Here is a 487,587-nt window from a genome sequence, read left to right on the forward strand (position 1 = left end):
ATAATGAGGGGGGCATGACCCGCTCGCCCCGCTACAAGCCTGAGGATTACCGGCGATCTATGTGGTGGAGGTGAGAAAGGGCGCCGAGTGAGGCTGATGCCTCTACTTGGCAGGTTCTAGACCCGGTGCTTATGGACATTGAGGGGCAATAACAAGTTTAACAAGTGCACCAGTCTTTCCCTAATTTCCCGCACATACCTGGAAATATCAAGACCGAGTAAGCAGCACAATAACATCATTGCGAGTGTATAGACATTTGCGCTGCTACCATGGAGCATTATGGGATGTGTAGTGCGGCAGTATCAGGGCACATGACTTTGTGAGCTTTCACACCTGGGACACTGCACTTTGGAGGCTGTACCTTCGAGAAAGCCGATAGGCCGAAACGCGTCAGGTGCCTCTACATGTGATTGCCTGCACCTATTGAAATAAAGCTATCTTAACCAGAAACCGGGCTGTGGCGCTTCTGTTGTTGGATTGAATTTACAGGAATCGCTGTCTCCTGTTTAGTCACGGCTGCCCTGCAGGGTCGGGGGCCCCCGACGACAACATTTTTTGAAAAGATATATATATATATATATATATATATATATATATATATATATATATATCGCAGAACTGCTTCTGGGATGGGTGCTCAAATTGCGCTGTGGCTGCACAAAACATATCCAAAACCATGCTCCCTTCCACCGAAAAGAGCGAGCCCACGCGGGTACATCAGGAAAGCACGCTTTATTTGAACAGTGCGGCATGACGCGTTTCGTCTATTGACTTTCTCAAATGCCATAAAATTAGTTGTTCAAAATATTGTCCACTTTAAAAGCAGTGTGCCCCATTGCGATAGGTTGAGGCACTCTGAAACAGCCAATGGGAGAGTGTCCTGAGCCCCGGCACTCCGAGTCTCTGTGAAGCAGTGGCCAGCGTTTGTACTCCCCAAGTGGGTGGTGACTGCTTCCTCTCATCCCATGCCTGGATGTTATTGCGGAAGAAAAACGGCTGTCCTGGACCCTCATCCCAGAAGCAGTTTGGCGATATGTGTGGCATTCTTTTGGTGTACCTCATGGACTGGGGAATCGCCGAACCGCCGTAGCTCACAGTGAAAACCTACCAAGCAATTGGACCGTGACTGCACGAAGGTACATTACTTACCAAGGTGATGTTTCCAGGTTCTAGGTGTGAATACTACGACGAGTACAATGATCTGATTATGAGTGCGTCTTCAAACCGGAGTCCTTTGGTTTTGAAATAATTAAAACGGCAGGCTGAGCTGTGAAGTTTGCACCGCCTTTCATGTAAAGGAGCCACGGAGACACAGAACTGTGCGAAGTCTACCCTGGGCATAATCAGATGGCACAATGACGACGAACGCAAGACCTTAGAGCCCACTGGAGGGTTAATAAATTTAATTAATTGCCATGTTCGACCACAAAGCCCACTGTGGTAATAATATCGAAGGAACACTTGAAAACCTACTAAGGCGATCTTCAAAGCAACTTTTGCTACAAGTACCAGCATGCAGCACTCGCTGCACTCACGTGTTTCCCATTAGAGGGAGGAATAAAATCACATGCTGTAAAGTGCTTCCTTCAATTTTGCGGTCTTTCATGGTTGGCTGTGAGCAAGGAGCGGATGAGCTCTGAAACGCGTAAGCCTGAGAACGGTTATCTGAGGCAAGGAGAAAGCCGGCTTGCGAGTACAATGATCTGATTATGAGTGCGTCTTCAAACCGGAGTCCTTTGATTTTGAAATAATTAAAAGGGCAGGCTGAGCCGTGAAGATTGCACCGCCTTTCATGTAAAGGAGCCACGGAGACACAGAACTGTGCGAAGTCTACCCTGGGCATAATCAGATGGCACAATGACGACGAACTCTAGACCTTAGAGCCCACTGGAGGGTTAATAAATGTAATTAATTGCCATGTTCGACCACAAAGCCCACTGTGGTAATAATATCGAAGGAACACTTGAAAACCTGCTAAGGCGATCTTCAAAGCAACTTTTGCTACAAGTACCAGCATGCAGCACTCGCTGCACTCACGTGTTTCCCATTAGAGGGAGGAATAAAATCACATGCTGTAAAGTGCTTCCTTCAATTTTGCGGTCTTTCATGGTTGGCTGTGAGCAAGGAGCGGATGAGCTCTGAAACGCGTAAGCCTGAGAACGGTTATCTGAGGCAAGGAGAAAGCCGTCTTGCGAGTACAATGATCTGATTATGAGTGCGTCTTCAAACCGGAGTCCTTTGGTTTTGAAATATATATATATATATATATATATATATAATTCACTGAAAAAACCAAAGGTTTCAGGGGCGTTATAGTTAGGAATTGGCATTTAAAAAACCTCCTTAGAAATTCACTGAAAAAAACATAGGTTTCAGGGGTGTTATAGTTAGCTGGATATTTCCCTCATACAAAACCCTAGAAATTCCCCTGTTATAGTTAGTTCAGCTAACTATAACTCTCGCCCCCGCAATGCACTGCTGATGACGTCACATATTACATCACTCATGACATGGTCAGTGACATCGCTCATGACATCACTGATGACATCTCAAATGACATCACTGATGACATCACTGATGACGTCATCCAGTGACTGTGTGTTTCTGTAAAGTTTAAATATATTTTATATATTTATAGTGGAAGGCCGGTGGAAGAATGAGTGGGTGTACAAGTGTGTGAATGGATGATTTTCTAGGTGCGTAACTGACTCTATAAGTGAGTCATTAAATGTATCTTACTGCGGACTAGTGACTAACCTGTGTGAATGTCTGTATGTGTCTGTGTGTAGGTGTATAAGTGGCTGCATGGTTTTGTGAATAGCTATATGAGTGTCTATATGGGTTATTGATTGGTTGTCTGAGTATCTGTATGGGTGCCTGAGTGTTTGTGTGGTTAGGGTGTGTGTGACTCTATGCATAGATGTGTGAGTGGGTGATTCTATGGGTGCATGGTTTTAAGAGTGCATCTGTGATCAACTGTATGGTTGGGTGAGTGTATGTATGTGTGTGTTAGGGATTGAATGTATATCTCAGTGGTACATGTGTGACTAACTACATATGTGAAAGGCAGTATATATGCGTGTAAGAGTATATAAGTGGGTATATGTGAGAGTGTGTAATTGTGAGAGTGGCTGTATGGATGAGTGTGTACTTGTATCAATGATTGTATAAGAGCGTAAGAATGTGGTACTAGTTTTTATAAGTAAGTGAACTTGAGTGTGTTTAACTGTATAGGTGAGTAAATTGGACTGTGTTTAATTACTTGCACGTCTGACTAGGTGTGTCAGTACCTCAATGGATGATTGGCGGTCTGTGAGTGTCTATATAGGTGTATAAATGCATATGATAGTCTTGTACGGAGGGACTGTAAGTATGAGTGACTGTACAGGTGAGTGAGTGGAGGTGTATGTAGACCTAAGAGTTAATGAGTGGGTATGTAGCTATTGGTATTGGAGTATCTATGGTTTTGAGAATGGACGTCTGAAATTTTGAGTTGGTGTATCAAAGGTTAAATTAGGGTGTGAGAAGATGCAGTAATTTATCACATGGATGATGTCATCAGTGATGTCATCAGTGATGTAATTTGAGATGTCATCAGTGATGTCATGAGTGATGTCACTGACCATGTCATGAGTGATGTAATATGTGACGTCATCAGCAGTGCATTGCGGGGTCGCGAGTTATAGTTAGCTGAATTAACTATAACAGGGGAATTTCTAGGGTTTTGTACGAGGGAAATGTCCAGCTAACTATAACAACCCTGATACCTATGGTTTTTTCAGTGAATTTCTAAGGTTTTTTAAATGCCAATTCCTAACTATAACGCCTCTGAAACCTTTGGTTTTTTCAGTGAACTTCAAAGGTTTTTTAAATGCCAATTTCTAACTGTAACGTGCATGAAACCTATGGTTTTTTCAGTGAATTTCAAAGGTTTTTTAAATGCTAATTCCTATCTATAACTTATCTCTGAAGATATCATGTTTAATGATTTTCATTGGATTTGTATATTTTTCAAATTCAGTGTGTCAATTTAATTAATTACGTTTTTTTTAAAATACTTTTTTATCACCATTTTTTAAACCTATTTTTTCAATTAATTCTTTTAAAAATTAAAAAATATTATTTGAACTTAATGGGTTTTTCAAACATATTTTTTTAACTATATGTTCAAAACTTTATTTTATATATATTTTTTCAATGTTTTTGGATCCGCGCACCCTAAGCGCACCGTTCTGGATCCCTACGCGATAGCATCCGCGCATGGTAAGCGTTGGGTACGTGTTTAGTGCGCGATTGCAATGCAACCAGTACGCGACTCCCAGCCTATACGCAACACGTTCGATGTACGTAACGCGACGTTTCCGCGTTTCCGCGATGCGTCATCTGCGTCTATGACGCGGTAGGTGCGCGGATCCCGCGAAATATTTAACATTTAAAAAAACATATATATATGTATTTCATGTGAATATTAATTGAAGACAAACTCTAAATTAGTCTTAAAACTAATATATTTTCACATCTAATCCTATCATTTTTTTTTATTCAATTTCGCGGATGTACGCTGTGTGCGTGCTGCGTAAGCGAAAGGTGCGCGGATCCCATGTGACCTGCAAAAAAGAGATTTGATTGGTTCATTACATTTCCTCTTCTAACTATTGAAAGACCCCACCCATTTCAATCATTCTTCTTTGACCTTCTTTAGAGCACCATCTCTTTGGAGAGAAGAAGATTTTTTAGACTAAGTTTACACTTAGCTCTAACTTTTTTCAGCCAAAAATGGCTTCAGGGCAGCAGGCATCACCTGCATCACCTCATACTTCTGAGGATGAATTTTTGGCGGAGGCACCACCCAAAGAACGTTTTTCTTCAGTGGTGAGGAAATTTTTTACTTTTCCCGAGGGGCAGAATAAGACCAATGCCACCTTGGTCACGTGCAAGATTTGCAAAAGAGTCCTGTCGCGAGGGGATCCTAACAAGAAATACTCGTGCGGCACGGCAAGTATGATGAAGCACATGAGGACCCTTCATCCAAACAATCTTGCACGAGAAGAGTGCCGACGGATGAGAAACACTCCTGCTCCTGCGCCATCCACCTCATCGCAGCCGAGCACCTCAAGAGTGCATCCATCAGCCCAAACCTTGGACATCCGTCCTCAATTTCAATTTTTAAAAGTGCTCTGCACTAATTGCAATGCGACTTTGTGCTATGGTGAGCAGTCGATCGATCTGATCTGCCGCCGGCAAGAAAGTCACATTTGCTAGTTTTTTATTTTTTTTATTTTTTATTGTTCCCTGAAGTTCATTGTTTGGTTTCTCCTGTTTTGTTTTTTGTTTGTTTTTTGCAGAAAAATGAAAAAAAATAAAAAATTGTTCAGAAAACTCAAAAAAAATTATAAAAGAAGAAAGAAGAAAAAAAAAAGTTCTTGTAAGAACTAACTTTCCTGGTTTAAAAAAAGAGCTAAATTTCTTTGTTAGTGTAAGTTTAGATGAATGTATGTGTAGTACGTAATTGACTGAATGAATGCATTAGTAGCGTATGGTGAATGTATAAGTGCAGAACTATGAGGAAGTGCTGCAGCATCACACAGTAACCTCTTTAACTGCAGTGTGCTGTAGTACTTCCGAAGCACAGGGATGCAACATATGTACATAAATATGTTGCAAATCTATGCTTCTGTCTGCACGGCTACTTAAACTGCAGCCATGTGGTGACAAAGGCACCCTTGCACCATAGTGCAAGGATATCTGTGTCATGTGCTGTTTGTTTTTCTACAGGAAGATACACCTTCCTGCACAAAAACAATGAGAAAATGCATTTTTCTCCTTCAATGTATGCTGAACATTTCAGCATGCATTGAAGATATAAAAATGTGGAGAAATTAAAACAATTCTCTTTGCTGTGCTCTTCTACACCAATTTTAGAATGGTGCACCATTCACACACATATCGAGATTTATGATTTCTGATAAATCTAGACATGTGTCTTGTTCTATGAGTATTAAGTGCAATCATACACAACAACACTTATAGAACACCCTTTCAACACAAAGTGGTCTGCATGATGAGGTTGTATTTACATGGAGTATAAAAAGTGCACAGAGTGCCTTTTCCTCTCCTTGTAAATATGAAAGAGTATCTTACACAATAACTATGTTACAAAAAGTGACATATTTCCAGTTTTAAAATTCCTTGCGAATGATCAAAAGTAAGCACAGAGTTTTGTCTGCAGAGATGTTCAAAGAAGAATGATTGAAATAATTGCGGTCCTTCAATAGCTAAAATAGGAAATATTATGAACCCCTCAAATCTCTTTTTTAGCAGGTCACATGATATCTGATTATGGTCAGATTTCCAAACTACAAAGGTATAAACAGAGTGTTTTTAGAAACATGTTTCAACTTTGTAGCTTCTTGCAGACCTCCTCATTCTGCATATTAAGACTTAGTTAAACTTACCTTCACAGTAATACGAATAAAAAATGGTACACATTTTTTTCACATTTTCATTCCAATCTAAATTCATAAAAATTGCCTATTTTAAAATTTAGATCAGTGAAAGAAAAGGAAAAAAAAAATATAACATGTAATAATACATTTTTTACAACACAGCATAATTTCCACAAAGTAATTTTTTTGCCTTTTTTGCTGTTCTCAGAATATATTAAATTTTACTAAAAATAGTGATTTCCATCGTACTCATCACTTAACAGCAGGCAAAAAAAAAACAATCTCAAAGATTGTTAAAAAAAAACCAACATGCTATTCTCAAAAAAAAAAAAAAGATACAAATCACAGATATATAAAATGCATACAGCTAACAAAATTTTATAAGTTTAACTTACAAAAACTGTAAATGTTGTCACTTTAAAATATTCACCGAATCTAAGGATGAATTTTTGGAGGATGCACCTTGCCCACAACGTTTTCCTTCAGTGATGTGGAAATTTTCTACTTTTCTCGAGGGGCAAACAAAGACCAATGCCACCTTCGTCGCGCGCAAGATTTGCAAAAGAGTTCTGTTACGAGGGGATCCTAACAAAAAATACTCGTGCGGTACAGCAAGTATGATGAAACACCTAAGGACCCTTCATCCAAACAATCTTGCATGAGAAGAGTGCAAACAGATGAGAAACACTCCTGTTCTGTATCTGTAAAAAAGAATCACAAATAAATGTATATTAACAACTTTCAAATTGATACTATTCCATTACTGTACAAACACATTTTATATAAAAACTGACTAAGAAACTATAGCCCTGAACCACAAGTGTGACGATGGTTAAAACACTACATGCATAGTGCATACTACTTTGAAGCAGTTCATGCCCTAAAGCCTACCTCACTAAAAGACTACATGCTAACTGACTAAATGATTACAGTACTATAAGGAGACACACTGGGTGAGTGACAGGGAGTTTGCTAGAAGTGTATGAATACTAACTAGGGAATTGAAGGTGTGAAAGACAACTGTGTAGGTGATTAGAGGACTGCATCCATACTGCATAGGCATTTAAAGCAGTCCATGTGCTAAGGCCTGGCTCACTGCATGACTACTTGGGTACTGACTGAATGATTAGAGTACAGCAAGGAGAGTGCCTAGGTGAATTTATAAGTGGTAGGCTTTTCGCACAGGGAATGGATTAGTACTTGGTACTGAATGGGTCACTAGAGGAGTGCAAAGGGAGTGACAGGATGTTTGCTGGACTGTATGGATACTGACTAGGGAATTGAAAGTGTGAAAGACAAGTGTCTAGTTGGTTAGAAGACTGCATACATAGTGGATAGGGGTTTGAAGCAGTCCATATGCTAAGGCCTGGCTCAGTGCATGAATACTTAGGCTCTGACTGAATGATTAGAGTACTCCAAAGATAGTATCTTGGTGAATTTATAAGTGTTTGGGTTTTGGCACAGTGAATGGATTAGTACATGATGCTGAATGGGTCACTAGAGGTCTGCAAAGGGAGTTACAGGGTGTTTCCTGGAAGTGTATGGATACTGACTAGCATATTGAAAATGTGAAAGACAAGTGAATAGTATGTTAGAAGACTGCATGCATACTACATAGACATTTCAAACAATCTATGTGGTAATGTATGGTTCACAACATGAGTACTTGGAAACTGACTAAATCATCAGACTACTGCTAGCTTAGTGCCTGGGTAAAACTTTTAAATTTTCAGTTCTGGCACAGTGAAGAGAATAGTACATGGTACTGCACTTTAGTGTCAAACCCTGACTCATTTCATCAATGCATAAGCAAAGAATACCTTCTAAAGCTACTAAAACTTGACAACATGACCGATTTTAAAACAGTTATCTGTCATCAAATACAATATGTAACCAAATGCTTCTCTCACAATCCTTACCCAAATGTACACAGACTCACAGTGTGATTTTAGACAAGCAACACTATCCCTAGCAGTTTACCAAAACTCATTCACTAGTCTAGAAGAGGTAATGGTACTGCACACAATCTACATATTTAAGTACAGCACATTAGTGTCAAAGCATGACTCATTTAATCAACGCATAAGCAAAGACTGGCTTCTAATGCTACTAAAACTTGACAACATGACAGGTTTTAAAAGAGTTATCTTCTAAAACATACACAATGTTACCAAATGCTTCTCTCACAGTAGTTCCCAAATGCACATAGACTCACAGTGTGATTCTAGACAACAACCACTATACCTAGGAATTTACCAAAAATCATTCACTACTGTGGAACTGATAAGGGAACTGCACACAATCTACATATTTCAGGACTGCACTTGTCTGTCAAAAGCCTGACTCATTTAATAAAAGCATAATCAAAAACTGGCTTCTAATTCTACTAAAACTTGACAACATGACAGGTTTTTAAAAAGTTATCTGTCAGAAAATGCACGATGTTACCAAATGCTTCTCTCATAGTGGTTCCCAAATACACAGTAACTCACAGTGTGATTCTAGACAAGCACCACTATCCCTAGGAGTTTACCAAAACTCACTCACTACAGTGCAAGTGGTAAGGGAATTGCACACAATCTACATATTTCAAGACTGCACTTTTGTGTCAAAGCCTGACTCATTTAATCAAAGCATAAGCAAAAAGTGCCTTCTAATGCTACTAAAACTTGACAATAAGACAGGTTTTAAAACAGTTATCTGTCAGCAAATACACGATATTACCACATACTTCTCTCAGCACATGCCCTAAAGCCTACCTCACTAAAAGACTACATGCTAACTGACTAAATGATTACAGTACTATAAGTAGACACACTGGGTGAGTGACAGGGTGTTTGCTAGAAGTGTATGAATTCTAACTAGGGAATTGAAGGTGTGAAAGACAACTGTGTAGGTGATTAGAGGACTGCATCCATACTGCATAGGCATTTAAAGCAGTCCATGTGCTAAGGCCTGGCTCACTGCATGACTACTTGGGTACTGACTGAATGATTAGAGTACAGCAAGTAGAATGCCTAGGTGAATTTATAAGTGGTAGGCTTTTCGCATAGTGAATGGATTAGTACTTGGTACTGAATGGGTCACTAGAGGAGTGCAAAGGGAGTGACAGGATGTTTGCTGGACTGTATGGATACTGACTAGGGAATTGAAAGTGTGAAAGACAAGTGTCTAGGTGGTTAGAAGACTGCATACATAGTGGATAGGGGTTTGAAGCAGTCCATGTGCTAAGCCTGGCTCAGTGCATGAATACTTAGGCACTGACTGAATGATTAGAGTACTCCAAAGATAGTATCTTGGTGAATTTATAAGTGTTTGGGTTTTGGCACAGTGAATGGATTAGTACATGATGCTGAATGGGTCACTGGAGGACTGCAAAGGGAGTTACAGGGTGTTTCCTGGAAGTGTATGGATACTGACTAGCGAATTGAAAATGTGAAAGACAAGTGTATAGTATGTTAGAAGACTGCATGCATACTACATAGACATTTCAAACAATCTATGTGGTAATGTATGGTTCACAACATGAGTAATTGGAAACTGAATAAATCATCAGACTACTGCTAGCTTAGTGCCTGGGTAAAACTTTTAAATTTTCAGTTCTGGCACAATGAAGAGAATAGTACATGGTACTGCACTTTAGTGTCAAACCCTGACTCATTTTATCAATGCATAGGCAAAGAATAGCTTCTAAATCTACTAAAACTTGACAACATGACCGATTTTAAAACAGTTATCTGTCATCAAATACACTATGTTACCAAATGCTTCTCTCACAATCCTTACCCAAATGTACACAGACTCACAGTGTGATTTTAGACAAGCAACACTATCCCTAGCAGAGTACCAAAACTCATTCACTAGTCTAGAAGAGGTAATGGTACTGCACACAATCTACATATTTAAGTACAGCACATTAGTGTCAAAGCATGACTCATTTAATCAACGCATAAGCAAAGACTGGCTTCTAATGCTACTAAAACTTGACAACATGACAGGTTTTAAAAGAGTTATCTGCTAAAACATACATGATGTCACCAAATGCTTCACTCACAGTGGTTCCCAAATGCACACAGACACACAGTGTGATTCTAGACAACAACCACTATACCTAGCACTTTACCAAAAATCATTCACTACTGTGGAACTGATAAGGGAACTGCACACAATCTACATATTTCAGGACTGCACCTTTCTGTTAAAGCCTGACTCATTTAATAGAAGCATAATCAAAAACTGGCTTCTAATTCTACTAAAACTTGACAACATGACAGGTTTAAAAAAAGTTATCTGTCAGAAAATACACGATGTTACCAAATGCTTCTCTCACAGTGGTTCCCAAATACACACTAACTCACAGTGTGATTTAGACAAGCACCACTATCCCTATGAGTTTACCAAAACTCATTCACTACAGTGCAAGTGGTAAAGGAACTGCACACAATCTACATATTTCAGGACTGCACTTTTGTGTCAAAGCCTGACTCATTTAATCAAAGCATAAGCAAAAACTGCCTTCTAATGCTACTAAAACTTGACAACAAGACAGGTTTTAAAACAGTTATCTGTCAGCAAATACACGATATTACCACATACTTCTCTCATTCACTACAGTGCAAGTGGTAAGGGAACTGCACACAATCTACATATTTCAGGACTGCACTTTTGTGTCAAAGCCTGACTCATTTAATCAAAGCATAAGCAAAAACTGCCTTCTAATGCTACTAAAACTTGACAACAAGACAGGATTTAAAACAGTTATCTGTCAGCAAATACACGATATTACCACATACTTCTCTCGCAGTGGTTCCCAAATGCACACAGACTCACAGTGTGATTCTAGACAAGCAACACTATCCCTAGGAGTTTACCAAAAATCATTCACTACTGTGGAAGTGGTAAGGGAACTGCACACAATCTACATATTTCAGGACTGCACTTTTGTGTCAAAGCCTAACTCATTTAATCAACGCATAAGCAATGACTGGCTTCTAATGCTACTAAAACTTGACAACATGACAGGTGTTAAAACAGTTATCTGTCAGCAAATACACGATGTTACCAAATGCTTCTCTCACAGTGGTTCCCAAATGCACACATACTCACTGTGTGATTCTAGACAAACAACACTATCCCTTGCACTATACTAAAACACATTTCTTCATCTAGAAGAACTACATTTTAGTATAGATACATAATATAACTCATTTCACAAATTCATAAACAATGACTGGTTTCTAATTCTACCAAAATATAAAAACAGCACAGTTATCTGTCTACAAACACATGAAAAACACAAATGCTTATCACAGAATGGTTTCTACAGGCACACACACTGTCAATAAAATTGTAGAGAAAAAAAGTACTCCCTACACTTTAGCAGGAGAAATACATTAGTCTGATTAAAATGAAAATAGTCTACATACATCCCCTCACAATTAAATAACTCACCTTTCAAGTTGTTTTGTAGATTAAAAAGTATATCAGTCACTCACCATATTTTCTTTTACAGAATCTCTGCACTGTGCACCTCTCAGCAAAAACAAAGAATGGAAAAGTTTCCCTTTCATTTTCCACACATATACATGTAAACATCAAATCACAATCCTTCACACATAAACTCAAAAGCAAACACACATTTCTATTGGTTATATATTTCAACTGTTTCCAACTGAAATACATTTCAACCCTTCCCCCAATCTGCCTTCTACCTGTTACCATAGAAACAGCTCATGGAACACTGCACTGAGCACACAGGTCACAAGTTCAGCACACAATGTTGCTAAACAAGACAGGAAGTGTGCTTGACTTTTCAACATATCAGCTTCTCATATATAATGTTCCTTACAATCTGTTTTTGTCAACCAATAAGAACCATACCTTTAAAAAACAGAAATATACACCCTACCTTTCAGTGTAGAAAGTAGTCATACAACCAATGATTTCTTGTCTTTTTTCAAAAACAAATTCAGTGGATCCGCGCACCCAACGCGAGAGAATCCGTGCACCCAACGCGATCGGATACGCACACCGTGCGTGCATTCCGCCATTTAAAAAAAAAATGGGACCCCAATGGGTCCTTCTAGGACCCCCTAAGCACCTCTAGAGGGTCAGAGTATTTTCACTCTGCCCCCTTTATATGTTTTACACACTTATTCCCCTTGCTTGTTCAGCCTCGCTTCTACCGAGGCAGAAAATGGCCGCCAACAGTTCCTGGTTTCGAATGTAGACAGACACTCGACAGCCAATTAGCATTCAGCGCGCGATCGGGAGGGTGCACGCTCGGTTCGGGGAGGGTGCGCTTACGGTGCGGGTAGGGTCCGCGGATCCTCCCCGGCTATAGATATTTATGTACTTTTAATTCTAATTTTCACAGGAACTACTGAACGGATTCACACCATTCATGCAAAAGGCATGAGTCTGAACTGAGGACTACCTCTTTGCCAAATTTGGTGTCATTCCGTTCAGCGGTTCGGCCCCTGCGTGACGAATCACCACGAAACTTTCAGGGTAGGAGCGGAGCGAAGCTGGCCAAAAGTTTGGAAAATTTCGCGAGGATTCGTCAACCGGCGCCAGACTTGTCGGGAATAGAATGTTGCGGATTTCCTATGGAAAATAGGTCCTAACAATAACTACCTACTGGCAACCGCCAGTAGGTGATATATATATATATATATATATATATATATATATTAAATCCCAATCCTGGCGGTAGCAAAACAGTCAGGCACAGACTCCGTGAAGTAATGGCAAAAAGCAAGACGCGTTTCGACGGCAAGCCGCCTTGTTCACTACGTCTAAAACACACTGTTATGACACATAAGTACGTTTCTGTGCAGTTGTCAGGGCAACCTCAGCTATGTCATCATAGACATAGACAACCATAACATAGAATATCGGCATGACATGGCAAAAACATAAAACAGCTTGACAATTATGCTGGAATTAAATACAAACGAAAAAAAATAAGAGATACAAGCAAGGGATGTATATATTAATGGCATACATATATCTGCAATAGAAAAAATAAAAATAAAAAAATAGCGTGAAGGAGTAACAATAAACTGCTCGTATGTCTTAACGTCCAGACCACAGATGTAGACATAGAAGAAACATAGGGGTGCCTAAGGTAGCAGAGAGAGTCTAAAACTGTCTATGGGTCTAATAGTGGGGTCGGTGTAAATAATAAAGACTACCAAGAGACTGTGTGAATAACCCGAAAAAAAGAGAGAGAAGGACTCTGAATGATAATTCCCCACCTAAGTATCTTGGTCACTGGTGTGTGGTTCAAGTGAACGTAGGGGTCAGAGACACGTTATGCGTAAAACAAGTGTAGACATAACTTTACAGAGAGAGTCTGTGAATGATACTATACTAATTAGTGGGTAGGTAGAATATAGAGAGAAGTACCGCCCAAGTGGGCTAAAGGGTAGAAGACCTATTGCGTAGACAGTCATAACCTAGATAACGGGTTGTGATAAATAGCGCTCCCTAAGGCAAAGGTGAATGAAGTGAAAACAGGACGTAGATAAAGAGAGAAAGAAATATAAAGGAAACAAGAGGGCTGCATAGAAGTTCAGAAGCAAAGAGAAACGAAACACGAATATATAGTACATAATGAGAGGGAAGTGTGGATAGAACGTGACAGAGTTACAGAGCGAGGGTGGGAGAGACAGCGAGAGACAGAGTTAAAGGTGTACAGTCAGCGCTTCATCTGCATTCATTCCATTGGGGATTTTGGAATTATACAGAATGATGTAGCGGGATTCCAATCTCCTAAGTGCTAGTTGTCTCTTGCCTTCCCTCGGATTTTTGGGGATGCTATCTACCACATAAAAGGAGAGATCTTCTGCTTTGCCTTTGTGAAATGCATTAATGTGCCTAGCAACGGGATACGTAGGGTCATTGTGTGTAATCGCTCTAAGGTGTTGCAGAATACGCACATGCACCGGGTGGATGGTGCTACCCACATACTTTTTTTCACATGTGCAAGTTAAAACGTATACAGCAAAGTCTGTTTTGCATGTGAAATGCCCTCTGATGACATAGGGGGATTGTCTAAATGGTAGGGCAACCTCTTTAGTGTTTATACCATGCTTACATGCCTTACATTTGGCGCATTTGAAGAAGCCTTTAGGCAGTCTAAGCCAAGAACTATCAGATTTAGTTCTACTTGGGGCGTTGTTGACTATTTCCTGTCTCAAAGATTTGGCTCTTCTGAAAGTGATTTGAGGTTTCTTGCTGATGGTGGCACCAAGAACAGGGTCATTCCTAACTGTGTTCCAATGCCTGTATATATATATATGTCCTTACAAAATTAGTAAGCGAGCAATTTTAACCCTATTGAAAACCACTTGGCAATATTTTAGGAGATTTCAATTGCTTATGTTTTGTCTTTGAGTCACGAATATGTAAGAACTCTTTTTTAATTTGTCAACCAACTTTATTTACTTGCACAGTTGGCTTTTTTCGCTTTTTTAACATATTGTGATTTTATCAGCAAATGTTTTTAAGTATTTAACAGCGTTTGTGTATATATATTTATTTACATATTTATATATTTATTCACAATGCACTTTAACCATTGAATGTGTTTTTATGCGTGTTTAACAACAATTGCTGCTAGTAGTAACTTTTCAGTTGCCATGCATTTGCACTTTGATCTTGTGTTGTCATATCCACGCACCTTTCCCTTTAAAAGTCGCGATTTGATTACGCAATTCGTCATGTGATCAAGACCCGATTGGGGGTTGAAACGCGTAATGGCGGATTTGCTTGGCTTGGAATAAATTGGAAATTGCACAGACTTTGGTGGTCCGCTTTCGTCCTTTGGTCCTTGAATGACTGGTGTTGGTGGCGAACTTCATTCATCTACAGTACCGAGTTGCTTCAGCGGTACAAGCGGGACCCCTCCCCTGACAGGGCGCAGCAGCAGGAAGCAGTCGGTCCCGGTTTTCCGGAACTAATTACTGAAAACTCCAGCGAGGAGCAAGCTGCGGAAGCCCCTGACTACTGGATACGAATCCTACCCAGTTTGTGGAAGCCGGTGTATCCCGTGTCGGCTGACCAGGCGGAACACTAGGCACCCAGTTAAGGTAGGAGAAAACAGACAAGTCAGTGGGGGAGTGTGCACGGCGCCATGTCCGGATATTAATCCATGAGGCCAGCGACCGTTTCCATTTACATTTTGCCACATCCTTAAAGCAACGATGTCTGCCGACGTTTTGCGTAATCGTGAGGAAGCAGCCACTGCGATGTTTAATGACTCCCCGGCTGGGGGGACAGCCGCTGCTGCACATACAGGCACCATGCCAACAGGAAATCCTACCGTCAGAGACTTGTATAAAAAACTTGAAAAACTGATGCGCTCGGAACAATCCAAGTGGTGGGAGCACAAATCATTATCCCGCTACTTAGAGGTTGGTCGAGTACCGAGGGGCCTAAGAATTACCATAGCACCAAGCTATGAGAATCCAGACCCGACCATGCTTACTGAATGGGCTGAAACGAATTTAGAGTCTTCCCGTCGACTTATGATAATATTGGTAAAATATGCCGAAAGTGATCGCGCTAAGTTGCAAGTTCAAGTTGAAGAACTAGAAGCGGAAATCGGAAAATTAGAGCAAACGGAGCAAACTATAAAAATGAGAGAGGATATGTTGGCCCGTTTAAGTAAAGATGAGAACGTTATTAAGAGGCGCAAAACCTTCAAATTTGAGAGGGACAAGGCAGATTATGAGAATGGACAGGTGTTTACTTTTGCTCGCAAGTACGATGCAGTTAAAGCGAGAGTAAGCAGACCGTCCCCTAGCAACATCAATACAACTGCCATTGTATCTACATCAGCCTCTGATCTCAGCTCAGCAGCCGAAAGTGAACCGGAAGGTGACTCCGCAACTACCAATACCCTGGGGTTTACCAAACTGTCCTTGGCACAGGAGGTGGTTTGCCTCTGTCAGGACAGAAGAGACACTTTAAGACCAAGGGGAACATTTGGCAGCGCAACCAAAAACTCAATTTCAAACGAAATGAGAGAAGGAAATGCCGTAAAAGAAAACAAAGAAACTGGCAAAAAACCATCGAGGGGCAGATGGAATCGTTTTCAGAATCGCAAACAGGGTCAGGGTCCTACAATGAAGCAGTAGTTAATCTCACAAATATACATCTAACACCTGCAGAAACAAGAATCTTGGGACTTGGCCTTTCATACAGTCCACCGTGTAATTTCAATTACGTGGATGTCCGGATGGACACGTTCAAATTTGTGAGAAAACTGAAACTTAACAAATTTCATTTATTACGTCCAAAAAAGAAAACAGTAGGATCTACGGAGGCAATCATTGATAGCCCAACACTGCTGACAGCTGGAGATTACAATCTACTACAGGATGCTTGGTCTCTCCAAAATGAACAAGATCAAGAGATATTAACTACAGACCAAGATCCGGTGTTTAATAGAGGGGCCTGCACCACGCCTTTTAGAGCTAAATCTGTTTTCCAGCCGGTTATGGTGCATGACAATCTAGATACTTATCATGAGCTAGTTGTAAAAGATCTAAAGAAACTGTGTTTCGCAACCAATCAAACACGCCAAAGCATAGATAAGCAAAACCTATGTTATAAACAACTAATGAAGAAACTACAGTCCGACAATAACATTATTGTGAGACAAGCTGATAAGGGCGGAAATGTAGTCCTATGGCCTAGGGACCTCTATATGGAGGAGGCGACACAGCAACTATCTGATCTTGCATGCTACAAAAAGAGCAATATCCACATTGTGAGAACAACTTGGAATGAACATTATCAAAGACTATTGGCTTGGAAAAGTGCAGGCCTGCTAACTAACGAGGAGTATAAATTTCTGAAGAATGATCATCCAGCTATCCCAACCCTTTACTTGATACCGAAACTTCATAAATGTAGCACCAAACCACCTGGAAGGCCCATCATTTCCGCTATTGGAAGTCTAATGGAAAACACGTCTAAATATATAGACTTTTTCTTACAAGACTGGGTTAAGGGATTAGCATCATATGTTCAGGACACTTCAGATTTCTTGCGAAAAATTGAGCAAATAACATGGGGTCCTGGGATGCTTTTAATTACACTGGATGTATCATCACTATATACGTCTATTAGACACCTTGATGGTCTAAAAGCTGTGGAACACTACTTGAACCTACGACCACTACATTTTTCCTTGCACAACAGAATGCTAGCTACTATGATACAGGGATGCCTGGAACAAAACTTCTTTTTATTTAACAGTCAAATCTATCAGCAAATAAGAGGTGTTGCGATGGGGGCCTGCTTCTCCCCCAGTTATGCCTGTTTGCATATGGGACTGTGGGAGGAGCAGGTTCTCTGGGGTGTGAACAAGAAAATTATGGACGATCATGCCATCATATATCTACGATATATAGATGACTTATTTTTGATCTGGAGAGGTACAGAATTGGAGGCATCTGACTTTGTAGAGTCATTAAATAATAATTGCTTCAATCTCCAATTCACATCCACCATCAGCGCAACGTCAGTTTGCTTTTTAGATGTGGAGATTTACATTGATGGAGGACGGTTGGCTACCAAATTATTTAGGAAGCCGACAGCAGGCAATACAATCTTGCATGCGTCTAGTCACCATCCACATCATCTAATACGCAGCATCCCTTATGGGGAGATGCTGCGTATTAGGCGAATCTGCAGTACAGACTCAGACTGTGATGTTGCACAGGAAGCTTGTAAGCAAAGATTTTTGTCCAGGGGCTATGCAAAGACAGTAATTGATGGTGCCATTAACAAAGTCAAAAATTTGTCTAGGAAACAGGCACTTATCCCAAAAGTCAATAAGGTTGTAAGAGAGCCAACAGAATTATCATTGCAACCAAGAATTATTTTGACTTTTAACACACAACATCAAAAACTAAGAAAAATCTTTTATAGAAACTGGAACCTGATACAAGGTGATCCGGTTATAGGCAAATTAGTTCCAACTAAGCCTATGTTGACTTTCAGAAAGGCACCATCAATGAGCAATTCTCTAGTGAGTAATAGCCCTGAAGTAATAGCCTCTAATACTTGGCTATCACAATGTAAGGGCTTCAGAAAATGCTCTAATTGCAAAGCTTGTCAGTTTGGTTGCAACAAAACCCAATATAGTAGCCCATTCAGACGAAATCCTACTACAATAAACAAGAGGCTAACCTGTAAAACAGAATTTGCGATTTATGTGCTGGAGTGTCCTTGTGGGCTCAAATACATTGGAAGTACCAAACTTCCGGCCCACAAGCGGATACTCCAGCACATAAGAGCAATCAAATGTAAAGACCAGGCATACCCTGTCGCTAGACACTTTGAACAACATCACAATAGCAATCCCGTGTATCTCCAATATTATGTAATTGATACCATCTTACCACTGAAACGTGGGGGGAATCGAGAAGCTAAACTACGCTTACTGGAAACCCGTTATATATTGGAATTAGATACTAAACAACCTTCGGGATTGAATGCTAGTGAAGATTTTCATGCATGTCTCTGAGGATTTAACTTGGCATGGCACTGTAATTTTAAAATGTGGGCTCACAATTTTTTAATTACATGTGCAACAGTGACCAGAAATATCTATGATTAACCATACACATAACGGTAGAAATAATCTTAGGCATCAAACATTCGCAATTATAAGACTGATTCTCTTTTAAATACTTTTTGAAATATTGTTTGTTAAACAATTATTATTTTGCACATTATTATTTAGATATTTATATTTATTCAAATTTGACTTGAGGGATTTGATATATTGTGATATCATATGACACACACTTATTGAAAAAAGCCCACTTGGGCATTATTATTATTTCTTGCAGCATTATAACAGCAAAAATGTGTTACACGCATTGAGGGTTGGTTGAGACGAATTAAGACATAACAATATGTCCTTACAAAATTAGTAAGCGAGCAATTTTAACCCTATTGAAAACCACTTGGCAATATTTTAGGAGATTTCAATTGCTTATGTTTTGTCTTTGAGTCACGAATATGTAAGAACTCTTTTTTAATTTGTCAACCAACTTTATTTACTTGCACAGTTGGCTTTTTTCGCTTTTTTAACATATTGTGATTTTATCAGCAAATGTTTTTAAGTATTTAACAGCGTTTGTGTATATATATTTATTTACATATTTATATATTTATTCACAATGCACTTTAACCATTGAATGTGTTTTTATGCGTGTTTAACAACAATTGCTGCTAGTAGTAACTTTTCAGTTGCCATGCATTTGCACTTTGATCTTGTGTTGTCATATCCACGCACCTTTCCCTTTAAAAGTCGCGATTTGATTACGCAATTCGTCATGTGATCAAGACCCGATTGGGGGTTGAAACGCGTAATGGCGGATTTGCTTGGCTTGGAATAAATTGGAAATTGCACAGACTTTGGTGGTCCGCTTTCGTCCTTTGGTCCATGAATGACTGGTGTTGGTGGCGAACTTCATTCATATATATATATATATATATATATATATATATATATATATATATATATATATATATATATATATATATATATATATATATATATATATATATATTACCTACTGGCGGTCGCCAGTAGGTAGTTATAGTTAGGACCACGTTTCCATAGGAAAACCTCAACATTCTATTTTGAATAACTTTGGCGCCGGTCGACGAATCCTCGCGAATTTCTCAAAATAGGTGGGGCGCTACGCTCCGCTCCTACCCTGAAAGTCTCGGGGGGATCCGTCAAGCGGGGGCTGAGATAAAAGGGGGGTCCCAAAACGCGTTTTTCCCATGCATTTTTCCATAGGACCTTTAGACAGGGCTACAGCCCGAACGGCTGAACAGAATTACTAGAAATTTGGCAGAGAGGTAGTCCGTAGGTCAAGGAAGTGCCTTTTGTAGGTTTGGTGTAAATCAGTTCAGTTGATTTTGAGAAAATAGCCTTTAAATCAATATATATATCTGAGCCAGCTTACGGTACGCTTACCGTACGCTTACGGTAAGCGTACGGTGGCGTGCGCGAGCGCGATTCTGATTGGCTCTTAGATCTTAGTAAACATTCGAATCGGCCGAAACCAGGAAGCGGCGGCCGCCATTTTGTGTATTTCACTCTGAAAAAAAAGAGTGAAAACAAGGAAAGGGGGCAATGAGGAGAGTTACAGACCCCCTAACAATTGTAAGGGGGTCAAAGAAGGACAGAAAAGTACAAAAAAAACATTTATTGATTTTAAAAAAAATCACGGGGTACGCGTACGGTAAGCTCACGGTAAGCGTACGGTAAAAAAAATAAAAATAAATAAATGAAAATCAGATTTAAGAGTTTAGAAATTAGGGAGCTCTAAAAAGAGCTGTTGTGTTTATGGAGTCATTTTTTTAGTGGTACCTACAAGTAAGTACCGATGCAGAGTCTAAGGTTCAAGAGGAAGACTCTGTTCCCTTCATCATTGAAGTGCACACCATCTCCTCTATAAATGTCTTGCATGTCGTAACGCAAGTTGTTGTGGTAAATGGCACCCATACCATAGTCACGGAGGAAAGCAGAAACAGATTTGTTGACGTGCTTTCTTGCTTTGTCAATCTGTGGACAGAAATGATTGGACCAGTTCCATTTTTGCCTTTGGCATATGTTGGAAAACACAAAGGCAGTTTTAGGGAAAAGTGTAAACAGTTGTGCAAAGGTGTCCTTCATAAGCATTTCCAGACCTACCCCAGTCAAAGTGCCTAGGTCATTGCCACCACAGTGCACTATTATGAGGTCAGGGTGTTGGATTTGCATGAAGGATTTCACCAATGGCATCAATTGGTGCCACTTTAACCCTCTCTGACCAATCCATTTAATGTCTACATTTGGCAAAGCAAGGTCTCTCACCATATCTGTTTTCTCTGCAAACTTTTCACTCCAGAAGACATAGCTGTGCCCTACAATCCACACTGTGAACATCTTCAAAGGAGAACTGGATGCACTCAGGAGGTGTCTTTCAGTAGAATGGCAATATGAAAAGAAAGACAGTTTGGAAATGGAGGCATACATATTTTTTACAAAACAAAAAGAACTGATTGGCTGTTTCATACCATTCTAGAAAAAAAACTAGGCTGTATGTGAAAATTAATAGAAGCATGTTTTGTATTGGTACAAAAAAATGTGTAACCAAAGAACAGTACTATGGATTTGCAGTTAGGTTTGAAAAGTCAAGCACTCTTGCTCTGTGGAATTGAAACATTGTGTGTCGAACTTCTGACCTAACTGCACACAGCAGTGTTCCATGAGCTGTTGCTATGGTAGCAGGCAGAAGTCAAGTTGGGGGAAGGGTACTAGGCAGAAGTCAAGTTGGGGGCAGGGTACTTTTGGAAAAGGGTTGGTTTTCAACCAATAGAAATGTGTCATTACATTTGAAAAAAAGGGGGAAGCACTGAGATTTGAAACTTACATGTATATGTGTGGAAAAATAGAGGGAAAGTTTGCCATTATCTGGTTCTGCTGAGAGGAGAGAGGTGTACAGAACAGAGATCCTGGCTCTGATAATCTGCTGTTTGAGTGACACATTTCTTTCACAACTAACTAATTTTAAAGGTGAGTTTACAGTTTGAGAGGGGATGTATGTGGTAACTTAAGAAATGAATAATAGAAATGGGAATTGTTTTTGTTGTAGTTACACATGGTGGATTCATAATGTGTCAGTCTGTAAAAGAGATTTTCACTTGGCCCGAAAAAAAAAGAGCAGTAAGTGTGCTTTCAAATTGGCAAAGAAATTTCGTTTTGGCACTAATGTGAAAACATGACTGTGTGTGCATAGAAGAATTATAGGCAGAAATGTATTGCGTCTTGCTCTGGTGATTTCACAGTTGCAGTAGATGGAAAAGAGGAGCGAATTTTTGGGGGAAGAAGCAGAGGTTTAGCACACACCCATGTGCTTGCCATGTATAGTCATGCACAGTAATTAGAAGCGAGTGGGGTTTTCAGGTTTAAGTCTGTAATGCAAATACATTCAGCATCACTAAGGCTGGTTGCCCCTGCTGGAGTGTAGGCAGTCACAGAGAATACACACGGTGGTGGTCTGAAAAAAAAACAGCTTGGACATGTGCATTTAAATAAATTTAAAAAAAAAGGTTTCAGAATGTGTCAGTCTGTAAAAGTGATTTCAAAGTGTAAAAAGAGATTTTCACTTGGCCCGAAAAAAAAAGAGCAGTAAGTGTGCTTTCAAATTGGCAAAGAAATTTCGTTTTGGCACTAATGTGAAAACATGACTCTGTGTGCATAGAAGAATTATAGGCAGAAATGTATTGCGTCTTGCTCTGGTGATTTCACAGTTGCAGTAGATGGAAAAGAGGAGCGAATTTTTGGGGGAAGAAGCAGAGGTTTAGCACACACCCATGTGCTTGCCATGTATAGTCATGCACAGTAATTAGAAGCGAGTGGGGTTTTCAGGTTTAAGTCTGTAATGCAAATACATTCAGCATCACTAAGGCTGGTTGCCCCTGCTGGAGTGTAGGCAGTCACAGAGAATACACACGGTGGTGGTCTGAAAAAAAAACAGCTTGGACATGTGCATTTAAATAAATTTAAAAAAAAAGGTTTCAGAATGTGTCAGTCTGTAAAAGTGATTTCAAAGTGTAAAAAGAGATTTTCACTTGGCCCGAAAAAAAAAGAGCAGTAAGTGTGCTTTCAAATTGGCAAAGAAATTTCGTTTTGGCACTAATGTGAAAACATGACTCTGTGTGCATAGAAGAATTATAGGCAGAAATGTATTGCGTCTTGCTCTGGTGATTTCACAGTTGCAGTAGATGGAAAAGTGGAGCGAATTTTTGGGGGAAGAAGCAGAGGTTTAGCACACACCCATGTGCTTGCCATGTATAGTCATGCACAGTAATTAGAAGCGAGTGGGGTTTTCAGGTTTAAGTCTGTAATGCAAATACATTCAGCATCACTAAGGCTGGTTGCCCCTGCTGGAGTGTAGGCAGTCACAGAGAATACACACGGTGGTGGTCTGAAAAAAAAACAGCTTGGACATGTGCATTTAAATAAATTTAAAAAAAAGGTTTCAGAATGTGTCAGTCTGTAAAAGTGATTTCAAAGTGTAAAAAGAGATTTTCACTTGGCCCGAAAAAAAAAGAGCAGTAAGTGTGCTTTCAAATTGGCAAAGAAATTTCGTTTTGGCACTAATGTGAAAACATGACTCTGTGTGCATAGAAGAATTATAGGCAGAAATGTATTGCGTCTTGCTCTGGTGATTTCACAGTTGCAGTAGATGGAAAAGAGGAGCGAATTTTTGGGGGAAGAAGCAGAGGTTTAGCACACACCCATGTGCTTGCCATGTATAGTCATGCACAGTAATTAGAAGCGAGTGGGGTTTTCAGGTTTAAGTCTGTAATGCAAATACATTCAGCATCACTAAGGCTGGTTGCCCCTGCTGGAGTGTAGGCAGTCACAGAGAATACACACGGTGGTGGTCTGAAAAAAAAACAGCTTGGACATGTGCATTTAAATAAATTTAAAAAAAAGGTTTCAGAATGTGTCAGTCTGTAAAAGTGATTTCAAAGTGTAAAAAGAGATTTTCACTTGGCCCGAAAAAAAAAGAGCAGTAAGTGTGCTTTCAAATTGGCAAAGAAATTTCGTTTTGGCACTAATGTGAAAACATGACTCTGTGTGCATAGAAGAATTATAGGCAGAAATGTATTGCGTCTTGCTCTGGTGATTTCACAGTTGCAGTAGATGGAAAAGAGGAGCGAATTTTTGGGGGAAGAAGCAGAGGTTTAGCACACACCCATGTGCTTGCCATGTATAGTCATGCACAGTAATTAGAAGCGAGTGGGGTTTTCAGGTTTAAGTCTGTAATGCAAATACATTCAGCATCACTAAGGCTGGTTGCCCCTGCTGGAGTGTAGGCAGTCACAGAGAATACACACGGTGGTGGTCTGAAAAAAAAACAGCTTGGACATGTGCATTTAAATAAATTTAAAAAAAAAGGTTTCAGAATGTGTCAGTCTGTAAAAGTGATTTCAAATTGAAAAAAGAGATATACACTTGCCCCCGAAAAAAAAAGAGCAGTAAGTGTGCTTTCAAATTGGCAAAGAAATTTCGTTTTGGGACTAATGTGAAAACATGACTCTGTGTGCATAGAAGAATTATAGGCAGAAATGTATTGCGTCTTGCTCTGGTGATTTCACAGTTGCAGTAGATGGAAAAGAGGAGCGAATTTTTGGGGGAAGAAGCAGAGGTTTAGCACACACCCATGTGCTTGCCATGTATAGTCATGCACAGTAATTAGAAGCGAGTGGGGTTTTCAGGTTTAAGTCTGTAATGCAAATACATTCAGCATCACTAAGGCTGTTTGCCCCTGCTGGAGTGTAGGCAGTCACAGAGAATGCACACGGTGGTGGTCTGAAAAAAAAACTGCTTGGACATGTGCATTTAAATAAATTAAAAAAAAAGGTTTCAGAATGTGTCAGTCTGTAAAAGTGATTTCAAAGTGTAAAAAGAGATTTTCACTTGGCCCCGAAAAAAAAAGAGCAGTAAGTGTGCTTTCAAATTGGCAAAGAAATTTCGTTTTGGCACTAATGTGAAAACATGACTCTGTGTGCATAGAAGAATTATAGGCAGAAATGTATTGCGTCTTGCTCTGGTGATTTCACAGTTGCAGTAGATGGAAAAGAGGAGCGAATTTTTGGGGGAAGAAGCAGAGGTTTAGCACACACCCATGTGCTTGCCATGTATAGTCATGCACAGTAATTAGAAGCGAGTGGGGTTTTCAGGTTTAAGTCTGTAATGCAAATACATTCAGCATCACTAAGGCTGGTTGCCCCTGCTGGAGTGTAGGCAGTCACAGAGAATGCACACGGTGGTGGTCTGAAAAAAAAACTGCTTGGACATGTGCATTTAAATAAATTAAAAAAAAAGGTTTCAGAATGTGTCAGTCTGTAAAAGTGATTTCAAATTGAAAAAAGAGATATACACTTGCCCCCGAAAAAAAAAGAGCAGTAAGTGTGCTTTCAAATTGGCAAAGAAATTTCGTTTTGGCACTAATGTGAAAACATGACTCTGTGTGCATAGAAGAATTATAGGCAGAAATGTATTGCGTCTTGCTCTGGTGATTTCACAGTTGCAGTAGATGGAAAAGAGGAGCGAATTTTTGGGGGAAGAAGCAGAGGTTTAGCACACACCCATGTGCTTGCCATGTATAGTCATGCACAGTAATTAGAAGCGAGTGGGGTTTTCAGGTTTAAGTCTGTAATGCAAATACATTCAGCATCACTAAGGCTGGTTGCCCCTGCTGGAGTGTAGGCAGTCACAGAGAATACACACGGTGGTGGTCTGAAAAAAAAACAGCTTGGACATGTGCATTTAAATAAATTTAAAAAAAAAGGTTTCAGAATGTGTCAGTCTGTAAAAGTGATTTCAAAGTGTAAAAAGAGATTTTCACTTGGCCCGAAAAAAAAAGAGCAGTAAGTGTGCTTTCAAATTGGCAAAGAAATTTCGTTTTGGCACTAATGTGAAAACATGACTCTGTGTGCATAGAAGAATTATAGGCAGAAATGTATTGCGTCTTGCTCTGGTGATTTCACAGTTGCAGTAGATGGAAAAGAGGAGCGAATTTTTGGGGGAAGAAGCAGAGGTTTAGCACACACCCATGTGCTTGCCATGTATAGTCATGCACAGTAATTAGAAGCGAGTGGGGTTTTCAGGTTTAAGTCTGTAATGCAAATACATTCAGCATCACTAAGGCTGGTTGCCCCTGCTGGAGTGTAGGCAGTCACAGAGAATACACACGGTGGTGGTCTGAAAAAAAAACAGCTTGGTTTCATAATGTGACAGTTTGTTATACAGATTTTCACTTGCCCAAAAAAAAAGAGGAGTTTGTGTGCATTCAAATTGGCAAAGAAATTTCGTTTTGTGACTATTGTGAAAAGAAATGTAGTAATATATTTAAATTCAATAAAGAATTTTTTTTTTAGTTTTTTTGCAGGTATTGCTGAAGAACAGTGAACAAAATTTAAGATGCCTACAAAATCTCGAGTTCAAAAAACGCTAAAAAAAAAACTATATTTGAGGACAACTGGAGGACCAAAGTTAGTAGAAGATGCTGATGTTGGGAAAAAGAAAAAATCTTCTGGTAAGCAAAAAAGACAATTCCTAAACAAAATATTGAAAACAAACAAAAATGTACAAAATGTCTGTTCTCGGAAAAATGTAACAAAACCTACAGAACAGCAAAAAATTGAGGATTTAGTTAATGCAAATATACCTTCTGCAATTGAAAAGTTTAACATAAACAGAAAAACAGCATTTAAAGAGATACGTAGAAAAATGTTTCAGAGAAGAGTTATGTCCAATTTGATAAAGGATATAAAGAAATATAAGCAAAAGGCTAAATATTATAAGAGAAAAAAAGAAATTGAAGCCATTGCAGCAAAGGCATTAGAATTAAAAAGGAAACTATTCATATTAATTTTGAATAGGATGCGTACATTAGATAAAATGGTTAATGTACTGAAATCACAAAGCAAAAGCAAAAGAGTAGTGAACAGAACAAATTTTTGTAAAGTGTTTTTAGGAAAGTGGATGCATAGCTCAAGTAGTGAACCTTTTTTTAATGAAGAGAGCTATTTTCAAAGTAATAGTTTGCTGCATGCAGTTGACACCAGAGGTCGTTCATACGAAGTAAAAAATGGTTGCATAATGGAGAAGGAGATAATGGTTCCAAGAGATGAGGTACAAGTGATGGCAGATGAGGCAATGGGGAGACGTCCTAAAGCCCCAGTGTACACTTGGAATTGTAGTAGTATTTGCACTGTGCGTCAGGAATCTATTGACAGATTTCGAGAGTTTCTAAGAGAATATAGTAAAAAAAGTGTAAAACAAAAGATTAAGGTGCTTCAAAGTCTGGATCCATGCAGAGTGAGAGAGAATACTGGTTTGCAGGGTCATTCTCTTGCTTGTCTATCTAGAAAAGTGTGCAATAGTGTTTTCCATCATTTTAGGATGCTGGCTGTTCATCATACTGAAATGAGAAAGTTTGTGAGACGGTTGTATTTTGCCAAAAGTCCAGCAATAAAGTTAAATGAATTGAATAGGGCTCTGTTCCGAGGAACGGTATCAGATGTAGAGAAGGTTGTTGATGAAATTCAGTTTTGTTACTTTGGTCCTGAACAAAACAGTGCAGAGAAGGACACAGTAAATGAGGCAGAAGTGGAAGAGAATGTAGAACCTTGTGTAAGTAAGACATTTAATGATCACATAACAAAATTTGCAATAGTCTCTAATGAAAGACCAAATGTTACTTGTATTTGTTGCCGCAGAACTCATTATAGAAAACAAACTAGGAATGTTGATCTCTACAGAAAGAGTGAAAATGAAGATAATTATAAGTGGATGGATTTTGCAACATATATATTTCTTGAAAATTGTTTTGAATTGGGTGAAGATCAGCGTATTTGTAAATACTGCTACAACAAGTTAGAGGAAAATAGAATGCCGACCAGAGCTGTACATAATAATTTAGAATTGGATGCTATTCCTGCTGAACTTTCTGAATTAAATACATATGAGTCTATACTCATTCAATGTGTTCATCCGTTCCAGACCATAGTACGTATGGAGCCCAAAACTGGTAAATTACCTCCTTCAGATTTAGTGAGAGGTTTAAAAGGTAGAGTGGTGTATTTGCCCTTGGATTTGAAAAAAAATATGGAAACTATTGATGCGGATACTTTGGAAACTGAACCATTAATTATTCTGGTTAATGGTGTACCTACAAAGAATAAGAAGATTTGGCAGGAGCTGGTAGATGTGCGGAAAGTACAAAGAGCAAATTTGTATTTGAAAAAAAATAACAAATGGTATGAATCAATTTATATAGTAGAAGAAGAAGAAGAAGAAGATTTACAAGGAGATACAGAAACACCAAGTGGACAAATTGAAAAAGTGGACAAGTCAAAGGAAGAAGAAATTTATGAACATTTTAGCATACATCCTCTCCATTCGAAAGAAGTTATGGGAGACAATATTGATCTCTTTCAGATGAAGAAAGCAAAAGGAAATCCCGTGAGTGTATGGGAGGAGAGCTTGGAAGCTCGATGTTTTCCCCAGCTGTTTCCTAAAGGAAAAGGAGGACGATACGATGAACGTCCGGAACAGATTCCAGCTTCTGAGTATCGGACTACAAGACTATATGCTGAAGATCCCAGATTTCGACAAAGTATCCCTTATTTGTTCCATCTTTTATTTGAAAGCGACTTGTCTGCACTGTCTTATGCAGTAAATCACATTTTAAAAAGTGGAGTACATTTACAAAATGTGTCTGCTAAGGATTTTATGGAGAAAGTGCAGCACCGAGATGATCATTTGGAAACACAACTGATCAATCTGATGGCTTGTCAGCGTGGGACAAATGAATATTGGTACCGACGCCATGGTGAACTAAAATGCATGTTACGCAATTTAGGAACACCAACATGGTTCCTTACCCTAAGCTGCGCCGAGTACGCTTGGGATGATTTACTGGATTTTCTACGAGAGGCCAATTCAAACATTGAAAACATCGAATACAAGACAGCAGGAGAACTGTGCTCATTGGATCCGGTTAATGTTTGCAGATATTTCAATCATAGATTTGAGGCTATGATGTCCTTCATCTGCAATAAAAAAAATCCACCCCTTGGAGAAGTAGTGGATTTCTTTTGGAGAAAAGAGTACCAGGCAAGAGGTGCTCCTCATATTCATATGCTGCTGTGGATCAAGGATGCCCCAAAGTTTGGAACAGATACTGATGAAGCAGTGTTATCTTACATTGAAGAATATGCAACATGTGCTATACCTAAAAGCACAGAAGAGTACAAGTTAAAGGAGCAAGTTCTACGTTTCCAAAGTCATCGGTGTGGAAAATACTGTCGACGGAAATACAAGAGCAAAGAAAAATACTACACTAAATGTCGATTTGGATTTCCTAGACCTGTTCTTACAAATGGAAGAGTCAACAGTTTTATGTCAGCTGTGAGACATACTATCACAAGAAAATCACCTAAGAATACCTACAACCTTAAAAGAAAAGAAGAATCAAAAAATATAAATGACTACAACCCAGTCATTTTATCCATGTGGAACGCTAACATGGATATACAGTATGTTGCTGACAATTCCATTGCTGTTGCTCGATATGTAACGTCTTACATTACGAAATCAGAAAAAACAGAATTGAAGGAAATGTGGGAAGAGATTTCTCACGAGAAGACTGTCAGTAAGAAGCTGTACAGTTTCAGTTTGAAGATGTTATCGCATCGAGAAATTGGATCCTACGAATGTTCAGATAGATTATCTTCTGCAAGTCTCTACTCGAAGTCAAGAAGAATAATTTGGGCAAGTTTAGGCCTTGCAGCAATGAGAAATCGGGTACTGAAATCTGTTGGAGAAATTGAATATTTGGCACAGTTCGAACCTGAAAGTACAGATATATTGAAAACAAACATGTTGGACACATATTATCCCAAGAGAAGTCATCATCTGGAGAACATGTGTCTCTATGAAGTGCTGCAGAACTACATTTATTCACGGAAAGCTGCAGAAGACATCAATAATGGAAAATATAAAGTCGTTGGTGAAGAAGGATGTTTGGTGAAGCAAACCAAAGGAAGTTTGATAAATCACCGGAAGCTGAGTTGCGACACTACCGACAAGAAAGAATTTTACTACTTGGCTCTTTTACAGTTGTTTAAACCATGGCGTTCAGAGGATGAACTACTGGGAGAATTCCAGAGCTATGAAGATTCTTTTAATGCTTGCAAAGACAGCATACAATGCAGTACATTCTCAACTTATCTGCAAATGTTAAATGAAGAAATTGAACAGGAAACTACAATTGCAGCAGAAATTGCTAGAGACAGTTCTCAGGACAGCCAAAGTTCAGGAACATACAGTCAAGATCCCCTAGGACAACCAATCGTTGAAAATGAAGCATCAATAGCCATGAATGAAGTGGAAACGGCTATGAATCAAGCTCAAGAAGAATTTATAGACTTAGAAAATTTGGAAAGACAACTGAATCAAGAGCAGCAACAAATTTATGAAGAGATCAAAAACAAAATTGAACACGGATTTCTACATGAAAAAAAAGAGTGCTCATGCACATCATTTCATCCAATCAGGATGTATGTAAGCGGACAAGCTGGCACTGGAAAAAGTTTCCTAATTAAAGTCATCAGAAGCTACCTAAAGCAAAAAACAGATTCTACTTTGTCTTGTGTGGTTACTGCTCCAACTGGGTTAGCAGCATATAACATAAAAGGAATCACCTTACATCGTTTGCTAATGTTACCAGTGGAGCATGAGAACAAAATACAATTCAACAAGCTAACTGGAGAAGCATGCTTGGAAGTTTCAAGAGTATTGAAGAAGATGCAAGTTCTCATTATTGATGAGGTGAGCATGGTATCAAACTTAATGCTTGCCTTTGTGCATTTAAGAATGCAGCAAATTTTGAAGACAGACTATGACGTGTTATTTGGTGGAAAACACGTCATCGTTTTTGGGGATCTTTTGCAACTTACTCCGGTTAAAGGACAACCAGTGTTTAATACTGTGACACATGAAGACACGAAGAAGTCATTGGGAAGCATCGGTAATACAAATATTTGGTCCTTCTTTGAGTACAAGGAACTTACAACTAATATGAGGCAAGCAAACGATGAAGAATATGGAAGTATTCTGAAAGATATCAGGATTGGACTACTCACAGAAGCTGGCAAAAAAGCATTACAGACTCGGCTGCTACATAATTTATTTCCAAAGGAAGAAATAGTTGCAGAGAAGATATACAAGAACATTGCAGAAAACAAAAGTGTCATCTGCTTAATGCCAACTCTACGTGAATGCTCAATATTCAATGAGGAGCTTTTGAAATTGGAAAAGGAAGAGATCATGAAATTGGAAGCAGTGGACAAAATTGAGGATGGAAGAATTACTGTCACAGTAACAGGCAAACTGAAAAATAAATTGGACTCACTAGAGAAGAACATCTCCAAAACAGCAGGATTAGAAAAAAATCTATATGTTTGCATGAACTGTAGAGTGTTTTTAAGGAGAAATTTGGATGTTGAAAAAGGCTTAGTAAATGGAGCGATGGGAAGAGTTGTGGGTTTTATTAATTATCAGAAAAAAGATGGAATTGAATGGTTAAAAATAAAATTTGATCAGATAGAGGAAGTTAAAGACATTTGTCGTTGTTCAGTTCGTTTCATGCTTGTGAAAGACTTATATGTACGTAGGAAGCAGTTTCCGTTTTCTCTAGCATATGCTGTAACTATTCACAAGTCTCAAGGATTGACTGTAGATTGTGCATTTGTGAACATTGGATCTAGTGTGTTCAAAGAAGGTATGGCATATGTTGCTTTGTCACGAGTCAAAACATTATCAGGTTTATTCATGATAGACTTCGATGACTCAAAAGTTAGTGCTGATACAAACTGTGTAAAGGAGTATAATAGATTAAGAAGAAGCTATGCTCCTCATTTAGGTCAGTATCCTGTGTTGGAGAAACGTGTAGTTTCTCGTAAAAGGAGAAATGAGAATATCTGTAATGAAGATGTAGAGAAGAGGAAAAAAAAGAGGAGTGATGTAATTGCAAGCAAAAAGAATAAGGAAAATGAAGAACAGGTTGTAGGATGTCATTTTGAAAATAGCTCTGGTGTCAACTGCTACGCAAATGTAGTGCTGAATGTTGCTTTTTATCTGGAAAGTTTGCAAGAGCAGATAATAATAAATCAGGGAAAAAGATTCTGTTCAGAGCTCAGTCTCCTTTTTCAAAAGCTGAGTAAAGATAAAACTCAAATAGAAAGTGCTACTGATATTAGAAAACTTTTAGATGTATGTTCAGGACGAACACAGTTTTCTCAAAATGAACAGCAAGATGCTCACGAATTTTTGATGTATTTTCTTCAGGTAGTGGAAGAAGAAGGAGTTCCCATTGACATTTTTTTTGGTCTCTCTTATAAATGGGAACATAGTTGTGATAATTGTTATAATATAAGTGGTTCTATTGTTGATAATGAAAGGTTTATTTATTTGACATTGCCAGAGAGTAAAACAGTCACTTTTGCAAACTTAGTTAAAGATGCTAATCATAGCATGAAATGTGGTGAGTGTAATTCTGACATGTTATCAACATTAATTTTAAGGGAATACGGACAGTATGTAATTTTAATGATGCAACGATGTAGAGCTGATGGATCAAAATTGGATACTTTAATAAAGAAGTTTACAGGACAGCAATTATCAATTTCAGGAAAAACTTTTGTAACTGTTGCAATAATTTTCCATGATGGACCTACTGTTACTTCTGGACATTACACAGTTTATCTAAAATGTGAAAAAGGATGGACACTGTGTAATGATTCCCAATTGATTTTCAAACAACGTTTGCCTTTTGATTTAGCAAATTCCTATCTAATCTTCCTGAAACCTAAATTTTAGAGAGACTTGGCAAGATCTGGACAAAATAATTTTACCATTTTACAGGATTACCATTGCAATTTTGTAGAAAAAAGATTTTTAAAATTATCATTTGGCCTAAAGGAAAGATAACCAATTGTAATGTGGACTTTTTAAATTTTTAATGCAATTTTGAAAAACCAATAATTTAGAGATTATCGGTAACTTCTGCACATTTTAAATTTTGGAATGTTATTGGACTGCCACTGGAAATTTTTTCAAAAATAATTTCAAAAATTACTATTTGGCCATGTGGAAAAGTAAGCAATTCTATTGTGGACTAAATAAATTATTCGAAAAATTTTCGTGAACCAAAATGTTACAGAGAATCGGTGAGATCTGGACAGATTAAACTTTAGAATTTTAATGGTTTTCCCTTGGAAATTTATTCCAGGGAAAGAATAAAAAATACTATTTGGCCTAAAGGAAATAAAATCAGATGTGTTTTGGAGTTATTTGAGATATATTATTGTGAATGTACTTCTGAAACAAAAATATCAGACGGTATTTTAAAGAAAAAAGTATTGTTTTTAGATGACATTTTTTAAGAATAATATGCATTTCTGTAATGATAAGTTTAAGTGAGAAGAGATTCTGGGCTTTTTTAATACAATCTTTGAGATTGTTATTTTTTTTTGCCCGCTGTAAAATGATGAATGCAATTGCTTTCACAATTTATAGTGAAATGCAATATATTCTGAAAACAGCAAAAATAAGGCAAAAATATTTTTGGGGAAAAAATGTAAATATGTGTACTGTATTATAAAATGTTTTAAAAATATTAATACTTTTTTCTTTTTTTTCAGATCGATATAGAAAATTTTCGTAAACTACAACCATTTTAAAAACTATTTTTTAAAAAAACAAATGAATAAATATTTTTTTCAGTGAGTATGGTAAGTCAATAGTAATAATTGTAGTCTTTCAAGGACCTTGTAATGTGAAAAATGATTTTTAGTGTTTTTTTTAAAAAATAAAAAAAAAGGTACGCTTACCGTACGCGTACGGTAAAAAAAAAAAGTTTTTTAAAAAAAATGTAAAAAAAAGATGAAAGATAAGGTTGGCTCTTAAAAGAACCGTTGTGTTCATGCAGGGACAGAGGAAAGGAACCATGGGAAAATCATTCAAAGCTACAAATGTGCTGATCTATTTTGTTATTCACTAGGGAAACACTGGTCTCCCTATAACAAATTAGAGCTTTACAAAATGTGCAATGAATATCAACCTTCCGAAATCGAGGGTTCATTTCCAGAGGGCCAGCAAAAGGAGATTCTCCCCCCACAGATGAAGGGCTCACCTGAGCTGCAGAAGAAGGAGTAAGCTCTGCAGGTGATGGTCCAGGCTGAGCTGCTGTGGATGTACTGGCTCGTCTTTCTGAAGAGTTACCTCCAAAAAGTTGAGCATGTGTCCTTTTGTGTACATCCTTGAGGTGCCTCATCATGGTGTGATTCCCAAAGGAATACTTCCTGTCAGGATTACCTCTAGAAAGTACACGCTGACACAGCTTGCAAGTAACTAAGGGTGCATTCACCTTTTGCTGGCCTTCTGGAAAAGTAAAATAATCCCAAACATAAGAAGGTTTTACTTTCCTCGCTCTCTGCCTCAAGACAGTGCTGCTGGTGCTAGCCTCACTCTCAGAAGAGCTCTGCTGTTCTGCCATCGTATCCCAAAGACAAACCAGCTCCTTCTCCCAAGGGATCACAAGCAGAAATGAGGGGAATGGGTGTGGTGTAGGAGAGTTCTAGAACTGAAAGTAGTTTCAACCAATCAAAAGTTGTGTTTCAAGATCACATGACCTACCGTACGCTTACGGTACGCTTACGGTGCGCTTACGGCAAAAAGTACGCGTGCGCGTAAAAAAGACACGCGCTTGCGCACATGCGCATAACAGTCATTTCCCGGCACTTCCGCGTAACGTGCGCGTGTTGCGTAAGCGCGCACGCGTCCCACGCGCAGTACGCGCGGCTACGCAAAGTGCGTAACTATACGCAAGCAGCGTAGATAGATTACGGACGTTGCGTAAACCGTACGCTTACCGTGAGCTTACGGTACGCGTACTATAAAAAAAAAAAAAAAAAAATCTGGAAATAAATTTTACATGTTTATTTTAAAAAATATATATAAAAAAAATATTTAAGGATTTTAAAAATTAAAGCATAGTCTTTATAAAAGATAAGAAAATTAAAATAAAAATATGTTTGAAAAAAATGAAGAATATAAAAAAAAAATAGCATTTAAAAAACCTTGCAAATTCACTGAAAAAACCATGGGTTTCACACACGTTATAGTTAGGAATTAGCATTTAAAAAACCTTGCAAATTCAATGAAAAAACCATGGGTTTCACACACGTTATAGTTAGGAATTAGCATTTAAAAAACCTTAGAAATTCACTGAAAAAACCATAGGTTTCACACACGTTATAGTTAGGAATTAGCATTTAAAAAACCTTAGAAATTCAGTGAAAAAACCATAGGTTTCACACATGTTATAGTTAGCTGGACATTTTACTCGTAAAAAACCAATGAAATTGCCCCGTTATAGTTAGTTCAGCTAACTATAACTCGCGCGCCCGCAATGCACTGCTGATGACGTCACATATTACATCACTCATGACATGGTCAGTGACATCACTCATGACATCACTGATGACATCTCAAATGACATCACTGATGACATCACTGATGACATCATCTAGTGAATGTGTGTTATTCTGAAAATTAAATATGTTTTATATATGTATATCTCATGGTCGATGGAAGAATAAATGGGTATATAAGTGTCTAAATGGATGATTTGTTTTTGAAAAATTGATTGTGTAACTGACTGATTAAGTGTATCATAGTGAATACATGGCTTAGTGAATAATGTTTAAATATGTAAATATCTGTATCAGTCTCTCACTTTGTGTATAAGTGGCTGCATGGGTTGGTGAGTAGCTACATGGGTGCCTATTTAGGTTATTAGTTGTTTTTTTGAGTATCAGTCTGAGTGTCTGCATGGTTCGGTGGGGGGTATTACGTAGTGCATCGGTGCATGAATGAGTGACTCACTGTTTGTATGTGTTGAACACAGCATGTGTGCAGGACTGTATGGGTGGATGAGTGTGTGTATGGGTGTGTTAGTGAGTGAATGACTGTCTCAATAGTGTCTTCAGGAGTAACTACATACGTTTTAAACTAGTATATGTGACTATTGGTGTATATATGTGAGTATATGTGAAAGTGAGAGATTGAAAGAGTTCCTGTATGAATAAGTATGTGTTTCTATAAGTGATTGTTTAAAAGACTAAGTATGTGTAAGTTTCCGTAGAAGTAAGTGTGGTGGTGTGTGTATAACTGTATATGCAAGTAAATGTATGTTTGATTCTTTATTAGCATGAGTGACTATGTGTGTGAGTAACTCTATGGATGAGTGGCATTGTGTAACAGGATGTATAGATGTATGAGTACATATGATGAGTGAGTACATGTATGAGTGACTGTATAGGACTGTTGGTGAATGAGTGGATGTGTATGTGGATCTTAGAATTACTGAAGAGGTTGTTGTAACTGGTATTGGTATGTCCATTGTTTTGAAATTTTTAGTCTCTATTTTTGAATGTGTGTATCAAAGCTTATATTAAGGTGAGAGGAGGTCTGCCACTCTATCACAAGGATGATGTCATCAGTGATGTCATCAGTGATGTCATTTGAGATGTCATCAGTGATGTCATGAGTGATGTCACTGACCATGTCATGAGTGATGTAATATGTGACGTCATCAGCAGTGCATTGCGGGCGCGCGAGTTATAGTTAGCTGAACTAACTATAACGGGGCAATTTCATTGGTTTTTTACGAGTAAAATGTCCAGCTAACTATAACATGTGTGAAACCTATGGTTTTTTCACTGAATATATATATATATATATTTTACCTGCTAGCGGTCGCCAGTAGGTATTTATAGTTAAGACCTTGTTTCTATTAAAAACAAATATTTTTGGCCAATATCTTTGGCGCCATTTGATGAATCTTCGCACACTTTTCAAAACTAATGGCCCACTCACTTCAGCTGCTGTGCTGAAAGTTTCCAGGTGATTCGTCAAGCGGGGGCTGAGAAAAAGTGGGGTCCCAAAATGCTTTTTCTCCATGTTAATTTCCATAGGAAACTGTTCAAGCAGCTACAGGCCAAACTGCTGAACGGAATTACACCAGATTTGGCAGAAAGGAAGCTCATGGTCCAGAATGCACTCTTTTTGTTAAATGGTGTAAATCCGTTCAGTATTTCCTGAGAAATGTAAACATTTCTCAGACATACAAATTTGACCACTGAGGATCCGCGAACCCTCCCGATCTCGAGCCTGCGATCTGATTGGCTACCAACTGTTCAAACCAGGAGGTGTTGGCAGCCATCTTCAAAAAAGGTCCAAAAACATTAAAGATTAAGAAAAGGGGGCAGGGTAGAAACACCCTGACCGCCTAGGCCTGCTCAGGGGGTCCCGCCAAAAAGCATTTTTATTTTTATTTTCAGCTGGATTCACGTTGGGTCCGCAAATCCGGCTGGAAAAAAAAAAGCATGGCCTCCTCCGCTTCGTTTAATTAGGCCCCCGGGTGTGCCATGTCCCGGGGGCAATGATCAAAATACATTCAAAAATATATTCAAGGTACTTCTAATTTCCTTCAGAGCATCCAAGAACCTAGGGCCTACATATCTTTCGGCCAGATTAACCCCTTAAACCACTGCCGGACACTCAGATCCGCATCTGCAAATCTTCTCAAGCCCCCCTGCTTCAGGTGCAAAACCAAAGGAGGAAAATCTGTAGCTGTATTAGGAACCAGAGCCTGGAATCTTCTGCCTACGCACTTAAGGCTGATCAAAACAGAAATCCAGTTCAGAAAGGTCTTTGGATCTTTGGATCCTCAGATGAACTTTGCTCATCACTCATATAGTGGCTGCTCTTGTCTACCCTGATTATCTCCCGCATAGCTTCAGGATGCTACTTTCAGAGTGACAGTCACGCCCTATAAATGTCTATTCAAATTCAAATGCAGGGCCTGTGCGGGCCTCCGCAGCCCCAGGGACCACCACCTCCCCGGGGCTATGTTTATTGAATACAAGGGGCCATGCGCCCCACGCGGACCCGGGGACAGCCATCTCGCCAGGGCTTTATTTTTTAAATAAATGCATGAGGGGGGCTCCTGTCCCCCCACACAGCCCCGGGGCTATGTTTATTAAATGCGGGGGTCATGCAGGATCCCCACAGCCCCAGGGACTGCCCAGGGCTTTATTTTTTAAATATATGCATGAGGGGGGCTCCTGACCCCCCACAGCCCAAGGGAATGCCTCCTCGGGCTAAATTTAAAAGGTGCATGAGGTGCTCCAGCCACTCCACAGAGCAACAGGGACCTCCACCTCCCTGGGGCTATATTAAAAAATAAAGTCCAGGGCTTTAGTATTGTGGGAGGGGGCCATGCGGCCCCCCTTGTGGAGCCGTAATGGCCTTGGGGACCGCCATCCCCCAGGGCCGGCTCCAGCAATGTCCCATAGTGCCCACCCCAGGGACATTGCAGTTTGGTATGGCCGCTCCCGCCAATCCTTAACAAACTTTGCTTCGCTTCATGAAAGCGAGAGCATTAAAAATGCTCTTGCTTCCAAGGAGTGAAACAGAATTGCTTTTTCATGTTTTCTGCTCCCTCTGCCCAAAAGCAATGCCGGCTCCTGCAGGAGGCGGGGGCCATAAGGGACTGTGGAGACCTTGAGGCTCCCCCACGGTCCCCAAAGAATTGGACAATCCCCGGGGTTGGGGTTCCTGTGGCCAAAAATGCCCCGGGAGTGGGCCGCTCCGCCCCACCCTTTTTTCAGTTTTTAAAAAAATGGCCAGGCCCCCGGGGGATGGGATCAGCGGGGTCGAAATCGGCTCAGGAGGTGGGTCACATCACCCCCTCCTTTTTTTCTCATTGAAAAAAAACAAGTGGGTCAGGCCCCGGGGGATAGGGTCTGGGCCCCTGGGGCCCACAACGATCAAGGGAAGGGGGCCACACAGCCCCCCTTCCTAAAAGAAAATCAAAAAAACAAAGCTGGCAACTTCCAGAGTACCGCCCCCTCTCTGCACTACTCTGCAAACACGCCTCCTGGTGCGCTCTTGGTAGGGGGATGAAGTCCCCTTCAATGCTGAAGGTCCTCAGGGGCCAACTAAGCCCCACACAGTGGATTGCTGAGAGGTGGTCAGAGGCCACACCCTTTTTGACACCACTCTGCAAACACGCCTCTTGGCTCACTGCTGGTGGGGTGATGTGTACTGAGGACTTCAGAACTAAAGTGAACTTTATCCCCCAAGCAGCAGTGCACCAGGAGGAGCATTTGCAGAGTGGTGGAGAAAGGGGGCATGAACTCTGATCACCTCTCAGCAATCCAGCCAAGTGGAGCTTACTGGAGGTAACAGGAGGGCTTGTTGGCCTCCAGGGACCCTCAAAATGCAAGGGGACTTCCTCCCACAACCAAGAGCATACCAGGAGGCACATTTGCAGAGTGGTGGAGACAGGGGGCATGGCCTATGACCACCTCTCCACAAACCCAGTGTTTGGGGCTTACTGGAGGCAACAGGTAGGCTAGTTGGCTGCTGAGGACCTCCAGCAGCAAAAGGGACGTCCTCCCCCAACCAAGAGTGCGACAAGAGGCGCATTTGCAGAGTGGTGGACAAAGGGGGCATGGCCTGCTATCAGAACTCAACAATCCTGCTGTGTGGGACTTACTGGAGGTAATAAGAGGGGTAGTTGGCGCCCAAGTATGTCCTTGGCGGGCCTATTACTCCTCCTGCTACCTCCAGTATTGTATTGTATTGTATTGTAGGCAGTCTTGTATAGCGCGTAGTTACCCTCGGGCATCCCAGCGCTTGATCAGTCATACCTTGTCCAGAACACACAGGAGCACATCAAAGAGGAAACAAGTGGGTTTTCAACAATTTCCGGAAACGGAGGGTGCCCGTTTCTGAACACAGCTCCCGCGGGAGCAAGTTCCAGAGGGTAGCAACGTGCACTGCAAATCTTCTGCCGCCCGTACGGGCCTTAGACACCCTGGGGACCTTGAGTAGTGATTTCTGGTCAGAGCGAAGAGTTCTGGAAGCTTTATAGGGCACCACCAGTTTGGATAAGATAGGGGGGCCCTTGCCCTGCAGGACCTTATGGGCTATGCAAAGGGACTTAAACTTAATCCTCTCCCGCACCGGAAGCCAATGCAAAGTCTTGATGGAAGGCCTAGCTGACTGCCTCCAGTAAGTCCCACACAGTGGGATTGCTAAGAGGTCTTCGGAGGCCATGCCCCCCTTACGCTACCCCTCAGCAAACATGCCTCCTGGAGCACTACTGGTTGGGGGATGAAGTCCACTTTACTCCTGAGGGCCCTTGGGGGCCAAGAAGCCCTCCTGGTACTTGCTGTAAGTCCTACACAGCAGAATTCCTGAGCACTGGTTGGAGGGCCAGCCCCCTTTCTCCACCACTCTGCAAACATGACTACTAGTTAAAAAAACATCGAAATTCACTGAAAATAACACAGGTTTCAGGGATGTTATATTTAGAAATTAGCATTCTTAAAACCTTAGAAATTCACTGAACAAAACACAGGTTTCAGGGATGTTATAGTTCGAAAATAGCATTTGAAATAACCTTAGAAATTCACAGAAAAAACAAAGGTTATAGAGACGTTATAGTTAGGCTAACATTTACCTCACACAAAACTAGAGAGATTCGGCTGGTATAGTGAGCTAACTATAACTCGTGCCACTGCAGTGCACTGCTTATGACCTCACATATAACCTCACTCATGGCATTGTCAGTGACATCACTGATGACATCTCAAATGATACCACATATGACATCATCCACAGCATCTCTGATGCACCCACTCACACCCCTATAGAATCTTTTTAACACACACTGCCACTCCCACACAACGGTTCACAAACCCATTCACAGAACCATACCAGTACTTACACACCCACTCACTGATTCATTGATCTATATGTACATCCACTCACTCACACATACTGCCACTCATAGACCCACTCACTCACCAATACAGCCATTGACATATCCACTCATACAGCCATACAGGTGCTCACATACCGAGTAAGTCACCCATAGAACTACTCAAACACCTAGATACTCACCCATACAGTCAATCATACAGCCACTTACTCACCTAAACAGTTACACACCCACCCACTTACTTACTCATACAAATAGTAACACATACTCACTCAGCTATACTTTCACTGGCAGAAGCATGCACTCATCTATATAACCACTCTCACATTCACTCTCTCACACATACAGTCACTCATGTACCCCTTCACTCACGTAAACTGCATTTCACATACTCAGTTACTCACCCATACTGACAGATACACTCAATCACTGACACAGCCATACAGACACTCACCCACACAACCTTTCGCACAGGCAACAGTACCCTATACAGCCACTGACTCACCCACTCACTTATCCATACAGGCAGTCACACACCTCTTCACCCACAAACACAGACACCCAGACCACCATAGACATAGTCAGACAACCAATCAATCACCCATATAGCCATTCATGTACCCACTAACACACTCATACACCCACTTAGACATCAACTGACAGACAGATACACACATTCACACAACCAGTCACTCACCCATACATTCACTGAGACACCTAATCACTCACTTATAGAGTCAGTCACGCACCCACTGAGTCATCCCTACAGTCACTCATACACCCACTGATTCACCAATACACCTTGGCAAATATATTCAACACTCAAAAACTTTTTTAAAACACTCACAGTCACTGGATGATGTCATCACTGATGTCATTTGAGATGTCATCAGTGATGTCACTGACCATGTCATGAGTGATGTAATATGTGAGGTCACAAGCATTGCATTGTGGGGGGCGTGAGTTATAGTTAGCTCAGCTAACTATGACGGCTGAATTTCTCTGATTTTGTACAAGGGAAATGTCAGACTAACTATAACGTCCATGAAACCTTTGTTTTGTTCCGTGAATATGTATAAATATATATATATGTATAGATATTGATATATATATATTTATTATCTACTGGCGGTCGCCAGTAGATAGTTATAGTTAGGACCGAGTTTCCATAGGAAATCTCAAAATTCTATTTTGAATAACTTTGGCGCCGGTTGACGAATCCTCGCGAAATTTTCAAAACTAATGGGGCGCTCCGCTCAGCTCCTACCCTGAAAGTCTCGGGGTGATTCGTCAAGCGGGGGCCGAGAAAAAAGGAGGGTCCTAAAACACGTTTTCCCCATGCATTTTCCCATAGGACCTTTAGTCGAAGGTACAGCCCGAACGGCTGAACAGAATTACTTGAAATTCGGCAAAGAGGTAGTCCTCAGGTCAGGCATGTGCCTTTTGCATATATGGTGTCAATCTGTTCAGTAGTTCCTGAGAAAATTGCAGTTAAAAGTACATAAATATCTATAGGCGAGCACCGTGTGCTCACCTTAACGTGCGCGAGCGTAATTCTGATTGGTGGTTACATGTCAGTCAACATTCAAATCGGTCGAAATCAGGAAGTGTCGGCCGCCATTTTGTGTGTTGTGTGTGTGACAGGGAAAAAGAAATGTGGAGAAAGTGAAAAGGGGGCAGGGTAGAGAGTTCCTGACCCCCTAGCCTTTGTCAGGGGGTCCCTGAAGGACTCCAAAGGGTGAAAAAAACATTTTATTTTTTTTCAAAAAATCGCGGGGTGCTTGCACCCCCCAGCCGCCATTTTGAGTTTTAGAGGCAGAAGAGAGTTAAAAACACAAGTGGAGAACGTTAAAAGGGGGCAGGGTAGAGAGTTCCTGACCCCCTAGGCCTTCTCAGGGGGACCATGAAAGACCCCTTAGGTCCCAAAAAAAAAAAAAATTAAAACAAATATCGCGGGGTGCGCGCACGGTGCGCGCACGGCGGCAAAAAAAACATTAAAAAAATAGAATTAAAAATCAAGTTTAAGTGTTTAGATGTTGGTTGGCTCTAAAAAGAGCTGTTGTGTTCATTGAGTGTTTTTTTGTACCTACAAGTAAGTACCGATGCAGAGTCTAAAGTTCAAGAGGAAGACTCTGTTGCCTTCATCTGTGAAATGTACACCGTCTCCTCTATAAATGCCTTGCATGTTGTAACGCAAGTTGTTGTGGTATATAGAACCCATACCATAGTCTCTGAGGAAAGCAGAAACAGACTAAGGGGCATATGCATCAACATTAGCATTTGCGATTCCTTATTAGCGAAAAATAAGGAATCGCTAATAAGGAATAGCAAAAGGCTATGCATGTAGGAATCGCTATTCAAATAGCGATTCCTTAACATTCCTTATTACCGAATCGGTAATACCGATTCGGTAATAAGGAATACCTACCCATTCATTCCTATGGGCTTGGAGGCCCATAGGAATGAATGTAAAGCCATTCTGTATTAGCGATTCGGTATTACCGAATCGCTAATAGCGGGAGCACTTTCAAGGGTGCCAGGGTGTCAAAAGGACACCCTGTTGCACCCCTGAAAATGATATGTGCACATATGTTGCACACACACATGCTCTAAGGGCATGTGTGTGCGCAACATGAAACTTTGAAAAATGCACAAAAGTGCATTTTTCAAAGTTTTTGCAAATTACCATGCAGTTCATCTTCATGGTAATTTGCTCCCCTTATTAGCGAAATCGCTAATTTTTTAACTTTGATGCATTGCATTTAAGGAATCTCACTTTGGGATTCCTTAAATGCAATCGCTATTTAAGGAATCGGTATTTAAGGAATCCCTATTTAAAGAATCGCTATTTAAGGATTCCTTAAATACCGATTTCTGCTTTTGGGTTGATGCATTGGGATTGGGTATTTTTTACTTCATACCGGGAGCTAATAAGGAATCGGTATTTTACCGACTGGATTTTGGCTTGATGCATAAGGGTGTTATTGACATGCTTTCTTGCTTTGTCAATCTGCGGACAATATTGGTTGGACCAGTTCCACTTTTGCTTTTGGCATATATTAGAATATACAAAGGTAGTTTGTGGAAAAAGTGACATCAATTGCACAAAGGTGTCCTTAACAAGCATTTCCAGACCTACCCCAGTTAAAGTGCCTAGGTCATTTCCACCACAGTGCACAATTATAGGGTCAGGCTGTGGGAGACGTAGAAAGGATTTCACCAAAGGCATTAATTTGTGGCACTTTAACCCTCTCTGACCAATCCATTTAATGTCTACATTTGGCAAAGCAAGGTCTTTCACAATACCTCTTTTTTCTGCATACTTTTCACTCCAGAAGACATAGCTATGACCTACAATCCACACTGTGAACATCTTTCAAGGAGATCTGGATGCACTCAGAAGGTGTCTTTCAGTAGAATGGCAATATGAAAATAGAGATAGTTGTAAAATGGAGGCTTACATACTTTTTTTTAATAAAAAGAACTCATTTGCTGTTTCAGACCATTCAACACTAAAAACTAGGCTGTATGTTTAAAAATTTTAAAAGCACGTTTTGTATTGGTTCAGAAAAATGTGTTCCCACAGAACATTACTTTGGATTTGCTGTTAGGTTTGAAAAGTCAAGCACTCTTGCTCTTTGGATTAGAAACATTGTGTGCTGAACTTCTGACCTCTCTGCTCACACCAGTGTTCCATGACCTGTTGCTATGGTAGCAGGCAGAAGTCATGTTGGGGGTAGGGATCATTTGGAAAGGGTTGAAATTTGCAACCAATAGAAATGTGTGTTTCCATTTGAAAAAATGTGGGAAGCACTGTGATTTGAAGTTAACATGTATATGTGTGAAAAAGAGAGGGAAAGATTGCAATTTACTGGTTCTGGTGAGAGGTGTACAGATCAGAGATTCTGGCTCTGATAATCTGCTGTGTGAGTGCCACATTTCTTTCTCAACTAACTACTTTTAAAGGTGAGTTATGAATTTGAGAGGGGATGTATGTGGTGCATTTTGATATAAATAATAGACATGTGATTCTTGTTTTAAAGTTGTGTTTTACATTTTATGTTTTGGAAGATATTTAACTGCCTTGAACTTTTAAGATATTATGGAGTATGTCTTCACCATAAGTTAAGGTGTACTGGTATCACCCAGGAATACTGTTTTCTGCCTAGAATCACACCATGAGTCTGTGTGCACAAAGGAATTGTTGTCAGAGATTTAATTCGTGGTGGTCTGGTTCTGTAAGACTTGCATTCGTAGGAAAGGGGCAGCTTGTTTTCTTGAAGTGTGATGGCTAGCATTCAGCACAAATCAATATCTCACAAATGAGAGGCAAATGCTTACACATTTCAAATCAACATGGTAGATTATCCTTCCACTCCTGCAATGGGTGAGGTAGTTCCTACATGTTACAAACTCCAATTAAAACTTACCACACATGTACTCTTACATACATCTGTGCAGTCTTCATGCAGTTGTGCAAGTGTCCATGCAGATCTCTCTTGCACCTGACAATACACAGTCTCCAGAAGTACGCTCTTAGCACACAGCCAGCTGCTTCTCCTGCACTCTCATGCTTACTATTCAGCACTGTGTGGTATTTCAGATAGCAGTGAGTAACGCTAACACAATCAACATCACCAAGGCTCATTTCCTTTGCTGTAGTCTAATCACTCACCCAGGTTACACATGCTCATAGTCTCAAGTAGCTGGTAGGACATGTGCTCTTTTCTGCTTCTCTAAACTGTAAGGAAAATGTGTCAGGCTGTTACAGTAATTATCACTTGCAAAACCACAGTAGTAAATGTGCTTTGAAATTGCCAATCAAATATCGTTTTCTGCCTAGAATCACACCATGAATCTGTGTGCACAAAGGAATTTTTGTCAGAGATTTAATTTGTGTTGGTCTGGTTCTGTAAGACTTGCATTCGTAGGAAAGGGGCAGCTTGTTTTCTTGAACTGTGATGGCTAGCATTCAGCACAAATCAATATCTCACAAATGAGAGGCAAATGCTAACACATTTGAAAATAACAGGGTAGATTTTCCTTACACTCCTGCAATGGGTGAGGTAGATCCTACATGTTCAAAACTCCAATTAACCCTTACCCCACATGTACTCTTCCATACATCTCTGCAGTCTTCATGCAGTTGTGCAAGCGTCCATGCAGATCTCTCTTGCACCTGACAATACACAGTCTCCAGAAGCATGCTCTTAGCACACAGGCAGTTGCTTCTCCTGCACTCCCATGCTAAGTATTCAGCACTGTGTGGTATTTTAGATAGTAGTGTGTAACGCTACCACATTCAACATCACCAAGGCTCATTTACTTTGCTCTAGTCTAATCACTCACCCAGGTTCCACATGCTCATGGTCTCAAGTAGCGGTTAGGAGATGTGCTCTTTTCTGCCTCTCTAAACTATAAGGAAAATGTGTCAAGCTGTTACAGTAATTATCACTTGCAAAACCACAGTAGTAAATGTGCTTTGAAATTGCCAATCAAATATCGTTTTCTGCCTAGAATCACACCATGAGTCTGTGTGCACAAAGGAATTGTTGTCAGAGATTTAATTTGTGGTGGTCTGGTTCTGTAAGACTTGCATTCGTAGGAAAGGGGCAGCTTGTTTTCTTGAAGTGTGATGGCTAGCATTCAGCACAAATCAATATCTTACAAATGAGAGGCAAATGCTAACACATTTGAAATCAACATGGTAGATTATCCTTCCACTCCTGCAATGGGTGAGGTAGTTCCTACATGTTACAAACTCCAATAAAAACTTACCACACATGTACTCTTACATACATCTGTGCAGTCTTCATGCAGTTGTGCAAGTGTCCATGCAGATCTCTCTTGCACCTGACAATACACAGTCTCCAGAAGTACGCTCTTAGCACACAGCCAGCTGCTTCTCCTGCACTCTCATGCTTACTATTCAGCACTGTGTGGTATTTCAGATAGCAGTGAGTAACGCTAACACAATCAATATCACTAAGGCTCATTTCCTTTGCTGTAGTCTAATTACTCACCCAGGTTACACATGCTCATAGTCTCAAGTAGCTGGTAGGACATGTGCTCTTTTCTGCTTCTCTAAACTATAAGGAAAATGTGTCAGGCTGTTACAGTAATTATCAGTTGCTCTACCACAGTAGTAAATGTGCTTTGAAATTGCCAATCAAATATCGTTTTCTGCCTAGAATCACACCATGAGTCTGTGTGCACAAAGGAATTGTTGTCAGAGATTTAATTCGTGTTGGTCTGGTTCTGTAAGACTTGCATTCGTAGGAAAGGGGCAGCTTGTTTTCTTGAACTGTGATGGCTAGCATTCAGCACAAATCAATATCTCACAAATGAGAGGCAAATGCTAACACATTTGAAAACAACAGGGTAGATTTTCCTTACACTCCTGCAATGGGTGAGGTAGATCCTACATGTTCAAAACTCCAATTAACCCTTACCCCACATGTACTCTTACATACATCTGTGCAGTCTTCATGCAGTTGTGCAAGCGTCCATGCAGATCTCTCTTGCACCTGGCAATACACAGTCTCCAGAAGTACGCTCTTAACACACAGCCAGCTGCTTCTCCTGCACTCTCATGCTTACTATTCAGCACTGTGTGGTATTTCAGATAGCAGTGAGTAACGCTAACACAATCAATATCACTAAGGCTCATTTCCTTTGCTGTAGTCTAATCACTCACCCAGGTTACACATGCTCATAGTCTCAAGTAGCTGGTAGGACATATGCTCTTTTTTGCATCTCTAAACTATAAGGAAAATGTGTCAGGCTGTTACAGTAATTATCATTTGCTCTACCACAGTAGTAAATGTGCTTTGAAAATGCCAATCAAATATCGTTTTCTGCCTAGAATCACACCATGATGTGCACACAGGAATTGTTGTCAGAGATTTAATTTTTGTAGCTTTTATTGTGTAAGACTTGCAGTCGTAGGAACGGGACAGCTCATATGATAGGATTTGAAAAGCTCATAAAAAATATAGTAATATATTTAAATTACATAAAGGTTTTTTTTTTTTAGTTTCTTTCAGGTATTGCTGAACAACACTGAAATAAATTAAAGATGCCTATAAAATCAAGAAGAGGAAAAGAACATCAACAACATCTATATTTGAAGACAACTGGACAACAAAAATTAGTTGAAGAACCTCATGTTGGAAAAAAGAAAAAGTCTTCTGGTAAACAGACTAAGGATTTTATAAAAAATATCCTCAAGCAAAGAAAAAATTTAAAAAATATATCCATTGCAAATAGTGTTTCAAGTAGAAAACAACAAGACAATCGACAGAATATACTAAATGCTAATGTGCAATCAGAAGTAAGAAAGAATGACTTAAAAAGAAAAATAGATTTTAAAAACATTCGTAGAAAAATGTTTCAGAGAAGAGTGATGTTCAATTTGCTAAAGGATGTGAAAAAATATAGGAAGAAAGCCAAATTTTATAAGAAAAAGAAACATATTGAATCAATTGTTGCAAAGGCTTTGGAATTAAAAAGAAAACTATTCATTTTAATTTTGAACAGGATCCGTACATTAGATAAATTAGTGAATGTAATGAAGTCAAAAAGAAAAAGAAAAAGAGAAGTGTTCTTAGGAGAATGGAAGCATAGTTCAAGTACTGAACCATTTTTTAATGAAGAGAGTTATCTTCAAAGTAATAGTTTGCTGCATGCAGTTGACACCAGTGGTCGAGCATATGAAGTTAAAGATGGTTGTGTAATGGAAAAGGAGAAAATGGTTCCAAGAAATGAGGAAGAAGTGTTAGCTGATGAGGTTATGGGGAGACGTCCTAAATTCAGTGTACACTTGGAATTGTAGTAGTATTTGTACTGTACGACAGGAATCTATTGATAAATTACGTGACTTTCTAAGAGAATATAGTAAAAAAAAGTGTTAAACAGAAGATTAAGGTGCTTCAAAGACTAGATCCATGCAGAGTGAGAGAGAATACTGGTTTGCAAGGACATTCTCTGGCTTGTCTTTCTAGGAAAGTTTGTCAAAGTGTTTTTCACCATTTTAGGATGCTGGCAGTTCATCATACTGAAATGAGAAAATTTGTGAGAAGATTGTATTTTGCTAAAAGTCCAGCACTAAAGTTAAATGAGATGAATAGTGCTCTGTTCCGTGGATCTGTATCAGATGTGAAGAATGTTTGTGAGGATATTGAGTTTTGTTACTTTGGTCCAGAGCAAGAAAGTGCAGGAAATGACACAGTTATTGAAGAAAATGTGGAAGAGAATGTAGAACTCACTGTTAGTAAAAATTTTGAAGATCAAATGACAAAATTTACTATCATCTCTAATGAAAGACCAAATATTACTTGTATTTGTTGCCGGAGAAGCCATTATAAAACTCAAACAAAAAATGTTGATCTCTATAAAAAAAGTGAAAAAGAAAATAATTCTAAGTGGAAGGATTTTGCTACATATTTATTTCTGGAAAATTGTTTTGATTTGGGTGAAGATCAGCGTATTTGTAAATACTGTTATAACAAGTTAGAAGAAAATAAAATGCCAGCTAGAGCTGTACATAATAATTTAGAATTTGTTGATATTCCTGCAGAACTTTCTGATTTAAATACGTATGAGTCTATACTCATTCAATGTGTCCATCCGTTTCAGACTATAGTTCGTATGGAGCCCAAAACAGGTAAATTACCTCCTTCAGATTTACAAAGAGGTTTAAAAGGAAGAGTTGTCTATTTGCCATTCGACTTGAAAAAAAATATTGAAACAATTGACCCAGATAGTTTGGAAACTGAACCATTAGTTATTCTGGTTAATGGTGTACCTACAAAGAATAAGAAAATTTGGCAGGAGCTGGTAGATGTACGAAAAGTACAAAGAGCAAATTTATATTTGAAAAGAAATAATAAATGGTATGAATCAATTTATATGGATGAAGATGAAGAAGTTTTACTAGCAGACACAGGAATACCAGCTCGGCAAATTGGAAAAGTGGATAAGTCAAAAGAAGAAGAAATTTATGAACATTTCAGCATACATCCTCTTCATTCTAAAGAAGTTATGGGAAACACTATTGATCTGTTTCAGATGAAAAAAGCAAAAGGAACTCCTGTGAGTGTATGGGAGGAGAGCTTGGAAGCTCGTTGTTTTCCCCAGCTGTTTCCTACAGGAAAAGGTGGACGATATGATGAACGTCCAGTACAGATTCCTGCTTCTGAGTATCGGACTACAAGATTATATGCAGAAGGTCCAAGATTTTGTCAAAGTATTCCTTATTTGTTCCATCTTTTATTTGAAAGTGACTTGTCTGCACTATCTTATGCAGTAAATCACATTTTAAAAACTGGAGTACATCTACATAATGTGTCTGCAAAGGATTTTCTGAACAAAGTGCAACAGCAAGATGATCATTTGGAATCTCAATTGATTAATCTGATGGCTTGTCAGCGTGGGACTAATGAATATTGGTACCGACGCCATGGAGAATTGAAATGTATGTTACGGAATTTAGGAACTCCTACATGGTTCCTTACCCTAAGCTGTGCTGAGTATGCTTGGGATGATTTACTGGATTTTCTTCGAGAGGCAAATTCAAATATTGAAAACATCCAATACAAGACAGCAGGAGAATTGTGCTCATTGGATCCGGTTAATGTTTGCAGATATTTCAATCATCGATTTGAGGCTATGATGTCCTTCATCTGCAATAAAAAAAATCCACCTCTTGGAGAAGTTGTGGATTTCTTTTGGAGAAAAGAGTACCAAGCAAGAGGTGCTCCTCATATTCATATGCTGTTGTGGATCAAGGATGCCCCAAAATTTGGAACAGATTCTGATGATGCAGTTTTATCTTTCATTGAAGGATATGCAACATGTGCTATACCTAAAAGCACAGAAGAAAACAACTTAAAAGAGCAAGTTTTACGTTTTCAAAGTCATTGGTGTGGAAAATACTGTCGACGAAAGTACAAGAGTAAAGATAAATTCTACACAAAATGTCGATTTGGATTTCCACGACCTGTTCTTTCAAAAGGAAGAGTAAACAGTTTTATGTCAGCTGTGCGACATACTATTACAAGAAAATCGCCTAAAAATACCTACAACCTAAGAAGAAAAGAAGAGTCAAAATATATAAATGACTAACCCCCAGTCATTTTATCCATGTGGAATGCTAACATGGATATTCAGTATGTAGCTGACAATTCTATTGCTGTTGCTCGGTATGTCACATCTTACATCACTAAATCTGAGAAAACGGAATTGAAAGAAATGTGGGAAGAGATTTCTCACGAGAAGACTGTCAGTAAAAAGCTATACAGTTTCAGTTCAAAGATGTTATCGCATCGAGAAATTGGCTCTTACGAATGCTCAGATAGGTTATCATCTGCAAGTCTGTACTCCAAATCCAGAAGAATAATTTGGGTAAGTTTAGGCCTTGCAGGAATGCGAAATCGGGTATTGAAATCTATTCGAGAAATTGAATATTTAGCAGAGTACGAACCAGAAAGTACAGACATTTTAAGAACAAACATGTTGGACACATATTACCCAAAGAGAAGTCATCATCTTGAGAACATGTGTCTCTATGAAGTGCTGCAGAACTACATTTTTAAACGGAATACCACAGAAGACATAAACAATGGAAAATATAAAGTCATTGGTGAGGAAGGATGTTTGGTAAAACAAACAAAAGGAAGTTTGATTAATCACAGAAAGCTGAGTTGCGACACTACTGACAAGAAGGAATTTTACTACTTAGCACTTTTACAGTTGTTTAAACCATGGCGTTCAGAGGATGAATTACTTGGACATTTTCAAAGCTATGAAGATTCCTTTAATGCATGCAAAGATACCATAGAATGCATACTTTCACAACTTATGTACAAATGTTAAATGAAGAAATTGAACAAGAAGCAACAATTGCAGCTGAAGTAGCTAGAGACAGTTCTCAAGACAGTCAAAGTTCTGGGACGCTCAGTCAAGATCCTCTAGGACAACCAATCGTAGAAAATGAAGCTGCAATAGCCATGACTGAAGTGGAAACAGCTATGAATCAAGCTCAGGAAGATTTAATAAACTTACCAAATTTGGAACAACAACTGAATGATGAACAACAACAAATTTATGAGGAAGTCACAAAACAAATTGATCATGGATTGCCTCATGAAAATAAAGAGTGCTCATGCACATCATTTGAACCAATCAGAATGTATGTGAGTGGACAAGCTGCAACTGGAAAAAGTTTCTTAATTAAAGTAATTAGAAGCTACCTACAGAAAAAAACTGATTCAACTTTGTCTTGTGTTGTTACTGCTCCAACTGGGTTAGCAGCATATAACATAAAAGGAATTACCCTCCATCGTTTGCTAATGTTACCAGTAGAGCATGAGAAGAAAATACAATACCACAAGCTAACAGGAGAAGCATGTTTTGAAGTTTCAAGAGTATTGAAAAACAATGAAAGTTTTCATTATTGATGAGGTAAGCATGGTATCAAACTTAATGCTTGCCTTTGTGCATTTAAGAATGCAGCAAATTCTAAAGACAGACTATGACGTGCTATTTGGAGGAAAACATGTTATAGTTTTTGGGGATCTACTGCAGCTCACTCCAGTTAAAGGACAACCAGTATTTCATACTCTTACACATGAAGACACAAAAAAGTCGTTAGGAAGTATAGGTAATGTGAATATTTGGACATACTTTGAGTACAAAGAACTCATTACCAATATGCGGCAAGCAAATGATGATGATTATGCAAGTATTCTCAAAGATATCAGAATTGGACTACTCACAGAACATGGCAAAAAAGCTTTACAGAGTCGATTGCTATGTAAATTGTTTCCAACAGAACAAATAGTTCCAGAGAAAATATACAAGAAAATTGCAGGAAAAAATACTGTAATCTGCTTAATGCCAACACTACATGAATGCTCTATATTCAATCAAGAACTTTTGAGATTGGAAAATGAAGAGATTATAAAACTGGAAGCTGTGGATAAAATACAGCATGAAGGAATAACTATTATATTGCCAAGCAAATTGACAACTAAATTGGATTCTCTAGAGAAAAACATATCGAAAACAGCTGGTTTAGAAAAGAATCTTTATGTATGTATGAACTGTCGAGTAATTTTAAGATGTAATTTGGATGTAGAAAAAGGTTTAGTGAATGGAGCTATGGGTAAAGTTGTGGGTTTTGTTAATTACCAGAAAAAGGATGGAATTTAATTTTTAAAAATAAAATTTGATCAGATTGAAGAGGTTAAAGACATTAGTCGTTGTTCAGTTCGTTTCTTGCTTGTGAAAGACTTATATGTACGTAGGAAGCAGTTTCTGTTTTCTCTAGCATATGCTGTAACTATTCACAAATCTCAAGGATTAACTGTAGATAGTGCTTTTGTAAACATTGGATCTAGTGTGTTTAACGAAAGTATGGCATATGTTGCTTTGTCACGCATGAAAAAAATATCTGGTTTATTCATGATAGACTTTGATGAGTCAAAAGTTAGTGCTGATGCAAACTGTGTAAAGGAGTATAATACATTAAGAAGAAGCTATGCTCCTCATTTAGTTCAGTATCCTGTGTTTGAAAAACGTGTTGATTGTCGGAAAAGGAGAATTGAGAATATCTGTAATGAGGATGTACAGAAGAGAAAACAAATAGAGACTGGTGTGATTGCAAGCAAAAAGAAAAAGGACAATGCTGAAGAGGTTGTTGGTTGTCATTTTGAAAATAGCTCTGGTGTCAACTGCTACGCTAATGTAGTGCTGAATGTTGTATTTTATCTTGAAAATTTGAAAGAGCAGATAATACTTAATCATGAAAAAAGATTCTGTTCTCTGCTGAGTTTCCTTTATGAGAAGCTGAGTAATGATAAAACTAAAATAGAAAGTGTTTCTGATGTTAGAAATCTTTTAGATGCATGTTCTGGATGTACACAGTTTACTCAAAATGTCCAGCAAGATGCACAGGAATTCTTAATGTATATGCTTATGGTACTGGAAGATGAAGGGGTAGAAATAGAAAATATGTTTGGTCTCTCTTATAAATGGGAACATTGTTGTGAAAACTGTTTCAACACATGCAGCTCTAATGTTGATTCTGAAAGGTTCATATATTTAACATTACCAGAGAGTAAATCAGTGACTTTTAGTTAAATATGCAAATCACAACATGGAATGTTCTCAATGTAAATCAGAAATGTTATCAACGTTATTTTTAAAGAAATATGGACAGTATGTAATTTTAATGATGCAACGTTGTAGAGCTGATGGAACAAAATTGGACACCTTAATAAAGAAGTTTACAGGGAATCAATTATCAATATCAGGAAAGACTTTTGTTGCAGTTGCAATAATTTTCCATGATGGACCTTGTATAACTGCTGGTCATTACACAGTTTATCTAAAATGTGAAAAAGGCTGGACACTGTGTAATGATTCACAATTGATTTTCAAGCAATGTTTGCCTGCAGAATTACCAAATTCCTACTTAATTTTTCTAAAACCAAAATTTTAGATACAAATTGCAGCATCTGTAGAAACCATTATTTCGATTTTATTGGATTACCATTGGATATTTCACCAAAAAATAATTTAAAAATTACCATTTGGCCTCATGGAAAGGTAACTGTTTCTATTGTGGACTTCTTTGACAGATATTATTTTGGTGTATGTGGTTAAGCAACAAGATTTACAGACGATATTTATTGCAAATAGTTATTGTTCTTAGAAGATATTTTTAATATATATGTTACATTTCTATCAAGGTATGTTTTACTGAGGATAGATTCAGGGCTTTTTTTAAACAATCTTTCAGATTGTTAATTTTTTTGCCCGCTGTTAAGTGATGAATGCAATTGATATCACTATTTTCAGTGAAATTCAATATATTCTGAAAACAGCAAAAAAAGGGCAAAAAATTACTTTGTTGAATATGAAAATATGTGTACTGTATTCTAAAATGTATTGTTAAATATTAATACTTTTTTTCTTTTTTTTCAGATCGAGAAAGAAAATTTAGGAAATGTAATCCTTTTCTAGCAATTAAAAAAACCCATTTATTTCTAATTAAGTTATTTTGTTGGTCAGGTAAGTTTAAAATATCTGTATTTCTCACCTCTTCACTTTCATGCTCCCTTTTCTTCACTTCTCCTCACTCTGCTTTTCTCATTCCCCTTCCCTCTCTCCTCTTCCTCTACTGCTCTTTCGTAACTCCCTCACTCCTTCTCTACTACTCCCCTAGGTTTACTGTCTCCATCACTATTTTTTCAACCATGTTACTCTCCCTGTTTCCATATGTCTCAGTCATTCTAACTGCTTTACTCCTTCTCAGTTCCTTGCTCTCTGTCTCTGTTTCTGTCTCTCTCCCTTTGTCTGTCTTACCCTTAATTTCCATAACATCTCTGGGGCAGATTTAGAAGCCCCCTGCGCCACCACTACGTCACTTTTCATGCTTCGAAACTAACGCAGCACGGCGCAGCAAAATTACTTGCTGCACCGTGCTGCATTAGTTTGTTATAAATCTGCCCCTCTGTTTCTACCACTCCTCCTCTCTCCATCACTCATTTTCCATCTATGGTAATTTTTTAACCTTCTCCGTCATTCTCCTTTCCTCACCTTCCCTAACTGTCCCTATCCTTTACTCATAGTCACTCCTATTCTCCTACTTCATTTCCTCCTGTTAGTATCTCACACCTCTTCACATTCTTTTCTTCACTCTCCCTCACTCTGCTTTGCTCATTGAAATCCTGACTCCCTTTCTCTCACTCCAGTTTCCTAAATCTCTCCATCCCCTCACTCCCCATCTCTCACTTTCCCTTACCACCTTTTCTAATCCTCATACCCCTTATCTCACCATCACTCCACTTCTCTTACTTTCAATCCCTTTACCCTAGTGTACTTCATCCGCTTCGTCTGTTACTCCCTTTTCCTATCTCCGTCCCTTACTCCCCTTTTCTCACTCCCCCTCCATCACTCTCCATTACTCACTGTCATTCCCTTACTCATTCACACTTCTTACCTGTATCCTCTACCCTTTGTCCTTTTGTTGCAGTCAGTCTCTCACTTCCCTTTCATGACTGATCATACTTTCCTTGTCACTCTCATTCTGTCAGTCCTTTCTTCCTCTTCACTCAGTCATTTCATTCATTTCAATCATTCATGTATACACTACACATTCATTCAATTAATTTACAACACAGTATATATATTAAGAATATAGCTCTTCTTGGAGAAGTGAAGTGAGTTCTTTTTTTGTATTTTTTTTTGTATTTTTTTATTTTAAACAATTTTGTATTTTTTTTGTGGATTTTTTTAGAGCAACAAAAAAAAACTGTTCAACAGGAACAAAAATTATTTTAAAAAAAAATTAACGGGGGGAGCAAGTGTGCTGCTGGATCTTCTGTTCTATAAGATTGATGCTGGTCTCTCCGTAACAGAGTGTGACATTGCACATGTTGCAATGAATGTGGACGTTTTTGAAGAGAGGACGGATGTCCAGAGATCTGGAGCATGGTGATTCTGCAGCCGCAGATGAAGTGCTCGGCTGAGCAGATTCAGGATTCTCCCTCATGGTCCGTGTTGACTCCTTAGCATATGCTATAGGGTGCATTTTTTTAAAGTGTCGAATCATTGAAAAAATACTGAAAGAGTATTTTTTGGATGGGTCTCCACGTGATAAGACTGTCCCACACACAGTGCAAGTAACTTTTGATGCGTTTACCTTTTTTTGTCCATCAGGAAATGTAAAAAATTTCCAAATGAAGGAGTGTTTCTGTTTCTTTTTTGTTGCTGCATCAAAAAAGGTCTCTTCCTCACTTTCTGAAGTGGAGTGGTGCTCTGCCATTTTCAATTGAAGTTTTTACTTCAAAAGGTTGTTTTGCTCCTTCTCCCAGGAAATTAGTAGAAAAAGTGAGGGGAGTGGGTGTGGTGTTTGAAGATTCTGAAACTGAAACTAATATGAACCACTGAAAAGTGTTGTTTGGTAATCACATGACTTGCCGTGCGCGCACGGTGCGCGCACCGTATGCGTACCATACGGGCACGGAGCACGCACGCATGCGCACTCGGAGCACGCACGGAGCACGCATGCATACGCACTCGGAGCACGCCGGTACGCGCACCGTACGCGCACGGTGCACGCACGCATATGCGTACGGAGCACGCGCGTAGGGACTACGCGCGCATGCGCGTACGGAGCACGCGTGCACGGAGCATGCACAATGTACGCATGCGCACTCGGAGCACGCAGGTGCGTGGACCGTACGCGCGTGTACGGAGCACGCGCGCACGGAGCACGCACGACGTACGCATGCGCACGTGGAGTGCACACCATGCGCGCACGCTGCGCCCACGGACAAAAACCCTTAAAAAAAAAAAAGAATTGAAGTGTTTATAAGTTTATAGAAGATATTAACTATGCTGTTCAACTTTATCCAAATTACAAAAAAAAAGAGCTGAGCCATTCAATATTACAGGATACAGTCAGTCTATAACTATATACATAGGTAGTTTATTGTAAAATAAATATATAAAAAATATAATAATACATACATAAATTTGCATTTAAAAAGCCTTACAAATTCACTAAAAAAACCATAGGTTTCACACACGTTATAGTTAGGAATTAGCATTTAAAAAACCTTTGAAATTCACTGAAAAAACCATAGGTTTCACACACGTTATAGTTAGGAATTAGCATTTAAAAAACCTTGCAAATTCACTGAAAAAACCATAGGTTTCACACATGTTATAGTTAGCTGGACATTTCCCTCGTAAAAAACCAATGAAATTCCCCCGTTATAGTTAGTTCAGCTAACTATAACTCGCACGCCCACAATCCACTGCTGATGATGTCACATATTACATCACTCATGACATGGTCAGTGACATCACTCATGACATCACTCATGACATCTCAAATGACATCACTGATGACATCACTGATGACGTCATCCATGTGATAAATTACCACATCTTCTCACACCCTAATATAACCTTTGATACACCGACTCAAAATTTCAGAGTTCCATTCTCAAAACCATACATACTCCAATACCAATAACTACATAGCCACTTATTAACTGGTAGGTCTACATACACCTCCACTCATTCACCTGTACAGTCACTCATACTTACAATCACTCCATACAAGACTATCATAGGCATTTATACACCTATATAGACACTCACACACCACCAATCATCCATAGAGGTACTCTCACACCTAGTCAGTCATGCAAATAATTACACTCCCATTTACTCACCTATGCGGTTTTACACACTCAAGTTCACTTATTCATAAAAATAGTACCACATTCTTACGCTCTTATAGAATCATTGATACAAGCACACACTCATCCATACAGTCACTCTCACAATCACACACTATCACATCTACCCACTTATATACTCTTACACGCATATATACTGCCTTTCACATATGTAGTTAGTCACAAATGTACCACTGAGATATACATTCAATCCCTAACACACCCATACATACACTCACTCAACCATACAGTCCATCACAGATGCACTCTTAAAATCATGCATTCATAGAATCACCCACTCACACATCTATGCATAGAGTCACACACACCCTACCCACACAAACACTCAGGAACCCATACAGATACTGAGACAAGCAATCAATAACTCATATAGACACTCATATAGGTATTCACAAAACCATGCAGCCACTTATACACCAACATACAGAAACATACAGACATTTACACAGTTTAGTCACTAGTCTGCAGTAAGATACATTTAATGACTCACTTATAGAGTTAGTTACGCACCACAGAAAATCATCCATTTACACAATTGTACACCCACTCATTCTTCAACAGGCCTTTCCCTATATATATTAAACATATTAAAATTGTTAAGAAACACATACTCAATGGATGATGTCATCAGTGATGTCATTTGAGATGTCATGAGTGATGTCATGAGTGATGTCACTGACCATGTCATGAGTGATGTAATATGTGACGTCATCAGCAGTGGATTGCGGGCGCGCGTGTTATAGTTAGCTGAACTAACTATAACGGGGGAATTTCATTGGTTTTTTACGAGTGAAATGTCCAGCTAACTATAACATGTGTGAAACCTATGGTTTTTTCAGTGAATTTGCAAGGCTTTTTAAATGCTAATTCCTAACTATAACATGTGTGAAACCTATGGTTTTTTCAGTCAATATATATATATATACATACAAATATATATATATATATGTGTGTATTTATATATGTGTGTGTATATATGCAAAGAACTCCGTCCTGAATATCCCAATCACCAGGAAGGACGAAAACGGACCCAAACAGCTACGTGCAAAGGTATTTATTGTTCCATTAAAACACCACGCACCGCCATGACGCGTTTCGGCCCCAGAAAGGCCTTGATCACATGACGCTGCCAGGAAAAACCAACCAATTTAAAGTGAAAGTACTAATCACGTGATTGTAAGGCCAATCGACATAGAAAACATTATCAATGTATCAATACATGAATACATGATGGTCAACTGGTCTTTTTGTAATAATTCAACATTATCGATTTGACATTACAAATATCTTGGATAAACGTGCAAATATGCAATAGTGCAAAATAAACATGTGCAAATAGGCAAATTGCATCTATCCCAATAGTGGGAGTAAAAGCACAAATGGTATATAATACCAGGGGAAAGCAATAAAGTGCTAATGCATTTTTAAGTCCTGAACCCCAACCTGCAAAACTGACGTTTTATGTATTGCCTCCAATGAAATGTGCAAAATATGAGCAATAGTGCAAAAAAAGCCCAATGCATTTGTACAGTTTACATATTGCATGAAATACAATGGAAAGTTCCATCATGAGCATGTCTTAACCTCGATAAAAAAGCATGTCACCTCAGACCAACTGCCTACAAATGTTTGAAAAAGAATCTTATCAAATTATTTACAATGATTACGAATAACAGTAAAACATCATTCCCCAGTGGATCATGGAAATAGAGCATTCCCTTGTAGATGGCATATCCCTGATAAAAATCTTAACCCACAATTGGTACACTTTTATAAAGAATTACAATCAAATAATAGATTGGAGTATTCATTTAGAATTAAAGTGTCAAATAGTAGTTAAAAAAAAACCCTAAAAGCGCTAATAAATATTTATTACATCATAAATACCTAAAAATATCCTATGTACTATTTCACATGTATATAAGTACTAGAGGGAATAAACTATATTATTTGATATGCAGAGAAACCCTTTAGTTTTCCAATTCGTAATAGATATGAATGAAAAAAATGTTAATGTTTAAATACATCAGTATGAAGCCCATTGGGCCCCACGTCTAATCTGCCTTAAATAGTCACGTTATATGGATGTAGCATCAAAGAGAGGAGTGAAGTGAAGAAAGAGAAAAGTAAAAGTTAAAATCCAGGAAAGTAGTTTGTCTTCTGTATAACTGTATTTTTCCAATACGAAGATCAGACATTGGTATTAAACACAATACAGATAGCTGTAGGTGAAATAATGCAAACATGGGAGATTTTAGAGGCAGGTGAAAAAATCCTCACTCAGGTTGAGCCCATTCGGAGTTTTAGTATCTAACTCGAGGATGTACCTTGTCTCTAACTTTCTTAACAAGGCTTCGTGGTCGCCACCGCATCGAAGTGGTGGAACCATGTCCACCACAAAGTAACTCAAATGGTCTTGGCAACTACCATGGATCTCTTTAAAGTGCCTAGCAACTGTGTATGCTGCGTCATTATTACTGATAGCCCTCATGTGCTGGAGTATACGCTTGTGGACCTGCAACTTGGTACTGCCAACATATTGCAGGCCACACGTACACTCCAGCACATAAACAGCAAAATCAGTTTTGCATGTCAATTTTTTAGAGATAGTTACAGGAACATCATTGAAAGGGATTTTGTTTGATGTTTTGTTCCTTCCTAGTTTACAGGCTTTACAGGATGCACATTTTATAAAGCCTTTGGTAGATTGTAACCAGGAAGTAGAAGTTGTTATTTCAGGACTACTCTTGACAAGCATGTCATTCATTGAACGTGCTCTGCGAAAGGTTATCTCGGGAGCTTTGGATAGAGTATCATCAATCACTTAGTCATTGCGAACAACCGACCAATTCTTGTTGAAAATCATGCGTAACGTATTGTGTTGTCGACTGTATGTGGTGATTAATCTGGGTGGTTCAATGGTGGCTCTGGATACATTTGGCAACTCGGCTTGATTGGGGCAGCAACCTCATGCTATGGAGCGAGGGATAGTATTTGCTTTCTTAATCGCTCTGTCAAGCATATTGACAGTGCAGCCCCTAGCTAGAAATCTTCTCTTGCCGTCGACCTGAGCCTTCATGCGGTCAGCATCCACACTACAGATACGTCTGATACGCAGCATCTCACCATAGGGAATGCTGCGTATCAGATGGTCAGGGTGGTGACTGGTGGCATGTAGCACCATGTTACCCGCTGTGGATTTGCGATGTAACCAGGTCTCCAAATGATTGTCTTTGAGGTACACTTCTACATCCAAGAAGTTTACAGATACCTTGCTAACTTTTGCTGTAAACTCAAGCTTGAGGTTGCTTTCATTGATTTCCTCAATGAACAAATTAGCTGCTGTCTCAGAACCTTTCCAAATGACGAATACATTGTCTATGTAACGATACCAAGCTATTATATGGTTAGTCAAGATGTGCCCAAACCTGGCCTTAAGGACCTGCTCCTCCCACAGTCCCATGTGTAAACACGCGTAACTGGGAAAGAAGCAAGCCCCCATAGCCACACCTCTCATTTGTTGGAGCACCTGACTTTGGAACAAAAAATAGTTGCTATTTAAACATGTCAAGATCATATCAGACAGCATTTTGTTATGTTTCAGCATCTGGAGTGGCCTTGTACGTAAATAATGTTCAACTGCTCTGACACCATCCATGTGGTGTATACTGGTGTACAGATCAGTGACGTCAAGAGTTATTAGCAGGTAATCTTCTTGCCAAGTTATAGTATCAATCTTGCTCAGGAAATCCCCTGTGTCCTGTAAATATGAAGGTACATTTTTTACATGCTCCTGTAGGAAGTAATCGATGTACCGCGAGGTGTTCTCCATGATACTGTTCTTTGCGGAAATTATCGGTCTCCCAGGGGGTTAATCGGGGTCTTTGTGTATCTTTGGAATTAGGTATATTACTGGAATTACCGGATGGTTCACTTTGAGAAATTTAAATTCGTCACTGCCAAGTAACCCAGCACTTTTCCATGATAGCAGTTTTGTATTGAAGTAATTCCAAGCTAGTTTTACCGTCTTACAATCACCCCGCCTGTAACATTGTCGATCTTTTAAATGTAGGAGTGCTTCATCCATACACATTGTCCTCGGCCAGAGGACAACATTGCCCCCCTTGTCCGATTGGCGTATAATCACATTGTTGTTGCTCTGTAATTTCTTCATTAGGCTGCCATAACAGTTGTTATGATGTAAACTATTTTGTTGAGCCTGCAATATGGATGTGTGCAACCTCTTGAGTTGGGTAGTCACTAATTTGTTGTAAATATCAATATTGTCGTGCAACATAATGGGATTGAATGTAGACCTAGGTTTGAATCCTGTCAAACCAGGCATGTCCAATCTGGGCAGGGCACCAATGCTGGTTATTGTGTCATCAAGCGTGTGTGTGTATATATATATGTATATATGTCCTTATTTGTGTGTATATGTGTGAATGTATATATACACACATATGTGTGTGTGTGTGTATATGAAATTTGATGAATCTTCGTGAAATGTTCAAAACTAATTTGCCAGTCACTTCAGCTGCTGTTGTGAAAGTTTCGGGGTGATCCGTCAAGTGGGGGCCAAGAAAAATGGTGGTTCCCAAAATGCATTTTCCCCATGGTAATTCCCATTGGGACTTTAAACATGACTACAGCCCGAACCGCTGGACAGAATTACACCAAATTTCACAGAAAGGTAGATCTTGTCCCCGAGTAGTGCCTTTTGGTAGTTTGGTGTAATTGGTGTAAATCTGTTCAGTAGTTTTAGAGATATTAACCAAAATCCAAATTTGTATATCTAAGGACGCGCATCCTCCACGGATGCAACAGACCTCGTGCTGTAGTTTGATTGGCTGCCAACCAGGAAGTGTTGGCAGCCATCTCGAGACTCAGCTTCAGATGAGTCCCACAATTGTTTTAAATATATAGAAAAGAGGGCAGGGTAGGAATATCCTGATCCCCTTAATGTGGTGGTGGGGTCCCAGAGGGACCCAGCTGGTGTTTAAAAGCATTTCATTTTCAATTTTGCAGCAAAATCTCAGATGGAGCCACGAATTTGAAGCAAATTTGAAAAAAACCAAGCACTATCTCCCATGCTTGTTTTTAATTAAGCCCCCGGGTGGGCAAAGTCCCAGGGGCATACCTGCTTTATTAAATAGAAGGGGGTGCACGTGGCCTCCCTCCAAGGGCATTTGTATATCCTGGGTACCACCAACTCCCTGGGGCATATGTGTGGATTGTGGGGGTCCGTGTTAACACCCCCTAGGCCTCAGGGTTGCTGCCTCCCCGGGCAAAAATAACATGTTAAAGTAGGAGGGGGTCGCACAGCCCACCCCCGGGCCATATACGGCCCCAGGGACCACCACCTCCCCGGGGCCGGCACGCGAACAACAAAGGTAGCCATATATGGCCCTCGAGACAGCCAACCCCCAAGGCCGGCTCCTGTTATGTCCCAGGGTGCCCACCTGGACATAGCCATGCACTGCATGACAGGGAAGGGGCAGGAATGTGCCATATTTAAAGGATTACAACACATTATTGCCGGTTCTCCTGCATTGGTGCCATTTTGGATGCCTAGCACCAACATAGCCATCTTTGCACCCTGGTGCAAGCGTGTCTACGTTGCTTGCAGGATAGATTTTGTGCAGGAAGAAGCACCTTCTTGCACAAAAACAATTCATAGAGGCATAATCCCCTATCTATGTGTGCTGTGGCGTATCTTTTTGGCACATTCTCAGGTTGTCCAGTTCTGGTAAATCTGGGTGTGCACCAAAAAAACATGGGAGTTGCATGGGAACACCCACGCAATGCCCATGGAATGTCTCCCTAGTGCAGAGTAAGTCAAGGGAGCAATTTGTGCTGCGTTGTTTTCCTTGTGATTTATAAAACCACTCAGGGCCACGCTAATCTTTCAGTTGAGTCGTGCATGTACCATGTTCTGTGGTGGAAGCACGACACAACTGGGGGCATAAATATGTTTAAGTGCTTTTATGACGAATTATCTAGATGCATCTAAAACACAAAAAATGTAGTCTATTTAAATGCCTGCTTCTACAATTATACGGGATCCTTACTTCTCAACTTCCTGAGGAGCCCTTTCCTTCCTCCTGGCCGTCTTTACTAATCATAATTGTGAATCTAGTCTCACAAGAAAAGGTTTTTTTAGCTGAGATTCTAGGTGAGGGAAACTGGAAAACTCTTCCAGAAAATCATTTTATGAAGTGTGGTAAATATAACCATCCAAATTGACTACATTTAGATCAGTCCAAATTTTGAAATTCTACATAGATCTTAAATGGAACTAGGATGCTGATTCCATTGTTTATTATAATTGAGCAGGACTTTCCCAGTATTGCAAATAATGTGGCTTAAGTGTTGTGACACAGCCCTGCTAAATTTGAGGTAATGGTAGCTTTTCAGTTTCCAAACTATGGGAGATTGAAAATCAGTATAAGATCTGGCCTGGTAGAGTTTCTTGACATGAAAATCTGAGATGAATTAAAATAATCACTGGAACAAAGCATGCAATTTGAATGAGTCAAATTCTTCAGACATTACTGGAGCAATGTCACACGTTTAAATGTAAATTTGTACAAGCAGGGTGGTATGCCAGGCCTGTGTTTAAGCTATCAAAAAGCCATAAACATATATGCTGAAATTTTGTTCAACATAAATAAAGAACACATTTTTCCATGTTCATGTCCCTGAAGAAAATGCAAGGTTAAACTGTTGAAATTTGTGAAAATTAATGAACATAAATAATGTTCTATAATTGGCACAAATTGTGAGCAATTGTATTTCAAGAAGTAAATGCATTGCAAGCATGTGTTTTACTGATTTAAAGAGGCAGGAGTATTGTAGGTCCTGTTCTCAGGTTCAGGCAGGTCCAGTTCAGCAGGTCAGCTGGGCAGTTGCTGTGAGGCATCTGGAGCTTCTTGTGTCCCTTTAGCTCAGAACAGGAGGTAAGTCAGCTGTCCATTGGAGTCACTCAGCCTGGGATGAAGGGGCCAGGCCCAATCTTCCTTCTCAGACAGCAAGACAGGCCTCAGTCAGCAGGGCAGTCCCTTGGCAGCAGGGTGGTCCTTCTTCTGTAATAGCCACAGGCCCAGGAGTGTACTGAAGAGTGGGTCTGAGAGCCCTATTGTTGCCCCATTTGAAGTGGAAGAAACTTCTGGGATTTTTACCTATGGAAGTGTCTGAAATTTCCTGCCTCCCTGTCCTGGTCCTAGTCTATCTGCAGGCACAATAGGCTAGCGTGAAGCCATTTGTTTGTGAGCTAAGGCACTGTCTTTGAAGTGCAAGTGTAACAGGTGACAGTTACACCCCTCATCAAGTCAGGATGTCCTATCCTTCCAACACCCAGACTCTCTACTGTGTGGCTCTCAGGGAGGAATGCCTAATGCCCAGATGCAAACTACACCTATTAATGTGACCCAGGAAACAGGTGGCAGCCATCAAATGGTTAGGACAAGAAAATGTCAACTTTTTAAAAGTTGCATTTTCAGAATCGTGACTTAAAATCCGCCTTTACCATTTTATTCAAATTCCTCAGACATCAGACATGAAATTGTTACCTGCTTCCAAACACACATTAGCCCATATGAAATTTAATAAGGTAACTTAATGTTATACTACAGGAGTCGTAGGCCTTGCATTTGTGAGAATTGAATTGGATATTTTTTTTACTACCAGGACATGTAAAACTTAAAAATACATGTACACCTTTTTAAATAGAATGTACCCAGGCCTATGGGCTGTTTGGGGTCAACACTAGTGGTGACTTATATTTTAAAAAAAGGAAGGTTTAGGCCTGGTTAAAGATTTATTTTGCCAAGTTGCATTGGCAGTTTAAAACCGTACACACCGGCTGCAATGGCAGGCCTGAGATATGTTCTGAAGGGCCACTTAACTTGGTGGCACAGTGGGTGCTACAGGCTCTCTAGTGGCATTTACGGGCCCTGGATAAATGTTGTACCACTTTACCAGTGGTGACTCCTCTATTAAGGTGGAGGAGCGTCGTCCCACTATTCGCGGAGCAGTATAAAATAAAAAATAAAATGATAATAACAAAAGTTATTATCATTTTATTTTCAGTATCTGCCAGTTCAGGCAAGGTGGGGCCGGGCTCCTGTGACAAGGGAGAAGGAGTGGTTGCTGCCCTCCAAAGTGTGCATGTTGGTTTGGCCAGCCGTCTTGGCCTGGCCAAACTATCATGCGCACTTTGCATGTTCTCCACCCCGGCTTCATTACAACCTGGGTGGAGAACATGCCCAGGCTCCCATTCCCCATTTGAATGCCGAGCTGCGGTGCTCAGACCAATCACAATGCTGCAATGCATCATTGTGATTGGCTCAGGGGAGCCTGGGTGCCTCCTTCTTCCGGCCAGAGTGGACGGATGACATGGGAGGGACGGAGAAGAGATGCGGTGATTAGGTAAGTGAATTGTTTTTTTTTAAATCTCCCACCCCTCCCTCACCCCCCACCCCACATCCACTGTACCGTACCGGCTGCCACTGCACTTTACTAGGGACTTTTAAGTAATTCAAATGTGTCCATTGGGTATCAGTCAATTTTACCTTGTTTAAAGGACAAAGCACAAGCAATTTAGCACTGTGTAGCAGTGGTAAAGTGCCCAGAGTCCTAAAGCCAACAAACATGAGTTCAGCAAAACAGGAGGGTGAAGGCAAAACGTCTGCGGGACTACCACTCAAGGCTGTCAGGTCTAACAAGTATTAACTTACTTTCTTTCATATAGCGGGTTGTCTGATGTAAAATACTTCAAGGTTATGTCAGGTAATTATGTTATAGTCGGGTAATGCATGTTATTGTGCCTCTGATGAAGGCAGTGAATCGACATTCCAAAATGTAGGATTTGGTTAAATTTAGTTGCTTTCTAATTTAGAAATATTGTATATTTTGCAATATGTTATTTCATGCAGAAAAAGTATCACTTAGAAGAGGTTACTTTCTAACACCCAGTTCTATTCAAATAAACCAAATTATCATTTTATTATGAAAGACAAGTGTGATTTTAACATCTGATTTTGTAAAGTACTTGGCCATTTAGAAGTCCAAGATTTCTTCACTCTAATCCTGATCCAAATGTAACCTTCCACACACGCTGGACAGATAGTTTAAAGAGCACATTAAATTGTTCTATATTCGTGCCACCCTAAAAGACCTATAAATGTTACATCCAATTACAAATGTCAATGTGAGCAAAGGGGAATGGCAAACATGCTGAAGGTTTGTAACCCAGTCACCTGTCAAGCCTGCAAAGCAGTAATAATAATTTTAATTCTCTGTGTAAGTATCAAAGAATGTTATTAAATTGTTGACACAGTCCCTCTTATATGATAGACATTGCAAGGCATAGGCAGTCCCAGTAAAACAGAAATAGAAGTGGTATCTACAAACAGAATTGCAAGCTCTAAAATGTCAATAGAAGAGATTTATTTTAAAAACAAAAGTGATGATATGAAATAAGCATCAAGCAGATATTGCTACTGAGCATTGAGGCTGTAAATGTTAGAATATACTGTCATATTATGTTTTAAGGAAGTGTTAACTCATGCTGTCCTTGTGATATGTGCAGCTGACTCCATCTGACCTGACTTTCTCACCGAGATGTGCCATGCCACCAGTGAGGAGCAAAGTCTGACCAAAATTGCATTTGTTCTATTGAAAGACATCATAGCTATAGCTACAGTTATGAGGATGATGAGGAGTATAATATGAAGCCATATGGCCCAGAAATTTTTGCTATGACTCCCTATTGGTGAACGCAACAGGTTTTTCCATTTTTTTATAGAGGATTTAGAGGCAACACTTCCTTTCTTAGGCAACTTTTTTTCCCTAGATGGTAGAGTGACAACATTTTCCAATCTGGGTTTAATACGCATTATAACCTGGGCAAACTATTAACAAAATGAGCGCATGGAAGTAGGGGTTCTGTCCTAGTGATAGCAAGCCCCTACTATGCTTGGCATTTAATACCGGCTCTTGAATATCGCAATCACTGGTGGGCATCAGTGCAGTTGCTTTGCAGACTTTTGGCTTGTTTTTCACACTATGTGGGATTCTTTTACATAAATTAAAGTAACCTGGAATGCCACATGGACTGCTGGAGAATATAGACTTTTTACAAACTGAAAACTGAACATCAGTTCAATTGGATGCTGAGGATGCAATTCTGACTAGGTACACTCAGGGTACAAAAAAGCCTCTTTCCTTTTTCATATCTTTTTGGGACAATATCCCTCCCTGCTTGTTGTAAGTGTGGGATTTCTCTCCTAGACATGGGCTAACTCATGTCAGTAAGCTCATGCATGTGCGTGACATACTCGGATAAGATCTCAGTGGGGTCAGGAGTCACAGCACAAGTTAAATGCACTCTTATGTTATTATGAACAAACACGCACACACACACGTACGTTTTATTATAATAATTTGTTTATGTAGCTTGTATGACAATTTGATTGTTGAGCAAACTTTCATCATTTGCAAATAAATAAACACACTTTTTCCAAAAAGGCTCAACATGCCCTTGGGTTACCATTCAAAACTGAAAGTGACAAGCCAAAACCACATCATTTTAACTAAATCTTCTAGTATGTTATGGCATCAAAAACGTTTTAGTAGGCCAGGCCCTGATTAACTTAACAATGGTCATCAGATTGGAAGTGGCTTCTGTACCAAAACATCGATTAGTTTAGAGGCTGGAGAAATATTTTGGGGAACAAATATCAGTAAAGCCTGGTGGCTTAGTGAGAGCACATATAAGAATAGAACTCCTTCCTGTGGCTGGAGATTCTGTTTACTGGGTCTCTTAGCTGTAAACCTGATAGATTAGGATGCCTCTGTCGGGTTTAGTGTGCTATGCCTGGCTTAACTCGATTCAATCAAATGAATGAATGCTTGTCGGTGCAACCCTTTATAAAGGACTCATGTGGAATTATGTACCCAATAGATTTACAGGTGTGTCAGATTTGAAAATAAGTTTTACACTCCCACTGAGTTCATTGTTGTAGAGGTTAGAGCGTAGGGTGGATTCATGCTGTCTAGGGGCACCAGCTCAAGAAGTTATGTTCAACTTTTGATTTAAATTAAAGAATGCATATATCAATTATTTTGCAGCTATCACTCAGCTACAATGGCTCAGTGCACGTATGGGCAAAATTAGGAGCTGGTGAAGTAAGGTTTTTCTATGTCAAAGCAAAATTGTCCTCATCTGAGGACAGCAACTGAGGGTTCGGGTGGGCAGAGGGCATAACCTTATGGCAAATAAATGTGAACACGGGAAATGCAGCCATATATCGAATGAAAAACACTCGACTGAATATCTGATGTTGGCATTCATCTTGTTTTTGGTAAAATAGAGATATTTTTTTCGACTGATTTAAAAAAAAGTCTTTCAATCAGTGGTAAGTGAATGCAACATTTAGGGCAATTCTGCCCATATCCAGTGCTTCAGATTCCCCCAGAATTATTTTTAAAAAGCAGAATTTCCTGAAGCATAAATATTTCTGATTCCACGCAGTGAGGAATGAATGGAACAAGTTCTTGCAACATCCAGCACTGTGAGGAGTCAGGCAATGTAATTACTATTCTGGTAATTACAATAAGTTAATTCCTCTGCCCCACCACAGATATTCCATGAAAACATTCGGCGCGATTCACAAAGATAAAGTGAGACGAAAGTCTAACTTTACGACTTTCGGTATTCACAAATGGCATTTACTACTCATAAATGCCCTTTGTGAATACTGAAAGTCGTAAAGGTCGACTTTCGGTATTCACAAAGGGAATTTACTGTACGTAAGTGCTCGGCCGCCCCCCCCCCACTCCGGGGGAGGGGTGCCGCCGAGCTCTTTGCCAGGGCGGTTTTTTGGCCGATTTTGTTACAGGGACGATTTTGCAGCTATACTGAAACTCGTTAAGTTAGACTTTCATCTAACTTTTCCTTTGTGACTCGGGCCCAAGATCCCCAGCAGAGGAGTGTGTACGTGTGGCCCACCTCATAGAGTGCGAGGGGAACCCCATAGGTAGGCACTGCACAGAAGCTTCCCTGCTTAGGGAAGTTGCTTTCAAGAGTAATCTCAGGGGTACAGGCAATGGCCCCAATTCACAAAGGAAAACTGAGAGGAAAGTTGAGCTTTACGACTTTCGGTATTCACAAAGGGCATTTACTGCTCGTAAATGCCCTTTGTGAATACCTAAAGTCGTAAAGTTCGACTTTCATTATTCACAAACTACATTTATGAGTAGTAAATCCCTTCTGTGAATACCGAAAGTCATAAAGTTCGACTTTCTTATCAGTTTACCTTTGTGAATCGGGGCCAAAGTATTTATCTTAGTGCAATTATCATTAATAAATTTCAGTGCTCGTCCCTCACATTGCTCCTAAAAGCAAGTGTGTTCTTTTTTTCCTCCCGCAGAGCAGTGGGGAAACCCTAATTCCACTCCTCTAGTAGAAAAAGAGGCACTTTTTTCCATTTCTGCAATTAGCCCGAATATTTTCCCTACTCCTAGTTGCACTATGTCTTAATCAAAAACAGAACTTAAACGTCCATACAGAACGAGGGTCGCTCACTTAGAGACTCAACCTTAAGTACAGCAAAGTTTATGGTGCAGTACCATAATATAATGGAAAAAGATGATAGTAAAAATATTGTTCCGGTAAGTATAACCTTACTTTACTCAATTCCATATATATGCAACATGGTGATAAATAAATCTTTAAGAACTGTGGATGTGGAGTTAAAAATAGTAAATCTATACTTATGTGTTTACCTTTGACAAAAGTTTGATGGTTGGCTACAATATTCGTATAGCATTATATTTATGTCCCTAATATTCTGACGTAAAGACACAGTTTTAGCATCAAGAGATTATCCATATTTTTGTGCAAAAATTATAGTAAACAAGATTGTGTATTATTTACTTAATCCAGGAGCCAAATACCCATTGTATGTGCATTTTGTTTTTAGCGTTCACCCGTGCAGTTTCATTTCTGTGCTCTCCAGTGTTGAGTATGTGTTTAAAAATGTTAAAAATCGGGAGGAGGAGCCTAGCGCGCAACCAAGATGGCCGCGTAGGTGCGAGGCTCCCGAGGACCGCCACGACCTCCTGAATTAATCCTGGCTATATCCTGTCCTTGTTGAGGGGACTGCATCGGTGAACCCGAGCTGAGGCGCCATCCGTTTTTCCTTTTCGAATCGGACCCCGGACACCGGTGGGAGCACCGATTGAAGGTTGCGGCCTTCTCCGCGCTGGCCCCCCGGATTGGAGTAGTGGGGCGATCCGGGGACAAAGCGAACAACAGCGGTGGGCAGGGCTGGGCGACTCGCGTATCCCGTGCTTTCACTTTCGCTTTTGCGCTCTCCTTGCCCTAAAGCGAGGTAGGGTTGCGGAGCGGGGTGCGCTGGTGTGGCCTTGTCCAGGTGCCCGGCTGACCCGCCGGCCGTGAGTCGTCCTGCGGCCCAGTGGTCGCCCTCCCCCCCCCGGAACCCGTGAACTGGTTTATCGGCCCTTTCGAGGAGATTGGCACAACGGTGGGAGAGCAGGCATGTCCACCAAACAAGATGGCGACCGGGCGAAGGTGAAGACGACCCGCCGCGGCCCGGCGCCTCAATCCAACAGTATGGACCGCTACACCCTCCAGAAGGGATCTCCGGAGACATCGCGCACATCCCCGGCGGGCCCGACGGAGGCATCTGCTCAACCGGTGGATCTGACCCTCCGGGACGTCATGGGCGCCATCGCAGAGATGAAAGCCTCGGTGGACCAGCGCTTCGACACCCTAGCGCAAAAGATAGACTCGGTCCTGGTGGATGTTAGCCTTGTGAGGGCTGACTTGTCCAAAACCAACGACCGGGTCGATTCCCTGGCCCACACCACAACGAGCCTCACGACGGACGTGGTGGCCCTCCAAAAGGAGGTGCGCCGGCTTGGCCAGGCGAGCGCCCTGATGGACCGGCGACTGGAGGATTCCGAGGGTCGGGCCCGGAGGAATAACGTTCGCATTGTGGGAGTGCCGGAGGGACGAGAGGCGGAGGCGGCAGATCTTTTTGTGGAAGAATTGATCCTTACCCATCTCCAGCCCCGGGGGCTGAGTAAGCTTTTTGCGGTGGAACGTGCTCACCGGGTCCCTGGGGGCAGACCTAAGGCCGGTGCCCCGCCGCGGCCTCTCATTGCCCGGATTTTTAATTTTCGGGACAGAGACGCTATCCTGCAGACCTCCAGGCAACAGGGACCGGTCAAGCTTGATAACATGGATGTGCATTTCTACCCAGACTTTACTCCGGCGGTCCAAAAACTGAGATTGAGTTTTCTCGGAGTTAAACGTCGCCTACGGGACCTGAACCTTAAGTACTCAATGCTTTTTCCAGCTAAGCTAAGGGTGGAGGTGGATGGGCGCACGCACTTTTTTGACCGACCCGAGGCGGCTGGGGACTGGTTGGACACTCTGCCTGGAGATCGGGGCCGAGGGGGTGGGGGGGGTGCGGTTGGCGGGGAGGGCCCGCCGGATCAGAACTGAGGGGTGAAGAATAGGCCTTGCTCTGGACAACATTCCTTTACCATTTACTGATCGTTTATGTTCCCCTCCGATGGAGGTCGTGTGGGGTCTGTTGGGGGCTTCCCTCCTCCTCTGGGGGACTAGTTAGTTTTTCATCTATGGGGCGACAGGCACACTGCACTTTGGGGGGGCTGTCTGGGCTCATGCAGGGGTGCAGGGAGGGGGGAGTTCTGTTGGGATGGGGGGGTGGGGGGGGTGTGTTGTTTGTTTGCACCGCAAGGCAAGCCCTTTACTGTATTGTTGCTCTCGAGATGCTCTGTGGGGGACGACTGATTGCTTCTACATATGATGGGGGGTAGGGATTTGACTGTGTTGTCATGGAATGTTAACGGCTTGGGGGACAGGATTAAGCGTGGTGTGGTCCTGCAGTACCTGAAACGTATCTCACCAGATGTTATCTTCCTGCAGGAGACACACCTTATAGGTAACTCCTTTCATGCCATGAATCGGCGAGGCTATCGGTTGGTGGCCCACTCGGGCTTCACCTCGGGCTCGCGGGGGGTGGGTATCATGATTAAGAACTCGCTCCCGTTGGAGATTGATGAGGTGCGCCATGATGAGAGGGGACGCTACACTGTTCTGGTGGGTAGAATGGAGGGTAGAGTGTTTGTTTTTATATCAGTGTACGTCCCGCCTGGGTTACAATCTACTACATTTGCGGATTTGGGGCGCCTCCTCCTGGACCTCCCGGGTGGCCTGCTGGTGGTTGGGGGGGACTTTAATGCGGTAGTTTCTGGGTCTATGGATCGCCATCCCCCTAGGGACCTCCCCCGGGCACAGGCCTGGCTGTCCGGCCTTTTAGATACTCTGGGCCTGGTGGATTGCTGGCGACTAAAGCATCCCGCACAGCGGCAATACACCTTCCACTCGGGTGCCCATGGTAGCCTCTCGCGGCTTGATTACATCCTTGTCCCGGCGGCCTATGCTGGGAGGGTGGGAGAGGTGTGCCATCTGGCGCGGGGCATTTCCGATCACTCCCCAGTACTGTTACATTTCGATGTCTTCCCTAGGGGGGAGGGCAGGGTGGCTCCAATCAATGCTTGGTACTTGCGTGACCCCACTATTCGTGCCGACTTGATCAAATCCTTACAGCGATACTTTGATGAGAATGTGGGGTCTGTCCCTTCGGCCATCTCCCTGTGGGAGGCTTTTAAGGTAGTTCTCAGAGGGGAGGCCCTCTCCTTTATCTCCCATGCCCGGAGGCGTGAGCGGGAGGAGGTAACCCGGGTGGAGGCCGAAATTGCGGAACTAGAGGGTGACCTGGGGAGCGGGGTAACAGACGCCAAGTTGCATGTTCTGCACCTCAAGCAGGCGGCCTATAGGGCCCTCGTCACGGAGGCGGCCAGGGGCCTCAGTAGAGAGCAACAGGGGCGACTGTATGATGTGGGTGATAAGGCTGGTAAATTGATTGCTTGGTTGGACAAGAGGGAGAGAGCGAGTCGTGTGGTTCCTTTGATTGAGGGGATGGATGGTGTGCCTGTCACCGAGCCGGAAGCCATTGTCTCCTGCTTCGCGGATTACTTCCGCGAGGTGTACTCCCCGGTTTCTCCCTGCTCGGAGGAAGATTCCCATGCCCTGCTTCGGGACATCGCGCTGCCCTCCCTTACGGTGGAGGACAGGGATTTGCTGGACGCTCCTCCTACCTCGGACGAAATTGCCCTGGCTATTCGCTCGGTCGCATCCGGCAAGGCCATGGGCCCCAATGGTATCCCCATCGAGCTCTACAAGCTGCGACCGGATGTACTGGCGCCCCACCTGCGCGCCATGTTCCTGGCGGCCCACTCGCAGGGTTCCCTCCCGCCGGACCAGCGTCTGGCCACGATCGTGGTGATCCACAAGGAGGGGAGACCCCGTGAGCGGGTTACATCCTATAGGCCTATCTCGCTCTTGAACGCGGAGCCCAAAATCCTCGCCAAGGTACTGGCCAACCGGCTGGTTGGCGTGGTGGGCGATTTGGTCCACCAAGACCAATCTGGCTTTATACCCCATCGCAACACGGCTCTTAATCTGCGATGCTTGCATGGGGTGCTCGCGCGTGTCCCGTTTGTGCAGGAGCCGGCCATCTTGGCGTCCTTAGACGCCACCATGGCGTTTGACACGCTTGAATGGCCATACATCTGGGCGATGCTGGCGAAATTTGGATTTGGACCGGGATTCATTAGCTGGGTCAAATTGTTGTATTCGGGCCCATTGGCGCAGGTGGTGGTGAATGGGCGAGTCTCGGCCCCCTTCGCGCTGGGGCGGGGCACGCGTCAGGGTTGCCCCTTGTCACCGCTCCTGTTTGCATTGGCCTTGGAGCCCTTGGCGGAGTGGCTGCGGTGGCACCCCTCCATCCGTGGTCTCCGCTGGACCCCCGAGCATGAGGACCGCGTGTCCCTCTACGCCGATGATATCCTTTTGTATCTCGCCTCCCCGCGTAACTCGCTTATTGTCCTGGTTGATGTTTTGCGCTCCTTCGGTCGTAACTCAGGCCTTGTCATCAACTGGGCGAAATCCTGCGTGTATGTGCTCTCCGGGGAGGCTCCGGCCCTACCACGGGACTGCCCGATCCAGATTGCCTCCCAGGGGTTCCGGTACCTGGGTATATATATTACTCTAGACCCGGAGGCCCGCTACGAGCGGAACTTGCTACCCCCCCTCCAGCGCTTGCGGGAGGACGTTGCGCGCTGGCGGCGTCTTCCGCTTTCGTCGCTTGGCCGAGCGGCCTTGTTTAAGATGATGTCCTTGCCGCGCTTTCTGTATGCGCTTCAGAATACTATGGACTTGGTTCCGGCGCGCTACTTCCGTGAGGTGGAGAGCCTGCAGCGGCGCCTGTTCTGGGACGGGAGGCCGCGTATTGCTCTGGCTAAATTGACGCTTCCGTGGTACGATGGGGGGGTTGCCCTCCCGGACATTAAACGGTATTACTGGGCCTCCCAGCTAGCTGCAATTAATCATGGCCTTTACGGGCCCGCCCTGAACCCGGCATTTGAAATGGACAAGATGCTCCTGCCCGGTGGCGACTACAATCGAGCGCTCTACTCTGGCGCGCCCGACTCCCGTCTGACGGGACCGACGCGTGTCATGGTGCGTGTCTGGCACGCGGCTAATGCAGCGATGGGGTGGAAGGACCGTTTGACCCGGGCGACACCGCTATATGCGTCTGAGAGGTTGGGCTCCCTATGGACATCGAAGGGCTTTGAGAAGTGGGACACGATCGGAATCAGCACAGTGGGAGACCTCTGGACAAGGGGTGGATTCAAAACTTTTGAGACGCTGCGGACGGAATTTCAGCTGCAAGGCAGTGAGTACTTTCGGTACTTACAAGTCCGCCACGCGCTGGGCTCCGTCTTCCCTGATGTCGTGTCCATTCCGGAGTCTTCCCCCCTGGAGGACAGAGTGCTGGATGGCCATGTCCCAGACAGCACGATCTCCCTTATATATAAAAAACTGATCAACGACAGATCGTGCCTGCTGACTAGTCTCCGCGAGGCCTGGGTCGCCGACGGGCTGGAACTGGACGACGAGGACTGGATTTCCGCGGTGGCCTCTCCGAAGGAGGTGGCCATCCCGGCTCGCCTTCGCTTCGTCCAGCTTAAGATCCTCCACCGGGTTTACGTGACGGGGCCAAGGCTTCTACGTATGGGCTTTGTTGGTGACGGATTGTGTAAGCGTGGCTGTGGTGCCTTGGCAACTTTCATGCATATTCTGTGGGAATGCCCACAGGTGGAGCGATTCTGGCGTGGTGTGCATGAGGTCCTGCGTGTGGTGACGCATGTTGCGCTGTTGCCTGAAGCGAGGAGATGCTTGCTGAATGTGTGGGAACCAAATGACTATTCGGTCCCGCAGACGCGGTGGGTGACTCTGGGATACATGATAGCTAAGCGCGACATTGCTCAATTGTGGGGATCCCGGTGGCCCCCAGCGGTGTTGGCCTGGAAAGAACATATGGATTGGTGTATGTTTCGTGAAAAGGTAGTGTATGTGGCGAGGGGTAAGCCTGGGGCGTGGGTGAAAATCTGGGGCCCCTGGAACGCCTATCGCGGGGGTATTTGTGAGCCGCCACTGCTACCGGCCGCCTCACCAGCTCCGTCCCCCTAGCCGACCCCCTCCCCCAGCCGCGGGCATGTGGTTCCCCTGTCCCTGATCTACTCCCATTCCCCTCTTCAGAGTTTGGCTGCTGGTTGGGATCCCCCACTTAAGGAGCACGTGCCGTCACTTTGGATGGCGGGTTGCCTTGCGGGTGTGGTTTTTTTGTGTTGTTCTGTTTTGAAAAAAAGGAAACCGTATTGTGGGCTTGGAGTTATGTGGCCTGCGCTATTGATATCTCCTGATTTACCGATCTGCACCGCCAAGAGACTCTTACTGTATGTATGTCATATGCTTTTGCCACTCTAGCGGCCGGCCGGATGGTTGTAGGCCCATACTTGTAACCCTTTTTTAACATGTAATAAACGGTTTCAAAAAAAAAAAAAAAAATGTTAAAAATCGACAATAGCATTTTTTCTCATAGTTTAAAGATTTAAATGTTTAGTTAAGAATACAGATAAACATGCTATCATCTTGCTATTCCAAAAGAAGAATGTATTATCTAATGAAATAAAAACATGAAAGATAAAAATGCAATTACAATGGTTTAGGTAACAAAATAAATGGCAATTAGTGAAGATCAAGTAAACAGAGGGCAAAAGAACAGAAAAAAGTGAAGGCAAGTGAAAGGGGGAGAGAAAAGAGAGATACATCTTAATAAGTAATTTCTAAAGAATACAATGAATGAAACAATTTCAACAATATGCGGTCGATTAGGATGGCAGGCGGACGTAAAATCGGGACTGCCTGACAGGCTGCCAGCGGTCCTGACATTGGCATTATGATGCGACTGCTACCACTGTGGTCGCAATGCCTATACTTTGCATTGGGGTGGGTGCTGCTGGCTGCAGCACCAGCCACAAAGCAAAATAGGGACACCTGACATATCCCTGCACTGTGTGGCAGGCACTATGCGGTGCCTGCCACATGGTGCAGGTATATGTAGGGGGTACAATAGGTGCCCCCCAGTGCCCATATCGGAGGGACAGGGGGGCCTGCTACGTGCCTCCAAAGTTCCTTCCACTTGCCTTTTCATGGCGGGTTAACCACCATGAAAAGGCAGGTGGAAAGGGACATTGTAATCCCTACGTTCGTGCCTGGCAGGCACTGCCACCATGGTAGGGAATACAACCCCCTCCGCTGCACCGGCGGGCTCAAGGAGCCGGTCGGATGCGTGACAATCGCCAACCATCCACCCACCATTGAAATATGACAGCCGGATAAGATGGTTCCGATGGCGGTGACACCACCACTGACGGGCTGTCGTGGCGATCCCACCGTCATCAAAATCGGCCCCAATGTCTTAAAGGCAAAAAAAAGGTCACTTAAAACTGTACTAATGAGCATACAAGAATCATTAAGAAACATCAAGGAGCATAAGCGCTCGCAAAATTTGAAAGATAAGTAGTGGGTGGTGGCCACAAAATATCTCTTTTAACCAACATTGGAAGAGTTTGTAAATTATATCTGGCAATTCTTTGACTGTGTCACACTAAGGGGCATATTTACAAGAACTGACGTATCGGTATCGATGCGTCAGAATTCTGCGCCTGCCACAAATGCCCCAGCGATGCCATGGATGCTCTGTATTTACTATACAGTGCTCCATGGCACAAAGATTCACGGATGTGTCGAAAATTCAGATGCATCTTTGGACGCTAAAGTGAAGCTTTGCTGGAGTTAGTCGTAAGACTGATGCAACTACAACAATGCGTCAGAACACAGAGTTGAGTCCCATTTTAAAAGCCCTGTGTCAATCCTTATGCCTGGTTTGAGAAGGTGTAGATCCTTATGCCTGGTCAAGTCATAGAGTAACCCAGTGAAAAGTTGTAAATGTCACTGAGTCAGTTCTAGTGGCTTTTAACGTGGCAACGCCTGCCCTGCATACATTATACCTGGCACATGTATAATGTTACTCAGGGCTCTACAAACTGACGCATTGGTCCCAATGCATCAGTTTGTAAATATGGAGCAGTGTGGAGCACATACTGCACCGCCGCTGCTTAAAAAAAATGACACTGCGGCGGCGCTCTCTCCTTGTAAATATACCCCTAAGTTCCACCACTATTTAATGTTGAGATTTTCCACAGATTTCCCGTTAGACGCAATGACTTGTAAACCTAGTAGGAATAAAAGATCTACAAATTTACCAGACAATTTGTTATTTGCCAATAGTTTATGTAATCCTCCAAGAAATTGTTTGTCTAGGGAGAATGGTGCCAAAATCCCACTGATGCGGTAAAAAAACAATGGTTCGGGTGTGGCCATAAGGTCCAATAATAAAGTGATCCTAAGGAGAGCACTTATAATTAGAGAGTTGAAGATTAATTACTTTAAAGGAGCAAAAAAATTAATAATGTACATAGGGACATAAGTCAGTTCATGTGAAACATTTATTTCCACAACAATAGAATTCAGGTGCTCACACAATAAGTGAAAGAGGCGTGACGTGCAAAGTGATGGTGAAGTTTAAAATAACGGCATCGCATTGACAACAATAGTGTAAAACTCCTCAAGCAACTTTTATAGAATAGGAAGAGTTTTTTGTTGTAAAGGGTCAACGGCGTTTCGATCTCAACTGTTCGAGATCATCATCAGGACATATAACGGGTGAGCAAGCTGAATGTAAAATGAGGAAAAACGGGCAAAAAAATAAGCTATAGTTAAATCGTTAAGCGCAACTGATACAGCTGACCCTGCCCTTTAAGTTTACTCAGTAAGTGTTTTCTTTCACCAACTTCCTTGCAAATGCCCTTCACGGACGCACACCAGTTTCTAATTACTGCTCTGACTCCTTTACAGCACGTGATATTCTCACGCTCGTACCTTCAGCGAATTAATCTGGGTGAACTCGTCTACCCTCAGCTGTTTTCTGAAGCCCTCAATTGCTCTTCCTTGCGCGACGAATAATTGCATCAGTAACTCTACTCTGAGTGTTCTTCCTCTCTCTCCCCCCTTCTCTCGTCTAGCGGGTTGCTACCCAGCTTCATCTGCGCTCTCAACTCTATCTTCCTACTAGCGTGAATTATTCCTTGTACTCCCACCTGTGCTTGCGTATTCACGTGCAGCATTTTCACTATTTAACTTCTCTTTTCCACCGTTTAAATACTTCCACCACTTGTAATTTACATTGTTGACTTTCGCTTCCGAATTGCCTTTAAATCATGTCTTTCGCTTCTGTAATTGCCTTAATTCATGTATTTCCACACCTACCTTGACCCCTAGGCATGGCTAGTTACATGATATACAGAATAATTCAGGATTAATATATATTTATATATGTCATTATGTTTTTTTATAAAAAGGAGCCTCTGATTGTATTAATTATACTACATGTAGGGATCAAACTATAGCTAATTTATTTGCCCGTTTTTCCTCATTTAGGCGGCAACATTGGAGTCAATGACATTGGTAGTCCTTTGGAGTTAATGACAATGGTAGTCCTTCTCCAGCACATGTGGGAGAGACAACAATCTCAGCACTCCTTTTCTTTTTTCTGCCTCAAGAGGTGGAATAAACCTCACTAGTAATAAACTGGATGAGGACAGTCAGGATTGGAAGTAATGATGAGTATTTGGTAAGTAACTGAGACATTGTATTCCAATTTGTTTGTGTTCAATGTTGCCTAACAATAGGATAATATTAGGTATGGGCAAATCCTATCCCAGGAACTTCAACAGTTGGGGTCCTCTAGAAAGTTTGGAAATACCCACAAATGCTTGAGTATATACATTTTCTTCCAACCCATTCCAACTCTGGAATTGATCAGATATTTACTTCTGCCTTGCAGGAATATAGGGGCATATTTATCAATATGCCATGCAGTGCAGCAAGCCACATTGTTGCGCTACATGTAAAGGAAAGGGCAGGAAAGCACAACATTTAACGTTATACGGTGCATTCCTGTCCTTTTCTTGCACTGGTACACAATGTGCTGCCTAGCAGCAATGCAGGCAACCTTGCAGAGTTTTGCAAGGGTGCCTGTGTTGCAGGCAGAATCATTTTTGTGCAGGAAGGGACACCTTCCTGCACAAAAACTAATATCCTCGTTTTTTCCTCTTTCTATGTGTGCTGCAGCATGCAGAAAACACAGAAAGAGGAAAAAACTATAATAAATGAAGATATTTCTCTTTGTTGCACCTCACCTGGGAAGATATAGCATTTTGACGCATTCCCAGGTCTACCAGCAATGGTAAATCTGAAAATGTACCAAGATCCATGGGTGGATGCATGGGACCACCCACACTCTAGGAAAAGAACAACAAAAACTTCTCCAAACCCAGGGCCCGATTCACAGAACTAACTTAAGACAAAATTCTAAACTTACTACCATTTTCGTATTCACAGAAGTCACTTACTCATTTTGGTATTCACAGAAGACACTTACTCATTTCGGTATTCACAGAAGTTAGGAGTCCTAACTTTAGGACTCCTAAATGCCTTCTGTGAATACCGAAAGTCTTAAAATTAGGATTTTCACAGTTTAGGAGTCCTAAAGTTAGGAGTCCTAACTATACTACTACTAAACTGAGAAAAATCCTAATTTTAAGACTTTCGGTATTCACAGAAGGCATTTAGGAGTCTTAAAGTTAGGACTCCTAACTTCTGTGAATACCGAAATGAGTAAGTGCCTTCTGTGAATACCAAAATGAGTAAGTGCCTTCTGTGAATACCAAAATGGTAGTAAGTTTAGGATTTTGTCTTAAGTTAGTTCTGTGAATCGGGCCCCCAGTTATTTAAAATACAGCAATATGTCCGTGATATAATTGCAATGTCCAACAGCACCCATGGTTTTACATTTTTATTATTCAAAAGTATAAAAATGTAGTGGATAGATCATTTTTTCTTTTTTAGTATATATGTTTTTCATATACAGAAGCAGAGACATATATGAAAAAAACACTTATGCATTGTGTCCCACAGACCTCTGGTTGTAGCTATTGAGAATTGTGTACCCTGCACACCATTATCAGAAATAGTGTACATTCTACAAATGGCCCCCTGCCATTGATCAACTTCCTCATCCTCTAGGCACTTCCAAAACGCGCGTTGGCGCTTTTCCTTTGAAATATGTACTATTGATGACTTGATTGATTGTGAATATATTGAGTAATGTACCATGTGTTTTTGTTTTTGTTATCACTGTTTATTGTCTATTGTACATGTGTTTACTTGGTTTGACACTGTGTTAAGTCTTTTTATGTCTTGTTAATTACTCTATGTACAAGATGTAATTTTTTCACAGTGATGTTGGTGGTGCTCTTCAACATATTTTGTGTTAAGTATTTTTTATATATGTCTCTGCTTCTGAATATGCTTATATAATGAAAAACATATATATTAAAAAAGAAAAAATGATCTAGCCACTATATTTTTATACTTTGAAATAATAAAATGTTTAGACCATTGGTCCTGTTGGACAATTGCAACTATATCATGGACATATTGCCGTGTTTTAAATAACTGGGTTTGGAGAAGATTTTGTTGGTATTTACCTTTTTCCCTGCACCCTTCTCCATACATATTGAGCTCGCTCAGGGACCCTCTAGTCTTCTTTAATACCACCCGCACTCTACCCATGGAACACCTTCCCAGGGCAGAGCAAGTCATGCAATGCCACACTAAGTAGCACTGCATGCTTGATAAATCTGATTTAGTAGTTGTTTCACCCTTGCAACCCCTTGCGTGGCATGAGGGTGACGGGGACGCAAGGGCGATGCAACTCTTTGCTAAAGTTGCCCCATAATCTTTTCCTGGGATGTGCTGTGAAGGTAACACCCAGACAATTAGTTGGAGTCCAGGGAAATAGGGTTCTCCACAGGAAAAATTATTTCCACTAAGGAAATAAAATAAAAAAAGTTCAATTGTAAAATGGCAGATCCATTTTCTTATGAACATTATCTACAGTTATGAGTGTGGAAAGTCCCTGAAATAGTCCTAGAAAGGAATTCACAAATGTTACTCTTGTGAACTCCTAGAGATCAGTCTCGTTTGCAGTTTTCCAGGATTACTCTTGGAAACCATTCTTAAATACTGATATATTTGTAAATCTGCATTAATGCGAAGGGTTAAAACTGCAGACGCAGGTGTACAAATATATTTGAGAATGATTTTACTATTAAACTAAGTCAGATGGCTTATAACCAGCCAAATGTAAATCACTTTATTTGACTTCATTGTAAACCTCACTTGAAATAACATTCTACATTTAGAGCTCTGTTAAGAAGTGCCATTTTGTCAAATACGAAGCTTACTAGTACCCTAAGCAACAGTTGGAATAAATCAAAACATTGGTGTACACTTTTCATGAGTTGTCTATTACATCCTGCTGTTGCATGCATTTTATGTTTTGCTTCTGAAGTTTAAAAAAAGACCTATGCATCCTGGAGAGATCTGTATTAAACTTTCTTTCAACATTAGCAATCAGCTACGTGTTTCAGGGTCAAATGGCAAACACGTTATGCAGAATGTTGGTCCTGAAAGGCATGCTATAGCTCTGAATGCAGATGTGCACTTATGTAACAACTTTCCTACCCCACCCCACCTCACACCACCCTGTAATTCCAACACAAACACCCTTCATAAAGGCTGCCCTTCATCCCCGTGAAATGACTTTCAAATTAATTGAATTCTACTTCAGGGAACGAAAACTTGTTTTACTATCAACACAGTAAGTATGACTCAGGAAAAAACGAGTTCAGGTATGGCTGTGCTACTGTGTGACAGAGATGAAGCGTGTCCAGTTTATTTAGTTTCTTCTGGGGAGAAAGTTCCCATGTTCATAAATTGTGTTTTTTAGGAACCTGCTCTCTGAAAGATGCGTTTGATAACAACGGGACAACAATGATTTACGAGCTAGAGAACAGCTATGACCCAGTGTTCCATAGAATCTATCATTTCACAGAAACGCACGTTCTACCAGGAGCACTTGTTAACCTCTGTTCATGGCAAAGTCAAGATAGATTCGTGTTGCCTCGGCAGTTCTGAAACGAATGCCTATTTGTGAGAGAACCCCGAACGTGACTGCCCTGCAGCTATTTTATTTTTCATGCTGGCTGTGAGCAGCTGTTGCCACAAGCTCCTAGTTTTATTTCAAATTAATTTAAAATGTTGAGAGAGTGCGGAAAAAATGTGCACAATGGACAGAAAAGGAATTGTCCCTAAAATCGGTCTATAGGCCTAATAACGAGTGGGTTGGTTTAGGTTAATTCGGACACAAAAGTTTTGTTTTAACGCACCCATGATGCATTAAATAAGTCAACCTTCGTTAACTGCCAAATTTAATAGGGGAAATTGTACAATATTTACGGTATCATGTGGAAATCTGCAAAATAATTCCCACAAACTCGTGATCGGTGTTATTTATAACACGAGTTAAATAACGTACCCCTTAATATCATCATATTCGCACCTCTTGCAAAATTAAGGGTGTTGTCACAATTCAAGGTTGAACTCGGCTCCTTCAGACCAGTGAAGTTATCATCAGCTTATTCAAAGCAGACTTTTTCATCATGAATTACACATTCTCTGTTTTTTTACTATTTTTGTCCAAGTCCAACATTAAAAGTAGTTGAGTACCATAGCACAAATTGAGAAAGAAGGGAAGTTAGTCCTGTGATTAGGTGTATGGCCTATAAGTTAAGAGCATTACTCCCTCACACTTCCTAGTAGCAGACCTACTATGGAGAAACAGCGAGCAACACCGAAGCTCAGATTTACAAAAAAATCATGTGTTGCATGAAAGGGAGAGAGCAGAACAGCAACATATCTACCAATACGTAGCACTGTTTTCCTCTCTCTGGGCTGGAGTACTTTAGATTGCCAAACACCAACGCACACCGTCGCCAGGGGTGTGACATCAGGGGGTTGTCTGGGGTGTTACACTCCACCTAAAAACTTTATTCTGTAGTAAGCTGTTGGGTAAAAGGGCTTTCAGTTGAGTATGATCAAGTGTCTGTCAGATTTCACCTGGAATTTTTACATGCCCACCCTGATGAAAACACACACATTCTCGCTCATCTCTTTTTTGAAGGCCTCATGATTTGTTTGAAAAATGTTGTGTTTTAAGTGTCCCCAACAATTCGCCCTCCTCTCTCTTTTCACTGCCCCTTAAGCCTCTCTCATGTCCTGCTTCTCATATAATGTGTTTAAAAAAGATATCTCAGTGTGAGTGTTGAGAAATCTGAAGCTCAACCCCCCCCCTCTTATTGACAAAGCTACCCCCTAACTGTTGCACCATAGTGTAAGGGTTTTTGCATTCAATCAAGCATAGATGTTGCACTGGAAGGGGGCTCTTCCTGTACGAAAGCTATCGTTTAACACTTTATCTGCTTTGTATGTGTTCTGTACACTGTAGTACACATCAAACTAGGAAAAATTAGAAGAATTGAAAACATTTCTCTTGTTTATGCCTCCTTGAGGTGGCATAACATTTTGACGAAAATCCCTGTCTACTAATGTTTGTACTAGAGATTTTCATCAAACCCATGAGTGACTGCATGGGAAAGCCCATGTACCATCCATGGACCACCCCGTTAATGCAAAGTAATGCAAAGCATCACATAGAGTAACTTTGAGCTACTTTGGGAAACTATGAAAGGTAAATCCTTATTTGTGTTGGGTAGTAACTTTCAGCATAACGCTTTGTGTCTGTTTTTTGTAACTAAAGTAACACAGGTACAGCAGAAAGCATTAGTAAATGTGGGGCCAAGTCTTCCAGGAACCATCAACCCAATGGTCCCAGTAGACTGCCACCATGTGGAAGGTAGCATTAACTATAATATAATCATATTAGGACATCACGCAAACATGCAGATTTTTTTGTTCTGTTTTAGTTTTATAAAACCAAAAGATTTTAAAGCTATGGCAAGTAAAAACATGAGAAAAAAACTCAGCACACATGAAATAAAAAGGCAATAGATGTTCACAGCAATTAGAATTTCAGAACAATAAAAAATCTGCAATCTTACCATTGAGACAGAAAGGTTCCTTGCATGTTGACGGGCATGCACCCCTGCCCTGAGTGCCCCAGCCGCAACGATGTCTGGATACTTGGTACTGATTATTGTTGTCAATGGCAAATGCGGATCATGCATGTGCGCCTTGACATAGTGCTGTCTCATGGATGGCGGTCTTGTTGGACCAGGAGGGGTGCCCAAGGATCTACCCTCACAGAGGCTAATGACTTGTGTTGTAATGGAACTCGTGGTAATGACACAGTCATGGTATTGACTGCTTTCTTGAGCCACACGTGGTTTAAGCATGCGTGGTAACAGATGCTATTCGTGCATATGTGTGCCCGTGAAGGGTGCAATACATGGAGGACTCTGGGTTCATTTTGAGAGACCAAGGACTGGCTGAAGGAGTATGAGGAGGTTCAGGAATCCCTCCAGACAGATTTGTGGATTGCGGCATTTCTAAAAGCTGGGTGGAACACACACTGAAGGAAGGAGAGCCAGGCCTTTCTGTACACTTCAAAGGGTGCTCTTTGAAGCTGGGAGTGGTCCCTCGAAAGGGGCCTGGGCACATCTCAGGAAGAAGATGGGGCTGATAAGAGAATCATAAAGAATAGGACTGGGGCCCTGGGGTAACCTTTTGATGCACATATCACTGTGGATGACATCCAGGTGTGAACCTCTAATCTCATCTATTGCCTGTGTTGTGTGCTTTAAAATTGAGAGTTTCTCCCGCTGTGACAGACTGCTTTCTGGAGGAAAGGCAGGACAGAGGAGGTGGCTCTTCAAAAGAAAGCAGACCCCAACCACAAACTTCAAAGACTCAGCCCCTAAATAACATTTGTTATCTTGAGAAGGGGAGCTTGAGGCCCCCAACTTTCTCAACTGTCATGCAGCGAGTTGGGCTGTGCAAGGAGGAAAAGCTCTGTAAGACTCCTGCCTGTGACCAGGGCTTGGGGCTAAGGCCTACCAGTCTCCCAGCTGGGCGAGGGGACATCACCCAGGGAAATCCAAGAACATCTGTCCCTGGAGCCTGGAGCACCACTGCCTGCCTGCTTACCAAGACCAATGTGCCCTGGGAGGAAGAGGAAAGTCCTTGGAGGGAGCGAGGACCGGTGGGGGATCCTGGCAGATGGATCCCCATAGCATGGTGTGATGAGACGGCAGTGGTGCCAACCGGGTCTATGTCAGAGTCAAATTGGTGAATCCATATGCTAGAAGGAGCCACCATGAAGTTAACTGTGGTTTCTCTGATGGGCTGTAGCCCCTGTGCAGAGGAAGTTGGCGACTCCATATGCTAAAGGGCGCTACCATGAAGATTACTGCCATGCTGATCGGGCAATGACCTATGTGTATAATTAAGTTGATGACCCTGTATGCAAGATTGGGCCATCAGGAAGATTATTACCTTGCTGATCAGGCTGTCGTCCAGGTCCGGAGTAAGGTTGGTGACACTGTGTGTCAGGAGGGACACTGTAAAGAACAAGGAACGTTGAATGGTTCCACCTTTGTCAAGAGGAGAGGACGCCATGGCGACCTCTGTGTGCCTAAACCCGACTGAGGATTGGAGCCCAAGAGATCACTCCACTGTGAGAAGGATTGGATGAACTTACCATCTAACCAGAGGAACTACTTTGGATGCCCTGCCTCTGCCCCTGCAGAGCTGTGAGAGCTACTCACTGTCAGCAGCTGCTGCAGTCTGCAATGTCCAACAGTGAAATGCTTCGGTAGCGCAACCTGTGGGTAAGATGGATCACAGGACTGAAAGACCCTGGGAGACCTGTCCTGCCGCATTGCAGCTCGGACGTTGAAATACGCTTGACTTTTGGAACAGTCAGATGGAGACTCCTAAGAGTCAGACTATTAGTGGGGCTTCACCTGAATGGTGGCTATAGTGAATGGGACATAACCACTACCATTAGTGAGAGGCAAGTGGGACTCAGGGGCCTGCCCAACGAGCACTAGAGCCCAGACCTAAGGTGACCTTGTGTATTGTTTGTGTATGCCATACTTTACTTTGTGTTCGCATATGCCTATTTCTTTTTCATAAGAGTGAGTATTTAACTGGACAATCATTTATTGCTGGTATTGAATGTATTTTAAGCTGTGAGCCTGTGTTCACCCCACGGCATCTGCACCCCGATTCTTCAACCCATGCTACCTCTGAGAGTCAAGTGTGAAGGGATACTTGGCCCAGTTGCTCAGAAACATATTATGTCGTGCCCAGTGATATCAGGAATTAAAGGCCTCAACCCCCTTGGTTGGGCTCAGTAGCTTCTGCTTGCCCAGTGTCCCTCTGAAAGGGGTTCTGACTTGTTTTGCATTTGTTATTGCACACCAAGCAGTGATATCAAGAATCATTTTCTCCTTAAATCCTTTGCCACGGGATTCAAGCTAGCCTGGCTGATGAAGGCTGTTAGCCCAAAACCAGTTCCAGGATGCTTGTTTCCAGTCCAGGGAAGACATGGCTTGGCAGTTCGGGCTGGACTGTTCACAGGAGGCACAGGGATAAGACTCATTTGCATACAGCTGTGTCTGAACTGGGGTGGCGAAGTGAGCTAAAGAACGATAATGGACTCAACCCAGATCTGTGACTGGCGGTGAGTATCTGAAAGTTTTCAGCGCTCATCCATCATCTCCTTGTGTTTGCTTTGTTCACCCTAAGTTGGCAGGATATGCCCAGACGTGGGTCCCTTACTCACTTTGCCACTGGATTCAAGCTAGCCTGGCTGATGAGGACTGTTAGCCTTAAACCCATCCCAGGATGCTTGTTTCCGGTCCAGAGAAGACATGGCTTGGCTGTTTGGGCTGGACTGTTCCCATGAGGTGCAGGGTCAAGACTGATATGCATATAGCTGTGTCTGACCTGGGGTGGCAAAGTGAACCCAGATCTGTGACTGGGGGTAAGTCAGAAAAGTTTCAGCGCTTCGTCCATCATCTCCTTGTGTTTGCTAAGCAAAGAAGGCAACCAGGACTTAGGGCCTGGTTTAGATGTTGCCAGTTCTTGTCCTGCCATTGCTTTTTCAATGGTCTTCTTGCCCCTGACTTGGCAGTCCATCCACTGTATTTAGATATTGGTGGGTCTATGAAGGGAAGACCATCGGAGTCCTGCCGCCTCCGCCTGGATCTTGCTCCCGCGTCGATGGTGTCAGAAGCATAAGCAGCACTCGGAGGGAGTCCCACCATGAATACCGCTGAGCCTATTACAATGTGCCTTTCCATTGAAGCAACTGTGGGGGGAAAACCTCCAAATTCGGATTGGCGGAAACAAAGAAAAAGAAGTGAAACATAACTTTTTACATGTTGCCACTTCCGATTCTATCTTGAACTCCATTGTCAAGGTCATTCCTGTGCTGCTGCTACCTCACCACCACGTTGGTCTCGGAAATCTAAGGTAGGCTTCTGTGTCACTTGTCTCACTTTCAATTGTGTGTTAACATTTGCTATCGCCATGTAGATTTTTACATTGTTTTCACATGCAATTTTTTTATGTGTCATGCATAAGTGTTCATCTTACAACTTATTCTGGTAAATTGAACACACCTGTATTGACACATGAAAAATATTTCCTTGGGTGAAGGGGGTGTGAGGGTTGTGCTAGTGGTGACTGTGGGTGTATATGCAATAGTATGTGTATGTTGTTGGTTTGCAATGCTATATGTATTAAAAATGGATTTACACATTACCTACAATTACAAATTGACAGATTCACAACATATATATGTAGTAAGATAAACATGAGTAGTACTTACCCATCTTCACACCACCATGGCTTCACTATGTCAGGATTCCGCCGCCAGCACACTGCCAGCACAACAGGAACTTCTAATTCAGCTCAGCGCAAACCTGTCGTTGTCTAGCCAGCTAAGAAGACCGCTGCCATGGCGGGAACCTGTCTATTGCCACAGCATCTAAATATGGCAGGCGGACTGCTGTCAGCTGGATGGAATACTTGGATCCGCCGGCGGAATGGTGGGAGTACAGCCAAGATCTAAGTCAGGCCCTTGGTGACAGGTAGGCAAAAATGAAAAAAGACAAAGTAATTAGTAAATTTATTGGCCTTTCCTTTGTTCTAGTGAAGTGGGCAATTGCAATTAACTGCGAAGTGTGCAATTGCAATTAACGGGAAGTCTGGTAACCCCTCCACTCATGTACATTTGGACATCTGAGCTTCGGAAATGGGCTCAAGCGGAGGATGACTTGCTGTGATGTCTACTGTACTGGGCAGGAAAGCCATCAGTGGCTGTGACAGTATAATGCTGGCCCTAGACCCATGAGTATTGTAGGCCATGACTGTCTCTGCACACTGCGCACCGCCCCGCATGTAAGTAACATGCCACACAACACTTGCATCTCTCACTATTATGACTAACCTGGATACTCTCACCACGCAACTCCCTTCACTGTGAGTACGGCCAACTTACAGAAGAACCATGAAGTAAAACCCCCTCACACACTACATGCATCCACAGCACTTCTTTGGAATTACTTCAACTCTGTGTTCATTTCCTGAAATTGTATTTCCATGTTACATCCTGTGCACGGGGCAAGACTAATGTATACACTGCTTGCTGCTTTACCATATGGATAGACAGAAACAGCCTCTGCTCCCATTTACTGTGATTGAGTCATTGTGAGAAGCCATACAAAAAACTCCACATATTAAGAGTATAGAAGTTGTTAAATGGGTGTTTAGTGTTTTTTATATCGTTGAAAGAACAAAGTGAACTTTTTAGAAATTGACAAACCAAAAAAGTAACTATGAAGTATTTCTTTTTTAATGGTTTTCTAATGTTGTATTATTGTGACGGTTTTTATCAACTTACAACAATAAAATCGAATTGAATAAAAATAGTATAGGATCGACTTTGGTGAGTTTAATGTGATGTTGTTCTCAGATGACAGCTTGCCCACCCTCCCTGAGCCAAGAGCCTCACGCCCTCATTTGATGTCACTGATGAATACTTATTCCATGTTCTCTGGTCCAAAAAATAGATGGGAAAAGAGTGAGGTCACACTTTTCCGACCATGTTATTGTGATAGAAGACTATGAATTGAAATGACTACCTCAAACAAATTGGGCATGTTGATGGTCCCAAGAAAGGTCTTTTTTCATCTGCAGGAAAATCTCTGGAAATATCAGGGCGTGTCTGTTTACTTACCAATCACCTTCTTATTTAGCAGATGACATTTTTTTCTTTTTCACATTTTGAAGCGCCCTGTTTTTTAGACTCTGCATCTGTCTTTTGTGCTTTTAGTGCTTCCACCTCAAACTGGCTGACAAGTATATTCATTTACTTTCTGCTGGTTGATTGAAATAACTCAGTAGCCAAGAACATGTGGCACATTCAGCATATTATTTTGGTATCTTTTACCAGTGTTGTCTATGTACTCTTTATTAGACTTGGCAAAACCCTACAAATGTCCACAAGGGATAAACTCTGTTCTCTTTCACTCACCCACCCAGAAAACTCCACCAAGCAGGGCAAACTACCCGCCTCATTAAAAAGGCATGTTCTTATTTTATGTTTCTTTCAGAAGCAATATGTAGGGCTTTAACGTTATGATTATGGTTGCTGGGTTTAAAAATATGCCCCACCGCCCATCTACACCATGACCATGACCCCAAGTTGAGTTTGTCTCTACTCAGATCACAAATTAATATCTGAAATCAAATTCACTTGTTAACTTAACTTATCATTAAAAACAGAATTTAAATTGCAATCGTGTTCCTCAAACATGAAAATCAGGTAATTCTCTTATGGCTGTCTCCTCATGCTTTTTGAGAAAGGCAAGGTCTAGCCGGAGGGCTCAGCCCAATCAGACAAAAACCATCAAGCGTATTCAAGGCAGTAAAGCAGACGGTTGGATTTCTTGTTAAAGACTGCACAGCAGTTGTGTGTTTTGCTTTGCTTCATTCACATTGCAGCCATACCACACATAATTTTTAGATGCCTTCAAGCTAATCAGCAGCAGAACACCACTGATCAGTCTTTGTAACACCTACCTCTCTTTACCTCTAAGCACCTGTCTCCTTAGAAGACTCATATTGAAAATGCAGGCATGGAGTTCCGTAGGGCAGATTTATCAACGAGTTGCGTCGCCTTTGTGCCACGCAGGGGGGCGGAAGGGCGATGTAACTACTAAGTCAGATTTAGCAGGACACACACTGCCACCTTCCATTGCCCTGTGTAGCTTGATAAATCTAGAGTAACGCAACGCAGGCACATTGCTGTGTTGAGTTACTCTGCCCAAGGGAGGCGTTCCATGGGTGAAGCATAGGTGTTTGCATGCAACCACCCATAGATGCTGGCAGATTTCCAGAATTACCATTACTGATAGACCTGGGAATGCACCAGAATGCTATGCCTCTCCAGGTGAGGCATAATGAGGAGAAATATCTTTATTTAGCCTTGTTTCTTCCTTTTTCCATCTGTGCTGCATTCAGCAGCACAAAGATATAGATAAAAAAGCCTCAGAGGATTGCTTTTGTGCAAGAAGGTGTCAGTCCTGCACAAATATAATCCCTGTCTGCAATGCAGACACCCTTGCACCACGGCGCAAGGGTGCCTGGGTTGGTGCCAGGCAGTACATTGTGCGCCAGCACAAGGAAAGGACAGGAATGAGACATATGATGTTGAATACAGAACATTAATGCCCTTACCCTTTCATGCAGTGCAGCGCAGCACAACAAGGTGGCTTGCTGCGCTGCGTGAAAATATTGATAAATCTGCCCCCTGGGAGTATATAAGGAAACGTTTTACAATATAGGCATCAGAGTTAAAAAAAACTTAGGGAGTTGCATTGAGGGGTCCCGGCACACAGAGAAGCATTTTTTCTGATGGCTACTAAGGAGGGTGCCACCTACCTCTTAGCTGGGCGACAAGCTTTCAAACAGCGACACGTGGCCTTGTTGTTTGTCCTGCAGTGGCCTTTACTCACAAGGCAAAATGGATTTATACCTGGAGGATATTGCTCTCACCATTGACTGGACATTTATAGCCTTTCTGGAATTTATATTGTGCTACCAATTAGTTGTACCACAAAGTAAAACTTCATAGTGGACAGCTTGACATTTAATGCATTTGGATTTTGTGAAACTATTAAACGGTAAAAATGATTAAATAAATTGATGCTTTTGGTATTACAGAACTTGCATATGCGAATATTTAAGTCCCTTGTGAATGGGTTGTGAAAGGATCTGTATAACAGAACTTGACATAATTTGTTATGCCGGTCCAATAAGATGACATGATTATTGTTGGAAAAATAATTGGGGAAGTTATACCAAAAGAGAACCTTCTTTTCCTATATCAGTTGTATTTTTACCAGGTGCTGTTAGGGTCATTCGGGCTCCTCCCGCCTTGATTTGTAGGGACTCAGCCATGCCCTTCAGTCATGGTTGAGACCAGTGTTATTTAAATCACCCAACTTATAGCACCAACCTGACTAGTTTATCTAGATCTACTAAATTTGTGTTGATAATTAAGCCAAAACAGTTGATGGAGCAGGTTAAGCAAAATGTTGTATACCTCCTCTATTTTGCATGAAAAATACTAATTATATAACCTACTTATTATAAATTTACTAACGGTTTGCAGTGTTGAATTCAACCAACCATTTACATACACAAATTACACGTGGGATATTGCTATTGCATGTCAAAATAATTCTAATAACTAAACTTGTACGCATATTAATAATAGTACATGTGGTAATTAGATATCGCATGATTTTTGTTGCTTATGTGACGTTTGCGTTCCTGTTTGGATCCTAAAGGTGAGTATTATCGCTTTAAATGTCGCTCAAATGCTAGGAAAATACTAATAGGAAAAGGGATTAGTGAGGGTTTAACATTAGAATTTTCATTTCTTTGTATTAATTATTCTTTTGTGTTTGTTTCGCTTAAGTTGACATTCGGGCCTACCTAAATTTGGCATCCAAAATGGAGTTCAGAAGTGGCCACCATCTCGTGAACGCGATGTCTACTGCGCAGACTCGGATGGCTCCGTGAACTTCCCGATGACCTCACTTCACAGTGTTCCTGGTCAAGGATAGGAACTTGGTGAACTGCCAAGCTTCAGTCAGTAAAAACTGGTCTAAATGAACAATTGAGACCTACAAGCAAGCCTTAAACATTGTTGCATAAGGACAACATTTACAGCGGAAATGAACCAGCAAAATCCATGAGAACATTCATGATGTAAAATCGGACGTTTCCAATCAGCCAATCGCGTACTTTCCTGGCCTAAAATTGTTTCATGTTGACCCGAAATTTATTATAAAAAGAGTAGTAGAATAGGGAGGGGCTCTGGCATTCGGCGGTTTGGATGACTGCACACCCCTATCGACCCCACAGGCGATGACAGATGCTTGCACGATTTCTGGTCCTTCGGAGATCTGTGGGTCGCAAGCTCCAGAATTCAGTACGGAGAATTGCTAAATCATGCTCCGAATTTGTCGACAGGTTTAATGAGGCTGAGACACGTATTTCAAACCTGGAGGATGAGCTCGCTGCGCAGAAAGCAACAATGGAGGCACTGCGAACTGCAAAGGATGATACCCTTTGGAAGATCACAGACTTAGAAAATCGCCTTCAGCGCAATAACCTCCACGTGTTAGATATCCCTGAGGGTTTTGAGGGGCAGGATGCGCGGAAGTTCATCATTGAGCTCTTTTCTGAGGCTCTACCTGGGCTGACTCAGTGGGATTGGAATCGGGAGATCCAGAGGGCGCACAGATTTCAGTTTATACAGTGCAATAGACCTGGCCAGAACACTATTAGACCGAGGGCTATTTTAATATCGATTAACAACTTTCTGGCAAGGGAAGCAGTCTACGATCTGGCGCGACCGGGCCAAAAGAAAAGTGGAAAAGGGATAGAATTTTTTGTACAGCCCAATTATTGCCCTCCGACTGTGGAGAAAAGATGGCAATTACGCCAGTTTATCTCTCCGTTTTGAGATAAAGGCGCACAAGCCTACTTACTGAATCCAGCTAAGCTTAAGATCATCCACAATGAGCATGTGTGATTCTTTACAGCAGAGTCAGTGGCTAAAGAGTATTTGCAGTATTTGTAAAAAACAAAAGTGAAAAAAAGGAAAAGAAAAAAAGGGGACTAAAATAAAGAAATGAGAAGGATTGTTTACTATGGATTATATGCTTAGATAGATTGTATTAGGGTTAGATATGTTTGGATTTTTGACATTTTGTCAGATGTAATATTGAATAATTCCTTCTCTATTGTGTACACTATTTTTTTCCTTTCCAGAATAAGGGATGTGTAATTCAACACGGTATCCGGTGGGACAGGGGGAACCGGTGGGGGGGCAGAAGCTTGTTCCATATCAGAGACCTTGAGTCTCCAAGCCTCTTGTCTGGGGGGGACGGGTGGGGGTGGGGCAGGGCTTTGGCTGAAGCCCTGTACAGGGGGTGGTGGGGTTGGGGGGGTGGGGTTGTAGGGCACAGGGGGGTGGGGGCGGCACTAGGAAAAGGAAAATTAATCCATGATAGCGCACTGAAACAAGGTATGAAATTCAATGGTTTTAGATTTACAGTCCTGGAACACAAAGAAAAGCAGAAGTTAGATGGGTGATAGGTACATACATGGTGGTATTCGGATCTGCTCTTTGAATGTATGTGGGTTGAATTACTATAATAATAGGCAACGGGTCACGACTGAATTACTGGAGTTTCAACCAGACCTGTTATGTATTCAAGAAACCCACATTCCATGGGGCAAAAGAAAATTACTGGCGGAACCTGGTCTGACAGTATTAGCATGTACACAGCAATCCACGACTACACGGGGGTGGCGATATTAGCCAAGAGCCTTATACAAGGGACAGGAAGAGTACTGGCGGACAGTCAAGGGAGGTTGGCTATACCAGAATGTATGATTGGTAGTATGAAGTGCACAGTTTGTTCTATATGTGGGTCAAACTTCGATGAGGCATCCATGCTAGAAGGGCTGAATGTGGAACTAGCATTATGGCACACCCCGTTGATCATGTGTGGCGATCTATAGATAAATCTGAAGCCAAAGGCCCTGCATGATGATAGCAAATATTATAAAGGCAGGAAGCCCAAAGTATTTAAAGCGCTTCAGTCATTATTAGTGGATCATGGTCTGGTGGATGTGTGGGTGGCTTTAAGGGGGACGGACCATGGGTATACATTTTACTCACATCCACATCAGAAACTAGTAAGAATGGATTATTTTTACTTATCAAGTCTTTCAGTCTCGGGTGCTAATATTCAGGTGTACCCACAGATCTCATCAGATCACGGACTTCTTGTATTAAATCTGTGCATGCTCAAGGCAGGGAATAAGCCACGATCGTTCTCATTTGAGAGAAAACTACTATTAGATGTGGGGTATGTGGCACATATGAAGATGTGGACTAGACAATTTAGGGACATAAATCGCAACACCTCAATGCTTGGCGCAAAGGCTTCGATCAAGAAAGGCGGTCCAGAGAATTAGAACAGTAGTGGACTCCATGGGTAATAATATAGAAACGGATGTTGGGATTTTAAATGTTTTTCATGATTTTTAGGCACTTTACACTGGGGAGAGTTTTGATATACAGGCTGGGGTAACACTGCTGCAGAGTCTTAACTGCAAAAAAGTGGATTTGCAAGGTGCAGAAATGCTAGAGGCACCTATAACCATTGAAGAGCTCGAAGGGGCAATTAATAGTCTAGACACTGGTAAGGCTGCAGGGCCCGACAAACTTCCGTTGGAAGTATATAAAACCTTTTTTGGCGAGCTCAAGGTCGATATGCTTGCTACTTTCCAGCAGGCACAGGTAGGGGCTGCACCTATGACTTGGGATGAGGCAAGCATTATTGTTTTTTAAAAGAAAGATAAGCCGGCTGAACAGCCAGGCTCCTATCGGACTATTTCGTTATTAAATGTAAATGGTAAAATCTATGCCAAAATCCTAGCGACCAGGTTGGCGGATGTGGCAACCCTGTTGGTGTTGAGTCGTCAACATGGGTTCATACCTAAGAGGGGTACTATGAATCACATCAATAGGGTGGTAACCCTCTTGGATATAGCTAATACCACAGGGAGCAAATCTAGCCGGTTTTATTACACGCTGAAAAAGCGTTTGACCGGGTCGCATGGGAATTTTCATGGGCAGTACTACGACGAATAGGTTTAAAGCAGGGGTTTATCTCAGCTATTCAGGTTTTATATAGGTGCCCGAGAGCTAAAATCTGCATAATGGGCCTTGAATCAGATCTTATACACATCACGCGTGGTACAAGGCAGGGGTGCACGTGCTCCCCCTTGTTGTTCTCATTATATATCGATCCTTTCTTAATAGTGTTAGAGCAAAATGCGGGGATAGAATCGGTAATTTGGAGACAAGAGCATTATCGAGTCTTTGCATACACGGACGATGTGGCATTCGTTACTCCACATCTTATGATGGCTATGCCTAAGATAGAACAGCTGGCGCAGGAGTTTGGAGCAGCTTCAGGATACAAACTTAATGCATCGAAGACACAAATTCTGTGTTTAAATCAAGTAGGCTATGACGATCATAGGATTTTGAGCGAAGTATCATACCTGGGTGTCATAATAAGGACATGTTTAAAGTCACTTGTGGAGATCAACTGGGGTAATATTTTAAACTCTGTACGGAAACAACTAGACAGGTGTGAATGTTTACATCTTTCACTCGTGGGGCAATGCAATGTTCTTAAAATGCTAGTATTGCCTAAGGTTTTACATTATTTTAGATCCGTTCCACTAGAAATCTCCTGTGTCCAACTATCAGCTCCTCAATCCATATGTGCCCGGTTTTTATGGGCGCAGGGGAAGCCTCGCAGAGCTATGGACTTTATGGTCCTTCCTTGCGAGAAAGGCGGTTGGGCAGTGCCGTATTTTACTCTATATTATTATGTGTGTATATTGCAACATATGAATATATTAACTGGGGCAGCGCTAGTGCCATCTATATTTTGGGATAGAACCATTGGGGGATGACGGACTAAAGGTATTCAATATATTGGTGATTTGTATGCTCACGGGGTTTTGATGTCCTTTGAGACATTAGCCGAGAAATATTGCCTCTTCAGATCTGAATTTTTTAAATACGTACAAAGCCATGATTATCTATGCAGAAGCCGATTGAAATCTAAATTGAATCCTGTACTTAAAGCACTGAGAAAAAATGCGCACATTGGCATTCTATACAATTTTTATTAGACATCAAGGGTGGGGATTTGGATACACAAAAAACTAAGTGGGACAATAGGTTGGGGTGCCAAGGAACTCGGGTGGAATACTCTATTGAACTGGCAGGGAGGCTATTGATGTCTGCCAATCTTCGTTCACAACTCTAGAAGACCGTGTTTAACCTCTATTATACTCCAGCCAGGTTGTTAAAATGGGGTGGGACAAATGATGGAAGATGTTTTCGTTGTGGAATGGAGGATGCTGACATTGTGTATATATTTTTTTCATGTAGACACCTAAGTAACTTTTTGGAACACCTAGAGAAATTCTTAGCGGAAATTATGGGGGGTCCTGTTAGATTGTCCGCTACCCACGTGTTGTTGGGTGTGGCGGAGAGTGACAGAGGTGACCAGCTGGTTTATAACTTTCGATATTTGATTTTTTTAGCTACAGCCATAGCCAGATTATGCATTGCCTCAATGTGGCTTCAGAAAGATGCTCCGACTTTTAAATTATGGAGGGCTAGATTTCTCACCATCATTAATTTAAAGCATAGTCTATATGCTCTAAAAGGCTTTCGAAAAAGGAAACTGGGGTTGGAAAGATGGGGGCCGATACTGTCATATATGGAAGAATGATGTATAATACTGGGGTGAAACTTCAAAGGATTAAGCATTTGCACTTTAGTGAATTATAATGGATTCTAGATCGGTAATGATGATGTGTGTACTGTATTTGATGAATTTGTTAACTGCTGTTTTACCTTTTTTTCTTTTTTTGCTTGTTCTCCTGGACAGTTATGACCTTTTTAGATCTGTACGATCAAATACTAACTGTGCTTGATGAATTTGCTAAACATTGTCTAAACCTGTTCTGCCCATTTTTAAGACTGCGTTTTGTTCTTTTTAAGCCATTGATTATATATAAGAAATGCAATGTAACTATCATGGATTAAAATTTTAAAAAAAGAAAAATGTATGAAAATTTGATAAAGAAATAAAAAAGTAATGAAACCCAGTTTTTATTACAAATGAATAGTAGCATATTAAATTTGTTTTCACCCATGTAAGGAGGCCCTGTCATATACCCATCTAAACAAACCCGCCTTTATACCTAGGATCACTGATATGGGGAATTATTAGTAACACTTTTATTCGTGGGGTTGAGTTAACAATGTCTTCTCCAAACGACTAATATGGTTTGCTTTCACAAAAATAACCAATCTTAGAGTTTATCATTCAGTACTGTTGTGAGCCAAGGGCCAATTGAGTGCTATGTTATACTAATTAAAAATAACAATATCAATAACATTCCAAGAGGTCACCAGTGATGCTTATATTGGCCTCATGTTAGTTATTAAGGCACATGACTTGAGTTCACTTCAACACTGCAATGGGTAAGGAACTTTAAGATAGCCCACTCTAAGCCACCCTTCTGGTGGTCATTATCTTTCCATACTTGACGGAAGGTCAAACTCTGTTTTAAATGGGAAGATTGCAAGCCAGTGGTGTAACGGGCTTGAGGGGACCCCCTTGCGAATTACATGGTGGAGGTCCATGCTCCAGACCCAATCTTAGAGTTTATCATTCAGGACTGTTGTGAGCCAAGGGCCAATTGAGTGCTATGTTATACTAATTAAAAATAACAATATCAATAACATTCCAAGAGGTCACCAGTGATGCTTATATTGGCCTCATGTTAGTTATTAAGGCACATGACTTGAGTTCACTTCAACACTGCAATGGGTAAGGAACTTTAAGATAGCCCACTCTAAGCCACCCTTCTGGTGGTCATTATCTTTCCATACTTGACGGAAGGTCAAACTCTGTTTTAAATGGGAAGATTGCAAGCCAGTGGTGTAACGGACTTGAGGGGACCCCCTTGCGAATTACATGGTGGAGGTCCATGCTCCAGACCCATTCAAGCCCACCATCTGTGCACAGTGCCCGAGGGGGGCCCCTGGAGCTCGGGCCCCCCCACACCATGGGTGCTTCAGGGACTATCGTTCTGCCACTGTAGATCTACACATCAAACTCTGTTTTGTGCCCTCTGTACTACTTATGGTAATTGGAGAAGGCTGAGAAATGCAACCACCCAAACTCTAACTGGGGCTTCATCAGGGTTACCTGCCACCAACAGCAATCTCTGTAATGGTCTGGGATCTTTAAAGACATGAAGAACGTGGAAATATGGCCACACAAACACCCTCCGTGTTGCACAGGAGGCCCGGACTGTGACAATGATGCTTTACAAAATATCAAAGAGAGACCACAATGATAAAGTTCTGATGCTTTTCATATGCTACCTTAGAAAGGGACTAACGTGCAATATCTTAGAGAAAGGGCAATACAATATACCATAATATTTTGGGGTGAAGGAAACTCAGGAATACCTAGCAAAACCTTATAATAGGAATAATGACAAAAAGTTGAGCCCCAAAGACCCCTGGCACCTCAGCATTCAGTCTCACCTGCCACCTTGCTCATATCCAGTTGATGAAGAGCCGCACTACTATCTGTATGAATCTCCTCTCTCATCAAGAGGGCAGAGATGTGACAGAACTCTGGATCATGTTCACCCAAGAACAGGTGCCAAATTTCACCAAAGGAGCTGGCTGGCTGGCACAAGCACCTAGATCAGCTATATCTCTCTGCTTTGTTATGCTTTAAATTGAGTGTAATTACATGTTTGCAGTGACAAGACAAGAGCGTCCACTGCAGAGAATCTACAAACACCTCGATGAATTAAATACACATTTAAAATGGCTATTCTCTTCATCCTTTTCTCACTTTTTTGCACTTAACTACATTCTAGGTGAGCACAACGTTTAGCACAATAAGAGCATAACTGGTTATTTGACATAACATCAATAATTCCAACCAACAGGTGCCTACCAAACACACCCTAAAGAGAAATGTATTGTGGAGCAACAAAGTCCTTCAGTGCTTTGTCTGGGGTATGGAGGACTATATAAATGCAACTACAACCCAATGCCAAAGTTCAGTCAAGGTTGCACTTTATTAAATTTAAAATATTAAATCATAAAAGCATGATACAGTTAAACAAAAAAAAGACATTTACATTGAAACATTAAAAAGAGAAAAATTCATCATACTTTGATAATAAAAGCGATGATTAATACAAGATTAACACTTATCATAAAATGCTAAAACCTCCGTAGCATAATATAAAATCAAGTACAGTTATAATTAAGCAAAATCCTGCATACTCATTCTGAATCTAACTACCCCTTTCAGAAATTTAGCAATATGATAGGTGAACAACACTTCATCAAGAAACTGCAGCTTAATAAAAGCAGTGTGCACTATCTCAGTCCAAGCCGTTTTAAAATTGGTAATATCCATCTTTTCCTGATTAGGATGTAAAATTTACAAAAAAAAAGATTGTGGACTGAGCCGATAAGTCATCACAGGGGCATGGACATAAAGTGCGTGACCAATCGTTTGGCTTAGGGAACGTTACCTTAAGATGAAAGGTGGCTAAGCGAAAGTGCGTCAGGAGCATCGTGTCATGATCACCCAGAGATGAAGATAGGTAGGGTTGAAACCCTGGTTGTGTCAAGAGTAGCTGGTGTTCTCTGACAGATGGTTTCATCACATTAGTAGACAGTCTTAACATCTCTAGGTGCTCGAGGCATAACGATCTTAACTCTTTCCTGGTGACACAGGACAGACTGTCAGGATTTGCATGAAACTCGGGGTGACTGACCCAAATCGTTCATAACATTTTTGACAAAGGCAAGCCATGGGATGCTCGAAACCCGTTCCATATTCTGACGATTATTAATCAAATCCCGGTTTAACACGGTCGTTGGGCCAGTCCACACCTTATGCCAAAGTAAAGCTGGTTGGATTTTGATTAAGTCAGATAAGTATGAAAGGCCTAGCTCTGCGTGGCAAATGAACGTAGCTGTGCTATTTGGGACGGCCGGTAGATATTTTAAAAACCTGTTCTCGGCCAGCTGGAGGGGCACTATATTTGCAAAACCCCAAATGCCTGCTCCGTACATGGCTACAGGAATGCATTTAGCTTTGTAGATAGTTAACATATCACCAATAGGGCGCTTCCCTAGTTTCGTTGGAAAAATGAATCAGGGCTCCAATAGATTTTATAAACAGAAGCTTTCTTGTGTTGATAGCTACGCCCCATGACCTTTTTTTTTTTAACATGATACCCAGATAGGAAAAATGATTAACAAATTCAAGTTTCTTATCATCTATGCAAATGTCTCGACACTTAACGTCGGGTTTGCTACATTTCATGACAAAGGTTTTAATAATGTTTACCTTAAGATCCAACCTTGTCATGAAAGACACAAAGCTCAAGACAGTTTTCTGAAGTCCTAGAGGGGTACGGGACAGGAGGACAGCATCATCAGCATATAATAATGCTCCAACTTGCCGACTGCCGATACTAGGTAAGTCCTGGCCCTCCCTTATCAATGTGGTGCCCAGACTGTTTATGTAGAGAGTGAAAAGAAGGGGGGCTAATACACAGCCCTGCCTGATGACCTTCTGAAAGGAAAATTTATGGCTGTGTTCTCCGACTGGCCCATAACGAATGCTTGCCTGCCCGTCTAGGTAGGAGTGTTTAAGGAAATTTAGCACCAACGCTTCCACCCCCATAGATTCTAGGATACTCCAGAGTTTCGTATGGCTTACACAGTCAAACGCCGAACTTAAGTCAACGAAACACAAGAAAAGGCTGCCCCTTTTGGCATTTACATATTTACCCCACAAGAGGCTTAAATTTAGGCCCTGCTCTATTGTGCCAAGCCCTTGACGAAACCCATTCTGCAGCTCCAAAAGGATACCCTTAGCCTCTTTCCACTGCTGTAGTCTGTTCAGGACAACACGCCCGGCCACTTTCACAATAGAGTCCAGGAGTGAAATCGGTCTATATCAGGCCAGGTCATTGCGATCTCCTTTTTTGAACATGGGGACAAGGATAGACTCAGTACAAGTTGCGGTGAGGCCCTGTGTACAACACGCCGTCAGTACCATAGAAATTAAAGGACCCCACAGGTGAGGGCAAGATTTATATAAGTCCGCTGGGACACAATCAGGTCCCGGGGCGATTCCCAATGCAATATGCAGGCATAAAACCAAGCATTAACACAAACAGTAAAGCTCTGCCTAGCAAACAGATACAGCAGCCCATAAACACTCACAGAAACAGGCAAAAACACATACATATAGATACACACTGTCAGCCATAAATATTCATATGATCACATATATTAACACATACAACAACCTACCAACCCATGAGGGACAAAGGGTCGGTGCCTGAAACAGTAGAGCTGGATTGAGAGTGCTGGGGTTTGGAAGGCAGGGTTAAGTGCTGGGCCTGGGAAGGAAGTGATTATGTGACATAGGCTAGCTGATAGGAGGAGACTAGTAATCAGAACTATACTTAGATGGGGAGAGTTAGGGACATGTTATTGAGATTAGAGGTGGTATCTAGAGGCATGTAGTGAGAAATAAAAGCATAGTAGATGGGTGAGTGAATTGTGTTTTGGGGCAGGTTGATATTTGTGAATATTTATGGATGGAGTACAGTGCAGGGTCTAGGAGTAGGGTTTCAAAGCTGAATCAGTGTTAGACTTGGGTTGGTAAGTGGAAGAGTACTTGGATAAAAATTCAGGTGAGGTGGTGAAATTTGTTTGACAGAGAAATAATTGCTTGAATCTGCTGCAGGGGTTTTATGATGATGGTTGTGGGTAGGGGTGAGGAATAAGGTGAGGATGTAGATGGGTAAGGGATTGGATTTGTGGAAGGACGTAGTACTGTGATCCGATAATGAGTGTGCTGGTAGAAGGAAAACAGAGCTTGCTCAAAGGGGTCATGACTGCTGCCTGGGTGGCGGGATGCTTTAGTAGAGTCAGAGCTCAATTCTGTGGGTGGCCCTGAGCTTAAAGTTTCAAATGTGTGCTAGGATAGATTGACGAAGGCTGCCGAGAGGCCGAGGAGATCAAAGCTGCTCCTTCTACTCAGTTGAGGAGGGTTTGGATGCCGTCCGTGGCTGCGATGAGGGTGGTTTTGATGCTGGGATTGCTGCAGAAGCCGTATTGGGAGGCGTTGAGTAGCTGGTTCTGCTCCAGGTGTGTCATGAGTTGATTGTTGATGACCTTTTCCAGTACCTTCGCTGGGAATGGGAGTAGGGAGATTGCCTGGTAGTGTCTGAGTTTGCTGGGGGCTGGCTGATGGTTTTCTGAGTAGTGGTCTGACTTTGGCATGTTTCCAGGCATTGGGAAATGTTGCGGTGGTGATAGAGGTGTTGAGTAGGGTGGTGAGTTCTTGGCCGATCCTTTGGTTTCCGAGGTTGAAGATCTAGTGCAGGCACAGGTCTGTGGTGGCTCCCGAGTAGATGGATTTCATGGTGGAGGTGGTGTCCTGGGTGGAGAGAATGTTCCAGGTTGTCAGTGTGGGGTTCATGTCAGTTACAGTGGTGGCGTATCTGTTGAGGAAATCTGTAGGTGTGGATTGGGGTTTGAAGTTTCTGTATATGGTTGTGATCTTGTTGTGGAAGAAGTGGGCGAGGTTGTTGCACAGCTCCTGTGACGGTGGAAGGTTGTTTTTGCTGGGAGCCGGGTTGGAGAATTTCTTAACGATGTTGAAAAGATCCTTGGTGCTGTTGGCACTGGTTCCGATGGGTGCGGCAATGGCTGTCTTCTTTTTGCCTTCAGCAGGCGGTGGCAAAAGTTGAGGGAAGTCTTGAAGGCTGCCATGTCGGAGGTGTCCTTGCTGGTGCACCATCTCCTCTCCAACTGTTTGCTGTCTCTCTTCACTGTTCTGAGTTCTTGGGTGTACCAGCTGGCCTTTATAGGATTTTCTCTGGATGTTGCTCTTGATGGGGATGATGCTGTCGGCACAATTAGTGATACATGCATTGAAGTTTTTCACTCTCTGTTTGAGGTTGGTGGCGGTAGCAGAGTTGGTGGGTGTTCGCTCAGCTGGTCTCTGAGATTTTATTACACCTGACGATCTGGGTCAATCCGAGGCTGCTTATACTTCTGATGAGGTGTGTTGGGTTTTTGCCATTGGGTTCGTCGCTGTGGAAATTTATGTTGCAGAGAAAGATATAGTCCTTGAAGTCTAAGTCTAGGGGTGCAATGAAGTCTGTGATGGTGCTGCAGAAGCTGGAGCGTGGGCCTGGGGGTCGGTATGCCAGGATGCCTCTGATGGTTGTCTTGTCATCCCTGTGGAGCTTGAAGTTGAGATGGTCCATGGGGTGGTGGTGTTGTTGGCTGTGGTGGAACACTGATTGGTCTCTTTGTGGATGATGACTGTTCCTCCTCCCGGCTTGTTGGTGCGGTCCTGGTGAGTGATTTTATATCTGTCGGGGATCACTGTGACATTGTCTGGGGCGAATGTGGGGTTGAGCCAGGTCTCAGTGAGGAAGACTATGTTGGGTGCGAGGGTGGAGATGAGGTCCCATAATTCAGTGGAATGCTTGCATAGTGAGCGTGTGTTGAGAAGGGTGCATGTGGGTTGTTGTTTTTGTTCAGGTGGTGTCTGTGGTGTGTGCAGGGTGGGTTTGGTCAGTGGGCAGGTGTGTGTGCAGTGGCTGGTGAAATAGCAGGGGGTGCAGGTGAAAGGTCCTACCAGAGAGCATGGGTCTGCGCGTTGGCAGTGTTTGTTGTGGCTGAGGGTGTAGAGCTCGGCAATGGTGTATCTTTGGGGAGCCAGGGGTTGTGATGCTGGGTGCGGTCTAAGTGCGGATGGGCACAGACGAACTTGTCTTTGGCACGCCAGTGGCATACCTGCTGAGCGCATCCACTGCACTGTAGTGCTGTGGCCTGTACTAAGTAGGTCCTGGGGTGGGCAGGGGTTCTGTTGGCCGGAAGAACGGTGATTGGGAAAACCTGGTCAGGAAACCCCAGGGGGAAGACCCGGATAGCTGCGGTGTCACTGGATCAGTATGGAACAAGCAGGAACTGGAGGCCACGGGCAAGTGGCAAGCTAGGTCTCCAGGTGTCTACTTATCTGGTCGCACTGCAACCTACATTAAGTACGTTCTGGGGTGGGCAGGGCTTCTGTTGGTGGGAAGAACAGTGAGTTTGAAAACCCAGTTGGGAAAACCTCCGCAGGAAAACCTTGGCAGCTGAGGTGACACTGGATCCGTCTGGAACAAGCAGGAACTGGATGCCACAGGCAAGTGGCAAGCTAGGTGTCCAGGTGCCTATTCCTATAGAACTCCAGCTGTATTATGTCTGGCCCTGTGGCCTTAACCTGTGTCAAAGATCTTATGGCCTCAGTAACCTCCTTGATAGGGATCGGAAGCTCAAGCGAGGCCATATCTTCCTCTTTTAGAGCTCCCACTTCTACTGTGCCTAGAAGTTTTGTGTGGGCCTCTAATGAAGGAGATATGCCTTCTGTCTATAGCTCTTCATAAGGTCCTGATGCTTTCCTCTGGTGTATCATGTTTCTGCCCCTGTCTATGCACCATAGATTCTATCCCCCCTCGCCACCTCTTTTTCCCTGATTCAGTGTGCTAGAAGTCTCCCCTTCTGTTCCCCGTACTCATAGCATTCTGATCCAGAAGATTTAAATTTTGTTGCTACTTCCTTACTATAATGATGATTTATCTGAGCTTCAAGCACAGCAATCTTATTTGTACCTCCTTATCATCCCCTCTCTCGTTTTTTCACCCCTGGACAGGTTTGCGGGTTTCTGAAAATTATGAAAAACGTCAGTGCCCCCGGGCCCAATGACCTTCCATCCACCATATTCAAATGTGCTCCGGAATACTGGGCCAAGCTGCTAACCCCTTTGTACAATAACGCATTCATTGCATGCCAGATGCCCGATTCATGCAGAGGCTTGACTTTATGCCCAATTCGTAAAAAAGGAGATCCCTCCCTTCCTTCCAACTACTAACTCATAGCCTTATTGGAGCTTGAGGCGAAGGTCTATGCTCGGTGTCTTCTGAAGTCATTAGAAGAATAAGTTGTAGAAAATAAAATCTTACCATACTTCCAAACTGGGATTCGGGCTTCTGCCTCCACAATTGATAATATCACCGCCCTAGGTATTCTGAACCACCAAGCAGCCCAAAAAAGTAATCTTCCTCTCTTTTCCTGCTTCATTGATAACAGTGCCGCCTTCGATAAAGTGTCTCGCAACACTCTCTGGCGGAAATTAGACGCGTGGGGGATCCCAGAGGATTTACTCGGAGCCCTCATCTCCTTGCATAAGGACACATGGGTGTGAGTCAGAACAGGCCCCTTTGACTGTCTCTGTAAAAAATTCCACCTCAGACGGCCTGAAGCAAGGATGCATTCTCGCACCCCTCCTGTTCAATCTCTACACCGCTGACCTTGGGAGATTCTTGGAGCACAGCAGCCTGTTTCCGCCCCAACTGGGTCAATCAAAATCAAAATTGCACATTTTACAATATGCTGACGATATCATCATAATGGATCATGCTAGATCTGGCCTTCAAAGCGCCCTGAGCAAGCTTAACGTATATAATAATTTAATGCCCTCAAAATTATTCTGCACAAGACCAAGGTCCTGATCTTCGGCTGCTGCCAAAATAAGAAATTTCTAACATGGAGCATCGGGTTGTTGAAGATCAAATCAACCCCGAAATATAACTGCATGAGTGTATGGTTTAGAGAGTCCTCTAGATCATCAGTCTAGCTGCCTTGAAAAAGAGAGCTGGAGCAATAACATACAGCCTGTCCTGTCTCAATCAAACCCTGAGCAGTCCCTCAGCTGAACCTATTTTGAAGGGGATAAAAGCCACCCTTCTTCCCACCCTAAGTTATGGGCATCAGGCTTTTCCCAAAGCATTTGCAGCCAGTCTAGACTATGCCCAGAACATGACCTATAAACAAATCTTTCGGCTCCAGAAATATATGTATATGGCAAGATTATGACTTGAGCTGGGCCTCACAAGACAATCTCGTTCATGTGAAGCAGACACCTTGAAGTACTATATAAGGGTACTAAAAGCCCTGGACAACACCTGTAAAGCTCGCCTAAAAGAAATCCTCGCCAGTCACGGGAATCCATGGAATCGACAAAAAAGGCCATAAGATCCCTACAAATTGATGAATCAGCGCTAAAAGCAGACTCTATTCCCCACGCAGATTTCCAGGTATTGCAGGGATTCTATGCGCAGGAAATTAGGACCTCGTGTATTGTTGTGTACCAAAAAAGCCACCTCAGTACCCAGAGCCCCAACTCGACTAGCATTAGTGTCTCATTCATTCTCCGTACTACAGCGAAGCTACCAATGATTAGACAACCTAGAACATGCGACTTAGTAAACTCTCAGTAATAGGGGTAAACAAGAACACTCTTTTGTTCACACTCATACTTGTCCACAACGTGAGTAATCAGAGACACTGTATAGTTTAAAATGTTTATTTTTAACTAACGTGCTCTAATGTGCAGTACTCTAGCCAAAACGAGCAGCATAATGCATAAAAACAATATAATTAGCATTGTTACAATTCCATAAAACACAAAAGAGGAAATCATATTATAATGACAGTGGAAACAGCACTATAGCTCCTTTTACCACCCTCCCCATGCTCCTGAGCTAGTTTAGAATAATTATAGAAGACCTCTGGGCTTTGTCAGCGAGACCCCATACCTATGAGATCAGATGCAGTGATTTACATCTCAGGATCAACCCAGCTCTTCTATGTTGGAAAGGTTTTCTCCAAGTGCCTTCTCATGCATGTAACGCCATATTAAAAGCACCCGAGTTTCAGTTGAGCCGCTGTGCTTCATGTTATGTCTATGTGCGTGGGACTGACCAAAGTGAATCAACAGCATACATTGTTATTCGACCTTGAACAGGCTGTACAGACAGAGATCGCGGTGCCCCGCTGGATATGTGAAAGGTAGACAGTTCTCATGTGAAGCAGCACCAGCAAAGTATTTCACGAGAACAGAGCCATGTAGTGTCGTGTGCAAAAGCAGAATGGCAGCCAAGCATATACTACTTATGCTAACTTAGCAATGTCTGTAGTTAACCCCATTTCCTCACTACACCCTCCCCTTGGTCAGACCAACGGACAGTGGACTCAATAGAACTAATTTGTGTGTAAAAAACTCGATTTGAGAGAAAAAAGTGAAAAAGAAAAACCATTACAAAAAATATCCGGTAGAGGCTGGAAGTCATCCAGGTCAATCCATTAAGGTGTATGAGCAGTATGTTGCAACAACCTCCAAGAGGAAGTCATTGATATCGTCAGAAAAGAGAGTAGCCATCCATTCCAGCAAAGAGAATGAACATACATGTTCATCAACAATGGGAGCTTCTAGCACCATCAGTGGACAACTTGCGTGTTCCTCAAGAAATCTTTGTTGTAGGAAATCATGTGCAGCTGCACAGACATCCCATTCTGCTAAATCTCCAAGCGCAGCCATGCAGGCCATAATCCCAACACCAGAACATTCCAGCTCATGCGCCACTAGTGGACTCATTAGCAGGTCATAATCCGGGGCAGGAGACACCGTATTGGAGAGGCACAGATCCAATGCCCATTTAAAGGAACATTCAAGGCAGTGGAGACTGGTTGCACGGAAGTGAAATAACCAAAACGAAAGGATAATCCATAAACCACGCTCAGAGTGGCCAGTGGCAAAGCACCGTAGCATTGAAGCATACGACTACGAAGCAGCAGCAGCCGGTCCCGGCTGTTTGGTGCCACAGGAAGAGCATCCATTTCGGAGTAAGCAAATTAAGAGCAGGACTCCAGCGGCTACTGCAAGTAATAGCGGTAAGCCACCGAAGAAGCTGGAAAAAATAGAATGGATAAAAGCTGGTATTACACCAAATATAGTTTGAAAAGAGGACACAAGGCCAGAGCCCACAGCCTTAACAAAATGGGCAACGCCTGTAGTGTTAGAAGCATTGAAGATAGTGTGAATCAACGCACCGAAATGTAGTGGGAGATCGGTACTAAGCAGCGCATGTACCTCTGTATGGGTGTTAGCCACGTGAAGATCGAAGGTCTCACAGGCAGATGTGAGAGCAACTTCTTTTTGGGACAATAATGTTCTTATTGTGCTCCATTTGTTGAACTCTGCCTTCAAGGTCGGAATGGAAGGTCAGATCGAGATGTCGAGCCTCCCATGCGGGGGTGGAAAAAGCTAATTCTTACAGCAAACCACACGCTGTGAGACTGTTACAATGTAAGGGATGCCAGCAAGCATGCCGCAGCAATCTTCATTTTTAAAAGCAAATAGCTACAGTTTGCAAGCAGGGTAAACGTAGGAGTGATTGCTGGCACTGGATGACCCTTCAAAATACACGCCAAATTAAGGGCTGATAAATTACATGTGCCGTGCAATTGTATATTCTTACACACCAGAGAATTATCAGGTGACAAATCAAACGACTCCCCAGTGAGGTACACCTCTTTGTCATCCCGGAAGTATCTGCATGTGAATGGTAAAGACCACACCTCATGAAGAAATGCACTACCTAAAGGTTCATAGCAACCCAAGGGATAGTGTTTCATACATGAACTAAATTTAAACAAGGAAAATGGCAAAGTTATTACCCCATGGATGAGCCACACTGCAGAATTAGTTTCAGCAACTGAAAAAGGAGAATGTTCAAATTTTTCAATATGTAACAGAGTGTATGTGGAATCCTTCATGTACATAAACTGTTGCCTATCTGTCAAGTTAAATGGCATAAATAACGATGACGTGTCCATGTAATCCCATGGAACTTTCCCCATCTTCAAAGTTTGCAATGTCCATGTAAACTGCATAATTGAACGCAATTGATTTTGACTATGATACAAAACAGATACTTCATCATGAAGAACATCCACAACGGATGAAAAAATATTGTCTAATGTGGAAATACGGGAAGAAAGAGTGTTAATACTATTATCAACAACAGCATGCACTTTTTCTAAATTAGCTTGGTCTATTGCCCTCAGACGCAAAGCAGCTTCAATTTGGTACAGCTTCCAGATTTCATTGTAAGTGGCATAAATAAATCTTTTTGTTCTTGGACCAGAAGACCCTTTTATAAAATCTGTCAAGTCAACGTCACCTGACAACAACGACAAATGGTGTTTAACTGACGTATGGGTCGAGTGTTGCAACCAATTTTGTCATAACTTTCCTACTGAATAGATAGTAACTGAATGAGAGGCAGAAAAACGTGGATCAGGTCTATCCTGAATGTATCCTGGGGCCTTGTCTAAAAAACGGCGTTGGCAAGAATCCGAATTTATATGCCAAACCAACCAACCCTGGGGGTCCAGGCTAGAAATATTATAAGTGTTATTCGTAAGCAACAACTGTAAATCGTCAAGGGCCAAATCAGTATGATTATCCCAGTTGTCATAAGGAGCCAGTGTAGGTATTTTAGGTGCATTCATTTGTTTTGCAGTCGCTAAACCTAAACAGGTTGTTTGATAAATCGAACTATTCAAAAATAGAATTTGTTTTGGGATAAGGCATGCACGATGCAAAGCTTCAGATCCGTGCACCTGCCAGAATTTAGAAGTCCAAACAGACTTAAGATCTACTGTATCCTTCCACAGCTCATAACCACCCACTGCCAGTTGATCAATAAAGAATTTGGAATACACTAATTTAGTGTGGGTGAGCATGACTTTGGAATTGGATGTATTATTTAATTTAAAATAAAATTAATCTGGATGTGGAGAAGTGTAGCTCACTGGTTAGAGGAGGCATACCCTGAAGCAGAGGTCAGACCCGGGACCAGGGTTCAATTCCCGACGCGGCAGGGTCCGGAGCCCAATTGTCCACGGACTCGATAATTCTCGCTTCGGTGCCCACTCTAAGCACGAGTTCACACTATGCAGCTCTGGGCAACAAGCTTGCTTAATCTCCACAACGGCCCCACTGCGGCGGGATGCCTGGCTTTCACCTTGGGGATGCCCAGTATGGGTTATCTCACAGGGAAAAACCAGGATGGGTTCCCAATGCAAGCGCCAAGATGCCCAAGGGTAAGTTGAGCGCTATATAAGAACACATAATAATAATAATAATTGGATTTATTAAAATCTGTGAAATATACACATTTTTACAAAAGAGAACTGCCTTCAATGGGAGCTGGGCAATGTGCCCATTGTGTGTAATTAAAAACATTTCTAAATGTATTAGCTTTATGCAGGTAACGATGGCCAAAATGCTGGTAACAAAATAAATCAGCATAATTTGCAGTGTGTAAATACAAATCCTTAGCATCAAATGCAGCATAATACTTTAAATCAGAAAACAAAGATTTAATGGCTTGTATGTCCCAATCATCAGAGCGTATATTCTGTTTCACTACATCCTCCATAGAAACACGAAGTACATTGGGTACATTAACCACTTCTATGGGGCCATGAATTTGGAAGTTAACTGCATCCCAAACTATTCCATCAGCAACTGGCCAGGCAGAGATGTTGACAAAAGTCTGGTCCCTTTTCATAATGTGTGATGAGGAGTGCGGTGCCAAAGTTCAATCAAGTATTTTAAATGCAGAGCGTTCAGTGAGGTAGTGACCGTTTATTAAAAGGAAGAAAAATGTCACAAATTCAATCGACATGAACAAAAAAATGGCGATGAGCACCAACCAAATGTATGTCCAGTGAGGGATCAAATATTTATTTTAAACCAGGTGACTAAAACAGAAAATTTGGATGGGGGACTCGATGATGAGGAGATAGAGTCAAAGGAAAAACGTGACTGGTTTAGTCTGTTGTCTTACAAACCAGGCAATGACTCTGTAGCGGGTACGTATATTCAGTTTCTTCATGAAGACTGCAAGCTGGAGGGTTTAGTAAAGGATCAGTAACAGCGGTCATCTCTATGGCAGTGTCAGGCCTGATGTTGTTGGAATTGGCCAAGACTGTATTCCTGGATATTGTTGGACAGGAAGCAGCAGGTGTCATAATATGTAGAGGTGGCCAGGCGTTGTAGTTTGACATTGTCCACTGAGATGTATCTGTTATATTTGCGACCAGGAAGTGGTGGTAAAATGACTGTACGAGTACCCTTCACGCCAAGCACTGAGACAGGCGCACGATAAGAGGGGCCAAACTCTTTCTTGTTCTCCACCTTCTCACGGACCAGGTCTCCGATCTTGGGTAGCCAGCTGACTACCGGAATCTGCAGCTCCGCTTCAGTGGCGGAGGGTAAATGTTCCTTTGCAAGACTGTCTCGAGCCTCTTGTAGATTCTGTAACATATCAGAATGATTATCTACATCAAAGGAAGTGGCTGTAACCGCCATGTCTAGACCATCAAGGTCCGGAACAAACATTTTAATGCCAAAGAGCATTTCGTATGGGGTCCACCCACTCAGAGATATTCTTGGGAGATTATTTAGTGCACGTTGTACGCTATACAAATGGGCAAACCAGTTTCTGACAGTACCTATAACTCTAGCTGTTAAGGATTGCTTTACATCACGGTTCATTTGCTCCACAACTGAGTTGACCTCAGGCCTGTATAAAGACGAAAATTTTACTTGCACCCCCAAAGACCTCATGGCATCGTTGTACGCCTTGGAGACGAACGCGGGACCCTGGTCAGAATGAAAGGTGCCACATGCAAAAATTCCCACATTCTGAGACCAAAAGTATAAGTTGGCATTAAAAGACTGAACACAGTAAAAGAGTCACTTACAATTAAGGTAGTCACATTAGGATCAGCAAATTCCAGTGCTAGCACCAGAGCTCGTAGCTCTGCTAACTGGGCGGTACTGTCCCCTAGTGCCTGCGTGTGCACGACACTTGACTTGAACTCACTGTTCACCATGGTACCTGCCACTATTGCGCAAGCTGCCGAGTAAGTATGTTTTGATCCGGTTGCCGGTTGCGCAGAACCGTCGTTATAAATGATACAATGGTAGTCCTCGAGTGGGCGGGTAGACAGAGGAACAGGATGAACAAATTCATACTGTAAGAACTCCTGAGTTTGCAATGAGGAGTCAAAGATATAGGTGACATCAGATGATGTCAACGAAGTAGCCCATTGTACCCAACACGGATGTAAAGCTTTTGAGTTTGGTACACTGGCTCTCGTAACAGCTTCAAGGGCAGGATATGGTGTTACAACCATCATGCGTTTTCCTTGCGCCAGTTTACGGTCCTTTAGGATCGCCATCTGGACTGCGGTCAATACTTTTTCAACTGTTGAAAAATGCAGTTCAGCCGAAGTGTACAAATGTGACTTGTAAGCAATAGGTACTGTGTCACCTTCATTAAATGTCAAGTAGGTGAAACCCCCTGCCCTGGCACTATTCTTATCACCAGGTTTGTGTGGTTATCACTCATCAACAAGTATTTAGATTCAATAAGATCAGACTGCAAGGATTGCAGAATAGCTGAATGTTCCGGGGGCCAATAGGCTTTTGTAAAGGTAGGTTGTATCAAGGCATACAGTGGCTTGATACGCTGGGCATAATCCGGAATGAAAGTTCGTCCGAAGTCAGAGTTGTAGGAGAGCGCAAACGTGCGCATTTCTATAAGAAGTGAGGCGCTAGGCCTCCACCTTCATTATTAAGCTCGTAGCCCAGGAACAACACTGTGCACTCTGCAATGTGTGATTTTGCAAAGTTAAATTTGTAACTGTAGTCCACAAACAACACTATGATGCGGTCCACATGACAAAGATGCGGCCATAATTAGTCGTCCGTGAGATAAATATCATCAACGTGCGAGTACGCATCAGGGTCTATGTCATCTAACAGAGAGACAACACGTGCGGCAAAAATGCCTGTTTTTGTAGCCCATGGCCAATCTTGTAAATTGTTTTTGTTTACTGCCCAGAGTGAAGGCTGTCCATTGACTACTTATAGAGGACAGTTTGTGGCTAAAAAAGCCATTGGAAATGTCAAGTGTATCACTCAATTCTGCTTCATGTAATCCCACTTGTTTCTGTGTGGCTGCAGCCTCTGCCTCATTAGTAACTATACGGTCTTCCATTTCTGTCATTCGGGTGTTAAAAGTAGTAACCGATCTTGACAGTTTACGCACTACGCCCTGGACCTTATGCAGAGCGAGTTGTGCTTTGCGTCCATCCCTTGATGTCTCTTCTCGATGAGAGGCGATAGCAAGGAGGACTGTATCCATCACCGTGGAGAGCGTAGCATCCTGTTGATTTGAAGAGCACCGCTGCGTCGGTTGGGAGCTGGTGGCATGTTCTTGAGACCCCAGTCCAGTAGGAGGGGAATAATCCCAAGTTAGTCCCTGGGCCCTTTTCTTCCGTATGGTAGCTCTTTTATTTTCCCTGGATTCTGCTGTTCGCGCCTCTTGGTCACTCTCCGTCTCTGAGCCAGTGTTAGTTTCAATGTCCAGTTCAGAGTCATCTGACCATCTCGCGTCTTCCATCCCTTCCGATATTGAATAAAAGTCTGAAGGATCCCTGTCGGTGTCCGTTGGATCGGGAGTTATCTCATCCCCATCAGCTTTCTCCTTGCCGTCAGGAACCTCCAGTATATCTCCCAAATTTTTTAAAGTGGCACCAAGATCTGCAATCTCATGATCATTCTCTGGCATATTGCAAATAGGTTGGTGTTGCAATACTTGCTCTTCCTGCACAGCCATAGCCACAGTAATTGGGGTTATAGTGACCGTTGGAGTAATTTCCAGTACTGTTACTGGTGCTGACATGAGTAAGCCTGCTGAGGTGGTCTGTATCGATGATGTTAAAGAGGCTAAAGCGACAGTAGACAAAGCAGGAGTATCACACAAGGAAAGATTCTCTGTATCTTGTATTCCAGCATTAGGGTCTATCCCAGCCTTTAGATCTTTCATTCCTGCCAATGCAACTGTAGGCTCCTTGTAAAGCATAGGGCCGTCCACTCCTATACTTATAGCAGCATTCACGTTGGTATTCACTGTTTCCTTGTCCTTGATTAAGCCGTTCTGAGTTTGTCCACAAGGTGCCGCTATAGACCCAGAAATACCTCTCGAGTCACCTGCGGTTAGAGAAGCAGTTGGTTTCTCTGATGGGAAAAGCTGAACCTGAACCGAAGAAGACACTGGGGCGGGAGTCCTCCGGAGCAGCTCAATCACGGATGGCTCAGCTACGGCTACAGGCATACCCAGCTGCTGTCTTGGGGCCCCCGCTGATTTTCCAGCTCCCGCGCCGAGATCTGCAACGCCGCCGCTGCCCTCCTGACGTGTGCCGCCTCGCTTCACCGCAAACTCTTTGTCACGAAGAGCCTGCTTCGCTGCTCTGGTCTTTGCTGCAGCTGCGGCTATCGTAGCGGCGTTTTTCGGCACCATGCCTGAGGATACACGGGAGGATACATGGGAGAAACTCCGGAAAGGCAGAGCCGGCTGGTCTTTCTCTGGGGGTCCGTCTTGCTTCACGCAAGTAGATACTCCGCTGGCCTGGACACGGGCGATTAATCGCAGTGCAAGCAATCCAATCAGGGAAGTGCAAAACGAGAAACGTAGCTGTAATGGAGTCGGGTCCGAAGCAGACTCCAAAGGTTGACCTTCCACTCTGCTCTCGGACATCATACCAGGATCGCAACCCGGGGCTTTAAAGGGCAGCGAGGAATGAGGTAAATCCTTTTATTTTCATCGTTAGTTTTTCTTAATTACAGCCGGACCTCTTCCTCTCGTCCATATTTTGTTTTTGGTCTATTTTAGAACGCTGGCTTGGGAGCTACCTCAAAGCGGTCTAACAGGCCGCCGCCATCTTGCCTCAGTCCAGCTAAAAATTGCCTGCATGACACACAGCTCGAGGACATGGAGAATCGCTTACGACGTAACAACCTACGCGTTCTCGGAATACCTGAAAATATTGAAGGTACTGATATTCGAGCCTTCATCATCCAACTCTTCAAAGATACACTTCCTGAGCTTTCTTCATGGAATTGGGAGCACGAGGTGCAACGGGCCCATAGAACTCCAATCACTATGAGACCCACGTGGAAGCAAGAAAATTATCCACGAGCAGTTCTTGTGTTTTTTGGAAACTTTCTTCTTCGACAAGCCATTTCAGATAGAGCCAGGCCAGAAGCTCGACGGACTAGGGACTCCATTTCCTATTTTGTAAGACCGGATTTTTGCCACACGACGGTGGAGAGGAGATGGCGTCTGCGACAACTTATTAAACCCTTTATGGGGAAGAAAGCTCTAGTTTATCTTAATAACCCAGCTAAGTTGAAAGTTGTATACAATGGCCAGACCAAATTTTTTACTTCGGAAGTAAAAGCCAAAGAATTTTTAGATAGTATCACTTAATGGTCTATTAGCGATATTGAGAATGGGAAGAAACCTGTTACACTGAAACACTGATATATACAGAATAGAGAATTTTGGAAATAAGACTTGATGAAAAGGGAGAGGAGAATAGAGAGTGTATTGGACATCATTTAGAGTTTATAAAGATAGAATGATAGAATGATAGAATGATATAAAGATACATTAGATTTACTAGTCTTTATATGCTTCTATATGCCTCTCTATATCTTCCTTATTATTTTTGGGCTTTCTTTTCCCCCCCTTTTTTTTTTGGTTGTTTGTCTTCAATGTTATTTTTTTAGCTTAAAGTTTGGCTTGGGAGCATCTCTCCATCACTAAAGACTCTTATAGAGTCTAATTGCCTCACATTATGGGTGGAGGGTCGGGTGCAGGGGGTTGTAGGGAGGGGGAGGGGGAGGGGGAGGGGATACTGGGGGGGAAAAATGCAGAAAAGAGCTTGATCTGTAGTGTAGGAACCTTCAAAGGCTTTTTGTTATTCTAATCTTTGTAGGTGATTGGAGTTTTACATCAACTATTTTGATTGATCAGAATGGAGTAAATATCGAATGCAAAGTCGGCTGGTGGTGGCGCAAATTATTTAGTTGAATGGGGAGAGTAAAACTGCGATGTTGGAATGTAGCGGGTCTCAATGATGGGAGAAAGAGGGCCCAACTGTTTCAACTGTTACGTCAGGACCCTGTTGATATTCTGTGTATTCAGGAGACTCACATAGCTGGATGCGATAAAAATTTATTAAAATTTCCTGGATATAACTTGATGGCAGCAACATCTCAAACATCTAAAACACGGGGGGTCGCTATTTTGGCAAAACCCGGTTTGGGGAGTCCTAGACGTCGACTTGTCGACAAATATGGTAGGTGGGTTGTGGTTCAACTGGAATTGGATATAACCATCTGCTCACTTTACGGCTCTAATCTGGATGACCCACAACTCTTTATTGAACTTGAATTAGAACTGGCTTCTTGGGCCGGTCCACTTATCTTGTGTGGTGATTTTAACATAAATATAGAAAAATTAGTAAACAATAGATTCCCACAGAACTACAGTGGCCGGAAACCTAAAGTCTATAGGGCAATATCTTGTCTGATGGATAGTCATGACTTAAGGGATACTTGGGACACTTTGAGGCAGAATGATAACGGCTTTACCTATTATTCCTATCCCCATAATAAGTATGCTCGATTAGATTATATTATGACATCAATACATAGGACAGCCCTAATTGATATAATTAAAGATCCCAAAACTATTTCTGACCACAATGCACTTACATTAATTTTTGAATTGGATAGTTTTAATAGATCTAATATCCAATGGTCATTTGACCGGAAGCTTTTTTTTGAATCCAGATTATATCAACTATATTACATCAGTTACTCAATCTTTTTTTGACTGTAATCAATATAGTGCATCCAGATTCAGTGTATGGGACTGCTTTAAGGCAGTAATCAGAGGAGAGACTATATCGTATGTAGCTAAATGTAAGAAAACTCAGGATAATATTAATAAGCAACATAAGGCGGAACTTATTAACTTGGAAATAGTACATGCCAAACAAATCCAGCAAGGAATACCAACTTCTGATATACTGCAAAAATTACTGATTTTAAAAACTGAAATTAATAGCTCGTTAACGCAAAAAGCAGCGGAAATATATCAAGCCAATAGAAATAGAATCTATGAAGCAGGGGAAAAAGTAGGGAGGCAATTAGCTCTCAAAACTAGACAAAAAGAGACATATAACAAAATAAAGAATATAGAATATGAGGGCCAACAGAATACCTCCCCTCAAGATATTGTAGATGTCTTTCGAAAATACTACCAAAAACTATATCAAAATGATAACGAGCATCTATCTACAAGAGACATGAAAACCTTTCTTAGCGAGTGGTTGCCGGAACCAGAGCTATCTAGAGTACTCGATCGAGGAGGTAGAGAAGAACTAGAGAAAGAAATCACAATGGTAGAGTTAGAAATTGCTTTGTCGGATCTAGCTAATGGGAAAGCGGCTGGTCCTGACAAGATCCCTTTAGAGTTATATAAGGTGCTGGGCAAACAGATACTCCCCTATTTACTTGACCTGTTTCTAGGAATACAATATCACTCAGCTACGCCAGAGTCTTGGAAACATACCAACGTAGCAATATTTCCAAAAAAGGGGAAACCCCCCCAGCTTCCATCTTCATATCGACCTATCTCACTTATAAACTCTGACTCAAAGCTATATTCCAAGATACTTGCAAACCGAATGAGGGGGATCATTGAACATCTTGTATCCCCATGGCAACACGGTTTTATCCCGGGGAGAGGAACAACTGACCATACCCGTAGAGTCATTGCCTTATTTGACATCATGGGCGTCATGGGGGGAGAGATGTCAATGGTCTTACTCGATGCCGAAAAGGCATTTGATCGAGTGTCTTGGCGGTTCTTATGGGAAATAATGGAATACAATAACTTCGGCCCAGGCTTTATTAAAGCCCTAAAAGCTCTGTATATCAGCCCTAGGGCTAAACTATTTATTGATGGCTTTGAGTCAGAGTTTATAGAGGTAAAAAGAGGTACTAGGCAGGGCTGTCCTTGTTCCCCGATATTATTTGCCCTAGTGATTAATCCTTTAATTTTAAAGCTTCTTAACTCCCCCCAAATACAACCAGTTATGGTGGGCTCATATTCTACTAAAATATTGGCATATGCCGATGACATTGCTGTGCTTACAACGAATCCAGACGAAGCAGTGGCAGAAATAGAACAAATAACCCAGGCTTTTGGAGTATATTCTGGCTACTCACTTAATAGAGACAAAACCATGGTGTTATGTACAAATAATATTATATATGAAAGTCCTTACAAAGTTAAAAACGCAACTTATCTTGGTGTAATTATTTCTCCTGAGGTAAAAGAGATTAACCGACTTAACTATGATCCTTTGATTAAGGTAGTAAAAACAGATCTTAAGAGGGTAGATAACCTACATCTCTCAATAATAGGGAGAGCGAATTATATCAAAATGAGTATATTTCCCAGAATACTTTATCTGTTCCGGGCTATTCCATTGATTGCCGACGGTAGTATTATTAAAATCTTTGACTCCATGATATCTAAATTTATATGGAACTACGGTAAAATAAGGAGAGCATTACCATTATTAACCCTCCCCTTACATAGAGGTGGCCTTGGTATCCCGAACCTGACATTTTATCTCTGGGCGACATTACTCCAACAAATGGGCCCTCTCTTTAAAGTTAAACCGGCCAATCTACCCAATATAGACTCCTATATCCCTTCTATTTTTGAACTGGGATTGGGTGATAAATGTCAAGGGCTATTTTTGAGACAACTGGAAGCGTCCTATTACAAAAAGACCAAGTTTAAGGTGATTGGAGACGCATGGAAAACCTGGAAACTTGCCTCAAAACAATTAGGTATACCCAAAATAACAAGATATACATCTCTGTGGCATAGCAAGATCATTTCATCATCTCTGATAGATAATGTCTCTAGGAGATGGGAGAATTTAGGCATATATACACTTGGTCATCTTTTTGGACAGAATTTTATTCCATCTTTTGAGGGATTACAACAGAGATTTGATATTCCATTTACAGATTATTTAAAATATTTCCAAGTTTTTACTAATATTCGGAAATCTAAACTCAATATCAACTTAGATAGTTTTCATTTTTTTTCTATTATTGAGAAACGAGCCACTAGGATAGGCACTTTATATGATATATTCTCTCAATCCTCTAAAGACGATTTAGATCGTGTGGAGAGATCCTGGGCACAAAAGCTTGGAAACCCAGATGTAGATATTGACTACTCCCTAACTCTCTACACAACATTATTTTTAGCGCCTAATCTCAAAGCACAATATTTCAAAACTATTTACAACCTTTATTTTACCCCGGCTAAACTTTTTACCTGGGGAATGCGAGTAGATGACTGCTGCCCTAGATGTAGACAGGGACAGGCAAATTTAATTCACATGTTTGCCGAATGTCCAAAATTGGATAATTTGCAAACATTGATTGGAGGATTTTGGACTCAAATATTCGGGCGGAATCTTAGATCTTCCGCTACCCTATTTCTTCTAGGTTATGACGAATCCTTAGGGTACAGCTTGGAGGAACAGAGGATTGTCTTCCTGGGTACTGCCGTCTTTCGTATCATTTTGGCTGCTTGTTGGAAAGATCCCAATGTACCTACCTTTCAGATGTGGCTTAGCCGATTTCTTGCCATATATAAGCAGGAGACAGCTATATATAGCACAAGAGGCAGGAAAACTAGAGCCCGGGGTACCCAGATCTGGGCCCCAATTTCCAACTGGTACTCCAATGTATGATCACCCCCCTGATAAGAGAAGGGTTGATATGATTTGATGATGTAAAACATGTAGAGATCTACTTTGTATCTGCTATATTTTATATTAATTGTGCATTCGTATTGTGCTGTAATGATTTTGTTCTTTTTATCTGGTGTACTTTTTGCTGTATTAAGAATCTATTCTTTTTATTGTTTGTTCGAATGAAACAGATCATGCTCAATAAAAAAAAAAAAAAAAAAAAAAAAAGGAAATGTCAAGTGTAGTTTTATATTTTTTACGCACAAGACTGTCTACAAGTCCTGAGCTATGGGTATTCTGAACCGCACAGTTACGACAATGAGAGTTCAAATGTCGGTAATCCAAAACTATGCGGTACGACCCATCTGGTTTGGTTACTGTAAAAAGAGGGTTATTCATCGGTGACACACATGTCTCAATTACTCCTTGATACTCTAATTGTTCAAGAATTTTAGAAACGGGAGCTTTTGATTCCCGCCGAAGTCGATATTGGGGTTGTGGCTGTGGCATAGACCGCAATCGTATCTCATGAGGCGGAGAGGTCTTATCCCAGCCCACCTGAGTACGGTACAGAGCGAGAGCAAGCACCAAAACCCACTCTTCTGCAAAAGCCATTGCTTGCTCCTTTGCTACATTTGTGAAAAACTAGGGAGGATTACCTTCTCCCCCCTCGGAGCGGCTAAAACAAAAGGCGGGGCCAGTCTACCTCAGCTAACAAGATGTCATATGAAGAAGTCAGATTTTGCCCAAAAATCCCTTTAATAATACATTTTATATCACCTGGTCAAATTTAGTAAGGTAAATCATCCTTATTCTGTGGTCGCTTGCACATAACCAAATTAATCATAACGGGACGAATAGACATCCCGGCTGGGCCAGCTGGTTGCGCTGCAACCCCAGGTGCTCCCATCTGGAGATTGTGGAAAAGTATTGTACTAGAGCCCTATGCACCTCAATCAAGGAGTTGTGCAAGACATGCAATTCGGCTACAGTGGCAGCTAGATAACGTGGATGTGGTGTGTACCCAGCCAAAACTGGCCAAGTGGCCCCTGGAATGGACAAAGGGCCTAACTGGACCGGAGTCACGGTGTGGGGGAGGGCGTCATTAAACCAAATACGGTGTTGCCATGCTTAAATTGGAACCTCGAGAGTCGTATATGGCCGATACGCTACAGGTAGTGCAGTGGGAGTGTATGTGTGGAACAAATTATCATCACCGTTCACTGCCGGAAACGTTACCCAAGAGTAAAATACCTCAAAGTGGAAAGTCGGATCGGCTCCAACCACAAAGATTAGTGCAATACCAGCGTCTGGCACTCCATATGCCACCAAATGTTGACGGACTGGCGTGCGGCTATGCGCTGCAATATCAACCTCAGCCATAAGGACTAAGGAAAGGAAAACAACTTAAAAGTGTGGCAGCGCAATAGGTTTGTAGTTCATATGAATGAGAAAACCTTTTTATATTATCAAGCTTGAAAGAACCTATAAAGTATCAATACAGGTAGGTTATGCCGTCACCACTGTTTACTGGAAAATAGGAGTGAGGGTATTGTGGACAAGTAGAAGCACTACTAAAGCCTCTCGTAAATAAGTGCCAGACCAAACGTTAAGGGCGCCATGTTGCAGGGATTCTGCTCATGCACAGAACTATGCACAGGAAACCAGGAACTTGGTGTATTGTTGTGTACCACCTCAGTACCCAGAACCCCAATCCGACTAGCATTAGTGTCTCATTCGTTCTCCGTACTACAGCGAAGCTACCAATGATTAGACAACCTAGAACATGCGACTTTGTAAACTCTCAGGAATAGTGGGAAAATACTCTTTCGTTCACAATCATACTTGTCCACAACGTGAGTAATCAGAGACACTGTATAGTTTAAAATTTTTATTTTTAATTAACGTGCTCTCGGGGGCAGTACTCTAGCCAATAACAGCAGCACAATGCATAAAACAATATAATTAGCATTGTTACAATTCCATAAAGCACAAAAGAGGAATTCTTATTATAATGACAGTGGAAAAAGGACTATAGCGCCTTTTACCACCCTCCCCATGCTCATGAGCTAGTTTAGAATAATTATAGAAGACCTCTGGGCTTTGTCAGCGAGACCCCATACCTATGAGATCAGATGCAGTGATTTACATCTGAGGATCAGCACAGCTCTTCTATGCGCTGCTGTCCTTCCTTAGATGCCTACAGAAGAGTTCTCCTGAAGCCATTATACCAAAAAAGGGGCATTTACACATGCTTCGAGGCATCTGCACTTTGCTTCACACGAACAGACACTCAAACGCTTGCAAGGTGCGGAAAATACGTGAGAATCCTGGGAGACCTACTTTTTCCTCATATAGCCCTTCCTAATCTGGGCTCTGCTTCTCAAAAACTCATTAGTGACTATTTTATAGTATGCCCCAGAGTTTTACTATTACACTAAGTCACTTTATTAATTTTATTTCTGATGTTCACGCTTTTGTTCTCAGTAAGTAACGGTGCAAAGAAGTAAATAAAATGTCAAATATCATCCCCTCTCTCCCTAATCAGATTAATTTTCTGTGTTTCCAACATCAAAAGCTCCTCGTAATACACCTGAATCTGACTATGCCTCAGCTTCTGCCTGTTAATGCTAAAGCTCATGGTTTCCGCCCCATCCGATGCCTGCTTTTAATGAATCCCATACCATATTGCCTGTGTCAGTACCTCTGTTTATTACCCCAAAAATCTAAGGACCATTTACGCATGTGATCAACATAGTCTGCCTCGAGGAGTAACCTTCTATCAAATGTCCAGATCTACCTTGGCTTATATAGACCCTCTACAGAGATCTCCAAGACCAGTGGGTTATGGTCAGATAATACCCTTGGATTTCTCTCTATCCCCACTCGGCCTCCAAGGGCTGCTGAGACCAGAAAATAATCTAGACCAAACCCCTTCTTGTGGGGAGAAGAGATAAGTGAATAGAATATATGGTCGGCAGTTGGTGCAAGATGGCGGCTGTTTGAGTCTGGCTGTACGCGACCCTGCATCCTCCTAGTGCCGATCACGAAGAGTGTAGCCTACAGCCCGCACTCTCCCCTTTGCCGTGAGAGCATGATAAGACCGGTCTGCCTGCACCATAAATCTAAAGCATGTTGGCCACTTTGGCTGAGGGGTGGATTGAAGCTGCTGCTCAGTGCCACTCAGCTGTTCAGGGAGCAACACAAGGCTATTATGGAATTGCACGCCTGGCACACAGTGGCAACAACAAAGGGTCAAATAATCGGCAGATCCTGAGGCGCGATTTAATCTGGAGGAAGCGTGGGTCATGGAAGGCTCAGCAGCACACGAAGCACTGCAGCAGGAGCCCCAGTCATCAGCAAGAAAACAAGAGTGTGCAATGACGGTCCTGAACATATGGATGCCCTGGAGCAGTGGCAAGCATCTTTAGAAAACTTGTTTCAGGCAGTGCAATGACAGAGTGGGAGAAGGAGATGTCTGCAGAGGGCACACCTGGCAGCTCGCCCCCTGTGAGTCTGAATGCTGGCACAGACATGGAAAGGCAAGTTGAGGACTTGGCGGGACAATCCCTTCAGAGCCTCCATATGGAAGATGAGCTTCAAGGCATGGAGGCCCCCCTGGACACCGAGACTCTCCGGCTTTCCCCTACTAACTCCAGTGGGAACGCTCCCTCTCCACCATCGAAGGGCTCTCCAACAGCGAGCAGTAATGTGAAAGAGGTTAGTGATATGGAGGTAGGGGGGCCTTTGTTGAGGCTAAATGAGGGACAGGATATTTTAAATCGATCTACAGTTGAAGCAGGTCTCTCCAGTAAGCATGTGGCTGGACGGAAGAGCTGTGGTGGCCTGAGTGTTAAAGTTGGTGACTCTTGGAAACCCAGAGGTAATAAGGGCTCAAATAAAAGTATGAATGAAAAGAAAGCTGGTCCTCAATCGGACACAACTGTAGAAATGAAGTCAATTGAGCATTTCTTCTCCTTATTGGAGCCATCAGACTGGTCAGGGGGGACACAGACTCGCTTGATGATGATCTTAAGGGGGGCCCACAAGAGAGTCTTGCGGGCACTGTAAGTGAAGAAAGTGTTGGGAGTGACACCTCTCCAAGAAACTCGAGGGATGAAGGCTCTTGGGCTACAGTCAAGGAAACCCTGTCAAGAGAAGCTGGAGATAAGGCCTATGGCAAAGCCTGTCTCAAATGGGACTATTCTGCTATGCCCCGGTAAGAAGGAAGTTTAATGGCATCTCAGGACGGAGCAGATGATTCAGCCACATCTGATGTCATTTATCAGTGTATTATGTTGCATAATAAAGCGTCACGGGCAAGAGTTGCCGTACTCGGCAGGCCACCTGAAATCTGCAAGGCGCCTTTCAGAAAGTGTCAAAGACATGTTCAGAGTTTTCTAACAGAATGGGCATATTGGAGGGAAGGGTGGCTGCATTGAAGACTGAGGTTACAGCCAATAAGATGTCAATTGCGGCACACGAGTCACAATTAATGGACACTCAATGGAAGCTGGAGGGGTTTGAAAATAGACTGAGATGCAACAATCTCAGGGTTTTGGGTGTTGAATGGCTTGGAAGGCAGTGATAAAAGATCATAGGTAATCTGGCTATTTAAGGATACCTTCCCCGAGCTGGCAGGGTGGAAATGGCAGACGGAGATTCAGAGAGCCCACAGGTTTCCACTGATACAAAAACAATCTACACAAGACACTGGGAACCTTGGGCCGTGCTGGTCTTTTTTAAGAACTATCCCATCAGTCAGGCTGTTTTTGAAAAAGCGCGACCAGACTGTAGGCGCACTGAAGTTGGGTGTACTATCTTTATGAAGCCGGACTTCTGCCACGTCACAGTAGAAAGGTGTGGAGGCTGCAGCAGATGATTAAACCCTTTCAGGATAAGGTGACACAAGCATTTCTGCTAAATCCAGCCAGATTGAAAGTAGTCACGCAGGACAAAATATCTATCTTTCATTTAAAAATTAGGGCTCAGGAATTTCTAGATAACTGAAAATATTGCTTTTATATCTCCCAGTCTCTCTTCTTTCTCTTTGTTAGTTGGGTTTGATAAATAGTCTATAGAGTGGGGCACAAATTGTTATTGCAGGCAACTTCAATAATGCTGACTTTGATTCAAATTTGATCAGGGTAAAATGAAGGGCAAAAAAACATCAATAGACCATGGTTGGCCTAATTGCGTCACATGGGTGGTTGAGGTGGCCTGGGGGAGGAGGGTGAATGGGGATGGGGCTTAGAGGGGGTGGGGGCGAGATGGGGTGGAAATAGGAGCTTAAGAATTTGTTACAACAGGCAGAGTTGTAGGTGTATAGTTGTGTACTTGTGTTTCTATGATGTAGTGGGCCTATAGAGTATAATTCTAATGGTGCTAATAACTGCAGGAATATTTAGAACATAGGATGGCGTTACAGGGTACATATTTGTTCTATCATTATCTATGGGCAAAGTGATCAAGTTAAAAGGGGTAGAGTGACGTTAGGTCTTAGGAAGCCGGGCCTGGTGGCTTAGTGGACTAATGTGTCCACAGTAGGGGCCTATGTTTGCCTCATGGTCACAGGTTTAAATCCCAGTGGGTCCACTCAGCCTTTCATCCTTCTAAGGTCGATAAAATGAGTAGGGTAACAATAAGCATCTGTTATTCAGTGCCAAGAGTCCCTTCAGGTTGAGCATGCTCTTTACAAATACCCATGTTATGTTATGTTAGGTCAATGAGGCTGGATATTATCTGCAATCAGGAGACCCATGTTGCTTGGGAAAAGAGGAATGTTTTTGGGAAACTGGGGTACCTACTCCTCGGATGCACTACTCAAGGCACTTCTACTATGGGGGTGGCAATATTAGCTAGGAGGAACAGCTGTTTTCATAAGCTCTCAGATAAGTTTGGCAGATGAGTCATTCCGAAGTGCCAGGTGGTGAGTGGAAAATTCACACTATGCTCAGTCTATGAATCCAACTTGGATGAGAAAGCCATTATGGACTATCTGGACATGGAGCTTTCATCTTGGCCAGCGCCCTTCACCATGTGTGGTGACCTCAACCTTCATTGAGGTGTAAGTGGTGGCTCGGGCGAAATCAGCCATATATTGGCAGAAAGCTATTGATATATGGAGCAGTCCATCGGCTGATAGAAGACCATGGGATGATAGACGTCTGGAACAGAGTAAAAATGCCAGACCCGGTTACACGTTCTTCTCTTCCCCTCATGCGATTCTGGAGACAATATTGAGGTGGAAGACTAGGGAGTGATAGAAGGCTGGCAGTATTAGATTATGGGTCAGGGATCAGGTCTTGAATGTGAGAGAGGTGGGAAAGTGGTGAATTCTGGTGGGGGTGGATGCAGTATTAAGGATTAGGGTTGTTTAAATGCCAGCAACCCCCCTGCCTTGTTTAGAGAAACTGTCTGTTGTGTAGTCAAAATTTACAGACCCCAAGCATGAAAGTTAAGGCAGACAGGACATAGTGTTAGTGGTGTGCACATACAGTCTTCTCTGCGTGGCTGATATTTAAATACCCTGAGCTGCCGGATGAACCGATAATTGCATACAGGTTTCCACTCACCAGGTTCACAGCATGGCTTTACAAATATAAAAGTTTATCTCTAAGACAGCGCTTAGCAGATAAGTGACATATTACATTTTATTTGGGAAATTCAAATAGCATTGACATTCAATCTTGTCAAACTCAACTTTAATTCCATGTCTGCCTTGAAAGTAGGCTCTGGGAAGATAGAGGGTTGTAGAACTGCATCAGCAACTGATGAAGCCGAATAGCTATTTCCCCACACTGGTCAACACAATCCTTCTATTTTTTGGGGGGGGGTAGGAGAGTGAGAGACTGGGTGGGAGCAATTTGTGAAGTAAAATCAAGCAGAGCACAGATCATGCAAAAGAAGCAGATCCTAAGATGAATAACACAGAGTGGAAACACACTTGTTTGTAGCATAGGAAAGTTCTGGACCTTTAGTGCTTATTGTGGATAGGATGCTTAGCCGAATGTTGTGTCACACCATATTAAAGGATGAGAGGACTAGAAACAAGATAAGTGTGGAGGACAGATATTTATGTTCAGCAGGCACTAATGTCTGGGGGGCATATAAATCAACCATTTTGTGTCGCCCTTGCATGGGGTAGAGGGTGATGCAAAACCTGCAATAAAATTTACCAAGACACCCAAGGCTACCTTGTGCTGCCCTGCATAACTTGGTAAATCTGGAGTAATGCAAGGCAGTTGCTGCTTTCCATTACTCTACTCCAGGAAGGCCTTTCATGGGTAGAGTGTGGGTATTACCACGCGTCCACCCATGGATTCTGAAGCATTACCAGATTTACCATAACTGGTAGACCTGGAAATATGTCAAAATGCTACATCTTCCAAGGAGAGGCATAACAAGAGAAATAAAGATATTTCTCCTTGTTTTTTCCTCTTTCTGCCTGTGGTGCATTCTGCAGCAAAGTAAAATGATGAAAAAGCCTCAGAGGATTGTTTTTGAGCAGGAAGGTGTTCCTTCATGCACAAAAACAGTCCTGCCTGTAACACAGGCACCCTTGCACCATGATGCAAGGGTGCCTGCATTGACTCTATGTAGCAGTTTGTGTGCCAGCGCAGGTAGAGAGCTATCAAGGGATCTTGATAGATAATGCACATTCCTGCCCTCTCCTGTTCAACCAGCGCAGCAAGATGTCTTTCTGTGATGTGTTGCATGAAATAATGATAAATATATCCCTTGATGAGAGAAGTCTCTAATTTGAATCAATTTAAAGAAATCCTGACAGCATAATATTGCATGGGAGATCAAGTGAGTAAGTCTGTTGAAGTTCCTTATCTAGAGTATTTTGGAAAACAATAGGATGAGGGAAATGGGGCAGTAGTGGGAAAGGGAGTAGAGAGTTTGCTTAAAGCGTTTTCATTAGGCTAATCAGGGCATGACAACAACATTCTTGTAACAGTAAGAATAAGCATAAGTACAGATGAGTAGTTAATGGTTAAACATCCTAGTTATACTGTGTTAAATGGAATTGGGAAGAGATGATTGACAATAAAGACGAAGTGGAGAATTGAGTTGAGGAGAAGAGTGAAAATGGGAACAGTGATACATTAAAAAGGAGAAGAAGGGTAAGGATAGGGATATTGGCATGCAGTTTTCTACCTCACATGTATGCAGATTTATGATTTTTAAGATATGACAAAGGTTTGCAACAGTACTCCAGGAAACCTGCAACAGTTATACATTGTTAGAAGTATGTCTGAAAACCTTTAACAGTGGTATTTTGCCAGGAGTACTCCTGGAATGAGTTGGGAACCCCCTACTGTCATACATTTGAAGGGTTTTCAAATGTGTACTGTACATTGGATACCATTATACTCACAACAATGCCTTTGCATGAAGGCAATTTCAAATTTTTTACAGTGGTAAATATTTTGTCCTATGGAAAAATACTTTGCCATATATAGATTATCTGGTAACCCTAGGTTAAAAGCCTTAAACTTATTTGAGGCCGAGGGGACAGGGGAAAGCAAATACTTATTATCAGAAAAGATTTCACACTTGGCCAATAAAATTCAATCAGATATGGACAGACTATTCTTCGTCAATTAAAGCATTTCTTTTATTTTTATAAAGTTCATACCATGCTGTATGCTTCATACATATTTAATCAATGTTCTACCATCCTATCAATATGGATATCTTCCAGACGTCTAAAAAACAGAAATACTCTAAGACATTAAACTCGCATTCACATATATCAAATTTCAATAAATAATATTCTTAAAAAAACATCTGCAGGTATACCTTCATCAAAATATTTTTTTTTACACATCTTCCTGCTTGGATATAGTATTCAGAAACAACTCCCTGCTGTTTGAGATGTAGAAAATCAATAAATCTTGTTGACACATGTTTCAGTGCTGCAACCAAACTGAAGTGCATCTTCATCAAGACCGACATTTTCTCAGACAGGGTCGATAATCATCCTTCACGGTGGAAAATATTTGTCCCATCTGGGTACTTGATTTGTATTACACCAAATGCAGAAAATTGTACTTCTACTATATACATTTCACGTTAATTTCTCTTATTAATTTAGTCTTGGTGTGTTCCTTAGTACACTATCTATGATTACTTCAAGGACTCAATGATCTCTTTGTATCTCGCTACATCACTTCCTCTGGTTCAAGAATGTATTTTGAATGGAATGGCACATACGGATTTAAGACATTTGTGGCCTCTCTGTAATTTTTTTAATTGTGGCCAACAACTCCGATGGGCACACATTTGCACACTCTCTTCCACCAATTCACTCACAAGCATGCACATTCCCACTGTGGGTGTCCTGGTGGAAATTAGAGCAGCACAATTTTGATCTCACCCTAAGATACTGTAGGAGTGCTTTATAATCATGTGCAGTCAGCACTCGAATATATTCTGTGTGACTGATATTACTAAGCAAGATGGGGTATTTTATATTTAAAGTACTCCACATGATAACAAATCTAACTTATAAATTGTGTAAATGTGACTAATAAAGATATTAACATCTTAGAGAGAAATTAAAGCTTATAATGTGTTTCATTGTGAAGTTAATTAAATAAGGTGTATGTATAGACTAATGTTTATGCACCTATATGTGTAACCAGAAATTATATCCATATTGGTGTATTTTGACATTGCATCTTTTCCATAATCTGTTGCAATTTATTCATGCATTAAAAAACTGCATTAGCTATGTGTTTAGAAATATGCACACATTTGTAACCTGATGCACCATTAAAATGACATTATTTTTGGGCCTCAAGAACAGTTTCAGTACAAGCTCACGTTAAAGTCTAACATTCTAATTTGTATTTAACCTTCAATGTAGAATGTGTATGCTTGCATATTTTGTCTTTATTGCAGGTGATGACAAAGCTTCATTAGTTAGTAAAGAAAGGTTTATGTTTTGGTAAGATAGCGAGGTGTGAAGATGAATTTTGGCAAGGAGAAATGTGGTAACGAGCAAAGAGGCGAGCTCCAATGGTGGAGGAGAAGAATGGCCACGGATGAATGAAGTAGCAAATTATCGATATGGGAAAGGTGGTGCCAGTTGCCAATTTGTGCCTGGATCGTGGAAAGTTACTGGAGTGGATCATGTGATTTATCTTGAATGTAACTAATATCTTATGCTATAACTTAGTGACGGACAGAGACACATCTTAGGACTTCATGAGGTACAGATCTCTTCTTCTGCTGTGTGTGGCTTCATGCTAACTGACCCTTAGTTGGAGTTTCTTCTACTGAAGACTCTGACAGCTGACACCCTTCTATTATCCATTCTTCCTCAATGCTTCTTAGTTTAAGGTTGTCCCTTTTAGGATAGTGTAGGGGAAGATAGCGTGCTCATGCTTACCTCTGAAAATCAACGAATGCAATTTAACGTTCAATTCTGTCTCATGATCATTTGCATCGCTATAACTGAATTAGTTGTATGCTTTTTGTTATATAGGGTAAATCTCTTTAGGAGACTTGGACTTAATCTGTTTGTCCTGTATTTCTATACCATGATGCTAAGCCTGATGTATATGAATCTATATTTGAATTGATAATTAAACCTTACTAAGCTCAATATTAGTTGTCGGGTAGTTATTGTGTAGCTGAATTGGTCACACTGTAATGAGATTTCATTGTGATTGTTTTTTTCCCTCTAACCTCTCAAGCAACTAAAAAGACCATCTGGTTGACTAGGGATGTTTAAGTGGGCCCAGGTTTTCTCAGAATCAAAGCAAACCCTTCAAATACTTGCCATCCTCTGTGCAAAGGCAAGATTCAGGGATGCGCATGAGACTTAGGATTAGTAGCAGAAATCTCTCTTTAAAGTAAGTTGCGGGCCTTGACATGAGTCAGGCGGCTTTTTTTTATCATTGCCACCAACTTTTTTATTTTTACCATGGACTAATGGTTTGTTTGTATATTGTTATCACAGTTCCCCAGTGATGGACTACAAGGGGTTCTCCAGTAGATACCTTAATGGGACCCTGAAACACTATCTTAAAGGGTAAGTCCAAAATGGATGCAAAGAGATATGCCTGAGTCACTGTGAGAATTATAACTTGCCACTTATGTGTGCTACACTTCACATGTGAATTTGCTGTGTATCCCTAACATGTGCAAATAGTGATTGAGTCCCTGTTACCACGCTACATCTGTTTTTTATTGTTATTTTCTTATGATTTCTCATCCTGTTCTTTTATTGTTTCTTCTAGGACCTAATACAAAAAGCCACAAAATGTGAGTATTCCATACTTTCTTTGGCATGTACAAATATGTGAGCTGTCTATTTGTTGTATGAATGGGTGGGTACTATTGATATACATTGCAGGGATCCTGGTCCCGATTAATGCCACCGACCCTGCTTGAGACCATGTGGCAGGAACATGTTGACCCAGGCCCATACGATGTAGGAGTAATAACTCTCCCAAGCATTCTAATTTAGATTTTGTATTTATCTGCCTGGTCCTCAATCATTAAAGGAGACTTGAGACATCCTGAGTGAATTCTAGCCTCACAATCTGGATCCCACTTTGTCATAAGATCCAGCATAAGTACTTCCTACAAAGTAGGAAGCTCATTCGTAATTATAATCATTTTTGACAAAATAAGTCCTCTGATGAAGCTCGACATCTTGGTAAGTGTGTCAGGGCTTAGCGATAATTTTTTGGTAATATGTTGGCTTCTCCCAGAACACACATACAGAACAGACAAAGTGCACTAATTAAAATGAATAGTGTCCTTTAGTGCACTTGTCGCTTAATCAGAATTGCTTCTTGTTTAAGGTATTATAAGTTGGGAGGGTGCAATCCACGATTACCCTTTCCCTCTCGTTCCTACCCTCCCTCTCTGGTCGAGGGATGTTTTGAGACTATATATCACACAATGGCCAGCTAGATCCTGTCATGATCTGTATGAAGCTTCATGTGCATATTTGTGTGTGACAAATGACATTACTGTTAGGTTTGCTCTGATAGGGTGTACATATTTCTGTTGCTCAATTTCAGATGACTGTTATAATCCAAGGCATTTTTTACCATAATAAGGTCTTCATACTATTCTATGTGCCTATATATGAGGCAAGTTAGGGCCTCATTTATGAAAAGTGTTGCATCGCTGCGTGAAAACAGCAATGCAACAATCTTCAGTGCGCCATCCTTGCGACACCATGGATGCACCGTATTTACTGTATGCCGCTCCATGTCGCATGGATTTACAGATACTTCAGTATTCTTGAAAATATATGCATTGCTGGTGTGTGTCTGAAAACAGACGCAACTCCAGCAATGTGTCCTTTCACATGGGGCAAGCCCCTTGTGAAAGTGCTTGCGTCAGTCTTATGCCTGCTGTGCGGCAAGAGAAGGATTTGATGCAGTGGCATCCTAGAAGTGGCGTAGTAAAATCTGATAGATTTCAATACGCCACCTCTACAACCCTTTTTTGCAGGGGAACGCCCACCCTGCCTACATTATAACTGATGCAGGTATAATGTGGTGCAAGGGTTTCACGAAGTGACGCATCTGCTTAGATGTGCCACTTTGTAAATATGTCGCAGTGTGGCGCATATTTTACACCGCCGGTGCGTCACAAAAAGTGAAGCACTGGTGGCGCAAGGGGCTCATAAATAGGCCCCTAAGTTGGTTTCTTGTGTCAACAAAACGGCTTGTAGTGATGTTGTGTGCATACGGGTGCTATGAGCTTTGTGTAATGTTGATATAGTGTAATGTGTCAGTGTGTAACTTGAATGGTGGTGTTGCTGAGGTGGCTACTGCTTTGGATATATGACTGGATATGTACTGAGGCCATCATGAGCTGATAACTTTTGTTCAATGTGCGCAGTTCATGTAGAAGGAAGTGTGACAGTAACTTAATCTGTTGAGATGGCAAATCCTTAGTAAACTATATTGGTGCCATGTTGTGTGCTTGAGTGTATAATTTGTTGTGTCTAATGTATAACGTTGATGTAGTCTGGTATATCAGTAGAGCTGATACAAATTTAAGGTTAAGGTGGCTACAACCTAGCCAACAATCTGACATAGGCCAGGCTATACACATGATGGAGCCACACACAAAAATCTGCCAGACACACAAAGAGAGGCAAGTCAAGCTCTACAGTCACAGACAAACAGATCCTACTGCAAACACTTGCATAGACCCACAGCATTGACAAAGACAACAAAATATTGATTAAGTAAATAACCTAACAGTGATTGCTGTCTTCTAGACTGAAGTACATTCAAGGTTAGATAACCCAACATGCAGGGCAATCTGATGAGTAGGAAGACACTATAGAGATTTGTATATACTGTATCGTCATTATGAAGGTCTTGCAAGATGGTTACGGTTTGGGTATCATCAAGCCACGACTTTTAAGATTTCATGGCAGGCTGAATTCTGTTTTCTGATTGATTGAGTATTTTCCACAATGCAACGTTCTAACGAACACTGCTTCACAGCTTCGAACCAAAAACATGACGCAGCACACATGCTTGAAGAGACTGTCAAATTTGAGTCCCCTTGCCAAGACATGAGACCAGATGGTTGGACAGCAAGACTGTGCCAATCCTGTGAAATGCATGGTTGACAGTGCACAGTGCCTTTATGCAGTCCACTGGCCATTCTCTGTTATACCTGCTGTTTAGCCAGTGTAACAGGGGTTGCAGAATGTTGCTGTGTGGTGATGCGGTGGAATGTTGGGTGAGTGAAAGAGTCAGTTGGCAGGGGCGTAACACAGGACCCCGCAGCCCCCGCGGTACGGGTGGGCACCCAAGCTGCAGGGAGCCCCCTCAGCACAGTGCTCAGGCCCAATATCTCTGGATTCAATTTGGAACGGGGGCCCCTCCATGTACGTGGCAGGGGAGCCCCCTCAACTTTCGCTACGCCACTGTCAGTTGGAGAATGGGCTGAGCAGCAGAAAGGCTGCTCCTGGTGGGGCTCTTCATGACAATTACTTAATAAACATCTTTCATATTCTACAATGGACTATTGAAGCTCTTTTGTAGTACAACATTTTATGGCGAAGATTTTAATGAGGAATTCTGCATGGGTGTTTTTGTTCATTAAGGGTGTATTGGTACCCCACACAGTATTTCTGCCACAGTGTTGTTGCCGGGGTGAGAAATGTACATATTTGGACCAAGTTTTTAGGGTTCTGAAATGAGGGTCCTAAGGTAAGACCAGGTTCTCGTCCTGACTTGTGTTTGATGGTTTTTGTTCCACCCTTCCTATGAAGTAAGGGTGAAGGGCAGTGTTTAAGCCAAATGACTTGTGTTGGAAGTTTTTGTTCCACCCTTCCTGTGGAGTGAGGGCGAAGGCAGTGTTTAAGCCAATTGACTTGTGTTGGAAGTTTTTGTTCCACCCTTCCTACGGGATAAGAGTGAAGGGCAGTATTTAAGCCAAATGACTTGTTATTGAAGTTTTTGTTCCACCCTTCCTACGGGTTAAGGGTGAAGGGCAGTGTTTAATCCAAATCACTTGTGATTGAAGTGTTGTTCCACCCTTACTATGCATTGGGGTGAAGGGTAGTGTTTAAGCCAAGGTGTTTCCCTCTGCCGATGGAATTGGAGGTGAAGGGCAGTGCTTAAGCCAATGTGTTCCACCATTCCCGATGTTTTGGGTGAAGAGAAGTACTAAAGCCAAGGTGTTCCACCCTTCCCGATGTTTTTTCATTCGCTATGGGCTGTTCTCTACTGCCCTCCGGTGCTTGGTTCCCTGCGTGCTATCTTTTATGTCAGCCTGGTCAGCTGGCATGTTGGTGGCATTAGGGGTTTCGTAAAGGAGCTGTGGTGTGGTATAGTGTATGTTTTTGTTGATTGAAAGGGGGAAGATGAGTGTGGTGTATTTGTTTTATCGTTTTCTCAGTTATGATTGGTATGCATATAAGTAGAGTACGTGTTCATAGTGTCTGGTTTACCTTTTGTTAAAATGGTAATATGTTTGCGCTCAACAGGTTACATGTATGTATTCTGTTTTACATGTGTATCTTTATTGCTTGTATCTTCTATGGTCAACATTCATGTCTTTTACATTTATTATGTTACATGCATGTTTTATTACGTTTTATATTGAGGCATGTACCATCCCTACATGTAATTTGGTGATAAGTTGCTTACACAGTTATTCAGCTTGTGTGATGTTTTCCACTTGATATTTCCATGCACCAATATTGTCTTGCTTATTATTGTGTAAACATACTTGCAAAAGTATCCGTTGTTCTAGCTTTTGTATGCACCTTTTCTTTCCTCTTGTTTTGTTATTTGGCAGACATGCATGGGGTACTTGCTAATGGTATTCTGGCATTTGTAAAGAAGGAAGATATGTTATACCTGCTGCTCAACCACTGTGACTGGGGTTGTGGGATGTGGGTGTGTGGTGATGCTGTGGAATGTTGGTGAGTGAGAGAGTCAGTTGTAGAGTGGGCTGAGCAGCAGGAAGGCTGATCCTGGTGGGGCTCTTCATGACAACTACTTAATAAACATCTTTCATATTTTCCAATGGACTATTGAAGCTCTTTTGTAGCACAAAAGTCAAACAGCCATGCTCTGTGTATGTTGCATATTAGTAATCAAAAGACCTGAGAAAACAAGACCTAAAGTATTGGCATAATCAAGGAGCAAGAGAGCCCTGGTACAAAAGACCATGCCTATCTTCCCACAAAGGACAGTGGGCAGGATCTATCAGAAGAGGCAGAGCCGCAAATAGCAGGAAGCACACACATGGACTTCGGAAACAAGGTCTTTGGCAAAACCAAGACCAAGGTTGCTCACCTTGAATAACGAAGCCAGATGGAAACCCAATAGCTTCAGCCAGAGCTCGCTTGATTAATTTGATTTGTCACAATCTGCATTCATGACTTCAGTCCAATGGCCGTTCATTTCAAGAAAACTCAGTCATCCAATTCTGGGTTGCCACCAAGCACTCACCCGCACAGCTCTGCCTGCGCCACCTCCCCCCCGACTGATGAATTTAATTGAAAGCGTGAATACAAGCTCGCAACAAGCAATTAAAGCATGGACCTGCAATGGTGATTATAGTCTCTCATTCAAGTTAATTAATGCAATTTAATTTAAAAAAATAGCAGAATGGAAAAAATAAGAAGTCAAACGTCATTTACATAAATCTTTTAATACTAAACAGCGGCATAAATTAGAATAAAACAAGATTAGACAGAATGTAAAGAGGCATAAAAATATTTATTCTTTTAAATTATTAATAGAAAGGTATCAAGAAACAGCTAAATATAGCACCATGGAAGTTGGGTTTGGCATGGGCAACAAAAGAGGGGTATTATAATAGGTTTTGAAGGTATCAGATTGCAAGCCATGTCAAACATATATTTACAGAAAGATAAGGCACGTTGCTTGGCACAAATATTACCTTTTTTGATCCCAACCAACTCAACCAAATCTACAAACCAACTGTAGTGTATGCTTTGTTTATCTAATATGCCACACATTGTTTAAGTAACACGAGCAAAGGTCACCATTTCATAATTTATCAGTATCATATAACTTGGTGACAAACACATAGCTCATGCAGTATAATAAGAATATTTTACTTACTGCTCATAATGTGTGTTCTGCTAATGCTATGCCCCGCCCAGTTCCAAGATATGGAAGAGTGATGCCTAGTGAACGGTGCAAGAGGGTTGTGCCAATCACAAAATAATGTGACCAAGGACACAGCTATGATCCTCTCAGGCAGCCTAAGTCTCTCTGTATTTCTCATCTCGTTAACAAACACGACTAAGTGTGATCTGTCAACTGTGGAAATTGAAAGGTGGATCATAGTTAATGGAAAGGCCCTAGAAAAAAGTGTTTAGATTCATATATCAGTGGAGTATTTTAGCCTGGCAGTCTGCCCTTCCTTTCCCAATTAGGTGCTTATTAAGAGAGGCCTGTTATTCCTGATGGAGGTGATAATGGAAGCTGCCAGCAACAAGTCTTGTGGAAACATTGCCGGTTTCAAGTTTTCACACGAGGACACCTCAACCTACTGAAAGCATGCAACATGGCTGGGTTGGAAATACTCACATTGAAATGGCAAAAACTTGCAGGTTTCTGTGTGGAAACATTAATTTCCACAAGTTATTTCCAATTATTGATCATTTCCACAAGTTATTTCCAATTATCTTGTAATCAGAAGTAATCCCTCCACTTGATTTCAGGTAGCTGTGGTATCAGTAATTTCACGCAGATGGAATTGTGTGCAAATTGCCACGCCACGTGCAATGGTGCCCCTAGGCAGGAAGATTACAAAATAGAAACTAAAGAGAAGGATGGATGAGACAATGGTCACTTACAGCTGTAGGAATGCCTGTTCATAGAATTAAAGTGAAGCTAGGAACAGGCGTCCAAAATGGTGCTTCCAAAACAAATGCGATGGGGCTTAGACCAGGTAACCAAGTTGCTAGCTTGCAGATTACACTGTCAGTTTAGAATGGGAAAGCACCTTCCGTGCACAGACATATTGGTTTAGGCACTGTACTTAAATGGCATGCAAATGGTCTGACATGAAAATAGGAAGCTCTACAAATGTTAATGGGCTGTGGAGGTGGCTAGGAATTCCTCTGGTTTGTTACCTGCCATCGGCTAAACTTAGCATAGATTTCTAGGTAAAGGCATAGCCAGTTCACTAGTAAGAACTGTTAGCCCCAGATTAGGCCATTATATATTTTCCCTATGTCATATAGGCACATAGCTTCTGCAAAGCCTTATAGTTTTGCTTCAGGTCCGGGTGTCGACTGTTTTGGTTTAGAAGATTTGGCCATCTCTTCATTCATCGCAAAGTTAAAGCCACACTGCAATAACGCCACGCTCATTGAAGTTCAGCTGGGAATGTGCCTATTGCCTGTGTCTGATCCTGTAGCAAATCTGGGGAGAGCTAAACATTTAGCAACAGCATTTGTTCCTTCAAATTCATACATTTTTTAATCACAACCATGTAGCTACCCTTGCAATGTGTCCATGTTTTCTTAAAAAGGGATTCTTTTGATTTTGTAATCAGTATTGCCACACCTCTTGATTCAAATGTGCATTCATGGTGACTAAGGGGATATTTATCATCATGTGATGCAGGGCACAAGCTACCTTGCTGCCCTGTGTGACGGGGAAAGGGCAGGAATGTGCCACATTTAACAGAATGTACAGTATTTAAGATAATATGGAACATTCCTACCTTTTTCTGAACGCTGGTGCACAATGTGCTGCCTTGGGCCAACGCAGGCACCCTTGCACCATTGTGCAAGGGTGCCTGCATTGTAAGCAGGATTGTTTTTGTTCAGGAAGGAACATCTTCCTGCACAAAAACAATCCCTTAAGGCATTTTCCTTTTTCTATGTGTGCTTTCTCCAGCACACATAGAAAGAGGAAAAACGAGGAGAAATAAACATGTTTATCCTCATTGGGAAGGTGTAGTATTTTGGCACATTCCCAGGTCTACCAGTGATGGTAAATCTGGGAATGCGTCAAAATCCATGAGTGTTGCGTGGGAACACACGCACACCCATGAAATGCCTCCCTGAGGAGAGACAAACATATTTTTTCTCGTTACGCCTCCTCTGGGAAGTTGTAGCATTTTGGCACATTCTCAGGTCTAACAAGTAATGGTAAATCTGGGAATGCATCAAAATCCGTGGGTGTTGACTCGTAACACCCACGCACCACCGACGAAATGCCTCTCTGAGGCAGAGTTACGCAATGCACCAGTTTGATCTGCGTTGCGTTACTCCAGATTTATCAAGCCACTCAGGGTCATGCAAGGTGGCCTCGCATTTAGTAGTTGCATCGCACATGCACCCTGTTGCGTGGCACAAAAGCAAAGCAGCTACATGATAAATATGGCTCTTAGTACCTATATTCCTCTCACCTAATAAATTGACATTCATTGCCCCTTAAATTTGTTTTTGGGAGGTAAGCTATGCCTACTTTCTGTTTAACCTGCACTTTCTGTATTATGCCTATTTTGATCTTGCTGCTGAGACCATTAACATTCCATGTCATACCTGTCAGTGATTGTGTGACATGTTTAAAGGAACTTTGGGATTGCAATTTTCTCTCATTGAGTTGAGCACCCCTTGGATGTCTAGTGTTCTATGAGATTTTCCAACTGAGAAGAAATTAGAGAGACCTTTTGGTCAAAGCGTGGACCTTCTGCCAGTTCAGAGACCTTAGAATGAGTTCTTTACCAACATTCTCGAACCATAAAGAAGCCATTCATATTTTAATTTTATAAATGATATTCCCAACACGTTTGTGCTAATGCCCTGAAAAAGGCCGACAAATACAGCCTCGTGAGAGTCTCAACTCCCCTCAAAAGCTTGTAGAAATGTAACGGCAGCAGTTCTCCTGTTTTTCTCAGCTGCTACAACCCCATTTTGTCTGCGCACTATTGCAGAGGGACATCTCTGCTGTCTCCCTCAGCCTCGAGTAAGTCTTTTGGGAAAAACAAACAATGTGAAAGTGTTAAGCTGACCCTATGACTCCGATCCTCTGACATAGGCCCCAGGAGCTTGTACCAACTGGCACCTATGACCACAAGTTTTGCCTCCACACGCAGATCTCCACAAACCACTCATAAGTCACTTTCCACAGCGAATCACAAAATTACGTGTTTCTAGTCCAGTAACCGCAGGGACCATTCAGAACGGGGCAAAAAGGTGTCATAAGCCACATCACATATAAAAGAACTAGCTGATACAGATATTGGACGTCCTCATAACAGTAAGAATTTAGGGGCATGTTATCAAGCACGCTAAAACGGCGATAATGGGCTTGATAATATGCTCTATGGAATTCCAATTGAAGCCCATGTTAGATGTCCTTCACATCTAACATGGGCTTCAATTGGAATTCCGTAGAGCATATTATCAAGCCCATTATCGCCGTTTTAGCGGCAGTTTTCTGCCGCTAAAGCGGCGATAATTTTAACGCCGTGCTTGATAATATGCCCCCAAGTGACATAATTTTGAGAACAGGGGTGTGGTGGTGCCTCTGAAACGGTGTGACCAAAAATAAAATTAATTTTTGCAACGTCTTTACGCAAAATAAATACTTCATTTCGAGCCTTGCCTCCAATTCAGAGCATCAAACTCCAACGGTGAGAAAGGCAGATCGGAGAGCCCACAACAAAGAGCCATGAATCCACCTAGAAACTCCGGGATAGATATACGTACATTACCCCCAGGAAATAAATGACAAATGAGAAATAAAAGAGAAAATAAATACATTATATAAGACAACGTGCTACACAAAGTGAATCAACATAGCATCAGAGCACAGGCGTCCGCCGTGAGCGTGGGAGGTGCAGCTGTGATATGAGCTACGTAGTCAAGCCTTGATGTAACCGCCACAAACATATCTGATCCTCCTGGTGAGCAGCCTGTGGCGTCCATGGGTGGAGGAGGTGGGAGTCTCTGGAACAAGATGGCGCAGGACACAAACGTGTTCAATGGTGACATCAAGGCAGCTTCTGTGAGCAGCTCTCTAAACACGGGGGGCAGACCCTCGGACAACAGACTCACGTAATGTCCACTGTTGGAACGAGAATACCCACCTGTGAAACAAGTGTTACACTTAACACCATGTTCGTGGATCTTGAAAGTATTGTTCCTGGCCCGGACAATGCCCTTCATGCATTTTAGGGATAGAGCACTGCTGACACAGTGATCCAAAAACTATCTATCGTAGTAACCCTTCCAATATTTTCATCATGAGATGTATTGTAAAAGTCCTTCCCTTTATCCTTGATACAACATCAGCAAAAAAAACACAAGCAACGATATGTCTTATTTCCAAAGCCATCGGCATGATATAAAAAGCTCTTATACCCCAGTTCCAAAATTGTTGTTTAGTGAGATGGTTTAGCTAAAAAGGCATTGCTTGTAAAAAAATACAAAAAAAAATAGCTACTGGAGATGGCAACCACCAGCCAAGTGTTTTTCCAGTTTTTTGGGTCGTTTTTCCATAGTAAGGCAGCCAGGCAACAGTGTCTCTGCCCCTGGACCGATTGAGAGATCCCCACGCGGTTGTGTAGGCCACTACAGAGTACTTCAACTCACGGATCATTTGTCAGTTTTTCCAGAGCGTTTTTCGGTTTTCAAATATGTATTAAGAAACGCAGCATATATTCAGATGTTCTTGATAACATATACATTTTGATAGTGCTCTGAAGAATTGTCTGCTCGATTCACATTGACTGTAAACATTGTTCATGAAGATTGGCTGCTGAACCCAAGTCTGCTCTGTAAACAGTGCTGTCATAGCAACAGTAGTCCTAAGAGGAAGGATGCCAGCGCTGGAATGCTTGCAGTTCTCTTCACAGCACTTGAGGATGTCCTGCGAGCATGCATCACTACAAACACAGCGTTGGTGTGATTGGTCGGCACCTCCACATTGCAGATCATCCCTTCACAGCAGGAAGTGCACTCCTGCCAATGGGAAAGAACAGACATTTTAATGGATTTCTGTTACTATCGATTATAAGCATGTTTGACATTACTAGGCTCGAATCATTTCTAAAATAAGTAAGCACAACAATATTTCCATTCACGTGATTATTTCAAGTAATCATAAATTGGGCAGACATCACTGGATTATCCCAGGACACTTGATGGGAGTGGGTGGATTTTACAAAGAGATAAATGAGTGTCTTTCTTTACTAACTAACACAGATTTAAGGAATCTTCCTTAGTGGTCTCCTTCAGATGAATTTATGAACAATGCATTGTGATATTGCTTGCGCTCTATTACTTGATCCATTTACTATACTCCTTACCTTTCCCCTATCAAGATGGTATTGGCTCTTGTTTCTTTTCTGTATTATAAAAAAATGATTTGGATTCCATTTTAGTTTATGCCATGTTGTTATTTGAAAATATCAATAACATGTTTTGAACTGAAAATGACCATATAAACAAATTGGGTTTTCAAAAGAATGATCTTAAAGTAGCTGCCAATATTGCAATAAAAATAGCTTGTGATTAGGTCTGGCTAGAGACTGATTTGCAGAAACTACGCAATTATTGCATGATGAAAAGGGTAAGTAAGTCAGTAACCATTAGCCATTGGTAATGGTAACCATCATTGATACCATTTGGAGCATCGTCTTTGCACTCACACCCCTCAATTTTATTAGTGCATTAGATGTATGTGTCTGCAGAGTGAGGAGTGCCCTAATTTCTTTAAAATTGTGCCATTGTGCAAGACTTTGCCTTGGTAACACTTTTGCAGAGCTGTCAGAGCCTGCCATACTCCCTCCTGGTCCAGTCAAACAGTGGTGGCTGGTGTCATTTAAAAGTGGTGAGACCTAAAAGATTGGTATACATTTTATGTAGTAAGTGACGTGGGCAGGCTTAATGGACAAAAGTGGGGTCCAGGCGGTATCCAGGCGGGATCCTCCTCCAGAAGAAAAAAATATCTGCACATCTTCAACCACCTCTCTTTCCTCTTCAGCACCCTCTTTTCACTCCACCCTGAATGCACTCCTTGCAGCTCCCTCACTTCACCATGTATAAACATACAGTACCCTCACTCACATTTAAGCAATTTATTTTACTCTAGCTTTTCCCTGTAAATATTTTGCCATCTGTGCACCCCCTTCACATAAATGTTTTAAAAATTGCCATTACAACTGGAATACATGACCATTGTTCTGTGTGCTCTGCAGAGAGGCCAAACCAACTGACAGGCACTTGCTTTAGCTTCATCAGGAGCATCAGAGCTCTCGATCAAAGTCCCTCATAAACACTTGCACAGCTCAAAGAATGCACGGAAAAAAATACAGAAAGAAACACAACACGATTAAATAGCTAACTCTCGAGGGAGGCAAGATTAAGTAAAACTTGAAATGAGAGAACTAAGTCGCTGACATCTATTGCCATAATGTTTTAACACTCATTGTTCATAAATCAATCCGTACTTTTGATATTAATGTTGGTATGGGTATGAAGAATGCGCCATTTTTCATGTCATACAGCAGATAACTCTATTTTAAGGACATATCGCGTCTTTGCCCGTGACTCGAATATTTGTATCAACTTCACAAGGGAACAAGAACACTGGCCTGCTGGTCTTTTGCATCCATTTCACGGAGGAACAAATGCCGCAGCTCCACTTCTATCTGAGCTAGGGACATGCAGACAGGTCCTGGGGTGTCACAGTGGTAGAGATTAGCGTGGAGGGGTCTCAGAACAAAATGCATAATAGAAGAATAGTGTTTCAACACTCACCATTACCGAGGACAAGGCACCAAAACACATGTGCATGGTGCTTGCATCCACGCCTATGTGTAATGAATGGGAAAGGGTGGGATCTATGCCTGTGAATGAGGGACAGCTACTCTGATGCAGGGAGGGAGACTCCAACGCCCCAAACTATGACGCTGACAGCATCACTGGCCTATAGAGAATACAATGGCAATGATTCATTATGAAGGGCTTTAGAACAGTACGCCCTGCATTGTGTATCACAGTTCAGAAAGTCGATTTACTGCCTGGCTTCCGTCTCCTGATTCAGAGTGAGGCGGAGCAGGTAGCCTGGGACTGACAGCTTATACTTAAATACATTGTTCTGCTTAGAAATAGGATCATATCTCTAAATAAATCAATCTATTTAATATTTGTACAGGAATGTGATGGAAATAGTTTCAGGGGAGCACAGCCCCAGAGCCCTAATGGAGAATCCGCCCCGGCAGTCAACACAATAAGGTGCCTGAGCTTGCTGCATTCCACTGCCAATGCACAGGCAAACACGTAGTAATTTCGGGCACTCTTGAGTGGCCCTGATGTGCGAGCAAAACTAGACCTGACATCATTGTAGAGGCTCTGGCCAGACCTGGGGAGGCCTCAGAGGGCAACAAAAGCACAATCCTCCTATATACATTGGTACACGAAGGCTTCACACAGGTAGTTATGAGGCATGTGCACACAAACAATGAACAGCGTTGTTTTTTGGTGATGAGAAGTGAAACACTGCTGTTTGGTGCTCTAACTCATGTCCTAGACAAAGTCCCCAAAATACCCAAGTTGCATTATCAATAAAAACAGCTAACAAAACATGCATTGTGACTACCAGTGCAACATCAACCTATGTCTCTCTGTACATGTTGCCTCTCTCTCTCCATTGCTGCCTTAATGTGCACGTGTTATTATGCAAAATAAACACCTCACCTATTGGCTTTGCTAGTGAATCCACCCACACATTTATTAATTCATCCATTCATGCACTCACTCATCCATGCACCAAAACACACACAATTCAGCCATACACTCATTCATTTACTCATCCTCCAATTGAAGCATTTTCAAATTCAAACACTCTCATACCCACACAAACATGAACACAAACTCCTCAATCAATGAAGAAATATTTTCAGTTATAAAAAACCCAGACCTATTGGTTTGGTCAATGACTGTATTTTATATTGTGAATGCTACTACCACAGTGAGGTCATTACTCTTTTTTTCAAATTTTATAAAAAATGAAGGGGCATATCATCAAGGCCATGCGATAATTATCGCTCAGCGTTCTTAGCGGGAGGATAATTATCGCTGGCCAACTCTGAATTTTATCGTGGAGATAGCGTGCTATCAGCAACGCTTATCTCCAAAGCGATAAAATTCAGAGCGCAAGCTGCCAATTGTGCGATTATCGCTGGAAATACTGCGATAATCGCACAAGGTATGGCGAAAGCTTGCTGATAGGGCAAGGCATACTTAGCCATGATATCCACCTTACATAGGATATCATGGCTAAGTCAGTTTTGAAGCAGGCGTAAGGAAAGTAGCGATAACAGAGGTTATCGCTACTTTGCTTGTTGCTCTGCAGGTTGAGATGCAAAGATGGGCGTTGGGGGAAAGGGCGATAATGCAAGGATTCACGCGATAGCGTGACCCTGCTGATTAGGCGATAAAATTATCGCCGCTTTCCGTCCAAAAACGGACGCTAAAGCGGCGATAATTTTATCTCCGGGGCTTGATGATATGCCCCCAAATCCGTGAATTGCAGCTTAAACACGTATTATAAGCAAAGGCTTACCAAGTTGAGCTAACTTGCAGTAAGGGGTAAGCAGATCTCTAATTCAAAAAAGTTTACCCAGCAACTCCCTAGGCACTTTAACTGTACATGAGGCTAAGCATAGAGGGGTACTAGGAACCTGCGCCGGTTTCTGGGGGGTAGGCGGTGGGGGCTACGCCCATGCAATTAAATGTGTTATGGATGGTAATTGCAAAACGCAATCACCATCCTTTTAAAGTTATGTTAAAAGCGTCTACTGCCTTGGCCTGCCTACTCCGTTCTCCAAATCGTACTTCAGGCAATCAAACAGTTTTAATTAGACACATGTACAGGTGCGCATGTGCCAGTTGATATCAGGGAAAGTTAAGCAGTACATGCAGACATGCTGCCAGCCCGATACTGCAATAATTGGGGTCCTCGGAACCGCCCTCAAATAACGCCTAAAAGTGTCACAATCTCTTTTTTTTTTTTTTATTTATTTTATTGATTTTATATCATCAAAAAGCCAGGACACAAACATTATATAGCATATAGACTAATTAGTAATATCATCAAATAAATCACAACATAAGAAATACAAAAACGTAAAATTCCATTCATAGCCAATTGAGAACTGGAGACCATAATTTTAACCCAAGTGCCCTTCTACTCTTACCCTTTGTTTTATAAACAGCAGTTTCCAGATGATAAACAGACAATAATTTGGCTTGCCAATAGCTAAAAACAGGTGGTTCAACATCTAGCCAATGTGTAGTAATACAACAACGAAAGATAGACATGCATATAAATAAGAATCTATCCTCCAAATCAGTTCTTGAGCAAACACTGCTAGTTTGTACACCTAAGATAACCAGTTCTGCTGAAATTTGCGTTTGGACACCTAAATAAGTTGACAAAAAATCCTCTATGTCACGAATGAAATGACTTAGCTTTGGACACAAAAAAAACATATGTATCGTATCTGCTGCATTTAAATCACAACGGTTACATTTGTTCACTTTGCCTGGTGCCCATCTCGCCAATTTAGCAGGCGTATAGTATAAATCATATATAGACATAAAATGTTGGCTCATTAATGATCCATTATATAATGTTTTAACAGAAATATCTATAACTCTATGCATGTCTAAACTTAGCACGTTAAGTTTCTTTGTCCATTTGTCTTCTAACATCAAAATATCATCTGGATAATGCTCCATCAGCAATTGGTAAATATGGCCGATTCCTGGTCGCTTCCGAAGTGCTTCAATGATTTTGACCTTCTGAAGCACATTTTGGCTTTCAAAACAATTTCTATCTAGAAAACTCCGAATTTGTAAAAACTTAAAAAATTCAGATCGTAAAAGACCATATTTTTGTTGTAAAAACGAAAAAGACCCTATATGTTGGCCCTCCATCAAATCACCCACTTGGGTTATCCCAGCCCGATGCCATCTATACATAATAGGGTCTTTAAAAATGTCAGGTAACAAAGGGCAATTACTTAGAGGTGTATAATAGTTTAAATTAGTAGTAAATCCAATTTTCTTTTTAATTTTCTTCCAGATCTCAAAGACGGTTAAAACAATTTTAAATTTCGTTTTCTTGTAATAACTTGGCTCAATGATGCGAACTAAACATTGACGAGCTTCCTGTCCCAGTAGCATCTCATAGATTGAAGGTCTTATAGCCTCATCCAGATAAGCTTCTTTAAACAATAAGACACCCATATTCTGTAAAAAAATAGACCAATAGTATAACTGGAAATTAGGAATTGCCCAGCCCCCTCTGTCTCTAGATAAAGTACATTTTTTTAGAGCTCTTCTAGATCTATGATAGCTCCAGAGAAACCTGGAGCACGTTCTTTCAATCCGATTGAATATGGACATAGGGAATAGCAGTGGAATAGTTCTAAATAAATACAAAAACTTAGGAAAAATAAGCATTTTCAAGACGTTGCTACGACCATATAATGATAAATGTAAATTATCCAATTTCTCCAAAATTTTATTAGTAGAAACTATTACAGTATCAGTATTTATTTGAACAATTTTATCAATATCCGCGGTTATTTTGATCCCAAGATACATAGATTCCACCTCAAAATGCATGTCTTGTGGACGTCCGAACTCTGAATGAAGCAATTGGGTCTTAGCAACGTTAAGCTTATATCCAGAGTGCTTGCCGAAATTCTCCGAAGCTTGTATTAGCTTGGGAAGGGCGGACTTAATATCTGAAGTAACAATAGCTATATCGTCTGCGTATGCAAAAACTTTATAAGCTATGTCATGTATGTGTCACAATCTCAAGCAGACCCAGGCATCTTCAGAATCAGCCCTGCTATCCCGGGGCTGCTTGTCTATCATCAGCTGCCTTGCACCACTGACTCCTTCCTTTCCTAAGTCGTCACAGTGTGACATCTTGGATAGGGGGGGGTTACAGCATTTTCAAGATGGCCGCTCACGTGCTCTAAACAGTGACACCGTGCATTCTCCTTCACCTCATGCATGCTGTTTAGAGCATTGCAGCACCAGTGGAGAGGCGATTTTAGGAGCTGCGGCTGGGCCTCGTTGGAAGTGCCCTGGACTGTTCTACTCCAGCACCGGCTCCTGTCTCTTCTTCACCTTTGGGATCACATCGCCTTCCTTTAACCCCTTTCTCTCTTCCTTCTTCCTTTCACGAACTGTCCTGGCCTGATGCTCTCTTCTTTTCCCACTATTTCTTCTCCTTCTCACCAAGTAGCAGCAGCAAGACGGTTAATTCCAATAGTTTAATTCATTCAGCTCAAGTGTCATTCATTGTGTTTCCTGTGCAGTGAAACCGAAGCCAGACAGACAGCTAAACAAGCCTTCCTGACAGTGCATGCTGGCCTGAAAGAAATATAAAAGTGCGCAACGAGTTAATCTGCAAATGTAAAGGATAAAATCTCTAAATGCAAAGGACGCTTGGAGACCAGCACTGGCTTTAATTGATTGAAGGTTTGTGATGCCAAATATTTATTCTTTTTGAGTGGCAGTGCAAAGAGTTAATAAACTGATCAGAGAAGTGAGTACTTTTAATTGTAATTGTATTTATATATTGCTTACTACCACTGACGAGGTGTTGAAGGGACAGTTATGTAAAAAAAACAATTCAATACAGTCTCTGTATTATTAAAATATATATTTTGGAAGCACCATTTTAGCCTAAAACCTCTTGCGCATTTTGTAGCAGTCTATCTTATACTGCGTGTAATGCAAGTTCTAAAATAGTCCCTTACTAACAGTGCTTCCTGTAAAAGGCAGTGACTTTGTAGCACTAAAAACACGCAAGTCACTATTCTCCACTGCACCAATCAAGATTTATTCCTGTGGATCTCTGGTTACACTCAGACCTGGTATGATCCCGTTACTCCGCAGACACTGAAGCACATTGAGGCACAAGCTAGAGGAGGCTAGTAATGGTCAGTCCCTCGAGATATTGGGAATGAGAAGCTGGGGACAGTGAATGAATAAGACTCGTTGCCGAATATTAAGTAAAGGCCCATTAAAGCGAAAAGGGTCAATAAGGATTTTTTAAACATACAAAGATTAAACCAACCGGAAATAATAAGCGGCAGTCGGGATTTCTCAAAGAGGCAAATTTAACCGTAAGAAAATACTGCAGTCAAAAAGAAGGACAGACATATGGCCAATACCAGCGCCTAATAACAATAGGGGCCAGGGATCTAGAATGAGCAGGATATGCATAGTGACTAAATAATGAGAACAACAGAGAGACTTGAAACAATAATAGTCTTGAAAAAGATGGAATACTAACAAGAAACCATCGAAACGCGTCAACGTAATTGGTGGCATAATCTACGGGAATACTTTGCCTTGTGCAGGTTGTAAAACTAAGTACACCAAGGCTTAGTTAGCAAATTGTCCCAATTGATATGCTTTAACAATGACAAATTATGGTGTCTAATTTACTTTTCTCTCTTTGTCTATATAACTTTGTTTTGCATATTGTTTTAACTGAATTGCTTTTTATATGTATTGAGTTTTTATCAAAAAAGATTGTGTCACATATATTATGTGACTTTTATATGACTATAATTGTATACAATTGGTTTTATTAAAATAAGTGCTGTGATTAAATTGGAGTTGTAACAGAGCTATTTACTAAGAACAAAATAGGGTGTGTATATAGGGGACAGAATAAGGACGGGATTTATTTGAATGATTGAATTATTGTTCTAATTAGATACCAAGGGATAATCTATTTCCAATCTACACACAGACCTCTGCAGTGTACGAACTAATAGACTTTCATAATGTTCTATAGTGCATTTGCAATTGAGTATCAATTCTTTAAATTTATTTTTCATTTAAGTTGCATGGTATTTTATATGTAGCTACCTGACGGCAAAACTTACTGAATATTTCATTTTTTCTAGACACACCTTTTGTACAACTGATATTCTGAACTCACATATTTAAATGCACTTTGATATGTGATAATGAAGAAAATGAAGTTTTTGTGAAATAAAATATTTGCCTAAGATCACACAATTTATGTGAAGTAGCAACGATTTATTAATTTTTTCTGGTTTCACTTTGTACAAATCAGCCTAAAAAATGAGTATCTTTGTGTTTTTCATTGTGTTAAGGCTTTGTTTTTAACCTCTTTGTGCAGTTTTTATATAGCCCAAATGCAACCCGAAGTAGTTTTGCGTTTTTATGAGCACCGATCACAAGATCACATTCATTTTATGGGCACGTGTGAGATTAAGTGATTTGCCCAGAATCACAGGATATTCATGCAGAGAATTAACCCTGGTTCCCCAGTTCATGAATGGGCAGATCAGGGTATAACACTACATCCTAGGTTTAGGGACGGTGGCAGGCTGAAGCCAGTGTGAGAACTCTTGACCTGATTCACCAAGGGCCAACTCAGTCATGGTGGAGGCCTCGCAGTCATGGGGGGAGTCTCCGCACTTGGGGCGGAATCTCTACAATGAGAATACTCATTCACTCTCTGTGAATCAGGCCCTTTATTTTTTGCCCCTTTATCATAGAAATATTGGTGAAAATTGTACCATAATACCCCAATTTTCAAAACTTTTCTTGGGAGAGAACCTCTCCGAATCCTCCCCCATAAACATTGGCCTCGCTCGCACTACAATTCATTGCCTGGTTTTATGCCATACCACTTTCAATTTCCACCAGCCGCCACTGCTAAGAGCGCTTTAAGGTCCAGAATCCAGCCTCCAGGATACTAAGTAATACAAAAGTCATGCATTTCCTGGGGGGAGGGATGGCGGAAGGATCTAGGTCATGGAAACTGGGAAAACAGATCAGGGGATCTGATTGCTCAGAAGCAAGAGCTTCATCATTAGGCAGTTTCTCGTTGGGCCGGCGCTGCAATGCACAACCGGCCCCTCGAAGGGGCTCTTTGTCAAAGGTCTTTTGAGCAAGAGATGCCGATGTGAGGTTCAGGGTGGAGGTGCTCTAGGTTTAGATTCGTGTAGTGTGAATTAGTGGTTAAAAATAGCTAAGAGATGCCGAATTACATTTAATAGCTGGGTTCTCTTGTTATGATCAAAAGACAAGGGTGGCTGAATGCGGACAGAATGGTTCTATTCAGATCATAAAATAGTGCGCGTGTAGGTCAACACATTTCTTGCCTAACATGTCGCTATTGAGCTGGGACATTCTTGAGGACCGAAAAATGAAACCTAATTTCCTTGTGGTTGGGGAAAATTTATGTAACATTAGCAAAAGGTACCCCAATCATACAACCGAATCCTCCCAGTAAAGTATACCTGGTGATATTTAAAACCTGACCTAGAAAAGAACAACAAAGTAAATTACACAAGTACTGACATTTTGTGATGAAGATACACAAACGGTGTTCACTGTTCACACCCTTAATGAAAACAAGTGGTGGGATAAATTCATGCCATGATGCATATCGCTGTAGGTGCAAAATGGCATGAAAAGCACACATCCCAAACAAGCAGGTGGACACACAATGTTATGCATTAATCACGACCAGGAAAAAATACCATTTTGTCTGATGCCTGCAAAATGGGGTAGTGCTTACCAAAGTTCTGCAAGCTACTGACCCCTTAGGTGATGACAGAGACCACCCTAGCTGTGCAACAAAACTAGAGGGGAAAAAGGTCAAATGAAGACCTTAGAGATTCTTTAAAAGTTAACAAATCACTTGTCAGTGGTCCATTATACTCACAGTTTCCAGCGCACTGATTCAGCGGTGACCTACCGCTTCTATGCCACCCTGGAGGTGAACAGTAAACTAGGGGTAGTCTTTATACTGGAAGGAAAACAGAAAATTGGCTGCAGGTGCTGCACTGTGACAGGAAGCTTGATCCGGTCCAGGGAAGACATGGCTTGGCAGTTCGGGCTGGACTGTTCCCATGAGGCACAGGGTCAGACTGATTTGCATATGGCCATGCCTGAACTAGGGTGGCAGAGTGGGCTAAAGTACGGGGATGGATTAAACCCAGATCAGTTGACTAGGGGTGAGTGCTTGCAATGTTCAACACTCCGTCCATCATTTCCTTTGGTTTTGCGCTGCACTGTGACAGCCTGGCAGGGAATGGGAAGTAAACTTGCAAACGAGAATAACTTGGCTATTGAATTGGAATGAAATAGAATCTTAGGCCTCACAACATCCTTGTTCCTTTGGCCAATCATGTGTAAGCATTAGAAATACTTTAAAAAGGGCCACGTTAAAGTAGAAAGTGCTATAAAAACTCTTTGAGAAAGACCCCCACTTTGTCGAGATTTGCACTATTAGTATTGCTGATAAAAATGATCATATTTGGTGGTTCTTCTAATGTCATTTGCAATGTCCGCACACCTACTTCCTTTATTTCTTTCGGTGATATTACTGTGCAGTTATACATACTTGTGAAATGTCCTCTGAATGTGTCACTGGATTTCTTTCTGTGGATCCTATTGAAACCTGTCACAATGTTTTGTTCAGATGTAAATTACACAGTGTATATACTTCATCGATGAAGACTAACCTTTATCAGCACTTGTGTATTAAAACTCAATATTGAAGTATAACTTGAGAAGTTAGTGTCAGATATTTGAGCAAATGCTATTTAAATTACAGTACGCTGCTTGCTTCAAGACCTTCATAGAAACAGGATAGTTGAAAAGATGTGTACGAACAGTGCTCATGCATGAATTGACATTTTACTTTTTGCATGCAACAGTGTAGCCAATGTATTCAGCCGGAGAGTGGTAAGGATGTAGTATATTGCTTGTGGTATATTTTGGAGCACACTGAAGCAAATATATTACTAAATTATGGTGTGGTATCGCACTGCAATTACAGACAACTTATTTTCCATTGAAATGACAATTACTTTTGCACAGACATACAGTTTTACTGATAAAACTATACCACGCTCAAATGTTAATGGGTGGAAATTGACATCACCTAGCGTATTGATTTATTTTAATCGTATTAAAATATTTGTCTCCACCACATTCAGAATAACAAAAGCTCTGCTTTATTCTTGCTTTCCTAATTCTGATATATTCTAAAATATTTGCATTGTTCATTTACTGGCATTTAAATTGTGTTGTGTGCTAGAAAAAAAATAGCATCCTGTAGATTTTCCTTTCACACTCCCAAATCCCAGTAAGATTATCATATAAATACTCCCACTTTGCAGTCAAAGGGGAAAAATAGTAAACACCAAGATTCATGGAAGACAAAACCAAACATTTGACCTCTGTCTTTGAATGCACTGCAAATATGACAAGATATAAACAAAATTTAAAGGCCTGTTTATTGCTCATTCACTTCTGACCTCCAAAATATTTTCTGGGCGTGCTTTAGCATTCTCCAGTGCCTATGGCATGTGAGGGAAAATGAGGAAGAATGCTATTTAAGTTATGCTATTAGTAAAAGAGCATTAACCAAACTAAAAAAGTTTGTAGACAGGACATTGTTACTTACAGGCATTCAAGAATGGTGAACTAGAATCAGTCAAGCAGAAAGATAGGTGGCAGGTAACCTTTTCAAAGAAATACAGCATGTTTAGTGCTTCATGAACAGTATTAAAAACAAAACAATGAAAACCCTCCAATGCCAAAGGATCAAGGGTAGTCAGAGGTCTAAAGAATAGTGGTCCTTAAGTGCTATACAAAAAATCATACTCTGGGTATACAATTAATGCCCGCGAAGAGTAGTACTCAATCAGTGATTTATTCAAACAGAAGATAAAAACAAGTTTGAGGGGTAACAAACCCCTTTTTTGTGGGTATGGCAACAGCTGGGCTTTTTAACACAGGCAGCAAATTTGTGACAAAAGAGATTACATAAAATAACAGTGTCATACTTAATATTCCAACATCACTACTGCACCCAAGGAACCAAATAAACATAGACATGTGGGTCAGAGTGATTCAGTCAATATTCCACCATCACTATTGCACCCAAGGAACCAATTAAACATAGACATGCGGGCAGAGTGATTAAGTCAACAAAGTGTCCATGCGCTATCAATGTGGGATCATCATCTGGCAAATTAATAGTTTACCGGAACCATATTACATATATACCAAAGTTAAAAACCTCAGTGTAACCTGGCAATTTTGGGCAAGAATTGGTCCAATAAGGGGACGTAGTAGGCATCCACCCACCAGGGAAGCGAGCTGATCATAAACAATATTTCTAAGGGAAAAGGAAGATGCCCTGAGTGTGAGTATGAGACAGCACTGCTTCCAGAGTCCAGAAAAGGAACCTGTACCATGGTACACTTCCTGAACAAACATGAAATGGAGACAACTGAAAATACATGTACTCTCGTGGAGTGTTTCACCGAAAAGAAAAAAATAGTTCCCAGAAAGGAAGCACTCGTAGGAATATGCAAGGAGCCAGTCAGAGGGGTGGCAAATAGGCTATGCACCACAGGAAGGACAAAAACATGGTGGGCAGCCTAAAACAAACAAAGCCAGAAAATAGAAAGCAAGCGCATGTGAGTTATAAACCATGTAGCCAATGGTAACCAATGGGTTGAATGCATTTCTAGAGAAGCTTTCAGCATTTACTCAATATGCCTTTGCAATCAGACAGCTGCGCATAATTCCAAAGAATTGGCAGCTCCTGTGAATGCACGGAAGGTTTGGTGAGAGGCAGCCATGTTTCAGGTGGCCACTCACCAAACTTTTTTGTTTTAAAAAAATAAACTCACACATTGGATTTTTGTTTTTGAAAAACAAAATACTAATTAACCTGATAGCCCAGACGTTTTCTCCCAGAGTGTGTGGATTATTAGTATGTTTTTTCAGTTCAGGAACGCCAGACTTTCACAGGGGCCCTGAACAGAAAGAAATACATCAGACCATCCACTCTATATATGATGCGCAGGTTGATGCACCTACAATGATGGCCCCAACTCTGTCAGGCTTTCAGTGGAGGGTTTCCAGCTATAGAAATGACAGGGGCACCACCATCAGGAACATCACAATCCCCCCCCCCCCCAGCCTCCCGACTCTTAACAGAGCAAGTCAGTTTGGCAAGAGGGCACTCTGACAATTTTGTGGCAGAGTACCCTGTCCACCAAGTTCTAAATCTTACACATTACCACACATGTGAAAAATAAAAAGGAGTCTGGTCTCAGGTTCTTCCAAGGAAAAGCAAGTTGTACTGCTGAGATTTCGTATCCGGAACCAACAAACATGTCTTACAGAAAACTGGGTAAAATGCCACATTTCTTTAATATTTGAAAACAATACTTGGAAAAATTGTACGAATTTCACACTCTTTTACGTTTCTGACTGACCTCATGTTACCCCTTCTGGTATGAGAATACACTATTGGTTTAAACAGCTGGTTAAGCACCCAAAGTATACTGCACCCTCATTAGATTGTGGTTCCTTTCCTCCACACAGCTGTGGCTTGTGACAGCAAATTTATCTGTAGAGGGTGAGTTATAATGTGAAATTTGGGTAAAATTACACAAAATGTAAATCCGTCATTTAGCCAGTGGCGTCACTAGGGGAGTGCGGGGGGGTGCGGACCGCACCGGGTGACACCATCACATGGGGTGACACCCAGCACCGTGACACCATCGGGGTACTGGGGGCGTGCTTTCGAATTGGAGCTCAGCCACTGACTTCCTTTAGGCTGCCGCCTGGAGGGGGGAAAGTGATTCACCAATCCAAACTCTAGCAGAGTGGTGGGGGGTTTCAAAGGATGAAGACATGCCAACCCACGTGAGAAGAGGCCACCGTAACAATCCCCTGCGCGGCTGCGCCAGCCTCATCGCGCCCAGAGCACAACAATGCGCGCGCTTAGAACACCTTCCTGTAACCTGAAACCGCACACAGCGCCAGGTTGCCTGCTTAAGTCCATAACTACTCGCTCCTGTCTCACAGGTAAGTGAAGACTACTTACTGCCAGCGAAAGCCATCAGCTTCCCCACCCACAGCAAGTAAACACCGCAGCCAATTGTCGAACCATTCGAGATCCCCTTCCGCCCGTGCTCCTCCCTCCCCCCGGACAGTGCCTGTACGTCAAAGCCTCGCCCTACCTCGGAGAAGAGGCATAGGAATACCTCAAATATTCGAGGAAAGGAGGATTTACTATTAGTGGGTAATTTGCACACAAAAAAATAACAAAGTGCCGGGGCTCGCTTCAGGAGGCAGCTTGCGCCAGCGCATTTCTCCTGTTAGCGCCGCCTAATATAGAACCAATTACTAACCATGAAAGGGTTGGGGGGGGGTGACGTAATGGCCAGAGCTGCCGACTTCGCAGCTGGAGAGCCGGGTTGAGTCTAACCACATTGGACCCAATTACGAGTTGGTCGATAAAATGAAGGGGTAATGCTGGGCTCATTAACTGTCCACTACAAGTAGGAGGAATAACAGACCGGACCCAGTATTACAGGGATATTTACCACTTCCACTGCCCCACCCCTCCAATTCCAGATCGTTTCACTCGCCTCAGAAAGTAAGACAGAGTGGTAGCAAACTGGCCAGATTGATTTTATTCACACCCAAACACATTAGCGCCACTTTTACAGTTTGCCAGTGAAGCGCTATTTTTGTTGTCTTGGCTTTGTTTTCCCTGGGCTTGGATCTAGTGCACCAATCCTGGAGGTACTGCAATGTGAGGATTGAAAAACAAAATTTGTACTGCTGCTCTGTATCTAGGGATGTTGTCTTTTTTTTACCATACTGCTTTCGTTTTGTAAGGATATAAGCAATGGCCATTGAAATGGGTCCATTCAGGGCCCTGTTGTCATGTCCTTAACTCTTCAGGCAAAAGCACTCACTGATTTCTGAACAGTGAGTGTAAAAGCGTTAAGGTAACCATGTTGTTCCTGCTTACATTTCACATGGTTTGCAAAATTTTGTATTCCCTATGATTGTTTGCTTTTTACATGATGCTGTCACTTTTTTGTGTAGGCCACATATTGCTCTTGCCCAGTGCGTAATTTAAATTGAGCCGCATCCAGGTGTTTATTGCTGGCAACAATTGGGTTGTAGTTGAAGGCAGTCTGAGTTTTTCTCAGTGGGGCAGTATGGTGTTCAGTGGGGGAGGAGATGTGGCACTATGGCCAGAGCTGCTGAATTTGGAACTGGGGACCCAGGTTCAGACTTAATAACCAGTCCACCAGACCACTCTCCTGAGAGAGCACTATCTCATGCTAGTCCTTAGAAGGCTTCGCAAGACATTAGAATCCCTGGTGTCGTAGCACCAGCAGGTAGACCCTAGGATGACAAGTGTAGGTTAATCTACAAGGCTTGTCCACCACTATTCATACTGAAGTTCACCTCCAGTCTTGTGGGCAGGCCTATGAAGCAGTACACCCTAGAACAACAGTGACCCTGTCACTGAGATCACAGGACCCTTGATAAGGGTCAGCTCTAGGGCGGTGCAACCGGTGTGACCACACCAGGTGCTGACTTTAGGTGGAGGCATCATTTTTGCAAGTATATTATGGTTTTAAAAGCGCTTGCTGCCTCCTTCCTGGCCTCCAGTAATTTACGGTAACAATAAAAATGTCATGATGACTGGTGATTAATGTTCTTCCTAGAGAGAGATCGGAATATTGTCTAATGGAAGATTTGACTCATGGGAAGGTAGCTCAGTGGGTTAATGTACCTGCTGCAAAGAACATGTACCATGCAGATCACAAAGTGCACATAATGTAAATAGGCCAGTGGGCTACTTCTTTTGTCAGAGAGACCCTATTGTTACTTGCAGTTTATAAGTTAAAATCCTAACATAGAACAGTGAGCTATTAACTGTCATCTACTCCACAGCAACACAAGCCACATTTTTTATTAACTTTTGATACGGTTGAGCTACAAACAATGTATTAGTTTAAATGGTCAGATCATGCTGCAGATCTTGCATTATGAGGCAAATATGGCAGAGCCATTATTATTTAGAAAACATTTGCAAACTAGGATTTTTAGCCATTCATGTTTGAACTGCTGTTTTGGAAAAGGGAGAAGTGCTGATGACAGAAACTCCATGGCTCGGAGACAAATGGCTTGGGCTTCCACATTTTATCGTATTTGGGGACATTCTGTGATTAGAAGCATATCCCACTTTGTGAATAAATTTTACTGTCAATAACTCATTATAACCTTAAATATTCATGTGTATCCATTGGTTGATAAAACTGGGCAGTGAAACCAAACAAATACAAAAAATTGGGATGTTTGCGCATTCTGGCCACGCCTCTGGCTCTGCCCACTGATCCAATCCTTGGGTTATTCCCGCCCTCTGATTCTCCGCCCTGCAGTTCCCCTACTTTTTTTCCCCCACTTCGACCACTGATATATTGTGTTTCTGGATAGTGGGAACACCACACCAGTAAAAAGTACCATACCTATGATATTATAAATTCCAATAAACTGTTGACCAGCAGGTAGCCCACTGTACAACCTGATTAATGAATCATTATCACACTGTAGATATCAGGCACATTTTGTAAATATAGGACCTACATTTACAAACGTTACTAAGGATTCTGTATGGTCCCGTTATTTGCCAACTGTGTCCACTGGCGGACTCGGAGCGGACTCGGTCCATGCGGTAAGTCGTGAGGGGGTGACACCATGAGTTACCCGCACCGGGTGACACCAACCCTAGTGACGCCACTGCATTTAGCGCTTACTTTAGCGTCAACTAAGGAACCATTTAAATTTTTGAAATTAGGATGCCTTTTGCTAAAAAAGCTCCTCACATTGTGGATGCTTGCTTGGTTTCTCACTCCTATGCTATAATTTTGCCACAAACTGCAGCATAATTATATGACTACACTTCCCATTGCGTGCAGTGCACTCACATTGCCTGCAGCAAGCACAAATTCCTGTGGTTCCCCACTCCTCTGGGACAACACAGACAGCATGCCTTAAAAACTCAAGTGTTGCTCAACTTGCACATTTACTACCCAGTTCATAAATGTAGCCCAATTATTATTTTTTTGCACCTGTGTCTATTTTCTGCACCAGTTCAACCCTATGCCCAAGTGACAAACATGAGGTCAGTAGCTGAACTGGTATTTGACAATTACAGTATTGACCTAATGTAAACAACTCTTTGTTACTGAATGTTTATTTCAATTGTAGTTAAGATGGAAGAGGACCAGTGTGAGGATCGGCTTGCCCCAACTGGCTATTAACTGTTTGAAAGCTGAAAGCCGCTGTCAGCCACCCAACTGTGATATAAATATAGCACACATCACGTCACAACTCACATTTAATAATAAAGTGATACCATAAGGTTTCATGATTTTACCTGATATTTAACAGTACTTCTTATGTTTTTATACTCTGCTGTATGTAAATTGTCTTTTTTCATTACCTTTTATGGTCGTACATAAGACTGAATAAAGTATTATTATTGATTGATAGCTATCATAACTCACTCATCACACTCATAATCTGCACGTGTTGGCATCAAACCCCAGTCAGTAGGCTCCTCCTTATAACAAGTAGGTGACCTCATAGTCAACTGCCGTCATAAGGTAATGGGGGAAGAGGCTCTCAATGGCGAATAATTTAACCAGTTATTCCATTCAGCCACTCTCATGGATTACCAAAAACAGGGTACTGGTAATCTCTGAGGGAGGAGAGGGGAAATATAATGATATTCCATATTTTTTGGGTTAACTTGTGGAAACAAAAAATCTTTGCCAATTGAGACAGGTTTTCCCTTAGTATTTACCTCTGAGACTGTGGAGTCTATAGGTATTCTCACAAAACTTGGAATTTCAGTGGGGCTTTTGCCTCTGGTTACCAGGCCCATCAGAATTTCTAGGCCAGTAATGAACTATGGTTACCAGCCCCATCAGAATTTCTAGGCCAGTAATGAGCTACTAAGCCTCTGAATGTATTTGTTTCTTTGCTTTCAGGCTGCATGCGCCTTTCAGAGAGATTTTCATTCTGGGAATGTGGAAGCTAGAAATGAAGATTGCTCAGAGACTGAGAAGCAGTCACTGTGATGCGCACTGATAGTTTTAAGCTGCCCATCGGCAAGTGCTTACTGTCACACATTGAATATGGCATAGCAATGATGCGATGGGCCACAAAACAAGCAAGATAAGTGGTCTTTCCATTCCCTGGTTTGGTATAAAAAATCAGCTGTTACTGAGATTTAATTATACCCCTGAACCCAAGAACCCTGAACCTACTGCACTCTTTCTTGATGTGCCCTAGCACAGAAAGCACACCTGCTAATGAGATTGTAAAAAAATACCAGATTCCATCAATTACTACCGAATAAATTCTACCTACTTTCAGAAAAATGGTTGCATCGAATTCCAAACCACTGGTGAGGTCTCGGTTTGAATATTGCAATATACTACAAACCAGTCTTCCCATAGTCTTCAATGGATTCAATTTCAGGCCCCAGACTGAATCTCATTCATGCATATGATCAAATTTAAAATTCTGTGCCCCATGCACAAAACCTACGGGAACAAAGGTATACGTTACCTGCAAAGAGCGGTGAACAATTACGCAACACCCACAGAAATAAGCAAATTCTAACTTGACCATCCTTAAAAACTAAAATGTTGGAAGAATAGGGGCAGATCATTTGGGGTTCAAAGGTGAAACTTCAAACATATGCAGTAACTTGTTGAAAACAGATCCCAATCTTTTGCAGGTCAGGAAACAACTGAAAATCAAAGCTTTCGTAAGATGCCATTGTCTCATAGGAACTGACCTATCAGAGTCTAGCCAGGTACGAACCTACTGCCCATGATTTAGGATCTACACAGCACACCAAGCTGAAATTGGTTCAAATTACTCCACAGAGGACATTGATGATCTTAACTTGAAGGGAAGAGAAACTGAAGAAAAATTAAGGCCGTGCCCCTAACCCATGATGAGGTTAATCAAACTAGTAAATCAATATTGTGCTGCAATATATATCATTCAATACATGTGTATGACAGAATCATGCATGCCATTACCACGTATGCCTTTCCAATGCAGTCATTACGACATATGCATCTTTACCACTTATGCCTTTATCAAAAAAGCTTTTACCATGCATATGCCTTTACCACGCATGCCTTTACCATGAAAATATAAGTATTTTACAGGTAAGTATAAACAATTTTTATGTATATATACAGGGTTTATTCCTCCCAATAAAATACTTACATTTTTGTGCTAAAGGCATGCATGCTAAAGGCATATGCTTGGTAAACATTTTACAGGTAAGTACAAACCCTATCCTTATATATATATATATATATATATATATATATATATATATATATATATATATATATATATATATATATATATATATATATATATATTACCTACTGGCGGTCGCCAGTAGGTAGTTATAGTTAGGACCCTGTTTCCATAGGAAATCCGCAACATTCTATTTTGAATAACTTTGGCGCCGGTCGACGAATCCTCGCGAATTTCTCAAAATAGGTGGGGCGCTACGCTCCGCTCCTACCCTGAAAGTCTCGGGGGGATTCGTCAAGCGGGGGCTGAGATAAAAGGGGGGTCCCAAAACACGTTTTTCCCATGCATTTTTCCATAGGACCTTTAGACAGGGCTACAGCCCGAACGGCTGAACAGAATTACTAGAAATTTGGCAGAGAGGTAGTCCTCAGGTCAAGGAAGTGCCTTTTGTAGATTTGGTGTAAATCTGTTCAGTAGATTCTGAGAAAATAGCCTTTAAATCAATATATATATCTGAGCCAGCTTACGGTACGCTTACCGTAAGCTTACCGTACGCGTACGGTGGCGTGCGCGAGCGCGATTCTGATTGGCTGTTACATCTAAGTAAACATTCGAATCGGTCGAAACCAGGAAGCGGCGGCCGCCATTTTCTCTCTCGCACTCTGAGGGGGGGGCTGTAAACAAAGGCAAAAAACATATAAAGGGGCTGTTTAGACAGCGCCCATGCACATAGCCATGTTAGTTGAGTCCTCAAAGATCCCCCAAGGCCAAAAACGGTAAATTTTTATTTTTTGAAAATTTCGCCGATTACGCTTACCGTACGCGTACGGTGCGCTTACGCTAAAAATGTTAATAAAAAAAAAAAACACTCTCTGTGCATGGCATATTATTGTCATCACTTACAAATTAAATTTAACAGATTACCTATCACAAGGAAGCGCATAATATGTCCTCCATGTGCGCACGGTGCGTAACGTGGGCACGCGGTGCGCGTAGCGCACTGCGTGCCCACCTTGCGTGTACGGCACTAACTGCGTAAAGTGGGCGCGCGGTGCGCGAAGCGCACCACGTGCTCACTGTGCGCGCACGGTGCGCGAAGCGCACCGTGCGTGCACGGAACGAACTGCGTTAAGTGGGCGTGCACGCCACGAATGGCGTAAAGTAACTTAGCATTTAAAAAACCGTACAAATTCACTGAAAAAACCATAGGTTTCACACACGTTATAGTTAGGAATTAGCATTTAAAAAACCTTGCAAATTCACTGAAAAAACCATAGGTTTCAGACATGTTATAGTTAGCGGAAATTTTACTGATAAAAAACCAATGAAATTCCCCCGTTATAGTTAGTGCAGGCAACTATAACTCACGCGACCGCAATCTTCTGCTGATGACATATGTGTCTTTATGAAAAAAAAATATTTGTAATATATGTATAGCTAAAAATTTATGGAAGAAGACATGGGCAAATAAGTGTCTAAATACAGTATTAGCATCAGCAGAGGATTGCGGTCGCGTGAGTTATAGTTGCCTGCACTAACTATAACGGGGGAATTTCATTGGTTTTTTATCAGTAAAATTTCCGCTAACTATAACATGTCTGAAACCTATGGTTTTTTCAGTGAATATATATATATATATAGCTCCAAAAAAAACTCCACTCTGCGAATGAAGGGGACCGCACACAGCAAGGTTTCTCGATGCAATTATTTTATTCCATTTTCGAGATAGCAGCAGTAACACCAGGACGCGTTTCGGCGTTCGCGCCTTTTTCGACTGAGTTACAAAGTGCAGCTTGTTCGAGCAATACTATATCCGGTTCATGAATTCTAATTCCGGTTCACTAAGTCATAAACAGAGTAAAAAGACTTCACATTATGTCTCGGACTGTGCTAACATAGAGAAAAAATATATATAATACATTTTATATTTAGTGCAGTCCATTTGTTTTTTACACTATTTTGTAAGATTCATCAATGCAAAATAAAAGTGAGAAGATAATAATAAAAAAATGAATTTATCGACAGGCGGACATTGTTAAAGAGATTCTTGCTCTATATGAGCCAAGTCAACCAACAATGATTTCTGAAACAATTAGAACAAAATTGAGCCCTGTATGGGCAGGCAACATTAACTTAATTAAAGTTATCTCTAATATACATTCAGTTAAAGCCCTATATGGGTGATTTCAAACATAAGAGTCATAATAGCAATAAATGATAATAATAACAACAATAGAAATTAGCCTATTCATCACAATGTGGCAAAGATCACAGTGGTGCCTAAATCCCCAGATATCCAGAATATCTCAACGCTGTCCTAGATGACATGACAGTTCTTCCTCTGTGTTAAGATCAAAGGGTGTAGTGGTTTGGAGGTCAATGATAAAACTGGATTCTAACCTTCTCAGTCTAAGTTCCCGATTTCCCATGCGGTCACTGACTGGGACGTGGTCCAAACAGAAAAATGACAATAAATTTCTGTCACTGTTATGGTATTGGGCGAAATGTCTTGCCACAGGATATGAAGAATCTTGTTTTTCAATAGCTCTTGCATGCTCTAGGATACGTTTTTTTGTGGGGTGGATCGTGCTGCCGATATATTGCTTGGGGCAGGGACATGTAAGGCAGTAAACGCAAAATGGCGTGTTGCAAGTTAACAGTTTGTTAATTAGTCTGGGTTTCTTCGTTCCAGGAACATTGTACGATGATACCTTTTTACTATGCCTACACGCCTTGCATTTCAGACAAGGAAAGAAGCCAGTAACTTTACTGATACGTTGGACAAAGGGAATGGGTTCATAGTGACTTTGCACCAATTTGTCTTTTAAAGATCTACACCTCCTGAAAGTTTGTTGTTGGTAAGATGGTAAAAGGTCACCAATTACTCCATCTGTTTTCAAAATATGCCAGTTCCGACATAGAATCTTTCTCAAGCTATTCGTCTCATTAGAGAAGGTTGTAATAAATCTACAGGTATCTAGTTCTGCTTTAACACTTACACGGTTAGTATCTAGTAGAGATTGCCTAGAAATTTTATTAACCTTACTTAAAGTTTTAGTAAGTAGGTTAGGGCAATAACGGCGTAATCTGAATCTTTCAATAGCAGTAGATGCTTCATATTGGAAGTCAACCTCACGGGAACAATTTCTTTTTAAGCGCAATAATTCACCGTAGGGGATACTATTTTTTAAGGATTTTTGGTGGCTACTGTGCGCTTCCAATACTGAGTTCCCTGCAGTCTCTTTTCTGAAGAGGGTTGTGCAGATTCTCCCATCTTGGACAAAAACTTTAAGATCCAAAAAAGGGACTTGCTGCGTGCTAAATTGTCCAGTTAGATGAAGATTCAGGGTATTAGTGTTTAATGCTGCAATGTATTTTTCAGCTTCACCCTTAGGTCTATATATATATATATATTCACTGAAAAAAACAAAGGTTTCAGGGATGTTATAGTTAGGCTCAGGTTTCACTCATTCAAAACCAGTGAAAATCAGCAGTAATACCTAGCTGAGCTACCTATAACTCGCGCCCCCCACAATGCACTGCTTCGGACCTGACATATTACATCACTCATGACATGGTCAGTGAAATCACTCATGATATCACTGGTGACATCTGAAATTATATCACTGATGACATCACTGCTGACGTCATCCACCGGCTGTGAGTTTTGTTTTTCAAAACGTTCATGAGTTTTAAATATATATTCCAAGGTGTGTTGGTGAATCAGTGGGTGTATCAGTGCTGTATGGACGATTCAGTGGGTGTGTGACTGACTAGGTGTCTTAGTGAATGTATGGGTGAGTGACTGTTGTGTGAATGTTTGTATCAGTCTATCAGTTGGTGTCTAAGTGGCTGTATGGATGTGTGAGCGGGTATACGAGTGGCTGTAAGGATGATTGATTGGTTGTCTGAGTACCTGTATGGGTGTCTGCATGTCTGTGTGGGTAGGTGAGGGTGTGTGTGACTGCCTGTATGGATAAGTGTGTGGGTTAGTGAGTGTGTGTGTGAGGAGCTTAATGGGTGAGTGAGTGTGTGTGTGGGGAGTGAATGTGTCAGTGGTATATGGGTGAGTAACTGGGTATGTGAAAGGCAGTATAGGTGAGTGATGGGGTTTATTAGTGACTGTATGGGTGAGTGAATGAATGTGAGAATGTCTGTATGGGTGAGTATGTGTTAGTATCTGAATGAGTAAGTAAGTGTGTGTGTGTGTGTGTGTGTGTAATTGTATGGGTGAGTAAGTGGCTATGTGATTGACTGTATGGCTGAGAGAGTAGGTAGGTGAGTAGCTCTATGGGTGACTGACTCCGAGTGTGAGTAGCTGTATGGGTGTATGAGTGGATTTGTCAGTTGCTGTATTAGTGAGTGAGTGGGGGTATGAGTGGCTGTATTGGTGAGTGAGTGGATGTGTGTTTATGTGTGCGTATATCTATGAATCAATGAGTGGGTGTGTAAGTACTGGTATGGGTCTGTGAATGGGTTTGTGAATCGTTGTGTGGGAGTATGAAAGGTTCTATGAGGGAGTGAGTGGGTGCATTAGTGATTTTGTGGATTAAGTAATCAGTTATGTCATTTGAGATGTTATCAGCGATATCATCTGTGCTGTCACTGACCATGTCATGACTGATGTAATATATGCGGTCATATGCAGTGCATTGCGGGGGTGCGAGTTAGAGTTAGCTCAGCTAACTGTAACTGCTGAATAGCACTGGCTGTGTACGAGTGAAACCTAAGCCTAACTATAACATCTCTGTAACCTTTGGTTTTTTCAGTAAATTTTGAAGGTATTTTTTATTCCATTTCCTAACTATGACGTCCCTGTAACCTTTGTTTTTTTTTCAGTGAATTTTTAAGTGCTAATTCCTAACTATAACGTCTCTGGAACCTTTGTTTTTTTCAGTAAATGTCTATGGCTTTTTAAGTAGTAATGTATTTGCAGAGTAGTGGAGAAAGGGTGCGGGGCCTCTGGCCAGCTCTCAGGAATCCAGCTGATTTACAGAAAGTACCAGGAGGACTTCTTGGCTACCAAGGTCCCTCAGCATCTAAGAGGATTCCATTCCCCAACTAGTAGTGAGCTAGGAGACATGTTTGCAGAGTGTTGTGGAAAAAAGGGGTGTGGCCTCTGAAGACCTCTTAGCAATCCAGCTGTGTGGGACTTAATGGAGGTAACAGGAGGGGTTGTTCAACCCAAGGACCCGCAGTAGCCAATGGGACTTCATTCCCCAACCAGTAGTGCGCCAGGAGGCATGTTCGTAGAGTGGTGGATATATATATGTCTATATATGCATACAGAAAGGGGTGGCTGTACCTCTAAAGAAAGTACAGTAAAGTAAAAGGTTGAAGTATATAAAGTGAGAGTATTGCCCTCACACACCCATCTGGGTGTCATGCTTCACCATCAGGCTTTTGCTCCTCATGCGGCTGGTGCTGCAATGCCCCACGGGCCCTGCAAGAGGGCTCTTTGGCAGAGATCTTTTTGTTCCAGCCATGATGATGCGTGCAGGTGTGTGGGGATAATAGTGATGAATATAGAGAACAAAGGGAAGTGATATAAAACTACCTAAAAGGTACCCAGAGGTATGTTTAATCAAGGGTCCCCTTGGATTAAAATCAATTAAGTGTAGGTTGTCATTGGCTACGGTGGTTGATTAATGGCAACTCGGGGAGAGTATGGGCGGATAATTTTTTTGTATCGATACTCCAACTGTATCTGAAAGACAGGGTTTGGATTGCACATGTTAATACGTAGGCATGTCAGCCGGTCTGCCCCGAGCATGAACAAAGGGGTATATTATGTTTGTGTCTATCGCGTTGTCAGAAGCCCCACGGATAAAGATGTATGTACATAGATGGTATGTCTAGCGCCATAATTGCTATTCGAATGCAGCACTAACTGGCTTGTTTTGTTGGTTATGTTATGTAACTTTGTGGTGCTTTCAATAAAACTTTAATAAAAAAAAAAGTGTAGGTTGCCAGAACAAAGTTACGAACGAAGCATGACAATCTATTGTGTGATGTTTGAAAGCTTAGGTCGACATGTTTAACACCTTGCTGGTCCAGGAGGGATCTGTGGCATTTTTTCATGACCTAATGAAATTAGATACCCTACCCTTACTCAGGACGGGCTATGTAAAGTTAGAACTGCATTATGTATAACAATCTGTAGAGGTGAAACAAGAGTTCAATAGTACCTAAGAATTGATCACTCTATCACGATCTTATAATCCAACCCAAATCAACAAGACTGCGAGTGCCTTAGGTCCAGCCAGAGAACCGCATGGATACTGTGTTTTTTTGATCAGCCCGACGTGGAGTTTCGAGGTTGACCTACCCCTCTCCCTGCCTTCCTAGAAGTACATACACACACATATATATGTGTATATATAGCTATATACATATGAATGTAAATTCACATGCATAAATATATATGTATGTGCATGTGTATTACCTACAGAAAAGCATTTTTTACACTTGCCTATATCTTTAGCGCTGTTTGACGAATCTTCATGAAAATTTCCCAAAACAATGTGCAGTGATTCTTGTTGCGCATGAAAATTTTGGAGTGGGCTGTCAAGCGGAGGCTGAGAAAAGGGGGCGGGTCAAAAAAAGTGTGTTTCAAATGTAGATTCCCATATGAACTTTGACCATGACTAGAGCCCTAACCGCTGGCCGCAATTACACCAAATTTGTGAGAAAGGTAGATTTAGTTACGAAGATCACACTTTCCCTTATTTGGTGTAAATCCATTCAGTAATTGTTGAGAAATTTTAGGAAATCCAAATTAGGATATCTGTGATCACGGCTAATTTATGAATAATAACGAGCTAATGCAGAGAACTGCAGAGCTCTGATTGGAGGCCAACACTTCAACGAGGAAGTGTTGGCAGCCATCTTGGAACTCAGCTTCAGCCAAGTGCCAAAAAAAAAAGAGTCAAAAAAGAGAGGGGGCAGGGTAGGAATAGTGACCCCTAAGCCACTGCAGGGCAAAAAGCATTTTCTTTTAAATTGCAGTGAATGTGAGAAATGTGTGAATTTACAGTAATATGTTGTACAAAAGAACAAGCACGGCACCCTCATTTGTTTATAAAGGGGGACCTGGGTGGGCCACGTCATAGGGGCATTTTGAAAAAAAAGGAGGGGGCACATGGAGCCTCCTCATATGCTCCTTGAGCTGCGGGACCACCACTTCCCCGAGGCTTTATTTAATTAATGGATGGGGGCTGCACAGACCCCCCTACTGGGCTGTTACAAGCCCTGGGGACAACCGCCTCCCCGTAGCTTCATCAGCAATATTTTGTTGGCCGCATGGACCCCAACCCCCTTGGGTCCACCACCAGGGCCAAAATACCATTTTAAAGTGGGAGGCAGGCCATGCGGCCCCATCCTGGAGCCATATATGGCCCTGAGGACCGCTATCCCCCCAGGGCCAGTTCTTGCTATGTCCCAGGGTGCCTACCCACGGGCCATAGCTGTTTGGTTTTGCTTGGCGGAAGCTGAGAGCTCCTGTCAAGCAAAAGCAAACCCTCTGCTTCCAGCAGAGGTTTCAGCTTTTTCCCTGCCTGCAGACATGCGGGCAGGGAGGGATGAAACAAATGCTCTCGCACACAGGGAGCTGCATTTCAGCAGCTCCCTTTGTGAGAGAGCAATGCTGGCTCCCGCAAGAGTTGGGGACCTCGCTGGGAACGGCGGGACTTTGGGCTCCTCCTGGGACCCCGGGGAAGGTCAGAAGGGAGCAGAAAAAGGCAGATTAAAGGTCAGCAATGAGCAGAAAGAGGTAAGATAAAGGTGAGAAACAAGCAGAAAAAGGCAAAATAAAGGTGAGGAATGAGCAAAAGAGGCAAAATAAAGGTCAGCATAAAGCAGAAAAAGACAGGATAAAGGTGAGAAAAGAGCAAAAAGAGGCAAAATAAAGGTCAGCAACGAGCAGAAAGAGGCAAAATAAAGGTGAGAAGCAAGCAGAAAGAGGCAGAATAAAGGTCATAAGGGAGCAGAAAGAGGTAGAATAAAGGTCAGAAACAAGTAGAAAGAGGGAAAATAGAGGCAAGAGACCAGCAGGAAGAGGCAAAATAAAGGTGAGAAATGAGCAGAAGGAGGCAAAATAAAGGTCAGCAACTAGCCAAAAGCAGCAAAATAAAGGGGAGAAATGAGCAGAAAGAGGCAAAATAATGGTCAGCAATGAGCAGAAAGAGGCAAAATAAAGGTAAGAAACTAGTAGAAAGGTCAGCAAAGAGCGAAAGAGGCAAAATAAAGGTAATCAATCTGCAAAAACAGGCAAAATAAATTTGAGAAACGAGCAGAAAGGGGCAAAATGTGGATCAGAAGGAAGCAGAGAGAGGCCAAATTGAGGTCAGAAACCAGCAGCAAGAGGCAGAATGAAAGTCAGCAACGAGCAGAAAGAGACTAGATAAAGGTGAGATATTAGCAGAAAGAGGCAAAATAAAGGCCAGCAACAAGCAGAAAGAGGCAGAACAAAGGGGAGAATAGAGCAGAAAGAGGCAGAATAAAGGTTAGAAGGGAGCAGAAAGAGGTGGAATAAAGGTCACAAACAAGTGAAAAGAGGTGAAACAGAGGTCAGAAACCAAAAGGGTCATAAAATGGCGAGCAATGAGCAGAGAGAGACAAAATAAAGGTCAGCAACGAGCAGAAAGAGGCAAAATAAAGATAAGATACAAGCAGAAAGGTCATCAGCAAGCAGAAAGCGGCAAAATAAAGGCCATCAACCAGCAGATTAAAGGTCAGAAACAAGAAAGAGGCAGAATACCGGTGAAAAATGACCAGAAAGAGGCAAAATAAAAGTCAGCAATGAGCAGAAAGCGGTAAAATGAAGGTGAGAAATGAGCAGCAGGCGGCAAAATTAATATGAGAAATGAGGAGAAAGAGGCAAAGTAAAGGTGAGAAACTAGCAGAAATAGGCAAAATAAAGTTCAGCAAAAAGCAGATGAATCAAAATAAAAGTGAGAAACGAGCAGAAATAGGCAAAATAAAGGTCAGCAATGAGCAGAAAGAGCCAAAAATAAAGGTTAGAAACTAGCAGAAATAGGAAATAAGGGTCAGCAATGAGCAGAAAGAAGATAAATAAAAGTGAGAAACATATAGAAAGAGGCAGAATAAAGGTCAGAAGGAAGAAGAAGGAAGCAGGACCAAGGTCATAAACTAGCAGAAACAGGCAAATATAAAGGTGAGAAACTAGCAGAAAGAGTAACTAAACCTTTAGCAGAAAAAGACAAAATAAAGGAGAGAAAGATGCAGAATAAAGGTCATAAATTAGCACAAAGAGGCAAAATAACGGGCAGAACGAGCAGTAAGAGGAAACATAGAGGACAGGTGTGTGGAGTTAAGAGACAGAAAAATGAGAAGATGAGAGGAGGCAAAAAACTAAAGACAGCAGATGGTAGCGGACTGTAGGCAAGGCGACTGGGATGACCATCACAGGGGGAGCTTGCATGAGGACCTGCTTCCGTGTAGCCCCTACATTTTGCCATGCACCCACTGACAGACAAACTCATACACTCACGCACCCACTCACAGACCCACTCATGCACCCACTGACAGCCCCACTGAGAGACTTATGCACCCACTGACAGACACACTCAGGCACTCATGCACCCACTCAATCAATCAATTAATCTTTATTTCGGCTTGGAAAAACATAAAAGATATACAATAACAAATCACACATCATAAAAATATACAATTATCTATTCCCAAGGTACCGCTAGACCGTTTGCATAGGTATTAAAATTCATATTTTAAATACACAACCTTTTTCAACTTTATTTTTTTATTTTTTTTAAACAAAATAAATACAGTTAAACAGTTAAGCTTGTTAGGTAAATAAAACATTGTGAGGAGTTCATGATCAAATAACATTGTAAATACTCAAGGGCTATAAGTGACTATCTGGCATCCGTTAAATACAACTAGCTGGTAGGAGTCTAGTTAAAAGTGCAAGTGCCTTAAGTGCAGCATATGTACTCAGTATAACATTACACTTGGGGGCATATTATCAAGGGCATTATCGCCGCTTTAGCGGCACTTTTTGCCGCTAAAGCAGCGATATTCTTATCGCCCTATGAACAAGGAGGCACTAACATGCTTCAGCGCATGTTAGCAGACGATTTTGTAACGCATCTCATGACAGCGATAAATATCGCTAATGAGATGCAAAGTAGGCGTTCCCTCCTAAGTCAACATGTAAAATGCTCGGAAAACCAACATCGCTGTATCAACAATGCTGCCGCTGGACAGCGAAGCAATAACAAAACGCGTACTTAGCCCCCATTATCGCATGATTGCAACGCCAGAAAAAAACCTGACTTACCATTTATGCCTATGGGAGGTGGATTGTAAGGCTGAGTCCACACTCCCCTATTACCAAGCTTGGCATTAGCGCTGTGAAATCATTGCAGGATTTCACACACTAATGCTCATTATCGCAGTCTATCGCAGGATTTCACTTCGCCTGTCAGCAAAGCGTTACTAATACGCCGCTTAGATGGCGATGAAATCCAGCGATAGCTGGCGATAATTTAAATTGCGCTAAGCGCGTTTAGCGATAATTATTGCTTGTCCTTGGTAATATGCCCCTTATACTCTTATTAATGTTTAAAGTGCAAGTGCAATAGCTAGTACAACCACAGTATTCCAAGTACAATACACTAACATTTCAACCCTTCCTTTGCTCTTATTATACCTACATCAAACAAGTACCTACTGAAACTAAAAACAACTTTTTGAGAAGTATCAGTTCTCAGTATTCTTTCTGCCTCAGAGCAAGACCTAATGCCCAAATTCCGACAAATAGGTTTAATCCATTTCTTCCTGGATTTAGCATAAGCAGGATAGAAGAATAGTATGTGTAGGTCATTTTCTCTTGTACCAGATTGGCAAAATACACAACACTCGATATTGTCATCCCCTTGTTTGTGAACCCATTTTGATGTGTTCAAGTTAGTTTGCAGAACACCATATCGAAATTTCATGTATAATGATTTTGCTAACTGCGGCTGCACCTCGTCTAGAAATGGTTCAAAGCTCGCAGTTGGTTTCATAAGAAAAAACTGTGTTGTTAATGTACCGACAGCTGAGCTATGGGACACACTGTCTTGGATATAAGCCCAAAAGGTAGATTTTAATATTTTCTTAGAAACCATAGTCAATTGGGCAGGATCCTCCCAAAAGTGATTCAACCCTAATTTATGGAACCAACAATGAACATGCTTAAGCCACTTTAGACCTATACCATGATTGAGCCTTAAAATTTCCTCTAGCCCTTCTTTATAGTGGGCAAGTTCTACTGTAGACCACAGTCGCACCCAGAACAATAAAAGTCCTAATATCATTTGGTGGTCTATACTTTTTACATTTAAGTCCATAACAATAGGGATGAGGTGTGTACGCATAGGAAGGCGTAATAATTTCCTAAAAATTGTGTTCTCTCCTGCCATAAAAGTATTCTTACATGAGGGCCCCCATAATTCTGCCCCATAAAGAGATGCCGATTGTGCCCTATACTTATATACCTCAAATGCAGGGGATACCGCTTTAGAAATACTGCTCTTATGTTTCTTTGCTATCGGTAGAGATTGTTGGAGTAAAATCGTCTTACTTTTCTCCAATTGCAGTTTCCAGGTCATTTTAGTGTCCAAGGTTATACCTAAATAGTTCAAATTGTGCACATATTCTAGCTTTTGATTTTTAATAGCTAAGTTCTTTTTAAAAGACTTTTGTGGGTTAATCGCCATATATTTTGTCTTGCTAGAATTTATTTCCAGGTGCTTCGTTTCACAGTATGAACCAAAAGTGTCTATTAAACATTGCAAACGTTTTGGAGTTTAGGATATTAAAATAGTATCATCTGCAAATAAAAGGGCTGGTACTGGCACCCCCCCCCTAACTTGGGAGAATCATGTTCGCAGCCCAATAAATACACCAGAATGTCATTTACATACAATGAAAATAGGGTGGGCGCCAGCACACATCCCTGCTTTACGCCCCTACTTACTCGAATTTGCTCAGTAAGCTCACCCCATCGGACCCCATCTGACCTTTGCATAATTGTCCTCATGCACTCTTATTATTTGCATGAGTATTTCCCCTGGAACCACTTGATCTTTTAGGGATTTCCAAAGCACGTTTCTAGGGATAAGGTCGAAAGCGGCCTTTAGGTCGACAAAGGCAATATACAGATGGTCCTTCTTAAAAACTGTGTACTTCCAACTCATACAAAGAAATCTAAAGACCTGGTCAATTGTGCTGATCTTGGCTCTAAAACCAGCCTGATATTTCGATAAAATACAATTCTCCTCAATCCAGTCAATTAATTCTTTTTACTTTTGTTGAGCATACATTTTTTTGAAAATATCTATTAAACTAATCGGTCGATAGTGTGAAGGGTCTGGGCATTTACCTTTTTTAAAATGGTAGTAATTTCAGCCCCTTTACAAGATTCCGGTATTAATGCACCGGCGGCGACTGAATTACAAAGAAGATTAATATACGGGCCCCAAACATTTTTATCATGCCTAAATAAATCGCCTGGTATCTTATCTGGACCTGGTGCTTTCCCCGGTTTTACTGCATCAATTGCTGCCAGAGTATCTTCCAAAGTGAAGTGTAGAGGAGCTACTCTTGGGATTATTACTTAATCTTGCAGATTAAATGTTGGATAACACATAGAGGTTGAATAAAGACGGGAAAGGGTTGACCCAAGTTTTTGCGTCTAAAAAGAGGTCCTTACTACTTCTTGACGTTTTATCACCTTTAGATATCAGTAGCCAGAAACCAGCATGATCTTTGGCTTTGGCTGCACTGATCAGATCCGTCCAGATATTGTCACCCCAATTTTTCTTAGCTTGTATTAGTAATTTCTTATACTTGTTCCTTTTCTCCCTTAAGGCCACAACATTTTTTATTTTTGTAGCAGAAATAAGTTCTTTTTTTGCTTCACTGCACTCTTTATTAATACCCGGGATTATCTAAATTACTTGTTTCAGTTTTCCCCCTTTTACATTCTTTTGGGATCTTACTCAAAATAGGTTTCAATGCATCTACCAATGCACAATGTTTGTTCAGAATTGGGATCTCTGTAGCAGGCAGATTAGCATATGGAGAAATAATGTCTATAAAAGTATCATAAATCTGCTTCATAGCCTTGTCATTTCCCACTATACATGGCCATTTTAAGGTTTCATGATTATTGCTTAATAGGGGATCAATGGCACTACAATTAGTACCTACAGTGTTCAAAGGAGCTAATTGGACAAAATGAGCCGCTAGTGTCAAATGTAAGGGGTAATGATCACTTTCAGTTCTAACCTCGACAACCAAATCATGTAAGATTGGCCAAAATATGTTGTCAATACTGCTCTTACAATTGCTCCTATTAAATGTGGCAGCATTTGGACTATCAGAAGGTAGTCGGCCGTTACAAGCTCTGGGTCCATGTCCTGTCACCAATCTTATTAGTTGTGCAACGGCATATGTTCAAGGTACTACCGGACTACTTTCCAGGGGGGGGGGATATTATTTGCCATATCTTCCTCTTCGGAGATGTTTTCAAATCCCACGACTGGTTCAAATTTACGGTTGAAGTCACCCCCCACGATTACCATTGCCTTTGGATTAATTGAGCTTAAAAATTGGTCTAACTGTTCTATCACCAAAGATTCCTGACTAGCTGGGCTCGGTCTGCTATAAATATTTATTACATATAATTCAGTTGTATCCAGTGTTCGAATCTTCACTCCAACTAGGTCCTGAGATGGAAAATCCAACTGAATTATGTTGATACATAGGATAATTTTTACCCAATTAACAAAACCTCCTGAAGGCCTGCCTCTAGCCGAGGGGATAGCATTGACACTATGGGCCTCATGTAGGTAGCATACCAGTTACCACTTCTAAAATACCGAACGTTACCGAATCGGTATTTTAGAAGTGGTAACTCGTATGTAGGTAATGAGTCGGTATTTTTTACCGATTCGTTACAATTCGGTAATTACCGAATCGGTATTTACCGATTCGGTAATGAGGCATACCTTCCCATTGATGGGAAGGTATGCCTCATTACCGAATCGGTAAATACCGATTCGGTAATGGTGGAGAAAATGCAAGGGTGGCAGGGTGTCACATTGACACCCTGTTGCACCCCTGATTCGGCCATGTGTGCACATGTGGCACACATACATGCCCTAAGGGCATGTATGTATGCCACATTGCACACTGCTACGCGCTTCAAAATGCATACACACATACATTAATTATTTACCACCAACTATAAGTTGGTGGTAAATACCGACTCCTAAACACACCCACACACTCCCCCTACATATCATTTTTGGAATCGGAATTTACCGATTCGGTAAAATTACCGAATCGGTAAAATTACCACATCGGTAACGTTACCGATTCGGTAATTTTACCGATTCGGTAGTTTTACCGAATCGGTAAATTCCGATTCCAGAAATTGACCCCCTACATACCAATAGCCAAAATACCGGTCGGTAACGGTATAATTACCGAAAATCGGCCGTTACCGACCGGTATTTGGCTACCTACATGAGGCCCTATATGTTTTAAATCCAACTTTATGGGGGATTTCCAAAGCCCAGGTTTCTTGTAAAAGACATATTTCACTTTGTCCATTATATTCCTGCCATTTTGCATCCCTTAAATTCCTTTTCAGCCCCGCTATATTCCAAGATGTTAATCGTATTTCTAATTGACCTTCCTCCCTGATTTGCTGATGGAGTACAATTCCCATCTGATTCCTTGTTCCAGAAGCTTCATGACCATTATTAACGGTATCAAAGGGACCCATTTCTTTATTATATGAAGGCTGGTTCACCGCAGCTATGTCCACACATCAGTCAAGGGCACTAATGGTGCATATAGAGTGAGTTTTATGGGAAACGACTGCATCCAGTTCCGTTACATAGCCAATCCTGGTCACCAATCCTCAGCTGAGGTCCTCCTACATTCCAATTCAAAATACTTAAATCAGTATCTGCCTTAATCTTGACTACAGTTAGCTGGTCATCTTGAACATCAATTGGAAGATTAAATACAGGTGCATCAGAATCATTGGAATAGTATAATTCATGTTCTAATAATGGTACTTGTCAGTCTTGAGCATTTAAATCTGATAGAACCTGGAACCTATTAAACAAAGGACTAGGGTCAGGTTTATTTGCAAAAGGCCCAGATGGAGGTTTGCACAAAAATAAAAAACAAGGGGAGGGCGCAGATACTAGTACTTTGGGTAAAGGTTAACTCACTAAAGCTTAATAAACAAGGCACCATCTGTGGCCTGCAAAAATTAATCACAATGCAGTCACCATCAATACTCTTAGGGGATTGGCCAACCCACCCAACTCTGCGGACCATTAGGATCTCTTTTGTAGTAGACGGGTGGAATCTTTTATATTTAGTTAACCAGTCCACGGTTTGTAAATCAACCCACGACTCCCTCTGGTCCTCCCTGAAAGCAGTGACACCAGCCAGAACTAAAATGTAGGGACACGTAGCTGGTGGTAAACTCAGCACATCAGTATTTGGCTTGAACCCTTTGTTCTTTGAACTGTCTCCAGTATTACTGATCAAAGTTATTGGTGTAGTGTCTGGAACTGGGCATTCTAAATGGGTATTGTGCAACCCCAAACATTTCGTTTTAGAGCCCTGGGATACTTTATGTGTATTTCCTTTCAAGATACTATGACTTAGCGTAGGAGTTTCCTTAACTTTGCCATCTAAACTTTGTGATTCCGTAATTGGATTAACATTTTTTGCTGTTTTCGAGCCCCCCCTCAATAACATCAGATTGCTGAATCATATTACTACCACTTAAATTATTTATAACAGTATCCCAACAATCCATTTTTTCCCATAGAAGGGTAAAATTCTTTCTAATTAATTCTTGAATACAAGCTAGCTCAGTTCCCTGAGCAGATTCTTCAACAGTAGCAATAGTAGCAATAGTATCGTCCCCAACAGCATCATGACTCGATAAGAAAGGAGAAGTAACCACATCAGTCTGTGTACCCACAGAATTAGTCTTTGGTGTACCATGGTCATTTGCACAATTGACAGTTTGGGACCCCTTTATATTCTTTGTTTTTTGGGTGCCAGCACCCTGCTTTCGTTTTACTGAGGGCTCTATCACTTTCTTTGCATCAGAAGATTTGGAGACCCGTGTTCTCGTAGCTATACAAGATGCCTCTGGGGCCGCAACTAAAGGTGAAACCGGGACCGGCTCAGGGGAAATCAATGACACATTTGATGGTGTTGCGGGCAAACACGTTTGTACCAAATCTCCCAAATTGGAGTTTGGAATGCCCAGTGATGAACGTCTCTGTAGTTTAGATGGATCTAAGGAAAGACGACGTTCCGCTATTTCAATCTCATGAGTCAGTAATGACTCCGCCCTGACAATGAATGCGTCCAGGGTACCAGCTACTCCTTTGCGTTTGTTCGAAATATTCATGGTGTAATTTTTAAAAGCACTAATTTTCACAAAATAAAACCTCTCATTGCGACACGAGTCCTATTTGTTTAATTTAAGAATATACAACATTACCTGCACACTGCAACTTGTGTCAGTAGAGATGTCCAAATGCCCAAACATCAGAAGGGGGGCCCAGCCTCTTCCGGGCTCTGATGAGCGCAGAAGGGCCTGGCCGGGGCTTCACACCGGTACGGACCGGGCACGCCCGCACGCGTCCCATGCTGCGGAAGCCCGGCCGCAATTTAAGCACCTCCTGGCTCGTTGGGTTGACGTTGGCGGCACAGGCGCCACTTGGACTGCTGGGAATGGTAGTCCTGGCACCCCTGGTTGATTGGCCTCCCCTTCGTGGACTCACAGGACCGGGAAGACCGCTGGTGACAGGCAGTGGCGGCAAACAGAAGGTAAGATGGGGCTCCCACTAATAGATCCATTCCACAAACTCACAGACCCACTCAGAGACTCGCAAACACCCACTCATAGACTCATGTGTCCACTCACAGACCCAATCAGAGACTCACACATCCACTCACAGACCCACTCAGACACTCACACACACTCACAGATCCACTCAGACACTCATGTTCCCATTCACAGTCCTACTCAGAGACTCATGCACTCACTCACAGATCCAATCAGAGACTCAGGCACCCATTGACTGACCCACTCAGACACTCAGTCACAAACTCACAGAACCACTCAGTGACTTGCACAACTACTCACAGACACACTCAGTAACACACCTACTCACTCACCCACTCAGAAACTCATCCATCCACTCACAGACCTTCAAAGACACTGACGCACCCACTCACAGAGACTCATGTGCTGACACACAGACCCACTCTGACACTCATACACCCACTAACAGACCTACTCAGATGCTCACATCTCCAGTCACAGACCTACTCAGACACTCATGCACCAAGGGCAGCGCTCATGAAGAGCACGATGCACCACCCTCACTTACACACCAGCCCTGAAATTGCCTATGGCAGCAACTTATCAACTCTGACAATGTCATTGAGACTGCTGCCTGCAATGGAGCCGAGGGCACCGCTTGTAAAGAGCACAATGCACCACTCCAACTTACAACGCTGGCCTGACTTCCCCAATCACAGCGCTCCACACCAACGCTGTGCCACAGCCTGCACTGGAGCTGAGGGCACTGCTCCTGAGGAGCACAACGCATGCCTCAACTTACAACGCAGTCTAATGCCTGCTGATGGAGTCAATAGCCGACACGCGTGACCCCCCCAAACTCATTGACCCAGCACCATCATAAAGAACTGACGCATTGCAGCCAACGCAGCATCACCTCCACTGCAGTAAGGAATCAACGCATCCCCTTCCCTATCTATCTGTAAGGAACTGATGCCTCACCTCCCCTGTGGAAGTAAGGAACCAACATCACACCAGCTTTCAAGGTGTTAAACAAATTATTGCATTTAACCCAATTTGATGCTCAAGTCTAATTGAATGCAATTTTTTGCGAATGCCAACTTTAAACAGTTCCTACTTTGTTGGCTAACATTTTCCAATGAATGTTTCCATGGCAAACAAGCTGCTGTACTTAAGACAGACTTCTGCCCTCTGGGAGGGACGGGGGGAGGTGTGAACGACTGTCTGAAAGGAACACAGAGGGCCTACTGTTGGAAGAGGTGTGACCTCCTCCTGTCAAAATGACCAAACAAGGCACGAGACTAAAAGGCGAGCTCCAAAGAGCAAGCCACCTTTGTAGGGCAAATGGTAGTCACAAACAAGAGGGGCTGTTCTTTTGTGTAAGCAGACAGGCTGGCATCTTCGACAGAGAGGAAAAAGCCGTTGCCATACTGTTTTTTCTGTGGGCATGTAGTCCCCCAGGTAGCCATCCCTCTTGGATTGTCTAGGGAGTTCCACAAACCAAGAGAAGTGTGCTGTCATGTTGAGAGTGGGCAGAATGGTGCATACTGGACTAGTTATATGCCATGTTTTAAAGGGAGCGGTACAAAAGGGGGTGGGGATGGACGGAGCATCAGAACCAATCAAACACTCACACCCAGTCAACAGATCTGGGTTTGATCCATCACCGTTCTTTAGCCCACTCTGCCACCCCAGTTCAGACATGGCCATATGCAAATCAGTCTGACCCTGTGCCTCATGGGAACAGTCCAGCCCGAACTGCCAAGCCATGTCTTTTCTGGACCGGAAACAAGCTTCCTAGGACCGGTTTCTGGCATTTCAGCCGTCTTCAGCCAGGCTTGCTTGAATCCAGTGGCAAAGTGAGCAAGGGACTCACGTCTGAGCATACCCTGCCAACTTATGGCAAACAAAGCGGTACAAAAGGGGGTGGTGATGGACGGAGCATCAGAACCAATCAAACACTCACACCCAGTCAACAGATCTGGGTTTAATCCATCACCGTTCTTTAGCCCACTCTGCCACCCCAGTTCAGACATGGCCATATGCAAATCAGTCTGACCCTGTGCCTCATGGGACCCGTGCTCACTACGCCACTGGAGTCAAACTATCCTGGCTGATGACGGCTGATAGCCAGAAACCGGTCCTAGGATGCTTGATTCCGGTCCAGGGAAGACATGGCTTGGCAGTTCGGGCTGGACTGTTCCCATGAGGCACAGGGTCAAGACTGATTTGCATATGGCCATGTCTAAACTGGGGTGGTGTAGTGGGCAAAAGAACGATGGATTTAACCCAGATCTCTTGACTGGGGGAGAATGTCTGCATTGTCAGCATTCCGTCCATCAATTGTTTGTTGTAACGCTTTTCGCCCTAAGTGGGATGGGTATTCCCAGACGTGGGACCCGTGCTCACTACGCCACTGGAGTCAAGCTATCCTGGCTGATGACAGCTGATAGCCAGAAACCGGTCCTAGGATGCTTGATTCCGGTCCAGGGAAGACATGGCTTGGCAGTTCGGGCTGGACTGTTCCCATGAGGCACAGGGTCAAGACTGATTTGCATATGGCCATGTCTAAACTGGGGTGGTGTAGTGGGCAATAGAACGATGGATTTAACCCAGATCTCTTGACTGGGGGAGAATGTCTGCATTGTCAGCATTCCGTCCATCAATTGTTTGTTGTAACGCTTTTCGCCCTAAGTGGGATGGGTATTCCCAGACGTGGGACCCGTGCTCACTACGCCACTGGAGTCAAGCTATCCTGGCTGATGACGGCTGATAGCCAGAAACCGGTCCTAGGATGCTTGATTCCGGTCCAGGGAAGACATGGCTTGGCAGTTCGGGCTGGACTGTTCCCATGAGGCACAGGGTCAAGACTGATTTGCATATGGCCATGTCTAAACTGGGGTGGTGTAGTGGGCAAAAGAACGATGGATTTAACCCAGATCTCTTGACTGGGGGAGAATGTCTGCATTGTCAGCATTCCGTCCATCAATTGTTTGTTGTAACGCTTTTCGCCCTAAGTGGGATGGGTATTCCCAGACGTGGGACCCGTGCTCACTACGCCACTGGAGTCAAGCTATCCTGGCTGATGACGGCTGATAGCCAGAAACCGGTACTAGGATGCTTGATTCCGGTCCAGGGAAGACATGGCTTGGCAGTTCGGGCTGGACTGTTCCCATGAGGCACAGGGTCAAGACTGATTTGCATATGGCCATGTCTAAACTGGGGTGGTGTAGTGGGCAAAAGAACGATGGATTTAACCCAGATCTCTTGACTGGGGGAGAATGTCTGCATTGTCAGCATTCCGTCCATCAATTGTTTGTTGTAACGCTTTTCGCCCTAAGTGGGATGGGTATTCCCAGACGTGGGACCCGTGCTCACTACGCCACTGGAGTCAAGCTATCCTGGCTGATGACGGCTGATAGCCAGAAACCGGTCCTAGGATGCTTGATTCCGGTCCAGGGAAGACATGGCTTGGCAGTTCGGGCTGGACTGTTCCCATGAGGCACAGGGTCAAGACTGATTTGCATATGGCCATATCTAAACTGGGGTGGTGTAGTGGGCAAAAGAACGATGGATTTAACCCAGATCTCTTGACTGGGGGAGAATGTCTGCATTGTCAGCATTCCGTCCATCAATTGTTTGTTGTAACGCTTTTCGCCCTAAGTGGGATGGGTATTCCCAGACGTGGGACCCGTGCTCACTACGCCACTGGAGTCAAGCTATCCTGGCTGATGACGGCTGATAGCCAGAAACCGGACCTAGGATGCTTGATTCCGGTCCAGGGAAGACATGGCTTGGCAGTTCGGGCTGGACTGTTCCCATGAGGCACAGGGTCAAGACTGATTTGCATATGGCCATGTCTAAACTGGGGTGGTGTAGTGGGCAATAGAACGATGGATTTAACCCAGATCTCTTGACTGGGGTAGAATGTCTGCATTGTCAGCATTCCGTCCATCAATTGTTTGTTGTAACGCTTTTCGCCCCAAGTGGGATGGGTATTCCCAGACGTGGGACCCGTGCTCACTACGCCACTGGAGTCAAGCTATCCTGGCTGATGACGGCTGATAGCCAGAAACCGGTCCTAGGATGCTTGATTCCGGTCCAGGGAAGACATGGCTTGGCAGTTCGGGCTGGACTGTTCCCATGAGGCACAGGGTCAAGACTGATTTGCATATGGCCATGTCTAAACTGGGGTGGTGTAGTGGGCAAAAGAACGATGGATTTAACCCAGATCTCTTGAATGGGGGAGAATGTCTGCATTGTCAGCATTCCGTCCATCAATTGTTTGTTGTAACGCTTTTCGCCCTAAGTGGGATGGGTATTCCCAGGCGTGGGACCCGTGCTCACTACGCCACTGGAGTCAAGCTATCCTGGCTGATAGCCAGAAACCGGTCCTAGGATGCTTGATTCCGGTCCAGGGAAGACATGGCTTGGCAGTTCGGGCTGGACTGTTCCCATGAGGCACAGGGTCAAGACTGATTTGCATATGGCCATGTCTAAACTGGGGTGGTGTAGTGGGCAAAAGAACGATGGATTTAACCCAGATCTCTTGACTGGGGGAGAATGTCTGCATTGTCAGCATTCCGTCCATCAATTGTTTGTTGTAACGCTTTTCGCCCTAAGTGGGATGGGTATTCCCAGACGTGGGACCCGTGCTCACTACGCCACTGGAGTCAAGCTATCCTGGCTGATGACGGCTGATAGCCAGAAACCGGTCCTAGGATGCTTGATTCCGGTCCAGGGAAGACATGGCTTGGCAGTTCGGGCTGGACTGTTCCCATGAGGCACAGGGTCAAGACTGATTTGCATATGGCCATATCTAAACTGGGGTGGTGTAGTGGGCAAAAGAACGATGGATTTAACCCAGATCTCTTGACTGGGGGAGAATGTCTGCATTGTCAGCATTCCGTCCATCAATTGTTTGTTGTAACGCTTTTCGCCCTAAGTGGGATGGGTATTCCCAGACGTGGGACCCGTGCTCACTACGCCACTGGAGTCAAGCTATCCTGGCTGATGACGGCTGATAGCCAGAAACCGGACCTAGGATGCTTGATTCCGGTCCAGGGAAGACATGGCTTGGCAGTTCGGGCTGGACTGTTCCCATGAGGCACAGGGTCAAGACTGATTTGCATATGGCCATGTCTAAACTGGGGTGGTGTAGTGGGCAATAGAACGATGGATTTAACCCAGATCTCTTGACTGGGGTAGAATGTCTGCATTGTCAGCATTCCGTCCATCAATTGTTTGTTGTAACGCTTTTCGCCCCAAGTGGGATGGGTATTCCCAGACGTGGGACCCGTGCTCACTACGCCACTGGAGTCAAGCTATCCTGGCTGATGACGGCTGATAGCCAGAAACCGGTCCTAGGATGCTTGATTCCGGTCCAGGGAAGACATGGCTTGGCAGTTCGGGCTGGACTGTTCCCATGAGGCACAGGGTCAAGACTGATTTGCATATGGCCATGTCTAAACTGGGGTGGTGTAGTGGGCAAAAGAACGATGGATTTAACCCAGATCTCTTGAATGGGGGAGAATGTCTGCATTGTCAGCATTCCGTCCATCAATTGTTTGTTGTAACGCTTTTCGCCCTAAGTGGGATGGGTATTCCCAGGCGTGGGACCCGTGCTCACTACGCCACTGGAGTCAAGCTATCCTGGCTGATAGCCAGAAACCGGTCCTAGGATGCTTGATTCCGGTCCAGGGAAGACATGGCTTGGCAGTTCGGGCTGGACTGTTCCCATGAGGCACAGGGTCAAGACTGATTTGCATATGGCCATGTCTAAACTGGGGTGGTGTAGTGGGCAAAAGAACGATGGATTTAACCCAGATCTCTTGACTGGGGGAGAATGTCTGCATTGTCAGCATTCCGTCCATCAATTGTTTGTTGTAACGCTTTTCGCCCTAAGTGGGATGGGTATTCCCAGACGTGGGACCCGTGCTCACTACGCCACTGGAGTCAAGCTATCCTGGCTGATGACGGCTGATAGCCAGAAACCGGTCCTAGGATGCTTGATTCCGGTCCAGGGAAGACATGGCTTGGCAGTTCGGGCTGGACTGTTCCCATGAGGCACAGGGTCAAGACTGATTTGCATATGGCCATGTCTAAACTGGGGTGGTGTAGTGGGCAAAAGAACGATGGATTTAACCCAGATCTCTTGACTGGGGGAGAATGTCTGCATTGTCAGCATTCCGTCCATCAATTGTTTGTTGTAACGCTTTTCGCCCTAAGTGGGATGGGTATTCCCAGACGTGGGACCCGTGCTCACTACGCCACTGGAGTCAAGCTATCCTGGCTGATGACGGCTGATAGCCAGAAACCGGTCCTAGGATGCTTGATTCCGGTCCAGGGAAGACATGGCTTGGCAGTTCGGGCTGGACTGTTCCCATGAGGCACAGGGTCAAGACTGATTTGCATATGGCCATGTCTAAACTGGGGTGGTGTAGTGGGCAAAAGAACGATGGATTTAACCCAGATCTCTTGACTGGGGGAGAATGTCTGCATTGTCAGCATTCCGTCCATCAATTGTTTGTTGTAATGTTTTAAAGGGAGGCATCACTAGACAGGAGTTGACCTAAAAGCCTATTGGCTAGTAATTGCTGTAACCTGCAAAGACAAGAGGTGGGCATAAAAAAGACAGTTCTTGCACTCAGACCTCAGATCGGATCTATACTGGAGAGAGGACCAAAGAAGGACAGCCCTGCTGTTCCCCAAACCCAGCAAAGAGAAGCTGCACCAAAGACTGAACTGCATCTGATGCGGCAAAGAGACCCCAAACAGAGATGGTGAATCCATGAGCCAGCTGGTTGACTCTATTTTAGCCACAGGGCCATAAAAGCTGAAGAAATCTGCCTTGATGAGTTAGTATAGAAGCACACCTGACTGCTGCTGACAGTTGGAGTGCAGCCCGGGAGACTGAGTGCCAAACCTCAAAGGCTGCACCCAGGATTACTGGGCCAGGGAGAGTCATTGGAGTGCAGCTTGGTTGCCCAGCATGGAAGTTACTTCAAGTTAAAGGAAAACGCTGGTTTTGCTGTAAATGGAAACCAGTAGATCTTTGTTGGACTTTGTTGCACATTGACCTCTGAGGCTAAACTTGTCCTATCATGTTCATGGACAGATGGGTGGCCACAAGAAGACCCTACACAAAGGCTCAGCACCCTCAGCATCCCTGCTTTGCCTGCAAGGTAACTGTTCTGTTGGACCTTATAAGTTCCTGTGACTGGCTCCTTGCTGGAGTTGGTCACCACAACAGTGCCCTTATAGCCGTATTCAAGTTACATGTTGTGACTAAAACTAAACTGCAATAGGTTCCGCATCAATAACATTAAATGGAGGAAGCACTTCTCCAAAAGATTTCAGTGTGTATAAATACACCTCCTACAGGTCAGTGGAGCCACTGTTGCCTCAATTCTTTCAACTAACCGACAGGGCAAAACCTCTGTATAGTGGCCTCTATACGGAGGTTTTGCCCCGTTAGTGCTTCCTCCACATAATATTATTGATGCGGAACCTATCCAATTACCAATACATAGGTGCTGTACCCTTCTTTTCAATATTTCTTTGACAGTTGTTGACTGCAAAACAGATAAAGGTATATGTGGAGCCATACGAAGGTGTATATATACATCAATACTTACCTCGATCCCCTGAATATTTAAACTCCTTTGAATCTGCCTTGGAGGTTCTGCTCTTGAGTAATAAAGAGAATAAATTGTGGCTGTAAGATATCGCTTTTTACTAAAGAAGGTGGCTGTAAAATCCTAATACCCACCGAAACGCGTCGATGCTTCACAGATTTGGTACACTAGATCTTTGGGACATTTGTTTGTATACGAGAACTAAACTTAAAAAATATTCTGACTGAACAAATGATTTACTACAGACTGGTGATTGTAGTAATTGCCCATCACTGTGTAGATATTTACACACTTCAGTCCATATTTGTGTTTTGGTGATATTGGTTGATCCTTTGTTTGTTTGTATGAGAGTTTAATTATTCAGTTTCCCAAAGGTGGTTCTACTTTTTGACTTTTGAACAGCAGGAGCAACTCCAAACTAAATAGCATCACAGCAGGACATGGGAGGGACTAGAGGATCACACATGAAATGTTAGCCTTACTGATATATGACTATTAAAAGGTTACAAAGACCTGAGATGTGTCCCGGCCCAGTGACCGGTGAACTTTTCAGAATCACAGAGCACTCTGGAAGTGCACAAGGGACCTTGCTCTCCCTTCCTCCAGTGTGTGTGCCCCACCAGTTGTCTCCTCTGCATGCCCTTCCAAGACCCTGGCCTTCAAAAATGGAACCCACAACAATATATGTGCTGGTGCTGTTCGCCACACCAGCAAACACATATTAAAGCAAGCACACGCAGTCACACCTATGCTCCACATTGCTACATATTAACATAATGTAGGCCAAGAGTGTGGTAGATATACAGCATCAGAATTTTACTTGAGTGAGATGGTGGGGCTCTCTCTAGTGACACAGGTAAAAATGCCTCTTCACTCCACTGATCACTAGTACAAAACGGTATGCTGCCACCACGGTGATCATGCTACGTAACTCCTAGTAAGGGTGGTAGCCCTTTACCACTACCAGGGTAATGCTTTGTGCACCCCTCCCCGTAAAAGCAAGACTTCAATCTGTGAGACAAGCCTATGTCCTGGCGCACACACTCAAGACCCGTTTTCGGCCATAATGAAACAAATCAGTATCAAGGATCCAGATATCGCTGCAGCTGTGGGCCTCAAGGCAGGGGTGCACTTACATCACCACGTGGGGACTTTTCCACCCCAACAGTAGGTATAGCTGAAGGTACTGCACATAGTAGGATATGCAGTCATTTTTGCTGATGTCATAAAAGGCTTGCCTCATAACAGATGGGAGGTTGCTAGAGAGGTCAGATGCATGCAAGTAAAGCCTCGTGCATTTAGTGAGGCAAAGGAGCATTATTCGAACAGTTTCTGTATTGGAAGGAAAAGAGCAGCCTACAGCACTTAAAATGGACTTTGCAAGTTACATATGAGTTGTGTGACTTTATAAAGAAATGTGGACTTCTTCTACGTAGTCGTGGAACTAGTCAGAGCCTTGATACACTCTTACCTCGTCCGACAGTGGGTATTTTCTCCCATATATGCTCCATCCAATAAGAAACAACATAGGTAAGCACACTTCAAGCATAGATATGGAGAAAATTTTTTTTTTTTCCTCTACTACATAAAAGAAGGCTATTTTTGGGCTGCTCAAGAAAACATTTCTGTGCGGCAAAAACATTCAGTGGGCAGTCCTTCGGACGACGCCGTAAACGCTCATGGTCTATTGGAAAGCATTGCCCTTTTTATAACAGTTCTTTGCCGTTATATGGTTTTGTGAAATGCGTGTATAGCACAGCGTTTAATTATTTGTAAAGCGCTATAATACTTATTGCTACCTCATAATAAACATAAATACCGATAAAGTAGTTGTAGTGTTACCAAATGAGGGAGACCAGACAGGATCGATGCTTTGTTCGTTTATTCTTTTTCTTACACTAGCACACAATTACGGCCCACGAGGAGCAACGGGGAAACTAACCGCCGGCTCGCGTCCTCGCGCTCTTCTGAACTGCCTGCCCGCCCCCCGACGTCACAGCCATCCTCGACACCGGATTGGCCGGTGACGTCAGGCGGCATGCAAGCAGAAACAGGACTACGGTGTAGGAGCGAAGGTACGTTACTTCACATACAACATCTCCCTTTCTTAACAAAATAGAGAACTATACATAACAATCATCTCATGACAAAATCTTCGAACCTTTTAGGCGCCCTGATATGCCTTGCAGGTCTGCGGGGAGTGATTTGCATGTTGGCCCCCGCGCTGCGGTTGCCCGTACCACCTTGGCTCGCACTCATCACATTGCGACTGTCATCCCTCACTGACATGGGACTGCTGTCGCCCTGGCTATCCACGCCCGCTAGGCCATGGCACGGACTCATACCATCCTCAGTGGACCCATCAATGTCCGCTTGCACCTGCCATTCGTACATACCATCATCGATCTCATTCTCATGCACCTGGCTGCCTCTCATGATGATCTCTTCTTGACCTGCCTTGAGCCTGACAATGTCGTCCTTGCTCCGCCATCCCCCGCCTTCCAAACAGACAGCTCCCTTAGTCACTCCTTGAACTCGTGCAGGGGTCTGGAAAACAGACTCACCCTTCAACACTTTGGTTGGTTTCTTCACCAACATCCAATCCCCCTGCGCTACCTCTTTGACTTTGGCTCTATTCACCTCATCAGCGTACCGCTTGTTGCTTTCCTGTCTGGCCACAATCCTTTCCTTGACCCTCAGCCTCTCATCGGATACATCTTCCGGTACCTCCCTCATGTCATACCACCTATCAAGTTTGGGGGTAAGCTCGCTCATACACCTTCTCCCTCTCATCAGGTAGAACGGAGTGTGCCCCGTGACTGCATTGGGCGTGTTGTGAAACGTGTGTACCTTGTCCGCCAGAAACGCCTTGACATCCAAATTGGAGGCAATTGCCTGCTGCACACCCTCCTTCAAGAACCTATTCATGCGCTCGACCTGCCCATTGCTCCTTGGACTGTATAGCGGGGTTTTCTCCTGCTTGATCCCCAATCTGGACAGGAAGTCTTTCATCTGCCTGGAGACCAGCTGCGTACCGTTGTCGGACATCAAAATCTTCGGCTGTCCTTCATTGGCGAAGACCTTCTTCAGCTCCCTGATCACACGTTCGGTGGTAACCTCCCGGACGAACTTGTAGTGGATCCATTTAGAAAAGTAATCCGTAAGGACGATGAGATGTCTGCAATCGTCGGGCAGCAGGGTAAACGGGCCCGCGAAATCAATAGCGACTTTGATCCATGGACCAGCAGGAATGTCCACCAACTGCAGCGCACTTCTCGCCGTCTTCCAGTGCTTGTCGGCCCTCAAACACGGTCCACACCGGTCGATAAAGCTGTTGACCTCGCCGCACATCCCTGGCCACCAGTAGTATTGCTTGAGTAAGGTCCTTGTGGCGGTAGCGCCCGGGTGACCCTTGTGAGCTAACCGGATTAGTTTATCTCTCAATCCTTCCGGCGGCACAAACAGCTCATGTCTTTCCACGAAACCGCCCTCGATGGAGAGTTCGGGGCTAACCTGCTGGAAGCTTCTGAGCGCACCGTTCAAGTTCCGGATCGGGGGCCAGCGAGCCATAATGTGATCCATCACCCTACGCATAGTCGTGTCTTTCTCTTGGGCCGCCATCCATTCCTCCTCCGAAACGGATCCTTCGCATATGGCCGTAGCATCCACCAGCGCCACTACGCACTCCGTGTCATCCATGGATCCGTCCCCCTCGCCGCTGACCGGCAAGCGCGACAAGCAATCCGCTCTGCAATTGAGGCCGCCCTTGATGTGCCTGATGGTGAAATGATATTCCTGCAGCCTGGACATTAGCCGCAAAAGCCTCGAGCTGGCCTTTCCGTTGCCGCGGCCTTCGCCGTCCATCATGTAGATTAAAGGCTTGTGGTCCGTAACCAGTTCGAACTCCATGCCCCACAAATAGTTCCTCAGTTTCTCCACGGCCCATACGCATGCAAGCGTCTCCCTCTCAATGGTGCTGTAATGTTTCTCAGCGTCACTCAGTGACCGGGAAATGAAAGCGACCGTGTTCTCCGTCTTCCCATGGAACTGGCAAAATACCGCGCCGATACCCTTGGCGCTTGCGTCGACTGTAATCACGTTCCGGAATGCCCTGTTGTATGGTTGCAGCACTGGAGCAGCCACGATGGCCTGCTTGACGGCATCAAAAGCAGCTTGTTGGGCATGCGCCCACGTGAATTTTTCGTTCTTCCTCAGCAGCTTCCGTAGGGGCTCCACGATGGTCGCATATCCCTGCATGAATTTGGAGTAATACTCGCTGAGCCCCAGGAACGATCGTAGGGCGTCCTTGTCTCCGGGGCACGGGGCATCACGTATGGCCCTCACCAGGTCATCTTTTGGCGCAATGCCCTCCGCGGTCAGCACGTGTCCCAAGTAGTCGATCCTGCCCTCCATGAACTTGCACTTGTCCTTGGAGACAGTCATCCCTTTGTCGCGTAGTACACCCAGCACTTCTCCCAGCAGCTCCAGGTGCTCCTCTTCACTCGCCGTGTGGACTAGAATGTCGTCCTGGAAGGCTTCAACCCCCTTCATGTCGCCGAAGAGCAAGTCCATCAACCTTTGGAAGACACCGGAAGCCGAGGCGAGGCCGAACGGAAGGCGGACGTACCTGTAGGCACCGAACGGGGTAACAAAGGTGGTAAGTGCCTTGGACTCCTCCGTGAGGCACACCTGGTGGTATGCGGACTTCAGATCAATCAAGGTGAAAAATCGCGACCCAGACGTAGAAGACAGGATCTCTTGGATGTTGGGTAGGGGATGGCAGTTCACCAGAATGTTCCTGTTCAAAGATCGCAGGTCCACACATAGCCGGATGTCCCCTGTCCTCTTCTTCTTGGACACCACGATTGCGGACACCCACTCTGATGCGCCTGCTTCCTCTATCACTCCCTCCGACTTCAACTTATCCAGGACAGCCTTTAGCTCCCCCCTGACAGAGAGAGGAACAGCCCTGACCTTGTGTTTTATCGGCACGGCACCCTCTTTCAGTCGTATGGCGTGCACGAATCCTCTCACGCACCCTACTTTGTTTTCAAACACAGACTCAAATCTGCCGATGACCTCAGCTAAACCCTCATGTAAATCATCCGGCTGCACGTAGCCGACCCAATCCTCCCTCAGAACTATGGGATCATCCGCCCCCGGGACTAGCATCACCCCCAGCTTGGCCAGATCCTTCCACCCCACCAGGCTCCTCCCTTTCTCAGCCACATAGATCTTCGTTCTCACTGTTCGCCCCCTGAAGGTGAGGAAGTCCCAGAAGTACCCCATCATCTCTATGTCTTTCTCCCCAAAAGCCTTCGGGTTCACATCCGTCTCATGCAATTTCACACCTTGCCACTTCAACTCGTACGTGGTGTCAGAAATCAGGGTAATGGGGGAACCAGAATCGGCCGTAAATGGCAGCTCAACTGCACCAATCAGAACGGAGCCAATAGGCCCCTTCACTCTCCCATCCCCAGCATCAATGGACAATACAATGTCCGCATCAGTATCGGCATCGCAGTCGCTCACCGAGCTCACTTTCACGCTCCCACCAGGTCTCCTGGCTTTGCACACTGCCGCAAAGTGGCCCACTCTCCTGCACTTAGAACAACTCTTGGACAGTGCAGGGCATGTCCTGCTATCCGCCAGGTGATCCCTTGACCCACACCTAAAGCAAGCGAGTGGCTTCCTGCCCCCCCCTTTCTCGCTCGCCACCCTGTCTGGGGTCCTGGATGCACCTCTATGTTTGTCCTGCACCAAGAACACATTAGAAGCCTGGTTCGTGCTCGCAAGTTCTTTCGTGGACACCATGGAACGTTCAACGGCCTTCGCAATGGCCACCACATCCTTCAGCGACGGATTCCTGCAAGAAAGCAACCGCTCCTGCACCTTTTTGGAATGGCAGTAGAACACCACCTGGTCCCTGAGGTAGGTATCAGTCATCTCCCCGAATTCACAGTCCTGTGCCAACACACGTAGACAGGCAATATACTCCTCGATAGTCTCACCTTCCTCCTGCTTCCGTAAGGCGAATTTGTGGCGCCCCACCATGATATTACCCTCCTCAGAGTATTGCAGTTCGAGCCGCTTAACCGCCTCCTGGTACACGTCTAGAGGGGCAAGGGCCCCCGGAGGGTCCGTATAGACGGGCAAACTGTCAAAAACCTCCTGGCCTGCTTTCCCCAACAGTCCGAACAGAAGCGACTTCTTGCGTGCAGCGCTATAGCCCTCGCCGTCAATGGAGACGATGTAATTCTCAAATGCGCGCAGCCACCCCTTCCATTTCATACATGGCTTACCAGGCGAGTCCAGAAAGAGGGGCGGCACACATATGTTGATGGGTTGCGCCATGGCAGGAGATCAGGTACACGTGGGGCAGCAACGCAGACCCTGGACACTCCCCACCGAACTCGGAAGGACACCACGACCGCAGGGATGTAGACGTCAGGCACTGCAGCAAGAAACGCGGCCTCAGGAGATGGAGGCTCCCAATATCAGCAGAGAAGGCGCTCCCCCACCGCAGCTCACCAGCGCAGCACACGGAGTCGTCGGGGCGAGACAGCTCCACAGGTCAGCAGGCAGCCCCCAGCAGCACACCAGCAGGGCTTCGAGGCAGGAGGCACAGGCAGGCAGCGGAAAGCAGTAGCCTCAACTGGCGCACGGGAAACAGCAAGGCGAGACCAGCGTGAGGAACAGCACATGGGGACCTCAGGCAGTAATCAATTCACTCGCGGGCCGTAATGTCCGATTTTAAACCCTCGTCGCCATTTGTAGTGTTACCAAATGAGGGAGACCAGACAGGATCGATGCTTTGTTCGTTTATTCTTTTTCTTACACTAGCACACAATTACGGCCCACGAGGAGCAACGGGGAAACTAACCGCCGGCTCGCGTCCTCGCGCTCTTCTGAACTGCCTGCCCGCCCCCCGACGTCACAGCCATCCTCGACACCGGATTGGCCGGTGACGTCAGGCGGCATGCAAGCAGAAACAGGACTACGGTGTAGGAGCGAAGGTACGTTACTTCACATACAACAGTAGTGAGTAGGCTTTTATTTTATGTTTTTTTAGTTGCCACCCGCAGAAACATTTACCGCGACCTGACAGATGCACAATACATTGGAACGTGGCTATCGTAGATGTATCTTTGGACAGAAAAATACCATCGATAAACCGCAATTTTTAAGACAGAAGCATCCTGTTGCCCTCTTCCCCAGATCACACACGCAGCCCAAACAATCTCATCTCCTCGCGAATGCCGCTCGTGTCCTGCCCGCGGGGCTCTCCTCTCGAGCTGGGAGAGATCGCAATCACGGGGAGCTCTGGGAAATACCACGGCTCCGGTCACCTCACCCAGCAGACGCCGTTGTCCCGCTTCTCCTCGGTGCCACCCACCCAGAAGAAAGAAGTAAACAGTCCGCCTGGCCCAGCAACCAGAGTATAAATGTTTGCACTGGAACAAACCAAATACTGTGGAACGTTATCATTTTACCATCGACCCGATGCATGATTACCTTGCACCAAGGGCATACATTTGTTTATTGGTAATATCGCACCCACAACGTGATAATTTGGTTCAGTCCGCCCCCTTTCCCTGAACTGGGCCTCAAAGTACTACGAGTTTGCTTGGTTTCAAAGGTTTAAAACATTGATCAGGACTACTTGGTTGCACGCGGCCCGCTCCAGGAAGACCCAGGGTTTGAATTCTTTATACATGTACAGAAATTCAGCATGTTTCCCCAGACAGCAAATGTAACCTGGCAGAGTGATGTAAATGGATATAAAATGAACTGCCTTCCCACTCCGGGACACTCGGTGACACAAAAGATCCGAAAAGGGCCTTATTTATATCAGGCCCACATGAACAGATAACAATCATTTTTGACTGGCGCTATTTCATGACGTTGGTGGTGGTAAGTTAAGGCAGTGCTCCGTGCAAGAACCTTTAATTACCGTATTAAAAAAGCAAGAGTCTCTAGGTGGTAATAAGTGGCATAAACACTGTGCATATTTGTTGTGTTACATTTTGTTGTTGTGGTGATAGTTTTCTGTTGTTTGTTGTGCTGTTGTGTTTTTGTGCTGCATTATTGCAATGTCAACATGTTGCGCTGTACTGTTGTTGTTTGGTTGCGTTCTTTTTTGATTGTCTTGTTGTGATGCACCCTATGTTTTAATTGTGTTATGTTGCTTTGTGTACGTTATTGTGTTACGTTCTGTTGTGTACTTTAGGTATGTCAAGAAATGCTGCTAAATTTTCAGCCGATAGCATCAAATGCTTTTACAGTTCCCGTGATAAGCGACCATTTACCACCAAGATGGTGAAATAACACTGCTGCAGCCAGTGGCATACCTAGGGGCATATTATCAAGACAGGTGATAACATTATCACCGCTTTAGTGGCAGAAAACTGCCGCTAAAACGGCGATAATTAGTTTGATTATATGCTCTATGGAATTCCAATTGTCCTTCACATCTAACATGGGCTTCAATTGGAATTTCATAGAGCATATTATCAAGCCCATTGTCGCCGTTTTAGCGGCAGTTTTCTGCCGCTAAAGCGGTGATAATTTTATCGCTTGTCTTGATAATATGCCCCCTAGACCTTTGGCCGCCCGTGGTGGTTCCTGCGTTTGCTGCCCCGCGGCGGCCGCATGTAAGATGTAAGAGTGGGGGGCTGTTGGCGGTCCCTCACTTGCTGCTCCGAGACTGGTGCAGGTAAGACATGGTGGGGTTGCCACCCCCAAAATGTGTCCGCCAGTGGCGAACCGACCCGCTCTTCCTTCGCTACGACATTGGCTCCAGCTCTTCTACCTAAGACACCAGTTAGCCCAAAAATGTACCAGAAACTGTCCAAAATGTGAGCTCTCAGTGTTCACTTGATGTGATGTGGCCCCAAGACTCTAAAAATTGCAGGTGTGGACCCTACCAACTTCAGGAGGGAATGCCCTAGAAAATGTTTTACCCTTACTTTATGCAATATGATTTTTTTCATAACCAGGGTGGAGCAGCTGCTCACAACGGGTAACTTATAGGCCATAGATCTACTGTTCAAACCACGCAACTACATGATGTCAACATTCACAACGATGCTTACCGTGTGGCCATATTCCCTGTGGTGGTGACAACCCACGCTGCGACATTCCTCTTTCGTGGCACATTTTTTGGTGACAGATCTGCTCCGGCCATGACTTGCAAAGCGATGTACCGTCAAACAATAGTGAGTATCTGTGCAGGAAATCACAAAAACATTCATGTTTTGTGCGCAGTGCAAGACTTCTCACGCAAAAGCGTGCTTAGACAAAGATAAAGCAATGTTTTCAAATGCTAATAGCACAGAAGTGATAACATCTTTGAGCGCGCACCAAACATTTCTAGAAACCCGCTCGCGAGGAACGTTCAATATTACCTGTCAAATGTTGCTGTACTTCTTGACAGCCCAACTAGCTTTGGAATGAGTAAATTGAAAATGTCTTCCTAATATTCACTAACACACTAAACAGGTACAGCACAGAAATCCATAGTACAAGCTTCCCTCACACACTGAATAGGAATCAGCTCAAGCAGCAGCAGTGCAAGCTTCCCTTGCTTGCTTAAAACAGGCATAGCTACAGGACACACTTTTATTATGCATAGTAAAGCATCACCTGTACATTTTTAGGTGGATCATGCCTTTCACAGGGTGTCCTGGATACCACGTTAGCGTAAAGTATAGAACAGCACGTCCTAGGAAATATACTTCATTATATAAAGTTTGCATTCACATTTAAGACATGTACTACACAGCCTCCGGAATCTGGAGTTATAGATTCCTGCACACACTGTACAGCATGGGCGACAGCACTGCAAGCTTCAGTCTCACACACACACATGCATGAACACATGCTAAAACACACATGCACGCACACACAAAATGAGTATGTGTACTCTAGAAGGATTTTCAAGTGCAAGAACGTCACCCGGAGAGATTATATCAACACGGGCGGTTGCAACCATTCGCTTTGAAAAAGCCGACACTCGCGTAGAAAATCTACTCGATTAGCAGCAAAGAAGCAGCGCCCTCTGGCATGCCGCATGGTGACATTAACACTGATTTTGCAGTGAGGAACATGCTCCCAGCGCTACAAATCAGCACAAACGGTGCATGTACTGATTTCTGCCCATTCACTGAACTCCGTGGAATCCCAGAGAGTTTTTATGTTACTCCGTGTAACTCCACGAATTGAAACTCCACGAGTTCCACCCACCCCTAAGACACACTCTCTTTCTATCTCTCTTACAAAACAGTGACATCTAGGAATGCAGTAAATAGAATCTGCTTTATACCCCACACAGATAGAACTACCACCCCTTGCTACAGAACAGACAGCAGCAGCGCTGTACCTGTTCACACACAGAACAGGAACCCAATGCATAGCAGAAAGGCAAGCTTCTCTCACCTACGTAGAGCAGATACAACATGGTCTAGCAATTGTATAAGACTCCCTCTCACACATGAGATGTACAGCAAAGGTAAAAGAAGTGCACCCACATCCCAAAATACATGGGAAAAGGCACTCTTGTAGTGGACTGACTTGGGGGGGCTGCATCACTGAAAGATGGTTTTAGAGGCACTTGTGTGATGCAGGCAATCCTGACCCTTCATGTCTTTTTGCTAATTGGGGGTTACACTGATCACATCAGTGATTGGAATTGGGGTAGGTTGAAATCCATCATTGGTTTGTGTGGCATGAGAAGGTGGTACAAGAAGGAAGAGGTAGAAGGGCAATAAAGCCTTCAGGGCTAGGGTGGTACTTCCTCTTTAGGTGCTGAAAAGCTTCCTACACTTCCTGCTGCTCTCTGAGCACATCAGCGTTTTTCCAGTTTAGGAAGAATATTTTGGCTTTCATGCAAGTGGGTTTGAGGCGCCAAACATTTATGCTTGGTATAGGTGTGAGATGCAACTTCAGCCTCTAGCAACACTGACCTCCAAAATGGATGTACATTTTTGATGTGTTCTTTAATTTTTTGGAATTGTTTTGTAAACATATTCCCCTCTTGAGAATGCAATTTAGAATGTTTGTAAGGTTCTTTTTTTGCATTAATATATTGGCTACATTAGGGGGCTCAACTACATTCTACCATTGGTCAAATGACCAGTTCATTTACTGGGAATTACAGCTGTACTTTGTATCTTCTCTTTCCATGACACCAAAGACATCTCCTTAATAGGACACATCTAAATAATGTCACTGGCCTAAAGTAAAGTTTAATAGCGGGTGGAAGAATGTTAACATGACTCTATAGGGCTGTATAGCACAAGATCTCTAGAATATCATTTTTACCCATGCACCTAAGGAGTCTGGAATAAAATACACAATTTCAACCACACTATAGATGTTTAACCTTTTGTGAACCAAATACCCACACCACAGGAAGAGTTGGTGGATACAAATGTTCCACTCCATAAACTACAGAGTTAAAATCTTTACTCTGTTCCAATGTATAATGTATATCGAACAAAGGTACCCCTGTAGAAACTGATGTGCCCCTGTTGTTAGATACTATTTTTCCCAGAGGTAATAGGGGAAAACCAACAAATATTTAGAGAAAAAAAAATAGGTTGTGTCAAGTTCTCTCTTTCTGCACATCAATTCAGACCTACATAGGTAAATATAATCAGTTGCAAACACTCCTGAAGGAGGAAAATTAAAAGAAGACACCTCATGGAAACACCCAAAGGGGAGTTTGAGACACACTTCAAACCACCTCCCAGGCTTCTCATAATCAGTGTCTTCTTTCACACAAATTGGTAGGGTTTGGACCAGGGTGGGACTGAGAAACTATGTTCAATTTTCCCTGCAACTGACTACAATCACTTACTAATTATGGGAGATTGCATGTGTCGCTGAAGCGCCACCTCCACCCTAATGGCCCAAACAGTAATGCTCAGTTGTGTGTTTTTAGAAAAGCCTAAAATGGAAATTTAAATAGTTGAAAAGAGAAGGCTCATGCAATACTTTTGCTTCAAACCACACACCGGTTAGATGAGGCATGAGATCAAGAGACAGTCATTAGGGTGGTGGAAGAAAGAGGCAATTTATTGACTCAAAACTGGGAAACCTTGGTATTTGGTTCCTCTGGCATTGGACACCCCTGCATCATGCTACTAAGAAGAAAAACATTCGACCCTTGCATTTATTCATGTATTGATTTATTGTTACAACCAGTTTAGGAACAGCACAGGTTGGCAGCGGGGAGCAAGAACTTAGACAGGTTAAGTGTTATTTTAAAAGTGAGATTATGAAATATATTGAATTTCATCCTTAGTCTTACTTTCGTTCTAAATCAGATCATAAACCCTCAGTTGATGCAGAAGTGTTCATTTTATTTCCTCCAAAGAGTTAATTTTTTTTTAAATCTTATTTTTAAAGAAAAAAAATTAAATGATATCCTTGCAACACAAATACGTTAGATTGATATTGTTATTATCAGATATAAAGCCGTTGAACATCGGGGCAAACAACGTGCCTTTTTAATTTTATTATTTGACATTTTATAGCGCACAATCTCTGACAACTTTTTAAAAAAAATCCCCAATGCCAACCACTTACGTTGAGGACACCACTTGTCTTCGGCCCATCGGTTGCAGTTATAATTGTCCGCCACATTTTCGCAGGTGAAACACTTAAAGCTGTTTGGAAAGGGAGTGGCTTGAAGAAATAAATTTGAAGAAGTAAGGTTAAAAAATAGAAAATCATGCTTTACAATTCACAATAATTAGTGTGGAAGGGAGTGGGGTGTTTTGAGAATTTCCATGTACAAATAGTGCATTTTGACAGAGCGACTGGTTGTACTGTTTGCAATGGACATGGAAATAAAAATGTTTCTATAAAAAAAAAACACAATAATTATGAAGCAGTGGAAAAAGCAGACTATAACGAAACATGCAGGGGGCTATCACAAAGATATGTAAGAGTCTGTAAAGGAGTACTCATGTACTAGGCTTTAATTTACTCTTACCTGCCTTTCTGACTTTGCCCTTAAACATCTAATATGGGAATAAAATTCGAGTCACATTGATACACCATTAATAAAAATGGAAATGACTGTGTCTCTTTGCACTTTTAATCATAATGCTGGACGGTTCGGGGCTGATTCAGAAAGGCATGTACAGGCACATGCATCAAGCTAAGATTTTGCGAGTCCTTAATTGCGAATATTAAGGATTCACAATTAAGGACTCGCAAAATCCTATGCATGTAGGAATCGCTATAATAATTGTGATTCCTACATATTCCTTATTTGCGACTCGCAAATAGCGACTTGCAAACAAGGAATAGCTTCCCATTCATTCCTATGGACCTACAGGCCTATAGGAATGAATGGAAAATTGCACGCGCAATTTGCGAGTACCAATTGGTACACACAAATTGCTCATGCAATTTTAAGGGTGCAAGGGTGTCAAAAGGACACCCTGTTGCACCCCTGAAATTGAACCGTGCACAAATGTTGCGCACACACATGTCCCAAAGACATGTGTGTGTGTAACCTACAACTTTGAAAAATGCACTTTAGTGCATTTTTCAACGTTTTTGCAAATTACCATGAAGTTCAACTTCATGGCAATTTGCGCCCCCAAGTAGTGAAATCGCTACTTCAAAGTGGTTCTTGCACTGCATTTAAGGAATCGCATTTTGCGATTCCTTAAATGCAATCGCAATTTGAGAACTCGCAATTAATTGCGAATTCTCAAATTGCGATGTCCTTGACCCTTGATGCATTGCAAAAGCTAAATTTCCGATCGCAAACGGCCGATTTTTGCGAATCGCACCGTTTGCGATCGCAAAAAGCTTTGATGCATGTGACAGGTAATACATAAAAGAGTACTCCTGTAGTACCTCTTTCCATATTCCCAAATGCCTTTGTGAATTGGCCACTGCATGTCTGAGGCTAGTTGTAAACATATTCTGAAACTTCAGTGCCAGCCTCACCACCGCCAAATTAAAAATGATGTTACAACATTACTACGTATACACTTGCATCGTTGCGTTTGGCATCAGAGAACAATAAATGCAACCTTCCTTTGAAATACAGAGAATGAAATGCAATACAAGATGTGTTAATATATATATATTTTCACTGAAAAAAACAAGGGTTAAGGACGTTATAATTGGGTGAAAATGTCACTTAAAACATACCGTTTGAAACAAGGCACAAAACCACTGAAATTTACCAGTTCTAGCTATCCCATGTAGCCTTTGTATTTTTTATAAAAAAATAATTTATATGTACAAATGTGTCTATATATATATATATATGTATATGTTTCTAATAAGTGCCCCAACAGCAGTGGAGGACTGCACCACCCTGCATTTAAAGGGGCTATGAGTAACCCTGGGCGTAGTGGGCGTAGTGGGGCTACGTGGAGCAGCGCGTAGTGTGGCAAAATCTACGCACACTCGCGCGCTCCGCGTAGCCCCACTACGCGCCACCCGCCGCCCGCCCTCATTTAAAAATACTTAAAAGAATATAAAAAGTAAATTAAAGACCTTACCTGAAGTGCGGCGTCCCGGGGCTTCCTCTTCTTGCTTGCCGGTAACTTCTTCACAGAAATGCGCATGCGCGGGCGTCCACGCATGCGCATTTCTGTGAAGAAGTTACCGGCAAGAAAGCAGAGGGAGCCCCGGGACGCCGCACTTCAGGTAAGGTCTTTAATTTACTTTTTATATTCTTTTAAGTATTTTTAAATGAGGGCGGGCGGGCGGCGGGTGGTGGGCAGCTTCGCTTCGCAGCAGCGTGGGCGTAGCGCTGCCTGCTACGCCTACTTCGTAAATGGCGAAGCAGGCAGCGCTACGTGCACTCCGTGGGCGAAGCGTAGCTGCCCGCCCACCCTTAGCTATGAGGCTTGGAATTATGGCGAGTCTGTGGAGTGGGACAGCAGCATTTAGGATTGAAAACTGACTTGCACTCTGAGGCCCATCAGAGGGCTGTGAAGATTGATTGTTAACAGCTTGAGGGACACAGCACCCATTTGGGTATGGATTTATTCTGATACATACTACAAGTCCCAGTAGGGAATGTGGAATTACTCACCTGAGTGGCCCATTACTTCTACATCCTTGACCCAGTCATCACTAATGAGGTATTCCACTTGACAGGAAACAAAACAGGAAACGCTTTTAGGCTCCACCCACCCTCCTGCCAGGGGTTATAAGTACATAGCCAATAGAAAGCACATCCTGTTTTGTTTCCTGCCGGTGGACGCTTGGGTAGGTGCTGGGCACTTACCTGCTTCGTGTCGTCCTGTAGTTTCCTCCGCTGCTGGGCTCTGGGGGTGCTCATGGACCTTCGTGGGAGCTACTTGAGTCGGGCTGCTTGGCTTCCTGGACTTCTTCGGGTTCCTAGTTACTGGTTCTGCTGGGCTACGCTGGTTTCCTGGGGTCCTTTTGTCGGGTGAGTCCTTCCCTGCTGCGCCTCCCTTGTGCTGTGGTCCCGCCTGTCGACCGCTGCAGCTGGTTTGGGGCTTTGAGTCCTCTTTTCAACATGCCTTGGGCTGCCTGAGGAGTCCTGTGTTTGGTGTTTTCTGTGGAACGTCCGGGTTGGGGTCTGGACGCTCCCTGTGCAGCGCGTCTTTTTGGGTCACTCAGATTGTGCTCTTAGCGCTCCGGTCTGCTTCTTTGTTGTGCCGCTCAGACGAGGACTTTGTAGAGCGCCCGGGTTAGGGTCCGGGCGCTCCATGTGCGGCGAGTCTTTTTTCGGTGCACTCGGGTTGGGCTCCGAGTGCTCTGATGTGCTGCTTTTCGGGTCGCTCAGGCGCGGCCTTTGTGGAGCGCCCAAGGTGAGGTTCGGGCGCTCCATGTGCAGCGGGTCTTTAGGAGCACTCCGGTTGGGTTCTGAGTGCTCCGTTCTGCTTCCCTATGTGCCGCTGCCGATGTGGTGCGCCCGGGTGGGCTCCGGGTGCCCTGCAGCTCCGTGGTGCTCCGTGGCCTTCACGCTGAAGTCTTGATGAGTTTTCAGCCTTCGGCGGCCATGATGGGTGGTGTTCTGTAGTTTTGGGATTGGCCACGCCCCCTCCCGCCTCGCTTTTGGTTTGTAATCAGCAGTTTATCCATGCCAGTTGATTGAGGGCGGTTTCCGGCTTGTCTTTGTTTAAAAGTAGGGCGGGGTCGCATTCTGGTCTGTTCCTGCCTATGTTGGTTTTGTGCGCTGGGTCCTGTTTTTAGTGTTCATGATGGGGAAACATCACAAGAAGCGAAAGCATATGTCTCCTGTTTCCTCTTCCTCTTCCCCTGCTGACAGTGGGGATTCTGCCCCTGCGGTGAAGCGGGCCAGGTTGTATGATGGCAGATTGAAGCGCCTGATTTTGGAGACTTTGTTTGATCTGAAGTCCTCCAAGAAGTCTCTTGGGGGTCGTTCTGCTGGGGGTGTTGGTCTCTATTCAGACATTTCTTCCTCGGATTCTTCTGATACCTCTTCCTCGGGGGCGGTGGATCTGAAAGGCAAATATGTTTCCAAGGAGTTGTTGCCTGACCTTCTTTCTCATGTATGTGAGAACATGGGGTTTCCTGATGATGCTGTGGCCAGTACTTCCTCAGATGCCGTTCTGCTACATTTTCAGAAGCCTGTTACTACTTCTCTTCCTATCCATCCTTTTGTGATGGTTGTCCGCTTGAAAGAATGTAAGGATCCTGATCACATCATGATGCCACACTTTATGTCCAAACTGTATCCTTTGCAGGACATGGAGGAATCGTTTCCTGAGTCGGTGCATGTGGATTCCATTGTCACAAGTTTGGTTGGTTGTCCTTCTATGGTGGATGATAATATTCTGCGTGATGGTGTGGATAAGAAAATTTACTCTGCGTTGAGGAAGTCTTATGCTGCTCTCACCTTGCTATCCGTTCTGGTGTCTATGGGGCTTATGTCACTCAATCACTGTTGACTGACTTTAAGACTTTGTTTTCCACGATGCAGGAGGGTGGCAGTTGCCCGGACTTGCTGGAATCCATGGAACGTCAAGCCGAATTCCTCTCGGACATTGCCTTCGTTTCTGTGCGCGCTTCTGCCTTGTCCTGTGGTTCCTCTATTGCCGCTCATCGGAACTTGTTGCTGAAGGGTTGGAATACGGAGGCCGGCCAGAGGTCCATGGCTTTGCGGTTGCCCTGGTCTCTTTGGGGACGCTCTTGAGGATAAGCTTCACAAGGTGTTCAAAGAGCGGAAGCATTCCTTTTCCTCCCATCGCCAGCATTCTCGTAAGGATTTTTCTTTCTCTCATGCCAAGACTTTTCATCAGCCTTCCCGGTTTCAGCAGTCATCCTTTAAGGGCCCGAAAGGTGCTGGTAGGGGTTTCCCTGGAAATTTCAGAAGAAGCCCCCCCGAGATGCTGGACAGGGTCCGCTGCGTTCCTGACTATGCCGCCCCCAGGGTTGGTCACGCTGGTGGTACTCCAGAGGTTGGTGGGAGGCTGCGGTTGTTCCTTCCCTCTTGGCGTCTGATGACCTACAATCAGTAGGTGCTGGATATCCTGGTCCGGGGGTATCGAATCGAGTTTCTGTCCCTTCCTCCTCCCTCGGGTGTGGTACGGACTCCGTCGCCCTTGGACCTGTCTCGACGTCAATCTTTGATCGACGGTGTTCACTTTTTACTCTTGAAGAAGGCGATTGTGCCTGTTCCCCGGTTGGAGTGGGGTCTGGGGACCTATTCAGTTGTTTTTCTTGTTACGAAGGTCACAAGGGGTTTTCGGATTGTCATCAATCTCCGGAGTCTGAACTTGTTTGCCCGGAAGATCCCTTTCAAAAGGGAGACCTTGCAACGGGTGATACCTTTGATTCAGGCCGGCTGGGTGTTGGCATCGCTAGATATCCAGGACACTTATCTTCATGTGCCTGTAGCTCTGGAGGATCAGCAGTTCCTGCGCTTCTGCCTGGAGGGCCGTCATTGGCAGTTCTGTGTCCTTCCGTTTGTTCTCCGGTCTGCGCCCCGCGTGTTCACCAAGGTGGTGGCTCCCTTGGTGGCCCATCTTCACCTCCTGGGTGTGTCAGTGTTTCCTTACTTGGACGATTGGCTGCTCCTGGCTCCTTACCCTGCGGTCCTGTCTCAACATTTTTCCTTGACCATTCGTATGCTAGAGCAGCATGGGTTTCTCATGAACATTCCGAAATGCCAGCTGATTCCTGCCACTCGGAGGTCTTTCATCTGGGCTGTCTTCGATTCAGTCCTGGGCAAGGTGTTCCTTCCGGATTCCCGGCTTCTGCGCCTTCAGTTCCTGTTGCGGAGGTTGTTGTCCCAGGCTGCGGCTCCCCTCCTTCAGTGGCTCGAGGTTCAGGGTCATATGGCTGCAACTGTCTTCACGGTGCCCTGGGCCAGGGTTCATCTTCGGCCTCTGCTGTGGCATCTTCAACGTTGGGTGCCCTTTCCAGTTCGGGACTATGCTATCTCTGTGCCAGTTTCTATGGAGGTTGTGTCCGCTCTCCAGTGGTGGCTGGATTCCTCCAATCTCTCCAGGGGGATGTAGATTCGCCTGCCGCCTCCGTTGGTGTTGACAACGGATGCCAGTGTGTCCGGTTGGGGGGCGATTCTGGGTCAGTGGGCTGTTCAGGCTCGTTGGCTCCGGTCGGAGTCCCGCCGGTCCTCCAATTGGAGGGAGCTGTCTGCGGTGGACCGTGCTCTTTGTTTCTTCCAGGATCGTCTGCTGGGATGCAATGTCCTGGTGCGGTCCGACAACTCAGTAACTGTGGCTTACATCAACCACCAGGGCAGTACTCGCAGTCCTTCTTTGAATCTGGTGGCCTGTGCAATTGCGGGTTGGGCAGAGTGTCATCTTCTGGCCATCGCTGCTCAGCATATCAGGGGTGAGGACAATGTGGTGGCGGATGCCTTGAGTCGCAGGTTTCTGTCTTCTCTGACCCTGTGTCTCTCCCCCAGGATTTTCAGGATGCTCTGTCGGAGGTTCGGGACTCCCGAGCTGGACTTGTTTGCCTCCTGGACAGATGCACAGCTTCCCCTCTTTTGGGTGCTTGGGGGGTGGAGGCATTGTCTCTCCGGTGGCCCCCTTGGTTGCTTTACGCCTTCCCCCATTTCTCCTGATTCCGGCCTTCTTGCTGAAGGTCCAGCGGGTGGGTGCCCGGGTGGTGGCTGTCTTGCCTCACTGGCCTCGGAGGTACTGGTTCCCGTTGTTGTTGAGTCTGGCGGTGGGTCCTCCTAGGATTCTACCCCGCTACCCATCTCCCCTGAGGTCGCCGTCTCCCTCCCTCCTGGTCCCTCTCACCCTGGCGGTCTGGAGGTTGAACGGGTGTCTCTTGGGGTCCGGGGTTTGACTGACCACGTCATCACTGTGATGCAGGGCTCCTGTAGGAAGTCCACTTTGACCTCCTACTCAAAACATTGGGCTTCTTTCTCCTCCTGGTGTTCGGGGCTTGGTCTGTCTCCTGTCTCTTGCCCTATTCCTTCTATCCTTTAGTTTTTTCTGGATGGGTTTCAGAAGAAGTATGCCTTGTCTACTCTGAAGGGGCAGTGGGCTGCTGTTCGGGCTTTCCGGGATCCGGCTTCGCTCCTGTCTTCGGATGGGTTGTTGGTTTCCTGGTTGTTCCGGAGTTTTTTTCTGTCCTCTCCTTCTGCTCATTCTCCGGTTCCTCCTTGGGATCTTTCTTTAGTCCTGGGTGCTCTGCAGTCCTCTCCCTTTGAGCCCTTGGAGTCTGTTGACCTTAAGTTCCTCTCTTTAAAGGTGGCTTTTCTGGTTGCTGTTACTTCTGCTCAGCGGTTGGGTGAGCTCACTGCGTTGCGTTGTTCTCCTCCCTTTTTAAGTTTCTTGGATGATGCGGTGGTCCTTTCTTTGGATCCTGTGTTTGTACCAAAGATTTGTTCTCGTTTTCATTGCTCTCAGGAGTTGATTCTTACTTCTTTCTGTCCTTCTCCTTCCTCGCCTGCTGAGTTGTTGCTTCACTCTCTGGATGTGAAACGTGAGCTGTCTATTTATGTTTCACGCTCTGCGGGGTTTCGTTCTTCCGACTCTCTCTTTGTGACCTTTGGTCTGGCTGGTCGAGGTAAGGCTGCCTCCCGTCTTACTCTGCGTCGCTGGATCAAGGCTGTTATTTCTCTTTCATAACAGGGCTCTGGTTTGCCTTGCCCTTCTGGGGTTCAGGCCTGTTCCACTAGGGGTGTTTCTGCTTCCTGGGCTGCTTTTCATGGGGTTTCCCTTGATGAGATCTGTCAGGCTGAGACTTGGGCTTCTGATTCTACTTTTGTGAGGCACTATCGTCTGAATTGTGCTCTGTCTGACCAGACCAATTTTGGTTGTGGTGTGTTGCGTGCTGTGGGGGTTGTCCCCCCCCTGATTCTGTGTGTTTAATAAAGATTTTTCACTTGCTGCACTCCACTTTTGTGTTCGGTCTATGTTCTCTGTGTGGTTTGCCAAAGGCCTGCTTGTGGGGTTGCTTTGGTATGCCTCATTAGTGATGACTGGGTCGAGGACGAAGGACGTAGAGGTAATGCTATGATTACTTACCGGTAATCCCCATTACTCTTAGTCCTACTCGTCCTTGACCCAGTCATACTTCCCACCCGCCCTCCCTGGAAAGCACAAACCTCAGTGTCGAGCCTTTGAAGAAGGAGCAGGAGCTCCGAAACATGTCAGCTGAAATTGACATCAGAATTCAGGCTTTCCTTTTACCTGGAAATAAAGTCTGTTCGAGTGCATCCATGCTCTTGGGGCACTTGTTGGAAATAATATATATATGTATACTTTTTCTTTGCCACACGTTAAAAAAATAATGTAAATAAATAAGAAGGCATGTTTTGTTGTTTCCAAGCACATGGTAGTAGACATACACTGCAGGAAATAGGGATTAATATTTGTGAATCAGGTGCAAGTCTCAATCAAGATCAAAGTCCCTGCTCAATATTCCTGTTTACTGTTGGCCACCCAGGGTTGCATTTGAGCCACACCATATTTACTAAGTTATTGCAACACAGTAAAGTCCTGAGAATAGACCAAGGTCATCAAAAGTCAATGTATTGGGCATTTGTTATGCAACAGGGGTATTCAAATGCTAGATTTGCGAACACCTTACATTAGTTACATGGCTGGTGAACTGGGATGGTGTACTGTAAGGGACGGAAGATTACCCTCCGTGTCATTACTTTCCAAAATGCAAAACTTTTTTAAGCAGCCCGATCTCCTTAAAGGAATAAGGGCAGCTTTAAAAAACTGTTTCCGCTTTGGAAAACTTCAGTGAGTGTAGGAAATTGTCCTCTCGACCATGGCTACTCCCCCTGAAGTTACCACCTTTTCCCCTTTGTGAATCAGTTACCACCCTAACTTGGGTTTCGGTAACTGGTTAATGGTTTCTGGCCAGAACTGCAATCGCAAACCAATAATACATCAGGGTTTGAATCGCTTATTGGAAGGGATGCCCTAAACACTTCCCTTCCAAATAGTTATATGGAAACCATTTCTAAATCCCTTTAGAGATTCGTAAAATCTTTTCAGAATTGCTAAATCAGTTAAGTGCATTCCAAACAATTTTAACCAGTCAGCTTTGCAGTTCAGGCCCTATGATCCTCATATAAGGTTAAACTATTTCGAGTTTCATATTTTTATGTCCGTCAGTAACCATACAAATGTAGGTTTCCTCATATCGGAGCATTATGGTAATACATTTGTAAAGCTAAAAAAGATGGACAGGATTTTTTAATACTTCGCTATTGTTGGTTTTTTTACAAGCATAATTGTTCGAAAATGTTGAAATTCTATGGCATGTTAACTCTCCCCGTGGCCACAAGGACCCCATAGGGGCAAGAGCGGCCCATGCAAAAGAGTAGAGCACGTTTAAAAACACAGTGTGCACTCACACGCTGTGTTTTTAAACGTGTTCTACTCTTTTGTTAGTAAAGCGCGGTGCGGGGAAGACTGTGGGCTTTTGTTTAAGTATTCATGTACAGCTCGTAAAGGGGCTGTGATTAACACGAATACTTAAACAAAAGCCCACAGTCTTCCCCGCACAGCGCCGCGCCAAAAACATACAGCAAGTGCCGCAAGTCAGCCTTACCTGCACTCCTGCTGGCAAAACCTCATCAAGAAAGTGCTTTTTAAAGCGGCTGCACAAATTCTCTCTCGGCATGTCCAGTGTGTGCTCGCTCCACACACAGGATTGAGCACTCACAGGAAGAGAGGTGCGCGCACGCACCTTATTGGGAACAGTGTTTATGATTTGTGTGTGTTTTTCCAAAAATTTAACAAAAGCATTTGAGACATGTTTGACATATTATCTATGGGTGCGCAAAATTAGCTCCATGTAATTTAGGAACATTTGCACGAGATTGTGTTCAATTACATAAAATGCAAATCTGTCGGTTCACCCTATATTTTAGAAAACATTTGTCCTTGTGTCAATTTCTGGAGCAAAGGACACATTTAAACAAAAATACCGCAAATAATAGCAGCTCGCATTCTGTTGTTCCAGTGTATGGTAAATGTTTCCTGCAAATGGTGTGTTAACAATAAATATTTACCGCAAATAGGGGCATATCAACAAGGGCTTTATCTCTGCTTTTTTGGCTTTAAAAGCCAAAAAAGCAGAGATAAAACTAGCACCCTATCAACAACAGGGTGCTAATACGCAAATGTGCATGTTAGCACCCTTTTACTCTACCTTCCCCTTGCATCTCTAATGAGATGCAAAGGGGGCGTTCCAGAGTAAAATAATAGGAGAAATGTCGCTAAGCGACATTTCTCCTATTATCAAGAATGTCGCTAACCCTGTTAGAGACAAAAAAAGCAGCGCTAACCGCGGTTAACGCTGCTTTTTTACGTCTGCTAATTTTCAGACTTAGCCATGATATCCTATGGAAGGAGGATATCATGGCTAAGTTTGCCTGTCCCTATCAACAAGGTAACGTGTGATTATCGCTGGGTTTCCAGCGATAATCTCACGTTAGCCTGTTAGCGTGTAGATTTTTATCGCTATTGAGATAAGCGTTGCTAATAGCACGCTATCTCAGCGATAAAAATTCACGCTAGCCGGCGATAATTTTCCTCACGCTAAGAGCGCTGAGCGATAATTATCGCCGGTTGTTGTTGATATGCCCCATAATGAGTAATTACTTTAAGTGATGTCATGGTGCAATTTTAGGAACTTCAAGTAACAGGCATTAGGCGAAATTCCCAAAATTGCGCAAGTACATTTTACATTTTTCATTGACCTTTTGTAATGTCCTTCTTCAAATATTCATTTCCGTCATATTGCAAATGTAATCAAACTAGGACTTTGGCCTTCATTATGAGTGCCTAAAACAGGTAGGCAATATTTATTAAAGCCATAGGAAAAGGATACACTGGGGGTCATAAGTTAACCGATGTAGTAAATAGCACCGATTATGATTCATGCCCTAAAATGGGGCATAACATTAGGATTTTGGTGCTTTCTGCACCCAAAATCTACATATTCCAAGCATTTTTCCAATGGTAAATTTCAACAGGTTTGATCTCCATACATTTATTAGGGGGTGCGGATTTCATTGTACCCAGCAAATTACTGGGTGCGGTAAACTGTGACCAAATTGTAATGCGAACCCTCCGTATGCAAGTGTTTGCAAAGAGGGAGTTAATTACGAGGCACTCCTTATTGAGTCAAAACAATTTTCATATTCCATGGAGTCTGACATACAAAATAAAATACATGACTGACAAGCGGACTGCTTAATTATAAATCAACATACAACATGAAGTATAAAGAAGCAAAGTTATTGTGGTAGCTACTTACGATCCATTGGAGGGTTCACATTGTAGAAGTTGATATTTTTGGCTAAATTTACAGGTAAGATGAGAACCGGAAGAAAGCCAACAAAAAGAAACTGGTGGCATAAGTGCATGACTGTCACTGTGGGCTAAAAGCCCAAACCCCAGCACCTAAAACAAAGAGGACAGTTACTTTATGGCTATTTCAAAACCCCTCCAAAGTCAACAGCATGAGTACCATCGTACAACTGAGTTAATGGAACAAAATCATATTTGCTTGAATGTGAAGATACTTTCACTTTTGTGTACTATTTTGCAGATTTTCTAAATGCTGATACATGAGGAATTTTGGTGTGGAAATCAACAACTCTGCATGCAATTTTTTAATTTTCTAGAGGGAAACTCAGATTAGGAGGTATTTACTGTAACTAAGAGAAGCAGCTTGCCGCAGTAGCAGTATTTTCGGAGTGCAGTATATTGCCTCCTAGCCCCACCTTGCAATCATGGCCTAAAAAGGGTGTCCTGCATTTTCCAGACCTAATAATAAGGGACTATTTCACCTTCCCTCAATTGTCCCTCTTCTCTTTGCCCGCAGCGTCCTGAAGCTGTGGTTGTCAAGAGTTAGAAAAACGTGTAACTGAGCATGTGGCGGCTTTTGGCAGCTCACTAACGAGTAGGGAATGAGGAATCAGGATACAATTAGACACACCAGCAGAAGCATCTCCTCCATTTGAGCGGAGGAGCGTCGCCCCACAAGCCCTAGAGCTGAAAAATGAAATGGTAATAAAGTTCAATTATTACCGTTTTACTTTTTAGCAACCCGTCCTGAACTAAGTGTCATGACGGGGCGGGGCCCGTGCTGTGGAGTGACAGCAGCAGAGAGCTATGCACTTTAAAATATGCATGTCTCTTTTGCTGGGTGTCTTAGGCTGGCCAGCCAGACATGCGCATTTCTAAAGTTCTCTAACCCAGCTGTCTTAGACAAGTGGGTTAGAGAACGCGCAGGCCTTCAGTGTTCTTAGGAGTGCTGGGAGAGCCCGCTCTATCCAATCATGGCGCTGCTTTCATTCTGTGAAAGCAGCGTCAGGATTGGGTAGTGCAGTTTCCTTCGTCGGAGCTTCCAGTGAAGACACCCGAGGGAGAAGGGTGTCACGCTGCAAGTCACCAAGGTAAGTCTATTTTCATTTTTTTGGTGCCCCCCGCTCACCTCCCTCGGTACAAGCCAGCCGCCACTGTACCTCAGCCCTTCAATCAAAGTAACTAGCATAAATGTGGGTAGGTTTGTGAAAATTGATGATTCGAAAGTCTCTGGCCCGCCAAGATCCTATAAACATGAAATACAGAATGCGGCAGTGGATGAAGAGTCTTTCTTTTACAATGCACGTAGATTGAAAAAGTGGCTATGCCTAAATAATGTGTCACAAGAATCCACATAAACAATAGAGCTATCAGTTTTGGTCGAGGAGATGATGGCCAACTGTTCCGAAGGACTGCAGCAGGTCTGGCAAAGGACACATATTGATAGGAGGCGCTATCAGCCTTGTGTGTGCTTGACGTAGAGGCTGATTAACGGTTTCGACTCCTGCCAAAGGTTCTGAAACCACCTCATGTTTCCACATGAGCGGCCTTCTTTATCTAAGAGAAGACACCAGTTTACAACGTGTTAGACTAACATGTTGGGCACAGCTTCATATGCCTGAATATTCAATTAAAACTATAAAAAACTCCAAGCAATAGTCAAGCATTGGCAAAATCAATAGTCTGGCCTTAGGAACCATACCATTTTTTGGTTTAATTTTTTTTGGTTGCAGAATATGCAAACACCAAAAATACAAAAATAAAGCAGTGGCCCAGAAGTGTAGACACACCAGCCCTGCCACTTAAGTGCACTTCTATTCAGGTAGCTGTGCGCAGACGACCAGGTAAAATGCACTGAAGGTTGGAACTTTACTAAATTCAATGGAAGCCACTCAACGTTCATACAATATTCTGTTTGATGCACTCGAACTGCTACTATGAATCAATCTGAGGATACTAACTATGTTTTTAGCCTCCAATTTCAAGTTCCATCACATTTAGAGAATGTTTTAAAAATGTCCATTGTACATTTTGCTTCTTTATTTATATACACTTTATGAATGTGTTGATATTATTGCATTTTCTAAGTAGGTGCTGACCCTGTGTGTAGACTTCTTGGACCTCCAGGGGCCCCCGGACCACAGGTTAAGAACCACTGCTGTGAAATTTCTATTATCCTTGGAGTCATAAAGCAACGGCAATGGTTCAATTCTGAGCTCTGATTGAAAAACACATCTCCAGAGGGAGGCACAGCATCTGTAACACAAAGTCTAACTCCACATGAAATGTGCAATACATACATTAATCACTCCTGCAGAATTTATTTAGCTCTTCATGGTATAAGATGTCAGTTGCTCTTTTTTTTACTCCATGTTCTTGCGCTAATGACAGAAGTACAGCCATCCCTCGTGAAAACTGAAAAGATGTTTGCATAAGATAGCAGTGTTTGCGTTGTGGGATTGCATGTGTACAGGGCTGAGAAGGCAGACTAAAAGCAATCACAATTTCTCCTTAACACTTTGCGATAACATTCAAGTACTGCACGTTATCCAGTCTGAGAGCTCAAGGGTTATTTCAAACCCAGACTAAAGGTGAGGTTTTCTCACCACTTGCTTCAGTATATGAAGGTTTGGCCTTAAATGCACCTTTCTAATTGAAAATAAAAAGGAACTTGTAGTAAAAAAGACTATGGGCTTGATTACGATTACGGTGGTCCCAAGACTGCTATACCTGTGGTGGTGGTCAGACCACCCGATTACAAGGGTGGCGATCGGACAGCCACAAGCCCAACGCAAGACCTCCGCCACTGCCAGGATCCTGGATCCGGATGGGGCAGCAGTGGGGAAAGCATCAGTCTCTGGCAGCGCTGCTGGAACTGCCATGCAGATTATGACCTGCCTTACCACCGACCTTTTTATAACAGGGACCCCGTCATGAAAAGGTAGGCAGAAAGGCAGGGAAGGGGGATGTGCATGGGGGCACATGTTGTGCCCCCTTTTCTTGCACTGTCGTGTGTGCACCGATGTGCAAGAGGCGGTGCCACGGTGGCGGCTTGAGTGGCAGGCTCTCTATGAGTCAAAGCATGCTGCTGCCGTGGCACTGCCACCGCAACACCATCAGCCCAGAACTTAACTTGTAAAGCAGCAATTGGGATGCCATCGGCTTGGCACCGTACTCCCAACCACCGCAATGACAGTCCAGCAATTAGACTGCCAAAGTCATAATCGGGCACTAACTTCATAAATCCACTATGAAGGGAGGTTGCCCTCCTAGTAATCGGACCAATGTATTAATATTGCTTGAGGAACATTTCTTCAGCAGATTGCTATCACTATAGCCAACAGTCATTCACCATGAGCAAAACAGATTTGTCCTGGGATGTAATATGTTCTTAAATCTAAGACAAGTATTACGCATAATGAAGAAGTTTCTCAAAAAAGCTGATGTCACTAGTGGCATCACTGAACTTTGAGAAGGCATTCAACACCCCACAATGGCCGCATCTTTTGCTGTCATTAATAAATCTGGACTAGGACGAGGAATCCTAGCTTGGATAGCGTTTCTATACTCAAACCCAGCAGACAGAGTATGTACAGGCAAATTATCTCACAATAATGGTTAACAGTCAGGGGCACAAGGCAGGGACATTGTTCACCATTGCAGTGGAACCACTGGTGAGCACCTTAAGATCTTCCACACTGTAATCCACGCAATCTACCCCACTCCACTAAAATCTAATCTACTCTACTCCACTCTACCACACTCTACTCCACGCTACCCAAATCTATGCCACTCCACTTTACTCCAATCTACCACACTCAAATCTACCACAATCCACTCAAATCTATCCCACTCCACCCCAATCCACCCCACTCCAATCTACCCCACCCCACCCCACTTCACCCCAATATACTCCAATCTACCCCTCCCCAATCTACCCACCCAAATCTATCCCACTCCAATCTACCCCTATCTACTCCACTCCAATCTACACCCATCTACTCCAATCTACCCCACTCCACTCTAATCTACCCCACTCCAATCTACCCCACTCCACGCCAATCTACCCAATTAATAATTTATTTAAAAATGTTTTTAAATTTAAAACGTAATGCAACATTAATGTTTGTTAAAAATAATTAAATTACTGTTAATCCTATACACCTCTTTCATATATTTTAATAATAAATAATATTTATGTTAGGTGAGTTTTTTGTGTGATTGAACTCCAGAAAAACGATTTTATTTAAATATATTTAAAATATTTACAATTTAATTTTAAATAATGGTATTAATGCTTGCTGTAACATTTCATTATGTTGTTTTATATCATTCTACCAATAAAATAAATATATCAAATTAATTAACATTAAAACTTAACTTAAAAATATTTTTGCTATTTTATCTACCGTTTAGTATGCTTTTAAACATTTCCTTATACTTTATCCCACAGAGATCTCAGCCCCAAATGCAAATTTCTCTGTCAAGTGGGCAGAATGCCGAATAAGGTAATAAAGTCACTCTTATTAGTGACTTTATGGTTGTATTTGATATTCTTACTGACTCCACCCCCTATTTCAGCGAGTGGGGTATGGAAGTCTACACTTTTAAGTAACTTTATTCATGTAAATAGTCAATAGCCAAAAGTAGTAAAGTTATTCAAACGGAAATTTACATCTGTAGATTTAAATATGTGTACAATTATCTTCGTGAATCTCTCCCCTACATGTTTCTAATGTTTGTAGGATTGTAAATAAAATTAATATTTTTTACATGTTTTTATTTTTTGATTACTGGCTTTTGGTAAATAATTTAAAACTGTTTTGATATTTACTCAAATACTATTTCAATTATTTACAATGGCTGGATGAGTTTAGAGTATGTGTTTTGAGAAATAGGTGATTCATTTTGAAAATTATTATTTATCAGCCATTAAATATTTCTATAATGATGGTATCTTTTAATTACTTTTTGTTAAGTTACAGTTTTTTTAAATATATTTATTAATAAAGTATGATATTTCTAAATGAATTTAATGTCTTTCACATAATATGTTCAAAGTAAGACTGTGTTAAACACAAAGATACTTGAAAACATTACAATTATTTGTATTTCTTTAATAAATATGAAACATATACTATAAAGGTATGTATTTTTAATACTAATATATATAATTTCCCTTTGTTTTTTAAACAAGTACTTTATATATTATTTATATCTGATCATATTAATGACTTTACTTACTATTTATTAAAAAATATTTTTATTATTTTCACAATATTATGCAACAGTATAATTTTGTATTAGATAGTTTTGTTAATTCTATTCTTATTTCAAAAATACTGTATTAATACAGTAGTATTAGTAGTAGTAGTTAATACTATGTAATATATTAGTTAGTAGTTAATATATTAGTTTATACTTTATATAGTTTTTTTAATTCGATGGTAGTAGATATTTTGCCTTCAGTATTTTGGTACATAGATATTTTTGTAACAGATATTTAGGACTATACTCAATTTTAGTAGCATATCCTTATCATATCTCATCATACAAGTGGCTCAAGACGAAGCCATCAGTGGAAATAATTCCGCACTATTATCCTTGTGGTGGAGGAAATCCTGTCATTGTAGTCTCCGCGGGATTTACCACAATTACCACAAACTAACCAACTCTAAATGAGGGCTTTAGAGACATTCAGAATAAACTTTACTCAAATAACCAATATGTCTCAGGTCCTAATCAAATAATGTGATCATTTGGAGAGTCAACATTTAGACCATTTTACCAGTTTTCTTATTTTACATAATTCTACTGAGACCAAAAGTATAACACACAAGGAAAGCCATTTCTTATTCAGATTTCTCTCACTTAACATCACAAGAAATTGAAGAACTACTTTTGAGAGTGAAACACATAATAATTTGGAATGAAATCTCTCAAATATCTCTTGAAGCAAACCAATTATACAAGAAATAATCACGATCCTCTTCAGGCTTGTTCACTCTGAAGAACCTAGGCAGTCAGAGATTCTACTTTTGCTTTTCCACAAACTGAAAGGCACTCAGAATCAGCAATGTAGCAGCACTCTAAATAGTAAGCCGCCTTTGCAGACCTTCCCAATGACAATGGTCTTTTAGGAAGCATATTTGCCTAAAAACCAAATAAGTTTCAAGTATATGCTCTATTTGTAAAATATAATTGAAATGCCAGTTCTAGCGTTTTGTCTTCATTAGCAACTTCACTGTTTCTGCAGATGGGGACGAAAATCACGCTCTACAGTCAGTGCTACTTTCGTCAACGACTGGTTAGTGGTCAAGGCTCATGTATTTCCTGCGTTCCTCAAAAATGTTGCTTGAATCTTGCAAAAGAGGAGTGAATCAATCATCCATGCTGCAGAAACTCCATTCCTGGTCCACATATCTCTTGTTTCTAGCTTGCATGTATTTTTTCAGTGCGTTTTCTGTGACTAACGCAAATTAGCCCTTATCTTGTTCAGGGTTTTTAAGGCTATCGTTCATAGCTCTTTATCTTAATGGAGTTTCTACTAATATCAGTCGAGGCTCCTAGTGGGAGTGCTGCGGGGCGGTGGGGTGGGGCGGGGGAGGGCAGGGTGGGGGGATAGTAAACTCCGGCATACGGCCGACCGGAGTTAAGTACATAAAGAAATAAATAAAAACAAATTACATTGCGCGCCCTGCAACGCCATTTGCACAGCACTCCCACTAGGAGGCACAACTGACTAATATGCTCATATATTCTACTTATATGCTGATGACAAATGTATATGTTGTGGGTCTTTGTGCTTTCAGATAGTGTCCCTGATCAAAAACTCTTCAGACTATCTGGCGAAGGAGATTATGATTGTAAATGATAAAAATGATTTGCTGTGCTGTGGCATATACAACTTAGATTGTATGTTTCTTTTTATCTTTCATGGTACTGGTTAATCTTAAAGAACAAGGTATATGCAAGTGTCTTAGAAGGAATTCCCACTTGGAAGCATCCTATTGTAGATGCCACCTATATTCAAGTCAATAGGTATTTTATTTGGTAACTAAAAGCCATAAAAGCAAACATGTTAAAAGAATACATTTTGTCAACATATATGCAATTTATAAAACATAGATCACATAGGAAGGTAAACTATGGCCATCTTTTGTATCATTAAAATGGCCTGTGTTCTGGTTTTAAAATTACAAGGAATACATTATATAAAGTGCAAAGTGCTAAGAATAAAACCAAATGCAATGTGCAGTATATCATAAAGTGCACGTATTAACATGATGAGAGCCCTAAGCCCGAAATAAGAAGAGGCAAGAATGGCTACTGCAGAGACAACTTTTTCCTGTGTCTGATAGCCCTTGTTAAAAAACTTGCAACCCCAAAATAGACCATAGGAGAAGATAACATTTGACGGTACAAAAATGAGGGCCTATCTTGGGTAAATTGCTAATCTCTGAGCAATGGGAATATAAACTTTCTACGCAATGAATAATAAAAATCACAGAAAAAGATCAAACGTAAAAAGTCTTGCATCAAGAAGTTGTCACATGGGCAAGGTTTTAAAGTGCCAGGTTTCATAAATCCTTGGGGAAAGGCCAGAAGCCAAGAGGCCAGATCCAGAGGGAATCTAGTCAGTACAAAACGATGGAACGCATTACTAACAAAGAGTAACTATGGTTGGACTTGTTTGCACAGAGTCAGTGTGACATACCTTCTCACCGTGGGCTTTGCTAACTCCTTCCCTTCCCTGAGCCCCTGCTGTTTGTCCAGGAACTGCTGCTTGATGTTTCTCTCAGCTGCTTTACCCAACGGCTTGGGGGTCAGGTATAAGTCGGGGCAGGGAATGTTTGTATCCCCCTACAGCGCTGTGCATTCAGTAATTAAAAGTTTAGTTAAGTTAGTAATGGGACAGGTCCAAATTATCAGCCAACGCAACAGTGGGGGTACCGCTATCAAATCCGAGATATACCCTACCCCTAATTCTTCAAGTAAAATATATGCTGGGGTAGCAGGCGGGAATACAAAGAGCTTACGCATGAACTTATTTTCAGACACCTGGTCATCCTTTACGTCCTTGTAACCCCAGACATCACATCTACAGGTTGCCATGGGGATGCACTTTTCTTTATAAATCTTCAACAGGGCGGGAAAAGATTTTGACCCTAATCTTTTAGCAAAATTCAAAGTGGCCCCTGTCGCTCTAGCTAAGGTGTTCTTTTTTTTGCATAATTTGTGCGAACCAGGACCCTCGGTCTTCAAAAATTACCCCTAGATAGGGAAAGGTAAGGACTTTAGTTAGCTCAGCCCCCTTACAATAAAATTTGGCCTTAGCAACCTTTCGGGGACCTATGGACATAGTGTGTGATTTAGTGAAGTTTGTGGTCAGGTCTAATAAGTCCATAAAAGCTATAAAACCATTTAAAAGTTGTTGGAGGCCCACTGCGGTTCTGGCAAGTAGGACCGCGTCATCTGCATACAGGAGTGCAGGGATCATCTTAGTACCAGCCCTGGGGATATCTTTACAACTCGATATTAAACAAATCCCCTGGCTTATTAATGGGAACAGCAGGGGGGGCATCAGACCGCATCCCTGTTATATCTAGTTGCGGTCGTGGTTTTTTCATGGGCAGTATGTAAAAAAGCCACCAACTCTATATCTAAGCCCATGTTACTTAAAACCAACCATAATTTAGACCTATTGACACAATCAAAGACTTGAGTCAGATCCTTAAAAGCCAGATGTAAAATTCCCTTCTTGGCAACGGTGTATTTCCCAATCACTAAATGTAAGTTAAGACATTGATCCAGTGTTTCTTTGCCCTGCCTAAAACCATACTGTAAGTCAGATGTAACATTAAAATGATCGAGCCATACTGTTAGACGGTCCAATATCACTTAGCCCATAATTTTAGCAGCAGAATCTAAAAGCGAGATCAGTCTATAACATGCAGGATCGTACCGTGCACCCTTTTGAAAAATTGAGAAAATGACTGCCATTGCCCATGAGGAGGGAAAACCATAAGAGCAGGCTGCATTAAAAACATGAGCCAAAGTCTGAGCCCAAACCTTAGGGTCAGCTTTATATAGGTCTGCACGTACCCCACCTGGGCCGGGAGCCTTACCCACGGATGTTGAGATGATTGAATTATGGACATCATCTATGCTAAAGTGAAGGGGTGCACTAGCTGACCCACCGACCGTATGTGCCTCGGCTTCTTCTAGATTGGTATCGCTATAGATTTTGCTAAAATGCTGTACCCATTGTTCAGCGGGAATTATACAGTTGGTGTTGGAGTTTTCGCATATCAGAGAATAAGGGGCTTTTAACCTCAGACCAGAATTTGGAGCTATCTGCCAGGACGCTTACTTGTCCGAGAGCCTCCCAGGCCTGCTCTCTTATCAGCTTCTTCCTCTCTAGCACTGCAAGCTTATATGTCTTTCTTATCCTCCTCACCACTGCTTCATCCCTTGGATTATGCTTAAGTGCCTTCAGTAGCTCCCTATGAGCCACAGATCAGGTGCCATCAAACCACCTCTTGGCCTTAGGTCATTTTGTCCTGCTCACTGTGGTTAGGTTAAACATCTGCTTAGTTATTTTGTCGAAGGCCTCTAAAACGCCTCTATCATGTGTAGTGAGATCCATGCATTATTGGACCTCTGTAGCACAAACAGCATACAGATTGTCCAAGAAACTTTCCGGGATAATCCTCTCCCACGTCAGCCTGTATGTTTGATCTTTGTTACAATTATTTTTATTTGTTATGCAAGTGGTTACCTCCCCTGTTAGAATGGCAGAATAGGACAGCACAAGTATGAGCAGATAGTTATCGCTGTGGCAATTCCAAGAAACGCTCATGTTCTCCACCACCAGAACTAAAGGCGCAGACAGCATAATATAATCAATAATACTAGCCCTTCTATTTCCTGCATAAGTAGGAACCGAAGCTGACATATCTGTTTGTTGTAAGCAAAGTAGATTGTGGGCTGAGAGAAAACCTTCTAAGAAGATAGCTGGCGGTGAGTGCTCCAAATTATTTGTCGACGGTAAAGGATCCCCCTGCTCTGTTTTTAAAATACCATTAGAATAGCACTGGTGAATGTTAAAATCCCCTAAAATTATCAGATCATAGTAAGCTGTTTACCTTCATCATAGTGTTCTAAAAGTTCTTCTAGAGCTAGAAGGTATTCTAACTTGTGGCTTTTGTAAAAGGAGTTATAAAAATTGACCACTAGCAGGGTGGGAAAATTCTTGAAAGACAACTCTACTGCTAGCACATGGGGTGATCGACATTCTAGCATTTTGGTCTTGCAGGAGAGTTTGAGTGAAAACATTAAAAGCAAAACCCCCTCTTGCTCTTCCCATATTCGAGGGGGGAGCATATGTATAAAATGAAATGAAACCATCTAGATAAAAAGTTTAATTTGCTTCCCAGGTTTCTTGTAGGGAAATGATATGGTGTGTTGAAAGATAATTTCCCCAAGATTTGTGGCCCCTTTTTGACCTAAGACCCGCTATGTTCCACGAAAGTTCATTCGCACTTGGAGAGGCAGAAATGGCGGCCGTGGGGATAGAGCTAAGAGATTTAACACACATTGGGTCGGGCTTCGATGTTGGTGAGGTTGAGTTATTAAAGACCATATGAGGTAATTTATTGCCCTGCATCTTTTCATTCTCCAGCATTAGTCAAAAGTTTTCATCCAAACCCTGAAGACTGGCTAGCGGTTGGAAGCTGTTTCTCAGAGGTAAAATTTTGCCATGTTTCTTGTATGGCCGGGCCTAACTGATTTTGAGGGTATTGGGGATAGGCCAGGGGCTGCATAGAGGGATAGAAAAACTGTAGGGGGACAATTCTAATTGTAGAGGTACAGCTATTCTTATAAAGACATTCCACTAGTGCCTCAGCCAGCACAGGGTGCTTGAAATTGAAACACAGTTCCCCTCTACATTTCTTTTGTCCTACAACCAATCCATCCCACTCTTCTGGCCATAATAATATCTAAGGATATATTCTGGCCATTTACCACATTCTTATTACACCAGTAAGTAACCTTATGAATAAGGTCCAGGGAGTTTCCCTTGGGATCTTGTGAGAGTGGGGGAAGCCCTATTAATACTACAGGTAGGGGAGCAGATGCGGAGGGCGGATCAAGGATGCAATGGTTTTCATCCTTAGACATTAAAGTTGAGGCGAGGTACCTATGGATGATGGACCTTCCTTAGATGTTAGTGGGATGTCCAATTGAGCTACCGGTGCTACAGGAATCGACCCTCCGGTAATGCAGTTGGTTTTGGATATACAGGACAATTCCCCATTTTCTGGATCTGTAGTACCTATATTTAATGGGTGTCTCTTTGTTCTCAGTATCTGAATTCATGGGCCATTAAGATAGTTCTCCATTTACTAACAATCATGAATTGTGTGTCAGGGGTGTGTGGCTACCACGCCGAGCGAGATGGCGGCTCCCGTTTGAGCTCCGCTAAAGCACGGAGTCCAGAAGAGGATTACGACCGCATTAACAGCCTGCCCCTTGGTCTGAGGGCAGTTTAAGCTTCTGTCTTCATGGCGGCTGGTGTGGAGTGCTTTTTGAAGGTGAGGCACCCATTTTTGGCACGCTTTTCTTCGTTACTCTTTTTTCTCTCATGAATGCAGACGGCCGCCATTTTGTGTATGTGACGGCCGTTTCAACAGAGGAGAGTCTCCCGAGTGGCCCCCAGTGGAGCTGTAGATATGCCACCTTGGCATTTTCATACAATTTCTTCTATCTTTTTGTGATTCTGCATAATACATATGATGGAGACGTTTGGCTTTCTGCTGAGTGGGCGTTTTTGAGTAAGAGCAGTCCTCTGCCTGTGTAAGGAGTGGTTGCTGGCATCGTCTCACATTCAAAGCGTCTTCTCTTCAGTGCCAACTGCTCTGCCTCTGTTTCTCCCTTACATGCATATTTGTGACTTCCTCTTTACGGTATGCGTTTTTATAAATAGGTCTGTCTACCTATTGTCGTGCTGCACAGAGGCTGTGGATATAACCATCCTACTCTTTTTTGACGTGACGAGCATTTGCTGACTGATCTCTATCTTTTCTCACAAGTGAGCTACCTTCTGGACGGCTGTGAGTGATCCATCATCGTATACTCCTTCCCAGCATTCTTCTTTCATCTCTCACTCCACTCGTATCAATATTGTGTATGTTACTGCTGCTCACTCTTATTGCTTTCCACAATTCTGTGACTCTTATACATGGGAAGGATCTCTTCTGTTAAAAATCATCCTACTCCCCGGCGTCAAGTCTACCTCGTCAAGTTGGCCAACAAACCCATTTCTTCCTCGAGGTCATCTTCGTCTGGCGCCAAGCCAAAAAGAGTAAAAAATTATCCTCCATTACCAATTCAATCTTCTTCCAACCCAGTCTTAGATTCTATCTTGGAGGAACTTCATGCTTTAAACCCGTTCATGAGCGCCACTAACGAAAAATTACAATTGATCGAAGACCGTTGGATCAACATGGAAAGTAAAATGTCAGAAATGGAGCAGCGAATAAGTAACCTTCAAGATGCGACTACTAAAATTCCTCTGTTGGAACAAGAAATTCATAAACTTAAGTTCCACACTGAGTATTTGGAAAATCGCAACAGAAGGAACAATCTCTGCCTGTATGGACTGCCAGAATATATTGAAGGTCCGGATCTCCTTTCTTTCTTGAAGAAATTCTTGGCTGATCTCCTCGATCTTCAGTCTTCAGCTCCACTTAACATCCAACATGCTCATCGTCTTAGTCGTCCTCAACCCCATTCTACTAAAATCACGTCGCATAATTTTGCTATTCCTTGAATTTACTGACTTGATGCATGTTCTTAAGATTGCCAGAGACAAACGTCGTCTTGTTTGGTCAGGTCATAACATCTTCATTTCACAAGATCTCTCCAATGCTACTAATGCTATACGCAAAGAATTCCTAGCCCTCCGGCCTCAAATGAGATCTATGAATATCCGTTATGGCATCCTGGTTTTTGCAAAATCACACATGAAGGTGTTTCCCGCACTTTTGAAGATCCTCTCAAACTAAAACAATTTTTACATTCCATTGCTCCGCTGTCTATGTACACCTAAGCTCAATGTTCTAGATATCTTTATGCTTTAATATTACTATAATTGTTAATTACTAAATTTTTTACAGTCATTATTGTTACCTCTGGTCCAACTTTTTAAGGTCCCTCTTTTATTGAGGTTTTCAGTGGTCCTACATATTTTCTTCTCTTCTATTTCACCTACGCAACATTTTATATTATCCTCTTCCTCTTTATCTCTCTAAGTTGTTTGTCTTGTTCTCAGGTGCGTACATGCCCTATTTCTATCTCTTACTATGCTTTTTACAGATCTGGCTCTTTGTCTTTGATCTGTCCTTTTTATTTTGTTTCCCTTCCTTCATCGTCCCTATTTTTGCTTATCTTTCCTTAATTTCTCCTATATGTACATGAGTATTTCCTTTATGGGCTTTCTTACAATCTTTTTAATTCTCTTCGGTTTTCTGTCATCTATGATCATTGCTTTTTTTTTTTTACTGCTTTTTTCTTTTCCCTTTTTCTCTTTCCTTGCACTTCTTATGTAAACTGTCATGGGTTCTTTCTTTCTTACTTCCTCATATTCTCCACTATTTCTTAGTGTTATTTATTTTTGTTAAACGGCGTCTTTTTGGCTCCATCGTTATGTTTGCTACGTGTCATCATTTTGTACTCCCTTCTATCTTAACCATCTCTTTCCTTCTCTTTTTATCACTTTTTTCTTTTTCTTCCTTTCTATGTAACCCCATATGGATTTTCTTTTTCTATCCTCTCATGCTGTTTATCATTCCTATTTTTTCCCCTTATATTGACTAATGGTGTCTTTTCTCTTTCATTGCTGTCTCTGCAGTTTGTCATCATTGTTCCTGTACCCTTGTCTTTGAAGTGATATGTGCTTAATGTTGTGTCGTGGAACGTCCGTGGTTTGGGTCACCCTGTCAAACGTCAGAAGGTACTCTCTCATCTATCAAAGTTTAATTGTCAAATTGCTTTTTTGCAGGAAACTCACTGTAATGATGTTGACTCTCTTAAGCTTAAACGTCAGTGGGTGGGCCAGGATGTTTATTCACCTGCGGTCAACCGCAAAGGAGGGGTTGCAATCCTATGTCATAAATCTTTACAAATTCAAATTTTGTCCGCTGAGGCTGACACAATGGGACAATGGGCAATTGTTCAGGCCAAGGTCCATAATAAAACGCTCACTCTCTTCAATATTTATGGACCAGTTAAACCTGACCCTGATTTTTGGAATACAATTAAATTGAAATTATCTTCCAATCCTAATATTATTGTTGCTGGAGACTTTAACAATTGGCTTGATCCTTTTTCTGATAGAAAATCAAAATGCAAATTTAAACCTGGTAAGTCTCATAAATTATTTCAATCTGCTATTGCCTCTTGTCCACTTTTCGATGTTTGGAAAACTTGTAATCCTGATAAATATGAATTTACTTTCTTCTCAAATGTTCATCATACTATGTCACGTATTGATTATATTTTGGTTTCAAAATCCCTATTACCCTCTGTTCAGTCTTCAGAAATTAGATCCATTTTTATTTCAGATCATGCCCCTGTTTCCTCGTCATTTGATCTTTCCCTTACCAATTACAAACATGCCCGATGGAAATTTAACAACTTTCTCCTGTCTGACCAATTTTATATATCTGAGGCTACCTCTTTCATAAATGAGTTTTTTATGTTCAACAAAGCTAGTGATTCTTCTAACCATAATAACTGGGACGCCTTTAAGGCATCCTTTAGGGCTTTCACCATTGCATACACGGCCAAAAAGAAGAAATTACTGAACTCCCAGTACATCTCTGCCCTTAAACACATTAAATGCCATAAAACTCTTTCTTCACATCTAATTCTCACTCCCATCTCCGAGATCTTATGAAGGCGAAGTCAGATTTAAATAAATTAGCTACAACTGATGCTTGCAATGTTTTACTTAAAATCAAATCCAAAGATCACGGGGGTCAAAATAAAGCAGGTAAGATGCTGGCCAACTATTTAAAAGTCAAATCGGAAAAGAAAACCATTGGTCCTATTCGTAATACTGCTACTAATAAATTACTTCATTCTGATTCTGATATTGTTAATGCTTTCCAATCCTATTATCATTCTCTATATATGGATGATACAAATCCCTCTGATACCCAGTCTTTCTTTGACGGTCTTCCCTCTCCTCCATCTGTGCCTGATGCTATGTCTCTCCTTGAAAAATATATTTCTCTTCAAGAGATCCTTGATGTGATTAAAGCTTTGAGGAGGGCCAGGGCTCCTGGCCCAGTTTCTCTATTGAACTAATCTTTTATTTTTTCTCTATTTTTGCCCTTCGTTTACTTGAAATTTTTAATTCCTTCATATCTAAATCAAAACCTAAGGGTTGCTTTTTAGATGCTCTCATTATAATCATCCCTAAACCAGATAAAGATCATACCCTATGCGAAAATTATCACCCTATCTCATTAATTAATTATGATTGTAAAATGTGTGCGAAAATTCTTGCTTCTAGATTGGGAATGTCATACCTCTATTAATCAAACCTGATCAATCTGGTTTTATTAGAGTCCGACTTACCTCTGATAACGCTAGGATGTTCTCTAACGTTCTCACACTGGGGAAAAGATATCCTGACCCTCTAGCTGCATTATCCCTTGATGCAGAAAAAGAATTTGATCGTGTAAATTGGCCATTCATGTTTAAAACTCTTCATTGGTTCGGATTCGGTCCCAAATTTATTTAATTTATTAGGTTATTGTATCTTGAACCCCGTGCATCTATTTCTGTCAATAGTCTCTTATCCCCATATTTTAATCTACACAGAGGTACCAGACAAGGTTGTTCACTCTCCCCTCTTTTGTTCCTTTTGTGTCTTGAACCTTTTCTTGAACGTATTCGTCATAACCCCTTAATAACTGGTTTTCAACACAAATCACACGAAATCAAACTATCTGCTTATGCAGATGATATTTTGATCTATCTATCTAATCCTCCTACCTCTTTGGCTCCTTTCCTTCAGGAAATTGATTTATAGTCTAAAATTTCAGACTACAAACTAAACTTCTCCAAAACTGAGGTTTTACCTTTAAATTCCACTTGTTATCAATACATGTTTTCCTACACTAATTTCAAATGGTGTCCCTCCAAAATTAAATACTTGGGTGTATGGTTTTCCTCGAATATCCCTCACACTCTTTTACACAATTTGAATGCACTAAAACTTAAGATTCAAGATTCATTTAGTTCTTGTTCCCCTCTTTTTCCATCTTGGTGGGGTAAATTGGACACCATTAAGATGATGATTGTTCCCCTCATTCTTTTCTTACTTTCTATGTTACCTTTTAAGGTTCCCAATTATTATTTTAAACAACTTCACTCTCTCTGTATTAAATTCCTATTCGTCTCGCATTGCCTTATCCAAATTAATTAAACCAAAAACTGAAGGATTGTGACTCACCGATACCCAGATGGATTGCTTTTGAGCACTCCCTACTACATGAATTCTCCTTTTCCGACATTTGCTCAATGTCTAATTGTATCTTTATCTCCCAATATCCCATTTTAAAATACTCCCAACATTTCATACACTCCCTGTTTACGGATGGTGCCACCTTTCAACAAGCGTTTCTTGTATCTTTCATTTGGTACAACAAATTAATTAAATTCGGTCACAAATCAATCTACTTCAAATATTGGAAAGAGAAGGGTATTTTTTATGTTCCTTCTCTAGTATCACATACCTCTATTATACCCTTCACTGTACTACAACAACTTTATAATTTACCTCTATCCTACTTTTCCCAATACTCACAAATATCCAATGCCCTACAATCATTCTCGTCATCCAAAAACCGATGACACCATTCCAGTTACATCCATTACCTCTTTGAGCACAATTCTCCCTGACTCCATTCCCAAAGCCTCTGTTATATACAAGCTTGGGAACAAGACCTATCTGTATCCCTCCCCACTGACAGATGGAATAAACTCTGGCATAAAATCTTCACTACTTCAAAAGTTGCTAACATTAATCAACTTTATTTTTTCTTTACAATAGAGCAGTTTATACACCGATTTACATTCATAAGATTGATTCTTCCTCCTCTCCCCTTTGTTGGTCTTGTCTCTCCTCGGATGGCACACTGTTACATCTACTATATTACTGTGCCAAATGTTTTTAAATTTTGGAATTCCATCTGGTCTACGTCTTCCAAGATATTTAACTATAATATTTCACAATCAATTCAAAATGTATTTCTTGGGTCCTTATCTGATGATTTCTCCGATGCTCCACATAAAATGAAATTGTTTGACCATTTTATTTCCCTTGCATTTAAAGCGTTTTTAACTAGTTGGAAAGATAATTCTAAAGTTTGTACATTAATGTGGTGGAACCTTATTTGCAATGAACATAGAATATCTACTGTCAACATCATCAACGTTATCTCAGAAAATCAAATCTGATTTACTTTGGATTCCCTTTACTACTTTCCTATCTTCTCGCCCTTCTATATCTTAATTACTTATCTTATCTTTCTCCCCTTCCCCTATCCTCTCATCTCTCTCTTCTTGTTTTCTTTTCTCTTTCTCCCTTTTTTCTTTCTCTTCTTAGTATCTATTTTTATAAATATAAAAATCCTTACTCTTTTATCACTTGTTTTAATATGTACCCTTTACTTTTTCTATCCATTTCTCACCCATGGATGGTTTCTTTACCCCACTTTTAGCTATCTCTCAATTGATTGCTCCTTACTAGAATAGACTTTTACGATATGCGTTTTATTACGCTATTGTTCCATCTTATGCGTTATTGTAACCCTGGTAAATTATTATTATTCCAATAAAATTATTAAGCTAAAAAAAAATGAATTATGTGTCAAACTGATTTTGCGAATATGAGACTTGCAATATAACTTAATGTCACTGAAGTGTTATTCAGATGCCTTAGTTGCAGTAAGGAACCTTCAGGTATGATATGTTGGTGGGGGGGCTCTATCATGTGGGTCTTCTGCAGGGCCCCTCCAGGTGGAGGGTCTTGTTCACAACCCTTCAAATGTGTTGGTTTTAGCCAGGATCCCTCAGGGGTGAGGGCTCTTGATAAGGTCCCCCCAGATTTGAGAGGGCCTTCTAAAGGACCACAATTGTGAGGGTTTCACAATCTTCTCAAGTGGAGGGCTGGATGTTTCAAATAATGATCATTTGAGAGCTCTCCACAACCCCACGGCCTGTCAACATATTGTTCCAATCTGAGACATATTAAAGAGCGTGTACATATTTAAACTTTAATCATACATAGTAAGGTTTAAGATTTAGGGGAAAGGTATATTATTAATACACCTTATCATTAATATTTCTTATTATATTTCTATTTTTTTACAATTAAATTCTGACAAATCAGAAATCATGTTGTTTGGAGAGGCAAAACTAAGATGGTCCCCTAGTTGGTGGCCAGAGGAATTGGGCTCTGCCCCGTCCCCCAAAGATGTTGTAAAAGACCTGGGTGTACACCTGGACAATGATCTTACTTTAGAAGAACATGTTAACAGTACCGCCAACACCTGCTTTCATACCCTTCGCATGTTGCGTAAGGTCTGCCCCTTTCTTCCCTTATCTACCCGTAAATCTTTGATTCAATCACTGATTATCAGTAGATTGGACTACTGCAACGCCTTGTTAATTGCAGCGAAAGAAAAATCTCTATGCAAACTGCAGGTGGTCCAGAACACCGCTGCCCGATTAGTAAATAATGCACTTCCCAGGACCCCCTCAGCTCCTTTGCTTCACGACCTCCATTGGCTCCCCATAAAAAAGAGGGTCAGATTCAAAATCTGCTGCATGGTTTTTAAATCCTTGCACAACTTGGGTCCTGGCTACTTTGCTCGGAAACTTGTTAGATACATTCCGACTAGATTACTGAGATCCAGCCAACTTGCATACCTGCAAATCCCTCGCATCAAACTAGCCCGGATGGGAGGTAAAGCGTTCTCCTATCTGGCACCCCGTTACTGGAATCTCCTCCCATTACATCTTCGCCAATGTACCAATTTAGGGGTCTTCAGGAAATTACTGAAAACACATCTTTTCTAATCATATTTCCCTCAGTGGCCAATCAGCAGTCTAAAGCGCAGAGATACCCCGTATGGGGTGATTCGGGCGCTATACAAAACCCGTAAATAAAATAAATAAATAAATTTTATTTTAACGTTACCCTTTCTTAAACAATGGTCATTCCACTACAAAATGCAAAATTCTTCAACAAATCTTAGCATGTAGAAAAATAAAGTACAAATAAGTTGTGAACATTTGCAGAGATTGTTATTCACACTGAACAGCCTGGAAAATACAGCTCATAAAAGTACTTTTTAATAGATTAATAACCTCTGCAGCACAACAGTAATGCTGGAGACGAGCAGTTAAAAAGGTTGGCTAATGAGAAAGTAAACAAGCATTGGAAAAGCCAATAGGTCTCGGCAATCTGAGAGCTAATGGCGGTGTCACTGTCAATGTTTTTTAACCATGTTGAATAGCAATAGCTTTGTAACTTGTCTCTGATAAGCCCTTCTCAGTGCCTAATATAAATCCCTAACATGAAAGTATGAACTTGTTTACACTTTCTTTTATTTCAGTTACTCTGTTTCCTTAAGCCAGAAAGGTAGCTCAGTGGGCTGACACAGTATTGCAAAGATGTGCCTTAAACCGCCAGATGACAAGTTTCATTTCAGAGAACAACTCAGCGCTCAACAGTTTCTCAGATCCAGGTGTATAGTACCCGAGTAACTACTTACAACACTAGAAACACTATTGTGCACCACTGTCCATCTAACAAAAGATGGTAAGTAATCTAGGAAAATAGGGCTTTGGGAGGGGGGGCGGCCGACCAACGGGCCAGTGGTGCTGCCAGAGCCCATTTGGGCTTGTTGGGCTACACTTGGGCTGTTTTTGGGCTGGGGGGATATTTAACTGGCCATTTCATGTCACCAGACACCATTTCGGTGGGGTGACACGACAGCCAATTGGGCACAGGCAGGGCAAGCGATTTTTGTGAATTTCATAGTTATTTGGGGTCCTGGGATTTTCTGGTGCAGTGTCGGCGGTAGCGCGCTTTGCTGGATACATAGCGTGTTGCTCACGGTAATCCTGTGGGCTTTTGCTGAGGCAGTGTGCGGCTTTATGAGGCGGAGGATCTGCGGGTGACAGATGCGTTACGCCTCCTGACTGACACAGGCCGCACGGACATGCTGCGGTCCGCGATAGAGGTGAGGCCCCCAAAGCAGGCAGCAAGCGGGGTCGCGGCCGGGGTGCTAGCGTGCTTGCCGCCGCGGGCCCGAATGCGTCGTGATAATGGGACTGAGGTGCGCGGCCGCAATGCCAAGCCGGCCACGCGTAAAAAGGCCACACGAAAGGGAGGGCGAGCCGCGGCTCCATGGCCCGCGCTCGTGTTCAGGTGGAGGGCCCCAATGAGAGGGAAGAACTCGGGGAAGAGGCGCATCGGGGGGGCGCTCCCATCACGCTGGACAGCGGCAGGTCTTCTCCTCTGTTAGTGGAGAGCGGCAGGGAGGCAGATGGGGGGGTTTGGAGCAGCTGGGGGAGGGCCCAGGTGCAGGTGAGTGGCCCGGGGGGTGGATTTGAGGGCGCTGAGAGCATTTGGAGGTTCCGGGGGGTGTAACCTGGTGGGGTGCGGGGGGGAGCGGAGAGGGAGAAAGGCAAGCGGGCGCCCGCGACAGTTCGGGAAGCGGGGATGGGTCGAGGGAGGGCCCGGTCAGGTCTCGAAGGGTGGCGGAGGGAGGGGGGGCCACGGTGGGGACCTATGCCGTCCCTGGAGCTGGGGGGCTGGCTGGAGAGGGCCCCGGCAGGGCTCAGACAGTGGTGGTCGGCAAAGGGGGGGCTCCGGAGGCAGGGAGGAGTGCAGGGGGGAGGGGGCACGTGGCACCGACAGCCGAGCTTGGGAAGGCCGCGCGGGCAAGAGGGTGGTGGACTCATTGGAGTGGAGTGACGGGGAGGAGGAGGGCGTGGGGGGCCTGGGGGAGGGTGGTTGGAACATTCCTGTTGAGGGGGGCTAGTCTGGGGGTCGGGGGGCACTCCAGCGCAGCGGGGGACCACTCGTAAGGTGCCCCGGGCCTGGGGCAGGTAGCGGGTGAGCTTGGGCAGTGGTATCCAAGGGTGTTAGGGCCTGAGGTAAGGAATAACCCCGGCATGTCGGACTCCACTTTCCTTTGGCAGGGGCAGCAGGTGAGGTACTTGGGTGAGTTGCATGCGGCTCCGCCCTACCAATAGGATGGACCGGCTATGCCTCATGCAGGCAGCCGGGCCCCAACAAGGGACTTGCAGGAGGTGGTGAGCAGAAGGGGAGACGAACAGTCTCCAGTGCCACAACCCCGGTGGGTCGAGGCGGCCTCAGGGGCGCAGGTACAGGGTTCATGGATATGTGAAAGACACAGGAGTGGGGACAGAGTCACCATGCAAGGAGGGGGGTAAGAGCGAAGGGACTGCGGCACCCAGCCCCGCAGAGGGGCAGGAGACAGGGCAACAGAGAGCAATAGATGCGGGAGGAACAGAGACAGAAGGGGTGGCCAAGGAGGGGAGTAAGGAGAGTCACGACATTCCAGTGAAGAAGTTGCCGTACATGGGGATCACTAAGCCCTTGGGGGCCCACCTTACGTTGGCCACCAAAGAGAAGATCTGGAAGGGCAAATATGTGGACATGCTGAAGCTACTGCATAGGGAGCTCACAGCAAAAGAGGGGTCCAAGGAAGAAGAGTTGGAGCTTGCCAAGAGACCGCGGGTTGCCATGACCATCAAGAATTGGTCGGCGGCATTTCTGATTTTCGCCAGCATGTACTGTGAAAAGTACCCCGACAGGTCCGTCGCATTGTTTAAATTCATGGACATGATTATACGGTCACAGGTGACGTATGGAGGGTACGCATGGTTGCATTACGATGAGGAGTTTAGGGCGCGGTTGGCCTGGGATCTGGAAGCTAAGTGGGGGTAGATAGATATGGACCTATACCAACAGACTATGGGGGAGGCAAAGTTGGGGAAGACAATATACATGGCTAGCGGCCTCCCTCTTGTCTCGTGCCCCTTTCAGAACCACCCCACCCGCGGGGGGTGGGGTATACAGGGAACAGCACCAAGGGCACATTGGGAACATGCTGGGACTTCAACAAGGGCACATGTGCCAGACAGTATTGCAAGTTTCGGCACGAATGCTCGAAGTGTGCGGGAAAACACTCCGTCATGCAATGCTGGGGGACAGGAGTTAGTGGGCAAGGTCAGCAGTCCAACCAGGCCTCCCAGCATACAGCATGGGGCCATGGGCAAAGGCTCATACTCCCATTAAACGGAGCTGTCTGGAGGAATTCTTGGCGTCATATCCACAGACCAAAGACGCAGAGCTTTTGCAGTGGGGTTTTCAAGAGGGTTTGAGGCTGGGCTATGAGGGTCCGAGGGTCGCTAGGTGGGCTGAGAATTTGAAATCCGCAAAGACACCCGTGTGTCTTTGCGGATTTCAAATTGTAGTAGTGCGGGCAAAATTGTTAAAGGAAGTGCAGGAAGGGTGTATGGCAGGTCTGTTCACGAGTAGCCCCATTCGGGACCCGATTATTTCCCCAATTGGCGTGGTACCAAAAAAGGAACCGGGGAAATACAGGTTGATACAACACCTATCCTGGCCAGAAGGGGCATTGGTTAATGATTTCATAGTGGCCGAGCTGTCTTCAGTGTCTTACTCATCGGTAGATGTTGCACGACATCTGGTTGCCACAGTAGGGGCAGGCGCATTCATGGCAAAATGTGACAAAGTCGGCATTTAGGTTGCTACCAGTACACCCTGAGGATTACCAGTTGTTGGGCATACAGTTCGAGGGGTCCATTTCCGTGGACAAGGCACTGCCAATGGGCTGTTCCATATCTTGTGTATTATTTGAGCGATTTAGTACATTCCTGCAGTGGGTTTTCTCATGGCACACTGGTAAAGAGACGGTGACACACTACCTGGATGACTTTTCCTGGTGGGACTGCCCGGTTCTGCGGACTGTCAGCAGCAGCTGGCAAGTTTTAAAGAGCTCATGGGCTACCTGGGTGTGCCCCTGGCACCAGAGAAGACGCAAGGTCCCAGTACAGTGTTGTCCTTTCTTGGTATTGAACTGTATTCGGGGGCAATGGAAGCCCGTTTTCTGATGGACAAAAAATTGCACATGCTGATGTTGATTGACGGTTTGCTGGCCAAAAAGGGGGTGACGGTCAGGAAGGTACAGGTCTTGCTAGGACACCTAACTTTTGCGTGCAGGGTGGTGCGAACAGGGCGAAAGTTCTGCAGGAGGTTAGGGATGTCCTTGGCAGGTCTGACAATGCCGCATCATCATATGCGCCTGTCAGCCGGAACTAAGGAGGACTTGCACATGTGGCGCACCTTTCTGGAACATTTCAACAGCATCCCTATGGCAACCCCGGAAGAATGGAAATGGGATGTCACGATCTCTTCGGATGCGGCAGGGGCAGGAGGCTTTGGGCTCTACTGGCAAGGGAGGTGGTGCGCAGAAGAATGGTTGCCACACTGGAAGATTGGGGGGAGGAGTATTGCCTTTCTGGAGCTCTTTCCACTGGTAGTGGCCGTGACAGTATGGGCGCGGGAATTGGCACATTGGGACGCTCAAGTGCTCAAGTTTTGCGGGTTTTTGTGCTGAGATGTTTGGAGCATGATATCTTGTTTCAGGCCAAACATGTGCCGGGAGTGGACAATGACATTGGGGACGCTTTGTCTCGTTCACAGTGGCAGAGGTTCCACGGGCTAGGACAACGAGGAGGACAAGTGCAGGACGCCGTTTCCAGCAGGGATGTGGTATGTACGAGACAAAGGATCATACAGTTGGTAAGAGGGTCACTGGCCTCATCCACGTGGAGGGCATATGAGCAGGCATGGAAGGAATTTCTTGACAGTGGCGCTAAGCGCCGCGGACAGCAATGGGTACGGGAGGAGCAGGTGGTGCAGTTCATTTTATCCATGATTGACAAAGGTTTGTCTAGGGTAACGATAGCAGGCAAGTTGTCAGCCATAGCTTTCATGGGAAAATTGTGGTGGGGTTATGCGCCTTCGGCGGGTGAGTTAGGCAGTCGATTACTGGAAGGTTGGGCATGAGAGAGGGGTGGCAGACCCCACCCGAGAAGGCCGGGATACTGGCCGGGATACTGGCCAGCTTGATACGGGTTATGCCACTAATATGCCGCAATGCGGAAAAAGTGGTTTTGTTTTCCACGTTAATGTCTTGGATGTACTTTGGGGCTTTTCAGGTTTCTGGGCTGCTGGGTGCGAGGGTACACAAGGGGTTCAGTGGGGGGAAGTGGACCTGAGGGTCGACGAGGTGGCAGTGCGGCTCAAGTGATCCAAAACGTACCAGCAGGGAGTGGGAAGTGGGTGGTCATGGGGCCGGTGGCGGACAAGACAGTGTGTCCAGCGGCTTGGGGGGGATCATGGCCAGGGGGTTGGTTCGGGGTGACAGGGAGGTTTTCCAGGGAAAAGAGGGTGGCAGGGTGTCGGCGTCTCAGCTGCTTTGGGTCTTGAGGCGAGGCCTCCAATGCCTGGGGGAGGATCCTAGCCAGTTTGGGACACATTCATTCCGCATAGGGGCAACCACAGATGCAGCTAAGAGAGGATGGGGGAGGGAAGAGATTATGCGCTTAGGGCGTTGGAAGTCGGATTGCTTCATTCGGCTGCGGGGATTTGGGGAAGGGGACGCGTAATGTTAATTTCCTTCCTCTTATATTAAATTTGGGTTTGGACTCCCAGTTGTTTCAGTGTTCTTGGAACGGAAAGGGGGTAAGAGGTGGCACGAGTTGTTTCCAACGTTAAACAGGAGGATTAGAGGTGGGATTTGTCCAGAGGTGTTGATTGTTCATTTGGGGGAGAATGACCTGGTTCAGTGTAAGGGTTTGGCCCTGTTAAAGCAGATGAAGAGGGATCTCTTGGAGATTAAACAGCAGTGGTCAGGTTGTTATGTTATCTGGTCAGGGTTCATACACAGGAGGCATTGGAGAAGGGCAGAGAGACTAGCAGCGATAGATAAGGCCAGGAGAAAGATCAAACGGGACATGCACATTTTTTGTGACAGGGAAGGCATTGGGAGAGTGGAACATCCGGAGCTTAGGTATGCTGCGGTCTACTTTTTCAGAGAAGATCGGGTGCATTTCTCCAGCTATGGGCTGGAGTTGTACATAATACAGATTAACGAGGTTTTGAACAGGGCTTTGGATATACACAGGTATCCCAAACAACAGGGTCCCTAGTTGGGGGGTCAGAAAAGTCTGGGGCCAGAATTTTCTGAGTGGCATTTTTTCTGGGTAATAGTTGGTAGATCTGTTTACAGTTACAGTTTATTGGTTGGAAAATGTCACTCGGGGAGCATGCAGGAAGGGGAAGTAGCATAGGAAGGTTACATAGATAGTTACGTTAGGAAATGATAAGAAGTTACAGGTTTAACAGGGCAGTAAATGGTTGCAAAGGGGAAATCTTTAGGGGAGGGGGTGGGGGTAAGGCAGGAGGAAAATACATAGTGAGGTTTAGTTTTGTATGGCACAGGCCAAGGAAATTGATTGTTAGATGCACCTGTCTTCAATAAAGCGGCCTTTTTCGCTCTTAACATGCTGGTCTGTGCTGCACCCCCTTTTGGCCCAATACACTGTTAAAGCGAATACATTTACTGAAGAGGGAAAACACGCTTTTAAGGGATTGTTTCAGACATGCATAACTGAATAATTAAAATATTTGATTGGAACAAGGATAAAGAGAGAGACTGGAGGCGCAAAATACCCCATCTCAGAATATAAAAGCTATAAACGTGCTAGAATTAAACGTGCCACGTCGTCAATCCAAAGCAGACTCGACTTCTACCAAATCATGGGAATTCTGCAACGTTTAGCCTAGGAGTTAATGTTTGTGCTCCACTGAAATGAGTTTTGTTGTTATGCTTCAGAACTCCAAAAGAGCGGTGCCAGTCCTCACTGCCTCCTCTTTCTCTAGAAGTAGACGGACCTCCTGTTCAGGATGATTAAAGGGGTACTTCACAGACCTGCTTCCCTTCATTTATGCAAGAAAAAAACTCAGTTTCCCACTCCACCACATGCCGAGGACTGTAGTTAGGGCGATGGAAGGGCGTCTTTGCAATGAAACTGCGATGGGTGACGTAGGGGGAAACAGAAAAAACACAGATAGAAGCGCTTCCCGCCCAAGAGGACTGACCGGCTGCAAATACCAGAAATAAAATTTAAAAATATGTTTATACTGCCAGTGTCTACTGTAAACAAAAGAGACACATAACTATCACGAGAGCACGTGACTGCTAGGACCTGTAAGCCACAGGAGGGCTCATGGAGTGAAACGCTCGCCACTGCAATATGCGGCAACTCCTCCTCAGCCTCCCATCCTCTCAAAGTCCTTAAATTGTGTCCATTTAAATTAGCCAGTAGTGTTACTTGTTCTTTATAGAGCTGAGATATGAAAGATGTGCTGTGTGAAGCACTATTGACAAAATATTCTATTGAAAATAGGATACGCTGGAGCGCTTAGGCACAATTTGAAAAATGAATTGCAAGAGTGAGTCTGAGGCCATCTTTCAGTTTCTCTTCGGCGCTCTTCGAAGCGTTGCCCCTTAAAATATTCTTTCACTGCAAACAGTAAAAACTGATATGTAAAGCACCAGAGAATCCTTGGGTTGGGTATGAGAACGGGAACTTCTGTCTTGAGAATAAGCCCCTGGCCACAAGATGCGGTTTTAGATAGCGTGGGCATTACCTAGCGTGTCAGAGCGCTTTACAATATAGCAAAGAACTGTGTCAATGAAGATGCGACCTTTCCTTCCTGGTACGTTGGAATGGTGTCATGTTAAAGAGGCGTGGCCCGATCATTGTAAAACAGCCTGCTCGGCACTAGAAACATGGACTTGAAACTACTTGGAATGTGAGCAGGTTGGCCATCTGTGCAGGCCTGCCCTGACCACCTCCTTGAAAGGATCAGAGAAGATCCTGCACTCGGTTTAACAGAGAGCCGTATTGTTTAACAGAGGGTTGCACTGCAAAATCATGGCCAACTGTTCACTCAAAGCACAAAATAACGAAATTACCAGTGAAAAGTCTGCAAAGGAGCAATGCCCGAAAACCTGGTTTGATTGTAAATACCAAAGTGTCCCATGCCCACAGATCATTGCTCTACAGCGCTCAAAGTGCATTAAAATAAGTATGGGAACTGTGATGCTGAGGTGAATGGGGGCGTGGGTGAGTGAGTGTAGGGGTGGGGTCAATGACATGGCTGAAAAAAATTAATTACTGTAAGCATTAAAAGAGCGTTCTAGTCGATGAAAGAAGAAGGCGGGGTTATGTGTGACTAATATGAAATGTTAGATGAGCAAAGAATTTCCAAGACAGGAGTTGGCAGATACCATGTTCCCAGTGCAGGCCACTAACACGACATCTCCGTGTATGAAGCTGTCTACCTCATCGCAGAGGCTACTGTGCTTGCGCAGCAGCACAGACAGGAAGCCCTACACCTCTTTGTTGCACACAAACATCTGCACTTCTACATGTTCCCAGGTGAGAAAAGGAAAAAAAACAGCTGTGAGAGAGGGGGCGTGAGATTATTTTTTGGGAAGAGTGACTTTCCTTCCCAGGACCTCAGCGACAAACTCGGATCCTACTTCCGTCTCAAGATAAAGTCCCTCTACGACAACTTTAATGAACAGACACCTGACGCCGAAACCATGCCCACCCCCAGCAACACCAGCCAGCCTACCATCTCTGCCTCGACCCTAATCACCACTGAAGACACCGCCACAATCATGAAAAGCATTCACTCAGGAGTCCCCATGGACCCCTGCCCACCGCACATCATCCACAGAGCCACTGCCCATAGCACCCGAACTATGATGCATCAACAGCGCCACCTTCGAATCCGGCACATTCCCCGATGGCTGGAAACTTGCAGAAGTCAAGCCCATCCTCAAGAAGCTCTCTGCAGACCCTACGGACCTAAAAAACGACAGACCCATCTCTCTCCTCCCCTTCGCGGCTAAAGTCACCGAGAAGATCATCAACAGCCAGCTCACGAACTTTATTGAAGCCAACTCCATCCTTGACACTTCCCAATCTGGATTCCGCAGCAACCATAGCACCGAGACCGCCTTCCTCGCCTCCACTGATGACATCTGCACTCTCCTCGACCAGGTCCACACAGCGGCCCTCATCTTAATTGACCTCTGCAGCCTTTGACGCCGTCTCCCACCGACAGACTCCACAACTCCTCACCAGCTGAATCCAAAGAATCAGACTCTCGCCTTTCCTCTCTGAACCCACAGAGATCAACTGCGGAGTACCCCAAGAATCTTAGCTCAGCCTCACGCTCTTCAACATCTACATGGCCCCCCTCGCCACCATTGTCAGACAGCATGGACTCAGCATAGTATCCTATGCCGACAACACCCAGCTCATCCTCTCCCTTACGAGGCAACCCAACATCATCAAACTCAGTTTCCAGGAAGGAATGAAAGAAGTCACATCCTGGATGAGCAGAAGCTGTCAGAAGCTCAACTCAGAGAAGACTGGATTCCTTGTCCTCGGACCCACACCCTCAGCATGGGACAACGCCTGGTGGCCCTCTGCCCTCGCAGCCCCGCTACTCTCACGGACCACGCATGGAACCTCGGCTTCATACTCGACTCCTCCCTCACTATGACCTGAAAGATCAACGGCGTCTCATCCTCGTGCTACAACACCCTCGGCATCCTTTGTAAGACCTTCAAGTGAATCCCCCCGAATCCAGAAAAACCATCACCCACGCACTCATAACTAGCAGACTGGACAATGGAATTGTCCTCTATGTGGGAATCAACAAATTCCTGCTCCAGAAACTCCAGACCATCCAGAACACTGCAGGCACGCTCGTCCTCGGCATCCCACAACAGGAACACCTCACCCAGCACCTACGAGACCTCCACTGGCTCCCTGTCACTCACGCCTACAAATCCCTCCACAACACTGGACCTCAATACCTCAACGAAAGAGTCTCCTTCCATGCACCCAAGAGAAACCTCCGCTCCGCCGACCTCACCAAAATCCCGCGCATGCGCAGAGCCAGAACGGGTGGAAGAGCCTACTTCTATATCGCAGCAAAGGCTTGAAATGGACTTCTGCTCACCATCAGATGTTCCCCCACTCTGCACACCTCCAGGAAGAGCCTCAAGACTTGGCTCTTCGGCTGAGTCGGAGCTGCACGACCCCCACCCAGCGCCTTGAGACCCACACGGGTGAGTAGCACGCTTCACATATCCCTGATTGATTGATTGATTGATTGATTGATTGATTGATTGGCTGGATATGGGTTTCATTCACCTCCAGCTGTGTGTACACAAGACACTTTGGGGAGTGTAAGTGAAGAGAATGCTTTTAAGGAGCTCGACGGGTGTGGTGGGACTGCGCTTTCTCATACGGAGGTGCGAGCAGGAGAGCGAGTAAAAGCAGTAGCACTCCTGAAAAGGAGTGTTTGTGAAGAGAATGCTGTCATGAAGCTCAACGGGGTGGGGTGACTGCGCTGCCTCATACGGTGGCATGAGCAGGAGCGAGTACAAAAAGAAGCGCTCTTAAAGAAAAAAGTAGCCCCAAAATACTGCATTAAAATGGCCGCTGCATATGTTCAAACATAGTTGGTAATGGAGCGACGATAATGCCAGCAAATGGGAAGCCTACGTGCGGAATGTAAGCCCAGATGTAGATACAGCATATCTTGGTTCGAGACATCGCTTGTGCACTACCTGGATTCGAGACCTATAAACAGTCTGTAGAAGGGTAGTGGAAGCAAGCAGTGGGAAACTTCACTTAATAAACTACTTTACTGTTTAGGGAAGACGATGCTGACAAGGCTTTTTCAAGAACCATTGCACAAATGTAGCTGTTCTAAAACAGAAAATCAATATTGTTAAGGTATGCAGATTACTTTTTAGACAGATAAATATTTACTTGAATATCAATTAAATGTTTACTGTCCCAATAACAATATGAAAGCAGATCTCAGATGTTCCAATCATTTTTTTATGCAGCTAAGGAGAGTCAACGCATCTGTTTGGTGTCTTTTAGGTATGGGAATAGAAACAAATACATTTAAAGGGTCTAAAGATAGTTAACCATGGTTCAGGGCTAGGCAGGGGTATGAAAAACGGCAGAATTAGTGGGCGTTTTTCTCGAGGCACTGTGCTTTCTCACGGCTTTGTTTTTGTGCTTCGAAAATGCATTTCTAAGGCGCAGCCAAGGGAATTATTACATCAAAATAAGAGTGAGGACATGTCTATAAATCTGGAAATGCTCTATTAAAGTGACACGCACCTAAGGACTTGGGGCGTTGCTGTGATAACACCAATTCTTCCCTTCATACCCATACCCGGAAGTGACTTTACTATAGTTGTGTGGTTCTGAAGAAGGTGATAGGTGGCATACCATGCCCACACCAAAACGTACGTCGACCTTTCTCTGAAAAAAGATCCCAGCCCACAACAATATCACAGCGGACAATAATTTATGTGTACTCCTGTTGTGGCCCACTTAATGCATGTATAGTATGCAGGGTAGTTAGTATGAGTGTCTAGTATGTTAGTGTTTGAGTTAGAGTGTATGATAGAATAAGAGGATGAGCTACAAGGGAAGTTGTTTTTTTCAAATTTTTGGGAATGGTGATATTTAGCTTTTAAAAGAAAAAATGTATGATCTTTGATACAACAGTGATATCACAATACATAGAAAGGTTTCTTGAAATGTATTTGTAGATTTTGTAAATAATTATGCTGTTTGTAAATGAATTATTATGAAATATGAACAAGATATGAAAAGAATGCAATAAATGTGGTCTTATAAAAAAAACTCACATATGTAAATATTTCATTGTAATTGGGACAGAACCAGCAGCTCAGAGTAGCTAAGCAGAAGAATAACAGGTCAAGTGGGTACATAATCCCTTTTTCTCTTTTAGTACATTTTGAAGAAAGCCTTTTCTGTTTATGAATGGTGATGAAATTAACACAGCTATGCCACTAGATAATGCTTGTTGCTGTTCTTGGTGTGTTTTCTCTTGCCTTGGCTCGAAAATATGTTTTTCTAACTTAGAAACAGGTGCTCAGGTTATGTGGAGTCCTGCATAGAATCTTTGACCTAGGCCTAGCTAAAACGTCTGACACGTCTCATGCTAGAATGCTGGTAGCCAATGCTCTGCTTCCCTGGGATTTGTGACAGCCAAGCCTTTTAGCACCTGAAGGGACACGCCACTGGAACCATGGTGGCCCTGCACTCCCACAATCCTTCACTGTTTAGAGAAGTGGGCGCCCACCAATCATTTCCTTTCAACACTCTTTCTGGCTCTGTGTCCTACGGGTAAATTCATTGCTTCCTGAGTCCTCTGGTTTGGAGTTGAGAGGCTACCCAAGGGACCCCCTGTAAAACCATGCACAGTGTGGCAGGCACCACAGTGCCCTCGACAGGGTGCAACGTTTTCGGCAGACACCCCTTTCCCCATAGGAGCCTATGTTGTCGGTCGGAACACAGGCTCCCACTGAAGTCAAAGGGAGTCCTTCCGAACAGTGTTCGGAAGCATCATAATCGGTCGGGTGGAGCTGCCGACCGCGAGTTGGTCAGAACCGAATCTGACAAGGATTCGGGCGGTTTGGTTTCCGACCATTATTGTAATCAGGCCCTGAATGTCCAACCCACCAAAGAAATCCTTTGTCAGATAAACATGTATCTGCAAACATGAGTCTGCCCACAATACCCAATGATGCCAAAGACTTTGTGATTGCTGTTCTACACCAGTAACATAACAATGCTAACTAGGAAATCTGCATTCATGCTGTAGTCACATATAGTGCTCCTAGTTCAGGCTTCACCTGATAAATAGAAGATTCAGATTGACATATCACAATTTATATAACAATTGTGTAAGCAAACGCCTGCAATTCAGGTGTCCTATTAGTTTTCTTCAAATACAAAATAAGTAACTACAAGAATGTCCTGCTTTTCTCAAGACATCAACATGGCTGATTGCAAGTCAGTGAGTTTACCAAAATGAAAAACAAATCGATTTTTTTTTTTAATTAAACATGTATAATTCCTTTTTTGGCTTTGTATTTACTGTCTATAAGCATATGACAACTGTACAATTATCAGCGAATTAAAATGTGCTGCCTCGAAGTTGTTATCTCTTTTACAAAAAAGGTTTATTAGTGTATTATAGTGCCACTCGATCATGAAGCATCCTTAGGCCCTCATAACGAGCTGACGGTAACAAGTGCGGTATTGATTGTATTCAGTAATATCCGACTCTGCTGACTCGGAATTTATCTGGTGCGATAAATTTCACTGACACCAAGGGCCAGATTTACTCAACGCAGCAGCCAGAAATGTTGTGCTGCATTGCATGATAGAGAGAGAGCATGAGAGCGCCATATCAACAGAGATATGGCTGTTTTCTTCCCTCTCACTAGCACTGACCCAGAACTTTGCGGCCGAGTGCCACACACACACCTTTGTGCAATAGTTCAAGGGTGTGTGCCTGAGTCTAACATAGGTTATGTACTGATAGGCTACCCTTCTAATACAAAATACAATGCTTAGACACATTTCTCCTTTTAATGCCTGCTTTCAAGTGGCATTAATTTTTTGCGCAAAACACTGTCTCAAATTTTTGGTAGGCAGTGTTTTGCTTCAAAAAGCATGGGTGATTGAATGGGAACGCCCATATACCACTCATGTAACACTCCCCTGATGCTAAGTAATGCAAAGCAGCCCTTCACGCTACTTTGTGTTACTTTTAGGCAACTTTCCAGCGTAAGTTTTGCGCATTGGATTGTAAATAACAAAAAAATTAATTGTGCTGTTTCCATCATTTTTGGGAAGCAAACACAGCGCAAAATATTGCTAAATCTGACCCCAAAGTTTTTTCCCCCACTGATGCGGATTGACATGGGGATTGTTTTACTTATCACACCAAAATCTACATCTCTTAGTAGTTGTTTGGCATTTTTCTGCTAATAAATATGAGCAGGTTTGACCTAACAACATTTTTCCAGTGGATCCGATATTATGCGCGCTACTCATAGTTACGATTTTTTTGCTAACAGAAGTTAACGCACATGTTGCAATTTAACGACATCTCATAAGGAAGGGCTCAGTTAATAAAGAGCCAAGAAAGACTAGATGGGTGAGTGTATTTAGCAGAGTTCTCAAAATGCTCTATATATTTGATTTTTTATTGAACGTAAGTTTACATATATATAAACGAAACAATGTTGCTTACCAACGAGAATGCCAATTTAGAAATCAGCCCTTTGATATACAGTAGTTACCTGTTCTCAAAGTGTTACTTACTCAAGTCAACAATTACAGTATATCCCTTGCAGCTCCTACCTTAAATGGGACAGTAAAACTCATTCCAATTTAAAGGGCTCAATTTCTTCATGTAGGTTATGCTGAAATATCATGTTCCCAGCTGTAAAAAATAGGTGAAACATTAATGTTACATATTTAACCCTAAAGATATGTTCTGTTTGCTATAACAACGATCACCAAAAACAGTACATGCCTTCGATAGGCTCCATATGTGGACTGGCACACACGAAGAGGCAAGGTAAGAAATGGCTTCCTCGGTGAACTCGGGCCTCACACAGATGGTTCAGTCATACGGGTCCCATGGCGTGAGAAGGACGCGTGGGTGCACACAAATACATGCTCTCTCTCTCTCTCTCTCTCTCTCTCTTTGTCTCTCTCTCCTCTCTTGCTTTGTTTCTCTCTCTCTCTCTCTCTTGCTTTGTCTCTCTCTATCTCTCTCTCTCTCTCTCTCTCTCTTGCTCTGTCTCTCTCTCTCTCTCTCTCTCTCTTGCTCTGTCTCTCTCTTTGTCTCTCTCTCTCTCCTTCTCTCTTGCTTTCTCTCTCTCTCTCTCTCTCTCTCTCTCTTGCTCTGTCTCTCTCTTTGTCTCTATCTCTCTCTTTCTCTCTTGCTTTGTCTCTCTCTCTCTTTCTCTCTCTCTTGCTTTGTCTCTCTCTATCTCTCTCTCTCTCTCTCTCTCTCTCTCTCTCTCTCTCTCTCTCTCTCTTTGTCTCTCTCTCCTCTCTTGCTTTGTTTCTCTCTCTCTCTCTTGCTTTGTCTCTCTCTATCTCTCTCTCTCTCTCTTGCTCTGTGTCTCTCTTTGTCTCTCTCTCTCTCCTTCTCTCTTGCTTTGTCTCTCTCTCTCTCTCTCTCTCTTGCTTTGTCTCTATCTCTCTCTCGCTCTCTCTCTTTCTCTGTCTCTCTCTTTGTCTCTCTCTCTCTCTATCTCTATCTCTCACTCTATCTTTCTCTTGCTCTGTCTCTTTCTTTGGCTCTCTCTCTTTTTCATGAAGGCAAGCTCGAGCTCAGGATCCAGTCCAGGATAATGGCCATTACTCAGTTTCTCGCTGTGTGACTAGGCGGTTATACAACCACGCCATGCCCGTGGGACCCTCATTTCCGCATTTCTCAAGTGAATTTCGCCAGCACTTAAAACCTGCCTATGCCTGTCATCACTTTTGTGCTGCATGTTTCTAATGCACTGACTAATTAACACCTGCCCACATACAGCAGCACCTCAAGCTACATCATGTCATCGTTATCAGCGTCACATGTTGTACTTAAAGCAATTGTCAACAGCATTCCAAAGTCTGCACACATCCTTTACACGTTACAAAATGTGCCTTAGCACAGGCCCAAGGTAAAGAAAAGCAGAGAGTGTGAGTTACACGGATACATTTGTACAAAACCTATGACAATTTAACCTATATTTTTTTTAACACCCTTTGGCACTCAGGTGCAACTTCCGGCAGCTCTCAAACATTTGCATTTCGAGATTTCAGCTTTGTGACTGCATTTTCTGGCTCAATGAACCACTCCCCAGGCCAGAGATTGCTACTGTTTGATCAGTGGTAAACTTGGATGAAAATATATTTATCAAGCCTCTCCCGGGAAATGTGCCAGATATTCGCTATCAATGCGGATCCTGTTCAACTGCGAGCAAGGAAGGTTCACATAACGTTCAGCCTTGTTGGCTCAGAACATTGTTTACTGTGTATTACAAATGCATTACAGGAGGAGCTAATCTGGTGCCAGCCTGGAGGGTGAACAGGGCTGAAAAGTGCTATTGAAGTACTGCGAACTATGACCTCTCCTTGCACATTCTCAGCATAAGTACCCACAAGTCCATCTTTTACATCTGGCGCTAAAATATCTAAAATGGGAACAAAATGGGATTATTCAAGGAAGATTCACATACAATTAGTGCAATAGAAAGGACCAGGCCCATTTTGTAAGTTTACGATAGAGAAGTTTGAGGGCCAGCTTACAAAAGTATCAATTAGTATGGAAAGTAGTACTCCAGGATTACTCTTTCAAGTACCGTTGCACTTCTTTGTGAATTGACCCCTCATTTATCTCTAGTTCTGCTATTGGTGTCACGTTCTTAACTTCTGCACCATTGTCCTGAAACCTTTCGATTAAAGATCCTTTCTATATGGTATGGTACTGCTATCAACTCTGTTGTAATGCCCTAAAATGTTAGGTGTGGCTAACTCATAAGAAAGGGATCTTTGCTATTTTAAATGGCAAACGTTCCATATTTTCATCTAGTAGTCATTATTTAAACGACATGCACTTGTATGCAACAAAGCAATCAGATTTACAATTCAAGTATTATCCATAAGTGTTGCAGTCAATTCTTCTTCTTGCCCTCAAGGTACCAGATGCTTCAATCTATCTCTGACTTCACTTGTGTAGATGGGGGCACTTCAAAATCTAGAACATGGTCGCGTATCTTTTCGTTCACCCATGGTTCCACCTGCAACTTCTAACTCGTTCGATACATACATAGCAATATTCTCTCTATCTCTTCATACCATCACCCAGGCTTTCATATCACAAGATCAACTGGTCATGACCTCTTCCTAGTCATGGGAAGGCCAACAGTGTGCTAGGCGTAAGCAAATAAGATGATAGTCAAGAAGCCTGAGGTGTGAAGGTAAATAATACATTGCAGTAGTGGGTGACTAGTACTAGCCAAGGCAAACACATAAAAAGCATAAGAAAAGCCACTAAGTCAAGTCCTCTTCCAGCAAGCTCAAGCTGCCATGCTCAAGTGTTTCTGTGGAGATCAGTTGCATAGGTGGGTGGTATAGGAAATCTTCTCTCAGGCTACCAAAGAAGCCTTTTTCACCAAGGCAAAGACTACAACTCACATGTTCAGCGTGGTAAGCAGCATAGTTACGATCTTGTTTTTTCTATAGCACTTCATGTCGTCCTGCCATTTTTAAGCACTGTATTTGTTGTATAGCACAAGCTAGACCTAAAGGTATCAGAGCACTTTATTTCAGATGAGCACAAGTTGCATTACAGAGACACATTCATTTTTGTTCGGTACGGGTAGATTAAGTTATTTGCTCAGAACCACAGGATGTTGAGCGTCCCTGCCGAGACTCGAACCCGGTTCCCATGCTTTGAGGTCGACCACCCTAGCCGTTAGGCCACATCCTTTAAAAGATGCCTAAAGTGAGCTGTAACACCAAGAGCCATCCCTTCAGTGGAAGGAAGGCTGCACAGTGCATGCCAGTGGAAACCAAAGACCAATATGTGATGGAGGTGTGTGGTACACACCAATTATTTGATATTGTGAAATATTATAATACATATGATTTTACATATTTCAAGTATAATTACAACCACTTAATACGTCTTCTTTGTCTTTTTCTTTCTCTATTTATTCTTGTTTTTGTTTCATTTTATAATGTCACTACTATACATCTGGTTGAAGCATTCTGACATCACGTGTTTCGCTCCTATGGTCTATTGAGTCTAGGGCTTTTTCAGGGCACACAGCCCTTTATAAAACAACTGTTGTGTATGTTCATATGTTCGACTGTTTTTTCTGTTGTTCTATGTACTGGGCATCCCCAGTCTCAAACAGAGAATATTCAAATTATGGGCAGCCCCTACTTGTTTTCCGTACTTGCTAGCCCAGTCGTGGCTCTACTGGCAGACTTATAGGCCTAGCAGTTCACTGTGGACTTAGCCACCATCTTGGTGTCCTGTCAGGGGGGAAGTTAGATTAATGAGGGTCCATTTCATTTGGTCTGTCGTGGCAGTCATTCGGCTGAATATAGCCATGACTGGCTACAAATGCATAGTGACCACTATATTTTGAATACTGTAAATTATCCTTGAAACATCCAACTCCCTATTAGTAAAAGTTAAAAGAGGGTGCGGACCTTTGTATTTGTACTAACTGTATATGAATACACCATGACTATTCTCATGTTATTCCCATTTTAGTGATATTGGAGCCAATTCACAAAGGCATGTTAGAGTATGGAAAAAATTACCACAGGGGTACTACTTTACGTACTCCAAAATACTTTTGTAAATATGCCTTATAGGATTCATTGAGAGACCTTGTGCCATGAATAATTTTATGAGAAGAAACCATAAGTAATTTATGTATTTCTTATGTACCAACCACCATTCTCTAGTTTTACAATAGGACCCATAGGAAAATAATACTACAACTAAAACTGGAAATAAATGTAGAAGCAACAGGAATGCTGATCCTAAAGGCTAGAAATACACTCATGAGTCATGGGCAAAAAGGATTAAAGCATTGATTTTGTTTTCATCTCAAATGGCCTGAAGAGTACCAACATTAATCAATGGACATATGCAAAGATTCTTTGAAAGTCAGACAAGAGTAGAAAAAGTGCCAGATGAGCAAATTAAGGAGTAGTTGTTTCCAAGAAGATTAATACGATTCCAAAACGATATATCGCTCTTAACCCAAGTATCCTAAGGCCTTGGTTACACAAAAGCTTTAACTTAAAGTTCACCACGCATCTTTCGCTAGAACAGTAGCTGTCATGCTTTAATACGTCATAGGATGTACATTAGCATAGTAATTCCACATATACTTGAGAATACTTGATTATGACTTCTAATTGAAAGTCATACCTTCCTTCAGGAGTCATATTCGTATCAAGCGTAGCTGGGATATATACGGGTAAACGCATAGCATTTCCTGTCATTGTGAGAGGTGAGAATTATCTTTGAAATCTGAGCAACTTATTGGAAACAAAAATTCCCCTTAGGTTGATATGCATGTGATGTGAAGGTTCACCTTATTCTCCTTGCGGTTATGTTCTTCTGCATTGACTTTCCTCATGCGTCAATATGGACCTCTCAACCAAAAGAATGGCCATGGCGTAAGGGGACAAATCTACACTGCACAACGGATCCGGAGTGGAGACACACTCCACTGTTTATCACTTATGTAGAGTTGAGTTCAAAATCCCATTGCTTTGAACATAAACCTCTGCACTGCAGTGTGTCTGACTGTCAGAGCTCGTCCACCCATCAAAGCAGACCACATGCTTAAGTTCACCTGCCTAGAATAAACTATCTCTCTGTGTTGCATGTTACAAGTACTCGGCCAAGGCTGTCCTATAAGGGACTCCTTCCAGCTGCCCAATCAACATGAGTCAGATTTGGAAAGAACTGAAAAGGACCAGAGTGCTTATTCGAAACCTGCCACACATCTAAAGTTATGCACTCACTTCCTGTCGAGGTGTGTCAGACCTAACATTTCAGGAAATAAACTTTTTAAGGAAAGACTGCATGGAAAGTGTGAAAAATAACAATACCACTGTTAACTATGTTATTGAAATTCACCTACAAGTACTACACAGAAGTTTAAAAAGGGCAAGTTATCTTCCAGATGCAAAGATATAACTAAGTAAAGCTCAGTGTCTAAGCTTTCATTTTCAAGCAAAATCCCAGAAAAGGGTGAGAAGACAATTACAAGAATATGTGGAGTGAAAAGACCTACTTCATAACCAGCAGAAGGGCTGTAGGACCTCAAGGGAAACTGAAACTACATTGGTCAAGAGCAGGGAGGAGCTTCTCACCCCGCTGGATTAACATTGGAAAGATATGCTAGTAGTCCCTGTCCTCGTAGCAGCATATGGGGCCTACTAAATGGAAGAGCATAGGAATTTGAAACTTCCCTAAAGTGAATCTGGGCAGGCGCAAATATTAACATTCAAAAACGTACCTAAACTGACGTCCTCCATCCTCCACTCCGGAACTCTTCTCATGAACTGGATGCAGTGCAGGCACCAATCCTGGTACTGTTCTCATGTTGTGAGAGCTGTGCCTTGATTGGAGGGAGCTACTTCACTCGCTGCTCCTGAGGACACTGGAGCCCTGCACTTACTCTAACCCAGCTGTCTTAAGACAGCTGGGTAAGAGGTTTCAAAGTGCGTATGTGTGGCTGGCCATCGCAAGACTGCCGGCCAAAGGGACTCGTGCACTTTAAAAGAGCACAATCAGCCCACCCTCCTCCCTGCTGCTCTCATTCAGCAGCAGCCCCGCCCCCGGTCTGACACTCCATTCAGGACAGGAGGATGAAAAATGAAATGGTAATGAATTAACATTTTATTTTTCAGCTTTGGGGATAATTTAAGTGGGGTGGCGCTTCTCCGATCCAATGGAAGAGTCGCCCCTGAATATATGGGGTTTCTATTTGAGGACAGTTTGGCGTTTACACACGGAGTTAATGGCATGTCATGCATTTCAACCTGCACATATCTTTTTTTCTGAAATTTCCTCCCACTGTTCAGGAATAACCAACGAGGAGTTGTTGGTGAGACTACTCCTCTGACTCCTAGTCGGGAAACAATGGTCATCCAACTCACACACCAGATGAGTCGATGAACTTTTAGGTGAAAAACCAAGGTATTAGGTCCCTGGTAGTTGGAGGCCAATGATGTGGAAAGTCCTGAACCATAATTTGAAGGATGGATCCAACTACCTAAGTGCCAAGAAAGACAGTTGATCACGCTGAAATTTGATTGAGACCAAGCCCATTCTATGGCCCCCAACAGTGAAATAGGAAATAGTATCTTGGAGTAAAACAATCCTCTAGAATTTCATATAATGAAAGTCTGCTAGACAAACCAAGCACTCTCAAGTGGCTGGCAAGCAGAACACAGTGCAATGCAATATCCCTTAATAAATATGATTTATTTTGAAATGGCTTGCACTCAAACCACACTGTCTTTTCACAGAGCTCCAATGCCCGAAGAAGCATGAGCCTCTCTCAACATGATTTCCATATAAAAACATGTAAGTGCCTTGTTTTTTATCCCACGCTTGCTTCATCTACTTTTTGCTTGTATTTGCTTTTATAATCTGTTATTCTATTTTGATGTTGCTCCCACTTAGAGTAAGACATAAGGGCTTGTTATGATAGATACAACTTAATGATAAATACAACAGGTTACAAGCCTTTGTTGGCACGCAAGCTCTGGGATGAGTGCCTGTAATGGTGTTACCTCAGGCGACGCATCTGTTAAATCTGTAGGAATCTTTATTCTTTGATATGACAAAATTACCTTGTTTATTTACTGAAAGCACCTGATTGTATTAAACTAACATTTGGATGCCCTCATACACGAAAAGAGAGGCGGGCTGCTAAATACAGGCGGAAGTTTGCTATTGTTTTCCATGCGTTGCCAATGTTTTAGGTTGTTATTGAACTTTCAGAGTATTTTGGTTGGCAAGCATTCATCTGTGCCGCTGAAAGCCTTTTCACTGGCACACTGCTACTCCTTTTATAAGATCCAACTTCCACTTGTTCGCTTCCTTTTCACCCCGGGCTATTTTACTTAATTCAAATTCTGAACGTATATCCATTATCTTTGTGCCATACTCTCCACTGCTTGATTTATCCATTGGATAGTTTTATAAAGTGCTGTGCATCACTTTTGTTAGCGTGAGAGTGCTGATTATTTTTTTACAGAAAAGATATCCTCAAGCAGCATTTTCAGAAAGACAGGTACGTGCTGGGTGGGAACCTTTTTTTTTCTCTGAGTTTTATATAGCAGGAACTTGACCCGAAGGTATAAGAGTGCTTTACATGAGCACCAGTTGCATTATAGACGGACACATTCATTTTTTGTTAGGCACGGGGAGATTAAGAGATTTGCCCAGAATCACAGGATGTTGAGTGAGGGTCGAGGTCGACCGCTCTAGCCGTAAGACCACAACTTCTGCCCGAAACCTTATTCAATGTTCTTCATTTGAGACCTCTGTGATGCATGGAGTTCAACTGAATGTGATCTTTAAAAAAGTTGGCTTTCAGGACTGCATATATTTAGGCTTGGGATTATGGCATTCCAAAATCTAAGGCCTTAGACTTATCAAGATCCACTGCAGATGGTAATGGTCGATGCAGATGGTGAGCATGTCTTAAATAAAGTACCCAAAAGCAACACCAACCTGGATCAGGCAGTGCAGAGCTTCAACGACTGGATCATCAGTGCTGCCGACCGAGTCTTACCAACCAAACCAGCCAAAACACACAGACCTTCCAAACAAGCCAGCTTGTACACACCATAACCCAGCACAGCAAAATACAGGTGCAAACAACTGGAAAGAAGATGGCGCACAAGCAGGAACCAAACCAACTGAGTTCTTTTCAAAATCAGCCCTCAACGACTACTACCGACAGATCAAAGCCGCAAAAACAGAGGCACAGACCCACAAGATCAAGACCTGCGCCAGCCAAGCCAAGGAACTCTTCACCATAGGCAGAGAGTTCAGCTGTCCATCAGCCACTGAAAACTCTATCCCCTAATCAGAGGAAATCTGCAACACCCTCGCTAACCACTACCACAACTAGATAGCAACCACCTACAAAAACTTAGATCCCCAACCCTCCAACCTCCTCAGCCACCGACTGACCACCACCACCCAATCACCACAGGTAAACAACTCAGCACACCGCACACAACCACTCTTATTAACTCCATCCACTTGGGAGCACCCACTGCTCCCACCGACTCTTCAACCTCGGAAGAGACAAGATCAGCCGCCAACTCTCCACCATCCTCATTTCCTTGATAACCACAGCCACCTTTCCCGACACCTGGAACACTACGAGGTCCGACCCCTCCTCAAGAAACTCCAAAACTACAGTCCCATCTCACTGCTCCGATTCCTCACCAAAGTCCTGTAGAAGGCCATCAACCTCCAACTCACCGAACACCTAGAGAGAAACAACCTACTGGACCCCTCCCAGTCAGGGTTCATAGCCAACCACAGCACAGAGACAGCTCTGATTGCCACAGTGGATGACAACCACCCCCTACTTGACAGGGGAGAATCTATGCCAGATTACTATCAAAGACGACACACTCAAATTGATGGCATTTTTTCTCACGAGACGCACCCAGAGAGTCTGCGTCTCCCCCTTTCACATCACAAGCTAAACACACCATCTGTGTTGTCTCCCAAAGGCTAATCCCTCAGTCCAACCCTCTTCAACATCTACATGACTTCACTCGCAGACATTGTCAGATCGCATGACATCAACATTACCTCCTATGCCGCTGACACCCAGCTTGTCCTCTCGCTCTCAGCCGACCCCACCTCAACTACGACCAACTTCCACAACTGTATGAAGAACATCTCAGCCTGGATGAAGGAAAACTGCCTGGAGCTCAACTCTGACAAGACTGAAATCCTGATCTTTGGCAAACACACTGCCCTCTGGATTGACTCCTGGTGTCCATCAGAACTCAGACCCATCCCCATACCAAAAGACCACACCCCCAAACTTAGCATCATCCCCGACAGCGAAATCTCCATGAAACATCAATTCAAAGGCGTCTCCTAAGCTTGCATCCACATGCTCCACATACTTCGCAAAATCTCCAAGTGGCTCCCAATTAACACCCATCACCAGCAGACTGAACTACGGCAACGCACTCTATGCAGGTGCCACCACCAAACTCATGCAAAGGCTCCAGACAATCCAGAACGCAGCAGCCTGACTGATCCTCAACCAGCCCAAAGGAACCCACATCACCCAACACCTAAAATACCTCCACTAGCTCCCGGTCCAGATGAGATACCATTTCAAGCTCCTGACCCATGCCTACAAAGTTCTCCATGACCACGGACCCACCTACATGAACCATGAACCACTGCCTTCATTTCCACCGACCCCCCAGGAACCTCCCGCTCCACATACCTCGACCTTGCACAGATCCCTCCCATATGCTGCAGTCCCACAGAGGACGCTCCTTCTCCCATATCACCATCAAAGCCTGGAACCCGTTCCCTTCCACCTCCGCACCGCACCCTCACTGACCAACTTCAGGGACTCAAGACATGGCTCTTCAACTGAAACCTGAAGCTAGCGCCTGGATTCCCTCTCGGGTGACAAGTACCGCTCTACAACTACACCTTGATTGATTGATCCAGTTTCTCACACAAAAAACCATAACGGTCCCTTTGATGAATCATTTGCTTAAATGTGCATCTGGAAAGCTGAAGTGCTCTCAGATTTCTAAGTGCACTTCTGGAAAAGTCATGTGACTTTTTTGTGCATTCCCATTTTCCCATATGTTACAGAACAGTTCAGCACTGGGGAAAGACACTGCAAATTAGGAATTGACATTTTCCACAGGAAATAATTTTTCATCATGAAGAAACCACAACCATTTCACCACCACCAGGTTTGGGAGAGTTTCCTGGAAAGGGATTTACTCCAGCCCTTGACTTGTGTAAATCTCTGGCCATTTACACAGTGGCAAAGAATTGGAGAGGAGTTTGCGATTGCTCAAAGACATACTTGTCTGTGTTACTAAATTTCCTATAGAGATCACATCTTGATCCTCTGAATCTCGATCACTTTTACTTGATTTATTTCAGCATAACATAAAGCAACCAAATATAAAAATGTTTGTTTTTAAAACTTTCCTACACGATCTGGGTATCAGAGACTAGTATACATATTTGTTCCAGTGTTCTTGTTCGAAGGCTATGATTATTTCCAAATTTCTAAGCATATTGGTGAAGTACAATGTCTAGAAACATCCGGAAGTCATTTGTAACTTTCACATCATCTTGTTTTTAGGGCTTGCGCTTGCGTTGCAGTGCACAGCACTGTTCGCGCAGCAAGAGCCCTTTTGTAGGGGGTTTAAAACTGTACCTAGAAATTGCACATGCTCGTGCGTGTGCTTTTTCTTTTTTGTTACGGGATTGGCTTGTGCGTGCGTGTATTTCAGAAACAGAGCACGCAATAGGCCAAAGGCGGGCGCGTTGCTCCGCCCATGGCCTATTGGTGTCTGTTCCCGCACAGGGTAACATGTGGTTTGCATTATCGTGCACAGACGCGTGCACGATAATGCAAAACACATGGCTCGCTATGGCGCGCGCGCGCACCACTCGTTATATAAAGAGAAAGATTTGCTTAAAATACTACACGCACGCATGCCCGCCCGCCACATAAACCCGGCGTTTCCGAGAAGGGAAATCGAGGCAGGCAGCCTGTGTGACCGCTGCCAAAATAAATTAACCCTTTGTCCCCTTTCACGTGCAGCGCCTTTTCGCGTTCCGTTTCGCGGAGAATTAAGTTCATTACGTTAAAGGGCTAATCAGGGGTGCCCAACAAATCTTAATTAGCGGTCTGCCCCCACCCCCACCCCCGCCCCCCTTCAAGGCCCATCATAGATCTAGTCAAATAAAGGTTGTTCATACAAAAGTCCCGGGCCCTGGTTTCTATAAAGGATTTTTTTTCTGAAAGAGACAGAACGCCAGAGTCCCCCCACCCTATTAAACATAGGGTGCGGTGCAGAGCAAGGTCAAGTTAGAGGGGAGCGTGCGTGTGTCTGGGTGAGTGCGTGAACGTGCCACCGTTTCACCCTGAATTCTTTCAGTCGAGGCGGTACTGCTGGAGGTTTCCTTTAATGTTCTGAGCACCGTCAAATGTCCCCAAAAATGGCCATTTAATTTAATATCGAGGTGTGGGGGTGTACCACTGCGGCTATTGTCTGTGCAATAAAAGAAAACGCCCTGTACCTGAGAAAATGAAAAGATGTTCGGAGGATAAAAACACCTGCATTTAAATTGCATTCCCAGCCAAACAATCAGTAGAATACACAATTGAGTGAAAGCTAGAGCATTCATGGCTGAATGGGAGGTCACCTGCTGGAAATCCTGCCGGGGTCAGCTTAGCCTTCCGTCCTTCTCAGGTGTTTCAACTGAGTACCATTAAACTGAGTCATAGCAACATCTGTTATTTATAGCACTTTGAAATGGCATAAGTGTTACATAAGGCTCTACATAAAAAGAAAGTTACTATTTATTCACTGGTTGTGGGGTGGGCTGGAGGGGGCTCGAGATAGGAGGAGTAAAACCTGTATCCAGCTTCCAAATTCATAGCTCAATGTGAGCTCTGACAGAGGCAAGGGAAAGATCTGCCGGACAAGACTCACATAGGCGCCAATTGTTAGCATAGAGTTGTGATTGACATGCCACAAGAAAATAAAATACCGCAGAGCAGCCAAGGCATAACTACACACCAAACATTAAATACTAGGGCATTATACTTGGAAAGGGAAACCAACATGAATGATAAACATTTTCCTCGTGGCCTTGAAGAGATTGACATCTATTGGGACCCTCACCGGTGAAGTAGCTCATATTTCAAACAGACAGATCATTCTTCGTGTTTATTTTGTGCCACATGGTATTTACTTTTCTTTTCTTCACTTCTCTTGTCTCGACACACAACAGTACCGTATTCTGTTCCCTTTCCCATATGCACGTGCTCTGTCTGTGGTTGATATACAGCAAAATCATGCCCTATCTCTACAATTGTTTAAACTATTCACTGTAAATGTTTATATGCTATGACAAAAGGTCTAATGAACAATATTAAACAACGACAATTGACCTGCATAGGTTCATGTACTATATACCAACTAACTCAAAACAACACCAATAAACAACACAAATATACTAATCCAATAACTCTAACTCAACCTAATGCAAGACCTGTTGCATTGCAAATGCTTGTTCTATCTGTGTCTGGCAACATCTACCTCTTTGCATGGCTAAAAGAGTAATTATAACGGTTTATAGGGATGTATAGATATGTTAGATCACAAGTCATTGTATGTGCTCTTAAATTTCAAGCTTCAACTAATCATTTATGTTTTTGAATAATTAAATATCATCGACTATTCGAAGTGCTACTTGGAAATCTGAGAATGTGTTTACTTCATTTGTCGTAAAAAAATCCATAAAATAGGATAAGAAAAAACTGAACTCAAAGTAAGCAAAGTTGAGATGGTAAAGTCAAAATAAATGTGTAAGCGGTAAGAACTATTAAAGCTGTGAAAAGACTTGCAACTTAAAAAACTAGATATGATCATGACGCAGCTAAAGGGCTGATGGCATCCATCTACAGCAGAGGTTGCCATCCATCTAAGCATCCCCCCCAGAGGAATGAAATAAGGGCATTACATTTCTAGGGTGTCAAATCAATCATCCTCAAAGTTTCCACTAAAAGCTCGCCAGCAGCCAAACTCTTGGCTTCTTCCTAGATTCTACCCTGATCCAGTTACTCTGCAATAAGGCAGTGCACCTGCCAAATACACTTACTAAGGGTACTACTGACCACCTTTTTTTGCACAAATGTAAAATATGATGCAGACCTTTTGTGTTTTTTCCACAAAGTGACAATAGGATTGTTCTGTTCCAGGGTCTCCACTACAAAACACTTTCCCTACTCCGGTGAATGCTGGTCTCCTGTAACTGCAATGGCTCCACAATCATTTAAAAATATGACTGATCAATTGAGGGGTTTTATAAAGTGCATTATTGGCCAAAAAGGGTGTCCTGGTACAATGGGGGTGAAGAGAGAGAAGGAACCTGAGAGACCCGGAAAAAAAGTGGTGGCCCTACGGAAAGAAGTGAGATTTCAATTTTAAGTGCCAACATTCATTTTAAATTCTGGGCTCCTAACTATGGGTTCAAAGTTATATGTGTGATAAAGCATTGTTGTTCATTCATAAGAGAAAAATCTCTACCTCAACCTTTTCAATTTATAATTAATGGCAAGTGATACTTGAATTTTAAAAAAACCTAAATGTACAGGTAGTCTCTCTTCCAGGCCTACACATAAATGGTTCTCAATTTGACATTTTCCTTCACCAATAATTCGTTATACCTTCGAGGTTGGGTCCTATTCACTAAATTGCTTCTGACACTTTTAAACGTAAGGGGACTCCACAGTTCAGTTCAGTTCAGTTTTAATCTTTATTCGTCTATCAAAAGACAGTCATAAAAGTACAGTCATATTATTAAAAGGTATTTTTTAAACGGGTGCAATCCAATTGATAAAATCCCTCCATTTCTAGTATTAAAACCATAGCAACTCATATTAGTACATCACCGACAAAGCAGGACTCGACAGATGAACTACTGCTAATGATTTGGGATGACCTGCTGCCCACCAAATGCCAATTTAAGTTTTACGCCAGGTGCAGGGTGGAGACTACCAAGGAGCAATTAATTGTGTATTTTGTCAGACATTCTACTCTCTCAGAGCTTTACTAGATCCATTCATATTTCAAAAGCAGGTTAAACATTTTCCACACTATTAAGACAATGTAGTCAGAGTCCCTTCTAAAACCACGTGTATGCATAAATCATTCTTGTGACACCTTCAGTTTCACTGTTTGGCAATACCAAACAGACACCCCAAAGTTGCAACCTATTTTGCAGATGCTAACCATGGAACTGGATTTACTGACAAAGTTTGCAATTGTATCAAAACCACCTTCCCCTATTTGGGGTCTAAATACTCATATCTAACAGCAACTAGCAAAACAAACATTTATCTGCAACTATTTTGGGTTCGGACCAGCATACACTGCAATTTTTGGATTCTTAGACTTGTTAGCATACTTTATTGGCCAATAAACAATCAGCCATATCTAACATAAAGTGCAAAGCAAACACTTGTTGAGAAATTTCAAACATATAAATTGTGAGCCCCATGTGTATCTGCAGTGTGGTTAATAATATTCGAGCTGAGGGAATATGATGCATTTTTCAGGCAATCCTGGAGTCTATGGTACAATGTCCTGAACATGCTCCATAACAGAGGTTCCCATATTGTTGAGTTCATTTGGTGCTTTCTGCTTGCATGTATAAGTATATGCGCAAATCTGAACACAGAGCAACAACGTGCTGAACGGGACCCTGGGTTACATATGGATCAGGATTCTTTACAATGAAGCAGGATGTTTGTTGGTGGGAAGTCCTATTGTGTGGAGATGTAGTTGTAGTACATTAAAAACAACGGGAGAGGAAGGGAACACAACACGACTACTCCCCTCAAGGGAAAATCTCAGAAAACAACAGAGTACGTGTGGTTTGGGCACAACCTCTTAGGGTCATAGGAGCACGAGTCTGCTGACTCAAAACAACACTTTATGTTATTTAAGGAAAACTAAGCCATAGAAGGTTTAGTAGAAACATTTCTACTAAACCTTCTATGGCTTAGTTTTCCTTAAATAACATAAAGTGTTGTTTTGAGTCAGCAGACTCGTGCTCCTATGACCCTAAGAGGTTGTGCCCAAACCACACATACTCTGTTGTTTTCTGAGATGTAGTTGTAGTGTCATGTGAGTTCGGAATATGTGACATGATCGCGGAACGTTATATCGCAGTTTTTACAACGCAAGTCATTACAACGACTTGCACTGGAGGGCGCTGGACTTAGGAATAGTATGATTTACTATTCCAACACCAGTCTACGTACAGTAGGGAAGGTGTTGGACTAGTAAATCATACTATTCCTAAGGTTAGAGCGCCATCCAGAGCAAGTCGTTGTAACGACTTGCATTGTATTACCTGCGATGTAAAGGCATTGCGATGCAATGCCCGCGTGGTAATGAATGTTTCCCGTGAGTTAGCAATGACAGAACCCTTTTGACTCCTGGTGGACTCCGAAGAACGGTGATGTAACCGTTACAGCATAATGAAGCAAATGCAGGTTTAGAATGTTGAGTTCACAGTTATACACAGAAGAATAAAGACGTGTTTTACTAAGCTCCATGTGTGGCGTAGTCATTAGCGGATACCCAGGCTGGGGAGGACACTACAGTAGTGTTCTCTAAAGAGATGAGTCTTAAGAAGGACCAGAGATGCCTTTTATTCCAATGGGCATTTCATTGGTTAGCTGGAGCCCCTGAGGGCCGGTCGTGGAAATCCTGAGCCACTCCTAGTGCCTCTGCTACTTCCGCAGCTTCCTGGGGTTCATTGTAGCAGGCATGGAGAAGCTTCAAGAGAGAGCCAAATAAAGGGGAGGGAGTTGGAAGGTACAACGAAAATAATCAGGGAAGGAGAAAAGAGAGAAGGACAGAGAGATAATGGATGAATGGAAAGAGAGATTGAGCAAGAAGAGGAATGGAATGGGGGTGATTTTTACCAAGGCTGCTTTCACTTCCCCAGTTTAACCACAGCCTTCAGCTCCTTTCTCGATAGCAAACGAGTTAGGGCAGTTTTGATATTGACAGGGTTGTAGTTCCTGGAGATATAGATGAAACGACTGCCTGCTAGCAGGATGGTGAGATGAACCATTTAAAAACAATAATCTATTAATTGCTTAAATCAATGTGAAATAAAATCACTCAAACTGCAAGTCATTATTCAAAGTTGTTTGAGTCAGTCTGAGGGACCTTTGACCCCGCTTGCTAATTTCGGGAGAGGTTGAATGTAGCAGCGCGCTATCTATGTCACTTCAACAAATAGCACAGGGGATAGGCTGTGAGCGGAACTAACTTTGCCTGCCACCCCTGCCCCAAGCAAACACACACCCAAAGAAATGCAACACGGTCTCTGACACTCTGAAACAGCGCCATTAGAATAATGCAAGACAAGCACACTTTAAAGAAGAAAAGATATTTCAGCACAATCTTATTTAATGTGCCTGTACCACCTCTTGTGCCCATAATGAAGCTGTTTACTGCACACTGCTTAATTACTGCTGTGGAGGAATTCCATTTTGAAGTACATACAAATTATGCCCTTTGGTAAAATTATGATCCTGACTCGTGGTCAACAAAAAGCACAGAAGTGATGCCTTTGTAGCTGTAAGTGCACATTATATAGGGTAGTTTTTAAAGTCTGAATGAATGGTTATGAGGCTATCCTATGATTAGCAAGCCAAACAGAAAGCAGATGCCAAATAGAAGTAGAAGAATCATATTAGACATTGTGTCTGCAGTGGCGGCTCCTCCGCTAAGGCAGAGGAGTGTTGCCCCACTGCTTTAAAGCAGTGCAATGGAAGAAAAAAATGATAATAACGGAAGCGATTATAATTTTATTTTTAGTATTCCAGTTGCCGCCAGGTTCGGGAGGGGCCGGGCCAGGATCCCTGCGTCACAGGGAGAAGGAGTGGCTGAAGCTGCACCTAAAGTGAGAATGAATGTTTGGCCGGTCGCCTGGGGCCGGCCAAACACTCATATGCACTTTGCGTGTTCTCCATACAGGCTGTATTACAGCCTTGGCGGAGAGCATGCACAGGCCCCCTCTCAACGTGCCGAACCACGTTGCTCAGACCAATCACTACGCTGCTATCATCAGCGTCTTGATTTGCTAGGGGAGTCTGGAAGCCTGGGTGCTTCCTGTTCCTGGTTCCTGCGAAGAGAGGCAAGTTTTCTTTTTTATTTATTTCTGAACCCCCCTCGTTGCCTCACCACCATCCCCTACCAGCCGCCACTGCATGCATGGGTATCCATGTGGCTCGTATCAGTTAGTTTTAAGTATAGTATATGTTTTAAGTATAGGATATATGCATGTCCATAGAGTAAATTAAGCCATTTGTTGCCACTATTGAGTATGGGGTTAAGCCATGGCTGAATGCCTCGACTGAGTCCTGATGCTTCTCCACTCCCTCAACAATGGTAATAGATGCACATCTGTATTATATGTTTTATGCCATGGATTTTTTCATGTACATTTGTTTAAAAAATGTATTTAACGAAAACCAGGATGCAGGGCGTTACATTTGTGTAGTAGGTACAACCATAACATAGGGGCTTTACATCTATCAAGAGAGTTGTTTTCCAGTATATAGTCATTGTAAAATGCAGTCTGCTAGACATTTAAGAGGGTTTTTCTCATGTTAATTTCACTATGCGGTAGCAATAACAAGGACTCTGACATTTGCATTGTAGTAAATCATTTGTGAATTTGCAGCTGTTAGACTAGAATCATTAATTTTCAATGCCATTTTAAGTTCTTCGAGATTCATGTTTTTTTTTAACAGTTACATATATAGCCCAATCACACCCAACATGGGTAACAGTGACGCTATGTAAAATCCTTACATAAATAAATAAATAAATAAATATGCACTACTTTCTGTGGGTTTTCGTTGCCACCTGCAGTAAAGGTTAACAAGCCTCGGTTTATACCGTCTCTGAAATTCTTTGGAGCTACGAATGGGATCTAGTGGCTCTGACATGGCCACGTATTGTTGGAGGGTCAGGGGGTTGCTCTCTTGATGCACGAATCAGCACACAGTGTGTGCCCTTGACCAGAATTTTGGTTTTAAGGATGGAAACACCCATCCTGATCCTGAGAAATATAGTAGGTCCAGGATCTGAGGTCCCATCGTTTCCCCACAAGTCCCCAAATCAAATCCCAAACCACAACATTGTTGTGTAAATAGCAACTATTACTAACTTTACTACCCATTCGTGCTATGAAGGTTGCATTTGCTTATGCAATCTCATGCAATGCCATAAAAGGTGCAGAATTAGTCATTCCATCTTCAACCATGAGCTGACTCCCAAAAATTCTAAGTTCAGCCGCAAGATTACTTCTGCATATTAACATTCACATCTACATCTTCCTCACACAGGTTCTTCTTCCCTGGTTGCCGGTCACAAGAAGATCCTTATTCAAACTACTATGTATCACTCACAATTTTGAATTCCAGCAGATGAAACTCACCATCCGCACCCAACCTAGGAATATATGTTCAAAACCAGCACCTCGACTAATCATTCCACCTTTCAAAAATAAAACAGTTGGCGAGCTAGTTTTTCAATACAGGTAGCCAAATTATGAAATTTTCTCCTAGCAATAATAAGGGCCACTGACAACCATGTGGAATTGTTTAAATTAAAGTATCCCTTGTGTCATTATACAAAAAACAATCTTATCCACACATATTGTATCCTATACATACTCTACTTAATTGTTAAAAGAAAATCTTATTCTCACAGCCAACACTTAGATCATATTAATTTTATTGCACTTTCTTGTATATAGAAACAAGTCACGTCAAATATGTGATGCAGTCCTCTTCTTAAAATTTTTTTCATAAAAACAATACATCAACAATATATAAAAACAACATTATAATATAACACAATTTTAACAAAGAGAGAAAAAACCTATATCATAAGACACTACAATTTGTCATCAATTGGACAGATCACACGGAACAATATATGCACTAAGCCTGGATGAGCTCTATTATTTCATCTACAGGACAAAGTGTTTCCACAGGTTCTGCCGCACAAAAACAAAGGGCGTTGACGCGTTTCGATGGTTATGTCTTATTATTCCATCTTTTTCAAGACTAGCATTTCGGGTCTCTCTGTTAGTCACACTTGATAGATTATTACAGCTAACCTGTATTACAATTGTAGTTGTTAGTTTTCAGTTCTTTATTTCAGTTGGCCTTAATATGCGCTTAATTCCTACTTGGAGCAACCTTTCAACATGATCCTGGATCATAAATCGTTATTACAGGAATCTCTTGTTTATACGTCTGTTAAGATGTCCTTTCAAATGCGTGTTAATTATTCACTCTGGTATACCTTCATAATTGAGTTATGGTGATAATTTTCTTCCCTTATGAGGACTTTCCACCTTCTTACAGGGGGCCAACCGATACTTTACTCCTTATTCTCTTGTATTCACCGACTTAAAATTGGATGAAAACAGGTGGAATCCTGCATACGTCTTCTCGCGTCCGTGTGGTGTAAATTGGCATTTGAAAGGACATCTTAACAGACGTATAAACAAGAGATTCCTGTAATAACGATTTATGATCCAGGATCATGTTGAAAGGTTGCTCCAAGTAGGAATTAAGCGCATATTAAGGCCAACTGAAATAAAGAACTTAAAACTAACAACTACAATTGTAATACAGGTTAGCTGTAATAATCTATCAAGTGTGACTAACAGAGAGACCCGAAATGCTAGTCTTGAAAAAGATGAAATAATAAGACATAACCATTGAAAGGCGTCAACGCCCTTTGTTTTTGTGTGGCAGAACCTGTGGAAACACTTTGTCCTGTAGATGAAATAATAGAGCTCATCCAGGCTTAGTGCATATATTGTTCCGTGTGATCTGTCCAATTGATGACAAATTGTAGTGTCTTATCATATAGGTTTTTTCTCTCTTTGTTAAAATTGTGTTATATTATAATGTTGTTTTTATATATTGTTGATGTATTGTTTTTATGAAAAAAAATTTAAGAAGAGGACTGCATCACATATTTGACGTGACTTGTTTCTATATACAAGAAAGTGCAATAAAATGAATATGATCTAAGTGTTATCTGTGAGAATAAGATTTTCTTTTAACAATTAAGTAGAGTATGTATAGGATACAATATGTGTGGATAAGATTGTTTTTTGTATAATGACACAAGGGATACTTTAATTTAAACTATTAAATAGTACTCCAGTCCCTTTATTTCTGCTAAAGGGGTCTCTCTCTATTTTGATACAACCATGTGGAATTTACAAAGAAACTCAAAGACTAGCCGTTCTCAGCCTAACTGAAAGTGACACCCTAATGTGCTCTCTTCTAAAAAAAAAAAAGGGACATGCCAGAAGAATAACGCCTGCTCTTTCTACAAACAGAAGCTCTTGACAACTTATTTAAGATCTTATTAGAGGCTTCATTTCAAAATTCAACTAAACTGCAGATAGATCTTCCTCCCCTTAGTAACTGTAAAACTAAATGCATAAAGTGCTAACTTGACAGGACTTCTACCACTACATTGCATAAACCCTGCACAAAACAAAACAACTTTGATTCATGTCCAACAAATACCTACGATCCTTCGTGTGTCCCACCCTTTTTATATGACTCCTTCAAATAACAAATTCTTACTCGACTCCTACACAATCTGCTAGTACTCTTGTAATTTTCTATACCTTTCAGTGTGAACTACCTACATCCCAACCCATGTCCCAGAACCAAGAACCAATGACCCTTTCTTCTTTACAAACTGATAATCAGTTGCCTGCTCTCTATCAATGATATAATTGTTTTCAACCCTATCCCAACCAGTGGTGGCTCGCACAAGTAACGCAGTGAGGTGGTGAGGCGGCGTGGGTCTGACTGGGGGGCAGTGGAGTTCGACTTATGACGGGAAAGTGTAAAGTAAAGAAATAACTTAATAAAACAACTTACCTTGTGCTCGCAGCAGCGCCGAGTCGGCGATGTGACGAGCGCATGGTAAGTGTTTTTATTTATTTACTCTCCACTTTCCTGTCGTATGTCAAACTCCACTACCCCCCACCCGGCCCGCCTCACTGCCCCACAGCGTGACCTGTGCGAATCGCCACTGTCTCCACCACAAACATACTTGGGTAATGCATGGAGGGTTTCCATTGAGAGCACAAGGCTAAGGGTCTAATTTATATGTTGGAGGACGGAGTAAATTCCGTCGCCATGGCAAAGTATTTTACTCCCGCCATGGAGAGGGTACGCTGCCCGCCATATTTAGAGATATCCGCTGCGAATGTCTCTTACATTTTTGGGAACCGCCGTCACTGCAGTTCCTGGAAATGCATTGTAAGTTTGACTGACAGCTCCGCTGGTTTAAAGAGGTATTGAAATATTAAAGCAAAGTTCACACAGGAACAAATTCCTAACATCTATGCTAATAAAATAACAGGAGGTTTGTTCAAACGAATGCAGCAGACCAATGAAAAATGCATCCGAGCAGAGCACATACGGTGTGCGACTTCATTTTATGGGTTGTGCATGTCCCTTGATTAATTATGTACTGTGTAAACTATTGTTGAATCTACTGACACAAAATTGTGACAGACACCATTAATCACAGTTGAAAGGTAGAAAGCAAGTCCCTGTTATGTATGTATGTACTCACTGGCTGTTAAAGCTTTCCGTCCTTTGGTTTCCTTAACATCTGAAAAACAATTAATCAACAAAGAACTTAACTCACATGCCTGTCTTAGAAATTGCCCTCAAATTGTCTTTGCCTCATCACATTTTCGGGAAATTGGTGAAAATATATGAAATATTTACGAGTAATCCAATCCAGAAAACCTGTTTGAAAAATGCCAAGAAATTATACGCACATTTGGAACGTGACAGTGACGGATGAGCTGTGCATATGATACCTTCAGTACATGTTTATCTTGACAATTGTTAATTATTTTATTTTAAGTAAGCTCGATTTTTCCTGACAGCGATCGTTTGTATTGTGCAGTAGCCTCGCCCTGCAGGAAGCGCCCATCAACCTGACGTCTTTTGTCCCCTGTGACGCGCGCATGCACTTCTAATACGGTAAAATAAGTTAAGAGGATACTACAAACATTCACATTTATTTCCAAGCGAGGTGATAACACGTCGTTTGCTGCTCTCACTCAGCGCCTATTTATAGCAAACTACAGCTGCTGGCGAATTCCTTTGACTGCCGGGCTCCTGGGGTCTCAGCATAAAGCATGGGAAAAGGCGATTACTTTATCACAGGCACTAAACCTGAGAAAACACACTGTGCCTACTAGAAGTGTGGGAAAGGGAGACCTAAAGTTGGGGCAAAAAACGTTTTATACAACCACTGCTTAATTTGTGAGAAAAAAAAAACATGTGAGGGGTATAAAGTTTAGAATGAACCCTCAAGCCCTGCCACATTGGCCTGCTGAATAATAAGGCTGACTAGTCTTGATTCTACCTCATATGGCGTTCTTCACCACCCTGGAACTCCCTGCCTCTACATCTCAGGCAATCACCGTCGCCGCCTCAATTCAGGAAGGACCTGAAGACCTGGCTCTTCCGCAGCCCCCTCCCCCCCACTCAGAGCCTTGAGACGCTTAGGGGTGAGTAGTCGCGCTTTACAAGAACCCTGATTGATTGACCCTACCCATCCTGTGTCTTGATCTCACTCTTGCAGCTTCGTTTTCATCCCTGCTTTCTCAATTTTTCACTGTTTTCCTCTCTTCCTCTTCCTCCATCTTTCTACCATTTTCCCTATTGCTCTGGGCCTAATCCTGGCGATGAAGAAATAAAAACCCCCGGCTCCAACAATGACTGCCAGTACCCACCACCTGCCACCACCGGCACAGATTAAGCCCTATGTGTAAAGACAAACATCACCCCTTTTCTGACGCTAGGCCTTGCTTGGAGAAGCTGCATACCTCTCTAAATTAAAATACCTCATTACCACCAGGTCCCTCCGTCCTCGTCCCATTCCTCACAAGTGGAGATTACTATCTCCGCAACAGAAAAAAAAAGAACAGGAGCATGCTGGGATACCTAACCCACTCCCTCCCGCCGGGAGTACATAAGCGGTACCAGTCCAGCATGCAGCCTGTTCTTTTTTTCTGTCTTCCGACAGAATGGGACGTGTTGCTGACTTACCTGTGGGTTTCTTCGATGGATGTCTCGTAGGGCTGCTGGGCTGTCCTCGACGTCCTCTTCCGCGTCTCCTGGCCTGCCGGGCTTGCTGGGAGTCGCGTTGATTGGCGCCCGGCCCTTTACGGCTGGGGCGCCGGATCTCCGGATTTCTTCCGGGTTACAGCGCGCGTCTTCCTACGGCTTGGCCAGGCTGGAAGACACGCTGTTGTGGCTGTTATGGGAGTCCAGGGGCTGCGCCGGGCGGTGCTCCTGGTCTCCCTTGGTGTGCTGCTCGCCTTCTTTCCTCCCTGTTGCCCCTACTGTTCCTGATGTTGGTGCAGGGGCGGAACTTGATGGGGGTCGGTGTCTGGCCGGTGGCTGCAGCACTCTTCCTCGCCCGGCGCTGGTGTCTTGGAGGGCGCCTGGGCTGGATCTTGGGGGCAGGGCGCTTTTGGTGTGCCCTTCCTGCCCCTGTGGTGAGTACCGCATAGCGGCTCCGCTTTTCTTCGCTACATGTTCCTCTGGCTCTGTGGTCTGTGCTTTGCCTGCTGGGTCTGGCTGTGCGCGATGTGCTGCTTCGGCGGTCTTAGCTGGGGGACCTGCTTGGCTGATTCGGTGGTATTCTCACCTTGCTTGCTGCTGGCACTTTCTACTCTGGGACCTGGCATCCTCTGGTCTCTCCATCTGCTGATTGATTCCTGTTGGGATTTGTCCGTGATGGCTTGTGGCGCTCCCTGTTCCTGCTTGCTGGGTTGGAGGCGTTGCGTGACTTTCTGCGCTGTGTCTTTGCCTTGCTTCACGGTGCTGCGGGGATGGGGGGGCCTTGCTCCTCCAGTTGTGGGTTCCCTGTCCTACTTGTTTTCCGCTTGCTCGGCGCTTGTTGCTGGATGGCGTCTGGGCGGGGGGTTGGGGGACGGTCTCTGTTTGGTGGTGTTGGCCTGTCCCCCTGGTGGGTGCCGCATTTCTTCTTCCCTGTGCTGCGCTCTTCTGCTGTACTGGCCTGCGGCCTTGGCTCCATGTTTTCCTCTGCTGGAGGTGTGCCGGGGCTGGCACGTGCTGTGGCCGTCCACCCGTTCCCAGGTGCACGCTTCTGCTCTCCTGGGCTTTTACATTTTTGGGTGGGGTTCGGCCTGGTTCGTTCCTCTGGCCTGTGGGCTTCCGGCCTTCCTGACCTGCGTGCTTCTGTTCCCCCTGGTTGGTGCCTGGTTGGATGTCTGCCTTGGTTGCCTGCTGCCCGGCTTCTTCTGCCTACTGCCTGTCTGCCCTGGTGGTTCCTGCCTGTTCTTGTGTACTCGGGCCTGGTGCGTGCCTGTCTGGGTGCCTGCCTGCGGCTCCTGGTGCTGGGCGCTTCTTGCGTCCTTCCGGGGGTGTTGGTATGGTCCGTGCTCGGGGTGCCTTGTTTCTTTCTGCCCCCCTGTGCCTGGCCGGTGCTCTGGGCTTCGCTGTGTGGGGTTTCCTGGCCTGTGGCCTTTCCTCCCTGCTGGCGCCTGGTCATGTCTTGGTGTTGCGGCTGGGTGCGCCGGTGCCCTTGCGTTCGCTCCTCTCCTGCCCTCCGGCGTGCCCTCCTGCCTGGGTTGGTGGGCTCCTTCTCCGGCGGGATCCCTATGGGTGAGGTTCGTGCTGGTTGTGGGTCGGGGTGGTGGGCCTGCGGCCCCCCGGGTGTTCCCCCCGTCTGCGGCCCCTCTGCTCTTGCCCTTGGCCCCTGCTTGTGTTTGGCTGGGTGGCTTCTTGCGTCCTGCGTCGGGGTCCTTGGTGCTTCCGGCCTCCCTGTTTCTTGGGTTCCGGGTGGGGGGCTGTTGTGCCCTCCCTCTGACCCGGTAGGTCTTGGTCTTGGTTGGCTGTTGGCTCCGGGGCTGTCCTGGTCGGGCCCCTGGTGGGCTTTCTGGCTGGTGTTGCTGCTTGCCTCTTGCCTGGTGCTGTGTTGTATTGCGCTGGGTTGGCTGGTGGGGTTGGGTTTCCTGTTGTGGTTTCCTTTTCCCCTCATGCCTCTTCTTTGTGGCTTGGGGTCGTTTGCCTGTAGCTGCCGCTCCTTTTGCCTCCTGTGGTGGCTGGGTGTGGTGGGTCTTCCTTGGCTTCTGCCTGGGTGGCTCCTTGGTTTCTTGGGTGCGCTGCTTCTGTGCCCCTCCCTGTTTGTGGGTTCGGGATGCCCTGTGCCCTTCTTTCCTGCTTGTGGGTGCCGCTCCCGGTGTCCTCCTCGCCGTGCCTTCTCTGGGGCTTGGCCGGTGGTTTTGTTGGTGGGGCTGCCAGTTGTGGTCTGGTGTCGGCCTCCCCTGGTGTGTGGGCCGCGTTGCTGCGTCCCCGCTCCCCTTTTTCGGCCTTGTGCTGGTGGTTGGCTTTGCCTGGGCCCTGGGGCTGTGGGTTTCCCCCTGTGGGCCTGTCCTTGGGCTTGTGCATTTCCCGCTCCCGTGCAGACTGCTTCAGCCTGTGGTGTCTCTGGCCGTTGCTCTTGCTGGCTCTGCGTGGTTTGTTCTTCCCTTTTTGGGTATGTTCCCGCTCCCCCCGGGGGTCGTGCGCCTTTGGTTTCTCCGGGCTCCTCTCCTTTGGTTTGGGGGTGCCTGGGGTGTTCCGGGGTGCTGCTGGGGCCTCCGCTCTGCCTCTGTGGCGTTTGCTCCCTTACGGTCCTTGTTTTTGGCCTTCCTTTGCAGGGTCCCTTCCTGGGTCCCTGCCTGGATTCTTCCCTGGCTGCTCGTTCTCTGGTGCTTTTGGGCCTCTCTTTGGCCTCTTTCTGGCCGGTGGTTCTGGCCCTATTGGTCCGGGTGCCAGGTTGGTCCTGTGTACTTTCCTGTGCTGCTCCTTTGCGCCTGGCTGGTGAGCTGTGACCTTTGTGTTGGTTGCCGGTTATGGCTTGCCGGTCTCCCTCTCTGTTCCCCGGCTGCTTCTCCTCTCTGGGTTTCTTGGCTTGCTTTGGTGCCGGTCCCTGGGCCCCTTCTTGGTTGGGGTTTTTGGGGTTGGGTCGGTTGGCCCTTTGCCTCTCCTTTCGGGTTCTGATGCTCCGTTTTGGGGTCCGCCGGGCTGGCTGGCTTGTGCGTTGTCCGGTTGGCTTCTTGAGTCTTCTGGGCTGCGTGTGTTGTTGGGCTGTTGGCCTCCTTGTTCACTTCCTGTTTTGCCCTTCTTGGGGTTCGCAGTGGGTGGTTCCTTGGTGTCCTCCTGACCTGTGGGTCGGCTCTTGGTTGGTGGGGGATCCTCCTTCCCGGCTCTCGGGTTGTTTCCCCGGTTCTGTGTTCGGCCCTTGGTTGTTCTCTCCTGGCTGTTCGCTGGCCGTGTGTGGAGTCTGCTTTGGGTGGCGCTTGTTGCTCTCCCTGGCCTTGCTTGGGGGGGTTCCTGGGTTCGTGTCCCTGTGTCTCCTGCTTGTGGTTGCCTCGGTCCTGGCCTCTGGCTGGTTCCTGTGCCCGGGTTTTCTTCTCCCGGTGTGGCGGCCTTGGCTGCGGCCATCCGGTGTCTCTGCTGAGGTTGACGGCTTGTCTTTCCTGCAATTTGGCCTGGGCCTTCTGTGGGTTTCTGTGCCTCCGGTTCCTTTGCCGCGGTTGTCGGCTGTTGGTCGGTGGGAGGGGGAGGGGGGTCCTTGTCTGGCTGACTTGGCCCCTTTCTTCCTGGTTGTTGCTCTGGGTCGGTGCCTGTTTTCTTGTCTGGTTCCTTCCTCTTCAGTCTTTGCGGCTCTGCGGGTGGCTCCCCCTGGTGTGTTGGGGTTGGTCCTGTGGTTGGTCGCGTTCGGTGTTTCTCTGAGTTTGGCGTGCCTCTTCGTTCTCCTCTTCCTTCCCCTCGACTCTTGGTGTGGTTTTTGTAAGTTGGTCCGGCAGTGGGTCGCCTTCTTCCCTCTTCTGGGGGTTTCGCTCTCTGTCTTGACCTGCTGTATTCCTTTCTGGGCCGTTGGCCTGTCTCCCTGTGCAGCCTGCTCTCGTGCGCTCTTGAGAGTTGGGCCGGAATGTGCTGTTTTGTCCCTGTTGGGGCGGCTGCTTTGTGGGGCCTGGGGTTGTGGGCTTCTCCCTTGGTGGTTTTTTGCCCTTCCTGGATGGGTTGCTCCTTTGGGGCGCTTCGGCTTCTCCGGGGCTCCCTTTCCCTGGTGGTTCGGGGGGTGGTTTCTGTTTCTGCCCCTCTGGGGGTTCCCTTGGGTCTTGCTTCTGGGTGCGGGGCCTCCTTCGGGCTTGCTTGGGGGTTCTTGTGTTCATTTGCGGTCCTTTCTTTCTCGTCCCCTGCTTGTTTTGGGGTCTCGGCTCTGTCGGCTTGATTGGGGGCGTGGCTGGTTGTGTGCTCCTGCCTGCGTTATTTTGTGGGCTCCCATCTGCTTCTGTTGGGTGCCGTTTTTCTCGGTCTGGTGACCCTGGCTTTGGTGGGGTTCCGGAAGGCCGGGTACTCTGCTTTGGTATTCTCCACTTGTGAGGAATGGGACGAGGATGGAGGGACCTGGGGGTAATGTCCTATTACTTACCGGTAATCTTCATTACTCCTGGTCCCGTAGTCCTCGTGTCATTCCTTACTTCCCTCCCTCCCTCCCTGGCGGCCAGCCTTCCGGTTGTTGGCTTGGTATTTTCAGGCTGCATGCTGGGCTGGTACCGCTTATGTACTCCCGGCGGGAGGGAGTGGGTTAGGTATCCCAGCATGCTCCTGTTCTTTTTTTTTCTGTCGCGGAGATAGTAATCTCCACTTGTGAGGAATGGGACGAGGACTACGGGACCAGGAGTAATGAAGATTACCGGTAAGTATTAGGACATTATTCTACAATGTACAAAAGGCAAGCATTTATCAATAGCGAGCGGATCAGTGGGAGATGGGTTGTAAATTGATGGTGGAAGAGTAAACAGTATGAAGCAGAACATGGAAATATTAGAAGCAGAAGACTGAAGCATGGTGGATGAATGAGAGGCTTGCTTCAAAATTAACTGGTCCGGGGTCTCCAAAAGTGGACTAATGGTGATAAAGCAGGAGGTCATTTCACCATGGTAGGGTGAAGCAGAATGCCAACATCTTCTGTCAGTCAGAATAACTTTATTTCGCCAACACAATGTAGGCATAAAAAGTATACTACTGTTAAAAAAAAGCGTTTCACAGCATTTCACAGCATTACAATAAGGTTAAGATGTATGAAAGATATAAAAAATTATTGCATTAAAATATAAATTCATAGTTATTTACACAGTACAATAAAATCAATTCATTGTTCAGGATATAATTTTAGCAGACTGTACGCCTCTTTTTTAAAGCAGATAACAAGAAGGACGCCAAAGAAAAACAGGTGAAAGGGTCAGGTAATAATTGCAGGTAATAAAGGGCTACACGACACTGTTTGAAGTTCATTTTACGCATAATGGGAATAATAAATCGTTTCCTTTCATCACAATAAAATTTACAGAAGAACAAAAAGTGTATATAATTCTGTGCAGATCGCTGCCAACATCTTCAAATTCGAATGGGAATGAAATCCTAGCTTCTCGAACTTTTTGTGTTACCGAATAACGGTGTGGCTGGCATGTACACCATGACAGTGTACCTGTACAACTTGTAGCACATTACGCTTTATATAATGTGAACACTGTGAGTTTGATGGTTTCTAAGCTCTCTAGGCCCCTTCTGCTCTCATCTGGTCTTTGCTAAAGTGTTCCATGGCAGTTCACCTTACCACACACGTTATCCAGTTTATCTCATGACCACTTAGCCTGCACTGGAGGGTGAAAAGCAGCTGGGTTACAATTCTGGCAAGAACAGTGAAGTTGAAACAATCTGATGCTTCCCTGCTTGGAAAGGATTACTAAAGATCATCCTAGTTCACCAAAAACAAATATCAACAAGCCAAAGAAATGCTGTCCACACCTTAGCTCAGCGTGACTAAGGGCCTGATTACGATCTTGGCGACCAGGGTTACTCCATTACAAACGTGACGGATATCCCATCCGCCAAATTACAATCCCATTATATCCTATGGAACTTGTAAGTTGGTGGACAAGCTATCTGCCACTTTTGTGACGGAGTATACCATCCGCCTAGATCGCAATCAGGCCCTATGGCTATACATAAATAGGGCTAGAATTGAGCATTCAAGCATATATGATTTTCAGTATAAAACATTAAAAATGCGTCTGGTATAGCAAAAAAAGTTTTCACTTGACAAGCTGATTGTGGAAGCCTGTTTGTTTTCTCAGTGAACCTTTTTGTTTGAATTGAGTGGTACTTGTTTGTTGAAATAAATTCATAGGATATTTGTAAAAAAGGCAGCCAATTCAAAAGGATACACCTGGGGGGATTAATTATCATTCCTTTGTTTGGGAACCCACCTGGCACAATGCAGCCCAAACTGAAGCAAAGCATTGCGTCTACTTACTTACCATTAAATAGACCCGCAAAGCAAAACTGTGCAATACCACGCACACGCCTACACAACTCTTAATAAAGCTAGGCTGAGTCTAGCACCTGATTGGGTGCTAAAAACTCCATGTCAGAATTACTTTCGATGCTGGGGTTAACAACCAGCTGCTTGCCTGTAGATGGAGTTAAAACAGAGAGCAAGATCAGAATGTTCAAATGATGTATGCGCTCAATGTTCAATACTTTGACACGCGTCTTACTCAGAGCTACACATCCCATCTAGGGTCTGAAAAAATTCACAGATCAACGCAACTTCACTGGCTCACACCCCAGGACAGTATCATCTTAAAGAGAGGCTGCAGCACCTAAAATGCCATAAGAAAAAACACCCCAACAAGCTGGCCCAGGAAACTGACCAGTTAACGGAAGCCGGCACCAGACCAGCACACTGTAGATTGGAGACCATATGTCAATTCCTTCTACACACTCAGGATCTGGAACAGCATTCCCATTGGTATCAGAAGGGCTCCCACTCTCCTCCAGTCCAGGAAGAAGCCGCAGACATACTTCTTCAATGAACACTATATCACTCGTAGGGCACTGATCCCTGTTCAGCACCAGTAGGTTTATTGTAGCAGTACATACATTTGAACAGTGCACAGCAGAATGCAAGAATTATTTGTGCTAGATGTTAGGATGGTCCAGAATGCAAATGAGGCCCTCACTCTTTTGCTTTTGAGTGGCTTCTTTTACCATGAAGTAGTCTTAATGCACTAAATCTGAAGGAAAAATGAACACTTTTTAAATAAAAAGACATGATCGGAGATAATCATGGCCTCACAAGTAACTTCTCAATACCAGCTTGTTATCCACTTAGCCGGTTTGGGCCGACAGTCATGGTTGCTACTGTGACAGAGGTCTATGTACACACCTTTCACTTGCACATTTTTCAGGGTTTAAAAGAAGTTAGACAGAAATATGTTTCCTCTTACCTAGCAGTCTAAACCTGAACATCGCGTTCCTCTTGAAGCTTCTGAGCCCCCTTTTCAGTGGTCAGTGGAGTTTGAAAAGCTTTCCAACAAAGAAGGTCTGTATAGAAATAAAACCGAAACACAATCAATCACTGAATGGTTTTCAAAGAATATATTTGCTAAAATAATACAGGGCAAAAAAACATGTACAAGCAGTTTTTAAAGACATATGCACAGTATGTTCTTCTCTTACCAAAGAGATTCAGTACTAAATAAATAGTTCAATTTGTGACTACATCAAACAGTAAAACTCAGACCGATATCCACAATATATTGAATTACAATGGACTGTAGGTGGGATTTGTTGGTAAATTTGAAAATCGAACTAGATTTTACTGTTCAGTAGGTCTTCTTGCAAAGCTCTTGCTAAAATGTACATCATGTTGTTTATAACTGACTGATGTTCATGAACATACGAATACAATGATAGTCCTCTCCTATTAATATTCAAAAAAGCTGTCGAAGTATTAACTCTGAAGCTGCTACCTATTCCCAGGAGGTGGAAGGCCTTCTGTGTGGACGAAGATGTGCATTCAAACAATAAAAATCTGTGTAACTTTGTGAAATCTATTTTTTCCCAATCGTATAGTCTTCCATAGACACAAAAAGATTTTACTAAACAAGATAAAATACCAGCAGAAACGAATGACATGTATTTATGAGTTAAACAGGAAATGGTGAATGCATTTACACAGCTATTGTCTTAGTTGAGCTGTTATCGTTTGATTTTGTTTCGGCCCAAAACCAAATGTTTATTAAATCTGGTCTGAATAGGTCACATCAACTACGTACCCACAAGCTAAGAAATGGAGGATTTGCCTCAAAGTCCCATTTGCTCTGTAAGTGTGATCGGAACCCATCTAGCACATTCGACATCTGACTTTTACATCAAACTGCAATGTTTGTTAGCAGACAGCTACTTCTCCATCACCTTTCACCAACCACAAAATTCACAGTTCACTATGCCAGCAGGCTTATGTAAACTTGAAAAATTGAGTTTCATGAATTTTCACACATATTGTGCAAAATTATGTGAAAATTCATGAAATTCTAATTTGCTGTATCTTGAGTGAAGATTAAACAGGATGGCATAACTTATGGTCAAAATTCACAAGCAATAAATGCAAGCGGACTGGTTCAAGAAGACAATGGGGGATATGTACAATGAAGTGGCGGAGAGTGTTGTTTGCCTCCTTCGCTTAACGACACGCTCCGCCACTTCGGAAACGCAAGGCTGCACCATACTTACAAGAATGTGGTGCAGCCTTGCGTTTCCTCCAGAGTGCAAGGGTGTCTGTGTGCAGGGGAGGATTGGTTATGTGTAGGAAGGTGTCCCTTCCTGCACATAAACAATCGTAAAATGCAAATAAGTCACTTTCATGTGTGCTGCTTTATGCAGCACACATGAAAGTGACTTATTTGCATTTTTTTAAAGGTTTGTTTATGTACAGGAAGGGACACCTTCATGTACATAAACAAACCATGGCATTTTGCTTTTTCCATGTGTGCTGCACGAGGCAGGACACATGCAAAAAGCAAAAACGAGGAGAAATAATGCATTTCTCTCTGTTTCGCCAACTTAAGACCAGGGTTTTCCTGGTCTTTATTTTGGCGCTGCCTCCTATGTACGCCACCCTTGTACATAGGGGGCAGCATCAAATACAATGGGTGTTGCGGTGGAACGCCCACCACAACACAAACTGCACGCCCCTTTCACACAAACTGTACCATGAAAGGGTGCCAGATGTACAAGGCAGCGTTAACACTGCCTTGTACATAAGGCAAGGCCCCTATCGCCACGGGAAAGTCACAAAAAGTGATGTTCCCGTGGTAATAGGGGCTTGTACATATGCCCCTCTGTCTCCTCCTAAGACGTTTTCTTCTCCCACAAGATATTTTCTGCTCTAATCACTAATTAGAACGAAAGTGAAAGGCATTTTGTGAATTTCACAAGTGTACTGAAAATTTCCCACAAGCCAAACTCACAGCTCCTAAACTCGATAAAAACACTACCAATAGCCAACCACCTATGGGGATCATCAGCAGAATCCAAGCTGTGGCCAGATAAGAAGTTATGTGCGGCTTTCCTTCAACAGATAATCTCCTCAGACTGGGTCATTCCAGCTGTTCTGTCATCGTAAACATAATAACCAATGAAACAGCTCAAAAGGCACAAATAGTCATCCTGTCAAGCAAGCTGTCTGTTCAATTCTTCAGAATAAAGCTGACCCCCTAGATCCTTTGTCGTTTTAAATGAAGTTCCCCTTCAGCTGGAAGTGGCACCTGCAGCACAAAGAGGGAGAGAGGAAGGGTAGGCGTAAGCAAGTAACCACTGTTCACACGGTCACCTGCTGCAGTACCGATATTGCACAGGATGAGCTGGAAACCGCTATAGACTATGTTTTCGGCTCACACGTGGACACTATGCACTTTTTAAATACGAACCGGACTCCAACTACACTCCCTGACGCACTCGTCTTACAGGTCCTGATTCACTTGGGCTACTCACCCCTGTGTAACTCATCCAACTAGTGACCATTGCATGTTTTTTCCCGCACAGCCGGGACGGAATTATAACCGGCGGAGAGATCCATTTACTGTTCACGTTGCGCCTGATGCCCTGAAGAAGTCGTGGGTCTTACACCCGGACGAAACACGTGTTGGCTGGGCAACGGAATCATATTAAACCAAGAAAAAAGAAACGTGTTGGATTTCTGTAATTTGTGTCTATACTGCTGCTCTTACCATTACTTTCTGTATTGATACAGTACTTACTCGTAACGTGTGCATGGGCATTCTATGTTGTTCACTTTTTAAATAGATTACACATTTTTAAACCTGCCTAGAACAGGGAGGCAACTTGAGAATCTTTTAATCTGCTGTCTGGGGAGGGTTAGGGGTGGCAATGTGAGGCATAAAACCCTGCGCCCCCACCCCTGCAAAGACTGCCCCCTTTCATGTCCCTCCATAACTGTGATGGTCTCATGGCCCTGTTAGCCACGCCCCCCCTGGGGCCCACCTTCTCACACACATGATGAGGGTTTTCAAGGTTGGTTGGCCTGCACGTATCTGCCCGATTTCAAGTCCAGTCATGTTGCAAGTTAAGCCCTACTACCGTAAACCGAAATACCACCGACCTAGGGATATTTCTTCATGGTCTTCTTAGCATTTAAAATGTTTCCCTTGCATTTTATTTCAAGCAGCACAAATGTTATCGGGGCTCTTGCACTGTCAGAATGGCGTAGCTCACTGAAGTCGCTCAAATGAGATGCCACTATGCAGAGTACAGAATCTCTCTTACAAACTGAATTCCATAAATTATTAACTTCAGGTGAGCTTCAGGTCAGTTGCTATAGAGATTATTAAATGCTTCTGAGTTTGCACATACTCTTCACTAACGTCTGCCAACAGCGATCTATGAGTCCAGTTGCGAAAAGCATTTCTAGAACAAGGAATAACTAAGCTGTTGCCAAAACACAACCGTGTTTACAAACTGTCCCGGGGAAAGGATAAACCTCTCCTTGTTAGATTTGTGCACTGGCATCAAAATGAAGTTCATCCCTTCCTTGGCTTTTCGTGTTTTTTACTTCAGGTCAAACTTAAAGTTTCTCAATCCTTAGTATATATGGGCTTGTTTGGTTGTAGTGCAAGGATGAAAAGCAGAGTTTTGTCTGACGTAAAACGTCCACAAATCTGAGAAACGACATCTTTTTAGGGGTGCTTACAGAGAGTTGTATCTCTCTGTCAGACCATTTGTTTTCAATTCTTTAAAAGGAACAGGGCATGGCTAGGCGTGCGGCAAAGATGGCGGCTCTACCCTAAGCTCCATTGACCCTCCAGCGTGCCTGCTAGGCTGGATGAACGCTTGAATTAAATAAGAACATATACATGCGGTGAAATGTTTGGTTACCATGGGGGAGTGACTGCTGAGCCTCAAACCATGCTAACATCTGGCTTTTCGGACCAAAACATCTCCTCAACGGGGCACTGGCCAAAATGGCGGCACCTGCCCAGTCCTTTAGTGGTCTTGTACTCCGCCAACATTCCTACAGGGATTAGCATGCAACAAAATGGGACCAGTTTGGGAATTCAATCATACCCTGATTGCCTTTTGGATTTCTGGATCTTCGCAGGGTATTGACGAAACAGAAGCGGTACGGAAACATTGGTAATCCCCAATCGCTCCGCTCGCCCGATACGAACTCCAGCGCCGTGCATGTGCACCCAACACAGTGTCCTAACCAGGCTCATAACGCCATCTGATTACATCAGAACCAAGCACAAGTTGGGAAGTGAGGCCCCACCCCACTATAAATGTGGATTCTCTCGCGAGGCCTCAGATCCCTCATGTTCCAGTGCCGGCCCAATCATGGTCAATGCGTGCACTCTACTAACCCCACAAGATGGTGGCAAATCCCTGGGCCCAGCGCCACTGACCTCCAGTGTTGTACAAATACAACCCTGAGGCTCTGCCCAGGGGCGGATTAACGAGATTGAGGCCCCTTACAAGCAGCCATGTGTTAGGTGGCTGCTCATTTTCCCTGATCACCTGAAGCCACCTTCAAGGGCCCATGGACACTGACTCAGCTCCTCCCTCTCCTGGCCAACTGAGCTCTCCGATCCCAGCAGCCCTCTGACGACGTTGCAAACTATGCCCACATGAGTGATTGAGGGAGTTTAGCTTACACAGCTAATGGGACTTGACATTTGATCCTCACCTACCCAAAACCAGCACCATTTATCAGCACCGTATACCAGCAATTCTCTTCTCTTCTCTGCCGTGTGCTTGAAACATCACACATGCTCATGCTGGGGATTGTGAATGAACAAAATGGAGGCTGCTGCATAGCCCACTGGGGCTAGTACCCACAGCCGGTTCTGTACGGAACCTTGCTCACACCTGTCTGTTCTCACACCATAACACATTAACTCCCTCCTACCATCCTGTGTTAGTCTGTAGATGGCCCTCCCAGTGCTGTCACACTCAATCTAGTGATCACTAACTTCAAAGGAGGATCCTATATCCGAGAACAGATCCAATCGTGCAGGGGACTATGTAAGTGTCTCTCACCAAAAGAGAGCTCACGTTGACGGTGGGGTGACCCAGATTCCCAGGATGCAGCGTGGGCATTGAGCGCAACCGTCTTTCAAGGTACCAGTTACATCAACTAATTCTCAGAGCCCCTAAGGAAGATGGCGGCATAAGTAGGGAATTCATTACAGCTGGAGAATCAATACAGGCCCGTTCTCACCACAGCTACTTACAGACACAGCCATATTGAACCACGATTTTCCTCCAATTGCAGTACGTTTGCACCCTTTGAAGGCTGGGTACAACTACAGGGCTTGGTCCACTATAACACCCCTACGAAACTGGACGGTCGTTATATACTCACAATATGTCAGACAACAGAGGCAGAAGCAGGAAGGAAAGGGATGCCAAGGCGAACCCAAAGCAACCCAAACAATCAACTCCTATTCCGGAGTCACCAGTGAAAGCAAGCCCTGAACCCTCGTCTACCTTAGAGCCAATACTCCACAAACTAAGTACGGTACACAATAGAGCTCAGAGCACTAAAACAAACATGGATCTGCTACAGAAGAATATTTTTTTAGAATTTAAAATACTTAATTTAGACAATCAAGTCCATTAAAGTGCCAACACCATATAGTGATAAGGTGTACAGATACAAGAGAAAGTTCAAATAAACAGTTTGACATTATACATCATAATCAATTTATAAAACAGTTAAAAACCGAAGGAGCACATAACGTGCTATTTTAAAAACATCTGTCCAATAACTGGACATTTAACAATGAATTTGCTTTGAACGCTAAGATCAAACTAGCCTTGCTAGATATACACATGACAGATTCCGTTGGCTCTAACCTAAGGCTTAAATATCTTGACTTCAACTGATCTGCTAACATTTTTTGTGGTGCAGCTGTTTTTGACTCATAGGTTCTAGTGTGGAGCGTAATGGCATTTCATTGCTGTTAATGCATTTACAGACTAAAAAGCGAATTGGTTTGAAACAGGAAAATGAAGAATTGTGAAGTGATGTGCACTAATAAGTGTTTAAGAGCAAAATATGCACTAAAAGATGTGCTAAGAAATTTACCACAATCAAGATCTAAACTAAAAGTCCCTCAAATGACAGGATAGGCGAAATTCAGCAAAGGGTAAGTGGCAAGCAATGGTAAATTCAAATAGTCTCATATGAGAATAGCAGATTTCGCCTGGCACCCTGTCCATTTTGTTCACCTATTAGCCAATGTTTTAGCAAAAATGACTGAGCAAAAACAGAGAGTATGGGTTAAGCTAATAATATTTAAGCAGCACACACAGAGCCACTGGAGTCCATCTCGTTAAATGCTATCCCACTCAGAGAACATAAATGTCAAAGAACTGTACAGGTCAAAGTGGCCAGGATCTGCAAAGATGTAAAAGATCTAACAATAAGAATTTCGAATACTGAGACATGAAAAAGCATGGAGGAAGAATATACAAATGCCTAAGCAAAACATCTGCAACATCTTGAATGCTTCACATCCTCACTGAAGAGAGAGCTCACGGAACACGAAGACGGTAACCGAAGGAGCAACTGTTGGAACTGGCACTTTCTGGTTGGCTAAGACAATGCCCCACCTAGGCAGAACCTACCACTCCCATCAAGGGCGGGTGATTACACACACTGTATAACCTGTGCTCACCCTTGGGTAGCTTGGCACTGAGCAGTCAGGCTTAACACAGAGGCAATGTTTAAAGCACTGGCACAGCACTCAATCACAATAAATACCTTGGGCTTCATAAAAGAGACTTCACGCGTGATGTATGTAAATAACGTTTGTATTCAACACATGTAATAATCAACACAACATGAGCATCATGTATTTCTGGGCATAAATCACATTTGGAATTATTAATAGCAGTACTAGGGCCAGCCGTATTCAAATGACATTAAAAATATGCACACTTGGGAAAGTTCCTGATCTACACTCCTTCCAGCACTCTTATGTGGTGCAACAATTTGCCCACCCCAGGCTCACTCTAGCAATTCTTATATTTCAATACCACATACTTAAAAGGTGACCCCGGATCACAACGATATCATAAGTATGTACATACAACAATATGTTACACTTTTTAGCAGCACAGCAGGCTGAGGCCGTGCGGGGGAAAACCAATGTCAAACGTAATACTTATCTGGCATGGAATCAAAGTATTGGGCAATCCGCCGTCCAGTGTAATTAATCATGGACGGTTTCCCTACAGTCACTCCCACTTACATCCATTCTCTCCACACTGCTATGCGGTGCAATGGGTATCAGACAAGTCCGTACGCAAGCACTCATACACCTACAAAGTCAGCACCCTAATGTGGTGCAAATGATAGCCAGCACGGCAATTGGTTACACTCTGCAGACCCCGTGTCCTAAGCCTCCCGCAGCCCTCCAACTCACCATGATTATCCTACACCCACAGATTGGGGACATCCCCATCCTCCCCTCGAGCACTAGGCCGCATGCGGCTGAAGTCACTCTTAGTCAGGGTCCCAAGAAGCAGGTGGGGGAAGGCAACAAGGTCAATTAGTAGGCAGTCTGCAAAAGGGTTGTGGCAGCCACTCAAGAAGTTTACCCAAAGGATGCCAAGCAGACACGGGCCAAAGGCAATAGGCTGTCACACTCAAGGGGTACCCAAGGCCTTCCGGCACCAGCCCAGTTCTGTGAAGCACAGGAGAGGCACGCAATCTTTTGACCCACTTCTGGTCATTCTCAGAAGCATTCCTCCAGCCCAGTCATTCACTCTCACTACCCAGGCCCTAGGTCGGCAATACTAACTGGTAACACGGTGTCAGTCCGGACTGACCAGCTGAGGAGAGGGAAGTAGGTCCTCCTTGCTAAAGGCCCAGTAAGGGACAGTATATGAATGGAGAATGAAGCAAGGGAGGCCTCTCAGAAGGAGGAGGCACCCCGTCAACTACATGTTGATCAAAGTCGCACCCAGGAAATCTGGGCACAACATCAGATGCATGATGATGTAGGTTAAACCAGACCATTCCAGTCACACAAACAACAAAGTGTTGTACAATCTGTACCTCCTTAGAAAGGAGGAACAATGTCCGGTGCAAGTTGATTTTGTCCACACCAGACAGCTCTTCTCACTCAGACGATTGAAGAGTTGGAAATTCTGTACCTCCCTGGAAATGAGGCACAACGTCCAGTGCACGTCGATATTGTTCACACTAGACAGTTCCGGTCACACACAGACCCAAGCTGAGCAATGGCTCACACGGTGAATGAAACACCACCACAGTTGTAGCCCTCACCTCCAAGGGTCACAACCTGTGAATCAGACACAGCACGCAATGAGCATGCAGTCGTTGGGCCACACGAGAGAGATGCGACATAATCGACGAATCCCCTCACCATAAACTATACGCTTATTCGTGCCAAGGTCCACATAATGCAGGGGCCACATGCCTTAGATACGGGTCAGACTTTGGGGGCTCCACACAAGGTGAACCAGTCTGCAGGCGCAAGTCTTAGTTCCATGCCGTGCTACCTGCTGGGATCCAGCAGACAATGTGGGCACTTGAGAGGACACCGCGTTTCAGGTATCACAGGTAGATGGTGTGGGTTCTTCACTAGAGATCTTTGATGTCCTTGAGACCTCCGAAAGAACAGGGGCAAGCCCACCAAGCCCTTGGGAAGCATGCTTCAGGGTACCACACAGCAGCAGGTAGTCAGCCCAGGCCAGCCACTATTCAGCAAGGGCATGCGGCCCCTTTCAATGGCAGTAATCCTCCTTTTGCACAACGGAGTCCTCTGGCAATGTGTCCCACATAGTCCAGGTTCTCCAGTCCTACGTCCCTACAAGCGTATCTCACCCCTTGCTGCAGGATAGCACCAGTAGTTATACTGGAGTGTGCCTTTGAAGTTACAGGTGGTTCAAAGGGTCTCCCTTTGAACCACAAGTGCCTCCCCTAAATTTCTGTCCTGCCTGCCATTAGGACATGGAATTCAGCTCTTAATTTTTAGTAGGGCCACGATCGCGCTCCAGAGTCAATTGTCAAAACCTCTTCCTACAATCTCTGCCGCCAGGCCTGCAAATGGCAGAGGTCGATCGCTCCAGTTGAATGCCCAGAGTTTTATAGCTGTCTCTGGGGAATGCCCATATGTGCTTCACCAACCTCCTGTGTGAACTGGTGCCAAGCACCAAGACACATAAAGAGTTTTAGAGCATCTAAATGCCCACTTTCTAGTTGTGGCGTTTCCACGCAATTCATTACAAAACCACCTTTTACCACTGGCAAGGGGTTGTTTCTGCAAATGCAATAATAGGAAACATCATGAGGCTGCTCTACTGCAATCCACTATTGCATCCTGAAGTAATCTCAACCAGTTAGCAATGTTAGCTTATGGGAAGAGCAAACCTCATAGGAAGCGAAAACACATGATTATTCCTCACTACTAGGGCAGGGGACACACCTGTGTACCTCCCTGTCTTTTCCCTACCACTTGCATCACTCCTTAGGATGTGCCCCTGACGTACTCTTTGGAAGGGATATGTCCTCTCAAGATGGCTAGTGACTTAACTGAGCAAATACAAGGAGATGATGGACGGAGCGCTGACATTTTTCAGACACTCACCCCCAGTCACAGATCTGGGTTGAATCCATCATCACTCTTTAGCTCACTTTGCCACCTCGGTTCAGACCCCTCTATATGCAAAACAGTCTTGACCCTGTGCCTTATGGGAACAGTCCAGCCCGAACTGCCAAGCCAGGGCTTCCCTGAACCGAAAACAAGCATCCTGGGGCCGGTTTCTGGGTAACACCCTTCCTCAGTCAGGCTAGCTTGAATCCTGTGGCAAAGTGAGCAAGAGACCCACTTCTGGGCATACCCTGCCAACTTAGGGTGTTTGCTTAGTGACTTAAACGGCCAGTCTGAGTGAAAGTGCAATTGCAGGCATCAGCCTGCAATGGCAGGTTGGACACGTATTTAAGAACATATCAGTGCAAAGCACACAATAGCCTGCAATGGCAGGCCTGATGAATATAGGCCCAGCTAGGCCCGCAGAGTACAAGGGTTCGCTCTCCTGTAATGGAAACTAGAAGGAAGTTGGCACGGAAACTGCAAAGTACAAAGACAAAGTTTATTAACCCTTAAGGGTGGTCCTACAACCTATACAACACTCTTCAGTATTGCATAGAGTAGCACAAAGAACTTGCATACATAGTCCCCTTTTATACACAAAAAGAGGGGCTCATAAGTGGGTGGATACAACATGAAGCAGAATTCATTACCTTTTATGGGCATTTTCGATACAGAATCAATATGTGGGTGGAGTAACTAATTTCCTGAGCCCGCGAAAACATGGTCAAGCAAGGACTAACTGATAACAGATGTGGTCAAGTCTGGGCATGCGCCAGACGGACAAAGGAGCTATTTATAGACTGTTACTGGGCAGATTATAAAGAGCAACTGATACGGAGATAGGACTCTTCTCGTGCTGAGCACGTGGAGACACGACAATGCAAAATGGAGTCCAAACATTAGTCAACATAAGGGAAGAAACTTGGTCCTAAGGGGAATTCATGTCTTTAGTGAATGCTTAATCACATCGCTGTTTCAATTTTCAACAGGCCGGGCACGTAGTTAGGAGCACCATTGGTGCAAAGCACATACCAGTCTGCAATGACAGGCGAGACACGACTTTACAAGCACCCTTGTTGCAAGTGTGCACACCAGCCTGCAATGGCAGGCTGGCCATGCTTAGCACACCCTCAGCTCTGAGTTCACACCAGCCTGCACTGGCAAGCTAGACCCGTGTCGTAAAACATACTAGATGTGAATGGGCACCCACTGGCCAGTCATGGTAGACCTGACTGACGTTTTAGAAACCTCAGATGAGCACCCCTTCCTAACATGTGTAGAAAGGCCTTAACCAGAGAATCAGCCACACTCAGGAAATGTCCCAAAGGGAGAGCCTACCCCTTAATTAAAGAAGGCCCACATGGGAGTTCATTCCTACTTGGGCGGTACAGACTCAGATGTACCTACCCGGCCACTCACCTCCCCCATTTTTGGTGGTATTGAACAGCCCCCTCAGGGTTGACTATGAAGGAGCCCCCACGGACCCCTGTCCGCCTCACATCTTCCACAGAGCCGCCACCACCATAGCACCCGAGCTACGACGTACCATCAATGCCACCTTCAAATCCAGCACATTCCCCAACAACTGGAAATGCACAGAAGTCAAGCCACTCCTCAAGAAACCCTCTGCAGACCCGACGGACCTGAAAAACTACGGACCCATCTCTCTCCTTCTCTGCGCAGTCAAAGTCACAGAGAAGATCGTCAACGCCCAGCTGACAAACTTCATCGAAGAGAATGCCATCCTCCACCCTTCCCAATATGGATTCCACAGCAACCACAGACCCAAGACTGCCCTCCTCGCCACCCCAGATGACGTCCGCACATTCCTTGACCAAGGCCACACTGCAGCCCTCATCCTACTAGACCTCTCTGCAGCCTTTGACACCATCTCCCAACGCACTTTCACAGCCAGACTCCATAACGCTGGCATACAGGGAACCGCCGTCGACTGGCTCCACTCTCGCTCTTTCTCTCTGAACCCACAGAGATCAACTGCGCAGTACCCCAAGGATCATCGCTAAGTCCCACGCTCTTCAACATCTACATTGCCCAACTCGCGGCCATCATCAGACAGCATGGCCTCAGCATAGTATCCTACGTTGATGACATCCAGCACATCCTCTCCCTCACGAAGGAACCCGAAGCCATCAGACTCAGCTTCCAGGAAGGAATGAAAGACGTTTCATCCTGGATGAGCAGCAGTTGCCTAAAGCTCAACTCGGAGAAAACGGAAGTCGTCGGACCAACCCCCTCAGCTTGGGACAACACCTGGTGGCTCACCGCCCTTGGCAACCCACCCACCCCCACGGACCATGCCCAAGACCTCGGCGTCATACTCAACTCCTCCCTCACCATGACCCGCAGGATCAAAGCTGTTGCCTCCACCTGCTTCAACACCCTCCACACCCTTTGCAAGACCTTCAAATGGATCCCACCCTGAATCCAGAAAGACCGTCACTCATGCACTCATAACTGGCAGACTAGACTATGGAAACACCCTTTACGCTGGAATCAACAAATCCCTGCTACGCAAACTCCCGACCAGAACACCGTGGCCAGACTTGTCCTCGCCATCCTACAACATGATCACATCACCCAACAGCTGCGAGGCCTCCACTGGCTCCCAGTGGAGAAGAAAGTAACTTTCAAGCTACTCACCCACGCCTACATAACCCTCCATATCACCGGACACAAATACCTCAACAAAAGAGTCTCCTTCCATGTATCCAAGAGAAACCTCCCCTAGAAGAAACCCCGCGCATCTGCAGAACTAGAGCGGGTGGCAGAGCCTTCTCCTATGTCGCAGCAAAGGCCTGGAATGAGCTCCCGGTCACCATCAGACGCTCCCCCACTCTGCACACCAGGAAGAGCCTCAAGACCTGGCTCTTTGGCTGACTCGGAGCTTCTCCCCCCTAAGCCCCCACAGCGCCTTAAGACCCTCACAGGTGAGTAGCACCCTTCACAATGCCCTGATTGATTTTGTGTATTACTAGCCTTTGTGCATACCAGGCTATGGGTGCTGTCCACCCCATACAGTACTCTATAATGACCAAATAATGCATTGTGTACCAATTAACATAAAATGGCAGCCAGAAGGACACTGCATTACCTATTTCTCAGAAATGTTTTCATTTGCATCGTATAGTATTGCCAGATATCATGGTCAGAGTCTAAAACAACCAACTGGCGGAAGTAAATGAAAATGTAAAGAAGGTAACAGATAAAGAGATTGGTATCTCCATACCCAAGCGTCACAAGCAGGTAACACAGAGACAGATGTTATATTGAATACATAATGGCAGACACTAAAAGAAGTACACTCAAGACGCAGCCGGCTCTAATTCACACAGCAGGTGCCATATAACAATATAGCACTGTCTCCGGCCCCAGGAACGCACAGGAAGCAGTTACTTTTATGACAGGAGACAAACAGCGCCCCAGCATTTCCTAATTAAAGTCTCAGCCCCTCCTCTTTTCTCAGCATCGCTCCGAGAAGAGAAGGGGTTAACTTTGAAAGTCAAGCTATATATATCTAACAGCGAAAAGATGCCATAAGAATTGTGGCTGACCGTCAATCTCTTCCGATCAAAGATTCAATCAATTGTAAATTGTAAACAATGTCGGCGTGCACGTGGTAAGTATTTGAATTTCACATAACTGGTAACAAACACGGGGGGAAATGTCGCCTGGATGTATTACGTTTCTTTTACAAGTCTTACAAATTAATGGAAACGAAGGGCTCTTTGAAGCAATGACAGCTGTGTTTCAGAAGTGTATTTATCGTTTTTGTATTAATATGTCGGTCCGCACCTGTCAATGCTAAAGTGACGTCTATGAAATTCACTTCTGCAGAGTCCTTCTGCCATAAAACTGAGCCACTAGTGAAAGAAGTAGAATTATGATTTTTTCTCAGCAGATGCACTAAACAAGATAAATGGCGCCTTGGACTAACTGTTGCAGCTCACATTACCTTTCAGGTTCAGTCAAGATGTAGTCCATAAACCAGGAATTTGTTTTAGGCGCGTCTTAACCATGGACTGGAGGCCCCAAAACACCAGGCGCAGTGGAAATAAACCGAAAAAGACAACGAGTATCTCTAATGGCTAAATCTAAAAAAAACTGCATCTGCTGGTGAATTGCCTCAAACAAAAATAAAAAAAAAATGTATTAGGTTTTTAGCATGAAATCCATAAAAGCGCAGTAAACCATTTACATACATTTTAAAACTCTCTTCCTTGACCACCATGAGATATTACAGTACGCAAGATGAGTATAAAAACATACACAGACAATTACTATAAGATCTCACATATGGGTGGCAAATTATTACCTGTGCAAAATTGATCATCACTAGGATGATATCCATGATACGTTCCTTCAATATTATCTGGCACCTTTCCCAAATGTAATATCCCTTTTGATATTTTTTGTATTTTCAAATTTTGCTTGCCTCAAAAATGTGTTGAGGCTTTTCTGCTGTTAAAAATACTCCAAATGCCTCCTTGGGACAAGCCACAACAGTGGTGGTGGAACAATTTTCAGAGTGGGGAAGCTGCCATCAATGTTATACTTGTGAAAAATCCAAGTGTCACACAGAGAAAAAGAGTAGCAAATGTGCCACATCCACTCAGCAGGAGAGTGATAAGGGTGTCTTATGTTGCTGGTGGTGCATTTTGAAGCTCATTGCAGCAAACATCTTGCGCATGGTGTCATTTACAGACAAAATATTGTACATTGAAATGGCCTCTATAATTGCACAGACGTATAGTTTTACTGACAAAACTATATTGCGCACAATTAAAAAATAGGTTTCAGCAAATCAACGTGCGCATCACCAAGTTTCTTGATTGGTTTGATCCTATTAAAAGCTTTGTTCCTATCACGCTTCACAATTAAAAATGTGCTTCATTTGTGATGTCATAACGGCTGATACATTTTGTATGGTATGTCTACAGGTATTGAAAGTTTGTTGCGTGGTGGTAAAAAATGACATCTTACAGCCTTTCCTTTCCCACTCACTGAAGCCAGCAAGCTTGTCATATAATTCACTTTGAAACAAAGTCTTACTTTGCAGTCAGAGAAAGAAAAGTGAACACTAATCTCCATGATAAAAGAATGAGGAGCGTTTTGTCAGAAGACATAGCCTGACATTTGACCTCTGTCTTTGAACACACAGCAAATATGACAAGATAAAACCCCAAATGTAAAGGCATCTTTATTGCTCATTCACCTTCAGAACTCGGGCATGTTTATTTGAGGGTGGGAGGGGAGGGAGGGTGCTGTGGCACACGCGGCACCACTATTTCCAGTGCCTATGATCCACAAGGATCTGTCATTTGAACATAAAATACAATAAATGCTCATGTGTGTGTTTCTTGGCATTAATATGTCTTATAGCTAAAATATAAACTCAATTCAATATTGCATTGCAGATAAGTAGGAACCTAGGGCCATATTTATAAGAAAGTAACGCAGCATGATGTCACAAGCCATTTGGCTGCACTGCGTTACCTTCAAAGCAAAGGGATGCGTCATCTTCACAACAATATGGTGCATCCCTGAGCTCTCCCCAGCGCTGGCGCACAATTGAATGCCATGCACCAACGCAGGCACCTTTGCACCATGGTGCAAGGTTACCTGCGTTGCAGAGATGATTGTTTTTGTGCAGTTTTCCTTATCATTGTTAAAATGTTTTGAGTTAAGTTCACTTGAAAGGCACTGTCACGTTTGCTAAGCACAAAAGTGAAGGTTATGTTCAAGTTAAAACGTTCAGCGTATTTACAATAATGAAACATGATAAGCTGTTAAAGAACGTGGTTTTGGGAGACTATTTACATTTGGATCTTAATAATGCGTGTTCTTCTCTGAGGGCAGGAGACAAAAAGGGCAGTGCTAGGGATTGCTAGGAGCAACCCCTGATGACACATAAATGACGTCTTTGGAGATGACGTGAAAATGTTGGTGCACAGGAGACACTCATAATGTCCCAACAAGTAGTGAGACTCCCTGTGGATAGTGATCTGAAAAAAAAGGATGAGAGTATACCTCTGATGGACAAAGGAAAGTTAAATGTTCAACATTTCAGTCAAAAGAAAACTGATGAAGGTAGTGTATGTATCAATTTTTTTTATTGCCTTCAAAAAGGCTTTGCTCTCGTTGACATCCCCTCAGATGAACTTAGCATACTAGTTGGATTTGTCTTGTGGGTGGAGGGTATGCATGCAGAGCGCATGACTGTGAGGCCTAAGATGTCTCCATACCTACTCGATCAGTGGGTGCATACTTTAGAAAGCTACACCTTAGAAAGAGTTCCAGAAAAGCTTTCTATAAATTGCTCAGTAAACAAGCTCATCTACAGCATATTTATATTTTCATCCATCACTTGGCTTGGCGGCCCTCATCAGGAAGGCATGATTCATTTTCAATGATGCTATCCCTACTTTTGAGGAATGCTATTTTGCACTGGAATTGCGTGCCAAATCGAAACCGCAATGGCCTGTTTGTATCAACATTCAGCAGATCTATTCAACTGGAGCAAATGTACTAAACAGACATTGCATAATTAGCAAATGGTGCCAAAAGAAGATGAAAGAGGAAAGTGGTTCTAATTAGAGAGCCTCCAATAGACATGATAATTGCTTATTTAATTGACAACGCAGAAAAAATGGCAGCTGGCAAGATGTGCCGCCTCTATGGACTCCTGCTCTATAAACCCTCATTCCTGTTCTGAGGACCACTGATTCATCTTCCAATACAGGCACAGGATTCTACACCATTCCTTTAGTACATACACATTTCCTTTTAAGAAACCTTTTAAAGTATGGAATAATGAAATCAAAGAAAGAGCTGACGCCGCAGAAAACAGTGAGCGAAAGTGTACGTTCATAGGTTGTGATCATCATTGAGAATTAGCATCTACAAGCCGGTTGTCATATGACATTCTCTTTAGGCAATGCCTCACACGGAATTGAGTGGCAGACATATCTGGCTTGCTAGTGACCAAACCTCATAGTTCTGATAATAAGGTATGCTTAGCCATTGGCTTCGTCTCACTATAATATGCTTTATAAAGCATTTAGCATTTGATCAGTTAGATCCCTTGCAAAGACTCCAAGACACACACAATCTTATCTGCATTTGATTAGTGCATAATCTATCACGGTCATGACACTGCAACACTTTCAGTTATCAGGTGGTGAGTTGGCTTTTTAAATTGTACCGAGTTTCCATCACAGAATCAGCCTGATCGGATTGAGAAGATGTGTGATCAGAAGTGATAATGATGGTTCATGCATTAGGTGAAAGTTGTGGGTAGATGCCCTTGGAGTTTGATGCATGACACCTGACGTCTGTACCACATTGCTTAATGTTTTTCCAGGCTGGTAGAGCAACCCAATGTCCAATAGAATAATGTGTGTGTTTGTTTAATATAAGTAGTAATGTTGTATGTTGCCTTACTAGCAAACAAGATGCATATTTGGACTGTGTTAGATGTATGTTAGACGTTCTGCCCTTATGTATTGTGTTGAATGATAATGCTCTTTGTGTCATGACAAATTATCACTCATTAAAATTATGATTGATCTTGTACCATACGCCGACACCTTTTGGCTAGAGTTGCACTACAGAAATGCCACATACATACATCCATACATACATACATAGTTCACTGTTTTTAGACTTGACCATTAGAATATCCAATGATTTGTTGAGAGACTGGCTTCTCTATCACATTAGCAAGCAAAGCAACTGAGCAGGTGCTTGAGAATGTTGGCCTTTAATGCATTTGAGTTTGCAAAGCACAGCTAATTCAATTGGAAGTACAGACCTTTTTATAATTTTGTGAATGAAATGAGTCGTATTCTAAGGTCATTGTTAATTTTCAAATTTCATTTGTAATGGTGACCTACTACTGTGCAAAAAGGAAGCTATTAATTGTTCAAGCTCAGTGTTTTAATGACATGCTCAGCATGTGGCCTTAGGCAAAAATAAGAAAATATTGATACATAAAAATTCACTGGTACCTTAGTACGCCATAGAAGATTTTTAGTCAGCCACTTTTCTGGTTTTCTTTTGTATTTCTTTCTTTCTTTCTTTCTTTCTTTCTTTCTTTCTTTCTTTCTTTCTTTCTTTCTTTCTTCTTTCTTTCTTTCTTTCTTTCTTTCTCATTGTGTATTCGAGTGGGAGCAATTTCAAATCAGCCATTACATTTATGATAGAACCTCAAGTATTTTATTAGTCTAGTGAACACTTTTAGGAAACCACATGTTCGTGGGACAATCTAACCGGCAGCATGCTGTAACACTTAATCTTAGGACCTAATACAGCAAGGACTTTTGAGTGCTTTACAAATAGTGTACGATCATAATAAGCAGTACATGATACACACTGGTAGTATAGATGTTAAATGATACATACAGAAGATATTGGATAAGAATATAATACAAAATATGTTTAAAAAAAGTGCAGGACTTTGAAGGAACAGTCAAAGGTGCATAAATATAATGGTCATCAAGAAAAATAAATTGCAAGAGTAAAATATGTTGACAAAGCATAAATTACATGGCCTGTCATAGTTTAAGATATGGGGCATCCATTAGTGAACTCAACACAATGATCGTAAAGAGGGAGAAAGTTCAATGTTTGAGGTGTTTTATTGCATAACTTGTAGGCATAGGAGTATGATGCCTCGTCTAGCTGTGCAGTGAAAATGGGGAGAGTCAAGAGTCCTTTAGGAGATATCATGTAATTTCAGCAGAGTGGACAGTCTGTTTTTTAATGATCTGAGGGGTGGGTTTTGTCTGATAGCTAATTGTATGTGATTCCAAATCTTAGGGACAAACACAAGAAGAATGGAGGTTTTCTCACAGCAAATTGCTGCCATACGAAGGTTGTTTGTGATGTGGACGTGTTTTAATCTGCCTGTTAGTATGCTTTTAAGATAGTGAGGGGTTTCCAGTTTCAATTTTTGAAGGCACTGCAGGCATACCCTTAATGATAAGTGGGCATGGGATGGGAGCCACTGGAGTTTAAAATGTCATAGTGCGATGTGTTGAAACCTCTTTGTGTCAGCGGTCAGTCTTGCAGAATATGAAGGATGGGTTTTTGAGGATTTATGCGATTTGCAGGGAGGTCAGTGAGGATAGAGATTCCATATTATAGTCTCGAGATCACCAGTGCCTCTACAACCTGGGTGAGGTATCTCATCTGATGTAACAACTAAGCAAGCTTTCCCTGTTTGTGGAGTGCCAGTTAGTTGTTCTAGTTGCATAGTCTGATCAGTGCAAAGTGTGGCTTCCTTGAACTGCAAAAGGCTCCTCCTCCTATGCAGGTAGTTTTCATGTTATATATTTTTTTCAATACATTTCAGAGTCCACTCATGGAGTATGAGCAGTTGACATTGAAAGCCACCTTTACATATATAAGAACTTTGTGCACCTCACACCAGGTGTTGAACATTATCAACGGTCTGCCAGGGAGTCCATGACATTTTGTAGGGCTGGAGAAATATGCTGCATTGGTTTATTCTTGTAGCCAGTCATAAACATACATATTTAAAATTAGGATGATTTATTAAACAATACTGAAGAAGGCCTAAATAATGATCTTGGTAGCAGTCCTGTCTAAGTGATGCTTAACAGTCTATGACAAATAAGAACTTCAGGGGCAGCACCCATTGCAAGACCTGGAGTTAGTAGAGGCAACACATTGGGGCATAATTTTACAACCCCTATCGCCACCACAATGTCACTTTTCTCAACGTTGTGGTGGCGCTAGGAGCTTCGCATTATTCACGTGGTGGCATGAAGCCACTTAATGTCTCTTAAAGCCGTCTTGTGAATAAGGCACCCTTTCACGCTATACTTAGTGTGAGAGGGGTGAACAATGCGTGCTGTGGTAGGCGTTCCACCACAACACCCATTGATTTTGACGCTGCCCCATATTTACAAGGGTGGTGCAAATATGGGGCAGCACCAAAATTAAGACCAGGGAAAACCTGGTCTTACCCTGGCGCAACGAGGAGAAATGTTTAATTTCTTCTCGTTTTAGCTGTTCCCATGTGTGCAGCACACATAGAAACAGCAAAACACAATAGATTGTTTATGTGCAGGAAGTTGTGTCCCCTTCTGTACATAAACAGTCATAAAATAAAATGACAATTTCCAACTTCAATGTGATCTGCATTAAGTAGCACACATAGAAGTTTCAAAACGCCATTTCAGATCGTTTAGGTGCAGGAAGGGACACTTTCCTGCACATATTCAATCATTTCCCTCAATGTGGGCACCCTTGCACTATGGTGCAAGGGTGCCTGCGTTGGCCCTCGGCAGCGAAATTAGCACCAGCGCAGGGGAAAACGCAAGGCTGCACCGTAATCTTGTAAATACAGCTCAGCCCAGCATTTCAAAAGGGGCGGAGCGCGGCGTTAAGCCAAGGAGGCTAACGCCGCTCTCCCCCACTTCCTTGTAAATATACCCCATAGATTCTAGTTTAGGTTGGGTGTCGAAGGCCAAATGTTCTTCAGCTTGAATTTGTTTATATAGATCCTAACTGCTAGCAGGCAGATTAAATTAAAATGGTAATGCACTGAGCCATAGGTAAAAACAATGAGTTAGTCACATGAAAATAACTTTAGCATTCAGGTATAGGAAGTGCAATGTACCTAACAATAAGTGGACACCATCACAATCGCATAAAATAGGGGTCACTATAATTCAGAGATGTAAGCATTGCTTGATGCACTTTCCATCCAATATTTTTCTCTGTAAAAGATTTTGTCACGCAAATGCACAGTTGAGGCTATGGTCATCCCTAACGACTAATTTTTATGATAGAAAGAAGATATTTAAATCTTAAAATACACATTAGCATAATAACGTAGTTCAGATAAAATAGGTTTTCCTACATAAGCATCCGCACACTGTCAATGACCTAACACATTTAAAATAAGCTGAAGGTAATAAGTGCGAAATGGCACATAAACACCTGCAATTGTTCTACATAACTTATTCAGAAGTGTTGCCAATGAGGTAAGATTGGTTTTAAAGTTATATACTTACTATAAATTGTTTAATCAGTAACACCCTGGGTTCAGTAAGCAATAAAAAACGTTTAGGTAACTTACACATTAGGGTACATTGATAGCATGAGTGTGTGCTGCAACTAGCATCTCGGATCTTCCGCACCTCAAGGGTAAACTGTGTTGTCAATGGCGGGTATTTTAGATCTCACCTGCAGACAGCTTCAGTTGTTGTCTGTTTTCGTAAGACTTTTGTGGATCATACCAAAACCTACAGTGGTGTAATCTACAGCCCATAGCTTGCCATTGGTTGGCTTTCTTGTCATTTATATTCACTTACTTCTTAACTGATGGCTTTACTTCCTCTTCTGGTGTTGGCCCTCAATAGAAGCATAGGTCCTTTACCAACACATGATTGGTGGCTTGTATCCTTCCACTGCTCAAGTTCATGGACCAAATGATTTCGTAATTTCTTCTGCACTCTATGAGAGTTCATGTGTTTTTGTAGACCTCTCCCGTATATGCTTTTTCTCCCTCAAATACCATCCAGAACCTAAACATTTCATGACACGTTGCTCCCTCCTTCTCCCACTCCAACCACATCCATTGCGTCCCTGGCCTCAGACTTGTTTTGTATATTATTCTTTTTTCCTTTTTTATGTATTTACTTCTTCAAGCTCCTCCGTTGCTTCCACAGTGTTGTTTTCTCCACCACCTACTCTTCAATTGTGCCCCACTCACTCCCATTCTGGTCCTCTACAAAAAAGTATATATTTTTTTTATTTTTAGGAGGGACCAGTTGTTGTCATTTACTGCTGGACTGCTCTATTTTGAAAATTAGCTTTAGAGCATATTTACATTCTTTTGTTTTTATTTAACTATCCTAGTGGTGTACACCATGCTGGAATGAACAGTAAAAAAAGAAATAAATGTCACCTGGGTAATTATGTATATGCATGCATATGTGGCACATGAATGTGCATGTGTCAAAATACTGGGCTACCAACGCATCATGACACATACTTACGCATGCACATATATATATGTCATTGTGCTCATCTACATTCTTTTTTTTAATCAAGACTCCAAAGCATCAGTAAAAAGCATTGGCAATACCATTAGGTCTAAAAGGTGAGACCTAATGGCTTTGCCACTATTTTTATATTATATGTGGTTACAAGCTATCTTCTGAAACTACTTAATTGAAATGTTTTGCTGGTAGTTGATTTACTGACCCCAGACCATCCTTCTTCAACATAAAATAATAAACCATCTTTGCTGTTTATGGCATATCATGACAACATTTGAAAATGTCATATTCCAATTCAGCATAATCAAAGCATTCAAGATCTTAGTTTGAAACCGATGCTTAGGCCAAGCCCTCTATTTCTAGAATGTATTTCAACAAGGCATATGGGCCAAGGGCATCAGGAAGTGGTTGAAGCGCCGGATTTGTCAAGCTAGGTGGGAGTAAACTGACTCATGCTGCTGGACTAACACATAAGTGAGGGAACCAAGAAATGCATAGAGACTACAGTGCCATCACTAAACAGTTTGCTCCTCCACAAAGTGATGCTTAAGGAGTACTCGTGGTTTATTTAGTTAATCACCGTTCCATCTCTGGTATAACTCAAAACTACCAGAACCTAGTCCTACTTAGTACACAGAACGACTGCACATGCTTTTTATAATAACAATATGTTCTCTTGTCAATCATACTGCTCTGAGGCTGTGAGACATGATCAAGTCTCCTTTCAAGATTCAGGCATCATTCATCAATAGTTAATTCTGGATAAAGATAGCCCCATCCCAAATGCATTAATTTTGCAACTGTAATATTCATGTCAAATAGGACTTATTTACAATAGGTTAAAGATTCAGCATAAACAAAAGGTGGAAGACCTAATCAAATTTATGTTTGATGGACAATTCATAGTCTATGCACATGAACAAGTAGTCTCATCCAAATCCAGACTATTGTCGACGGAGAAACCTCTTTGATTTTGGTTATCCTTTTCTGTACAAACATCAATTACAGGAACATGCTTCCAAATTACATGGATCATCAGCAATCATCTTCACTTCAGATGGCCAATAAAGGACTGACTGCTTCTAAAATGTAACTTCAACTGGACGTGGTTTGCAAGATATTTTGGATTTTAGTCAAACTACAGTTCTGTCTATCACACTCTTTTGCTTCAAACCTCTGACAGCATTATACTGCAACATGTCTACTGAAACATAGGCATCAAGTTGAGGCCTGGGTGTGCTGATGCCCTCTGTCAACATCCATGGTTTTACCAGGTGCAGATACCAATCAAGTAAAACTGAACCTAGTGTTCCCACATGTTATTGCATTAGGACTGCCATTACTTCCCAGGTAAGTATGTAAGTATTAGCTTATCCCTTAAGTGTATGTGTATGTCTGTGTGTCTGAATGTGTGTGTTGTGTGAGTTTCAGGGTGATCCGTAAAGCGAGAGCCAAAAAAAAGGGGGTGGGGGCAAAAAATGTGTTTCCTATGTTAAAGCGCATAGAGATTTTAGACACGACGACAGCCCGAACTGCTGAACGGAATTACACCAAATGTGGCAGAAAGCCCAGGTTATGGTCCAGAAACAGTTCTTTTTGTGATTGGTGTAAATTCATTTAATTTTGGAGCTAATAAAGGAAAAATAAATTTGGATATCTGGATGCAGCCTAAGCACAGATCTCATGGTGAGATCTGATTAGCTGTCAGCACTTCAACCAGGAAGCGCTGGCAGCCACCTTGAGACCAATATACATGATAGCACCCCATTGCAATGCATTGAAGTGAATGGCAGGTTTTGAGGGTCACAAAAAGGACAACGTATAATGGGTGATAACAGATTTAGTTACAATATAAATCATTTGTTGATGGCACCATATTAATTTCAGGAATGGTGGTTTGTTCTAAGGTGAGTTTACCCTGTGAAACAGCTGGAATTTCATGAATCATGTTTGAGAGAAAACTGTTTTCTCATGATTTCCTTGTAGAGGTAATGGAAGGCGCTCCAGAAGCTAAAATCAGAGCATATTTTCTGTAAATTCACACTATCTTTCTCAGCCATATAAAATGAAGTCTGACAATTTTGATGAAGCAGATAAACTGCTGAATCCCTAGTTGACACATAAAACTAATTTTGACACCTTTTGAGAGAAAAATGACAACCGTGCATATTTTGTGTTCATTATACATTGGAGAATCATGAGAAATGGATCATAAAAAGACTTAGTTACAGCATCATAAAAGCATGCAGAATTGTGTATTCTAGACGAAAATGTTCATTTGAATGATATAGGTTCATGTTTACTAAATGTCCATAGTGTATACTTTTAATGTGGAATAGAAATGTGAATGTGATGACTCATGTGTAATAGAGGTTTCATTAACCATTCTTTTATAAATAATGATTTATGTGACGAATTAACAATACGAAATGTGAGTTAGATTACATTATGAATGATTATTGAAGAGTTATATTCTAAACACTATCTTTGCTCATGTTAAAGAGTGCACCAACCAGAAAAAAGAAATGATGCTGTACGTTTATGCTAATTCCAAATTCACTGAAACTTTCAGAGAATGATCTTCATATATGTACTGATGGGAATTACTAGAAACAATCAAATTACCTTATATTTTGGAAAATAATGTGTCATAGTTACACGTGTTAATTACAAAGAAACTAAAATGCTCTGTAAGTGACATAAGTTGAAGAAAAGAATATAAGGTCTTAGAAACTTTAGAATGTAATACGTATTTCCATTAATTTATATCGTGTATTACATGAACTAATATTCAGTTTAGGCCTGCATCCTCTTTCTCTTGCTTAATTATGCTCTTATGAGAAGGCTTCATAAAAGTACAATGTGGGATGAAACTTTATTTCATAGAAAGAGTTCCCATGCACATACCAGGACTATTCACAACTATTTTGTTACTTTGGGAACATCTGCCATAAGAAACTGTCCTCTTCAACTCACTCATGTGCCTTTGCTAAAAGAATATTGTTCACAATTCTACTTTTTGAATGGGTTGATAGCTTATGTGATGATCTCCACCTTTTTCCCCACAAAATGTTTTTTCTTTATGCTACATGACATTCACCCTATACAAACTGACCAGTGGACCGAGTGGTCTGACCAGATGAGGTGGCCTAAGCTAGCGTCACCATGGAACTTGCTAAATGATTTCATACATTGGATTGATGCTAAGGATGCCGCTCTTTTCTCCACTTTTGCCACATATCCACAGAGGATCTTGCTTCTTTACAGACTGAGAGACAACTTTTGTTTCTTGGGGACTCTACTGGCTTGCCTTGCTCTGAGGCATATGCTGTGCGCGCTATTCCTGGACTTCTTTCCACCATGGAAGATAACTTTTGAGCTGATATGGTTCATGTCCTTTTCTGAACTCTTCCTCTTGAGCAATGGTAATTGATTGCCCAAAAGAGACTAATTTGATAATTCTATACCCCTATATACAAATGCCTGACATTGATGTATTTACTTTTCTTAACCTACTGATAAAAAATCTAACCATTCTTAAATCCTATTTCCGTCTCTCTATGATTGGTCTCCAATAAATTGATTGTGAATTCCAATACAGTATCAATGAGGGATGGCAATCCTAATAAAGAGGTCTCTAGTCAATAGATTCTAATGTTACGATTTTGCTTAGCTTGGACTGAATTAATGGTTTGTATGATGCTAGTCCGACTGAATTTCTTCAGGAGATTTGGTCTAGCCGTAATAATACTGTATTTGTATAGCATAGTTGTGTGAATTTTATACATTAATCTAATCACCAGCCTGTAGGTCAGTTACCCAATTCCTGGTCCTCAATGGATAACTGGTTTGGAACCCCCATATCCAACCCCTCTTTGCACGTTTAATATCCATCGGAGGACCAAGTAAATACTCTGAGGTGTAGTGCCAAGAGATATCAAGACCAAAAGTGAATGGGCCCTGTGGCGCTACACCATTCTCAGTAAAACATGTACTTCCAACAGGAGCATCCTGTCAGTTTATTCCCTTGCGTTCTACAGCAGCTTCCCAGAGAGCTCTAAAGAACAACTAAAGCACTAATAGTCTTACTTATGAAAAATGTATGGCATGCCTGAAGCCATCTTGATTGAATCAGACTGGTAAAACTTAAAACATTTAAATTACAAAGGAACAAATTGAGGGGGTTCATTTTGTCATAGAAATTATAGTTAGTGCTGTAGAACGAAAAATTAGGACACGTTTTAAGTGATTTCTCAAATACCTCCCTCTTCTATTTCATTAAAACATTCTGACATGTAGACTGAAACATGCACTTTCAACACCAGCGGCAGACTGCCAGTTAACACCCTGGTTATCAGCAGCTTTACTGCAGTGTTCTAATGAGCAACTAGAGTGCTAACGTTCTCAATTTATGCCAAAAGTGTGGCACATCTGAACGCAATCTTGATGGAATAGAAGTGGAAAACTGACAGCATTTTCCACTTAGGAGACTGCAGTAAATGAGGAAATGAAACATTTCTTAGCTGATAATAAGGAAAGTTTCAATTCTATTAAGGACAAGGAAGCAAGCATTATGCATTTCTTTCTTCAATGTATTAAATCAGCAGGTTTCAAAGAAAATATCTAAGAAAAAAACAGTAAAGACTACATATCCCATGAACCACTGGGGAATGAGTCTCTAAGTGTCTATAACAACCATTATCCAATCATAACACAGTCCAATGTATATAAATGTGTGACTTCCCTTCCTGTTCCTCTTCTTCACTGTAGGAAGTTAACCTTGAATGCTTGTCCTATTTGAATTTCTGATCATTACCTACAAAAACAAGAGGTAATCCACGTTATCCAACTCTTCACAAATGTTTTACATAAACTCTTTGTGTTGTGTGTACGTTTATTGCATTGAATATTTTACAGCGTGAGTGAGAAAAACATCAAACTAAGATAACCAGATTTCAACTTGCATTACTTAAATCAATTATTAACCTTACTTTCTGAAAGCGAGGTATCATAGGGAGGGTTAGGAGATCACACTGTGATGTCTGTGGATGGGATAATCCTTGCTTCCTTGTCCTTAATAGAATTCAAACTTTCCTTCTCGCTAGATAAGACATTTTTTATTCTATGTCAGAACCGCAGGCGACTTTTATGCATGTTCAAAATTTACTTAACACCAAAGTTGCCGACTCCGAAATGGGTTTGATGTAACACTTCTTAAAGGTCGACTCGAATGACAAGTCTGCTGCACTCATGATGTCCTTCAGTCCACCACCTACCTGTATGGCCTTAGATGCCATGCCTCCCCTTATGGAATGAGTCCTAGATGTTTATATATCAACACCAGCTTCCGCCATGATCCATCATACCCACCTGGCAATGGAAGGTGAGAATACCGCCTTACACCATTTCTTCAGGGCAATCAGCAGTTGCCTCTTACCTGCAGGTCTGATGTCGGTTGTCATATCCTTGTATGCCATAATGAATCATACCACACATAACTTAGGGTTCTCAGTAGATGCAGGATATGGTACTGAACTGGTATTAATCTTAGTTTTCTAGGGATGTTAAACGTGACCCCTTCTGATGTGAAAACTTTAGCTGACATATCCAATGCCCTCACATCTGACAATATTTTGCATGAGATTAGACATAACAAAATGGCCAGTTTTTCAGGAAGCTCTTTTCATTACAGATAATGGTTATCTTGCCAACTAATGATGAGTTAAATACCACATTAACATCCCACAGGCCAGAAGTTCTGGGCTCCGGTGGTTTAGAGAGTTGAATGCCCTTGATCAGCTTACAAATCCAAGGCTGTTCCCCAACCATCACATTGTCAATGGTGTCATATCTGGCTGAGGTGGCTGACCTAAAAGAGTGGTCTATACGGTATGCCAGACCTGACAGTGCCAATTATGCCAAAAAGTATATGAGTAACTTCTGCCCCAAGGGATCCAGATGTTTCTTCAAACACCAATGATGCCATTGTCTCCAAGCCAAGCAATATCGCTTGATGGTGCCTGTAGCCCAAACCTGTTGGGTGAAGCTTGCAGCATCTGCTGAAAGGTGATTGTCTTGCCAACATCTCCGGAAATCCTCCATGCCATGAGAGAGAGATATTCCTGCAGAACCATTGAACCTTGATGGTCCTGGAGGATTGAAGGGAATAAGGGCAGTTCTATCGGGAGATCCCATGACCAGTAATGCTGTATGTTGTCTGACCTGAGCCGCTACTCTGGAAATCATCATAAATGGTGAAAAGGCATGTAGATGGTCCTGTGACCAAACCTGGAGGAAAGCATCCATAGCTACTGCCTCCGGATCCAGGCACCACCTCACATATCGTACTAACTGATGGTTCAATCCGAATGCAAAGAGGTCCAAGTTGCATGGACCACATCTGTCCATCAGGGCCAGGAATGTTGTGAGATCCAGTTACCAGTGACTGCTCTCTGTGAAGTTGCTAGAGTTCCCTTCCTCCACCGTGTTCTGGATCCCCGGAAGGTATTCCGCAGTCACTGAGATCTGAGCAAGTGTGTCCGTGTGGTCATTGTGTCAGCATGATGGGCATGGGCCCTGCAACATCACAGTGTGCAGTCTTCGGCGGACGTTACCATGTCACCTCAGCGTTGGCAGTGACCCTGGACATGTAGCCCAGCACGCACCCCCCTGCATGCACAAGCAGCGTGTGGTGGTCCGGCGTACATCAGGTCAACGCAGGGGTGTGCTGATTCGGCAGGGGGAGCAGGGCATAGCTCGGACCTGGCATTGGACAGGAAGTGTGGTTAGTGTGTCTTTGTGTTGGGGTGTTGTCACCACCAGGGCTACAGTCGTCGATGTTGCAATGCAGCAGGTACCAGGAGGGTGGGGCCGCAGGTACGGGGACATGTAGGAGCACAAGACTGCTCGTGGTCTTGGCACATGCATTCCAGGTGTTATGTGTATCAGTCCTGCGGATGCATGAGTCACTTGCCTGGCCTCATTCGCAGCGCGATCACAGCCAGCCATGGGCTGTACACCTGTGTCCGCCCTGTCCAGACCATTGGCCTACACTCACGTGACCGCACACCTTCAAAGGCCAGCGTCACGGTTTTGTTGGCATGGCACTGGACATGCGCAGACAGGCATTACAATGGTGTGCCGTAGAAGTGCACGTGATGCTACCGTCTAGTGCACACAAGGGTGGGGGCTCGTGGGAAGGAGGAGCAGCTATGTGGCAACATGACACACAGTGAGACCGCTCATGTGCCACATGCTGGGCATATCATTCATGATTCCCAGAGTCGCAGACATCCCACCCAGGCACGCAATGCCCATAGCGATCAAAGGGCTTCAGCCCCCCCTGTTGTGTGTGTCAGCCCGGCTGAGACAGCTTCCTGGGCACATGCACAGCCGCACCAAGTACTTCACAGGTCTTTAAAAGACCATTTACATTCTAACAAGGCTTTGTTGTGTTTTCACCCCTTCTAAGGGCCCCAGCATTTCCACTCTGCATATTGCTGGAAGAATCAGCCCCCCCCCCAAAATGTTTAGTAGCCCCTCCCGAATATTGGCTCTAGTTGCACCTCTGATCCCACCACACCCACGACTGGCCTCTGTACATCTCCTGTATGCATGCAGATGGTGAAGTTACTGGAGGGATGAAAGGTCCTTTGTCTGAACTATCAGGCGGTAGCACATCTGCAGCTCCGAGCAGGAACTTGCTTGTGGGCAGCACCCCCTGACAGATACAATAGCATTTGCTTGCGACTCCCACAGTACGCACTGCCCAACGTGAGACCAACGTGTACACATCCAACACACAGAGGTCCTTGGTCGTAGTTGGCGTGCATTTAATGGCCTTCACACGTACTCCCACCCCACCCCAGGCCTGCACCCATTGCACACAGACACTGCTCAGTGCAAAGAGCTGTGCCATTTCACCCACAGAACTGGAGCAGGGCAAGCCAGTACCGCTTCAAGCAGAGCCACTGACGCAATGGCAGACCATCCTGGACACATGCTCGACTCCAGTCACGTGGAGCTGTACTGTGCAGGTCTGCTACATGTACTGGGGGCACTGCCATTGGTAGTGCTGCAGATCAGTTAGCGCCTGAGCTTCCGCCTTGCGGACGTCACCTGCGTTCAGCCTGTGCTGCATTGTCGCTCGTGCATATTTGAGTGGTCCGTGGATGTCTGCCTCTCCAACATAACGGTTGCTGACCTGGATTACAACGTTTCTGTGCGCCCCCTGTTAGCCCACGACCAGGAGTGTCACCGTGATGCTCGTTTATGGCATGCATGGTTGTTTGGCATGCAGGCTGGATACTGGACCTGGGAGGTAGCACGAGTCGTCGTGTGCAGTGAGCCCATTGAGCCACTGCCCGATTGGGCTTTGGTGCACATTGGGTCCAGTGGTTGGAGTCGGCACATCTGTCTGGATCAGCTGACAAAAGACAAAGACAAAGACATGTCGGATGTAGTGGACAACGATCGCTCATTGGAGATGTTGGCCTACGCTGCTGCACTCGCGTTCATGGACGAGTGACAAGGTACCTGCAGCCACAACTGGATGTGACCCATTGCACGTGTCCCGATGCATGGTTGCAGGTTGGGAATCTGGTCACATGTCCCAAGACGACAGCGGACATGGCTGCATTAGCCTAGACTTATGATCCAGGCGCGGGCAACCAACGCGGGTTGGCACTGACTTGTGTTGGTGATGGACTCCCCCGAGGTGGACATGGGCGCTTTCCTACGTTACTCATTCAGACATGCTGCTGCATTGGCCTGCATATCGTGGCACTTCTCTTGGCCGCACTGACACGCACTTGTTGATAAAGTTTCCACACTTTCACTTGTCTCCATCTGTGTTGTGTCTTGATTTGCATGCCAATGTGTGTGTCACAGACTCTCTGGCTCCCTGCCATACGTGCATTGCTACCCCATCAGGACTGTGGGTTTGTACTTGTGCATTATCATGTCCCTGTTTCGTGCTTTGCCAGATTCGTATGGCCGTTTACTGGCCACAGGCGGATGCACTTGTGTCCGGTGTTTGGTTGTGCAAATGTTGGTGTTTGTACCTCATTGTGTTAGATGTTGGGGTGCTCTGCTTCCTATGTGTGTGTGCTGCATTGTGTGTGAGATGTCCCTTCAGCTCTGATTTGGCTCACCCTTCTCCCTTTCAGACAGTGTGGTTTTCACTTCTGTGCTTGTTCAGTGGTGTGATATTGCCGGGTTGTGTGACTTGTGCTCTTGGTTGGTGTTGTTACTCTTGGGCATGGTTTGTCTGCAGTTGTGCTGTGCTTAATTGTGAATGTGTGCCAATGTGCCCATCTCCCCCCGTCCCACCAGTCCCTGCTGGTTCCTTTCCCTGTTGCTGTTGTGTCTGTTGTTTTGGGCAGTTTCCAGTCCCCGAGTCCTACCACCATCTCCAGACTGATGTGGTGGACACCATTTCCTCCATGTCATCCAGCTCCTGGTGTGGCGCTGGACTCCCACCTCCGGTGTGCATTGCTGCCTTCTTGTTGTTGGTGTGTTTCTGCTTGTTTGTGCGTTTCGCATCGTTCCGGATGTTGTGGTTTTCTTCCATTATCCTCCTCCGCTCTCAGGCTGCATTCACCTTGTCCGAGATGGCCGGCCATGTACAATGTTTTGTTGCCAATGGGGCGTGTGGGGTTGTATCCTGGCTGGGGTTGCCTCCATTGTGCTTGGCTGTTGTTTTCTATTTGGTTTGTCGTTCTTTTTCAGGCTTTTGTTGTGCTTATTCCCACCTGCCATGTGTGTATTGCAGGCTTGGTGCTGCTTATCGCTGATTTCCTCATCGCGCTTTGGCCCATCGCATGTTTTTTCGCGTTGAGGTTTGAGTTTTTATCTCCGTCGAGGTGGTTGTATCACGGACATTGGCCGCGTTTTTGACAGACTATCGCATGGTACCGCAGTGTTGTGAATTCCACGTTGACACAGGGTTATTTTCCCGCGATAGCCTGCGATGTGTAAAGTTGCGTTAGCATTTTTTGGTGATGTTTAGCACACGTTCTTGGGACTATACCCTTAAGTGATTTGCCCAGAATCACAGGATGTTGAGTTGATGCCAAAACTCGAACCTGGTTCCCCAGTTGCAAAGTTTGCAGCTCTGGCCATAACACCACATTCTCTCCCCTAAGTGTAACATATCAAGTGATCAATTGGATAACAAACATAAAGATAGCAAATAATTTAAAAGTGCTTTGTAACTATTTGAGAACTTAGAAAATATGTCCTCATAAAAGGGTGTATAACCATATACACTGCCGACTCCTGAGCCATAAAAACTCCTTATGATTAAAGACCCCTGATATATCTCCCACAATGTAATAATGCCCGATGTAGAGCCTGAGAAGTAACAGCAACATATCACACCGGGCACCTTATAAACTCCTGGAGAGGTATTCCCTCTGGGGATTCCATTCCGGGCAACTGTAATGAGGGCCATAGTCTTTACTGTTATGTTATATTCAGTACAATGCTGGCTGAAAATGCACTCCCGTTTATGCTTGTACACTTGGGTGGCATTTAAAATGTGTTGTCTTTTTAACTGTGTTAGTTTTTGGTTGTATGCGGGTGAAAAATATTTTGTCAAGACTAAATAAAAATCAAAACTCACGTGACATTTTGGAAGAGCATGTCATTTACTGCACTGTGATTTGATAGTTTTTTTTAAACAAATTAAAGTTTTGGTTACAGAAAATTCCACTACTTCCTCAGTGATACAAAATAGATTTCAAGATTTTACTTTGATCTTTGAGCGTGCATATTTGTAGACAGACGCATAAAAGCTGCATCTAAGTGGCATTTGTTACAAGGAAAAGCATGCAGTCCTGCATAATGTAACAATGGTAAGACACAGAGACTCATGAGAAAATATTGAAACAAATCTTACAATGTGTTCTTGTCAGGGCTGGTTGATCCCTCCAGACATTCATAACTCTTCCTAAATGACACTTCGCACATTTACAAGTTTGTCGAGTTCCCAGTTATTTTTTCTCTTTAGTGTGGTTGTCAGACCTGCTAATGATGTTTTCGTTACTGCCCTCTTTCTTCAATAATTAGCACCTTTAAAAGTTCACAATGATGGATGTGTGAGTTCTCACTGTGCGCCATTTATAAAGAACATTTCAAGGATATAATGCTATTTTTCACTCAATTCAACCCTTTTCTCTCTTCCTTTACTAATTAGTCAATTTAAACAGTTTAATGTGGCCATAAGCATATTCTGAAGGTGCTTGTTAGAAATTAGGTTTCTGGTTGGCAAAGGTATGCACCCTGTCCAAGCAGAGGCTACAGTCCTAGTCAAGGGAAGCTAGCTACATATTAAAAGATAGCCGGTGCTCACCCTCTGGTAGCTTGGCACAGAACAGGGAGACTTATCTAAAGAGGCAATGTGTAAAGTATTTGTGCAGCGCGCACACACACACACACTAACACAATAAATACAGCACAAAAAGACTCCGCACAGGTTTACAAAAATAGATTATTTAATTATAAACAAAACAAGACCAAATGACAAAAATCGAATGTAAAGAAGTTACGGTCTTGAGTTTTAAAAGAATAACTTCATTAAAGCGCTTAGAAGCAAGTAGCACTGAAAAGGTTACTTTAGGTTGAAGTCAGAGTATGGACCGACAGTGATAGAGCTTCAGCCAGTTACAGGACCCATACAGGACCCGGTGAACAAAGTACCATACCTGGTCATAAACAACAAGTTGCATCGATCTTCTCCACGCAGTGAAGGCGATGCGTCACTTGCAGAGGGGCCTCACCGTGCCTGGTCATCATGAAACTTCAAAATTTTAGTGATCGTGACACTGTCCAACAACTGGCTAGAGAAAAGGGCAAGGCTCAACATCAAGGAAACAGCCTTTCTTTCTATCAGTATTTTAAAAAGAAATAGTGAATGTTAGAAGTGCACTAAACCACGATGTACCAAGCGAAACTGAGAGAGAGATGGGAGGAAAGGACACACATATTCACTACCAGAAGCCACTGAGAAAGATGAACATTGCTAAAAAGCAGATAAAGAAAGGCGTACATAAAAAGTATGTGATGGGAAGGAGAAATTTCCAGACGCCCTTGGAGATATCAGTAACAATGATTAAATGTGCTCAAGTTTCTCTTTTCTTTTCTCCACAGATGGTTGTATATATTATTCCTTGAGCCTGTCAATAAGTTACTCATATATTATCAATGGCCATCCTGCCAACCACTGGATGAAATTCACAACATATGTCTCTACCTAAAGATGTGAAATATCATCTAGGGGAGGTGACTTTAATTTAGCACTAGATCATGCAAGGGCTAGAACGCCCACAACTTCAGATCATGCTCCTATGTCTAAAGAGCCTTGCATGAAGAGGTGAATGAATAAACGCATTTTTTGTGTGGCTAATCGCTCCTTCTCACATATTGATTTCTGGCTTTGCTCGAATCTCTTGAAGAGATGGATTCAGACAGCACTACACCTCCCCAGTAGGTTATCTGACCACTCCCCAGTCCTACTGCAAATGGTTATATAAGCTAGATTGCCTAATTCGAGGCTGTGTCGCCTCCTGTCCGATGCATTTTGAGATACAGTGTTTAAGCAAGCTATCACTTTAGCCATCACAAAATATTTTGAAAGTAATATTGGTAGTGCCACCACATGATTGATATTGTATAAAGCATTTAAAGTGGTAATAAAAGGCAAAGTCATATCTAAGCGGGCAGATGTGATCAAGAACATTTAAGATCAAATGCACAGGCGGGAACACAAAATATTGCATCTAGAGAGAACTTTACAGAGTAAGCCACATAAGGGACAGATGTTAGTAGATCTGAAGCCGGCCAAGGATGAGTTTCATGTATTAGCAGAGCGAGAGACTGTGTTACTAAGGAAGTTTAATCAGATTAGGGTATATGGCGAGTGTGAGCGTCCAGGTAGATATCTGGTGTGAATGCTTAGAGGACATCGGAAGCATAACATAATGATCAGGGCCAAATGGTGTCCAATTCACTTGAAGGTAAAGAGTACATCACAAAATATTACAAACAATTGTACATGGCACGTGAGACCATTGTACAAGCACACCTAAGAAAATACATAAAAGAGATAACCTTTGCATGGTTGGAAAGAGAAGACAGGGAGTCTGGGAGCCCCATTGTGCCTAAACGAGGAGAAAAACACTATAAATGAACTTGTGACATGTAAAGCACTTGGAGCAGACAGCCTCGTCACAAAATGTTATAAAGCCTATAGTTACCTTATCGTGCTTCATATGCTAGCAAAGGCGTGGAACAGTGTCATTGTGCCAAAGTTGTGCTATGAAGCAGAGTGCGGAGTGCAGAAAACTCCGCAAACGGAGCGAACGGAGCAAAGTTCACCGCCCACGCCTAATAGTAAACTAGAAGCAGAGGAAAGAGGTAAAGGTGTGCCCTTCTACATCCCCTCACGCCCTCCACTGTTAAGCATTCGAAAGACCAATAGGCCTAGAGTTTACTGCCAACCTTTCATCTTTGGCAAGGCTTGTTTTGCTTTGTCATGGTTTTTGTATTACTTTATTGTTGAGGTGCTGCTGTGCCTGTGCCTAAATAAAAAGAAATTTAGACAACAAGGAAAACTTCTTTTCAAAAAACACACATTGCCATGGGAGTCCCTGGCACTTAAGAGATCTACTTTCGAGTCGTTCCTTTGAAAGAGCAGAATGCCATAACTCACAGTGAAGTTAGCCAACTGTTTAACTAGGCTGACCCACTCCCCCATGCTGTTTGCTGCAGTGGGCATAAGAGAAAGCATGAATGACTTATCAACAGACCAATGGATGAAGAGGGCTTGAAGAAATGCACCGTTAATAAGTAAATTGTACATATAATTTGAGTACAGTCAAAAGGTTTTGGCTAACGTCAGGTCTAAAAATAGATGAAGGAGAGGAAAAAGGAAACACGGACACCATCAATTTAATAATGGAGCTCACTGTGAAAAGACATCGGCCTGATGTAAATAAGGTTTTACTGTTGCAGAGCCTATGGGATTCAACATAAATGGCTTTGTAGTTGCAATGCATCAAAGATAGATATCGGAAGTCACAAGTCGATTTGTGAATTGTAATTTGCACATTGCGATTCATACTGGTTCACTAGGAATTGGCAATATGATCACTTTCCTAGCAATATCTAACTACATAATTTGCACATTGCGATTCATACTGGTTCACTAGGAATTGGCAATATGATCACTTTCCTAGCAATATCTAACGACATGTATCAATGGTTTGCAGCGTTAGTTCTAGTCACAAACTATTGATCTGTACGTATTGACAAAGGTGAAAGTTGTCCGTTATGGACAGTTTCCACTTTGTGAATCTCAGGTGCTGGCAGCCTGAGGGGCAGACAGACTCTCTGCATGTTCTCTGTTGATGGCCATTTTCATGATACCTTTCTATTAACTGCAGTCGCTGTCCTTTTATGGGACAGAGACTTTAAAGTCGGAGAGTGAAAATGCAAATGAAAGAGGCGGAGGTCTGCTCTTCCTCCATTGTGTTGGTTGACTTTATAACATGCTTATGAAAATGTTGCGAAACAACAACATCTATCACATCATCTGTCACACATGCAGAATTGGTATAACAGCCTGAAAATTCAGCTTGTATTGCAAAATATTCTGGGACCTATTCATGGAAAAACTCTTAATAGTGCCAGATGAGCTTTACATCTTCGCCTGTGCATTCATTTACAAGTTGTGTTCCATTCACAAACATTACTAGAAGCATGCCTGTAAAGCTGTACCAGACACACTTCTGGGCAAGTCATGTAAGATTTTCTAAAGGTTACTATTCTCTCTGTGGCGCTGTCCAAAATGGAGAGCTCCACACAGGGGAAATCGATTCTTCTGTGCAAATGCAATTTTCACTGTGTAGAAAGCCCTTCCCTCAGACCACTGAAAAGCATTGGGGAATCCATTCCCAAAACCATCCTAGAAGGGTAGTTACTGTAGACCTTGGCTGGAGTAAATCTCAACACAGATGTATAAAAGATAATTTGGGATGTAAACATACATTTACAAATGAACTTACACCTGAGAATAAGGCTCTCTTTGCATTACAGTGTACTTCTTTTTTTTTTTTTTATTGAGAGTTTTTCTGGTGTCGACATTAATCTGTATGCACTCCAATATACACAATAAAATATATACACATTCTTCTACAACCAAACAAACAAAATAAAAAAAAATAAAAAAAAATTACATAATACAAAATCAGAGAATAACCGCTCCAGGAATCATCAGTTTGATCTTCTCCAACTGTCGAGAGGAGCCCACATATTCCTACCCATATCCCTTACCCTTTCCCCTTTTAGGTCATATAGGCAAGACTCGATATTATGTATCGCAAGGAGCCTTGCTATCCACATTTGAAAGGTGGGTGGGGAAGGATCTTTCCATCCTGTTGAGATAAGGATGCGCAACACAGCAGCCGAAACAAATACCAATGCTTCAGCAGTGTTGGACAATTCGGCTTTGCTATCTACACCTACCACTACCTGTGTAGAGGATAAAACAATTCTGCATTTTAACAAATCAGCCAAAAAATCTGAAATTTCCCTAAGTATCAAGGATAGCTTGTCGCACTCAAAAAACATATGTAATAAATCTGCAGGGCCAGTCTGACACCTAGGACACTTATCATTCTCCACCAATCCCCACAAAAACAATTTAGCTGGAGTAAAATACAAATTAAACAGTGTTTTAAAATGCTGGGCCCTTAAATTAGATGAACGTAGCAATTTTTTGTTTAATATAAGAGCTAAATCAAGATCCACATCCGGATCGTCTAACTTACTGGATAATGAATGTTCGTTTTTTTCCAAGTCATCCTGTATACCTACCATAAAATGATTATAAGTGTGTTTAATTTTATTTCCCCCATTCCCTAAATAGTCCAACAACGGACAGCGTGTTATTGCCGTGATTCTCGGTCTAATTGCCCTTAACGACTGAAATAGCTGACTATAGAGAAGCCAGTGAGTTGGTGGGACCCCGTATTTGAGCTGAATTACATCAAACCCAATAACCGCCCCGCTTTCCCACACATCCCCGATGGTCCTGATTCCCTGCTCTTTCCAAAATTGACAGTACGTACCTATATCCAAATATGGGAACAGATTAGAATTCCATAAAGACAGATATGTATTAATTTTGGGAATCTCTAGCAACTTTTGGATAGCTTTCCACATCCCCCATACCCCGCTCACAATCTTGAGCCTAACCTTTTTATAATATCTGCGGTCGACTTCCCTCAGAAGTAGCCCTACAGCCTTCTTCCCCAATAGAAGCTCGAATATAGATGGGGGGTCCTGACTGTCTTCCTGAATCCTTGGTAGATTATCATTTAGTTGATATAAAATTGACATTTGGGCTAACTGGGAAGAGTAATGGTATAGTCGAAGGTTTGGGAGGGCCATTCCGCCTCTATCGTGCGGGAGTGACATAAGCATCATAGATCGTCTTGTTTTCCCATATTGCCATATAAACCTATTGAAGATTGATTCCAACTTCTTCAATAGTTTTTCCTCCAACAGGAGGGGGATGGCACGAAACAAATAAAGAACCTTGGGAAACATTGCCATTTTGAGAACGTTCACCCTCCCAACCAAGGAGAGGTGTAAAACGTCTAGTCTTTTTAACTCCACTTCTATCGAGCCTATAAGAGGACAGTAATTTTCTGTATTGATCTTGTCTACTGCTGCGTTGATCCTCACCCCTAGATAAACTGCAGAATCAACATATCTATCATCTGTCTTAATGATATTCTTAGTGCCGATGATCTGAGTCTTCCCCTCATTTAACAGATACCCGGATCTTCTACCAAATTCTTTTGCCAGCTCTACGAGTGCCGTCATCGCCTGCTGTGGATGGGTCGTAAGAATCGCCAGATCATCAGCGTAGGCCAACAACTTATTACTATACCCATTGACAATCACTGGGCTGATCGATGGACAGTTCAAGATTCTGTGGATCAAGGGATCTATATATAGCGCAAAAAGTATCGGGGAGCAGGGGCAACCCTGACGAGTACCTCTCCTAATCATAATTTTCTCGGAACTCTCTCCCATTACTGATACCCTGGCTACCGGATCTTTATACATGGCTCTAATAGCATTAATAGCTTTTAAACCAAATCCCCTGTCTTCAAGAATACCCCAGAGATAATCCCAGGCTACACGGTCAAATGCCTTCTCTGCGTCGAGGAGGATCATGGCCATCTTGCCCCCCCCGGCAGCATGAGTGTCAAACAGAGCGATTGCTCTCCGTATATGATCTGTGGTGCCCCGCCCAGGCACAAACCCATGCTGCCAAGGGGATACAAGACCGCCAATAACCCCCCCCCAACCTTTTGGCCCAAATTTTGGAATACAGTTTAGTATCTGCATTAATAAGTGATATAGGCCTATACGAGCCTGGGTTTTCTTTGGGTTTGCCTTTTTTGTGAAAAATAATTACATTTGTCTCTTTCCACGAATCAGGGATATTGCCTGTACACAGAATACCATTAAACAGATCCAAAAGAATAGGAACAATCTCAGATTCGATGCTCTTATAGACTTCTAAGGGAATTCCATCGGGGCCTGCAGCCTTCCCGGCAGCAAGCTCATGCAAGACATCCTTAATTTCACTTTCAGTGATGTCTCTATCTAGTTTTTCTCTAAGTGGCCCATCAAGAACTCGTCCACCATTATCGAACTCCCATCTTTGATGATCTTGCTGATCGGTATGAAAATTCTCACAATCATACAATTTTTGATAAAAGTTTTTAAAGACACTAAGGATATCTTGTGCCTCTGAGTAATTTTTACCGTCCTCTTGAATATTTGTAATAAAATTCCTCGTTCTATCCTGTCTTATGCGTAGGGCAAGAATCCTACCTGCTTGCTCACCAGTCTCATAACGCTTGGCCTTAGAGGCCTGATACTCGCCTACCTCCTTCTGTGTAATTAATTTCTGTATATTAGCTTTAATAATAGCCAAACTTTTTAGACTTTCTGTACCATCTATTCCATTGCCGATATCCCTGACGTGGAGCTCCTCTGCCTTGACTAAATCCATCATTAAGCTATCCAGCTCCAGCTTATCTGCTTTCTTTAAATTCACTGAGCAGCTAATAGATTCCCCTCTAAAAGCAGCCTTGAAAGTTTCCCACACAACATTCCTTGAAGCACTATATCGATTGGCATCAAAGAACTCCTTAGTCCATTTTAAAATATGTTCTATAAATCTATAATCAGATAATAGTCTTCTTTCGAAGGTCCAATTAGTGCGGGTTCGCCCCAGCATATCTACACTACAAGATAGGATTAGAGGATTGTGATCGGATATTGTTCTGGGAAGCTTCTTAATACAAACCTTACTCAATTCTGACGATGAAATAAAAAAATAATCAAGTCTAATGTACTTTTGAAACGGGTTTGAGAAATAAGTGTAGCCCGGGTTCTGTGATTTCCTGAATCCCCAAACATCCTCCAGCCCGTGGGACCTAATAAGAGAGGAAAGAGCCCGAAAAACCCTTGGCTTCCGCCCAGAATATTTCTGTGAATTATGCCTATCAATGGAGATATTTAAGTTGCCACATACTATCAATGGGGATGGCCAGTCCGCTAATTCTTCCTCCAGAAAATCAAATATGTCGGGGTCATCACAGTTTGAACCATATATTGAACAGATTGTGTATCCAAAATTCATTTCTGCGATCACCCACCTACCCATTCTGTCGCATTTAACCCTCTTCGCCCCCCCCAAAGAAGTTCTACCCAGGATTGCGACCCCCCTTACGATGGAGGTCTGTGTGGTACAGGCTATAATATCAAACCCTTTCATACAAAGTAGATTGCGGCTGGCCCAAGGCAAGTGAGTCTCTTGTATACAGATTATATCTAACCTATTAAATGTAGCAAAATGAGACAAATTTTGACGCTTTTTCCAGTTGTTCAGCCCGTTAACGTTGACAGTACAAATATTAATATTAACCATTCTCATAATTCCAAACCTTCTTTACCACAAAGCACCCAGCTGAATTCAGCAAAAATTTGTGCGGCGAACCAAAGAAGAAGAAACAAGAGCCCCAACACATAAGACCTTCACTGCATCTGCATCGACATCTTTCAATTTGACCTACCTCCCTACCACACCAGAAAAACTCTTTTTTAGTTTTTTCCCCCCACTCCCACAACCCCCACCCCCTCCCCCCACCCTCTCCCACCTCCAAACCCCCCCCCACACCCCCTACACCCCCATACCTTCGCCACAATCGAGGCGCTCAGAGCATTACAGTGTACTTCAATGAGTTACTCGCTCACTGAGATATGATGCATCAAAGTCTGCTGCCCAGGATTCTCTATGTGCCCAAAAGAATGAAACGTATTGTGACAGAATTCAGTTGCACGGATATTGAACATGGTTTTGTTGGTAACTTGTTAGATAAACATTTTCTGCATTCACTGACTGAAACTCTGAGAGAGCTGGCTACAAATCACACACTCACCACAGACTGGGATAGGTCTATTTTATGAATACAGGCAGCATAACTGAAAGTCTTCTGCATAACCAACAACACACATAAAATACATCAAGATCTTCCTAGACCAAACTCAATTTCCTTTCACTTTAACTTGAGCAAACTATTCTAAGTCTTAAATCTTTGTGGAGCAGAACCCCAATAATCATCTGGACCCCAATTTTTGATCACCCCAATATTTACCAAAATAAGTCCTATCCAAAATCTCCAGATGATCTCAAAGAGCAGAAAAGGAATTTGTAACAGAATTATCTAAAAGGCGGGTACAGTGAAGCAATGCATGAATTGCCAAGAAGACCCAATTCAGAAGTACAGAATAAATTCAAAATTGTAAAACCCTCGTTAGGCATATTCTAAGCAAAAAATGTAAGTGTCAGACTCATGAAAGGCACCAACAGCAAGTCAAGTCATCTACAAAGAAAACAACAAAGTAATCCTTTAAAAAATCTTCAGAGTCAAATCCCCACAAACACAAAATTCCAGAGGTTTTATAGACAAACCACAGAAGCTGTTAATATATTCTGCAAATTCAGCATGGTACAATCATGGTTAGGGTCGCATTTGGCAAATCAGAAACAATAACGTAATACTGAGAACTACACAAATATTTAGCACTAACCCATTTCTTAAGAAAAGAGAAATCTTCTGCTTGCTTCCTCAGCAACTGCAATCTGGAGATGTGTAATTCAAATGAAACCTTTCTTGAACAATGGCTCATAGAACTAACACGTGTTCAGTAGAACTGCCGGCGGAAGTCCATGAGAATATTTTGGGTACATCATGGAAACCTCATCCATAATACACGCTTTCTAACATGATCTTGTACATCTCTGATAGACTGACATCATTAACTTGTTTGCTCCGCGGAAACGAGGGGAGAGATTGCTTTACAGCATGACATTGATTGGGAGGGGAAACGAGTAGGAGAAGTTGAACAGAATACAAGAAACTGTGTCCATCTTATAATAATGGCGTACTATATGAAAATGTAACATAACGACTTACAGCACCATTTACACTTAAGTCTGACCTAAGGAACTCGTGTGAGGTGCAACTTCATCAGTTCATCTGTAATTACTCTATACATCGTTAAAACTAAATCATTTCAAAATTCATTTTCACTATATTTGCACATTTTGCATATTTCGAAAAATGTTATAACAGTTGTCCAAACTGTCTATTAATGGCTTACAACCAAACACCAATAAAATAACAGATACTTTCAATACATGAGTTTTTCAGTTCACTCAATCGCTGACCCATGCTTGCCTGAAAGGGTACCCAGATAGAGAATGTGCTATAATGCCAGAAGTATGCAACTTTATCAATCATCAACTCTTCGCTCAAATTCATGTACTATATCAAATCCTGATGCAGGTATAGCACATCCTCCTTAGTATCAGGAATTGCTGTATTAGCGTAGTTCTATGACTGGGATGGCATGCAATTATATCAGCATAGGCTTGGAAGGTCATGCTGACTGACCTATGTTTCATGTATCTGTGTGTCTGGAAGGCATATTTTAGTTGGGCACAGGATTCAGTGTCAGAATAGCTGAGGAACAGGGAGGAAGGGTAGATTGCTTAGGATAACACAGTGTGATAATGTAAGTAAGCATTAATTTAACCCTCTTTGATTCTGAAGAATAACAAGCTTTTTCTGACTACTCTCACTGCCAAGTCCTAAAACGAACACCCAACCTTGCTATCAAAAAAAGGCCACTCTTACTAAACACAATCATCACTCCTTCGACAGCTGACATTTATGCTATAATCATATATTCAACAAGTCTCCTTATTTCCCACACCACTACAAAATATTTTTGGTCCCTGTCTCACTTCAAAATTGTCAATTAGACATTGCACACTAGACAGAACCCTCTCAGCATCATATGCACAACATAGAACCAAAAAATCAAATTGTTCACAAACTCTTGCACTCTCACACATCACATCAACATACATATGGAAAGGAGATGGCCAGCCAAACCCTCAAGCACTTAGGAGAGTACCACCTCTCCTTACCCTGCTCTGCGGGAAGTGCAACCCCACCCAACCCGCATCGGGTTGTCATAGCCAATAATGAAAAATGAAATGATGGTAACATTGATATTATCATTTCATTTTTCATGTTGGACGACACTCCTCCGCCTTAGTGGAGGAGCTGCCACTGGTCCTTGGGCACATACACATGAAATCAATCGATTGTGCAATCAAACTGATTTCATTTTCACACAAACTCATACAAACCATTTTGGAGTTTAACACTAAACAATAGGACCTATTCATGCAAGAAATAGTAAATAAGCATCTATAGAAGTATACCTACATCCTGGTGTAGATTTGCTACTTTTGGGAATTCACAAGCACAACAGGTAGCCTGTCTGAAAAAGTGCACAAGGTGCAGGTTTCCAAATATACTGCTGGGAATGTCACCCAAGGCCTCCTATTTCGCATGTGTGGAAATCTAAATAGCATACACTTAGGAGACCCCTGTGCAAACACAGATTTTTAGTTGCATTTTTTTTTCAACAGGCAAAACATTTTTACTTGTTGATAAAACTCTTCTGTTGCAGCCCTAGAAAATATCAGGATTATCTTTTCTCCCTCCATTTTTAAAATGGAGTTAGTAACTTTCTGATTATTTATCAGGGTGGGAAAGGGTGGTGTTGGTATGAATGCCTTGTAACTCCCACTTGCCACTCTTTGCATGGGATTTATACTGGTGATTTCTCCACACTTGTGGCACAGAGATCTGCAGTAGTAACCTTCAGTTACGTATATTTGGATTCTTTTTGTGTTTTTTCCTGACAGGCACACATGCGGGTGTATTGGCCATAAACATAGGTTCATTAGCAAAAATACATTTGTGAATTGGACCTTAAATCTTTACTAACCACACACAACCATACAACAAAACAACAGACAGTATCAAAAGATGCTCCTTTAGTTTGATTGATAGCCTATTCATATCTAGACGAAACGTCACCCAGAGAGAAAATCCATTATCATGCCTTAACAATGATGCTAAGAGCTACATACTGTGAAAAACATAGCAGGCATTTTATTATGGTCAAATCTGATTTAGACATTGATTCACTCTGCTGGGAATTCCAAATGACCAGTTACAATTGATTTTTATTGAACTCGGTTGTAAGTACATGAGGTTGTAGACATTGAACTATATGACGTTTCTACTGTATAAATGAAAATATTAACTGAAACAACACAACGTTCTTAGAGGTCTAAGATTCAACTTACATCCACTCAAATTTTCTGCACATCATTTCCGTAGAAACCCAAAAATGTGTATATCTGTAATTTGATCAGTTTGGGAATCATTCCTACCTAATTAACTGGAATTCCCGATGTTACGGTGTCCAAGCACGCTCATGTGGTCAGCCAGATTAGTGGTTACACAAAGATGCCCATCAGAGGAATATACAATTTTTCGAGAGAGTAAAATAACGCCCTCCATTCAGAAGTTTAACATCAGTGGAGAAGTGAACAATGGCAAGTACATCCAGATTAATGCTTTGCTTTAAGTGTTAGAAGACATATATACACCAGTTCAAAAACTTTCAGAAATCAACATACATCATTGACACCAAGCTGAACCTATCAAGGGAATGAACGCAGTAAGCAGCATTCACCGATGCTTTTTAATTATGTTATGTGCTATATATTTTATTTTAAGGCGGACCTTTCAAGTACAATCAGTGATGTAAATCAGTTGAATACAGTACCATCAAGCCTTAAATGTCATAAATGCGCTTTATGAAATAAATTCAATACTACACTACACTGAAGTGTGCAGAAAAATAGGGCACAGTCAATTCAAACAACAGCTGTCACCACTTGACCTTGGTTCCCCTTGACTCGCCATGGACAATGTTAGCAGGTATTTTCCAAGGGCTCCTGTAACTTCATTACATGGGGCAGAAATGGGGTCACGTTAATGGGAAGGCAGATTACATCTGTTGGTCTCCTTTCGAAAGTCAGTGCTTCCAGGTCCCACAAGGAAAAGATTCTAGGCTTCCCCCTTCAACAACAGCATTCTTTGTGCACGCCCAGCAGAAAATTGGATGCATTCATTCTGTTGCTAATACCGCCAACAGAAAGTGGCTCAGATATCACTGCCTGCTGCATTCCCTGAGAAAGTCCGGGATGAGTTTGCCGCGGTTGGGGGGCTTCCAACATGCAGTTGGACAAACAAGCAGCTTGAACCTTTTTTTAAGAAGTTTTTTTAAGAAGTACTCACAGTCCGAATCCTTACTCAGGAGTAGGGTTTTTCTAAGAATGGACATTTTAAATTGTAAAAATTGTAATTGTCACCCACCACGCAGTAAAAAATGTTATTAGTGGATCCAATTTCTAATTAAAATTGAGATGAAAACCCTTCAATTTTAGTTGCCCAAGTTTATGGTATTCTTACAGAATATTTCTAACATTAAATGTGAAGAACTGTTTACCCACAAACCTATTCATTTTACAAAAGTATGTGCTAATTGTTAGTAGGGCTTAATGTAATTTTGATTTACAAGTTTTTGCAAGCAGTTTTCTTTGTAATTGCTGCAAATTGATACAAATAATGCTCCTGGCCTGAGAATGAGTGTCCGATTTTATTTGTCCACCTAGTGTTGTGTTCTGGTCAGGTAGTCCAGCATTTCATCAATATGAATTATACCCCAAACACTTCACACTACAAAATAATCATGCTCTTAATAGGGTACTTATTACAGTTTTTTTTAAATTACAGCAAACATTCAGATGCTGGTTTAATAGGCCACGTGGTCATGTTTTGCTTTCCTCAAACGCAGTGGAAATAACGATATGTGAACCTTTTGTAAAAGCATACCCTGGAGACCAAACTGCACACTTCCACCGATGACAAATGTTACTATTAACCAAGAAAATTGTGCTCATTCGATCAACCTGATGAAAGGTTGATCCTATCCACTCTAATCCATAACTATGACCTTCAGCTTTAACTTTCAAGTTTGAGTGAGGCTTCTGATGTCCCAGATACACATATTTGGTTATAGCTCACACAAAAAAGCCATAGATCAATTTCTCCAAAACCGTTAAGAATTTCAACATGGCATCAGATGTCCCCTGCCCCAATGGCATTATAGGCCGAATATCTTTGGCATTATTAGGCAATATATGGCCCCGCACTCACTTTGTAAGAGAGAACACATTTTTGGTATTTGTAAAACAGTCCATAGTACAATAGTCAAACCTATGCACAGGAAATTCTTTATGAATTGGGTCCATTGGGTGAGTGCAATATAGCTATGTTGTAATTCTTATTTTATTGATCTTGTGCAACATTTCCCATTTTTTTGTTCAAATGTCTGTAAGCAGTGATTATTATAGATTTATAGTTGCCTGATGAGGGCTAGAAGAGTCATTAAAGACAATCTACCTGGTACTGGGCCTGTAATGACTGACATTGCCAAAGGTAGAGGGCTATAAAGCTGTTAGAACATTTTCCTCATTAAGGGTGGAACATCCTCATAAACAGGGAGAAACAATAAGACAAACATTGGAAATTTGGAGCAGGACGCCCATACTAATTATTGGCCCTCTGCCAACATTCCAATGTTCTTCTATGACTTGCACAACTTATGTTGGATTATTCTCTTAAAATATCTAATGTAGTCTTTTTTGTTTCTAGAGGTAAATAGGTTCTGCGTTTTTTCGTGGTTTGCAACATATGAACACTAATCTTTAGTATGTTGGTGAGGTGTCATCACCGGGTTCATAAAGATTAAGCAACCAAAGTCAGAAGCTCGGGGTTACAAGGCACCGGAGAGTCGTCTGTTGATGCCAGAAACACAAGCTACAAAGGTATCCAGACTCCAAATACAATCACAAGTGTCCTAACAGACATCTGGATTGTCTGGGAATGGCTGGTGGTGGATTAAAGAGGCATGATAAGATATCAAGACTATGCAGCCTAGGTAGTGTGCACCCCAACCTTCGACAGCACCAGCCTTGGACTTCTGATCAAAACTTTGAGACCCAGCACTTATTCTCTCACAGATTAAGCACTGACCGCGTCCATATGTTCAGGAAAACCTATAAAATTGCACCTGCCAAATTCTTGCATTTCTTTAATCTTCAGATACTTTTAAACACCTTAAAATGTGTTATACACATATATGGCATGAAAGAAAGAATAGAGACACAGTGCATTACAAAAATTAACTTCATTCTAAGCAAAGGCAAGCTGTGTGTGAAGTAAAAAGCCAGGAAATAGATTGTCACCACCCTGCTAAACTCTACCTTGGTGCAGTCATCAGTGTGCTTGAGCCATGCTATTTGAGAATAATCAGGAGCTCCTTCCAAGACAAAATTGGAAACCAAAGAGCTTTGCAAAACATTTGACTCTAATCCAGGAACTACTGAAGAGAATAATGCTGAAAGAAGCAGTCTTTAGTTTCTTCAATCCAGCAACCCATCTAAATGCTACATTCCAAACTTTTAGCATTCTATGCGCTTTTATGTTAATTAAATAAATAAATAAAGAGCGTCATCATCGCTTTTAAAGCATTAACGAATTTCATAATGCAGGCACGGTTGATCAGAATACAAAATGCAGAATAAAATATAGATTTCTTTATTGATGGGAGGAAGACAGTGCCACTGGAATGATCTAATTGAACACCAGACCTGAAACTTAGCCTCTTTTTATTTAAACAAATGGAAAATGGATTTCTAATGCAGTGGATAGCACCTTCTGCAGGATCTTATGGAGAAAAGACGTGTTGTATTCGTACTATTATTTTTCCCTGCTCAGTCAACAATGTTTTAGCTAAATTGAGAAATAAATGACAAGAGATTACTGCTCATACCCACACTTCTCGTTTTTCTTTAGTTCACCCATCTGCATTTCACTAACAGACAGAATAGATGAAAGATACAGAGCTGGTAGAGATATACAAAATCAGAGGAAAACTTCCATGCAACTAAAGTTTCCTTTCAAGCAGATACACGGGTTGATAAAAAAAGAACGTAATATGATTACCAAAAGATAGATCCCGTGAATTGAGCAGAAGGGACTGAAATACATTTGTGTTAGAGAACAAACCTTCTTTTGACATTGTACACAGTCATGCCATTCACAGTGCCACACACCTGGTAAGTATTGAATGATTCGTGGAAATGGAAAATGAATTATTCATGAACTAGAAAATGAACTTGGAAAGGCAAGATAAAAACTCTTAAAAAGCAAGAATCCCTTGACATGTTAAGAAAACCTGATCTCTAGGATAAACGAGAGACAAAGCGTGTGGTGCCTAAGACGTTAGAACGTGTACAACTACAATAGCAATAACAATGGATAATTATGTACATTGTGCACAAGGGTAGTTCAAGTATAAGGTTATTTTTGTTTGTCTTGTCTTTTAACCAAAAACTATGTTATTCAAAAATCAAATTCTCAAATATTTAATGATATAATCCCCTAAATAAAACTAAAACATGACCAAACAAAAGGGGGGCCTAATTCACAAAGGTAAGCTTACAATTGTCTGTAAGTTTCTGTTTCTTTGGTGCAGGACAGTCCTCGTTTTTTATGTGCAGAGTTCAACACCCTGACTGCAGAATCTCCGCAATTGTAAACTTACTATTAACTCGTAGTTTGTGAATACCAAAAAACCTGTATATTTACAGAAAAGTGCAAGTTTACCATTGAGAATCAGGCCTAGGATGTTTTTGAAGCATTAGGATATGTATTTATTTCTATCACAGACATCAGTTTAGATATCTGCAAATTACTGGACATGTTCCACCATGATACATCCACCTTTAAAATGGCCAATAGCCTTATTCTGGATATGAGAATGGACCTTTCTATATCCTGGTAATTCATGTCTTTCAGATATCACGTTTTTAAGACAATCATTCTGCCTAGCATTCTTCTTCTTTTTTGGTATGTATATACACCCAAAGGAAGCACAATAAGTCCAGGTCTTTCTAGAAAGAGCTACATGATTACTGTGGAATTCCAGGTGGTTCTAAATAAAATTCTTATACTAAATTATCAAGGTTATGCCAGAAACATAATTTACCTTCTACCTATATTTCCATAAGAAACTTGCAAACACATATGTGCACAAATCCCTGGCCTAGTGTTCTGATCTGAATGAGGTGGAGGCTGGGCCAACCCCGAATTCCATTCAAATAGCCAGCCTCAAGATTGATTTGGCAGTTTGATGAATAACAATTTTAATAATGTCACTGTTATTGCAGGGAGTTCATAAGACCTCGTGCTTGTGACTTATTCCTGGTTCAGGCCTGGGTATGTGGCAAGCAGAGTATAAAGCTGTGCACAAAAGGGTATATTCACATGTAGATTTACTACTAGTAAATTTACTCTTGCACTTTTGAGTAGCTTTACATCTCTGGGCTGCTCACAAATTCTGCATGTACTCAGAAGTGTAAACTTAATGTTCCCTGCCCTGAATCACGGAGTGGAGCCATATTTATGAGTGCAAAGTTACTACTGGAGCAGTAGTAAGTCCAGCAGCGCACTGGTACTGCAACATTATCCCTTAGAACATAATGGCAGTAGGGACTTAAAATAATATCACATAGGAAATAATATCAAATTATTTAAATTACTTAAAAATATAACCATGTTAAATTTAATGTAATGAACAACTTTCCAAAAATAACATATATTTGGTATTTTAATGTAATGTAATTAAGCTTATAGTGCCGCAATTTTTATCCTTGTACATTTTAAATAAATATATACAATTAATTTAAAACAACACTTATCATAAAAATATGTTTACAAATATTTTCAGGTTTAATAAACATTTTTAATTTGACATGCTGTTCCAATACATTTTACAGTAGTGGCTTTTCACAGCCACTTAGGTCAAAAAAGAAAATAAATGTTATCTTAAGGTTAGAGTCTCTAAGCTGAATGTCATGCCTGCTTTTATATGTGTGACTTTTTGCATGGTAGCTCATTTAATTTTATTCCACACATCATCTATTTCCTCTCATCAGGAACTGATGACATTTTGAAAAGAATACGATACCAGTTAGCAAAGTGGTAGTTGATTTGCCAATCCCACTTGAAATACATACTTCTATAGTTTTGTGGCTTATTTGTCACTTTCCAGGCAACAACAGTAAGGATGTTAGGCCCAAATATTAGCCTTCACCAGTGGCGTAATGCAAATGATGCCCACCCACCCCCCGCAGAATGTGAGGAGGGGCACCCAAGCCTTACATGTCTTACATATATTCATGGCCTTGAGCTAAATGAGGCCCCTCTTTGAAGGGTTGAGGGCCCCCTCTAGGGCTAGGGGGCCCGTACATCGCAGGGGCTGTGGGGGCCTGTGTTACACCCCTGACCTTCACTGGTCATTTAGTTAGTTTTGTCCCTTTCCTAAACTGATGGATTCCCAAGGTCCGAAAGATGAATGTTAACCTCCATGAACATGTTACGCATGATGAAAGCAACACACTGTATACCTCTTATCACACCCTGTGTCTGTCATTACAGATTAACCTCCTAAGCATTAGTACCCTCTGGTCATAAAGGTGGCTGTTTCAAATTTCCTACATTGAATCAGGGTTTCCTTTAAGAACCGCTGACAGCCTAAAAATTAGAGGAAACTACTTTTAGGGCTAGCCTTAGAGGCAACTTTAGCAGTCTCACCAGACTATTGTTTTCTCCCCAAAAACATACAAGACATAATATGTAGAGAGGCTTTTCGTCAGAAAGCTTTATTCACGGGTGTGTTCAAATGTAATTCACATTTTGCTTTTATTCAGCACAGCATACAGTATGGGGCAATGGGTCAGTCCACTTCAACCATGGCTCCCTTGACTTTGAGTGGCTTCATTAAGCCTGTGCACATTGGTCATGTCCGCTTAAGAACAGTTTCTTTCTCTTCAGTTGCAAAGCTTGTTTAAAGAGTGCTTTTATAAACTAACTATAAAAACAGCGATTCATTTTACCTGCACTTCTTTTTAACGTTTGTTATAAAGTGTACTTTTTTTGCAGTCTGCGATTTGAGAAACAAGTGGCGATTTGTTCTTGTCTCTAATATTAATAATAATAATATATTTTAAAAAATCCTAGGCACAACTGAAAAGCTTGCTGTTTTAAAAACATCAAGAGACACTACATAACAAAGAATGTTTTTAAGTTATATTTTTTATAGCCTTTAGCTGAAAGCATATTTTCTTATTTTTTTCCCTTTTTTTGTGAGAAATGCTTGGAATACAAAAAAAAAACTTAGCAATCGCAGCATCTTCCCAAGGCCAGAGCTATTTGCTTTGTCATAAACAAAAAATGTACCTTCATGCCACCTTCGTGAGGCAAGACCTATTGGCTTCTCCGATGCTTGTTTAAATTATTGCTAGAATGTCACAAACTCGGGTAGCACCTCTTGGTTCTTGATGGTGTGGAATCCATGGAAGGAGGAATGGAATGGCAGTAGACTTGGTCAAAACAGTTTGTGTTGGATTACAGAAATAAACATAAATAACTGGCCGTAGGGAATTTCCAGCTTGAATAGGATCGGTAAAAATGAAAAGTTTTTTTTTATTTTTAAAACGTAATGCAGCAAATACACAAGATAAATACTACATTCACCGCCTAAAACAAGCAGCAAAGCAAAGTCAATGTTCAACTTCCACAAAAGACGTGCATTGCAGGATTGCAAACTATTTGGCAAAAAAGCACAGCACAGTCAAAAAAGACATCTTTCTTTCAAAAACAGTCTTCATTAATAATTGTGATTCACTTTTATTTGTAAAATAATCTCACGTGGTAGATATGAGGTTTACCGGATTACAGTGCTGTGTTATCCAATATATTCTGAGCTAAATTAGGGGTGGGCACGGCTCTAGGAGTGTGCAAAATTGTTATTACACAAATGTAGTGTTGCTGTAGTATTGTCCTAATCTTACTCAGAGTTATTTCCACTTTTCCTAAACAAACACAATTATACAGTTTTCTGAGTTAGTGTTCTTTTGTGCAGGTAATTCAGTAGGAGTTTATATACATGAGCAAAGTTTTCCTATTTATTTTATTTATACAATTTTATATAGTTTGAACATGGTTTGAATACGTTTTCATTACCAGGAAAAGGACAAAAGTTACAAAATAAAATAGGCCAACCATCGCAATAATAATAAACCTATCATATACAATGCAATCTGTTACATATTAGAAGGGAATCAAAATTGGATAAATACAAATAGAAGGGAACACTGTTGAAAAAAGTCACGTAAAAACATGACGGAGCGATTTATGGTGTAAGAAGCAGCCAGAAAGTGAGAAATGTAGGTGTAAAAAATTAAAGGTATGGAAGCAATTTTGGGAATATGAAATGGGTCAGGGTAACAATGAGGATGCTAGCATCGGTGAAGTGTATTTAGCTGGAGCCGAACGCTAGGGTTTAGATTTATTCGAAGTCAGATTGTACTGAAAATCAAGCTCTAGAAATCAAGAAAGAAATGATAATGTTTATTAAGTGTTTAGTCAATAAAAACCATCACACATACATTTGTTCACTACATATCATAAACATAAACAGTTTTTTACTACCACTCTAAAATGTAGTCCTACACCGTTTTGTAATATATATAATCTCTAAAGGATCATACAGATACTTGGGTCAAATAATCATTAAGTCCTATTTCGCGTTTCTTTTATTACAGCGGCTATCTTCTAGACAACCGATCTATTCCTCATTAATAGTCTCCCACGTTAGTCTTTCTTCAATACTTATTGTTCAGATTAAATGTTCTTTAGATCACTTATCTAGAGAGATTACAGTTTTCCCTCATAGTCCCATGGAGCCGGGCGCTAGGGCTTAGATTTATTCGAGGTCAGATTGTACTCAAAATTAAGCTCTAATTTTTTTTGTATATCTGATGTCTGACGTCACCTTTGTGTTCGAAAATTATATCCTTTGTGAATTGTTCTGTACCATTTAAAAGCATCACATTGCGTTTAAAATATAACGTCAATAGTTAATCCAAATTCCGAACAAATAGAATAGGAAAACCAATCAAAGCCAGAAAAGCAGGGAAATATAACCAAAGGCCGCCTTTTCCCGCGCTTTCTCTCTTCAACTCTTCACACAGTGACAGAGAATGCTCGGCTGACAAGGCCGTGACAAGGTCAAGAGTCCAAAGAGGGCGAGGAGGGTCCTGGGGCAGGAGCGGCTGGCAGCCTCAGCCACGGTCTCAGACATGTTCAAGTGAAGCGCTGAGCATCAAAAGCGTGTTTAAGGAGCTACTTAGAGTCCCAGTGAGGGGCATAGTGACATGGCTGAAGTGTTCATTCAGTTCCAAGTGCAAATACCGCCTGAGGAGCAACAATGGCAGGAGCGCTTCCGGCCTAAGCTTCGGCGCGTTACCTGTGTAAATCTGCACCGAATTAGAAGTAGTCTTAAAACTGTCCGTGTAGCATTAGCAAGCTCTTTGAAATACAATTATCAAAGACTGTCCGAGCTGTAGAAGCTGCCTGGGGCAGTTATTATTTGGACAAAAGCTTTATTCAATACCATATTACACATTGTAAGGGTGTGCAGTTTTAGTTAATTTCTTCTAGAGGCTGTCCGCGCCCTCTGGGTTTTTATTGTTAAGAGGCTGGGAGTTTGGTGAATCTTTGTGCGACGGAAGGTAAAGACAGCCAACTTGCACTTCAGGAAAGGTAGAGCGAAGACGAAGTCAGACTGGAAGTGTGGGTAATCGCTAAATGTCACCCTCCCCTGACCTCTTCGTTAGCTGGTCGTATTTATTTTTTATTTTATTTATTGAGGTTTTGCATAGTGCATGCCAGGACAATGTTAACGTTTATGACATTTTATACAATTAGGAACATAATAAAATAAATGGTTTAAGTTGGGACCTAGTTTAAATAGGAAAATAGTTTTTTGTTTTGCCTATAACTTTGGCGCCGTTTGACAAATCGGGAGGATCTGGCCTGGCAGTTCGGGCTGGACTGTTCCCATAGGGATCAGGGTAAAGACTGATCTGATACGAATATGGCTGGGTTTAAACTGGAATGGCACGGAAGCAAAAAAACAATGGACTTAGGCACAGATCTCTGTACTTGGGTGAATGTTTGACATTGTTCAACATTCTGTCCGTCAATTGTTCTTTTTGTCGTTTGACGAATCCTCACAAACTTTCCAAAACTAGTTTGCCACTTACTTCAGATGGTGTCTTGAAAGTTTCGGGGTGATTCATCATGCAGGGGCCGAGAAAAAGGGGGGCCCAAAAATGCATTTTCCCAAGCAATTTCCCATAGGGATTTTACACACAGCTACAGCCTGAATCGCTGAACGGAATTGCACCAAATTTGGCAGAAAGGTATTGATTTAGATACGTGCCTTTTTCTGATATGGTGTAAATCCCTTCAGTAGTCTTGCAAATATTAACCAAAATCCAAATTTTTTATATATATTGGGATGCTGATCCTCAGAGGATCCGACAGTCCCTGTGTTCAAACCTGATTGGCTGCCAACACTTCAACCAGGAAGTGTTGGCAGCCATCTTGGGATTCTTCAGCCGAGTCCCAGAAATAAAATGTAATAAAAATAGAGAAGGGGGCAGGGAAGGAATACTCTGACCCCCTAGGCCTCTTGTGTGGGTCAGGCAGAGATCCTACAGGGCAAAAAAAGCATTTTTCCAAAAATATTTTCGGCGGGAGCTGCGCTGGAACCGCAGCTCCTGATGAAAAATTAAATAAAAAAGGAAGGGCTGGCTCCTGCACTTTTGAAATCTTTAGCCTCCAGGTGGGCCAGGTCCTGGGGGCATTAAAAAATATAAATAGCGGGGAGTGCTAGCGCAGCACTCCCCAGACCGCGGAGACCGCCACCTCCCTGGGGTAAATGTTTAAATAATTGTGGGGGGAGGGCAAGGCCCCCTCATTGCCCCGGGGACTGCCACCTTCCCGGGAAAATGAAGTGAAAATAATGTGAGGCCGTGCGCCCCACAGCCCCAAGGATCGCTACCCCCCCCATGGCACTATAAAAATAAAAATATATATGCGGGCAGGCCCGGGCTCGCCCACGCCATGGGCGGGTTGTAGTATATTAATAGCAAAACAGAAACATAGTAACCACATTGAAGGAAACCAAATCATGGTAAAATTCATTTTAGGAAAAGACAATTTTAAGGAAATACAAAAAAACGAAAAGTAAAGGAAACATTTTGCATTTTAAAGTAAAAACAATTTTAAGTAAAATCAAATACAAAATTAAAACCAGGAAGTGTTGGCAGCCTCTTTGGGACTTGGCAGAATAAAGGTTAAGAGCGAGTAGAAAGAGGCAAAATAACGGGCCAAACAAGCAGAAAGAGGCAAAATAGAGTACATGAGCATGGAGAGAATAGGCAGAAAAACGAGCAGAAAATGAGCTGAGGAGGCACAAAACCAAAGGCAGCAGAGGGTAGCAGATTGCAGCAATGGCGGCCGGCACGGATGAGGGGTGGCGGAGGTCGAGGGTGGGTAAAAAGATAAAAAAGAAAAATACACTTACCTCCTGCCACATCTCTCCCACATCGTCTCTCCTCTGCGTCAGACCGAAGTCGGTGAACAGGAAGCACATCCAGGCTCCCCTGAGCGAATTACAATGCTGCAATGTAGCATTGTGATTAGTCTGAGCGCCGTGGATCAGCGCTTAGATGGGGCATGGGGGCCTGGGCATGTTCCCCACCCAGACTGTAATGCAGCTTTGGTGGAGAGCATGCTAAGTGTGCATGACTGTTTGGCCAACCCTCTCGGACCGACCAAAGCATCAAGGGAACTTCAGTGTGCCCTCCACTCCTCCCCCGGCCCTAGTCTGTGAGCAGAGCAGCCCCGCCCGCCAAGCTACCACAGCAGGACAAAATAAGACGATAATAGCATCAAGTTATTATTATTTTATTTTTCCTTTCTTTCACTGCTTCAAAGCAGTGAGGCGGCGCCCATCCGCCTTAGTGGAGGAGCTGCCACTGGACTGCAGGTAAGCTGGTCATGAGGACCGTCACAGGGGGAGCTTGCATGAGGACCTGCTCTCATGTACCTCCCTACATTTTTTTAATGCACACCCACTGATAGACCCACTCATACACTCATGCATCTAATCACAGACCCTCTCACATACTCATGCACCCACTCACAGACCCACTCAGATACTCACGCACCCACTGACAGACACACTCAGATACTCATGCACCCACTCACAGATTCATTCAAGCACCTATGCGCCCACTCACAGACCCACTGAGATATTCACATACACACTCACAGACCCACGCAGAGACTCAGTCACACACCCACTCACACACTCATGCATCCACTCACAGACACACTCAGACTCACATACCCATTCACAAATAGGAAACTGCATTTACAAAGCTGCATTTACAACTCCAAAATTAAAGGATTTGTTCCTAGGGTTGTAAGACAACCATTGTATAACTCATTAAAGGATGGGGATCAACCCATGAGCAAGACCTCTGTTTCTCTGATCTTAACTTTGAGAGTAGACTTTGCTATCCCTGAAGCTGCTATAATTATGCATTTGTAGGAATTTACTACTTTTTGCATGGTCGCTCCATCCAACCTGATACGGAATTGTGTATGATTTGTTTATGTTAAGATGGCGATCCCAGGCTATTGTCTTAGGGGTACTAAAAGTATGGCATATGCATTAAAAGTGTGGGACTCAGGGACGACCCCAGAAGCACTTCACACTTATGAATTCAATATGTTGAATGAAAGGGAGATGGGGCAAGCACCTGACTTCTATCTTTGAGATAAGAAACTCTCCATTCCAAAACCTAGACCTCATCCTCATCTCAGGGGGCCTGCCCATGAGGATGTGATGGTTCATTGAGTCAAAGGCTGCCAAAAGACCTAATTCATTGTTTCAAAGGCTGCTGAAAGATCCAAAAGGATCAAGCCCATGAGAGCACCATGACAATGGCATCCTATTTTATTTATGGCTGCCGCAAGGACAGCTTCTGTGCCATGGGAATTGTAAAAACCTGACTTGGCCAGGTCAAATGCTGGCTTGAGCTCCAGATACAGTGAGCATTGGAGATTTACTGTCTTTTGCAGAATTATTTTGTTTTGAATGGACAGAAAGAAAATAGGAAGAACCTTAAAAATAATTCCAGGGTTTGTAGTAGGTTTCAGCAATGGAGGAAGATCATGGCCCGTGCAAGACAATTAGACACCTTTGTAGGAGACAGAGAGGAATTGATATAGCGACAGAAAAAAGGGGTCACTATGTTCATGACTAATGTCTAAGGACATGCACCGAGTGGTGAACAACATTGTTCAGACAATAGTAAGAATATCAGTGATGTTATTAAAAAAAAAAGGGATATTCTCCATGTTTTGGCAGATGCTTCATTACACCTGTTTTTGTGGGGGGGGGGGGAAGGGGAGAGGAGCAGAAGAGAAGGAAACATATATTTTACAGTATAAATGTTTTTGTGAACAACTGTAAGGTTTTCTCACAGTTCAAGTTACTACATGCTGATTCAATGTGTTCCATTAGTATTTCAAAAAATACTTTAGAGGCATTAGACACTAAACCTATGTGTTCTTGACAGTAATTACTGCTGGCCACAAAAATTGTCTTTTTACATATATGTGAAGTTTCTGATAATGTAAATTTTCAACATCAGGATCAAAATGATGCTACCAGCATTGATCAAATTAATTTTCAGGTTATAATAAGAGTTGTCAGATCTGAAGAATACCACAAAGCAGATGAAGAATACCAGAGTGCAGATGGAGAAACTCATCAAGGCTTCTAAGAGGTGATACTGCTTTAAAAGTATTTAAAAGCCAGTCATTGGGAAGCAGAAAATCAGAAACAGGGCAAGATTGCAAGGGAAGGGCCATCTCAACAAGTTTACAGATAAACTTAGTGGTGGACAGTTTAGAACAAGGTCTATCAACAGAAGACATGGGTTTTGCTGTAGTCATGACCTGAACCATGAGTTGATTTGAAAAGTAATTTCTATATGATTGATTCAAGGGGCTGTAGAAGTTCTACTAAGATAAAGTATGGGTTAGAAGAGAATATTGAGTCTAAAATCTCCCATGAAGTATGGGTGGCCCCATTAACATACGGATAAGAATAGGAATCTACATAGATTCATGAGAGGAGATATTTCCCCAAATGGTAATTCTTCCAACATCATGATATTAGAGTTGAAAACCACAAGAGTGAATATAAAATCAGCCACATCCTTGGCAAATTCCAAGTACCACCTGGTTGGCCATAGAGGAGAATGTGTAATACTGTGCACTGGGAGAGTTTATTTTTTAATGTAACTACTACCAAAGAAGGCATCTGAAATATAGAAATGTCCAGATTCCTATGCAGAATACATGTTATGCCACCACCACCATCTGACGTACACTCATGACATAAGATATTATAGCCTGGAGGACTGCCAAAATAAACCCTGGACCGGCGCATTGTTTAAGCCAGTTCCGTATTATCAAATAGGCAAAGTAGACACCGGCCTATGGGCCCCACTCCTTTCAGGGGACCCGCGACAACAGTTCAAAATAATATTAATTTGATCTGAAAAAAACTTACAAGCTTTCTTAATTTATTTCCAAAAGATAGAAAAAAATGAATCAACTCAAAGAAACAAAAACTTAACAATAAAGAATCTATAGAGAAAATACTGTATTAATGCAACAAATATTTAACGTTTTGTCGGTGTATTAAGATAAAAAATACAAAAAATTGTTTAATAACATTAATAATTGTTTATGTTTAGTTTTGTGTTATAAAATTGGTTTACTAAAATTGTTGGGTGGTAAAATTAAAAACGTATTAGGAGATAATTTCAACCGCCTAGGGGCCTCCTCAGGGTATAATCCGGCACCGGTTGAAGCCAAGTTTCATTTGCCGTAAACACATTTAAACAGTGGCCTTCAATCAAGTCAGATATCAAAGCACTTGTTTTGGAACAGAGTGTTTGGGGCCTCAAGGTAATCGGCAACCTTCAGTGGAACATGTGGCCATTCGGCCTTCCCTGGGAGATGAGATTGAGGAGCACTGAAGTCTAATTTTCATTGCCCTGCCCTGGAGAACAGGCAGAAAGTCATTCTTAGGAACGTACAGGAAGAAATATGTCCCTAGAAAGTAAGTAAACTATCTATGTTTGGGGACATTTTAGGCACCCAATAGTGACTGGCCTATAATATACATCTGTGTGCAATTTTCTACCTCATCAAAGATCAGAGCTAGGCACAGCACCAATCAGTCAAATGGTGGAATCAGGAATACTCTAAAATTGTGAGGTGCCATATTAATCACCAGTTTGTGCTACGTGTGCCATTGCGGCTTTGACAATGAAGTATGCCCTAAATGTCATATTACCTATGTAATTATTTTGACATTTTTAAAGCAGGTTTAAGTCTAACCCATTAAAATTATACTTTGATTCATCCGGTTAACAGTCTAATGATGGCATTCAGCTATGAATATCAGTAGCCCCTAGCATCAGGACGCTACTGAAGAAGACAATACAAAAGAAGCAGACTCCAGTCTTCCATTGAACCTGAAACCCAACACAGGACACCAGGGAAGGGCCAGGGTACTGGAGTGTAGGAGAGGTAAGCAATGCACAGCAGCATGCAGATGGAGGATGGAAGGAGATATAAATGTGAGAGGAAATAAAAGGCTGGTTGTGAGCTTCTTCCTAGAAAGATACCTCATGCAACAATGTGACTTTTCCAGGCAAAAATAGAATGCTGTGGGATTTTAAATAGGGTTTATGTGAATACAGCCATAGAGGAAGTTTCTACCATAGTGTCCGTGCCCCGGAAGTAACTTGTCAGTGGTGTCTCGACCAGCGATTATGCAGTTCCCTGGGCTGCGACAAGGTGCCATGAACCCATCAACTAAAGTCTCCAGTCTGCCTAATGGTCTCGCTGAATGTGTGTTGTATTTTCCACTTGTTGCACCCACCAACCTCCAGAAGCCTGGTGTCCCCAATGTCACACAGTAGCAGGTCCCCTACTGGCAAACCTTGACACATAAATAAGATACAACCATTTTAATGAAGGATGATTAATGCAGTGCTTTGAAATTGGAAATCCTGTCATGGGGCTGCCTGTGGGTCACCTTGTAGTACTGGAGTAGCAGGAACAGAAAAGGCAAAGTGCTCACATACTACCAAAGTCGCTCCAGGACTCCTTCTGAAGGCAGACAGAACTTACAACAACCACCTAAAAACGGATAACAGAGCCAGGTATTTGGGAGGTGGATAATTCAAGGAGGGTGTTAGTTTTTCAGGTTTTCACCATCTCAGAGTATTTCACAGTTTGGATGAAATTACTGAAAGGATGCATGTGCTGGTGCAAACCTTTTCATGAAGTAGAAATAAGCAGTTTGTTGCCAGTCGAAGATGTATTTACAGAGGGAGGATGTGTTTCTTTGATGAATGACCTGACCATAAAAGGTTCCATGGCAGATACCCTGAAATGCACTTATTTGTTGATGGAGGGTCTGTGGAAAGAACTGCTCTCTATTCCCACCACCCCTTGTGACAGAATCATTACATTCTTCAAAAGGTTGCAGCCTTGAAAAATAACACTTCTCCATACTATGCACTCCCATTACTGTAACTAAAACAGGTTACAGTAGTGATGTAACTGGACACTGCAACATTCTTCATGCTCCTAATGGTTTGCTAGTCTCCCTCCGCACTTCAAATCCAACCTGTGTTTAGTTTTCCTCCATTATCTCAGAAGGGAGTGGGATTGCCTGGTGGCTAAACTGAATCCCTTTGATCGCTCGCTTCATGTGACCAAGGGTTGGTTGCACCCTGCTGTTCCAAAGCATTTCACGGCAGGTCCACATTTCAGAATCGATGCATCCTTATAACAAGGCTCATGTCCTTCATGTGGGGAACAATATTAATTTCCACCTCTTATCAGAGGAACTGTATCTATTTTCCAAAAGTGAAAAAAATCGACTGACACCCCGACGTAGGTAAGCAAAAGGCTAACGAGGGCTAAAACACTATATTAGTGGCATTCAGAGTTGAAACCACATCTCAGTGACCAGAGACGCTTCACCAGATGAGGGTTCATGATTGAATTGAGTTTCAATGGCAATGCATTATTCACAAAAGACTTAGTAATGCAGCACAGTTTTAACTTTCCAAGAAAATCCAGTTGCACTGCCCCAGTAGAACATGCAGATCAGCTAACACTGGGCTAGCTCAGCTGCCTTTCTTTGGCTGTGGTAGTTGTACAGTGGAAATGTAGTGCAACACATCTCAGACTGGAACAGTGCTACAAATTGCTGAAAAAAATGTGTTCCTTAAATTACCATCTTGAAACATATATATTGATGGATGGTACCAGGCAGTACAGTGCCTAGAGACAGATGACATTTATAATACTCTATAAGGGACAGGTGTGGCGCAGCAGCTAGAGCGGCTGACTCCGAAGGGCAGGGCTCATTTCACGGTTCGATAGCCGCCGACAACTCAGCTCAGCATCATGTGACTCTGGGCAATAGCTCACTTAATCCCACCGATCCCCCCCCCCCCCCCCCCAGTGCCTGAATACCCTTGGGGGTATAAGTCGTGCTTTACAAATGTGGAATTTATTGTTATAAGTGACTTACTTAGCTTCTTATAATCACTTAGAGGAACAAATGAGAGTTATCTCTTTTTTCCTCAGAAAGCTGGTAAGTGGCTACATTCTATACTTGTTGCCAGAAGTGCAGAAAATATGTGTCGAGGCAAGAGAGAAAGTCCTCAAAGACGATTCTTGATAAAATAAGTAGTGATGAGACAATGTTTTATTGCAATGTATTGTATTGACATTTAAGTACGTTTTTGCCATTAACAAAGCAGTTTCGGCATGGTTGGGTATCTATGCCATTGGTTCATGGATCGCAAAGTCTTGGTTTATGAGTGGCATATTAATGGCATGTTTTAGTATTGTGCGTGAGGCATGGGGATGGTACTCCAGTCATGATATTGAACGCAGGGCTGGAAAGGCCTTTTATTCCACCAGGCAATTCCAAGGTGGGCTGGAGCCCTTGGAGACAGGTGTTGAAAGACAAGGGTCACTTCTGGTTCCACAGTCACTTTCCCCAGTTTAGATTAATTGCAGCAGGCACAGGGAGGCTTCAAGAGCGATTCAAACAAGCATTTACAATGCAATGGTCTCGGCAACATTCTAGGTAGAGCTATTGGTATTGCTCATTATTTTTTTTATGATTTTTGTATCCCTAAATAAATGGCATTGTCATTTCTATTGGCATTAGTTTTTTTTTTGCATATGTGATACCTATTGCATTAGCAGAGAGAGAGTGAGGTAGTGAGATAGAGAGTGAGGTATTGAAATAGAGAGTGAGGTAGTGAGAGAGAGTGAGGTAGAGAGTGAGGTAGTGAAAGAGTGAGTTAGTAAGTGAGGTATTTTCTGACGTAGTGAGATAGAAACAGTGAGTGATGTTGTGACATAGAGAAAGATTGAGGTAGTGAAAGAGTGAGGTAGTGAGGGATGTTGTGAGGTATTAAGATAGAAACAGAGTGATGTAGTGAAGTAGTGAGATAGAGTGAGGTAGTGAAAGAGAGAGTGAAAGTGAGTTAGTGAGATAGAAAGAGTGAGGTAGTGAGATAGAGAGTGATTGAGGTAGTGAGTGAGAGAGAGTGAAGTTGTGAGGTTGTGAGCTTCTAATTCTGAACTCTGCATCTTATTAATTTTCGGTCAATGCATATACGCTGTTCTCTTAAACCTAATCTGCACCTTTCTTTGAAACTTCGCTGGTTTAAGGTCGTTCTGTGTAACACAATACATTCGTAACATAAATTAAGCAGTGTGTCCTACATGAAGGAGCCGCAACTACGCCGCAGGTATGATTGCTAAATGTCAGAAGCTGCACAGCTGCCTCATCGTTGTCATACAAATGTCAAGACATAATAGGAACTGATAAACAATACAGACACAATCACGCGGCGCCTTGCTGAGTTTAGTCACAGGTTCCCTCTGTTGGTGGCCATCTTCGATTGTAGTTGTATTAGAGAAATAAGTGTATAATAGTTACGCAATTAAATGCTTACATGAACGATTGGTAGATGAAAATATGAAAAAGAGATCTAGCTGTAAATTACAATGCAAGCTGAAATTATAGTTCTCACTATTTTTTTAAAAATATATTTAATACGCAACCCTGCCAGATTTGCGTCGCATATAATTATTCCCTGAGACCTACTGACAAAGCATTCATTTATAATTTTGCGGTCTACGTCTAGCTCTCATCTTACTTACGACGTTCAACACTGAAAGATTTTCAGGTATTTTCTCTAAAATAAAACCGTATACTTTATATTCATTTCAAAATTCGAATTACTGTTAATGTGTTAGAGCTCTTTCTAAAATTGTGCAATTTTGAATGCAGAATTTTTTCTCTCTACAAATTGCATTGACTGCATCGATCTCTGTCGTAATAAACGAAAAGTAGCAACACACTAATGTGTCTGTGATGTCGTGGTGTTATATGACTACAGCGAGTTGTGTGTGGAATACTGTGGTTGTGAGCTTCACTGACGTGTGTGGCGCTACACTCCTTCGGTAGTGTGCACGAAGGGCTGTTCGGGCTGCCCACTTTCAGTATGTGTGTGGGGGGAAAGCGGTGGGCTGGGGCGTGGAGGAAAGATTGACACGTATTTCAGCCTCTGTCACTCGCCTCAGCCTGTGTCTGGTAAAAGGAAAGAACAGCGCGCATGCTGATTGGAAGGTACACAGTACACATGTAGCAAGCATGTCACGAGTCAATAAAGCGATCACTCAGACGAGCCCTTGAAAGTACAGTCCAGCAGGGCAGAAGGCTATTGGTGGAAATCTCACAGCTACGGGGCTGCGGTGAGTCAAACGGCGGACTCAGAATTACACCGTTGTAGTGAGGGAGGCTGACTATGATCTTTTGGGAGCGGGGATCTTTCATTTATAGTAGGCGTCTTTTGGGTTTTCTAACTTATGAATTCCTCTCTTCAGAGACTGGCCCGCCTCTCTGGTCTTCTACAGCTGTTAGTTTGCAAAAGGAGCAGGGGACGTGCCCTCACTCCCTAGCAGTACACTACCCAGCAAACGGTGCTATTTCTGACGGATGAATAAAAAAACACACACACAATCCAGCTAAGTTTCCTCATCAGCTGGACTTCGAGAAGGACTGACTAAAAAAGGCACGTGCACACTGTGAGTTTCATCGTTTGTGCAAGAGTAACATTGAAAAAGTGACAACCCACACACTTTTGTCATACACTGTATGTGTCTTCATCCGGGCACTCAGCAGCCTGGCCTGCCATGCTTGGCAGCCGCTTTTAGCGTGTTCAGCTTTGGAAGGCAGGCAGAGAGCCGGGGCCCAGAGCGGTACAGGGGAGTCATCGAGGCGGCAGGCTTGTTTTTTCTGTGTGCTCTTATCTGGCACGAGGGCAGGCCTTGTCGCGCAATCATTTTCATAGTAATAAGGCCTTGCAAACAACGAGCATAACGGAAGGAAACTCTGTCCAAGCCAACATGCGTCTCTGGCGTCACCTTTCTGCCAGCACGACTTGCGCAACGTTAAATACACAACGTAGGTGTTCCTCAAGGTCTAACTCACGACTTTCCAAGGGCCGGACAAACAAACACTGAGCTATCTCTTTAGTTTCAGTTATTTCAACAATTTAAATAATAAAAAAACGGACACCTTAGGATCCTATGCGGCTCGGTCAGGGGGGACGAGACCAGAGCAGCAGCCAACACGGGAGCCATTAGCAGGGGGAGAGGACGCCATGAACCCCGCCGCCTTTCTCCGAGGCGAAGCAGAAATGCCTCGGAGAAACGCAGCGGCGGTTTCAGATTCGGGGGCGTGTTTCTTTTTCTCTCCTCTTGCCATTGGCTGGAGGAGAGAAAAACACGCCTAAAAAGGGCGTGGTTAAAAAGTGGAAAGAAGAGCACGGAACACGCCCCCGAATCTGAAAAAGACGGAGCCTATTTGGAGGGACGGCTCTCTCCTCCAATGGCTGGCCTCCGTTTAGGAAGCCAGCCAATGGAGGAGAGCCAAAAAGAGAGGCGGGCTAAAGAGCCACTCTCAGAAACATAAGATCTCCGGACTTCCGGTTCTGCCTTTGGCAGACCGGATGGTCCCTCGACCTAAAAAGGGGAGGGGGGAAAGAGAAATCGATTGAAAGGGGAGAAGAGAGAGAGGAGAGAAAGAAGAGAAGGAGAGAGGAGAATGGATGGATGTATCGAAAGAAAAGATAGCTTGAAGAAACGAATGGAGCGTGGGCTGGTTGAGCATTCTTGTCAGGGCTGGTTTTGGTTTCCCAGTCCGTCCTTCAATCAATCAATCAATCAATCAGGAGTTTATAAAGTGCGCTACTCACCCGTGAGGGTCTCAAGGTGCTGGGGGGTGTAGGTTCCAGTCCATCAAGGGGGGAGTTCGTCGTAGAGCCAGGTCTTGAGGTGTTTTGCGAAGATGGGAAGAGAAGTTATCTGTCTAAGGTGGAGTGGAAAGGTGTTCCAGGCTTTGGCCACGAGGAAGGAGAAGGAGCGGCCTCCTGATTTGTTTTTTCTGGTGCGTGGCACTACGGCATAGGAGAGCTGGGCTGATCATAGGGTCCTTTGGGGTGCGTGGAAATTGAGTCGGCTGTTCAGGTATGCTAGTCCGGTGTCATGGAGGGCCTTGTGTGCGTGGGTGAGTATCTTGAAGGTGACTCTTGCCTCAAGTGGGAGTCCGTGAAGTGTGCGCAGGTGCTGGGAGATGTGGCAGTGTCTTGGAAGGTTGAGGATCAGTCTTGCGTTGGCGTTCTGGATGTTCTGTAGCTTGCAGGTGAGGTTTTTGTTGATTCCAGCATAGAGTGCATTGCTGTAGTCGAGTCTGCTGGTGATCAGGGCGTGAGTGACAGTCTTTCTGTGTTTGAGGGGAATCCATTTGAAGGTCTTACATAGGAGGCGGAGGGTGTGGAAACAGGAGGACGAGACAACGTTGATCTGGCGGTCCATTTTGAGCTCTGAGTCCAGGATGATTCGCAGGTTGCGTGCGTGGTCCTTGGAGGTGGGCGGGTTTCCGAGGGCGGGGGGGCCACCAGGTGTCGTTCTAGGCGTCTTGGTCCTTATTGAAGGCATGTGGTTTTCAAGACTGCCCTTTAAGAAGGCATGTCAAAATACATTCTTTCACGAGGTGGGGAGTGAAAGAGTGAGAGATAGGATCACATACACATTTACTGACCAGCAGTACATGGATGATTAAGACAGCTTGAAGTATGTAATTATTTAGGAGCAAGCTAGGTCTAAATTGATTTCTTGAATCATATGTGGTTGGTATTTATTTTTATTTATTTAGGAAATGGTTCTAGAGTAGGGGTGGGTGGGCTGTTTCATTCTACCCACGGAATTGGAGGAATTTGGCAACTCTGCATTACTCTTGTAATACAGAGTTCCGGCCTAATTCCTCCAACTGCCACGTGGTGGAATTTCCCCGCGAAGCTCCAGAAAGTTGAGCGAGATTTGGCACCCCAGTGTCGTTTTCTAATGGGGGCAAAGTGGGGATTAGTGAGTGTTCGTAATCAGTGGGCTGCTTCTTGAGTAGATTTGCTGCTGCTTGAATAGATTTTCTACTCGAGCTGCAGCAAAATCAACTCGAATGGCCGGACATGCTTGCACAGTGCATGGTGCTGTTTGCGCGGATTTTTCAGTGTTGCTTATGCTCCTGGCGCTAAATTGGAGTGCAAGCAGTGCAACATGCATATTTCCACCCATTGGTGGAACTCTGCAGAATCTCAGGGAGTTCATGAATTCTGCCTACCCCTATTCTAGAGTGTACATGTCTGTGCCTAGATGGAATTTTCACTGATTGTGTTCTTTTAAATGATGTAAGAATCAAGAGCAGAGCAATTCTGAATTAGAGTTTGGCAGACAGGCTACTCCATCACAAACGTGACAGATATCCTGTCTGCCTTTTTACAAGGCAGACATATATATGGGATGTATATGGGATGTCCGCTACTTTCGTGATGGAGTAATTCGCTATGTCAAACTCTAAATCAAACCCTAGGTTTCATTGTTTGACAGTAGAGTCTCAGTATAGATTAACATCTTTGGGTATAATCATAAGAGCTTGTGAAAGATTGTATTTAGCATTTCATCAACTTGTGGGATTAGAAATCCATCCAAAATCCCAGGTTCCTCCCTACGAGGACTAACTCCGTGCCTAAGTAAGCATAGACCAAAAATTAAAGATTCCTAACACTAGTGCATTCTTTCCCCTAGGTCCCACTCTCACACCTGGAGCCTGCAGGAACAGTACACATCCTGTTATTTTGTCTGCTCCCACAGATGGTGATTAGAGAGTTTGGGTCAGGTCCTTTAACCAAGCTTCAGGCAATCAACTCTTGAGAAGTAGGGCTGTCCAAGTTTAGCGATAGTAGTCTTGTGTTGTATCTTTACCTGTTACGCACTCACAAAGAGTGAGTGTGAATCATGAAGTACGCAACCTTCTGTTTCAAGAATGAAGGAGTTGTACAGATTCCTTACCAATCTATACCCTTTGGACCAAGATGGAATGGATCTAATTTCAGCTGTCAGCCTGAATCCCATGCTTATAAATCTGGATAGGTGCTGTTCTGTTGTGGCGGAAGAGGTATCTCTGTCTAATCCAGTTGAAAGACAGCTGGAGTCAGCCCTCAAGAATAACCATGAAGACTTGAATCTTGCAACCAAAGCTGGTGTCTCTGCTGTTTATTCCTCTGAGTCTCAAAACAAGAATGATTCGTTGATGAATGTTGCAGTACAGACTGGGGATGATTATGCTACCTTTCTTACAGGCTGGGATTTACATGCTAAGTTGCTTTCTACCATGACAATGGTTATTTTTAAGGGATCTACCTCTATGAGACTGGAAAGCTGATGGAGCACAGAATGTGGGTCTTCTGTGTATACAATTGTTCTAGGCTCAGCTATTCAGGGCCCAAGCTGTTGGATCTTTTGAAAAAGGGGAATTCAAGAACAGGAAGCAGGCTCAGGTTTTCAAATGCAAGCCTAAGCCATTGAAGACTCCCTACCACCCTGCTCAGAGACATCACTCTAAAGCTTCCCTAGTCTCTGGCAGGTCAGGGTTGGTTCTCACTTCCTTCTTTTCGAATTCAAGAAGGCCACCACGTTGCCATATCATCTGCCAAGACTTAACAATGGCCCTGACTATGTTACTCTCCTGCCTGAAGTCCCAGTTGAGGGACGCCTCTCCTTCTTCTATTACATCGAGGCAGACTCTAAATATTCCCAATAGAGATCGGACTGGAAATGTATTCATCGATATTCCTGGTTCTGAAATGTTCCATACAATGGAATACAAGTTGATCATCAGCCTCAAGGGCCTGAACTGCTTCATTAGACAAGTCCATTTCAAGATGGGCAACTTGCAGTGAAAGGTTTACCTTGAATTTCTTGGGGAGAGGTTGACAGTCATCGAAATTAAGGAAGCATGTCTGCATATCCACGTGCTCCTAGCCCACCAGAGTTTTAGTTGATTCTACTGGCTGGCATGCCACTAGCAGTTCCAGGTGCTGCACTTTGGCCTGGCATTTTCTCTGAATATATTCACCAAGGTATTGACCCTGATAGTGGCTGTTCTCCACAATGCAGGGATTCTGCTCTATCGTTACATGCCGGATGTGCTGGTTCCCTCCTCTTCCACTGTCGGAGATTTATAGGACAAAGTTACCATTCATCATCTTCTGCTGCAACATGGATTCATCATAAATTCTAAGAAACCCTGATGCTGACCAACGTTCTGAAATTTATAGTGGCCAAATTTCAGATGCTGATGGATACAGGTTTCTCACTATTCTGACAGCCATTAAACTCCTGCATTGCTTTTCCTTCTGTTGAGTCAGGAGTGCACTCTGGCCAGAGATTGCCTCACGCTGTTGGGCTATTTAGTGAGTCTTAGCATGGGGCACCTTTGGCAGTCACCCTGTGTTCTTCTCTTTCTGCAGGCATCTTGTATCTCCGTAGTGACATGGCCTGCACATGGATCCCCAGATCTGGAATCTTCACTAGAACTGGCTCCCTTTTTGCCAGGGCTTTGACAGCATGTGCTGTCTTCATCAGGATCTAGAAGTGCATGATGTGTTCCTCTATTCCTTCCAGCATCTGTGGTTATTACTACATATATACTCAAGCTTGGATGCACTGTGACACTGGTGTCTTTTTCTGCACAGGGTGATGGCTCCCCATGGAGAATTTTCTTATTCTAACTGGAAGGAACTGGTAGAGATGCTCCTGGTAATTCTCTGGTTTGCAGCTCATTTATAGGACGAAATTATCTTGAAGCACTCTGACAAGACAGTGGCAAAAAAGTCAACAAAGAGGACCAGGTAGCCTCTTTAGTTGTGGCTTCCTTGGCATTCCACGTGCTGGCCCTCTGTGCCTCCCACATTTGGGGAGTAGTCAATGTGATGGTAGATTGTCTGAACAGGGTGCGCCCTTCAGAGCACATCTTCATTTTTGCTCATCCTATCTTTGTTGATATTTGCAGGAGGTTTGATAGACCTCTTTGTCAGAGCCAGCACTGCAGTCCTACCCTGCTTCCTGTCCTAATTCCCAGAGGTGGGAGCTTGAGGGGTGGATGATCTAACCTTCCCTTGGCCTCGTATGCTCTTTAATGCTTTACCTCTCTTTCATTTGATTCCCAAGCTGTTTGTTCAGCTTGACAGGGATAAGGAGGACCTCACCCTGGTGGTTCTCTGCTGGCCTCACATGAGGAGGTTTTCTCTGCTAAGGCCCATGGCTCTTGCTCCAGAGAATATACTTCTCTGGAATCCTTACCTGCTCCATTCTCCCTTTCTCTCCCAGGTTTCCAGTTAGCATCTTCGTCGATCAGCTTGACAGTTCATAGAAGGGGGTTTGATCATCTAGGTCCCTCCTCTATTAACAGTTTCCATTCAGGAATTTCACTGGCAGTTCATTTTGCAGTCCAAAATCCGCCACTAGGCTTCTTTTTCCTCTTGGTGTGCAGAGTGTTTCTTCGGTCCTTGTGGCTGTCCACTCAAGAGGGTGTTGTAATTCTTTCAGGATGTAGTTTTTCACTGTTGGCTAGGTGGTTTATGCCATCTTGGACCAGTGGACAGCTAAGAAGGCAGTAAAGGCACCTTGAGGAGCACTTTCAGACAAGGAATATCATGGTCACTATCTACTGCGGGATTTTGTTCTCTGGCGCCAATCTCTGTGATCAGTAGTTTCTCCATAGGATTTGCCAACCAATGTTCTGAAGGACTGCAGCTTCCTCTTTTTGAACCACTGAGCCGAGGTTGGTTTCATGTTTTAACCCTGAGAGTAGTCTTCTTGGTGACTGTTACTTCTGCTATCAGATTGGTGAATTGGTAAATTAGGGTCATTGTCTATCAAGGCCTCTTATTGCCACGTCTTCCCATATGGATTGATATTGCAGTTAGGGCCAGGGTTTGATTGTAAGGTAGTGTCTTCCTTTCATCGAGATTAGGAAATGACTGTGCCCTCTTGTTTTTCTGCACCTTATTCCATCAAGAAGAAGGTTTGTCATCCCATGGATGTGACACAAGCAGTCCAGATCTTCCTTTCTTATTTTTCTGATAGCTGACTCTATGAGAGTCTATTTTTCAATGATTGTGTCTTTTGATAGGGTTGTAAGGCCTCCACTTCCTTTCTGAGTCATTGACTCATCCCTGTGGTCTCTCTTGCCTCCAACTCACAATGGTTTCATCTGCCTGGTGCTATACAAAGGCTGTCAGCCTGTGGGGGGCTCCCTTGTGTGCAGAGAGCGCTCCATCCAGGACATCTGTTGCAATGCATCTTGGGCAACTCCTTTCCTTGAGTTTTCCCTATCGCTTAGTTTTTGGGGGATGGGGGTCCTTGGACTTTGGTAACATAGAGATTGCAGCTGATGTCCCCGACTACGCCTCACCTGTAATTATTTATCTATTAAAATAGACGTGTGAAATTACCTTGAAGTTGTTTGCATTGTGGGGTTTTCAATCACAAGTTTACTATTTCGGTACAGTGGCGTCACTAGGGGGGTGCGGGGGTTGCGGGCCGCACCGGGTGACACCATTGCATGGGGTGACACCGTGACACCGACCAAAATGCAAATTAATGGGACGCCCGCCCGCGGACCAGCCTGCACGGCACTAAACTAGGACATTTTTCATTCATTACTCACTTCCTTCCTTCGGCACTGCTTAATGCCTGGCTCAACCCTTGCAGTTGCTTTAGTGCGTCAGAAATACGCTTTTAAGTGTGGGTGGGACCTGAGTCTATAGGTGAAGGGAATGCAACGAAGCAGCCATGTTAGAACATGAGATGAGACCATACTGCGGCGGTAGGTCAGAAAATAAAACGAGGGCTGCGTTTCCGAAGACATTAAAATGATACGAGGAGGGATTCTTGTCAAGAAAAGAAAGTTGTCTTGACTTTAAAACAAAAGTCAGGGCGTTGTTTTTAATTATTAACGTGCGCCGACATGCATCATTCTCTAATAAGAATTAATTCTAAATACACGTGAAGATTACATTGCTCGCAGTATTTTTGATAAAAAGGTAAACTTCCGTTGTACATTTTAAGGTGATTATGTATTGTTGTCTGAGCCAGTCAAGTTGCCCGCCGCATTCCCCTGAAGAAAAGCCACTGGCGTCTCCTGTCCCGGCCTTTACAATGTCTACACCTGTTCTCTCTAGTGGCCCTATTAGTTCTGTGACGCCATAACTAATATAGTTTTTTTTTCCACATATATTTTGGACACAAGTGGGAGTTAAACTGGTGTGCACCAGGGCCTGCAGCCTGTAGCTCGTGTGGGTTGCACGCAAGCCATCTCTCTGTCACCCGAGGGGCGTGCCCTCGCCTCCCATGAGGCACCTCCAGTGTTTGAAAGCGGAGGGGGGAAATGGCGGCGCAATCTGCGGGCGGTGAGCCAGTGGAAGCGGAGACGAGAGCGGGCGAGGAGACTCAGCAGCACAAGGACCGTACTCAGCCGCAGCCCGTGAGTCCCCATCCCTTGGGTGCGTGCAAGTGCCAGCCGGGGAGACCACGTTGGACATTCTAGGTAGGGGCAGTGGGAGTGGAGCAGTGAGGGTAACTAGTCTAGATATCCTAAAAGGCCGGGAGTGGAGACATGGTTTTAATGTGGTGCAGGTGGTTTAAAGTCAATGGCTGTTAGCAAGGAGTAGACTACTCTCGAGCCCCCCTTCCCACTCCAGAGGTGGCAGGAGTGGGCGTGTTCAGAGGAGAGGGGGCTCACTGTAGAGTGTCTCGTGGGGGCTCACTGTAGGGGGTCCCGCGGGTTCAAAATGTACCCCAGAACAGGTACAACGTCTGGGGAGTGCACAGGTAGGGGGTACAGGGAATATGTGGAGGTACGGGGCACGGAGGAGTACGTAGGTATGAGACACAGGGGGATGTGGGGGTGACACCATGAGTTACCCGCACTGGGTGACACCAACCCTAGTGACGCCACTGTTTTGGTACAGCCTCATTGTAGTACGGACTGGAACAAGGATGGTTGAGGGGGCACCGCCTTGATTACTTACTGCTTATCTACTTTACGCCAATTACACTTTCTCTTCTCAGACATTGCACTGCACTCACCCTGTTATTCGTGAAACCTCAATTTCCGCTGTTTAATGATGACAGGGTGTATGATGGGGAGGTGTAGCTGGAGAGAAATAAAGAATAAATGGAAACAGAATAATATATGTCATTGCCTCGATTTACTGCAGTTGTACTCATAAGTTGCCTAGCCTTTTGGAAAACGTGGGCAAGGCAGATTAGTTATAAATAAATCTTCTACATATAACCTTTCAAGTCAAGCCTTGACAAGAAATGAAGAAGCAAGAAAAATGTTTCTGAAATGGGAATATATCATTTTGCACCCTCGTTGTTCATTATTATTTCTCTAATTTTAGCATGCTTTTGTCTTTGAAGTAAGACTGTCGCAAAGGACATTGTGAGTGACGATCACAAATACATCAATTTTGAAAGCTCCGTTAAAAATAATGATCTGTCTTCTGCACATCCTTTGAACACATCCCCTTAATAACGTTTGCACGTTGTAAATTCTGAAATTCAACATATCCCGCACTCGAGGCCTTTCAGGGGACTTTCAACTTTTCTCCAACTGACATAGCCTCAGAGGATAATTAGCCTGCTCCAGCCAGGTGCGTAAGCGGTGCTTTGGAGGACAAAGGTCACAATCGCAGCCATCTTGTCAGGAGTTACACAGCCAAAGAAAGCTAGTCTCCATAATATCAAAAGGTGTTTCATCACGTGCATGGCATCTCCACTCTATCTCTTTGAGACAAAAGAGAGCAATGGATTGCCTTTGTAAGTAGACATTGGAACCAGAAGAGGTATATGGAATGCAGTAGAAACAATAAAAAAATTACGGGGTATATTTACAAGGGCGTTGTGCCACCGGAGCGTCACTTTTTAGGATGCATGGCTTAATGCTGCATTTTAAGTATTGTACCCTTTCATTCAGTTTCCTGCACAACACCCATTGCTTTTTTACACTGCCCCGGATTTACAAGGATCTGTAAATCTGAGACAGCTCCAAAAATTGACTCCATTGAAAAGCAGGCGCTAGAGTGGCGCAACGAGGAGAAATACTTTTATGCCTCCTTGTTGTTTGCTCTTTCTATGTGTGCTGCAGAAAAATGACTTTAATGATTGTTTATGTGCAGGAAGGTGTGCCTTTCCGCACATAAACAATCATCACTACAACGCAGGCACCATGGCGCAAGGGTGTCTGCGTTGGGGCTAGGCAGCTATTTGACTGCCGGTGCAAGGCAAAACACAGGGGGGGGTCGTATTCTTCCGGATACGGCGCAGCCCAGCATTTTTTAAATGACGCAATGCTGCTGAATTGCGTCATTTCTTTGTAAATATGCCCTGGCATCTTTATCGGATGTGTGGAGGGGGCTTTTAATTTAAACACATCACTAGAATGATTAATGTGCTTTCTGTGATCGGCTTGTTCTGACAGATTGTGCAGATATTTACAAACTAAAGCTGTTGTGTTTAGCTCACCTGGTAAATGAGTTGCCGGAGCAGTCTGTGCCAAATTAATTGTGATTAAAAATAGAAATCGGCCGCAACAATGCACCTCCTTAATCCACGTGTCACGTACATCAATTGCACCAAAAGACACGGACAGCTGATAAGTGTGCATGAGATATGGCATAAAACTATGTAAAACATTAAGCAGATTACCAACTCCAGCATGCCAAGTCTATTTCTCGTGATATAACTTGCATCAGTGTGATATTGAGGCCTCCAACATAGAAAGCGGGATCTGTGCAGGCGCTCTCAGGTGATACATTTGCTAACAGTGCCTGACACTGAAAGAACATCCTCTTGGGCTGTTGGAACTGCTTGGGGGAGGTGAAGAACATCCCTCTTAACGGCACCTGCTTCTGGAAAGGATTGCTAGATGTTGGAGTCATGAATCATGGGACATGTAATCACTTGCTGAACTCTTCCAGTTGGGTGTCCATCCTTAACTATCTCCTTGTAGCACACTTTATTCTCTCTCTCCAGCACACACCTTTCTCATCTATTCTTGAATTTCTTGTTCTATCATTTGATACTGTACATGCTACTTTCTTCTCTCCACAACATTGGTGTCATGCAACCTGCTCTAGAATGATCTAATCTATCCCTCGCAAACACCTCTACAAGTCGCATTCCCCTAAGGCTCAGTGATTTCCTCGTTTGCTACTATCTTTATTCCAAGCACACACAAATCTTCTTTCCTGCTTTATCTACCTACCTCAAATCATGCAACTCTGACTGCCTGCCTGCCTGCCATTGGCCACCGGATGGACCAATCACCTCTTATGCTCAACTGTTTAACCCAGATCTGTGACTGGGGGTGAGTGTCTGAAAAGTTTCAGCGCTCCATCCATCATCTTCTTGTGTTTGCTTTGTCCTCCTCTATGCTGTCTTACCTGAATCCACCCTCGTCTCAACTCCATCTCCACCCCTCAGACACCTTGAGTTTCTTCCACTCATCTAGAAACTTTGCAGTGGTTTTCAGCTCCTCAGTGCATATGGAATCATGTATTACCGCCACTGCCACAGCAGCGTGGCATCATGTGCTTAATATGTGAAACATATGGTCATCTCTCTCCTTCTATACTGCCAGAACTATAATCAGCTGACTTATGTTTTCAGTCATGTAAGAGACTGCTTGTGGGCTTTCCACAATATTTAATCCCCACTTGAATCTTAATCTTTTGCAAACACACTCCAACCAAATCCTTACGACACAAAGTTAGATGTCTGTGAGCAATCTACAGGGCATACTACAAACTATTCACACTTGTATTTAAATGGGCTAACAGCCACTTTTCTGGTTACCTGGCTCACGCAATACCCCTTACCTGCACCTCCACCAAAAATCCTTGATCTGCCAATTAGAATCTCCTACCAATTCCCAAACCTGCCAGTGCTACTGAAACCCACTACCCCCAGACTCCAGGGCATGCTCCTCACTCAAGTTTAAAACTGACCAGAGGGTTTAGCTGTAAAAAAGAATGATCAAATTCAATTGCTGTACTCGGTGTGAATACGTCATCTGATCTTTAGTTTAACGCTCTCCATGACCAAGCAAGTCAACGCCGTCTCCTCCTCCTGCTTCAACACCCTCCGCATGCTCCGCAAGATGTACAGGTGGATGCCGACAGATACAAGAAGAACAGTCACCCAGGCCCTTGTCAGCAGCAGACTCGACTACGGAAACGCCCTCTACGTGGGCGCCCCGACCAAGCTCATCAAACGACTGCAACGCATCCAAAATACCTCGGCACGACTGATCCTCGACGTACCACGCCACGGCCACATCACCCCCCACCTGAGAACCCTGCACTGGCTGCCCGTCAACAAGAGGATAACCTTCAAGCTCCTCATCCACGCACACAAGGCACTCCACAAGACCGGCCCAGCCTACCTCAACAGAAGACTTTCCTTCTACATCCCCAAACGCCAGCTCCGCTCCGCCGACCTCGCACTCGCCACCGTCCCGCGCATCCGAAGAACAACCACCGGCGGGAGATCCTTCTCCCACCTCGCCGCCAAGACCTGGAACACCCTCCCACTGAGCCTACGACAGACCCAAGACCTGCTGACCTTTAGGAGGCTACTCAAGACCTGGCTGTTCGATCAGTAGCGCCCCCCCAGCGCCTTGAGACCCTCATAGGTTTTGTAATTTTCCAGTTTCTTTTCTCATGAGAGACCCTTTGTCCAGCTTGTCTATAAATAATTATGCTACTTGTTTCTCATCATATTTGATTCTTGAGCTTTGTACTGCATTTTTTTACCTTTCCTTGATAAATAAATAAGTAAATACATTTATGCACCAGCAATTACAAAATTGTTGTATAGCTATAGTGCAAGTATCTATCAATTTTAGAAGAGTTCTTCAGCAACTGTTAGCCACAGTTTCTTCAAACCTCAAAGTTAGGGAACAGTTTTTCAGTTCGCAGTTGAGCAAGAGCATATTCCATAACCAACTCTATCATGAGAGATGAAGACGAGGTGACCTCTTGTAAATATCTCCCCAGTAAAGGAGAAGCTTCTACTTGTAAACGTTAAACACCACTGGATGCAGATGTAAAGCAATAAATGTGATATGCTTGCTAGATAAGGCTGTGCAAAACTTTTATTACAACAGCTTAATCTTCCATGATACCCAAGTTATGTGTTAGGCTAAATACACAAAATTTTCCATTTTACACAACACAAACAGTTTGCACGCAGAAGATTAGTTCAAATAGAATATGCCACGTCAAAAGAAATTTTCTCTTCAAAACAACCTCCTGTCGATATCTTGCTTGACTTTTTATTTTATGCGCTTGAGCGCTTGCAGAGAAAAGTTACTTGATGACAAAATGCACTTCAAGAAATACACAGATTTTCATAAAAACAAAAAGTTGCAAATTTCACACTCCCTTACTCCGGAACCATATGCGTGAAGACCAAAAACACACAAACCCAAGGCACCAATCTCTAAGGGGCAGATTTACAAGCCCCTTGCAACATCTTTATGACACCTTTGCGTCACTTCTTTGACGCAGCGGCGTTATAAACAATGCATCACTATGCGACATATTTACAACGTGACGCATCTAGTGAGATATGTCACGTTGTAAAGCCCTGCGCTACATTATACCTGCGTCAGGTATAATGTATGCAGTGTGGGCGTTCCGATGTGGAAAGCCTCGTAAAAGTGACGCAGTGAAATTCACAAGATTTCACTGAGTCACTTTTACGACGCCACTGCGTCAAAACCTTACGCCTGCTTCAAGCAGGTGTAAGGAACGACGCAGCATGTTAGCAATAGGCATTCCTAACCATTGCTGGAGTTGCATCGTGCTTGCGACACGACTCCAGCAATGAGCTGCCTTTACGTCAGTAGATGCGTCACGCATCTTTCCATCCTTTCGCCACGGTGCGCCGCACTGTAAATGTGGCGCATCCATGGTGGCTCGTGGCTATTTTTCCGCAATGCAAAATAACTGTTGCAGCTCTGCTAATATGCAGAGTTGCGCCGGTTATTGTATACTTGCCCCTAAATACCGTATGCAATACCGCATCATAATTCAATCAACACCACATATTGAAAATATGGAACAGAGGGGCAAGCAAAGGTTTTGTGTGCGGAATGGAGAGTGAGTGTGCCTTGATCTCGTTACACATAGCTCCGGCACATTCTCTCCCGCTGCTATATCCATGACAATGTCGGAAGGTGGATTCTGAGTAGTACTTGTCAGTGCTTAATTTGTAAAAGAATAAGTGACAGGCCCAAAGTTTTGCTCAGAATTTCGCAGGCCGCACTATGGGATGTCAGGGGTGCCAATTATCAACACCGTGTACTGATTTCACCTCATGTCTCTTTAATCCACTACCAGACACTCACAGCCCCTTATTTACCGTTATTTTCGCAATCTTTTTCTTATAATTTTCAAATTGTTAAATGGAGCTCTTTTGAATAGTAATAAATTGTCTCTGTGTAATAGATGTGTGAGTGACATAAAGCGCCCTGACATCCTGCAGTGGGATGAGTAGCGCTACAAAAGAAATTAAATACATGTGAAAGAGGGTCTATGGAGAGATGAGGGGCATCACTGGAGGGTTGTAGTGAGGTAATCCGTGGCGCAGGAGGTCCCGAGGGAGAGTCGCTAACAAAGATTGTGGCACTGGGCACACCAGCGCTAAAGTTAGCCATAGTTAAATATTAATGCACTAATACAAAACTTGATTTTAAAAAATGCTTAGAAGCTGTGAGATTTTTGGGCCAACTATTCTAAAACCTAATAATCCAACCTTGGCAAAAGTATAACAGTTTACCTGAATCCCTTCATTTCAGTCATAAACCATTAAACTATTGAAGCTGTTTGGAAACGCATCAAACAACAAAGCAAACTAAATTCCTTTAGAGCTAGGCACTTCTTTCAAGGCTGATTCACCGCTGCTCTCATCAAACGTATTTTTATATAGTGTTCTTATTGACTTTACTGAATTTTAGCATTCATCACAATTAATGTTATGGATTTTTATTTAAAATAATCTGACAATTCCACGAGTAGCACTCAACCAATTAGAACATCTCAGTTAATCTGCTTGGTTCTGAACTGAATTGAACGTGCAAAACATTAACTAATTTTCTTAGCCGCTGAAGTGCCCAAGGTTAAGATTTGCTCTAATTTTCCAGCCGATTGCCTCTTTACAGAACTCATTCTAAACCAGAAAGAACAACACGGGCAGTTTAGCTTTCCTCTCTCTGAGTGGGCCACACAGATGCAAGGTAGAGCCCTCTGTTTGGATAAAAGCCAACAAACTTTAGAAACAAGAGCAGCGCAGGTGCCGTCAAAGGAAGTGGTGGGCACGTTCCATTGTTTGGATTTCATTGGACGCCATTCCTTTACAAGTAATTAGTTGCCAAGGGCAATTTTGCAGCTTTTCAGTTTCTGGGAGAGGGGGCTTCCTTTCTGTTTGCTTTCGCACAGTCTAAAGGTTGTTTACATTGGAACTAGTCGTAACTTTGTTTACGCCATAATACCAATGAGATGTTTAGAGACAAACACTTACACATCCTAAAAAGTAATAATCCGTGTGAAGAAGTTACAGTAAATATTCAGCCCTGGTTGATCTACTACACTGACTTTCTAACACCCGACCAACAAGGACAGGTTTAACTATATAGCAAACAATAGCTAAATATTTTGCATGCCCAAGCTGTGTTTCAAGTTATTCTGATTAAGATGTGTGATATCAAATATTAAACTCGCAGGTGGCTTGGATTAGATCTTTACTGAATAAAAATCTGCATGAGTGTACATTCTTCGTTTTCACTCAGGTGAGTTTTGAGTTCTTCTGAAGCCCTGGAGCTGTAATGTTTTGTAGCCGTCAGCCATCTTTATGTGATATATGCACCTGTGGGAATCTTTCCTGTCCAAACAGCGTTTACTGGAAATTCTGTAAAGCAGACCAGGGCCCAGATTAGAAGGGGGTTGGAGAAGTAGGTGTTGTTTATGGCGCCCAATAAAATCCAGTTCCCCAGGGTGGGAAATGTATTGGGTGCGATAAATAAAACCTATTCCGAGCTTTTGGGGACTAACATGTAGGTTGTAGTGCTTACTGCGCCAAAATCAACAAGTTACAGAAAATGCCGTACTTGTTTCTCCCTGTTAAATTCCTGCGGAAAGTTATCGAAGGGTGAGGTGTTTAATGCACCTGGTAATTACCAGGTGTGGTAAATGTCTAACTACTTGGAATTCCGGCCCCTGCACAAACAGAGGCTTTGCTCAAGGGTCAGAAATCACTGATCCATTCATAACATGGGCCTCGATGGATAGCAACTTCATGCAGTTTACAAATTCCTATTTGGTATCACTTCGTGAACAGGATAAGTTTTCTGTATAAGTCAGACACATGAATATAGAAGGGTAGAAACTTTATCCAGGTTCTTAATTCCAATTTAGCATCACTTCATTCATAGATTATGTATTCAGCAAGGGTCAGACGCACATGAAAAAAGAAGGGTAGAAACTTCATATAACTTTTAAATGACAATTTTATTCAGGATGTTAGATTTGTTCCCAATTGTTTTGGACTACTAGTAGGCATCTTATTATTTGTTGCTAATATTCATCATTTTAAGTCAAGAAAGCTAATGTTTTACAATTATCTGCACTTTTCAACCCCATAAAAAGAAACCTAGCAAAATAAAAATATGGAATGTTGGATGATAGGACTCGAATTCATGACTATAAGACCAAAAGAAAGATAATTTAAGGTTTTGCTTATTTTATTCAAATAAAATATTTTGGCAGCCCGTATGGGGCTCTGTGTTTTGCAGAGGAGTACTTAACTTTTTCAATAGGATGATCTTTTATCCTGATATGTAGTCCACAAATAAATACTATGCTTTAGGAGAAAAAAGTAATAGATGCTTTGAATGGCATGTAGTCCAATGACTACATTGCTTACTTTTGGGCTTATTTAGGAGGGAGTCCTGTTTCCAGGACAGCGTAGATCATGACCTCCACCAATCTGGCAGAGGACAGTCCACCATTGTTAGGGACCCCCACAAGTCTGGACGGAATCTCTCAGCTATCAAGGGGGCGCCGGTCCGGTGGCTCCTTTCACAGCAGTGAAGTTTGTAGAGTGAGACTCAGAGGCCATGCTTGTAGGCTAATGTTACCAAAGTGTGGCTGTACTTCTGAGGTACTTGAGATGGTGCATGCCTGACACTGTCACTACAGCACTAAGTGGCACAACAGGCAAAAGGCAAAAACTGATGAGTTGGAATGCTACCCAGAGCGACTACCTGAGTTATAGTTTTTTTGCAGGCATTCCTCCCATCACTTTTTGTGTATTTGATTTAATGCCCCGGATGGTCAGGAATATGCCCAAAAATAGTTGATTTACCAAGCAACACCTCATTGCTAAGGCCAAAAATGGCAAATGGTCTGTGGTTACTTGCATTCCCTTCTAGAGATGGCTTCACCTGCCAGTTCAGGGTGGACTGTCCTCGTGGGCATCAGGGTCAGTACAGATTTGCAGAAGCCAGGCTACCGCCTGGTGAGATACAGTCAGTGAAAAATGATAGAATTGTTGTAAGTGGCTTAGACTATCTGTGAGCACTACTCACATCACCTTTTGTGTGTGTTATTTTAATGCCTTGGGTGACCAAGCGTAGGCCCAGATAAGTGTCCCTTGCTCACTTCGATACAGGATCCAATCAGTGCCTCACTGAGGAGGCATAGCAAGGTCAAAACTAGAACAGGGCTGCTTGTGCACTCTTTAAAGGCAGCTTCATCTGATAATTCTTGATAGACTGATAGTGGGTGAAAAATGATTGGTTGGAGTACTACCCAAAGCAATCGCAAGTGGTTTAGGCTATCTGTAAACATTCCACCCATCACCTTGTGTGTCTTTGGCTTAGACTATCCGTGAGCACTACTCACATCACCTTTTGTGTGTGTTATTTTAATGCCTTGGGTGACCAAGCGTAGGCCCAGATAAGTGTCCCTTGCTCATTTCGATACAGGATCCAATCAGAACCTCACTGAGGAGGCATAGCAAGGCCAAAACTAGAACAGGGCTGCTTGTGCCCTCTCTTTAAAGGTAGATACATCTGGAAATTCTTGATAGACTGATAGTGGGGGAAAAATGTTTGGTTAGAGTACTACCCAAAGCAATCGCGAGTGGTTTAGGCTAACTGCAAACATTCCGCCCATCACCTTGTGTGTCTTTGGCTTAGACTATCTGTGAGCACTACTCACATCACCTTTTGTGTGTGTTATTTTAATGCCTTGGGTGACCAAGCGTAGGCCCAGATAAGTGTCCCTTGCTCATTTCGATACAGGATCCAATCAGTACCTCACTGAGGAGGCATAGCAAGGCCAAAACTAGAACAGGACTGCTTGTGCCCTCTCTTTAAAGGTAGATACATCTGGAAATTCTTGATAGACTGATAGTGGGTGAAAAATGATTGGTTGGAGTACTACCCAAAGCAATCGCAAGTGGTTTAGGCTATCTGTAAACATTCCACCCATCACCTTGTGTGTCTTTGGCTTAGACTATCCGTGAGCACTACTCATATTACCTTTTGTGTGTGTTATTTTAATGCCTTGGGTGACCAAGCGTAGGCCCAGATAAGTGTCCCTTGCTCATTTCGATACAGGATCCAATCAGTACCTCACTGAGGAGGCATAGCAAGGCCAAAACTAGAACAGGACTGCTTGTGCCCTCTCTTTAAAGGTAGATACATCTGGAAATTCTTGATAGACTGATAGTGGGTGAAAAATGTTTGGTTAGAGTACTACCCAAAGCAATCGCAAGTGGTTTAGGCTAACTGCAAACATTCCGCCCATCACTTGTGTGTTTTTTACTTAACGCCATGGGTGGCCAGGAATGTGGCAAAATGTGGGTCCCTTGCTTACTGTGCCACATATTGTAGCACTTGGCTCTCCCAGAGTAGCAAAGTAGAGCAGTCCAAGGCCTACCCAATGGAAGTATTGTGGGCTAGTAATCCCAATTAACTGGGACACAACAACAGAACTCAATAATTATTTTCCAGCCACTGCTTTTCACTATATTAATTAAAGAAGTCATGTCATGATTCAACATTGTATTGCCATTAAATCCAATGAGAACAGTAGCAATTCTCAAATGCATTTATTGTTAATCTTGGTGTTGTTCACCTCCAACATAATCAAGAAAGCATTTTTAATTCATATGTCTGAGCCTTTCTTCTACACTCTACAAACCACAAACCACAAAATGCACCCATAAGAACAACTACAAGGAATCTTCATCCTCATACACCAAAGCCTAAGAACAAAATGTCCAGCTCTAGAATGCTTAAAAACAATGGAAACTTTTCCTGAGGTCATATTTTTCGAGCCACAGGAAACTTTGGGTTATTTTCCCAAGAATATTCATGGGGGACTGCTGCAACTCCTGCAGTCCCCCACAACACCTGAGCAAAATGTTGAAGGGGGTTTTGCCATCGTGTGTATCCACAGGCAAAAGGAAATATGGGACTGATTCACAAAGGTAAGCATTTACTTGGTGATAAGTTTACTACTTTCGCAGAATTCAACTACTGTGTGCAGAGTTTTATGACCCCTCACTCTCTATACTTATGTATTCAAAGTGCTCCACACCTGGAGACTCCACAGTTGGTGCAGAGAATTCCACACACATACATATAAGGAGTGCAGAATTGTACAATTCCACACGTAGTTTGTGAATTGTATTTTGTAATATGTTTGCAGTGGTAACTAGACACAATAGCGAATAAAAAATATAGAATGGACAGAATATCGAATTCAAAATATAGAATGTACATAAAATCGAATGGACATAATATAGTGGTTAATAATATCGAAATGCAGGTAAGCAATATCGACTGTCAAAATATCAAAGTACATAATATAGGCATTAAAATATATCGAATTTTTAATGATATCGATTTTTTTTAGTGTTTTGTATGTTAGTATATGTGTTAAAAGTGTATATTATTTTGTAATGCATGTTTATTTTTTTAAAGTAATGAATTTTATGTTATTTAATTTCTCCGTAATTTAATTCTGTAGCGGGTTGTGGGTTTATAGGGGAATAGGGTGGGAAGTAATTTAATTATAGTAAATTAAATATGAATTTTTTAGGAATTATTAATTATTTTTAATTTAATTTTGCGTTTTAGTTCTGTAGCGGGTTGTGGGTTTATAGGGGAATAGGGTGGGAAGTAACTTAATTAAGTAAATATGTATTTTTATTTATTAGTATTGATAATTAATTTATTGTTAATTAATTATTAATTGGTAATAATTTTGTATTAATTGATTAATTGATAATTATGTTAATTGTATTAATTTATTATTTGGAGCGTGTTGTGGGTGTATAGGGGAATAGGCTGGGAAGTAATTGAACTGTAATTAAGTAATTATTGAAATTATTTTAGTATATTGATAATTAATGTATTGTTAATTAATTATTAATTGATATTTTTTTTATTACTTATTACATTTTTGGTATTGAAAATAATTGGTTGTTAATTAATTATTAATAGGTAATTAATTTTTAATAAATAATATGTATTGTTATTTATAATTAATTATTTATTAAATATTTTGTAATTGGTAATTCATTTTAATTAATTTTTTATTGGTATTGATAATTAATTTATTTTTATTTAAAAATTAAATCATTACTTTCCCTACTGTTGCACTCACTGGAGTGGGAATAGTAATTTTTACCCCTATGCTATCCAATGCTTTCCCTACTGTTGCACTCACTGGAGTGGGAATAGTAATTTTTACCCCTACGCTATCCAACGCTTTCCCTACTGTTGCACTCTCTGGAGTGGGAATAGTCATTTTTACCCATACGCTATCCCACGCTTTCCCTAGTGTTTCATTCACTGGAGTGGGAATAGTAATTTTTACCCCTACGCTATCCAACGCTTTCCCTACTGTTGCACTCTCTGGAGTGGGAATAGTAATTTTTACCCCTGCGCTATCCAACGCTTTCCCTAGTGTTGCACTTACTGGAGTGGGAATCATAATTTTTAACCCTTCGCTAACCAACGCTTTCCCAACTGTTGCGCTCACTGGAGTGGGAATAGTAATTTTTACCCCTACGCCATCCAACGCTTTCCCTACTGTTGCACTCTCTGGAGTGGGAATAGTAATTTTTACCCCTACGCTATCCAGCGCTTTAGCTACTGTTGCACTCACTGGAGTGGGAATAGTAATTTTTAATCCTACGCTATCCAACGCTTTCCCTACTGTTGCAATCTCTGGAGTGGGAATAGTAATTTTTACCACTGCGCTATCCAGTGTTTTCCCTACTGTTGCACACACTGGAGTGGGAATAGCAATTTTTAACCCTACGCTATCCAACGCTTTCCCTACTGTTGCACTCTTTGGAGTGGGAATAGTAATTTTTACCCTCCCGTTATCCTACGCTTTCCCTACTGTTGCACTCTCTGGAGTGGGAATAGTAATTTTTACCCCTACGCTATCCAACACTTTCCTTACTGTTGCACTCTCTGGAGTGGGAATAGTAATTTTTACCCCTACGTTATCCAACACTTTCCTTACTGTTGCACTCACTGGAGTGGGAATAGTAATTTTTATCCCTACGCTATCCAACACTTTCCTTACTGTTGCACTCTCTGGAGTGAGAATAGTAATTTTTACCCTCCTGCTATCCAACGCTTTCCCTACTGTTGCACTCACTGGAGTGGGAATAGTGAATTTTACCCTCCCGCTATCCAACGCTGATGTAAATTTATTTTTAGAGATTACATTTATTATTTATTAATTTTAATATTTTTAACAAATTTTTTTTTTGATAAGCAAATTTTAATTTTTGCAGATAAACAAACAAAAATACATGGACAACCGTCCAAGCAAACTGGCATCAAAAGACATTGGATACAGTCAGTGACCTTCAGCAGCACAACCACCCGCCCCCTCCCCAACCACATCACTCCCCCCACCCGCATTGACACCCTTAAATTATACCCCCCAGCCACTTCCCCCACACTCTGCGAAACTTCTTGGGGCAGCCCCGTGCCGAGTACATCGTGCGCTCCTGCATCGCGCACCAGTCCACCCCCCTCCTCCACGCAGCACATATGGGGGGGTCAGGCCGCTTCCAGGCAGCAGCAATATCTCGCTTCGCTACCACTAAAGCAGTAGTGAGGAAAAATTTCTCATGACGGGGACCGTCCAGACCATCCGTTATCCCCAGCAGAGCCATTCGGGGATCATGGGGAACCTCCCACCCCAGTATTTCAGTTAGTTCAGCCTCAATATCGCCCCAGTAGGGTCCCAGGCACGGGCAGGTCCACACCATGTGGAAGAAGTCCGCCGGGTCCGCCCCACATCGTGCGCATGAAGCGTCTGGGGAGAGACCCGCACGGTGAAGGCGCTCCGGGGTCAGATAGGCAGTGTGAAAATAGTACAGTTGGATGAGCCGCAGCTTGGCCGAGGAGGTGATCAACCTAGGTGCCATGAGGGCGTCCCTCCAATCGGCGTCATCCAGTGGGCCCACCCAGGCCTCCCAGCGCGCCTTCGTGACCTCGCAGTCCGTTGGGGTGTTATTGACCAGGGCCTGGTAAATACGAGAGATACCCCCCCTACCCAGAAACCCCAGCATCACCTGCGCTTCTGGCAGGCTATGGTCAGGGATCCGCGAATCCAGCGGGACATGGGACCGAACCGCGTGGCGCAGCTGAAGATATTTGTAAAACTGTGAGGGGCACAACGAGAAGCGAGCCTGAAGCTCCCGGAAGGAGCACATACGACTCCCCGCCACAAATCGCCTAGGCAGGAGATCCCAAGGAGGTCCCACGCTCGAAAGCCCTCCAGGCCCGTGACCTCCTGCAGCCAGGTGCCATGCCAGAGTGGTGTAACACGGGTCAATTTCCCCGACCACCGGGTATGCCGTAGAGCCGCACGCCAGGCCAAAAAGGGGGCCCGCACAACATCTGGAAGCGATCGCGGAAGCCGCGCCCCATAGAGCATATTTTGAATGGAAGGGAACCCCAGTATCTGTACCTCCAGCCTATAGGCCGGGTCGCCCCAGCCGCCAGAGAACCAGTCATGGACCACCAGGAGCCGAGTCGCAAGGTAGTATAAGTAGAGGTCGGTCATACTCATACCTCCGTCATGTGATGGAATATTTTTAACTAATTTTAAGAATGTTTTATTTAATTATATTGATTATTAATTATGTTAATATTACTTTTAACATTTTCCAAAAGTTCGATATTTTTTACAAACTAAATTTTAAACAACGATATTTTGTCTTCGATATTTTTGTACTTACCTGTTTGTAGATAGGGAGTCGATATTCTGACCTTCAATATTTTGGTGTCGATATTCTTTCCAGTCTATATTTTTGATGTTGATATTTAGTCAGTGATCCGTTTGCAGTACTACAAAACAATCTACAAAGTGCAGTTTATGAATCAGACCCTATGTAAATTATCCCATGCAGGGCATTATGAAGCGCACAAGGCCGACTTGATGAATATTGTATTAGCAGTTCTGACAGCTGTTATTCTCAACTGCTGCCTCGTGTAGCAGAGTTTTTTGCGTTCTTTGGTAATTTGAGTGCTTTTCTGTGTTCTTTTGTTTTTGTGTGCCCTAGTCCCACCAAGGGCGCCCACAGTCTTTGTCTCTTTTATTCCTAAATGTAAGGTGGGGACTCCATGCTGCTAACTCAGCTCTTCATTTCTCACAACCCGCTCTTCTGCTCCCGGCATGGAGCAGTGGGGGAGTGGTGCTGCTAGCTTCTGGCCATACACCACCCCACAGGTACAGGAGGACTTAGAGGTGCATGGCATTACTTTAAAATCTCTGACCTCCCCAAGTAGAGTGCCTTGGTGCTCATTGTCCCAGATCACGGGGTCCCCAGGACACATTGCTGTGGGCCCTGTGTTCCTTGGACCAAAAGTTGGCTCGGGTAGGGTGCAACAGGCACATCCTCTCCCCAGGCAATATTGATGAAAACAGATGTGCCTGGCCCACTCTGGAGGTAATCAAATGAAAATACGACGTAGCAGTATGTGCCCATCTGTTTCCATATTTTGCTTTAAGCAGGGAATATTTAAAGTGGCATCTCGTTGGTTCTGGGCTGATTTTCTTCATCCATGGCTTGTTTTACTCCTGTTGGCCAGCTCTAGCCACCAGGAGCAGTTTCTTCAGCCCCCTTGTCTCTAAAGGGTGCTTTGCTTGGGGATATGAAGTGTTATTGCTACCTGCACCAGACCTGTCTTTTTCCTGGCCCCTGGCTCTAATCTCCTGCTGGTGGAGGGATGCATCTTGCCCAGCCCCTCGGCCACCAGCCAGCAAAGCACTATTCTTCCTGCACACCCCAGGCCCCAGAGCCTCTTGGCTTTTCGAAGGGCACTTGAGTGGCAATGGAGTCCAGGGCCAGGCCACAGAAGTCCTAGCAGAACCATACAGGGTCCTACCCCCAGCAGGTCCTTTTCCCCAATTGATCATCTCCTCACTGTGGACAGCAGGTCTTTAGACTCACTTCCTAGAGATGCTGAGAACAGGGTTAAGGTAGTTACTGTTGCCACCTCAGCCCCTCATAAGAGCTCTCTAATTTTATTAACAAAGAAGCACCTAGAATGTATCAATTCTACAACGAATTCCAGTAGAATCTAAAAAAGATTGAATATAAAAATAAATAACTGAATGCACCCTTAATCTATTGTATTGCTTTTTTGTGTTATGGGCTGCAATTTCATTTTTCCATTGTGCGTATAACATATAGAATCCCCCACCCTCCTCACCCCCCAAAAAAGTGCAGGATAACATTGGGGCTCAATTCTTCCATTTTCCCAAATATACTATAGTTGAGTGTCAGAATATTGACCTACAAACATATTAACTGCAGAATATTGAGAACCTCTTTACCATGAAGGCTATTCTTTGATCTATCTATCTATCTATCTATCTATCTATCTATCTATCTATCTATCTATCTATCTATCTATCTATCTATCTATCTATCTATCTATCTATCTATCTATCTATCTATCTATCTATCTATCTATCTATCTATCTATCTATCTATCTATCTATCTATCTATCTATCTATCTATCTATCACTCTATCTATCTATCTATCATAGATGTATATGTGTAATATATACACTGAATCTAATGGGTGTCCCTTTGAAAGAACCCTGAGCCTTACTTCAGGGTCAGAAGAAAAAGGGGTGGGGGCTGGGGGGTTCCTAATTGTTTGATGGTTATTCTCTCAAGCAGGGTGTGCCAAGAGAGCCTAAGTCCGATATGTAACCAACCCGTGGGAAGGGAGAAGTACCCTATTCTTTATATAGCCCTCACTCACTCTAGTAGTGATATGCTTCATCATGGGGCTCACCCCAACTCCCAAAGGTCGGGTGGGCTCAACCATCTTTCAGGGAGCACTTATGAAAAAGGTGTATGGGGCGTAACTTTAAAGATAAAATTCCTCACCCACTCCTAAAGTATCCTTTATTAGTGCAGGGGGAGGGAAGACTAAAAACACTATAGTTGGGTATTAGGATGTGATGGTCTTATGACCCTAGAATAGGCACCAACATGTTTCAGCCCTTCCTAATGGCCTAAATAAGTCCTGGGCTTTTGTCAGGGTGGGATGTAAAGAGGTTACTTCCCCCAGAGGCGTCAGTGTATTTACACTATGCAATTTGCATAGAGCACGTCTAGGGGATTCGTAGGAACAAGTTTAATACCTGCTGCTGGATTCACATGAGGAATTACCCCATGAAATCAGGGCATCAGTCCCGAGGAAGCACGGGAGGGAGGCCTTATAGTCACACGTTCATCAAAGGTCCAACCCTGCAGTAACCTACTTGTTAATAAGTGAATTGACTCAATGTTTGGCGTCGCTTTGTGCCACGAGAGCACTCTAATAAAACCTTGATAAAATAACCCCCATACCCTCTTTCTACTATCGCACGAGTTGCTAATGTGTTTTGCTTCTGCTGGCTTGCATTCTTCCATGGATTTTCGGTTTTTCTTCATTGTGCATCTTGCCACCGTCGCAAGACCTCTCCGCTTGAACCTGCTGCCTCAAACCTAAGAATGCTTTTTCAATTATTCAACATCATGCAGCAGACGTGCCACCGCACACATTCCACGGCGGTTACTATTAAAACCCTATCAGTCCTCTAAAAGATTTTGGATAGAGCGAAAAACGTGCCACTATATTTAGTTGAACATTACAGAGCGGATGGAAGATGGATCCATTGACATGCTCGTCCTTGCAGAGTGCAGGAGCCCATGAACACTTGTAAGAATTAGAAACACCGTAATTTCAGGATTTCAGTCTCTGCCTGCAATTGTATTTTTGATTTTTCCCTTTTTTGTTTTACTTATGGAGGTATATTTTACCCTTTTCCATTAGACTGAAAAATATTTGTTTTAATTTATTTCTGGTTCATAATGCACCACTTTCCAGTGGGGGCCTCACAGCATGTACCCAAAGAAACAATTTAGGAATTCATTACAAGTGTCCTGGCAAGTGTCCTCGTAAATGGGTCAGGATTTCCCTTCCAAGCTGGACTCTCTGGACCCACTAAGAAATAAGGGTTTGCAGAGGGAAGCTGTAATTCTGGGTCTGATTCCCCCAGTGATTCTTCATTTTGATGTAGATCTGCGTTCTACCCTCAGATCTCAGAATTTCAATGGGGCTGGTAACTGCTGATACTTGCCCATTCAAAATATGGGCTTTAAGACATGATTTAGTGTTTGTTGGATGACTTATTCCATCATATACATGACGGATATCCCATCCACCTTATTACAAGTGCTTTCTATCCTACAGCAATAATAAGGTGGGCAGGATATCAGTCACTTTTGTGTCAAAGTAACCAATCCGCCAAACTCTAAATCAGGCTGTTAGCATTCAAGAGGATACTGTCTAGATCTACTGACTGTCCAATATTCATCCTATCTCACTTTGTGCAGGGAATGTGAAAGAAAGCTGGTACTATGGCTGTAGGAAGGTGGAATCTGACTGCGTGGTTGACCCCACTTTTTTTCTGGTGTTTTGCTGGTTTTCAACTTAGTCTGGCTGGGATCCTGCTATTCAGGACCCCAGCCTATCTGCTTTCTTCCTAAAATTGATTCCATGTACTTTAGGTACACACCAGATTGGATTCTGGGGTACCTTATAGGTCCCTAGGATATGGTATACTATGTACCCAGGGCATAGGTACCCCGGAGGGCTACCAGAGGCTGCAGCATGTATAATGCCACCCCTGGGAAGCCATTCAAAATGACACCACAGGACTGCTACAGCAGCCTGGGTAAGGTGGTGCATGCACCCCTTACTGCGATATAGGTTCACTATATCTCTCCATATCACTTCACATATAAACCTATCAATCATGCCTATGGCAGGCCTTATCAATCCTTAAGGCAGAGTGCTGGGTTTTATGTGAGAGGGTGCCCATGCATGAGCAGAGCCCCTCTGCAGCCTTCGGAACCTTTTATTCCGGGGTTGTTTGTGATGCAGCCAAACCATTTACTCTTAAGTGCATTATAACTTAAACAGTAAATGCTAACTTTGGGATGGCTGCACGGAAACATGTCGTGTTACTGGTGTGGGAGTATGATCCCACCCTTCTAGAGGGAGAGACATGACAGCACCTGTATACCCGGTACCAGCTAACAGAGCCCTGGCATCACAAAATGGATGCTGCCAGCCACAGACACGAGTCTGCCCTCCTGCTGCTGGACGAAACTCCGGCACAGGAGGCCTGGACAATAGGTTTCCTGTCACAGGGAGGTGGCACCACCTCCCAGACAGGCTTTAGAGTATTGGGGCTGGGTGTGTGTACTCAGAGTGCTTTGAAGTCCTGCACTGGGGGCACATTTTGTGTCCCTGTGTATAGTCCAGCTCAAACCGGTTCAGGGGCTACCAGCCCCTGCTCTGGCGCAAAACTGGAGAAAGGAAATGGGTGTAGCCACCCCTCTTTCCTGAACCTCCCATAGGTGGGTCCCTAGAGTTTGTCCCACCCCTTCCTTGGGTATAAGATAGGATTCCCTGGCTACAGGACTTTAGATTACACCTGGATGAAACTCTGATACTGAATCCTGGAGCTTCGATGATCTACATTGAACTAGATGACTGAAGAATCTCCCTTGGAATAAAGGAGTTACTCCCCTGCAAGGCAGGCACCAAAGACGCATCTGACTGGTTTGCATCTCCGAAGCTCCCGCCGGACTCCGACAAATTTTGCAACACAGGAGGTGGGTTTCTGTGGTTTTAGAGGTTGATCAGTGCCCACAGCAAGTCGGAGGCCCATATCCCTTGTGGCGGCCATGAAACCCGAACACATGGACACCGTGTCACTTTGCAGAAGCATCAGCTTTCCAACGACTCCTGCAGCTGAGCTTTGGTTTACTTGTAGCCCTGACCCCGAGCAGCATTTCCACTGAAGATTGCCTGCCTACACTCCACAAGTGTTCAGAGAGCTGGCCCTTTGTGTTTTCTCTCGAGATCCCATTGCGATCCCTAGTCCATCGACTGGCGGGTCCCTGTGAATGCAACTTTACTTCTAATTGGGCTTTCCTGATTGCGCCAGACGTGCCCTGACTCTCCATTGCTTGGGGAGTCCCCAGGACCTTGCTGGTCCGCACAAAGCATCTTTTCTCTTCCTGCATGGGTTTGTTGCCAAGGCTTGTTTGGTCCAATCCGGGCACCGACACCGCAGCACTCAACATCCTTTGTGGGATAGCTCGAATCCAGCTCCTGGTTGTCATCAACGCCTCCTGGTCCTCGTGGCTGCAAAGTCAAACTTCACCTCTTCGCACCTGAAGCACCCAACATGGGTGGGCATTCGTCTATCATGTCCCTGGTCACTGGCAAGTGACCCAGACTCTGTCCCCTCTGCTTTCAGGTTTTTCTGATCTTCGATCCAGGCTTGGATCACACCGGACGCTTTTCTTCTTCCTGGCAGCAGCACTTTGCAGCAGATCACCATTGAAATCAACGACGATTCCCGACCCCATTTGACACCTATGAACCCGGCTTACCTGGGTGAGGTAACTCGAGTACTCCGGTGCTCTCATGAATGCTGGCCCTTGAACCCCCTAAGTCTAAAGGGGTTTGTTCAAAGTCCTCTCCTAAGTGTCCTTAATTTCTAAAATTCCAACCGTGACTTCCCCATAGAATAGTACGGGGCTCGCGCCTGTGTTCTCACACTGCACTCGTCCCCCGTGGGTCTCCTGTGTCACTACCTTGGGTGGTTCCTTGTGGTCCCATCGATTCTACATGCTCTAGGCACTGTGTCTAGTCGAGTCGTGGTTCTTATGCCACTTTCTTAATATATGGTTTGGTCTCCCCCTGGGGCCCATTGTATATTGTGCTATTTACTGTCCTTTTAAAACTGTATTATTGTGTATCTTGGACTCTAATCTCATACAGAGATTAGTAGTGAGTGTTTAGAAATAAATACATACATTTTATATATACCTTGTGTGGTTCTCCTTTCATTTAGTGATTCAAGAGGTTATAATCGGGTAAACCAAGCTTCTTTACACTCCTTCAAGACTGAGCCTGAAGGCTGCTCTCCATAGCAACCACTAGGATAGCTTTCAAAAAGGTTGTCTTTAAACCTATCATCAATAAGGGTTGTTTGGACTGGTGCAAGGTGCCCACTATAACTAGTGGACAGCATATGCCAGGTCAGCTTCTCACAACGGCCATCAAGGAATTTACTGATGTATGCATCATCCACTACTAAAACAAACCTGAGTTTAAAGAGAGCTTCCAAGTGAAAACACTTCTAGAAGGGAACACAAGTGTAGTGTCCTCGTTCTGGAGCAGAATCTAGCAGACTGTTTCTAGGAAACGAGAACTGGAATTTAGAACATGTTGTGTACATGGAATGTAAGCAACTGATCAGTTGACAGTTGCAGGAGTTGATGCTGGATGGGGTCGTTAGTGCTGTACTCAATAAACCTACATTGAGTCAATTCTACGCTGTTGTTCTCTCCTTCTCCAAACGCCATCCCAATCTTACATTTGGTGATGACTGAAACCACCCACGCGTCCACTTCGACCTCAACACATCAAGCCTACCTTTTTTCAGCTTCAGGGAGAAGAAGAGGAACTCTTCATCTTCGACTGTGCCTTCCCCGTGGTCCACGCTATTCTTCTGTCTCCTTCCCCAGTGTTTTGGCAGTGACACTGTACTTCTCAATTTTTCCTGTACTCTCCGTGCGATTCCTCCCGGCGCGAGGAGGGCTGGACATGCGCATCTTATGTAAGTACTGGCACGAGAACTGCTTGTGCGCAGCGCCTGCTCCAATTCCATGGTGCTCCTCAAGGTCAGGCATGCCTAAGCTTCCAGTTCCGACCCTCACGTATCACGCTTGTACGTGACTGCGTAGGATGCTTGGCCAGCCATTTTGGTGCTACTTTTCAAGGTCAGACACACCTGTTCCAACGCTCATGCATCATGCTTGAACGTGATTGCGTAAGACGTTTGGGCGGTCATTTCGATTTGGGTTTCCGGCTCAACTTTCAGCACGTCTTCCTCTGGTTCAGCTCGCACTATCCCTAATGCACACTGCGTTCACTGCGCATCACCGCTGATGCGCACAGCTTTTGACCCCAGAATCTAGCAGACTGTTTCTAGGATACGAGAACTGGAATTTAGAACATGTTGTGTCCATGGAATGTAAGCAACTGTTCAGTTGACAGTTGCAGGACTTGATGCTGGATGTGGCCGTTACTGCTGTACTCAATAAACCTACATTGAGTCAATTCTATGCTGCTGTTATCTCCTTCTTCAAACGCCATCCCAATCTTACAGCAAGCAATCCCATAGCAGTTTGGCGCCTCATCAGTGAGGCATTGCTATTGTAGCACTTGACTATCTCAGAGCACTAAGGACTTATTACTTGGAGAAGAACTCACATCCTACACAACTAATAACCCATTTCCTTATAGTTATGCTGCATTTTATAGTGAGCCTGAGTGGAGACAAACAGATTGATTTTTGACAGCTACCTTATACAATAAGAAGGTGAGAGAAAAGCACACGATCAAAAAAGCAACAAGTGCACAGGGAGATGTACAGGGACAGGGAGCGTGGTGGATGGGGATATTACATAAGGGAGACAGTAGGAAAACAAACTACGGGCAGCGTAACAAAGATTTTATGTCGAGGTTGCATCACTTTAGTGGCACAGCCACAAGCAAAATCATTTTGTTATTTACTGAGCCATGCAAAGCATCTTTACTTAGCTTTGCATGGTATACCTTGCTTTGGGAAGGCGTTCCATTGGTGAAGCATGGGTGTTTCCATGCATCCACCAATTAATTTTGGCGCATTGCCAGATTTACAAAGACTTTTAAACCCAGGAATGTGTCAAAATGCTACAAATTCCCTGTGAGGCGTAATGAGGAAAAATAACTTTATTTCTTCTCGTTATTTACTCTTTCCACATTTGCTACATTCTACAGCACACACAGAATGAGGAAAATGCAGTTAAGTATTGTTTGTGTGCAGGAAGGTGAACATACCTGCACAAAATCAATCCTGCCTGTAACGCAAACATCCTTGGACTATGGTGCACGGGTGCACGCATTGGCACTAGGCAGCACAGTTTATCAGTGCAAGGAGAATTGCAGAAATAAGTTCAGCGCTCGAGGGGAGGGACAAATCCAAGAAGAAGTAAGTAAAGCCCACAAGTGAAAGTATATTAGGAGAAAGCAAATGAGAGTGACAATGAAGTCAATCAATGGTATGTAATGGGCGGGCTCAATGCCTACTCTATGATAAGAAAACCCATCTGACCAATTTTCTTAAATGTTTTAGGTAATCCATCTTTTCGCCCAAAGACCCTGTTTTTTTCATACAGAATCGCAAAACTTAGCAAGCATTGGCTGACTTACCAAGTTTAACATTTGGACTGCGTGCTGTTGGCTTTGTCGATGCTTATTTGTGTACAGGGGTGCCAACGCAGACAAAAGCATCTGAAAGAGGATACTGCAGAACAAGCATTGGCAAAGCCAATGGGTCTTGCCTATGCAAGATATATTGGCTTTGGCAATGTTTTGTTAGTCATGTAGCACAGTGTGGCTTCTGTGCAACATGGTTGAAAGTAAAGGGCCTCATTTATGAAAAGTATTGCATCGCTGAGTGAAAACAGCGATACAACACTTTTCAGTGCACCCTCCTTGTGACGTCATGGATGCGCCGTATTTACTGTATGGCAGTCCAGGTCGCACGGATTGACAGGTACGTCAGGAATTCTGGCGTATCTGTCAACGCAAAAATGGCGCATTGGTGGAGTGTGTCTGGAAACAGACGCAACTCCAGCAATGTGTCCTTTCAAATGGGGCAAGCCCCATGTGAAAAGGCCTGTGTCACCCCTCTAGCAAGCATAAGGATCTGATGCAGTGAGGCCATAGAACACTTCAACAAGCCTTTTCTGCGCCGGAACGCCCACTTTGCATACATGATACCTGACACAGGTATAATGTAGCACAGGGGTATACAAAGTGACGCATCTGCCTAGATGCATCACTTTGTAAATATGGTGCAGTGTGGCGGATTTTTTACGCTGCCGCAGCATCACAAAAAATAATGCAGCAGGGGTGTAAGGACCTCATAAATAAGGCCCAAAGAAAAAAAGCGTTGTGGCGCAGCCTGAATTGACTGCTTCATAGTGCTTTTTTTTGCTCTCAGCCATGCTGCACAGCAGCCGTACTGCTGTGCAACATGCCTGAAAATATTAACAGATCATTAGACATCGCATAGGCAAGTCCTGTTGGCTTTGCCAATGGATTAATTTATCGATTGCTGTAAAGTTAAAAACAAAACAAAAAGAAGCAGCACAAAAGGGCTTTTTAAACAAAAAGAGGAAAGCATGTTTAAGGATGGGTTAAAGCAAGGGCAGAAAATGTGGCGTTAAGGCCAGCGCCGCAGAATTTGGAACTTGTGAGCCAGGTTCGAGTCTCAGGGTCGGCTCACCATCCTGTGATTCTAGGAAAATCAATTAATCTCCCCATGCCAAAAAAAAAATATTGTGACGTTGTGCAATGAGGTATGTCTGGTTTCAGGAAGTACTAGCAATATCTCACACCATATAAGGCTAAATACGTGCACCACGAGGAGGGCACAATGACACTGATAAAATAGCCTTGCTCTTTTTGGAAGAAGGCAAAGGGTAAAGCTTTCTCTTTGAAAATGAAGGGCAGGCACAGTCAGAAAAGACATACAGTTGACCAAATTAAGAACACAAGTTTTTTTCAGACTGCCCACCTATAATGAGAGGATATGAAAGACTCAGGGTCTTATTTATATTTGGGTGTTTTCCTGGCGGTGTCGGGCAGTGACAACAGTTCTGTAATTCTGCCCATCTAAATTCAAATAGCAGAATTAGAAGTCTGCCTCAGATGGCCCTTAGTATGCAGAGCTGTCAGAGAGGTTTAATCATGTTGGAGACAGAGAAGTCTCTGCCGTGATTAAACCTAAGGTCCACCCAATTTGTAAATTTGGCAGGCAGACCATTATCTTGGCAGTATATATAGTCTGCTGCACAGGAGGATCTGTACCACCAAGATATGAATCAGGCCCTCAATCTAAAAATAAAAAACACACATTGTAAAAAGCATATGCCCCTGAAAGAAATCTAGCGAGAGTTCCACGGGCAACGCTGCAGAGCCAGGCACACTCCACTGGCACTGGAAAGCCGTGACAATTCTCTGTGCTGCACGTCCCGGCATGGTGCTCCATAGCAGGGCTGTAGATGTCATGCTGAATGGCCGTTCAGCACAATGCTGAGCCTCAAGGCTTGATATTAGCCTCATACTTATCATTCCTGGGGCTCAATAGCGTTATACTGCAATGTAAGTATCCGGGCTCAAAGTAGGGCACCCCGGCTCGTGTCCCCATTACAGTGCTGTGTGCACAGGCACTTGGCTCCAATTGCCCTGAAAAGCACTACAGAGCCCACAATGCAGTGCTGGATATGCTGCGAGGACTGAGGCTAGATAGCAGTCCTGGGTACTGCAGGCACTGTGGTCTGGCCGCAGCACAGTGCGTAGAACGCGCAAGCCTTGCAGTTGGTAATGCTGTAAGGTGCAAGATGTCAGAACTGCAGGTTATGCAGCAGGGACCGTGACTGGGGTTGGCTGAAGGGACTGAGTGTTCATTGGAATTGGGGGAAGAGAAGAGAGGATGAAGGGAATGAGAGGAGCGGCAGAATTGCTGGATGGTAGGGTCCTAGATCGAAATGTATCCGTCTGGTCAAAAAGGGTAGAGGATGTTTGCAGAGTTGTGGACAAAGAGGGTGTGGCTTAGTATCAGAATTCAGCAATCCTGCTGTGTGGGACTTCCTGGAAGTAAAGGGAGGGGTAGTTGGCCACCAAGGACGTCCTCAGGGGCCAACTACCCCTCCTGTTACCTCTAGTAAGTCCCATACAGTGGGATTGCTTAGAGGTTTTCGAAGGCCACGCCCTCTTTCTCCCATACTCTGCAAACACGTCTCCTGGCGCACTACTGGTTGGGGGGTGAAGTCCACTTTACTCCTGAGGAACCTTGGAGGCCAAGAAGCCCTCCTGGTACCCCTTGTAAGTCCTGGGCAGTCGAATTCCTGAGCGCTGGTTGGAGGCCCAGCCCCTTTCTCCACCACTCTGCAAGCGTGAGTTATAGTTAGGAATCAGCATTTTAAAAACCTTAGAAATTCACAGAAAAAAACAGAGGTTAGAGCGACTTATAGTTAGTCTGACATTTTACTCATACCAGACCAGAGAAATTCAGCTGTTATAGTTAGCTGAGGTAACTATAACTCGCACCCACGCAATGCACTGCTTATGACCTCACATATTACATCACTATGACATGGTTAGTGACATCACTGATGACACCTCAAATGACATCATTGATGACATCAGTAATGACATCATCCAGTGACTGTGAGAGTTTTCTTTAGTTTATGAGTGTTAAATATATATACCAATGTCTATTGGTGAATCAGTGGGTTTATGAGTGCCTTTATGGATGACTCAGTGGGTGAGTGACTGACTGTATAAGTGAGAGATTAGGTGTCTCAGTGAATGTATGTAAACAACCTTTACAATGCATTGTTTACAACGCATACCATTACAACTCAAGTCATTACAACAATGCATTGTTACATCGCATGCCATTGCAACGCAAGTCATTATAACGACTTGCTGTAGGGGGCAGAAGGTGTTGGATATGTTGGATTTTCAATCCGACACCTTCCCTACTGTTCTACACACTGAAGTTGGATTAGTAAATTATACTACTCCAAACTCGAGCGCCCCCCTACAGCAAGTCATTGTAACGATTGGCTTTGTAATGGCATGCGATGTAACAACGCGTTGTTGTAACAACTTGCATTGTAATGGCATGCATTGTAAATGCATGCACTGTAACGAGTGCTATTTGAATGTATGAGTGACTGACTGGTTGTGTGAAAGTGTGTATCTGTCTGTCAGTTAATGTCTAAGTGAGTGTATGAGTGTATTAGTGAGTACATGAATGGCTATATGGGTGACTGATTTATTTTCTGACTATGTCTATGGTTGTCTGGGTGTCTGTGTTTGTGGGTGAGGAGGTGTGTGACTGCCTGTATGGATCAGTGAGTGGGTGTGTCAGTGGAAGTATGGGGTTCTGTTGCATGTGTGGAAAGTTGTCTGAGTGAGTGAGTGTCTGTAAGGCTGTGTCAGTGATTAAGGGCATGTGTCAGTATGGGTGAGTAACAGAGGATGTGAAAGGCAGTATACGTGAGTGACGTGGTATATGAGTGACTGTATGCATGAGTGAGTGAATGTGAGAGTGGCTATATAGATGAGTGCATACTTCTGTCAGCGACTGTATGGCTGAGTGAGTATGTGTTCCTATTTGTATGAGTAGGTAAGTGGGTGGGTGTGTAACTGTTTGTGTAAGTAAGTGGCTGTAGGACTGACTGTATGGGTGAGTGTCTAGGTGTTTGAGTAGTTCTATGGGTGACTCAGTGTGTCAGCGCCTTTATGCCTGCATGAGTAGATATGTCAAAGGCTGTATTAGTCAGTGAGTGGGTCTATGAGTGGCAGTATGGGTGAGTGAGTGGATGTGTGTATAGATCAATGGATCAGTGAGTGGGTGTGTAAGTACTGGTATGGCTCTGTGAATGGGTTTGTGAATGGGTGTGTTGGAGTGGCAGTGGGTGTATAAAAGATTATACAGTGTTGTGATTGGGTGTGTCAGAGATGCTGTGGTTGATGTCATCACTGATGTCACTGACCATGTCATGAGGGATGTAATATGTGAGGTCATAAGCAGTGCATTTCATTCCCCACTCTTTAATCTTGATTTATTTAGCTAATAAATCATTCCAATTGCAAGTGAGCTTTCAGGGAAAAAGCGCTTCAGCTCTAAACGTATATCCAGGTTGGTTAAATTACTCTGTTCAATACCTGCGTCAAGATAAATTAGTCTGCAGAAAATGTCTGATAACAGGTAATGTAAAAAATACACCCAGGGCTTCTTGGGTCCTCGAGTAACACATAATTGACCCACAGAGTGCAGCATTGTGTCAAAAAAGTTGCACAGTGATGCACACCTTTTTTCGATGTGGGCAGCAACATTTTGATTAAGTGTTGTGTAATGGCACAAAGCCCGGTGTCGTAGCGCAATTTGCCCAGTGCAACTCGCATTGCATGATGCAAATTATACTTGCATCACACAAGTTTTAACTGCAAGATGATATTGCATCACATTTAAATTTAAAAAGTGACACGGATAGGACTCCGTTTCTGAAGTTCTCCTGCCTGTAAGGCAAAAAACCAAAATGGTGCAACCAGCCAGGAGTTCACACAGGGGACTTCCAGGAAACAAAAGTTAATCTTTACCCAGGAGGAGGACGAATTATTGATTTCTGAAGTGTCCAAACAAGAGCAGAATCTTTTTGTCACCTCTAAACCACCATTATCCAAACGATGAAGGTACTACAGTATTTACAAAATCATCATAGCCTGCATCTTAATTGCCCTAGACAGAAAACAACGCAAAGCACAACATAGAACTACTAAGTATCTGTCAATAAAACAACGCTGGCTTATATTGAACAAAATCTGCATCTTTAAGAATAGGGACAAGAAAACCACAATGTAAAGTACAATTGCGGTACGAGGAGAAACATTATCACGGGGACAAAAAGTCATATTCTTTGAGATCGCCCAACCATTGGGAAACGAAAAAAGATTGATGGACAGTTCTCATCCTAAAATGAACTAACAAATAATGGTCCCAAGTTAAATGGATGTTGTAGCGGCATGGTTCTATAGATTATATATAGATTATATTGTTTCAAAAAACCTAAGGATTTAATAGAAGGCTTTAATAAATCTAACGATTCTCTTTTTTATCTTCTAAATTGGTAATAAGTGGTCTTATTCCAGCTTTTTGGTATGGTTTCAGACTGCATACAGATATTAAGCATGCCCATTTCAGAACTAGGAGTGGGCCTAACTTGTGTAATGTGCTATGGCATGATTACGCAAAATTACAGCAAGATTACACAGAATTACACGGGGAGCATATTCCTGCATTTAACGCTATTTTCTTAGCACAAAATGCAACCTCACATCCAAAATAGACCAGAGGATGCATTTTGCGCTATGACATTATTGCTAGATGCAACAGAGCAAGAACAGCAGCTGCTAGCTTCTGCTGGTGCTCTCTTCCTGTGCTCTAGTGAAGGCATTTTGCCTGAAATTCCGCAAAACTAATCATGTAGTTTGTGGCATATTCACATCACAAGACCAACACAAAATTTCCAAAATTAGTCTGATTACCCCAGCTTAATTTAAATTTCACCCACGCTTATACAAGATATAAAGAATTTATATAGATCAACAATTTCAAATTTTGCAGTAATCCAGTGGTAAACAGTCAATCATGATCTGCCTGGACACTTGGCTACCAAAAACAATGTAATCAAACAGTGGTGAAAAAACCCTCACCTGTTTGCAAATCCAATACACAATTTGTTTTAAAGATGAGAAGATGGATTTTTTCCATCTTCCAAAAGAGGAACATTAGTGAAGATTATGACAAAGGGGATAGCAATGGGAGGTAAGTTAAGTGTAATCAAATTAGACAGATCTTCCCTAGAACACAAGATTGGACAATCACAGAGTCTGTAGGCAATGAGTTATTTGGGGCAGAAACAGATGCAGAGTGTACAGTAGAGACCTATGAGGGCTCATTTGCAGAATTCACTTTATTACCAAACTACATTATGAGATGAGACTCAGTAATTGAGGATTTTTTAGGGCCACACCAATATACTGAGTACATAGCAAATCTCAATTTCTCAACTGACTTAAATGGCCTTCATCTTGATTCAAAAAGCGAAAGTCGAGCATGAATGCACTTGAAACAAGGTTCAAATGCAGTAACAATACAAGGTAAAACCAGCAACCCAAAACAATGGGACATAAAACAATCATTTTCAAAAGGTCCTGAATTTAAAGAGAAAGAACTAGGTATTCCCTGTACATAATGTGCTGTCATTATCAGAAGGGACAGGGGACATGTCCATACAATAATCTCAGTACCTACCACAAAGAAGATGTTAAATACACATGGTTTTGAAGCAGAAGTTATTCCTTGCATACTCGCACCATTATATGAGGTCCTAGTAGAAAACATTTCAAGAACAACTGAAGACAAACCTTGCGTGGGACTTAAAAAGACATTTCTCAGCTTTTGCGACCTTCTCGTTAATAGCCCCCACTACACACGCTAAAAAAGAATCAATTGGGGAAGGAGTGGAATGCTTCTTGCTATATGAACTACTCATCGGGATAGAAAGCACCTTTCTTTTCCTCCTAAAAGACGAAATATGCCACAGATTATTTAGGAGGAGTAGAAGTCAAGGGAGGTGGCCCATCCCAGCTTCTGAAGGCTCTGAAGGGCACAGACCGACTCAGTCTTGGTCTGGTCTTGCCTAAGTCCTGATCCAGGCACTGCCTGTGCACATTACAAGCAGCGGGAAACACAACGCTGTATAGTGCCTACTCCCCCAGCAGCCATCAGGAGAAGCTTGGTTGAGCCTGGGCAGAGCAGGCGCTGCTCTGTAAGGCATGCTGTATGCAGGTATGGACTTGAAGCTCCACCCACTCTCCGGCCATAATTTTCATTGGCTTGTGTCATTGTCCTTTGTAAACTGTGGCTTTTCATTGGTCTATAGCAATAGTAGTCCCTCCTTAGTACTGACTTGCCTCACAATCTAACCTCCCATAAAGATTGGCCCTCTTACTTGTGTTGTTATTTGGTAGGCTTTAATTACAGCCTCCGAGTACTATTTCTTTAAATGGTTTCCACCTGCCTGCTGTAGCAGGCAAGACACGTTCTCTCCTGATGCTTTATTATTTTTGTTTTTGATAGCACAGCACGCCACAGTGCCAGCCGCGCCTTTGTTTTATTTGCGGCGCCGAATGCAGCTGCATCTTTTTTTTCCTATTTATTCACCTTTTTTTTAGTTTTGTTTAGAAACACCCCATGCTGCGCTTCCACATTATTGGAGGCCGCGCCCCTTTCTTTAGACTAACTACATCTAAAGAAAGGTCCGCTGCAGCTGTTAAAGTGAAACCGTAGCATGGGGTGCTTTTACAAAAAAAAGAAGTGTTTGATTGTCAACTTGACAAACAAATGCTTTTTTTTGTAAAAGCGCCCCATACCGCGCTTTCACTTTAATGGCGGCCGCAGACCTTTCTTTAGGCGTGGCTCATTTAAAGAAAGGGGTGCAGCCTCCAATAACATGAAAGCGTGGCATGGGGCTCTTTTACAAAAAAAGTATTTGCAATGCAATAGGTCGCGCATTTTTGTGAGTTTAAGCTATTGCCATTTACAATGCCAATAGCTCAAACTCTAGTAAATGCGAGACCTATTGCATCGTAAATGCTTGTTCATTTATAAGTGAACTATCACACCTTTGCAAATACGTAAGGCATAATAACAAATTGAGCTTTACAATTGTGCATAACTCATATATTCATGATTATGAACTTTGTTGACATCTCATGCACTGCCTGGCTGAAGTGCTGTGCAGACCGAAACAACCCTAACACATTTCTTCAATGAAACATACACAGATCAAAAGGAGACAATTGAGAAAGTGAAAAGGAACCATCAAAACAAAAAAAGGAAAATGAGATTGAATCAAAGTGCACTATAACATATTTAATGAGATGTCCCAACTCCATGGTTTCTACAATATTTAGGACTGTCTCAAGGAGGAGGGAGGGATGAGGCTTTTCTTTATTCCTCCGAAGAAGAGACATTGAGAAGAAATACCCAAAGCCACGCCCAATTCAATTATTGCAGCAGCTAACTTAACCCTCACCTCCCTGCTCCCCAGGGTTCAGCAACGTCCACATCGATAGCAACATAAACTGAGCGTAGGTGCACAACACTGCACTTCAGCTCACAGAAGAGCCAGTATTCACCTGTGCTCCCCAGAGTAGCTGTACCTTCCAGCCCAGCACACTTGCTGAATCCACCCACCCTGCCTCTCAGTAATGGCATTACGAGTCCTATGAAGCTAATGCTCCCTATCCAAAATAGAGTGGAAAGCAGTAGTAACACCACATATATCAAATCACTTGCGCTAGAAACCCACCCAACTCATTGCATTCAACAAGACCTCAATTATTTGGAACGCCTTAAATTGAGAAAAACACCTTGGCACTCTGTGAAACGGCATTTTGTTAAGAAGGAAATGTCAATGATGCATGGCATTTAAAAAAAAAAACATTAGCAAAGCCAAGAGGTCACATCTTTTTCACTTTTTGGCCATGACAATGCTTTACACTGATTAAACAAATTCTGCATCTTCCTAAAAAAGACGATTATACGACACATGTATATGATTAATAACACTGCTGGCAGTCGCGTCATGTTATGGTATGTTATGTTGTTGATGTGAATATTGCACTAATCACCAGAGAGGGTATCCAGGCGATTGGGCAGGTGTGTGGGTGAGTGGTTCCCAAGGTGCTTTTAGGAAGAGCCAGACCTTCAGCTTCTTGTGGAACTCAAGAAGTGAGTAGGAGGCTCTGATGTGTTGAGCGAGGTCGTTCCATGCCTTGGGTGTGATGTTGAACAATGAGAGACATCCAGCTTTGCTTTTACGGATGCAGGGAGTGTGTGCGAGCGAGAGTGAGGCAGAGCGTAGGTGTCTGGTGGGCTGGTGAAAGCGTATGCGGCTGTTCAGGTATTCTGGTCCTAAGTTGTGTAGGGTTTTAATACTAAGGGCAAATAGAAGCGGGGATAAATGACACCCCTGTCTTGTACCCCGCTCAAGGCTAAACCATTCAGAGGCAGTACTGTTCACCAAGATGCGTGACCTTGAGTGGCATATGTAGTTTGAAGCATATATATGAATCGATCTCCAAAGCAGAATGTCATAAAGTGTGGAAAAGGAAGGACCAGTCCACCCAGTCAAAAGCTTTCTCTGCATCTAGTGCCAAGAGAACAGCTGGAATACATTTTAAGTCGCTTTCTGAACCGGATGGACCACCCAAGTTTGCCTTCCTTTAATGAATCCAGACTAATCCGGGTGGATTAGTTCTGGCATGAGGTCTTCTAGCCTATTGGCCAAAATCTTTGTGTGGAGTTAGGCATATGAATTGAGTTGTGCAATAGGTGGATATGATGCACAAACATCTGGATCTTCACTCGGTTTTGGTATAACAGAGGTTAGAGCTTCACCCATTGCATGCATCACCTTAGAGAATTTATCTATGTAGTTAAATAGGGCCGTCAAGTCCCAAAATCATGGAAGGGTAGCATCGTGATCCCAATATATAAGAAGGGTTCTTAGTTGCTTCCCTGCAATTACCGACAGATCGCCCTTCTGGACGTAACAGGGAAGATCTTTGCGGCAAGTGTCCTGGATCATCTTAAAGAGTGGGCTTACTCAACCGGATTGATACCTCTAAATCAAGCTGTGTTCCGACAACAACACTATGTTACCGACAACATAGTGGTGTTACAAACAATAATAGACAAATACGTGGTCTTAAAATCCCAGGTCGTCTATTCTGTCTTTGTCGATTTCACGACGGCATTCGACAGTGTGGATAGACCACACTCTGGAGCAAGCTTAGAAAACTGGGAATCCCAGATAACCTGCTTCATATAATTACATCACTATACGCGGAAACATGGTGTCAAGTACAAATGGGGAAAGAGAAGGGTTTCACTCGCCCAATAGTTATACCAAATGGTCTTAGGCAAGGTTGCTACTAAGCTCCCCTTCTGTTTTCTCTATATCTCAGTGATCTTCCGGAATGTTTTACACAGGTCATCAATTTTCCCCAAGAAAAATCACTATGCAAAATCCATATCATGATCTACGCAGATGATGTGGTTATCTTAGATCTTACCCCATTTGGCCTACAAAGGAATCTACAAGTACTTACCAAATACAGAGAAGAAAAATTTCTAGTGCCAAATATAACAAAAACGATACACAAAATACAAGTGGACTCTAGGAGGAAAACCGCTAGAACTGGTGAAGCACTACACCTACTTAGGGTGTATATTTACACAAACTTTACAAAACTCCCCTCATCTGCTGCACTTGGGCCATAAGGCAAATGTGAACGTGGGGGCTCTCCAACGACTATATATTTCTCCACTGGGCACAGGCATTTCTCTTCTCTTTTACAGGTTTTTAGCTCCAAGATCCCACCGATCCTATCGTACTCTCTAGAATATATCCCAATAAGACAATGGAAACAAATACAACTTAAAGAAGGGAAAATACTTTGGGAACTGAATAAAGTGCATCAAGCAGTTCCTCCACAAACTCTGCGCCTCGAGCTTTCTTTAGTCAGCTCATGTGCCAGAGGAATTACCAACATTATAAGATGGGCCTACAACCTTGTACACGCAGAACAAGGCACCTTAAGATTTTTACTGAAAATAGAGACTTTCGACCTAGGGTCACCGAAGAACGTCTTTACTCAAAACCTAATTATTGCACTCAAATTATCAAACTGTACAACCGAACTGTTGAAATCTTGAACTCCTGCGCACTTGAGGCTCTTCCTAAAACATTTAATCCAGAGGATAAGTTATGACGTTGATATTCAACATTGCTCTAAATTGCACCATTATGAACTTTATGCAGAGACAATAGAATATAAACAATTGCAACAGTATACTTATTTTACCTTAAGGCACGGAGTCCGGCGATGCATTATATTACTTCGGCTTGGGATTCTCCCTTTTAAATCTTTTACATCTAAGTGGAACCTTAACGAAAATGCCAGTTGTTTATGTGACCTCTGTAACGGAGGTGTGCAAGACTTGAAGCATGTTTTGCTTGATTGCCATTTTGAACTTAAGACCCCTTTGATACTTTGTTGCCTTCATTGCCGCTTTGCCGTAACATCGCTAGAGCCTATGGGGATACTTTGCTAGATACTTTGCTGCAATACCGCAGGACCACATTTCCCGGCAACCCCGATGCGTGTACGCCGCTAACGCACGGGAGAGCGTCAGGGGGCGATCATAAGGTGGCCAGGGCTCCCGCAGCCCGGGACGCGCGCAGGCGCGCCCGGGCACAGCTCGGGCCAAGGGCAGGCCCGTCAGAGACCAAAAGAGACCAAAAGAGGCCGGGCTGGGCCACGTCATTTCCATCCTGAGATCTGGACTTCTTTTGACCTCACTTTGAATTTTAGGGTGCCAATTACGATCCTGTAAAAAATTTCCCCGTCCGACTCGTATCCGGTCTTTTTACCGTACGAATCGTACAAGTGCCGTACAAACTGCCAAGTACGATTCGCATGGGAAAAAGTCCGTACGAATCGCATTGGGAATAATTCCCCATGCGTCCTCGGGTCGGAAAAAGTGTCCGACACATCCCCGGACGATTTACCGTACAAATGTGAAAAGTGAAGTCCGAGCGCGCAAGTTCGATCCGTCCCGTGCGTCCGATGTTACGACCGTATGGAAAATGCACCGTACGGACCGAACTCCCATTGCAACCATGGAGACATGTGCCCGCATACGCGCCCAACAACCCCCAGCCCCCGTGAGTACGCGCCGACCCCCCCCAGCCCCCGTATGTACGCACCGACCCCCCGTTTATGTACGCGCCGACCCCCCATGTATGTACGGTGCGTACCCCCCGTGTATGTACGGTGCGTACCCCCCCGTGTATGTATGGAGCGTACCCCCTGTGTATGTATGGAGCGTACCTCCTGTGTATGTACGGTGCGTACCACCAGCGCGTAGCGCTGGGGGTACACACCGTACATACACGGGGGGTACGCTCCATACATACACGGGGGTACGCACCGTACATACACGGGGGGTACGCTCCATACATACACGGGGGGTACGCTCCATACATACACGGGGGTACGCACCGTACATACACGGGGGGTACGCTCCATACATACATGGGGGGTACGCACCGTACATACACGGGGGTATGCTCCGTACATACACGGGGGTACGCACCGTACATACACGGGGGTACGCTCCATACATACACGGGGGTACGCACCGTACATACACGGGGGTCGGCGCGTACATACGGGGGCTGGGGGGGGTCGGCGCGTACGTACACGGGGGCTGGGGGGGGGTACGGCGCGTACCGGGCCCCCCATTCCACTCGCATCGCGGCGTACTTCGCTTTTCCGGCACTTTTTGGGTGCCGTAAAAATATTGCCGTCCGGACCGCTGTCGGTTCGAATCGTAATTCCTGGTTCATGAAACGCTGCCTGAGAGCGTCCCGACGTCACGTCGGCGCTTTCCCCGGATCACATTTGTATGTATCTTTTCGTCGGTCGGTGTTTTGTACGACTCGTACGGAAATGGTGTTTCCGTGCGAATCGTACTTGCATGTTTGTAAAGTTTTACAACCGGGTACGAGTCGGACGGTAAAAAGCCTCCGTCCAACGGTTTGTACCCGGTTTTTCCAGGATCTTAATTGGCACCCAAGTCTAAGGACTGATGTACGAGGGTATAATACTGTTGTTATAATGAGTATCGATAGAGGAAAATGGCACAGAAAACATTGAATAAAAGGAAATCATTAACAGGCCAGGGAGTGGTAGGGACTCTGGATTCCTTTCTGCTGAAGGCAGAGTCAGCCCTTATTCACGAAATTGCACTTACTGAGCGCAGACTGTCATTAGAGCCACAACCGCTCCTAAGTCAGCCTGTAATGTTTGACCCTGTAGACCTTACCAACTCCCTTCATAGCTCTTCTTTGACTAACGTATCGCTCAATCAGATACCCAAACGTAATGATGCACCAAAGACAAGCAACACATCAACTAGGCCTAAAGTATTTACCAGAGGCCAAAAAAGTAAGATTAGCCAAGGGAGTATTCCCTTAATTCAGTCCAAGAAAAGAAACGGGCAGGGCTTCAACAGGCAATCTCATACCCTACCAAAAAGAAGGCACAAAGGTAAAATCATAGAGGAGGAGGAGAAGGGGAATTGTCCAGCAAGTAGCACTGCTATTAAGGAGTCTACCCCATTAATTCTATTCCCCCTGCAGATTATTGACAGCGGGGAGTTCTGGACAAAAATGGGTGAGGTTGTATCAGTTTTATTTAACCCACTGATACAAAAGTTATCCAGACTGGAAGCGAGCATAGACAAATTAGAAAAGCTTGCAGGTAGTGTTCATACAAATCAGCAGAGCCAGTTAAGTCAAATGAGCACTCAGCCTCCTCAGCCATACCTGACTAACACATGTCAATGTAGAACCAAGCCCGCCCAGCCTAACAGGTTCAGCAGCTATACAAATGCTCAGCCTGGTACTCCTAACCCCAGCTTAGTGGTAGCATCTCAAACCACCCCATTGGACACCCCACTTAACCGCCACAACACGGCGGCTTTGGGTAGGCCACACGATATAGTACAGGCCCAAAGCACCATTCAAGAACGGCTGCTGAACATTCTTAAGGTACCACCCCCTAATAGGCTCAATCACGCAAGTAGAATGGAAGCTCAGTCACAAAGCGTCCAAGGACACCAAACACCAGCCATTGAGAGACCTGCCTGGTCTAAATACCTTATATCTTCCCCCAGAAACAACACCCTACACTATTGTGTTGGCCAACGTCCCTACATTGTCCTATGGAGTTAGGGAACACTGGACCACAATGAAAAATAAATTGTTGCATGTGATAAGTGCAAGGACAGGATTATCAAACCCACTCTTTTCAGAGTTCAAGATGGTTAGACGAATCAGCTGGTTAGGAAGATCTAAAAAAATCACTAGAGGGTGACTGTGTAGTATTATCATTTGGGTCACCAGATCTAGTTCAAACAATATTAGATAGGGCGGGTAACTGGTCTATAGAAAAAACGGGGATTAACATTCTACCACTGCGTTATTTCTACAAGCCACACAGCCATACACAGTTCTTACAAGGGGGGGACATAGGTGGGGGGGCCAAAATAGCATTGATATGCCATCCCAGTGAATAACTACTATGATGTTCTCAACACCTTAGATGATAATGACTGACTGAAGTCATTCAATAGGGGTTTATTTGCTGACGCAGGTACCTCAAGAGTCAACAAGATCGCAGTAACACCTACTGATCGTTTGGTAGTACAAGAGATCGCTGATCCCAAGTCACCCCATATTATAAATGCGAGGGAACCCCCTGAGAGATGTACCACGAGTAGCTCCCCAGTCAACCAACTACATTCAAGTAAACCATCAACCCTGGCCCAAGCACCAGCCCTACTAGTAGCCACTCGGACCGTCTCCACCGAGAAGTACCCCCTGCGGTGATTGTTTCCCCTGTGAGATAACTTCTTGGAACATTGCGGGGTTGCGTAGTAAGATACACAGTCAACCATGGTGCAATTTTATCTCTGACCAGGACATATTGGTGCCGATTACGATCCTGGAAAAACCAGGTACGAACCGTCGGTCGGAGCGTTTTCTCCGTCCGACTCGTACCCGGTCGTAAAACTTTACAAACATGCAAGTACGATTCGCACGGAAACACCATTTCCGTACGAATCGTAAAAAACACCGTCCGACGAAAACATACATACGAATGTGATCCGGGAATGCCCCGACGTGACGTCGGGACGGCATCAGGCAGCGTTTCACGACCCAGGTAGTACGATTCGAACCGACAGCAGTCCGGACGGCAATATTTTTACGGCACCCAAAAAGTGCCAGAAAAGCGAAGTACGCCGCGAAACGACCAGAATAGGGGGCCTGGTACGCGCCGTACCCCCCCCCCCAGCCCCCGTGAGTATGCGCCGTACCCCTCCCAGCCCCCGTGAGTATGCGCCGTACCCCTCCCAGCCCCCGTGAGTACGCGCCGTACCCCCCCCAGCCCCCGTGAGTACGCGCCGTACCCCCCCCCAGCCCCCGTGAGTACGCGCCGAACCCCCCGTGTATGTACACCCCTGTACGTGTCGAACCCCCGTGTATGTACACCCCTGTACATGTCGAACCCCCGTGTATGTACACCCCTGTACGTTCAAGTCGTACCCCCACCCGTGTATGTACGGTGCGTACCCCCAGCACGTAGTGCTGGGGGTACGCACCGTACATGCACGGGTGGGGGTACGACTCGAACGTACAGGGGTGTACATACACGGGGGGTTCGACACGTACAGGGGTGTACATACACGGGGGTTCGACACGTACAGGGGTGTACATACACGGGTGGGGGTACGACTCGAACGTACAGGGGTGTACATACACGGGGGTTCGACACGTACAGGGGTGTACATACACGGGGGTTCGACACGTACAGGGGTGTACATACACGGGTGGGGGTACGACTCGAACGTACAGGGGTGTACATACACGGGGGTTCGACACGTACTCACGGGGGCTGGGGGGGTACGGCGCGTACTCACGGGGGCTGAGGGGGGTACGGCGTGTATGCGGGCACATGTCTCCATGGTTGCAATGGGAGTTCGGTGCGGACAGTGTCTTTTCCATACGGTTGTGACATCGGACGCACGGGATGGATCGTACTTGCGCGATCGGACTTCACTTTTCACGTTTGTACGGTAAATCGTCCGGGGAGGTGTCGGACACATTTTCCGACCCGAGGACGTGTGGGGAATTATTCCCAATGCGACTCGTATGGTCTTTTTCCCATGCGAATCGTGATTGCCAGTTTGTACGGCACTTGTACGATTCGTACTGTAAAAAGACCGGATACGAGTCGGACGGGGAATTTTTTTACCGGATCGTGATCGGCACCATTATGTCTCCAGAAACCTGGGTCAGATAACCAATTCATATTAATGGAGTCAAAACTCTCCACTCACCAGCAGTGAAAGAGCGTGGGGGTGGAGCAAAAGGTGGGCTTTGTGTGTATATCTCGAACAAATTGGCTTTGGGAAATATAGATTTAATACTGGGGAATAGATACTATCAGTTAGTAAAAATACATCAAAATCCGACACTATGGATTATCTTGGTCAATTTTTACAACAACATCCCTCGAGTTAACTGTGGTAATGTTATCCAAAAACCTAAGTAGTGAACTTAATTCATTTGCTAACATTAGCGGAAAAGAAACCATGATAATCTGTGGGGGTGATTTCAATTGTGCGCTATGTTCTCATGATGATAGTAGGATCTGTGACAGTACTGATGAGGAAAGCACATGTGGTACACACTTTTGTCATTCAGTAATGGGGGAGCTGTTTAAGGAGCTTATTGTGAGCCTCGAGCTTGGCTTCGTGAACAACCTAGTGACTAAACCTTTTCCTATGCCCTCGACATTTAATGGAAGAGGGCTATCCTCCACTATAGATTATATATTGGTCTCACTTAACCACGCGCACAGGCTACATTCTTTCAAGGTAGGGGATAACCCCATGAGCGACCACTTTCCGTTAAACCTAGAGGTCAACTTGCCATCACATAGGCTCGCCAGAACAAATAATGTTGCAGTAATGGGGGGAAAAGTAGCACTCAATAGAACCAATGGATACACCTTGCGGTGGTCAAAGGCCGACCCTGAAGCAGTCACTAAACAACTAGTAACAAAATGCAAAACAGCTATTGAAAACTGCTTGAGTAAATTAGCCCCCAAAGATAGCTTTATACTGTTGTTTCAGCAAATTGCGGCTGGGGTGAGAGATCTATGACATGTGCAGATATGTAATAAGGTTAAAAAACAGGGCTGGTTTACCACTAAAAGTACATGGGCACTCACTAACCTAAAATTGGAACTGCATAAGCAACCTAGAAATGTTATCAAGGTTAGACTGGCGAGACAAGAGTATAGACAGGCTCTCAATGAAAAAAGACGCACCCAGAAAAGGGAAGCTTGGAATCCCTGCGTACCACAGCACAATTGAAAGATAGTGCTGCTTTCTGGAGAGCGGTAAAACCCCCCTTCCTACAATCTTCAGGTGGACCCATAATAGAAATTGCCAAATCGAAGGAGCAATGGAACAACCACTTCTCCAAAGTATATAATGGGCAGATGAATCCCCGTCCCCAAGTTAGTGATACGCCAGGGGAGCCAACTGTCTATGCAGATTTACAGTTCACCCTGGAGGAAGTGGAAAGAGCCCTGTCAGCGAGTCAGAGTGGTAAGGCGCCTGGTCCCGAAGGAGTACCCGTGGATCTCTTTAAGTCAAACACCTTACTCTGGGGCCCCATTATAACTCAGGTGATCAATGCCAGCTGCACGGCACCATTACCTAAAACTTGGTCGGAATCCATCATTTGTGATATGTTGTAGTTGTATGTAGTTAGAATTGTTTGGTTAGCTGTGTAGTAGTTTAAAGCATAGCGTTGGTAGGACAAGAGCAGTGTTTCAGATTTGGGAGGTGAATGAATATAAGAATAGTTTGTGTGTTAATTTCGTATAGTGAGGATTACAATAGCATGAGGCAGACGAAAGGGGTGAGGGGAGAGCAAATATATGCAAATATGTGCACATATCACAAATATACACAAAAAAATGCAAAGCTAGAATACAATACCATTAGCAAAGCAAATGGCTTTAACTTAATCAAAGGCGAGACCTATTGCATTTTTAATGCTTGTTTTGTTTCGCTCCTCTCACTCACTAGTCTTGTTATTTCCTCTCTCCATACAGATTTCCTATTCCTTCTGTCTCTATGCTCCCTCAGCTACCCATGTACGCCCTATTGAATGCACCAATTATGTTGCACAAAGGCACATTTTTTTATTTTATTTTTTTAAGCTACTGGAGAGATTACGTAATTTGGCAAGGATCACAGAATGTTGAGCTGATGCCAAGACTCAAACCTAGAGCCCCAAGTAGGCATCCCTTTCCATCATGTGCACATTTTTAGATGTTGCACATCTGCAACATGTAAAAAAAACATTGACAACCCAACAGATTTTGAATAGGCCAAGCCTACTGGCTTTGCCACTGCTTGTTTAAAAAGCATTCCTTCTCCCCTTAGAAGTTGGTGGCAGACTTTTCGCACTTAATCGAGCACAGTCTGTAAGCATTGCTTTCAGTCTGTTACATCAATTTAAGATTTGCATTTTACTTGTTGATAAGTTTGAAATATGAATTTTGTGGACATCATTATCGAACAGTAAAGAAAGTAAACTAAGAAACTACGGGAGTCCTGAGCAACATGCTGCCCTCCTTGGCAGATAAAACCCATGACCTGAACTAATCAAGGAAAGAGATTGTTAACAAATCACCTTTTCAGTTTGTTTTTTCCACTTCTCCTGGTAAATAATGAACTCAGCTGTGTGCGGAGGTAATTGAGGTGACCTGACCCCGACATCAGCTTCGAGCAAAGTTCACACGATTTTATCAAAAGATCTGTGCATTTTTTAAATGTCCATTCTTTGAAATGATAACATGGTGGTCGTCAGTATTAAGTCATATAATTGCAGATTAGGAGCACGACTCACATGTTATTGTATGAGGCATGTTGTGCATGCCCACCTCTTTGTGGGAAAGGAGGTTATATTTGGGGGCTATTGTTGCGAGAATCCGGGCTTAGAACTCATTTTGCCCTAACCCTGATTCACCAGTGGAGTTAAGCAACTTCATCGAGTGTTAGATTAAAGGCCTTTTCAGAATTTGGTGGCAAACGTGGTAGACTTCTGGGCCGCCATATTATAAATGGCATAGGTATATAATGCAACTGTAATACAGTGGCTTGGATATCCACCACATTTGAAAGAATCCTCATCCATCGAACTCAAAATAGGGCCGCCCTGAGTCCAAGTGCTTTATATTTTAGTGGCTTTTATAGATTACATTTTTTACTACTCTATTTTACCTTTTTATGAACTAACAGCATCATATGTTCTCTGTAATGCATGTTTTGTGAGAGTTTTATCAATCGTTTCAATAAATGTACTTCTGCTACTATCCACTTGGGGAAAACACAAACAAAAACAGAACAGGTAGGCCTGCTAACCAACCCCCAGGCTGAATTTGAGGTCGGAAATTGTTGTTAAAGTGTCCAAAAGGCAGTAGCAAAAAAGGCTCTGAAGAATATGGCTTTAGTTATGGTTATGGTGAATGAGATTAAGATATGCGTTTATGTTTGCAATAGATTTAACTCCAGGCTAGAGTTTCAATTTTATTGGTCATGATGGATCCCGAAACTAGAAATAAAATCTACCCGTAGGTCTGGTGTCATCGGTCTCTTCCAGTCACAGAGAAATATGGGAAACAAGAGAGAAGGGATCCACTCACAAAGGTAAATTAAGTTGTAAATGTAAGTTTATGGCAGAATTAACCTCATTGACAACTGCCAGGAATTGAAAAAAGGGCTTAATGGAAGGTGTGATCGCTTTTATGAGTGCGCCAACCTCAATGGCTGTGGAGCTTTCCGAACCCATAAGTCCTTCTCAAGGGGTGTGATGCTGGGCTTTCCAAGATGTGGTTAGCCATGTAATTTGTGAAAATGACAAATATAACAAACTCCTCACATTTACCTTTCCCGCTTGGAAAGGTCTCTATTCTTACTCCAGACAAGGACTGGTGTAAATCCTCTTCTAGGGTGGGAAGGGTAATGGATAAGCCCACATGTGGTTGTGGGGTAGGGGGGTTTCTCCACAGACAAAAATATTTTGACCTCGGAGAAAAAAAATTAAAACAAAAAAGTGCTTTTACGCAGGAGAATTAATTCCCCTGATATGGAGTTTCCGCAATGGAGAGCGCTGTACAGAGAGAATGGCATCTTTATTGGAAATCACATGATGTCCCATGGAGTCCACATAGGAAACTGTGCATAACACTGCTTTCCAAGTGCATTCCTAGAGGAGTTTGTGAATGGCAAAAAGCAGTCAAATTACATTTGAATGCGGATTTAAATATACATGTTTACATCTAGAAGGAGATTTGCCCACAGAAATGATGAATTCCATCTATGAGAAGATCTGGGCGAGGAGATCTACACATGTAAATAGACCTTTGTGAATACAACCTCTATTTTTGTTCTTATCTGCCTAGAGATTCAGGACTTACATCAAGTAGACTACTTAAACCATTGCTGCAGAAATATTTGATTGTTAATCTTTGAGTATAGCATCGGCAACAAACTTTGGTAATTCAAAAGGTCAGCTAATGTCTTTGAAAGGCAAAACCAATTGGCTTTACCAATGCTTGTTCATGTATTGGGCAGCCTCCTACCCGTGCACTCTCATCTGTTCTTTAGCTCCCCGTCTCCACCGCATCCCCCACAACCTCACCTGCTTTTTCCTGTCGCACCCCGTGCATCTCTTATTTTTTGTGACTGCCCTGCAGCTGCAAAGTGCTGTTGTGCATCTACACTCACTGTTTACTGCTCAGCACACAAAAAAGAAGCAAAATGGCTGCTGATGCTCCAGGTAACACATTTGTGTTGCAAATCGCAATTCTCGCGTATGCGTAAACCGGGGTTTACACATGGGTCAGAATTAACCGACCCACTCGTAATCAGGGCCAAAGTGTTGAAATATTATTTTTTAGCACATCCCAGGCGAACATGTGTGTGCCTACTCTGTAGTGGTACATACTATCAACATTTGCCACTCTGTACATCATGTAACAAAAGGTTAAAGTGGCTGTGTTTAACATGTGGATATGTGTGCTGGATACGCAAGTCCTTAAATATTCTTCATTTATTTTATTTGTCTAATTTGCTTACATTGCACTTTTACATTTTTAGGTTGCATTCATTAATTGTGTTACATGTGATGCTTTGCTTGTATCAAAGGCTCATGGGGTTGACTGTGCTAAGTAAAAGAACTTCAAATTCATTTTCATCAGCCACAAAAAAAGAAACAGAAAAGAATCAAGAGGTGAGTCCTGGAAACGTGCATTATTGTGTTTGCAGATAAGAATGATAGATGTCATACTACAAACTGGACGCACTGTCTCACTCTCTGCTATGACGCACCTTTAACGTGTGCGATTTGCAAACCAAGACAGTGCATTCTGTTACCGGCAATGCACTGGCAACAGCTGCTTAAAGTTGTTGGCCGACATTTTCTGAACTTTGTGTTTCGAAGGATGTAAGGTTTACCCCTGCAGGTCAGAGGCGGCCGGTGCAGGTAAACAGGTAAACGCGGGTTGGCGGGGTGGGGGGGGGGGGGGGGGGGTGCAAGGGGGGAGTCAACAGACGACAAAATAGGATTTATTGAATTTTGCCTATTTCGTCGTCTGTTGCCTTAAATTTACATTAAAATGCACTCCATTTGCACAATGTCACAATACAAGGAAGAAATGAATGTTTCAGTTTTAAAATATTGGATGCCACTAAAATGAAAGATGTATTGCTCTAAAATGCCCTCTGGGCCTCTTGGAATGTGTGCAGATGGACGCATCTAATTTTAGTGAACACTCTTGCTTCCTGCTCTCTGTAACTAGCCCCAATTGCCGGTAGTCAACTCATAAAAAAGGCAGCCGGAGGTGCTAGAGTGATATATTAGCGGCTGACTCCCTGAGCACGTGATGCTACCGCCATCTTAGGCGTCAGCTGTCACTCATGCTGTGGCTTACCCAGGAGGCACAGGCAGCTGCCGGGCACTAAACTTACGAGCCCACAAATTACCAGAAGAATAAATGAATAAAAACCTTCAGCGCCCATCAGCCATATTGCACATTCGTCATTTAAAGATAAAAGTAAAATTCGCCAACATAAAGCACCTTTTAAAACCTTCTGAAGAATGTGCCATGGTGAATGTAGGTAGTGTGGGTTATAATTAGGGCTCCCGGTTTTATGGTATTTAGTTTTTTAAACATTTCCGTCTGTATTTATCCATATTTATTTTTTTCTAATTTGAGCTGTATTTATCCATATTTATTTGGGGTTATGTGGAAAAATTAAGCTGAATTTAGTATATTTCCACATTTATTTAACCAATAAATATCCAGTCATGCTTGAATGCCTACTAGGTTTCAGTGCTGTAAACACCCGCAGAAGAAAAATCAAAGCACTTATAAGAAAATATGTACATTTCAGTATCAACCTTGTGCTTATCTACTGCTGTTAAAGCCTCTTTACTAAAATTCCTTTCTTTTTTAGCCCCCTTAGCTATCTATCCACACAGCTATTGGCCTGGTAGTCATGGCAGACAGTATTTAGAATTCCTCAAAAAGCAATCCAATTTCCGTTTTCATTCACATTTAAAAATAAATACAGACAAGAAAATAAATGGTTTCTGTCTATATTTATCTGTAAAAATCTGTAAAAATGGAAAAGAGGGAGCCTTAGTTATAATCAAAGCTACCACTGAGATAAGCAATTCTGCGGCTATGGCGTTTGCCATAAAAATAGGCGTTTGCTGCATTAGCCACATAATTGATCACCTGCAGATTTTAACAAAAATCTTTGTTTCTAGCTCAAACGGATGAAAAAAGTTACTAATATCGCAGCGACGTGTGTTATCCCGCAGTGGAAGGCTCTATGCAAGGGTTGACTGATTAGCTTTCACTTGCTTATTACTGTACTTGGATGTTAAACTGGTACTAGTGAGTTGAAACCTTTGTCCAGACAGTGTTAACATGAGAAAGACAAAATTATGAAGTAATATCACAACATGTGCTGCATTAGGTTCCATAATTTGTATTTTCTTTCAGCATAATTTAGTCAGCCGTGCCGCATAATTTGTTACTCTTCTGCATATTTCCAGTCGCCTTGGTTATAATGCATTTCAATGGCAGCTAACACAGTCTGTCATTTTAGGGTATTTAGTAACCTATAACGTACAATTATCTTAATGGTGAGTGCGATCCTGTATTCACGAGGCAAGCAGTGCTTAATTTGAGCTTGTGGTTTCCAGTGCTCGCACCGGCACTCTTTGTCTACACCGGCCTTGTAACAGTCTGCCACATGTTGGCGCTGTCAGACCAACTTAAAGATTGACTGCTGTCCAAGCCATTCTTATAGCTTTGGGGGCCTAGAATAAGCTGAATTGCCACTCTTGGCAGCGCTGGAAGGGGCAATGTGTGGTGCAACCTGCAATGCCCTCCTGACGAGGGTATAGCACTTATGTTTTTTTGCAAATGAAGCACTGGAGGCAATGTCCCATGGACACTATAAAATACGGGAGTGCATTATGGGAGACCCTTCAATCACTGGTGCAAGATTTTTAAGAACGCTTCTCTCAGGTGAATGACAAACAAGCAGTTTAGCAAACACAAAAAGATAATTGACAGAGTGCTGAAACTTTTCAAACAATCACCCCCAGTCAAAAGTTCTCGGTTAAATCAATCATTCTTTTGCTCTCCATGCCACCCCAGTTTGGACCCAGCCATATGCAAATCAGTTTTGACCCTGCTCCCCATTGCAGCAGTTCACCCGAACTGCCAAGCCAGGCCCCCCTGGACGGGATACAAGCATCTGGGACTGGGTTTGGGGTACCACCCCTCATCAGCCAGGCTAGCTTGAATCCCGCAGCACATCAAGCAAGGGACCCTCATTTGGGCATACCCTGGGCCACTTAGGGTGAACATAGCAAACACAACAAGATGATGGGCAAAGTGCTGAAACAAGCGGGTTATTCATATTGTTACACCTGTTTCATTTCTTTTTTTCTATTTGTACTTTGTGTTCCTTCCTTGCACCCACCATCTACTGTAACAACTATAAATTAAGCCTGCATCAGAAAGGTTCAAAAGGTACTCAGAAGTCAGTAAACCATGAAGAATTCTTTTTATATGAAGCTATCGGATATGAACGTGTTTGTTGCCAGGAAACCAGGTTATACCTGATGACTTAATAAAGAAAGAATGTCATGCTTTACTGACTTTTGAGTGTTGCATTGCCTCTTTAGTGTACAAACTCACAGCATACTGTTAGCAGAGAAAAGGGGCAAGGACACAGCACCCTGCCTATATGCACTGTGCACAACATAAAGTAGTGAACTGTAACACCGCTGACGTGTATCCTGCTACCGATTTTAACTTGAGGGCTGCCCTTAAGAACTCAAGAGTATATCTTACTGAAGAATGTGGTACAAATCATGCAGGACGAGGGCGGAATGTCCAATGTGTGTGAGCCGGTAATGCGTGGTCATGCTTTGCAATAGAAAAAATTACATGCTTTACATGTATACAAACACATAGACGATACATAAAGCGCAAGTGTATTATAGACTAATAATTCCATCCAGTGACATCATAAACCCTGAGGCCAAAGGTTGAGTGGTTTGTAAATGAAACCTGAAGACTGAGATGTCAATATAGAACCATATTACACATTACTTGTCTAGTATTTTTTATATACTACATATGTTTTGGGGCGATGTAGCTTGAAAAAGCTATTTTCTTAAAAGTGCAGATAACAAAGGGCATTATTGGAATTAGAATCTTTAGCTTTTGTTTTCATTTCATGAATAAATTATTCATAAAATAATGGACAGGGGTGAGAGCCCATGGATGTATGCAATTCTGTGACTGTAGAAACTACCACATAATTATGGATTTACATTTGCCACATAGTTTGCAGATTTCACAAAAAAGTTACTCCTATCTGAAACATATGAAATAATACAGCTAGAGAATGTGCAGCATAATTTGAAATTCCTTTCACATAATTGAGATAATCTTGTTACATAATTTAGAAAGGACTCACAAAAGATGATGGAGGAATGTTTGCACATGGTCTAATCAGTGCCAATTGCTGCTGCTCAAGGTAGCATCTCAGCCCATCATTGTTTTGCCCACAATGACACCTCAAAAGAGACCCAGCCATAAGCAAATCAGACTTGATACTGCTCCAGTGGGAACAGTCCAGACTCACCTGCCAATCCAGGTCTTCTTTAAACCAAAACACATGCAATCAACTCGCTTCCAGTGGCACAGCGAGCATGGGACCCACGTCTGGGTATCCCCTTGGTGGACTTAGATTAAAGACACAAATGGTGATAGGGAGGAATGCTTGCAATCACCACTGGCAATCACTCTGGGTATCAATCCAATCCATTGCTCCTTTGCCCACCATGCCCCACCCAGCCATATGCAAATCAGCCTTGATCTTGCTCCAATAGAAACAGACCAGCCCAAACTGCCAAGCCAGGTCCTCTATGAACCAGGACAGAAGCAATCAAAGACTGGTTTGAGCCTTATCGGGCCTCTTCAGTTAGGTGCACTTGGGCAAAACTGGTCTTGGGTAGCTTGTGTTTCAGTTGAGTGACGATCTGGCCTGGATGTTCGGCCAGGACTGTTCCCATTGGAGGAGGGTCAAGACTGATTTGCATATGGCTCTGTCCAAGCTGAGGCGACAGTGTGGTCAAAAGAAGGATGGGCTTGTAAGCTTCCCTTAGCGACTGCTAGTGGTTAAACGTTTTGCAAAATATTACATCATCCCATGCATTATATATAGATATCAAGATAAGACGATTGTGGCAAAGAAACAACGCACAGTAGCCTATGTAGTTCCATTCCTTTCCTGGAACAGCATTGCTTTCAATTGCACTGTATTTCTTCGGTTGCGTTCTTGAGGTATTTTCCACCTCACATTCTAGACCCCCTCAAATCGCATCATACATGTTTATTTTCTTTCAGTCTTCGTCTTCACTGTCAGATCTTCGCCCGAGGCGACCACGAGGCCTCATAAAGGGCGTTCGATCTCACTCGCGTTTCCCCTTCTCGGGGCGAATGGCCCTCCACCCTCCTTTACCACACAATAAATACCGCATCAAACTACTGAGCCCGGTGACCTGCCCAGCAGCACTTTAAAGAGAAGTGTCAGATGTTCACCGAGATACCGAGGTCCCCGGAAGCCAAGACCCTGCGCCCCTTCAGCTGCCCCGCTCGCCCGCTGGGGGCCTGCGGCAGAAGCCGGGATCAGATCTGAGGTGACCCGTGACTCACTGCAGGCACTGGCCCACTGCACAGCCGTCCCCCGGGCAGGCACTGTCAGACGAGCAGTGCCTGCCCCAGAACAGGGCGCAGCGAGGAGCCGGAACTCCCACTCTTCGCCACTCCCATCCCGAGGTGGTGCTGCCTCATTAAGGGCAGTGCTTCACCTGTGCAGGGGACTCGTTCTTGGGGACCGAGAGATCCTGTTCAACATCAGCCTTTACCCAGTGCGGTAACTGAAGAGAAGGGAAAACAAGAAGGAACGAAAAGGCAGAAAAACAAAGACAAAGGAATGAAGCATGGATGAAAAGATTCTGCAAGAGTGAAACTAAGAGTTTGAGGAAGGTCACAATTTGTTTTTCATTGGTGCTGTTCCATGCCCTCAGTTCTAGGCTGCGGCTGCTGTAAGCACCTTTTACCAGCACATTGTAAACGTAGATTGTTTTAGTTGATGTGTGTGTGAAAATAAGAGTTGTGCATATTGTGTTGTGTTTTGTTGTGGCGGTGAGACTGCTCCATTTCCATCCAAAAGCAGGACTTTCATTCATAATTCCAGTGACCAGCATTTGCCCCTATCCAAAGAGGCAAACTACTGCTCTTGGAGCTCTGACACTATTTAAGACACCAGTCTGCTTAAAAGGGTGGCAGAGTCTTGTCTTAAACTAACACTGCAAAGCTCCCTTCACGTGATGCGGCCCCGGAAGTGTAGGCTGGAGCCAGAAAGAGGCACAAGGTGACATCAAGACTAGCCAGGCTTGTATCGGCAGTTCCAGCAATCAGTACCACTGCTTGTAACAAAGAATGTCTACCCTTGCATTCAGTTTTTTATTTTATAATTATTATTCACTACAAATCAAGCACGGTTTACGTGATACCGTCCTTCTTCCAGGTTTCCAAATTCCAGAGCAACTAAATAACCAGCCAAACATTATTTCGAGTAGAAAAGAAAGGGGTTCCGTCATAAATCACTAAAATATTTCCTCCTTTCCAGGACTGCCCCATTTATTGCACCTGCAATGAACCAGTGCTCCAGGCACACACATCAGCCTGCCTTCAAAAAGCTTCAGTGCAGGATCAGTTATCAGAAGTCAGTTACCTGACCACAGATGACCGACAGTGGTCCAGATTCACAAAGGTGTCAGCACTGCAGCGCACCACCCAAAAAGGCTGCACTACGCTGCGTTGCGTGACAGGGAGAGACCATGAGAGCACCATAGTCACAGATATGTGGCACTGTCCGCCCGTCTCCCTAGCGCCGGTGCTGATTTGTGCTGCCGTGCGCCAGGCACACACCTCAGCGCCATAGTGCTAGGGTGCGTGCCTGAGTCTACGGTAGGTTGTGTGCAGGAAAGGTACTGTTACTGAACGAAATACTAGGGCGAGGCAAGTTTAAACCTTTTCCTTCTTTGTATGCGTGCAGTGCAGCACACATGCAAAGTCGGCAAAGCAAGCAGAAATGTTTTAATTTCTCCTTTTAATGCCTGCTTTTTAGCGATAATAATTTTTTACGCTAAACCCTGTTTACTAATGTTAGTATATAACTAACCACACAGGGAATAGTAGGGTCAAAGGTAAAGTTTTAACGACCTGCCAGAGTTCTGTTCCCCAATCTATACAATACCAATAACCTAATGAACTGGGGGTCTAACATCAAAGTACCGACAAGTGCCTAGGGCTACAAGGGACAGAGGTAAAGAAACAAAAAGAAAAGAATATTGTGAAAGCATAAGGACCCTTGAGCAGAGCTTGGATTCCCATCGATTGTCTACGTGATCAATCTTATCATCTGGTCATCCACCCAGTCGAATGATATGCCTCTTGATCATAGAGACTATCTTCAAGGGAAAGCTCTCTCGTTAAGAGTCAGCGAGGAAGCGCCAGACAGTGAAAAACCGATCATATGTATCTTTAGTTAATGATCACATGGAAACATCGTGCAGTGCATAGAAAAGTGAGTGCAGTATTTGAAATAGAGTTGTAAGGGGAGAAACACAGTTTATTAAAGATATCGCCTCACACTCTAAATAAAACCAAAAACAGTGCAAAAAGCAGTATTAACAAATAACTGCTATTTATCAAGGTCGACATGTTTCGGCCATACTAATGTTAGTAGACAGCGTTTAGCATCAAAAAGCATGGGTGGCCGCATGGGAACGCCCATCTAATGACCCCTTGACGCTAAGTAATGCAAAGCAGCGTTAAGCGCTGATCTGCATTACTTTTCCATACAAACCAACACAAATACCAATTTGCGATGGTTTGTTAATCCCCAAACAGGTTTAACCTCAGGTGTGTGTCAAAAACGTAACACTAACCCGACGCTAAACCTTTGTGATTCTTGGCATGCGTGTGTAAATGTTGCATTTTATTCCCCTTAGTGCATCATTGCCTGTGTTTTTTCTGTTGGCGAACACTGCAATTTAAGTCATTACATGCCACTCAATCAGTACAAAATTATAGTCTTACCTCCATGTTTGTGCAAATTCCCGTTTTTTTTTCTAAGCCTTGTCAAACTACTCTTATTCGTTTAATTCTATAAATGCAAAACTAAGTGTGACTGCCTGCCATTTATTCAGCTTTGTCACACAGTTTCCACGCTGTGCCACATCATGGTTGGTACCATGAACTGAATTTTTAGGTAACAGCATGATGAATCCAGGACTCCAGGTTTCAGTTTTCACGTTGTAATTATAGATCTACAAGTCCAAGCATGCGAGGTGCTATTGGCTAGGAAGTCCAACTGATTGGAGGTGCCACGAGTCACACTGAGCTTTTCAGATCCATGCCCGGTATAGCTCCCTTCTAAATATGTGACAAATTAATTCTAATGTAATGCTTAGCAGCCCCTGTGCAGGTTTCAACAAGTCCAAGTCTCGACACCCCTATAACAGGGAATTAGGAGTGGCAAGAGAGAGACTATAGCCTTATAGCCCACCGTAGTGGGCTATACTAGCTATTAAAGGCCCGAGCCGAAGGCGAGGGACTTTAACAGGGGTGAGGGACTTTAATAGCCAGTATAGCCCTGCTACGAAGGGCTATAAGGCTATTAGAACATTCTGCCACTAAAGGGCAGAATGTTCTAACAAATAAAACAAAGGCTTTTCGAAGCTCAAGGGGATTTAAATCCCCTCGAGCTCCGAGAGGCCTTTGTAAAACATTGGAATGTTGCTTTGCGGGCCTTTACCGGCCCGTAGAAGCAGGGAGCACTCCATTGTCTTCAATGGAGCTCCCAACATTCCAATGTTCTAATATTATTTAGTTCTGGGTTTTAAGTAGGGCTCCCAGTTTTATGGTATTTATTTTTTTAACATTTACATCTGTATTTATCCATATCTATTTCTCGACATCTTATTGGCCTTTTTCCATATTCATTTTGTATTTTGAGAATAAATGGAGTCGTAAAAAGGTACATTTCTACATTTATTTAACTCTCAGATGTTCACTCCTACATGGATGCCTGTCACGTTTTAGCAAATTAAGAAGTCACATAGATATTAAAAATCTACACCCATAGGTGCATATTATTATACTATAAATGTATGTTAACATATGTCTGTATTTAAGGAAATCTCATCCTGTTTTTTAAACTCGGTAAGCTGTCTATCTGTTGCGTTTTTGCCTCGATTTCATGAAAGACAGCATAGAGAGTCTGTCGCAAAAAGCACCATTTTCAATATGTTTCCTCTTTTAAAAATAAACATAGACAGGAAGCACATTGTTTTCTGTCTGTATTTATCTGTAAAAATCAGCAAAAATGGAAAACTGGGAGCCTTAGTTTTAAGCAACAGCAATACGCATTCATTTGGAGCAGAAAGGGAGCTTTCTCAGGGCTCGGGGTCTTCTGCACTTCTCCTAAGCAGTGGGGGGAGGAGGGGGCAGCAAATGACACTTTCATACTAGGAACGCAACACAGGCTCTCCCCCCCCCCCTGTGGCGCACAGGGGCCCCCTATCCTTCAAGGGGCCCCATTAAACCAAAAGCCTATGAATATTTGTGAGATATTGGAGACTCGGGCCCCTTATCCGATTCTGCGGGGGGCCCCATCATTTTGCGTTACGCCACTCTTTGATAATTATGTAAACTACGTGATTATTTTTAGGATAACAGTCACCTTTCTATATTCATGCTTTAGCAGCTGTGATCAAATCGTAATTATGGAGAATGACGAGTTTTTGTAAAAGATTAAAGAGAAAGAGAAACTCAGGTAATTTTGGCCTAGAGACAGTTTATGATCTCAGTATTAGAACCTCGTCCATCTGAGATAACATTTTGTGAGTGAAGCCTGGCTTACTATGGTCCCTGCGTATGTGCGCAACTCTCTTTTTTTCCCAATATTGTTTATTGCGCAGATGCGTATAGAAATTGTATACATATGAAGATGACATTGGAATACATAATTTATAGACAACGAGCCTCTTCAACCTAATTTACATAATTTAGGACCAGTCGATATTCCAGGAAAACCAAACTTAATATTTAACACTTATAAAGCGTAAAGTGTCTTTGCGCAAACCTCAAATTCCTACTTACTATTAAACTATATAGTAGCAAACCACAAAAAAGAGCATTCATACCTATGATATGGAAACTATTATAGAAAATCCATATCCAACTTTTGAGATTCATAACATTCATAGTATAGCAGCTATCAATTTTTTTCACCAGAAATTATATTTAAAAAAGCGCCCACAGAAAGCGCATTTGTATTTTACCATACTTAGTTACCATAGTAACATTAAAGATATAAAAATCCAGTGCATATGAAAATATGAATGGCGACATAGAATAACATTAATAGCCACCCAGCTATGTTAACATATATTACCTTCTCACTGAACGTCTGTATTATATGCATTTATATAACAGTGGCGGCTGGCACAGGTAAGAACAGTAGGGCAGTGGGCGGGGAGGGGTGGGGGGGTCGACAGATGACGGAATAAGTAAAAATAAATAAATAGATAAATAAAACCACATACCTTAAGCTCACCGCATCGCTGAGTCGGCGATGAGGCGGGCACAAGGTAAGTGGGTCTACCGCTCTTACCTGTGCCAGCCGCCGCTGCTATATAATACAGTGACTTTGTGCAAACCTATTGTTAACCTATATAGCAGCAAAGTAAAAAGTGCAAACATGCCTAGAGAGCACAAGCTATTTTGCTATTGCTTTTGACAATTATAAAAAAAATAGCACCTGTCAAAATTAATCACAGAATATGTCATAAAAAATCATACCTAGCAAGAGTAAAATCGTGCTCTACTGAAATACATGCTTGGCAATCATCAGCAATCATCATAACTGTAAGGATATGGTGTTACAATACATACCCATCTAAAGAATGCCTACAAAACATGACATTGACAACTACCCTACACTATTTGCATCATCTTTTGCCTCCATAAACTGCCATGCTTCAGCAAACCTTTAAATGCCCCCCACTATTTTCGCAATTGCCTCTTCAAACTTTTTTGTTCAGATCATTTAATTGAGCCAGTCTTGATAGGCGGGAACTCTAGTTGGCTTCCAATTCTGAAGGATCAAGATATGTGCTTAACTCATGAACATTTAAGCAGATGACACCGAATAAAAGTATGCATATAGGATAGAAAATGCGATTATCTTGAGGCGTTAAATAAGAGATATTATTATAGCACGAATCAATAATTCTCATTTCAGCACTGAGTTGAAAAGGGGGGTCTATTAGACAACTCCTGTTGACGATATGGCATTTATATAGATCCCTGCAGCAGGTGCGTTGGCCAACCCAGCAATCTTGCAATGAACATGGATATTGTCCAATTCAACAGTGAAACGCCTTTAACTAAATTTACTTTTAATAGAGTTCTAAGTTGTTAGTACATATTGCAGTTCTGAAGCAAAGCTGAAGCCAGGATGAGCGTGCGTTGTTAGTGCACTGTATATTGTGAACTATTGTAATGGAAATTAGTTATCTGAACATGAGCACGCGCAGTGGTATGGCAAGAATGCCTATGGCCCTGGTGCAAGCCAGGAACATGGCCCCCTTTGACTGATGTTGGTGTTCCAAAATATAGCGATTATCAGGCTTCAATGAGCCCCTCGGGGAATTGGGCCCTGGCGCCACTGCACTTGCAGCATCAATGGTCGCTGCGCCCCTGAGCACGCGTAGATAGATCATGAGGATCTCCTAGGCAGGATGGTGCACACATTTCGGACTTGAACATCTTGGGCTTCTTACCACAGATCAGTTTTCTAGAGTCCTAGCTTCCTGAAAGGCACTGCGTAATCTTAGGGCCAAATGTATCACTTACTCACGCAGCGCAGTGCAGCAGCCACAAATGCTGCGCTGCATGCAAAGGAGCGAGGAGAGTGCCATATTTACAGAAATATGGCATTCTCCTCCCCTTTCCGTAGCGCCGGGGCTGAAATCATCTGCCACGTGCCATGTGCTGAGTCTAGCATAGGTTTTGTACTGGAAGGATAGCCTTCCATACAAAATACCATGCTTAGATTACCGTGAACCCTTTTCTCTCTTTGTATGTGCGCTGTAAAGTGCAGCACAGGTACAAAGTCGGAAAAGGAAGGAAAAATGAAAGCATTTCTCCTTTGTTGCAGCTACTTCAAAAGGGCGCCGTTTTCTGACGCTAAACCCAATCTCCTTTATTTAGTAAATAGGGTTTAGTGTCAGACACCTTGGGTGGTTGCATGCGCTACCCATGGTGTGCCTCCTTGGCGGTAAGTACTGCAAAGCAGCGCATTTGTGTTACTTTCATGGTATTTCCAATGCTAAACAAGTTTAGTACTGGAAAATAAATTGGAAAAAAAGATTTTGCCCCAATTTACATCACTTTTGTGACACAAACAGGCATAAAATGTTAGTAAATCTCCCCCTCAGTCTCCTGATTTTTGGCTGTGACTGTAAGGTGACTGTCACGTCACCACAAACACACCCGGGTCAGGAAGCTCTCTGGATTAATTCATTCACTTCAGGAATTGATGTTTGACCCCCATAGGCATATGTTTGAAGCCCAGCGGGAAAACCTGCCTCTCATCCTAACAAGGTCGATAAAATGATTGACTTGGATAACATGATTAAACAATACCCCTCGCAGATTCCAACAGCGCAACCGTTTCCCCTCACAGACACCGTACACGCTTTCAGAACATAGCGCCTACTGATAGCCAACATGCAAGCTTGCTACAGTCCGCGCGGGTGTCGTTTTCATTAACAGGAAACAACAAACGAAGCAATGCAGAGAGGGGGGAGAGGAACAAAAAGACCTGTGGACAGCGACAGCAAGAAGCTGGCCGGGACGGAGACAACTTTCAGAGCGGCCACTGGCTCAGGACCCTTACCGTCAGCACAAGCTCGGCGGAGCAGCCTTGTCCATGGCCTGCAGTAGGCTGAGTGGAATCACTGCTTGCTGTACAGCTCTCCGCCGGGACTGCTTCCGTGCACTCTACTGTCTGCTGCACAGCTCTTCCCTGGGACAGGTCCCGTGCGCGCTGCCGCCTGATGCACAGCTCTCCGTCAGGATAGCTCCCGTGCACGTTGCCGCGCCTGCTGCCCAGCTCTCCCCTGAAACAGGTCCCGTGCACTCTACTTCCTGCTGTACAGCTCCCGTGCACGCTGCTGTCTGATGCACAGCTCTTCCCCGGGACAGGTCCCGTGCGCGCTGCCGCGCCTGCTGCCCAGCTCTCCCCTGAAACAGGTCCTGTGCACTCTACTTCCTGCTGTACAGCTCCCGTGCACGCTGCTGTCTGCTGCACAGCTCTTCCCGGGACAGGTCCCGTGCACGCTGCTGTCGGCTGCACAGCTCTTCCCGGGACAGGCCCCGTGCGCGCTACTGCCTGGTGCACAGCTCTCCGTCAGGATAGCTCCCGTGCACGTTGCCGCGCCTGCTTCCCAGCTCTCCCCTGAAACAGGTCCCGTGCACTCTACTTCCTGCTGTACAGCTCCCGTGCACGCTGCTGTCTGCTGCACAGCTCTTCCTGGGACAGGCCCCGTGCGCGCTACTGCTTGATGCACAGCTCACAGTCAGGATAGCTCCCGTGCACACTGCCGCCTGCCGAATAGACCTCCACCGAAACAAGTCCCGTGCACTTTGCTGTCTGCTGTACAGCTCCCGTGCACGCTGCTGTCTGATGCACAGGTCTTCCCCGGGATAGCTACCGTGCACGTTGCCGCTTGCTGCACAGCTCACCGAAACCAGTCCCGTGCACTCTACTGCCTGCTGTACAGCTCCCGTGCACGCTGCCGCCTGCCGAACAGACCTCCCCCGAAACAAGTCCCGTGCACCTTACTGTCTGCTGCACAGCTCCCGTGCACGCTGCTGCCTGCTACTTAGCTCTCCCCGGACAGGTCTCGTTCACACTGTTGTCTGTTGCACAGCTCTCCTCCGGGACAGGTCCCGTGCACACTACTGTCTGCTGCACAGATCTCGACCCGGGCGGGTCCCGTGCATACTGCTGTCTGCTGCACAGGTCTGGAGAGAGAGGTCCGGTGCACGCTACAGTCTGGGAGTACAACGCATCTCTCCCACAGAGACAGTTCTGTGCACGCTGCTATCTCGGAGTGAAGTGCAGCTTTACTTGAAAGACCAGCCCTTTGCTCACAGACTGTGCGTACGACGCTGTGCTCACCCCGAGAGACTCGTCCTGTGCAAGTTGGAGTTTGTGAGTGCAGTTCCGCCCTCATGCAGTCAGGAGATGGACTGTCTAGCCCGCAGCTCGAGAGTGACGTGCAGCTCTTTTCCAGAGACAGGATTTCACTCAGGCGCATCGAGCATTTCTGAGCAGCTCTGATTCAGCGGCCGACCGCGGGCACACTGCAGACCCTGGGCACAGCACTCCCTCAGAAACTGGTCCGTTCCACTGTGGGTCTGTGAGCATACACAGCACAGCGCTCTTCCAGAGACCGGACCTGTGCACGCCTCAGAGGACTGGCTGTGGACGAGCACAGCAGCACACGCTCATATCCCCACAGTCCGGCACAAGAGGGCCTGACATCTGCCGCCTCTCGTGCCCTCCCCGCGGGGTCACACAGACTGCACCTTTAGAGGCGGGGCCTCAGGAGAGGAGCCCTGTGGCGCTTTATTTACTCCACAGCCGACTCACTCTGCTGCGGGGGCCTGACCCCACCGCTGCCGTCTTAGCTGCCGGAGGGTGCTGTCAGCGGAGCCCTGGCAGCATTTCTGTGAGCTTGGTTCAACTTTTTAAATTGTGTTGTTTTCTGTAAATGTTGACTTTTCCACGTCTTGGTGTTATTCTCACTGCAGCATGAAATGCCCTGTAGTCTAGCGCGTGGGTCCCAACTGCCCCGGTGATGATTGTTAACAAAATGTCCTGAAGTCAAACCAAAGCAGTAACTATTTAATTAGTTAATTAGAATTTCCAGAACATTTCATCTCCTCTCTTGGGAACTCATTTGAGAATCTAGTGTCTTCTAGCAGCGGTAAACTGTAACCATGATCCCAAATTAACTAAAGTTTTGAACGTAACGCAAAGCAAATATTTTTTTGTGAGGAAAGGTATTTTTGCGCCAAATTTGACGTGACAACAGTACCAAATGCTTTTGCATCACGGATTTCCAAACCCCCTATAATCAGGGCTACTGGAATTATGCGGCAGGAGATCACCAAATTATGCGGCGGGGTAAACCACATTTTGCGTCAAAAAAGACATATAATACAGCACATTTTTGATATAATTACTTAATTGTTATGTTACTTTTACACATGATAATACTATCTTGGCAAAGAGTTCACCTCATTGGTACCAGTTTAACAACCAAGTACAAAAATAAGCAACTGAAAGATGACCAGTTAATCTTTGCGAATGGCATTCCACTGCGTATGAACACATGTCGCTACGTTTTTAGTAACTATTGATCCGTTTTAGCTAGAGACAGTTTTTTTGTGTGTTTTTTTTGTTAAAAGCAGCAGATTATGCAGCAAATGATGGATTATGTGGCAAATCCGGCGAATCCATAATCATGTAAAAAAAATCGCATGTTTCTTGTGTTCCTGCCCTCAATGTATGCAAAGGGGGCATAATGGGGCAGGACCAGCCAAACACTATAAGGGTTCAATGCAAAGCCAGATCTGCTAATGTAGAGTGACCTCTGTGTTGAGACCTAGTACAAAATGAAATCACTTGCAAATAGTGGTTATGCAGAATATTTTGTCATTTTCCACATATAACGTGCCGCTGCTGCAAAATTACACATTTTAAGCGACTTAACCGTAGCCGGTTGTGACTGCGTCTACTACCTTGCGTATAAATCTGGCAGGATTCACTCAATTTCGCACTGTGGTGCAATACCTAAAATGGAATTTCTTGCATGCACTGCCAATTAATACATCAGTGTGCAACCATCTGTAAATATGGTGATACAGAATATTTCCCATTTGCCCAGAGTAGCCCTGCCTACAATCACTCATTAGTGCATGCTTTTTACTGAATTTTGGCCTAGGTACTCTGTCAACATGAGTGACATAGCAACTACAGTGACTGTGAAAAACATTACCCAGGATTCACTCTTATTTGGAAATATAATGGTACAAAAATAGCTTATTTTGAAAAAAATGAAATACATATTTTGACTGACACCAGACACCCCCATCCTGTGCACAGCTGAATAGCATGGCTCGGCATCATTTGTGGAACTTTTAACTAGTCTTGCATTTTAGCCCTAGCCCTTGAATTCCGTGTCTTGTAGTTTAATTTTTAACATTTTAAATGTGGGCTGAAAAAATCCAGTATTCAAAGTTCTAATGGCTAAAAAGTCAACACCAGATGAAAGTGTCACGCATGACATGAGACTACCTGGGAACTATGCCTAATTCCTACGAGGGTGCAGCCAAAGTTCCTCATTTGATAAAGAATCTTTTTATATAAAAAAGCTTTGACGCGTTAGACATAATGTTTATAACAGCTTGGGTTTCCCCATATGTTAAGAAATCATGTGTACCGTGCTGCTTTCCTCTTATTTTACTTGTCACAATGGGTGTCTGCCGATGGCATTAATTGTCTTATACCCACTTTGATACAATTGTGTATCTTATACATTTCTTAGCCCTGAAGAAGCCGCTGTGTGCTTCATGGTAGCGACGAAACACGCGTTGGCTAGGCTAAGCCTCTGTACCAAGGAACATACAACAAGGGCCATAAATCCTGGAACCACACAGAGCAGTGGATGAACAGTGTTTGTTTCTTTCCTACACTCATTACTGTACTAACTTAAATCTATGTCCCACTAGTGTGTGCAGGGGACCTTGGAGTTCTTTGTCTGTGATTTACCACAATCTAGGGAGAGGGGTGGTTCTCCCTACCCTTTTGCACCACACTTACGCCTAAGTTCACCCTATAATATTTGCTTACTGCCTTAGAGCGCCATCACCCCACTAGAACAACCATAGGGCGTGCAGTGTCTATGTTTGGGAAACCACGTTTGCAACGCTGCCATTACATGGCGTTCCTTTTACAACGCGGTCGTTACAACGACCGCATTGTTAGAACACGATACCTTTACATTTCAAGTCAGTAGATCGATGATCTGTTGGGGGCGCACTATCCTAAGGACAGTATAATTTACTATTCCAACACCTTCCCTACTGTTGCGCACGCTGGAGTTGGAATAGTAAATTATACTATTCCCAAATCCAGCACGCCCCCTACAGCAAGTCGATCTAATGACTTGCGATGTAAAGGTATCGTGTTCTAACAACGCGGTCGTTGTAACGACCGCGTTGTAATAGAACGCGATTTCATAGCATGCGTAGTAACATGCTATTTTCCTATGTTTAATAGTATTATGGGTGTGGAAATCTTTGGGTGTTATATTTGAGGGCATATGGGGTGCTCTAGTCATGCCACTGTGAACTTAGTGCTGCATTTAGGCATGCCATGGACTCGAGAGAATGTAGCGTAGATAGAGTTGCACTTGATAATACATACTACCTCCTGCTTGTCACCTTGGCTATTTGCGAGGAGGTTTGATGCAGGAACACTTTTCAGATTCTGGCTTAGAGAAGACACCATCTGATGCCTTTGGAGTATTTTGGTAAATGTATGATTTTCTTAAGACAGTGGTTCTAGGATTGCACTACAGAACTTGAACAGGCAGAGCTCAGAGCTTATTAGATATTTTTTATGTATGACATTTTTTCCTACGATGACTTCTGTGTGGTTTTACTAGGAACTGTGATCTAACACACAATCAAGAAGTAATCAGTAAATACATTCTCTATTGTACGATTATTTAAAATCATTACAAACAAGAGCCATAGGTGGGGTTTCTTTACATATCAACAATGTAACAGTTCTTACAAAGGTCTGTGGGGGTCATAAAAACTAGAGTAATTTAAAAATCACTACAATTTAGAGAGTATGGTTAAAAAGGTCACTATGCCTTATTAAAATACATGAATATAAGGTGCAGATACTATGGTGCCGAGAAGTCTAAAGTGCAATTTTCTCCCTGGATGAGGTACGGGCGGGCACCATAACCACCCACAGCGCTGCTTGACAGACTGGACTAAAGTGCGATTGCAAATTCAAAACCTGGCTTATCTATTCGCAGTACCTTTTATCAGAGACCTGCTTGAAATGCAATTGATACATGACGTCATAGACTCAATGAGTGCAAATGTCTTCATATGAAGCTAAAAATAGAGAGGGAAAGAGCCCAGGGTTCATAGAGGTGGTTTATCCATGTGCGGTGTCTCTTAGCTATTCCCAGTTGGAAATGCAGTTGTTAGGTAGCATTACAGAAACATGGGGCAAGTTTTATCCCAGGTGAGTAGTCTTAATGCTGCCAAGATAAAGAACGGTAAAGGGCAATGGGTTCACCAGCGAAGGTAAGCATTGAAGGAATTTAATGTCTTTAGCAGTCTGTTAGGGTGTAGTGTTGGGTGCACATGTTGGTGATGCCAAAACTGCTCTCTGGAACTTCAGAAATCGAGCTGCCAACTATGAGGACTCACTTTTCAGGCATGCTTCGCCAGCTGCATAACAGGTTCTAATGTTTAGGGCATGCATTAATGGATGCAGCTAAAATATCCTCAGATGGAGCAGAGTTTCACAGATGCAAAGTACATGGGTTAATGATTCTTATTGTTTTGCACCGAAACAGCAACATCTGTCATGCTCATCAAGGGGGCTCTGGCCATACCACTCCATTTTTAGCATAATTAAGCCAAATTGCAGTCTCATTAGCTCCTGTTTAAGGGCTAAACTAAATGGCAGAGAAAGATAAATCAACAGGGCCCTGGTTCATGCAGTGTGGATGCCCAGCCGCCATAGGCCAATTTCGTAATGGCCAGGACGTCCTGTTCCCTGGAGATTGCTTTTGCTTGTTTGGTTATTAGTCCAGAGACTATTGGCACTAGGAGGCCACTAGACCAAATGTCTTGGTCCTCTAGCATATCCAATGCAACACTGAAGTACTTATGCCAGTTGGTCAAGGGTTTTTTTTTTTTTGCAAATTATGTTTTTAGCGTGTTTTTGTTTGTTTGTTTGCCTTTCACGCAATGTAGTAAGAATTTGGCTTAGATTGCCCAGCGCTGTGAAGCAAAGCAAAACTCTTCCCGGATTTGGGCATGAACCGTACAATTGGGAAGGGAAAAGACTCTTCGATAGCAAATGGATTAGGCCCTATCAAGCCAGCTTGCCATTCTTTCTCTTGATCATTAAGGTTGATTATTAATTTTGTGGAACAAAACATCAAAGAGTTTTTATTCATTTATTAGCGTATTGTTTTGAGTTCCTTTGGCTTGTACTGCTCAAATAGTCCTTCTGAAGTGTGTTCGCCCTGAAGAAGGGGTTTTGTACTCTGCGAAACACCTGTTGGCAGCTTGGCAACTTCAGTATCTATATTAATTTTCAAGGGTTATAACAATATGAGCACAAGAATGTATACATTTACCACTATGACGGCAATTATAGTAAACCTGTGTATCATATGTTAATTTCTAATACAATGACTTGATTCCAAAATCATTTCTGTTGTATGGTGAATTTGTATACAAATTCTTGACTCCCCACTACTCTGTGTTTTATGGTTCAAGTTATGTGTCAGAAGTATAAACTGACCCAGTGGGTCAGTGCACAGTGGGTGAGTGCACAATTTATCCAAATTTGTTTCTCACTGCTCATCACCTTTGTTGTCTTATTTAATGTCTCTTCACAGTAATCAACGTTGAGAGGAACAGGCAATCTGGATCTGAGGGTCCTTTTTGGGCAATATGTGTAGAGTTTAAACTACAGGAAGATTGGACCAGCATCAAAGCTGGCCCAAACTGCGACACAGAGAGCCTTGAAAGAGATACTTTTTGAAAACACAAATAATGGAGCACACAACTAAGTTTACTTGTTCAATATACCAGGAAGGACAATTCATTGATTTGTCTAAGGTTCAATGAATTACAAGAAAACAATTTGGAGCTATGTACACATAGTTGTAATAGTATGAAGACAGCCTTCTACTTGTACATCAGGATAGCCAACACTTTCCGTCCCTACATAGGAGGATTTTCTAAAATAATCTATCATTGCATGATGTAACATTCGGCCTTCATTTCGCGTTTGACGCACGGTACTTCATCCATCAGTGTGATGGAGGACATACGTCAGTCCCCCAGAAGAACTACCGTCTGTCAAATGTATAGATAACCAATAGCCCAATGGTCATGTCTGTACAGTGAAAAAAGACGCAGTCACAGCACTTTCTTTCAATGCACAAAACGTTTCGTTGATGGCCACCATCAGTGGTGACTGGCGGTCACCAAACTTTACAAAAGAGTTGCTTTTTCTGAAATAAAGTCCCAAAGCTGAAGTTTGTTTTCAGAAACACCAAAAAACGAATGACCCCTCCACCCAGAGATCTTTCTCCCAGTGTGTGGGGGTCATTGCCTTTTTTCTGTCTCTCACAGTTTTTCTGATCGTCCATACTCCATCGGGCCACTGGATGAAGTTTTCTAAAGTGAGAGCCAACAGAGGCTCCATCGATGCAAAATGTAAGGTCTGTCCAACTCTAAATGAGCAAGCAGACGAGCCTTTGGTTCACAGGGTACTCCGTCGCCTTGTGACCTACTACCTGTGACTGAGAACCCTGTCTGCTTTAATTGGGGCCCATAGTTCTTGCTGACCACAGGTGAATTAAACAATACTGCAGTGATACAGAGGTAAAAAAAAAACATTAACCAAGAAAAAACAAGACCAGCACAAAGTGATAAAACATAGCGAAAAGAACAAGGAAGAGATAGCATAATGGTAGCAGTTCTTTGATCACTACTGCCTTGCTGGAAGCAGGTGAGGTAAGTCCTAGGTCCAGGAGACACAGGGTAATGGTGATGTTGAGAAGACCAGATTGAGGATCTCTTTTTCAATAATTTAGCATAAAGTGGTTATGCAGCATCTATTGGTCCACATCAGGAAGGGAGGGGCCAAGGACACAGGAATCCAGGAACTATGGGTTTCTTACCAGCCATTCTTCAAGCTGACTGTACTGACTGATGTCTGGCTACTTTTGGTGATGTCTTGTGGTGTCATGGTGAGCATTCTCAGCTCTCTCACTCTCTCCTTCCTTTTCTACACTGTTTCAATCCTATTTTTTTTACAGCTTTAGTCTTTGTGTAGTCACAGTTTCACATTTGTAATACTCACACTTTTTTGTGTCTTTTCAAATCATACTTTCTACTTTCTGTGGCACCAGTTGCATTTCCTTGTTCTTCTCTGCAGGAGGAAGACTGGGTGATCCAACTACTTCTATTAGAACTAGAAGTTCATTTTCATACCCCCAATTGAAGCAGGCGGATTTCACGAATATTCCACTGAATGAATGTTTTAATTTTGATCCCTTTACAACTTCTGCAGTAAAAGATTCTTGCTTGCAAATTCTGCAGAGCAAATGTGAGTTTAAATATTACTTTCCGCAAAGTGAGTGAGGAAAATCACTTCTATGGCTATTTCCATTATTTCGCTGAAAAACATGGCTGCATTGCAAAATGTAATTTTCTTTGTTTCTCTTCCTGGTGTATCAGATTAGGATAGAACCTGATTTACAGAATGTATTTGAAAATAAAACATTTTAGTTTTTATCCATTGCAGACCAGGCCTATTCGGGTGTCAATGGAAACGGCTTTTCTCTGAAGCAGCATAAGTTAGGTTCCACACTGTATACATCACATATATACATTTATATGCAACATTTATATTCAACGTGTGACTGAGCTCCATTAACGTGTGTGTTACATTTAAACAAAATAATCGTGTTTAATCATTGCAACCACTAATTATTTTTCTATAAGTGTATTAAGTTGATCAATTGGCTAATGTAATCATGTTCTTTGCATATTCACGTTTAGCCTTTGGTCCATTATATATACATAATGATGTACCAGGAATCCAGTTTGATTTTCCACTTAACTTGACATTAGGCCATGATTGAGAATGCTTATTTTAATGCTGGCAATGTGTTAACTCTTTCTTTTGCATATGCGTTGTCATGCTTCTCATTAGCTAGATAAAGGGTTATTGTTTGTGTTAGAGGACTGATAGTGAGGACTTGGGGAGGAAGTTGGCAACAAACTTGGAGAAATGCTGGTGAAAGGAGGCCTTCTGTTTGCGGGATTCCAGGAGGATGAAATGCCCAATGCTACCAGCTGCATACCAAATGCCAAGGATATGGGAACATTATGATGTTTGTCGACTCCCCTTACATACAGTAACTGGGTTGGCCTTTGGTGGTGGAAGAGAGGTGTGAATGTTTTTCAAGCTACTGTGATATTTAATTGGTGTTTCTATTGTTAGTAAGGCAAACTTTACATTGACTCTGATAGGGAACGGATCTCTCTCTGCTGGGCTTTCTCTAAGTGTAAAGCTTCATGCTGAACACTTCCGTTGTTTCCCTGATCTTTTACAGAAGTTCCATTCTATGCAGACAACCTCTATGCTCTCTGTCTAGAAATCCCTGTTAGCAAATCATGGTCTCAACCTATGTTTTAGGCCTGGGCTAAAATTCCGTTCCGCTCGCGGAAGTTGCGATAATTTGACATTTTCGCGTTCCGCGGAGAGTGCGAAAATGTCAAAATTTCCGCAATCCGCATCTTACCGGAATTTTTTTTCTTGCTCGCGCTGTAAAAAAATACATTCTCGCGTGCGCGCGATCGCCTTACCTGAATCCCCGCATTCGCCGACAAGTTTTCTCGATCCGGTCGCGTTCTCCATGAGATGTTGGATTGTTGGTAGCCATTTGCGCTGTCTCGCGAAAGTTCGCGCCCGCATTAACGTCATTTGTCATGTGATCACGTCATTCATCGCGCGATCACGTCTTTCTTCTCGCGATCATGCACCGCGAGAGTATGAGATGATTGAGATCTCGCGCCCGCGAGCAACCGCATGGGTAAGTTGGCGAGCCGTGATCACACAGAAAATACCGTGAACGGGCGGGAAAAAAACTTCTGCGTCTTCGCTTTTTTTCCACGTGTTTGCGGAGATTTTTAACATTGTCGCGATAGTTTGCATAAGTGAATTTCGCAAATTCCGCCCACGCCTACTATGTTTAGATTAGAAAAGGGAAGTTGCTTTATATAAAACCTTATTGCAACAATTGGTTTTCTTTGCATTGAGGCAGTTACTATTTTGTATCTTGTTATATTACAATTTAATTTATTGGCACATTTTGGCCTTCAAACCATATTGCTGTATCTTCTGATTTTATTTTTACTTTGAATATATACTAGATGGTTTAATAAAATAAAAAAATATAAACCCTTATTTCTGAATTAGTTGGTTCCTGGTCTTCACTGTGGAGTCGTATTGGCTTCACAAATTCAAAATGTATCTCTGATGTTGACTTCCTTACAACACTTTAACTCGACAAAAAAAGGTCCATACGGTCAATGGGGAAATATTTTTGATGTTTTTATCAAGGGATTAAGGTGCAAATATCCGTGCGCCATAAACTCTAATGCATGTCTTAATTTCTGACTGTGAATATGATTATGCCAGGGCAATGATGTTATCGGATGGTGACAAAAATGCCTAGAATAAATACTTAAATAAATAAACTCATATATATATGTATACAAGAGACACAAAAGAAATGATTAACACTCTGAATGAAACTGGCTTAAAAACGAACTTAAGCAGTGAAACTGAGTTTAAACCCCAAGTCAAAATCCATTCCAGCATTTCCCTACAATGCTATTGATGTGTTCCACGAGGTAACAGTGAAGCAGAGCTTAAACTTCTAAGGAGACATGTGTATAAAAAACAGAAAAAAATGTTGGAATTCGACCTGGTCCCAAATGAGAACTCTCCGCACACTAGGGGCAAAAACTGACTGTTTAATCAAACCTTCTGACAATGGTGAGAATATGGTGCTTGGGACAAGAATCCATATATATAGGAAGCTTATTGACAACTGAATGATGAGGGTCGATACAAGATGTTAAATAAAGGCTACCATAAGGAACTCATTATAAGATACAATGAGATGTTGACATTTTGGAAGAATTAGGTAATCTTGGAGTTGGAAGAATATCATTCCGTAAAAAGGATGGGCCGGGTATTCCAACTTTTTATCTATTGCCAAATGTGCAGAAAAATAGAGACAAAACACCTGGAACACCAAATTTATCGGCTGAGGGGAGTCTTTTGGAAAGGACTTCAGTACATATAGATCATTTCTTATTCCTATTAGTTAAAACACTGCCGTCCCATATTTGTGTCAGTGCTGATTTAAAAAAAAAAAGGATCAATCATGTTCCATGAGAGCCAACCTATATTCTCTGAGCCTTAGACATACATTCATTGTACACAAGTATTAAACACGAGATGGCATAGCAGTAGTTGAGTACTTTCTTAGAGCCAGGCCTTTAACTTTGTTTTAATATAGCAAAATGATCATACAGGTGATTGGATTATGTTTAGATGAAAACATCTTTTTGTTCAACAAAAACCTGTGCAAACAGACACAAGGGCCAGCCATGGGCACCTCTTTCACCACCAGCTATGCTAATTTGGTGGTGGGCTGCTGGGAGGAACAGGTGTCCAAGGACCCCAGAATGGAGAAACATCTGGGGAAGGATATGCTGTGGCTTTTTATATAGACAATGTTTTTAAGATCTGGGATGGTAAGAGTGAAGAAGCAAACGTTTTTTGTAACTGTTTGAATGAAAACAAGATGAATTTAAAGTTCATTATGGTGGCAAGTCACAATGAAATTAACTTTCTGGATATTCATATTGAAGCAGTCGAATCTAGTGACATCCCTTTTCAGAAAAGAAACAGCAGGAAACACTGTGCTACATGCATTAAGTAGCCATCCATGCCAGATGAAATGGAAAATTCTCTACGGTGAGCTAGTGAGACTAAAGAGAAATTGCAGCAATGAAGAGAAATTCATGGAGGCATGTGATACTATTATTGAACGATTTAGATCTAGAGGCTATCCAAAAAGAATCCTCCAGAAAGCAGTAAATAGAATTGCCACATTAGACAGAGAAAGACCATTATAGGGAACCAGGGAACGAATAAAGGGCGCTCTCAACAACACACGAAGAAAAAGAGAGTGTCAGCAACGTCAGGGTCATCATGACATACAATAACGAGTCAAAAATGGTGGCGGGTATACCAGTCGAAAACTGGTCAATCCTAAGAAATGAATAAACCATTGAGAGTCACATAAGGAACAAACCTAGTATCACATATCGTAGAAGTAAAATCATTAGCGATATGCTAGTTCAAAGCCACCTACAAACTGAGACACAACAGACCTGACTAAGGGAAGAACCGAAGGGTTTCTTCCTGTGTATAAAAGAACTATATACTCGTTCCCATTTTGGAATAAACCCTATGAAATCAGAAAACACATAACATGTAAAACAAACCTTTTAGTGTACTGTATTCAGAGCCGGACTAGCCGTAGCGGACACCGGGCATTTCCCTGTTGGTCCGGAGGGGTAGAGGCTGGTTTTGTGCCCGTGGGGGCCGGTTTTGTCACTGGGGGCCGGTTTTGCAGCACTGCTGCAATAAAGGCCCCTAGTGACAGGTTTGGTGCTTCTTGCTAGCACCACCCTTCCCCCGCTCACAGGGCCGGTCGAACAGCAATCTGCCAGGGCTGGTTGCTGTTTCCAGTCCGGCCCTGGCTGTATTGAGTGTCATTGCTCAAAAATATACTTTGGAAGTATTATTTTCCAAGTGAAGAAACATATCTTGGAACACACAAGGGTAATCACTGACAATAATCCCAAATATCAAGTGGCTCAACATTTCCAAGACAAACACAAGGCGGAATGGACGTGAAGGACATTCTTTGGTCTGGATAAAGTAGGAAAACATTAACGAGAGAGAGACCAACTCTCAGTTGATGTATATTAGAATCAGAGTACATTATCATTCCGGAAACAGTTGAAAGTAGTGAGGAACTAGCCATACACTTAGAAGTTTGACATACAACCGCGCTATTAATCTTCATCCTGATGAGCTGCCCAGTCTTTAAGTTCAGTATGAGGTTTTATGTGTTGCTTTATAACATTGTTAATTATATTTAATTTTTGAGTTCACTTTGACTATATATTTTGTTGCCACATTCTCTGTATAAACCCATCCAACTCAATCTTATTTGTAATACTGGAGGTTTAGTGCTTCCTTTGCTTGATTATAAGAATGATTTACAGTGCCCACTAGGGCTACAATCTGTGAAGAGTATGAAGGGAAATGTTGGTCACCATGTAGCATATAAGAATAATGTGAAATTATTTTACATTTTCATTTGTTTATTTTCATTTTGACATTTTCATGTGTAAAATGGTGGTAATAATCAGTGAATCCAATGGCTGCTCTATATCCCATTTGTATTATTTGTTGAGTTGGCAGTAACTCAATTCTAATTTCGAATTTTTTAATAATGAGAAATGAATGAATTAAGTAGAATGTGTAGTATTTCTTCTAGGTTTTCTAACCTTGTGAGCCGACGTGCACTTTCCCTTTAAAAGCTGTTTGTAAAAAAAACACGCCCATCCATGAGCAAGGCTCGAGGTTATGAGCCAAATCATGCTGGGTCCTTGTTTGCCGCTAAAACTAAATTATATTTCACAAAATTCCAGTTATACATACATTCATACATAAACACATATGTATACACACAATTAGACACATACGTGTACACACATACTACATAAACATACGCACATCCATACAAAAACACATGTATACTTGCATACACACGTGCATTGAATTATAGCAATAAAGAGAGGAGAAAGAGAGAAGCGAACATGGAAAAGAGCCAACAGTGGAAGTCAGAGTACTAGGGTGGCTAGGAGGAGGAGAGGAAAAGAGAGAGGACGAAGAAAAGGATCAAGAGAGAAAGGTAGCAAAAGAGGGAGAGCAACATGGTGAGGGAGGAGATTACAAGAGGAGGTAACATAGGGTAGGAGGAGAGACAGAAAGAGAGGTAGGAAAGAGACCCCTGGGGCAGGAGAAGCGAGAAACAGAAGAGAGAGAGAGAGAGTAAGAACAAGAGCAAAAGAGTCAAAGAGCAACAAGAAAGCAGAAGAGATCAATAGACAGGGTGATGGGGAGAGCTGTAGACCTGCTGAACTAATTATGAGGCGGCACCATGCTGAGCATTTGACAGTGCTTCAATAGTGAAAGCATGAGCAGAGGCAGCGATTGCTTCACAGCACTGCCAGCTGAGGGCACCATTAGCACCTCTGAGTTGTTTATAGAGTTGGGACACAAGCATGTTGTGGGTATCAGAGATTGTGCTCCTCAGGAAAGGTCTGGAAATGGTGAGTCTGAGAAAGCCTGAAATTGAGGGGGGTGAGGTGAGAAAGGTCAAAAGAGAGACAGTGACAAACTAGGTCGCCTGGTGAAATATCAAGAACAAGAGAAAGCAAAGAGCAAGCCTAAACAGATAAGGCAAAATTAGTGAGTGGCTTCTGTCACTCATGTCATATTCTTTTTTATTGTTTGTTTATATTTTGGGTGACCCAGTCACACTAGGATACCCACACTTTTTTAAAAGTCCCCCTGGCCCCAGCCATATTCTCAGGCAGCACACGTTGTAGGTGCTGGAGGTAGCCTGATTTTTAACTTTTAAAAAGGGTGCCCTGGTGCCCATGCGGGGCATCCACACTTTAAAAAAAATTATTTTAAAGTTGGGGACTGTCTTGGAATTGTCGAATCGGGGATCCTCCGTGGATGTGTGGTCCAGTTATGTCCCATTAAAAAAGAAATAATATTTTTGGCACCAGGGTGATCCCTCAGTCCCCCCACCTTGCCCAATGTGGGCAGGGTATCCTGACCCTGCCCCCATATTCTTTTAAATCTTTTTACAATATAGGGGATTGAGTCCCTGAGTCCAGAAATGGCTGTTGTCACAGCTTTGTTGATGTGGGGGCAGCCAATCTGATCTAATCTTTTGATCTTTTAGATCCATGGATCCTCGACGGCATGATATATACTTGAATTTTGAACCTTATATTCTCTAAAACTACTGAACAGATTTACACCAAATCACAAAAAGCATGCTTTCTGGACCAAGATCTACCTTTCTGCCAACTTTGGTGTAATTTCATTCAGCGGCTTTGGCTATGGCTGTGCTAATTTTGTGTACTCACTTGTTGGTAGCTGTTCCTAAAAGAGAGATAGGTAACCTACTGGGTTACACAAAACAGGAGTTTAGAAAAAATGGTCTCTATATGTGCTCTCCGTCTGATGAACGAGGGGGAATTTCTCCTTTAGAAATTAGTGCCCTCACACACTCTTGGGAGTGTCATGCTTCCTCATCAGGCGTTGCTCCTCGTGGGGGTGGCGCTGCTGTCCTCCACGGGCCCTGCGAGAGGGCTCTTTGTCATAGATCTTTTAGGATACGCTGCAGTTGTGCATGTGGGTGTGTGGGCCTAAAAAAGAGGTGGTGCAAGTGTATGTTAAAATTACCCCGCCGGTACCTTAGAGTCAGTTTTATTCGTAGATCCGTGGCGTCAAAGTTAAAAGTTAGGGGAATGAGACTCCTCTATTTAGCAAATATAGTAGAGGTCGAGGTATTACTCTGCTGCTCTCAATACCCGTACGTATTTGTGAATGTGAAACCTGGTCGACATGTTTCGCGCTTAAGAGAGGTCCCTAATGGATCCTAGTGCGCTTCGTCAGGACCGTGTCACGTGAATTAGTGTGATAAAAATATAAAAATAGGAGCAGGGAAAAAAAGCACACTATAGTCCTATGGTACCTCTATTAAGGTTCTGAATGAGTGAAAGTGCTCAGTGGAACATCTCAATGGTGTTCCTGTTGCTACCTGGAGGGAAAGAAAACCAAACAACAACAGAAATAGGAAACAAACATATAGAGACAACCATGAGTTTACAGTGAATAAAGTTGTATCCACACTAAACTCGATATCAGCAGCTTCGTTTCAATCGCACCATGCAGCTTGTGCGACAATTGTGGTTGCAAGTGTGTTGTCTTTATATCATACAGCCACAAGAACACATTCAGACAGTGCAATCTGTCTATATCTGTGGGTCATCTAGAGGTCGCATGCGTCGGCCTCACGTCGAATATACATCTCTTGCTTAAGACCATATAACTGACTCAGATTCATCTGTTCTGGTCGTGGTGGCCACCAATGGTTAAATAGATGAGCATGAGCATGGTTTATGGTGGAAACGGTACAAACAAGCGGGGTGCGGTGGCCCTTGTGCATGAAGACGGGTCACTACCTCTCACTACGTCCCGATAAACATTATCGGTTATCACAGTGTCCCGTGGCTTGGTTTCCCTATGTAGGGAGAGATGCCATTACACACCCACGTTAATAAAGACGATTACCCCTTCATATGAATGAGGTGCCTCAACGGCAGGCCCCCGCGGTCTCGAGGAGGGGTCTCTGTGGGAAAACAACTACATCAGTGACTTGGTGTGTTCTGACATACCTGCTCGTGTCGGGAGTCAGCAGAGTGATCCTCGCGATAGTGCCCCTTCGTAATGGCCTTGAACCTGCCCAGCCGCCGGGTAACTGCTGGAGAGTTACTTCATGGCTGCTGGCCGGTATAAGCTCACTCCCTAGCAGAAATGACGAAATGACGTCCATGGTTTGGTGATGTGCGCGGAAGCGGATGTCGGTAGGGGGAACTGGCTCAGAGATGTGCTTTCGAGGGTGGCCATCTTGGGGTGACTACGAGTATGGATTTGTGTTTACAGAATACTGATCATGGTTTTTCAATCGCTTACACACTTCATTTGGACATAGGTGACAGCCTTGGCTAGGCAGTGGCTATTGAGTCTGCATTGTGATAATCATTGTGTCTACATACTCGCGTGGGCAAGCTCATAAATCGGTTACAAGGTAAAGTAATCGTGTCTATAGATGTATCGTGTGTTAAACAGTAAAAGAACTAGTAAGTGGAACAGAATACAATAATTTTATAGACATTGCATAAAGGAGCCTTGCGCCGGTGGTAGTAGTTATGAATGTGCTAATCATGTAGAACTCTGTTGGTTGGGAGAAAAGGTGGGGAGGGGAAAAGTTTTACATCCTCACAGTTGTGGACCTGGCTGTCCCACTGTGTCTCAGTCCTACTGGGCTTTGTCATATTGGTGTATTGGATACTACAACAAGGTCGAGGATATCAGCATGGAATGTTTTTAGAGATTAGCACTGGGGGCTCTAGGTGATGAGTTCGGCCCAAGGTATCTCATCATTTAATCCCCTTGTGTTACATTTCAGTCTGAACACCCAGCGTTGTTTTTGCCTGAATAGGTTACTGTGGGTCCAATTAGGATTGGATTCGATGATGGTCCATCTCAGGCTCATCAGGGCATGGTTCCTCTCTGGGAATTCTGTAACTTAGTGCTAGTTTTCTTACACCGTATTGTGCTTTTATGTTCCCCTATGCGGATTTTCACGGGTCTTGTCGTCATCCCTACGTATCGCATGTTACACGGGCATGTTATTAGATATATACAGTTTATTGTGTTACAGTTTGTTTGTCTTTTTTGCACCCATGGTCTAGCCAGACCCAGGTCAATTTGTATGGTGACTCCCGTCAGGGGACACACGGAGCATGACCCACATGGGTAGTGGCCCTCTACCGGTGGCAATGTCCACAAAGTAGGTTGTATGGGGACGCTTGACTTGGGGCGTGTATGGACCAAGTGGTCCTTGAAATTCTGCGTTCGTTTGTATGAGAAGAGTGGGCGTGGCCCAGGTTGGAATGTTCCAGTCTCTAGGATGCTCCAATGTTTTTTGGATTCTGTTGGAGCTGGGGGTGGAAGTGGTCACACATGTTAGTGCTTCCGCTTGGGGTTTCTCCTTTACCTCCAAAAGTGCTTCCCTGTGATTATTCCTTGCTCGTTTTTGAGCTTGGCATATCGTCCTCTTGGGATAATTGTGTGCCAATAGGTTGTTCGCCAGAATAGTAGACTGTTTTTCAAATTCGCAGATGGTATTGTAATTGCGTCGTAGACGTAGAAACTGTCCAACAGGCAGGTTCTCTAACTGCCTTAGGGTGATGACTCTCAAACATCAGAAGACTGTTGCGGTCTGTGGGTTTCTTGAAATTGGTAGTCAGCTAGGCTCCTTCATGAAGGATAATCCAGAGGTCCAGGAAAGCAATGTGTTCTTTGGAGATTGTCCTCGTAAATTTCAGAAAGGGGTCGAGGGTATTCAGCCATTCGCAGAATGCTAAGCATTGGTCCTCGTCTCCTTTCCAGAAGAGTAAAATATCATCAATGTAATGTCGCCACGTCATTATATTTGCTTTGTAGGGCTTGGCCTCCTCATGAATGTATTTTTCTTCAAAATTCGCCATGTACATACAGACCAGACTTGGAGCGAACATGCTTCCCATGCTGGTCCCGTGGATTTGATGGTATAATTGTTGTTGGAAGGCAAAAAAGTTTTCTTTGAGGGCTAAAGCTGCACATTTGCAAATTAAAGATACTGGAGTTTCGTATGGCCACGGGTGGAGACGTTGAAGCATTGATTCCCTGACCTCCAGGGTGGCATCTTGAGGGATGTTGCTGTATAATGCTTCAACGTCTAAGGTTACAAGGAAAGTAATTGCCCCTGGTTCTTCACAGTTTTCAATGAGATTCAGGACTTCTGTGGTGTCCCTGAAGGAGGTTGGCGTTTGCGTGACAATGGGGCGCAGAAGAAAATCACAGCATTTACTTAGTGGCTCTTGCAGTGAGTCAATGCCTGACACTATCGGGCGTCCGGGCGGAGGGTTGATACCCTTGTGTATTTTGGGTAACGTTTAAAAGTAAGGCGTGCGTGGATGTTCGTTGATCAGAAAGGATGCTTCCTTGGATGTGATCCAATCTTCACTTTCTGCCTCTGTCACCAGGCTTCTGATCCTTGTTGTCAGTCTTGCTGTCGGGTCTTCCTCAATGGGGAGGTAGTATTTGGTATCTGTGAGCTGGCGGCGACATTCTGCATCATATGTGCCTGCGTCCTCAAACACATTGGCACCGCCTTTATTGGCTGGTTTGGGAATAATAGATGCGTCTTCCGTGATATTTTTCGGCAGTGTTCTTTCTTCCTTTGTTAAGTTGTCAAAGGTACGTCGTTGTGGGAGGTTGGTAACTTCTATGAGGATGGCCTGCTCAAACGGGAGCACCTCATTGGAGGTCATCGCTGCCGTGGGTGTGAGTTTGGATTTTTTTTCTTCAACCCGGTGCCTCTAGGTGTCGTCTCTGGTTGGTCTTGAAAGTAGGCCTTCAATCTGACCTTCCTGAAGAACTGGTGAAGCTCCTGATGTAATCTGAATGTGTCATCACAAGGTGTCGGGACAAAACCCAATCCCTTCTCCAAGAGGTCGGATTCATCTCCAGACAGTGACCTGGATGACAGGTTGACTACTAACGTTTCGGTCCTGATGTTTTGCTCCTCATGGTCATTTGCTCTGGTTCATGCCAGTGAAAGTTTTTTGCTCTGCTTCTCCGTCTGCCTCTTCCTCTGCCCCTTTCTCTGTTGTGAATAGGGGGGATTCGGAAATTGCTGGTATTGAGGTATCTGGAGAGGGTGTCCAGTTGATGCGTTCCACATTGGTTGGGGACCCATCCATTGTCCCAGGTATGGTTGTTGCTGGAATTGGATTGGAGGAAAATTTTGGAACAGTGGCGGATGAGGTTGTCTCCACATCCCCTTGCTGATGGTGTGTAGTGCCTTCTTTCATGGCTTGAGTCGCTAATCATGGATCCCGATCTTCTAGAGTTATTGTTACTCATCTCATCTGATGAGGTATCATAACTTTGGAAGACAAAGTCCTCTTTCGTGTAAGGGTACACTTTTTCTTGATCAAACCGTTTGACATCATTTTGAAGGTTATCTTCTGTTGGGTCAGGAAATCTCTGTGTTCCGTCATCTCCTCATTGATCTCTGCCAGCCGTGTCTTAAAGGCCATAAGTGAGATTCCTGTTTTTAAGCCATTCTCGGTGTGCTAATTTTGTTACAGACAATTGCATGGAAACAATTCTCCCACCTCCCCCCTGTTTTTTGTCGGCCTCAGCTTGACGGATCACCCAGAAACATTCCAGAAAGGAGCTGAGGTGAATGCCATTTTTTGGGGGAAAGTTTCGTGAAGATTTGTCACAGGTGGCAATAGTGCCTATTTAGTTAGGATTAAGAGTGTAGAAAAAAAATCATTCAATTTGAGTTTACATGGTGAGTTACATGCAAATTTGTCATGAGAGGGGCAAAAAATAGAGGTCACAAAGTGACAATTTCCTTTTTCTCTCCTAGAGTAGCGTTTGCTCTCTGCTACAGAAACAACTGTTGAACGGACCTACTTGGTAAAACAATATTCAAGGAAGTGCTTTTTCTTTGCTTGGTGTAAATTATACAGTAGTTTTTGAGAATTTTAACTTAAGGGTTGCATCGCTCTTGCGGGCCATTACATGGAACAAAAGTTGGATAAATATGCCCCTAGGTTTCCAACTAAAGCATTCTTCTAGAAGGTGTTCCTTGTCATCTATATGCAGACAGAAACCCAACAATGCATTTTGGGAACAGGGCTTTATACAGAAACTCCTTTTAATAGTGAAAATCAGCCCTAGCCTGATTAGTTGGACTTTTAAAGGTTGCTTTCACTCGGACAAAGAAAGGGTCACTATCCAAACACCTGAGCTAAGCCAAATAAGTAGAAGAACTCATCATGTTGTTAAGTCTGCTAGAATGTGGAGTTGCTCATTTTCTCCTGGCTAGGAACAAACCTGAAGTTCACTGATGAAACTCTGCTTCCTTTGCTTCCTGATAATCTTGCCTAAATGAAAGTCTACTAGCAGTTCCAAAACTCTAAAGATGTGGACAAAACACCTGAAGCCCTCTACTCCTCTTACCAGAGGCGGGAGAAGGACTGTCACAAGAAACTACTGCTACAAGTGTAGGTTGGCTAAGTAATGTCTGTGCCTGGTTAGCACACTCCCTTCCTACACCAACTTGTAAGTGGGTGGTATAGAACCCAGCTGACTTGCGAGCTGGCTGGATTGTTAGAGACCTGTGTGAAGTCAGGCAATAACTTTGGGCCTGAGAACTTGCACACATTTCTCTGTGTCAGACTGTGGTCTGTCTCCCTTCATCATTGATGTTAGCCATCCTGCGTCTGACTAGGAGCCTCTCGGGTCACAAGGTCACAGGATCTCCCAGTTTTAATGGACTCTCCCTACATAACTCAAAACCAGGAGTTAGCCAAACCTTTCTGCCACAAACAGACATTTTCCCAAACTTCAAGACATTGTCCACGTGCTATGCATGTTACCACTACACTGTACTATAGATTGCCTTTGTGTTTTTTATGTTTTCAGCTTGTTTTCGTTTAGCTAATCCCAGAGGCAAGTCAAAAGGTGACTAAGCATACCCTTACCTTTCAGTAGTGCAGTCTGAACCGAAGCCTTGCTAAGCTATGCTATGTACATTTTTATAGCATGCTAATCACCTGTGAGGGTATCCAGGTATTTGCCGGTGGGTTGGTGGGGGGGCTTGTCTGGATTTAATCGAAGAGCTAAGCCTTCAGTTTCTTGTGGAGTTTAAGGAGAGACGCAGTGGACCTCATGTGATGTGGGACTTTGTTCCAAGCTTTGGGGTGATGGAGCGAGAGTCACGTTAAATTAAGTATGATGGTTTACAAAAATCATTCAGGCTGATGTACCTTGTCCATTGAACCAAGAAAACATATCTAATCACCAATCACTTTAACAATGTCATCAATAATCAATATTAGGTATGAGTCAATGAAGAGAGTTTTGAGAAGTTTTAAATGTTTTTTATTTCAAATCTTTAGTAGTTCAATTTTATTAAATCAGGTTTATTATTCAATCAATTCAAATCAGGTGAGTATCGATACAATGCATAAATCATTAATAAGCACATTACAAAGAATCACTATCCTATGAATAAGTGAGAAAAAGTCAATCAGAACTTGTAAAGAGTTCTATTTCAAGAGTGATAGCAAGCGTAAAGCTCCAATAAATTGAGTTCAATAATGAGAAAGCAAACCAGAACTACCCGTAATGAGAAGTTCAAGAAACTCAGTAGAGACTCAGCACAATAAAGCGCCTGGTCTGGGGCAATGGAAAAGAGTCTCAATCAAAGATCTGAGGACCAAAGTCTGCAATATGTAAGCCAGCATTGAGAGGTTGGCCAGGTAGATAAGTAGAAGTGAAGTCTGAGTCTCAGAACGAATGGAGGCATTCTAATCTAGGAAGCACGCACTTATATAAACAACACATTTTTTAGTATCAGCAACTTTTCTTCTATCCAATCACTGTCTGAGGTTTTCCTGGTAACTGGATTATTTCTCTCTGAAACAACAAACTAAAATTGTTCTTAACTAACATTGTTGCAACTAATATCAAACATGGTTTAACTACGCTGACGGGCTGAGCTTTTCCGTAAATATTTATACTAGTCTATCCTTCAACTAAAGAAAGTTATGTAGAAATTGAAACATCTTTTAGGAAAAACTATGAACATTTTGCAATGACATAGCCTGAAAAGGAAAAACCAGTTAGTTCAAGGGGTCAGCAATCAGGATTCTCTGCAGATTCTTCAGATGAGGTTGCACAGTTTCCCTTTGAAAACTATATCCTAATGAATTTTACCATTGAGTTTTTAACAAACAGCAACATTTCTACACATTGTGTGCATCATGTTATAAAATGTTAATCTTTTAATGAAAAAGCATCTTTTAGCGAGAGTCAAATGCACACATTTGTGTTATATCTTCATTGTACATGTGCTCATTTTCACAATACGAAGACGTCTTTTTAACATTTCTAAATGACTATTAACATTGCAATAGAACAGTTTGAGGCCTAGCATGTACAATTGTGACAGCTGTGTACATTTTCATAATTTAAAAGTATTTTTCTCTATTTATTCTTGCATGTTAATTTCAACAGGTTTATTTAAAATCTAAATCATTGTATTTTTATTCCGATGCCCTATTAGGGACAATGTATGAAAAGAGATGGCCTCCTGCTCTGTTCTTGTGTATTCAGGGATGTGTGTGAGTGAGAGATCAGCTGAATGGAGGTGCCTGGAGGGTTGGCGGAAGGGGATGTGGGCATTGAGATAAGTGGGGCCTATGCTGTGTAGAGCCTTTTATGTGTGTGGGAGGAGTTTGAAGGGAGTGCATTTGTGTCTGGGGAGCCAGTGGAGTACCTTAACCTGTGGAGTGGTGTGGATTCATCTAGGGAGGTTGCGGACGAGTCTTGCTATGGCATTCCTGATGGTTTGGGGTCTGTTCAGGAGTGGTTTGTTGATTCCAGCATAGAGTGCATTGCCATAGTCCAGTCTGCTTGTAATGAGGGTTTGTGTGGAAGTTTTCCTGATGTTTTCTGGTAGCCACTTGAAGATATTTCTCAACATCTTCAGTAGGTAAAAGCAGGTGGAGGTGACTGCATTGACCTGCACTGTCATGTCCATTGTTTGTCCAGGATGATTCCTACGTTTCTGGTGTGAATGGTAGGGGCTGGGGTGGGTCTGAGGTCCTTTGACACCAAATGGAGTCCAACAGGGAGGATTTGTTTCTGAGATTCTCACTTTTGGTTTTCTCCATTTTCAGCTTGAGGCAGATGGACCTCCTCCAAGTGGCTACTGTGGTCATGCAGATGTTGAAGTAGGTCTTAGTCACCGGATCTTGTCTAAAAGGGAGAGTATGAGTTGGATATCGTCTGTGTAGGAGAGGATGTTGATGTTGTGACACTTGATACTGTCGGCCAGTGGCGTCATGTATATGATGAACAGTGTTGGGCTGATAGATAAGCCTTGAGGTACTCCACAGATTAATGTTCTGGGTTTCGATGTGTAGATTGTCATGCCAACTTTCAGTGTTCTTCCCTTGAGAATGAAGCTTATTATTAATTTGAAAGCAGAACCTTGGATAGCTGCCTTGTGGTGTCTTTTGACTATGATGGAGTGGGAGACCATGTCGAAGGCAGCTGAGTGGTCAAGCAGGATGGGGGCTGCTGTACCTCCTTGGTTGAGGAGCATCCTGATGTTATCTGTGGCTGTGGTTTCGTCGGAATCCGAATTGCGAGATGTCCAGTCTAGGTGGTTGGTGAGTTGTCAGTTTATGGCCTTCTCCATGATCTTTGCAGGAAAATGTAGTAGGAAGGTCGGTCTGTAGTTTGCTAGTGGAGTGGGGTCTGATGAACATTTCCTAAGCAGGGCATTTACCGCGGCATGTTTCCAGGCATCTGGGAAGGTGGAGGTGGGCATGGAGGTGCTCAGGATGTGGGTGAGTGTTTTGACGATTGTAAGTGTGACCATGGTGCAGATGTGGTGAGGGCATTGGTCCGTAGGTGACCCGAAGTGGACGGTTGTCATGACGATATCTGTTTCTTCAGTGGTAATGGACGTCCAGGTGGACAGGGTGCTTCCAGTGTGGTAGCGTATGCAGGCTGGTGGCCAGGCTGTGAGTGTTTGATTCTGATAAAGGTGCAGATGGGTTTAAAAATCAATAATCACAACTAATGCGGCTTCGAGGTAATTAAAAAAAAGTTTCAACAGCAATGTTAATATAAACATATGAAAACGTTCAAATAGTTACCGCTAAAGGGTCAAGGTTCACGAGGATAAAAAATACTCATTTGAAAGGCCCTTAAAATATCCAATTTTACAAAGGGCCTAGTGTATTGGGGTTCCTCAGCCAGTGCATGAACATCTGGTTTTAATGCATACAGATCTTCAAACTGGTCCTTTCATATCTAAGGACATCAACTAGAGAACATTATCTAAATTATTGGAGTGAGAATTGAAATTGTAAAGAAATGCATCTTTTTGCATTTTCACCCCCACATTTTTGGACGGATGCAGCTGGTTTTTTGACTCTGAGATGCACTGGGGCCTACTAACGAGACATCAGTACTAGTGTTCTAACCAATTACAAAGTGTATGTCGAATTGGCTACCCCCAATTGGCAGAGACTGATTAAGTATACCCAGGGCATGAAGAGCAGAGTATTCATACAAGGCTGCAGCAGTGATTGTGCCACCGTGTGGGTGACAAGGTACAACATGGCTTCCAGCCTGCCACTGCAGATTGGAAGCTGCTTCAAGGCTGCTAGCTAGACTATGCCATTAAAACCAATGGCAATGTCCCCTCTTCCCTTGACAATAATGTAAGTCTCACCCAAGATAGACCGATCGAGCCCCAAGGCAGAGCTGTATATTATTAAGTAGGACATATATTTTATATGTATATGTCCTGACAGCAACATTTTGAAATTATTGTTTGGATGTGGGAGAGTAAATAGCTCCATTAGGTGCCAATTACGATCCGTTAAAAAAATTCCCCGTGCGACTCGTATCCGGTCTTTTTACCGTACGAATCGTACAAGTGCCGTACGAACTGGCAATCACGATTCGCATGGTAAAAAGTCCATACGAACCGCATCGGCAATGATTTCCCACACGTCCTCGTGTCGGAAAATGTGTCCGACACGTCCTCGGACTATTTACCGTACAAATGTGAAAGGTGAAGTCCGACCGAGGAATCACGATCCATCCCGTGCGTCCGATCTCACAACTGTATGGAAAAAACACCGTCCGCACCGAACTCCCATAGCAACCATGGAGACATGTGCCCGCATACGCGCCCAACACTCCCCCCCACCCCCGTACGTCCGACACGTACCCCCGTGTATGTACACCCCCACCCGTGTATGTACACCCCTGTACGTTCGAGTCGTACCCCCACCCCTGTACGTGTCGTACCACCGTCTATGTACACCCCTGTACGTTCGAGTCCTACCCCCACCTCTGTACGTGTCGTACCACCGTCTATGTACACCCCTGTATGTTCGAGTCCTACCCCCACCCCTGTACGTGTCGTACCCCCGTGTACCCACACCCCTGTACGTTCGAGTCCTACCCCCACCCCTGTACGTGTCATACCACCGTCTATGTACACCCCTGTACGTTCGAGTCGTACCCCCACCCCTGTACGTGTCGTACCCCCGTGTACCCACACCCCTGTACATTCGAGTCGTACCCCCACCCCTGTACGTGTCGTACCACCGTCTATGTACACCCCTGTACGTTCGAGTCGTACCCCCACCCCTGTACGTGTCGTACCCCCGTGTAACCACACCCCTGTACGTTCGAGTCCTACCCCCACCCCTGTACGTATCGTACCACCGTCTATGTACACCCCAGTACGTTCGAGTCATACCCCCACCCCTGTACGTGTCGTACCACCGTCTATGTACACCCCTGTACGTTCGAGTCGTACCCCCACCCCTGTACGTGTCGTACCCCCGTGTACCCACACCCCTGTACGTTCGAGTCCTACCCCCACCCCGGTACATGTCGTACCACCGTGTACCCACACCCCTGTACGTTCGAGTCGTACCCCCACCCCTGTACGTGTCGTACCCCCGTGTACCCACACCCCTGTACGTTCGAGTCCTACCCCCACCCCTGTACATGTCGTACCACCGTCTATGTACACCCCTGTACGTTCGAGTCGTACCCCCACCCCTGTATGTGTCGTACCCCCGTGTACCCACACCCCTGTACGTTCGAGTCGTACCCCCACCCCTGTACGTGTCGTACCACCGTGTACCCACACCCCTGTACGTTCGAGTCCTACCCCCACCCCTGTACGTGCCGTACCACCGTCTATGTACACCACAGTACGTTCGAGTCGTACCCCCACCCCTGTACGTGTCGTACCACCGTCTATGTACACCCCTGTACGTTCGAGTCGTACCCCCACCCCTGTACGTGTCGTACCCCTGTCTACCCACACCCCTGTACGTTCGAGTCCTACCCCCACCCCTGTACGTGTCGTACCACCGTGTACCCACACCCCTGTACGTTCGAGTCGTACCCCCACCCCTGTACGTGTCGTACCACCGTCTATGTACACCCCTGTACGTTCGAGTCGTACCCCCACCCCTGTACGTGTCGTACCCCCGTGTACCCACACCCCTGTACGTTCGAGTCGTACCCCCACCCCTGTACGGTATGTGTCGTACCACCGTGTACCCACACCCCTGTACGTTCGAGTCCTACCCCCACCCCTGTACGTATCGTACCACCGTCTATGTACACCCCAGTACGTTCGAGTCATACCCCCACCCCTGTACGTGTCGTACCACCATCTATGTACACCCCTGTACGTTCGAGTCGTACCCCCACCCCTGTATGTGTCGTACCCCCGTGTACCCACACCCCTGTACGTTCGAGTCCTACCCCCACCCCTGTACGTGTCGTACCACCGTGTACCCACACCCCTGTACGTTCGAGTCATACCCCCACCCCTGTACGTGTCGTACCCCCGTGTACCCACACCCCTGTACGTTCGAGTCCTACCCCCACCCCTGTACGTGTCGTACCCCTGTCTATGTACACCCCTGTACGTTCGAGTCATACCCCCACCCCTGTACGTGTCGTACCCCCGTGTACCCACACCCCTGTACGTTCGAGTCGTACCCTCACCCCTGTACGTGTCGTACCACCGTGTACCCACACCCCTGTACGTTCGAGTCCTACCCCCACCCCTGTACGTGTCGTACCACCGTCTATGTACACCCCAGTACGTTCGAGTCGTACCCCCACCCCTGTACGTGTCGTACCACCGTCTATGTACACCCCTGTACGTTCGAGTCGTACCCCCACCCCTGTACGTGTCGTACCCCCGTGTACCCACACCCCTGTACGTTCGAGTCCTACCCCCACCCCTGTACGTGTCGTACCACCGTGTACCCACACCCCTGTACGTTCGAGTCGTACCCCCACCCCTGTACGTGTCGTACCCCCGTGTACCCACACCCCTGTACGTTTGAGTCGTACCCCCACCCCTGTACGTGTCGTACCACCGTGTACCCACACCCCTGTACGTTCGAGTCCTACCCCCACCCCTGTACGTGTTGTACCACCGTCTATGTACACCCCAGTACGTTCGAGTCGTACCCCCACCCCTGTACGTGTCGTACCACCGTCTATGTACACCCCTGTACGTTCGAGTCGTACCCCCACCCCTGTACGTGTCGTACCCCCGTGTACCCACACCCCTGTACGTTCGAGTCCTACCCCCACCCCTGTACGTGTCGTACCACCGTGTACCCACACCCCTGTACGTTCGAGTCGTACCCCCACCCCTGTACGTGTCGTACCACCGTGTACCCACACCCCTGTACGTTCGAGTCCTACCCCCACCCCTGTACGTGTCGTACCACCGTCTATGTACACCCCAGTACGTTCCAGTCGCACCCCCACCCCTGTACGTGTCGTACCACCGTCTATGTACACCTCAGTACGTTCCAGTCGCACCCCCAACACAACCTCCTAAGTACGGAGCGCACCCCAGGCCCCAACATCACAACCGCATGTACGAGTCGTACCAAGCCACACACAAGGACAGCACCGTACAACCACATGGCCCATGTACACACCATACACACGCTCAAAATGCACGTACACAACCAGGACAAACCAAAACAACACAAGAATACACCATTCGAATGGCACAAAGCCACTAAACATGTCCAACAACCACTAAAATAACACATTCACTGACCTGCAACTGCCAAAAACAAACAGAGGCCCAATACACCACCACTCCTTATAACACACCCACCCAAACTTCAAACACAGCCACACCCACCAATGGACCAATAAAAAGGGCCCACACACACAAACCATGAGCCTTTGCAACAGACTCACTGCTGCCAGACACCACAGACAACCTACAGCACCATACTACAAGCTTCACCACACCTTACACTTGCACACCTTCACACAACCACCTTCACAAACACCCCCTCATCACATTCACACACACACACACCTGCACAACCACACCCACACACCCACAACCATCCACACACACCCCCCACCATCCACACACACCCCCCACCATCCACACCCACACCCCTCACCATGCCCACTAACAAGAACCCAAAGTTCAGTAACCGAGAGTTGGAGGTTCTTGTCGATGAAATCCTCAGAGTCGAGCCACAGCTCTTTGGAACATTGGTCAGAAACACCAGCATGGCAGCAAAAACAGCCATGTGGCAGACCATCATCAATGCTGTGAATGCTGTTGGGGACACCAGAGGGACCAGGCAGGAATGCCAATCCAGGTGGTACGATCTGCGGAGGAGGGTCCGAGCCAAGATGCTGGAGGAACACAACCAGGCCAACGCCACTGGAGGAGGGCCCTCCCGCAGACCCGTACACTACCAGCCCTGGGAGGAGAGGGTGATGGCCATACAGCCGGTGGAGTCAGTCGAAGGATTAGGAGGACTCCGAGACCCGGGTGAGTACACAAACAACGCACCTCACATGGGGGGAACGTCATCCACAACCAAAATCACTAACAGGCACGCAACCACCCCAACCTATCGCATGACTCAACCACACTCCATGAACACGCACATGCCACTGGCGCCACCATGCCCCATGCACCCAGCTGGACAATGTCAAGTCACAGGCCACAGAAGACATCAACACATGACACGGTAACCCGGATGGCGGGAGGGTGGGCCCCAAAAATCACATAGTGCAACTCGGAAGCAGACAACAATGCCCTCTGCCCATATGGCCCAGGTCACAGCCAGACAAACAGTGTGTCCCCACACAGGAAAGACTCGCCAGCAAATGGCGGACGCCTTGCATCAACACATGGGGGTGAAGGCACTGTTTTGCACATGACAGCAGCTAATGAACAGCCAACACTGTGAAAGAGTGGCAGCACACACCACCACAGCAGCAGCGCACACACAGACACTACACCCAATGGGTGCCTGGAGATCAGAAACAAACTCACATCAACAAGCCAAGGGCCATACAAAGGACTGGAAAAAGTGTGTGTCTAGGAAGCTGGACTGAGGTGACAGAGGGTGACACACAGAGGGAGGGAAAGGGGGACAGAGAGGGAGGGAGAGGGGGACAGAGAGGGAGGGAGAGGGGGACAGAGAGGGAGGAAGACACAGGAAGACGGACAGAGGGAGGAGGCTGACACACAGAGGGAGGGAGAGGGGGACAGAGAGAGGGAGGGAGAGGGGGTGTTCTGCTTGGGTTTTCGGATCAGATAGAACCCGCTCATCAGAGCCTCACTAACCCGGCCAGAACGTTACCCCCTCCCTAGAACCTATTTACAATCCTACAACCACATATATCTATCACCTAAGGACAGGGGATTCCTACTATGCATACCAAGATCTCATAAGTGGCGGCCTCGCGGTCCCATACGAACCCAGACCTCTCTGCCCATACGACAGTATCACAAGTGGCGGCCTCGCGGTCCCATACGAACCCAGACCTCTCTGCCCATACGACAGTATCACAAGTGGCGGCCTCGCGGTCCCATACGAACCCAGACCTCTCTGCCCATACGACAGTATCACAAGTGGCGGCCTCGCGGTCCCATACGAACCCAGACCTCTCTACCCAGACGGCAGTCTCAGTACAATCGGCGGCCTCGCGATCCCATATGGATCCAGACCTCTCTGCCCATACGACAGTATCACAAGTGGCGGCCTCGCGGTCCCATACGAACCCAGACCTCTCTACCTAGACGGCAGTCTCAGCACAATCGGCGGCCTCGCGATCCCATACGGATCCAGACCTCTCTGCCCATACGACAGTATCACAAGTGGCGGCCTCGCGGTCCCATACGAACCCAGACCTCTCTACCCAGACGGTAGTCTCAGCACAATCGGCGGCCTCGCGATCCCATACGGATCCAGACCTCTCTGCCCATACGACAGTATCACAAGTGGCGGCCTCGCGGTCCCATACGAACCCAGACCTCTCTACCTAGACAGCAGTCTCATACGATGGTTCATCCTATGATCACCATAACATACAAAAAGGGAATCAGTCTCACTATTCATCAGATCACACAAGGATTGCCAGTTCGGGCATAGCCTGTTCTCAGGGTTGAGGGGCTCCTCTTTCCCTTATTCAGTTACCACTTACCTGATCAGGGTTAACATCTGTTCATGTAGCCGCAGCTGACTAGAAGAATAGGCTACCCTCTTATACAAGCACACACAGCATATGTTGGTTCACTACAAACTGGATACTTTATTACTCATTGCACATACAATCACATAACATTACGATATAACACATAACCTGCAAAGAAAAGTGAAAGATTAAGTTGTACACTCTAATAAGAAAGGGTCGACATCACCTTAGTAGTATGTAGCCTGCACTCAGTGGTCATCTAGGCTCCCTTCTCGTCTGTGCCTCGGCTCGCCTGGAATCACCCTTCTCCGAGTCACTGGGACCTCTTCCTTATCGGCTACTCTCTCCTCTCTGGTTATTCTGTTAGGAAAGCATCTGTCTCTCAGTTCTTCTCCGCCCTCAAGATGGCGTCTGTCTTCCCTGGAATAAGTAGTAGCTCTACTGCTAACGGCTAGATGCCGCCTACGGACTGCCCTTGTAACTGCCTCAGACTTTCACTAATATAGAGGTGCATTTCCTCATGGAAAATTCCGGCCCGTAACCTGCCGCCCACCAAATTCTTGTACCTCCCCGTACCAAGGACACGTTCCCAGCCGGCCGGCCTGAGGTAGTGTCTTCGGCATGAAGAAAAATACAATCCTTCGATAAGGGCCGGCCTGAACCGGTTCTCTCCAAGCGAATAACACCTCATAACTAAAACATTACGTTTGACCTAGAAGAATCCCAAGCTGCCGGAGCAGAAAGAAAGATGGAGTCTCTCCCGTTTGAGGCCTACCAGGCCTGCATTCAGCACGGCTCCATGAAATACCCTCACTACAGGACAGGTTATCCCTAATACTAACGAATCTATCCCCTAGGCTATATGTGCAAGCCCTGATCTATGGGGAAGAGCACAGAATCATGTCGAAGTGCCTAGTAAATAGGCTCCATCCACTACTCTAACCCTTAGGCTTGAATGGTAAGAGACTGAAGTCACATTCAATCACTTGTTAACACAAGAAGGCCAGGAAAATCGAGCAGAACAGGGGGACAGAGAGGGAGGGAGAGGGGGACAGAGAGGGAGGGAGAGGGGGACAGAGAGGGAGGAAGACACAGGAAGACGGACAGAGGGAGGAGGCTGACACACAGAGGGAGGGAAAGGTGGACAGAGAAGGAGGGAGAGGGGGACAGAGAGGGAGGGAGAGGGGGACAGAGAGGGAGGGAGACACAGGAAGACGGACAGAGGGAGGAGGCTGACACACAGAGGGAGGGAGAGGGGGACAGAGAGGGAGGGAGAGGGGGACAGAGAAGGAGGGAGAGGGGGACAGAGAGGGAGGGAAAGGGGGACAGAGAAGGAGGGAGAGGGGGACAGAGAAGGAGGGAGAGGGGGACAGAGAGGGAGGGAGAGGGGGACAGAGAGGGAGGGAGAGGGGGACAGAGAGGGAGGGAGACACAGGGAGAGCAAATCAGCCGTGTGGTGTGTGGGAATGTCTGCTCGTCAGCAGGTAGACTGCGTGCATGTAGCCAAGGGTGGCCAGTGCCAGAACCCCCCCCTCTTCTCCATGGCAAAACACAGGGCCATGTCACAACCTGTTCACGAGCACAACGACAGCTACCTGCATCATATAAGTGTGTGGATCCACTCCATGTGCACATGTACAGTGCTACACGGAAGGCGCCAATGCATGGCTCGCCACACCTGCCCACTCCACTGCTGACTGCAGTCACACTTGACGCAGCAAGTAAGACTGTGCCACACATAGTTAAAGGGGCCAAAGTGGTGCCCAAGGGACACACCCATGCACAAGTGCACTGTGAGTGGAATGCAAGACAGATCCTAATTCCAAGAGGAAAAGTGCCAACTTTGAAACGGATGAAACATGGATGTTGCATGGACCAAAATTAACATTGTCTCTCTCACACACAGGTCAACGTCGTGGTTCACCCCCCAACACTGGGGGGGAAGACTCACAGGACCCGGATCTGCGGGAGCCCGATCCCACCGGCAGCGACGACTCTCACCACTCTGTGGACGACCCCGACCGACCTGGCCCCTCTGGTGTCCAACAACCTGCAGCACCTGCGTCAGGTACAACTGTGCCAACCACCACCCCCACTCCTGCCACATCCCAGGAGACACCCAGGATCCCTGCCCCACCACCACAAAGCAGCCAGGCTGGCCAGGAGGGACACGGTGTCCCGGGCACCCAGGAGGAGGCAGGCGACAACGCCAATGCCACCCCTCAGGGGTCCCGGAGACCCGATGTACCCACAAGGGCAGGCCAGGTGCAAGTGGGCAGGGGTGGTGGGAGTGGAGGACGGCGGAGGCGCGAGCCTGACCAGTTGGCTGGGGAACCGGTATTTTACCATGTCCGTAACATCCTGGACACATACCGGCAGGACACCACGGGCCTGGCCCAGGTTGTGTCCGTCCTCGAGGGGATCAAGACCCAGCAGGCCCAGCAACATGCGGAGCTACATGCCTGTCTACTGCAACACCAACGGAGGATGGAGGACGGACAGGCTGAGCTCGTGACGGCGTACACGGGAATTCACGATACACTCCGTCGGATGGCCGACAACATGGCCGACCCTCCCTGTGCCAGAAGGCGGAGAACATCACCACCCACAGGGAGGGAGCAGGAGGAGGAGGAGGAAACCTCCGATGGAGCATCCCAGACGTCGTCACGGCCTGCTTCTGAGGGTCCCCGCAGGAGGGCGGGTCGTCCACGGAAAAGACCGTGAGGGTCGGCGCAACATCACCATCTCCCAGGACGCCTGGCACCTGGCCCACTGGAGCAACAGCATCACAGCATCAAGAGACATTCTCTGCCACATGGCCCTGCTGGTCACTGTCTGACCAATGTTGACAAAGACTGTGGCATGGACTCTGAGGATTTCCAATGGCAAGGACACCAACTCCCCTACTGAACTTTGGATTCCAAACTCCCGGAAAGCCCCTCACTTTATCCCCCCCCCCCCCCCAAATAATAAATCACACTATGAAGAGAAGATGCCTGCTGGTTGCATTATTACCTTGCATGTGTGTTGTAAAGTCTAAACATGCCTGAGTTCTCTTTTGACTTCAACCATCCACACCCTGGGGCCTGAGTCTGGCACAGGACACACGGGTCACAGTGTATTAGGCAAGACAGACATGGAGCCCCATACACACCCGTGATGGGCCCAACCAGCTGAGGGGGTGGCCGCACAACCGTGCTGACAGACACATTGAGTACAGCAACAGTCATGCGCAGAGGTCAGGGATCATGTGGAGTGTCCTGGGGGGCACGCAGGTATGTGTAGACAGGTGGCAGAACCATGTCCTGCAAGCTTGAGTCCGGTGGATGCAGAGAATGGGGGCCTGGCCAACGTTGGATGCATGGGGATGGCACATGTCACAATACCCACACAGTCATGGACATCATGCCCAAAACACAGTCTCAGCCCACACACACAGCTTGCATCTTGCTACTCGACACATTGACACATAGCCACAATCAGGGAAAACCATGCCAGACATGCTGGATGCACCGTGGCAACACACCAGCATTGACTGAGAAGAGGCACCTTGGAGGCATAGGGACACCTTTATTAGTCATGTTTTCTGGATTGCAGAGGCAACTTGAAGTACACATGAACACATCTTGTGGAGTAACATGTGGGTCCAACACTGGCACCCCCCTTCTGCAGCACAAATGCGTGTTAGCCATGGAACTGGCACACAATTGTCGGCTAACAGCTAAACACCCACAGCTGCTCACGGAGAGCCTGCCATACACCATCGATCCGCTGATGTGGAAGTCCCACACCATGTCAAGCCAATGCTAACCGTTTGTGTCCGAGGGCAGTGTCACACACATTGATGCCATCATCACAATCCACTATCCCATCACTGATGACTGTCAACCAGTCAGACCATCTATTCAGGTGTACACAGCTGCATGTTGTGTCCCATGGTGATGCTACATGGCTGCAGAGGAACCAAACATCGACAGGGGCAGTGTGCATACATCGTGAACAACTGCCACACCCAATACACCCCTGATGCATCCCTTACCCTATGGAGACTTCCAAACGTGTCCGTGCCTGTAACGCTGAGTCAGCCCACGATTACGTGTCCATGAGGAATAGCAGTGCCACAACAATGCAACCAGCAGACGGCATGCGCAAGTACCTGGGGAAGAGAGATACACAAGAAGTCAGCCACAAAAAGAACAGCCACTTGCATGTGCATGTACTCGACACATGTAAGGATGACAACATGCTAGGTCACAATTATGACTGGGGAAATACAACCATCACTGCCACCATCACTCCAGTGACACACCCACACACACCTCTGACTCACGTGCCATACATGCAGGTGGACACACACATCACAACACATGCCACACGGGGACCAATGCGTGCACACTCAGACACTGGTACTCACCACTAAGCAAAGAAGTCGTGTATGAGCCGAGTCCGGATGTCCTCTTGCGGCTCCACATCCTCCACATCACTAGCCCCATTGTCAAGCCCTTCGTCCTCCACGGGTGGATGGTCCTCGTCATCTTGATCCAGGATGAGTGGCACAGCTTTCTCAACTGCCATGTTGTGCAGCATACAGCAGACCATGAAGATTTTGCAGACCTTCGCAGGGGCATATGGGAGGGCGCCGCCGGTCTTGTGGAGGCACCGAAAGCGGCTCTTCAGCAGGCCAAACGTCCTCTCTATCACTCGCCTTGTCCGGCCATGGGCGGTGTTGTAGCGGAGCTGGGCCGGCGTGATGGGGTTGCGGAGAGGTGTGAGCAGCCAAGGCATGTTGGGATAGCCAGCGTCCCCTACATGGGAAGCACATGGACATCGTTAGAACTGGTGAAGCGGTCGTGCTGGTAGGCAATGCAAAATACAGGACAGACAGACTGTACCCACCAACAACACATGCTCTTTCGTTGCGCAGCTGCATCATCATTTCAGGCATCCTGCTACGCCTCATGATGTAGGCATCCTGTGCTGATCCTGGAAAACGAGCACAGACATGTGAAATCACCATGTTGGACTGACACACCACAAGGGCATTGATGGAGTGGTAGTGCTTCCGATTGCGGTACGCTACCTCCCGTGCGTGTGGTGGTACCAAAGCTACATGTGTTCCATCTATGGACCCAATGACATGGGGCATCCCTCCCAGGGCATAGAATCCACGCTTAACCGCAGTCAACTGTTCAGGGGTTGGGAACTTGATGAAGTCATCCAGGTGAATCAACATGTCCTCTAAGAAATCATGCAGCACACGGCAGAACATGCTCTGGGACATGCCACCAACATGAGCTATGGTATATTGAAAGGTACCCGTGGCAAGAAAATGTAGGGCAGCCATTACCTTCAGCTGGGGTGTCAGTGCCGTAGGATACCTGTGCTGCGGTTGCAGGTGTGTTGCCAGTCTCGCCGTCAACTCCAGAATCAACGGTTGGGGGAAGCGGTAGCAACGGATGCTGTCATTCTCCCGCATGGCAGCCAAGTCCGGAATTGGTCGGGCAAGAGGCGGCGCTCTGCAGTAATTAGGAAGTGACAAGGAAGAGTGAGTGCACTACGACAACAATTCATATGTACTGAGCACATGTTAATCTGTCAATACACATATGCTACATAGGGAGTCAGGTATGTGCTACATGCCCAGGACACGTATGGCTGCCAGGTGACACTCCTACCAAGACCCAGCTACACACGGAGATTGAGAACCTCCCCATGCCATGCCATGGGAATAGCTGTGTCCCAGTGCAAGTGAACACCCAGACGCAAGACAGGAGTGACATACGCCCACACATCAGCAGAAGTAGGATGCCGATTGCAGAGACTGGTAGCGGAACACTAGAGCCACAGGTCACATGACATTACACTAGGACAGCCCACACACCTTGCCATGAAGGTGCACATGTCATGACTCACCACACAATCATTGTGAGGATGCAGACATGTCCTTGTCACGCTACTCCGTGTCCCATGCATACATGTGCACCTCACATCCGATACCACATGTGGCATGGTGTGCGGAACAGTGTGCAATGTCAATCGACACACAGACACATGTTGTTTGCTGCAACAGCTGCAGCTTTTGAGGGTGCTCCAACATCAACCTGATGGGATGCCCCCACACATACATGACATTGTCACATTGTGCACCGTGGGTAGTGACAAGGCAGGTGTGGTAACCCCTGTACCGGGCATCAGGGGACACTTCCGTGTGTTGGTGTCCGTGCCATGGCAGTGACGCTCACCCCAAGTGTGCAGTACGACATGCACACATGTCAAAGGAGTGAAGGGCATGCCTGGCACACATTGCACCGTCACACAGTACATCTGTACACATCTCATCATACATCTGGTGCCTTCTCCACTCAGGAGTGATGTTCCACATCACAGCCTGTCACACCTGTGACCCACACATGTAGTAATGCACAGACGATGCCTTGATGTCCATTCCTGGACAAGTATGTCCATCCATGGACAAGTATGTCCATCCATGGACAAGTATGTCCGTCCTATTCGTACCTGTGTGCCGCCTATCACCACTGTGATGTGTGAAAACAGCCGTACTGCTGCTAAGAGGGCCTGTGTACGTTCCCATATCACTATGGGAGTGCTGCCGTATGTGTACCCATCGTGATGGCGAGCGTACAGGCATTTGTACGGTCCGTACCACTACGAGTACGCATACGCAAGAACTCCCATAGTGGTAGGGCCGTACGCACGCCTGTACGTTCCCTATCACAATGGGTGTCCTCGCGTATGCGTACTCGTAGTGGTACGGGCCGTACACACGCCTGTACGCTCCCTATCACAATGGGTGTCCTCGCGTATGCGTACTCGTAGTGGTACGGGCCGTACACACGCCTGTACGCTCCCTATCACTATGGGTGTCCTCGCGTATGCGTACTCGTAGTGGTACGGGCCGTACACACGCCTGTACGCTCCCTATCACTATGGGTGTCCTCGCGTATGCGTACTCGTAGTGGTACGGGCCGTACACACGCCTGTACGCTCCCTATCACTATGGGTGTCCTCGCGTATGCGTACTCGTAGTGATAGTGAGCATACATGCGTGTGTACGGCCTGTACCACTACGAGTACGCATACGCGAGGACACCCATAGTGATAGTGAACGTAGGCACGCGTGTACAGGCCGTTGCAATGCATTTGGGGTGCCCTAGGGCCCCGAAACGCACCGTACCTGTGTGTGACGCTCCAAATTACATAGGGGACACATGAGGGACAAGTATTAAGGCCTACATGCATGCTGGTTGTCATGGAGACCAAGTTCAAATTTCGATTTTGTTCTGGAAGGTGCACAGCAGAAGTCAGTTGGAATTCTACTACTTTGTTGCAATGTGTTTGTGGGGCTGACATCATGCAGGAGAATGAAACCGATAGAGAACCCATAGACTGCTAGGTTTGAAGGGATTGGAGGAAACATAGGATGCAAATGTGAGTGACCAATCACTCTGTACTCCTGTGCATGAGATGGGCCAGCAAGGCAGATATAAGGCAGCCAGGTCCCATGAGGGAGCACTGGCCTGCACATCTCTGTATTCCACGACCCAGCTGCTGCTACTGATTCCCTGGAACCATGTCAAGGGCTGTGGAGAGGTCACAGCCATTCACCCTGGAGGAGAACATGGCTTTGGTGGATGTGATCCTCCCACGGTACCCCATGCTGTATGGGCGACCAGGTTATCAGGTGAGTGCAGTGTCCACTGCCACAGACTGTGTCCCTTTTTTGTGACTGTGACTTCTGCCATTGTGTCCAGGTGTGACACACATGCTATGTACTGTAGGGGGGGTCCCAGGGGGGGAATGCCTGATGTCTCCCAGCAGTGCCCTGAGACAGGAGGGGTGGGTGCAGAGTCCTCCCAGCAGTGCCCTGAGACAGGAGGGGTGGGGGCCTATCACTCCCAGCAGTGCCCTGAGACAGGAGGGGTGGGTGCAGAGTCGTCCCAGCAGTGCCCAGACGCAGGAGGGGTGGGGGCCTATCACTCCCAGCAGTGGCCTGAGACAGGAGGGGTGGGTGCAGAGTCCTCCCAGCAGTGCCCTGAGACAGGAGGGGTGGGGGCCTATCACTCCGAGCAGTGCCCTGAGACAGGAGGGGTGGGTGCAGAGTCCTCCCAGCAGTGCCCAGATGCAGGAGCGGTGGGGGCCTATCACTCCCAGCAGTGCCCTGAGACAGGAGGGGTGGGGGCCTATCACTCCCAGCAGTGCCCCGAGACAGGAGGGGTGGGTGCAGAGTCCTTCCAGCAGTGCCCTGAGACAGGAGGGGTGGGGGCCTATCACTCCCAGCAGTGCCCTGAGACAGGAGGGGTGGGTGCAGAGTCCTCCCAGCAGTGCCCTGAGACAGGAGGGGTGGGGGCCTATCACTCCCAGCAGTGCCCTGAGACAGGAGGGGTGGGTGCAGAGTCCTCCCAGCAGTGCCCAGACGCAGGAGGGGTGGGGGCCTATCACTCCCAGCAGTGCCCTGAGACAGGAGGGGTGGGTGCAGAGTCCTCCCAGCAGTGCCCTGAGACAGGAGGGGTGGGGGCCTATCACTCCCAGCAGTGCCCTGAGACAGGAGGGGTGGGTGCAGAGTCCTCCCTGCAGTGCCCAGACGCAGGAGGGGTGGGGGCCTATCACTCCCAGCAGTGCCCTGAGACAGGAGGGGTGGGTGCAGAGTCCTCCCAGCAGTGCCCTGAGACAGGAGGGGTGGGGGCCTATCACTCCCAGCAGTGCCCTGAGACAGGAGGGGTGGGTGCAGAGTCCTCCCAGCAGTGCCCTGAGACAGGAGGGGTGGGGGCCTATCACTCCCAGCAGTGCCCTGAGACAGGAGGGGTGGGTGCAGAGTCCTCCCAGCAGTGCCCTGAGACAGGAGGGGTGGGGGCCTATCACTCCCAGCAGTGCCCTGAGACAGGAGGGGTGGGTGTGATGCACAGTGTGAGCCTGGCTCATTGATTGTGTAGTTGCCCTAATTCCACCTGTGTCCTTTCAATGGCACGTACAGCTATTGGCCTTCCCCCACAGGATCATGTCCCTATGACAAAGTTGCAATGCGTTGCATGCACACTATGCCTTGTTGTAAACAGCAAATGTGTTCTAATCTGTGTCCCCGTGACATGTGCAAGGTGTATTGATGTCGTGTCACTTGTTCATCCTCACAGGTAGACGCCTCTGCCAAGGAGCAGATATGGCTGGACGCCGTCAGCGCCGTGAGGAGTGCGGATGGTCGGAAGCGGCGCCTGTCCCAGGTGAGGAAACGCTGGCAGGATATCCGGTGCTGGACGCGGAGGATCGCACGGGTCCTGCTGGGGGACTCACCTGAGAGCCACAAGAACCGCGGGCGCCGCCGTCTCTCCCACATCCAGAAACGTGTGCTGGCGGTGGTCTTTCCTGACTTGGACAGGCGTCTACAGGAGATGCAGCAGCCGGAAGGGGGTAGGTACATGTGTGTGTTTGTTGTGTTTCACCAGCATTTGAAAGTGCAATGTTCCATGGATACACTTCCAGGGTTTATGGTGCTGTGCAGATCCTGTTCCCCACAGTATTGCAGTGCTCTCCTGCCTCCCTTCCCCTCCTTGCAATGTGTTCCCTGGTCTGTGTGTAGTCACTCCATCACAAGGTTATGTAGCCTGACACCTTCTACAAGTGTACAATGCCTGCAGCATCATGTGTGGGGGTGGTGTGTAACAGGTTGTGTGACCTTGCCTGTGCCCTGTCCAGTTCTGGACTTGTGGGTTCCATGTCAGTTGGCACTAATGCTGATTCCAGACATGGGAGTTAATCTCTCGAGTGCCAGGCCTTCCAGCAGGCATGTCCCATGTGGTGGCCTGTGACATGATGTGCATGAGTGTGCGTTAGGCATAGTGCAGGGATGTTAGCGTGTGTTGCAGTCATTCCCATTCTGGAGCATGGAGTTGTGTGGCCACTACTGTCCCCAGGGGCATCTTTTCCTAGGTATCATGTGTGTAATCCGAGAATGTCGACAATCTCTGGGTCTACAGCATAGGTTGTGCTCTGTGCCATTGTCCCCTGGCAACATGTATATTGACGTGCGATGTATTACAAGTGTCCACTGTACAGCCTGACCTGATTTTCCTATTACATACTCACGGTGGCCATTGCCTTTGTGTCTTGTTGCACTCATCTGATGCTGCCCATTTGTACATGATAATTTGCACAGCCGCACCTTGGGTAGTTTGTGTGCAATATAGAAGTTTTGCATCCCATGTGTATTTCACCCTGACTAAGAGATGTACGTGCTTCCTGTGTCTCCATAGATTTGTCTCATGTAGGGGGTGGGTGGTGCGGGCATGTCCGACATGTCAAGACCTGATATCTCCTTGCTAGGACTGGCCAGTGTGTGATGTTTGCCTGGACATACACTCAAGGTGCAGTGTGCCAGTCAGGGTGGGCATGTTATCAGTATTACCTATGCTGCATGTGCCTCTAGTTCCTGCCTATGGTCCCTGCTCATCCCTATTTGCTGCCACGCTGTGTGGTGCAGATGCAGTGCTGGATTGTCCCCAGGGCCTTGCTCCTCAGTCAAAATTCCATTTCATCTCTTTTGCTATTGTGTCATGCTCTCCATAGTTTTTCCATGGCATGGTGGGTCAGAAAACTGTGTCTTGCATGCCCTACATATGTACCTTGTTTTGTAGAAGTAACCCTTCCTTTGTTTCAGGCTATGCACTGTAACCTACGTAGATTTGACTCATGTGACATATGTATACAGGTGTATGATTACTTTCTGTCTCTTCACCCTGCCCACAGCATCGTCGGGGGACACGGAGGGAGACATGGACACAGACGGCGCGGAGGGACCGAGCACCAGTGCCAGCGGTGACATCGGGGCTGGCACTTCGAGTGGGACTGAGGCGGTGGAGAGTGAACCCGGGGACCTGTCGACTGGCACAACAGAGTATGAAGCTGACGGGTCCGAGGATGATCACTCCGAGTGGGCGGTGGCTGCACCACCATCTGACAGCAGTCCTACATCTGGCACCGCCCCCTCCATTGGCATCAGCCGCCTCCCACGTGCCCGTGTCCCTTCCCAATGTGCCCGGTCACCACATGTCTCCTTCCTGCCAGGCACCGCACCCCCTGCCCCTGTCTCCACTGCTGCCGCCAATGCTGAGTCTGTGGACATCCAGCGGCAGTTGCAGATTGGTCAGACTGCGATCCTTAATGTCCTCCATGGCCACAGCCAGGTCCTCAACAACATGGAGGCATACTTGGAGGGCATTCATTCATCGCAGGCTGACCAACGCAACATGCTGAGGTCCATAGACTCCACACTGACTGCAGCAGTGGGTCTCCTGCAGCGCTACGTCCCACCCCCTACCCCTGCTCCTTCCACAATTCCCACTCCCATGCCTGTCCCACATACACCCAGACGTAAGCATGCACCCACCACAACAGACACAGGCACCACACCAGCAGGGAAGGTCCGCCGCACACCTCCTGACACGCACACACAGGGTGCAGTAGGCACACCCACTGGGTCGGGGGGCAAACGTGTGACACGCAGCCAGAGTGGGAGTCCGCATTCCACCCAATCCACTCCCTCCAAATCCCCTCCCCTCAGCTCTCCTGGCCACATCTCCCCCAAGGACTCATTCATGGCCGCTCTGTCCCTGAGCCCCACATTGACACCACCCCGCAAGCGGTCAAGGAGGTCCCCGGTCAGGGTGCTTGAGTCCCCCCCCCTGTCCACATCCTCCCCCAGTGGCGCTGCGACCCATCCCTCTGACCCCCCCCTCCTTGGGGCCTGTGGTTCCTTCGGGTGCAGGGGAGTCCCTGGAGGACCTTGCTAAGGTGTGCAGTGACATCCTGGCCTCCGCCTTTGGCCCTGCCCCACCCCCTGTGGTGGAGTCCTCCATCCCTGCACCCACGACACCTACCCTTCACCCTCCTGTCCCTGCGGTACCTGTTTCCTCACCCCCTCATGATGCCCTCACGCCTGTGGAAGACAACGGATTGTAACTGTGCAGGCAAGCTAGGGGACACGCATCCCACTGTGTCCCCCATCCAGCTGGGACTCCTGGACTGCCCTATGGGCTTTGTTAATATTGGACTTACGTCATACTAGTTTTTTGCTCATGCTGAATAAAGCTATTTATTTTTTTCCCTTGGAACACTCCTGCATTGCTGGCATTGCTGTTGGTGGGGCTGCTACATGGTTGTGGGTGTTGGTCATGTGTTGGGTGTGTGGGAAATGTAGTAGTGTGCTGCTCATAGGGGGGACCCTGGGATCTGTGTGCCTCACACGGTGTTAGCTACCTTTCTCCATTCATGTATGCAGTTGCTGCATGTTGCAATTGTCCCAAGGTGTATTCCTTCCTCTGTGTACCCTGACTTCTTCCCTGCAGGGTGTCCCCTGACTTTAGCACAGAGCTGTGTGTCCATTAGCTGGGTGTGTGACCTAGTCCTTCACCTTTGCACATGCATGCTGAGCTATGTCTCCACCTGCATCATTCGTGGCATCCTTGGTAGTCATTGTACTTGTGTATGTGGCCTATTGACATGACTTCATGTGTACATGTTTTCTTTTCTGCGCTATGCATGCGTATACTCCCAGCCTCGCACACATGTGGTACATGTACTGCAGGGTCTTTGTACACCTGACTGACATTTGTGGGCATGGTATATGTGACTACTCCACCCTTTGCGTTCCATGGGCACTGCTGGGAGTGATAGGCCCCCACCCCTCCTGTCTCAGGGCACTGCTGGGAGGACTCTGCACCCACCCCTCCTGTCTCAGGGCACTGCTGGGAGGACTCTGCACCCACCCCTCCTGTCTCAGGGCACTGCTGGGAGGACTCTGCACCCACCCCTCCTGTCTCTGGGCACTGCTGGGAGGACTCTGCACACACCCCTCCTGTCTCAGGGCACTGCTGGGAGGACTCTGCACCCACCCCTCCTGTCTCAGGGCACTGCTGGGAGGACTCTGCACCCACCCCTCCTGTCTCAGGGCACTGCTGGGAGGACTCTGCACCCACCCCTCCTGTCTCAGGGCACTGCTGGGAGGACTCTGCACCCACCCCTCCTGTCTCAGGGCACTGCTGGGAGGACTCTGCACACACCCCTCCTGTCTCAGGGCACTGCTGGGAGGACTCTGCACTCACCCCTCCTGTCTCAGGGCACTGCTGGGAGGACTCTGCACCCACCCCTCCTGTCTCAGGGCACTGCTGGGAGGACTCTGCACCCACCCCTCCTGTCTCAGGGCACTGCTGGGAGGACTCTGCACACACCCCTCCTGTCTCAGGGCACTGCTAGGAGTGATAGGCCCCCACCCCTCCTGTCTCAGGGCATTGCTGGGAGGACTCTGCACCCACCCCTCCTGTCTCAGGGCACTGCTGGGAGTGATAGGCCCCCACCCCTCCTGTCTCAGGGCACTGCTGGGAGGACTCTGCACCCACCCCTCCTGTCTCAAGGCACTGCTGGGAGTGATAGGCCCCCACCCCTCCTGTCTCAGGGCACTGCTGGGAGGACTCTGCACCCACCCCTCCTGTCTCAGGGCACTGCTGGGAGTGATAGGCCCCCACCCCTCCTGCGTCTGGGCACTGCTGGGAGGACTCTGCACCCACCCCTCCTGTCTCAGGGCACTGCTGGGAGTGATAGGCCCCCACCCCTCCTGTCTCAGGGCACTGCTGGGAGGACTCTGCACACACCCCTCCTGTCTCAGGGCACTGCTAGGAGTGATAGGCCCCCACCCCTCCTGTCTCAGGGCACTGCTGGGAGGACTCTGCACCCACCCCTCCTGTCTCAGGGCACTGCTGGGAGGACTCTGCACCCACCCCTCCTGTCTCTGGGCACTGCTGGGAGGACTCTGCACACACCCCTCCTGTCTCAGGGCAGTGCTGGGAGGACTCTGCACCCACCTCTCCAATTTCACAATCTGTACGCTCATGACATGCACGGATGTGGGTACGATCCATGCATTGGAGGTAGGGGTACGTGTCGTACTTACACTGTTGGGGTGGGGGTACGCTCCATGCATTCGAGGTGAGGGTATGGGTCGTACTTACACTGTTGGGGTGGGGGTACGCTCCATGCATACGGGGTGGGGGTAGGGGTCGTACTTACACTGTTGGGGTGGGGGTACGCTCCATACGTACGCGGGTGTGGGTAGGGGTCGTACTTACAATGTTGGGGTGGGGGTACGCTCCATACGTACGCGGGTGGGGGTACGGGTCGTACTTACACTGTTGGGGTGGGGGTACGCTCCATACGTACGCGGGTGAGGGTACGGGTCGTACTTACACTGTTGGGGTGGGGGTACGCTCCATGCATTGGAGGTGGGGGTACATGTCGTACTTACACTGTTGGGGTGGGGGTACGCTCCATGCATTCGAGGTGAGGGTACGGGTCGTACTTACACTGTTGGGTTGGGGGTACGCTCCATACGTACGCGGGTGGGGGTACGGGTCGTACTTACACTGTTGGGGTGGGGGTACGCTCCATGCATACGGGGTGGGGTAGGGGTCGTACTTACACTGTTGGGGTGGGGGTACGCTCCATACGTACGCGGGTGTGGGTACGGGTCGTACTTACACTGTTGGGGTGGGGGTACGCTCCATGCATACGGGGTGGGGGTAGGGGTCGTACTTACACTGTTGGGGTGGGGGTACGCTCCATACGTACGCGGGTGTGGGTACGGGTCGTACTTACACTGTTGGGGTGGGGGTCGCTCCATACGTACACGGGTGTGGGTACGGGTTGTACTTACACTGTTGGGGTGGGGGTACGCTCCATGCATACGGGGTGGGGGTAGGGGTCGTACTTACACTGTTGGGGTGGGGGTACGCTCCATACGTACGCGGGTGTGGGTACGGGTCGTACTTACACTGTTGGGGTGGGGGTACGCTCCATGCATACGGGGTGGGGGTAGGGGTCGTACTTACACTGTTGGGGTGGGGGTACGCTCCATACGTACGCGGGTGTGGGTACGGGTCGTACTTACACTGTTGGGGTGGGGGTACGCTCCATACATACGCGGGTGTGGGTACGGGTCGTACTTACACTGTTGGGGTGGGGGTACGCTCCATGCATAGGGGGGGTGGGGGTAGGGTCCGTACTTATCCGTCCCCACGCTATGTGATGCTTGTGCGGGCCGTCCCCAGGCCTTTGCCATGTGGGTACGAGCCGTCCTGCCATTGTTGGGGTGACGTGGGTGTGGGTGTGGTACGACTCGTACCCACGCTCTTCAGGCGTGGGTACGGGACGTACATGTCTGGTTGTGTTGCCGGTTCGCGTCGTGACGGACTTCCGTTGTGGCGGTCGCTGGCTTAGATGGACACGCCCCCACCCCCTCGTAGTGACCAGGGCATGGGAGTCAGGTATGTCAGGGCATGTGTGCTGTGTGACTTTGGTGGGGGGTTTGTGGCCTGCCCTGGTCCTGCCACCCCCACCCCACCCCACTTTCCCCCCTCCCTTAGTTGTTCTGACCTTCTGCGGCGGCGTCTGCGTCCGAACCTGTAGAGGAGGTCGACTGCTATGAGGGCCGGGATGACACGTAGGTTCGGGTCCATGTCTGTCCGTCGCGTACTGGTCCTCCTTGTTCGCGTCGTCCTGTGTGTCCGTCGCGTACTGGTCCTCCTTGTTCGCGTCGTCCTGTGTGTCCCTCGCGTACTGGTCCTCCTTGTTCGCGTCGTCCTGTGTGTCCGTCGCGTACTGGTCCTCCTTGTTCGCGTCGTCCTGTCTGTCCGTCGCGTACTGGTAGTCCTTGTTCGCCTCGTCCTGATTTCCCAGCAGTTTTTGGCTGCCGGAAAATATTCACCGTGCGGGATGACGTCGGTGCGAATCGTAATTCCTGGTTCGTGAATGGCAGGCTGCGAGCGTCCCGACGTCAGGTCGGCGCTTTCCCGGATCGCATTTGTAGGTTTATTTTGTTCGGTCGGGGTTTTTTACGATTCGTACGGAAATGGTGTTCCCGTGCGAATCGTAATTCCATGTTTGTATATTTTGACGACCGGGTACGCGTCGGACTGAGAATATGCTCCGTCCGACGGTTCGTACCCGGTTTTTACCGGATCGTAATTGGCACCTCTGTGTTCTGGCTCACCACTTCACCCGGCTAACTTCTGAATGGGACTACTGAGATGGGTACTGTAAGGTACCAAATCAAAAGTGGCATTAACCCTGACTTGATGCCAAAGTTCAATTTAATGTCACTTTTACAGAAATGCAACTTTTAGAAGGTTGCCACTCTGCTTAGGAACAATAGCAACCTGCTACCTCCCTTTTGCAGGAAGGCACTAAGGCTGTTAGCCTAAAAGGTGAGAATAGCCGCCTTTTGTGGATAAATTATATCACACTCCTGAGGGGCTGCCCTTTATTCGGGTAGACAGGCCTGCAGCAAGAATAGAGTGGGGAGACCAGTGCCCAAACCGTTGTTCCCATGGGTGTGTATCCCACAGGTAGCCACACCTCTAGGGTGGGCTACCAAGCTCCTAACATCTGAGGAATGGTTCAGACATCTTGAGAGTGGGCAAAATAGTGCACTCTGGGATTGCTAGATGCCACACAGAGCCAGAAAGTCGCCACAGAGTGGGAGGAGACCTGGTAGCCCATAGGCTAGTGACTGTATCATCCCTCTAGGGCATTTTCTTGGCCTAAATATGGCATCCCTGGCACCCAAACCTCAGATCACACCAGAACTGAAGAAAGGACCAAAAGAGGACTGCCCTGCTGACCCCTGGACTTGGTACAGGAAGGCTGCACCACCTGCAGGACTACACTTGCGGCACATTGGGCTAGCGAAGAGAGAACTATGCTGGAAAAAATCGCTCCCAAGCCCCAGACTAAAGAAGTGACTCCAAGGATCAGTTAACTAATACCATGAAACAAGCACCAGGGGGAAACAGCCTTAATAACGAAGTTTGAAAAACGACTGACCTGAATAACGAATCCCAAACAACGACCAATCTGTTAACCACGACATCCTTAAATACGACTTACACAAACAACGACTTTGCTAACCCACGAAAAAAACAACCTTGTGACTGGCCAATAGATGGCCCTATTGTAATACCAATGACAAGCCTTTCCAGACTGGGTCCCACTCCTGGCAGATGAGGCTTTTGTTGCAGGTTGTCTCACTCATTTTTATTACCACTGTCTGCCGACACTGCAGGGGTGTGACCTGCTGCCCACGTGAAACCAACACGTGACCACATTGTCACAGACACTCTGGAAAGCTTCGCAGCGCTTTGCAGCGCTTTGCAGCATGGCGCCCACCTACCTCTCAGAGGCCAGATAAAGTTGGCAACTCACACTGCTGGTGAAATGAATGCGAAAGTATTAAACAGGTTTAACACATCCCTAATATCGAACCGAGTTCCCACCCACTAATAAACAATCAGCCTTTATTGATTAATTACAACATTTACAATGCTTCACTCAATTTTGCAAATCATCTTACAGAAAGGATGTTAAACGTTATTAAATGACTTTATCTCTAGCGCTATATTTCGACCGGTAACATGTATATAATATACACATTAGGTAAAGAGCAAACGTGAACGGTATTTTGTCAAGTTGCTCGGATGTTCTGTCCTGGTGGTATAAGCAAGGTTCATTTCAAGCTCTCAACACTTCTGGCAGGGAGACAGGAAAGTCCAGTGGAAGACAAGAAAGTATTAAATGTTGGCCAAAGCTTCAATAACAGGAGCTGCTACAAATACCATATTTACAGAAATAGCAATTTCATTAATAAAGTGCAAGACCAGCAAGTCAGTTTTCTTCAAGCTTCATTCCATTCTTTATTTAAAAATTCAGGTATAATTTAATTTCTTTTTTTTCATGTTTCATACGTGCGTTTTTTAAAGAATATAGTGGTATAATCGGGTAATGAGTAAATTGAATATTTTTTGTGGTTTAGGAACTCATTGTTAACAATGTAGTGGTTTGGCATTGCTCGTGGTTTAGCCTTCATGGTTCAGGAATTTGTTGTTTAGGCAGTAGTTGTTTAATCATATATCCGCACCAGGGCCATCACAGCTAAAGGAGCCCAACCCAGCAAGTCACTAGCCACTTCTGAGAAATCACAGCTGACTGCTGCTGGGTGCCCCAAGAAACCGATCCCCAATAGCCAAAAGTTGCCTTTGAGTCTGCCCTGAGTCCAGATTGGTCACACACCAATATCCACCAAAGGATATAGCTGGGACTGCTGTGGACAGAGACAGGTAACCCAGCAGCAGTTGGCCTTCACCTGGCTCAAAGGGGACTTTGAGGGACCTCAATCTCTGTGGCCAGTCACCCCACCTGACCCGTTGAATGAAGAATAACCATAAAGGCAGCTCCTTTACCACACAGCACCCAGAGCATTCTTGAGCATGTTCTATCTTCTGCATCCGCAGCACCTGGACCACTTTATTAAAGTCTATGACGGTTGTGCTGTAAAGTTTGGAGTTGGGATGGAGAACGTTTTGGGGACAAAGTAACTGTCCAAATACTACTTATCCCCCCCCCCCTCCCAGACCTTCTCCCTGTCACATTTGGTCACCCAAGTCAGGCTGGAGTAGTTAAACACAACTTTTTCCACTTTTCAAAGTTTACAAGCTTTACAGTTACCAAACCTACTTTGTGGTTAAACTGAGATTTAAGTTCTCTTTAAAAATCTGCATCTCCAGATCCCTCCAATGGATTTTGCTCATCATGGACTCTAAACATTCATAACAAATAATTGGAGTCAGATTTCTTTCATGTTGTTTGGCTTGGATTTCTTATTTCATTGTTTGGTACTGATAAATGCTTTACATTTTTTCCTTTGTTAAAGCCTTGCTGCTCAAAGCTATACCAACCATTGAGCTTAAGGTTTTACAAATGAGCCCGACTTGACCCAAGACAGTTTGTGCGAGTGTAACACATGGTAAGGTCGCATAATCATACCGTATAATACACCCAACCCCTCACAGGCATTACTCTGACTACGATGACACTTAGGGCGCAAACACCCTATCCATAACAATGTCTGCATGTGATTGCCTCTCATGCCAGAGTTAATTGTATATAGAGCCTAGAAAATTTAAATTTTATGAATTAGCCCTGATGTAATGACAAGCAATCTGGTAGAAGTTTAAGACAAGCACTCTTCGGGAAGAGTTGATATAGGATTGCAGGGTAGGTTGGGGGCATCAGGTATTCTGATCTCCTCCGTTCCTAGGAGTCAGCCTAATGCTTAATTTAAGCCAGTGGTTTACAGTGCTTAGCACTGCACTTATGATAGCCTGCAACAGGGTGGCACTGTTGGTCGAATGTAGAGAAAGCACAAGAACAGTTGTTTGTTAATTCAATATACCTTAAATTACAAATACCCGTCTCCCAACCCAGTCTTCAAGCTTTGGGGGGCCTGGAATAGTCTGAATTGTCACACCTGGGAGAGTGATGATGGTTAGTAGTTTTGTTGGAACTGTCATTAGCAGTGCTGGCAGGGACAATGGGTGGTGCAAGCTACAGTGGACCTCCTAACAAGGGTCCGGCACTTATTTTATAACAAATTAAGCACTGCGGCATGGCCGCAAATCTAGTAACATAGAGTACAACAAGCATTCATTTGCCCCTCCTCAAATTCTACTCTCTTGTGATGGTCATTGAGCTTGGTAGGCTTTCTACCTGCTTCTGGGCAATTCCTTCATTACCCAAGAGAGAAGGAATACCTTTGCACTATTTTGTAAAGCTAATCTTTGTTTGTTTCAAAGTCTCTCAATTGTTCTTGGGACCGATTCAATTTTTGACTTATCACCAACTTCACTTGTAGGTCTAGTCTTGACAATGAGGCAATCATTATTCACCACTAAGTGATTAGATAGTGTGGCACTTTTAGCTTTATTACATACATTCTTCCATAGAGTTTTGACCTCTAGCAGGAATATATTCATATTTTTAGATGATATGTGTTGAGCTATTCCATTGGATTGGCCCTGCTTCTGACCTGAGTTACTCACATGGACAATAATTGCACTAAAGTGCTGTTGTGGAAATGTTCTGAGCACCCTTCGTCAACTTAAAAACAGCAAGTGGGACTGACAACATAGCTTGTAGGCTGTAAATATATACTTTGGTATGTGTAATCTTTATATAAAAAATTGTAGATCAAGAAACATTAACTTAGGCCTATCTGTGTAATGTTACTAATCCGTCCAAATGTAAAATACAAATCTTGTTGTAAAAGCCTTTACTGGATTGAGAAAACCATCCTAAAATAATGCTTCCCCTGAACCCTTCAGCAGGTTAATTGCCTGTGGAGTCAATAGTTAAATAAATGGACATGGCCCAGGCCAGTCTTATCTGGTCTTTGATGGGTTCGGATAGGTCAGTGCTCTCCGCAGGAGACAGGACTCAGTATGCTTAACTATCGAGATTCCCCATGCTTGGGAGTCATGGGTGGAAGCAAAACTCTGGCTCAATAAAGGTGCTTGTGGCCTCTGTTGATCAAAAACCTCAGAGGGAACAGCTAATGTGACCCCCAAGTAGAAGTAAAGAGAGGGCAGTGGAAGGACAAAAAGGACTTCAGGGAGGGAAAACAGTTAGGAGAGTTCAGGTATCTTAAGACAGAGTGCCATCTCTGGGTGTTTACAGCTTGCAATCAAGGATGATAGCAAGCTTCAAAGCTGCTGCATGTGTTTGTGATCATGATGTTTATGAACACCATAGAGAGCAACCAATGTTTGGCCCTCTAGGCCGCTGTCCCACCGAGATACGAAGAGGTGAAATGTGAAAATGGCCTCCCCAGAAGGCAAGCTATTAGAAATTGGGCTCCTGGTTGACTGGGGTATGAGCCCTGGCAGGCAGTAACCACAACTCTACTCAGGGTAAGTCACAAGTACACCCTATATTAACCTGTGCTCACCCTCTGGTAGCTTGGCACAGAGCAGCCAAGCTTAACTTGGAGGCAATGTGTATAAAGTATTTGTTCAACAGTTCAAACAGTAAAACAGTGAAAAACGCCAAACAAAAATATTCCACACCAGGCTAGAAAAATAGAACTTAATTTAATAAATAAAACAATACCAAAACAACACAAATCCAATAAGTTGAACTTGAGATATGCATTTTTAAAGAATAAACTGTAAAATGGTGCTTAGAAGCAATAAGCGCTTACTTGGGATATTTGGTCGTGCCGGACTGGGACAAAGTCAAAAGATTAGGCTGACCGCAACAGAGCACGGGCCGAATACAGGGACTCAGTGAGGTCAGCTGGACAAAAGTACAGTAATCCTGGCTGAGTTGACGTTGAAGATGCAAGGTACAGCCAAAGCGATGCATTGGTGTTGATCGACGTGACAGAGGGGATGCGCCGTCCTGATCCGCACACCAGTGGAGATGCATTGGTTCAGATTAGGGAAGAGCTGCGATGCAGAGATTTGTTGTCATCATCGAGGATGCAGTCAATGGAAGTGTGAAGACCTTGTGCTGGGAGGATCACACAGTGAAGGTTCCGAAGGCAATGCATCAGAGCCAATCCACGCAGCTGAGGGGATGCACCGATTCTGGTCCACGCAATAGGAGTGATGTGCCGGTTCTGATCCAAGTAACAGGGGCGATGCACCAGTTATGATCCATGCAACAGGGGCGATATACCAGTTTTGGTCACCGAAACAGCACTAATGCGCCGGTTCTACAGACGATGCATGGGTATTGCTGGAGCAAGTACCTTAGGTCCATTTCCAAGGGTCCAGGACTGGGGTGGCACCACTTGGCAGGTCAAACTTACAGATGGCAGAGCCCAGGTGCAGAAGCAGGTAGATTGGGAGTCTTTTATGTCCCTGAGAACTCAGATCAGGAGGCCAGCCAGCTAGCCCTTGGACTCCATCGGGTTTCAAGTGATGCAGGTCCAGTCATTCTCACTGAAGCAAGGCAACAGCAGGGCAGCACAGGAGTTCAGAAAAAGTAGCAGTCCAGAAGCGTGGAAGTCCTTTCACAATCTCAGCTGACCTTCTTCCTTGTGGAGACTTTACAGCTCCAAAAGTATACTGAAGTCATGGCATCAGATGTCCAGTACTTATATCAAGCTGGTCCTTTAAAGTGGGGGAGGCTACTAAGACAGGTCTTTGAAGTGCCCTGGGTCCAGACTCATTACATGGGGGTATGCAGCCCTTTGTGTGGGCACAGGACACAGCCTTTTCAGGTGTAAGTGAGGCTGGGTCCAGCTCCTCCCTACCATACTCCCAGGATGGCCCATCAAGTCACCTAAGCTCCTATTGTGTGTGACTGTTTAGGGGGAATACACAAAGCCCAGGTATCACCCACCGTAGATTGATCAGAGACAGGCAGCAGGCACCAAATGGCTAAAGAAAGAAAATGGCAATTTTCTAAAAGTGGCATTTCCCGAATTGTAATTTAAAACCCGACTTCACAACAAGTTAGGATTTTATACTAGGATTCTAGAGACACCAGACAAGGGGGTTATATCACTTCCCAATTGGAAATTACACTTATAAAATGTAATAAGATAATCCCACTGTTATCCTATGGGAGAGATAGTCCTTACAGTAGTGAAAAACAACTTTGGGAGTTTTTCACTACCAGGACATGTAAAACGTAAGAGTGAATGTCCTGCCTTTTAAGCACATTGCACCCTGCCCTCTAGGTTGTCCAGAGCCAGAGCTATTTTAGGGGGGGACTTATATGTGTAAAAAAAGAATGTTTGGGTTGGCAAAGGTGTTATTTTGCTAGGTCAGCATTGCAGAGTGAACTGCACACACTGGCTCGGAAGTGGCAGGCCTGAGACATAGTTAAAGGGCTGCTTTAGTGGGTGGCACAATGAGTGCTGCAGGCCCACAAGTAGCATTTAATTTATAGGCCCTAGATACAGGGGGTGCCACTTTACGAGGGACTTAAAAGTACATTAAATATGCCAATTGGGGATGAACCAATATTAGCATGTTTAAGGGAAGGAGCACAAGCACTTTAGCACTGATTAGCAGTGGTAAAGTGCATAGAGATCTACTATTGGGAAAAAGAAGGGTTGAAATATAGAGGGAGGTAGTCAACAAGTTGGGGGGAGAACCAGGTCTAACACAAGCAGAAAGAAAATCCCTGCTATCTGTCTGTACCTGGGTATGCAAAGTAGCTTCTATCCATTTGTAACAGTAAGTTTCAGCACTTGATGAAAATGAAAAGCTTTTGATCTAGGGAAATGAGTAAATTTATTCAAAATTAAAACTGTTAAGTCAGTAGTTGAAATTCCGATTACTAAATGTATTGGGACTAAATTATTCTATTTCCAGATGACGTTTGAATATGCTGAGTGATAAGTTGGGCTAGTTTGGAAGTCTTATTGCTTTAGTTGTTCTTGGTGCCTTTGGGGAGTTACTGTGATAGGTAACATTTCATAACTTGTGTGGAAGCATTTCCTCACATATATGGATTAGGTGTTTCATGAAATTCTCACTTTTGCTATCTAAACGCTGATCGTGAGTAACATATCTCATCTCTGAACCTGTAAGCTCTCTGTAGCATTAGTGACACCACTGCTAATTTGTGGTTCTTGTAATCTTTTTCCCCTATACCCTTTCCAAGTAGAGTCTCAGTCAAATCATGATTGAGAATCTACCTGGAAGGGCCAGGACATGTAATAGGAAGTAAAAACACGTGGGGTGAGTGCTTTATGCATTTTGAATAATAAAAGGCTATGTAAAATTGCATAGCCAGATATTTGAACTACCTATACTACATGTGGCTCTTTGGGGATTGTTTAGGTAAATTGTGATGCAAAATGCAAAACGTTGTCACCATTCTTTGGATTTTCCATTGTGAGAGTGGACAAAATAGTCAGAGGGGAGTACCACCATGCTTGCACCAAACCTCTGAAGGATTTTGGGGTTTGCTCAGTTCGAGGTTATTTTTGGCCCACCACTTTTAAAGTTCACGAGCAGCCACTCATTTAGTACTGTGCCCAAAATAATCACGTGACCAAAATAATCACTTGATGGGACTCTTTAAATTATATTTAGAATGTTTTTTAGGCCAAGTAACCTGCATTGAGACATTGTTTCAATCATTCTCATAATACAGAATTTCAGCCCTTGTGCAGTCATGCCCTGACCTAAGCCAAAGAGGTCTGGAACTGTGCTGGGGACACTGGCAGTGCATTTGGTGTTTGAATAGAAGTGGACAAGCCAGAAGACTCATTGGGAGAGATGGATCCGAGCTGACTGGTTTAAGCCCTTTCTTGAATGTGAAGCTGGTGTACCAGACCTGATGATCATAGATAACAGGGAGGCCAATCAGTGGCCGTCTGCAGGGTGTCTCGAACATGGGAGCGTTGTTCTAAAACGGTGTCCTTTCAGGTTCTGTAGATCAGGAACTTTCTTGTGCCAACATAAAAGTGAGATATTAGCAAATAATAACAAAGGTGAGAAGTCAACTGGCAGGAGGTACTTCCAAGGGATTTCAGTCTGTAGGCTGATGGGATTATTCACTACAGTGTACATGTGTTTTTGTCAAATATATTAAAATACAACACAAATATGAAATATACATCTTAAATACAGCACGTTTCAGCGGTTGCTGAAAGGCTAATGAAAATATCCAGGAACAGCCCTTTGGTACTTTTGTCTTCTCCCGCGCTGATCTTGTGCACACTTGTCCCTGCAGAGGGAGGAAGGGTTGAGCTTCACTCACCTGTTTTGCTTGAGGCAACAACTGTTGTTATTTATCTTCTAGAATGTAAGCTGCGTGCGCAGTTCGGGTTTATGAGGCTCATAATTTACAACATGTGCAACATGGCGGCTCGCTGCGCTTGCCCCCCTACTGGAAGACTCTGCCCTAAACATTTATGCAACCAGCTCATGCAGCTTTCAAATAATGAACCATGTGCTAATGCAACGACCAATCAAACCAGGTTTGAGGGTTTTTCTAGTCGGTGTTGTTGGTGTGTTATACTATTTCTCAAAAGCTATTCTTTTGGCTTTGCCTTTCATAATTCAGAAGGATATTCGACATGAAAAAAGCATATGTGTACAGAAAATATAAAAGTGGCTTTGGAGACCGAAGAAGGTATAATATATGAAATATTGGAAGAATGGAAAACATGGGAATGGAGTTAAGAGATCAAGCTTTCAAACAGATGAAACGTGTCAAAACACAGTCAAAAATTGAAACAAATGGCATTTAGGTTTATTATTAAAAATACAATGGTGATATTGAAGAGTAAACATGAGTATTGGTGGGTCAAGAATGAATGAAGAAAAAACCATTACAATTAATTTGTTTCCTGAATTGTAATTGAATCTACAACCCACTAGTCCCCAGTGTCAGACACAAGACCCGTTTGAGAAAGCTAAGTGATGCTGTGCAAGTTATCTGCAGCAAGGTTATATCACCACCTTGCACAAGATGATATGCTTATGGGATTTGAATGGTATTAAACCTTCTCATATGTATTTAGTTGCCCTTAAACTTCTTGGGCACAGCTACTTGGATATTTTGTTTTTACCATTGAGAAGTTGCACAAAGCCAGGGGACGTGTGTCTCTTGGTCAGGTGCTCACACAAGGGGATTCAAAGAAGACCATGTCCCTCCACACAATTGATATGAAAGACGTCAGCACTTGAAATAATACATAGGTTGCTGATTTTAACATGTCATGGAAGACGTTCTCATAGACAGTTGCTTATACCACAGATATTGGTATGGCATAATACTCCCTTTTACTATATTTTGGAGTACCATAAGTTACAGAGAATGTCCCAAGAGTTAGGGCAAATATAGAAATATATACTAAGATGGAGATGGCATGCCATTGTGTGGGGGGGAGGGGGCATGGACGGGGTGTAGTTTTTTCCTTACTAGTGTTGCGCAGTAATTTGGTGTTTCTAAGGGCACATTATGGTGGGTTACACCGGTCTGGGATGATAGGCTTTTCACCCCCTTTCATGTAATATATAGGGCACACCTGCAGAGTAACCGTTTGAGGATGTCATTCTTAAGATATCAATGAAGAGCGGCGTTGGACGGGACTTTCAGGCAGACTAGCAATGCCAGATGATGCTGCTTGAAAAGGCCCAGAGTGGGCGCTTTTTGGTTCCATCATGACCCATGGGGAAAAAAGGCACACACACTGACGCTTTTAAGCAGGCCCAGTTGGCAGTGCTTTCCTGCCTAAATGGCCAGTCCAGCACTTTTTAAGAGGGATGTCTGTTTACGCAACACTTCCATTTGGTAGATGTTGACAATATTTTTCTATGACTACTTCAGTCGTGGTTTGTGTAGATTAGTGTCGAGATAAAATTAGTTCAGAAGTTTTTTGCAGTGTCTTCTGTGAAATGATGGGTGTATCCAAGGGCTTTTCTACTTTGACTTTGCATTGTGCCCTTGGTTGCCATTTCTTCAGCTAGAGTCAAGTACTTTCTGTGCACACACACATCACAATACTGGTGGATTACTAGAATACAATGTTGTTTGCATGAGGGTGTGGAATGTTTATGCTGGTTTTAGTGATGAGTTTCCGGGGTCTACATTGATGAGGTGGATGACAGTGTTGTTAGTTTGACAATCAGTGGCGGCTTGTGACATTTGGAAGTGGTAGGTGTAACAGTTGGGTATGACTTTTATGGAAGCGAGAGACGAGAGCAAGCTTAATGGACAAACGTGGGGTCCAAGGTGGGTCCACGGTAGGTCCTCCTCCCGATAAAAAATTGAAAAAAGATTGGCAAATGGTGCACTTTAAAGCAAATTAATTTATTGATAAAGTAAGGCTTATAAAGCAGTGGAAACGTATAGTCTTGAAATACTAAACATGTTAAAACTGCCCCATATCTTACTGCATTAATATGTTAAACAGTTATTGTAATTGCAAATTGTACAGCGTGACAACTTCAAGCCCTTTAAAGTGTGTGATTGCCCAGTGTCTTGCACTTCATGGGGCATCAAATTTGGAAGAAAATGCTCTAACCAGGCTCTGGGAAGCACCCACAGATGCTGGCTGCAATCAGTCATATAGCAATATGTGCAGACTTGTCTTTAATTTAGATGAAAAAAAGTGGGGGCTCTCGAAAAGGGAACATATAAAATACATTTCTCGGATTCCCATAGTGGGCCACCCAACCGGTATTTTGGTTTCTCTATGAGATGTAATAGCATCCACATATATAACACAACAACTGACATACACCTGAAACCTGTCAGTACCATTGTCTTTGTAAATGGTTGTTAGCTGTTTAAGACAAATGAGTAACAATAATGATAGTCTCACTTGTCATGGAAGCCAAACACTTCTTTCCTAAGCTATGTGTCAATGTACAAAAGGTGCTCAGAGCAACTATTTTTAAAACACAGACCCACAGATATAATATGCTTAACAACATTCTGTGACCACAAAAGGTAAGGTTTTTCGAGTTTCAAAACCACACATAAGTATATTGCTTCACCAGAAAATGTTGCATGACCTTTTGCCTGAACATATTATGTCAGTGCTTCTAGTATGAATAAAATCATTTCATGCACCAAGTCACCGCAGCTGTGCCGAGATCAGGGGGTCAATAAAATTCAATATGATAGCCTAACAAGCACTGGCAAGGCCTTGTTCCTGCTCCTGCTGTTCCAACACATGCTGGGATCAGGATGGGTCCACAACAATATACTGCATGCCATGTCTGAAAATATCTTTACCAGCTCCCGCTTTCAGCAGTGCTGTGTTAGAAGAATAACACATGCCGCATTGGAGGCCTGTCAGGCAGCAAGCGGATGGTGTTGAGCCGGCAGGACGAGTACATGGAATTAACAATGAAAGAGTTGGTAATTGCAAAACTTGGGAGTAACATCTAATGAAAGAAAATGAGGACTTCATCTCCCAGAATGCACTGGACTGACGTGATCTGCTGATAGAGAGATATTTGGGAACACCAAGCCTTATGAAAAGAACTGATAATGCTATTCAACACATACAGTTACCATCAATGAAAGAGCATCACAATGCCGGCCTGTCATCTTCCTTTTCATGTTTGTGACAACTCCATTGTTTCTACCAATAACAGAAGGGATGCAGGGACTTAAAGTTTCATCTTCCATTTTGTAGGTATGTTCAGTGACCAGGACTGGCTAGAGGTCAGTGTAGTAAACTACTTCTCTACTATTCCCCATTGTACTGCTCTGTTGGAATGTATCATGACATCATGGAATACCTGAGTGCCTCTCTGTGCTTAGATTGTCAGTTGATCATCTCAGGCTGAGCTGCTAGGAGCCTGCTCCTGGTGGGGCTGCATCTGTACCTTCTATCTTCTCCTACTCACCTATCCTAGAACCAAGCTGCAATTAAGGATTATTCTATCTATACAGCTGGACTGTGCATCATCCTTTACCACATTTTGGTGACAATTTAAAGAACCTACGCATTGAGGATAGAGACTGTGTTTAAAGGAGCTAAGGAACTACTGGAACTAAAGACTATGCTAAAGAGATTGCTTAAAGAAAAGGAAACGTAACGCACTGGTCAGCCCCACCAGTGTCCCTCATCATCTGGACAGCCTGCAGCCCAGGTCGTTTGACCTTCTACTGCTGGTATTCGCGCAGCTACTGTGGTGATTGCTGCCATCCTGTTGTCTGGGAAATGTTACTCTTGCCCTGCTGGCCTTGCTACAGTCATGAGTCACCCTTCTGAGTTTGATTGCCAGCAGCAACTGGTGCTTAGGAATTGGCACCAGCGACGTGTGTTGACAGCGAGTTGTGTTTCATGAAGCAAAACTTTACAGCCTTCATACTTAGAAGCCAACAGCCATTGCAGAGAATTGTCGTTTTAGTAAATTACTGGGTGGGGCATCGTGACAGTCTGAGCATCTTGCGGTGAGCAACATTTATTCAACCTGTGAGAAAACCGGCATCCCTGTGAGACTTTACACTTGGTCGAAAAATGCAGAGGTTGGTGATGAAGTAGCAATGTATGGCTCTGTTTGGCATGGCGTGCTTGGGACATGTTTCGTGTGCAGCGGCTGTTTATACTTTTGTGCAGCTTCTGAACAGTCCCAGAGAATTTCTATTTGGGTACCGGCGTTGCACATGTGTGGTTAGGCACTTTTTATTGTTTTTGTTCGATTTGTGGTTTCTCTTGACCCCTTCTTCCCGCGCTGCTGTAGACAGTTAAACTGTTGTGCTTATTATTTAAAACCGTGTGCGAGCAGGGTAATGCAAGCTCACCTGCCGCGAGGAGGAGTTCCGTGGCCTTTCTGACGTCGATGGAGGTTTGCTGCTCCTATGCCGATGTTTTTTTTATTACCAGCACTTACGTGCTGAGAGCCACCCGGTGCAGCCTATGCTGCGTCCTGCCATCTTGCCAATCTGCTACGTTGTGGTGTAAACTCTTGCCAACCGCGTAGTCTTTGAAGTCTCGTACAAAATGCTCTGGTCCACTGCATTTTGGTTTAGATTGTTTGTACCCCTTGCAAACATTCAACAAATGATGAGTTTCAAGTTAGTATGCTATAGAGGCATTCTTTTAAAAAATCACTGACCAGGGCAACGAATCCTTAGCCACATGACCAAGGTAATGAAGACAACGTTACACAGTTCCTCAAAGCAATTCAAACTTTTGTGCTTGGATCTGGACACCGCTGAGTCTTTGAACTGTAATACCAACAGCCCAGGAACTTTGGTGAAGACCTCGGGTGAGAGATCGCTCACCGGAGTGCATATCTTTTTTTGTTTTCATTACTAAATACTGTTTTTCGCTTTTAGGTGTAGGTTGTGGGGGCGGTTGGTGACCCTATCCAGTTTTCTAGGGTGACCTATACACTATGGCGTACCCTGGTATGGGGAGGTTGGGTGATTTGTCAGTACCCAGTTTTTTTGGGGAGGTCAGTTGTTATGTAGATGGTAGTTGTCTAGGGTGATGTTATACCCTGTGGTGTACCCTACTTAGTGGAGGTTGTGGAGTTTACCACGGTGAGTACCCTGTGGTGTACCCTACTTAGGGGAGGTTGTGTAATTTTCCAGGTTGAGTACCCTGTAGTGTTCCCTACTTGGGGGAGGTTGTGTAATTTTCTAAGTTGTTTATCCTGTGGTGTACCCTACTTTGGGGAGGTTGTGTATTTTTCTAAGGTGTTTATCCTGTGGTGTACCCTACTTAGGAGAGCTTGTGTCATTTTCCAGGGTGAGTACCCTGTGCTATTCCCTACTTTGGGGGAGGTTGTTTTGTCAGTTCCAAGGGTTACTACCCATGGGGTATCCTTTCATGTTGACACTATGCTCTGGTCGAAGTCCACCTGCATGGAACTCGTGGCCAAGGGTGTCACGTTCGTAGGACTTTGAGTGAGAAGCTTCTCTCTAGTGTTTAGACTTCCTCCGTTACCCTTAACGGACTTTAATCCTAAATTTCGGTGTCAGCATGCCGTCTACCCTAATCAAAGGAACTTTTGTTCTTTTCCAGAGCGTTTACTCTCTGATGTACCCTTCTTGGGGAGGTTGCACTCTTCCTGTTATCTAGAGTAACTCATGTCCTCTGCTTTAGCTTCTCTTGGGGATGTTGTTTTTCAGTCCCAAGGGTCAGCACCCTCTGTTGTACTCTTTATGGGAAGTTGTAAGGGCAGTTTATCCCCACCTTTGTTTGCCAGGGTGACTTCCCTGTGGTGTACCTGTTTATGGGGAGGTTGTGGGGGTGACCACCCTTCTCTGTTGCATTTGTTTTTTTTCCCACCTATGTCGTGTCTTGTTCTCTCTTTTTCCCTAAGGGAGGAGGAGGGGGTTGGGGCGTGTAGTAAGGACATTTGCAATTTTAATGTATTCAATGATGTTTTGCATTTTAATGCATTTCTTTTCATGCCAGTGTTATTCCTGATACTTCATGTACTACACCAGTAGATATTTGCATCTCAATGTTTTCAATTCATTCTAATGTCATTTCTGAGGTATCTTACTTGTATTTCTCTTTATTTCTGCTGTTGTTCCCCAAGGAAGGAGGATGTGTAGTAAATACTTCTCTACTATTCCCCATTGTACTGCTCTGTTGGAATGTACCATGACATCATAGAATGCCTGAGTGCCTCTCTGTGCTTAGATTGTCAGTTGGTCATCTCAGGCTGAGCTGCTAGGAGCCTGCTCCTGGTGGGGCTGCATCTGTACCTTCTAGCTTCTCCTTTTTTTTTTTTAAATTTTTTTTTTTATTGAAACTGAAAGGTGTCATACAGCATTCAAGTTCAATACAGAAAGTATAAAGTTACGAAAACCAAAACATCTCAGATACAATGAACCAAGATCCTTCTCAAATAACAAAAACAATTTTAAAAATAACCTTAATGAGAAGAGGGTCAAAAAAAGTTTCCCCATATTTTTTCGAATTTTCTCCCCCCTCTAATCCTCGCCGCATAGTTACGCTCACTAATCTTAACTCTTCGCATTTTACGTAACCATTCATAAAAAGATGGTGTCTGAGTTAATCGCCAATTCTGAAGTAGCAATGATCTGGCCACTGCCATGCAGATGAATAGAAGTTTAGCGAGTGAGACAGAGAGATTAAGATTCTGATCAAAGCCATGAAGCATCAAGTTGGAATTTATAGATATCTGGATATGAAAAATAAAACATAAAAAAGCAAAAATATCTACCCAGAACTCTTTGACCATACAACATTCAGCTATGACGTGTGTCCAGTTAGCGGGGGCGAAACTTTGACAGCGAAAGCAGATCGGTATATAATTACTAAACATTTTGGCAATTACCGCCGGGGTATAATAGAGGAGCCATTTCCCAAAAAATATCATTCTACGCCAATTGGCTCCCCTTACTGTGGAAAAATTATATTTATTAATAGTCCGCCACGTCGTTAAAGATAAAACATGTTTTTCGTGTTCCCACCATTTTTTAACTGCTTTGGATCCTAGATCGTCTTGTTTAATCAGGGCAAGATGGCGTTTCCACTCACCAGGTTTCCTTATTAAAGTACTATTGAAAAAAAGATCGTTGTTTAAAGGGGAAGTCTGAGTAAAGGAGGTGGGAGCAAACTGCTGCAAAAGTTTATAAATTATATTATAAGACCCGGCCAACAAAAAATTTCCTGAAAGTAGTAAACGCATCTCGGGCTGAGTTAACCACCTGGAATAATGTAGAAAATCGGCCACTTTGCTAAAGCCGGCCTTAGTCCAATAGTGCATTAAATGTGAGCTTACCCCCTGCCCTCTTGAGGAGAGTAAATTAATCAGCAAAGAGGAGGTATTAAAAAGAGAGAGAGAGTATCTACTAATCATGGCCGAACGCTTCATAAAAAACCAAGCTATTATTTTATACCTAACCAATTTTGGGGATTTAGGTATTTGAAGAGGGGAGGATATTTGACTCTCTGAAAAAATTAAATCGAAGAAAAAACTAATATAGTCCTTTGGGTTCGGAGTAGGGACCTTGAAACAAGTTAGGTACTGAGCAAAATAGGCGTTATTATAATCTCTAATGTTTGGAAGTGCAAGACCACCATTATCTAAACCATCATAAAGAGTAGTCATCGCAATCCGGGGCTTTTTATGTGACCACAGAAAGCTTGAGAATAAGGATTCTATTTTCGAAAAAAATGAACCTGGGAGAAAACACGGAGTTGTTGAAAACAGGAAATTAAATAATGGTAAAATAGACATTTTAATCAGGGCGACTCTACCCAGTATTGATAAAGGTAATTTATTCCAGCGAGTTAGCATCGAGCGAACCCTTTGAAGAAGGGGAACAAAATTCAAACCGAAAAGATCTTTAACTGAAGAGGAAAAAAACACCCCCAAATATCTTTTAGGTTTATTATTAATACAGCCACGTAGATCCGGATATAATTCTGGGATGTGATTGCCACAAATCAGTATTTCGGTCTTTTTTTTATTGATCCGGTAACCCCCAAAAGACTCATATTTCTAAAAAATCTGAAATGCCTGAGCTTGAGACTGCAAATCGGATTTAATGAGTAACATGATATCGTCAGCATAAAGTTTTATCTTCGACATAGATGGAATTGGGGGTGAGATCTCTGCAGACTTTCGAATAGCTATTGCGAGGGGTTCGATAAAAAAAGCAAAAAGAATCGGCGATAAGGGACAACCCTGACGGGTTCCACGATTAACTGAAACTGATCCAACCGAATGTGAATTAATAATAATATTAGCTTTAGCACCCGAATAAAGATTACGAATGAAGTTAATAACGTTGGATGGAATATAAAAGTGCTGCAAAATAATAAAAAGTGTCTCCCAAACCACCAAATCAAAAGCTTTTTCTGCATCAAATAACAAAATAAGTGCAGGGATCCTCCGTGTCTCAAAGTAATCCAAAGCTTCTGCCAGATAGTGAGTGTTAGTCATGAGCTGTCTACCGGTAATAAAACCGTTTTGGTCTTTATGAATCAGATCCGAAGAAATTCGATTAAATCGAATAGCCAATAATTTAGTGACGATCTTGTAATCCGAATTTAAAAGGGTAATGGGACGATATGAATTAGGATCGGTAGCATCTTTCCCCTTCTTCAAAAAGCTGACCACAGTGCCCTCGCGGAAAGAGTCGGGAATTGAGGCTCCAGACAAAATAGAGTTAAGCAAAAGTAGAAACAAATTTGAAAAAGAGGGAAAAAAAACCTTAAAAAACTCTGCGGGTAGTCCATCCGGACCAGCGGCTTTCCCTGATGGAAGATCTTTTACCACCGCCTCTATCTCTTCCAAAGAAAATCCATCTGCCATGGTTAATTCTTCGGAGTGGGAAAGAGAAGGGATCACAGCCTGCCGTAAAAAGGAGTTTAAATTAGACTGGTTAATTTTAAGCTGATGAGAATATATATTTTGATAATGACAATGCATTATCGCACCTATCTTATCTGGATCGGTTGTAGATTGATGCGAGACCGGACATTTTAACTCCCGAATTAGATTAGATGCTGCTTGTTCCTTGGCCTGCCAGGCCAAGAATCTCCCGGTGAAATTACTTTCTTCATATATTTTCTGAAATTGAGTACGAAAAAATGCCTCGCCCTGCTCATATAAAAAAGTGGTGTATTTTTGTTTAGCTTCATTTAATTGTTCTTTAACCAATCGTGAGGGATTTTGTTGCCTTTGAACGCTGAGTGTATGTATGCGGGATTCCAGTAGTTTAATTTGAGCCCTGGATGCAGTTAAAATGGCCGCATCTTTCCCTATGATGATTCCGCGAATAAAGGCCTTTAGGGCATCCCAAATAATACTTATGGGGGCAGTACCCATATTAAGAGTTATAAAGTCTTTAATCTTGTTTTTTAATTCAGAGACCCATTTATCATCATTAAGATGAGCTCTATTGAGGACCCATCTTTTAGGGGATCTTCTGATATCCCCAAAAATGAATTCCCTGATAAGCATAGCATGGTCTGAGAATACGTTGAACGCCGTATTGAAAAAGCCAAGCTTAAGGTTGCGTGAAGCTAAAATAAAATCAATACGGGATGAGGATTTGAATCTACCCGACCAGCAAGTATAATCTCTTTTAGAGGGGTTATCTACCCGCCAGTGATCAGAAAGATCGAATAGTTTGATATAATGTGAAATGGTTTGAAAGACTTTCGGTTTAAGTTGTTTGGATGATTGAGATGATGTATCCAAATGCGGGTCCATTAGCACATTAAAATCCCCGCCAATCACAATATCACCTGACACCATCAATAGGGATTGAAACAAGTCTTCATACAAACTAGCATCGTCTGTTAGAGGCCCATAACAACATACAAAGATAAAAGGTCTCTGCCTAGTTTTAACTCTACATGAGACCCAGCACCAACGTCCTGAGCCTCCCTGTTCTGATTGAATAATATCAGCACGTAAGTTCTTATTCAAGAATATTGCCACCCCTCGCTGAGATACATCGCATGATGCGAAACACCGAAACGAAGCCCAGGATTTGAGCATTGAAAACCCATCTAGCTTGGAAGAGGGAATATGAGTCTCCTGTAACAAAATAACGGAGGGATTCTCAGCCTTTAACCAAACTTCCATAGCGCGCTTTTTCTTAATATTGTTTAAGCCATTAACATTAAGAGAAAGCAACTTCAAACTCTCCTTGTTAGACATTGAGATCAAAATTAAATTGACTAAAGAAAATTAACACCGAACCACTCTGTGCCCCTTGAATACAATGAATACATGCTGACAAATGGAAAAATAGGTAAAAATAATCAGACACCATCAATTTCCTTCTTGTTTCAACCCACCCACCACCACCCACACCCCAAACAACCCCAACACCACCCCCACCACCCCCCCGAACCCCACCCTCCAATGGCCTAGCTACCTCCCTCCACGCTGACCAAAGGATCCTAACCCACTCCATTGGGGCGACCTGTTAACACCCCCTAGGCTGCCTGAGTTGCGGACTCCCACAGACTCATCTGACCCCTCCCTGACCCCGGGTCCACTTCTAGGATAGGACTAATAGTATTAGGAGCGCAAATAGACCCCCCTACTGAAAAAAAAAAAAAAAAGGAAACCTTAATTTAGGAGGATGAAATCTCCTTGAGGAGATCCTGTGCCGCTGATATATCGGAAATCATAAAGAATTTGCCTTTGACTAACACTTTAAGCTTGGACTGCTGAGCGATCGTCGCTTGTGCCCCTTTAGCTTTAAACAGCCCCAACATTTGAACAAACTCTTTTCTTCTCCGAGCGGCGGAGGCAGACATATCTGAAAAGATACGGCATTTGACAGTCTCAGTAACAAAAAATTGTCTTTTCTGAATTGCCGTTGAAAGGATAGTCTCTTTGACCCGGATATCCGAAAAATTTAGTAACAATGTTCGAGGAAGGGAGGAATTTGGAAAGGGCTGAGCAGGAACGCGGTAAGCACGAGTAATAGTTAAATCACCTTCATAGTCGGGGATCACTTTAGATTTTAAAAAGGATGTTGCCCATTGCACCGTATTAGAGCCTTCAAGACCTTCTGGAACCCCAACTATCCGAAGGTTCGATCTGCGATTATAGTTTTCCAAATCGTCCAATTTGTGTTCAAACGAACGTGTACACACAGAAAGATGTTTAGCATCTTTTTTAACCTCCGTCATCTGATCCTCCAAACTTGAAATACGGGTTTCGGCCTCTTGAAGACGAACCGGAAATGTAGAAAAGAGAGCCTCCATTTTCTCCAGCCGTTGATTAATTGAAGCAAGCTCTGCCCTTTGAACCCTCTTTAGTTCTCGAACTTCATCAAGAATCAAATTTAGCATGTCTTTAACTGACATCTGGATCTCCCCTACAGTCTTGGTGTCGAGATCTAGCAAGGGACTTAAAGAGCCGGGAGGACTCACATTAACAGAATCAGCAGGAGTGTCTAGCGGTTTGTCGGTCAATAATGGAGCTGTGGCCGTACTTTCCAGAGAGAAAGCCTCTGAGAGACTATCTTTATGAGGGTGCGTCAAGGAGTTCTCTTTCTCTTTTAATAAAGATGATGAAAATGTTGAGAGTACTGAAGGATTGGGCTTATTTGGGGAATCTGAGGAATGAGAAGAGGAAGTTTGGAATGCAGAATCTAAAGAGGGCACTGGATTTTTTTTGTCGAAAAGAGGAAATGGTTTGGTCCCCTTCCACGCATCCATGACTCTGTCTTGCTTAGATGAACGGTCTAAAATGGGAGTTAAAGGGGCCTCCTCTGCGTTATGCGGGGGCTCTGCATCCAGTGTTAGGGATTCGCCCAGAGATACCTCCAATTCCTCTGAGCTCCCAGAGCTGTTGATTTTCACTCTTGCATCACCCTCAGCTGCATCCAAACTGACAGTATTATTGGCACTTTTGCTCAATAATTTGGCTGCATTTTTGGCTTCTCTAGCCTAAAGGCGGAGAACTTTAGCCTTGCGTGTGTTAAGCAATTTGCCCATATTGAACAAAACAGAGCAAAAAAAAAAATAATAAAAAAAAAAAAAGGAAATTCAGGAACAGAGACCAACTAGAGTGCAGTTAAAGTTAGGGGTCCGCTCTTTCCGCTCTCCTCTCCTCTCCTCTCCTGAAAGTGAAGATCCCCAGGGTCTGAAAGTCCAAAGAATCAAGCAATGAGGATACCGCCTTCCCTCAGCAGGGTTACTTTCGAGCAGCAAGCCACAAGCCACAAACCGACGTGGTAACAGGTCCGAAACAGGAATAATCAGAAATAATCAGAAATGACCAACTCACTGCGTGCTGCTGCCATAGGAAATATCCGACTGAGAGAAGCAGCTTTGATACGTTGTAGAGCCCCCCGGTTGAGAAGAGCCTGCCCGACAACTGGGAGGAGCAACAACGCTGGAATACACTCTGCACTCGGCTGGATAAGCTGCTGCCTCGCTCACAGCATCGCATCACCACATTACAGTCAGCCACGAAGCCCAAAGTTTGCAATAGTTGTCGTCGTCGTCGTGAAGCCAAAAATGAGCATCTAACAGCGAGCAACACAATCAGTAGCGGTCGCGGTCATGAACGGGGATCTGGGCGCCGAGTTTTTCCGCTGTCGTTGCCGTTGCCGTCCGCCATTAACCGCCGCGTCCACCGTACACGTTCGTCTGCACGGCCTCAGGGGAAGGAGGAGCCAGGAGTCAGGAGCCAGCAAGCCTCAGGTAAGAGCGGAGGCGTGGTTCTCCATCTCCCCAACCGACCTTCTAGCTTCTCCTACTCACCTATCCTAGAGCCAAGCTTCAATAAAGGATTATTCTATCTATGCAGCTGGACTGTGCATCATCCTTTACCACAGTCAGCCTCCTGACATGGGCGGCAATGATTGATGGTGTATTGCCGCTTGCAGACTCACCGGCCTGCTTTGCTTCCTTTTTGTTTGAATTAATCCATCTCATTGCTGATCTTTAAAAGTGAGTAGAGTTTTAGATTTTGATGCCTTTATCTGCCACTGGTCCTTACCATACAGCAAGCTCGAGCCGATCATCGGGATTAAAGGCTCTGCATGATGTAATTTCCTGTGTTTTGAGAGCATTCACAAGTGTGTGATACCACATCAACTAACAATGTAATGTGTTGAATTGTTAAAATGACTCCACTTAATAAACCGAGAGAGGGCGAAGTGAAGATAGAAGCCTGCCACTTGGTTGCCCCAAGCATTGCTAGTGACAGGGAGAACATGACAAAAATGTGCAAAATGGTTTGAGAGATTATTATTAAAGCCCGCTCACTTTATATCTGGGTCAGTTGTAAAACATAAAGAATGTATTAGCAAATTCAGCAAGTAATAACTTTTTCTATTTTCTTGCAATCCCAGGCACAGCCATGGCAGCGCCAAGGAAATGCGACCCATGGCCTACAAACCCCTCTCTCGCCCCAGTCGGTAATCCTAGGCCTTTCATACATGTTGGAGGCGACAAAACACAGGGTCAATGTGTTTAAGCAGGGCTGGGGCTACACAGACCGAGGCACCAGGAAGGCACTTTTAGATACAAAAATGAGCAGGAACACTCACCGTCCAGTCCGGACACGGCCTCCAGGCGTGCACGAAAATTCACTGTTCACCAACTCAGCCCTGCTACAGCCCCACCCCGGGGACTCCTGAGCCAATCCTCCCACTGCTCCTCTGCCGTAAACAGCATGAGAACAGCGTGAAGATTGGCTCGGTCAGGGGCTGCCAATGCTCCTTTGGCTTTGGATATAATCCACCCCGGGGCACCTATCATTGCAGGTAGGCGAGGGTTTAAGTGCGCATGTCGGAATGGCCAGAGTGAAACACCCATCCAACCCAACATGTGCCCTTCCCCCAAGGCGTCCCAGCATCGTCACACTCACTCAACCACCAGTCAAGCTCCACCCCCACCCATGTCCGACTCCGCCCCTATGTCAATGTTTACCTGGGCCATGCCGCACACTGCTGTGGCTAATAAATGGAAAATTAATCATTTAATATGGGGCCAGGGCGCAGGGGAACAATGCCCCAATGCCCTCATAAAGAAACCACAGCTGTTGGAAATGCCATGGCAATTGTATGAATACTAGGCATGAGTGTAAGCACAAGGTTGCATGGTTCTATCTAGTGTGTGCAGCGTCAAGATGACTATATGTAGGTGTGCCTGAAATAAATGGGGTTGATGATATTGTTGCGTGGAGAGCACTGCTGAATATACACAAAACTCAAATGATGGTAGATCGGAAATGTGGTGGATGCAGGTGGTACAGACTTAAAACAATTAACTGAATGGAAGGACCTGTGGAGAGTTTTGAGCTGGGGTGATATGTGCAGCTGAAAAATGATATATGCTCTAAACCAGAGTTGCTGCACATGCATATGTGATGGTAAGAGCTGAATTATGAGCAGTCAGTCCTGTAGGCGAGATGCTGGGTAAGTTTGGTAGGCAAACAGCAAGCAACATTGCAGTTTTACAATAATCAGAATCTGGTGAGAACAGATAGGCCAATTGCCATCAATAGGGCATGATTTAGCAATGACATTTCATTGTCTACTGTGTGATGCTGGTATGACGTTTATGATTTGTATCTATCTGCCGAACAGGACTGACCTGTGAGAGAAAAGCACAAGGAGAGGTAATGGAAGCTTTACAGTCACAGATATAGAGATCCATACAGCCCTCTGTTAAGGTTCAAAACTTGAATAAATATTGAATACGTGCATATACCAGCATTAGCTGCATTAACCTGCCAGATATGTGTGCCTCAGATCCAAAACACATGGGTCCAGACTTAGAAGGAGCTTGTGTCTAGTTTGCGTTACCTTTCAACAGAGCCCAATGCAAAGTTCCATGCTGAGATTTACAACCTAACGCAAATCATGATTTGCATTTGTTTGTGACCCAAAGTAAAGCAATGAGCTGCCTTACTTTGCATCAAGGGGGCGTTCCATAGGTGTTGCATGAGCATTAGGGGCCTAGCTATGGGGGGGGGGGTGTTTGTGGTGTGGCACCCACGAATAAAAGGATCACTGGCTTGTTAGTTGGGTCTGGGGGCCCTGGGTCAGGTCTTATATGTCCGTGTTGGTTTTACTTTCAAGAATTAGAAATAAACCAATGACTTTAGATCTAAACCAGGAGAGTGAGAGAGAGAGACAGATATACCCATCTGGTGGCTGAATTCACAAATGTAAATCCAAATAACCTGGAAGCAATATGACTTCCCTGCTCATCCAAATTGTATGATCGTTGGCAAACATTTTATTTCACAAAGCCTCCTATTTCTTTATTACCACACGAGAGCCCTTTTAAATTCTTGAATTCAGGATGTCCCTGTACTAGCACCTCTTATGTTTGATCTAATAGATTGTAATGTAACATCATAATAAGAATTTAACCCCTTCGGTGCTCATGACGGAACGGTTCCGTCATGAGCCACGGTTGAGCTGTGCTCATGACGGAACCGTTCCGTCATGACCACGCCCGCGCAAGATTCCGTCAGCACAGCGGCGGAATTTGCGCAGCATGGAAGGGGTTAACCCATGTTTTGGGTTTACAGACTACTTATTTGCCTTATAGTTCACCAATGGTAATGTCTTTGTGTGGCCAGCAAACCATTAATGTTTCTAATGTTTATGTTTAACAACTATCTCTTTAAAAAACGTCTGTCTATGAAGTGATATAGGGCCATATGTAGGTAGAACGTATTTTGCGATTCTCTAATTGCAATTTTTAGGGAATCGCAATTAGAGAATTGAAAAACGGAATGTAGGTAGGATTAGCAAATAATTTTACGAATCCTACATATTCCTTAATTGCAAATTGCAAATACCTTCCCATTCATTCCTATGGGCCTAGAGGCCCATAGGAATGAATGGGTAGACATTCTCAATTTGCGATTCTCAATTAGAGAATCGCAAATTGAGAATGCAATTTCAAGTGTGCCACGGTGTCAAAAGGACACCCTGTTGCACCCCTGAAATGAGCATGGGTGCACATGTGGCACACATACATGCCCTAAGGACGTGTGTGCACCACATGTCACTTTGAACCTGTAGTTGGTGGTAATTTGCGATTCCTTAAGGCCAAATTGCACTTTTTTGGTGCTTCTTACATTGCATTTAAGGAATCGCAAAATTTGCGACTCCTTAAATGCAATTGCAAAATAAGGAATCGCAAATTTAGCGATTCCTTATTTTGCACGCAGATTTACCTTCCTACATACCACTTAGCAAAATTGCGATCGTAAACGCCGAAATTCGGCGAATTTCGGCGTTTGCGATCGCAATTTTGCTTTCTACATATGGCCCAAGATCTGATGTAATAAAGTGAAACGCTTCCCCATGTTAAAGGAATATTATTTTATTAAATTTTGAAGAAATTGTATAATATTTTTGCAATATGTTTGTTGCACAATAAACATGCCAAACATTTTAATGGCTTGACTCATTCATGGACCCTTAGAGCCAAGTCATAACCTTTTCTCATCTCTCCCTATTCATTTGTTGCACACCTCTATTTGCAACTCGTACTTGGGACCGTCAGTCACTTGATAACATAGAGTTTTCAGCAAGAATGAAAACATGGAGCTCTGCCTAAAAGCAAGAATTTTACAATGCTACCATTTAGGCATCTCGTTGAAGAGACGAAGAAGCGTGTGTGCAGTGACATACATTTCAAATAAGTGACCCAAGACAGGCACTCCAGGCCCTTGTGTTGTACTTGACAGAAGTCATTAGTTGCCAGGGAGAACTATCAGGCCCAGGTGGAACAGACAGGGGCACAGCTTCAGGTGGGTGTTTGGGGTGGGACACCCACCAAATGCATTCTTGGCTTGGCAGTTAGGTGTTTGGGTGCTGAGTTGGGTCTGCTATCTATATGGCAATTTTTCTTAATGTTTTAATTTCACTAAGAACTTTCAATCTTGTTAACTCTTTTGAGCAGAAACTTAAATAGTATAATGACTGGTATACCAAGAAATAGTAAATCTTTACACATGGAAGTACTCCTTAAATGAGTGCAGATGTACTACTTTTTTTGAATTCACACACAAAAGAAGGGTAGAGGGTACGGTGCTCACCTACTCCGAACCCCCAGTCAAATACTTCAACACGCTATGAGGAGTAGAGAGTAAACGCAAGTGGTGTTGTGATATAATGTGGAAACGTGCTATGTGTTTTAATACTGAGCTCACACACACCGAAGTGTGACGTGCTTCATCATAGGATTGCTTACAAAACACCCTGGCACAGCCAACGCCTAGGGTGGGGCAATAGGGTAGGGGAAGACAAACACAACATACAGAAGAGAAGAAATCAATATTTCCAAAATGTGACTGGGAACAGTGGAGGTGAAGGTGCAGAGTGGTGTATCTTATAACTAACTCGGAGGTATCCTTAAATCTATTTTATTCCTGGATCCCCGGTCAGGGCTAAAAACGTGAAGGATGGTGGTACTAGGGAGTTATAATGAGCCCCTTACGCCCCTCCTTGCTGCCCGGTGGTCAACATGTTTCGGCCTTTACCATGTGCCCAATCTAATGGTCACGTCGGCCTTCATCAGGACACTCCCGGTCCCAGTATCTGTAGTGGTACCCACTACTCCAATCGAGGTAGTAGGTGTGTTGTATCCTAAATTTTACATTGAGGAATTTACACAAGAGAATCCTTGGGATATACGAGTTTACCCTTAAGTCATGCTCAAAATGGCCGTGGGCTAGGAGAGACCCCTTGTAGTCACACTTACATCAAAGGTGGTGCTCCTCCTTGTGTTCAGTGCTCGCCTCCTTCGCCGTGTACACTGTTATGCAATGTAGCAGTTATAAAGATCAGAAAAATGTGCAGCACGTCAAAATTTGATCGGGATCTGAAAATTACTTTTTGATCTGGCAATGTCGTTTCTACAAGAGTTCCCTTATGTTTTTGAGCATGCTTTAAAAAGTTCCATCTCTGAGGCCAAACCCATCATTCCTTCTTATTGGCACACAAAGTCCACAATAGAACACGTCAACAGTGCATATAAGATTTAACCAGTCCAAAGGCCATGCGCAGTGGGATTGCCCAAGCACATATGTAGAGTACTACCTTTTATCTTTTAAATGATTGAATTCTGTGCCTGATTCGCAAATCTTGAGACTCTAGGAAGGTTCCTGTGACCCAGTGAGAGTCTATGATTCACAGATTCGGCACAGCATAAGCAAGTTCCTTGATGAAAATCATTTTTTGAAATATTAATTTTAATAATAGGGGGGAAGGTCCCTTTTGGGCCTCCCTGCACATGGGTCTAGTGGTCAGGCTCATCCTGCCCCATTATGCTCAGTGTACCGTGCTTGGTAATGTTGGGCTCAACAGGAGTTTTTCTGTGCCATCTAATCAGAGCAAGGCAGGTTCACAAATTTGCAGCCAGATATGGGAATCTGCTCTATAAAATAGGAGAAAACGCTTTGTATTCCAGTGGTCTTCCTATATGTTTTGAATTGGACTTGTAAATCCCTAGTGAATTTGCAAATCCATCGAGGATCCGTGGATTAACAGTATATATATATATATATATATATATATATATATATATATATATATATATATATATATATATATATATATATTACCTACTGGCGGTCGCCAGTAGGTAGTTATAGTTAGGACCACGTTTCCATAGGAAATCCGCAACATTCTATTTTGAATAACTTTGGCGCCGGTCGACGAATCCTTGTGAATTTTTCAAAATAGGTGGGGCGCTACGCTCCGCTCCTACCCTGAAAGTCTCGGGGGGATTCGTCAAGCGGGGGCTGAGATAAAAGGGGGGTCCCAAAACGCGTTTTTCCCATGCATTTTTCCATAGGACCTTTAGACAGGGCTACAGCCCGAACGGCTGAACAGAATTACTTGAAATTTGGCAGAGGTAGTCCTCAGGTCAAGGAAGTGCCTTTTGTAGGTTTGGTGTAAATCTGTTCAGTAGATTCTGAGAAAATAGCCTTTAAATCAATATATATATCTGAGCCAGCTTACGGTGCGCTTACGGTACGCTTACCGTACGCGTACGGTGGCGTGCGCGAGCGCGATTCTGATTGGCTCTTAGATCTTAGTAAACATTCGAATCGGCCGAAACCAGGAAGCGGCGGCCGCCATTTTCTCTCTCGCACTGAGAGTGATGATGAATATACAATGCACAAAAACATGTAAAGGGGCTGTTTAGACAGCTCCCACACACATAGCCATGTTGAGGGAGTCCCCAAAGATCCCCCAAGGCCAAAAATGGAATTTTTTTTTTTTCGCTAATTTCGCCGATTACGCTTACCGTACGCGTACGGTAAACAATTATATAAAAATCAAAAATTATCCACACTCTCCCCACCCCGTGTGCAATTGGTGGCCAAGGCCACCAATTGTGCATTGCTTATACCAGATGAGATAAACTATAATATTTAAAAAAAAAAAAAAATTAAAAAAAATTATCCACACTCTGTCCACCCCGTGTGCAAATGGTGCCCGAAGGGCACCATTTGTGCATGGCTTATAAAAATTACGAAAAATTAAAATATTACCTTTCAAAACGAAGTGCATCATATGTCCTCCATGTGCGCACGGTGCGCGCACGGCACTAACTGCGTAAAGTGGGCGCGCGGTGCGCGAAGCGCACCGCGTGCTTACTGTGCGCGCACGGAACGAACTGCGTTAAGTGGGCGCGCACGCCACGAATGGCGTAAAGTAACTTAGCATTTAAAAAACCGTACAAATTCACTGAAAAAACCATAGGTTTCACACACGTTATAGTTAGGAATTAGCATTTAAAAAACCTTTCAAATTCACTGAAAAAACCATAGGTTTCACACATGTTATAGTTAGCGGAAATTTTACTGATAAAAAACCAATGAAATTCCCCCGTTATAGTTAGTGCAGGCAACTATAACTCACGCGACCGCAAAACATTGTGGTCGGCTTTTACCAGCACCTACAATGGGTGCAAGAGCCCCTTGTAGTATGTCTTCTGTCTTCATTATGTGGCTTGAGGAATATAAAAGAAAGAGTTTGACACTTTTTTAATGTTGTTTTAATATAAATGCATTAGTTGACTGTTTATTGATAGACATTACAATGACCCCTTGAGAAAACCTATAAGTTTTATATGTTGACAGTGGCTGACATCAAACAACCCTAGAAATTTACTGAAAAACCCAAATGTTAAAGTGACAGTTATAGTTAGGTATTCAAATAAACCTTAGAAATTCACTGGAAAAAAAGAAAGGTTAAAGTCATTTATAGTTAGGTGACATTGCCAGTTGCAACATAACATTTTAAAAATTAAATAAACTCTGAAATTCACCATTTAAAATTAACTGATGTCTTTATAACCCGAGCCCTGAAGTAACTATAACTTGCATCTTCACCATGCACTGCTTATGCCTTCACATATTAAATCAATTATGACATGTACAATGACAGCATTGATAACATCCCTGATGGCATCTGAAATTACATAGTTTATGACAGCATGTGCTAGTCGCAAGTTATAGTTGTTCCAGGGCTCGAGTTATAGCTATTTCAAATAAATATAACTTGTGAATTTCAGTGTTTTTGTTTCATTTAAAAGGCAAGAGCACTCACCTTTCCAAGTAGAAGAATAGTAATTCTTTAAATGAAGTAACTGCAGCCAAAGTGGATTCATATTGACCTACCCACGTAAATTAAGATTTGATACTTATGACAGGCAGAACCCACTATGTGCTTACTTTTTTTCATGTGAAATGTCCCCATATGCATAACATTTTGTAATAGTGACTGCAATCATCAGAAAGTGTGCACACAGTAAGTGCTTTACAAACACTGGTGGTGCACCTGCCCATAGGATTACCCCTGTTATTTATCAGCATTTATTACTTTGTAAGACAAAGTAGGATAATGCACAGAGTTATCTAAAAGATGAGTATTTAATTGCTTCCTAAAATTTAGCAGATTTTTGTTTGATCTGAGCTTCACAGGGAGAGAATTCCAAAGTGTAGAGGATGCATAAGCAAATGGGCAACCCCCACTGCTCGCTCTCCTAATTCTAAGAACAGCAAGAAGGGAGAGGTTGTTTGATCTCAAAGCTCTAGGAGCTGTGTATGGAGTGATGAGGTGCTGCAGGATATATGGACCAAGTGAGTGTTTGAATCTGTGTGCAATGCATAGGACTTTGAACTCTATCCTTTTACTAACAGGTAGTCAATGAATTTGAGCAAGGGCCGGGCGTGCTGAATGAGTTTTAGGGAGGCCCAGTAAGGCTCATGCCGTGGCATCCTGACTAACCTGCAGCTCTTTGACGACATAAGGTGGACTACCCAAGTAAAGAGAGTTGCCATAGTCAAGGCAAGAAAGTATGAGTCCTTGAACCAAAGTCCTCTGGCAGTCCAGAGGAAGCCATATGAGCATTTTCCTGAGGGATCTTCGAAGGCCGAAGCAGGTCCCTGCCACCTTCTTTGCCTGGGAGACCATGTTTAAGTCTTTGTTCAAGGTGACTCCAAGGCTTTTCACTTCTGATTTTGGAAGGAGAGACTGGGAGCCAGAGGAATTGATTCCAGAGCAATGGATTGTTGCCAATTACAATTACTTCTGTTTTGTCCCCATTTAGCTTGAGACCGCTAGTCGTCATCCAACTAGTCACCTGTTCCAGACAAATAGTTAGTCTTTCTGAAGTAGAGTTAATATTGGGTGACAGGGAAACAACAATCTGGGTGTCATCTGCATAGGATACAATAGTAAAACCTAGGGCCCAAATGATGCGGGGTGGGGGGCGTCCCTGCTACATTAGGTTTTAGGAAATAATTGACTAGGGCATATATTTCTTTGGCAGGGTGTGAGGACTAACTAAATCTTATCTGCAAAATCTTTGAGCCTAGCCTTACAGATTGTGTGCTGGTACATTTCTAGATCTTTCTTATAGATTTCCTTACTATCTGCATCATATTGACATCTCCATTTTCTTTCCTGTTTTTTACATTCTTTCTTCAGCTCCCTTAATTCAGACGAGTATCAACTAACGCTGAGACAAATAAGCTGATGCACTCCTCCATCTTCTTGAGCACCTCTTGGGCAGAGACTTGCATGGACCCTGATGTTGTCAGATCTTCCACAATCTGGAGCTGTTCATTTCTTCATCGCTAAGAACAAGTCTGAAGCTCACTGATGATACTCTGGGGCCCAGCCTTTCTGCGAATCTTACTCAAATGAAAGTCCACAGCCATTCCATTAAGTGCAGGCATCAGCAAAGAGAGACAAAATACTTTTACACTGTTTTGCAAAGCTAAGCTGTGTCTTTTCAAAGTGTCTCCACTGTTTTGAGAACTGATTCATTTTTTGGCTTATCACCGACTTCACTTGTAGGCCTCGTTTTAACATCAGGGATGACTTAGAAAAAGGATTTGTTATTTACCATTAACTGATTGCAAAATGTGTCACGCTTAGCTTTATTAGAAACATTTGCCAATAGAGTCTCGACTGCTTGCATGAACTAATTCATGTTTTCAGGCGATAGGTGGGGCCCTTGGCTACTGGACAAAGGTGTAGCTAGAAAATAAAAATTCCCCTCACTTTGAGCTTGGCAGTCTAAAAATATGCTTAGGTATAGCCACTCGTTATCAAAAAATATATGTGTCAAGCAACATATAATGTAGTGTGCTCTATATAATGTAATCAACCTATCTGTCCATATGTAAACTAAAAACCTAGGGGCAGATTTACAAGCCCTTTGCGCCGCCGGTGCATCACGTTGCGTTACACACCGGTGGCGCAGCCTGCTAAGTGATATTTACAAGAACAGGTAAAGTCACCCTACGTGACTTAACCTGTGTTTGTAAATATTGCCCCTGTTCACGCGGTACTTTGCATGTTAGGGGCGTGACATGGGTGTTGCTTTGAGAGTTCCCAACCAACACCCAAGTCCACTGATGCATTTCCAGATTTACGAGAAATCGTAAATCTGGAAATGCGTCAGAATGCTTCGCCACACTAGGGGTGGCATAGCGAGGTGCAACGAGGAGAAATGTTTTCATTTCTCCGCGTTTTTTTCCTCTTCCAATGCATGCTGCATTCTACATCACACATTGGAAGAGGAAATCACCTCAATTTATTGTTTTTGTGCAGGAAGGTCCCCCTTCCTGCACAAAAACAATCTCCCCACAATGCAGGCACCCGTGCACCATGGTGCAAGGGTGCCTGCGCCGGCGCATGGCAGCAGTTTGTGCGCCAGCGCAGGGGGAAGCACAGAGATGCGAAATATTTTTGTAAATATGTCTCATCCCAGTGCTTCGAAACTAACACAGCGCGGCGCAGCGAAATGACTTGCGGCACCACGCTGCGTTAGTTTCTTGTAGATCTGCCCCTAGGTTGCTAAAACCTTCACTGGACTGGGGAAATATTTAATGCTGCCATTAGACCCTCATATTAGTTCAGTGCCTTGAAGCCAATAGTTAAATGAAAGGATAAGCCCCATGCCTGTCTTCTCTGAGGTTTGACGGGTACGTATAGGCAAAAGCCAAGCATGCTGAGAGTGGCCACTGTGTGCTTAAATATTCCATGCTCTACGCTTAGTTAGCGTCGTGGGTGGAAGCAAGACTCCATGCCAATGAAGGTGCTGGTGATCTCTGATGATCACAAACATCACAGAAGAGCTGAAGTGAGCCCCCTTGGCTTCTTTGCCACCAAACTGAAGCATGGAGGGGGAGGGGATTAAAGGGCTTTCAACCAGGAAAAATATGAGAATTCAGGTATTACATGTCAGTGTTTTACAGTTTCACACCACACCTCTAGTTGGAATCAAGGGTGCGAGTGGGTCGCCAGGCTGCTACAGCTGTTTGCGGCCTCTAATTTGCAGGATTACTGCACAAAGCATCCAATGTCAGCGCTTCAGACCTACTGGCCACCAGTTCCGCCAAGATATGGAGGGGGAAGGTAGGATATCAAAAAGGCTTCACCCAGGGCAAGTAGCTCAAAGCAGTGCAATGCTTGCCACAGCCCCTGGTTATTTGAATGTTTTATGTCCTGCCCCTAGTTGGAATCAGAGCTGGTAAAAAGGACGCTGGACCACCGCAGCCCTTTCTGATCTCTTATGTTCATGACACTTATGGAGGACTCAATATGAGCAATTCAGATCTCTTGTCCACCAAATACACCGAGATACGAGTATATGTGGAATGCGAGGTCTATACTGGGTAAGGAGTTAGAAGGACTCAATTCATTCATGTGGCCCTTGGGAGTTTAAAGGTCTCGAGCCAGCTCTAGCTGGAATCAGGGGCAGGAGTGAGACTTCAGGCTCCTGGGAGCTCTTTTGGTCTCTCCGGTTTGAAAGCATTGCAGGTTAGTCAATGTCAGCCCTCCAGGAGTCCTGCCCCCAAATGCACTGAGGTAGGAGGTGGGGAGTTGGAAGGTCAAAATGGAGTTTGTGCAGGGCAAGTACCTAGAGTCAAGGAAAAGTAACACTACATGGGAGCACTGGAGGTTTGCAAACATCTCAGAGATAAAACTGATGCTGGCCCACTGGGTCCCTTCCCCGCCAAATAAACTAAAGTATGTGGGGATGGAATGTCAAATGGGCTCCACAGAGGGTGTTAAATTGGGAAATCCCTGACATCTGATTATATATGAACATATAAAGCAAATTCATAAATACATTTGAGTACTTGATGAAAATACGACTCCTTTTATTCAGGGAATTGAGTTAATTTATCCAAAATAATAAGTGTAAGTTGATACCTGAAATTTAGAATCTGATTATCTAATGTGTTGGAACAAAATGATTCTGTTTCCAAAAGATGTTGTTTCAGTGATGATTTAGCATAAGTGTGTTAATCTAATTGCTTATGTTGTTTCTTGGTGCCAGAGGGAACTTACTGTGATAGTTAATATTTCATAACTCAGTAGAAACATTTTCCAAGAACGTAACAACATCTATATTGAAAAAAACATTTAATAAAATTACCACTTTTGCTGTCTGAGCACTGAACATGGAAGACTGATGTAACATTATTTGTTATTTGTATTTGTAATATGGCACACTGTCCCTATTTGCGCCCGGCGTGCCTTTTGAAAGGTACGCCTTGGCGCAAACATGGCCAGTGCGCTGTATAGATAATACAGCCCTTAGATGAGGTTCGGCTTGCACTTTTCACTCCCTCCTACGCTGCAATTACAAGTGGTTATTTATTGCCAACCACTTTTAACCCCTTGCATTAGCACTTATGCGTCGGACGGCTCCCGCACGTCCGACGCATAAGTGCTAATGTACGTCGGATGGCTCCCGCGTGTCCAACGCCATTGCACAGGAAATCCCTCTGGTGCAGGCACCAGAGGGATTTCTTTTTCTCCCCAAAAGCCTCAGGAGCTGTGGAAGAGCTTCCCAAGCTCTCGATCCCCCCCCCGTTTCTGTGAAATGACGTCAGTGTGCATGACACGCTGACGTAATTTCACAGAAACCTATCTCAGCCCCCTCAGCACGTAGAAAGACGGGAGAGGTATCATTGGAAATGGGAGAATCTCCCCTTTCCAAGGGTCCCCAGTGGATCCACCCACTAGACACCAGGAAGGGGGGAGCGGCCCCTTGGGCAAGGTCCTTCGCTCCCCCCCCCCCAAAATTGGCCAAATTCAGTCTTTCTTCCCCCCCGGAGGGGGGGGGGGCAGAAAGCCCACTAAACGCAATGGATTTTTTTGGGGCAATTGTTTTTAGGGTGGGGGCGGACCAAAATGGAATTCCAATGCACCCCCCCACCACAATAACAGCCATTCTGTTCCCCCTGGGAGGCAGATGGAGGCAGTAGCCCACTAGACGCCATGGATTTGTTTTGGCAATTTAATTAGGGTGGGGCTGCCCAAAACGGGCATGCCAATGCCCCCACCCTGCCACAATTACAGCCTTTCTGCCCCCCAGGGGCAAAAAGCCCACTAGACACCAGGGATTTTTTGGCGGGCAATTTGAATTAGGGTGGGGCTGCCCAAAACAGGCATGCCAATGCCCCTACCCCCGTAACAATTACAGTCTTTCTGCCCCCCGGGGAGCAGATGGGGCAAACGCCCGGGGGGGCAAATGCCCAATAGACGCCAGGGATTATTTTGGGGTAATTTGAATTAGGGTGGGGGCTGCCCAAAATGGGCATGCCAATGCCCCCCACAAAAATGACAGTCTTTATGCCCCCCTGGGGGGGGGGGGCAGAAAGCCCATTAGAAACCAGGGATTTTTTTGGGCAATTGCAATTAGGGGTGGGGGCAGATGGGGGCAGTAGCCCCCATCTGCCCCCCGGGGGGCAAAAAACCCACTGGATGCCAGGGATTTTTTTTCCCAATTTGAATCAGGGGTGGGGGCTTCCCAAAATGGGCATGCCAGTGCCCCCGCCCCGCCCACAAAATGTTCAGTCTTTCTGCCCCCCTGGGGGACATATGGGGGCAGAAGCCCCCAATCTGCCCCTCAGTGGGCAGAAAGCCCACTAGAAACCAGGGATTTTGTTTTTTTTTATTCGTGCAGGGGTGGGGGGTGCCCAAAATGGGCATGACAATACACCCCTGGAAAAATTCCAGTCTTTCTGCCCCCGGGGGGGAAGAAAGCCCACTAGGCGCCAGAGATTACGCTGGCTTTTTATGCGTGGGGGTGGGGGATGCCCCACCCCCACAAAAAATAGCCACAGTCTTTCTGCCCCTTGGGGGCATATCGGGGCAAGCCCCTCCTCCGATTCCACCCAGGGTGGCAGAAAGCCCACTAGGCACAGACTTTTTTTTAACATTGTGCCTTACTGTGAATTTTGGGGTAGGACATTTGTGCCGGCACGGTGATTCCACACAAAAATATGTGGAAAATGTGTTTTTTTCAGCTAAACTTGAGGTTTGCAGGAGATTCTGGGTAGGGAAACGTTGGGGGATCCACGCAAGCCATACCTTGTTGGTCTAGATTTCAGAAATGTGAGGGTTTGGTAGGTTTCCCTAGATGACGGTGAGCCCACGGCCAAAAAACCAGGTGCTCCCACTCCAAAACCAGGTAGTTTTGATATAGGTAATTTTGAAGTCACCACAGTACGATTTGGGCCATTTCCTCTGGCAGCCACTATGCCTACCCACACATGTGAGGTACCATTTTTATCCGGAGACTTGGAGGAACGATGGGTAGTAGGAAATTTGTGTCAGCCCTGTGATCCTACTACTTTTTCACACAGAAATGTGAGAAAAAATTATTTCTTTCAACAACATTTGAGGTTTGCAGGGGATTCTGGGCAGGGAAATGTTGGGGGTCCCATGCAAGCCATACCTTGCTGGACTCCCCCAGGTGTCTAGTTTTCAGAAATGTGTGGGTTTGGTAGGTTTCCCTAGATGGCCGCTGGCCCCGGGCCAAAAACTCATGGGACCCCCTTTACAAAACCAGGTTGTTTTGTGATAGATAATTTTGATGTCGCCTCAATTGGTTTTGGGCCCTTGCCTGTCGCGGGTATTTGACCCACCCACACAAGGGAGAAGGGAGGTGCCATTTCTCTCCGAAGGCTTTGGGGAATGCGGGGTGGGCGGAATTTTGTTGATCCATACAGATTCCAGAACTTTCCACCAAAGAAATGTGAGGAAAATGTGTTTTTTTTATACAAATTTTGAGGTTTGCAAGGGATTCAGGGTCCGTTTTCACTGTGAAAATGTTGTGTGTCCACGTTGTGTTTTGGGCCGTTTCCTGTCGCGGGCACTAGGCCTAC

At 43.7% G+C, this 487,587-nt stretch overlaps 2 protein-coding genes and 1 long non-coding RNA gene across 4 annotated transcripts; 2 read left to right on the forward strand and 1 right to left on the reverse strand.

The window, feature by feature from the left end:
* The first annotated feature begins 21,934 nt into the window (after positions 1–21,934).
* LOC146861323 (uncharacterized) lies at positions 21,935–33,193 on the forward strand. The gene is made up of 2 exons (XM_085646420.1): positions 21,935–22,044; positions 26,424–33,193. Exon 2 carries the CDS (start codon positions 26,467–26,469, stop codon positions 32,929–32,931), a length of 6,465 nt encoding a protein of 2,154 aa, XP_085502546.1. The 5' UTR covers positions 21,935–22,044; positions 26,424–26,466; the 3' UTR covers positions 32,932–33,193.
* A 104,520-nt stretch (positions 33,194–137,713) lies between these two features.
* Positions 137,714–405,443, reverse strand: LYPD6B (LY6/PLAUR domain containing 6B). Of its 2 annotated transcripts, none has more exons than XM_085645608.1 (7): positions 405,332–405,443; positions 274,519–274,615; positions 244,110–244,191; positions 210,556–210,701; positions 199,408–199,506; positions 195,912–196,042; positions 137,714–143,034 (listed from the first exon to the last, which is right to left on the reverse strand). In XM_085645608.1, exons 4-7 carry the CDS (start codon positions 210,662–210,664, stop codon positions 142,864–142,866), a joined length of 510 nt encoding a protein of 169 aa, XP_085501734.1. In that variant the 5' UTR covers positions 210,665–210,701; positions 244,110–244,191; positions 274,519–274,615; positions 405,332–405,443; the 3' UTR covers positions 137,714–142,863. The 2 variants fall into 2 exon arrangements, with proteins under 2 accessions (XP_085501734.1, XP_085501733.1); XM_085645607.1 differs by having other exon boundaries at positions 404,045–405,434.
* Positions 405,444–405,611: 168 nt separating this feature from the next.
* On the forward strand, positions 405,612–484,871 carry LOC146861325 (uncharacterized). Its single transcript, XR_014978947.1, has 2 exons — positions 405,612–405,884; positions 481,883–484,871. It is a non-coding gene; the product is annotated as an uncharacterized LOC146861325 (long non-coding RNA).
* The last annotated feature ends 2,716 nt before the right edge of the window (positions 484,872–487,587 follow it).

Source organism: Triturus cristatus, chromosome 3_1, assembly GCF_964204655.1.
Source record: "Triturus cristatus chromosome 3_1, aTriCri1.1, whole genome shotgun sequence".
Taxonomy (NCBI): domain Eukaryota; kingdom Metazoa; phylum Chordata; class Amphibia; order Caudata; family Salamandridae; genus Triturus; species Triturus cristatus.

Bases quoted from the DNA above. Each gene is read 5' to 3' on its own strand.
- LYPD6B (XM_085645608.1), bottom strand. From the start codon at position 210,664: ATGCACTTATGCCACCAGTTTCTTTTTGTTGGCTTTCTTCCGGTTCTC. The intron at 196,043-199,407 runs GTAAGTGGTTGG...TTTCCTGCACAG, and splicing joins AGACAAGTGGTGTCCTCAAC to ATACTCACTATTGTTTGACG. The intron at 143,035-195,911 runs GTAAGCATCGTT...TCCCATTGGCAG, and splicing joins ACAGGGAATATGGCCACACG to GAGTGCACTTCCTGCTGTGA.
- LOC146861323 (XM_085646420.1), top strand. From the start codon at position 26,467: ATGCCTACAAAATCTCGAGTTCAAAAAACGCTAAAAAAAAAACTATAT.